At 44.9% G+C, this 568542-nt stretch overlaps 9 protein-coding genes, 2 long non-coding RNA genes and 3 pseudogenes across 54 annotated transcripts, besides 45 other annotated features; 7 read left to right on the forward strand and 7 right to left on the reverse strand.

Moving 5' to 3' along the window:
• Positions 4552 to 10883, forward strand: SALL4P2 (spalt like transcription factor 4 pseudogene 2; annotated as a pseudogene).
• Positions 39412 to 63000, forward strand: UTP14A (UTP14A small subunit processome component). 4 transcript variants are annotated; one of them, NM_006649.4, is made up of 15 exons: positions 39412 to 39484; positions 40615 to 40690; positions 41308 to 41378; positions 41918 to 41982; positions 44256 to 44398; positions 45014 to 45169; positions 52423 to 52542; positions 52643 to 52737; positions 53705 to 53828; positions 53923 to 54000; positions 54442 to 54835; positions 58043 to 58443; positions 59167 to 59360; positions 59488 to 59587; positions 62584 to 63000. In NM_006649.4, the coding sequence occupies exons 1-15, from the start codon at positions 39459 to 39461 to the stop codon at positions 62854 to 62856; spliced, it is 2316 nt and encodes a 771-aa protein (NP_006640.2). In that variant the 5' UTR covers positions 39412 to 39458; the 3' UTR covers positions 62857 to 63000. The 4 variants fall into 4 exon arrangements, with proteins under 4 accessions (NP_006640.2, NP_001159693.1, XP_047297746.1 ...); NM_001166221.2 differs by lacking the exon at positions 45014 to 45169; XM_047441790.1 differs by lacking the exons at positions 39412 to 39484; positions 40615 to 40690; positions 41308 to 41378; ... (1 more) ...; positions 44256 to 44398; positions 45014 to 45169 and adding exons at positions 45827 to 45958; positions 46558 to 46643.
• On the reverse strand, positions 40512 to 67021 carry LOC105373335 (uncharacterized). Its single transcript, NR_188631.1, has 3 exons — positions 66942 to 67021; positions 63006 to 63143; positions 40512 to 41801 (listed from the first exon to the last, which is right to left on the reverse strand). It is a non-coding gene; the product is annotated as an uncharacterized LOC105373335 (long non-coding RNA).
• Positions 58982 to 59031: a silencer, noted in NCBI's record as "silent region_20979". NCBI's record gives its function as "represses an Ori minimal core promoter by ATAC-STARR-seq in GM12878 lymphoblastoid cells {active_cell/tissue: GM12878}" and the evidence as "EXISTENCE:reporter gene assay evidence [ECO:0000049][PMID:35858748]".
• Positions 64491 to 64610: an enhancer, noted in NCBI's record as "active region_29931". NCBI's record gives its function as "activates an Ori minimal core promoter by ATAC-STARR-seq in GM12878 lymphoblastoid cells {active_cell/tissue: GM12878}" and the evidence as "EXISTENCE:reporter gene assay evidence [ECO:0000049][PMID:35858748]".
• Positions 64851 to 65090: a silencer, noted in NCBI's record as "silent region_20980". NCBI's record gives its function as "represses an Ori minimal core promoter by ATAC-STARR-seq in GM12878 lymphoblastoid cells {active_cell/tissue: GM12878}" and the evidence as "EXISTENCE:reporter gene assay evidence [ECO:0000049][PMID:35858748]".
• Positions 65161 to 65250: a silencer, noted in NCBI's record as "silent region_20981". NCBI's record gives its function as "represses an Ori minimal core promoter by ATAC-STARR-seq in GM12878 lymphoblastoid cells {active_cell/tissue: GM12878}" and the evidence as "EXISTENCE:reporter gene assay evidence [ECO:0000049][PMID:35858748]".
• Positions 65331 to 65410: a silencer, noted in NCBI's record as "silent region_20982". NCBI's record gives its function as "represses an Ori minimal core promoter by ATAC-STARR-seq in GM12878 lymphoblastoid cells {active_cell/tissue: GM12878}" and the evidence as "EXISTENCE:reporter gene assay evidence [ECO:0000049][PMID:35858748]".
• Positions 65421 to 65580: a silencer, noted in NCBI's record as "silent region_20983". NCBI's record gives its function as "represses an Ori minimal core promoter by ATAC-STARR-seq in GM12878 lymphoblastoid cells {active_cell/tissue: GM12878}" and the evidence as "EXISTENCE:reporter gene assay evidence [ECO:0000049][PMID:35858748]".
• Positions 65611 to 66080: a silencer, noted in NCBI's record as "silent region_20984". NCBI's record gives its function as "represses an Ori minimal core promoter by ATAC-STARR-seq in GM12878 lymphoblastoid cells {active_cell/tissue: GM12878}" and the evidence as "EXISTENCE:reporter gene assay evidence [ECO:0000049][PMID:35858748]".
• Positions 86096 to 86826: an enhancer, noted in NCBI's record as "H3K4me1 hESC enhancer chrX:129086824-129087554 (GRCh37/hg19 assembly coordinates)". NCBI's record gives its function as "activates a minimal SCP1, AML or CMV promoter by ChIP-STARR-seq in primed H9 embryonic stem cells {active_cell/tissue: H9 hESC(primed)}" and the evidence as "EXISTENCE:reporter gene assay evidence [ECO:0000049][PMID:30033119]".
• Positions 92334 to 92834: an enhancer, noted in NCBI's record as "H3K4me1 hESC enhancer chrX:129093062-129093562 (GRCh37/hg19 assembly coordinates)". NCBI's record gives its function as "activates a minimal SCP1, AML or CMV promoter by ChIP-STARR-seq in naive H9 embryonic stem cells {active_cell/tissue: H9 hESC(naive)}" and the evidence as "EXISTENCE:reporter gene assay evidence [ECO:0000049][PMID:30033119]".
• Positions 113302 to 113371: a silencer, noted in NCBI's record as "silent region_20985". NCBI's record gives its function as "represses an Ori minimal core promoter by ATAC-STARR-seq in GM12878 lymphoblastoid cells {active_cell/tissue: GM12878}" and the evidence as "EXISTENCE:reporter gene assay evidence [ECO:0000049][PMID:35858748]".
• On the forward strand, positions 113561 to 191319 carry BCORL1 (BCL6 corepressor like 1). 20 transcript variants are annotated; one of them, XM_047442341.1, is made up of 17 exons: positions 114227 to 114581; positions 114921 to 115000; positions 127623 to 127781; positions 131118 to 131185; positions 138436 to 138565; positions 145826 to 145916; positions 146198 to 149461; positions 154233 to 154398; positions 156145 to 156225; positions 158238 to 158627; positions 161883 to 162109; positions 167703 to 167924; positions 170615 to 170781; positions 172385 to 172530; positions 183965 to 184042; positions 185108 to 185264; positions 189102 to 191319. In XM_047442341.1, exons 5-17 carry the CDS (start codon positions 138480 to 138482, stop codon positions 189382 to 189384), a joined length of 5358 nt encoding a protein of 1785 aa, XP_047298297.1. In that variant the 5' UTR covers positions 114227 to 114581; positions 114921 to 115000; positions 127623 to 127781; positions 131118 to 131185; positions 138436 to 138479; the 3' UTR covers positions 189385 to 191319. The 20 variants fall into 20 exon arrangements, with proteins under 20 accessions (XP_005262510.2, XP_006724840.1, XP_047298300.1 ...); XM_047442340.1 differs by lacking the exon at positions 131118 to 131185; XM_005262453.5 differs by lacking the exons at positions 114227 to 114581; positions 127623 to 127781; positions 131118 to 131185 and adding an exon at positions 113561 to 113636.
• Positions 116712 to 116948: a silencer, noted in NCBI's record as "fragment chrX:129117440-129117676 (GRCh37/hg19 assembly coordinates)". NCBI's record gives its function as "represses an EF-1alpha promoter that drives an FKBP-Casp9 reporter gene in an ReSE screen in HepG2 liver carcinoma cells {active_cell/tissue: HepG2}" and the evidence as "EXISTENCE:reporter gene assay evidence [ECO:0000049][PMID:32094911]".
• On the reverse strand, positions 156146 to 157346 carry LOC124905216 (uncharacterized). The gene is made up of 2 exons (XR_007068333.1): positions 157204 to 157346; positions 156146 to 156263 (listed from the first exon to the last, which is right to left on the reverse strand). It is a non-coding gene; the product is annotated as an uncharacterized LOC124905216 (long non-coding RNA).
• Positions 157280 to 157329: an enhancer, noted in NCBI's record as "active region_29932". NCBI's record gives its function as "activates an Ori minimal core promoter by ATAC-STARR-seq in GM12878 lymphoblastoid cells {active_cell/tissue: GM12878}" and the evidence as "EXISTENCE:reporter gene assay evidence [ECO:0000049][PMID:35858748]".
• Positions 158430 to 158929: an enhancer, noted in NCBI's record as "H3K4me1 hESC enhancer chrX:129159157-129159656 (GRCh37/hg19 assembly coordinates)". NCBI's record gives its function as "activates a minimal SCP1, AML or CMV promoter by ChIP-STARR-seq in primed H9 embryonic stem cells {active_cell/tissue: H9 hESC(primed)}" and the evidence as "EXISTENCE:reporter gene assay evidence [ECO:0000049][PMID:30033119]".
• Positions 193477 to 193736: a silencer, noted in NCBI's record as "silent region_20986". NCBI's record gives its function as "represses an Ori minimal core promoter by ATAC-STARR-seq in GM12878 lymphoblastoid cells {active_cell/tissue: GM12878}" and the evidence as "EXISTENCE:reporter gene assay evidence [ECO:0000049][PMID:35858748]".
• Positions 193757 to 194056: a silencer, noted in NCBI's record as "silent region_20987". NCBI's record gives its function as "represses an Ori minimal core promoter by ATAC-STARR-seq in GM12878 lymphoblastoid cells {active_cell/tissue: GM12878}" and the evidence as "EXISTENCE:reporter gene assay evidence [ECO:0000049][PMID:35858748]".
• Positions 194077 to 194146: a silencer, noted in NCBI's record as "silent region_20988". NCBI's record gives its function as "represses an Ori minimal core promoter by ATAC-STARR-seq in GM12878 lymphoblastoid cells {active_cell/tissue: GM12878}" and the evidence as "EXISTENCE:reporter gene assay evidence [ECO:0000049][PMID:35858748]".
• On the reverse strand, positions 197203 to 245106 carry ELF4 (E74 like ETS transcription factor 4). Of its 5 annotated transcripts, none has more exons than NM_001440766.1 (9): positions 244971 to 245106; positions 214504 to 214787; positions 207829 to 208000; positions 207297 to 207389; positions 205474 to 205665; positions 204584 to 204667; positions 204288 to 204480; positions 202548 to 202925; positions 197203 to 200773 (listed from the first exon to the last, which is right to left on the reverse strand). In NM_001440766.1, the coding sequence occupies exons 2-9, from the start codon at positions 214576 to 214578 to the stop codon at positions 199969 to 199971; spliced, it is 1992 nt and encodes a 663-aa protein (NP_001427695.1). In that variant the 5' UTR covers positions 214579 to 214787; positions 244971 to 245106; the 3' UTR covers positions 197203 to 199968. The 5 variants fall into 5 exon arrangements, with proteins under 5 accessions (NP_001427695.1, NP_001412.1, NP_001427694.1 ...); NM_001421.4 differs by lacking the exon at positions 244971 to 245106 and adding an exon at positions 243573 to 243745; NM_001440765.1 differs by lacking the exon at positions 244971 to 245106 and adding an exon at positions 219663 to 220181.
• Positions 213103 to 213397: a silencer, noted in NCBI's record as "tiled region #15346; HepG2 Repressive non-DNase unmatched - State 12:CtcfO". NCBI's record gives its function as "represses a minimal TATA promoter and a strong SV40 promoter by Sharpr-MPRA in HepG2 cells {active_cell/tissue: HepG2}" and the evidence as "EXISTENCE:reporter gene assay evidence [ECO:0000049][PMID:27701403]".
• Positions 215342 to 215491: an enhancer, noted in NCBI's record as "active region_29933". NCBI's record gives its function as "activates an Ori minimal core promoter by ATAC-STARR-seq in GM12878 lymphoblastoid cells {active_cell/tissue: GM12878}" and the evidence as "EXISTENCE:reporter gene assay evidence [ECO:0000049][PMID:35858748]".
• Positions 215642 to 215871: an enhancer, noted in NCBI's record as "active region_29934". NCBI's record gives its function as "activates an Ori minimal core promoter by ATAC-STARR-seq in GM12878 lymphoblastoid cells {active_cell/tissue: GM12878}" and the evidence as "EXISTENCE:reporter gene assay evidence [ECO:0000049][PMID:35858748]".
• Positions 216302 to 216351: an enhancer, noted in NCBI's record as "active region_29935". NCBI's record gives its function as "activates an Ori minimal core promoter by ATAC-STARR-seq in GM12878 lymphoblastoid cells {active_cell/tissue: GM12878}" and the evidence as "EXISTENCE:reporter gene assay evidence [ECO:0000049][PMID:35858748]".
• Positions 218072 to 218331: an enhancer, noted in NCBI's record as "active region_29936". NCBI's record gives its function as "activates an Ori minimal core promoter by ATAC-STARR-seq in GM12878 lymphoblastoid cells {active_cell/tissue: GM12878}" and the evidence as "EXISTENCE:reporter gene assay evidence [ECO:0000049][PMID:35858748]".
• Positions 219906 to 220075: an enhancer, noted in NCBI's record as "active region_29937". NCBI's record gives its function as "activates an Ori minimal core promoter by ATAC-STARR-seq in GM12878 lymphoblastoid cells {active_cell/tissue: GM12878}" and the evidence as "EXISTENCE:reporter gene assay evidence [ECO:0000049][PMID:35858748]".
• Positions 224933 to 224982: a silencer, noted in NCBI's record as "silent region_20989". NCBI's record gives its function as "represses an Ori minimal core promoter by ATAC-STARR-seq in GM12878 lymphoblastoid cells {active_cell/tissue: GM12878}" and the evidence as "EXISTENCE:reporter gene assay evidence [ECO:0000049][PMID:35858748]".
• Positions 236842 to 237136: a silencer, noted in NCBI's record as "tiled region #9263; K562 Repressive non-DNase unmatched - State 3:PromF". NCBI's record gives its function as "represses a minimal TATA promoter and a strong SV40 promoter by Sharpr-MPRA in K562 cells {active_cell/tissue: K562}" and the evidence as "EXISTENCE:reporter gene assay evidence [ECO:0000049][PMID:27701403]".
• Positions 243627 to 243696: a silencer, noted in NCBI's record as "silent region_20990". NCBI's record gives its function as "represses an Ori minimal core promoter by ATAC-STARR-seq in GM12878 lymphoblastoid cells {active_cell/tissue: GM12878}" and the evidence as "EXISTENCE:reporter gene assay evidence [ECO:0000049][PMID:35858748]".
• Positions 243777 to 243926: a silencer, noted in NCBI's record as "silent region_20991". NCBI's record gives its function as "represses an Ori minimal core promoter by ATAC-STARR-seq in GM12878 lymphoblastoid cells {active_cell/tissue: GM12878}" and the evidence as "EXISTENCE:reporter gene assay evidence [ECO:0000049][PMID:35858748]".
• Positions 243871 to 318118, forward strand: RAB33A (RAB33A, member RAS oncogene family). Of its 2 annotated transcripts, XM_017029963.3 has the most exons (3): positions 243871 to 243966; positions 250509 to 250633; positions 317533 to 318118. In XM_017029963.3, the coding sequence occupies exons 2-3, from the start codon at positions 250604 to 250606 to the stop codon at positions 317986 to 317988; spliced, it is 486 nt and encodes a 161-aa protein (XP_016885452.1). In that variant the 5' UTR covers positions 243871 to 243966; positions 250509 to 250603; the 3' UTR covers positions 317989 to 318118. The 2 variants fall into 2 exon arrangements, with proteins under 2 accessions (XP_016885452.1, NP_004785.1); NM_004794.3 differs by lacking the exons at positions 243871 to 243966; positions 250509 to 250633 and adding an exon at positions 305210 to 305568.
• Positions 244177 to 244226: a silencer, noted in NCBI's record as "silent region_20992". NCBI's record gives its function as "represses an Ori minimal core promoter by ATAC-STARR-seq in GM12878 lymphoblastoid cells {active_cell/tissue: GM12878}" and the evidence as "EXISTENCE:reporter gene assay evidence [ECO:0000049][PMID:35858748]".
• Positions 244237 to 244286: a silencer, noted in NCBI's record as "silent region_20993". NCBI's record gives its function as "represses an Ori minimal core promoter by ATAC-STARR-seq in GM12878 lymphoblastoid cells {active_cell/tissue: GM12878}" and the evidence as "EXISTENCE:reporter gene assay evidence [ECO:0000049][PMID:35858748]".
• Positions 244357 to 244476: a silencer, noted in NCBI's record as "silent region_20994". NCBI's record gives its function as "represses an Ori minimal core promoter by ATAC-STARR-seq in GM12878 lymphoblastoid cells {active_cell/tissue: GM12878}" and the evidence as "EXISTENCE:reporter gene assay evidence [ECO:0000049][PMID:35858748]".
• Positions 253905 to 254004: an enhancer, noted in NCBI's record as "active region_29938". NCBI's record gives its function as "activates an Ori minimal core promoter by ATAC-STARR-seq in GM12878 lymphoblastoid cells {active_cell/tissue: GM12878}" and the evidence as "EXISTENCE:reporter gene assay evidence [ECO:0000049][PMID:35858748]".
• Positions 254155 to 254294: a silencer, noted in NCBI's record as "silent region_20995". NCBI's record gives its function as "represses an Ori minimal core promoter by ATAC-STARR-seq in GM12878 lymphoblastoid cells {active_cell/tissue: GM12878}" and the evidence as "EXISTENCE:reporter gene assay evidence [ECO:0000049][PMID:35858748]".
• Positions 254284 to 254493: a silencer, noted in NCBI's record as "fragment chrX:129255011-129255220 (GRCh37/hg19 assembly coordinates)". NCBI's record gives its function as "represses an EF-1alpha promoter that drives an FKBP-Casp9 reporter gene in an ReSE screen in K562 erythroleukemia cells {active_cell/tissue: K562}" and the evidence as "EXISTENCE:reporter gene assay evidence [ECO:0000049][PMID:32094911]".
• Positions 262610 to 299089, reverse strand: AIFM1 (apoptosis inducing factor mitochondria associated 1). Of its 5 annotated transcripts, NM_001130847.4 has the most exons (17): positions 298799 to 299089; positions 289709 to 289851; positions 282717 to 282816; positions 281000 to 281124; positions 280741 to 280871; positions 278727 to 278817; positions 273781 to 273865; positions 273043 to 273119; positions 271841 to 271949; positions 270571 to 270773; positions 270326 to 270433; positions 269891 to 269979; positions 269293 to 269433; positions 266561 to 266703; positions 264923 to 265047; positions 263218 to 263414; positions 262610 to 262876 (listed from the first exon to the last, which is right to left on the reverse strand). In NM_001130847.4, the coding sequence occupies exons 1-10, from the start codon at positions 298902 to 298904 to the stop codon at positions 270766 to 270768; spliced, it is 975 nt and encodes a 324-aa protein (NP_001124319.1). In that variant the 5' UTR covers positions 298905 to 299089; the 3' UTR covers positions 262610 to 262876; positions 263218 to 263414; positions 264923 to 265047; positions 266561 to 266703; positions 269293 to 269433; positions 269891 to 269979; positions 270326 to 270433; positions 270571 to 270765. The 5 variants fall into 5 exon arrangements, 4 of the variants coding, with proteins under 4 accessions (NP_001124319.1, NP_665811.1, NP_004199.1 ...); NR_132647.2 differs by lacking the exon at positions 289709 to 289851; NM_145812.3 differs by lacking the exons at positions 270571 to 270773; positions 289709 to 289851 and adding an exon at positions 288404 to 288534.
• Positions 279536 to 280735: an enhancer, noted in NCBI's record as "MED14-independent group 3 enhancer chrX:129280263-129281462 (GRCh37/hg19 assembly coordinates)". NCBI's record gives its function as "activates an origin of replication core promoter dependent on BRD2, BRD4, P300/CBP and CDK7 cofactors, and independent of MED14, by STARR-seq in HCT116 cells {active_cell/tissue: HCT116}" and the evidence as "EXISTENCE:reporter gene assay evidence [ECO:0000049][PMID:35650434]".
• Positions 298738 to 299077: an enhancer, noted in NCBI's record as "active region_29939". NCBI's record gives its function as "activates an Ori minimal core promoter by ATAC-STARR-seq in GM12878 lymphoblastoid cells {active_cell/tissue: GM12878}" and the evidence as "EXISTENCE:reporter gene assay evidence [ECO:0000049][PMID:35858748]".
• Positions 303934 to 303983: an enhancer, noted in NCBI's record as "active region_29940". NCBI's record gives its function as "activates an Ori minimal core promoter by ATAC-STARR-seq in GM12878 lymphoblastoid cells {active_cell/tissue: GM12878}" and the evidence as "EXISTENCE:reporter gene assay evidence [ECO:0000049][PMID:35858748]".
• Positions 304364 to 304423: a silencer, noted in NCBI's record as "silent region_20996". NCBI's record gives its function as "represses an Ori minimal core promoter by ATAC-STARR-seq in GM12878 lymphoblastoid cells {active_cell/tissue: GM12878}" and the evidence as "EXISTENCE:reporter gene assay evidence [ECO:0000049][PMID:35858748]".
• Positions 304594 to 304673: a silencer, noted in NCBI's record as "silent region_20997". NCBI's record gives its function as "represses an Ori minimal core promoter by ATAC-STARR-seq in GM12878 lymphoblastoid cells {active_cell/tissue: GM12878}" and the evidence as "EXISTENCE:reporter gene assay evidence [ECO:0000049][PMID:35858748]".
• Positions 304793 to 305747: an enhancer, noted in NCBI's record as "H3K4me1 hESC enhancer chrX:129305519-129306473 (GRCh37/hg19 assembly coordinates)". NCBI's record gives its function as "activates a minimal SCP1, AML or CMV promoter by ChIP-STARR-seq in naive and primed H9 embryonic stem cells {active_cell/tissue: H9 hESC(naive and primed)}" and the evidence as "EXISTENCE:reporter gene assay evidence [ECO:0000049][PMID:30033119]".
• Positions 309830 to 309899: an enhancer, noted in NCBI's record as "active region_29941". NCBI's record gives its function as "activates an Ori minimal core promoter by ATAC-STARR-seq in GM12878 lymphoblastoid cells {active_cell/tissue: GM12878}" and the evidence as "EXISTENCE:reporter gene assay evidence [ECO:0000049][PMID:35858748]".
• ZNF280C (zinc finger protein 280C) lies at positions 335955 to 402147 on the reverse strand. 2 transcript variants are annotated; one of them, NM_017666.5, is made up of 19 exons: positions 402010 to 402147; positions 393667 to 393713; positions 380107 to 380253; positions 377048 to 377113; positions 376811 to 376947; positions 372830 to 372941; positions 369717 to 369887; positions 369462 to 369568; positions 363758 to 363975; positions 362225 to 362382; positions 360930 to 361030; positions 360007 to 360153; positions 353597 to 353728; positions 349039 to 349349; positions 348441 to 348581; positions 342901 to 342963; positions 338545 to 338663; positions 338365 to 338401; positions 335955 to 338240 (listed from the first exon to the last, which is right to left on the reverse strand). In NM_017666.5, exons 2-19 carry the CDS (start codon positions 393695 to 393697, stop codon positions 338225 to 338227), a joined length of 2214 nt encoding a protein of 737 aa, NP_060136.1. In that variant the 5' UTR covers positions 393698 to 393713; positions 402010 to 402147; the 3' UTR covers positions 335955 to 338224. The 2 variants fall into 2 exon arrangements, with proteins under 2 accessions (NP_060136.1, XP_006724828.1); XM_006724765.4 differs by lacking the exon at positions 360007 to 360153.
• Positions 401848 to 401927: a silencer, noted in NCBI's record as "silent region_20998". NCBI's record gives its function as "represses an Ori minimal core promoter by ATAC-STARR-seq in GM12878 lymphoblastoid cells {active_cell/tissue: GM12878}" and the evidence as "EXISTENCE:reporter gene assay evidence [ECO:0000049][PMID:35858748]".
• Positions 413210 to 414203: an enhancer, noted in NCBI's record as "OCT4-NANOG-H3K27ac hESC enhancer chrX:129413936-129414929 (GRCh37/hg19 assembly coordinates)". NCBI's record gives its function as "activates a minimal SCP1, AML or CMV promoter by ChIP-STARR-seq in naive and primed H9 embryonic stem cells {active_cell/tissue: H9 hESC(naive and primed)}" and the evidence as "EXISTENCE:reporter gene assay evidence [ECO:0000049][PMID:30033119]".
• Positions 414204 to 415196: an enhancer, noted in NCBI's record as "OCT4-NANOG-H3K27ac hESC enhancer chrX:129414930-129415922 (GRCh37/hg19 assembly coordinates)". NCBI's record gives its function as "activates a minimal SCP1, AML or CMV promoter by ChIP-STARR-seq in naive H9 embryonic stem cells {active_cell/tissue: H9 hESC(naive)}" and the evidence as "EXISTENCE:reporter gene assay evidence [ECO:0000049][PMID:30033119]".
• Positions 443320 to 443426, reverse strand: RNU6-1130P (RNA, U6 small nuclear 1130, pseudogene; annotated as a pseudogene).
• LOC112268303 (SNRPN upstream reading frame protein-like) lies at positions 460938 to 464397 on the forward strand (annotated as a pseudogene). The gene is made up of 2 exons (XR_007068358.1): positions 460938 to 460983; positions 464049 to 464397. The product of XR_007068358.1 is annotated as an SNRPN upstream reading frame protein-like (transcript).
• Positions 472799 to 473372: an enhancer, noted in NCBI's record as "H3K27ac hESC enhancer chrX:129473525-129474098 (GRCh37/hg19 assembly coordinates)". NCBI's record gives its function as "activates a minimal SCP1, AML or CMV promoter by ChIP-STARR-seq in naive H9 embryonic stem cells {active_cell/tissue: H9 hESC(naive)}" and the evidence as "EXISTENCE:reporter gene assay evidence [ECO:0000049][PMID:30033119]".
• Positions 472799 to 473394: a biological region, named in NCBI's record as "H3K27ac hESC enhancer GRCh37_chrX:129473525-129474098".
• Positions 473167 to 506605, forward strand: SLC25A14 (solute carrier family 25 member 14). Of its 11 annotated transcripts, NM_001282197.2 has the most exons (12): positions 473167 to 473224; positions 473355 to 473592; positions 478430 to 478523; positions 479792 to 479939; positions 482499 to 482593; positions 483894 to 483979; positions 491888 to 491983; positions 492295 to 492387; positions 497876 to 498000; positions 498789 to 498924; positions 504812 to 504892; positions 506157 to 506605. In NM_001282197.2, exons 2-12 carry the CDS (start codon positions 473527 to 473529, stop codon positions 506196 to 506198), a joined length of 1062 nt encoding a protein of 353 aa, NP_001269126.1. In that variant the 5' UTR covers positions 473167 to 473224; positions 473355 to 473526; the 3' UTR covers positions 506199 to 506605. The 11 variants fall into 11 exon arrangements, 9 of the variants coding, with proteins under 9 accessions (NP_001269126.1, XP_011529704.1, NP_001269124.1 ...); XM_011531402.3 differs by lacking the exon at positions 492295 to 492387 and having other exon boundaries at positions 473355 to 473628; NM_001282195.2 differs by lacking the exon at positions 492295 to 492387 and having other exon boundaries at positions 473355 to 473601.
• Positions 473185 to 473394: a silencer, noted in NCBI's record as "silent region_20999". NCBI's record gives its function as "represses an Ori minimal core promoter by ATAC-STARR-seq in GM12878 lymphoblastoid cells {active_cell/tissue: GM12878}" and the evidence as "EXISTENCE:reporter gene assay evidence [ECO:0000049][PMID:35858748]".
• On the reverse strand, positions 512697 to 518922 carry GPR119 (G protein-coupled receptor 119). Its single transcript, NM_178471.3, has 2 exons — positions 517684 to 518922; positions 512697 to 515799 (listed from the first exon to the last, which is right to left on the reverse strand). The coding sequence occupies exon 1, from the start codon at positions 518693 to 518695 to the stop codon at positions 517688 to 517690; it is 1008 nt and encodes a 335-aa protein (NP_848566.1). The 5' UTR covers positions 518696 to 518922; the 3' UTR covers positions 512697 to 515799; positions 517684 to 517687.
• RBMX2 (RNA binding motif protein X-linked 2) lies at positions 535235 to 546904 on the forward strand. The gene is made up of 6 exons (NM_016024.4): positions 535235 to 535285; positions 535503 to 535618; positions 537050 to 537101; positions 542505 to 542634; positions 544596 to 544773; positions 545609 to 546904. Exons 1-6 carry the CDS (start codon positions 535281 to 535283, stop codon positions 546094 to 546096), a joined length of 969 nt encoding a protein of 322 aa, NP_057108.2. The 5' UTR covers positions 535235 to 535280; the 3' UTR covers positions 546097 to 546904.

A 568542-nucleotide genomic window follows, 5' to 3' on the forward strand; every position in this document is an offset into this window, starting at 1 on the left:
ATTGCACAAAAGCTAAACTGAAGACTAATTTTCAAAAGGTGATATGAGTATGAAAAAAAAAAGAAGACAAAGAAGAAGAATGTGCTTTTTAACCTTTCTCTTCTAAATGGGGAAAGTATCAGGTTAAGCGGAATCCCAGCCATGCTATCTACCTTACCTGGAGCTGTTCAGTATACTTTCTGTCCCTCTACTTTCTGTGTTTCTGTTCTGGGTTAGATAGATACCCCACCAGTTATTACACTTATCTGTGGAAATTTAATCTCTCTAATTTTTTTTTTTTTTTTTTGAGACAGAGTCTCACTCTGTCATCCAGGCTGGAATGCAATAGCGTGATCTCGGCTCACTGCAACCTCCACCTCCCGGGTTCAAGCAATTCTTCTGCCTCAGCCTCCTGAGTAGCTGGGATTACAGGCACGTACCACCACACCTGGCTAATTTTTGTATTTTTAGTAGAGACAGGGTTTCACCATGTTGGTCAGGCTGGTCTCGAACTCCTGACCTCAAGTGATCCACCCACCTCGGCCTCTCAAAGTACTGGGATTACAGGCGTGAGCCACTGTGCCTGGCCTAATCTCTCTAATTCTAAAATAAAAATATTAGGCCGGGCATGGTGGCTCACACCTATAATCCCAACACTTTAGGAGGTCAAGGCAAGAGGGAGTTCAAGACCAGCCTGGGCAACATGGTGAAACCCCATCTCTACAAAGAATACAAAAATTTGCCAGGCATGGTGGCACATGCCTGTGGTCCCAGCTACTCAGGAGACTGAGGTGGGAGGATCACTTGAGCCTGGAAGGTCAAGGCTGATGTGAGCCATGATCACACCACTGCACTCCATCCTGGATGACAGAGAGACTCTGTCTCAAACAAATACATAAAATAAAAAGTCTTCTCTTCACCCTTACTAAATCTATTCCTATCTAACAATAGCTTAATCGGTTGTGCATGTACACTGACCGGTGTATAGGCTGCTCAGGCTGCCATAACAAAATACCACAGACTCACTGGCTTAAACAACGCAAATGTATTTTCTCAGAGTTCTGGAGACTGGAAGTCCCAGATCAAGGTGCCAGCCAATTTGATTACTTGAGAGTGCTCTCTTCCTGGCTTACAGAAAGCCTCCTTTTTATGAAATAGGAAAGAAGAAACAGCAGCACCCTATTCTCCCACCCTTTAACCAAGGAAGTGCTGAGATGCTAGTAAAGTCTTGTATCAAAGCAAACAAATGCCACAACACTGATTTGTCTTCTTTGAATCCCCATTCCTCCTAATATCCACTAGGTCAAAACTCTGCTGGGGAGACTGGAATACAGACATTGGCCTACCCTGTCCTATTGTGATTGCAGGTTCACAGGAAAATGGCAACTATGTCCATTTAACTCACTCTCTACAGTATTGTTGGGCAGAGAAGCATTTAAATGCTTTTGATGATGATGATTATAGAGAAAAATGAAATATAAATGGCTACTGACAAGTCTCATTGTAGCAACTTTTATAACCCCATTATTAAGGAGATGAATATTTTCATATTCCTAAACAAGAGGTAATAACATGTCTAAAGCCTCTTTGCCCCTCACTTATTTTGTTAAAATGCTATTCTCATTTATTCTCGCATCTTTTCCCCCTTGGTGTGCATTAGTTACTATGGAAACATCAGGATACCATAGTTTGAGGTTATCAACATTCTCAAGTTCTATTAGAGTTTGAAGGCAATTTATATCAAGGTGTTGGAGAAGGGGGTTGTTGCTGAGGCTTAGAAATGAATGAAAGAGAAAATAAAATGTATGGTACAGCCAGACAAACACAGGCCTTATTCAGAAAGCACCAGAGAAGGGTTGGGAGGTCATCTCATCTGCCCAATTTATCTACCAGAATCCTGACTGTAGTCAATGAGGTCTATCAAGTAAAGATATTTATGTATAACAACACCACCATGGGTTCTTTCAACTGAGAGCTTTAGCGGAACAGTTTTAAAAACTAGTAGAGTGACTGAACCACACACACTACGGAATTTATTATATGCACATTACTGAGTAATTGACTTCATTATAAACAAAGACACACACACCAAGTACATCGAATACGAAGTCCACATTCCAACCATCAGATTAACCAACCTACATGTATCTGTATCTGTTCTTTCTGCCGTTCATCCTATTACAATATATGAGAGTCCCAGAAGAGTTCAACCACTTTTATGATTTCAACTATCACCCATATGCTGAAGATTCCCAAATAGATATTTTGATCCCAGACCTTTGCCCACTTGCGTGTGGGTATCTAGTATATATCTCCACCACAATGCCTCACATACAATTAAAACTGAATTTATCTTGTGTATTAGTCAAGGTTCCTGAGGGTTCTCCAAGATATGTATAATGAGAGAGACAGAGATTTATTATAAGGAATTGGCTCATGCAGTGATGGAGACTGAGAAGTCCCATGATGTGCCGTCTGCAAGCCGGAGATCCGAGACAGCTGGTGGTATAGTTCCAGTCCAAGTCTCCTGAGAACAGGAGAAGCAAGGTGTAAGTTCCAGTTCACCTGCAAGAGAAGACCAATGTCCCAGCTCAGAAACAGTCAGGCAGAGAAAATGAATTCTCCCTTACCCTGCCTTTTGTTCTATAAAGGCCTCCAACAGACTGGAAGAGACTCACCCACACTGAGGAAGGCAATCAGTTTTACTCGGTCTATCAATGTGTTAATCTCATCTAGAACCACCCTCACAGACACCCCCAGAATAATGTTTGGCCAAATATCTGGACACCCTTTGCTCCACTCAAGTTGACACATAAAATTAACCACCACATCAGCTCCCCACTTGAACTAGATAGTACCCCATATTCTTTACTCCAGTCGTGACATCACATCCACCCAATCACTCAATCTAGAACCCTTCAAATCACCTTTGCCTCCTCCCTCTTCCTTATTCACTGTATTAGGTTAATCACTAAGTCCTACAATTTTTTTTTTCTTTTTTGAGATGGAGTCTCGCTCTGTTACCCAGGCTGGAGTGCAATGGTGCAATTTCGGCTCACTGCAACCTCCGCCTCCTGGATTCAAGAGATTCTCCTGCCTCAGCCTCCCAAGTAGCTGGAAGTACAGGCACCCACCATCATGCCTGGCTAATTTTTGTAGTTTTGTAGAGATGGGGTTTCACCATGTTGGCTAGGCTGGTCTTGAACTACTGACCTCAGGTGACCCACCCACCTTGGCCTCCCAAGTGCTGGGATTACAGGTGTGAGCCATTGTGCCCAGCCAAGTCCTGCAAATTTTACCTTCTAAAAAATTCCTCAAATTTGTCCCTGCCTTGGCTGGGCGTCGTGGCTCATGCCTGTAATCCCAGAACTTTGGGAGGCCGGGGCAGGTGGATCACCAGGTCAGGAGTTTGAGACCAGCCCGGCCAACATAGTGAAACCCCGTCTCTACTAAAGATACAAAAAAAATTAGCTGGGCGTTGTGGCATGCACCTGTAATCCCAGCTACATGGGAGGCTGAGGCAGGAGAATCGCTTGAACCTGGAAGACAGAGGTTGCAGTGAGCCGAGATCTCGCCATCACCCTCCAGGGCAAGACTCCATCTCAATAAATAAATAAATAAATACATAAATAAAAATATTTGTCCCTGCCTGTATATTTCTGTCACCCATGCCGGAGTGCAGTGGCGCAATCACAGTTCACTGCAGCCTCAACCTCCCGGACTCAAGCTATCCTCACACCTCAGTTTCCCTAGTAGCTAGGAATACATGTGCACTCCACTGCCACCACACCCGACTAATTTTTTAATTTTCATAGAGATGGGATCTCCCGTGTTGCCCAGGGTGGTCTTGAACTTCTGGGCTCAAGCGATCTTCCCACCTTGGCCCCCCAAAGTGCTGGAATTACATACATAAGCCACTGCACCTGGCTTATATTTCTTTTTTGACATTATCTATTAATGCTATCAGAGACGAGGAATTTTTTTTGAGACAGTCTCACTCTCACCCAGGCTGGAGTGCAGTGGCATCATCATGGCTCACTGCCACCTTGACCTCACCAGGCTCAGGTGATCTTCCTGCCTCAATCTCCTGAGTAGCTGGGACCACAGTCGTGCACCACCACATCTGACTGATTTTTGTATATTTTTTGTTGTTGTTGTAGAGATGGGGTTTCATCAGTTGCCTAGGCTGATCTCAAACTCCTGGGCTCAAGGGATCTGCCCACCTCAGCCTCCCAAAGTGCTGGGATTACAGGTGTGAGCCACCATGCCCAGCCAGAGATGAGGATTAAGCTCAATTCCACCATTCCTACCTTCCATCCACCCCTTCTAATAAAGTGGTAGCATTATTTTTATTTCCTCTAATAGATATCTTTTTCACTTTAAATAACATACATCCACTTATATTTTCTGTTTAATCAACCATAGATAGTATCTCCTTAACGGCTTACTTTGCAAGATGAAGACATATTAGTGTTCTATGTTTCTCTCTAGCCCTCCTTTCCCCTACCTCCCAACCTATATCCATTTCTCCACATCTCTATTTTCACCCTTTTCCAAGCCATCATCTTAACAAGCCAGGTGCTCCAATGAACCACCCAGGGAATGGTGATGAAGTGAATGAGGACAAAGTGATGGTAAAGCAGCTTCATGGGTAGGAAACTCACATCTCTAAGAAATGCTGTGCAGAACTCTTTAGCATCTCTGAGTTCTTGGAACATAAGAAAAAATCGCACTAAAAATCCACCTGTCCTCACCATGAATGACAGCGAGGAGTCAGTGCCTTCAGAAGACTTTTGTGCAGCTGTACCAAGCCACCAGCCACCCAGTTCAAGCAGCGACAGTCCCAAGGAAAATGGTGGCAGCTAAGGGTACATAAAGGAGAAGCTGGGCGCAGAGTCTCTCTTGCACTTAAAGACAGAGACTGCCCTACCATCCACACTCCAGAACATAAGCTATTTACCCAAAGGCAAAGTGGCCAATATTAATGTGACTCTTCAGGCATTACAAGGAGACAAGGGAGTGGTAAATCAGTGAAGCTCATATGTGCTGCTGGCCCCTCTGCCCAGCACCAACAGCATCTTTTCAACGACAGCAGATCTAGCTCACTGAGCAGATTTGCATTCAAGTGAACTCGTGGGCCTCCCACACTCTCCACTCAGGCTAATACCCTGAAGACCTTAGATAGCCACATGTCCAAGCAAGTTTCTGTAGCTGTGGCTTTGCTCAGCCAGAAAGCTGGAAGCCAAGGTCTGTCTCTGGACACCTTAAACAAGCCAAGCTATCTCACCAGCATCCCTTCTGCTGCCAGCTCTGTGACCCCATGGCTGACACCCTTCACCCTGAAGCTGGATAGGACACGGGTGCTCCTGAATATTGTGTCTCAGCTCCCAAGTGCTTTGCTACCTCAGGCTTGGGTTCTGTGCTCTTCCAGAGTCCTTTCTCTACTGTGGCATTATACCCATCCAAGAAAGAGAAAGATAAGCCACCAAACATCTGAGATGTGTGTCAAACCCAAAGACGAGGCCATCCTCTACAAGCACAACTGTAAGAACTGTAGCAAGGTTTGGGAGACTGGTAGCTCCTTGCAGATCTATCCCCACATGCATACTGGAGAGAGACCCTTCATGTTCTCTGTGTGTGGTCATGGCTTCACCACCAAGGGTAACCTCAAGGTATACTTTAATCAATATCCCCAGGTGAAGGCAAACCCCCAGCTGTTTGCCAAGTTCCAGAACAAAATGGTGGTAGGCAATGGCACCCCATGCACTCCCTGTACCTGTCCCCATAGATGAATCCAGTCTCTCTTTAGACAGCAAACTTGTCCTTGTAACAAGGACCCCCTCCATAGAACTATCACAAAATCTTTCTTCGGGGGTTAACCCCAATGACCACATGGGTGGCTCATTGTTGGGCCTTCTCCAGAAAGTAAGGGTGGACCCACACTCCCTGGGGTGGTGCCAAACCATAATTCCCCAAGGGTTGGTGGCTTTCAAGGGAGTGGGACCACCAAGCCAGGGTCAGAGACCATGAAATTGCAGCAGCTGGTAGAGAACAGCAACAAGGCCACTTCTGACCCCAGTGAATGTCTCATTTGCCACCGAGTGTTAAGCTGCCAAAGTTCCTTCACAATGCATTACCTCCCTTGGGAAAACTGGCCTCCATACCTTGTCTACACAGTCCCTGTACAGGTTTCCTGATCGGTAAGTAAAGAATGTTGCTTTCTAACAGGCCCAGGAGCCCCAAGTTATCCTGGGACCTCAAGAGAAGAGGAAATTTAGGTATTTGATGGTACAAACCCATGGCTGGGTTCAGCTTTAAAAAAGTCTTATCTGGCCGGGCACGGTGGCTCACGCCTGTAATCCCAGCACTTTGGGAGGCCGAGGCGGGCAGATAACGAGGTCAGGAGATTGAGACCATCCTGGCTAACACTGTGAAACCCCATCTCTACTAAAAAAATACAAAAAATTAGCCGGGCATGGTGGCACATGCCTGTAGTCCCAGCTACTCGGGAGGCTGAGGCGGGAGAATTGCTTGAACCCAGGGGGCAGAGGTTGCAGTGAGCTGAGATTGTGCCACTGCACTCCAGCCTGGGCAACAGAGCAAGACTCCACCTCAAAAAAAAAAAAAAAGTATTATCTAAGATTTCTTAAGGAACAGAGTTCCGTCAAAGACAATTTTAAAAGCCTATGTTAAAAATAATTATTCTTGAAGTCAAGGCAGGCGGATCACTTGAGGTCAGGAGTTCAAGACCAGCCAGGCTGGTATGGTGAGACCCTGTCTCTACTAAAAATAGAAAAATTAGCTGGGCATGGCAGCGTGTGCCTGTAATCCCAGCTACTTGGAAGGTTGAGGCATGAGAATCGCTTGAACTCAGGAGGTGAAGGTTGCAGTGAGCCAAGATCATGCCACTGCACTCCAGCCTAGGCGACACAGTGAGACTCCATCTCAAGAAAAAAAAAATCTAACAATTATTATTATTATTGCTGCACTTTATACACATAATCAGGCCAAGTATAATAAAGCAAATCAGTCTTACCATGATTTGTCTTTAGTAAAAATGGGAGACTGGAGAGAGAAAAATTGTTTCAAGAACGATGGTACGCCTGTTATTAAATTATAGTCTCATTCGTTGTTTTTAAGGGTTTTTTTTCCTGCAATTTAGACTAACCGTGCTTATTCCTGTGAACCAACCAGTGATCTCTGGCTGCTGCTCAGAAGAAACAAGAGGGATGGGTAATGTAAAAATCTGGGTCAGTATTCTAATTCTGGGCACATATTAGAATCAGCTAGCGACACCATATCAGCTTGGTTTCAACAATTGCCCAGTTCGTGGAAAGCTTTCTTATTCAGTTCACTTGGAATAATTTTACTTACTTTGTTTTACTGTTGTGGAAAATATTGCTGCTGTACTCTTTGTGTAGGAATGCAGGATAAGCTTACTCAACATTTTCTTAAATTGAATACTTACTACAGATATCAGCTTTTGTCAGAACTCAAGAGTTATGGATGGCCCTCACCATACTTACACTTTCTGACTGAGCTCCTCTCTACCCTGAATACAAGAGACCCTAATAGGTAGGCAGGAGTATCATTGCCCAATTCAGCCTGAAGAAGTTACGGAAGATGGATCTTTGTCCCTCTATAACCCTTAAGATTAAGGGTTCCTGGCCAGATGCGGAGGCTCACACCTGTAATCCCAGCACTTTCGGAGGCCGAGGCGGGTGAATCACCTGAGGTCACGAGTTTGACACCAGCCTGGCCAACATGGCAAAACCCCATCTCTACTAAAAATACAAAAATTAGCCAGGCATGGTGGCACGCACCTGTAGTCCCAGCTACCTGGCAGGCTGAGGCAGGAGAATCGCTTGAACTCGGGAGGGGAAGGTTGCAGAGGGCCAAGATCGCGCCACTGCACTCCAGCCTGGGTGACAGAGCAAGCCTCCATCTCAAAAAAATAAATAAATAAATAAATAAAATAATAATAATAATAAAAGATTAAGGATTCCTTTGTAAAACGCAGGGGAGAAATATGTCAGAGGTGTTCAAACCAGAGTGCCTCCATCCTGAATAGGGGCTGGGTAAAATGAGGCTGAGACCTACTGGGCTGCATTCCCAGGAGGTTAAGCATTCTAAGTCACAGGATGAGATAGGAGGTTGGCACAAGATACAGGTCACAAAGACCTTGCTGATAAAACAACATGTGGTAAAGAAGCAGACCAAATCCCACCCAAACGAAGATGGTGAGGAAAGTAACCTCTGGTCATCCTCACTGCTCATTATATGCTAATTATAATACATTAGTATGCTAAAAGACACTCCCACCAGCACCATGACAGTTTACAAATGCCAAGGCAATGTCAGGAAGTTACCATTTATGGTCTAAAAGGTGGAGGAACCGTCCGTTCCAGGAGTTGCCCACCACTTTCCCGGAAAACTCATGAAAAACCCGCCACTTGTTTAGCATGTAGTCAAGAAATAACCACAAAAATAGCCAACCAGCAGCCCTCAGGGCTGCTCTGCCTATGGAGTAGCCATTCTTTTATTCCTTTACTTTAATAAATTTGCTCTCACTTGGAAAAAAATCATACATTACCACACCCACATTGGGGAGAGACCCATCCTATGTGAAATCTGTGGACAAGCTTTTTCTACCAAAGGCAACGTAAAGACACTTCTCAGGGTTCATGGAACCAACTCATCCATAAGTACATACCCCATTAGTCAAAAGAAATTTGCCAGTGTGGTCATGTTGCAACAACATATTTGGATGAACATGGGCACTCAGATTCCCAGCATGTCCCCGCCAGAGAATCCCTGTGATTTTAGGGGTCCTGAGCCAATGATGGTCAGTGAGAATGGTAATACAAGTGCCATCTGCCATGATGATGTTGAAAGAAGACACCACTGTGGATAAAGTCAGCTCCCAGGATGCCCCCAGTAGCTACTCAAAGGTCCTCACACCTCTTCTTAGCATCCACTTAATATAACCCACCCTAGGGTTTGCCACAAAGGCTTCCCTAGCAGTCACCAGGAAAGTGGGTCCTGTTCCTTCTGGCCTGCAGAGGCAGAGCAGCTGAAAAACGATTCAGTGGAGAGCAACAGTTTAATGACTCATTCTCACTGATGGGACACCAGGACTATTAGCCAAACTCCAGATGCTGTGGAAACCACATCCTTCCAGGCACGCTCCCTAGCAACTAGCCAAGCAGAAAGCATTATGACAAAGTCTCCAGATGCTGGGAGCAAAGCTGAGCACCCCAAGAACAGCCACACTGAGATGGGCTGTCTCCCATCAACGTTTTTCTGAGCCCAGTCAACATATGTCAAAGTTCAAGTTTTAACAGGTTTGGTGGCTAGCGCTTGTAATTCCAGCTACTAATGAGGCTGGGGCAGGAGGATCACTTGAGCCCAGGAGTTCAAGGTTGTGGTAAACTATGACTGTGCCACTGCACTCCAGCCTGTGCGAAAAGGAGAGACCCTGTCTCTAAAAAATAAAAATGAAAAGTTGAAGTTCCTGGTAATACAAATAGGAGACAGGGAAATACTGGACAGAAGAGGGCAGTTCCCCAGCAAAGGCCCCACCCTCAAGCCTGGATATCCACAGCCCTAAGTGAGAACAGGCATTCCTGTTTTTGTGCCGAAAATGTTGCCTTTTGGCCCATCACGCCCCCATCCTGTACCCATATAAACCCCAAACCCGAGGCTCCAGAAGCAGGAGATGAGGAGATGAGCAGACAAATGGCAGAATGGCACGGCACAGGAGAGAAGAGAAGAAACGTCAGGAGTTTTGCTGGGGGTGGTCAGAGAATCAGCCACCAGATGGCCAAACTGCAAGGGAAGATCATCTTCCCACTCCATCCCCTGTCCAGCTCCTCATCTATCCCACTGAGAGCCACCTCCACCACCCAATAAAACCCTGCATTCTCCATCCTTCAAGTCCATGTGTGACCTGATTCTTCCAGGATTCTGGACAACAGCTCAGGATACAGAAAACTGTCACACTGGCCCTCTGCCTTTGCAGAAAGGCAGAGGGTCCACTGAGCTGATTAACACTTAAGCCATCTGCAGATGGCAAGGCTAAAAGAGTGCACTGTAACACACGCCCACTTGGGCTCCTGCACCTGTCTGTCTGTGTACTCCCCCTCCTGTAAGAGGTTTGAGCAGCGACCAAACAGACAAGCCACACCCATCACACGTCCTGTGAGGGGGGCCAGGGAACTCTCCCCTTTCACTGGCACATTTGTTGGATCCTCAATCATGTCCCTGGTGTTAGCGGCCCAGCCACACTGACAGGCCAAGCAACACAGCTGCACACAGTGTGAGAAGAACTTCTTATCCACTAGTGCTCTTCAGATTCACAAGTGGACTCACACTAGAGAATAGCCTTTTGTGTGCAGCATACATGGGCAAGCTTTTACCACCAAAGGCAACTTGAAGGTCCACTGTATGACTCATGGAGCAAACAATAACTCAGCACACCAGAGAAGGAAGCTAGCCATTGAGAACACTATGGCTTAATTAGGTATGAATGGAAAGAATCTCAGAAATGTTTACTGGAAATCCTGGCCCCTTCAGTGAAGGTGGTGGAACCAATATACCAACATGCTCAACAGTGGTCTTGCCATGAAGACTAGCGAGATCTCTATGACCCAGAGTGGTGGTGTTCCCACCCTCCCAGTTTCTGTGGGGGCCAACTCTGCTGTGAATAACACTGCTGAGTCCAAGATGGATGGCTCCCAGTCAGGTATCAGTGCCAATGTGGAAAAACCAGGTGCTACTGAGACTGTTCCCACACATTGGTTCCCTCACTTCCTGGAAGAAAACAAGATTGTGGTCAGCTAAGCTAAAGGGGAACTTGCCTGGAAGAAGAAATGTAGACAGAGTGAAATGTCTAGACCATGCTTGTTCAACCCTCAGCCCGCAGGCCACATGCAGCCCAGGGCGGCTTTGAATGTGGCCCAACACAAATTCGTGAAGTTTCTTAAAACATTCTGAGATTTTTTTGTGATTTTTTTTTTAAGCTCATCGGCTATTGTTAGTATTCGTGTATTTTATGTGTGGCCCAAGACAATTCTTCTTCCAAGGTGGCCCAGGGAAGCCAAAAGATTGGACACCCCTAGTCTAGACTGTGCTTTTTATTCTTTTATTATTTTTTATTTGTATAAATTTATGGGGTGCAAGTGTAATTTTGTTACCTGCATAGATTGTGTAGTGGTGAAGTCAGGGCTTTTAGGGTATTGATCACCCAAATAACCTACAATGTACCCCTTAAGTAATCACTCATTATCCACCCCTTGCCTTACCCTTCCAAGTCTCTGTTGTCTATCATTCCACACACTACCTCCGTGTGTACACTTTATTTAGCTCCCACTTATAAGTGAGAACATGTGATATTTGTCTTTCTGTGCCTGGCTTGTTTCACCAAAGTTAATGGCCTCCAGTTCCATCCATGTTGCTGCAAAAGACATGATTGCATTTTTTTATGGCTGCATAGTATTCCATGATGTATACATACCACAGTTTCTTTATCTAATCCTCCGTTGATGGACACTTAGGTTGATTCCTTATCTTCGCTATTGTGAATAGTGCTGTGATAAACATACTATTGCAGGTGTCTTTTTGATATAATGATTTATTTTTCTTTGGGTAGATACCCGGTAGTGGGATTGCTGGATGGAAAGTAGTTGCATTTTTCGTTCTTTGAGAAATCTCCATACAGTTTTCCATAGAGGTTACACTAATTTACATTCCCACCAACAGTGTATAAGAGTTCATTCCCTTTTCTCCCCATCCTCACTAACATCTGTTAGTTTTTCTCTTTTTAATAATAGCCATCTGACTAGTGTAAGATGGTTTATCATTGTGGTTTTAATTTGCACATCTCTGATGATTAGCGATGTTGAGCATTTTTTCATGTCCGTTGGCCACTTGTCTTCTTTTGAGAAATGTCTATTCATGTCCTTTGCCCACTTTTTAATGGGATTATTTGTTTTCTTTTTTTTAAAAAAAAAACCCATCTCCTCCTCCCGTTTTCCTTATTCTTACTGATATGCAAATGATGTTTACAGATGGCAATCTCAGGCAGTTCTACAATCACAATTGTTATGCTGCTTTGCAAAACATAAAAACAAAAAAATCAAAAAAAGAAAATATCTATACCAAAACAAATACAGACTATAATTATTTTTTAATTTTGGAAAGAAGCAAGTCTTGAAAGTAGCTTTGTTACTTCCAACAAACTATATACATAGAAATTCTGTACAGCCTACAGTAACTACTTCCCAAGACTGTCGCCTATTTCAAGGTGGAACAGTTTGAACTTATTGAACCACAGTGGAAAAGACAACTACTTAGATTAATGGGGTGAGGAGGAGTACTGTATACTTCCATGATAACTGTCTGCAAGTAAATGGACAAGGTTATCATCTATTTAGGAACCTGTTTTGTATGTCTCCTAACCCTGTACCCATCTTTTGTTTTTTGAAAGTACTTTCAAAAATAAAGCAAAAAAAAAGATTATAGAATTACAAATTCCTCCAACATTTTTTTTTTTTTAAGACGGAGTCTCGCTCTTTTCACCCAGGCGGGAGTGCAGTGGCGCTATCTCAGCTCACTGCAAGCTCCGCCTCCCAGGTTCACGCCATTCTCCTGCCTCAGCCTCCCCAGTAGCTGGGACCACAGGCGCCCGGCTAATTTTTTTGTATTTTTTTAGTAGAGAGGGGGTTTCACCGTGTTAGCCAAGATGGTCTCGATCTCCTGACCTCGTGATCCACCTGCCTCGGCCTCCCAAAGTGCTGGGATTACAGGCGTGAGCCACCGCACCTGGCCTAATTCCTCCAACTTTTTTTGTTTTCTAGATGGAGTCTCGCTGTCACCCAGGAGGCTGGAGTGCAAGGGCGCAATCTCGGCTCACTGCAACTTCCACCTCTGGGGGTCAAGGGATTCTCCTGCCTCAGCCTCCCAAGTAGCTGGGATTACAGGTACCCACCACCACACCCAGCTAATTTTTGTATTTTTAGTAGAGACGGGGTTTCAGTTTCACCATGTTGGCCAGGCTGGTCTCAAACTCCTGGACTCAAGTGATTTGCCCCACCTCAGCCTCCCAAAGTGCTGGATTACAGGGGTGAGCCACTGTGTCTGGACTCCTTTAACTTTAGAACTTTAAATAGGATGTCCTCAAATGGACTTATGTTAGTTGTTAGGGAGTCAATGTCTGCTTATTTAAAAAACAGCTCAGTTGCAGCCACAAGAGTTCAAATGTATTCCACACACTTCCCTTTGCCTTCCTGAACACCAGAAGAGGTGGGCCACTGAGCAAGGAATCTCAGGTGACTTAATTTAGTTCACCAGTGCCCACTCTGTTGAAGAACTGGATTTTCATTCCAGAGGAGAAACTCATGGGAAGGAGTGTTTCCTTTCACAGGGTCACATACTAATTTTTAAAAAATATAGTTGGTGCAACTTATGCCAAGTAATTATGCAGATTTTTTGCCCTGAGTATTGCATGAAGGCTACAAAGTTGGAACAGGCAAATCCTGGGTATGAAAGCTTTAGTTTAAATATTTCACTTTTTTTGTAGCCATAGTGTCTATTTTCCTATTTTATGACCACTGAAGTATTCCCAGGCCCTGTCTTTTTGTTTGTTTGTTTGTTTGTTTTTGAGACGGAGTCTCACTCTGTCACCCAGGCTGGAGTACAGTGGCACAATCTCAGCTCACTGCAACCTCCGCTTCCCAGGTTCAAGGGATTCTCCTGCCTCAGCCTCCCAAGTAGCTGAGACTACAGGCATGTGCCACCATGCCCGGCTAATTTTTTGTATTTTTAGTACAGATGGGGTTTCTCTATGTTGGCCAGGCTGGTTTCAAACTCCTGACCTCAGGTGATCCACTGGCCTTGTCCTCCCAAAGTGCTGGGTTTACAGGTGTAAGCCACCATGCCTGGCTGCTGTCTTAAACCTAAGTGTTACTGGTGGAGGGTGTCCAGGTTCTTGTCGTATTGGACAAAACAGACAAAGCAAGGAAAGAATGAAGCAACAAAAGCAGATTTATTGAAAATGGAAGTATACTCCACAGTGTGGGAGCGGACCTGAGCAGCGGCTCAAGGGCCCAGATACAGAATCTTCTTGGGTCCAAATACCCCCTAGAGGTTTCCCATTCCCATTGGCCACTTGGTGTTCACCTCATGTAAATGAAGTGGTGGCCCACAATCACTCTGATTTGTTGCTGTCTGCAACCAATTTCGAAGTTACAAAATTACACTCTTATGCAAACCTGTGATTGGTTTTTGCAACCGGTCAGAGGTACTTTCAATTTCCCATCTGCCAGGCAGAAAAGGTGGAGGTTTGCAGAGGGAATAGTCTCTGGTCCTTTTGTTATTTAGGTGTGGAAAGTTGGGGTTTCCCTTTCAATTTAGTTCTAGGAAGTCAGCATGAACCGGACTTGGGTTCCCTGCCTCCAGACCCTATTCTCCTGCTTCATAAGAGTTGATGTATTGGTGGGAACAGCTGGACATGTAAGATGTTTTCGTGATTCCTTTTTTCAAATCCCCTTTTGTATATGTAATAATACTGAGCAAACAATGAAATGTTGCTCTAACAATTAAACCTAACTTGTGGGTGGAGAAATCATTCCCCTCTAAGTAAAAAGCCCTTACTGAAATGTGCATCAAGACTGTTACCCAAAGTTTTGTCTCTTAGTTACTGCACCTGACTTTAGGATACAAAATGTTTTTTGTCCAGTTGTGCCTTTCCTTCTGGAATTGTAAGTGAACACAATAATAGTACCTCTTTACGCTAAGTGGATATGCTACAGAGAACACAGCAGTGGTTTTTCCACTGTTGAACTAATGATGCTTTGTGAGTGTACGATCTATGGAGAATCCCCTGTAGTTGTACCTGCTGATGCTGTCTTGTCTGTTGGGAAAACAATTTTGCATGTTTTTCTCTCCAAAATAATAATTATATTACTTATATTACAATCAGTATTATAGTAAATGTAAATGAAATAAGTACTACACTCAAAAGTAAGGGATAGACTGGGTGTGGTGGCATGGTGGCTTATGCCTGTAATCCCAGCACTTTGGGAAACCAAGGCAGATCGCTTGAGCTCAGGAGTTTGAGACCAGGCTGGGCAACATAGCAAAACGCTGTCTCTACAAAAAAAAAAATACAAAAAAATTAACCATGCGTGGTGGCGCATGCCTTTAGTTCCAGCTACTTCTGTGGCTGAGGCAGGAGGATCGCTTGAGCCAGGGAGGTCGAGGCTGCAGTGAGCCATGTTCACGCCACTGCACTCCAGCCTGGGCGACAAAGTGAGATCCTGTCTCAAAAAAAAAGTAAAGGATTATCAGACTGAATTTAAAAACAGGATCTAACTATATGCTGTCTAGAGCAGAAACTTCAGATTCAATATATACTACAAATAGGTTGAAAGGATGGAAAATAATATACCATGCAATAACCATGAGTGAGCCGGCTATACCAATGTATTAGTTTTCTATTGCTGTGTAACAAATTATCACAAATTTAGTAGCTTAAAACAATACCCATTTATTATCTCACAGCTCTCTAGGTCATAAGACCAAGCAGGTTCTCTACTTAAGGTTTCAAAAAGCCAAAATCAAGATGTTGGCCATGCTGGGCTCTCATCTGGAAGTTCAAGGGAAGAATCTACCTGCAAACATAAAACAGAATCTGCTTCCAAGTTCATTCAAGTTATTGACAGAAATGCAGTTCCATGAAGCTGTAAAACTGAACTCTCCATTTCCTTGATACAGTGATCCCCACTACCATCAAATAAACAATAGAGCATCAAATCCTTTTTGTGCTTTGAATCTCTGATGACCTCTTCTGGTACTAGCCAGAGAAAATTCTCTGCATTTAAAGGGTTCACCTGACTAGGTCAGTCCTATAATCTCCATATACTAAGGTTAACTGACTCATGACTTAAATTATATCTGGAAAATTAATTCCTTCAGAGCAGCACTCAGGTTAACATTTTAATTAATTTAAAATTGATTATATTATAATTGACAAAAATGGTACATATTCATGGTATACAACAGGATGTTTTGATAGATGTATACATTGTGAAATGATTAAATCAAGGTAACTAACATATCTGTTACCTCACATACTTATCACTTACTTATCACTGGTGGGAACACAGTTATCCTAGCACCATTTGTTGAAAAGACTGTTATTTGCACATTGAATTATCTTGGCACCTTTGTCAGCCATCAGCTGACCATAATATAAGGATTAATTTATGGACTCTCCATTATATTTCTATCCTCATGTCAGTATCTCACTGTCTTGATTACTGTGAGTTATATATATAGTAAGTTTGAAAGATGGAAATGAAAATTCTCCCATTGGCTCCTTTTCAAAATTGGTTATTCTGGGTCCTTTGTATGTCCATATCCTGTACATATTTTAGGAGCAGTTTGCCAATTTCTACAAAAAAAAAAGGAATGCTTGCTAGGATCTTTACAGGGATTTTGCTTAATTTTTATTTTTTTATTTTCAGTTTTAGAGATGTGGTCTCACTCTGTCATCTAGGCTGGAGTGCAGTGGCATGATCATGGCTCACTGCAGCCTCAAACTCCTGGGCTCAAGCCATCCTCCCACCTCAGCCTCTGGAGTAGCTGGGACTACAGGCATGCACCACCATGCCTGGCTGGGATTTCGTTTAATTTATAGATCAATTTGGTGAAAACTGTCATCTTGGCAATATTGGGTCTTACAATTCATGAAGATGGAATTTCTCTCCATTTACGTAGATCTCTTATTTCCCTGAGCAATGTTTTATAGATTTTGTGTATATCTACATTTTTTGCTAAATTTATTTCTAAGTATTTTATTCCGTCTGATGTTGCTGTGAATAGAACAGTCTCCCTAACCTCATTTTCACATTTTCACTGATAGTATATAGATACCTAATTTATTATATTTAACTTTTACCTTATATGCTTGATAAACTCACTTATTAGCCTAGATGCCTTTTTGTAGATTCCATCTGACTTTTTACATTAAAGATCGTCATCTGAAAAGAATGCTGGTTTTACTTCTTTCTTTCCAACTTGAATGGCTTTTATTTCTTTCTTTTCTGATTGCACTGGTTTCGAATGTCCAGGACAGTGTTTAACACAAGTGGCAAGAGTAGACATCCTTGAGTTGTTTCCAGTCTTAGGAAGAAAGTGTTCACTTTCACCGGCGATGTTATGATGATGTTATGATGTGAGCTGTAGACTTTTCTCGTGCCCTTTATCAGTTTGAGAAATTTACCTTCTATTCTGATTTTGTTGAGGATTTTTAAAAAATGTGGTGAAACATATGTAACATAAAATCTACCTTTTTAACTATTTATAAGTGTATAGTTCAGGGACATTAAGAACATTTACATTGTTGTGCAAGCATCACCACCATCCATCTCCAGAGTTTTTCATCTTCCCATACTGAAACTCTGTACCCACCAAACAGTAACTCTCCATTCCCTCTGCTCCCAGCTCCTGGAAACCACCATTCTACTTTCTGTCTCTATAAATTTGGCTACTCTAATTACCACATGTAAGTGGAATCCTTTTGTATTTTTTCTGATTCTATTTTATCTCCACTAAAAAAACAATATTTTTAGAGACAGGGTCTCACTACGTTGCCCAGGCTGGAGTACAGTTCACAGGCACAATCATAGTGTACTATAGCCTCAAACTCCTGGAGTCAAGCTATCCTCCTGCCTCAGCCTCACAGGCACGCATCACTGCGCCAGGCAAAATCTATTTTATCTCCATCAAAAATGGAGATAGGCCGGGCACGTTGGCTCATGCCTGTAATCCCAGCACTTTCCAAGGCCCAGGTGGGCAGATCATTTGAGGTCAGGAGTTTGAGACCAGCCTGGCCAACATGTCGAAATCCCATCTCTACTAAAAATACAAAAATTACCCCGGCATGGTAGCGCACGCCTGTAGTCCCAGATACTCAGGAGGCTGAGGCACGAGAATCACTTGAACCCAGAGGGGAATAGGTTGCAGTGAGCTGAGATCGTGCCACTGCACTCCAGCCTGGGTGACAGAGCAAGACTCTGTCTCAAAAAAAAAAAAAAAAAAAAAAAAAAAGAAAAGAAAAGAAAAAGAAAAAGAAAAAGAAAAGAAAAAAAGGAGATAAAATAGAATAATAAAAAATACTCAAATATGCAATACAAAAAAAAAAGGCAGGAAAAGAGAAAAGGAACACAACAGGTGGGGAAAATATAAAACAATCACAAAAATAATACATTTAAACTTAATCATAGGCTGGGCAAGGCTCACACCTATAATCCCAGCACTTTGGCAGGCGGAGGCAGAGGATTGCTTGAGCCCAGGAGTTCAAGACCAGCCTGGGCAACAGAGCCAGACTCCATCCCTACAAAAAATTTAAAAATTAGCTGGGCATGGTGGCACTCACCTGTAGTCCCAGCTACTTGGGAAGCTGAGGTGAAAGGTTTGCTGGGGCCCAGGAGTCTGAGGCTGCAGTGAGCTATGATTGCAACACTGCACTCCAGCCTGAGCAACAGAGCAAGACCCTGCCTCAAAATAAATAAAAAAATAAATAAACTTAATCATATAAATAATCACATTAAATTAAAATGGCCTAAATACTCCAATCAAAAGCAAAGATTATCAGCTTGGATAAAAAAGTAAAAACCAACTATATACTATCTATAAGAAGCACACAGCCAAGTGCAATGGTTTACACCTGTAATCCCAGCAATTTGGGAAGCCAAGGTGGGCAGATCGCTTGAGCTCAGGAGTTGAGACCAGCCTGGCCAACGTGGTGAAACCCTGTATGTACAAAAAAAAAAAAAAAAAGAAAGAAAAGAAAAGAAAAGAAAAATTAGCCGGGCATGGTGGGGTGCGCCTATAGTCCCAGCTACTTCGGGGGACAGAGGCAGAAGGATAGCTTGATTGCTGGAGTTCAAGGTTACAGTGAGCTATGATCATGCCACTGCACTTAGCCTTGGTGACAAAGTGAAACCCTGTCAAAAAAAAAAGAAAGAAAGAAACAAATTTTAACATGAAGCCACAAATAGGGAAAAAGTAAAAAGCATGAAAAAAAGACATGTCATGTTAACACCAATCAAAAGAAAGCTCTAGGAGCTATATTAATATCAAAGTGGACTTCAGAGGAAAGAATATTACTAGAAATAAAAATGGTTATTTTATAATGATAACATGATCGATTCATCAAGAGGACTTAATAATCTTAAATGTTTATGCATCTGTATTAGTTTTGTATTGCTGCATAACAAATTCTCACAAGCTTAGCAACTTAAAACAACATATATTTATTATCTCTCAGTTTACATGGATCAGAAGTCTTGGAACAGCTTAGCTAAGTCCCCTGCTCATAATCTAAGGAGGCTGTAATCAAGGTATTAGCTGATAGCTTTGTTCTCCTGGGGAAACTCAACTAGGAAAGAATAATTTCCAGGCTCATTCCAGGCTCCCAGTTGGCAGATTTTACTTCCTTGTGACTATATGACTGAGGGTCATACCAACTCAACATATTGACCAACTTCACCTAATTGGCATTTATAGAACACTCCAACCAACCACAACAGAATATACATATTTTTCAAAAGCACATAGACCATTTACCAATATACGCCATACTTTGAGCCATAAAACAAGTCTCAATAGACTGTAAAGGATTCCAGTAATAAAAAGCATTTTCTCTAACCACAACTGAATTAAATTAAAAGTCAATAACAGAAAGACTTGTGGTAAATATTGAAATATTTGTAAATTAAATAACATATTGCTAAACAACCCTTGGGTCAAGGAAGATATCAAATGGAAAAATTAAAAAGAATTTTGAGGCTAAGCACAGTGGCTCACACCTGTAATCCTAGCACTTTGGGAGGCCAAGGCAGGTGGATCACTTGAGGCCAGGAGTTCAAGACCAGCCTGGTCAACATGGTGAAAACCCATCTCTACTAAAAATACAAAAATTAACTGGGCACGGTGGCATGCACCTATAATCCCAGGTACTCAGGAGGCTGAGGGAGGCAAATTGCTTGAGCCCGGGAGGCGGAGGTTGCAGTGAGCCGTGATCATGCCACTGCACTCCAGCCTGGGTAACAGAGCGAGAATCCATCTCAAAAAAAAAAAAAAGAAAAGAAAAGAAAAAAGAAATATACCACTTACTATGATTCCATTCATATGAAATATCTATAATAACAGGCAATCTATAAAGAGGAAAAATAAATTAGTGGTTGTTTATGGCTGGAGGTGGGGAGATGGGGGAGGGACAGCTAATTGGTACAGAGGTTCTTTTAGTGGGGACAAAATGTTCTAAAATTGATTTTGGTGATGGTTGCACAACCATGTGACTACATTTAAAAACATTGTACACCTTAAATGAATGAAGTGTATGATATGTGAATTGTATTTCAACAAAACTGTTAAAAAAATTCTAAACAAAAATAAATTCTAAACAAAAGTTGAGCAAATCAAATTCAACAATATATAAAAAGGATGATATATCATGACCAAGTGGGGTTTATCCCAGGAATGTAAACTTGGTTCAACATTAGAAACCCAATCAATGCAATTCACATATTAACAAACTAAAGAAGAAAAACCATGTGATCTCTCCATAGATACAAAAAGAGCATTTGACAATCCAAATGTATTCCTAATAACTCTCCGCAAACTAGGAATAGAAAGAAAATTTCCTCAACCTGATATAGGACATTTACCAAAATAAAAAATCTATGGCTAAATCATACTTAATAGTGAAAGACTGAATGCTTCTCCTAAGATGGGGAGCAAGACAGGGATGTCCACTCCGACCTCTCTATTTAAAACATTGTATGGTAGGTCCTAGTCAATGCAATCACATAAGGGGGAAAAAATGAATGCCATGAAGATTGTAAAGGAAAAAGTAAAACTTTTTTTTTTTGCAGATGACATGATTGTTTATGTAGAAAATTAGAAACTCCAAAATCTACTAGAACTAATAAGTGACCTCAGAAACATGACAGGATAAGAAATCAATATACAAACATTAATTTCATTTCTATATAATAACAGTGAACAACCGGAAATTGAAATATAAAAAGCAATGCGGTTTTGTGTGTGGTTTTTGTTTTGTTTTGTTTTGTTTTTTTGAGACACGGTCTCACTCTGTCCTGCAGACTAAAACAAAATAAAACAAAACCACATTGATGAGGGTACTCCAAAGAGACACAGGATTCTGAATGGTATTTCTGTTAGGGAAAAAAAAGAGGGAGAGAGAGAGACAAGAACCAACAGAAAGAGCTCTCAATGGTCAAAGTTGTTATAATTTCAGCAACAAAATTAAGTACTGTTGGATTACAGCAAAAAATATAAAATAAATGCCCATGAATGCATATTGGTATAAATAAATTACTGAATAAGTTAATAGATATGGGAGAAATAAATTTCACATGCAGAAGGATCCCAAATAATTTATGTAGGCATTCAGCCCTCGAGGAGGGAGTCCATAACTCTCCACTTCTTGAGTGTAGGCTGTACATACTCGAAGAGTACAATAAGGAAAACAAGGGGAAAAAGAGTAGCTTTACAGTGAAAAACCTAACAAACGCTGCCTCAACCAGGTGATCAAGGACTCTGATATGGTTTGGCTCTGTGTCCCCACCCAAATCTCATCTCAAATTGTAATCCCCACATGTCAAGGGAGGGACCTGTAACCCCCACGTGTTGAGGGAGGGAGGTGATCGGATCATGGGGACAGTTTCCCCTATGCTGTTCTCTTGATAGTAGGTGGGTTTTCACAAGATCTGATGGTTTAAGTGTCTCACAGTTCCTCCTTCATATGCACTTCTCTCTCCTGCTGCCTTGTGAAGAAGGTTCTTGCTTCACCTTCACCTTCCACCATGATTCTGTTTCCTGAGGCCTCCCCAGCCATGCAGAACTGTGAGTCAATTAAACCTCTTTCCTTTATAAATTACCCAGTCTCACGGAAGTTCTTTATAGCAATGTGAAAACAGACTAATACAGACCCCATCAACAGTGAGATGTCATGTCGACAATAGGAGCCTTTATTTTTTTCAGTATGTGCCTTTGATATGATGTGATGAGATGGCACTTTCTCCCATAACCCACAACCAAGTCTATGCGTGAGAAAACAGGCAAATCCCAATGAAAGGGCATCCTACAAAATACCTGACCAGCACTCTTCAAAACCATCAATGTTATTGAAAACAAGGAAGGTTTGAGAAAATATCACAACCAAATGGAGCCTAAGGAGACTAAATGTAATGTGATATCCTGGATAGAATTCTGGAATAGAAAAAAGGAGATTAGGTAAAAACTAGGAAAATCTGACTGACTTTGGTTAATAATAACGTATCAATACATTATTATAATATTAGGAAATTAGATCCAGAAATATATAAAAATGATATCATGACCAACTAAGGTTTACCCCAGGAATGCAAAGTTAGCTTAACATTTAAAGAAATCAATCAATGTAATTGACCACTTTAACAGAATAAAGTTTTTAAAAGTATATATTCATTTTAATAAATGCAGAGAAAGCACTTGAAAAAATCCACACCAGTTTATGATATTTTTAAAATTTTTAACAAACTAGAATTTAAAAAGAACTTCCTCAATCTGATAAAAAAAGAATCTATGAAAATCTTATAGCTAACATGATATTCAGTGGTAAATTATTGAGGCTTCCCCCCAAAGAATGGGAACAAGGCAAGGATGTCTGCTTTTACCATTTCAATTCAACATTGTCTTGGACATCCTAACCAGTGCAATAAGGCAATAAAAAGAAATGAAAGCCATACAGATAAGAAAGGAAGAAATAAAACTGTCTGTATTCATAGATGACATGGATTTCCATGCATGGAAAAAGCTGTTATAATTTCGGCAACGAAATTAAGTACTGTTGGATTACAGTACTTAATGCATGGAAAATCCTCAGGATCCTACAAAAACAAAATACCAGAATTAACTAGTGAATATAGTGATATCACAGGATACAAAGTCAATATACAAAAATTAATTGTATTCCTATATGCTAGCAAAAATTTTGGAAATGATATTTTACAAAATACCATTCACAATAGCATCAAAAATATGAAATGCCTAGGGACAAATTAAAGAAAGATGTGCATAATTTCTACATTGCAATCTACAAAACATATAGAGAGAAATTAAAGAAGATTTAAGTAAGTAGAGAACTATACCACGTTCATGGATCAGAAGACTCAATATTAAGATGTAAATTAAGGCCAGGTGCAGTGGCTTATGCCTATAATCCTAGCACTTTGGGAGGCCAAGGCAGGCAGATCACTTGAGGCCAGGAGTACAAGACTAGCCTGGCCAACATGGTGAAACCCCGTCTCTACTAAAAATACAAAAATTAGCCAGGTGCAGTGGTGCATGCCTGTAATCCCAGCTACTTACGAGGCTGAGGCACAAGAATCACTTCAACCCAGGAGGCACAGGTTGCAGTGAGCCGAGATTGGGCCACTGAACTCCAGCCTGTGACAGAGTGAAACTCTGTCTTATTAATAATAATTTTTAAAAAGGTGTCATTTCTCCTCAAGTGTATCTGTAGATTCAATCAATTTCAATCAAAATCCCAGTAGGTTGTTTTGATAAAAATTGACAACCTGGTTTCTACAATTTATGTGGAATAGAAAGGCATGGTGGCACACACCTATAATCCCAACTACTTGAGAGGCAGAGGTGAGAGGATCACTTGAGGCCAGGAGTTCGAGAACAGCCTGGGCAACATAGCAAGGCCTGCCCCATCTCAAAAAAAAAAAAAAAAAAAAAAAACCTGGCATAGTTATTGTGTAATAATAGACAAATAGATGAATGAAAGTGAATAGAGACACTGTAAATAGACCCACATGTTTATAATGAATTTATATTCAACAAAGATGCCAAGGCAATTCAATGGGGAAGGATGGAGCAAATATAAATTGAAGAAATAATAGCAAATGATTTCCCAAATTTGGTGAAAGACATTTATGTTTAGGGTCAAGAAGTAACTGAACTCGGCTGGATGCGGTGGCTCACACCTATAATCCCAGCACTTTGGGAGGCTGAGGTGGGCGGATCACAAGGTCAGGAGATCGAGACCATCCTGGCTAACACTGTGAAACCCCATCTCTACTAAAAATACAAAAAATCAGCCAGGCATGGTGGCGGGCACCTGTAATCCCAGCTACTTGGGAGGCTGAGGCAGGAGAATCATGTGAACCCAGGAGGTGGAGGTTGCAGTGAGCCGAGATAGCGCCATTGCACTCCAGCCCAGGCAATAGTGCGAGACTCAGTCTCAAAACAAAAACAAAACAAAACAAAACAGAAGTAACTGAACTCAAGCAGGATAAAAACAATGCCTAGGTGCATTATAGTCAAACTGCTGAATACCAACAATTAACAGAAAATCTTTAAAATACCCAGAGAAAAATGATATACTACATACCAGGGAATGGTAATTTGAAAAACTGTTGAGTCCTCATAAGAAACTATAGAGGTCATTCAGCTGGGGATGATGAAAAAAAAATTGAAGATGAATGGTGGGGAGGGTTGCACACTAATATGAATGCTCTTTTTTTGTTTTTAATAGAGATGGTGTCTCGCTATGCTGCCCAGGTTGGTCTCGAACTATTGGCCTCAAGTGATCCTCCCACCTTGGTCTCCCAAAGTGCTAGGATTACAGGTGTGAGCCACCATGCCCAGACCTGAATGTTCTTAATGCCACAGAACTTTACACTTAAAAATAATTAATTCTGGGCCAGGTGCAGTGGCTCACGCCTGTAATCCCAGCACTTTGGGAGGCCGAGGTGGGTGGATCACAAGGTCAGGAGTTCGAGACCAGCCTGACTAACATGGTGAAAACCCGTCTCTACTAAAAATACAAAAATTAGCCAGGCATGGTGGCACACGCCTGTAATCCCAGCTACTCAGGAGGCTGAGGCAGGAGAATTGCTTGAACCAGGAAGGCAGAGGTTGCAGTGAGCTGAGATCGTGCCACTGCACTCCAGCATGAGTGACAGAGCAAGACTCCATCTCAAAAAGAAAAAAAAATTAATCCTGAGAAGATGCATTAGAATAAAAGGAAAAAACAAAAATGATAAAATGGTAAATTTTGTTTTGTACATTTTACCACAATTTTAAAAAAAGAAATTATAGAGTTCAAAAGACAGTGGAACAGCATCTTTAAAAAGACAGTGGAACAGCATCTTTAAAATGCTGAAAGAAAGAAAGGACAACCATCAGGCTAAAATAATTTTTTTTCTTTTCTTTTTTTTTTTTTTTTGAGACAGAGTCTCACTCTGTTGCCCAGGCTGGAGTGCAGTGGTGTGATCTTGGCTCACTGCAACCTCCACTTCCCAAGTTCAAGCGATTCTCATGCCTCAGCCTCCTGAATAGCAGGGATTACAGGCGCCTGCCACCACTCTCGGCTAACTTTTGTATTTTTAGTAGAGACATGGTGTCATCATCTTGGCCAGGCTGGTCTTGAACTCCTAGCCTCAAGTGATCCACCCACCTCAGCTTCCCCAAGTCCTGGGATTATAGGCATGAGCAACCACACCTGGCCCAGAATTCTATATCTAGAGATAATATCCTTCAAGAATGAAGGTACTCATAACCCTCATACACTGCTGGTGAAAATGTAAAATAGTATAGCCACTTTAGAAAACAGTCTGGCAGTTTCTCAAATGATCAAACATAGAATTACCATATGACCCAGCAATACTCAAAAGAATTGAAACAGAGACTTAGATGCTTGTACATGAATGTTTAGAGCAGCATTATTCGTAATATCCAAAAAGTGGAAACAACCCAAAAATTCCATCAATGGATGAATGGAGAAACCAATTGTAGTATATCCAAACAATGGAATATTATTGGGCTATAAAAAGGAATGAAGTACCAATACATGCTATCATGTGGATAAACCTTGAACACTTCATGCTAAGTGAAAGAAGCCAGTCACAAAATACCACAGATTATACAATTCCATTCATATGAGATGTCCAAAAGAGGGAAATCTATAGAGACAAAGTAGACAAGTGCTTGCTTATGATTGTGTTGAATGCGGGAATAAAGGAATGGGGAAATGGAGGAATAGCTAAAATATAAAGTTTCATTTAGAGGTGATGAAAATGCTCTAAAACTGACTATGGTGATGGTCACACTTATCTGTGATTGTACTAAAAACCATTGAATTGTACACTTAAACTGAGTAAATCATATGATATGTAAATCATATCGCAAGCTGTGGTTTTTTGTTTGTTAGTTTGTTTGTGACCAAGTCTCACTCTGTTGCCCAGGCTGGAGTGCAGTGGTGTGATCTCATCTCCCTGCAACCTCTGCCTCCTGGGTTCAAGTGATTCTCATGCCTCAGCCTCCCGAGTAGCTGGGACTACAGGCATGAGCCACCACACCCAGCTAATTTTTGTATTTTTGGTAGAGATGGGGTTTCATCATATTGGCCAGGCTGATCTCGAACTCCTGACCTCAGGTGACCCACTCGCCTCAGCCTCTCAAAGTGCTGGGATCACAGGCATGAGTCACTGCGCCCCACCAGTTTTTTGTTTGTTTGTTTTTTATTGTTGTTGTTTTGTTGTTTTGGGTTTTTGGGTTTTTTTTTTTTTTTTTGAGACAGAGTCTTGCTCCCCTGCCCAGGCTGGAGTGCAGTGGTGTGATCTCAGCTCACTGCAACCTCCGCCTCCCAAGCTCAAGCAATTCTCCCACTTTGGCCTCCCTAGTAGCTGGGACTACAGGCACACACCACCATGCCTGGCTAATTTTTGTATTTTTTGTAGAGATAGGGTTTCTTCATGTTGCTCAGGCTGATCTTGAACTCCCGATTTCAAGCAATCTGCCCACCTCGGCCTCCTAAAGTGTTGGGATTACAGGCATGAGCCACCACGCCCAGCCTCAAGCTGTTTTTTAAAAAAGAATGAAGGTGGAAAAAAAAAAGACATTTTCAGATAAAGAAAAACCAAAAGAATTCATCACTAACGGAGTACCTAAAGAAGTTTCTTAGGGTTGAAAATAAATTATACTAAGGAATGTCAAATCTTCAGGAAAGAGGCCGGGTGCAGTGGCTCACGCCTGTAATCCCAGCACTTTGGGAGGCCGAGGCGGGTGGATCACGAGGTCAGGAGATCAAGACTATCCTGGCTAACACGGTGAAACCCCATCTCTACTAAAAATACAAAAAATTAGCCGGGCACAGTGGTGGGCACCTGTAGTCCCAGCTACTCGGGAGGCTGAGGCAGAGAATGGCGTGAACCCGGGAGGCGGAGCTTGCAGTTAGCGGAGATCGCGCCACTGCACTCTAACCTGGGTGACAAAGCAAAACTATCTCAAAAAAAAAAAAAATCTTCAGGAAGGAATCCTAAGAACATCAGAAATGATAAATAACTGGTTATTTTTATAATAATAACTAGGTTATTTTTTATAATAATTTTATCTAATTAATATAAAACACTATTTTCCTCTTAATTTACTAAAAATACCTTAAATTTATTTTTAGTTTATAGAGATGGGGTCTTGCTCTGTCACCCAGGTTGGAGTATAGTGGTGCAATCCCAGCTTACTGCAGCCTCAATCTCCCAGGCTCAAATGATCCCCCCACCTCAGTTTCCCAAGCAGCTGGGACCACAGACAAACCCTACCACGCTTGGTTAATTGTTTTTATTATTATTATTTTTGTAGAGATGGTGTCTCACTCTGTTGCCCATGCTGGTCTCAAACTCCTGGGCTCAAGCAATCCTCCTGCCTTGGTCTCCCAAAGTGCTGAGATTACAGGCATGAGCTACCACACCCAGCTATACATTAAATTTTTTAAAGCCAAAATTGTAACATTGTCTCATGGGGTCCAAATATGTAGTTGTAGCACACACAGCATTACAGTATAAAGAATGGGTGGAGGGAGATACTTTAAAATTTGCTGTTGCTTTTATTTCTTCTTCTTTTTTTTTTTTTTTTTCCAGAGACAAGGTCTGGCTCTGTCACCCAAGCTGGAGTGCAGTAATGTCACTGTAGCTCACTGCAGCCTGAAACTCCTGGGTTCAAGCAATCCTCCTGCCTCAGCCTCCCAAGTAGCTAGGACTACAAGCGCACACCACGATGACCAGATAATTTTTAAATTTTTTGTAGAGACAGGGTCTTGCTATGTTGCCCAGACTGGTCTTGAACTCCAGCCTAAAGGGATCCTCTACCCTCAGCCTCCCAAAGCATTAGAATTACAGGCATGAGCAACCATGCCCGCCCTACTACTGCTTGTATAATCTGGGAATATGAAGATATTTTTCTCTCTAAGTTTAGGAACTGAAATAGCAAACCTGAATGAAATGTGTATGAGTTCTTAGATTAGAAATGACTGTGTGCCAAAATCTTTTGTGCCTAAGAATTAATGTTAATCAAATATTTCCTCATTATACACTGTACCGTATTGTTGATAATTATTGTGAGCAGTAGCATTTTCAGTTGGGAGGCCGAGGCAGGAGGATTGCTGGAGCCCTGGAGTTTGAGACCACCCTGGGCAACACAGCGAGATACGTATCTCTACAAAAAATAAAAATAAAATCAGCCATGCATGGTGGTATGTGCCTGTAGTCCCAGCTACTCAGGAGGCTGTGGTGAGAGAATCACCTGAGCCCGGGAGGTCAAGGTTGCAGTGAGCCATGATTGCACCACTGTACTCTTGCCTGAATGACAGAGTGAGACCCCGTCTAAAAAAAAAAAAAAATTACATATATATAACTTATCTCAGGTTAATGCTTTTGGTGATGTATGCTTATAATCAAATGCCCTATCTCTGACATCTTAACAATTTAATCAGGTAGAAGTCAGCAACTCTAAACTCAGTACAGAGAGGGACTGGGTGTCCACAGTGTCTAGCTCATTCCTAAAAGCCCTCCTTAGAAGTTTTTTTTTTTTTTTAAAGAATAGAGACAAGGGTCTCACTACGTTGCCCAGGCTGATCTTGAACTCCTGGGCTCAAGCAAACCTCTCACCTCAGCCTCCTAAAGTGCTAGGATCACAGCCGTGGGTCACCACACCTGGCCCTCAGAAGTTTTTGATAAGCTGGGCGTGCACCTTGTATCCCAGCCACTCTGAAGGCTGAGACAGGAGGATCCTGGGAGTTTGAGTCCAGCCTGGACAACATAGCAAGACCCTGGCTCAGTATAAAATATAAATTTTAGTCTGGGCATGGTGACTCATGCCTGTAATCCCAGCACTTTGGGAGGCCGAGGAGGGTGCATTGCGTGAGCCCATGAGTACGAAGCCAGTCTGGGCAATATAGGGAGACCCCGTCTCTACAAAAAAATTTAAAAATTAGCCGAGTGTGGTGGCATGTGCCTGTGGTTCCAGGTACTCAGGAGGCTGAGGTGGGAGGATCACTTGAGCCTGGGAGTTTGAGGCTGTGGTGAGCTATGATTGTGTCACCATACTCCAGCCTGGGTGACAGAGCAAGATCCTGTCTCCAAAAAAAAAGTAAAATTTTTTTAAATTATTAAAAATAAATAAAGAATAGAAGTTTTTATTAACACATTGACCTCCTATATTTCTTTTTTAAATTTATTTTTATTTTTTTATTTATTTTTAGACGGGGTCTCACTCTGTTGCCCAGGGCTGGAGTGCAGTGGCATGATCTCAGCTCACTGCAACTTCTGCCTCCTGGGTTCAAATGATCCTCCCACCTCAGCCTCCCAAGTAGCTGGGACTACAGGTACATGCCACCATGCCTGGCTAAATTTTATATTTTTTGTAGAGACAGGGATTTGCCATGTTGCCTCAGCTAGTCTCGAACTCCTGGGCTCAAGCAATCTACCTGCCTCGGCCTCCCAAAGTGCTGGGATTACAGGCATGAGCCACCACACCCAGCCCTCTTCTTATTTTTTTTTTGACTTGACTATGCTTACTGGATTCTTCCTGTATTTCTAAATACTGTTGCATATTAACTATTATTAATTTGCATAGCTCTCTGTGAGCATAGGATATATCTGTTTAGCCAAATTTGTACAAATTACATAGATAAGCACCATTTTGCAGCTCAACCTTCAGAATCATTTATTCTAAGCAGTAATATACTGACAAATGTTTAACAGACTGAGATAGGGGGAGGTAATGCTGGCTTGTAGCATGCTGGTTTCCATTATGTAAATACTCCCACCAGGGCCAATTTCAAATCACCAATGTGAAGTCAACCGGCTCACAAAGTTCCTGAAATTCTAACAGTCAACTTTTGGGAGCTGGAATGAGCCGGCTCTAGTACTCCACTGACTCTATGCTCCTTGATTTACATCTTCTTAAGGTTTTGGGTAACAAATACAGGTGTAAGGAGAAACAAAAGCCGGCCGGGTATGGTGGCTCACGCCTGTAATCCCAGCACTTTAGGAGGCCAAGGCGGGTGGATCACTTGAGGTCAGGAGCTTGAGACCAGCCTGACCAACATGGTGAAACCCCGTCTCTACTAAAAATAAAAAATTAGCTGGATATGGTGGTGCATGCCTGTAATCCCAGCTACTCAGGAGGCTGAGGCAGGAGAATCGCTTGAACCCGGGAGGCAGAGGTTGCAGTGAGCCGAGATCACGCCATTGCACTCCAGCCTGGGCAACAAGAGAGAAACTCGGTCTCAAAAAAAAAAAAAAAAAAAGAATTAAATCACATGAAAACATATGTCCACACAATACCATCCAAAAAGTAGAAACAACCCAAATGTCCATGAACCAATGAGTGGATAAATAAATTCGAGTCTATCCATATATTGAGAGACTATTCAGCAATAAGAAATGAAGTACTGATATATACCATAACATGGATGAATCTTGAAAAATTATGCTAACTCAAGCCAGTCACAAAATACTACATATTTTATGATTCCATTCATACGAAGTCTCCAGAATAAAATCTATAGAGACAGAAAATAGATAAACAATTGCCTAGAGCTGGGAGGGGTAATGATGGGGAGTGATGGCTAAGGGATGCAAGGTTTCCTGTTGGGATGATGAAAAATGTTCTTAAAATTTACTGTGGTTGTGGTTGCACAACTCTAAATATACAAAAAGCCATAGAATTGTACACTTAAAAAAAAAAGGTTGGGTGCAGTGGTTCATGCCTATAATCCCAACACTTTGTGAGGCCAAGGCGGGAGGATCGCTTGAGCCCAGGAGTGTTAGATCAGGCTGGACAACAAACTGAGACTCCCGTGTCTACACATTTTTTTTAAAAAAATTAGCTGGACGTGGTGGCACTCGCCTGTGGTCCCAGCTACTTGGGAGATTGAGGTGGGAGCATCACTTGAGCCTGGGAGGTCAAGGCTACAGTGAGCTGTGATCTTGCCACTTGCCCTTCAGCCTGGGCAACAGAGCAAGACCCTGTCTCAAAATGAAATAAAATAAAAGAATAAACCATTGATTGGCTGGGTGAGGTGGCTCACGCCTGTAATCCTAGCACTTTAGGAGGCTGAGGTGGGTGAACTGCTTGAGTACAGAAGTTTGAGACAAGCCTGGGCAACATGGTGAAACCCTGTCTCTATTCAAAAATAAAAATAAAAAATATATACTATTGATACAGACCTGAATAAATCTCCAGTGAAAAAACCCAATCCCGAGAAGTTGCATCCTGTATGATTCTATTTATATAACATTTTTGATGAAAAATTACAGAAATGGGGAACAGATGAGTGATTGCCAGGAGTGAAAGAGGAGGCAGGGGTGGGAGAGAAGTGGTTGTGCTACAAAAGGGCAACATGACTGATGCTCCTGGTGATGGAGTTTTCTGTACTTTGACTGTATCAATATCAATATCCTGGTTGTAATATTGTATTAGAGGTGGGTTTTTCTCTCTCTCTCTCTTTTTTTTTTTTTTTTTTTTGAGACAGAGTTTCTCTCTGTCTCCCAGGCTGGAGTGCAGTGGTGGGATCTCAGCTCACTGCAACCTCTACCTCCTGGGTTCAAGCAATTGTCCTGCCTCAGCCTCCCAAGTAGCTGGAATACAGATGTGCACCACCAGGCCCGGCTAATTTTTTGTACTTTTAGTAGAGACGGGGTTTCACCATGTTGGCCAGGCTGCTCTCGAACTCCTGACCTCAAGTGATTTGCCCGCCTCAGCCTCCCAAAGTGCTGGGATTACAGGCATAAGCCACCGCACCCAATCACTTACAGTTGTATGTGAATCTACAAATATCTCAAAATTAAAAGTTTAACCAAAAAATAAATAACACAATGGATGTAAAAGCACTCTAAATTCTATAATTGTGAGTAAATTATTATTATGTATCTTATGATAACCATAGCATGGAACTATTATGACTTTATTAATTTATTGAAAGCACTTATTAAGTCCTTACTATGTTCAAGGACTAGGTTAGATGTTGCATGGCATACAAAGTTATAAACTTATGGTAAAATCATAACTGTTGTCATGTGCAAGTTTTGGCTAAGCCTGGGTCCTTTTTGTGAAATGTAAGTTGGGTGAAATATAAACATACTTGTGATGGGGGACATACATTTTTATTTACTGATAATCACTGATAGCTATAATCAAGATCAAATGCTGTTAACTAATTATCTTTCACAATTCCTATACTCAACTTTATAACTTGACAAAAAACCTCAAAAGTATGCCAGGGCGGTGGCTCACGCCTGTAATCCCAGCACTTTGGGAGGCTGAGGCGGGTGGATCACCTGAGGTCAGGAGTTCAACACCAGCCAGGCCAACATGGCGAAACCCCATCTCTACTAAAAATTAAAAAAAATAGCTGGGTGTGGTGGTGGGTGCCTGTAGTCCCAGCTACTTGGGAGGATGAGGCAGGAGAATCGCTTGAACCTGGGAGGCAGAGGTTGCAATGAGCTGAGATCACGCCACTGCACTCCAGCCTGGGCAACAGAGCGAGACTCCATCTCACAAACAAACAAACAAAAACTTCAAAAGCATAACAGTGAACATTTGATCTCACTCTCCAAATCTGTTCCTTCCATCACTAACTAGTCTTCTTCATCTCAGTAAATAGTCTACCACCCACTCACTTGTTCAAGGCAGTAACTCAGGCATAATCTTTCTCTTTCTCTTACCTCCCATAGTCTTCTGGTGGGCCCATCAATAACATCACCTTATTCTAAGCCATCAACATCTTCTGCTGTGCTACACAATAGCTTCCTGACTGGTTTCTCTGCTTCCACTCTTGCCCCCCTCCAATCCATTCTCCACACAACAACCAAAGTGATTTTCTTAAAACTGAGATTGTCACCCCCCGACATAACCCTTTATTGGTAGCCTATTTCACTTAGACAAAATTCAAACTATACCATGGCCTACAAGGCCCTACATGATCTGAACTCTGCCAACTCCCCATCCTTCTGTCATTTACCTTCTTATTCATCATGATCCAACCACACTAGCCTTTCAGTTGCTAAAGTATACCAAGCTCTTCCCAACCCTGAAGGTCTGTGTACACATACTTTTTTTTTTTTTTTTTTTTTTGAGAGATCATCTTACTCTGTCTCCCGGGGTGAGTCTGCAGGGGCATGATCATGGCTTACCACAACCTCGACCTCCCAGAAGGCTCAAGTGATTTTTTTTTTTTTGAGACAGAGTCCCACTCTGTCACCTGTCACCCAGGCTGGAGTGCAGTGGCGTAATCTCGGCTCACTGCAACCTCCACCTCCCGGGTTAAAGCGATTTTCCTGCCTCAGCCTCCCAAGTAGCTGGGATTACAGGCGCCCGCCACCACGCCTGGCTAATTTTTGTATGCTAATAGAGACAGGGTTTTGCCATATTGGCCAGGCTGGTCTCGAACTCCCGACCTCAGGTGATCTGCCTGCCTCGGCCTCCCAAAATGCTGGGATTGCAGGCATGAGCCACTGCACCCAGCCTCAAGTGATCTTATTACCTCAGCCTCTGAGTGGCTGGGACTACAGAAGTGCGCCACCATACCCAGCTAATATTTTTGTAGAGAGAAGGGTCACCTTGTGTTGCCCAGACTGGTCTTGAACTCTTAGACTCAAGCAATCCTCTGGCCTCAGCCTCCCAAAGTGCTGGGATTACAGGCATGAGCCACTGTGTTGGGCCCATGTTATTTTCTTTTCTCTCTTTCTTTCTTTCCTTACTTTTTTTTTTTAGACAGATTCTCGCTCTGTCGCCAGGCTGGAGTGCAGTGGTGCAATCTCGGCTCACTGCAACCTCCGCCTCCCGGGTTCAAGCAATTCTGCCTCAGCCTCCCTAGTAGCTGGGATTACAGGCGTGCCACCACGCCTGGCTAATTTTGGTATTTTTAGTAGAGACAGGGTTTTGCCATGTTGGCCAGGCTGGTTTTAAAATCCTGACCTCAGGTGATCCACCCTTCTCGGCCTCCCAAAGTGCTGGGATTACAGGCATGAGCCACTGTGCCCGGCCAGCCCACATTATTTTCTTTGCCTTGAACACTCTTCCCTAGTTCTTCACAAAACTGGCTCCTTCTTATCCTTTAGATCTCAGCTAAAATATTGCATTGGCTGTTCCATAACTCTACATAAGAGGGAAAAGGGGCAGCAATCTGATTAAAACTGTGAAGAGGGAATTCTTAGGGGATCTGTCTCAAAGCTGCATTTGCATAGCAAACACACTGTCTTTACTTAGATTAAGTATAGACCAATAAAAATGTCAATGTTTTCTAAAATGCTTTTATTCATACTTTATATAAGATTAAGAAAACATCATCTGTCCATAAAAATATAATTTGGAGTACCCTGAGGGAAGTGGCAAGTGTTTCAAAGAGGATGGAGAGGCTGACAGGGACTAGAGAGTTTTTCTTATTTTGGCGATAAGGGTCTATTTGCATCTTTTAAGTAGGGGCATGCTGTGGCCTAACTTAAGTGATTAGATGAAGTGAGACTAAAGACTAAAAGGTCAGTAAAATCATTATTATTATTATGACATTTGTTAAGCATTTAATATGTGACAAATACGTTGTCCCTCAGTATCTGGGAAGGATTGGTTCCAGGACCCTCATGGATACCAAAATACAAAGATGCTCAAGTCTGACATAAAATGGTATAGTATTTGCATATAACCTATGCACATACTCTTATATACATGTTTTGTTTTTTTTTATTTTATTTTACTTTACCTTACCTTACCTTACCTTACCTCACCTCACCTCACCTTACCTTACCTTACCTTACTTTACTTTACTTTACTTTATTTTTTGAGACAGAGTCTCGCTCTGTCGCCCAGGCTGGAGTGCAGTGGCGCGATCTCAGCACACTGCAAACTCCACCTCCTGGGTTTTAAGCAACTCTCTCAGCCTCAGCCTCCCGAGTAGCTGGTATTCTAGGCACCCACCACCACACCTGGCTAATTTTTGTATTTTTAGTAGAGACGGGGTTTCGTCATGTTGGCCAGGTCTTGAACTCCTGACCTCAGGTGATCCACCTGCCTCGGCCTCCCAAAGTGCTTGGATTACAGGCGTGAGCCACCAAGCCCGACCTTTATATACTTTAAATCATCTCTAGATTACTTATAATACCCAATACAATGTGAATGCTATGTAAATAATTATACTGTATATTGTTTTATTGTATTCTTAGTATTGTTTTGGGTTTTTCTTTGTTGCTCTTTCCCAAATATTTTCTTTTATTTGTTTTTAAAAATAGAGATGGAGTCTCACTCTGTTGCTCAGGCTAGTCTTGAACTCCTGGGCTCAAGTGATCCTCCCGCTTTGGCCTCCCAGAGTGCTGGGATTACAGGGTAAACCACCATGCCAGGCCTATTATCCCCATTTTAAAGATGAGAAAACAGCCTGGGCGGGGTGACTCACGCCTGTAATCTCAGCACTTTGGGAGGCCAAGGCGGGTGGATCACTTAAGGCCAGGAATTCGATATCAGCCTGGCCAATGTGGCAAAACCCTGTCTCTACTAAAAATACAAAACAAAAACAACAACAACAACAATTAGCCAGGCGCGGTGGCGCATGCCTGTAATCCCAGCCCCTCAGGAGGCTGAGGCAGAAGAACTGCTTGAACCCGGGAGGCAGAGATTGCAGTGAGCCGAGATCGAGCCACTGCACTCCTGCGTGGGTGACAGAGCAAGACTCCGTCTCTAAATAAATAAATAAGAGGAAACAAAGGCACAGAGAGTTAAGGGACTTACTCAAAAATTATAAACTAGGTCGGGCACAGTGGCTCACGCCTATAATCCTAGCAGTTTGGGAGGCCGAAGCGGGTGGATTGCCTGAGTTCAGGAGTTCGAGACCAGCCTGGGCAACATGGTGAAACCCCGTCTCTATTAAGATACAAAAAATTAGCTGGGTGTGGTGGCGTATGCCTGTAGTCCCAGCTACTTGGGAAGCTGAGGCAGGAGAATTGCTTGAACCCGGGAGGTGGAGGTTGCAGTGGGCCAAGATCACGCCACTGCACTCCAGCCTGGGTGACAGAGCGAGACTCCGTCTCCCCCAACCCCCCCAAAAAATTATAAAACTAGTAAGTGACAGAGCTAAGATTCAATCCCAGAGTCCAGCTTTAAAACTCAGGTTCTTCATCATGAAATGTATTTATTCGTTCATTCTTCATATTTCATGAGTATGAAAATGCTATAATGCTCCCCCTTTCTATAAGATTACTGCAATACCACAGGCTTCAAATTGCAAAGGTCTGAACTAATACAATGGCAAACATGATGGAGAAAGGTAAGGAGATATTTGAAAGAGACTCAGGGAAGTAAAACTGATAATGTGGGCAAACAGCTGTGGAGCATAAGGGGGAGGGGAATCTAAGATGACTCTCAGACTTCTGATTTTACTAACTGGGTAGTTGATGGGCCAATCATACAAATGGGAAATTCAGGAAAGGAACTCTGGTGGAAAAGATAGAAATTATTGGTCATTTTATGTTTGATGTGCTTGTGGGGCAAAAAGAATAGCCAGGAGGCAATCAGATATACCAGTCTGGAGCTCAAGAAAGAGATTAGGGCTAGAGATATAAATTTTGTTCTCATACAGCTGTTAAAGGCAATTTCACTTAGGAAGAGTATCTGTAATAAATAAAGAGGGCTTAGAGCAGAATTCTCGGAAACATCATCATTTAGGGAGTAAGCATATTAAAAGTATATTAAAAGCATCCAGCAGAGAAGACTGAGGAAGATGGTCATAGGGCTGATACCAGGAGAGAATGGTGTCATGAAATCTCAGGATGGAGTTTCAACAATGACAAAATTGTCTTTAATCCCACTAGAAAGTAAGCTCTAGGAAGCAATGGGACATATCTGCTTTGTTCACCAATGTATTCCCAATGCCTAGAGGCTTGGCACATACTAGATGGCCAAAAATATTTCATGAATAAGAAAACAAATCGGCTGGGTGCGGTGGCTCACGCCCATAATCCCAGCACTTTGGGAGGCCATGGTGGGAGGATCACCTGAGGCCAGGAGTTCGAGACCAGCCTGGCCAACATGGCGAAACTCCATCTCTGCTAAAAATACAAAAATTAGGCTGGGCGCGGTGGCTCACGCCTGTAATCCCAGCACTTTGGGAGGCCGAGGAGGGCGGATCACGAGGTCAGGAGATCGAGACCATCCTGGCTAACACGGTGAAACCCCATCTCTACTAAAAATACAAAAAATTAGCCGGGCATGGTGGCATGTGCCTGTAGTCCAGCTACTCGGGAGGCTGAGGCAGGAGAATCACTTGAAACAGGGAGGCAGAGGTTGCAGTGAGCTGAGATTGTGCCACTGCACTCCAGCCTGGGTGACAGAGCGAGACTCCGTCTCAAAAAAAAAAAAAAAACAAAAATTAGCCAGGCGTGGTGGCGCATGCCTGTAATCCCAGCTACACGGGAGGCTGAGGCAGGAGAATCACTTGAACCCAGGAGGCGGAGGTTACAGTGAGCCAAGATCGCGCCACTGCACTCCAGCCTTGGCAACAAGAGCGAAACTCCGTCTCAAAAAAAAGAAAAGAAAAGAAAAGAAAAGAAAAGAAAAGAAATCAACAGTTACTAAATGCCACACAAAGTTCTGGGAAGCCAAAGACTGAGAGGTATCCGTTTTATTTAGCAACTTTGGGTGTCGCTGATCTTGTCCAGAGCAATTTCTGTGGAATAATGGGGCAAAAGCAAAATGGGAATGGATTACAAGAATGAAAAGAACGGGCCGGGCGCCGTGGCTCACGCCTGTAATCCTAGCACTTTGGGAGGCCGAGACGGGTGGATCATGAGGTCACGAGATCGAGACCATCCTGGCTAACACGGTGAAACCCCGTCTCTACTTAAAAAAAAAAAAAAAATTAGCCGGGTGTGGTGGCAGGCGCCTGTAGTCCCAGCTACTCAGGAAGCTGAGGCAGGTGAATGGTGTGAACCCGGGAGGCGGAGCTTGCAGTGAGCTGAGATCGCACCACTGCATTCCAGCGTGGGCGACGGAGTGAGACTCCGTCTCAAAAAAAAAAAATGAAAAGAATGTTCTTGTCTATTATTTTTCTACAATCATTAATTAATATATATATATATTAGGCCGGGCCCGGTGGCTCACACCTGTAATCTCAGCACTTTGGGAGGCCGAGGCGGGCAGATCACTTGAGGCCAGGAATTCTAGACCAGCCTGGCCAACGTGGCAAAACCCCGTCTCTACTAAAAATGCAAATATTAGCCGAGCATGGTGGCGGGTGCCTGTAATCCTAGCGACTCGGGAGGCTGAGGCAGGAGAATCGCTTGAACCCGGGAGGTGGAGGTTGCAGTGAGCTGAGATCACGCCATTGCACTCCAGCCTGAACGACACAGCAAGGCTCTGTCTCAAAAATAAATAAATAAAATTCTTAAAAGTTGATGGGAGAAAAAAAGTTGTTTAAAAAAATTTTTTTAAGTTGATGGGAGGTGAGGAAGCGTAGTTACTGATGGCCCCTTCTTGGATAAAAAAAATCTTTTGACTCAGGAAATGAAGAACAAAGCTGCAATTACAAGGGATCAAAGGCGATTTTTCCTTAAATGGAAGGAAACTTGTTATGTTCACCATCGGATCTCCGGGGCCCGGCACAATCTGGCCACTTAATAGGCATTCAATAAACCCCCGAGCTGGCTTGTGGTCGGCTTGCAGGACGCCGTCGCACAAGGACGGGCGCTGTAGTCTTTCCTTCTGGATTCTGCAGTGACGAATGAAGGCGCGGGCTCAGCCCCTGAGAGCGCAGCACCGTCGCCCTAAGCTAACCCACCTTGGGCCACGTGGAAACCAGGGGCCAGGAGGACAGACACCCGCGCGCCAGAGAAATACGGGGTGGGTGGAGAAAGGAATGCCCCACCCGCTGACAGCCGTTTCATCTCAGGCCTCCCAGTTTTCTGCAGGCCCCTCCCTACACGGCTCCTGCTTCTCTCACGCCTCGTACGGAACGGAAGTGACGTGTACGTCGCGAGCGATTGACGGAAACAGAAATTGCTTTGCGGCCCGCACGGAAATTGCTTTCCTTCGGCTTCCGTTCTTGGTCCATGTGAGAGAAGCTGGCTGCTGAAATGACTGCGAACCGGCTTGCAGAGAGGTGAAGGGCAACGAGGGGAGGGGGGATTCTGGGTCTCGTTGGGGGCCGGGTTCCCCAGCTTTTGGGAAATGGGAGCCCCCCCTTTAACAGATGGCAGTGGTTCCCCTGAAGAGCTGGCCATTCGTTCCTATTTTCCGCGATCCAGCCTTTAAAGCCCTTTTAATTTAATTTCATTCGCTTACTCCGCTCCTCAGCTGTATAGCCGCATCCCTGTTGGTCCTGATGCTGTTTCTGCCTCCCCAGCTCATTTACTGTGTTTCACATTTTTCGTCACGTGGCCCCTTTTTCTGCCTCTGTCGCGGCCCGATTTAATCCTCTGCGCAGGCAGTGCAGGCGTTATAAACTCCCCGAATCTTGGAAAGCTTTGCTGATTGGAGTCATCCACCACGTTTTGGCTCCTGTGATGTTTTGTGCCCCCCCCACCCCGCCCCCGGAACTAAATGTAGTCCGTTTAGTAATGTTGGCTTTGCAAATACTAATAATATATGCTGTTAGGTAATGGTACATTTTATAATTTGTTTGTGGGTACCAATCTCCTTAGTTAAGCACCTACTTTACTAAGCAAGCCCCAGGGAAAGTGGCTTACCCAGCTGCTTTCGACCTGTTTCTCCATTCCTGGGAACAAGGATCAAGATAACACTTTTGATTAGGCTGCCTATCAATGAGTCAAATATATGGAGGATGCTTAGAAATATTAATCGTGAAACTGCCTTGCCTCCAGGGCTAGCTAGCAACAGCGTCTTTGGCCATATTATTCTAGGGTCTGACATTTTTACAGCTTCCCATAGGTCATAGGAAATGTTGTGCCAATCCCTGAAAAGTGATAGCTCTTTTACATGCAGTTTTGAAGTCAGGCATCACTCTTGGAGGTGATGCCTGACTTCAGTCTAAATTTCACATCTTGACAAGTTTCCAAAGGCATTCACGCTGCTTTATATATCTTCTGAGGGATAGGGCTATTCTGTGCTGAAATTACAATGTTTTCGAGATTGTTTTAATAGATTAGACATTGCTTCAAATAATAATATTTCTTTTTTTAATTTCGACTTTTATTATAATTAAGGGATACATATGCAGGTTTGTTACATGGGTATATTGCATTCACATTTCTCTGTTGCCTCTTTTAACAGCCTTCTGGCTTTGAGCCAACAGGAAGAACTAGCGGATTTGCCAAAAGACTACCTCTTGAGTGAGAGTGAAGATGAGGTGGGTGACAATTGCTAAACTGCCTTCAAAATTAGGGTAGAGAGCACATTCCTGGAATGGAAGGGTGTGACAATGTTCTATGTATTTGTTCAGGTCTCTCAAATAAATTGCAAATGGTTAGTGTTTCATATATAAGATACTGTATCATATTAAGTGCTATGAGGATTTGGAAACTAAGTTACAATCACTACCCTCAAGTTGCATAAGTATAATTTATAAGACCAACCAAAACAGGCCCGGGTGATGGCTCATGCCTGTAATCCCAGCACTTTGGGAGGCCAAGGCGGGCAGATCACAAGGTCAGGAGATTGAGACCATCCTGGCTAACACAGTGAAACCCCGTCTCTACTAAAAATACAAAAAATTAGCCAGGCGTGGTGGCAGGCGCCTGTAGTCCCAGCTACTTGGGAGGCTGAGGCAGGAGAATGGCATGAACCTGGGAGGCGGAGCTTGCAGTGAGCCAAGATAACACCACTGCACTCCATCCTGGGCAACAGAGCGAGACGCCGTCTCAAAAATAAATAAATAAATAACAAGAGATTTTACATGAGACTCAATTTCCATGTTGTCTTTTCCCTCCCCCTCATCCTGATTGTTTTTCCTTTTCTGTGTCTTAGGGGGACAATGATGGAGAGAGAAAGCATCAAAAGCTTCTGGAAGCAATCAGTTCCCTTGATGGAAAGAATAGGTAACGTTCCCGTCAGTTAGGGCAGGTTATATAGTCAATTCCGTGAGATTTCTCTGCAGCTAATATTTATTGAGTGCTTCATGTAAAGACCTTAATACCAGTGCCTAGCATATAGTAAGCATTATATAATTAACTGTTAGCTGTTATTAGTCTTAGTGCTATTATTGTAAGCATTTGCAGTCTTATTCCACACTGAAAATCTTTTAAAGCATTGAGTAGGCATTATTTAACCCCATTAGAGAAATAAATTTACTTACCCCCAAGGTCACCTGGCTCATAAGTTACAGGTTCAGGTGTGTTTGAATCTAAGTCCAATATGTTTTCCACTATGCTTACCTTGTAATAAAGAGAAGAGATGAGGGTTAGACAACCAAGTCCAAGTTAGGAACAGATCTCCTTGCTGCATCATGACAAAACATGACCCTAGAAGAAATACAAGAAACCAAAGCCCTGTTTGAAGAGAGAAGTGTTTGTCTCTCCCAACCCCAAGCCCCCATAAAATTTATTCATTCCTATTATATCGTTTTGCCTAATTTCAGGCGGAAATTGGCTGAGAGGTCTGAGGCTAGTCTGAAGGTGTCAGAGTTCAATGTCAGTTCTGAAGGTAAGTTGAACAAAGGAAGATACCCATGCATGAAACCTGTGGAGTTCCAAGGGCATTGTGTTCACCTCACCCCCCCTAGGAACTGTTTTTGATGTGGTTAATGACTCATACCATAAATACCTGGGAGAGTGGGTGAAGAAGTGTAGTCAGATGCCCTTCAGTTTCTTCCATCTCTCAAAGAAAGCCTAGAAGGCTGTGGTCAAGGTATCCTACAGAGTTTGATGAGATACTTATAGGATAGATGGACATGAATAAAGACAGCTGCCTCTTAGTAACTTAGTCATAATTCATATTTGTACAATTTCATTTTTATTTCAGTTCTCTTAACAATGCTTTGAGTTAGGAGACAGGCAAATATTCTCTTCAGCCAGAGCTCAGAGAGGTCACATTACTTATTCAAGGGCCTTTGCCTAGTACAGTATTTCTCAACCTTTGCTTTTTTATTGCTCCCCTGAGAGGAGCCTTTCAAGCCTTTTTTTTTTTTTTTTTTTTTGAGACAGAGTCTCACTCTATCGCCCAGGCTGGAGTGCAGTGGTGCGATCTTGGCTCACTGCAAACTCCGCCTCCCAGGTTCACGCCATTCTCCTTCCTCAGCCTCCCGAGTATCTGGGACTACAGGTGCCCGCCACCGCGCCTGGCTAGTTTTTTGTATTTTTAGTAGAGACGGGGTTTCACCGTGTTAGCCAGGATGGTCTGGATCTCCTGACCTCGTGATCCACCCGCCGCAGCCTCTCAAAGTGCTGGGATTACAGGCGTGAGCCACCGTGCGCGGCCTCAAGACATTTTTTTCCTCATTGTATCCCTCCCCCTGTGCCCCTTCCCCAGGAAATCAAGTCCTAAGGAATAAGAGTTTGTTGGACAGAGTTGAGCCTTGGAGGGACACAAAACATTGTAATATCTAAGATTTTTTTCATACTCTCCCAGAAAGAACCAATTTTCACCCTGGGGTGGCGGGGTGGTAAAATTGCCCCTGTTCAGAATACATGCTCTAATAAGCGGCAGCCATGGGATTTTATCCTAATACTGAGTCTAGATGCCAAATCTTTTTCACCCTGTTCACAACTTAGGCAGCTAGAATGGGTCTTGCATTTGTAGTAATCACTGGTGTAGCCTCCTAGGGCAAATAACAATGTATTCCAAGCGTACTTATTCAGTGGATATTTATTGTGTTTCTACTAGGTAGCAGTATCAGGAACTGTTGTAGATACCAAGGTTAAAGTAGCGAATAAGATGTGAGCTCATGGGGTTTACATTCTAATGAAGGGAGACAATAAGAGAGGATGATGCAGTAAAGCAACTAAGTGGCTACTTTAGATCGGTTGGTCATGAAAGGCCCCTGAAGAGGCAAAATTGAAGCCGAGATCTGAATGACAAGTCAAGTCAACCATGCAAAGATTGGGGAAAGCATTTCAGGCCAAGGAACAGCTAGCACAAAGGCTCTAAGGTAGAAACATGCACAACATGTTGAAGAATAGGAAAGAGGCCCCTGTGACAAAAGCATTCTAGAGGGTGGGGGTTGATATGAGGTTAGAGAGGCAGATGGGGATTAGATCTCATAGGACCATGTCCTTTAGGTAGATGAGATTCAAAGTATAATGGGGAGTCACTGGAGGATTTTCAGCAGGGTCATGACATGCTGTGGTTTATATTTTCGAAAGATAATTTTGGGCTGGATACAGTGGTTTACACCTGTAATCTCCAGCACTTTGGGAGGCCGAGGTGGGCGGACTGCTTCAGCCCAGCCATTTGAGGCTGGCCTGGGCAACATGGCAAAACCCCATCTCTACAAAAAAAAAATTAAAAAAATTAACCACGCGTGGTGGCACGCGCCTATAGTGCCAGCTACTTGGGAGGATTGCCTGAGCCTGGGAGGCAGAGATGGCACCACTGCTCTCCAGCCTAAGTGACAGAGTGAGACCCTGTCTCAAAACAAACAACAACAACAGCAAAAAGATCACTTTGGCTGTTTTTATTTTTGGCTGTTATGTGAAGAATGAATTGCAATGGGGCAAGAGTAGAAGCACCAGGAGAAAAGCAAATGAGTTTTGAATAAATATTTTCCCCTATCTTCTACCCCCTAACACGTTTGGGGATGAATGTAGAAGAGTGATAGTGTTGGCATGGCTAGAAATAGGCAATTGAAGTAAGAGAATTATTCTTGCTTCTCTGCACATTTGCCATCTACTGGCATTTTCTACTGAGGCTTCTCCCTACATTATATTGAGATCTTGTCTCACTTCTTGGTCTGACCAGAAAGTTTGACCTTTCCACAGGATCAGGAGAAAAGCTGGTCCTTGCAGATCTGCTTGAGCCTGTTAAAACTTCATCTTCTTTGGCCACTGTGAAAAAGCAACTGAGTAGAGTCAAATCAAAGAAGACAGTGGAGTTACCTCTGAACAAAGAAGAGATTGAACGGGTAAGCTACAGAGAAGGTGGTCTATTAAGGGAAAGAAATTGAATTGACAAGGGAAAATAGGGTAATAGAAAGAAGGGAAAGACCTGAAAAATGGGAGAAGGGGGAGTTGTGATTTCCCCACTATGGATAAGATTAAAAATAATCTAGGAGTGCCAGGCGCGGTGGCTCACGTCTGTAATCCCAGCACTTTGGGAGGCTGAGGTAGGCGGATCACCTGAGGTCAGGAGTTCGAGACCAGCCTGTCCAACATGGTGAAACCCCGTCTCTACTAAAAATACAAAATTAGCCGGGTGTGGTGTAATCCCAGCTACTTGGGAGGCTGAGGCAGGAGAATCCCTTGAACCAGGACGTGGAGGTTGCAGTGAGCTGAGATTGCACCATTGCTCTCCAGCCTGGGCAACACGAGTGAAACTCCATCTAAATAATAATAATAATCTAGGAGAAATTGCAGTCCTGAGAAGCAAGAGGACTAGCATCCTGATTCTTTCATCCTGATTCTAGCATCCTGATTCTTTCTTGGGCTAAGAAATGTTGCTTCCTAATTTCTTGTTAGTCCTTTGGGTTTGATGCTTTAATCTTGTGGCTCTTTCCGTTTACATGCCTTGCCTGCTTCAGATCCACAGAGAAGTAGCATTCAATAAAACCGCACAAGTCCTCTCCAAATGGGACCCTGTCGTCCTGAAGAACCGGCAGGCAGAGCAGCTGGTTTTTCCCCTGGAGAAAGAGGAGCCAGCCATTGCTCCCATTGAACATGTGCTCAGTGGCTGGAAGGTGAGTACAACAAAATGAAACTGAAAGGTGAGATTTTATAAGTTGGAGATTTCAGAGCCTGCAATTGATTTGATTGGACATGTTAAGCTAAACCCCAGCATAAGTCATTTTAGCTTAGTGCTCAGAAAGAAGGGGTTGCCCATCGTCATTGTCAGTCATGTGATAGCCAGTCACAATAGCTCTGTGATCACTTTTTTTTTTTTTTTCTTGAGACAGGGTCTTGCTCTGTCGCCCAGGCTGGAGTGCAGTGGCACGATCTCAGCTCACTGCAACCTCTGCCTCCTGGGTTCAAGCAATTCTCCTGCCTCAGCCTCCCAAGTAGCTGGGATTACTGGCGTGCACCAACACGCCCAGCTAATTTTTTTTTTTTTGGATTTTTAGTAGAGATGGGGTTTCACCATGTTGGCCAGGCTGATCTCAAACTCCTGACCTCAAATGATCCGCCCACCTCAGTCTCCCAAAAGTTTTGTGATTACGGGCATGAGCCAATGCGCCCGGTCTCTGTGTCACTTTTCATCTGCTTGTAGTATACAGTACTTGCTATTTCCATGTTTTTGTGTTAAACCATGTGATTGCCCGTATAGCAGGAACATAATAATGTTTTCTTTCTTTTACCCCAGTTTTTAAAAAGCATTTAAAGCCACATTCTGATCCTAGGGAAATCAGGAACTCGATAACATTAATGATGCCTTAGTGAGGATATGTGAACAACAGAAGCCAAACTTTGCTTGTACAGGAATACCGCATTAAAATATAATGTGTTGCTGGCAATGACTAGAACTTCAGCAGGTAACTTACTATGACTCTGAGCTGCAGGGCAGGGGTTGATGTTTTAGAGCTGGGTTTCCCAAACACTGACCCCTAACAAAGTTTGTGTCTGAAGCAAAAGGATAATTCTAAGTATGTTTGTTTGGTGGGTGTAATGTTGCCAGTTCTTTTTTATTATGAGGTTATTCTATTTTAATGGTGTTGAAATATCTTTTCTTCTATGAAATGATGGTGGTAGTAAATGATGGGATTGGGGGTGAAATGGTAGTTATGCTCTTGGCAAAATTAGAAGTTGGAAATCCTATGTTGGTCCCTGAAGTCCGGTTTTTAGTCCGAATAACTGCTTTAGAACAGCTAGCCTACTTTTCCAATACACCATTGGTATGGAGTCTATAATGGGCTGATTAGTCTTAAATAGATGCCCTCTTTGTGCTTCTCCTCTTTACTTTCCAAAAACCCAAGAATGGTAGTTTCTTAGGCGTTGGGAAGTTGAGCTAATTAAAGCTAATCAAAGTAAACATTGCTTGCCACAATAGCTAGAAATTGAGCGAGTAGTTGCTTATTATGGGGATAAGCTGTTTCTGATGTTTTTGCTGAAGTCACTACCATTCTCTTTCTAGGAGGCTTCCTTTTCTACATGAAAAAGAGATCAGGTTTAAAGTGTGGCTGCAGGATGAAGGGAGACTTTAGAAAAAAAAAATCAGAGGTAATACAATTTGTAGGATTCAAAAATAAAAAAGCATAGAAGATATGTAGTGAAAAGTTTGATTCCACCCGTGCCCCATCTGATCATTTTTACCCCCATACTCACCCAGAAGTAACCACTTGCATAAGTTTGCTGTTGTTGTTGTCTTAGAGTTTTATTTCTATATTCATGTTTACCTCCTTTTTAAATAAAAAGAAGGGTAGCATGCTACTACACACTGTCCTCCACCTTGCTTTTTCCAAATGACAGTGTAATCTTGGAGATAGCAGGAAAATGCCAAGTTTGTTATTAAAAACGAGATGGGGCCGGGTGTGGTGGCTCACGCCTGTAATCCCAGCACTTTGGGAGGCCGAGGCAGGTGGATCACCTGAGGTCAGGAGTTTGAGACCATCCTGGCCAACATGGCGAAACCCCATCTCTACTAAAAATACAAAAATTAGCGGGGCATGGTGGTGTGTGCCTGTAATCCCAGCTACTAGGGGGGCTGAGGCAGGAGGATCACTTGAACCTGGGAGGCGGAGGTTGCAGTGAGCCGAGATTGTGCCACTGCACTCCAGCCTGTGCAATAGAATGAGACTCTGTCTCAAAATATATATATAAATAAATAAAAAATAAAAACTAGATGGTAGTGGAGGAGGTTACACTAAGAATAGAACAACCTCTTCAAGATAGAGTGAGGCTCAGATGTCATACATTGAATATACCATGCCGTTCATTCATTCTAAGACTGACTTTTGAGAAATTATGCTAGTAGGGCACAGAGAAATAAGGAAGTGCTTAGTTCAGAGGGTGCTTTGTGGCTAGCAACTCCTAGGTCTCTCCTTACAACTTAGATTGCAAAGTACCAACAACTAGTATATGCTGTATTAGGATTTCTAGAAACTGAATATCAAGTCTCAGACCAGGCACGGTGGCTCACGCCTATAATCCAAGCACTTTGGGAGGCTGAGGCAGGTGGATCACCTGAGGTCAGGAGTTCAAGACCAGCCTGGCCAACATGGTGAAACCTCGTCTTTACTAAAAATATGTAAATTAGCCGGGCATGGTAGCACATGCCTGTAGTCTCAGCTGCTGAGGAGGCTGAGGCAGGGGAATTTCTTGAATCCAGGAGGCAGAAGGTACAGTGAGCCGAGATCACGCCACTGCACTCCAGCCTGAGGAAAAAAAAAAACCCTCTACTCTTTCCCCGCCCTCCCCCAAAAAAAAGAAAAGAAAATCGAAAGTCTGTACTATAGTTTTGGTCCAGCTCCCTAAAATTTTGTTTAGCTGCAAATAATTAAGTGGGATAATGCATGAGAAGGCATTTGTAAACTGCAAAGTGCTAGAAATGCTGTGAGGTAACTTCTTTCACCCCTCTCCTCACTATTCTCTGTCTACAGTGGTATTTCCCAAGGCATTCTCCTTGAAACCTTAGTCTCTCATTATGCCTTCACAAGAGGAGGAGAGGAGGCATTGCTAGAAAATGCTGCATGCCCCTACTGGAGATCGGAGAGTCACAACATGCTTTAGCATTTTAAAGTCTATGAAACAGGCCAGACGGATGTGGTGGCTCACGCCTGTAATCCCAGCACTTTGGAAGGCTAAGGCGGGTGGATCACCTGAGGTTAGGAGTTTGAGACCAGCCTGACCAACGTGGCAAAACATCGTCTCTACTAAAAAATATTAAAAAATTAGCTGGACGTGGTGGCTTATGCCTGTAATCCCAGCTACTCAAGAGGCTGAGGCACCAGAATCGCTTGAACCCAGGAGGCGGAGGTTGCAGTAAGCCAAGGTTGGGCCACTGTACTCCAACCTGGGCAACAGAGTGAGACTCTGTCTCAAAAATAAAAAATAAAAATAAAGGCTATGGGCCGGGCGTGGTGGCTCACGCCTGTAATCCCAGCACTTTGGGAGGCTGAGGTGGGTGGATCACAAGGTCAGGAGATCGAGACCATCCTGGCTAACACGGTGAAACCCCGTCTCTACTAAAAATATAAAAAATTAGCTGGGCACGGTGGCGGGCGCCTATAGTCCCAGCTACTTGGGAGGCTGAGGCAGGAGAATGGCATGAACCTGGGAGGCGGAGCTTGCAGTGAACCAAGATCGTGCCACTGCACTCCAGCCTGGGCGACAGAGCGAGACTCTGTCTCAAAAAAAAAAAAAAAAAAAGGCTATGAAACAATGGTGAAGACACCTGTTGGATCTAATTTAACTTAGGGTGTACAAACTGATTTTATTAAAATTTCAAAAAAATTGAATTTTAAGCTTTTAACAGGGGAGGCAAATCTTGTTATCTGATGAGAAATGTGTTTGGGGAAGAGCTGGTCTGTCTCCACTGCTGCCTCCTCTCTCTCACCTTCTTCCCCTACTGCCCTACTGAAACTTCTCTCAAAAGGCATTAGTGAGGGGCCTCCGAATTGCCAAATCCCAAGCCCTCTTAGTCTTTAGCATATTTGACACCATTGGCACATTTCATTCTAAAAATCTCTCCCCTCTAGCTTCTGTGATATACTCTGGGTATTTTCTCTCTCTGGCTTTCCTTAGTCCTTTTTATTCTTGCTCTGTAAATTCCATGACTTTTTTTTTTTTTTTTTTTTGAGACGGAGTCTTGCTCTGTCGCCCAGGCTGGAGTGCAGTGGTGCAATCTCGGCTCACTGCAAGCTCCACCTCCCGGGTTCACGCCATTCTCCTGCCTCAGCCTCCCAAGTAGCTGGGACTACAGGTGCCCGCCACCACGCCCAGCTAATTTTTTGTATTTTTTAGTAGAGACGGGGTTTCACCGTGTTAGCCAGGATGGTCTCGATCTCCTGACCTCGTGATCCGCCCACCTCGGCCTCCCAGAATGCTGGGATTACAGGAGTGAAAATTTCATAACTTTCGACTATCACTCTCAACCCCTTCTTTGAAGCTCCAGTCTCATATTCCATGTGACTAGCAGGGATCACCTGGGTCCCCCATATGCACCTTAAACTTAGTCCAGTCCAAAGTAAGCTTCGCATTTCCTTTCCCCAGACTTCCAAAACCTATACCACCCCCTTCATTCTGCAACTCAGTTAACAGCATAACTCCCTACCCCAGTCACTTAGGTTGGAAACCTCAGTCATTTGATTCCTTCTTGACCCCTTCACTGTCTCCCTCTCCGCCAGCTTATACAGGGGGCTAGACCTGCAAATTCTGTCTCTGTAATAGCCCTTATGCTCCTATTTTCTCTTCATTTTCATTTTCACTGCCCTAATCGAGGCCCTCATTGAACCTTTCCTTTGGAACTTTACATATATCCTCTACACAATCAGCAGGATTTTCTTGCTGAAACACAGTTGATCATTGCTCTCCTGCTTAAAATCCTTCAAAGGCTGTTCACTTACAGAATAAAATAAAATTACGTAGCATTTTAGCTATGCTGGACAACACGTTGTTCTATTACATACCACTCCTTTCCCTGTGTCTGTGTTTTTTGCTTATGCTCATCTGTTTGGATTTTTTTTCCTCCTGACAGAATTGTACTTAGGCCTCAAAGCCTAATTCAAAAGGTCACTTCCTTCCCTAAGCCTAACCTACCTCCCAATAATATTTAATGGTAATTTCCTCTGTGATTACCCCTATAGAATAACGTAGCAGTTATGTTATTTAAGGGTAACATAAAGGGTATTTAACCCATTATGTTATGCTGTTTGTGTTGTATATGTCTCTGCTCTCAAAGGCTGTGAGCTCTATGAGGACAGGAACTATCTTAATCAATTGTGTATTCCTAGCACCCCATACAAGTGCCTGGAATATAGCTACAATCAATAAATGTTTGTAAATTGAATTGAATTGAAGGGACATTACAACATTGTAGTATAAATCACTTTGTAGCCTGAGATTGATCACTACTGCAAATACTAAAAGTGGAAGAACATATACCTTTACTATTCAGTAGAATAGTTTTATGGTTAAATCAATAGCATCGTGTAACATGTGATGATGTGCGTTTATGCATTTATCCAAATATTTGTAAGTTTAATACTGACCACGATGTATATGGCTATTGAAGAAAACCACACATAATATGTGTGTGAGGTTTGAAACTAGCTCTGTTGCCTAGGGCTGTCTTTGTGCCTTGCCAGAATGTGGACCGTGGCATGATCGGCCTGAATATTTAGCCATCCTCATGATAGCATGTGGAATAACTGGTTTACAGTTCATTCGTTTCATACATACTCTGCCTAGCATGTAAAATTAACTGGAAACTGAGGAATTGGAGCCAAAGTTAGAAAATGAGGAGAGTTCAACTTGAACCATCAGGAAACAGGCTGATTACATGAAGGTCTTTTTGTTTGTTTGTTTTTAACATAATAAATAGAGATGGGGTTTCACCATGTTGCCCAGGCTGGTCTCAAACTTGTGGGCTCAAGCAATCCTCCTGCCTCAGCCTCCCGAAGTGCTGGGATTACAGGCCTGAGCCACCATGCCCATCCTATATTTTTTTTCAGGCAATATCCTTTTGTGCTCAAGAAATTAAGACACACACCCCACCACAAACTACATTTGAAGACTCTGCCAAAAAAATGCCATGTTTTTTCTCATTTTCTTTCATCAGTAATTAATGATACCAAGAACACTTATATGCATGGTTTATAGCAGTTGGCTATGGTCAAAAAAAGTTGGGCTTCCCCTCTGAGACATTTGCAGATATATGTCCTAGGTATACCATCAGTGGCAAATAATGCTTATCTTAAGATCTAATCTCACAGGGCATGCTGGGCTCACGCCTGTAATCCCAGCACTTTGGGAGGCCAAGGCAGGAGGATGGCTTGAGGCCAGGAGTTTAAGACCAACCTGGGCAACATGGCAGGACCCTGTCTCTACAAAAAATAAAAAAAGTTAGCCAGGCATGGTGGCTTACACTTGTGGTCCCAGCTGCGCAGGAGGCTGAGGCAGAAGGATCACTTGAGCACTAGAGGTGGAGGTTGCAGTGAGCTGAGATTGGAGTGCCAGTGGACTCCAGCCTGGGTGACAGAGCAAGACTCTGTCTCAGAAAACAAAAAAAAAAAAAAAAAAAACTAACCGCCCCTTCCCTCTAGAAATATTCTAAAAGAAGGCTTATGATATGAATTTGAGATTCCTAACTATAAAGTAATAGTTATGTGCTTCAAATGATACATAACAATACAGGGACTCAAGGGCAATGTGCCTAGATTCTTAAGAGAATGGAAATCAGTTTAACATATATTGGTAATCTGGGCCGGCGCGGTGGCTCACGCCTGTAATCCCAGCACTTTGGGAGGCCGAGGCGGGCGGATCACGAGGTCAGGAGATCGAGACCATCCCGGCTAACACGGTGAAACCCTGTCTCTACTAAAAATACAAAAAATTAGCTGGGCGTGGTGGCAGGCATCTGTAGTCCCAGCTACTCGGGAGGCTGGGGCAGGAGAATGGCGTGAACTCAGGAGGCGGAGCTTGCAGTGAGCCGAGATCACGCCACTGCACTTCAGCCTGGGCGACAGAGCAAGACTCCATCTCAAAGAAAAAAGAAAAAAAAAAACATATATTGGTAACCTGAACACAGTGATCCCCCTCAGCAGTATTAGAGAGTAGCCTCAGCGTCTCCCTGCTGAAGTTGTCTTATATAAGAATCAAATAAGGCTTTATTTATACTTCTGACAACAAGACTGGAACCCCCTTCTCTTGCTGTAACAGCCAATCCTATCCACTTATGATTCCAATTATAGTGTCATAAGTTAGAGAATCATAGGAATGTAAAGAGAGAAAGCTGTAAGAGCATGGCTTAAGACTCAGAATGTTTTGTTGCTTCTTTAAGGCAAGAACTCCCCTGGAGCAGGAAATTTTCAACCTCCTCCATAAGAACAAGCAGCCAGTGACAGACCCTTTACTGACCCCTGTGGAAAAGGCCTCTCTCCGAGCCATGAGCCTAGAAGAGGTAAGTGTGTCATAGGCCCTTCAGCACACCCAGGCATGCCACGCTTCTCCTAGCATTTGTCCTCTGGCCCAGGTGTCACTGTAAGTCTCATTTGTTGTAGGCAAAGATGCGACGAGCAGAGCTTCAGAGGGCTCGGGCTCTGCAGTCCTACTATGAGGCCAAGGCTCGAAGAGAGAAGAAAATCAAAAGTAAAAAGTAAGGAGGCCCCTGTGAACTGGCCTTGGGTTCCACAGAAGAAAGTCATGTGGTTCATCATGAATTCTTTGGAGAGAACCTTTGATGCAGCAACTAGAGTCATGCAGATGAGGTCCCAAACAGGAGTGACTAGCCTTTTGTTCCCCCCAAACCAACCTCATACAGTTTTGCCAAAAAGATGACTATTCAGTTACTTTCTCTGCCTTCCAAGGCATCACAGAGTGGTTCTGCAGAATCAGCTCTGAATTCCAGAGCTGTTAAGGCCAATAGGGCTTCCTTCCTGCCTTTTTGCCTCTTTGAAACTTGTTCGGCCGGGTGTGGTGGCTATGCTTGTAATCCCAGCACTTTGGGAGGCCGAGGTGGATGGACCACTTGAGCTCAGGAGTTCAAGACCAGCCTGGGCAACATGGCAAAACTGGCTGGGCACGGTGGCTCACACCTGTAATCCCAGCACTTTGGGAGGCTCAGGCAGGTGGATCACTTGAGGTAAGGAATTCAAGACCAGCCTGGCCAACATGGCGAAACCCCATCTCTACTAAAAGTACAAAAATTAGCCAGGCATGGTAATGTGCACCTATAGTCCCAGCTACTTAGGAGGCTGAGGCGGGAGGATCGCTTGAGCCCAGCGGGTGGAGGCTGCAGTGAGCCAAGATCATGTCACTGCACTCCAGCCTGAGTGACAGAGTGAGACCCTGTCTAAAAAAAAAAATGAAACTTGTTCTACCCCTCCCTTGAGTTATAGAGGCAAAGGAGACTCTTTGAGCTGCAGAGGTCCACCCTGAGGACTGTGGGTACCAAGAATCTTGCCAGTCCTGTCAGGTCCCAAACTGACTCCCTATAGCCAACTAGCTCTATGATGCCCATTCCAGCCCCCTGCCTAGGGAACCCATTGGGTAGTATGGGCACTTGTGCCTATGACATCCGTGCTTCAGCTAAATTGCTAAACTCTTCCCTCCTACCCCTACAGGTATCACAAAGTCGTGAAGAAAGGAAAGGCCAAGAAAGCCCTAAAAGAGTTTGAGCAGCTGCGGAAGGTTAATCCAGCTGCAGCACTAGAAGAACTGGAAAAAATTGAAAAGGCCAGAATGATGGTGAGACTACCTCTTGCCCCACCCCCACCCCTTTGAACCAGCTTTCCTTGGAAGGCACTAAAGATGTAAATCTCACTCTGTCCTTTCTTTCTAGGAAAGAATGAGCCTTAAGCACCAAAACAGTGGGAAATGGGCCAAGTCAAAGGCAATTATGGCCAAATATGACCTGGAGGTAAGAGACCCTTGGGGTGAGAGAAGATCTGGAATTGGAGGATGCTAGCAGAAGCAGAGTTGGGGAAGAGCCATGAGGATGGATGGAAAACCAGGAATCTAAAAAGGCATCAGAAAAATCTCTAAGGCAGAAAGGAAAATGACCAGGAACAAGGTGGAAAAGGAGAGATGAAAGGGAAACAGCATTGAAGGCAAGTCCAAAGGGGGAGAGGAGCTTTTTAAAATCTTATTTCACCGTTGATTCCTTGAGGACAAAGAATTTGTCTTCCATTTTATACCATAGCTATTAACCCAGCATTGTATATGCAGTTTAAACAGTAGGTACCAGTAAGAAATACTCACCAAGTCAAATTGAGAGGAGGCAGCTTTATGAAATGGACCAGGAAAGGTGTTATTGCGGTCACTAATGACAGGGCTCTCATGCTGTGACTCTTTCCTCCAGGCTCGCCAAGCTATGCAGGAACAGTTGTCTAAGAACAAAGAACTGACACAGAAACTCCAGGTAGCCTCTGAGAGTGAGGAAGAGGAGGGAGGCACAGAAGATGTGGAAGAACTCCTTGTCCCTGATGTAGTGAATGAAGTGCAGATGAATGCAGATGGGCCGAATCCCTGGATGCTCAGGAGCTGCACCAGTGACACCAAAGAGGCTGCAACCCAGGAGGACCCTGAGCAACTGCCAGAGCTTGAGGCCCATGGAGTTTCTGAAAGTGAGGGAGAAGAAAGACCAGTGGCAGAAGAAGAAATTTTGTTGAGAGAATTTGAGGAAAGGCGATCCCTTAGAAAAAGATCTGAGCTCAGCCAAGATGCTGAGCCAGCAGGCAGTCAAGAAACAAAAGGTGAGCTGTGATCAAATGGAAGAGGGAAATTCCTAGTGCTGTGGACAGACTATGGGAGAAAAAAAAAATGTGTCCACCCACACACAAAACTGCATAGTGATTAGGCGCTGGGGACTTGCAAGAGTGCGTACACTGGATCCCTGAAGAGAAATTAGATTCATAACTATTTTTCTTCGAAGACATTTAATAAGCAGTCATCTGCATGGCCGTGCAACGTGGTTCAGGCACATTTTCTGTTCTTGGGGGCTTACAGCCTTCAGAAACCCATAATAACTAAACCATACTCGAAGTCAGGGTATGAGTTAGCGTTCCTGGTACCTACACACCAGGGAGAAGTACGTATGGTAGAATGGCAAATCTGAAAGTCCATTCACACCTGTAGACACAGATAGGTCAATTTTGAGACATTAGGAAACATTGTCTAGTTGCTGGATTTTTTTGTTTTGTTGGTTAAGTAGGAGTGGCATTTTTAGCACTTCTTAATGCTAGTTGATGTGTGTATACATGGGGTGAGACTTTACGGAATGAATGACTCCACAGGGCCACATGGCAAATTAGAATTGTGACTCCATACTCAGGCTCTATTTGTATGTTATATTTTCTACCTGTTATCTTGAAGAGATCTTATTGACAATGTTAGCACCTGTGAGATTGGTCAGAGAGTTCCCATTCTGGCAATAAACCAGGACACTAAAAAACCTGCCTAGGAAACTAGCTACATTGAGAAATCACTTGGCTATCTGGACAAATTACCAGGTCTGGTTTGGTTTCACATAGGAATGCATTTAGATGATGGCAAAAATCTGGTTTTACACGGCAAAAGAATTATTTTTTTCTACTTTTTTTTGTTTAAGAGACAGGGTTTTGCTCTGTCATCCAGGCTGGAATACAGCAGTGCAATCATACCTTACTGCAGCCTAAGACCTCCCAGGCTCAAGCGATCCTCTTGGCTCAGCCTCCCAACTAGCTGGGACTACATGCACGTGCCACCATGCTGAGCTAAGTTTTTGTAGAGACTGAGGTCTTGCTCTGTTGCCCAGGCTGGTCTTGAATTCCTGGCCTCAAGCTATCCTCTCACCTCAGCCTCCCAAAGTGTTAGGATTACAAGTGTGAGCCACCGCACCCAGCCTCCTTTTTTTTTTCCTTTTTTTTTTTCAGGTTTCCACATACAAAAATTTATTTTAAAAGAGCTATCATTTAGAATATATTATAGGGACCTTTACTTAATAGTTTTGGCTGGATATTTTTGGGATTAATAATTGCAAGTAGTCACTTCTGAGAGAATTTTGGAAAGCAGCACAGCGGGCTGAGATTGTGGGGGTGTACATATATGACCACAGGACCCTAGTGGCTTTCTCTTGAGCCCCCTCAACAACTGGCCATCTAGCTAAATGTGCAGAGCGGCTGACTGTGATATGAAAGAATGAAAGATAGATTTGCATTTCCTTGGACAGTAAATAAATTGAATTTTCTCACACCTTCCAAGAGTGTCCTAAAATACTGGAAAGCCACGGACCCCAGTGAAAATGAGCAAGGAAACCTGATTCTTGAGAAATAAACGTACATGTGTCCAAAGGCCAGATCTAAGGAGCTACAATGGCTTCATGCCAAAGCTAGACAGCAGGATCAACTTGGGAATGGAGGCAACTTGAGTCAATGAAAAAGACAGTTTAGAAGCATGTCACTGCCAGGTTTCCCTCCAGACTGTTTTGAGACAGGTCTCTGTCATACAGGCTGGAGTGCAGTGGTGCAACCTCGGCTCACTGCAAGCTCCACCTCCCAGGTTCAAGCAATCCTCCTGCCTCAGCCTGCAAGTAGCTGGGATTACAGGCATATGCCACCACGCCCAGCTAATTTTTGTATTTTTAGTAGAGACAGGGTTTTGCCATGTTGGTCAGGCTGGTCTCAAACTCCTGGCTTCAAGTGAATCACCCATTTCGGCCTCCCAGAGTGCTGGGATTACAGGTGTGAGCCACTGTGCCAAGCCAGCCCCTCCAGACTCTTGAGACTAGTGTTATTTGCTCAGATGTTGCCAGTGAAAGTGTGAGCTACATCCACTGGATAAAGCAGCTACTTCATCCCTTGACTCAGCCACAGCAGATTATGAAATACTGCTTTAAGATATGGAGTAGAAATTCTTGAGTCAAGATGAAAATCCTGGATAGGGTTTTTACAAGCAGTGAAGCATAAATTACAATGAAGTTACATTGAGAAGCCACCTGTTAAAGTGGCTTCCTTTTTTAAAATTTGGAACTTGGGGCAATCTTCCCAAGCAGGGTTTACTGCACGAGGAACTTAAGCCACAGTCCCAGTTATACAGTGGATCATTGGCAAAGCTGGGAATAGGACCCAGGACGTCTGCTTCCAATATGCTACTTTTTTTTTTTTTTTGAGACGTCTTGCCCTGTTGCCCAGGCTAGTATGCAGTGGCACAGTCACAGCTTCCTGCAGCCTTGACCTTCTGGCTCCAGCAATCCTCCCAGCTTAGCCTCCCAAGTAGGTGGGACTACAGATCCACACCGCCATGCCTGGAAATTTTTTGTTGTTGTTGGAGGGGTGGAGGTGGTAGAGATGAGTTCTCACTATGTTGTTCAGGCTGGTCTCGAACTCCTGGGCTCAAGCTATCCTGCCCCCTTGGCCTCCCAAAGTGCTGGCATACAGGCGTGAGCCACCATATCCAACATCTCACATGCTACTTTTTTTTTTTTTTTTTTTTTGAGACGGAGTCTCGCTCTGTCACCTAGGCTGGAGTGCAGTGGCACAATCTCGGCTCACTGCAACCTCTGCCTCCCTGGTTCAAGTGATTCTCCTGCCTCAGCCTCCTGAGTAGCTGGACTACAGGCACATGCCACCATGCCCAGCTAATTTTTTGTATTTTTAGTAGAGATGGGGTTTCACCGTGTTAGCCAGGATGGTCTCGATCTCCTGACCTCATGATCTGCCCGCCTCGGCCTCCCAAAGTGCTGGGATTACAGGTGTGAGCCACCGCACCTGGCCACATGCTACTTTTAATTACCAAACTCCGTTGCCTGCTATGATTAGTGTACTGTCTAGGAGATTCAATGTACAGAATCTTCTTTTCCCCGTTTGTCCTTTTTATAATGTCTTATGTGGTACCTAGCACTTGGTGGGTGCTCAACAAATGCTTACCGACCAGACAACGTACAAACCTCATTTTCTGACAGTTTTCATTCTTTTTTCCCCCAGATTCTGGCAGCCAGGAGGTGCTGTCTGAATTGAGAGTACTATCTCAGAAATTGAAGGAAAACCATCAGTCCAGGAAGCAAAAAGCAAGTTCAGAGGGGACTATTCCCCAGGTCCAGAGAGAGGAACCTGCCCCAGAAGAAGAGGAGCCCCTGTTGCTACAGAGACCAGAGAGAGTACAGACGCTGGAAGAGCTAGAAGAGCTGGGAAAAGAAGAATGTTTTCAAAATAAGGAGCTTCCCAGACCTGTGTTAGAAGGGCAGCAGTCAGAGAGGACCCCAAATAATCGCCCTGATGCCCCTAAGGAGAAGAAAAAGAAGGAGCAAATGATCGACCTACAGAACCTCCTAACCACACAATCTCCCTCCGTGAAGTCTTTGGCAGTTCCCACAATAGAGGAGCTGGTGAGCAGAGCCAGGGTGGTGGGCCATTGTTCAGAAAGTGTCGTTCTTGCGCAAGGAGTAATGAAGCTTTGTTTTGCTGGGGGCACATTTCAGTAGTTTAGAGGTCCAGAATAGTATAGGGCCAGGCTAGTCCCAGTGACGTTTTAATAGATGCAGATATATGGGTGCTGCCAAGACCCCTATTTCCGAAAGCCTGATCCACAAAAACTCCTCTGGGGTGACTCTAAAACTGCTCTCAGAGGTAAGAGGGAGTAACTCAGAGTTCTGACCAGATCCCAGGCAGGACAACTTGAAGGTGAGTCATTGAACTGTTGCGAAAGTTTTATTCAGTGGGATCTCAGATGGTCTAAGACTCCCCAGTTAATCTGAAACTTAAAGTGAAGCGTCCTGGCACCTGTCTTTTCAGGGATATAAGCTGGAGGAAGCCTACAGTCTGGCCACTTAGAGCTCCTGCTGCTAACACGGGCCATTCCTTCCTCCACCCTGCAGCTTCCTTACTGAAAAGTTTAAAATTGTGTCATATGATAATGAGCTAGGGATATTTACCCTAGAGGGAAGAAAATTTGAGCATGATTGGCTGTGCACTGGTTTGTATCGCAAGACCATCATTGTTCAGCACTTCCCCCTAGGGGGCGCTAAAATGTCACGACCCGAAATTCAAGCGTTCTCGCCATGAACCACAGCTCATAAGCCAAGCTGTAGCTCTCGCTTGTTTCTTCCCAGGAAGATGAAGAGGAGAGAAACCATAGGCAGATGATAAAGGAAGCTTTTGCTGGGGATGATGTCATCAGAGATTTCTTGAAAGAGAAGAGGGAAGCTGTGGAGGCGAGTAAGCCAAAGGACGTGGACCTGACACTACCTGGCTGGGGCGAGTGGGGTGGTGTGGGCCTAAAGCCCAGTGCCAAGAAAAGACGCCGGTAAGAATGCCGAAGAAAGTCTGTCAAAAGGGCACCGGGTTCTCCCCTCGCCCTTCGGTGTCCTCCCTACCCTTTTGACTAAGTCCTTAATGCTCCTAGTCAGATGTCCTGTTGTTTTGCTTTCCAGGTTTCTCATTAAAGCCCCTGAGGGTCCTCCAAGAAAAGATAAGAATTTGCCAAATGTGATTATCAATGAGAAGCGCAACATCCACGCAGCTGCTCATCAGGTGAGAGCTTAGAGAGCTCTTTAGCTGCCTGCTTGTTACTGCCTGGCTCTCTTGCTTGAGAGGAGTATTCTAGTGATCTGTAGTCAAGAGAGACGTGTGATCTTGACCGCAGAATCAAATCTGTTGTTTTCACTGAATGGCTGTTAGATTTATCATTTCAGATAGACTACGCTGTTTTAATTACTGGCCAGGAAAAAAGTTTAGAGTCAAGGTAATGCTCAAACAGAGGCTATAAGGTTTAAGCTGTAGCTTAAGAAAAATGAAGACAAACCGGTACTTGTTCAGGAGAATGAGAAGATTGTAAGTTGTGTCACATGATAATGAGCTAGGGATGTTTACAAGAGAAGAAAATTTGAGCGTGATTACGGTGTTCAAGTATATCGAAGGTTATTGTATGAAGTCACATAAAGTAGAAGTTAGAGGACATACAGAATTCAAGGCTGCTCTGGGAGTATGAGAATGTGTAAAGGGGACTCAAGAACGAGATTGGACTAGATGACCTTTATGTTCCCTTCAATTCTGAGATCTGTCCCCAGCCAGTATATTGAAATGAGTTACATTTTTCCCTCGGAAGGAATAAAGAATTAATGGCTACAGAACAGAGGTAAGAAGATACACATTTCAATAACATTCTTTTTGATCTTATTTTGTGAACCAATCACTGCAGAAACTGAATCATAACTACTGCAGTCCCAATTAAACCTATATAACTAGAAAATAGGCAGTTACACGATAAGGGAAGGGGGGAAAGGGTGCTTCAGTGGGCCAGGATTCCAGGTGATGGGTAGAGTATGGAGCTCAATAAAGACCACCCTTCCCTTCCAGGGGTCTGTTTGTTTTTTTAATACAGTCATGGCAAACTGACAAATAGTTTTCTAGGAATCTCCCCTGATTTTCATCTTTTTAATAAGTTACTGCAGGTTCCAACATGCAGTAGAATAAAGTGCTTCAAGGTGCCTAGGGGGGACTTCTGAGACTGAATACTTTGTCCAGGTGTTCTCTTTTTCTGTTGCCCTGGTTGACAAGCACAGATGTAGCCGTCAACCCAAATAAGACATTCCCTTAACTTAAAGAGAATCTGTTTCCTTTGCTACTACCAGGACCACCTGATAGTACTTAGCTTCTCTTGAGTATTCCACTGAATGTTTCCAGAGACTACTGATTTTTGTTTGTTTGTTTTGTTTTCAGATGGAGTCTCACTCTGTCACCCAGGCTGGAATGCAGTGGCACGATCCCAGCTCACTGCAACCTCCACCTCCCAAGTTCAAGCTATTCTCGTGTCTCAGCCTCCTGAGTAGCTGGGATTACAGGCATGCGCCACCACACCCAGCTTATTTTTGTATTATTAGCAGAGACAGGGTTTCACCATGTTGGCCAGGCTGGTCTTGAACTCCTGACCTCAAGTGATCTGCCTGCCTCGGTCTCCCAAAGTGCTGGGATTACAGGTGTGAGCCACCGTACCCTGCCAAAGACTACTGATTTTTACATCCCCATTTTCTGCTTACGTGTTTTCCTCCTTTGGCCACTGGGGAAGTGTTGAAAGATTATTTAATGTCTGAAGGTAGCAATGTGGTGGAGGAGTACCAGGCAAGGAAACAGGAGCTTTGGGTTCTGTTCTCCAATGCTGCTCCTCATTTACTTAGGTCCATCACTTCCCCCCTCTAAGCCAAATCTTCAGGCCAAGGGAGATGACCATTGTCAATATCTAGGGCCTTCCAGCTCTACATTCTGTGGTGCCAAAAGAAGATGAAGCTAAGTGGGCCGGGCATGGTGGTTCACACCTGTAATCCCAGCACTTTGGGAGGCCAAGGCGGGTGGATCACAAGGTCAGGAGATCGAGACCATCCTAACACAGTGAAACCCCATCTCTACTAAAAAAAAAAATACAAAAAAAAATTAGCCAGGCATGGTGGCAGGCCCCTGTAGTCCCAGCTACTAGGGAGGCTGAGGCAGGAGAATGGTGTGAACCTGGGAGGCGGAGCTTGCAGTGAGCCGAGATCACGCCACTGCACTCCAGCCTGGGAGACAGAGCGAGACTCCATCTCAAAAAAAAAAAAAAAAAAAAAAAAAAGATGAAACTAAGTGTAACGGCCTGGTAGAGTTCAGGATTCGGGTTCCTTAAAACATCAATCCTGGCCAGGCGCGGTGGCTCACGCCTGTAATCCCAGCACTTTGGGAGGCTGAGGCGGGTGGATCACGAGGTCAGGAGATCAAGACATCCTGGCTAACACGGTGAAACCCCGTCTCTACTAAAAATACAAAAAATTAGCCGGGCGTGGTGGTGGGCACCTGTAGTCCCAGCTACTCGGGAGGCTGAGGCAGGAGAATGGCGTGAACCCAGGAGGCAGAGCTTGCAGTGAGCGGAGATCGTGCCACTGCACTCCAGCCTGGGCGACAGAGCGAGACTCCGTCTCAAAAAACAAAAAAAAAATATCAATCCTAAGAGAGGGAAGGAGGAGACTGAAAGCATAAAGAGGGTAGAAAAGTCATAAAATCCACAGGGATACACAATGGTCTGGATTCTTGCAGTCACAGTGTTACATAGGAAAGCTCACTCTGGGACAACAGCCCTGGAGCTCCTGTAGCTAGATAGGGACAGTGTCACTTGTAATCCCAGCTACTTGGTAGGCAGAGGTTGCAGTGAGCAGAGATCACCCCACTGCACTCCAGCCTGGGCCACAGAGTGAGACTCTGTCTCAAAAAAAAGAAAAACAAAGATGGGCAGTGTCAGGGTGGTTTTTCAGACCCTGAATTGTTGAATAGATGGGGGATCCAGAGCCAACTCAGGCCCCCCTACTCCCAAATGTCATCAAACAGATTGAATTCCTAAGGGCAGATGGGAGCAATGGGACGCCTTGACCTCTCAGTCTCTTCACTTGCAGTCATCATGTGGAACCGTGGCCTGTACCAAAACAGTACCTGATGAAAGCTGCCATTACAGTATACAACTGCACCCCAGGCCTGCCTCATACCAAATCATTCTCCTTCCTTTCCAGGTACGAGTGCTTCCATATCCATTTACCCACCATTGGCAATTTGAAAGGACCATCCAGACCCCCATAGGATCCACATGGAACACCCAGAGGGCTTTCCAAAAGCTGACTACTCCCAAGGTCGTCACCAAGCCAGGCCATATCATTAACCCCATAAAAGCAGAAGACGTGGGCTACCGGTCTTCCTCAAGGTCGGACCTGTCTGTCATACAGAGGAATCCAAAACGAATCACCACACGTCACAAAAAACAGCTGAAGAAATGCTCTGTAGATTGAGTTGCTGGAGGAGTGACAGCCAGGAGCCCTGACTTCACTTCCTTTGGTCCAGTTTTACTCTGATACAGGGTGGATTCCAAAACTGGCTCAGTACATTGCATGTAGTTAAGCCACATTTTAAAAATAAAGGCATTTTTTAATCTATTTACCTGGAGTATATGTTGCATTGTCCCCCAGTGGGATCATTTCGTTCAAGTCAGACACCTTTGGACTCTACAGCATTGCATTTCTCGAGTTGCACTTGTCAGGGCCACCTCCTTTTCTTACCAAGGATTATGTAGTTGGTCCTAAATCGAAATGGAGAAAGTTAACTGTAGTCTGTAACCTTAAATATATCACATCAGATATGATCCACCATTAATAACTGCCAACTTGAAGAGACAGGGTTAATAATGATAAAATATTGTATATTTTAACCTCTGAACCTAGAAAGAGGATGTACAAACTGCAATTGGATTCTGCCCTAGACTGATCCTAAGACCAGGACGGTGCCGAAGCTGGGTTCTGTCCCCACAAGTCTAGCCACAGCCATTTTTTTCACATGTGTGAGCTTCCCAGCTTGTACAGGCTGCTGTCTACAATATCTCATATATAACCTTCTACTTATTTTCTCATAAGAAGACCAGGAGGTTTGACCCTTATTTTGTAGATAAAGGTAGATGTGATTTCAGAAGTAAACCTCTATTGCCTTTCCTTCCTAACTCAGGGCCCACTCCTCACCATTGATTGAAAGTGTAGTTTATTCAAGCATTGCTTTGCTATATGACAGTTCACATGGGCTTCTCAGCTCTGAGGAACTTGGCCTGGCTTTGGATGGCAAGAAATATACGGAAAGAGCCCCTGCAGCTGAGTTTCCTAACAAGGAATTTGGGAAACCCCTCTGATTCCAAAATGACACCACTACTGCACCTTGCCTCCTACCTTGGAGATTCAGTCCTATCCCCAGTATTCTTAGACCACAGTGGGTTCATTTTTGTGTCACAGGCCCCTCTAAAAATATGTTGAACGTTATGAACCGTCTCCAGAAAAATGTGCACACACACACATTTGTATGGCATTTTACATACAGTTTCAGGGGTTTTCAAGACATTTGGAATCCCTGGGCCAAAAGCTGTACCACTCCAAGTTTTCTTTTGCAATCCCCCCAACAGATACGGCCTTCTGAGCACACCACTCTCCAAATCAGTTCCAAAACGTTTAGACCTCAATGGTAGCTAGTCCCAGTTATCTTTATAAGAGAAAATTTTCAGAATAGAGCGTGCATCTAGTGTTACACATTAAACTGAAGTGAAAAGCCAAAGGATAAATTTATATGAATTCCCCAGTGGGGTCCCCTGTGGCCCCCTACTATTGCTCATCCTCTTAAGAAACAACCTGGGACTGGGAAGGTAAGGGAAATGAGTATGTTGAGCAGTGTTCAGTGCCCAAAAGGCATGCTTAAGTATCCATTGGCTTGAGATTATCCACGATCCACTCGCTGGTTGACACTTAAGTCAGTAGCCAGTGGTAGGGGATGCGGGAGCCCTGCCCACTCCTGCCTCCGTTTAAGAGACCACAACATTCTCTTGCACTCTTTTGAGCACAAAGCTGCTACCTCCGTCCCACCCACCCCCCAAATTGAGGCGCCCAATCAAGTGTCCCCGGTAAATGGCCAATCCCCGTCTACTTTCCCCGGACCCTCTTCAGCTCCGTTTGCTCCCCACTACCCAGGAGTGATGCAAGCCACCCCATCCTTCAAAGGAGAAGGCAGGTGCCAGAGCGTGCTATAAACGACGCCCATTCCCAGCCTTCCAAGCCCCCAAACAGATTCGATTGTTGTTTCGTGGGGCTTTTTTTTCTTTTCTTCCTCCGAACCTCCGAAGTGTTCTCCCTTCCCATTGGCCGAAGCTGCCCCTTGACGCCACCCTGGCCTTGCTCGCTGATTGGTCCACTCTGGATGTGCCCAAGCCTTTTTCCCAGGGTGTGGCGCCCCCCCGCCCCCAACAGGGTTCTGACCCCTGGCTCCTCCCTTCCCCCCAAGCCCCCCTCTCTGTTCCGAATGGTTCCGCCCTGGCTCGGCTCCCCCACGGCCCAGGCCGCTGCCCTTAGGGCCCCCGGACGGGGCGGGGCACGCTGGGGACGGGCAGAGGGCGGTGGTGGCGCCTTCCTGCCGAGTCCGAGGCCGCCCCCGCCACCCTTCTCTAATCCTTGTAGGTCCCACTTTCCCCTGGGCAGTTCTCCTCCTGCATCGGTAGCCCCGTCCCGTCTGTGCAGCCCCCACCGTGGTCTTTGGGTCATCTCGAAGAGCTGCGTTAAATCCCTGCCCTCAGCGCTGCACACACGCCCATCCGCCTCCACCCTCGGGTCCCCGCACCACCCCCTTTTCCCGTGTCGGCTCCCCCTTCCCCTCCCGAGACCGCGGAAGCTCCGACCCCCTTCCCTCGCTGACTGTCCATCCCCAGGACCCCCGTCCCTGTGTGTGGCCAGTCCCAGCGGCCTCTCCTTCGCGGCCTCCCTTCGCCTTCGTGGCCAGCGTGGTGGAGCACTCCCGCCCCCCTTTTCTCCGTACCCCCGCGCTCCCTTATGTTGTCCCTTCTTGTCCCTCTCTAAGTCCCTCCCACACTATGCCCCCCCGCGGTACACACACACCCCTCCCCGCGAGGCGTCCCCCGGCGCCCCTCCCCTACCCCCGCTCGTCTATGCCCCTCCCACCCACCCCGTCCTTTTGTCTCCTCTTTGGTCTCTAAGTCCCCCGCCCCTCCCTCGCTCCCGCCCTCACTCCCCCGAGCACGCTCTTATCTTCCCCAGGTCCCAGCGCCCCGCCCCGCGGCCGCGCCCCGCGGCCCCCTCCCTTCCGCGGCCCCGTCTCCGCCCTCCGCGCTCCGCCCTCCCCCCCGCGGCTCCTGCCCGCCAGCCCGGCCGGCCTCCGGTTCCCGGGTCGCTCCTCCTGCGGCAGCCGCCGCTCCCCGACCCACCCTTCCCGGGCCGGCGGCTCGCGTTCCCGCGCGGTCTCCCCACACACGCACTCCCGCCGCCCCGCTCCGCTCGCTCGCTCGCCGAGGCCCTGCAGCGGCCCGGCCCAGCGCAGCGCGCAGCCCGCAGCCCGTCCTCGGGGAGCCTCGGCGCCCCGTGGCCGCAGGCACCTCGCGGACAGGCGGGCTGGCGGCCCGGGAGCGCGAACCCGAGCCGGGCTGGGTGTCCCTCGCCCAGCCTGGCCCTCGGAAGCCTCGCGGGGCGCAGGGGCCCGTCGGAAATGTTTGGGGGACGGGCCGGCCGCGGTTCCTCCCGCAGCCCAGGCCGGGCCGGCGCGTCCCGGGGAGTCGCCGCGACCTTATCTCCGAGGATGACTTGATCCGGAGCCTCCTCCCGGCTCCCGCCCCAAACCTGTGCCACCAACGCGCGAAGCGCAGCTGAGACTCGCGGCTGGCGGGAGGAGGGCGGGGGACTGTCCTGAAAATGCCCAAGCCGTGAGGGATCCTAAGCCGACCGTCAGACCCGGAGAGGCGAGGTCTAGTGACACGTCCCTGCCACCCAGGGAAAGAGGGCGAGCCCACGCCAAGCGCCACGGATCCCTGCCTCTCCGCCCAGGGTTCTCCCCACTACGCATTGCAGAGCCCTTGGATAGACCTCGCCGGACCCAGAGTGAGGGACGTGGCTCAAGTCGACAGAACACCCAGCCACCCACCCACATGCCAATAGACACTTTTAAAAAGTCTGATCGGGTCGGGCTCGGTGGCTCACGCCTGTACTCCCAACACTTTGGGAGGTCGAGGTGGGCGGGTCACGGGAGGTCAGGAGTTCGAGACCACCCTGACCAACATGGCGAAACCCCATCTCTACTAAAAATACAAAAATTAGCCGGGCGTGGTGGTGGGCGCCTGTAGTCCCAGCTACTCGGGAGGCTGAGGCATGAGAATCGCTTGAACCCAGGAGGTGTAGGTTCCAGTGAGCCAAAATCGCGCCACTGCACTCCAGCCTGGGCAACAGAGTGAGACTCTGTCTCAAAAAAAAAAAAAAAAAAAAAGAATAAAAAGTCTTCGATGATGCCCAAGTTGACCGTGTTTCCTCGCCCGAACCTCTTCTCCCAAGCCCTCACTCAGTCTTACCTACTTACCCACCAGACTGGAAGCTCTTTGAAGGGGTTCCTGTTTGTTGCAGTGGCTCACTCAATGGATCCCTTGTGATTGGTGGACAAGTGGATGTATTTGTTAACTGCTCGCCTTTGGGATCTGTGTCATTGTGTGACTTAAGGTTGTAAACTCGGGAGGGCCAGGACCGGGTGGGGATTACTAGCTCGTGCCAGGCACAGCATGATACCCAAAGGGATGGGCCATCAATGCTTTTTGAGACTGATGTAACTAATTATGCAGGAGGCAGATGCCTACCTCTTGGTCCCCAGAACTGCCAGTTCCAGGGCTAAGTCTGAGTGAGGAAGAAACGAAGGAGCTGTCTTAGCTCATCCCTAATGGGAGGCCGACTCGCTGGGACTAGATATGGCTGCAGTCACCACACGAACACACCGGGTGACGTGACTTTCTAGTACTAGGAATACTTTGCAGGGAGCCAGAAACTCGACTTTAACTCCAGTTTGCAACTGGAGCTGGGAGGCAGAAAGTAGCCAGGTTTTTCTCAGTGTGAAGCAAACTGTCCCGTGTAAGGATCAAACCTGTAGTTCTTCATCCATTACCCCAAGGTCGACCTGAAGCCCGATCTGTCAGAAGAGGGAGGCTGCAAACAAACTGGACCTGAGGTCAACAGCACTTACCCCAGGGGCCGGGGGGTGGGGGGTGGACAGTGGAAGCACTCCTTCCTCCCATTTACGGATGCAAGATTCACCCTGTACTTTGCAGCTCATTTGTAACCTGGTCGCTTTAGAGTTGGTCCAGCTCCCTGCCCACCTCACACCTCCACCCCCAGCCAGACGGGTCCTCTCTGTCCTTCCTCAGCCCTACACTGTCTTCGCCCAAGTCAGCCTGCTCTAAATGGACAAGGTCAGTGATCCAAGCAGAAACTGAAATAGTAACAATCGGACAGTGTCAAGAGACTCCGGCAGAGATGCCTCGGAGCGCCCGGCCTCCTCCTCTGCCTTGGCACAGATGTTCTTATTGTCCTGGAAAGAAATACCAAATTCCCTCCCCAAGCGTGAAGCGAGGATACTCTGGGACTTAGCCTCCAAGGACAGAGTCGCCTTCCCAGCCCAGTTCCCCTGCCCCCTAATCAGACTGAGATAGTCACCATCCCTCTTCCCCATCCTAGCCAAGACTTCTCCCCCTCACCAAGGAGATTATGGGGAGTGGGGCTGGAGCTGCATGAGAAGATTGCTAAACTGTTCTACAGTCCTCTTTAGGGACTGTTAGCACATCAAAATACATATTTGGAAAATGCTCACAATTAACACTGGGAGAAAAACAGTAAACACAGTGTCACTTTGCCAGGCTCAACAGTTTTGTTTTGTTTTGTTTAAATGCTAATGGCCTCAAATGGGGAGCAGCATCCATCAGTTAAATAAACAAGCCATTAGACTGAGACTAGAAGTGTCAACACATGACTAATCTACTAATTGGGAGAAGGCATGGTGTAGTGAGGAGCAAGGCAGCAAAGCATGCTGGAGGCTGTGGAGTGGACTTGCTTACACGCAGAAGCACGTGGGGTTGGAGCCAACGAGACCTGAGTTTGAGTCCTGCCTCGATCAGTTGTCAGCTGTGTGGCCTTCAGTGAGTTATTTCATTTTCCTGAGCCGCTGTTTCACATTCTGTGAAATAGGGACATTAATAGTACCTACACCACAGGGTTGTTATAGGAATGAACTGAGATAATACAAGTTCTTGGTGCGATGTAGGAGCCTGCCACATCGTAAGTGTTTGATGTCTGTTGGCTGTTATTGATCATAATAAAATACCTTGTGTACAGTAGACTCAAAAAATAGATAAAAAAATGACTTGTGGTCGCTAGATATTAGCAATAAAATGGTGAACATGGTCTCTAGACCCCCTACCAAAAACAACTGGCAAAGGGGATGCTTTTGGTGGGTTAATTCCAACTTCTTCAGGCCATCCCTTTAACCTGGAATTCACTCCAGCTCTTAAGGATGGACTGTCCTGCCTGAGGGTTGCTGGGCTCTGGGGTCTGCTCTCCTGGCACCTGCCTAAGAGGCCTGGGTTAAGCTAGCCCTCCCAGGTGGGGACCAGCCAGGTACAATGCTGAGCATCCTTCCACAGCCAGCCAGGCCCATTCTGGCAGAGTACTGCAGGCTGTTCTTGGTTGCCCTCCTTCCTGTTGTGGTGATCACAATATTGAGAGGGGCCAGACTGTGGAAGAAGGGAAGCAGGGAGAGGCACACAGGACTCCCAGGAGAAATAACTGTGACCTAGACGAAGTCCTTGGTCTTTGCTGCCTTGCCCCACCTTCTTTGAAGCCCCATGTCCTCCCAGTCACCTGCTAAGAAGGCCTGTTTTCAACCAAATGGAGTCTTCCTCTTCACTTGCCAGCCCTACACTCCTTCATGGACAGTCTCCTAGCCCTCTCCTTTCCTCCCTTCCTGTTCCAGGAGAGTGGTTCTCTCTCTCTGAAAGGTTGGTAAGTTTAGAGAATTCCTTCTGTGCAAGTAAGGAGTTGAGCTGACAGTGGCTTAACATGCCACCCCTTCCCAGGTCTTGTAATTGCATATGAGCCTCCTCAACTTGAAAAAAATCCTTAAGGTGCCTGGAAAGGAATGAAAACAGGTATCAGGGCCAGGCGCAGTGGCTCACACCTGTAATCCCAGCACTGTGGGAGGCCGAGGCGGGTGATCACCTGAGGTCAGGAGTTCGAGACCAGCCTGGCCAACATGGTGAAACCCCGTCTCTACTAAAAATACAAAAATTAGCCGGGTGTGGTGGTGCACACCTGTAATCCCAGCTACTCGGGAGGCTGAGGCAGGAGACTCTCTTGAACCTAGGAGGCAGAGGTTGCAGTGAGTCGAGATTATTCCACTGCACTCCAGCCTGGGCAAAAGAGCAAGACTCCATCACAAAAAAAAAAAAAAAAAAAAAAAAAAAAAAAAAGAAAAGAAAGAAAGAAAAAAGAAAAACAAGAAAAGAAAACAGGTATCAGGGGACTTGTGGCCCTTTGACAGGCTGAGGTGGCATGGGGAGGAGAAAAGTTTTACTCTTCAGGGTCCATCATGTCCTGTTTTGTCTCCTTATTCTGCCCTGAACTTGAGGCCCTGAACAGCCCCACACCAACCCCAAGAGGCACCCTCCTGTACAGTTCTACACCTGGAGCAACCCCTCCCCAGCAACCAGATGGGTTCTCAGACTCCATTCTTCACCCTCATCTCCCAGTTGAGCCCTGAAGTAGGCCCCCTCCTGGCTCTGCACTTAACTAGCAAATAGCAGGTTAGCCTGATCAATTAAGCCCTCTCCACAACTGTCTGTGGAGTGCTAAAGGGTTAATGTATTTTCCCTCCTGCCACACCCACCTGAACTGCAGCTCTCAAAGCACACTATCGCAGTTCTGTTCCAGAGTCTGTGCTGTTGGCAATTGCTTTGTTGAGCCTGGACCACTGCAACCAGGACACCCACCCTGTCACCTGCAAATCAAACTCTCTTCCTCAAAGGACCACTTGACCTGTCTCTGCCTCGGAGAAGCTGCCAATAGTGCCCCAGGTGAAGCCATGTTCCCCTTTCCTATGGGTTCACACACTATGTCCCTCTTTGAGGGCCCCCTTGCACATTCCACCTGGCATAAAAATTAGTTGCTGACTTATTTATCTCCCACGGGACAAAAGTAACCTTCTCCAAGCCAAGAAGTGCTTCTTAGAGGCCAAGAGTGCTTCTGTTTCTTTGTAGTTTTTGTTTGTTTCCAATCTGCACAAATAAGTGGATTGTAACAGGAACTCCCATCACCTAGATTCCACAGCTGCTAAGATTTTGCTACATTTGTTTCCACTTCATGTTTGTATTCCACTTCCACCAAAACAGTGCCTAACACTGCCTTGAACAGCACTTTGAATAAAGAAGCCAGGACTCTGGGAAATGGTGGGAATTCAGGTTTGCAGAACAGCCTCCTAGGAGTGGCATGGGATGGGGAAGTGGGTAACGAATATAAAAAGTTGTCCATGCCTGAGTACCTATTATGAGCCAGGTGCTTTACAGGCCATCTCATTTCACCCTCACAACTTTATGGAGTAGGTACTGTTATTATCCCAATTTTATAGAGAAAGAAATGAGGTTCAGAGAAGGAAAGGGACCTCCCTAGGTCACCCAGATAGGCAATGGCACAGCTGGGATTTAAATCCAAGCCCTGCGCCCTTCTCACTGTGCCCTGCAGCTTGCCTCAAAGGGTGCCAAACAGGCTGCCACCTGATCTGCTTCTATTTCACAGTGTACATGACATGCTTTGTGCATGCTTTGAAGAGTACTGTGCACACATACACACACATGCACACCTGTGCAGTGACCTACGTGGTCACACACTGATTTTTGTCCATGGGATGTCTCCTGGGTGGGGGGGTGGGGATGAACCCAGGAGTTGAGGGAAGAGGGCAAACACCTCCCCCACATCTGCGAAGGCCATGCTCTCAAAGGGGAAACAAAGTTTTTCTTCTTGCTCCCACCAGTGCAGTACATTCTCTTCAGATCTCCAGAATGACCTTGCAACCCGGACTCCTCTTCAGCACTCCTCTTCAGCCACTAGTCTGCTCCCTGCCTCCCGCTGTCTGCTTCCTGCCTCCCGCAACAGACATTGCTCTTTGCAGCCTTTGTTCTTTTGCACCACCAGCACCCCCCCACCAACTCCCAACATGAATTCATGATGTTCCTCCAGCCTGGGATGCCCTTCCCACCACTCTCTATACCTACATTCTCCAAGTCAAGGTTCAAATCTCACCCCCTTCCAGAAGCCTTCCCTGATCCTGCCCACCTTCCAACCTTTTGATGTGGTCTGACTTTTTTTTCACCTGAATATTGATGCTCTGCTCTCTCTCTCCTTGTTATCTAGTTGTTTCTTGTAAGCTGTTTCCTTGACCACACTGTAAGCCCCTTGAGCTCACAGTTTCAGCTACAGAAAAATAAAGGAAAGTCTTTCAGGAAAGACATGTGGTCGGCTGCCTTTTTCTTCCCATGGTCCTCTTGTGTCCTCCATGCTACCTCTTGGGTTTCTGTCTTTGCTGCCACTGGCAGCACTGTCTTTTCTACAAAGACCAGGAGGTAAAAAGGAGATTCACATGTTTATCTTGATTGCTCCTTTTTATTTTTCCATTCTTGTCTTTCATTTGCCCAGGTGAGCTGAGGGCTAACTGGGGTCTGAACAGCCTTAAAACACCCTGAAGCTATTCTGTTTTTTCTAGTCTAAGCATTTATGGGAGGGGAAACAAAATCTATTAGGGCTGGGCGAGATGTCTCATGCCGATATTCCCAGCACTTTGGGAGACCGAGGCAGGTGGATCACTTGAGGTCAGGAGTTCGAGACCAGCCTGGCCAACATGGTGAAATCCCGTCTCTACTAAAAATACAATAATGACCCAGGCATGGTGGCGGGTGCCTGTAATCCCAGCTACTTGGGGGGCTGAGGCATGAGAATCTCTTGAATCCAGGAGGCGGAGGTTGCAGTGAACTGAGATGGCGCCACTGCACTCCAGCCTGGGCAAGAATGAGACTCCGTCAGGAATGGAAAAAAAAAAAAAAAAACCCTACCAAAATGGATTTGGCTCGTTAATGCCTGCAGCACCACCTCCTACTTTTCTCCCCTTTATCTACTTCACCTCCTCCTCCTCTTCTCCCCCACCCCACACTCCCCTGCCCAAAAATCCACAAGCACATATGCACTTACAGCTAGAAAGAGACAACCCATCTTCCAGATTTCAGGAACTTCAAACAGAGAAGTGTTGGATAAAGACGCAGAGACAGGGCCACCTCATGCCACCAAAGGAGATATTATTTCCATTTGGCAAAATGCTGGGCATTGAGGAGTTACCCTAATATCTGAACAGAGACAATAGGGATAAGAGTTCCCTACCAGGCCAGGCAGGATTGAGAAAGGCAAGGGTTGAGCCACACACCACCCCCTCCACCCTGCCGCCCCACTGGAAGTTTAAGCTGGAGGTGAGTAGGAGCAGTGTCCCAGCCTGAGGGTAAAGAAGCCAAAATTGAATTATAGCTCTTAGTGGTACCTGTACTCCCCAGCTGGGGCTGAAAGTAGAGAGAATTCAAGCATGTTGTACCTGATTCTATCTTATGCATTCTCACACATTCTCCTCCCACTCCACAGCCCAACATGGCAGGAGCAGGAAGGCTATTGCTGCTCCATTGCACAGATAGGGGAACTGAGGCACTGAGGGATGATATAACTGGTTCTATTTTCTCACAGGAAGGGAAATTCCTTTCCAGTTTTACAGACCTCCTTATCCCTGGGGGAGCCCCATCACCTCAGCTGGAGTTCCCAGCACTGAGGAGTTGTGACAGAGTTTCCAGGAATGGAGGTAAAGATGGAATGGTCTGTTCTTTTCTGTCCCTCCAATTCCTTTAACCAGACATCATGGGTCGCATCTTTTCCCTCCTTTTCCCTCGATCTTTTCTGGCGCTCCTCCAGCAGCTCTCTCAACACTCTCCACCCCTGGGCCCCGCCCCTACTTCCCAAAAGGCTTTCAAGAACTGCCTTTGGCTGGGCTGCTCCTGTCCTTCAGCTAACTCGGGGAACGGGAAAAGTCTTCTGGCCAGGCCTTTCTGATCAGCAGGCTGAGGGCTCTGAATATCCACGCAAACTGGCAAGAGAGGTTTTCTAGACTCTCCGCAACTTCCAATGCTGCCCCTGAGCATCTTCCACTGGAGTTCTGGACCTGCCCTTGCCTTCTGGTTAAAAAGAGCTTGCCTGCCTGCCTATAAGAAAGTGTCATCCTTGACCCTTGAAGGGAGGAGATTGTATTGATTCACCCATATTCCACCCCACATCCCTTTCAACAACATAGATTTGCATGATGGGGGTAAGTGGGTGGAGAAACAGCTGACTGCAACATGGATCGGGATTCAGACCCTGGCCAGGGTTAGGGAGATTGGTCTGTGTATAAAGTTGAGTCCATTGTGACCTGGATTAAGATGAGATTCAGGACTAGGATTAGAAATCGGGGAAATTGGCTAGGGGCAGCAGTTCATACCTGTAATCCCAACACTTTGGGAGCCCAAGGTGGGAGGATCGCTTGAGGCCAAAAGTTCAAGACCAACCTGGACAATATAGTGAAACCCTATCTCTAAGACAAACACACACACACACACACACACAGTCAAGGAATTTATCTCTTCTTGAGGCATCCTATTCAAGAGTATCTAGTAATGGTCTCTGTCAGGAAGTGGGTTTCACTGGGATCCTTTGTTCTATGAAGCAGTGAAAAGGAGTCAGCCCCAGGGGCTTGACTTCTGATTCTGACTCTGACACTAATTTTCTGGCATCAAGCAAGTTACTTCAGCTCTCTGATCCTCGGTTTCCTCATCTAAACAATGGGGGAATCAGTCTTTATCTATAAGGTCCTATCTAGTTCTGAAAATATACTACTTTGGGTCTATGGGAATATAATAAAAGCTATTCTATGGTCTCATAGGGTTAAAAATAAGACAATGTAAAAGAAAAGAATCTGGAAAAATGCAAAGTACCGAAGATAAATTAAAGACTATTCTCCTCTATTAAAAATATTATAGGCTGGGTACCGTGACTCTCACTTGTAATCCCAGCACTTTGGGAGGCCAAGGCAGGAGAATGGCTTGAGCTCAGGAGTTTAAGACCAGCCTAGGTAACATAGTGAGACCTTGTCTCTACTTACTATCTATCTATCTATCTATCTATCTATCTATCTATCTATCTATCTATCATCTATCTGTGTGTGTGTGTGTGTGTGTGTGTGTGTGTGTGTGTGTGTATCACATGCTCATTGTAGAAGTTTTTAAAATACTGGAAACTAGAAAGATAATAGACATCACTTGTAGCCGGGCACAATGGCTTATGCCTGTAATCCTAGCACTTTCGGAGGCCAAGGTGGGCAGATTGCCTGAGCTCAGAAGTTCGAGACCAGCCATGGTGAAACCCATCTTTACTAAAACACAAAAAATTAGCCGGGGCCAGGCCCGGTTGCTCACGCCTGTAATCCCAGTACTTTGGGAGGCGGAGGCAGGCAGAACACTTGAGGCCAGGAGTTCGAGATCAGCCTGGCCAATATGGCGAAACCCCGTCTCTACTAAAAATACAAAAATTAGCCAGGCGTGGTGGCGCACACCTGTAATCCCAGCTACTTGGGAGGCTGAGGCATGAGAATCACTTGAACCCAGGAGGTGGAGGTTGTAGTGAGCTGGAATCATGCCACTGCACTCCAGCCTGAGCGACAGAGCAAGACTCTGTCTCAAAAAAAAAAAAAAAAAAAAAAAAAAAAAGAAGGCCGGGTGCAGTGGCTCATGCCTGTAATCCTAGCACTTTGGGAGGCTGAGGTGGGTGGATCACCTGAGGTCAGGAATTTGAGACCAGCCTGGCCAACATGGTGAAACTCTGTCTCTACTAAAAATAAAAATTAGCTGGGCATGGTGGCATGTGCCTGTAATCCCAGCTACTTGGGAGGCTGAGGCAGGAGAATTGTTTGAACCTGGGAGATGGAGGTTGCAGTGAGCGAAGATTGCGCCATTGCACTCCAGCCCAGGCAACAGTGTAAGACTCGTCTAGAAAATAAAAAAAAAAAAAATTAGCTGGGCGTGGCAGTGCACACCTGTAGTTCCAGCTACTCAGGAGGCTGGGGCACAAGAATTGCTTGAACCAGGGAGGTGGAGGTTGCAGTGAGCCAAGATGGCACCACTGCACTCCAGCCTGGGCGACAGAGCAAGACTCCGTTCCCCCAACCCCCGAAAAATTCACTTGTAATCCTACCACATAGAGTGTAGCACCATTAACATTCCAGTATTTTATTTATATTTACTACATATTTTAGATAAAAATGAAATCATGCTGTAACTGTTTTGTAACCTGCGTTTTTCATATAAAATGTACGTTGCATTTTTCAATGTCATTAAATATCCTTTGAAAACATGATTTTTAAGGGCCTCATGTGTTCCATTCAATGAATGTGCTGTAATTTATTTACCCAACCTTTTGTTGGGTATTTAGATTGTTTACCCTTTTCCTGTTATTATAAATATAATATCTCGTTAGCATCCTTTGTGCATATTTGATTTTAGGAACAACCGGATCAAGAGGTGATGATGCATATTAAAATTTTATAATGGAAAATTTCAAACACATACGAAAGTAAAATAGTATAACAGCCCTGATTTTGTTTCACCTACATTCCCACCCATGTCCCTCTGCCAATGGATTATTTTTTATTTTTTAAGCAAATACTGGATATCAGATAATTTGGGCATGCATATTTTTAACAAGTATAACCCCATTATATAAAATTCCAGAAAAGGCAAATGAAACTATAGTGACAGAAAGAAGATCAATGGTTGTCTGTCTGGGGACAGAGGTGGAGGAAGAGATGAATTATAAAGGGGCATGAGCAAAGTCTTGGGGGTGATGGATATGTTTTGTATCTTGATTGTGCCAGTGATTTCATGAGTGGGTACACCTGTCAAAACTCTTTGAATTGTATGATTTAAGTGGACTCAGCTAATTGCAGCTATATTATCCCGCAATATAGCTGATTTTTTTTATTTTTATTTTATATATATATATTTGTGTTTTGTTTTGTTTTTGTTTTTGTTTTTGTTTTTGAGACGGAGTCTCACTCTGTCACCCAGGCTGGAGTGCAATGGCGTCATCTCACCTCACTGCAACCTCTGCCTCCCAGATTCAAGCAATTCTCCTGTCTCAGCCTCCCGAGTAGCTGGGATTACAGGCATGAGACACCACATCCAGCCTTTTAAAATTTATTTTAATAATACTTGGCCGGATGTGGTGGCTCATGCCTGTAATCCCAACACTTTGGGAGGCTGAGGCTGGCAGATCATCTGAGGTCAGGAGTTTGAGACCAGCCTGGCCAACATGGTGAAACCCTGTCTCCGCCAAAAATACAAAAAATTAGCCAGGCGTGGTGGTGCACACCTGTAGTCCCAGCTACTCGGGAGGCTGAGACAGGAGAATTGCTTGAACCCAGGAGGCAGAGGTTGCAGTGAGCCGAGATGGCACCGTTGCACTCCAGCCTGGGTGACACAGCAAGACTCTGTCTCAAAAATAAATAAATAAAATAATAAATAAACAAGTAAGTATATATGTATTTTTTCCAACTTGAAGGGTAAAAAAATGATATGTAGATATCTCAGTATTTGAATTTGTGCTTCTTTATTAATACTGAATGTTTTTCCTAGTTTAGTTTATTGGCCATTAATATTTCTTGTTTTGAGAATTGCCAATTCATATCCTTTGCCTAGTTTTCTAATGAGGTGTTTAGGTGTTTATCTTTTTCTTGTGGATTTGTAAGACTTCCTTTTTTTTTTTTTTTTTTTTTTTGAGACAGAGTCTCGCTCTGTCACCCAGGCTGGAGTTCAGTGGCGCAATCTCGGCTCACTGCAACCTCCACCTCCCGGGTTCACGCCATTCTCCTGCCTCAGCCTCCCAAGTAGCTGGGACTACAGGCACCCGCCACCACACCCGGCTAATTTTTGTATTTTTAGTAGAGACGGAGTTTCACCATGTTAGCCAGGATGGTCTCATCTCCTGACCTCGTGATCCACCCACCTCAGCCTCCCAAAGTGCTGGGATTACAGGCGTGAGCCACCGCGCCCAGCCAAGACTTCTTTATATATCAATGATACTAAAACTCTGTCACACATAGCAAACACTCCTTGCCAGTTGGCCTTCTAATTTTGCTTGTGGAGTTATTATTTTTAAAATAAGAAGTTTTACATAGCCAAATCTATTCATCATGTCCTTTATTGTTCCTTATTTTACCTTTATGCCTAGAAAGACTTTCCCTATTCCCAGGATCAGAAGGACATTCACCTGTTTTCATCTAAATTGTTTATGGTTTCATTTCTGGCCGTTCTTGTTGTAAGACTGGATCTCACTCTGTCACTCAGGCTGGAGCGCAGTGATGTAATCATAGCTCACTGCAGTCTTGACCTCCAGGGCTCAAGTGATCTTCCCACCTCAACCTCCCAAGTAGCTGGGACTATAGGCTCCCAAGTAGCTTGGATTACAGGTAGACACTACCACGCCTAGGTAATTTTTTTTCTTTTATTTTTTGTAGAGACAGGATCTTGATATGTTGCCCAGGCTCGTCTTGATCTCCTGGCCTCAAACAATCCTCCCACCTTGGCCTCCCAAAGCATTGGGATCACAGGTGTGAGCCACCATGCCTGGCCTATTTTTGGCCATTCTTGATCCCTCTGGAGCATAGTGGATAAGCATCTCACTCTGGAGTGAGATGGAGCTAGGGCCAAATCTCAGCTCCATCCCGTACACACTAGCTGTGTGACCAAAGGCATCTTCAACTTCCTTGTCTATAAGATGGGGATAATAATAGTTTCCAACTTACAGGTTTGTTTTAATGATTAAAGGAAATAGTATTTGTAGAGCACTTGGCCAGGGACCTATCAAAGCTAGTGCTCAAGAAACATCCTTGAGTGTAACTGGCATTTTTGGTTTTGGTTACTTAGTATCCAAACACCCTGATGATTCGAAACAAATTCCAAGAAACATGGAAGGCAGATATCCCTCTCCCTCTCCACTGGCAATTAGGTAGTGGGGCTGTGACTCAGGGTCTGCCAGCCAGATGCTATCTCTCCCTCTGGACTTCAGAACTTGAGCAATACTGTACTGCAGGGAAGAGCAGCATTTTTTTCTGAATGTCTCAGCAGCCAGGCCCCCAGAAGAGCAGTGACAAGTCTCTGGAGGGGCCCATGCCATCACAGATGACATCCTAAACAAGCCAGGCCTGTGGGATGATCCTGACTCTGCCTGCCTTCCTTGGTTCCTACCCTTTTCCTGAGGTTAGTTTTTCACACTTCGAGTCACAGTGAGATTCCCCATAGCCTTCCAGCAAACTCCTTCTCAGCTTATGGTAGACTAAGGGTCTGTAGTTTACAACCAAGAACCTAACTAGGCTCCTCTGGGATTTACTTGGGCCAAGGGCATGAAGTGTTAACTTTTTTTTTTTTTTTGAGACAGAGTCTTGCTCTGTCACCCAGGCTGGAGTGCAGTGGCACAATCTTGGCTCACTGCAACCTCCCCTTCCCGGGTTCAAGCCATCCTCCTGGCTCAGCCTCCCGAGTATCTGGGACTACAGGCGTGCACCACCACGCCTGGCTAATTTTGTATGTTTAGTAGAGACGTGTTTCTCCATGTTGGTCAGGCTGGTCTCAAACTCACGACCTCAAGTGATCCACCTGCCTTGGCCTCCCAAAGCGCTGGGATTACAGGCATGAGCCACTGCACCTGGCGGTGTTAACTTTTTTTCTCCAAATCAGATATCCCCAAACCACTGGTTAAGTAATGCAGTATTTTTCCACTGACTTGAAAAGGGTTACTTTTCCATTAAACGAGCTCTTGTCCTTGGGACTGTCCTGTTGACTAGAATCCCATGCCTCTCCTAGAACCCCAGTAGGGTTTCTATTCCCTTCTCCACAAGGAAAGTCTCATGTTCTAGAACTCCTGGCTGCCTGCTTGGTAGTGAACCCTCTGGATATCTAAAGAGTCCTTGTCGGCTGGGCGTGGTGGCTCACGCCTGTAATCCCAGCACTTTGGGAGGCTGAGGCAGGTGGATCACGAGGTCAGGAGATCGAGACCATCCTGGCTAGCACCGTGAAACCCCGTCTCTACTAAAAATAGAAAAATCAGCCGGGCATGGTGGCAGGTGCCTGTAATTCCAGCTACTCAGGAGGCTGAGGCAGGAGAATGGCGTGAACCTGGGAGGCGGAGCTTGCAGTGAGCCGAGATTGCGCCACTGCACTCCAGCCTGGGCGACAGAGAGAGACTCTGTCTCAAAACAAAAAAAGGCCTTGTCTTGGCCAGGCACGGTGGCTCACGCCTGTAATCCCAGCACTTTGGGAGGCCGAGGCGGGTGGATCACGAGGTCAAGAGATCGAGACCATCTGGCCAACATGGTGAAACTCCGTCTCTACTAAAAATACAAAAATTAGCTGGGCGTGCTGGCGCGCCCCTGTAGTCCCAGCTACTCAGGAGGCTGAGGCAGGAGAATCGCTTGAACCCGGGAGGTGGAGGTTGCAGTGAGCCGAGATCAGGCCACTGCACTCCAGCCTGGCAACAGAGTGAGACTCCGTCTCAAAAAAAAAAAAAAAAAAAAAAAAAAAAGAGTCCTTGTCTTGAAGCTGGAGGGCTGCATTCAGGAGCATGTCTGCTGAGCTTCAGGCTTTCCCATAGCAAGCTATCTATTTGACAGTTCCAGCCCCAGTTGGGAGAACCTCAAAGGCATAAAAGGGGTTGACCTAGCCGGGCCTGGTGGCTTATGCCTGTAATCCCAGCACTCTGGGAGGCCAAGGTGGGAGGACCGCTTGAGGCCAGGAGTTCAGGACCAGCCTGGGCAACAGAGCGAGACCCCCATCTCTACAAAAAAAATACAAAAAATTAGCTGGGCATGGTGGCATGCACCTGTAGTCCCAGCTACTTGGGAGGCTGAGGTGAGAGGATCACTTGACCCGGGAGGTAGAGGCTGCAGTCAGCAGAGATCACGCCACTGTACTCCAGCCTGGGTGGCAGAGCAAGACTGTACTAAACAGACAAGAGAAGTTGATTTCAAAAAAAAGAAATGAGCCGGGTGCGGTGGCTCACGCCTGTAATCCCAGCGCTTTGGGAGGCCGAGGCGGGTGGATCACCTGAGGTCAGGAGCTCGAGACCAGCCTGGCCAACATGGTGAAACCCTGTTGCTACCAAAAATACAAAAATTAGCTGGGCGTGGTGGCAGGCACTATTCCCAGCTACTCAGGAGGCTGAGGCAGGAGAATCACTTGAACCCAGGAGGCAGAGGTTGCAGTGAACCAAGATCGTGCTACTGCACTCCAGCCTGGGCGACAAGAGCAAAACTCCATAAAAAAAAAAGAAAGAAGAAAAGAAAGAAAAAAGAAAAGGGGCCCAAGTAAAGCACTAACTCCCACCCCATCCCCTCACTGGCTCCCTATTATGTAATTCTCATTCTCACCAACACCAGGAGAGAAGAGCATCTAGGAAGACTCCTCCAGACATGGGAGCTTGATCTGGCTCTCCTGAGGCCTGCTGACGGCTACAGTGCTCACCCCTTGGTCTACTTTTATTTCCCCTGTGATCTACTTTTTGGGTGCCGTCAAAACTGAGTTTGCAGAGCAGTGCCATCTCTGGTTGGAAGGGTGAAAACAGGACTGGCCTCCAAGGAATCCTTGAGGAAGCCCCCAGCCTAGGCTCAGGGGGCAGTCTAGGGAGTGAGGAGAGGCAAAGATGGCCAGGGGAAAGAGGAGAGAGTCCGCTGAGGCAAGAGTCAGATTGAGTTACAACATGGTCTGAGGATGTTTTGGCTGCCACTAAGCATAAAGGCAGACATCTGTGGAAATGCCTCAGTGAAACTACGGATCCCAATAAATGTCTCAGGAAATAATTGGATCTGAATGTGGGGGATGGGGAACAGGTGGTTCCACCTCAGAGTCAAGAGTATTGCTGGGTGGTCAAGGGTAGAGGACAAAGGAGACAGTAGGCTTGGGAGCTTTTAAAAAGCAACAGGAATCTACACAATGGGCTATTATGTGGCCACTAAACTGATGTTTACAAATACCTTTTTTAATAACATGAGGAAATTCTTGTTATAATTTTAAGTTTTAAAAAAGGCAAGCTATAAAAGTGTGTATTGAGTTACATCACAAACTATGTGGAAAAATATGCATTTTAAAAAAATACTGGAAGGAAATGCACCAAAATGTTAACAGCAGTTGTCTCTGGATGATAGTTATGTTACAGTATACCTGCAAAATAGTAAGGACTTATTAAGTCCCAGGTTCTGTTTGTCATTCTACTTACATAAATTATCACCGTGGACTGGGCACGGTGGCTCATGCCTGCAATCCCAGCACTTTGGGAGGCTGAGGCGGGCAGATCACCTGAGGTCAGGAGTTCGAGACAAGCCTGGCCAACATGGTGAAACCCCGTCTCTACTAAAAATACAAAAATTAGCCGGGCATCGTGGCATGCACCTGTAATCCTAGCTACTCGGGAGGCTGAGGCAGGAGAATCGCTTGAAACGGAGGTTGCAGTGAGCTGAGATGGCGCCATTGCACTCTAGCCTGGGCGGCAAGAGCAAAACTCCATCTCAAATAAATAAATAATCACCATGTCTTTGCATAATGACCCAGTGAGGCAACTACTCCCACTCCCACTTTATAGGTGAGACTCCCAGAGACTAACATGCTAAAATACACAAAGCTCAGAAATGGCCTTATTAAAATTATCAATTAAAAATTATTTTTATGGGCCAGGCGCAATGGCTCACGCCTCTAATCCCAGCACTTTGGGAGGCCGAGGTGGGTGGATCACTTGAGGTCAGGAGTTCAAGACCAGCCTGGCCAACATGGTAAAACCCTGTCTCTACTAAAAATACAAAAATTAGCTGGGCATGGTGGCGTGCACCTGTAGTCCCAGCTACTCGGGAGGCTGAGGCAGGAGAATCGCTTGAACCTGGGAGGCAGAGGTTGCAGTGAGCCAAGATCGTGCCACTGCACTCCAGCCTGGGTGACAGAGTGAGACTGCATCTCAAAAACAAATTAGTTTTTGTAATCCCAGTACCTTGAGAGGCTGAAGTGGGCAGATTGCTTGAGCACAGGAGTTTGAGACCAGCCTGGGCAACATGGTGAAACCCTGTCTCTATAAAAAATACAAAAAAATTAGCCGGGTATGGTGGCGTGTGCCTGTTGTGGTCCCAAATACTTGGGAGGCTGAGGTGGGAGGATCACCTGAACCCAGGAGGTTGAGGCTGCAGTGAGCCATGATAGTGCCACTGCACTCCAGCCTGGGCAATAGAACAAGACCCTGTCTCAAAAAGAAATTATTGCCGGGCATGGTGCCTCACACCTGTAATCCCAACACTTTGGGAGGCTGAGGCCAGCGGGTCCCTTGAGCTCAGGAGTTTGAGACCAGCGTGGGCAACAAAGCGAAACCCCGTCTCTACTAAGAATACAAAAATCAGCTGGGTGTGGTGGCAGCCACCTGTGGTCCCAGCTACTCAGGAGGCTGAGGTGGGAGGATCGAATGAACCCAGGAGGCGGAGGTTGCAGTGAGCTGAGATCGCACCACTGCACTCCAGCCTTGGCAACAGAGTGAGACCTTGTCTCAATAAAATAAATATTTGTTTTCTTCTCTCTGTCTTCTAAACTTTTGATAATGAGCATCTGCTTTTTGCCTTTTCCCAACAGTCCCTTTCCTCATCTAATTAATCCTTGGATTAAGAATAAAAGGAAGCATTCTCTCTTGCTCCTTAGAATTTGTGATCTCTTTCTCAGTAAAGCCCAGAGCCCCTGGTGGGGAGGCACTCTGTCCCCAGTCCTGAGCACAGAGGGGCACACAGTGATGTTGAATAGATGTTTATAGAATAAAGGACTGAATGAAGGAATAAATGAGTAACAGTCACAAAAAGGTTGATCGTGATGACGCTACTGGCTTGTATACACAAGGTGTTTGGTGAGGGAACAGTTTTTCACTACAACGTTGAGAAGGGTGCCCTTAGATCTACAGCCTTCCTACAAGACTTTGGTCCCCTTGCCCTGGGCTCCCAGCCAGCAATTTCTCAAGTGATATCCCTAGCCTTTGGGACCCCACGTTCTGGGCTGCCACCCAGTGGGCTTGTAGCCATGTCCTTCTCCCCACTGAAATACCCCTGTGTTTGTCAGGCCCCAATTCCTAGTGCAGCCCAGTGGTAGCCAGAGTGGACAGTGGTCTAAGCTCAGGGAGATGATGCTGGATTCCCAGGGCCCTTGGGAAGCCCCCTGTGGCGAACAGGGAGTTGACTGAATTTTGCAAACTAAAAAGAATAACATGACCAGGTGCAAGTGGCTCACGATGCCTATAATCCTAGCACTTTGGGAGGCCGAGGCGGGTGGATAGCTTGAGCCCAGGAGTTCGAGACCAGCCTGGGCAACATAACAAACCCCATCTCTACAAAAAAATACAAAAATTAGCCAGGTGTGGTGGTGGGCACCTGTAGTCCTAGCTACTTAGGAAGCTGACGTGGGAGGATCACCTGAGCCTGGGAAGTGGAGGCTACGGTGAGCCGTGTTTGTGCCACTGCACTCCAGCCTGGGTGACAAAGAGAACCTGTCTCAAAAAAAAAAAAAAAAAAAAAGGAATAACAGATAAAGTGATTCACATGATTAAGATGCCAATAGGAAAGAATCAAGATGCCCAAAGAACACCTGACCTGCTCATAGGGACCTGGAATCTGGAGTTGGAATCCCTGACTGGGCTTTCCAACCTGTGATTCCAATTGTGAGCCCACATGTGTGACAAGAGAGAAAGGCAATGCCAAGGCAAACCTCTCAGTGCCCCTGGACCATACTTACTTAGAGTGGGTGGCTACCTCCTATCCTTGTGGGGCAGGGGGACAGGGGACAGGATACTGACTTCATTTCCTTCTGGCCCGTGTTTCCTCAATGGAAAAAGCAGGCTGAGGAAAGTTTTCATGGGACTGGTAGCACTTTGGAAAATCATAGCCAATTCCCAGTAATCACCACCAACGATGGGCCAGCAGTAGGGCCTGCAATTAAAGAAAAATAGTAATGTTTACAATCCAATTTGTTTTATTTTAGTTAATTAATGTATTTATTTTTGAGGAAGAGTCTCTCTATGTCGCCCAGGCTGGAGTGCAGTGGCGCAATCTTGGCTCACTGCAACCTCCACCTCCCAGGTTCAAGCGATTCTCCTGCCTCAGCCTCCTGAGTAGCTGGAATTACAGGCACCTGCCACCATGCCCGGCTGATTTTTCTATTTTTAGTAGAGACGAAATTTCACCCTATTGGCCAAGCTGGTCTCAAACTTCTGACGGCACCCGGCCCCAATTTTTGTTGTTGTTGGTGGTGGTGGTGGTTTTTTGTTTGTTTGCTTGTTTAGATGGAGTCTTGCTCTGTCACCCAGGCTGGAGTGCTGGGGCGATCTTGGCTCACTATAGCCTGTGCCTCCCAGGTTCAAGCAATTCTCCTGCCTCAGCCTCCCGACTAACTGGGACTGCAGGTGTGTGTCACCACGCCTGGCTAATTTTTGTATTTTTAGTAGAATCGGAGTTTTGCCAGGCTGGTCTTGAACTCCTGACCTAAGGTGATCCACTCGCCTCGGCCTCCCAAAGTGTTGGGATTACAGGCGTGAGCCACTGCACCCAGCCCCCAGTTTGTTTTAAAACAACAGATTTACCTTTATAATTAAGAACCAGTTCAGGTTCCTGTTAGAAGCGGCCAGCCTTTGTTCCAGTCTTTCTCCCCTGAATAATCCTTCCACCTGCCCCTACGGCCCTTGGGTTCCAGAGCTCTCAGCCTTCAAGGCCTGCCCAAATCCTACTTTCTCCAAGAAGTCTTCTAGTTCCTGTCATTTCTCCTTTCTCCATACTCCCTCTGGCATTTTGCTAGCACAGGGCACAGACCCTTCCACTGTCAGCCTTTTCTGTCTGTCCGTGACCTCCTCTCCCTCTAGAGTAAAAGCTTCCAGAAGGCAGCTCAGCCGTTTGGCCCATCTCAGCAGCTTCTTGGACCTAGTACAGTGGACTCCTCCGCCAGCCTCATTTGTTGTTGCCCAGTGAAACGGACAGAGTGGAATGGGGCCTACCCAGGGCCCCAACTCCCAGAAGGCTTGGAGTGGGGGACTGTAGGGTCCTGGAGATTCCAGATTCCAGAGGCCCTGGGGAAGCCCCCTGTGGATAACAGGGAATTGCTTGTATTTTGCAAGCTAAAAAGGGGTATTAACCAGGCCCAATTACAGCCCCACTGGTCGTTTCAGGAGTGGGGAAGCGTCAAAACTAGCTGCCTGGGCAGAGTGAGATAGCGAGAATAAAGGGCTCCTTCTGCCGGAGGACGGGCTCTCTGGCCCCCATTCGGTCACTGGGTCCCCCAAGTGTGAGGCCAGAGAGTTGAGACTGGGGAAAATAAGGAAAGGGAAGAGGAGAGCCGGGCCGCCCTCCCCTCCTCCCTCCCGCTCTCCTTTCTCTCGCGGTCCACGCTGGCCTCCCTCTTGGGCTCTTTGTCTGTCGGTCTGTCCGTCGGCTTTCTCTCGCGCTGCCTCTCTGCGCGCTCGCTCACTCGCTCGCTCTCTCTCTCTCTCTCTCTCTCTCTCTCTCTCTCTCTCTCTCTCTCTCTCTCTCTGCCTCTTCGGCTCACGTGACCGCTTGCTCTCAACGGCTCCGATCACCTCTTCCTGAGGCAGCACCTTTCGGTTGGTAACAGGAGACACTCGCTTGTTGGGGGCAGGATGGGTTTCCTTCCTCCGCTTTTTCCTCCTGGCCTTCTCGGGCAGTTCCAGCCGCTTCTCTCTGGCGCAGCCTCTGGCCCTCCACCCCTCCAGCCTCTCCCAGCCCCCATAGTGCTCGTTTACTCTCCCCTTCCCCTCCGCACCACCCCCCCACGCCCACCGGGGCCTCCCTCCTCCCCGGCAGCCAGCCCACTTTGGGGAGGGGGCTTCGGCGCAGGGGACAGACAAAAGGGCCTGGACGGACCCGGGGGCACCCCTCTGCAGCTCCCCACAACCACGTGGCCCCTCCCTCCTCGGGCAGCCGGCAGCTTCCCCCTCCCCTGCCCAGCCGGAGGTCTGGGGAGTTCGGGCCCCGAAGCATCCTTCCGGGCCTCGCTGGCGCCAATCGCTCCGCCGCGGGTGCTGAGCCTCCGGGTGCTTCGAATACCAAGGAATGCACCGGGCATGGGTGGGGGACATGCTCCGGGGGCGGAGGCAGCTTTTTCGGTTCCCAGGCTGGAGAACGGCCAGCCAAAGGGAGGAGACTCGGCCCCCGCCGTCGGAAGGTTCCCGGTACAGTGGGGTTGACAAGATCTCCAACCTCAGGGAGCTCCAGGTCTGATAGGAGAGACCCAGTCTCTCTCCCTTTAGCAGTTCAAACTCAACAGTAAGGATGAATCCAAAAGTGGGATGAAGGTGCCCTGCAAAAGCAGAGCTGGCCTATGTATTCGTGAACTTCTGGCTGAACCAGATTGTTTTTGGGCCATGTTGTCCAGCACTTAGCGAGCTGCCCTTCCCATCCTACCAACTCCTGCCACCAAAAGTTGGAATGGAAAGTGAGCTCCTTCCCATTCCATACCGTGGTAAAATTTAAACAAGGCCATTGAAGATGAAGGTTATCCAGTAAATCAGCCAAAACATTCACAAAACATTCTCAAAGCAGCCTCTGTAAATGCACTCTTAGCTAGGGTCTAGAGCCATGGCACTAGCCTGGCCCTAGATACCATGTGTATGCATTTTAGAGTCTTCGGAGGTACTGTTCCCCTGAGTCTCCCCCTCGCCACCCGCTGACCACTTAATACCATTTTAGTCAACAAGGCTAAGTCCCCTCAGGGGATATGCCTGTGGCCAGAGCCACACTTGGTGCACTTTAGGCATAGCCCTGGCCAATCCCAGAACAAAAGACCCAAATGCTGGGAGGGGAGGGGTGACAGAAAGAATTCCATCTCTCCAGTATCTTAGGGAGGGATTTGAGCCGAGAAGGGCCTCAGGCTTGACAGGGACCAGCAGAATAGCACTTGCCTGCAACCAAACCTAGTAAGAATGGCCACCACAACTACTATTTATTGAACCCTCACAAACTGCCAAGTACATAGCACACTAATCCCAATAACAGTCTTATATGGTAGGTACTATTATTATCCCCGTTCAACAGATAAGGCAACTATGGTTCAGAGAAGGTAACTTGAAGAGGTCACACAGCTGGTTAGTGGCAGAGCTGGGTTTGGAATCCAGGTCTGGCCAATGCCCAAGTCCAGCTCTCTAATCACTATACTACCCAACCTCTTTCCCACAAAGAGTGATTCTAAAACTCTCCCAGAAGCAACAGAGACAACTGGGTCAGGGCATGGTCTTGCTGGAAACTGGCTATTTGCCAAAATGTAGAGAGGTCAACAGGCGCCCAAAGTCACCCTGCTGGCTTTGTAAATGCCACAGAGACTCCCACATAAAAGTCCAGACTCCTAGATTCCTAACCTAGAATGCAAAGGAGACATCCTATCTGCCCATCCCCACAGACATCATCCCACTTCCGGTTTCTGTCTTCTGGGTAGCAGTGAGGTTTTCAGGATGCCAGGCTAAGGGTGAGCTTCTTGGAGGCAGTGTTGTGGGGATGGGCTTGATAATGGACCCCCGCTGCCCTACCCCCAGTCCTCCCTGGAGGGAGGACAAATAGGCCCATTGATTTGAAACTCTCCCAGAGGGCATTAGAGTAATGACTCTGGACTGTGTGATGCCTACACCCGCTTTGACCTGCTGACTGACCCCTGCCCTGGGAGGTTCCAAAGGCCACAAATCTCAGTTGCTTGTGGGCCATGTGGTTTGTGGCTGTTTGTAGTATTGGAGGGGAGGGGGAAATGAGGGGGGTAAGATACACTGCTTCTCACTGTGCTGGGCTTCCCAAGAGAACTAGCAAGGGGTGGACAGGGCCCCTTCTAAACACTGCCAAGACACACTGCAACTACTGATACGGGCTCCATCATTTATTTTTGAAAGCAGGAGGGCTCCTGGCTCATTTGCATAAATGTTTGCACTGCCTGCTATATTTTGATTTGGAAGAAGGGCACCAGGGCACAGAATATACATAACAGATTTGTAACTGGGCAGCTTGATCCTGTCCCTGGCCAGGCGAGCCAAAGATGGCCCCTCACCCTTTGTGTCTATTTTTGAAAGCCCCTCTTAAGTGCAAAGCCCAGCACCAAGGATGGGTGGCAATAGAAAGACCTCGCCCTGAATGGGGTGCTTCTAAGCCAGGTGTGTAGGTGGATGGGTAGATAAGGCAGCACTTGACTTGAAAAAGGGATGAACGGGCATGGTGGCTCACACCTGTAATCCCAGCACTTTGGGAGACCTGAGGCATGAGGATCACTTGAGCCTAGGAGCTTGAGACCAGCCTGGGCAACAGAGAGAACTTGTCTCTACAAAAAACATGTTTTTGAGAATTAGCTGGACATGGTGGCGCGCACCTATGGTCCCAGCTACTTATGAGGTTGAGGTGGAGGGATCGCTTGAGCCCAGGAGGTCAAGGCTGCAGTAAGCCATGATCGCTCCAATGCACTGTAGCCTGAGCAACAGAGCAAGAGACCCTGTGGAAAGAAAGAAAGAAAAAGACAAGAAAGGAAAGACAAGAAAGAAAAAAAGGAAAAGAAAGAAAGAAAGAGAGGAGGAAGGAAGGAAAGAAGGAAGGAAGGAGAAAAGAAAATGGCTGGAAGTCTGGATTCCTAATTTCTATCATTCAACAAAGAAACATTTATTGTCTTCTATGTGCCGGGCACTTTAGTAGACACTGAGGTGAGATGATAAATATTGAGACCCTATCTCCATCATTGAGGTACTCCTAATCTAGCACAGGTGATGAAAACACAGTCAAATAGCCCTAGGGCAGTGTGCCATCAGAGAGAATAATGGAGGCTTGCTAAAGTAGCACTCAGCTAGTGGGGTGGGGGTCTGAAGAGACTTGGTGAGGGACACGGTTGCTTAATTGAGTCTTAAGCATCAACCCTGCTCCCATTCCCAAGCTGTGTTTTGTTACCATTTTTTTTAGATAGGGTCTTGCTATGTTGGCCAGGGCAGTCTCGAACTCCTAGCCTCAAGCAATCCTCTCGCCTCCGCCTGCCAGTGTTGTGATGACAGGCGTGAGCCACCGCGCCTGGCCTCAAACTGTTTTAAACCTCTATTCCTAACTCCCTGTGTGAGCTCAGCAAAATATTGGGCTCTCTGGGCAGCCTCGGTTTCTTTCATCTTCAGAATGGGGGCAGTAATCTCTGAAGTGGGCCCGAGTGTGCTGTGTGCTCTATCTCCCATCTCGCCTGGTCCTATGTCTAACATCAACCCCCATGCGAGGGCATAAGACCAATTTCCTTAAGATACAACGCAAACATGTGGCAGAGCTGAAGAGTACGGAATAATGAGAGATGGAAGGAGTGGAAGCGAGATGGGGTTTCGCGCAAGGGGTGTGGCCCCAAAGGAAGGTGCGGGAAAAGGTAGGGGTTAAACCTCTATTCGGATTTAACCACCTTCCTGGATTTAACCATCTTTCCAAAGCTTCTCCTCTCTAACGTTGAAGCGGGAGCTAAGTAGCAGCAATGGGTTCCCTCCCCACCTCCCCCCCACCCCCGCAACCTTATGCAGCCGATCTTAAGGACCAGGTACTGAGGAATGGGCTGTCCTTTCCGACCTGCACCCCTCAACGATTGGGATCGCTTTAGTTTCTCCCTGGAGTCGAGCATTTGCCTGCACTTAAAAAAAAAAATCCCAAACCTGGACCCCCTTTGGGGAGGGGGTTAACAGTTTCCTTAAGTTTTCTCTAGTCTGAGTAAAGAAGGACTTCCTTCTACTCGTCCTCAACTATCCCCTGGGGCTTCAGCGGGGCGCGAGAGCTCGGGTCTGGGCCGGGGGCCGAGCAGGCTGCGCTGCCCCTCCAGGATTTCCTGCACTCGACGCGGCGAGGCCGGCTCGAACTTCGGCCTCCGACGAAGGCAACTCCGCTTCCCTTTAAAATGCAGCAACTCCCGGCCCCCGCCCCCGCCCCTCGGGCCGCCTCCTCCCCCTCCCCCTCCGCCCCTGCCCAGGCCCCGGCTCCTCCCCGAGCCCTCGGCGTGGGGGCCTCCTTGCCACCTGCCCGCTGCCCATCCCACATGCAAAGCGTGACCGCCGGGGAAGGAAGCCGAGCGCGCGCGCCCACACCGGCCCTGCGCCGCGGCGACAGCGAGCAGCTCGCCTACTCCGTCCGTCTGCGCTTACCCAGCATGCACTTCCAGGCCCTGAGCTATCTCGGAGCCGCAGCCCCGGGGTCAGAGCGGCCGGAAGAAACAGGAAGTTTGGGACGGTCCTAGTCGTGGGGCCGGGAGTCCTAAAAGACAGGCCCTGAACTCCGTGCTGCCTCTCCCTTCCCCCGCTCCCTCCCTCTGGCGGACTTCCCTGGGGTCCGTTTCGGGGGCTGGCCTGAACTCCGAAAATCCAGATGTGTTTGGGGGTCATTCAAGGCACACTCCCAGGGTTCCCTTCGCGGTAGCATCTCCTGGCTTTATGGATCGAGGGGTGGGAGGAGGAGGGAGTGCTCCCGCCCTGGTGGGGTGGTAGTCCCCGAGGGGGCGTTGTCTTCTGCCCGCCGAGAGGGGGAAGGACGCTAGATTGGGGTGGAGGTTGGGGGGCTGGAGATTTGTCTCCCACGGCCAATTCCTGGGCGGATAGGGCAGTGGTTAGAACCTATGGCGGAGTCCGGACTTACTGGCTCTCCTTCCCACTGCCAGTTAGCTTTGCTCTAATCTGCCCTCCACATTGACTTAGGCTGCCCCATTACCCTCAGCACTATCTCACAGACCTGCGCTGCTGCTCACCAGGGGCACCGGGCAAGGGAGCCCCATTCCTAGTGCAGAGAACACAAAGGGCATGCCCTGTTGAAAGTGATCTCCATTCGCACACCCCTTTGGCCAGGCAGGAAGGAGTGGACTCTCACTTCCCTTGGCTTCCCTCTCAGTCCCCACCCTACCTCAGCGTTAGCTAAACCACTGACCCAAGCAACCTCAACTGTCCCCACACGAGCCTCTCGCTGGCCAGTAGCTGAAAGGAGTGTGGGTCATGGTTGATCCCAGTGGGCCATTTTGATCCCAGTATGCCATCTGGCCAATCCTTTTCGGCTTGTGCAGACTAGCCGTTTGGGTGGACATACTCATTCTATAGCTTCACACTCCCAGCCAGGGACTTTTCCCTTCCCGCTCACTAGAGGTTTCCAAGTTCTCCTTGATGTAGTCGACTCATTGCATCTTCCTAGATTTGCTGAGAGGAGGTGGTGGGGAGTGAAGAACTAGGAAGAATATTTTGGAGGTGGAAAACTGTAGATGAAAACTCATTGGCTGTAGAATGAATGTAATGATTGTAAAGTGAGACTGTCATGGCCATCACAGACATTCCCAGGCAGAATTAATTGGGCTTTCCCCTGCGCTCCCATAGATTAGGATTTATACCTCTATTATCACATTGTATTGTAATTATTTGTTGACATGTTTCTCTCCCCCATAGATGGGGAGCTCCTGGAGGGCAGAGACTATGCCTTATTTATCTGTAGACCTCCCTGCACAGATCCTTGCTTACAAAAGAGATATTGAATACATGTACTAGAAATGGAAGGGGATCCAACAGGATGACCTTCAGGACCTCGTTCAGCGCTAATATCCTGTGATGCAACTTAAACATGTGCCCACAGATGTTCTCACGTTCACATAAACACACAAATACACAAAATACCATCATGCCACAGTCGGGGTGTCACTCCTTGGAAAGTGAACAGATGTTACATGATGCCAAGTAAATGGCCTTTTGAAAGTTGAATCTCCAAACCTAAACATCTGAAGTGTCGACAGGCAACGTCACAACTGGTTGGGCTGATTTTGTTTACTGCCCTGACTTTTTAAGCAACCACAGCCCTACATAATAGAAACAGTGAGGATTTGAGCTTGAAAAGGCCCTGAGATGCTCTGGTACAAGTCTTTTCATTTTACAGATGAGAAGGTCCCTGGTCCAAAGTCAGACAGGAGCAGAAATGTCAGTCCTGTAATTCTTGACACTCGGAGCTTGCACGTGTGACACGTTTGTATGCAGACACCTGCCTGAACCTGCACACATGGCTGCTGACATGCATAGACGTGGTTGCATCCCCAACCACGTGTGCCACCACGACACAGGGGTACACCCTTCCCCCAAAACTTACCAAGCAAGTGAAGATGGCCCTATCCCCGTGTAGGGGGAGGCAGGGCTGGCTGCTGCTGATCAGAGAAGGGAAGGCAGGGGTCACCTGGGCTGGGCAGCCCTTGCCAGAGTGTGAAGGGGACCGAGAAGCCCATAGGTTTGCAGCTGTCATTGAATGTGCTCGGCTCACCCAGCTCCCCTCGGCTCTTCTCCGTCTCTCGGTCTGCAGAGGGCGAGGAGAGGAGACGCTCCCGGCTCATTCCAGCGAGCCGTGTGCACGCTGCAGGCGTGGTATGTGAGTAAGCGGCGCGCTTCCAGCTGCTGCCTTATACTTTGAGGGCTGACAGGCCGCCCCCTCCCCGCTAAACAAAACTGTGTAGTGGGGCCGCCCTCACCCACCACTGGCCTCTCTTCACACGGGCATGATTAAGGCAACCAGGACCGCAGCAAGCCCTTCTCAAAAGGAGAGAAATTATGGCTTTTTCTCCACCTCGCCTGACTGCCTTTTCCTAGGGGATCTCCTCTCTCAGACCCACCTCCAACTGGAAATCTACGCAGAGTTAACCCCCTACCTGCCTCAGATAGCCTCACTACAGCACACTCTTGTAACACTCCAGTGGAGAGTTTGCACCCTAACCATGGGTGCCTGCTTATATTTCCCATTAGGGTCCTGTCTCCCACCTCCACCCCATTCAATACTATCATCCCTGTCTTACCTTTGTATAGTGCTTCATAGCTTTCAAAGCACTTTCCCATGCATGTCTTATTTCACCTTTACCACACCTCATAAGGCAAGTATTAGTAGCTTCACTTTAGACACCAGGAGGCTGAAGCTCAGAGAAGATAAGCAAGCTGCCCAAGGTCACACAGTTGATGCATTGGGGTAGAGCAGGTCTACAATCTTCATCTTTGACTACAAAGCACACTCTTTGTCCACTCTGCCACCCTAATGCCCAGTTGATATCCAGCTCCCCAAAAGGAGGGGGCTGTCATTCTGCTTCTTTTTTCTTTTAAAAATTATTATTTTCTGGCCAGGCACAGTGGCTTATGCCTGTAATCCCGGCACTTTGGGAGGCCGAGGCGGATGGATCACTTGAGGTCAGGAGTTCGAGATCAGCCTGGCCAACATGGTGCAACTCCGTCTCTACAAAAATACAAAAATTAGCCAGGCGTGGTGGCGCAGGCCTGTAGTCCCAGCTACTCGGGAGGCTGAGGCAGGAGAATCGCTTGAGGAGGCGGAGGTTGCAGTTAGCCAAGATTGTACCACTGCACTCCAGCCTGGGCAACAGAGAGAGACTCCGTCTCAAAAAAAAAAAAAAAAGTAAAATTATTATTTTCATTTTAGAGACAGGGTCTTGCTATGCTGCCCAGGCTGGAGGGCAGTGACTATTAACAGGTGCAATCATAGCACAGTGCAGCCTCGAACTTGTTTTTCTGCTTCTTTTATACCTCCAGAGCACCTGATATAGGACTGGCTCTGTACATGCTGGGCATTCCCAGGCCAGGGTAACCAGACAGACCCATGATACAACCTGCCAGCGAATCCCGGAAACTCCAGGACAGGAGACACTTGCAGGCTAATGGTGGTGTGCACCACCAGAGTCTTCGGCAGCTCACGGCCCTTCTATCTGCCTTAAGTTGCTGGGGCAGAGAGCAGTGCCAAGGCAGAGAGGAAGGAGAACATCCCTCCGTGTAGACCCCAGCTCTTCCCTCCCCCTCTCCTCTGGGGCTTCAGCGGGTCCGGAGCTCATGAATAAAGCTAATATTGGAACTAGTCGTATACTAGTTGGAGAGGGGCTGTTGTCTAGATCCTCCCTTGCAGGGACGGGTTGTGCCAATAGAATGCCCCGAGGCCCCAGCCCTCTCGTGATGGTTGGCTGGAACTAAGGCACCCCCCTCTCTCGCCCTTTTATGAGTCTCAGCTGATTTCCCTGGAGGGCGGCCCCACTAGCCAGCGCCCCCAACCCGCTACCGGACTCCCTCACTATACCTGGGCCCCGCCCCAACTGTCCTCAGGGGCGGGGCCAGCCCTAGGGCAAGCTGGGGCAGGAAGTGGTTGCAATTACACACACTCCCGCCCCGCACTGGCTGCCACTGCCAGAGTGACAATGCTAACTCGGCCGGCCCCAAACGTCAGGGCAAGGGCTAAGAAGAGGACTCAACCAGAGAAGCTCCTGGGCTGGAACGAAGCTCTTTTCCTGAGAGAAGGGAGTTTCCGAGGTTAGGCTTGGTTGGAAGCCTCAGCGGATTGTTGGTCACATCCAGAGATGAAGGGAGGGGGTCGTGGGTCTCCTTCCCCACCCAGACATGGCAGTCACTCACACCGTCATCTCTTTTTAACCTGGCCACTAGCTGACAGCAGCTTTTCCTAGCTGCTTGGGCCCCCTGCTCGCAACTGCCAAGACAGACAGCTCTGATCCCTCCTACCAGGGGAAGATGGGCTTTGATTCTCTACTACTGCAAACAACCACAGCACAGTGGTTTCTATATCCCCTACTCCTCCTTCGTTTCTTAGGCATTCCCATCTGGGGCGGCTCTGGGCCAGGTGGAGAGCGTGACTGGTATGGCCACAGCTATGGGCTGAGAACCATGTAGAGAGAGGGATGGATGGGGGAATTCGAGAATGTTTGGGTGGGATGACTTCAGAACTCTCTGGGTTGGGCTTTCACTGAAAGCATCATTAGCTCAAAAAATTGGGGCTACATTAGAGGAATGGAGGTAGAAGGGGGCAGTGAAGAAACTGGACAAATGAAAGAAGATACTTTAGGCTGGGCATGGTGGCTCACGCCTGTAATCCCAGCACTTTGGGAGGCCGAGCCAGGTGGATCACCTGAGGTCAGGAGTTCAAGACCAGCCTGGCCAACATGATGAAACCCTGTCTCTAGTAAATAAAAAAAATTAGCCGGGAGTAGTGGAGTGCACCTGTAATCCCAGCTACTTGGGAGGCTGAGGCAGGAGAATCTCTTGAACCTGGGAGGTGGAGGTTGCAGTGAGCCAAGATTATGCCATTGCACTCCAGCCTGGGCAACAAGAGCGAAACTCTGTCTCAAAAAAAAAAAAACAAAAAAACAAAAACTTGAGTATGTGAGGGAATGGGGATGGATGAGTGAAGTAGGTTTCTTAAAAGGCCTAGAAACCCAGTGGATACAGTGGGGGGGCTCTTTTTTTTTTCTTTTTCTTTTGAGACGGAGTCTCGCTCTGTTGCCCAGGCTGGAGTGCCGTGGGGTGATCTCAGCTCACTGCAAATTTTTGTTTTTTTGGGTTTTTTTTGAGATGGAGTTTCGCTCTTGTCACCCAGGCTGGAGTGCAATGGCATGATCTCGGCTCACTGTAACCTCTGCTTCCTGGGTTCAAGTGATTCTCCTGCCTCAGCCTCTCGAGTAGCTGGGATTACAGGTACCACCACACCAGGCTAATTTTTGTATTTTTAGTAGAGACAGGGTTTCACCATGTTGGCCAGGCTGGTCTTGAACTCCTGACCCCAAGTGATCCTCCCACCTCAGCCTCCCGAAGTGCTGGGATTAGAGGCGTGAGCCACTGTGCCTGGCCCAAATTTTAGTATTTTTATTAGAGACAGGATTTCATCATGTTGGCCAAGCTGGTCTTGAACTCCTGACCTAAAGTGATCTGTCCGCCTTGGCCTCTCAAAATGCTGGGATTACAGGCGTGAGCCACCATAGTGGGGAATCCTCTTTTCCCTTCCCCAGCATCTTCTTCTGCAAGCCTAGGTTCCTATGTCTGCACTTTTTGAAGCATGAACTTAGCGCTTACCTCCCAGCTTCAGAGCCCCATTTCACATCCTCCTAATAGCTTCAGGGAACCCTCCTTTCCTTGTTCTATTGAAATTGCCCCCCTTCTCCGGTGGCAGGCCTGCTCAATTTGCTGAGGTGGGCTGGGGCTCACTTTGGGGCTGCCTAAAACGGAGGCTTTCCCCTCCTCACTCTGCAGGAGTCAAAGGCTTGGCATCCCAGCTTGGGGGGCTAGCTGGCCAGCAGTCCTTTTCCCCGGGGTGCCAGGCTCCCTGGAGCCTGGGAAGCTGAGTCATAGGCAACTTCAGGCTCCACAGACAGCACAGCAAGAGAAAGAAGGAGGAAGAAAAAGAAAAGGGTGAAAAAAAAAATACCCGGTCGGGCGCAGTTGTTCACGCCTGTAATCCCAGCACTTTGGGAGGCCGAGGGGAGGTGTGGATTATTTGAGGCCAGGAGTTTGAGACCAGCCTGGCCAACATGGCGAAAACCCGTCTCTAATAAAAATACAAAAATTAGCTTGGTGTGGTGATGCATGCCTGTAATCCCAGCTACTCTGGAGGCTGAGGCAGGAGAATCAGTTGAACCCAGGAGGCAGAGGTTGCAGTGAGCTGAGATTGTGCCACTGCACTCCAACCTGGGCGACGGAGTGAGAGAGACTCCGGAAAGACAGAGAGAAAGAGAGAAAGCGAGGAGAGGGGAGGGGAGGGGAGGAGAGGGGAGAGGAGAGGAGAGGAGGGGGGAGAGAGAGAGAGGGAGCGAGAGAGAGAGAGAGAGAGAGAGAGAGAAGAGAGAGAAAGAGAAAGAGAAAAAAGCCCACCATGATGTTTGTCTGTTAGCAGAGGGCAGGAGGGCCTCCTGGTCCTGCCTTAGCCTTGCTTCACTCGCACTGGAGATAGAGATCACAATCAGAAGATTGTCTTTGAATATGAAGGACGACGACAGGACCCAGGATCAAATAAAGGAATAGGGATGGAAGTGTTTTGTAAACTATTAAGTTGTGTACAGATGTGAGGGATTACTACTATTATTAATATGCATTATAAAATTGCATTTTTCTCCCATGGATCTGGTTTATCCAATAGTGTTCTTTTTTTTTTTTTTTTTGAGACGGAGTCTCGCTCTATCGCCCAGGCTGGAGTGCAGTGGCGCGATCTTGGCTCAGTGCAAGCCCCGCCTCCTGAGTTCACACCATTCTCCTGCCTCAGCCTCCCCAATAGCTGGGACTACAGGCACCTGCCACCAAGCCCGGCTAATTTTTTGTATTTTTAGTAGAGACAGGGTTTCACCGTGTTAGCCAGGATGGTCTCGATCTCCTGACCTCGTGATCCGCCCGCCTCGGCCTCCCAAAGTGCTGGGATTACAGGCGTGACCACCGCGCCCGGCCTCCAATATTCTTCTTCTTCTTTGTCTTCTTTTTTTTTGAGATGGAGTCTCGCTCTGTCACCCAGGCTGGAGTGCAGTGGTGCAATCTCGGCTCACTGCAAACCCCGCCTCCTGGGTTCACGCCATTCTCCTGCCTCAGCCTCCCGAGACGGGGTTTCACCGTATTAGCCAGGATGGTCTCAATCTCTTGACTTCGTGATCTGCCCGCCTCGGCCTCCCAAAGTGCTGGGATTACAGGCGTGAGCTACCACGCCCGGCCCCCAATATTCTTCTTAATGCAGGAGCATGACAGAGGCAGGTTAGCCCTGGGAATTTGGAGCTCCAGGTGAAGCCTTGTGTGTGGGTCTGTGTGTGAGAGAGAGAAAGAGAGAAACATGTCTTGCTGTATCTGTACCCTCAATATCTAGAACAAACCAGAGAAAGGAGCTCAAGTGCTTACTGTCTGCCCATTGAATGGCTGATGGAATGAAATCAGGGAGGGGTGCTCCAACCCTTTGGCCTCCTCTGTTGCTGCTATAGTACTGATTTTGTACAGATGGATCTCAGCTCCTTTCAGCTGCAGGAATCATGTCCTACAAACCCAGTCTCCCAAGTGCTGCTGAGTCCCTGCAAGTCTGTGGCAGCAGGTCACTGTACCCCTGGATGTCTCTGTCACAACTAGAGGCTTGGTGTTCAGAGGCTCAGCACACAGCCAAGGCCATTCACACCACAGATTATTGCTATTTGAGTCTTTTCAAGGGCCTTCAGGATCCTGCAAAGCCTTGGAACCGTTCTGAACATCAATCAACAAACAAATGGGGTCATGGATGGGGAAGCACTTTGTGACCCGCAAAGCCCCATACAAATGTAAGGGATTATTGCATTGTATTGCAAAAAAAAGCATTCCGATTCTTTGAAGATTGTAGTTATATGGGTTTTGGCACGCAGGAGTCTACTGCATTATAAAATGTGTTTGTGTGGGAGTGCCTGTCGTGCGTGTGCATGTTCAGGGTTAGGATCTGTACATAGAAACCTACCTGGCCAAATGGCACATACAAAGGGTCACTTAGACCACACAAAGCCGATATTGGTGAGTTATCAAGAATTCCCTGCCCCTCTATCTTTTTCAATATGCTTTTTTTTTTTTTTTTTTTTTTTGAGACGGACCCTTGCTCTGTCTCCCAGGCTGGAGTGCAGTGGCACGATCTCAGCTCACTGCAACTTCTGCCTCTGGGTTCAAGCGATTCTTCTGCCTCAGTCTCCCGAGTAGCTGGGACTACAGGCGCACGCCACCACACCCGGCTAATTTTTGTATTTTTTTAGTGGAGACGGGGTTTCACCATATTGGCCAGGTTGGTCTCGAACTCCTGACCTCCTGATCTACCGTCCTTGGCTTCCCAAAGTGCTGGGATTACAGGCGTGAGCCACCGCGCCCGGCCTCAATATGCTTTTATATAGGTGCTCTCGTTGGATTCTCCCCACAACACTATGCCACTGTTAAGTTTCCCTGAGTTGAGTTTATTCCAATAAAGTACACAGTGAGCTTGGAGGAATCTACTTTTGAGACTTGCAGGCGCTGAGAACTTCGCCTGGGAGAAATTTTCAGGCAGAGAAAAACATGGTCTGTGTAGGTCCTGGCAGGACACTCCAGACCCATGCCAACTTCCCTCCATTCTCTGTCCCCACAGAGCAGCTCTACAACGCCTCCATGATGACCTCCAGACCAAGAAGAAGGCTCTCTTTCAGTCAGACATTCAGTCAACAAACACATACTGAACGCTTTCCTATTGGTGCCAGGCTTTCTGCTAGGTCCTGGCACTACAGAGATGAAGAAGCCTTCACTGCTCCTCATTCACCCCTCACCTCTCCAGCCACAGGTTTCGTGGCATCTTTCCCCCTTCAAGGCTCGCCTTGATGTTCATTTTATTCTACTAAGCGAAGGCAGGGCTAATGGTTTTGAATCCAGCCTGGTTATTCGGTCTCTGATGGAGCAACAAGGGACCCTTTTGGAGAGGGCAACACTCAGAACATCAAATGGGGCTCTCAGCCATGGGCTGTGGGTATCACAAAACTCCAGAGGAAATGCAAGCCTGTTTAGGTTGCTTTTTGTCCACACCTTTGAAAATTCAGGAGATAAAATCATGCAATCGGCCTTGTGTTGAGACAGCATTTTCACCTCAGCTTCAGGTCTGGAAGGCCTCTCTGGTAAGTCCAGCACAGGCTGTCACATTTTTTGGGGGCAGTTAAGGGGCTCTATTTTTGGCCCCCAAGACATAGCCATGTGCATCCTTAGTGGTGAAATTATTATTATTATTTGAGACAGAGTTTTGCTCTGTTGCCCGGGCTGGAGTGCAGTAGTGCGATCTCGGCTCACTGCAACTTCTGCCTCCTGGGTTCAAGCAATTCTTGTGCCTCAGCCTCTCGAGTAGCTGGGATTACAGGTGCCTGCCACCATGCCCGGCTAATTTTTTGTATTTTTAGTAGAGACGGGGTTGCGCCATGTTGCCCAGGCTGGTCTCGAACTCCTGAGCTCAGGCAATCCACCCGCCTCAGCCTCCCAAAGTCCTGGGATTACAGGCTTGAGCCACCGTGCCCAGCTTTAGTGGTGAAATTCTAGCTAGCTAGAATACTCAGGCAGAATGACATACCAGATTTTGGAATTTTCTTATATTTGTTTTTTTTTTTTTTTTTTGAGATGGGGTCTCGCTTTGTCACCCAGGCTGGAGTGTAGTGGTGTGATCACAGCTCGCTGCAGTCTTATCCTCCCAGGCTCAAGCGATCCTCCCACCTCAGCTTCCCAGGGTAGCTGAGACTACAGGCACATGCAACAATGCCCGGCTAATTTTTGTATTTTTAGTAGAGACAGGATTTTGCCATATTGCCCAGGCTAGTCTTCAACTCCTGGACTCTAGAGATCCTCCTGCCTCAGCCTCTCAAAGTGTTGGGATTACAGGCATGAGCCACTGCACCTGGATGAAATCTGTTTTGTTTTGTTTTGTTTTGTGAGATGGAGTCTTGCTCTGTTGCCCAGGCTGGAGTGCAGTGGTACAATCTCGCTCACTGCAACCTCCGCCTCCTGGGTTCAAGCAATTCTCCTGCCTCACCCTCCCAAGTAGCTGGGATTACAGGCACCCGCCACCACGCCCAGCTAATGTTTTTGTATTTTTAGTAGAGAGATGGTTTCACCATGTTGGCCAGGCTGATCTCGAACTCCTGAGCTCAGGTGATCCACCTGCCTTGGCCTCCCAAAGTGCTGGGATTACAGACGTGAGCCACCGCGTCCAGCCTGGATGGAATTTTTCAATTAAACAAAAAATTTTTTTTCTTTTAGTGACAAGGTCTCATTCTGTCACTCTGTCACTCAGGCTGGAGTGCAGTGATGCGTTCATAGCTCACTGCAGCCTGAAACTCCTGAGCTCAATGATCCTCCCACCTCTGCCTGCTGAGTAGCTAGGACTACAGGCATGGGCCACCACGATTAGATACAGGGTCTCTCTATGTTGCCCAGGCTTGTCTTGAACTCTGAAGGGCTCCACTCTCAAGCAGTCTTCCCACGGCCGCCTCCCAAAGTGCTAGGATTACAGGCATGAGCCACCCTGCCAGGCCGGAATTTTCTAATTTACTAAAGGTTAACCTCCAAATCATTTTTTTTTTGTTTAGATGGTTGGTGTGAAAAATCTAACATGCGTGTGCTCACTTTCTGGATTGTCAGTAGAGTCTACTGAGCAACTTGATGGAATCTCTCTTTGTTGAGTGAGTGTCTGGCAGGGATTTGCAATCAATGGATCCCAAACTGGGATCCAACCCATAAAAGTCTGTAGGAAAGTCTATGAATTATGTTTGGTATTTTATAGTCTAGTGAAACCATACATGAACCTGGATGAAGCCTCACAGGTTAATGACAACATCAAGTGATTTTTGGCTTTGGCTGAGATTATATGACTTCAATGTGGCTAGCTCAGGCTGATCTAATGTTCTGATGCAGTTTTATATGTATCTTATAAATTTTTAACTGACAAATTAAGCATTACTTGGAAATATATCCTGTTTAAGTAGATAAGTATTTGGGACACGGAGGGGATAGGAGCACAGACTCTGAAGCCAGACTTTATGGGTTTTCTTTTTTTTGGAGACAGGGTCTCACTTTGTCACCCAGGCTCGAGTGCAGCGGCATGATCATGGTTCACTGCAGCCTCAACCTCCTGAGTTCAAGCAATTCTCCTGCCTCAGTACCCCAAGTAGCTGGTACTACAGGCACACGCCACCACACCAAGCTAATTTTTGTATTTGTTTTTTTAGAGACAGGGTTTCACCACGTTGGCCAGGCTGGTCTTGAACTCCTGAGTTCAAGGGATCTGCCTGCCTTGGTCTTCCAACGTGTTAGGATTACAGGCATGAGCCACACACCTGGTCAACTTTCTGGATTCTAATCCTGACTTCAAATTTACTAGCTATTGGCCAGGTGTGGCAGCTCATACCTGTAATCCTAACACTTTGGGAGGCCAAAGAAGGAGAGCACTTGAGCCCAGGAGTTTGAGACCAACCTGGGCAGCATAGTGAAACTCCGTTTCTTAAAAAAAAAAAAAAAATCTTACTAGGTGGGAATGCATAAACAAATTGTGGTATATCCATACAATGGAATATTATTCAGCTATATAAAGGAAAAAAGTACTGATATGTGCTATAACATGGAGGAAACTCAAAAACATGCACAAGAAGCCAGATACAAAAGACCACATATTATATGATTCCATTTAACTTTTCTCTCTTTTTTTTTTTTTGTTTTGAGACAGAGTTTCGCTCTTGTTGCCCAGGCTAGAGTGCAATCGTGCAATTTTGGCTCACTGCAACCTCCACTTCCCAGGTTCAAGTGATTCTCCTGCCTCAGCCTCCCAAGTAGTTGGGAATACAGGCATGTGCCACCACGCCCAGATAATTTTGTATTTTTAGTAGAGACAGGGTTTCACCATGTTGGTCAGGCTGGTCTTGAACTCCTGACCTCAAGTGATTCACCCATCTCAGCCTCCCAAAGTGCTGGGATTACAGGCGTGAGCCACCGCGCCTGGCCCTATTATTCTTTTTAATTTAAAAAATTAAATATAGAGATGGAGTCCTTTTTAAAATTCTATTTTAAAATTAATTTGTTTTTATTTCAATAGATTTTTGGGAAACAGGTGGTGTTTGATTACATGAATAAGTTCTTTAGTGGTGATTTCTGAGATTTTGGTGCACCCATCACCCAAGCAGTGTACACTGTACCCAATGTGTAGTCTTTTATTTCTCACCTCCATCCCACCCTTTCCCCCGAGATGCTGTACCCAATGTGTAGTTTTTTTTGTTTTGTTTGTTTGTTTGTTTTTTGAGATAGTCTCACTCTGTCACCCAGGCTGGAGTGCAGTGGTGCGATCTCAGCTCACTGCAACCTCCATCTCCTGGGTTCAAGTGATTCTCCTGCCTTAGCCTCCCTAGTAGCTAAGACTACAGGCACACGCCACCACACCTGGCTTATTTTTGTATTTTTAGTAGAGACAGGGTTTCACCATGTTGCCCAGGCTGGTCTCCACTCTTGATCTCAAGTGATCAGCCCACCTCTCCCAAAGTGCTGGGATTACAGGCATAAGCCACCACACCCGGCCAATGTGTAGTCTTTTATCCCTCACCTCCCTCCCACCCTTTCCCGAGACCCAAAAGTCCTTTGTATCATTCTTATGCCTTTGCATCCTCATAGCTTAGCTCCCACTTGAGTGAGAACATATGATGTTTGGTTTTCCATTCCTGAGTTACTTCACTTAGAATAATGCTCTCCAGTTCCATCCAGGTTGCTGCAAATGCCGTTATTTTGTTCCTTTTTATGGCTGAGTAGTATTCCATTGTGTGTGTATGTATATATATAGATACACATTCACAATGTTTTTTTTTTTTTAGACAGTCTTGCTCTGTTACTCAGGCTGGAGTGCAGTGGTGCGATCTCAGCTCACTGCAAGCTCTGCCTCCAAGGATCAAGCGATTCTCGTGACCTAGCCTCTTGAGTAGCTGTGGATTACAGGCATGTGCCACCACATCTGGCTAATTTTTGTATTTTTAGTAGACACGGGGTTTTGCCATATTGGCAAGGCTGGTCTCGAACTGCTGGCCTCAAGTGATCTGCCTGCCTCGGCCTCCCAAATTGCTGGGATTACAGGTGTGAGCCACTGTACCCAGTATATATATACATATATATATCACAATTTCCTTATCCACTCATTGATTGATGGGCATTTGGGCTGGTTCTGTATTTATGCAATTTCGAATTGTGTTGCTATAAACATGCCTGTGCAAGTATCTTTTACGTATTTTTTTTTTTTTTTTGAGATGGAGTCTTGCTCTGTCTCCCAGGCTGGAGTGCAGTGGCGTAATCTCGGCTCACTGCAACCTCCGCCTCCCGGGTTCACGCCATTCTCCTGCCTCAGCCTCCCGAGTAGCTGGGACTACAAGCTCCCGCCACCACGCCCGGCTAATTTTTTGTATTTTTAATAGAGACGGGTTTTCACCATGTTAGCCAGGATGGTCTCGATCTCCTGACCTCGTGATCTGCCCGCCTCGGCCTCCCAAAGTGCTGGGATTACAGGCGTGAGCCACCGCGCCTGGCTTTTTTTTTTTTTTTTTTTTTTTGAGATGGAGTCTCTCACCCAGGCTGGAGTGCAGTGGCATGATCTCAGCTCACTGCAAGCTCCGCCTCCTGGGTTCAAGCGATTCTCCTGCCTCAGCCTCCTGAATAGCTAGGATTACAGGCATGTGCCACCATGCTCAGCTAACTTTTGTATTTTTAATAGAGATGGGGGTTTCACTATGTTGCCAGGCTGGTCTTGAACTCCTTACCTCGTGATCCACCCGCCTCAGCCTCCCAAAGTGCTGGGAGTACAGGCATGAGCCACTGGGCCCAGCTAGTATGACTTCTTTTCCTCTGGGTAGATATTCAGTAGTGGGATTGCTGGATCAAATGGTAGTTCTACTTTTAGTTCTTTAAGGAAAGAGGTGGAGTCTTGCTATATGGCCCAGGCTGGTCTTGGACTCCTGGCCTGAAGTGATCCTCCTGTCTTGGCTTCCCAAAATGCTGGCATTACAGGCTTGAGCCACTGTGCCTGGCCTATGATTCCATGTAAATGAAATATCCAGAATAGGTAAATCCACAGAAACAGAAAGAAGATAGCTAATTGCCAGAGGTTGAGGGGAGGGGGAAACAAGGAGCAAGTGCTTGACAGGTAGGGAGTTTCATTTTGGGGTGATGAAAACAATTTGGAACTAGAGAGGTAGTGGTTGTACAGCACTGGGAATGTACTAAATACCAGTGAATTTTACACCTTAAAGTGTTTTTTTTTTTTTTTTTTTTTTTTTTTGAGAAGCAGTCTCAATCTCTTGCCCAGGCTGGAGTGCGGTGGCACGATCTCGGCTCACTGCAATCTCCGCCTCCTGGGTTCAAGTGATTCTCCTACCTCAGCCTCCCGAGTAGTAGCTGGGACTACAGGCACCTGCTGCCACGCCCAGCTAATTTTTGTATTTTTAGTAGGGACAGGGTTTCACCATATTGGCCAGGCTGGTCTCAAACTCCTGACCTTGTGATCTGCCCGCCTCGGCCTCCCAAAGTGCTGGGATTACAGGTGTGAGCCACTGCACCCGGCAGTTAATTTCATATGAATTTGACTTCAACTGACTAAAAATGTGCTAGTTGGACAAGCTTGGGCAAGTCACTGAATCTCTCTGTACCTGAATTTCTTCATTTATAAAAGGGGAAAGATATAGTATCTACATTATGGGGTTGTTATGAGTATTAAATAAGCTAATATTTGTAAAATCCTTTGATCAGTGTCTGGCACATACTAAGTGACATATAACTGTGTCAAATGGGGTCCATGAAGGGAAAGAAATAATAAAAACCCTCGGTAGTGAAACGTTTGGGGATCTATGGTAAAGACGAAAAGGAAAAAAGTGCTTAATGTCCTTCAAGATGTAGTCCCAGAACCCACTGGTTCTAGAATTTACTGTAGAGACTGTTTGAAATGCAAAGTACGAGGCACCACCCCAACCTATTCAATAAAACCCTAAGTGGGACAGTGTCTTGGAATGTAAATTTTAAGGAGCTGTCCTGGGTGATTGTGATGTACATTAAAGTTTGAGAAAATTTGGTAAGAGTATAGACTGAATGTGTGCTAAAGGCAGAACATTCATTACCTAGATTGTAAAGAAAAGAAAAAAAATCCAAATCCCAGGTTTTACCTTGTTTTTAAATCATCTTTTAACTTTCAGCACAAAATGGACAATTCCTGTGGAGCTCTTGCAGTTTAATGAGCAAGAACAGACACACAAGAATACATATAAACACACATCACACACACACACATACCACACACACATACACAGAGAGAGAGAGAGAGAGAGAGAGAGAGAGAGAGAGAGAAAGCCGAAATAAGAATGGTATCTTTACTGAGTTATCTATAGCTCGTGACACTATGTGCTTACTCTCTGCTGTTAATGCTGGAAGCTCTATGCTGGGCCACGTGGAGGACACAGGAAAACGTGGCCCTTGCTGTCCAGATATTTACAAATTCTAAGAGACAAGATGGCTACACTGGGGTGTCTGTGGGTGGTTGGTTTGAGAAGTGTGGTGTGTGTGGGGACAGAGGATTGATAGAAGGCATGGTGGGCAGGACTTGAGGGGACCCATGCTCCTACTGCTCCTCGTGAATGCCTACTTGTCAGTCAATCCCAAAGTATTCATGGAGTGCGGTCTGCGCAAATGCTGCCAGGCATTATGGGGAATGCTGACTTCTATGACAAGGTGCCTGCTCTCAGATGGGGCCATCTAACTAAGGCACAGGCACAGAAGAGTGCTAAACTGTGCACTACTTACCTACGGGGCCAAGAGTTCAGGGACGAGAGGACTTCTCAGAGGCAAAGGCATTATCCTAAAGCTTCATGTAGGTGGGGCTCAAAGGATTTGGCCAGGTGGAGGGGAGCTCAGGTGTAGGTACATGAAACAGATCAAGAATGATGTAAGTGGGTTCTGCAAGGCACCTCAGTCCCTGCTAACATCCCTAAGCCTGTACAGAATCACCACCACAGCAAGTGAAAAGCAGTACCCCAAAGTCAGTGGAATTTGTTGAGTACCCACTAACGTGGGCCACTAAAATGGGTGCTGTTCTTCAATATTTAGCCTCTTTGGGGCAAGAGGTAATAATTTTGCTGAAAGTTCTTGCTAAATTTTATTCTATTCTCCTTCCCAAAAATACATCTCTTTTTCTTTATGTTCAGGTTGTGGGTTTTATTCCTAGGCTTAAATGAAGCAGGCGCTCTCAAGTTCTGAACTTTAAAAATTCCTTATTTTTTTAAACTACTATGGAGCATCTACTGGGTGCCAGGCACTGTTCTAAGTGCTTAACATACAAGAACTCATGTGATCTTTATAACGTTTGCTTCTTCTTCTTCTTTTTTATATACAGAGATGAGTTTCACCATATTGCCCAGGCTGATCTTGAACTCCTGACTTCAACTGTTCCCCCCGCCTTGGCCACACAAAGCATTGGGATTACGGGCTTCAGCCACCGCGCCTGGCCCTTATAACGTTTTCAGGAGGTACTTATTAGCCCCCATTTCACAAATGAGGGAATTGAGGCTCAGAGAAAAGTATGCAAGGCAATAGCGCTAGGAAGTGGTGGAGCCAGTATTCAAACCATGTCTGTCTAACTTCAGAGATTGTGTGCTTAATCACTGAGTGGGAAGAGAAAGACTAAAAGAGACCCAGACTTTAAAATGAGTCTTTGGCAAGAAGGGAAGTCAAGTCTGGGCCTCAGCTTCTCCACTGTAAAACAAGTCCTACTATGTGCCAAGGTGGGAGGTCTTGGGGGGAGATGAAGGAGGCTGTGATACACAGATGAGAAATACTGAGTCCTTTTATCCAAGGAACTTAAAATCTAGTCGGAGAGATAGACAGGCAGAGTGTGGAAGTGCTAACTAAAGGGACAAGCTAAAAACTGTGGGGGTGCCCCAGAGGAGCAGCCAACTTCCATAGGGAGGGTGTGGGTGTCAGGGAAAGGGGCATGAGAGAATGGTCTTTTGTTTGTTTGTTTGTTGTTTGTTGTTTGAGACAGAGTCTTGCTCTGTCGCCCAGGCTGGAGTGCAGTGGCAAGATCTCAGCTCACTGCAGCCTCTGCCTCCCAGGTTCAAGCAATTCTCCTGCCTCAGCCTCCCAAGTAGCTGGGATTACAGGCGTGTGCCATTACACCTGGCTAAGTTTGGTATTTTAAGTAGAGACGGGGTTTTGCCATGTTGCCCAGGCTGGTCTCGAACTCCTGACCTCAAGTGACCCACCCACCTTGGTCTCCCAAAGTGCTGGGATTACAGGCGTGAGCCGCCACACCCAGATGAGAGAGCTGTCTTGAGTAACGGTTGAGTGAGATTTCAATAAGCTGAGAAAGACATATAAAAAGCTGTGGGAGGGGGCAGGTGGGAGGGGCCAGGTGCGATGGCTCACGCCTATAATCCCAGCACTTTGAGAAGCCAAGGTGGGTGGATCATGTGAAATCAGGAGTTCGAGACCAACCTGGCCAACATGGTGAAACCCTGTCTCTACTAAAAATACAAAAATTAGCTGGGTGTGGTGGCACGTGCCTGTAATCCCAGCTACTAGGGAGGCTGAGGCAGGAGAATCGCTTGAACCCAGGAGAAGGAGGTTGCAGTGAGCCAAGATCACGCCATTGCATTCCAGGCTGGGCGACAAGAGCAAAACTCCATCTCAAAAAAAAGCAAGCAAACAAACAAACAAAAAAACCTGTGGGAGGCCACTATGGTGGCTCACACCTGTAATCTCAGCACTTTAGGAGGCGAAGAGGGAAGGATCACTTGAGGCTAGGAGTTCAAGACCAGCCTGGGCAACACAACGAGAACTCAAGAACTCATTTGTGCAATTTTTTTTTTTGAACAAAGTTTTGCTCTCTTTGCCCAGGCTGGAGCACAATGGCGTGATCTTGGCTCACTGCAACCTCCACCTCCTGAGTTCAAGCGATTCTCCTGCCTCAGCCTCCTGAGTAGCTGGGATTACAGGCACCTGCCACCATGCCTGGCTAATATTTGTATATTTAGTAGAGATGGGGTTTCACCATGTTGACCAGGCTGGTCTTGAACTTCTGACCTCAGGTGATCCACCCGCCTTGGCCTCCCAATGTGCTGGGATTACAGGTGTGAGCCACCACGCCCAGCCTCATCTGTACAATTTTTTTAAGTGTTTAAAAAAAAAAAAAAGCTGAGGAAGCAGAGCTGACAAAATGGATGGCTTATCCAAGGAATGCCGAGGGGGCCAGTCAGGTCAGAAAAGAGGGCTTGTGAGAGACATGGAAGGAAAGGAGGCTAGAACTAGATCAGGGAGGGCCCTAAAGGCTAGGTGAAGGCTCATGGACTTGATTTTGTTGGCAGTGGCCAACCATAGCCAGTTTTTCAGGAGGGCAGATTTCTTAGAATCCCTTCCACTTCTAGCACTGCATGTTTGATTAAGAACTTTGTTGGCTGGGCGCGGTGGCTCACACACCTATAATCCCAGCATTTTGGAAGGCCAAGGCTGGAGGATCACTTGAGCCCAGGAGTTCCAGACCAGCCTAGGCAACATTGCAAGACCACGCCACCACCACCCCCTCTAATGTTAAAAAAAATAATAATTTTTAAGAAAGAACTTTGTTTAGAGCCTAGGAGTCTCAGGGAAGAGGAGAGTGGTCAGCAAGCTGAAGGGCTTGACCCGGTGAGGCCTCTGGGTTGATTTCAGCCCCTTTCCTCATTTTCACTCCTTTGGCTATAAAATCCAAAAAAGTTGTTGGTTGTTTACAGAGTTCAGTTTAACCGGACATGCTGTCTCCCCATCCACACCTGGGGCTCTAAGAGGGCAGAGACCAGGCCATTTGTTCTCTGGGAGCCAGCACTTAGTATCCAGTACTCTGTAGGCAGCTGGAATGTATCTACCTTAGCAACCCTTCTTGCAAAAAAGGCTCATGCCTTTGAAATTTACTAATAACAAATAGAGGCAAAGACTCCTCCCCTACCCCGCTTGTCCTCTGAAACATAAAGTGAAACACTAGAGAGCTCACAGTGTAACACATGTAACACATGGTCACTCTTTCCTGCAGTTTGCACAGCTCTTTCTGTTCCCCCGCACCCCCCCGCCCCACAACCCGTTCCCTTTCAAGACGGGTAACTTAGAATGAGCCCTTTGGCAGTCCTGAGAGCCTAACTTCCAAAACTAACTTCACCTTCAATTGATTGAGGTGCAGGGAACAAAGGGACAACTAGAAGCTTCAAATTTGCTTCATTCTATAACTCTAAAGATCTAAACCACTGGAATTTTTTTTTGGGCGGGGAGGAGGTGGGGGCATAGGGCTGAGCTGTTTTACCAGCGAGACAAGGGCTCTGATCACAGAACAAAGCAGAGGATTAAACTAATTGCCCTATGGATTTAGTTAGAGGTTGGTTTGGGGCCTAAATTACCCTGGGACCCCCCAGATGTCCTGCTTTATCTAGTAAGTTTCAGGAGGGCAGGGCCCAGGCCCATGTCACCCTTAGGTCTCTGTGCTACACCTAGGGAGGTTGGTGATGCTGACACTGATAACTCCTGCATGGTCGGGCACGGTGGCTCACACCTGTAATCCCATCACTTTGGGAGCCCGAGACTGGAGGATCGCTTCAGTCCAGCAGTTCAAGACCAGCTGGGTAACATAGCAAGACCTCGTCTCTACTAAAAATGAAAAAATTGGCTGGGCGTGGTGGTGCATGCTGTAGTCCCAGCTACTTGGGAGGCTGAGGCAGGAGGATCGCTTGAGTCCAGGAGTTTGAAGTTGCAGTGAGCCATGATTGCCCCACTGCACTCCAGCCTGGGCAGCAGAGTGAGACCCTGTCTCAAAAAAATCCCCAAAAACCAAAAGCAAAAAAACTCCAGCATGAATCCATTAGTTTATGGTATACAAAACTCTTTCCTGTCCATACCTCATTGCTCACGGGATGTTCCTGTGAGGGAGGTAGGGCAGGTGCATTGATATCCATATTTAAGAGGTAAAGAGAAGACCCAAAATACAGTCCGTAGTATCAGGCTGGCACTACTCAGTCAAATGTCAGGGATTGCTTGAGGTCCCATTGCTAGCTATGGATAAGGAAGGACTAGGACCTGGTTCTTAGAACTTTCCCAAACAACCCTCTTTCCATTACACCAAGCTGCCTCTCTGAGAGTCCAGGCCTGGGTCAGTAGATGTTACTGATGGGAGAAATAATTAAGAAAAGCAATCTGCGTGAAAAAGACTATTTTGGCATTACATGGAGGCGCTATACCATACTGAAAAGAACCCTGGATGTAGAGTTAGAATTACTGGGGTTGAGTCCTGGCTCAGGAACTCACTAGCCATGCAATCTTGAGCAAGCCACTCACAGATGCACATAGACTCAGTTTCCTCAATTACAACATGGAGAGTTATAGTGAGAAACAAATGAAATAACACAAGTGAAAGAGTTTTGTAAACAATCCAATGCTGTACAAAGGTAGGTATTATTATTATGGTTATGTCATGGTTCTAGCCTCAAATAAAATAATCATTAATATCTACATTCTTCGCAAGGTTTCCCACAGCTCTCCCCACCCTGCTCCTTGGTTTCTCATCATCTCCTGTAGGGCAGGAAGCCTGGCCCCCAACAGGAAAGGGCTCAGAGGAGCTAGAGCTTCAACCAGGAAATAATCATCTTGCCCCAACCTTCGTTTCGCCAGATAAATGAGGCAGCCAAATGGTGAGACACAGACTAGTGCAAATCGAGGTGTTCAGGATCTGTTTCGGCCTCAAACCAAGGAGCAAAGTAGCCCTAAAGCCCTAAGGGCTTTCAAGAAGTGGAGATTTAGTAATTTCTGGGTTAATTAAAATCAGCGATGACAGTAAATTCAACTTAAAGCAGAATTGGTGGGATCTGCATCATCAGGCCCCATAGAGGCGATTTTCTCCTTAATCATGCATTTTGAGTTCATATATTGATTGGCTTAAACAGATCATTTCCAAATCTTCACGTTCCCCTTGATGCAACTTAGGCCAAATATTTTTTAAGGGGTGTGTGTGGGTGTGTGTGTGTGTGTGTGCATGTGGTGTGCAGGAGTAGGGGTGGGGTGCATGAGAGGTTAGGAGTGGCCAAGTAGAATGTCTTGAGGAGAGGTTCCCAAAGCAAAATAAAATGGCCAGCGCCTTGTCCACGTTGCTGGCAATAGCTTTTGAGGGTGGTGAGGACAAGCAAGAGGGGTCCTAGAACACCAGGCCTCAGGCAACAGAAAAGCCACTGCAGCCTTAGATAACTTGCTCCAATGCTCACCCACATCCCTCACACCAGGTGAGGGAGACATACCAGGCAAGTCTCAACTGCCATCTCTAAAGTACTTCCAAAGGAGAGAAGGGACATCGGAGCTGAGAGATGGAACCTCTGGGCCTAGCAGAAGCGAGGTGGAGTGGGGAGGAGGAGGAGGAAGACATTAATCTGGCAGGGCTTCCTTCTAGTCCAAATGACCCTCTGACTTCCTCAGCATGGATAAATATATAACAAATAATATCAATATATCTGCACATAAAGACTTTTTTCGAATTCCTGCTATTCATTTCAAATTCCGTTTACAAAGCACTGAATCCTCCAGGAACTGCTGGGCACCTCCCCTAATACCCTCTAGGCTGAGGCGATGCCTTTGAAGTCCCTGTCATGGGCTCAGGGCTGGAGCTGCTAAGAAACACCCTAAGACTGAGAGCAAATCGGCCGGCAGCTTCAGCTCCTTCGCAAGCTGCTAGCTGCTAGCTGCTCTCCTCGGAGTCAATGTAAAGTCATGAGAGTTCGAATGTGGACCGCAAGCTTCTCAGCCCTTCAGTCCCAGGGATGGCCTGGGATGTAAACACACACGACGGTTTATTCCTTTGGCCAGGCAGAGAGTCGTTAGGGTAAAGGGTAAGGGTCAAGGGAGCTCGGATTGGTGACTGAGGAGCCCAAGGAAAGCCGGCAGAAGCCGAGTCCTCTAGAGCTGGGCTTTTGGCTCTGAATCGTGCAGGCTTCCCACTTTACACAGACCTTTCATCCCCTTCCTCCTTCTTCCTCACTCGGGTCTCTCGCCACCGACCCCTACCCCCCCGCCTCCATCCCCAGATGCCTCCACGCCCAGGTGGTGTTACCCACTGAGGGTGGCCCAGGGGGTTTGCAGCCGGGGGAGGTTGCCACCAAGGGTGGGCCGCCCTGGAGACGAGAGGCAAGGCGGCGAGCCCTGGCATTTTCCTTTCCCCAGCACCTGTCCCACTTCGGCGCCGGGGCTGGGGCTGCGCCCGCGGGCGGCCTCGGAGCTTGAGCGCCAGAACCACGCACTGAGGTCGCCCAGGGTGGGGAAGTGGGGGGCCGGGGGAGGGGCGGGGCATCCGGCGGGGAGGTCTCCCCCACCGCATGCAAGACCCTTTGCCCCCCCACAACATACACTGAGGCTAAAACGGGGATGAGAGTCACACAGAGCAGGAGCGAAATCTTTCGCTCTCCGACCCGAACGGCGCGTTGCTCGACCCCCCCCTTCCTGGAGCCAGGGGCTGGCCGAGGAAGGTGGCTCCGTTCTTCCCCCGTGGCCAGTGCGGGGTCTGCGGCTGCCCGGCGAGGTTCCGGCTTCCCCGGGACTGGCAGGGGGAGCCCCGAGAACTGCAGGCCCGCCCCCCCTTCCTCCTCCTCCTTCCCCTCCTCCCCCACGTGTCCTCCCTGAGCCCAGCAGCCTGATCCCAGCACCCCCCGCCACCTCCCTCCTCCCGCTTCGCCCGCTTCCCCGGCGGCGTGGAGAAGAGCAAAGTTGCGACAGCGGCCGGGGGCTCTGCCCAGGTAAAGGGGGCGCCGTGAGGCGGGGGTGGTGGGGGAACGGTGCGGCCCTGCGGCGGGGGCGGGGGGAGGATAAAGAAACTTGCTTCCCGCGGCCCCCACCCCGCGTGGGTTCCGATCTTGCGTGGAACGAGCCCGCGTGGCGAGTCGCGGCAACACTGCCGGGACCGAGGCCGGCACCTGGACCCGGACCCGGACCGCGCGCTTGGGCCGGCTCGGCGGGCGCAGGCAGCGGGCCAGGCCAGCACCCAGGCAAGGGCGGGGTGGGTGGCCGTACACCGGACCGAATCGGGGACTCCGGTGGCGTGGGCGCGGGCCGAACCCCGACCGGGCCGAGTTGGGTGGCGAAGTAGGACGTGGATTCGGGGGCGGGGCGCGGCGGGAGGGGGAAACCAGGCCTGGCCAGACTGGCCTGGGCGTGGGGGCGGGGGGCGAGTTCGGGGCACTTGCTGGGCTCTGGACCGAGCGGTAGGGCGGGGCGGCGCTAGGGGCTGGGCCGGACCCGCAGGGAGAGGGCGAGGGGAGGGAGAGCCGGGGGTGGAGTAGGGGCGTGGAGTTGTGAGCGGGGTCTGGCCTCGGCCGGGGGCGAAGGTAGATCGGCGGGGCCGCGAGCGGAGGGAGGGAGGCCCGCGGCGGCGCGGCGGCAGCGAAGGCCAGCTTCCGCGGAGTTTGTGCCCGGGCTTCCCGGGCTCTGGCCGCCTCACGCGCACAAATGGGGCTAGGGGACTGAGTGGTAAGCAACTCCGAGTGTTAGACGGTGATCGGGCGGCGATTCCGGGAAAAGCGAGGAAAGACACAGTCTGCGATTGTGCCGCACCCCCCACCCACCTCTTAGCATCTGGATTCTGCTCTCGTAGTGGGGGCCGCGGACCCTCCCCGCCACAGTCCTTTTACTCTCCAGCACTCCCACCGCCTTCCCCCTTCTTCAGCCATCTGACTCTCCTAGGGGTATGTGTTTTTGGGGGTGGACGGCGACGGGGGTGGGGGATACTTTCCTTCCCGTGGCGGCAACCTAGTTCGTATCTTATTCCTACAAGGTAGCGTCGCTTCGAGTCGCATGGACATTGGGGTTTAGATAATTTACCCCCCACCCAAGCGATTTAATGGCTTTTAAGCAAAAGGCGAATACCTGGATTTCCATGGGAGGGATGAGGTTTGAAGATTGGGATTCACCCCTAGCTCACTTCCACTACCAACCCCTCTTTCTTGTGAGCCACTTCCACGGGTATTCAAATCTGGGGGGGAGGGGGGACGGGAGTATTAATATGCTTCTCTATTTCTACACAGGGTCGGCGTGGCGAAGGACGGCTAGCCTTGGAGGGAAAGTAGCCACCAGTCCAACTCGGGTCGCCCCCACCATTATTTCGGTGAGGGGGCAACGCTAAGAAGGGGATACTGGTGGGTAGGGGCCCAGTATAAGGGAGGGGGCTGGGTAGTCGTCCCCAGAAGGACTCCGTGTCTTGGCGGGGAGAGAGAGAGGCGAGCCCCGGCTTCAGGGGAGGGGTTCCGGGGAGGGAGATGGGGGGGTGGCGACGACGGTGGGGGGGGGAGCGGGAAGAAGGGGGAGTCACGCCCTGCCTGCAAGGGGAGCCTCCCTCAGGCCCCTGGGAGAAGGGGACTGAATGCGTCTGTTCTCCGCTGCCCGGCAGAGGAGATCTGGGGTCTCGAGATTTGCACACTGGATCGGCACCAGTGGCCTGAGAAAGTCAGGTCGGGGCATAAGGTGGAGAACGTTGGAAGAAAGAGAGAGAACCCTTTGGCCGCGGCTCACTGACCCTCTCCCTTCCTCAACCTCCCCCTTCGAGGGGCGTCGAGGTGGGGGGGGACGTGGGGCTCCTGCAGCCCCGCAGATTGAGCGCCTCCGCCTCTCCCAGGAGTCTAGCTTTTTGCCCGGCTTGCTGCAGCCACTGCTGCCTCCCTCTCCGGAATCCGCTCGGTCCTCTCAGCGATCCCCTCCTCCTCTCCTCCCCTCCCAGTGTCACCGGGGCTGCTTGGCTCTGCCCCCTTCGCCGCCGCTTGCTCCCTGCTTTCGTCCCTCCCTCTCTTGCTCGCTCCCTCCCTTCGCCTCCTCCTCCCCATTCCCCCCCACCCGCGTAGGCCGCATTCTGGGAGTTGTAGTCCGGTGGAGCGGGGGTTGGCGCCGCCCGCGGACCCAGCCGGACTCCACTTCCCGTCGAGCCCTGCGACCGGCACCCACTCCACCAGGCTTCGCTCGCACACAGACACACACACACACCGCTCTCCCCCTCACTCTTTCGCTCGCCGCGGCTGCTGCCAGTGTGTGGCTCTGTCTCTCCTCCGCTTTGCTGAGCCCTCCCTTCTTCCTCTCAGTTCCTAGAGTCCGACCGCCGCCGCCGCCGAGAGAGAGGAGAAGGAGGTCGGTGGCGATAAGGGGCGGAGGGGGGCATCAGATCGGGGCAGTATTAGGCGGGTGGCGGTTAAGAGGGAGTAAGAGGGAGCCCGGGTGGCGGCCTGAGCCTCCCCGCGGAGCCGACCCGGGAACAGGTGCGTCTTTTTTCTCTCTCCCCCAATCCCTCCACCCCTTTTGACTCCCCGGCTTTTTCGTATCCCCCCACCCGCTTCTTTCTATCTTAAGCCTTTCTCCAACCCTGTTCCTTCTTTTCCCTGCGGCCGCTCGGCTTGCCCCCCGGGGGCGCCGTCCTCTTCGTGTCCCCGGACGTAGCGCTCCCTGGAGCTGGGTATGTCTTCGCCCCTCCCTTCGGGACAGCTCCCTTCCACTTCCCACCTTCGTACCCCATCCCCTGACTTGCCCTACCCCCTTCTCGACCCCCTTCTCTCTTAGCCAGGTGAGACTCGTTCGCCACGATCCAAGAGAGTCTTCTTCCCGGCTGGGCGGGGGTCTCCATGGAAACGGGGGTCGGTTGATCCTGGGGGGGAAACCATAGGAATTACCCCACTCCTCGGAAAGGGAGGTGGAGGCTATGGTCTTGTTAACTACCTGACTCCAACCCCCGATCCAAGGATCCGACGATCCGAAGGGAGGCTGGCTAGCAGGGCAGGGCGAGAAAAGGCTTTTTTTTGGGGGGGGGGGGTGTCCGTGATGAAGTGTTGAAGAGACCGGGAGAAAATGCCCTCCAACCTCAGAGGGGAGGTGCGACGGGTGCTCTTCAGGGCTGCTTTCTTCCCGGCGCTGGGGTGCGGGAATCGTAGGGTAAGGGGTACCCCTAGGTGGCGGCGGGGCCTGGGTTCGGGAGTGGGAGTGCTGTGATGGGGGCAGGGGCAATTATCCGAGTCCCTGGAAAAAAGGCGGGGGATGACTTCGGAGCGCCCTGGCTCCGCTGCCCTCGCTCTAGGGGCGGGGGCCGCCGGGCCGGGCGCGGCGGGGAGGGGGCTTAAATTGAAGGAAGATGAGATCGGGGGCAATTCATACTAGCACCGGCAAGCCAGAGGGGAGATCCGGCGTGCAAGCCCTCCACCCGCTTCGCGCCAGGCCTGGAGGCAAGGGGTCGGCGAGCGAAGCCGAGGGCTGGAAGGAGGGAGGCTCCGGTTACGGGGCCGGGTTTCGGGATCAGGGGCAATCCCCCGGCCCTTGGAGAAGGAGGGAGAGGGATGGCCGCGAACCCCAGGGCTCCCCCACCCCGGGTCCTAAGGGGCGTGAGGGACGGACAGCAGGCCCAGCGGAGCTGGATTCGAGCGGATCGCGGCCGGGGAGTGGGAGGGCTTAGTGGTGGGCTTCGGGGGGAGCAGTCCGGCGGCGGGGCGGGCGGGCGGGGCGTGGGGCTCCGGCGGGCGGCGGGGCGGGGCCGGGGGCGGCGCTGCTGCCGCCGCCGCTGCCGCCGCCGCCGCTGCTGCTCCTGCTGGGGCCGCCGCAGCCGTTGCCGCCGCCGCCGCCGCCGCTTCTGGGCGGGGAACGGAGGCCAAAGAGAGTCCCGTGCCGGGGCAGAGGGCGCAGGCGGCGCGCGGTGGGGAGGGGGCCGTCCTGGGGGCGGGGGCAGGCGGGGGGGTGGAGCCCCCGACGGGGGGCGGTACGAGCCGGGACGACGACGACGAGGAGCCCCGGGGGCCGGGTGCATGGAGGACGAGGTGCTGGGAGAAGGAAGGGGGGTGTGGGTCCCGCGACTGGCCTCGTGGGCTTGGCTCCTCGAGGTTCGGTTTCGGGACAGAGCCCTGCAGGGGCGCCAAGAGGCCGGGGAAGGGATAGGGAGGTGAACTGGTCGGTGGAGGGGGCCCTCCTCGCCGGGGTCCCGCCGAGAGGAAGGCTGGGCCAGAGGGACGTCCGGGGCAAGGCTGGGAGGAGCCGGCCGCACCTCGGCTGGGGATTTCGCGTTATGGAGGTGCGGGAGATTGTTGTAGGGAAAGACGTGGTCGAGGGGAAAGGTGGGAGGGAAACACTGCAAACCCGGGAGGCCAACAGCACAGGCCCGTGGGGGTGCCCTTCTATTCCGCTCGCACCTCCTCCCTCCCTGAGTGGAAGCACTATGTTTTTGTTTTATTGTTTTGAAATTTTCAATGTTGGCTGATCGAAACTGTCGATGGGGTGATATTCATTCTTGGTGTCTCCTGGAGTAGACAGTAAAGACAGGCATCCTTTGGCGAGCAAGCATCTAGCCCAGGGTTTAGAGGCTCTTTACGTTAGTGTGGGAAGGGGGCCCGGTAACTTTGTGCCACAGCTTGACTACTGTTAAGGCAGTTTGGAGGTCGTCCCTGTGGTACAGAGGTGGAGTACAATTGCAAAAATCTTCAGTAAGACTTCTGGAGATGAGTTGTAGGTTAGCGTTACAGTGGTTAGCCCTGTGGTTCTTTCAACTTAGAAGGCTCTTTCTCAAAAGCACGCCGTTGAGTTACATGGGAAAATAAATGTGGATTGCATTTGGGGTTGGGAGTGGATTAGGTTGATTATAAAATTTCAAGGTTGGAAGGGAGTTTTAAGGTTATTTACTTTTCTGTTGATATGTCCTGTCCTTGAATGTTGGAATTGAGGGAGCTTTATTTTGGGGAAGATGGTAGATGGCACAGTGGAGGATGTCTGGTGCACAGTTTAGGGTACTTTAATTGAATGGTGATGTCACCATGTGGTACTAAAGATGACAGTATGTAGGAGAGAAATTTGGGGGATTCCACTGGGGATTAAATGGGATAACCTAATTTTAAGAATCATCCCGGGGCTCCAAATAGAAGCAAAAGGCTGGGGAGGAGCCTGTAAAATTTCGATGGAGGCGAAAAGTTAGTAGCAAAGATTGAGGTAGCTGGGAAGAGCAAGGGGCTTGGTGAGTCAAGTTAAGAGAATCTGAAGGTTGATAGTAGAGTTTAGGGATGTGGCCATCTTGACTAAGTCATGAGGATGTTGTTAGGCGGACATCTTTTGACAGGGCAACTTAGGCAACTGCCCTTGGGGCAGATGTGAGGGATGAAAGGTACAGGCCTTGGGGCACAGATCCTGACTAAAATTGACCTTAAGAGGGCTGATCCTGATACCAGCTTTGCAACAAGGGTGGTTAGGTTTCTTTTCTTTTCTTTTTTTTTTTTAGATGGAGTCTCAGTCGCCCAGGCTGGAGTGCAGTGCTACAATCTCAGCTCACTGTAACCTCCGCCTCCTGGGTTCCGGTGATTCTCCTGCCTTACCCTCCAGAGTAGCTGGGACTGCAGGTGCCCGCCACCACGCCTGGCTAATTTTTTGTATTTTTAGTAGAGACAGGGTTTCGCCATGTTGGCCAGGCTGGTCTTGAACTCCTGACCTCAGGTGATCCATCCGGCCCAGTTTATTTTTGTCCTGGCTGTAAGTCATTGATGAGGAAGGAGAGGGGTTTCACCTCTCCCTTGTCTGAGTTCAGGAGGATTTTTAAAAAATTTTTTTAGAATAGGCCAATAAGGAAGGGACAGCAAATTTTTAGAAAAGGCCAATAAGGAAGGGACAGCAAAACAAATCGTTGGCATAGGGCAGAGAAAAGCTAAGGCCCTGGCAAGCTCTGCTGCTGGAGTCTGCATAGGGCAGAGTGGAGGGAGTTCCACAAGACATGATGGCTGCACCAAAAACACTCATGTGGGTCTGGCTATTTTGATTTGCCAGGAAAGCGTAGATAAAGAGGGAGGATCCCTTTCTCAGTGACATAGACATTCTTGGGAAGAAAAGAGGGGTCCTCCACAGGGCTCTGCTTCATTTATGATGCAGTTCATGAAATAGAAAAAAATGGGCCGGGTGCAGTGGCTCACTCCTGTAACCCCAGCAGTTTGGGAGGCCAAGGCAGGCAGATCACTTGAGGTCAGGAGTTCAAGACCAGCCTGGCCAACATGGTGAAACCCCGTTTCTACTAAAATCACAAAAATTAGCCAGGTGTGGTGGGGCGTGCCTGTAATCCTAGCTACTTGGGAGGTGGAGGCACAAGAATTGCTTGAACCTGGGAGGTGGAGGTTGCAGTGTGCCAAGATCGTGCCACTGCACTCCAGCCTGGGCAACAGAGCGAGAGTCCATCTCAAAAACAAAAACAAAAAAACAAAAAAACAAAAAAAGAAAAAAGAAAAAAATGTTCAGTACAGGGAGTGGAGGATCTCAGGACACTATTGGTTGGATTATGGGTTGTAGGGAAGGGCTTCTTTGAGAGAAACAGAATTATGGGAAAAAAGGACTTGGACACTAGAGGGAAGGAAGGCAAGAAAGAGAAGTCAGGAAGAGGGCTGGTTGAGCAATGAAAGGAAAAGAAAGGTGATCATCACTGGTCCCATGTAAGGGCCAGCTAAGGAAAAAGTCAAACCTTGAAATCTCTAGGACAATGTTTTCCAAAGTAAACTTTGAAGAACTCTTAAAGCTCTTTACAATTTCATGCTGGAATCACTAAGGTTGGGGCAAGAGAGAAGGAATATATGGGGTAAAAGTAGGGTGGGGGAGAAACTGGCATTTAGAGAGAAATACAAGCATATTTATCCATAAGGAAATAGGGAACTTAGAGATTATATACAGGTTAAAATGCAGAATGTGAGAGAAAAAGAGAGGAATTAAGAGCCAAAGGAGGAAGATATTTACTCAGATATCTTTTGGAGCCGGTGTTAGGGAGCGGAAAATCTTGCCTTTGATAGCCACTGCCCTGAGAGGGCCCAGGAAGCAGAGGTTAGCTGGGATCCAGGCCTTACACATCTAAACATTAATTAGAAAATCTAGACTAAAGTAAGGATACTGAATGGGGGGAGGGATTCACTGTCCTAAATAGAGTGGCCTTGAAAGAAGGAAAAAGTGGGAATCCACCAGTGTTTCCAGTCTGCAGGTGGGAAGGATCCTAGGTATCAGGAGATGAGTGATGGAAATTCCAGGGTGAAACTGGATAAAAAACTGAGTGACATGAGAGCCTGTGGGCCAGAATTGGAGGGTGGGGTTAGGGGCATGGAAGAGAGGCTCTAATCAGGGCTTGGACTGGAGGCCACATGGAGTAATTCATTGATTCTGGGCTGAGCTAAGCTTGGGATGAAATAGAACAGCCAAAGAGAGTAGAGAGCTGTTCTTCAGGGCCAATCAGCATCAGAATCAGAGTGAAGAAATTCGAGGTCAAGTTTGGGTGGGAAAGTGAACACCGGAGTGGAACAGAGAGGGTGCTGGAGAAAGTGACACAATTGTTGGGGTAGAATAGGAAAAGGTAGAAGCCACTGATGATTACATAACCCAGAGGGAAGACCCTAGGCCTTTGAGTTTTCAAAGAGAAGGGAAGTTTCTTAATGCTGGAGTTTGAATTAGGTGTGAGTCCATGGTTGCCAGAGTGTTTAGTGTCAGGATGGCCAAAGAGGGAGGTAATATCTACTTTTCGGCCACTAGGATGCTAGTACAGTATTTGATATAATTTTACATATGAACTAGGCTTTATTAATGCCCATTTTTGAATGGTTATCCTTAAAATAATGTAGAAATGGTTCTTTTTCTAAATTAAATCATTCCCTTTCCCACTGTTCATAACTTAAAAGCAATCTTTTATGATGAGAACTTTCTTTGGCGAACTGAAGTTTCATTCTGGTCAAGAGTAAAATTTAACTCTGTGTTTCTATCCCCGTAATTCAAATATGCTGTTCTAGTTTTCTTTTTTATTCTAAGCAGAAGTGACCTTTTCCCCATAAAACATAAAAAAGGATCTTTTTTTTAAAAAAAAAAAGTAACTGAGTAACTGCAGGCTGCATGTCAAGGTCATATTTTCCCTGGTCAATGAATTATGATGAATTTGAATACAGCTGATATATTATTTGTAAAATGTGGTAATTTTCAGATTTACTCATCACAGTATGTGAGGCAGGATACCTCTTCATTTGTATTTTAAGAAAACCTTAAGCTGAAGGTCCGTGAGGAATCCAGAGTACCAAGGAGCAGGGAAAGCTTTGTGTTTTGGGCTTCTTTACCGTGGGTCTGCTGAGAAACAAAATTTGGTTACCTCATTACTAAGGTATGCCTAGAAATCATAGTGTTAGTGCCATTTAAGGGTACTGTTGAGTTTTGTTATAATGCTGATGTCCAGGGACAAGGAGAACAAGCAGATTTTTGCTTTTCCAAGTTTTGTGGAGAAGTGCACCGTATATGACTATGATCGCAGAGGTGAGTTGATGCACTGTATACCTGAATCCATGAGATGATTATCTTCTGATAATGAGGCTTTACTCAGTTTAACTTGGTTGTACCACACCCCAGTTAGTATAGTACAGTGGTTCTCAAACTTGAGCTCCTCAGAATTGCCTGGGGGGGCTTTGGAGACCGACAACCTCAGGTTAGAGTGCTTGCTGTTCTACTTCTTAGCTATGTGGCAGGAGGCAAGTCACTTAACTTACTTTCGTTCTTTTTTTTGACAGAGTCTCACTCTGTCACCCAGGCTGGAGTGTAGTGGCATGATCTCGGCTCACTGCAAGCTCCGCTGCCCGGGTTCAAGCCATTCTCCTGCCTCAGCCTCGCAAGTAGCTGGGACTACAGGCGCCCGCCACCATGCCCGGCTAATTTTTTTTTTTTTTTTTTTTTTTTTAGTAGAGACGGGGTTTCACCGTGTTAGCCAGGATGGTCTCAATCTCCTGAGCTTGTGATCTGCCCATCTTGGCCTCCCAAAGTGCTGGGATTACAGGCGTGAGCCACCGCACCCGTCTTTTTTTTTTTTTTTTTTTTTTTTTTTTTTTTTTTTTAACCGGAGACAGTCTAGCTCTGTTGCCCAGGCTGGAGTACAGTGGTGTGATCTCGGCTCACTGCAACCTCCGTCTCCTGGGTTCAAGCTATTCTCCCACCTCAGCCTCCTGAGTAGCTGGGATTAAACGTGCCCACCACCATGCCTGGCTAACTTCTGTATTTTTAGTAGAGACGGGGTTTCACCATGTTGACCAGGCTGGTCTTGAACTCCTGACCTGAAGTGATCTGCCCACCTCAACCTCCCAACATGTTGGGATTACAGGCATGAGCCACCGTGCCAGGTCTTCACTTAACTCTCTTTGTTTCTTTTTTTTTTGTTTTTAGACAGAGTCTTGCTCTGTCACCCAGGCTGAAGTGCAGTGGTGCTATCTTGGCTCACTGCAACCTCCACCTCCCGGCTTCAAGCGATTCTCGTGCCTCAGCCTCTCGAGTAGCTGGGATTACAAGCGCCCAGCACCACGTCCAGCTAATTTTTGTATTTTTAGTAGAGATGGGGTTTTGCCATGTTGGCCAGGCTGGTCTCGAACTCCTGACCTCAGGTGATCCTTCCACCTCAGCCTCCCAAAGTGCTGGGATTACAGGCATGGGCCACCATGCCCGGCCCACTTAACTTTGTTGAGCCTCAGTTTTCTCATCTATACAATGGAGATGATAATACCAATTTCACAGGGCTGTGAGGATTACACAAAATCATCCCAGGCCCATAGTAGGTGCTCAATAAATGGGACCTATTATTTTATATATATATTTTTTTCTTTTTCTTTTTTGAGATGGAGTCTCGCTCTTTTGCCCAGGCTGGAGTGCAGTGGCGCTATCTCGGCTCACTGCAAGCTCTGCCTCCTGGATTCACGCCATCCTCCTGCCTCAGCCTCCTGAGTAGCTGGGACTACAGGCGCCCACCACCGTGCCCGGCTAATTTTTTGTATTTTTAGTAGAGACGGGGTTTCACTGTGTTAGCCAGGATGGTCTCAATCTCCTCACCTCGTGATCCGCCCGCCTTGGCCTCCCAAAGTGCTGGGATTACAGGCATGAGCCACTGTGCCCGGCCCTATTATTATATTATTATCTAATTTTTCTTGTTCAATTGTATCCTATTATGTTATAGTAAACATGGTGGCAGCATGAAAACTATCAACAGCTTCTCAGTGGTCCCCTTATATCTTGATTCTCTGTCCTCTTTCTTCATATTCCTGTTGTATTAGTACACATTTGGCATTTACAACATGCTAGGAAGAAAGCTTGACTCATCACTGCATCTACCTTTGAGGTGGAAGTGGCGGCTTCTTTAACAGCTATGCTGTAACACTGCTCAATAGTTCAGGACAGGAACTGAGGAGTGTATATCCAGTTGAAACTCTAGGGAACATTTCGGGCCATGGGTGACATTTTTAAAAACCATTGCTTTCTGAAAAGGGCTGTTGTGTTTATTTAATTAATTAATTTATTTGTTTATTTATTGATTGATTTATTTGAAACCGAGCCTCACTCTGTTGCCCAGGTTAGAGTGCAGTGGCGTGATCTCGGCTTACTGCAACCTCCGCCTCCTGGGTTCAAGCGATTCTTCTGCCTCAGCCTCCCGTGTAGCTGGGACTATAGGTGTGAGCCACCATGCCTGGCTAATTTTTGTATTTATATTATTTATTTATTTTTTGAGATAGAGTTTCGTTCTTGTTGCCCAGGCTGGAGTGCAGTGATGCAATCTTGGCTCACTGCAACCTCCTTCTCCTTGTTTCAAGTGATTCTCCTGCCTCAGCCTTCTGAGTAGCTGGGATTATAGGCACCCACCACCACGCCTGGCTGATTTTTGTATTTTTTCTAGTAGAGATGGGGTTTTGCCATGTTGGCCTGGCTGGTCTCGAACTCCTGACCTCAAGTGATCCGGCTGCCTTGGCCTCCCAAAGTGTTGGGATTACAGGTGTGAGCCACTGCGCCTAGTCTATTTATTTATTTTTGAGACAGGGTCTGGCTCTGTTGCCTCAGCCTCCTGAGTAGCTGGGACAGGCCACCATGCCCGGACAATTGTTTTTATTTTTATTTTTAGTAGAGGCAGGGTCTCCCTGTGTTGCCCAGGCTGTTCTTAAACTCCTGAGCTCCAGCATTCCTCCTGTCTTAACTTCCCAAAGTGCTGGGATTACAGGTGTGAGCCACTGTGCCCGGCAGAAAATATTCTTTTTTTTTTTTTTTTTTTTTTTTGAGACAGAGTCTTGCTCTGCTGCCCAGGCTGGAGTGCAGTGGTGCGATCTCGGCTCACTGCAACCTCCATCTCCCGGGTTCAAGCAATTCTCCTGCCTCAGCCTCCTGAGTAGCTGGGATTGCAGGCGCCCGCCACCATGCCCAGCTAATTTTTTTTTTTTTGTATTTTTAGTAGAGACGGGGTTTCACCATGTTGGTCAGGTTGGTCTCGAACCCCTGACCTCGTGATCCATCCACCTCGGCCTCCCAAAGTGCTGGGATTACAGGCGTGAGCCACCGTGCCTGGCGCTTTTTATTTTTATTTTTGTTTCTGAGATGGAGTCTTGCTCTATTGCCCACGCTGAAGTAGAGTGGTGCAAACTCAGCTCACTGCAGCTTCGACCTCCCGAGCTCAAGTGATCTTCCCACTTCATCCTCCCAAGTAGCTAGGACCACAGGCCCATACCACCAGGCACAGCTGATTTTTAAAATAATTTTTGGGCCAGGCACAGTCGTCACGCCTATAATCCCACCACTTTGGGAGGCCGAGGCTAGCAGATCACTTGAGCCTAGGAGTTCAAGACCAGCCTGGGCAATGTAGCGAGACCCTGTCTCTACAAAATAATACAAAAATTACCTGGGCTTGGTGGCGCCAGGTGTGGTGGCATGTGTCTATAGTCCCAGCTACTTGGGAAGCTGAGGTGGGAGGGCCACTTGAGCCCGGGAGTGCCGCTACAGTGAGCTGTGATTGTGCCAGTGCACTTCAGCCCAGGTGACAGAGTTGAGACCCAGTCTTAAAATAACAACAACAAACTCTTTGAGCTAATACTGTTTAATGAAAGCTGTATAGATACACCTTTGAATGAATAATATATATAAAATTAGTTGAACCCATAGCTGAGTCTGTTCTGTTGTGAGAAAATAGAAAGAATAACCTGATAATGGTCTCTCCAAATATTTGTGTTATGTAGTCCAGGAGACTTTTATAAAAGCAAAAGTTGGGTGAGGAAGAATTGTCTTTTTTAAAACCATATATATATATTTAGAGACCGGGTTATGAGACTGGCTAATTTTTGTATTTTTTGTAGAGACGGGGTTTCACCATGTTGCCAAGGCTGGTCTGGAACTCCTGGGCTTAAGTGATCTGTCTGCCTCGGCCTCTCAGTGTTGGGATTACAGGTGTGAGCCAGTGCGCCCAGCTAGGAATTGTCTTTAGGTGAAAAATTGCGTATCATGAATATAGTATACTGAAATGGAGACACCAGAGGGCCACTGTCACAGTCTATGGCAGGCAGGACCCAGAAGCATCTCAAAAGGGATTCAGAATGTCTCATATTACAATGATTCAAGTTTAGAGTGTGAAAAACACACTAAATATTTATATGGTCCTGCTGAAGACCAAGATTGAGGGAAGCCAATTTGTGTTTTTGTTCTAGCGGAAATTAGAAGTACTCAAAAAATGACCCTAGATATTTAGGGTGACATTTTGAGGTTGCTTTGCCTTTTGAAAGGACTGATTAATTTCACAATGATCACTTAAGTTTTGCGTGACATCTAGAAGTTGTATAAAATCTTGTAGCTAGAGCCGAGGTTTATTATAAAGCTATGATGAGGTGTTTTTGTTAAATGGAGTAAAGTAATTTTCTTACAGCAGGAAATGGAAGTGAGTACTGTTTGAATAATAAGAAAAAAGTATCATAGCAATGGGTAGAAAGCAAAAAGAATCTGGCGGTATGAAAATGTAAGTGAGGCCAGGCACGCTGGCTCACGCCTATAATCTCAGCACTTTGGGAGGCAAAGGCAGGAGGACTGCTTGAGGCCAGGAGTTTGAGACCAGCCTAGGCAACATAGGGAGACCCTGACTGTACTGAAAAAAATTTTAAATTAGCCAGGTATGGTGGTGCACACCTGTGGTCCCAGCTGCTTGAGAGGCTGAGGTAGGAGGATTGCTTGAGCCTGGGAGGTCAAGGTTGCAGTGAGCTATGATCATGCGATTGTACTCCAGCCTGGGTTACAGAGCAAGACCCGTCTCAAAGAAAGAAATAAAATGTAAGCAAAAGATTAAAGCTTTTGCATTTGACTACTTCATTCTTGGAATAGATTACGTATGGTCCTTTTTTTTATTTTTTAATTTTTATTTTATTTATTTATTTTTTTGAGATAGAGTCTTGCTTTTGTAGCTCAGGTTGGTGTGCAATGGCACAATCTCAGCTCTGACCCCCCAGGTCCAAGCGATTCTGCTGCCTCAGCCTCCCGAGTAGCTGGGATTACAGATGCCCCCCCACCATGCCCAGCTAATTTTTTGTGTTTTTAGTGGAGACAGGGTTTCACCATGTTGGCCAGGCTGGTCTTGAACTCCTGACCTCAGGTGATCGCCTGCCTTGGCTTCCCAAAGTGCTGGGATTACAGGCGTGAGCCACCATGTCCGGCCAGTCTATGGTCCTTTTCTAAGTGCTTTCATGTTATTCCAAATTTTTAGTAGGGACTAGTAGTTTATTCCCATTTTGCAGGTGACATGGTAAATGGACATAGAGAGATAGTCTGAGATGGCTGAGAAGTGGGGACTGGGAGTGTTCTCCAAGTTTTCCCACCGCAGTGTAGGCTATGGGTGCTAGAGTATATCACTTTTCAAGGCATTACTTGATTAGATGGTTCTGTTTAATATTGCTGCTGTTTGAGTAGATTGTTCTGAATGGATTTTGGATGTTCCTAAACATCAGATCGACCCTGAAAGGATGGGTTCCAGCACTAATGAGGAGAGTGAAAAGGACGTAGTATTGGTCTGGATGCTAACGCTCACAGAGGAACTCCAGGGAGATTGCAAGCCCTGGCCGCTCGGCTGAGATGACTGTCCAGCCTCCTGAGGCGACTACTTTGGGGTAACTACATTCATTTGAATGATAAACGCTCATGTGTTTAACAGCAGTTAACATTCCTTTGTATCCAGTCTCATAAATGTTTATAGGTAAGGTTTTAGACATGGAAGTACCCAAAGAGTCTATGAAGGGGTCCATGCTAGACCTATATGCCGGCAACTACCTAGCCTTCCCACTAAATACCAGAATTAATGTATCTGGGCAAAAGATACAATATGCCTTATAAGACTGATCCCTTGGGGTAGATATCAGTGGAAATATTTGGATAGGAAAAAAAAAATCCAGGGGAAGTAGAAAGTGTTAGAATAGATTTTTAGTCAGGCAGAAGTTTGGGATGAACAGCAGAAAGGGCTGTTCTTTCTCCTTTAAATTGCCTGGCAGATTATTTCTAGTTGATTTTGTGTGTGCAGTAGTAGAGGAACCAACTTGGCATGAAGAGAAGCAAAGTAAAGTGTTTGGGGGCATGTCTATGGGACTTCTTTTTTTTTTTTCCAAGACAGAGTCTCGCTCTGTTGCTCAGGCTAGACTGCAGTGGCATGATCTTGGCTCACTGCAACTTCTGCCTCCCAGGTTCAAGCGATTCTCCTGCCTCGGCCTCCTGAGTAGCTGGGATTACAGGTGCCCACCACTAGGCCTGACTAATTTTTGTATTTTTAGTAGAGATGGGGTTTCACCATGTGGACCAGGATGGTCTCGAACTCCTGACCTCAAGTTATCCACCTACCTTGGCCTCCCAAAGTGCTGGGATTACAGGCATGAGCCACCACGTCTGGCCTCTCTATGGGACTCTTGAGTTTCAGGGAATATTTGGTTAATGGTAGGGAAAGATGAGGGAATATAGATATTGGGGGTAAAGATTGAGGAGAATTTTCGAATACCCTTATATGTATTAGATCATTAAATAAGTTTATTTTTATTTTTATTTTTTGACACGGAGTCTAGCTCTGTCACCCAGGCTGGAGTGTAGTGGCCTCATCTTGGCTCACTGCAACCTTTGCCTCCCAGGTTCAAGTGATTCCCCTGCCTCAGCCTCCCGAGTAGCTGGGATTACAGGCGCACACCACCATGCCCAGCTAATTTTGTATTTTTAGTAGAGATGGGGTTTCGGCATGTTGGCCAGGCTGGTCTTGAACTCCAGACCTCTAGTGATCCACCTGCCTCTGCCTCTCAAAATGCTGGGATTACAGGCCTGAGCCACTACACCCGGCCAGAACGGTTTAAATTGGGGTAACTTCCTCATTGGGGGCAGGGGTTGTGGTATGTAATGAAGTAGGGAAAACAGGAATGTTAGTCTCCTAACACATTCTGTTGAATACACATGGAAGAAGGCAGAGTAATCAGGAGGGCAAGCTCTGTAGTAGGAGTTCCACATCTAAAGCCGGGTAAAGTTGTCCTTGCTGGGTGTGTGTACATTTTCCTATGGAAAACAATGAGCAGATTTGCCTTCACTCTAAAAGACTTCTGGGCAGAAGTCATGGCCTTTTCCCTTTAGCCCTGAGATCTCAGTGTCAGTGGTCTCTTAGATCTCCTCAGGGGTGTCTTAGATGCTGTTTTTTCCCAAGTGGAATGATGAGGTGGCCTCTCCTTTTGCTGCTGTAAAGTTTGCCTCTGTCTTATGGGAGCTTTACCAAGAGCTCTGGGTCTCTATTGGAGGAGTAGGTCCCAAAGTTGGTTTTCCTTACTTATTAGTCATCACTGACCCAGCCCTCCTCCTTAAACTGTCTGCTGGCCACGCCTATCCTCTAGAGGACAGATTCAGGGCCAGGCTTCAAGATGAATATTTTCCGGCTCTTTCATTTTTTAAAGTCATAATTGCTTCCAGGTCACCAGGCAGTATGAACCAAAAGGAGCCTGGGGGAGCAGGACTACATTTCGTTTAACTGAGAGCTTCTTAAGCTTGGGTTTCTAGTTTACTGTCTTGATGGTAGAGTCCAAGCATGAATAAATGGGTAGGTTTCATGCTATGTGTAGAAGACCGAGTTGTGTTCCATAAGTTGAGTGTTCTGCACTTAAGGGGTCTTCAGCCACAAAGGGAACTACATGATCCTGAAGTACTTGTCAGCTGCATGAACATCCTGATCATTTTCTTTTATTTATTTATTTTTTGAGACAGGATCTCTCTTTGTCACCCAGGCTAGAGTACGGTGGCGTGATCTTAGCTCACTGTGGGCTTGACATCCTGGGCTCGAAGGATCCCTTCTGCCACAGCCTCCTGAGTAGCTGGGACCACAGGTGTGCACCATCACACCCAGCTATTTTTTTATTTTTTATAGAGACGAGGTCTCACTATGTTGCCCAGGCTGGTCTCAAACTCCTGGGCTCAAGCAGTCCTCCTGCCTCAGCCTCCTAAAGTGCTGGGGTTATGGACATGAGCCCATGCCTGGCCTGGTCCTTTTTAAGGTTAAAAACCTCGTAAACAGTGCCTACCTCAGTCAAAAACATTTGTCAGATAGATGCTTTCTCTGTTACCTCCTTTAATGTCCTTCTCTTCCTCATATGCATGATGACAACCATGCTTTTGCTTGTAATTGTTGTGAAATCTGCATGTTTTGGCATCTTCATTTCAAAACGAAACAAAAAAATCCTATCCCACCTGTAAAATCTCCTTTGAGATTTTGGTGCTGCCTATCCTCTATTACTAACTCCCCCAGCCCCGACATAGGCTATAATTTGATGTTATTCTTCCCCTTTTGAGAACACATTCTCTCTAAACTTTTCTAAAATGTCTGTCTTCAGTGCTTCCCCACAGTGTTTCAGTTTGGCCCATGATGGTGAAATATTTCAGGTTCCCCTATTTCATTTTTTTTCCTTTTGGTTATTGCATGCGATGGGCTTTTCTTTTATGCCTATCACACCTGCCCTTGTCTTCTAGTGTGTTCTATTTGGATTGTTTTAAAGATCTCTGCTTCATTATGGTTTCTCTTCCACTACCCGCTCGCCCTCAGCTTAGCTGCTATTTTTCACCATTTTAAAGTTATTGCGGCCAGGCACGGTGGCTCACTCCTGTAATCCCAGTACTTTTGGAAGCCAAGGTGGGCGGATCGGAAGGTCAGGAGTTCGAGACGAGCCTGGCCAACATGGTGAAACCCCGTCTCTACTAAAAATACAAAAATTAGCCGGGCATGGTGGCCCATGCCTGTAATCCCAGCTACTCAGGAGGCTGAGACAGGAGAATCGCTTGAACCCAGGAGGCGGAGGTTGCAGTGAGCCAACATCGCGCCATTGCACTCCAGCCTTGGTGACAGAGCGAGACTCCGACTCACCAAAAAAAAAAAAAAAAAAAAAAAGTTATTGCTCTCTCATTAGTTCCTTTTCTTTTTGGTTTCCCCTGTTCTGTAGTGTGGTGATTGTCTCTGGCTACCTACTCTTGGCTGCCCACCTGTTGGATTCATTTCCTGGGATCTTGGGTAGGCCTTTTACTTCTCTGTGCATGTGCCTCCTAAATTGAAGTTTTACATATATATATATATATATATGTATTTTTTTTTCCCAGCCACACTTATGGCTTTGGATTGGCAGAGCACGTGCTCTCCTTTGTCCTCACCATGAGTTGGATATATCTTTTGAGTTTTTTCCCCCAAAGTAGGGATAGCTCACAGTGGTTCCTCTGCCTTCCAGGCAGTGACCAGGGTTGATTCTTGGGCCATGCAGCTGTTCATTTCTTTAACAATTACATGGTTGTGACATCTGGGAAAATCCTTTGAGGTATTTCATATCCTTGTGCCTGTGCTTCCTGGGTCATTTGGGATTACCAGGTTTCTTCCAAGTTCCTTTTTGGAACTTTGCTTTTGATGTGATGATTTCCATCAGAGAGAGGGAGAGTAGGCGGGGTGGTGGGGGGAGGTGGGAAGGGAGAACACATGAGTACCGGTGCTTCAAGCAAAAGCAAGCCAGCATACAAGTGTGTAAACCAGCAGCGCTTACGAAGTGTGGCATGCCTGCAAGGCTTTTCCTTTTTGCTCACCTCTCCTGGGATACTAATTTGATTGGCTATAATATAATAAAACAAACCCCTAGGCCTACTGAATCAGAATCTCCAGGACTGAGACCTAGGAATCTGTATTTTGAACAAGCTCCTCGGTGATTCTGGCTGGGGAAACATTGGTTGACATTGACCGTCCTGACTCCTCCCTTCTGTGAGCATTCACGCAGTCAGGAGTCTGTTCTCTAGGGCCGCTTTAGAGGTTCCCTTTGCTTTCCCTCTGGCTGGGGAAGACCAATCTTGCCTTCTTGTATAGACCATGTAGCTCAGTGTCAGTGTTCTCCTGCCTGTGTTTTATCCCTCCCCTCCTCTCCTCTCATCTGCAGAGGCTACTGTTAATTAGCAACAGTGGGCTTCAGATAGGAAGTGGCGCTCCTGGGACAAAATCATGATAGAAAATTGAGAGGCAAAGATTTAAGTGGATGCTCCATCTTGAGGATCTTGTGAAAATGGAGTTATCCAGAATCAGCGTTGCTCTCTACGTGGTCATAACATGTGTATTATATAGTAATTATTTTGATATTTTAACTCGGTTTTATTTTTTGTGGTTTTTTTTTTTTTTTTGCCTGAAAGCTCTTTATCTAGGTGATGTTGTATGATGTTCTGTTTCCAAATGCCAGTGTTCCCCCTCTGATTTCTGTCCCAGACCCTACATACTACTAATCCTAATCCTCTCTAAATAGAGCAATACGAAACCTGAGAGTGAAAAATCTAGTGTCACTAATACCTGCTGCCTATAGATATTTAGTAGCAACTAAAACTTGTACTTTGTGTTGAAACACATCTTTTTTTTTTTTTTTTTTTTTTTTTTTTTGAGATAGGGTCTCCCTCTGTTGCCCAGGCTGGAGTGCAGTGGCGCCATCTCGGCTCACTGCAACCTCTGCCTCCCGGGCTCAAGCAGTTCTCCCACCTCAGCTTCCCAAGTAGCAGGGACCACAGGTTTGCACAGCCACACACGGCTATTTTTTTGTATTTTGTAGACATGGGGCTTTGCCATGTTGCCCAGGCTGATCTTGAACTCCTGAGCTCAAGTGATCCACCTGCCTTGGCCTCCCAAGGTGCTGGGATTACAGGCGTGATTACAGTGGGATTACAGGCCACTGCTCTGGGCCTGAAATGCATTTTATGGCAAGAACAGCCCCTTCCATTGCTTGAGTCCTCTAATTCTTTTTCCCCCCCCCCAGACAGAGTCTTAACTGTCGCCTAGGCTGGAGTGCAGTGGTGCGATCTTGGCTCACTGCAACCTCTGCCTCCCGGGTTCAAGCAATTTTCCTGCATCAGCCTCCGAGTAGCTGAGATTACAGGTGCCTGCCACCACGCTCGGCTATTTTTTGTATTTTTAGTAGAGATGGGGTTTCACCATGTTGGCCAGGCTGGTCTCGAACTCCTGACCTCAGGTGATCCACCCGTCTCGGCCTCCCAAAGTGCTGGGATTACAGGTGTGAGCCACCATGCCTGGCCGAGTCCTCTAATGCTTAGTAGAGAGAAAAGATGAAATGAGTACCTGGGGTATCAGCCAATAGGCTGAGCTGGTTTTGTTTTTGTTTTTGTTTTAGACAGGATTTTGCTGTCGCCCAGGCTGGAATGCAGTGGCACAATCTCAGCTCACTGCAGCCTTGACCTCCTAGGCTCAGGTGATCCTCCCACCTCAGCCTCCCAAGTAGCTGGGAATACAGGCACCCGCCACCATGCCCGGCTAATTTTTTGTAGAGATGGGGTTTCGCCATGTTGCCCAGGCTGGTCTTGAACTCCTGGACTCAAGCAATCCTCCCAGCTCAACCTCCCAAAGTTCTGGGATTACAGGTGTGAGCCACTGTGCCCAACCAGTGTTGTTGGTTAAAATGGGGATATTCCAAGATATTCTGAGAAACAGTCAAAACTTGATTAACCAGGATGTTCAGGGAACGGGGTCCTTGTTAAAAATATTTCTAAAATTATGCTAACCCACATAACTGTCTTCATAATGTTAAAAGATAATTGTCAGAAAAAAGGTAAAAAATCATGACTCTCGTACAGATACAAAAATGAACACGTGTTAAAGATTTTATTTTACTCATTAATCAACAAGAGAACCAGACAGATGTTATAGCTGGTTCAAACAAAAAGTCAAAAAGCACAAATTTATATGGAGTAAAGGAAATAAATTGCAAATGGAGGCAAAAGTAGTTTTTCTACAGTGGGGAGGAAAGACAATCCAAACTCAATGGGACAAGACAGACTTCGCATATACATCAGTTACCTGCAATTACAGAGATGCAAAATAGCTTGAAGACAATAACCTGAGCTAAAATCAGATAGCCCAGAAGGTTATGCTATAGACAGTGCATAGTTTTTTCATTGGAGTACAAAGGTTTTTCTGTAGTAAGCAAACATGGTGGATGCTTTGTGTGTGTGTGTGTGTGTGTGTGTGTGTGTGTCGGGGGGTGGCTGTTGATTTTGCTTCTTGTGATTTCTCAGGGCCGTCACTTCAGTTCTTATCCAGAATTCAGTTCCATATAACATGCATTTACTGAGTAGTTACTATACGTAAGGTGTCGTGGAGGAAACAAAGACAAAAAAGGATGCTTTTTTTTTCTTTTTCTTTTTTTTGTTTTTGAGATGGAGTTCCACCCTTGTTGCCCAGGCTGGAGTGCAATGGTGCGATCTTGGCTCACCTCAACCTCCGCCTCCCAGGTTCAAGCAATTCTCCTGCCTCAGCCTCCCAAGTAGCTGGGATTATAGGCATGTGCCACCATGCCCGGCTAATTTGGTATTTTAATAGAGATGGGGTTTCCCCATGTTGGCTATGCTGATCTCAAACTCCTGACCTCAGGTGATCTGCCCACCTTGGCCTCCCGAAGTGCTGGGATTACAGGTGTGAGCCACCGTGGCTGGCCAAGGACGCTATTTCTTACCTTAGGTAGCTGATTGGTGGGGGAGACAAACATGCCTTGTCCCCAACTAACCAAGCTAGAGAGGAGAATAAGAACCAGTGCTGTGGAAGAGGTAGGGAGTAAATACTTGAGGACAACCAGAGAGGGAGGGGTTAACTGAACTCGGGCTGGGGCTAGGGGGATGACATGATGACATTTAAGCTGAGTCTTGAGAGAAGACAGGGAGAGGAAGAGGGGGAAGCAGGAGAGGCCATTTCAGGGTGAGGAGGCAGAAGAGTCCTGAAACTGGATGGTGTGTTTAGGAAGGGTTGGGAGCTGGGGGTGGTGAGAGTGGTGGGGAAATGGCAGGATGTGGTGGAAGAGGAGGCTGGAGAGGAGGTTTGAGGCCAGGTCATGAGGGCCCTGAAGGCAGTGCTGAGAATGGCTGGCTGGGTGCTAGAGGCCGGGGAAAGCTATTGAAAGCTTTTGAGGAGGGAAGGAGTGACATGATCGAACTGGCGCTTTAGAAGATGAATTGATTGTAGAATCAAGAAATTGAAGGCAGAGGGAGCAGTTAAGAGGTGATTATAATATTCTGGGTGAGAGCTGATGAGGGCCTGCACCAGGGTAGTGGCAAGAAGGGTAGAAGGCAAGGCTGGAGATGGCATTATTAAGGCCTGACTTCTGATCGAATATGGGCGGCAGGGGAGAGAAGGAGTTGAAGATGACAAGGCGGAAATTTCCAGGCTAGGGGACGGTAGTGCCGTTAAGTAAGCTAGGAAACACGCTGCTTACTGGGCATAGGGGGTGGGGAGCAGGTTTATGAGAACAGATAATGAGTATGGTTTGAGACACATTGAGTTTGAGGGGCTTGGTGGTCATCCAATTAACAGCAAGTTGCTGGCAGCTGGAAATTCTGGTCTGGGCCTAAGGAGAGAGGTCAAGGCTAGAGATACAGATTTGGGAGTCATCAGTGCATCAAGGGGCGAGCTGAAACTGTGGAAGCTCATGAGCTGAGAGAGAAGGTGGGGCAGGGCTGACAACTGGCACAGAGGGAGAGAGATGGGTGGGGGAAGCCAGAGAGAGCCAGCAAAAGGCAGACTAGGAGGAAAAGAGACAGAGGGAGACCGGGGAGGGACCGGAAGAGGGAGACTGAAGGCCAAAGAGTAGAGGGGAGGGGGAGGCACAGGGGAGGGAGAAGGGGAAGGAGGGGGAGAGGGAGGAGAGAATGAATGGGAGACTGAGGGAAATGGGGAAGGTGAGATAAGCAAGAAAAAGACAGGGAAGGAGAGAGGTGGGAACGGGGAGAAAGTTGGAGGAGAGGGGATTGTGTGTGTGTGTGAGAGAGAGGAGAAAGGCAAGAGGTGAACAGCTGGGAAAATAATAGGGGAGAGAAAGGTGAGGAGGAGGAAGAGTAAAGAGAGAGAGATGGGTAGGGGGATGAGAAAGAGGGAAGAAGCCTTGAAAGATAGGAAGGGGAGGAAATGGGAGAGGGTGGCAGAGGTGAAGAGAGACAGAGATCAAGGGAAAGGCCAGGCCCCAGTGAATGCCCAAGTCTTTGGGGTGGGCAGTGGAAGAGAAGGGCCCCGGAGAAGCCATCAGGCAGTGGATCAGGAAAGACAAGAGAAGGGAGAGAATAAAGAGGGCAACGTATCCCACTCTGCAGAGATGAGGAGGAGGATGAAGCCCAGGCAGGGTGGATGCCTCTCTCCTCTCTTCTCCTACCACCTCCACACTGGTCTCCTGGCTCTCCCTTGATCTTTGTGGGCAACCTCCTGCCTTAGGACTTTCTCATGCACTGTTCCCTCAGCCTGGAATGCTTTTCTCCCAAATATCCACGTGGCTACTCCTTTACCTCATTCCGATGGTTTAAATGTCTCCTTTACAGCAAGGCCTATCCTGTTCACCGTATTTCAGATAGTAGCCCTCCCCACCTAGACTGTGCCCTTGCCCCTTAGTCTGTGTTGTATTATCTCCTCCTCCTCCTCCTTCTTCTTCTTCTTCTTCTTCTTTTTTTTTTTTTTTGAGACAGAGTTTCACTCTTGTTGCCCAGGTTGGAGTGCAATGGCATGGTATCAGCTCGCCGCAACCTCTGCCTCCTGGGTTCAAGCAATTCTCCTGCCTTAGCCTCCTGAGTATCTGGGATTACAGGCATGTGCTACCACGGTGGCTAATTTTGTGTTTTTAGTAGAGACAGGGTTTCTCCATGTTGGTCAGGCTGGTCTTGGACTCCCGAACTCAGGTGATCCACCTGCCTCGGCCTCCCAAAGTGCTGGGATTACAGGCATGAGCCACTGCACCTGGCCTGTTGTACTATCTTCTAACATGCCGTGACATAGAACTATTTAACATGCTATGACATAGAAGTATTCAACATGTTTATTGTCCATGTCATCCCCCTGGGATGTAAGCTCCACACGGGCAGGCATTTTGTTCTGTTTCGTTAATTGCTGAATCCTCAGTACCTAGGATGGTGCTGGCTCATAGTAGGAATGCAATAAATTGTGATACTGTGTTGAAAGTGGACAATCTCTGAAAATTGAAAAATGGATACATGAAACAAATCCCTCGTACAACTATATCTTATTGTGATTTACTTTGGAAAGTGGAGAACAGCATTCAATTCTGATCACTGTAGGGTTCTGTTCAGTTGAACTTCAATGAATAAGGATTTTAGCTAATAAGCTAACTCAAGAGCTTAAGGGTCTCAAGGCAAGCTCATTGGATAAAGGTTTTTCTTGGTGCCTCATTTTTTCTAGAAGGTAAATTAACTGTGCCCTGCTTGTCAAAGCGAGAGAGGGACATTGGCTGGTGAAGAGAGTGGTGGAACATGGAGACAACAGACTGACAGGAAGGGACAAGGACAGAAATGTGTGGTTTTTTTTTTTTTTTTTTTTTGAGACAGAGTCTTGCTCTGTGGCCCAGGCTGGAGTGCGCTGGCATGATCTCAGCTCACTGCAACCTCTGCCTCTTGGGTTCAAGCGATTCTTGTGCCTCAACCTCCCGAGTAGCTGGGATTACAGGTGCACACCACCACCCCAGGCTAATTTTTTTATTTTTAGTAGAAACGGGGTTTCACCATGTTGTCCAGGCTGGTCTCGAGCTCCTGACCTCAGGTGATCCACCCGCCTCGGCCTCCCAAAATGTTGGGATTACAGGCGTGAGCCACCGCGCCCTGCCGAAACACGTAGTTCTGGATGGAACGTTGTTTTCTGTTTGTTTGCTTGTTGGTGGTCAGCGTGCAAGGAGTACTGCACCTGATTTGGAGGGAGCTTGAAACCAGGTTAGATACGTGTGTTATTTCCAACTCAAAGTCAATGGAGTATTTTTGAAGGACTTACGAAAAAAAGCATGTGCTTCCTCTGAAGAGTGTAAATTGGCTACGTCACTCAAATACTTCAGTACCCATGGATTAGAGAGTAGACGAGAAAAAGGTCACCAGTAGTGTTTTAGTGCACCATTCATATATGGGTATGACTCTCTAATTGTAGTTGGTTAGGCTAAATGTGTGTAGAAATATATACTGTCATCTCATTTGTCTGAAATAGATTGAATTTCCTCTACTCAAGCATATCTGTCTTTTAAGATAATTTAAAACTCACTCTAGGTGATTAACAATGTCCTCATCTCCATCCTGAAACCTATGGATTCCTAGAAAGCTGGTGCTCCCTCTTCCCGGTTTAGACCTTAATTTTCCATAGCAGGCTGGCTGCTTTAACATTCTGATGCTGTAATTACCTTTATTGAAACATTGCTGTGTAAAAGGTGATTGAAGCAGCTGTCCCTGTTACGAGTTTTGATTTTCTGGAATTCTTTTCCCCAGGGGGAGTGGCCACAGCAGGTCCTATCTGGTGGTGAGTGGCTGTCATGATCTCTACAGCACCGCTCTACAGCGGCGTGCACAACTGGACCAGTTCTGACCGGATTCGCATGTGTGGCATCAACGAGGAGAGGTGAGGAGGCCAGGAAGGTGGCCGCTGCTGGCCTCCAGTGAGCAGTACCTCGTCACCAGAGGGATAGCTGCATACAATAGGGCCTGGGGAGGGACCCTGGGGAGGAGAAGACTCTTAGTTGTTTCTAATTTTCCTGTGGTGGGATGGGGATGGGGCTGTGTGAGTGGCCTGATCTGCCATGCTATCTCTTTTCAGATGAAGGTGAGGAGGCCAAAAAAATGACCTTTTGCCAGCTAGCACTTGTCTACTCATTAACAACTGTCAGACTGTGGAGTAAGGGGAAGCTCAGGCAATGGCAATTTTTTTTTTGTTTTTTGAGACAGAGCCTCGCTTTGTCATGCAGGCTGGAGGGCAGTGGCACAATCTTGGCCCACTGCAACCTCCGCCTCCTGGGCTCAAGTGATTCTCCCACCTCAGCCCCACCAGTAGCTGGGACCACATGCAAGCAACACCACGCCCGGCTAATTTTTTTTTTTTTTTGTAGTTTTTTAGAGACGGGGGTTTCGCCATGTGGCCCGGGCTGGTCTTGAACCCCTGAGCTCAAGTGATCTGCCTGCCTCAGCCTCCCCAAATGCTGGGATTACAGGTGTGAGCCACTGCCCATGCCTGGCCAGCGATTGCAGTTTTTATTTGCTGCATCAAAGTTTGGTGCTCAAGGATATGTGTAAGGTATTTTCAGTCTTTGATCTAGGTCTGGAAGAAAGATGGTTTTATTGTTCAGATTTCTACTGGGAACTGGCAGTGGGCATTCTGGTGGTCAGCGCTTTCTCACCTCATGAGGCTAATTCTGATTTGAAGTGAGATCCTTATGAAGTATCAAAGGAAGTTGAGACCGCCTAGCATAGTCTTGAGAGTTGGTGACACCTGCCTCACGTGTGTATTTTCAGTTATCTGTTCCCCAGAATATTTGGTTGACCAAGATGTGCCATTGCCTGATCATGCCCCATACCCAAAGCACTCAAAATGGCCTTCAGAATTTATATTTGGCTTTCATAACCCTTGGTCAAAGAGCTGTGTGTGATGGCTGCAGTGCCTCTCTCATTTTCTTTTTTTTTTTTTTTGAGGTGGAGTCTCACTCTGTCGCCCAGGCTGGAGTGCAGTGGCGCGATCTCGGCTCACTGCAAGCTCTGCCTCCCGGGTTCACGCCATTCTCCTGCCTCAGCCTCCCGAGTAGCTGGGACTACAGGTGCCGCCACCAAGCCCGGCTAATTTTTTGTATTTTTAGTAGAGACGGGGTTTCACCATGTTAGCCAGGATGGTCTCAATCTCCTGACCTCGTGATCCGCCCGCCTCGGCCTCCCAAAGTGCTGGGATTACAGGTGTGAGCCACCTTGCCCGGCCGTTTTTATTTTTTATTTATTGATTTATTTATTTTGAGACAGAGTCTGGGGCTACAGGCGTATGCCACCACACCTGGCCAATTTTTGTATTTTTAGTAGAGACGGAGTTTTACTATGTTGGCCAGGCTGGTCTCGAACTCCTGACCTCATGATCCACTCACCTCGGCCTCCCAAAGTGCTGGGATTACAGGTGTGAGCCACTGCACTCGGCCGCCTCTCTCATTTTTAGAGAAGGCACTGCTCCTTCATGCTTGCTGGTGTTTTTTTGTTGTTTCAATCCATTGACTGTTTAAATTCAAATATACATCAGATAAATCACCAAGACACAGAACAATATGGCTTTCCCTGGGATTCAAGATCTGACGTTTCTTGGGTAAATCTTAGAAATGTGTGTGCGCATATAGGGGAGTATTGGTAATTTGAAGGGAAAAGGAATGGAAGTCTTTGTGTTTATCTACTTTGTTCTTCTGTTCCTAACTGGAGAAGTATATACTTGTCTGAGGTCAAGGTTAGCAGAATAGACCTTTTTATTTTCTTAAGCCATTAGTGCCTGATAGCTTAATGTTCTCTGTACTGAGGAACAAGTTAGAGATGGGCTTAAAAGGAATTTAATTTTAGGATAAAAAGAGTCAAGACCATGGAAAATGAGATGAAATTCTTAGGTGCTCAGGAAGAAAAGTGTTTTCCTTTACATATGAAGCATGTCCTCAGATGATCACTAAGAGATGATCTAGGGAAAGGCAGGGTGATGATAATGATTTGCGTAAGTATTCATTGGCAGGTCATGTTGACCTAGTTATAAGTAGTTGAGACTTTGATGCAGAAATCTGGACTAGAGCCTTCAAAAGACCAGCGGGGCCGGGTGCTGTGGCTTATGCCTGTAATCCCAGCACTTTGGGAGGCCGAGGCGGGTGGATCACCTGAGGTCAGGAGTTCAAGACCAGCCTGGCCAACATGGCGAAACCCCGTCTCTACTAAAAATACAAAAAAATTAGCCAGGCATGGTGGTGTATGCCTGTAATCCCAGCTACTGGGGAGACTGAGGCAAGACAATCAGTTGAACCCGAGAGGTGGAGGTTGCAGTGAGCCGAGATTGCACCACTGCACTCCAACCGGGGTGACAGAGCAGGACTCCGTCTCAAAAACAATAAAATTAAATAATAATAATAAAAGAGGCCAATAGACAAGTTACCTTAGTTCACCATCTACTGTAAATCCCTGCCAAGAAAGGAGCAGGAAGTAGGCTCAAAATCTGATTTTCCCTCCATCTTGTTTTTTGTTTTTGAGATGGAGTCTTGCTCTGTTGCTCAGGCTGGAGTGTAGTGGCACGATCTCGGCTCACTGCAACCTCCGCTGCCTGGGTTCAAGTGATTCTCGTGCATCAGCCTCCTGAGTAACTAGGATTACAGGTGTGCACCACCATGCCTGGCTAATTTTTGTATTTTTAGTAGAGACAGGGTTTCACCATGTCACCCAGGCTGGTCTCAAACTCCTGATCTCAGTCTGTCTGCCTTGGCCTCCAAAAGTGCTGGGATTACAGGTGTGAGCCACTGCACCCAGCCAGATTTTCCTTCCTTCTAAACCTGTGCCTAGTGCTTAAGAGGACATTTTTTTTTTTTTTTTGAGACAGAGTTTAGCTCTTGTTGCCCAGGCTGGAGTGCAATGGTGAGATCTGAGCTCACCGCAACCTCCGCCTCCCGGGTTCAAACGATTCTCCTGCCTCAGCCTCCCGAGTAGCTGGGATTACAGGCATGCGCCACCACACCCGGCTAATTTTGTATTTTTAGTAGAGACGGGTTTTCTCCATGTTGGTCATGCTGGTCTCGAACTCCCGACCTCTGGTGATCCACCTGCCTCAGCCTCCCAAAGTGTTGAGATTACAGATGTGAGCCACCACGCCCGGCCTAAGATGACCTTTTAAGTGTTGTCACTTTTGATCTCATCCACCCTTTATTGTCACCTTCTTGCTACAGTCTAGGCCGCTACAGCCTAGACCATGCTATCACTGGTTTCCAAAATGTAATCTCACCTTATTTAAAAATCATTTTCCTTGGCCCTTTACAACTTGTAGAATTTAGGAATTTGGGGTACAAAGCTGTGCCTGGGGTTCAACTCTTAAAGTGATGTTTTAGAGGCCTGCCAGCTTTGGCAGCTGCAATTGAGGACTGTAGAACAGGAGGCATGGGCTTGCGGCTGGCCCCAGGTGGCCGTCTCTAGGCAAACCTACAGCTAAATGTGTCTGCTTGCCTGCTTGCATCCCTTCTAGGATTAATTCATGCCTTCATTCAACAAACATTTATTCAACATAATGAGAGCAAACCAGTAGTTCTAGTACATTGGTGGTGAGTGCCCTAGAATTGCATGTCCGGGTCCAGTGGGAGTCCAGATGCAAGATTGACAAACCTCCTGGTGGGAGAATAAGGAAAGGCTTCCCAGAGGCAGTGGCATTTGAGCCCAGGCTTGAGGAATGAGTAGGAGTTTGAGGTGAGAGCTGGTATTTCCCTGAGACAATAAGAGCACAGTGTGGCTGGGCACGGTGACTCACGCCTATAATCCCAGCACTTTGGGAGGCCGAGGCAGGTGGATCACCTGAGGTCGGGAGTTCGAGACCAGCCTGACCAACACGGAGAAACCCCGTCTCTACTAAAAACACAAAACTTAGCTGGGCGTGGTGGCGCATGCCTGTAATCCCAGCTACTCGGGAGGCTCAGGCGTGAGCCCGGGAGGCAGAGGTTGCAGTGAGCTGAGATCGCACCATTGCACTCCTCCAGCCTGGGCAACAAGAGAGAAACTCTGTCTAAAAGAAAGAAAAAAAAAAAAAAAAAGCACAGTGTGTTTGGGGAAGGTCCAAGTTGGAATGAAGGCAATCTTGGGGTACTGTGGGACTCGAACCAGGGAAAGTCTCCCAGGACTGGAAGGTAAGGAGCCTGGTGTGTGCTGGGTGGTATATTTCTCTTACGGGTAGTCTGGGCCCAGCAGGAACTGAAGAGGGTCCGGTTTGACAGTGGTGCTAGCCCTTAATAATTAGGGAAATGGCCCAGAGGGGTCATGGCCATTTCTGGTTTAAGTTCCACAAAGCCTTGAACATAACAGCTCTGCCTCCTCTGTGGTGGGAAGAAACAGCAGGATTGATTTTCAGTCCTGACTGAAGCCTGCTATGACCTCTGTTCCCTCCTGCCGCCCGCCTCCGCCAGCTGCACCCTCATAACCTTGCCTGGTTGACCCAGCTCTTCCCGGGCCCCCTCCCCTGCAAGTTACTCCTGTCCCAGGCTCTTCTCTCAATGGAGCAAGTTAATGTTTGCTTAGCTCTGCCCACCCCTCTTCTCAGAGGATTTGAAACACGGCTGCATGACATTTTGCAGCGCCTTCGGGGCTGGACTCAGGTGTGGGTATGGCTGGAGTGGCCAGGACTGCTGTTGCTTGGCCTGGTTCTGTGGTTCTCTGGCAGCTGCCTTCGACGGCAGGGATTCTGCTTTCGAGGTGTCATTTCAGGCAGGGTGGGAGCTTGCAAGGGGAGAATGAGGATGCAGCCCACTCCCTTTTGTATGGCCAGGAGGGGAAAGAATGTAAATAAATAGCACCTTCCCATGTGGGGTTGCTTGGGGGAAGTGCTGCTTGTTTCCCCTTGAGTACTCCCCCTAAAACCGTCCCTGGCAAGTCTAGTGGGAACACGCTTCCCCCTGGCCCAAGGCTGGGCATAGGTCTCGCTTTTGTGGTCTCTTAGGAGTTGATGTGAAAGTATGTTTTCCCTTTCCTTCAGGCCCTCCCTCCCTCCCCTTCCCCGAGACCACCCTGACTGCATCTAAAGCCCTTGCCTCTCCTTACAGTCATTTCTGTTTGTCACCAACAGTCACTTCCAGCAGTGGAGCCCTCCCACTTCTGCCAGTCCAACTGCCTTTTAAAGGGAACAAGCCTTTCCCCCTCGGTTAGCCCCTTCTGGATCCCTGAAAAGATGGGGAGAGGCCCGTGGTGATCCCCCTTGCCTTTTTTGCTTCTCTTGCCCCAGGTACAATTTTGGAGTCCCTGTTTCAGTGGGAGGGAGGAAGTTAGCAGGGCCCTCCCCCTTCTTGTTGGGGTTGGCTCCAGCAACCTGACTGCCCTTTGGCTAGGGTGACTGGGGAGGCGAGAGCTGGCTTCTTCAGGGCTGTCTTCAGGAGCTTGGGGTGAGCCTCTAAAGAAGGGAGGCAAAAATTAGCCAGGCGTGGTGGAGCATGCCTATAATTCTGGCTATGCTGGAGGCTGAGGCAGGAGAATTGCCTGATTCCAGGAGGCGGAGGTTGCAGTGAGCCGAGATCGAGATCGTGCCACTGCACTCCAGCCTGGGTGACAGAGCGAGATTCAATCTAAAAAAAAAAAAAAAAAAAAAAAAAAAAAAAAAGAGGGAAAAAAGGAAAGAAAGAAGGGAGGTCACCTCAGGCACAGTGTATTTCCCCAGGGGCACACAGAGCAGTCCTGTGCCTTGCCCACCCAGGAAACGCACTGCAGCGTCTATGTTGGGGTTTTATTCTTTAATCTAAACCTCCTCCTTGGCCACTCCCACCCACAGCTCCCAAGGGCAGGGGGCAATAGTTTTTTTTGGTTGTTGTTGTTGTTGTTTTGAGACAGGGTCTCACTCTGTCGCCCAGGTTGAAGTGCAGTGGTGGGATCTCGGCTCACTGCAACCTCCGCCTCCCAGACTCAAGCGATTCTCCTGCCTCAGCCTCCCAAGTAGCTGGGATTACAGGTGCCTGCCATCACGCCTGGCTAATTTTTGTATTTTTTAGTAGATATGGAGTTTTACCATGATGGCCAGGCTGATATTGAACTCCTGACCTCAGTGATGCACCCACCTCAGCTGGCCTCCCAAAGTGCTGGGATTACAGGTGTGAGCCACCATGCCTGGCCTAATAGTTCTTGCTGTACTTAAAATACCAGGGGAGGGAGGCAGTCTGATGCCACCCTCTCCCTTTTTTTTTTTGTCAGGATGTACAATTTTCTATGATGCTTACCTGAAATTTGGAGAAGACTTTAAACAGGGGGAGATGCATTTGAGTTTTCCTCCTTTGGGACCCAGCTCTCTGGCCTTGAGCCCTTTTCTCTGGGACATATGAACCTGAATTTGGGGTCTGAGGCTTTTCGGACAGGAGAGAACAAAGTGGTGCTGGGAGACTGATGGGGGGGCAGGGAGGGGTGCTGGCAGGAGATAGGATGTAGGCAAGGATAGAAGGAGGGTAGAAGGGAGGGTGTTGCCTAGAACTCTAGAAAAAAGGGGGCAGTGTCTCCTGGAGGGAAAAAAGTAGTATTCTTAAAATGCCTCTCAGCACCCAGTGACCTGGTGGCCTCCAAGTGGTATCATCACCAGTGCTAATAAACATGTCTCTGCTCTAGGCAAGACAGGAGGTGAATAGGTGACGATTCAGATTTAGACCTGAAAACACAACAGGGGTTTATTTGTTTTAGAAGAGGATTACCCATATGACACTTTCAGCCAGCTGCCCTTAGAGACTTAAAATAAGATTGTATTTAAAAGAAAAATGGGTTTTGCATGCCTTTTGAGGCATTCAGTGGTTCTCATGTCTCCCCTTTGAGCAATGCCCTGTACATCCTGGATGGTCATTTTGGCAGGTAAGCTCCAGGGAAAAGGTAAAAGTGCTAGGGTGTCCACACTCCTGGCAAGAGCCCTAGAAAACAGGGTAAACAGTCCAAAGAGGGGGGTCTAGTCAGACTGGGCTCTGGTAGGGACTTGCAAAGCTAGGTGTGGCGCCTCCGCTTTGTAACCAAGAACCCCCAGTTCCTTGTAATCCCCCTCACAAGTTACTACAGGAAGTGAGGTAGGAAGGTTTTATGGGGACCCAGGCAGGCAGGAGGCATTCTGGGGAAGGTGGTGTTGGCTCAAATCCTGGGCCTCATGTCCCTTCTCTGGTTGTATCTTCCATGCTAGAAGAGCACCTCTTTCTGATGAGGAGTCAACGACAGGCGACTGCCAGCACTTTGGATCTCAGGAGTTTTGTGTCAGCAGCAGTTTTTCCAAGGTAAGAGGCTTTATGGAGCCACGTGCTGTCCACCAAAGGATGGAGCTGAGCTGCCTGGGAGGTGTGCCCAGCCTGCCATCCCAGGAAGTGGGCAGGAAGGGACAGGGTCTCTCCCAGGAGTTGGTATTGGTGGGACACAAATTGGCTGGCTGCCCTCTGCGTCTTCCGAGACCTGGTTGGTCGAGTTGCAGAGAAGACCAGCAGTTGCCTCTCGGGCCTCAGGACACTTGCACCATCTGCAGGGAGCTGGCTGAGATGTGCATGCTATCCTGTCGTTGCAGGTGGAGCTCACGGCAGTTGGAAGTGGCAGCAATGCCCGGGGGGCAGACCCAGATGGCAGTGCTACAGAAAAACTTGGGCACAAGTCAGAAGACAAGCCTGACGATCCCCAGCCAAAAATGGACTACGCTGGGAACGTGGCAGAGGCTGAGGGCCTCTTGGTGCCCCTGAGCAGCCCAGGAGACGGGCTCAAGCTTCCCGCATCTGACAGCGCCGAGGCCAGCAACAGCAGGGCCGACTGCTCCTGGACTCCACTCAACACCCAAATGAGCAAACAGGTTGACTGCTCACCCGCCGGAGTAAAGGCTTTGGACTCTCGGCAAGGTGTTGGAGAGAAGAATACTTTCATTTTGGCAACTCTGGGAACTGGAGTCCCTGTGGAGGGGACCCTGCCCCTGGTTACCACTAACTTCAGTCCTCTGCCAGCCCCTATCTGTCCCCCTGCTCCCGGTTCGGCCTCTGTGCCCCACTCTGTTCCAGATGCATTCCAGGTTCCCCTCTCCGTCCCTGCCCCAGTCCCCCATTCAGGGCTTGTTCCAGTCCAAGTTGCCACTTCGGTTCCAGCTCCTTCCCCTCCCTTAGCACCTGTCCCGGCTCTGGCTCCAGCGCCACCGTCAGTGCCCACGCTCATCTCTGACTCGAACCCCCTTTCTGTTTCGGCCTCAGTCTTGGTGCCTGTGCCAGCTTCTGCTCCCCCTTCAGGCCCGGTTCCCTTGTCGGCTCCAGCTCCTGCCCCGCTTTCAGTCCCAGTTTCAGCTCCTCCCTTGGCTCTCATCCAGGCTCCTGTGCCCCCTTCAGCTCCGACCTTGGTTCTCGCTCCCGTCCCCACTCCGGTTCTGGCTCCCATGCCAGCATCCACGCCTCCAGCGGCCCCTGCCCCTCCGTCTGTGCCCATGCCCACTCCAACCCCATCTTCCGGCCCACCTTCTACCCCCACCCTCATCCCCGCCTTTGCTCCTACACCGGTGCCTGCACCCACCCCAGCCCCCATCTTTACTCCAGCCCCTACACCCATGCCTGCTGCCACGCCAGCTGCCATTCCCACCTCTGCACCCATCCCGGCCTCCTTCAGTTTGAGTAGAGTGTGCTTTCCTGCAGCTCAGGCACCAGCTATGCAAAAAGTCCCCCTGTCCTTTCAGCCAGGGACAGTGCTGACCCCGAGCCAGCCGCTGGTATATATCCCGCCTCCAAGCTGTGGGCAGCCACTCAGTGTGGCCACACTGCCAACCACTCTAGGGGTTTCCTCCACTCTTACGCTCCCTGTCCTGCCGTCCTACCTGCAGGACAGGTGTCTCCCAGGCGTGCTAGCCTCCCCCGAGCTCCGTTCTTACCCGTATGCATTTTCTGTGGCCCGGCCTCTGACTTCGGATTCCAAGCTGGTATCTCTGGAGGTGAACAGGCTCCCCTGCACTTCCCCATCCGGTAGCACCACCACCCAGCCTGCACCCGATGGGGTCCCTGGGCCTTTGGCAGATACCTCCCTTGTTACTGCTTCTGCCAAGGTGCTTCCAACTCCACAGCCTCTGCTGCCAGCCCCCAGTGGGAGCTCAGCCCCACCGCACCCCGCCAAGATGCCCAGTGGCACCGAGCAGCAAACAGAAGGGACTTCCGTTACCTTCTCTCCTCTTAAGTCACCGCCACAGCTGGAACGAGAGATGGCCTCTCCACCTGAGTGCAGCGAGATGCCCCTTGATCTGTCCTCCAAGTCCAACCGCCAGAAGCTTCCATTGCCGAACCAGCGCAAGACACCCCCCATGCCTGTGTTGACCCCCGTGCACACCAGCAGCAAGGCCCTCCTCTCCACAGTCCTGTCTAGGTCTCAGCGCACAACCCAGGCTGCCGGTGGCAATGTCACCTCCTGCCTGGGCTCCACTTCCTCGCCCTTTGTCATCTTTCCCGAGATCGTGAGGAATGGGGACCCGAGCACCTGGGTGAAGAACTCAACTGCACTGATCAGCACCATTCCTGGCACCTACGTGGGAGTGGCCAACCCAGTGCCTGCATCCCTGCTGCTGAACAAAGACCCCAACCTGGGCCTCAACCGTGACCCCCGCCATCTCCCCAAGCAGGAGCCCATCTCCATCATTGATCAAGGAGAGCCTAAGGGCACTGGTGCCACGTGTGGCAAAAAGGGCAGCCAGGCTGGTGCTGAGGGACAGCCAAGCACAGTGAAACGATATACTCCAGCCCGCATTGCCCCTGGGCTGCCAGGGTGCCAAACCAAGGAACTCTCTTTGTGGAAACCCACGGGGCCGGCAAATATTTATCCCCGGTGTTCAGTCAATGGGAAACCTACCAGCACCCAGGTCCTGCCTGTTGGCTGGTCCCCGTACCACCAGGCGTCTCTGCTTTCCATTGGCATTTCCAGTGCCGGGCAGCTGACCCCCAGTCAGGGGGCGCCCATCAGGCCCACCAGCGTTGTTTCGGAGTTTTCTGGTGTGCCATCTCTCAGCTCCAGCGAAGCCGTGCACGGACTTCCTGAGGGGCAACCACGGCCTGGGGGCTCCTTCGTTCCAGAGCAGGACCCTGTTACAAAGAACAAAACTTGCCGGATTGCTGCCAAGCCTTATGAAGAACAAGTCAATCCTGTCCTCTTGACCCTCAGCCCTCAGACTGGGACCCTGGCACTGTCTGTTCAGCCTAGCGGTGGGGACATTCGAATGAATCAGGGGCCTGAGGAATCAGAGAGCCACCTCTGCTCTGACAGCACTCCTAAGATGGAAGGCCCCCAGGGGGCTTGTGGCCTGAAGCTGGCAGGAGACACGAAGCCTAAGAACCAAGTGCTGGCCACCTACATGTCCCATGAGCTGGTCCTGGCCACCCCCCAGAACCTGCCTAAGATGCCTGAGCTGCCTTTGCTACCTCACGACAGCCACCCCAAGGAACTTATATTGGACGTGGTTCCGAGCAGCAGGAGGGGCTCCAGCACAGAGCGCCCACAGCTTGGAAGCCAGGTGGATCTGGGGCGAGTGAAAATGGAGAAGGTGGATGGTGATGTGGTCTTCAATTTAGCCACCTGCTTCCGGGCTGATGGCCTCCCAGTGGCTCCCCAGAGGGGCCAAGCTGAAGTTCGGGCTAAGGCCGGGCAGGCTCGAGTGAAACAGGAAAGCGTAGGGGTCTTTGCTTGCAAGAACAAGTGGCAGCCAGATGATGTGACGGAATCTCTGCCGCCCAAGAAGATGAAGTGCGGCAAAGAGAAGGACAGTGAAGAGCAGCAGCTCCAGCCACAAGCCAAGGCCGTGGTCCGGAGTTCCCACAGACCCAAGGTGAGTGCTGAGCTAAGGTCCAGGGTGGGGCCGAGATGCCGCTGGTCTACTTCGTGCCATGGATAGCAACCTCCTGTGACCCCTACCCTGTGACACAGTGCTGTTGGGCAGCTGTGTGAACTGAACGGATTGGAAGGCTTTTGTAAAAGTAATAATGACCTGCTGTCCCCTCCCTAGGTCACATTTTCCATATACGGTGTCTCAGCATGGGGAGAGGCTGGCTTGTAGTTTGTAGGATGTGGGAAATGATTCTGTCCCTGGGGTAGGGAAGCCATTGTCCCAGATGAGATCGGAAAGCGGAAGAAGGTATTGGTGAGGGAAATCAATGAATAACAGGCTCTTCCTTGAATAACCATTCTTCCTTTTCCTTTACTGAGAGAACACTGGCCTTGAGAACTTAGGGATGGGGAGAGCAGGGGCCTCTGACGGGGTTGTTCCTTTCACCACTGGTTGGGGGGCCTGCTTAGGATTTGCTGGGAGCCTTGTGGGGTCAGAGCCAATTTGGCTTCTGTGCTAATCAGTTTCCTACCCGCTCGAATGCTTGAGGCAGCAGCTTTGGGTTTTGGCCCACTGGGGATTGGATGGGCAAGGCAGGTTGGGTGTCTGGGTGTTGGTCTTGACAGGCTATGGATGGTGGCAGAGTTCTAGGCAAAAAGGTGGGCCAGGAGCACTTGATGAGAATCCCCTGGTCCCCCAGAAGGGACCAGAGGCTACTGGTGATCCAAGGAGAATCTTGAAACATTTGAGGATAGGGTTTATTAAAAATCTAGAACAACTTGAAGTTCTGTTAGCAAGCTTTCAAGTTGGATGTTCATGTACACTAAGGGACAAAATTTCTGGCTAGAGCACTGTGAATTTGGCTGTGGCACAAGTTTATGGTCTTTTTTGGACCATAGACCATTTTGAAAAGCTGGTGAGAGCTATGGACCCTGTTCCCAGAAATGTGACCTCAGAATTTTGCCAATAATTTTAGGGGGTTCATGGACCTGACCTCTGCCCCATCGCCCAAAGCTCACCCAGGGACTGCAGGTTAAGAACCCCTGGGATAGGTGTTTGGGTGGATTTTAACTCACAAACCTCACAACCACCCTGGTATGTCAGAGACACGTGAAGTAGGAACGTGGGTCATGACGCAGTAGAGCATATAACGTTTGGCAGGTAATTGCCATCTGCGCTCGGTGGTAATAAGAATAATAATTCATGTCGTTAGAGTTGTGTTTTTACATTTGTTATCTAATCGTTACAGTAACCATATGAGGTGAATGCTACACCAATCTACAGGTGAGAAAATAAATGAAACAGAGGCTCAGAGAGGATACATTACCCAGTTACACAGCTACTAACTTGCAGAGCTAGAACTCAGACTCTGGTCTCTGGTTCCAAAGTCCATGTTCTTCTTCAGCTATACCATATTATCTTCCACTCTCTTTTTGTTTTTTTTTTTTTGAGTCAGGGTCTTGCTCTGTCACCCGGGCTGGAGTGCAGTGGCTCGATCACAGCTCATTGCAGCCTTCACCTTCTGGGCTCAAGCAGTCTCCCACTTTAGCCTCCCAAGTAGCTGGGACCACAGGTGTGTACCACTACACCTGGCTAATTATTTTTTGTAGAGACGAGGTCTCACTATGTTGGCTAAGCTGGTCTCGGACTCCTGGGCTGAAGCGATCCTCCTGCTTCAGCCTCCCAAAGTGCTGGGATTACAGGCGTGAGCCACCTCACCTGGCCATCTTCTACTCTCCGCCCATGGAACTGTTTCACTGAATGTTTTGCAAGTTTTTGTTGCATGGCTACTGTATGCCAGTCCTTCCCAGGCAATGGGAATACCTCTTCAGGAGGGTGGTATCATAGATTGATGAGGAGTATGCTCCCTGGAGCCAGACACGGAGCCTGGGTTTGAATTTTGGCCCCACCTCTTCCTAGCTGTGTGCTATTAGTCAAGCTACTTAATCTCTATGGCCTTCAGTTTCTTAATCTATACACAAGACAATAATAGTATCTACTCATAGAGTTGTGAAGATTAAATGAGATGATGATATAAAATGTCCACAATAGGCAAATCCATGGAGACAGAAAGTAGACTAGTGGTTGCCTAGGGTTGGGGAGGATGGAAGAGTTGGGGAGTGACTGTTTAATGGGTATTGGGTTTCCATTCAGGGTGATGAAAAAGTTCTGGAGCTAGATAAGTAGGGATGGTTACATAGCTCTATGACTATACTAAAAACAATTGAATTTTACACTTAAGTGAATTGCATGGTATGTCTTAATAAATTGTATCTCAGTAAAGCTGTCATTTTAAAAAAGATTAAAGAACGTGATATACATAAGTGTGTACAGTAGTATCTGGCACATAGTAGGTGTTCAGTTAGTGTTAGTGGTTGCTGTTATTGTTAGCATTACAAACAAAATAGATGTGGCCCCGCCTCTCATGAAGCTTATGTCTCTCAGATGACTCAGTGACAGGTGGGCACTGCCCTATCCTATATTAGATGAACAGTTCAGTGGGCCCACTATCAAATGCAGAGGGCAGAAATTAAAATGACAAGATCAGGGGCCTGGAAGCAGCTCTTTGCAACTGCCTGTAAGGATTTAGTAAATGTCTATTTTTTGGGAGTGCAAATCACTTCGTTCCTTCTTTTTTTTTACATGCCACCTTCCTGAGAAGGAAACTGTTGATCAGCAAACTAAGATCAGGGGTTTGTTTGAAATAGCCCCTTTCAGGGCTTGGCCAAGAGTGAAAATAGTCTCCTGTTGCCAATACCACCTGCCCAAGGCCTCTCAGGATCCTAAAGGGCCTTCTGCATCACCAGCAAAGAGAGAGAGTTCTGCTTCATTTGGTGCTGGATGTATTTTATTGTCCTCTCATTCCTTGGAAAGCTCTTTGGAAAATATTTCAAAACTGTTAACCAGAATGTTCATCTCTCACGGTCTCCCCATCCTCCCAACTTCATGCATAAGTTGGAGTGTGCGAAATATTTTTATTCCTGACCTCAGGTGATCCGCTGGCCTTGGCTTCCCGAGGTGCTGGGATTACAGGCTTGAGCCACCGCGCCCTGCTAGATGTTCTGTTTTACTTGTTTTTGTCTTCGGAAGTAAAAGTTAATGATCTGCATTTGAAAGAGCCAGCTAAGAATGATATTCAGAAATAAATAGGACATGTTCAAATGTATGTGCATTTGACTTTATTCCCCCTGACTTAAAATAGTTTTTCTCCAGCCGTACCTGAAGGTTAGTTTTTAAGCAGTAGTTCCTCATCTTCCTCTTTCCAACCAATGCTTTCCTCCTCCTAACACTTTGGTTTGTAGGAACTGGCAGCAAGCCAAGGGGGAAACTGAACTTGAATTTTTAGCTCAGGCCTCTGCTGAAAATAAGAAGCAGGAAGAGTTCATGGGATAGGAGGAGTCCTGGAATTTGATGGGTAGTGGTGACTCCCTGTCCCTGGAGAATTAGGAGGCCCCAGCCCCCGAAAATGTTCCATCAGTAAGGTATGTGCCATCCCCTTAGCTGGAGGTACACCACGATAACCTTCTAGCAGGCGAGGCATGGGTCAGCTTAGGGGAAAAACAGCTCAAGCAAGTTTAACCCTTCCTTTCCTCCTCGGACCTGCTTTTATTGTTCCAACGTTTTGCTTATTCTGCACTCCCTGCATACTAGAATACTGGAAATCCCTACATTGCCCTATTTCTTGTTTAGTGGCACAGAGAGACCTCAAAGCTCGTGAGAATACGTGACTGTTAGGCTGAGAGTGTCCTTGCAGTGTGTGAGCACAGCCATTGTGCCTCTTAGATGTGCCAGGCAGTGGGCGTGGGAGAAGCTGAGCTGAAGCAGCCGAGGAAGTGATTCAGGGAAGATAGGTAGCGAGAGCTGATGCCCAGAGGCCCGGGCTGGGGGCCAGGACCCCCGGGTCCTAGTCCCAATTCTGGGTCTTTCTCACTGCAAGCACAAATGTGCTAACTTGCGGGTTGGCCTGGTAAGTGGCAGTCCCTGAGCCAGTGGACACATGGGATTGTGTGTTACCCTGGACAAGTCATTCAACCCTTTGTCTTGGAGCCTCCGTTTTCTTATCTGTTCAGTGGGGATAATATTAGCTTCTCCTCCCAGGGTTGTGGGGAGGATAAAATCCAATAATAGAGATGAGAGCATTTGGAAAGGCTGAAAGTGCTACAGAGTATAAAGTGGCATTATGAATAATGCTTGGGCCTTTTCACTGGGTTTTATAAATATGAGGATATTTGAATTGCTCCTGTGTCATGTTTTTCTTCTTGCCTTAGTTGAATCTATTTTCTGGTATTAATTTACACGTGAAAAGAGACAATTTTTCTTGAGTTGGCCTGTACTGAGAATTATTTTCAGTTGTTGGTGCAATACCATTCACAGTGAAGTTATTTGAACAATGTAGTCTCCCAACTTGCAGAAGAGGCATTTTGTTTAATGCCGGTCTCTCCATTGGTGTTTGGGTACAGAGAGTATGGGGCCTGACTTTGCACCTTTTAAAATGACTTTGGGTGTTTATTCACTGGCTTTTGAACGCAGACTCTGTAGACCTCTTTAAAGTGATGGGATGTGGACGCCTATGGGGATTAGCTGGGGCCCTGGACTCAGTCCAAAAGAGCCCCTGTCACCCACTCTGGAAGGCAGTGCACGGCCCCTTGCCCCTGGTCCCCCACTCTGGGCAGCTCATGCCTCTAGGTCAGAAACGGGACACATGGCTCAACCCCTGGAGAGCTTTCTTAAGAAGCAAAACTGACCTCAGACCTGACCCTCTACCTCTCCACAGTGCCGGAAGCTGCCCAGTGACCCCCAGGAATCCACCAAGAAAAGCCCCAGGGGGGCTTCAGATTCAGGAAAAGAGCACAATGGAGTCAGGGGAAAGCACAAGCACCGGAAGCCGACAAAGCCGGAGTCCCAGTCTCCAGGAAAACGAGCCGACAGCCACGAGGAAGGTAGGCCCCGCGGCCCTGGCCCTCTGGGCTGGGCTGCAGAGGGATCCCCAGGGCACAGTGGTGAGGGCAGAGGGGCTCAGGCGCTGACTCCTTCACTCTGGAAAAGTGAGACTTCTTCACTGTGGAAAGAAGATATGATTGACCCCTCTGAAGTCTAAGGTGAGCGAGCAAGGATCGGGGGCCCCTTCTGCTCCTCCTGGGTGCTAGAATAAGGCTGAAGGAAGTGGTTTTCCGACACAAACACCAGGCCCACAACACAGTAGCCGACCCATTTCCCCGCGATGGGTCTAGGCTCAAAGAAACAAGTTTAAGGAGAATTTAGACAAAAACCACGGAATGGGGGTTCATTACGCTGTCTTCTTTGGGTATACTGGAAAACTGCTATTCTGAAAGGACAAAAATAAATAGCTAGTTAGCTAGGAGAGTTTAGAGAAATCTTAAACGTTTATTATCATTTAGGGACACACAGGATATCTGGGATGACGGGGCTGGTATGTGTCCCTAACCTGTCCGTTTTGCCACTAATAGTTTCTGGGCACCCTTATCAGGGAGAGAATCCCCAGCATTCCTGAGCATAGGAGTCCAGGTTCATGGTCTTGCCCACCTGACGTGACTATGACCTGCCTCTTCTGGTCTGTTCTTTTTTTTTTTGAGACAGAGTCTCACTTTGCTTCCCAGGCTAGAGGGAGTTCAGTGGCACAATATCGGTTCACTGCAGCCTCAACCTCCTGAGCTCAAGTGATCCTCCTACCTCAGCCTCCCGAGTAGCTGGGACCACAGGCATGTGCCATTACACCTGGCTAATGTTTGTAGTTTTGAAGAGATGGGGTTTCACCATGTTTCCCAGGCTGGTCTTGAACTCCTGGGCTCAAGCCATCTCCCTGCCTCAGCCTCCCAAAGTGTTGGGATTACAGGCGTCAGCCACTGCGTCCGGCCTCATCTGTTCTTAGCCGTTTTTTCTCTGTTCACTGGCTCCTTGTTCCTATCTTCCCACCTCACTCAATCCTCCAAGATTCACTGAGGTTGCCCTCCTCTGGGACCTGCTCCAGCTCAGTTAGAACTTTGTTTATTTTCTTTCTTTCTTTCTTTTTTTTTTTTTTTTTTTTTTTTTTTTTGAGATGGAGTCTCACTCTGTCACCCAGGCTGGAGTGCAGTGGCACAATCTTGGCTCACTGCAAACTCTGCATCCCAGGTTCAAGTGATTCTCCTTCCTCAGCCTCCCAAGTATCTGGGACTACAGGTGAGTGCCACCACGCCCGGCGAATTTTTGTATTTTTAGTAGAGTCGGGGTTTCACCATGTTGGCCATGCTGGGCTCGATCTCCTGACCTCAGGTGATCCACCCACCTCGGCCTCCCAAAGTGCTGGGATTACAGGCGTGAGCCACCATGCCCAGCAGAACTTTGTTGAGGTGCAGCAGCCTCAGAGTCCTATGGGCAGTGGGGCCTCCTACTTTCCTACTTTCTGGCACACCATCACATTGATACTGTGCACTGCCTTTTCTGGTATCAGCAAAAGCGACCAAACTCTCAGTTTTTAAAAACCACCTGGAAACACTCATTGTCTACAAGAGACACATATGTGATGGCCACGTAAGGGGAGTGAATAAATGTAACCCAGATTAACCACAGGGTAAACACAAACTCTTTCTCAATCTTTCCCCCGAGCCTCACAGGTGGGCTTTCTGGTCTTTAAGCTTTGATTGTAACATTTCTGCCTTCTGTCCCCAAACCACACATCACTCCAGGTTCCTTGGAAAAGAAAGCAAAGAGCAGTTTCCGTGACTTTATTCCTGTGGTTCTGAGCACCCGCACGCGCAGTCAGTCTGGTGAGTGAGACTAAGGTGATGGCCCCTCTCAGCATCTTCTATGAAAAGAGAGATCGAAATCTGGTTGAGCAGTTTTACCATGGGCCCAGGTGTCGAGTTGGGAATTTGATTCACTGTGCCACAATGCCCAGCTCCTTGCAGAGATAAGAGAGCCCTGGGTGGGGGCAGGGGACAAATAGTCCTCAAATATTGCCCACTGTTTGAGGATTATTTGTTCAACTTTTCAGAGCAGGGATTTGACATCTCTTGTTGGGAGCTGATGGTGGAAAGAGGTAAGGCCTGTGCCACTCGGGAAAGCTGGTTCAACTCCAAGCTTTGGCACCTCGTCATTACTGGGGCTAATCTCAGGCACAGACATTTAACTTTCTACCTTGGTCTTATTGCCCTATGTGACAGGCAGCCTCAAAGTTGGAAAAGTCATTGAATCGTCAGGGCTGGCAGAATCACATTTGGCTCCCTGAATTTGTGTTGGTCAACCTCTAGGGACTAAAAAAAGCTAGCCCTTTCTAGCCACCACTACCTTCTGCTAGCCTCCACACTGGTATCCAGGGCTGGAGATAGTTGTCCCAGTTCACCCAATTTCCATGCAAATTGGATAGAATGGGGAAGCAAGGTATAGTGTAAACTCAGTTATCTGACATTCTAGTAACCGGCACCTTAGCACATGGCAAGCGAGGTGGTAATTGGGGCTCATAATGATGGCCTGGAGGCCTTACAAAATCCTGAAGTGTCCTCTGAATTATCAAAGAGCAATTACATTACAGCCAGTCCCATTTTAGTGTTAAACACATTGTACTGTATTTGATTCTTTGGAAATTGGTGATCCCTTTGTGATCTCTATGATGATTCTGTATTAACCAGAATATTAGATTAACCAGAACACTTTGTTTTGCCTAGTCTATATAATGGAAAATGTGCTGTTATTTGCTGTCTTTTAGCAGTGTGACTAACTTGAAGCTTTGGTCAAGGGCTACTTACTCTATTTGCCTCGAACCATTTCTTTCTTCTGCTGACTTCGCTTGGGTCTGGGGACTGTTGAGTTAATAGCTGGGCCTTGGGAGAAAGATGGTGGTGTCTCACAGCTGCTTCCGAGGAGGAAGGTGTCAAATCTCCTGTAGTGTGAAACCAGGCCAATTTAGGATGTACTTTCGTTGTTAGCAGAGTTGAAGGAAAGAGTGGAGAGAGAAAATGGCCTCTTGGCAAGGTGGCTGAGGAAGGCAGGAAAGGTACCAATCCATCCTGGGGTGGTGGGGGAGGAGGGGGAAGCGCTTGCCCAGCGGTGAGGAACAGCTACAACCGGGTGGAGGGAGGTGCCTGGGAGGAAGCTCCACCCCTGAACTCTTGGCAAGTCGGGAGGAGGTGGGGTCAATTTAAGGGAAGTGGGCGTGCCTGGGTGCATTTGGGCGTGACCCAACCAGGCTCTGTCACAGATCACAGGAAAGGGACTCCTTCTTGCTTCGCTTTTCTTGAGACTCTTCTCTTGTGATGATTCTGCTTGGCCGGGGTGGCTCTGTCCCCAAGATTGGTGGTGCCACAAAAGGAGTATATCCTCCCTTGCCCTGTCTGAGACCCCAATTGCCCTCTCCTAGCCCCTGATTTCCCAGGGACCCGTGGCCCTCTCCTGCCCTTCACAAAATACTTGGCACTTTATAAGAGCTAAGCAAGAGTTTTGGGTGTGGATTCAGGTGACACTGTAACGTGGATGAGTAAGGGTGTGTGTTTTTAATACTTGATGTTGTCTGGTATATTGGACTCTGTAAAGCACATATGCGTGAAAAATCTTATTTGAGCCTCAAAACAGCCCTGTGAGGTCAGTAAGGGGAGAACAGTATCCCCATTTTATAGATGAGGAGACTGCACTGAAGGAACTTTCCCGAACGGTACAGCTAATAACTGGCAGAGCCTGAACTTGAACCCAGACCTTCAAACTCCTAGTCCAGGGCATTCACTTCGACACCATGCTTTGTCCTTTGAAGAAGTACCTGACCATCCTCTGTACATCCCATCCACAGGAAGCATCTGTAGCTCCTTTGCTGGCATGGCAGACAGTGACATGGGAAGCCAGGAAGTCTTCCCCACAGAAGAAGAAGAGGAGGTAACCCCCACCCCAGCTAAGCGTCGAAAGGTGAGAAAGACCCAACGGGACACCCAGTATCGCAGCCACCATGCCCAGGACAAGTCTCTGCTGAGCCAGGGCCGAAGGCACCTGTGGCGAGCCCGAGAAATGCCCTGGAGGACAGAGGCTGCCCGGCAAATGTGGGACACCAATGAGGAGGAGGAGGAAGAAGAGGAGGAGGGCCTGCTGAAGAGGAAGAAACGAAGACGGCAGAAGAGCCGAAAATATCAGACTGGGGAGTACCTGACAGAGCAAGAAGACGAGCAGCGGCGGAAAGGGAGAGCAGGTAAGGCTGGCCAGGGGCTCTGCTGTCGCCGCGGCCCGTTTGGCTTCTGGGAACCCTCGGGCATCTCTACGCCAGCCAAAGGCTTCGGGACCCAGAGAAACCCGGTGCTATGATCTCCAGCTGCCAGAGGGGGTCACTCAACTCCAGCTCCGAGCCTTTGGCTTTGGGTTGACATTGAATGAGTTCGGATTGGCCTGCAGGTGAGCGGAGGACATGAAGGCCCAAGCCCTCCGGTTTCTTATAGAAGTCTGAACCTGTGGGCAAGGCCACGGTGACATCCTTGGCATGGGACAACTGGATACCAGGGAGTTCTCTGGTTGGCTTGAGGGAGTCGAGTCTTTTGGGAGGACGGGTTCTCTCTCCTAGAATCTTGGGTTCAAGAAGACAGAGGGCATCGGCTGCCTTTCCTGGGATACTTGCAGCCTCTAAGCTAAAAAGAAGTACAGTGGGTTCTTCAAACCAACAGAAGAACTTCAAGTAGAAACGGGCACAGCATTGCTTTATCCGTTAAAGCCACAGTGATTATTCAGAGGCGGAGTGAAGCTTTGAGGTGACCCAAAGTAGCATCATTTTTGTTGGACCTGAGTTGAGAAGGCAGGCAGCCCAAAGAGAAAACCAGGCTTTCTCTGACCACATCAAATGCTGTGATATACCATTCCGGAGGCACAGACTGTCACAAGATGCTAATATCAGTATGTTCCACTGAGTACTGTTCAGGCCCATTCCTATAGTGGATTTCTAAATGAGCAAAAAGCACATCTTTGGGTTTTATAAGAACACCTCTGTCTCTCACTCTCATTCTCTGACCTCTACCCTGGAAGCAGCAATTGATTGCCTCCTATGATGTATTCATCCTGAGCTGCCGGTAAACATCCGCTGTCTCCTTATTAGCTAAAACTGAATAACCTCATATTGAGTGGGTAGTAGAGTCCAGGTTTGCTATAATGCAAAGACGGCTTAACCTCATTTCCGGCTCTGTTTAAGTGGAGGTGTATATGATACCCATCTCTACGCTCAAGAGAGTAATTGAGCTAATTTTCATCAACTATGTGACAGAGTGGGAACAATTCTCTTTCTTCTGCTAGAGCAATAATAGATTGGTCAGGAATGAGTTGTCAAGCTGTTGGCCTCAGCCACTTGTGTTAGGATGAAGAGGAGCTTTTGTGTATCACCTAATCTTCTCTAATGGCACCTGGTTTCCTAGCATGGAAGCTTCCTGTGGAACATATTGGCGCTTGGAACCAGAAGGACCTTCGAGGTTGCCTGGTCCAGTTTGCCACCCAATGCAAAGATAGAGATCTCCACAGCATTCTTGACAGGTAGCCAGCCAGCCTTTTCATGAACACACCTCCAGTAACGCAGAGAACACCACCAATCAAGGCATCCTACTTGATTTGGGGGCAGCTCCAGTTGTTGGAAAGTAGGTCATTCTTCCTCTGTGGATGTGTCTAAGGGTTTTGCATTGAGGCAGCTGGATTTGGCACATGGTCTGGTTACTTTCCTCCAGATCTGATGATGGCATCTTCGTGCAGGAATTTGGCAAAGGCCAAATGAGGCAGGTTACCCTGCTTCTGTCTGAGCCTCCTGACTTTTCTTTTCATCCTGGTTTTGGTTATCTCCCTTCTTGACCTGCGGAGCAGGTAGGCAGAGCCACTTCCACTCACACACCTGCCACCTCCGCTCTCTAGTCCTTTGTGGGCTACTATAAAGCCTTCACTTCTCTGCAATTGAATAAACACCCGAGCCTGCCCTGCCCTGGGTAAACAAGGTGGGGGGCTGTTTCTTTGCCTGTAGCATTGAACACTGTAATATGACTTCTTCATGTTTCCTGGGGTCCTCACAAGGCATGGTTCTGTTCCTTCCTCTTTTGCCTCAGCCCAAATGTGTCGCATCAAAAGCTGGAGTTTAGAACATTCTGACTGGAAGTGCTATTAGAGACCATGTAGTACAGCAATTCCTGGACAGGCTATGGGGCCCCACTAGCGGGCTGAGGCTAGCTGGGAGAAAGGGATGGCATGACAGCTGGCCTTCCAGGAACTGTGCATAAGCTGCAGCCAACTCCTTGTGCTGAAATGATGGCTTCCACATCTGGATCTGCCTTTGTCAATGTCACATGTGAGAGCCCGTGTCAGGGTTGAGAGAGGCGAGTTGAGAACTCTTCAATCTCAGTCCCTTCATTTCACTAATTGCTAGGCATGGTGTTCATTCCTTTGGGGAGGAAAACACACGGGCATGGCTCCACCTCAAGAGCTTGTGCTTAAATAACACAATAATGATGTCTTACTTGTTATAACACTTTTTGAAAGGGGTTTTGCATGTATTATCTTATTTAATTCTCATACCACTCTTGTGATGTAGATTATATTCTCCCCATTTTACAGATATGGCAACTGAGGCTCAGAGCAATTAGGACTTGAGCCCAGCCAATCACACAATTGATGGCCAAGCCAAGCAGCACTAATCTTGAGAGATGAGGTTAAACACACAGTCGCCCCTACACACGGGGTTAGGACAGACCCTGTGGGATGAAGCTCTTGATAATGGAGTTCCCGGCAGGCCTTTTTGAAATTAGAATGTGCTTTGTTCAGCAAGCTGTGGCTAAATTAGAGATGTTGCTGGTGTGTTCTAGTGACACCAGTGACTTGATTTTCACCCAGAAAAGGCAGCAGGTTTCTGCCCTTGACTGCCAGCTAGGTAGGCTCATGATGCCTTCTAGTTTCAGGGAGTTCCTGTAGCTTTGATCTTTGTGTCCTCGGAGAGTGACAAATGGGGCAGTCAGGTGAGTAGAGCTGAGGCCATGAAGGCAGCCTTCTACCTTTTCCTCCCTGTTCCCCATGTACTTGATACTTAATGTCAGCAGGACCACCAGATTTGCTTTCATACGGGACTGGAGAAACAGACAAAGGGAATGGGAAAAAAGCAAAAAGAAATTCTGATTTGCTCTGGGCTCTGGGAAAAATCCTGTTAAAATTACCCTTATCTTAGGGCTAGCCAGATGGGCCGCCCCCTGCTGGCAGGGCTGGGAGCTGTCTCCTGCTTGTAGATGAGGGACTTCGATGTTGAAGTATGGTGTGTTCATTCAAGAAGTATTTAGTGGAATAGTCAGCACAGCACTAGATATCGATAGCTGATAGTTATACAACTTTGCACTGCAGTTCTAATCCCCAAAGTCCTCTGATTCATCTTAGAGGAAGGCGTTGCTTTTCTGTGTTCCATTTCTCTGACATCCGTTCTTTTCCTGTTTCTTGCCTTCAGATTTAAAGGCCCGTAAGCAGAAGACTTCCTCCTCCCAAAGTTTGGAGCACCGCCTCAGGAACAGGAACCTTCTCTTGCCCAACAAAGTCCAGGGGATCTCGGATTCACCAAACGGTTTCCTCCCAAATAACCTGGAAGAGCCAGCCTGCCTTGAAAATTCAGAAAAGCCATCAGGAAAACGAAAGTGCAAGACCAAGCACATGGCAACCGTCTCAGAAGAGGCAAAGGTGTGTAGCTATCAAGGGGTATTGTAGAAGGTGTGTGTGGCGGGGGGTCAGAGGAGGCAGGAGGGGGGTGGGGGATGGGGAGGATCAAATTAACCCATATTTAGTAAGGCATTCTCAAACTAGTTCTCGAAGGGTTGGGGGTGGATTTGAAGAATGGGAACTAAAGTTATAGTTAATTTTAAGGTCTGGCCCATGATGGCTTTTCCTCTACAATCTTTAGATTTTCTTTGAGTTAAGGAAGAGTTAAAGAATATGGCAGGATGTTAGCTTGAGTAGCTCGTTAACATCCAATCAAGAAGCTTTTGTCTGGGTTTAACTTACTGGAAACCAATCTTGGAACTTTCTGAGTCAATCAAGGTAGAAAACAACTTGTAGGAGGAAGGATTTTAAGGTCCAGACAAAGGTTGATTGAGGGTGAGGCTGAAGGAATTCCACTGGGGCCCAGGTTCTAGCTACTCCTCCCCTACCCTGCTTCCCAGTTCTTTAGCTTCTCATGGAAGCGTAGATGCTAGTGAGTGGGCAGTCACCAATCAACAGCCAGGCAAGCATTCCTAAAACCCTCATCCCAAATCAACATCTCTTTTGGGTCTGATGTTCATGCCATTGGTGTTAGGTTGCATGTTGTATCCTTAGAAAAAATCAGTCTTCAACCTGGGTTAACTTTACATTTGAGAGAAGTGAGGGTCCGGGTTCAAATGTATACCTATAATATGTATTTGTCATTGACAGCCAAAAACAAAAGCCCATCTTCAGCTTGTTTTGGTGGTCGTGATTCTTATTTTTTTTTTTCTCTCTCTCTCTCTCTCTTTTTGAGAGTCACACGCTTTCGCCCAGGCTGGAGTGCAGTGGCACGATCTCGGCTCACTGTAACCTCCGCCTCCTGGGTTCAAGCGATTCTCGTGCCTCAGCCTTGTGAGTAACTGGGATTACAGGCGCCCACCACCACGCCCGGCTAATTTTTGTATTTTTAGTACAAAAATACAAAAAATCACCATGTTGGCCGGGCTGATCTCGAACTCCTGAGCTCAAGTGATCCGCCCGCCTTGGCCTCCCAAAGTGCTGGAATTACAGGCGGAAGCCATCACGCCTAGCGCTTTGGTGGTCATGATTCTTACTGGAATCCCCGAATGGCACTGGCAAGAGGTGGGAGCCCCAAGTGCTCGTCTCCCCTCCTTTCCCCTTCCCCCTCCCAGAACCTCTTTCCAGCTCAGACAAGACTCAAGCTTATTTCTTCATCTTGAAGAATGGAGCTGCTGCTTCATGCCCTTTCTGTCTCACAAGGGTGCTTGGGGGAACAAAGGAAGCAATGTCTGTGACAGGCTTTGATAACCATAAAGTGCTCTCCGAGGGTTGCTGTGCATCATTGTGCTTCGGGCGGAAGCAAGAATGAGGGAACAGAGGCATAGCGTGGCAGGGTAGCAGCGTTCGTTCCCTTGACCCCCTAGAGTGGGAGGACAGGGGCCCAGGGAAAGAGCAGGGAACTCTGGTCTGTGCCAAGCAGTTCATTCACGTTATCGCTCTTAATTCCCGCAGTGGCACTTGGGAGGTAGGCACCTTTATTATCCTCATTTTGTAGTGAGGAAACTGAGGCTCAAGGAGGTTAAGGGACTTGTGCGAGGTTATTGGGTGGTCCTGAGTGATGCAGTTGGGACGTGAAAAAGGCCTGTCTGCCTCTGGAGCCATGGCTCGTTCCATATGTCTCTCAGGCTCTGAATGGGGGGCTTCTGTTTGTATTTGGGAGGCACTGGGGGAAGGGGGCAGTTGGGCAGAAAATGCTGCCTCCACAAGCAGCGCTGGGAAAAGGTGGGCGTCTCAGGCTCCTGCTCCCCCTCCCCTTCCCCCTGTTCCTCCCCCAGACACTCAGATGGATGGCCCCAGCCCACACAAAGGTAACCAGCGCTCGAGATTCAGCAGCACACTCACATGCTTCTGTCTGGCTATTCTGCCTGGCAGTGGGTCCGCTGCAGTGTTCTCCTGGAGAGGTTTTTGTCCCTCCCTCTGACCTTCCTTTCCCCCTCCCACCTTCCTTTCTCTCCCAGTCACCACCACCTGCTCTGGTTGCCCCCATGGCATGGGGCTTTGTAGCAGGAAGCAAGGGGTGGGGGAGGGCGGGGAACGCTCCTGCAACACTGAAAGCGGGGCACTGGCCAAGGGCTTCTTCCCACAGGGGCTCAGAGCCAGGGGGAAGGAGAGAGGGGGAGGGGTCCCCCCACTTGTTCTTGCTCCTCCCCCTCCCAGGCAACTTGCCTCGCTGCTGCTCTCTGGCAGCTTTGGCCCCCAGAAAGGAGAGTCACCCTTTGGTTCCTGGCTTGGCTTAGTGAAACCCTGGTACTTTACCCAGCATCCTCCAGTCCTGCCATTGTACATTCTATCCTCCTGGCGATAAAGCAGCATTGTACCCTCATAGCTAGTGCCTTCCTGCTAGGGCTTGTACCTCTCTGCCCTTTCAGGATGGGGACTGATCATGGCTTCTCGCTGTCTTGGGATTGACCAGAGGAAACAAATGCCCCGAGCCCTCATCTTCTGTTCTCTACTGCTCCTTTCCTGACTTGATGTCTTTTTAGGCAACTTTTCTGGCCATCCAGGGCTCTGCACACAGCTGGCTTGAAACAGGTCAACAAATATTTGTTGTAATAATGTGGCCAGGCGCGGTGGCTCACGCCTATAATCCCAGCACTTTGGGAGGCTGAAACAGGTGGATCACATGAGATCAGGAGTTTGAGACCAGCCTGGGCAACATGGTGAAACCCCGTCTGTACTAAAAGTACAAAAATTAGCTGGGCGTGGTGGCACCTGCCTTTAGTTCCAGCTACTTGGGAGGCTGAGGCAGGAGAATTGCTTGAACCTGGGAGGCAGAGGTTGCAGTGAGCCAAGATCGTGTCACTGCACTCCAGCCTGGGTGCCAGAGCGAGACTCTGTCTCAAAAACAAACAAACAACAACAACTAATAATAATAATGTGCCCAGCCCTGAGTTAAGTGCTGTAAGGAACAGAAAAATGATGACAATATGAACCCTGTCCCCAAGGAGCTTAAAATCTAGCAGGAGAGGTGAGACTTACGCGTGAAACTCTGGGTGGAAAGAAGAAAGTGAGGCATCAGATTACGTGGTTCAGACTTGGTACTCTGGCTACACAGAGGAAGAGGGCCCAGAGTGTTGTGGAATATGGTAGAAGACAGAGGATTGAACTGAGACCTTGATGTTCTGAGGGGTTTGGATAAGTCGGAAATACTAGTTATCTATTGGGGTATAACAAATTACTATACAACTTAGCAGCTTTACACAACAATAAGCATATGTTATCTCACACAGTTTCTTGGGGTCAGGAATTCAGGGGCTTAGCTAGGCCTGGCTTGGGGTCTCTCGTGAGGTTGCAGTCAGGTGTCAGCCAGGGCAGCATTCCTCTGAGGGTGTGACTGGAGGATCTGCTTCTGGGGTAGCTTGCTCGCATGGCTGGCACATTGATGCTGGTTGTTGGCAGGAGGCCTCCTCTCCCTGCCCCATGGATCTCTCCAGTGGGCTGCTCAAGGGTCCTCAGGACACGGCAGCTGGCTTTCCCCACGAGTGATCCAAAAGAGAGCAAGGCAGAAACCACAGTGTCTTTTAGGCCCTAGCCTCAGAAGACACCTACTGTCATTTCTGCAGTCTCCTGTTGGTTACATAGGTCAGCCCTACTCACTGTAGGAGGAAGGTGCATAAGAGCATGAAGATCAGGGGATCACTGGGGCCATCTTAGAGGCTGACTCCCACAGTCTGCCCTCTGGCCTCCCCCAGTGATTCCTGTCCCTCCCACATGCAAAGTATGCCACCTCTCCCAGTGCCCCCCAAAGCTTCATCCAATTATAGCATCACCTCCAGGTCGAGAATCTCTTCTATTTATTTATTTATTTATTTATTTATTTATTTATTTATTTATTTGTAATGGAGTTTCACTCTTGTTGCCCAAGCTGGAGTGCAGTGGCTCTATCTGGGCTCACTGCAACCTCTGCCTCCCAGGTTCAAGTAATTCTCCTGCCTCAGCCTTTCGAATAGCTGGGATTACAGGTACCTGGCACCACTCCCGGCTAATTTTTTGTACTTTTAGTAGAGATGGGGTTTCACCATATTGGCCAGGCTAATCTCGAACTCCTGACATCTGGTGATCCACCCGCTTCAGCCTTCCAAAGTGCTGGGATTACAGGTGTGAGCCACCATGCCCGGCAATTTTTTTTCTTTTCTTCTCTCTTTTTTTTTTTTTTTGTAACAGAGTCTCACTCCATCACCCAGGCTGGAGCGCAGTGCCGCAATCTTGGCATACTGCAACCTCCCCCTCCCGGGCTCAAGTGATTCTCATGCCTCAGCCTCCTGAGTAGCTGGAACTATAGGCGTGTACCACCACGCCCAGCTGATTTTTTGTATTTTTAGTAGAGGCTGGGTTTCACTGTGTTGGCCAGGCTGGTCTTGAACTCCTGTCCTCAACTGATCTGCCTGCCTTAGCCTCCCAAACTGCTGGGATTATAGGCGTGAGCCACCGCTCCCGGCCTCTCCTAGTGTTTTGTGAGCACCTACCCTGCTCACAGTTCTGGAGCCTTTGTAGTTCATTATCTCAAAGACCCTGCAAGGAAGAAAGTGGGGCTCAGAGAGGGAGGGCCTTGCCCCAGGTCTTCTAGCTAGGGGATGGCAGAGGCAAGGTTCAAGCCCAGGTCTGCCTTAGATCTTTCTACCACCCCAGGGGAGTCTGAGTATGATATGGGGACACAGTGTGATGGAAGATGGGAACATTCTGTGAGGACTGGATGTGGAAGGAAGGTTTTTGCTACAAGTGTGAAGCTTTAGCAGCTGTGACTAGTCAAAGATAGCCGGCCGGGCATGGTGGCTCATGCCTGTAATCCCAGCACTTTGGGAGGCCGAGGCAGGCGGATCACTTGAGATCAGGAGTTCGAGACCAGACTGGCCAATGTGGCGAAACCCCTCTCTACTAAAAATGCAAAAATTAGCTGGGCATGGTGGCGCATACCTGTAATCCCAGCTACTCAGGAGGCTGAGGGAGGAGAATCCCTTGAACCTGGGAGGCAGAGGTTGCAGTGAGCAGAGATCACACCACTGCACTCCAGCCTCAGTGACAAAGTGAGACTCGGTCTCAAAAAAAGAAAAAAAAAAGATAGCTGTCTCATTTCTCTTTACTCTCAGAGTTTGCTTCTGCCTATTTACAGATAGGACTTATAAAAACCTCAATAAATGGTGATTGAGGCAGGTAAAGAAGGCATGCAGAGTCTTGAGAGAAGCTAGGATATCCCCTCAATCTCTGATTTACAATCCCTGTGGCATTCCTTGGTTTATGGGGTTGAGCATTTGAACCTCTTCATATCTCCCCACCGGCTACAAACTCATGGGAACCTGTGTTGATCCTGGAGAGACTTCACATGGTTAGCGCCTGGCCCAGCGTCTGGCCTCAAACCTGACAGTAGTCTCGGCCATTTAGGGTAGTGTAAGCAAAGTACAGCATGGACACAGATAAGGTGAGATGGCCTTGGCCACTGAGGGCAGTGATGACCCTGGTGGATGGATAAGCTGCCTGGCCTGACCTGACCTAGGACTGCATCTCTGCTTTCCAGGGCAAAGGTCGTTGGAGCCAGCAGAAGACACGATCTCCCAAATCTCCCACCCCAGTGAAACCCACAGAACCATGTACACCCTCTAAGTCCCGAAGTGCCAGCTCAGAGGAGGCCTCAGAGTCACCTACAGCCCGGCAGATCCCCCCAGAGGCACGTCGGCTCATAGTGAACAAAAATGCTGGTGAGACCCTCCTGCAGAGGGCGGCGCGTCTTGGCTATAAGGTAAGGGAGTTTTCGACTGACCACAGGGCGCCGTTGGTCTGAGCATCTATGAAGAAGCTTTTCTCCATGGGCTCTTCTGGTGCTTGAACCCAGGCTGGCCTCCCTCTACACCCCAGATTGCCCTGGGGCTGCCTTGCCCCTCATCACTTGGATGTCAGCGTGTGAGAATGCAAACTTGCTTGAATGTCAATTTGGGATGAATGCAATTGAAATGGTATCATGCAGTATATTCCTAGACCAGGAACGCAATTTTTGGATATCCACGTTGTCTTAAATTTCTCTGTATGGTGGTTTCCCAACTCAGAAAGGAACAAGGGGTGATTTATTGCTCACTCTTCATCTCCTCCTCCAGCTTCCCCTCATTTTCGCCTCTCGCAGAGGGGCCAGGATCATGTTTGAGGGGCGAGGCTGAGCTAACCCCACCTTATACTACTACCCTATAGATTAGAAAGAAGGCAAGAAAGGAAGCTGGCATTTATTGAGCACTTCTTTTGTCATGTGAAGAGCCTGATTACTTTGTATCATTTAATCTCACAGTAAGCCGATGGAGTAGATTTATTATCCCCATTTTATAGGTGAGAAAATCGAGGCTTTGCAGTGTTACTGATATGTCTAAGATCACTCAACTACTACGCATATGAGTCTGAATTCAAACCAAGGTCTTTTGATTCCCAAGTGCCAGGGTAGGTGGAAGACTGACTCATTCACCATAATTCAGTTACACCTTGGACGTTTCCATTGTTCCCCACTTTTTATTGAGTGTGTATCTTTGCCTACCATATGGATTATTTCCTCAGGGTATGCTCCTAGCAGTGGAGTTGCTGGGTTAGTTACAGAGTGTGCCTTTGGTTTTAAGGCTTTCCATCCCTATACCTGAGTTGTTTCACACCAGCCACACTCCCAGCCAGACTGGTCAGCTCTGGGGAGCTGACGTGACAGTGTCTCACTGGCAAGCAGCCCATCTTTCATGAGCACCTAGTGTGCGTGCCTGGATAGCTGCCGAGGGAGACCTAAAACAAAAATCAAGACCAATCCCTGCCGTCAAGGTTAATTTAATTGTCTTGTACCCTGGGCAAAACCAGCCAACAGGAAACCATTGGAGGGGCCAATGGGACAGGGCTGGAGCACTAAGGCAGCCTGTCAGGGAGGGTGGAAGGAGCCCTTTTGGGCCTGGGGGAAGAGGCAGACATCTGCACTGGTGAGGAGGGTGGGAAGCCTCGGGCTTTCTCCCGGGTAAAGGAGCTTGACAGTTTCTATATACAGCCAGCAGCACCCCTGACACAGGCTGCACACACAGCCGCTCTAGCCAGCTAGCCTGTGAGCTGTCAGACAGAAAGGTGGAGTGGCCCATCTCCCCAGTGCCCCAGAGAGGACTGGCAATGGTGCAGCTATGGGATCCATTGTTTGGAAAGCCAGGCAGCCATTAATGCTGCCAGCCTCTCCCCTCCTCACCTCATTCACCCAGCTTCAGCCCATGCTAGCTAGGGTGCTTCAAGTCCCTGGTGTCCCACCTGTAGTCCTAGCATCATCTCAATCCAAGGAAGGCAGTCATTAAAGTGTGGATGAATGGCAGTATTGGATTATCCTTTTTTTTTTTTTTTGGAGATGGAGTCTTGCTCTGTCACCTAGGCTGGAGTGCAACGGTGCAATCTCGGCTCACTGCAGCCTCCACCTCCTGGGTTCAAGGGATTCTCCTGCCTCAGCCTCCTGAGTGGCTGGGATTACAGGCACCTGCCATCACACTGGGCTAATTTTTGTATTTTTAGTAGAGAGGGGGTTTTGCCATGTTGGCTAGGCTGGTCTCAAACTCCTGACCTCAGGTGATCTGCCCGCCTCAGCCTCCCAAAGTGCTGGGATTACAGGCGTGAGCCACTGCACCCAGCCTATTGGATTATCCTGATTTGAGGGGAGGGCTAGAACTGACTGTCCTGGCTTGAACATTGGTCCTGCCGAGACGTGCATCCAGGGATAGTCCTTAAAACAATTGTCTTCCTTATTCTTGAATTGCCACCAGAGGCTGTGCTCTCCACCACATCTCATTTCTCTGGTCTGGGGCTGGCTTGCCAAGCTCAGGGAGTCGAGGTCTGAGTGCTTGAGCTCTGGGCGGGCAGGTCAGCCTCTCTGAGGACCTCACCTCAAATACCACCACCCAGATGAGTGTCCTTGGCCATAAAAAAAGTCTCTCCAGGCCAGGTGCGGTGGCTCACGCCTGTAACCCTAACACTTTGGGAAGCCAAGGTGGGCAGATCACCTGAGTTCAGGAGCTGGAGACCAGCCTGGCCAACATAGTGAAATCTCATCTCTATTAAAAATACGAAAATTAGCCAGGCGTGGTGGCGTGCGCCTGTAGCTCCAGCTACTTGGGAGGCTAAGGCAGGAGAATCGCTTGAACCTGGGAGGCAGAGGCTGCAGTGAGCTGAGATTGCGCCACTGCACTCCAGCCTGGGCAACAGAGTGAGACTGTCTCAAAAAAAAAAGTCTCTCCACTGCCAAGGAAACGGCCCAGAGCTGGGGTCCTGGCAATTGTGGCTCAGGACTGATGTTGTTAATGAAAGATTTTGAAGTGTGTCCCTGCTATAAAGGGCAGGCTCTGAGACTCCTCAGATATTTGGGGAGCTTTGAGTCTCAGGGTTATATAAGTTCAAGAATTAGACCTCTCTTTGCTCATGGAGTTGTCCCTGTCCCCACAGGATGTTGTTCTCTACTGCCTCCAGAAAGACAGTGAAGATGTGAATCACCGTGACAATGCTGGCTACACAGCCCTGCATGAGGCTTGTTCCCGGGGCTGGACCGACATCCTGAACATCCTGCTGGAGCACGGGGCCAACGTGAACTGCAGTGCGCAGGACGGCACGAGGCAAGAGGGCTGCATCTCCCCCCAGTCCCGCCCTCACTCCCAGCTCAGCCTCTCACTCAAAAGACCTTGCCTGCCGCTGGCAGGCATGGTGGCTCACGCCTGTAATCCCAGCACTTTGGGAGGCCAAGGCGGGCGGATCATGAGGTCAGGAGTTCGAGACCAGCCTGGCCAACATAGTGAAACCCCATCTTTACTAAAAATACAAAAATTAGCCGGGTGTGGTGGCATGTGCCTGTAGTCCCAGCTACTAAGGAGGCTGAGGCAGGAGAATTGCTTGAACCCAGGAGGTGGAGGTTGCAGTGAGCCGCGACCATGCCATTGCACTCCAGCCTGGGTGATGGAGACTCCGTCTCAAAAAAACATAAAAAATAAAAAAATAAAGACCTTACCTCAACCTGAACCTTCGTAGCACACCAGACTGCGAGTTGCAGAGAGGCCTTGACAGGAGGAGTTTTGGAAAGACTTCTATAGGCTCAAGAGGGAACCAGTTTAGGGCAGGAGCCAATGAGTTAGTTCCCAGATGGCCAGGCCGCATCAGTTACTAAGGGGAGGCTGTGGTTGTCTAGGGATCATCCCATCATGTGTAGCTGTCACCAGGAAGACCACTCGGTCTTCCCTCAACTCATCCTGGTGGGGGACGTGTCTCAGACAGAATAGAAACTGAGAGGTTGACCTGAGGGTAATATCCAGATTTGATTTTTAAAATTTGATCTCTAGACACTGTAAGAAAAATACACCTGCTGTGTCTTAGAGAAATTGTACCCATTCTCCTCTGTTCTACCAGAGAGCCTACTTCCTGGGCAAATTAGAGACAGGAGCTGCAGATCCAGGAGGGGGCTCCGCTTGGGTTCTGCCTGGCGTGTGGAGCCCTTCTGCTCATCTCTGCTCTCAGGGAGTCACCCAGGGCCTTCAGTTCCCTGAACTGAAGTATCCCTCTACAGTTGCCCCCACCTTTTTTTTTTTTTTGAGATGGAGTCTCACTCTGTCGCCCAGGCTGGTATGCAGTGGCACAATCTTGGCTCGCTGCAACCTCTGCCTCCCGGTTTCAAGCAATTCTCCTGCCTCAGCCTTCTGAGTAGCTGGGACTATGGGTGCCCGCCATGACGCCCAGCTAATTTTTGGATTTTTAGTAGAGATGGGGCTTCACCATGTTGGCCAGGCTGGTCTCAAACTCTTGGCCTCAAGTGATCCACCTGCTTCGGCCTCCCAAAGTGCTGGGATTACAGGCGTGAGCCACCGCGCCCGGCTTCCCTGCAGCTGCCTTAACTTTATTGTAGGTCAGGGACCCATCCTCTAGTGAACTCCACAACTACCAATAGAGCTACATTGTGCCATGGGAACTGTCCCAAGATGTCAGGGGAACGTAAGAGAGAGAGAGTAATGGGAGGGAGGAAAAGGGGGTACAGAGAGAGGAGGAGTTGGGGAGATGGTAGTGGAGAGTTGCAAGGCTACAGGTGGTTCCCTTGTCCTAAGTCTTAAACCATATTACACCAAGGTTACCTGGGGGTCAGCTCAGTTTTTTCCCCTGATGCAGTAGCCTTAAGTGTAGACACCCCAGTTCCCACTTGGGCCCTGTTATCCTCACCCTGTATCACCTCCACAGGCCAGTTCATGATGCGGTGGTCAATGACAACCTGGAGACCATCTGGCTCCTGCTGTCCTATGGGGCCGATCCCACACTGGCTACCTACTCGGGTCAGACAGCCATGAAGCTGGCCAGCAGCGACACCATGAAGCGCTTTCTCAGTGGTAAGCATGGTCCAGACTTGACACTGTTGTCCTTGGGGCCAGCCTCTGATTCCTGAACTTGTGAGGACATCCTCTTCATCTCCTTCCACCTTGAACAGCTCCCATGAGGGCCATCTGCCCTCTTCACCTGCTTTCATTCAAAGAGCTCAAGAATCTCAGTTTGCTTGAAAAAGTCCAAAGGCCACTTCCTCTTATCCCCTTACTGCAAGTGTGTGCGTCCTCTTCAGGGCCCTGGGAGCCCACAGGGACCTATTTCGTAGCTAGGGATCTAGGGTGGGCCTCTGTGTGGGGGCGGCAGCCCCACTAGTAGACCTAGCTGGGGGCAGAATGTGTTGACCTGTGCTTTGAATGGGATGTCAGTTGCAACAAAGTGATACTTAGCATTTTGCTTATGTGTTTGCAATTTCTTCTTGTTTGTGATCAAGTGGATCACAGTGGAACCCCTGGGATGCTTCCCGAAGCTTCATTCTTTACAGCCCTTGCCTGTGGGAACTGTGATGTTCCCTCTGCATCCCAGGGTCCCCCTTCCTTCCGTTCCTTTTCCTCCCTCACCTGCCCCTTCTGTAAAGTGTCTGGTGTTGAGGCCCATGGCAAGGGCCACAAGCCAACATGCATTTATTTTCTCATTAGTGGATAGCAGCTGTTTGTCTGCAGTTAGATAGCTCTACTGAGTTGGGCAGGGGGAGGAGGGAAGGAGGGGAGTCTAGCTTGGGCATGCTCAGTAGGAATCTCCTCAGACTTGACCTCTGAATAAAGGAACCCTGCCTCTTAGTGACATCACAGTTTGGCCCTTGCTCTAGCAGTGACTTCTTCAGACTGCCTGAGCGGCGGAGCAGCTGGGAGTTGTATCTCTGAACCTTCTTGGAGGCTGCAGTGTTTGTATTGTGGTTAGAACCCCTCTCTGGCCAGGAGCCAACAGGACTAAGGATTGGCCCAAAGCTGCTCCCTCTTCTCACCCAGACTTTGGCCCTAGTTAGCCCCGAACCTCTATACCTCCAGATATATGGTTCCAGGCTCCCAACCAGGGGCTCATTTGTTTATCCAACAAAGGTTAACTAAGTAGCTGATGATGGAGGAAGAAACAAAGGGGACCTAACTAAAGGCTCTTATGGAAGGGGAGGACTAGGTAGGCGGTGAGTGGGGGGTAATAGGAGGCTGTCGCGGGAGATCTTGACTCCTGCTCAGCCAGCCTCCACCCAGGTCTCAGCTGAGCTGACTAAACCTTGGAGCACAGGCCTTAGGCCTGTACAGCCTGACTAGCATCTCCCAGGCTGGGGGCAGGATGGCTGCCTTTTCTGTTTTCCCTCCCTCCAGCTCTGGGTTCCCAAGCCCCTGTCCTTGAGGCGCAGAGCAGCCTTGGAATGTTCATTCAGTCATTTGTCCTGGGCCAGTGGTGACTGTTGTTCCCCTTAGCTGAACCATCCCTAGGGGTGCAGGGCTTGGGGCAAGCCACCGTTGGTAGCTGCCTCCCACGTACTGTGTACACATGCACTCTCTCTTAGACACATACACGTGTTATCTGCACTCCACTGGATTCCCAGGAAAATCTGAGACCAACAAGCATCCAGAGCATCTTGATATGACAAAGGCACCACACGCAGCTCTGTCTTTGAGAAACCGGTCTAGTCCCGAGGCCTCCTTAGGCTAGAAACTGCCATCCCGAGGGTCTCAGGGGCTCCTAGATCTAAATAACACTGTGACCACCTTAGTAAACAGATGAACTCTTTGCTTCCCCAATCCCTTCTCCAAAACCCCTAAGGAGTAGGAATGTGGAAACCATTTTAAGTAGTTAAAAAATGGGAAATAGGCCAGGCGCAGTGGCTTATGCCTGTGATCCCAGCACTTTGGGAGGCTCAGGTAGGAGAATTGCTTCCGGCCAGGAGTTTGAGACCAGCCTGGGCAACATACGGAGACCTTGTCTCTACAAAAAAATTTAAAAATTAGCCAGGTATGGTGACTGCACTCCAGCCTGGGCAACAGAGTGAGACAGTGTCTCAAAAAAAAAAAAAAAAAAAAAAGAGACAGAGAGGAGAGAAATAAACACGTTTCTCTTATCTTTCTGTCTCCTCATCCCAACTACTAGCTATCTTTTGGTTTTGTTTTGTTTTTGGCGCGATCTTGGCTCACTGCAACCTCTGCCTCCCGGGTTCAAGCGATTCTCATTCCTCAGCCTCCTGAGTAGCTGGGATTACAGGCATTCGCCACTATGCCCGGCTAATTTTTGAATTTTTAGTAGAGACAGGGTTTTGCCATGTTGGCCAGGCTGGTCTCGAACTTCTGCTAGCCAGCTTTTTGACACCTCCTGAAACTAAATTGAATGCCAGTCTATGTTGCAGAATTCAGAGAAGACTTTTATTTTTTTTAGGCGGAGTCTTGCTCTGTCGCCAAGGCTCGAGTGCAGTGGCGTGATCTCAGCTCACTGCAACCTCCACCTCTCGGGTTCACACCATTCTCCTGCCTCAGCCTCCCAAGGAGCTGGGACTACAGGCACCCGCCACCAAGCTCGGCTAATTTTTGTGTATTTTTAATAGAGACGGGGTTTCACCATGTTAGCCAGGATGGTCTCGATCTCCTGACCTCGTGATCCGCCCGCCTCGGCCTCCCAAAGTGCTGGAATTACAGGCGTGAGCCACCGCGCCCGGCCCCAGAGAAGACTTTTCTTAACTCTAGTACTTCACATATTTGTGGTGTGTGTGTGTATGTACGTATATGTGTTTATATATATTTGAGACAGAGTCTTGCTGTGTTGCCCAGGCTAGAGACTCCAGCACTTCCTAACTTGTCCTGGCTGAGCACCTTTATTTAGATTTGTTAAAAATTACTAGAGACAGTGTCTTGCTCTGTCACCGAGGCTGGAGTGCAGTGGTACAATCATAGCTCAGTGCAGTTTCAAACTCCTGGGCTCAAGCAATCCTCCTGCCTCAGCCTCCCAAGTAGCTAGGACCACGGGTGTGTGCCACCGGTCCCAGCTAATTTTGTATTTTATCTTTTTGTTGAGATACGGGGTTTGCTATGTTGCCCAGGCTGGTCTGGAACTCCTGGGCTCAAGCTATCTTCCCGCCTTGGCCTCCCAAAGTGCTGGAATTACAAGTGTGAGCCACCATGCCCAGTCTTCATTTAGACCTTTTGCTCAATTTATGGGCATGAATCAGGCTTAATAATGGGAGTCAGGAGCCAATGGGTTGCTATAAAGTGCACCAGCTCTTTTCCATGCAAAGGCAGCCTGGGACCTTGGCCTACCACCACAGGAAGGCAGGCACTGGCAGGAGTCAGCAGGCTCTCAAGAAGCAGGGGGCCCTTAGGCCCAAAGGCTGTTTGTAGGGTGTGTGAGAGGACAGCACTCAGGGACTTTTTTAAAAATTGAGGTAAAATTTACCTAACATAATCATTTTAAAGTGAACAATTCGGGCCAGGCGTGGTGGCTCACCCCTGTAATCCCAGCACTTTGGGAGGCCAAGGTGGGTGGATCACTTGAGGTCAGGAACTGGAGACCAGCCTGACCAACATGGTGAAACCCCCTCTCTACTAAAAATACAAAAGTTAGCTGGACCGTGGTGGTGCATGCCTGTAATCCCAGCTACTCGGGAGGCTGAGGCAGGAGAATTGCTTGAACCCAGGAGGTGGAGTTTGCAGTGAGCTGAGATCACACCACTGCACTCCAGCCTGGGCGACAGAGCGAGACTCCGTCTCAAAAAATTAATTAATTAAAAAAAATAAAGTGAACAATTCAGTGGGATTTAGTACATTCTCTTTTTTTTTTTTTTTTTCCTGAGACAAATCTCACTGTTACCCAGGCTGGAATGCAGTTGCATGATCTCAGCTCACTGCAACCTCTGCCTCCCAGGTTCAAGTGATTCTCCTGCCTCAGCTTCCCGAGTAGCTATGACTATAGGTGTGCACCACTGTGCCTGGCTAATTTTATATTTTTAATAGAGGTAGGTTTCACCATGTTGGCCAGGCTGGTCTCCAACTCCTGACCTCAAGTGATCCGCCTCCCTTGGCCTCCCAAAGTGCTGGGATTACAGGCATGAGCTACCGCTCCTGGCCCATTTAGTACATTCCTAATGTTGTGCAGCCAACCTCAGGGGCTGTTTGGATGCCTTGAACTGAGTGTTTGGCTCTCATTTTTCATGCCTGTGTGCCTCCCTGCCAAATCTCCAGGAACCACTGGGTAGGTTGGTAGGGTGGCTGCAGGAAGCACCCGAGTGTGGAGACTGGAGGCTGGGGAAGCTTTTCCCTCCACTGCTCTGCCTCCTCAGCCCCTACACCTAGATACATTTACATGGACTTCTGATTTATTTATTTATTTTTGAGACGGAGTCTCGCTCTGTCGCCAGGCTGGAGTGCAATGGCGCAATCTTGGCTCACCGCAACCTCCGCCTCCCAGGTTCAAGTGATTCTTTTGTCTCAGCCTCCCCACTAGCTGGGACTACAGGCGCCCGCCACCATGCCCAGCTAATTTGTTATATATATATATATATATATATATATATATATATATATTTTTTTTTTTTTTTTTTTTTGAGACGGAGGCTGGAATGCAGTGGCAGGATCTCGGCTCACTGCAAGCTCTGCCTCCCTGGTTCACGCCATTCTCCTGCCTCAGCCTCCGGAGTAGCTGGGACTACAGTCGCCCGCCACCATGCCCGGCTAATTTTTTTTGTATTTTTAGTAGAGACAGGGTTTCACCGTGTTAGCCAGGATGGTCTCGATCTCCTGGCCTCGTGATCCGCTCGCCTCGGCCTCCCAAAGTGCTGGGATTACAGGCGTGAGCCACCACGCCTGGACATTTGTTGTATTTTTAGTAGAGACGGGGTTCACCATGTTGGCCAGGATGGTCTTGATCTCTTGACTCTCGTGATCTACCCGCCTCAGCCTCCCAAAGTGCTGGGATTACAGGTGTGAGCCACCGCGCCCAGCCTGATTTTAATTTTTTTACTTTGCTGTCTGGCTGAGGTATTTAAAATGCTTTTGGCTTTTTGTCCCCAAGCATTTGCTTGACTAGACCCTCTGTTGATTAATTGTCTTCATCTTCCCCTAGTGGAGTCCAGCTGGGCAGAAAATGAAGGAGAATCCCTTTAGGGTGCACAGGGCTCCATTTTTGGCGGGAGGAAAAGGTGAGCATTAGCGTCAGGGTTATGCCTCATGTAGCGCTTCCCTGGCTGTGTGCAAAGGCCCCTGTTGTGGAAAGTTGTCGGGGGAATCAAATCCTTTTCTCTTTTTTCTTTAATTTTTTTTTTTTTTAAGATGGAGTCTCGATCTTGTCGCCCAGGCTGGAGTGCAATGGCACGATCTTGGCTCACTGCAACTTCTGCCTCCTGGGTTCAAGCGATTCTCCTGCCTCAGCCTCCCAAGTAGCTGGGATTACAAACGCCCACCACCATGCATGGCTAATTTTGTTTTTTCAGTAGAGATGGGGTTTCACAGTGTTGGTCAGGCTGGTCTCTAACTCCTGACCTCAGGTGATCCGCCTGCCTCGGCCTCCCAAAGTGCTGGGATTACAGGCGTGAGCCACCGCGCCCAGCAGTAAATCCTTTTCTAAGTACAAAGAAATGTCACTGTTTTCCGGTATCCTGAAGTGAGTCCTTTTGTAAAGCAGAAGATAGATAATTCATCTGGGTTGTAAATGTAGATTTTCTTATATTGGGTTGACTTAAGGTGAGGCCCATTTCTCCTGAGATCATGAAGGATGGAGTGGCACTCCTTTATTCATTCGTTCATCCGTCCATTTAGTGAGCACCTATTAGATTTCAGGTGCTGTCCTGGGTACAGGAGGCCAGACGGTGAACCCTTTCTACCTCATGCTTGGGCTTGGAGCGCCAAGCCATCCAAACTCCCTGAGAGGCCTCTGGAAGGCCTCCCCCTTCAGCCAAATTACAGGCAGGTATGTGACTGATTTACCTTTGTCCCTTTGAAGAAGAGAGCAATATCCAAGCTGGCTGAAGGAAAACAGACTTGTTTTTCCTCGTCTGTTGGAAAGAATGTAGGGCTTACCCAGAGTTGATGCAGTTTGGTTCGGGACATCAGAGGAAGTATCAGGACACTCTGCCTTCCACCTATGAAAGGGTTAGTAGTTTACCGCTTGAAGTCACTGAATCACAGGTTATTGTTTTTCCTGCTAGATACCTCTGCCATATGACCCCATGTTGAAGACCACTAGTTTTTTGTTTTTCTCATCTTTCAAGTCCCTCAGCTGGTGAGTGAGTTAGAGGAGATGGGGAGGGGTATGATCGGACCCTGAGGAGTAGACAAACTGCTGGGGTAGCCTCTTGAATTGAGGTGAGAGGCTCTATTCTTACCATGAGGCCTGAGGGTGCTTTTTATTTTTATTTATTTATTTACTTATTTATTTATAGACAAGGTCTCACTTTGTTACCTAGGCTGAAGTGCAGTGGCGCAGTCTGGGCTCACTGAAGCCTCGACCTCCCGGGTTCAAGCAATCCTCCTGCCTCAGCCTCCCGAGTAGCTGGGATTACAGGCACACATTACCACACCAAAATAATTATTGCATTTTTTGTAGAGACTGGGTTTTACCATGTTACCCAGGCTGGTCTTGAACTCCTGAGCTCAGGTGATCTGCCTGCCCTGGCCTCCCAAAGCACTAGGATTACAAGTGTGAGCCATTGCACTGAGCTTCTGCGGGTGCTTTTTTAAAAAAGAATTTATCGAGATGAAATTCATGCAACATGAAATTAACAATTTAAAAGGAAATAATTAGGCTGGTCACATTGGCTCACACCTATAATCCCAGCACTTTGGGAGGCTGAGGCAGGTGGATCACTTGAGCCCAGGAGTTCAAGACCATCATGGGCAACAGAGTGATTCCTCATCTTTACAACAATAACAGTAACAAAAATTAGCTGGGTATGTTGGCACATACCTTTGGTCCCCATTACTTAGGAGGCTGAGGCAAGAGGATCACTTGAGCCCAGGAGGTTGAGGTTCAGTGGGTCGTGTTCATGCCACTGCACTCCAGCCTGGGTGACAGAGCAAGACCCTGTCTCAAAAAAATAAAAACAAAGCAAACAATTCAGTGACATTTAGTATATTCACTATCTTGTGCAACCACCTCTATCTAGTTCCAAAACATTTTCTTTTTTTTTTTCTTTTTGAGACAGAGTCTCACTCTGTGACCCAGGCTGGAGTGGTGCAGTGGCGTGATCTTGGCTCACTGACGCCTCCGCCTCCGCCTCCCAGGTTTAAGTGATTATCGTGCCTCAGCCTCCTGAGTAGCTGGGATTACAGACATGCACCACCATGCTCAGCTAATTTTTTTTTTTTTGAGACGGAGTCTCGCTCTGTCACCCAGGCTGGACTGCAGTGGCGCGATCTGGGCTCACTGCAGCCTCCACCTCCTGGGTTCACACCATTCTCCTGCCTCAGCTTCCCAAGTAGCTGGGACTACAGGTGCCCACCACCACACCCGGCTAATTTTTTGTATTTTTAGTAGAGATGAGGTTTCACCGTGTTAGCCAGGATGGTCTTGATCTCCTGACCTCGTGATCCGCCCGCCTCGGCCTCCCAAAGTGCTGGGATTACAGGTGTGAGCCACCGCGCCCAGCCTCCCAAACATTTTCATCACCCCAAAATAAAACCCCACACCCATTAAACAGCTACTCCCCATTCCCCCTTCCTCCCTGCCCCCCGCCCAACCACTAATCTTTCTGTCTCTATGGATTTCCCTATTCTAGACACTTCATATCAATGGAATCATACAGCATGGGGCCTTTTGTGTCTGGCTTCTTTCATGTAGAATACTGTTTTCAAGGTCTAGCCGTGTGTTAGCAGGTTTCAATTCTTCATTCCTTTTTATGGCTGACTAATATTCTCTTATGTGGATATATACGCCATTGATGGACATTTGGGCTGTGTTCCCCTTTTGGCTGTTCTGAATGGGGCTGCTGTGAGCACGCATGTACAAATACTTGTTTGAGTATCCATTTTCGTTCTTTGGGGCATATACCTAGGAGTGGAATTGCTGGACTTAGGGTACTTTTTCAAGGAAAGGATAAGAGAAAAGGGCTGGAAGCGTGGCTGGGGTGGAGGGAATCAAGGGAAAGGAAGGTCCCTCTTCATCTGGACTGTATGTGAACGTCCGTGAGGAAATGGTAATGGAAGCCACACCACCGACCAAATCTTGGAGCTCCTCCTGTGTGCCACTCATGGGCCTGTTTGAGCTTTAGCTTCTTTGCTCACGCCAGTTAACTTTTGGCTGTCTCAAAAAGGCAAATTCACCTGCAAATGACAAAGATTGGTAGTCAGTGAAGAGAATTAGAGGAATGTGCCAGAGGCTTTGAAGGAAGTTCCCAGAGAGGAGCCCCAGGAATGTGGTGAGTTAGGGCTGCTCCGATGGAATCCTTGTGTGTCCTCTTGTGGGGAAGGGGGACAGCAGTCATTTGAATGCATGTGTTTCGGCATGTTGGTTAAGCAAGCACTTTCTAGTCTCGCCTTGTAGGAATTCCTCCCTCCTTTCCTCTCCATATATTTATTAAGCTCTTACTATGTGCCAGGCACTGGGTTTAGGTACGGCAGAGACAATGGTGAACAGGACAGGCATGGTCCCTGTCTTTTTAGAACTTATGCTCTCACTCCATAATCTCCCATGACACCTAACACAGGGCTAGGCACAGAAGACACACCCACCTAACTGACAAATGTTTCTGGAAGAAACTACTTCCAACCCTCAAGTGACATGGGGTACAAAGGAGCACCTGAGCCGACAGCGGGACTGCAGTTGTTTTTCAGGGAGTGCACAGAAGATCTAATGTGCATGACTAGAGGTTTCCCACTCTGGTTGCTCAGCCATGACTCTGAAAGCTTCTCTCTGGCTGCCTTTTCCTACTGGGGGAAACCCGCCATCACCTGGAAGGTTGCTAAAGAAATGAGTCATTTCAGTAGCTCACAATGCTAATAGGTGTTCTTGTCGATAGGATGATCCCAAAGGGATATTGGGTCATGGTGGTGCTTCGCACTGGGGGAAACTAGCTCTGCTCCTTTAAGTTGGCTGCCAACTTCCTCCTGGGATTTGCTTTCTGGGGGGCACCCTCACCTCACCTGTGCCCTTTGGACTGTCTCCTGTCCGGTTGCCTAGCTGTCACCTGAGGGCTGGTGGCAATCATACACAACTAAGTCAGCTTGCCAGTTGTACAGGGTGGCATATTGGTTGAGCCATGTGTACCCTTAGATGGTACAGTTGGATTTGTCGTGAAAGCCAATGGACCTACTTTTTGTTCAGGTAGGAATAAGAGGTGAAACAATTCCACTAGGTAGTGCCTAGCTAATGAGGAGGCTAAGCGGTGGCCTTAGCCTCCTCATTTGTCTTGTCTTGTCTGTAGAGCAAGTAAACAAAAGATTGTTAAAACTTTTATTGTGGTCAAATACATAGAACCCAAAGTTTACTATTTTAACCATTTTAAAGTGTACAATTAAGTGACAGTAAGTACATTCACAATGTTGTGCAACTACCACCACTATCTAGTTTTGAAACTTTGTCATAATTTTAAAGGAAAATCCTGTCCCCATTAAGCATACCCTCCCGCTCTCCCCCAGGCCCTGGCAACCACCAATCTGCTTTCTGTCTCTATGGGCTTGCCTCTTCTGGACATTTCATCTTAATGGAATCATACAATATGGGACCTTTGGTGTCTGGCTTCTGTCACGTAGCATCCATATGGGTAGCATGTGTCAGAATCTCCTCTTAAAGGCTGAATAATATTCCACTGTATGGATATACCACATTTTTGTCTGTTTATCCATTCATCCATTGATGGATGTTTGGGCTATGTCCACCTTTTGGCTGCCATGAATAGAACTGCTATGAACGTGCACACAGAGAGGTACTTGTCTGACAACCTGTTTTTAGTTCTTTTGGGTATATAGCAGGAGTGGAATTGCTAGGTCATATGGTAATGCTGTGTTTTACCTTTTGAGGAACGACCAAACTTTTCCACAGCAGCTGAACCATTGAGTATTTCCATCACAAATTTCATCAGTTGGTGGGCATTTGGATTGTTTCCACCTTTTGGCTTTTGTGAGTGGAGTTGCTGTGAACATTCATGTATAAGTTTGTTTGTTTGTTTGTTTGTTTGTTTTGAGACAGAGTCTTGCTCTGTCACCCAGGCTGGAGTACAATGGCATTATCTTGGCTCACTGCAACCTCTGCCTCCCAGGTTCAAGGGATTCTCCTGTCTCAGCCTCCTGAGTAGCTGGGACTACAGGCGTGTGCCACCATGCCTGGCTAATTTTTATATTTTTAGTAGAGACTGGATTTCGCCATTTTGGCCATGGCTGGTTTCAACCTCCTGACCTCAGGTGATCCACCTGCCTCGGCCTCCCAAGGTGTTGGGATTACAGGCGTGCGCCACTGTGCCCGGCCTCATGTGTAAGTTTTTGTTTGAACACCTGTTTTCAGTTCTTTGGGATATATACCTAGGAATGGAAGCAAAAGGATTTTATGAAGATAAACCTGGCCATTTCCCCATGTTCTTCAAAAATGAACCAGAAGGACTTATGCTTATTTATATTACTATACATTGGAGAGATTATGATTCGATAAATGAACATTGTGACCAGCAGGGAATTAAAATCCTGGGATAGGTCTAAGATTCTGCTTGCAGGGTTAAAGCTCTACACCGTATAAAGTGGAGGTCCCAAACCTAAATGCCTTCAGGCTTAAAAGGGAGAAGCAGGCTGGGTGGGGAGTGGCGAATTGGAGCCCAGCCCGCGTGTGTCCCTGTTCCCTCCAGCCAGCTGTTGACATGCAGGAATTTGGACACAATGTTGCCAGATCAGATTTTTTTTTTCACAGAAATATTGGGAAATCTGGATTTTTAAGTGAAATTGCCCAATTTAAAAATGTCGGAAGTGGGGCCAGGCAGGGTGGCTTATGCCTGTAATCCCAGCACTTTGGGAGGCCGAGGTGGGAGGATCGCTTGAGCTCAGGGGTTTGTGATCAGCCTGGGCAACATGGTGAAACCCCATCCTTTACAAAAATGAAAAAAAAAGTATTAGCCAGGTGTGGTGGTATGCACCTGCAATCTCAGTTACTCGGGAGGCTGAGGTGGGAGGATCACTTGAGCCCAGGAGTTCAAGGTGCCGTGAGCTATGATCATGCCACTGCACTCTGGGTGGCAGAGCAAGACCCTGACTCTTAAAAAAAAAAATTAAAATGTTGGAAGCAAATTGGGATTTTTTTTTTCTTTTAAAGCACTGGGTCAAACACTAGGCAGTCAGTGGGTTAGATTGGTCTCCTGTCCCCTTGTTGGCAGTCTCTGACTGAGAACAGGAAGTGTGTGTCTCTCTGGTCACTCCTGGACTCTCTTGTGGTCCTTCCTTCCCTTCTCCCATTCCCTTAGCCCCGTATGCATGGACTTCACTTGGACATTCCTTCCCCAGCCTAACCTCCTTGTCTCACTGCCTGCTCTTCTTTCATCAGATCACCTCTCGGATCTTCAGGGCCGGGCAGAGGGTGATCCCGGTGTATCCTGGGATTTTTACAGCAGTTCTGTGTTGGGTAAGTTTTAAGTGAGATTCTTCCCACCCTTCTTCTCAAGGACAGGAGTAGCCCTGTGGTGGTATCCCTTCTTCACCTTTTAGTGGCTTACAGACCCTTTCAGACCAAACCTGAACCTGAACCCATCCTTCCCTGCAGACTCAGAAGTCATTTGTCGAAACTGGGAAATGCAGCACTGGTTTGGACACAGCCATCCCTCACTAGCCCTCTACCACTCCCCACCCTGGGCATTTAAAAAATTCTCTTTCTTCCGAGGTCCCTTTCTTCTCCCTGGCTTTGTCTTAACCCTGCCAGAAGCCTCTATGAGCACTGTCACCTATTCCAGTATTGCTCACACTCAAGAGGGACCCCACCCCTCACCTGAGACCTACCATTCCCTCCCTACCCTGCCCCCACGATGCACACGCAGTTTTTGGAATAGCTACTGTCTTCGGAGCCCTTAGCCTTCTGGCCGCAGCTTTCCTCTCCTGGAAGACCAGCAGGCCTTTATCCATGGTGGTCATCTAGCATTCGCCCTTTGGGCTAGGGACTGAAGATGAAAGGAAACACCCACTCCTACCCTTGGGGGAAGCTGGAGGGGAGAAAGTCAGGATGGAATGCAACTGGCCACACCCAGAATGTGGGCTGGGGAAAGGAACCCGCTCAGCCCCCTCTGGGCTTCGTGGGAGCCCTGCAGGCAGTGAGGTGGCTTGGGAAAGCTGCAGCTAGAGAAGGACAGGTGTTTTTACCTTGCCCTTGTCTGCTGATAGTATCTTCAGGCTTCCATCTCCCAACAGCTGAGCAGCTCATCCTTGACGTCACCTTGCTTTTGCCAGTTGGAGGGGGGAGTGATATAATAAATCTCTGGCCACACAATGATTTCTTTCAGTACTAGAACTTTCATGTGCCCTCTGAAGGATGTGAGCCATGGAACCGGCAAACCGCATCCCTGACTAGGGGCCTGTGGCCTTGTCATTTACCTCCCAACCACCACCCCTCCATGCCCCTTTATCTGCTTAGCGCATTTCTTTTCTTCGGTTTTGTACATGTATCTGAGTCCTAATCCCCTATATGCTCCCCTTACAGAGGAAAAAGACGGGTTTGCCTGTGACCTCCTACATAATCCTCCTGGGAGCTCAGATCAAGAAGGAGACGATCCGATGGAGGAGGATGATTTCATGTTTGAACTCTCAGACAAGCCTCTTCTCCCTTGCTACAACCTCCAAGTGTCAGTGTCCCGCGGGTAAGTGTCCGAGAGATCCACGGTGACTGAGTGTCAGGATCCTGGCACTCAGTAGGAAGGTGGAGTTCTCCACGAGGAAGTGAAGACCTGGCAACGAGTGCCATCACACATGACAAAGGCTAGCCTGCCCTTTTAGCCCAGAGTAGTCATGTTCAAACTAGAGGCTGCAGGCTCCATGGACATTGACTATCTGCATTTCCTGAACCTTAAATCTAGATTCTCTCTCGGAAGGCTTTTTTTGCACTATTACTGGGTATAAAAGATAATCTGAGAGATACTTGGGCCTATGAACTGCTAGAATCTCTGGAACATTTTTGTAGTTTCTGGGGGTAAACAGATAGAACATTAGAAATTGAGATTGCTGGAAAAGCCAGGACATATGGTTGCCATAGCCATGGGGCCACTAGGGTCCTTCAGTAATCCACAGCCTAGTTTCTCAGTGCTGTAATGTTAGTAGCGTGGTGCTGCCAACATTGTCAGCCTAGATGACTGTGCATATTATATTGGGGATCACCCATTTATTTAAGGAGACTAGAATATAGAATATACCTGACACGTAACATTAGATTGAACCCAATTTAATACTTATTTGATGGTTCTGGAGGGAGTTCGACAGCCGGCAGGGCCATGGCCCTTGTTGGGTTTCCCCACATGTCAGCGTGTGGAAGTGCTGGTTGAGAGAAGGAGAATGCGGGCTGAACTGCCCTTTTATTCTTAGCCTCCATGATTTTTTCCCTCTGATTGGTGTCTTCATGTATTTCAAATACTTTTCCGAACAATTGTAAGGATAATTTTTCTTTGATATCTATTTTTAAAATGTCAACTCTATGTTAAAATCCTGTGAACCAGTGGCTGGTCGCAGCAGTTGTAATTTCAGCACTTTGGGAGGCCGAGGCAGGTGGATTGCTTGAGGCCAGGAGTTCCAGACCAGCCTGGCCAACATGGTGAAACCTCGTCTACTAAACATACAGAAATTAGGCGGGCATGGTGGCGGGTGCCTGTAATCCCAGTTACGAGGGAAGCTGAGGCAGGAGAATCGCCTGAACCTGTGAGGCGGAGGTTGCAGTGAGCTGATATTGCCTGCTACACTCCAGCCTGGGCGACAGAGTGAGACTCCGTCTCAAAATAAAATAAAATAATAAAATAAGTCAGTGAACCAGCATGATGTGCACAGGATGGGGAGCTAGGTAGACGATGGATGAGGAGGTCTTTAAGTGAGAGCCTCTGTTTAGGGCTCTAACCATTAGACCACAGTTTCTTTGCATCCCCTGCCCTCCCCCCCACCACCCCACACGCATAGCCTGATCAGAATAAAAATAGCATGTATGATGGCACTAGTAGGGATCAAGTTTCAGGGGCTTTTGGTCCTTATTCTTCTGGGCATAAGCTGATCCCTGAGGACAGGGCGGGGCCTCTGGGATATAGTATTGCACGGTTAATTAATTCCTCCGATGTATTCAGCACCTCCCTCTCTGAAACAGGATCTTGGGCTTCAGGCAGTAAAAGGACCAGGGTAGTCTGCATTAGGTGCAGACAGAACACGGGCCACGGAGGGCTGCGTGCCCCTCAGCGAGCTGAGTGGCAGGCACGTGGTTAGCCCAGAGCCCGGTACCAGCAAAGCTGGTTTTCCTGACGTGACATCCTCTAGCGCTCGCTCTAGAGCTGCCTTTCCCCACAGCTGCAGCACACTGTGAAAATGTCTGTTCTTCAAGAAGTTGGGGGTGGGGGTGCTAGCGTAGAGTGATGCCTCTGAGGCCCTATGGGGTGCAGAAGGGCCTTCTGAATCACCAAAGCAAGACTGAATTCTCATCACTAGTGTGAATGTTCTCAGGGCTTTTTTCCATTCTTTGGAAGTGATGGTCCAAGTGTATGATATCTGTAGTCCCCTTTTCTTAACCCAGAGCCCTCCATTTCCTACTCATGTGAGATAAGAGCTTGCTGTCATTTGGGAGAAATGTTCCATTTTAGGGATAAGGATCGTGGGTCTGGTTAGATGTTTAAGGTGCTGGAACAGAACATTTGATTCTATAAACATGTCTTAAACAGCTGCACCAGGTCAAACCCTGGGGACCTTCAAAGAATCCACCATCTAGTGCAGTAGACAGACAAGTATATAATTAACTCTAATAAAAGACAAAATGTCCTAAGCAGATTTATTATAAAAAACTCCAACAGTTTCAGAAGGGTGTCAAATGCAAAAAGTTCCAGTCCACCCTGAGCCCCCATTGCTATGCTGCAGAGTGAACCACAGTTTAAGGTTCTTTTGCAACCCTTTCAGAAATGGGTTTTGTTAGTAGTATTACAATAGGGATGTGAATCAAATGCCACGAGACCATGGGAGATGGAAGAACAATGAGTTACACCGGGGGAAGGTTTCACAGGTGATACAGTATCTACCTGAGCTGGGCCTGGAAGGAGAGAAGGATGGAGCAAGGCACTGAAACATACAAGTTCAGAAAGTAGGGGGAGTCCTTTATCATGTGGCTGGTGCTTGGTAGGGTGGGGGATACAATGTGGGGTGTGTGTGTGTGTGAGAGAGAGACAGAGAAAGAGAGAGACTGGGTGGACATTGGGCTGAAGAGGTTAGAAGGTCTCATATAATATCATGCTAGTGGCCGGGCATGGTGGCTCACACCTGTAATCCCAGCGCTTTGGGAGGCTGAGGCGGGTGGATCATTTGACGTCAGGAGTTTGAGACCAACCTGGCCAACATGGTGAAACCCCATCTCTACTAAAATACAAAAATTAGCCAGGCGTGGTCGTGGGTGCCTGTAATCCCAGCTACTCAGGAGGCTGAGACAGGAGAATTGCTTGAACCTGGGAGGTGGAGGTTGCAGTGAGCCGAGATTGCGCCACTGCACTCCAGCCTAGAGACTCCGTCTTGGAAAAAGAAAAAAAAGAAAAGAAAACTGTAATGGTAACAGAAGATCCAGTGAGGGTGGGTGGGGGTGCAGAAGAGTGACTCTTGGCAAAGGGAAACCGGTTAGGAGGCTGACAAGACAGAGCCCAGGCCAGAAGTGGCAAAGGCTGGAGCTGGGGTAGTGGAATAGTGAGGAGGGAAAACCCTGTGAACTGGGACCACTAATGTGGGGAGGCAGCGTTTCTTCCCGCATTAGTCAATGTAAGCGTTTGGCCCGGGATCGGCCTCTCCAGCACCCCTCCCAGCTGTCCCCAGGCTGCCACCCAGTCGGGTGTGCTCAGCAAAGTCAGACTCCACTTTCTGTAATGTGAGCTCTGGCCCTGCAGAAACGATGGTGCTGCTGCTGGAGAAAAAACTTGTCTAATGCATTCCAGAGCCAAAGAGAAATGCCTTTTGGATTACCCGCAGTTTAGGCCTTTCTCCACGGCTCCCCCTCTGCTGGGGAAGATCTTGGAGAGCAAGGAGGCCAGGGAAGCAAGAGTAAGAACAGGAGAAGGGAAGGCAGCCAGGGTTGGCAGGGGCGGGAGTCGGAGGAAAGACTGGTCCCAGCAGATGGCAAATGCCAGGTCACAGGGGCGCAGGCTAAGTCCCCAAGAAGCCTGCTAAGAGTTTTAGGTTCTAGAATGCCCCTTTGCCTCCTGTTTGTGTTATTTTGGAAGAGGTGGTCACTGATTGCGTGCTCACCATTTAGCTGAAAGCCGGGCCAGGCATTGCAGGGGACAGGAGAAGACATTTGCCTCAGCTATACCCAAGGAGCCTGTGGTTTAGCAGGGGACGGGGGAGCCAGACTGGCAGTGAGTTATAATGGGAGACATTGATGGTCGTGCAGCCTTTGTGGGCTTTGCAGAGTGTTCTGGGTCGGTGCCCCCACCGCTTCCTCCAGCCTCCTTCAATAACTCCCATCCTTGCCTTTGCAGGCCCTGCAACTGGTTCCTCTTTTCCGATGTCTTGAAGAGGCTGAAGCTTTCCTCGAGGATCTTTCAGGCCCGGTTCCCGCACTTTGAAATCACCACCATGCCCAAGGCCGAGTTCTACAGGCAGGTGGCCTCCAGTCAGCTGCTGACCCCTGCCGAGAGGCCTGGAGGCTTGGACGACAGATCCCCCCCAGGCTCCTCTGAGACTGTGGAGCTGGTGCGGTACGAGCCAGACCTACTTCGGCTCCTAGGGTCCGAGGTGGAATTCCAGTCTTGCAACAGTTGACCGGGAAAACAGCCCCTCCTCTTCTTTCTCCTTCCGAGTTCGCCCTTCCCCCACCTCCTTGTCTTTCCCCGACCGAGCACCAGACTGCAGAATGAGGCAATAATACGGACCAACAAGAAGCCGCCTTATCAATGCCAGCATTAGCGACTGGACTGTTTTTGTTTTTTTGGTTACAATTAGTTCTCATCTCCCTGTCGTCGTCATTGTTATCGTGGTTGCTGATGGGGGTGGAAAGTTGAACTCCATGTCTGAGGACAAGAGGTCCCGGGGGTGGTGGGAGGTGGCGCCGGGGTCCCTTGGACTGGCCTCCTTGTTCATGACCAAGACCAAACCTGGGCCCTGGATGGCCTTGGCCTGTCCCGAGGAGAAATGAGAAAATCCCAGATCTCTGAGCGCCCCCCAACTCCATTCCCCTGTGTTCTTCTGTCTTCTGTAGTATTTATTTTATTAGTATTTAATTTGTATTGTTTCATTGGTTTCTGATAAGTCTGTATCACTGTGACGATTTGAGACAACTTGTTGTATTGAGGGACTTTCTGTACCTCCTTTTCTTTTTCTTTGTTGATGAGCTCTGACAAAGCTATTCCCTGGTGTTTTTTTCCCCCACTGGGGAGGGGGTGAGGTGGAATGGGGTGGGGGAACATGGACTTGTGACTAACGAAGCTGGTTGCTGCTGGCCCAGGGCTGGGGGCTTGGGGGTAAATCCTGAGGCTTTGGTGCTCCCCCACCCACCCATTCCCGCCCTTTGCAGCAGCCCCGCTATCTTGAGATTAGTGTTGACAGGGAGGGGAGGATTGTGAGGTGAGGGGTTAATAAGTTACTCTAATAAAGGAGCGTGGAGAAGGGATCTGAGGGGTGAGGGTGGCCCCCCTCCTCACGCCTTCTTCACTGCCCCCCTCAGAGTGCACAATACGAGTTTGTTCCTGCCTCCACTCTCCCACCCCGTTCTGGCCTCCCTGTCTCAAGATACTGAGCCTCTCACCTCCCAGCCCTCAGCCACCCCCATCCCTGCCCCTTCTGAGACTCACAGCACCCCTTTCCTTCCTCTCCTCCCACCTCCTCCCTCAGCCCCTCATTCTCCTTGGGAATCTGCAGAGGGCTCTGGGACTCACTGCCGGATGTGAAATCCAGGCGTCAGCTGTTTCCTAGGCAAGGGCAGGAAAGTGGTCTCCAGCCCTTGCTCCACTCATGCCTGGGGGCCTGGGGCTGAGTGGTATCCCTACCTGGCCTCCCCCTGGCCTCTGGGCCTCCAGCGCTGGGTTTGTCGAGTGAGAGAGAGAGAGGAGCTTGGGTTGCTTCCCTGTCCCCGCCCCCTCTGTGGCATTGTCCCTCCCACTCTTATTTTTCTACCAATTGCTATTTTTCCGAACAATCCTTGTAGAGTATGTACCATCCAAAGGCAGGAGGGCCTCGCCGTGGCCGGCTCTGGTTGGAGATGGTACAGTTTTATTGTACAGGTGCTAAAACAACAACAACAAAAAAGAAAATGGAAAAAAAAAAGATTAAAAAAAAAAGGAAAAAAAAAAAGCCAGTTTGAGGATGGGACAATCTGTTCTCTAGAGGCTCCTGAGCCATGCGGGAGCATTGGTGGTTATTTTCTTTGTATTGTGTTTGTTCTTTGTTCCTGGGGGGGAAGTTCTCGGCCCCCTTCTGTAGGACTGCTCCCCACCCCCACCATACTGCCCAGTTGGTTTTGAACAGTTGTTTTCCCTTTTTAAGAAAAAAAAATACATATATATATACATATATATATATAAAGTTGAGGGGTTTTGGACTTTAATTTGTTGGTTTTGTTGGGGTTCCTGGTATTGTGTAGTTTATTTCATGTTCTGTTTGCCTTTCCTTTTTTCGCATTTGGGTGTATATTCTGGCTGCCCTTTATGTTTCATTTTAAGCAACTGGCTGTGGAGTCAAAAACACTTGCATACTGAAAAACCTGTGTCAGGGCTTCTGTCTCCCGTCTCTCTTTTTCTCTCCCGTCTCTCTTTTTCTCTCCTCCCCTTTGGGACTTTTTGGTGGTTTCAGAAGGTGGGCATTGTGATTCAGTAAATGGGGAGCCCCCGCCATCCTGCTTTGCAGCTGTGGGTCCCAAGGGGTACGATGAATAAAGGCAAGGTGGAGTGGCTAGTGAACATTGGGTCACGATCTGGAAAGAAAAAGAAAGGGGCAAATCCTGGGGGCGGGGCCAGTGGGGGCAAATGGAGCATCTGGCTCCTGTTGCTTTGGTTTGGGGTTGAAGCAGGTGCCTGGGCAGTCCTTGTTTACATAGGAGTAGCAGGGTTGGAGGAAGTAGCCTTCTCTGTGGTGGCTGTGGGAATAAGCCTCCTTAAGGAAGTCCCCTGCTTGCCCTAGGCCACCCTGCCGAGGTGGCATCTGGCTGCATGGCCTCATCACTGCCCTCACTGTTGTGCCAGTGCTCCCCACCCACGGTGCAGGCCTTCCATGGTTCTGTTTTCCTGCCACCGAGCTACCATGAAGGCAAGATGCCCATCCTGGATTTTGCAGTTTTTCCTCCCACTTCTGAAAAACAGTGGTAGAAGCTATGATTCTTGTGATTGCTGGTTCCAGAATGCACCAGTGACTGAGAGGAAGAGGATGTTCGAGAGGCCTGGGATGAGGCCCTTTGAAGCTCTATTCTCTTAGGGCTTCTCACTGTGGCTTTCGAGTCTGGAGAGCCCTGTTAGAGAGTGTAGAGGCGAAGGGATCTGTGCGTCTGGCTGGCTGGAGTCCAGCCGTCCTCAGGAGTGAACTCTAAGCTGCTGTCTTTGCTCAAGCCTCAGAAGCTTGGCTCGACCCAGGTCCAAGCATCATCCTCTTTGAACCATAGCATTAATCTTCCTCATTGGCCGTCCTCTCCCCACTTTCTGATCCCAAGGCCCTATGCAATAGCCACCTTTGTCAGATTCCCAAACAAGCCCACAGTGGTTCTGAATTCAGGTCGATCCTGTGCTTGGAACTTGCAGTTAAGTCAAGAAATCTGACATGTTGATAGGTTATAAAGCCATGTGGTGAGTATAAGAATTCAACTAGTCCCAGGATGCTATGGGAGCTCAGAAGCATGGGCAAGGGCCCTGGGAACACATCCTAGAAGAGGTGATGCCTAGTTGATACTTTAAAAAGTAGAAATGCAGGAATTAGAGGTGGCAGGGAAGAGTGTTTGAACTGAGAGGACAATCTGAGCAAAGGCTTGGATACAAGGGGAGTTAAAAGCAAAACCAAACAGCAGATTGTTTTATTGCTTTTGGGGTTCTTTGCCCACGGCTTACCTGGAGTCCCACTGCCCTTCTGCCAGGTTGGAAAGATCAAGGCAGGAAGTATGGGCCGTGGCATTAAATCTACATCCCCGGTCAGGATTGGGGTGAGGATGGCTTGGTGGCCTCTTATTAAATGATCTCCCAGTCCTTTTAGTATGGTGTAGAGGAAAGAGCCAGCACCACTCCTAACTACCTAGGCTGACCTTGGGCGAGAACCTAATCTTTCCCAGCCTTAATTGCTCCATCAGCCAAATGGAGGCCAATGTACCCACCTACTGACAGAGCATCACACTGAGGACCATAAAGATCTGTTTAGCCAAAATTAGTTCCTCCTTCATGCCGAGCTCACGAACCTATGGTTAATGAGGGTCTTATCAGAACGCTCTTTGGGCTTGAAAGAGAGGCTCTGTTCAAGTCTTGGTGGGAGGAGGGATAGTCTCCGCATCCCTATTTGGGGTAGGTGGGGTTGGGGGCGGTGGTGAATGGGGCAGTAAACTCCTGCTCGGTCCATACTCTAACCCAATAACCGGGAGGCCTGGTGGGTGTTTAACTGTGTCCTGCCCATGCAAAGACCAGTGTGTGTGTGTTTGGGAAGGGTGGGGTCCGCCCCAGGGGCGTCTGCTCAACTGCTGGGCAGGGGGACGCGAAGTGCTCGGGCCTTCTGGATCCCGCAGCAGGATCCGGGCCGGGGCTCCACTCGTTTCCCTAGCGCTCCGGCTGCCACCGCGCGGGGGTCGGCCGAGCCGCAGCGTCCGGCCTCTGGGGGCGACGTCTTTAGGCCCCGCGCCGGTCCTTGGGAGCCGGGCTCGTGCGGCGGACGGTCAGGTCCCTCCGCTAGCAAACGGCTGTCTGGGGCGCCTCGATCGCTCTCCCGCTTCACGGTAGAAGGCGGCGGCGCGCGAGGGGAGGGGAGGGCAGGCCGGGTGACTGCGACTCCGCGTGCTCACCTGCTGGTCCGCGAGGCTGAGGGAGGGGGCGCCGGGGGCGGGGCCAGAGCGCGGCTGGCCAATGGGGGAGCGCATTCGGCGGCCGGCTAAATTCCCCCTGGAAAGTGAAGGGGGCTGGGGTCGAGGGGAAAGTTCGAAGCTCCGGAGCAGCGGAGGGCTTTGGTGGCGGCCAGAACCATCCGGGGACAGTTGCAGGCGCAGGGGCAAGATCGGGGGACCGGAAGACGCCAGCCGCGGCCGCGGCCGCCTCCGCCAGGGACGGTAGGCCCAACCCTGGCTGCCCCTCCCTTCCCGGGCCCCGCCGGGCCACTCTCCCGCCATCGCTGGCTCGACAGCGCCACCTGCTGGACGTCGGCCTCCACGTCCGGCGCGCCGGGGCCCGAAGTTCTCGGAGGCTGGGACCTCAGTCTGGGAGGGGAAGGAGCTCACTCACCCCAGGTCCAGCGGCTTCAGAGCTGGAGGCAACTGCCTCTTTTGGAGTACAAGATGGGATCAGAAAGGCCTGTGACCGTCAGAATAACTTCTTGTCCCGCCCCACCCACCGGAGCTGACACTTCCACCGCACAGCCCCACCCAGGGGTGAGGAAATAGTGGCGAGGCAGTCCCTGGAAGCGGGCAGCAGCAAAGGGCGGGAGTTCGGGAGTTGCACGTGGCACCTGGTGACAGCAACGCACAGCTGGCAAGCAGCCCTGGGCTCCTCATGGACCCTGTGATCCGGGGATGTCTGTTAACACTCCAGGGGCAAAGGAAGTAGCCGCCTGCAGTGTTATAGGAGCGGGCAGAAAGCTGCCTTAGCTCCCAAGTGTGGATTGTCCTCCTCCCTCTCCTCTTGCCTGCCATAGCATAGGGCAGAAGTCTCAGAATTAAAATCAGGACCAGTTCCTTCTTTCAATAAGCATTTATTAAGAACCTACTGTGTGCTAGGCACTAGGGATATATCAGTGACTAACACACAGTCCCTGTCCTTGAGGAGCTCACAGCCTATTGGCGGGGAACCCTACATAAACACGTAATTAAAGAACTGTACTGTGCTAAGTGCTACCATAAGAGGTATTTACAAAGTGCTGTGAGGTGGCTCAGGGCTGTAATCCCAGCACCTTGGGAGGCTGAGGTGGGCGGATCACTTGAGGTCAAGAGTTCGAGACCAGCCTGGCTAACATGGTGAAACCCGTTCTCTACTAAAAATACAAAAATTAGCCGGGCGTGGTGGCACGCAGCTGTAGTCACAGCTACTTGGGAGGCTGAGGCAGGAGAACCGCTTGAACTCGGGAGGCAGAGGCTGCAGTGACCCAAGATCGCACCACTGCGCTCCAGCCTGGGCAACGGAGGGAGACTCTATCTCAAAAAAATAAAGAAAACAAAGTGCTGTGGGAACCCAGAGGAGGGAGTAACATATCAGCTGCTGGGAGATGAGGGTCATCTCTTGACTCCTGACTCCATTAAACCAAGAAAAGGCAGAGACTTACTGCCACATGACTCTGGTTAAAATGAACCTGTCTCCTGAGGTTCTCCTCTAGCCCTCTCCCATAACTGTATCAGCACAGGTTAATTGGTTTAGCTAGTTTCACACTTGGAGTAGGAAAGAAACTGGACAGGGAAGTTGCTTTAGGGGTAGAGGATGTTCAAAATAGTAACAAATTTTGAGTGCTAAGATGGGGGGGTGGGGTTGGGGATACCATGAGGGCACTGAGCCAGGGAGGGCAGGCCCAGAGCAGTGGAGCACCTGGGGTGAGTGCCTGTGCAGAGGGGAGGTCAGAGGTCACCTACCTCAAAGTTTGGTCCCCATCTCCCACCGGCTCCATCAGTAACCATTACCTTGATCCTTTGTACTGTGCCATGTTACGTGGTTGATACAGTCCCTCCCACTCCTCAAGGAGGTAATGTGCTAATTGGGGACACTAAATAGGTACAGGTCATTGAAGATTTAAGTAACAGTTTGCATTATAATAGATGTCACAGGGTGTTCATGATCAGTTGCTGAAAGAGTGGCAATTGCAATAAGTTTTAAATAACTCACTTAGGACAGACTGGTCTGGGGAGGCAGAGTCCATGAATCGAGTCTTGAAGGAGGGACACAATTTAATTGGTACTAGCAGGATAGGAAGGACATTCTGATTGAGTGGAACCAATCAGATCTTGAAGGATGGATTGTACTTTTTTTCTTTTCTTTTTTTTTTTTTTTTTTTTTGAGACAGTCTTGCTTTGATCACCCAGGTACAATCTCGACTCACTGCAAATTCCACCTCCAGGTTCAAGGGATTCTCTGCCTCAGCCTCCCCAGTAGCTGGGATTATAGGTGCGTGCCACCAAGCCCGGTTAATTTTTGTATTTTTAGTAGAGATGGGGTTTCGCCATATTGGCCATGTTGGTCTCCAACTCCTGACCTCAGGTGATCCGCCCACCTCAGCTTCCCAAAGTGCTGGGATCACAGGCGTGAGCCACTGTGCCTGGCTGTGGATGGATTTTCTTTCTTTCCTTTTCGTTTCTTTTTTTTTTTTTTTTTTTTTTCAAGATGGAGTCTCACTCTGTCGCCAGGCTGGAGTGCAGTGGCGCGATCTCGGCTCATTGCAACCTCTGCCTCCCGGGTTGAAGTGTTTCTCCTGCCTCAGCCTCCCGAGTAGCTGGGACTACAGGCACACACCACCATGCCCAGCTAATTTTTGTATTTTTAGTGGAGACGGGGTTTCACCATGTTGGCCAGGATGATCTCGATCTCTTGACCTCGTGATCTGCCTGCCTCGGCCTCACAAAGTGCTCGGATTACAGGCATGAGCCACCGCGCATGGCCAATGGATTGTATTTCTAAAGGAAAAGATACATAGAAGGGAAGAATATTCATTAAGAAAACACAGGAGTGTGTAAATAATGTTGAGTTTGTCTGTATTGCCTAGAGCAGGTAAAAGATAAATGGAGGATCTTGGTTTCCAGGTTTAAAATGCTTAGAATATATGTAGTAGATAATAAGAGCAAAAGCACAGAGTTTGGAAATTGTAAACAGAGGCATGTTCACAGGCCAGCAAATCCATCAGTTTGACTGGAGCAGTGCCTTGGGGTATGAGTGGTGGCAGAAGGAGCAGGGTGAGTTGACTGGGGAAGTCAGTTAAGACCCAAAGGTGAAGGGTCTTGATGGCAGGCCAAGGACTTGGGGCTTTGTCCTGAAGACAGGGCTGATGCTAAGCTTAAAATACTTCCGGAGCTACTGCCCTGAGCCCAAGTGCTCCCCCATCCCTATTCCAGGACCCCTGGACTGGCTTCAGCAACGAAAGGGCTAAGTTTAGAAAGGATTAGAGATTAAGTATTTTGAGTATCACCCCTACCTGTAGGCCAGGAGGAGTCAGTGAGGGCTTTTTATCAAAGGGCAAATGGGAGGGGTTGAGACAGATCACGCTGGGAGCCCCTGTGTGTCTTGGGTAGTTTGAACTAGGGTGGAGGCTTCTGGGAATGTGGAAGAAAGGCGAGGTTTTACGGACATTGCAAACCACAAGCTGGACTTCGGGAGACGGGAGAGGGGGATGGGGGTGAAGTGAAGGCAACGATCAGACAGCTCTGAAATTTCAAATTTAAGAGGTCAGGAAAACAGTGGCACCATTAACAGAAATAGGCAAGTCGTGACGGCCTTTTTGTTTGCTTGATTTTTATTATTATTATTATTATTATTATTATTATTATTATTATACTTTAAGTTCTGGGATACATGTGCAGAACGTGCAGGTTTGTTACATAGGTATACATGTGCCATGGTGGTTTGCTGCACCCATCAACCCGTCATCTTGGAAAGGTTTTTTGTGAGCGTGGAAATAATTTAAAAATCCATTGTTGGCCAGCCGTGGTTGCTCACGCCTGTAATCCCAGCACTTTGGGAGGCCAAGGTGGGTGGATCACCTGAGGCCAGGAGTTCGAGACCAGCCTGGCCGAAATGGTGAAACCCTGGCTCTACTGAAAATACAAAAATTAGCTGGGCATGGTGGCATGTGCCTGTACTCCCAGCTACTCAGGAGGCTGAGGCAGGAGAATCACTTGAGCCTGGGAGGCAGAGGTTGCAGTGAACCGAGATTGCACCACTGCACTCCAGCCGACAGAGCAAGACTCTGACTCAAAAACAAACGAACAAACAAAAACATTGTTGATAGAGGGGCTATCTTTAAGGAGCTGACAAGCACCCACATGGAAATGTTCAGCAGATTGCTGGAAATGTGAGCCAGGAGCTTAAGAGAAAGGTTGGGACTGGAGCTCTAGATTTAGGACCCATCTCCGAGGAGCCAAAATGAGCCCAAAATGGATGAGATTCTTGAACAGCCACGTTGGAAGTGGTAGGTGAAGAACCAGCCCCGGAAAGGGTGATGGGGGATGCAGGAGAGCCCAGCTAGTGTGGGCTCACGGGGGCCCGAGAACTGTGAAGAAGACATTTGATTTCACCATGAGGTCATTGATGACCTTCCAGCAATGAGTTTCCATGGAGTTGGAGTAGGGGTGGCAGAAACCAGTTTTCAGGTGGGGGCGGGGCTACCCCAACCCATGCAGCACCTTTATGCAAAATTTTTTTTTAATGGTGACCCTTTATCAAGATGCTTACTTTCAACCATCAGGAAACTGTCATAATAAACTGATTTTATTAGAAAAAGGCACTTTAATGCCAACTGCTGGAAACACGCATAGTAAATACATTTGCACAACCAAACACAGTGCCCTCCAGGGGGCAGGGAGAAGAAGAGTAGGAGAGGGTGATAGTTGTTGGCTTAACAAAGAAGAGAAGAGCGAGAGCGCGGCCAGGGGAGGTAGTTAGGTCAAGTGGATGGTTCTGTACCAAGGACACAGCAAAGGTCCTCAGGCACTGATTCACATTACCCAAAGTCACCAGATAATAGAGTTGTTTCCGTGGCTGACATTTCTTAGCCTTGCCCTCAAACTTGGCAGGAGGGAGGCAAGCTCGTTTAAAGAAGGGAGAGGGGAGGAGATCCAGGCAATTGGCCTAGGGGTTGGCTTTGAGAGAGAATAGGTTGACCCTTCCTCGGAAAGAGGGAAGGGGGAAGCAGGGAGCCACGAAGAGAGAGAGGTGCCACGGGAACTCCTGGCTGCCGACTCCCGTCTTCTTGGTGAAGGAGTCAGGGTTAGGTGTGAAAGTGGGAGATGAGGGGCATTGGTACACCCAAGGAGGTCTGCTGCAGTCATCACAGAGGCAGGCTGGTCCGCCTTCGAGGTGAGTTGCAGGCAGGCTGAGCAGCAGAAACCATGTGGTAGGTGCCCATGCTTGAGCAGGAATGGGGGTGGACCCCATCTAGGTCGCTGCCGGACTAGCCGCAGTGATGCCTGACAGCTGGAAAATGTCAAAAAGTAATCAAGAGGGAGCCCAGGATCGGGGAAGTAGGCTGGGGTGTCAGCAAAGGCTATTGTCTGGCGGGGGGCCGGTATCACACAAACAGCCCAAGCCCTAGGCACAAATACTCAATGAATTCAGCTCTGGGGGCTTTGTGGCTAGCTCTGAGGCTGGAGGGCACTTCATCCCCGTCTAAATCCTTCAGCAAAGCACTTTGGGGTGGCCCAAGATTCCAGCCTGACTGCAAGGTGACTGTGGTTGCTAACACGGCAAACTCCAGGAAGAGTACCTTGGTCCAGCCAGTGAGGGCTGCTCCCAGAGCTGACTTCCCTTCCCTCCCTTCGTGGTTTTACCCCACTCGGCCTTTGTGTCCCTGAGGAGCGCATCTTCCCCAATGTGCATGCGCATCAAAGCGTTCCTACTCTGCACTCGTTCCAGCTCTACAACATCTCCAGATTCGGAGGATCAAACTTGTACCCCATAGTCTCAGAGCAACTGAATCTCGGCATGAACAAAGGGAATTAGAGAATGCTTTCCCTTAAAAACAAAATCCCTATCCCTGTGGCTGATCCACGGAGACATACACACACCCTTGGAGACAAGACCTCACAGCTACAGCCCTGTCCTCCCCAAAGAAACTAAGATACAGACCAACAAGTACACACAAGTACATACAGGGATATTCACATATAGGGTAGTAAATTCCCTGTGTAGGGAATGCAGCCAGTGAGATAGAGCCAGGTAGAAGGGCTCTTCTCACAAAGCTGCTGCACAAACCCTGGCCACAAACTTCTGCCTGGCTCAAGGCTTTTTCCCTCCATCACCAAGTCAGCCCGTTATGCTGCCAAAAGCATATGCCCTAGTGCTCTTGAAGGCCATAGTCTGATGCCAGGGATGCTTAAGCTGGGCACTGTTTGGCCACAGTGACACCAGGCAGGGCCGGGGGACTTGGGGTCAAGTGTATTGACATCCCACTGAAATGCAGGGGCAGGTGTGCTACTGAAGTCGGTCCCTATGAAAATGCTGCTCAATTTTGCCTGGTGGGTCACACTTGCCCTGACCCCTTTGCTTATATGTCATGGGGCTCCATCTTAATGAGGGAAGTAGGGTTGAATGGGGAGAAAGGGGCTGGGGTGGGGGATCTTGTCAGAAGGCTCCCAGATGTGGTCACACTAGGCTCAGCCATCAGCAGGGACCCTGAGCCTGAGGAGAGCTCAAGTTCAGCCACTGGGGTCAGCCCAACAGTGGGGCGGCTGGGAGGAGACAAAGTCTGGTTGCCCAGAAGGCTCGGATTGTGGGAACCCCTGGAAACCACCTGGGTTGGAAGTGGCTGAAGATGAGCCTGATCTCTCAGGAGCTCCCTCAGGGTCTCTTCAGGAACCAGCAGCCCCTCCATGGGGGCCCCCGTCACCATACCCTGAACATAGGAGGAGGACCTCAGTGGCCCCTCCTTGACCCTAGGGGCTGCTGTAGTGCCAGAAGTCCTGATGAAGGCAGCAATGACAGTCCCAGGGGGCTGAGAGCTGGGCCCTGCTGGTCCAGCCCCTGTGACCGTGGGTGGCGCCGGGTTGGTCGGACGGTTGGCCCCAGCCAGAAGTTGGGGGAGGCCACTGAGAATCAGTGGAGCCCCTGGGGCTGCCACCTGGCTGTCTTGGAAACTGGCGTTCAGGGGGAAAGAGGCCTGCAAAGTGAAGGTGTCCTTGAAAGTAGAGGCCGCTGGAACACTCTGGAGAACGAGCTGAGTGGGAGCAGTAGTACTGGCAGGAGGCCCATTGGTCAGCACCGTGGTCAGTGGGATCGTCTGCAGGGTCAGGGCCGAGCCCGACCCCACGGGGGCCACTCCTAGGTGGATGTTGCTGGGCACTGAAGATGCACTGAGAAGAAACAGAGAACAGAGTTGGTTAAGGCAGGAAGTGTCCCTCAGCTGGTTAGGAAGGAGGGCACGAGAGGAATGGAGCTGAAGGTGTTTGTCGATTTATTTGCTGTTTGTTGTTTTTTTCTTTTTCTAGAGACAGGGTCTCACTCTGCTGCCCGGGATGGAGTGCAGTGACACGATTACTGCTCACTGCAGCCTTGAAGCCCTGGGCTCAAGCGATCCTCCTGACTCAGCCTCCCAAGTAGCTGGGACTACAGGTGTGTGCCACCACACCCAGCTAATTTTTAATTTATTTTTTTTTTTGAGACGGAGTCTTGCTCTGTCACTCAGGCTGGAGTGCAGTAGTGCAATCTTGGCTTACTGCAACTTCTGCCTCTGAGGTTCAAGTGATTCTCCTGCCTCAGCCTCCCAAGTAGCTGGGATTATAGGCGAGCACCACTACACCCGGCTAATTTTGTATTTTTAGTAGAGACAGAGTTTCACCATGTTGGCCAGGCTGGTCTTGAACTCCTGACCTCAGGTGATCCACCTGCCTCGGCCTCCCAAAGTGCTGGGATTACAGGTGTGAGCCACCATGCTCAGCTGTAGCTCACATTTATTAAGTACTTAGAATAGGTATATAGGTCAGGGATCATTCTAAATGATTGACATGTGGCATTTCACTCAATCCTGAAAACAGCCCACAAGTGGGATAAGAACAATCTGATTTTACAGCTTGAGGAAAGTGAGGCACAGAGAGGTTATGTATTAATAACTTGCTCCAAGACCAGCCATACCTATGTTATCCTTTGATTTCTTCCAAGTGGGGATGCTGGGGTCTCACAAGGCCTTGATGTGAGTCCCCGCTCTAGTGATTACACAGCCAGTATACATAGTAAGCACTACAGCAGGGCCTCACAACTAGGTCTTGTGATCCCAGAGCTCATCTTCCTCACCATTCCACTCTACTGCCTGCCCTCCTCGAAAGGGTGTCTCACTGCGCCAGCGTAGTGACTGCCTGCCCTCCTCGAAAGGGTGTCTCACTGTGCCAGTGTAGTGGGAGGTCCAAACACATAACCCAACAAAGTCCAACCTTCTCAGGGAAAATCGGAGGCCCCTTAGTGGGGATGAGAAGTAGTTGGAGCTAGCCGGGTGGGCCTGGAGGTCCCAAGGGGCTCACAGCAGGCAGCTCTAAAACATTCTCTGTTGCTTCTTTTCTAGAATGGAGGAGGCTTAGGAGGATGGGCCAGGACACGGACGCCCTGGTGGCTCCCTGGGGAGCCCCTCTCGTGTAAGCCCCCGGATGTGTGACCTCAGGCAAGTGACTTCCCCTCTCTTGACCAACAAGTGCCCTACTGGCTTTTCCATGGCTCTGGGAGGATCCCATGAGCCTGGCGACAGAGTAGAGCTTGGCAAGAAGTTGAAAACTGAGCCCTGCTAGGCACGGTGGCTCACATCTGTAATCCCAGCACTTTAGGAGGCCAAGGCGGGCAGATCACTTGAGATCAGGAGTTTGAGACCAGCCTGGTCAACATGGTGAAACCCCGTCTCTACTAAAAATACAAAAAGTAGCTGGGTGTGGTGGTGGGTACCTGTAATCCCAGCTACTCGGGAGGCTGAGGCAGGAGAATCACTTGAATCCGAGAGGCGGAAGTTGCAGTGAGCAGACATCATGCCACTGCACTCCAGCCTGGGTGACAGAGCGAGACTCCATCTCAAAAAAAAAAAAAAAGAAAACTGAACCCCAACATGATGTACTATGTGAAGACTCATGCTGACCTGGGTGCCCTTACCTCACAGCTTTGGTGAGCTTGACCTGGCCCTCTGCTGGAGAGACGAGCATGGTGGAGGTAGTGGGGATCTCCTCGTCTAGCGACGGTCCCAATTCCAGACTCGCAGATGGCTGGAGACCGACATGCTGAATTTTTGGCTTCTCCCAAGAAGAGCTGCCCTTGCCCTGGGGGGCAGATCTGGATGAGACCCTGGAGCTGGTTCGCCGGGTGGTACTGGCAGAGGCCACAGAGGCCGTGGAGGCCTGAGGTGGGGCTGCTGTGGCTTCGCTGCTCTCATCCTCATCTTCAATGACCACCAGGTCCTTGGGCATCTCCTTAAACTGGTACACCAGCCTCTGCCCTTCCACTTTGGCCAGTATGCCTCTTTGGTAGTAGTATCTAGAGGAAGAGGGGCAGGGAGTTGGGAGTTAGCCGGGAGCTGGGTGGGAGACCTTCTACCTCCATCTCCCCAGTGCTCCTCCCCGAGGGCTAGGCAAGCATGAGGCTGAGTGAGGCTGGCTGGGGAGCCAGCTGAGGGCCCAAGGGCAAGGGAAAGGATATGTCAACACCTGGACTTGGAAGGCTTTTATGACATTCCTGAGATTTCCCCCTGAGAACTCAAAGGATCACAAAAGGTTTTCAGATGTCACCCCACTCCAACCCCCTGCTTTGGGGCAGAGGACAGGGAATGACTGAAGGAGAGAACTGAGAGTGAGGGGATGGATGGCGGGAACAGCAATCCCCCAGCCTGAGAGACCACCTCTAGGACAACTCAAGCCCACCTCCCCGGGTCTCTGGCTTGCAGATGTGAAGAAAGCCCTTCTTGGGGAAGAGGGGGTGCTGAACTGCTCTTCCATTATAAAAAGCAAAAAGGAGGCCAGGCGCGGTGGCTCACGCCTGTAATCCCAACACTTTGGGAGGCCAAGGTGGGCAGATTACTTGAGGCCAGAAGTTCAAGACCAGCCTGGCCAACATGGTGAAACCCCGTCTCTATTAAAAATACAAAAAATGAGGCCAGGCGCCGTGACTCACGCCTGTAATCCCAGTGCTTTGGGAGGCCGAGGTGGGCAGATCACGAGGTCAGCAGATTGAAACCATCCTGGCTAACATGGTGAAACCCCCAGTCTCTACTAAAAATACAAAAAAATTAGCCGGGCGTGGTGGCGGGCGCCTGTAGTCCCAGCTACTTGGGAGGCTGACACAGGAGAATGGCGTGAACCCGGGAGGTAGAGCTTGCAGTGAGCCGAGATCGTGCCACTGCACTCCAGCCTGGGTGACAGAGCAAGACTCCGTCTCAAAATAAATAAATAAATAAATAAAAATAAAAAAAAAACATACAAAAAATTAGCTGAGCGTGGTGGCATGCGCCTGTAATCCCAGCTACTCAGGAGGCTGAGGCATGAGAATCGCTTGAACCCAGGCAGTGCAGGTTGCAGTGAGCCGAGATTGCGCCACTGCATTCAAGCCTGGGTGACAGAGCAAGACTCCATCTCAAAAAAAAAAAAAAAAAAAGAAAGAAAGAAAGAAAGAAAGAAAGAAAAAGGAAAAGAAAAAAGGCCAGGTCAGATACAAGAGGAGGGGGGCTCTTCCTGCCAGAGGGGGCCTGGGGAACAGACATAGGAGCAAGCTAAGAGGAAAGTTACGAGACTCGTTTCCTTAGGATCAATCAGGTCTCCATGAAAGCGAGGAGGACTCCTTGGACTTAAGGAAGGATTGGTGATCCCCAGGGCAGGGGTTCTGCATCATCCCAACAGCTCCTACCTTAGTGCCCGCCCCATTGTCTCATAGTTCATGTCAGGCTTGTTTTTCTGCTTCCCCCACAGCTTGGACACAGCTTTGGAGTCCACCAGTTTGAAGATGCCTTTCTCTCGCTGGGTCCACTTGATGTACTTGGGACAGGTGTTTCTGTCTTGCAGAAGAGCCAGGAGGAACTCCCACAGATAGATGGTGCTGCCTGCAGAGGGGCAGGCCGTGAGGGGCAGCCTGGGCAGCTGGGGCACCCTGGCAGCAGGGAAGGGGCTCCCTCCCCACCTCACCTGAGTCCCAGCTGTCCATACCTTTGCCATCCTTTGATTTCTTCCTAATGGGGATGCTGGGGTCAGTGACAGGTGAGGTACTTCGGTTGCCCTTGGTCTTCCGGACTATGAGGGAAAGGTGAGTAGGATGAGGAGCAGCTCCCAAGAGAGGGCCCGGGAGCTGGCCAAGTTGGCTGTGACAAAGCCAACAAGGAGGAGGCAGGTCACCAGGGCTGGAGGCCCCAGATCGCTCTCCACAGCCACAGCCCTCAGGCCTTTGCACCCTCATTTTCAGGCCCCCAGGGTAGCACTGCAACATGGCTACAATGTGGAGAAACCGGGTGCTTGCAAATAAGTCACCTTTGTGAGAACAGAATCTGCCTAGCCTAACTTCTGATACGGAAAGGCAGCCTAAAGGCACCAGTGTTGTGCAGGTAAGTGCGGTGCTGAGGTTCGGTTGCCATGCTGACAAGGCAGTATCAAGCAGCCATCGCCTGAGTAAATCAATAACACCGGGGCTTGGGAAAGCCCAAAGTCCTCTCTCATATATGGCCTCGGCTTTATAAGCTCTGCAGAAGGGAGATAAGCACCCGGCATGACTGGTCTTTTATAGGCTGAGGCCCCAGAGGTCCGGGGACTGGCCAGGGGGCCGAGCCTGGTGTCCAAACTCCCAGCCTAGGATTCAACCCATCGAGATCATTAATGTTTCTGAAAGAGTTTATGCAGATCCCAGGCAGACAGGGGCAGCATGGGAAATGTCAGGCTACAGGCAGACTAACGGATGAGGCCAGGTTTTACAGAAGGGAGGCCTTTTGGTCCATCTCTGTCACACCAGAGAGCTGGCCTCTTAACACATCCATGAGCCCTGACCGCCCCCCCACGCCCCGCCCATCCCCTCGGAGACACACATACACTCACTCTCCCCCACTTACTTCTCTTCTTTGATTTCCCAGTCTTCTTGGCACTTTCCTCTCTGGAGGCCTTCTCCTCCAGAGAATGCCCCTCCTGGTCACTAGTGTCACCCGCCCTGTTCAGGGCATCGGGCTCAGAGGCAGGAAACAGGTAGTTGGGCAGAGTGACAGCTGGTGCAGGGTCCGAGTCTGGAAGCATTTCGGAGGTACTGACTGCAAGAAGAAAGACCTGAGGTGGGCGGGGCCCAGGCAGGGCTGGAGCGGGGTCTCCCAGCGCTGGAGAGACGGGTAGGTTCCAAGGGAGGGCGGGGGGCTCATCCCCCCAGCCCCAGACACAGGATACACCTGAAAATGCCTCATGTGGCTTGTACCACGAGGAGAGGAAACATCTGCAGAGCTGTGGGCACAAGCTGGCCCCAATTACAGCTGCCACATTTATAGCCCACTGTTGGTGGTAGGGAAGTTCTAGGCGGCACCCCAGGTAAAGGGCCACCTTGATTTAGTCCTTGGCTCATTTTACGACTCAAAGGGGCCTTAGAGATCATGTAGCCCCATTCCTGTGTTTTCCTGATGAGGAAACTGAGACAGACCCAGAGAGGGGAAGTCATGTGCCCAAGGTCACACAGCAAGTTGGTGCCCGGTACAAATAGGCACCCATTATTGGATCCTGGATGAATACTGGTGAGAGTCAGGACTAGAAATCTCTCAGATTTCAGCTTTATGGCTTGCCTTCCCTCACTGTACCACACCACCCCTTGGGAGAAGGCAATCTGGGGGAACCCTCCTGTGCATCTGCCTGAGGGGTCATTGGGAAGAGCCTGCCTTGGGGGCCCTCTGGGGAGTTAGGAGCCTGGTAGGATGGGCAAGGATCACTTATTTCTTTATTTTATTTATTTATTTATTTAGACAGTCTTGCTCTTGTTGCCCAGGCTGGAGTGCAATAGTGTGATCTCGGCTCATTGCAACCTCTGCCTCCCGGGTTCAAGCGATTCTCCTGCCTCAGCCTCCCAAGTAGCTGGGATTATAGGCATGTGCCACCACGCCAGGCTAATTTTTGTATTTTTAGTAGAGACGAGGTTTTGCCATGTTGGCCAGGCCAGTCTCGAACTCCTGACCTCGTATTCCACCCGCCTCAGCCTCCCAAAGTGCTGGGATTACAGGTGTGAGCCACCACACCCGGCCTGGATCACTTATTTCTAAAAGAGCCACATGCTGCATATCTCAGTCTTCCTGGGAGCTAAGCAAAAGAGCAGAGGGGCCTGAGAAAGGCACCCTGGCCAATATTATTCAGCCTGAAATGGAAATAAATTATTATTATTTTTTTGAGACAGAGGTTCGCTCTTGTCACCCAGGCTGGAGTGCAATGGTGCGATCTCGGCTAACTGCAACCTCTGCCTCCTGGGTTCAAGTGATTCTCCTGCCTCAGCCTCCTGAGTAGCTGGGATTACAGGCTTGCGCCACCACGCCCAGCAAGTTTTTATATTTTTAGTAAAGATGGGGTTTCACCGTGTTGGTCAGGCTGGTCTCGAACTCCTGACCTCAGGTGACCCACCCGCCTCAGCCTCCCAAAGTGCTGGGATTACAGGCGTGAGCCACCGTGCCTGGCCTGAAAATGGAAAGAAATTCTGACACGTGCTACAACATGGATGGACTTTGAGGACATCGTGCTAATTGAAATAAACCCATCACCAAAATACAAAAAGATAAAAGTCATATGTATATCGGTGGGTGTGGTGCATGTATACCTGTGTGCACACATGCCTGAGAAACCAATACATGGATTTCATATTTTTAAATGGAATTATTTTGTTGCCTTGAGTTCAGGCACTGGGGTTCAAACTTACAGATCTGCTTCTCATCCAGGATATCGCTGGGAGACTCCATATTGAGTAAGACTTCCGCGGTTGACATGGTGTGCGAGGTGGCCTCATTGTCATCTGGTCCGGGTTCCATGGTGGGAGGAGAGAAGAAAAGTTCCCTCAGGGCACAAGGCAGGGGGTACAGCTATAATCAGGGCCAGCCCGAAGAAAGGATGGTGGTAAGCATCCTTCGGGCTGACCCTGAAGTGAGTGCTAAGTGAGGGAGAAACAGGGGACCCTGACCAGAGGTACTGAGGGACAGCCAGGAAGGGCCCAGCACCCCTCCTTACCTAACTCTCCACCCCCTCAGCTGGTCTTCACTCCTCATTGTCCCACCCCACTTCCACAGACCATGAATCTACTAAGATGGTTCCCTCCTCTGTGAAGCAGCACAACTTTTTGGCTGGTGGACTTGCCCATTCTGCACGGGGTTACTAGAGGCCATTGTGGGCTGCTGTTCCCTAAAGACACAGCCCCTTTTTCTACCACACCTTCTCTGCCCAGGAAGGGAACAGACCTGTCAGCAAAAAACTGCCTTCCAGGATCTGATCCTGCGTCATGCACAAGGTCCCGTCTGTTATGATGCCATTGTGAACGTCGTCCAACTCCAGTCCCGAGTACAGATGCAGTAAATCAGGGTAGGGTACCTGCTCCACGATCACAGCTGGGAACACAGAGGGGTCTTCCAGCTATGGAGAAGACAGGGATGTGATTCAAGACCCACCCAGCTCTTCCAGCAAACCCTCCCTACCAGAATCTGGCCCTCTGTGCAAGTCCTTATTCTTGGGTTCATCAGGGACTGTCCTTTGTATAGGATGATATAACTCTGGGTCCAGCCTCATTAGGTGATGCTTTGAGTGGGTTCTTGATGAATAGATGGGTTAGCTCTGCACCACCAGCCCTTTAAGCATTTTTTTTTTTTTGAGATAGAGCCTCGCTCTGTCGCCCAGGCTAGAGTGCAGTGGCATGATCTCAGCTCACTGCAACCTCCGCCTCCCGGGTTCAAGCGATTCTCCTACCTCAGCTTCCCCAGTAGTTGGGATTACAGGTGTGTGCCACCATGCCTGGCTAATTTTTATAGTTTTTGTAGAGACAAGGTTTCATCATGTTGGCCAGGCTGGTCTCGAACTCCTGACCTCAGGTGATCCACCTGCCTCAGCCTCCCAAAGTGCTGGGATTACAGGCGTGAGCCACCATGCCCAGCCAAGGGCAAGCTTTTTTTTTTTTTTTTGAGACGGAGTCTCACTCTGTCGCCCAGGCTGGAGGGCAGTGGCGCAATCTTGGCTCACTGCAAACTCCGCCTCCTGGGTTCACGCCATTCTCCTGCCTCAGCCTCCCGAGTAGCTGGGACTACAGGCACCCGCCACCACACCTGTCTAATTTTTTGTATTTTTAGTAGAGATGGAGTTTCACCGTGTTAGCCAGGATGGTCTCGATCTCCTGACCTCGTGATCCACCCACCTCGGCCTCCCAAAGTGCTGGGATTACAGGCGTGAGCCACTGCACCCGGCCAGGCAAGTATTTTTAACTGGTTGTAGTTATGGTTTAACCCGTGGCCAGGTTAGGGCTCAGTCTATGAGGATTAGATTCATTCTAAGGCCATTGGGAATAGACCAGCTGATGGCAAGGGCAAGGGGCTCAACCTATAGTCGGGGGACAAGAGGGATTCAGTCTAGAGTCAGGGCTGGGGACCTAGTTCGCAGCCAGAGTTAGGGGCTCAGACATCTTCGGGCTCCGTCTGTGGCAATGATAGTGGGAATGAAGACAGAACAGAGGCATTATAGAAGTAGAAATGTCAGGACTCAGTCACTGCCTGGATGGGGGAGAGGGGTTCAATTTCCAGCTTCATTCAACAGGGACATGGAGATACTGCTCATGCCAAGGGAGGGCCCAGGAGGAGGAAGAGCAGGCTGTGGACCAAGATAAGGGCTACAATGTCTGGATGTGGTGAGCTTGAGGTACCTTTGGGACATCTGAAATAGAGACGCCTATCAGGGAGTCAAAAATAAGTGTCTAACAGTTCAAAAGGGAGCTGGTGGTCGTTCAATCCCTTGGAGTAGATAAGAAAATTGAGATGAGAATTCAACCCCTAGAGAACAGAAGTGTTTTGAAATTAAGCAAAGCGAAATTAAAAAGCAGTATGACTGCATGTGTTTTTTTTAAAAAAACTCCATATAGAGGCTGCATGTGGTGGCTCATGCCTGTAATGCCAGCACTTTGGGAGGCTGAGGCAGGTGCATCGCTTGAGCCTAGGAGTTCACACACCAGCCTGGGCAACACAGCAAGACCCTATCTCTATTTAAAAAAAAATTAAAAAGAAAAAACCTCTATAAATAAATAAATATGCCAGGATGTTAATCATAGTTTTCTTTTCTTTTCTTTTTCTGAGACAGAGTCTGGCTCTGTCACCCAGGCTGGAGTGCAGTGGCACGATCTTGGCTTACTGCAACCTCCACCTCCCAGGTTCAAGCAATTCTACTGCCTCACCTTCCCGAGTAGCTGGGATTACCGGCGCCTGCCACCATACCTGGCTAATTTTTGTATTTTAGTAGAGATGGGGTTTCACCATGTAGGCCAGGCTGGTCTCGAACTCCTGACCTCAAGTGATCCACCCACCTTGGCCTCCCAAAGTGCTGAGATTACAGACGTAAGCCACTGTGCCTGGCCATAGTTTTATTTTCATTATGGAGTTTTGAATGATTTTTTTCCCCCTTTCTACTTTTTTGTATTTTCCAAATTTTCTTTCATGGGAATGTTAATTCTTTTTGTTGTTATTGTTTAGTCTCAAGATCTGTTTTGTGGATGATAATTCTTTTTTTTTCCCATGCAAAAAGAATGAGAATGATCCTCTCTGTGTAGTGTTCCTGAGGGATCCAGAGAAACAAAAATGGATAAAAGACCTTTGGATTTGGCCATGGTCAGTCACCCTGGCTAGATCAGTTTCAGAGCAGTGCTAGGGTCCCAGGCCAAGTTGCAATGGATCTCAGTGAGGACAGACTGAGGTAAGCAGTTGGGTATAGTGATTAAGGTCCCAGCATCTAGAGCTGTCCATGATGATATCCACTAGTCACGGGTGACTATTTAAATTTAGAGGTAAATAAAAACTTTGGAGAGCTTAAAAATTTATTTCTTCAATTGCACTAGCCACATTTCAAGTGCTCTATAGCCACGTGTGACTAGTGGCCCCATACTGGACAGCACAAACATAGAACATTTCCAGCATTCCAGAGAATTTTTTTTTTTTTTTTTGAGATGGAGTTTTGCTCTTCTTGCCCAGGCTGGAGTACAATGGCACAATCTCAGCTCACTGCAACCTTCACCTCCTGGGCTCAAGCAATTCTCCCGTCTCAGCCTCCTGAGTAGCTGGGATTACAGGCATAGGCCACCGCCGCTGGCTAATTTTTGTATTTTTAGTAGAGACAGGGTTTCACCATGTTGGCCAGGATGGTCTCAAATTCCTGACCTCGTGATCCGCCTGCGTTGGCCTCCCAAAGTGCTGGGATTACAGGCGTGAGCCACCGCACCTGGCCTCATTCCAGAGAATTCTGTTGGATTGTGCTGATCTAGAGCCAGAGTGCCTGGGCTTGAGACCAAACTCTGCTGCTCACTAGCATTGTGACCTTGGGCAAGTTACCTAACCTTTCTGTGGATCAGTTTCCCCATTTATAAAATGAGAGTGATCACATGATTGACCCCCTAGGATTGTTAAAACAGATCAATACACATAAAGCACTCAGAGCAGGGCCTGGCGTAGACTAAGCTCTCATTAAGTGTTAGGTATCAGAGGTTTCTAGGAGACTGGTAATGTTTTATTTCTTAATTTGGGTGGTGAGGGCCTGGGTGTTCATTTAATACATGTCTACATCTAAATATGATTTATGCACCCTTTTGCATGTATTATGTATTTCAAAATAAAAGTAGCTTCCTAAAAGGAGTGAAAGGGGCTGGGTGCGGTGCCTCACACCTGTTGTTTTTCTTTTTCTTTTCTTTTTTTTTTTTGGAGACAGAGTTTTGCCTCTTGTTGCCCAGGGTGGAGTGCAATGGCTCGATCTCGGCTCACTGCAACCTCCACTACCGGGTTCAAGTGATTCTCCTGCCTCAGCCTCCCGAGTAGCTGGGATTACAAGCATGTGCCACCACGCCCAGCTAATTTTGTATTTTTAGTAGAGACAGGTTTACTCCATGTTGGTCAGGCTGGTCTCGAACTGCTGAACTCAGGTGATCTGCCTGTCTCGGCCTCCCGAAGTGCTGGGATTACAGGTGTGAGCCACCAGCCTGACCGGCTCACACCTATTGTAATCCCAGCACTTCTTGGGAGGCGTGAGAGCAGAAGGATTGCTTGAGCTCAGGAGTCTGAGACCAACCTGGGCAACATTGTGAGACCCCCATCTCTACAAAAAATACAAAAATTAGGCCGGGCATGGTGGCTTACGCCTGTAATCCCAACACTTTGGGAGGCCAAGGCGGACAGATCACTTGAGGTCAGGAGTTTGAGACCAGCCTGACCAACATGGTGAAACCCCCTCTCTACTAAAAATACAAAATTAGCCAGGCATGGTGATGCACGCCTGTAATCCCAGCTACTTGGGAGGCTGAGGCAGGAGAATCGCTTAAACCCAGGAGATGGAGATTGCAGTGAGCCGAGATCGTGCCATTGCACTCTAGCCTGAGCAACAAGAGCAAAACTCTCTCTCTCTCTACACACACACACACACACACACACACACACACACACACACACACAATTAGCCAGGCGCAGTGGCATGTGCCTGTTGCCCCAGCTACTTGGGAGGCTGAAGTGGGAAGATCACCTGAGCCTGGGGAGGTCGAGGCTGCAGTGAGCCATGATTGTGCCACTGCACTCCATCCTGGGTGACAGAGTGAGACCCTGTCAAAAAAAGAAAGAAGGAAAGAAAAAAGAGTGAAAGGCAGGTAATAAAGTAAAAACAGAGTGTGGAGACTACCCTGGGGGGAAGAAAGGAACTAAAAAGGTATAAAAAGATGCAATTTTGAAGGTGGGGGCAGAAGGGAGGGAAGGTTTTCTTTTAGGGTTGGGACACCTGAAGATGTTCAAAGTTGAGGAAAGAAATCTGAGGTCTAAAAGATACAAGAGGCCAGGCGCGGTGGCTCACGTCTGTAATCCCAGCACTTTGGGAGGGCGAGGCGGGTGGATCACCTGCGGTCAGGAGTTCGAGACCAGCCTGCCCAACATGGTGAAACCCTGTATCTACTGAAAATACAAAAATTAGCTGGGCTTGGTGATGCGTGCCTATAATCTCAGCTACTCCAGAGGCTGAGGCACAAGAATCGCTTGAACCCAGGAGGCAGAGGTGGCAGCGAACCCAGATTGTGCTACTGTGCTGGAACCTGGGTGACAAGAGCGAAACTCCATCTCAAAAAATAAAAATAAAAAATAAAAGATACAAGAGAGAGGAAGTGATGGATGGTTTGAGGTCTTAAGGGATGCAGGAGAGAACAGATTAAGTACAGAGGTTGGGAGTCACCCTTGCAAGGAAAAGTAACATTTCTTTCTCCTGGGCCAGTGGGAAGGAAACAAGAACAGGAGATGTTACAGATAAAAAGAGAGAAGGGAGGGAAATTGAGGGCGTCCTGGGCTTTGAGCTTCTCTGTGGATTGGAGGAGAGGCTGTCCGCTGAGGGTGGAGGGATAGGTTGGAAGGTAAGAACTGCTTCTGTGAAAAACAGCCTCTATGAAGAAAAGAAACAGTTGCTGAGTGGACTAGAAACAAATGGAAAATGACAAGTAGCATTGAGAACTCATGTATGGTAGATTTTTCTTCCTTTCTCCTTGTCTGATGCCTTCCACGAGGCTAGGCACACCACATATGTTCAATAAAATTGAGCTGCTTTAAGGCAAGGAGGTAGACGGAAAGTTCAAAGTGCTCAAAGGCCACTAGGGGGCAGGCTTTGGTAGGCAGCTAGAGATTGGACAGTTTTCCATCCTCACAGGATTTAGAATAGAGAGCATCTGAGTTAGACTGGAATGCCCTTTGGAGATAATCCAGTTGGATCGCCTCTTGGTGAAGATGGGGAAACAGCAGTCAGATAGGATAGGGGTCCAGGCGTGGTGGCTCACGCCTGTAATCCTAGCAGTTTGGGATGCCAAGGTGGGTGGATCACTTGAGGCCAGGAGTTGGAGACCAGCCTGGCCAACATGGTGAAACCCGGTCTCTACTAATAATACACAAAAATTAGCCGGGGATGGTGGCAAGTGCCTATAATCCTAGCTACTTGGGAGGCTGAGGCAGGAGAATGGCTTGAACATGGGAGGCAGAGGTTGCAGTGAGCTGAGAACACGCCACTGGACTCCAGCCTGGGCGACAGAGTGAGACTTCGTTTCAAAAAAAAAAAAAAAAAAATAGGGTAAGGGACAGGACTTGCTCAGGTGACATTGTGGCCAAACTGGGATCGGAACCCAGGGCTCCTGACTCCTAATCTTCCATTCTTTCTACTGTGCCTGGATGCCTCTTCTCTCTCCATTTTATGGAAGAAGGAGAATGGAGGGTAGTGATGAGTCTGCCAGGACACCGTTCAATGGGTACATACATCTAAGTGCACAGAAAACGTGCCAGTGTAGGGAAGGTATGGAGCAGTGGGGACCTCAGTGAGCACCAGAATCCTGTCCTATTTTCCAACTTCCTCCCACCAAAAGACCTCATTTCCAGCTTGTCCTGAATCCTCAGGCTGGGGCCAAAAAGACGACTCTGAAAATGTCAGGGCCTGGACACCAGTCTACAGTTCAGCTGGCAGTGCTCATTCTTGCTATGTGGCTGTCCCCACAGCTTTCTCACTGTGACACTTTGAGAGAAGAGAAGTGGCCGAAAAATGCATCTGATGGTCAGTGTACCCCTTATGCGTTTGGTCCATGTTGCTGACTAACCAACAGCCCAGCTGATGTACTTAGCAGATGTTTGGCTGGCTCAATGATTGCATGTGGGCAACCAGCTCCCTAAATGACTGCCCGGTGACTCCAGACCAGCCTCATGAGTGACTGGCTGGCACGCAGGCTGGCTGGCAAGCAGGGCCAGTGCCCTGAGCATAGTAGGTGCTTGATGGATATTTGCTGATTGGCTAGCTGTGCAGCCAGCTGGCTCCCTGGCTGTCTGCCTGGCTGTCTGTGTCTATCTGATTGTCCACAGGGGCTAACTGTGCTCTGTTCTCTGGGGCCATACCTGGTGGATATCATCATCCATCCCGTTGCTTGCGAACTCAAAGATCAGGTCACTGGGCTGTAGGGTAATAGCCATGCTGTCTTTTCAGAGAGCTGACAACGGGATTATCAGAGCCCTCCAGAGCTGTGGGGCTTTCTTGATGAAGGGACAATACCCAGGTACTTTGGAGCCTAGAGCCTACCCCCTGAGCTGCAGTAAAATAGGGGGTGGAGAGAGCTGGAGTAGGTGGTGGCCTAAGCCAGGCTCAAGGCTGCATTCTGGGCTGGACCAACCACAGGAGCGACCTAGAGAGAAGGGAGAGATGGGGACAGTGAGTAAGTCACCTTCCTTGAGCTCTGTTGCCAGAACTGCCTATGAACCAGAGGGACCCTGCCATGCTAAGGCAGACTGCCAATAGAGGAGTGGCCGAAACGGGAGGATGATGAGAGAAGAAAAGCGACAGAGAAGAAAGAGGTCAGGGAAAGAAAGAAGGAGAGAGGAAGTCAACTGAATGGCCTCCAGTGGGAAGTGGCTGAGTGTTGGTGCCCGTCTGGGTCACCAGCATCGGCATCTCGCACTAGTCCCAAAGATATGCAGCCTCCCTCCCTGCCTCCTCCCCTTCCCCTGGAGAAACTGCCAGATGGAGGAACTTTGCGCTCTCTCCACCCTGAAGACTAATCCCCAGGGGGAGTCAGGGCGCCTGGCCTGGCCTCGTGGACGAGGCAGCAGCATGGAGAATCCCTGTAACTCCCTTGGCTTGGGGAAGAATCGTGTGAGGGGCTGAGTGGGGGCCTGTGGGTATCTGTATACCCACTCTGTAGTGCTCTTCTGACTCTGCCTGGCTCCAGGTGAAGTCAGCCTAATCTTACCTTGGGAGTGGGGGCCAGTTAGCTTTGAGGGGCCACATCTACAGAGGAAGAAGTGGGGGTGGTCACACCCATGCCTGCCTCGCTGTGGGGGTTGTATTGTGTGAGGACCAGCAGTGGCCTTACCCTGCTCTCAGGGATGGGACTCTCAGATGGAGCCAAGCCTCCAGAGAGCCTGGAGACTGGGGGACAGGTGGGCCACATACCCTGTTTTCGTCAGCACCCCCCTCTCACCACTACCGCCGCCACCCACCAGAGAGCGTGGCCTCTGTGCTGTGTGTGGGTTTGTGTTCTTGGTTTAGCTTTGCTTTCAGTTTCAAGAGTGAACTGTCACCCTGGGAACTGGTGAGGAGAGCCCCGACTGGAGGAGGGGCAGGCGGAACCTTCCCCATCCTCTGGGGCTGGCTCAGGCCCCTTTTCCAGGAAATCTTCTGTGTCTGCCGCAGCCCAAACACACCTCCTCTCGCCCCACGTGCCCTCAGCGCTCACGGTGTCACATGGCGTCCGGGCCTGCATTTGTTCCCCCTGTCGCCACTCCTCAGGGCTGTCAGTGCCCGGGCGCCTCATCTGCGTGTTGTGGGTGGTCACACCCAGGCCTGCCTCCCACAGCCCCAGCCCTCCCACCTCCCTCCTCGCCAGCCAGCTCTGCTCCTCCACCCCATCACTGGAGCTTCTCCACTTCCAGGCGCCACGTCTTTGGTCCCCTGGGCTCGGTTCTGAGTGTGTGGATGTGCGTGTGGGTGTGTCCATGCACCATAGCAGAAGCCACACACTGCACTCCACCTCCTTGACACTCCCTTGGCAGTGCCGGGGTGGGCAAACCTTATCCTGGCCCGGAAAGAAATGAGGAACTTCAGAGAGGGGCAAAGGGGAGGAAAGGGAGGGGGACCACGGTGACCTCCCTGATGACCGCTCTCCCCCACAGGAGACACCCAGGCCTCTCCTACTTCCTTTCCGTTAGCCCACAGGGCTGGCCGTGCCTTTGCCCCACCCCCACCCTCACCCTCACCCCCACACCTTTCCACCCACCCCAACAAAAAGTCGGGAGAAGTCGCTCAACTCAACCTCTCAGGTCTGAATTTCCCTTTGGACGAGTGAGAGGCTGAGTACTGGGAGGAGGCGCCTGGGAAACTGCAGCCCTTGCCCCAGGTTCACTCCTCCCACCACCACCCCACCCCCACCAGACCCTGCCTGCGACCCATTCTCCACTGGTCTGTGAAGCCTCCCAAGGCCATTTATGCTTGGAAGGTCTGTCCCCCCTGCCCCCCCAGCCTAAGCGCCCCAAGGCTTGCATTCCACAGCAGCTCCCGCCCTCCCACAGGCCTTCTGCCTGCCCCCAGGAAACATTCTCATACTAATCAAATTAAAGGTGATCACTTTCACCTAATCCCACTTTGTCTAAACATGAAACTCCTGTGTGTGTCCCTTCCCCCAAGGTCACTCGCTGTAGCCCTTCCCTTCGGGCTTGCTCATCTCTTCTTTCCAGATCAGGATTTCATGTTTGCGAGTTCACTGCTGGTGCTGTCTGCCTGGGCTACTTTTATGTACCTTCCTTACCTCCCCCATAAGACAGGGGCTTCCTTGAGGGCAGCAACAACTGTGTTGGACATTGATGAAACCTTAGCACCTTGCATCATGTATGGCATGTAACAGACACTCAATTTGTGTTTGTGGAATGAATGAAGGGATGAATGGGTGGATGGGTGGGTGGGTGGATGGCTGGATGGATGGCTGGATGGATGGATGGATGGATGGATGGATGGATGGATGGATAGATTGGTGGTATGGGTCAGTCAGCATCTGTGAGGTGTGTTTTCTGGGCAACGTTTATCTGTATACGGTGGATGCGGGTAGGTGTCACGTACTCTGCCTTACACGAGAATGAGCAAAATGTGCATACCTTCTGGGGTGACCTCTGTATGTTTTTGCATTGTCATTTACCCAGGTGCGCTATTTGCGTTGGTTGTGGGTGTGCAAGCGCACTGTAGGTATATGTGTGTGCAGGGTGTGTGCATGTGTCCCAAGCGTGGAGACGTGTGCACGAGAGCCTCTGTGTGTCAAAGGGCTGCCCTGGTCTGGCCAGCAAAGCCGCAAGCTCAGTTGTCAGTTCCTCCTCCGGGCCAGCCTCAGCTGCCTTCGTGAGAATGACAAACCTGAGCTAATGCTGGCTGGAAGTGGCTGTGCTGAAGATGGGGGTGGGGTTCTCAGGAAGAGAATGCCAGGCCCAGCTAGATATGTGGCCCATGGGTCCCGGGGATGAGACCCCCAAAGTCCATGTGCCAGGGAGCTGGTGGGGGAGGGAGGCAGCCAGGGCCCTGCACTGCATTGAATGGAATCCTTGGTCACCAATGCAGAGAGGTTTGAAATCAAAGAGAGACGATTCCCAGGGCATTCTTTTCTGTGTCCACATATTGAGGTAGCAAAATCCAGGACTTGGTGGGTGCAGGCTTTGCTGCCTCGGGATTGTGAGGTATTGTGAAGCTATACCCAGCACCCGAGGCTCATCCTGGTGATCGTCTACCCTGAGCCTGAAGCTAAGGTCTTGAAGGGGTGGAGGGGGAGGAAGTAGCTGTCCTACTCTTTTGGCCAAGGCTGAGAAACCATCCGCCCTAACCGTCCAGTCCAGAAAGTTTCCCCCTCCCCCTTGAGATGTTTGAGGATTTGAAAGTGAGAGGTGGAGAGAGGCTCATTTGCATGTTCACTCACTCTCCCCAGCAGAGGAGTGAACCCCCCCTTCAGTCCTTCAAAATAACCTCCTTCTCCCAGGAACCCGAAACCAAAGATGCCACCATCATAGGAGGTGCGCCCTGTGGGCCAGGGAGGCCCCCACCAGGGGCTCCCTTCTCCAGTGGGCCCTTTGGCTGGGACGCAGCTTCAGTAGCCTAGAGCCCTGGATGCTGCCTCCCCAGCAAGTAGACAAATCAGGGAGCACACACGGACACTTGGCTCGGGGAATTGAGGAGCCTGTGAACCCTTAGTAACTGGTGGTGAATTCCCCTACCCTGCCCCATGCTTGCACAGCTCACAGCTTGCTCCAGTCACAGTCCCCTCGCAGGGTGGCAAGAGCTCCACTCCCTTCACACCCTTTGAGGCCCTACAGGGTCTCTGACTCCCAGCGCCTGTCTTACTTGGGCCAAAAGCAAAGCCTTTGCGAGAAAGTATGTGCCCCTGGGTGCCCTCTGAGTGTATGGACCTTAAGAGGGAGTGTGCAGGCAAAGGCGCCGACCTCCTGGCCTGCAAATACACACCTCTGTGGCTCTGACTGCATTTCAAAACCGAAGCAAAATAGAAGTGGTTTGGGCTGCTCCTGTGTCACAACTCGGCCCCCTTTAGATGCACAGACCCTTCCTGGGGCTGTCACTGAAACATACCAAGCAGTGTCCAGCAACCACTCATCTGGGCCTCCCTTACAGGAAATAGCCCCAATGTGAAAGCCACGTCCACAGTCTCCGTGGAGTGAGTTTAAATCTACACCCTTTCAGCTGAGCCAATGGCTCTCACAGAATTGCTGGTAACACCCGTGGCATTTTCGCACATGCCAGGAAACATGGAGGCCAGATGGTCAGCTGGGCCACAAAGCACAATTCTCCTTCTCCGGTTCCTTGTCCCCTTGGAGCCAGCTCTCACTCCTGAAATACCTCATCCTCCATGAAACCTTTCTGGAATTCTCTGGAAAGGAAGTGACAATTTCCTTCATGCCATTTCCCACTCCCTCAACACCCCTCCCCCACAACCACAAGCAAAATGGAAACTACCCCAGGAACAGCTGTACCCTCGACTGAAAAACAGCCCGTCCTCAGGCGAATAGTCATCAAGCAGGGAACTGCCTGCTGTACCATGTGACCAGTGGCGTGGATTTAAGAGACAGAAGGCCAGAGTCAGGACTATATCCAGTCTGTAGTCCTGAACAGAGCAGAATTCACCCATCCACAGGACTTGAACCCCAAACCTCAGTCCAGTTATGGCTGGACTCCAATGAGTGAGCTAACCCTCCTACTTAAGCAAATGCCCAGTGAAGGGGCCCTAGTCACCGCTATTTTGTCAGCTCTTTCTCCTATTCCTTTCTTTCTACCAGCCACTCCATTTGAGATGAAACCAGGAAGAGGGAGGGAAAAAAGAAAGGTTTTGCAAGCTCTGTTGGTTGGGGTTTCTCTGTGCTTATTTACAAGAAACCCAGTTTCCTTCCTTGCTCCTCTGTCACCACCTGATTCCAGCATAGGGTTTCTCCCAACTCTGATGGTGAGGTGGGCCCAGGGTTCTTCCCCAGTTACAGCCCCCGCTCTCACACCCTGCTCAGCTCGCCTCTTCCCCTACCTTCTTTGCAGGCCTTGATCTGTCCCAGAGGAGGAGTGATTAGATGGCAGGTCCCAGGCAAAGAGATGCTTTTTCCTCTTTCTCCAGGGGACCCACAGCCCACCCACAGTGTAGACTGCCTAGGGCCGGGGAGGAGGAGGGAGGCGTTCTGGCTGCATCCTAGCAAGATGTGTGACCATGGAAAAGTCGGCCATCTTTCTGGGCTGTGGTTTCTGTCATCCTTCGAGCAGGTGAGGGTTGTGAGTAATCCAGGCTTAGCAGGTGCTCACCAGGGAGTCTCGGGTGAATAAAGATGGCAGTGGAAAAGCACTTTGAAAATTAAAAAGCGTTCATCCAGATGATGAGTTTCAGGTGACCTCCCAGAGAGCAACAGGGGCTGTGGGCCCCATTAAGCTCCAGACGGTGGACCCCACTGGCTCCAGAATACACAGGGTGGGGCTGGAGGGTTCCAGTTGTTGGGTGGCAAGGGGCTGACTCCTTGCCTGGGCTGGGGACCTGGCAGGGAGGGAGGAGCAGGCTGCTGCGGCTGGTGCAGCGCACTGGATCCCCTGTCCTCACCCCGCCCCAGCACTTTGGGTTGTGGTTATGTGGCAAGAAAGAGCACTACACTACAGAAGCCCCATAGGGGAGGAAGAGGAGGGGGAGGGTTAGTGACAAAGAGAACCTATTTCCCCAGCTGCTCTGAGAAGGCCAAAAGAGCACCCCCTGGAAGTGCCTGCGGCCACCACATCACCATCTCTAGTGCTTCATGCACGAAGCACAGGACAGTGGCACTAAGCCAATGACGGGAGAACCCACTGCAGGAAAAGGGAGAAACCCAAGTGTGGGGCAGCCACTAAACCCCAGTATAACGGTCTGCCAGCTCCAGCCTAGGAGAGCCCCCAGAAGCCCCTGCAGATCCTAAGATCATCGGCTTTCCAGCTAGAAGCCCCAGCTCTGCCTTGGGGTTGAGGCAGGTCACTTTCCTCTTTTGTAAAACAGGGATCTCCTATTTAGCTCAAGGGGTTGTTGCAAAAGGCCAATGAGCTAATGTAGGCAAAAGCTCTCTGTTAGCCCGAAACGTGTTTTTCTTTTTTTATTTTTTGAGACGGAGTCTCACTCTGTCACCCGGGCTGGAGTGCAGTGGCGCGATCTCGGCTCACTGCAACCTCCGCCTCCAGGGTGTGCCTCAGCCTCCTGAGTAGCTGGGATTATAGGTGTGTGCCACCACGCCCGGCTATTTTTTTTATTTTTAATAGAGATGGGGTTTCACCATGTTAGCCAGGCTGGTCTTGAAATCCTGACCTCAAGTGATCCACCCGCCTCAGCCTCCCGAAGTGCTGGGATTACAGGCGTGAGCCACCGCGCCTGGCCAGTGTGTTTTCCAATTCCCTGGTCTGATTCGTTACTCTGGGGCTGTGGTAGTTCATTAAACATTTAGCATGTCTTTACCTAGATATAGAGGAAGAAAGGGAAATGGAGGTGGCGGGATGAAATGAAGGCTGAGGGGACAAAAGCAACAAATATAAAATGTATGGTAGAGAGAAGAAACCAGTTTGATTAGAGGGAGAGAGGAACATTGCTTGGGAAGCTGGATAAGTGGATCCCTGGAACTGTGGAATGAGAACTTAATATGGAAAGCGACTGTGAGTTACTGTAGATTCTTGAGCAAGGGAGGGGCATAACAAGCAGCCCTTTAGGAAGGGCAGTTTGGTCTGGGTATAAGAGTGGGTCTGAGGCAGGAGAATCACTTGAACTCAGGAGGCGGAGGTTGCAGTGAGCTGAGATCGCGCCACTGCACTCCAGCCTGGGCGACAAGAGTGAACACTCCATCTCAAAAAAATAAATAAATAAATAAAATAAGAGTGGGTCTGTGAGTGGAGGAGATGGAGGGAGACCAGGTAGGGTAGCTGGAACCAGGAGGTGAATCCCAGAGCCACCCCAAAGTAAAGAAATTGATGGACTATGGGGAGATACAGTAGCTGTAGAGACCCCAAGATGTGCAGGGTGTTCTCGCTAAGAATGTTAAAAGATATTGCCGGGTGCGGTGGCTCATGCCTATAATCCCAGCACTTTGGGAGGCCAAGGAGGGTGGATCACCTGAGGTCAAGAGTTTGAGATCAGCCTGGCCAACACAGCAAAAGCCCGTCTCTACTATAAATACAAAAATTAGCCGGAGTGTGGCGGCGTGCACCTGTAATCCCAGCTATTCGGGAGACTGAGGCAAGAGAATCGCTTGAACCTGGGAGGGGGAGGTTGCAGTAAGCTGAGATCGCGCCACTGCACTCCAGCCTGGGTGACAGAGCGAGACTCCATCTCAAAAAAACAAACACTGACTAGAGACTAATTAAATTCATTAGTGGGTTTTTTAGAAGCTGGGATAATCTATGTTGGTACCCACAGGATATTAAGTCAGATAACTTTTATTGAAGGGACAGTGTTCTTTGTCAAGGTCCCTGCCAGCCCAGTGTGTGTCCTAGAAACTAACGTGAAGCCTCCTTGCTCAGATCTGGAACTTTCCTGGGCAGCAGGGGCCATGGTGTGGTTGCTGCCTGCTTGGCACTGGCTGCCCCTCCCAAATGCGCCCTTCTGCCACTGGCCAATCCCCAGGCCAGCAAAAGCAAAGGACAGTACTTCAGGCACAAGAGCAGTACTCCAGCATCCCTTTCACAGAAGGGAGGGGTGCCAGAAAGGATGAGGTGGGAAGACAGCCTACCAGGGCCTGGCCAGACAGGGAGGGCAGCCTCGGCTCCAGAAGTCATCGAGAGCTCCTGGGGTTCCTCCTTCTCTCTCACCGGCACGATTAAAACCTCTCCTCAAGTTAGAAGGCCAGGTGCGGTGGTACACACCTGTAATCCCAGCACTTTGGGAGGCCGAGGCAGGTGGATTGCTTGAGCTCAGGAGTTCGAGACCAGCCTGGGCAACATGGCAAAACCCTGTCTCTACTAAAAAAAAAAATACAAAAATTAGCCAGACGTGGTGGCACACGCCTGTAGTCCCAGCTACTCAGGAGGCTGAGGTGGGAGGATCGCTTGAGCCTGGGAGGTGGGGGCCCCAGTGAGCTGAGATCGCACCACTGCACTTCAGCCAGGGCAACAAGAGTGAGACCTCAGCTCAAAAAAAAAAAAAAAAAAAAAAAAAAAACACCTCTCCTTGAGTCAGAGTCCCAGGATATCAAAGTTATAAGAGACCTGAAAGATCATTGCATCCATCCCTCTTATCATCCAACTTCTGCTACCATAGGAGAGGAAGTGACTTGCTCAAGGTGACACAGCTAGTTGCACTGTGACTCCCAAGTGACTCTTCTTCCTTGCCTCCTTCCTTGCTCATTGTCTCCTGGCATCCTCAAAAAAGCAACCCTTTCCTCTGGCAAGAACACACAGCAGTCAAAGATTCAGGGCTGGCCAATAACAATGAAGCCACGGCTGGGCGTGGTGGCTCATGCTTGTTATCCCAGCACTCTGGGAGGCCAAGGCGGGCAGGTCACTTGAGGTCAGGAGTTCGAGATCAGCCTGGCCAACATGGTGAAACTCTGTCTCTACTAAAAAATACAAAAAAATTGTCTGGACGTGGTGACTCATGCCTGTAATCCCAGCACTTTGGGAGGCCGAGGCAAGCAGATCACCTGAGGTCAGGAGTTCAAGACCAGCCTGGCCAACATGGTGAAACCCCATCTCTACTAAAAATACAAAAATTAGGGCCAGGCGTGGTGGCTCACGTCTGTAATCCTAGCACTTTGGGAGGCCGAGGCAGGCGGATGATGAGGTCAGGAGTTCAAGACCAGCCTGGCCAATATGGTGAAGCCTTGTCTATAATAAAAAATACAAAAATTAGCCAGGTGTGGTGGCGCCCTCCTGTAGTCCCAGCTACTCAGGAGGCTGAAGCAGGAGAATTGCTTGAACCCGGGAGATGGAGGTTGCAGTGAGCCAAGATCACGCCACTGCACTCCAGCCTGGGCGACAGAGCAAGACTCTGTCTCAAAAAAAAAAAAGAAGAAGAAGAAGAAGAAGCCACACACATGCAGGGCACATTGAACCTTCACAGTGCCTTCCCCACCTCCACAGTGCCTTCCCCACCTCCACCTCCGTGCCTGTGTTCACACTGTCCCCCAGGCCTGACAGGCCCTTCTTCAACTTCTGCAAGCCCAATGCCCACAAGTCCTTCAAGATCTGAAGCAAATGTCACCTTCTTTTCAAAGCCTTCCCTGCTTCCTCCCCACCTGGCACACTCTCTCCTCCTCCTCATGACACCTTAGCTTTACTTCTTAGACCAAAGCAGGGGTTCATAAACTATGGCTCATGTGCCAAACCCAGCCCTGCGGTCCATTTTTAGACGGCCCATGAGCTAAGAATGGGTTTTACATTTTTTAATGATTGGGAAAAATCAAAAGAAAAATATTTCCTGACATATAGTGATTTTTTAATATATGTATTTTTTGAGACTGGGTTTTGATCTGTCACCCAGGTTGGAGTGCAGTGGCACAATCATGGCTCACTGTAACCTCTGTCTCCTAGGCTCAAGTAATCCTCCCGCCTCAGCCTCCCAAGTAGCTGGAACTACACGTGCACGCCACCGTGCCCGGCTAACTTTTTGTATTTTTTGTTGAGACAGGGTTTTGCCATGTTGTCCAGGTTGGTCTCAAATAAACTGGCTCAACCAATTCTTTGTAGGAAAGGTTTGCTGAATGCTGGACTAAAGGCTTCAGTGTGAATAAATTCACCAAGTTCATTTCTTTTTTAAAATTTATTTTAGGCCAGACACAGTGGCTCACTCCTATAATCCCTGTACTTTGGGAGGCCGAGGCGGGTGGATTACCTAAGGTCAGGAGTTTGAGACCAGCCTGGCCAACATGATGAAACCCCGTCTCTACTAAAAATACAAAAAATTAGTTGGGCATGGTTGTGGGCGCCTGTAATCCCAGCTACTCAGGAGGCTGAGGCAGGAGAATCGCTTGAACCCGGGAGGCAGAGGTGCAGTGAGCCGACATCGTGCCACTGCACTCCAGCCTGGGCAACAAGAGTGAAACTCCATCTCAAAAAAATATATATTTTTTCAAATTTGTATTTATTTATTTTTCAGAGATGGGGTCTTGCTATATTGCCCAGGCTGGTCTCCAAGTCCTGGCCTCAAGCCATCCTCACACCTCCACCTCCCAAAGTGCTGGGATTACAGGCGTGAGCCACCACACCCACCCCATCATGTTGATTTCTGAGAAGAATGTCACAGAGCACTTGGGGATGGAGGTGCCTGCAGGGAGGTGTGGGATGCCAAATACAACTCAGCAGATTCTCATCAGAAAGAAGGTCCTGGGCTGGGGTTAGGAGACGTGAGTTCTGCCCATGATGTGACCTCGAGCAGGTCACTTCTGCTTTGTGTGCCTCGGTTACCTCATCTGCACAATGAGGGGGTTGGACTGGGTGACCTAAGGGCCTGTCTAGCCCTATGACTTAGACAGGCAGTGATCAACTGCATTACCATCTCCCACAGTTCTTAGCAGGCATGGTCCTGATCATTTACCCTCAGAACAAAAGCTTACAGAAGGGTCCTCTGCCCAGCTGTGGTTTTCCGCTGCCCCCATGGGCCTCCCTCACTCCACACTCACCTGCCCTGCCCCACCCTTCCCGTCTGCTGACCTTTCTGCCCTCCTCTCGGAATTCCTCTCCTTGCAAAATGAAGATGGCCTCCTCTGAAAGAGCCCTCCCCTCCCTCCAGTCCGGTGGGCTAAAAGCCTCCACTTTTTTGGGAGGGAGACAGGGAAAGGACTCTCACCTCTCCCCAGCCTCCCAGGGCCCACAGCAGACAGGCAGTGGAGTAGGAGATAGGGCCAGCTCTCACCGCACCCCTGCTCTGCCAGCGGAAACAGCCCTTCTCTGCCACTTCCTGTCCCAGGGGTTTCAGCAGTTTCCCCTTCGGGGCCTGCTGGCCCTCCCAGCCCCGCCCCTGCCTCACACAGGTCAGGGAGTGCAGAGAGGGAAGGGCCCTGCGTGGTGAGTGGGGAGGATCCCTCACAGGAAGGCTGAGGAGACAGCTGTCTACACAAGGGGACGCCCCAGTGGCAGGTCTACCAGACTGCTTTGGGCTAGGAGCAGGTACAAGCGGATGCAGTACCTGGGAGGGAGATTGGGGCTCTCTTGCTACCACAAACCCTCTCCACAAACCCTCTCCTACTACCAGATGAGTAGAAATGACTTTATCACTTTACCTAGCTGTCACCTTGAGGGGTGGAGTGAGCCTGGCCTTAGAGGACTGGATAAAAAACTGGAATATAAATGCTGAGGTCAATGTCCAGGAAGGACTAGCCCAGGGTGGCTTCGAATGGAGGGACAGGTTTAATGAAGCAAGAGGATGAGAGGTTAGTTCACTGGGGCAGATGACATTGAAATCAATGTCACTTCGTAATTTTGCAGGGGCCTTGTCCCTAGCACCAATGGACACAGGCGACAACGGAGGGCAAAGTACAGTTGTCCCCTGGCATACTTGGGGATTGGTTCCAGGACCACCTGGGAATACCAAAATCCATGCACACTCAAGTCCCGCAGTTGGCCTGTGGAGCCCACAAATCCAAAAAGGTGGCCCTCCCTGTACTCAGGTTTCGAATCTTGAGAATACTGTTAAAAAAAAAAAAAATCCACATATAGGCCGGGTGTGATGGCTCATGCCTATAATTCCAGCATTTTGGGCCAAGGCAGGCAGATCACCTGAGGTCAGGAGTTCGAGACCAGCCTGGCCAACATGATGGCGTGGTGGCAGGCACTCTGTCCCCCAGGTTGGAGTGCAGTGGTGAGCCTATAATCCCAGCTACTTGGGAGGCTGAGGCAGGAGAATTGCTTGAACCCAGGAGGCGGAGGTTGCAGTGAGCCAAGATCGCGCCATTGCACTCCAGCCTGGGTGACAGAGCAAAACTCTGTCTCAGAAAAAAAAAAAAAAAATCCACATATAAAGTGGATCCGTGTGGTTTAAACCCATGTTGTTCAAGGGTCAACTGTATTATATCACATATGGGTCAAGGGTAGAGGCATTTTCTGGGTGATGTAGCAGGAAACTCTCACATTCCATGGTGGCTGATGACTTGGTGTGGTGACTTCCACTCTTAAGTACCTCCCAGGTGCTGTTGCAAGGTGGGGTTCCTAGCCGTAGGGCTGTGTGCCTGTGAGGTTATTGTGCAGGCAGGTGACCCACTCAGTGAGACCCTCCCAAGGCCATGGGTCAGAACAGCTGTAAGCAGCCTGAGGCTTTGGACCTCTCTGCCCAGTTGCCAGTCCTCCTGGGGACAGGCCAGAACTATGTGATGCTGGCTCTAGAAGCCTTGCTGCCTGGTTCGGGGGCCTCGTGGTGGATGGACACAATCACCTTGGCTTCCCCGTAGTGATATTGTTCCCTGAGGTTCAAGCAGCTGTGCAAGAAGCTAAGGGGATTCCTACAAATGATGGTTCTGGATGGGCCTGCAAAAAAAATGGCTGAGAAGGTGATCTTGATACCTCTCTCAGCTCGGGGCCATATTCTTGTATCTTTGGCCAAGAACCCTGCCCAGCCAGGCCTCCTGTCATGAGAGCAGGGGCCGGGCGTGGTGGCTCACACCTGTAATCCCAACACTTTGGGAGGACGAGGTGGGTGAATCACTTGAGGTCAGGAGTTCAAGACCAGCCTGGCCAACATGGAGGCACCCCGTCTCTACTAAAAATACAAAAATTGGCCGGGTGTGGTGGCTCACGCCTGTAATCTCAGACTTTGGAGGCCAAGGTGGGCGGATCATGAGGTCAGGTGGGCGGATCATGAGGTCAGGAGTTCGAGACCAGCCTGGTCAATATGGTGAAACTCCATCTCTACTGAAAATACAAATATTAGCCAGGCGTGGTGGTGCAAGCCTGTAGTCCCAGCTACTCGGGAGGCTGAGGCAGAAGAATCACTTGAACCCAGGAGGCAGAGGTTGCAGTGAGCCGAGATCACGCCACTGCACTCCAGCCTGGGTGACAGAGTGAGACTCCATCTCAAAAAAACAAAAACAAAACAAAACAAAACAAAAATTAGCCATGCATGGTGGCGGGCGCCTATAATCCCAGCTACTCGGGAGGCTAAGGCAGGAGAATCGCTTGAAACCCGGAGGCAGAGGTTGCAGTGAGCCAAGATCACGCCACTGCACTCCAGCCTGGGTGACAGAGGAGACTCCATCTCAAAAAAAAAAAAAGAGAGAGAGAGAGAGCAGGGTCCCACTTTTCCCTGTCCCCTCTCACTCTATGTCCCCCCTAGGACAAAGAGGAACCAGTTCCCTCCAGATAGGGCCCCGCCGCCCCTGAGGGGAGTACCTGCTTGTCCACTCCTGCAAGCTGGAGTGAATACGGCTTCACAGCTGGTAGGGAGAACGCCAAGGAAACCTTAGAAACAACATCTGGATGTGCACCTGGGCTTCTGCCAGCCCCTCCCTACATCTGCAGCACAAACCCAGGGCCAGGGTTTGGTTACAAGCCTGGCTCAAAGCTGGCGGCACGTGTTTGGGTGGAGGGGGTGGAAGCGCTTGAGGTTGGTGCCAGCTCAGGGTGAGCACTTGTGGGGTTGGCAGTGACCTGAGCTGCTGGTGGGCCGAGGGTGGTGGGTGTGGCCACTGTGGTCTCAGGCATGGCCTGCTGGGGGAGGGGCAGTGGGGCGTGGGTGCTTGTGTAAAGGTGGGCAAGATTTTCTTTTGCGCTCTCTGATACCACTTCAAGTTGCTCCCCCTGCTTCGGGAAAAGGAGGGCCAAACAGTAAAAATGACAAGATGACAGGGTGGTGTGCAGGGAAGGTGGCAGGGATGTGTAGTTCTGGGGTGCTACACCGTCCCTGCAAAGGAGCCAGTAAGTGGCAGAGCCGGGGTTTGAACCTAGCTTTATTTCCAACTACTACACACAATGAACTTTGTTTTCAGTGAAATCTGCTTTGGTAATAATTCTGTTTTAATAGTTTCATTTGAAAAACAGTAGAAGTGAGGCTCAGAGATTAGGTAACATGATCAAGGCCACCACTGCCCAAGAATGGAGGCAGAACTCAAACTGGGGCCGGTGTGACCTTGATCTTGAAGTCCCTGCTTTTTCCTCTGTCCATGCTAGCAACCATCTGCTAGGATCCCTAGCTCAAGGCTGGCTCACAGCTCTCCACTTCGAAGCCTCAGAGCCCCTGTGGGGCCGCTTCAACAGAGGCTTCCCAGGCTTGTGTCCCAAGCCCCTCAAGGACTCAATGTCAACCCAAGCTCCATCTAGTAAGTCAATTCTAACTTCCAATGGTGACCATGTGAGCTCCTGTGGCCAGCTGCGGAGAAGGAGTATTGTGGAGGGGGAGCCTTCCAGCTCTGATGATGTGGAGGCCGACTCTTCCTATAAGCTCTGCTGTTTCCAGAGAGTTCCTGGCTCCAGACCTCAAGTAGCCACAGCATGGTCCCTGCCCCATAAATATACACTTGCTCTTGGCTTACATATAATGTAAGTCTGGGCTCTTATCTTGGGGTGTTGGTTCACATGTTTATTCAAATATTTATGGAAAGTCAGCCTTGAACACCTCATAGGTGCCAGGCCCAGGGCCAGGGGACTAATCACGGGGCCCACCCTATTCTCTGTGGTAGAGTCTCTTTGTATCCAAATTCCCACTAAGCTCAGTAGCCCATCTGCCTAAACAATATTGCTGGGTGCTCCACCCCCTCAAAACATGTTTGTAGCAAGTTATCTTCAAAATTGAGGCCCAAGGGTTGGGAGAAAATGGGGAGTGAATACTAATGGGTATGGGATTTCTTTTGGGGGTGATGAAAATGTTTTGGGTTTTTTTTTGTTTTGTTTTGTTTTTGAGACAGAGTCTCACTCTGTCGCCCAGGCTGGAGTGCAGTAGCACGATCTCAGCTCACAGTAACCTCTGCCTCCCGGGTTCAAGTTATTCTCATGCCTTAGCCTCCCAAATAGCTGGGACTACAGGTGTGTGCCAGCCATACCGGGCTAATTTTTGTATTTTTATTAGAGATGGGGTTTCACTATGTTGGCCAGGCTGGTCTCAAATTCCTAGCCTCAAGTGATCCGCCCACCTCAGCTTCCCAAAGTGCTGAGGTGATAGGCGTCAGCCACCATGCCCTGCCTGGGGGTGATGAAAATGTTCTAAAATGGATTCTGGTGATGGATGTACAACTCTGAGAATAGATTAAAAACTACTGAAGTGTATGCTTTAAGAGGATGAATTATATGGTATTTGAACTATATCTAATAACTATATCTAATAAAGCAGTTGTCTTTTTTTTTTAACTGAGGCCCAGAGAAGGGCAGCGGCCCACTGAAGGCCATGCACAAGCTAAGGTCCTCTGGTTGATGGCTCCAAGGCTGTTTCCTCCTCCCAGCCTCCCTATAATCCTAGGCAAGGGTAAGTACAGGGTCACTGAGTATGCATGGCAGGTCCAACCTTATGCAAGCTGCTTTCCTTGGGGTAAGCAGTGGAAAACACTTCCAACTAAGGACTTTAATTTCAGGTCTTCCATTAATGTGGCCAAGTCCCTGCCCCTCTCTGGATCCCAATTTCCCTATCTGTAAAGTGAAGTAGGCGAGTTTGGTAATCTTTTGCTAAAGGCTCAGCCAGTTCTGAACCTCTGAGGTTCTAATTAGAAAGTACTGCAAGGGGCCGGGCATGGTGGCTTGCGCCTGTAATCCTAGCACTTTGGGAGGCCGAGGTGGGAAGGTGGCTTGAGGCCAGGGGTTTGAGACAAGCCTAGACAACATGATGAAATCCATCTCTATTAAAAAAAAAAAAAAAAAAAAGCAGCCGGGTGCGGCGGCTCACACCTGTAATCCCAACACTTTGGGAGGCTGAGGCAGGCAGATCACCTGAGGTCAGGAGTTCAAGACCAGCCTGACCAACATGGAGAAACCCCGTCTCTACTAAAAATACAAAATTAGCTGGGCATGGTGGTATATGCCTGTAATCCCAGCTACTCGGGAGGCTGAGGCAGGAGAATCTCTAGAACTTGGGAGGCAGAGGTTGCAGTGAGTTGAGATCGCGCCACTGCACTCCAGCCTGAGCGACAGTGCAAGACTGTCTCAAAAAAAAGAAAAGAAAAGAAAAAGAAAAAGAAAGGAAAAAAAGCGAGCACTGTAAGGCAGAATAGAATGGAGTGTCAGATACGTGGCTCTCCTTTGGGTGCTGCAGGAGGCCTTTGACACAATTAAGTGTTCAAATAGATGCTCCTCACTGATAGTGATGATGAAGATTTTCCCATGAGATTCAAATTCTCTATGACAATCCTTCTGTTGACTGTCTCCATGAGGGGCAGCTCAGTTCTGATTTCGCCTCAGCAGTGCTAGGTGGTAGAGCAACCCATAATAGAGACCCATTGATCATGTCCTTTGGAGATGTCAGGAACCAGGTTCTTGGGCTGGCGCCCAGGCCAGCAGCCCCACCTTGCACTGAGCTTGCCTTCATGGTGGAGGGAGTGATCCTTGATGGCCACCAGCCTAGCCCCCGCTGGACAGGATGTTTCCACATCAAGCCCCACTTCCTGCAGCTAGGCCTGGGCTCCGGTTTCCCCCCTCTCCTGCCATCTGGTCGCCTGCCCTCTGCCCCCTCCCCTTGCCGGGTGTTTACAGGCTGCCTTATCAGCCTGGGGAATCTGGGCCTCACCCAGCCGGCTGCCCCCGCCCTGCCTGGCCCAGACAGCCTGCCCAGGGCCCTACCTGCTCTTTCGTCACTACAGGCTCCCGCAGCCTGGAGCCCCCCTGAGCCATGGGCAGGCAGGGGGTGTGGACGAAGGATTGCTGCCTGGCACAGGCCCGCAGTGCCTGGGGCCCTGCCTGCCAGAGCGAAACCTGAATATTCATAGTGCTTTATGCAGCTTGCTCAAGCTGGAGAGGGCATGCGTTCTTTTTAAATTGTACCTTCTCTATCTGCAGGCTATGGAGACAGGAATGAGACGTGGTGCTGCTAAGGAAGCTAACTTTGACCTGGAGTGCCTCCTCGGCTCTTCTGTACTTAGCCACCCAGAGATGACGGTGGGTAGCTCTAGGCTGAAAGGCACTGCAAGTCCGGGCAGATATATTTGTTTTTTACTGGAGAGCACTGTAAACACTCTAAGCTAAAGGTGGGGCTGAATGAGGGGCTGCAGGCTGACTGTGATGGAGGAGATGAGGCTGGGAAGTCCTTGGGCACAATCTTGGCCAATCCATACCCAGGCTTCTGAGCCTCATGGGTCCCAAGCTGTCTGTGTCCATCCCACCCTGGGATCTATGCACCCACCCAAAGGCTAGGATGAGGCCAGACCTAACCACTGAGCGAGCTAAAAGATTATCCCCCAGGACAGAAGGGCCTAGATTTTTCCATCAAATGTGTTTGAATCACAAAGGGAGACAGGGACGGAGACTGGAAGCAAATGAAGATGCTGAGGGTGACAGATTTCCCTTCCAGCACTTTAGGCTACATTTCTGAAAGTTCAACCTCTGACCCACCTGCAGGCAGGCCCTACAGAGACAGGGCCTGCATGCCAAAGCTGACCAAGCCCCAGACTAGGCGTCAAAGCCACAGTCCAGACTGGGCTCATCTTCCAGGGGCCTCCATTTTGTTCACTGATAAATCACTTAAAATGTACTCGAGGCAGTAGATTGCAACATTCACATTTAAGATCAAAAGTCATACTTCCAAGAAATTTTAACTGTCCTTCTAGGTCTCTAGAATACAATTTTCAGTAGTTTGGGAGCACTTGGGTGGGAAAGTTTGGAAAAACTCTGCTAAGTCAATTTTGCCATTAATGGGCTATGTAACCACAGGCACGCCACGTCACAGGGCTCTCGCAGCCTCGGGCCTCCCTCCCTAGAGATTTCATGCTATCCAGAGCTCCACGCAGGCTTATTGACCATAGTGGCTATCAGGGCTCCACATTTCTTCCCTCTATCGAAATGTTCAGGCCAGCCAGGCGCAGGGGCTCACGCCTGTAATCCCAACACTTTGGGAGGCAGAGGCGGGTGGATCGCCTGAGGTCAGGAGTTCAAGACCAACCTGGCTAACATGGTGAAACCCCGTCTCTACTAAAAATACAAAAATTATCTGGGTGTGGTGGCGGGCGCCTGTAATCCCAGCTACTTGGAAGGCTAAGGCAGGAGAATTGCTTGAACCCAGAAAGTGGAGGTTGCAGTGAGCCGAGATCACGCCACTGCACTCTAGCCTGGGTGACAAGAGCGATACTCCGTCTCAAAAAACAAACAAACAAAAAAACCAAAAAACTGATATTGTGTTAAGTGTCATCTCTCTCCTTAATAGATTTTCTTTTTTCTTTTGATAGAGTCTCACTCTGTTGCCCAGGCTGGAGTGCAGCAGTGCTATCTCGGCTCACGGCAACCTCCACCTCCCAGGTTCAGGCAATTCTCATGTCTCAGCCTCCCAAGTATCTGGGATTATAGGTGCGCATCACCATGCCCTGCTAATTTTGTGTTTTTACTAGAGACGGGTTTTGCCATGTTAGCCAGGCTGGTCTCTAACTCCTGACCTCAAGTGATCCACCCGCCTTGGCCTCCCAAAGTGCTAGGATTACAGGCATGAGCCACCGCCTGCCTCTTAATACATTTTCTTTTAAGGATACCATCTGGAACTAACATGTTTGAGCCTGAGAAGGGGCTCCAGGGCAAGTGGTCACCTGGTGGGGCCAACCAGCAGGTGAACTATAGAGTGTTTCTCAGTGGTTCTACCTCCTGTCACCCCAGTAGCCATGGAGTGAGCTGGTCTTCACCATCTGTACCCCATACCTGTGGGTTCTGTTAGGAAGCTATATGGAGTGAATGTGAAAATCCTTTGGAAAGCTAAAAACTAGGCCTGGTGCAGCAGAAAACCCACTTGACTGGGAGTGAGGAAGATCAAGTTCCAGTCTTGGCCCAGCCTCTGCCTAGCTCCTCCCTCAGCTTCTGAGCTGGCGCCAACTCCTACTCCAGGACACACATTGACATCGATGGCTGTGACCACACCAGCCAGACTCGGCAGAGCCTTATGGTCCAAACTCATCTGCTCAGTTTCCAAAGGTCCTTCACAGTCTGACCCCACCCTACCTACTCCGGCTTGTTTCCCATGATTTCCCAACTTAAGCCTGGGCTTGAAGCCCAGTTGGTCTCCTCATGGTCCCCTGAGGGAACATTCCAGGCTCATTCACGGAGTTTCTCAGGCCTGCCATGCCTTTGCTGCTCCTTTTTGGCTAATCAAATAGTGCCTATCCAGCAAGGGCCCAATCACATCCACCAACCCCATGGAGCTGGTTGTACCCTCATAATTACGGTCTGCACCCATGGAACCCCCTTCTCTAAGCCCCCATGACCCTTAAATTCTACCACAAGATTTATTAATCCCACAGGGTCTTGAATTGCCCTTTAATTATTTCACGTGTATCTCTTGTTTCCCCAACAGGTAGTAAAATCCACGGGATCAAAGCCCATTTCATCTCCTGACTAACACAGGTTTGGGCATTCATGAATGAAGTTCACCTAAATTCTCAACAAGAGTGAGATCTCTAGAAATGAGACCACAGGTCCTGATAGATCTTAGGGCTACAGACTAGGGGTAAGGTAGCCATAGAGTTGGGCAAATGTCTCCAGGGCTCCAATGTTACTTTTCCTCTCTTGCTCCAGGCCTCTGTTAGGGACAAGATGTATTAGCTAGAGTCATTTATTCTAAGTGGCATTGAGAAGGCAGTTGATGATCAGGTCATCACCAAAGCATTCTGTCTTTGTACAAAACCACAATGTTTCCACCCTGGGGTTATTGGTTGATCACTGAACCCTCAGGAAAGACTTCATTCTGGATCAGGTCTAAGAAGTAAAGTGATTCAAGAAAACAGGGGTATGAGGATAACTATATGAGGAAAAATTTTATTTAAAGAAGCCTTTTGTTTTCTGGACAGACAAGGCTGAGCAAGAATATGATTGGCATCTATAAAATGATGTATGAGGCAGATAGTCATGGATTTATTAACCAAAAATTGGTAATAAATGAAGAGCAAATAACAAATAAGTAGTCCTATTTTACAAATGCATAATAAAGTTAAGCAACTTTTTAGGCTAAGAATATCAATTAAAAGATAAGCATCATCTAAAATAATGGTAACATAAGGAACAAACATGATTATAAAATAAGATTTAAAAAACAAGCCGGGCGCGGTGGCTCGTGCCTGTAATCCCAGCACTTTGGAAGGCCGAGGCGGGTGGATCACCTGAGGTCGGAGTTCCAGACCAGCCTGACCAACATGGAGAAACCTCGTCTCTGCTAAAAATACAGAATTAGCCGGGTGTGGTGGCGCATGACTGTAATCCCAGGTACTCGGGAGGTCGGGAGGCTGAGGCAGGAGAATCGCTTGAACCCGGGAGGCAGAGGTTGCAGTGAGCCGAGATCACGCCATTGCACTCCAGCCTGGGCGACAAGAGGGAAACTCCGTCTCAAAAAACAAAACAAAACAAAACAAAACAAAACAAAACAAAACAAAAACAAGGCCAGACTGGGCGCAGTGGCTCACGCCGGTAATCCCAGCACTTTGGGAGGCCAACGCCAGTGGATCATTTGAGGTCAGGAGTTTGAGACCAGCCTGGCCAACATGGTGAAACCGTGTCTCTACTAAAAATATATTTAAAAAAAAATTTAGCTGGGTGTGGTGGTACATGCCTGCAATCCCAGCTACTTGGGAGGCTGAGGCAGGAGAATTGCTTGAACCCAGGAAGCAGAGGTTGCAGTGAACTGAGATCGCACGACTGGCACTCCAGCCTGGGCGACGGAGTGGGACTCCATCTCAAAATAAAATAAAACACCAAACATATTTGTTACAACAAAAATTAACGCAAGTGGGATAAATGCAAATATTAAAAGAAAATGTTATGGACAAGTCAGCCCTAAAAATCACATGAAATCGCAAAGGACTTAAACTAGCCAAAAACAACTTCAAACAAAAGCAAAGTTGAAAGGCTAATACTACCTGATTTCAAGAATGATTATAAAGCTACAGTAATCAAAACAGTTGGTGTTAATGTAAAGAGAAATAAGTAGACCAATCAATGGAATTGAATAGAGTGCAGAAATGGGCCCACATATAGACAATGGTAGTAGACTGATGATAGCTTTTTCAAAAATAGTGCTAGAATAATTAGATATTCATATGCATAAAGAAAAAGAAAAAAAAGGCTGGGTGCAGTGGCTCACGCCTGTAATCCTAGTACTTAGGGAGGCCAAGCTGGGAGGATAGCTTGAGGCCAGGAGTTCAAGATCAGCCTGGGCAACATAGTGAGAACATACCTCTACAAAAAAAAAATTTAAAATTAGCTGGGCATGGTGGCACACTCTTGTGGTCCCAGCTACTTGGAAGGCTAAGGTGGTAGGATTACTTGAGCTCAGGAGGTCAAGGCTGCAATGAACCATAATCATACCACTGCACTCCAGCCTGGGCAACAGAGCAAGACCAAGAAAAAGAAAGAAAGAAGAAAGCAAGAAAGCAAGATAAAGATGAGAGAGAGAGAGAGAGAGAGAGAGAGAGAGAGAAAGAAAGAAAGAAAGAAAGAAAGAAAGAAAGAAAGAGAGAGAAGGAGGGAGGGAGGAAGGAAGGAAGGGAGGGAGGAAGGAAGGAAGGAAGGAAGGAAGGAAAAGAATTTGGATCCATACCACTCAACATACAGAAAAATTAACTCAAAGCAGACCATAGACTAAAATGTAAAGACTAATATTATAAAACCTATAAAAGAAAATATGAGACAAAATATTTGTGAACTAAGGCTAGGGGAAGAGTTCTTCGATACAGCACCAAAACTATGACCCATAAAAAGAAAAGTTGAAAAGTTGCACTTTCATCAAAATTTAAAATGTTTGCTAAAGTCAAAAGACACTGAGAAGGGGATTAAAAGAAGCCACAGACTACGAGAAAGTATTTACAAAGCATGTATCTGATGAAAGTCTTGTATCCAAAAAATATAAAGAACTCTCACAACTCAACTACAAGAAAACAAACAATTCAGTTTAAAAATGGGCAAAAGATTTGAACAGACACCTCAACAAAGAAGACATATGGACAGCAACTATATGAAAAGATGTTCAACATCATCAGTCAATACAAACATCATCAGGAAAATACAAATTAAAATCACAATGAGATACCACTGCACACTTATTAGAATGGCTAATTAGAAGTGGTCATCTAATGAGACAGGTGTTTTCTGTGCATAGATTCTCATAGAATTAGCAGAGCTGAACTAGCCTCTGTTATCCTCAGGGGGCATTATAGGAAAAAGATTAGCTCCTCATTCTATGTCTAAATACCTCCTTGTTATCGGGTCATCAGGAATTTCGGGAGGTTAAGAATAATTGCCACCCTCCCATCCCCCAAAGCCTAGCAGTTCTAACTGAGGGGTGGGGACCAAGGGACTGAGTGGAGTGCTTTACTCAGGGGTGGTCCAGTTTATCCTAGGCTGCCTGTCCCTGCGGGTGGTCACAGGCTCCTCAAGCAAACACAATCCAGTCAATAGCAAATGGAACCTCCAAGTTACTCTCTGGGAGGCCTCTGGAAGGGCACTGGCCCCCAGTCCCCTGGGAGCTCTTCTGGGCAAAGGCAGTGCCCCAGCCTCAACTCAAGGCCTCTGGGCATTGGCCCAGAATGGACCCATCATCTATTCTAGTGAAGGGTGAGAGTGAGTGGTAGTCAGCCAGTTGGCTCCCAGAATTTTACACTCAGTAGGATAATAACAACAATCTGATGATTGCTAAATAGTTCCCAGGAGTACAACGTTAGGCCTCTCAAAGAAACTAACTTACTCTTATTTCTGCAGTGAATGATGCTCAAGATGAAAATGGTGAAGGACTAAAGAAGGCAATGTTAGTACAAATATTAACGATTTGAGTTTTGCTCTTCACTACAGCACTGCCTGCCATTCAGTATATTACACACACACACACACACACACACACACACACACACACACACCTTCTATTACATCCTTTCCCTATCCTGTGCAATGGCCGAGTTAACAAAAAGCAGAAAAACCTGGAAAATCTCCCGCTTAGTTTCAGAAATGGGTGTGGCATGCCCTGCCCGCATTGCCGAAGAAGTAGTTGGTCCCTAGAGCCTGGCAAAGTCAAGGGTGTGTGAAGGGGAAATGGTGACAACAATAATAATAACTGTCACAGGAATAATAATAACAGCAGTGAACACTTACTGGGTGGGTACTATATGCCAGGCACTCTGCTGAGTGCTTTATATGCATCGTCTCATTTAAGCTTCACTCCAACCCTGTGAGATGGGCGCTGACTCCCAGAGTGGTTAAGTAACTAGCTCAACAGCAAATAGTCACACAGCCAGTAAGTTTGGCATATAAATGTAGAGAGCCTGTGCTCTTCCTCCTCTAGACAATAACATGTATTGGGAAGGATATTGGGTCACACTGGAAGAGGAAAGGAAGCTTCAGGAGAGTCAGGTGTTCTGAGAGGCAGGAAGTGCCCACACTGGGCCAAGAAAATGACCCATCAAGAAGGTGGCAACTCGGCTGGGTGCGGTGGCTCATGCCTGTAATCCCAGCACTTTGGGAGGCCAAGACAGGTGGATCACCTGAGGTCAGGGGTTCGAGACCAGGCTGGCCAACATGGTGAAACCCCGTCTTTACTAAAAAATACAAAAAAAAAAGAAAATTAGCTGGGCATGGTGGTAGGTGCTTGTAATCCCAGCTACTTAGGAGGCTGAGGCAGGAGAATTGCTTGAACCCGGGAGATGGAGGTTGCAGTGAGCCAAGATCACACCACTGCACTCCAGCCTGGGCGACAGAGCAAGACTCTGCCTCAAATTAAAAAAAGAAAAGAAGGTGGCAACTCAAGGGAAAGCTTGCTCAGCCTCTACAAGCTGCTCAGCTTGCTTCTTGTTAGCCTCTCTGAGAAATGTTCTGGCACTTTCCCTTGCAGACCTTCCTGCATGAAACACCCTTCCCTGCTCCCTGACCCTCCTCCTCACCCTGGAAGCAGGCTGGGGTCTCTTTGCCGAGAAACTCACCTTAGGGCATGATTTCCCAACCAAGAAGTCAGGGCCCTCTGGTATGTCCCTTTGGTGTTGAAATGTGCTGGGGAGGAGGCAGGGCAGTGAGAGAGGGAAAATGATGAGTGTGTGTATGTGGCAGGGGGATGTCCGGGAGTTTTTTATCCAATTAAACCCAACCAGGGCCAAGCTTCCTCCATGTCCAGCCTTGGGAGACACAGAATCAGTGGAAGCAATATATGGCTAGTCCTTAGCGGTCTGGGCAGAAACACATGAAACTCTACATTCTTCATTTCCCAGATGGTGGAGTGGGGAACAATTATGAAAATCTCTTTCCTCCACCTGAAGCTCTGGGCTTCCAGAGAAATCCCAGAACCCTGGGGAAAAGGTGGGATCCAGCCAGCCTGAGACTGCCATGAGCACAAGTGGCATGTCAGTTTTCCTGTCATTTAAGTGCCCTACGTCTCCCCTGCCATCTCTCCCACTCCCCAGGGGCCTGTGTGTGTGTGTGTGTGTGTGTGTGTGTGTGTGTGTGTGTGTGTGTCTGGTAAGGGAGGGGTTTCAAACGAAATCCCCTCAGCTTGGGTGGCAGGCTGGCCAGCCAGTTTATATCTCCCGGAGTGGAGACAGGGGTTTGCACTGAGCCACCCACACTAGCTGACCTGGTCTTTTATGTGACACACATTTGCCAAACAATCATCCAGGCTTCGAAGGTCAGTTCGTGGCCAGGGAATAGAGAGAAAGGCGTCTTTTCTTCCTTTTCTGCTGAGCCAAATCTCCCCCTTGCTTCCCCCTCTCCCCCCTTCAAGGTCTAGCCTAGGCCCGCATCCCTCACAAAGCCTTCCCTCCCTCCTCCAGCTGCTGCTGACCTCCAGTCCCAGCCGTGCTGGCCTCTGCTCCAACAAGCACAATTAGCACCTGACCAGCCACTGGCCCGGCTGCTTGTCCTCGCCTCTGATTGTTTCAGTGTCTTAGTCATCTCTTCCCCAGCGCCTCCTTCTCTCATCTCCCCCACGGCGCCTAGCATCGGTTGGGCACACAGTAGGTATTAATAAATGTCTGTTGAATTGAAACTCAGCAGCCCCTATGAGGTCAGAACCCTCATAAGCACCCCGACCAGCAGTTTCTTGGCAACCAGCACTGGGGCCCGAGCTACAGGGCATTAGCAGTGTGGCTGCTATTACAGGACACACGAGGCTCAGCGGCCAGAGATTTGCAGGCAGGTTGGTGTTGATGAGAAAAGCCCCTGACCCCTAGGAAAGCGCCTATGGGATTCTGGGTGCCTTGCAGGAGTTTCCTTTCTCCCCTGCAGAAGTAGTTTTCAGTCTGAGAACCACAAAAAGAATAAATTGGAAGAGAAGCCAGAAACCTCTTTGCAGCTTAGAAATCCAGGAGAGATGCCAAGCCCGGGTTGGGGTCAGGCCCTACCCTGAGGACAGAAGGCTGCCCAGGGCCTTTCCCAGCTCGGTGGGAGATCCTGGGGAGACAGGGGGCATGGCAGACATGACCCCTTCCACTGCAGGGGGCTATAGGGATGTTTGGGGGGTGTCCCTAAGAAATGCCATCCTGCCCTGGAACCCAACAAATGACATCCTGCAAGATTGCCACCTGTAGCTCATGCAGAAACCAGTGTCCCAGCCAGGAGCAATGGCTCACGCCTGTAATCACAGCACTTTGGGAGGCCAAGACGGGCGGATCACCTGAGGTCAATAGTTCAAGACCAGCCTGGCCAACATGGTGAAACCCCGTCTCTACTAAAATATACAAAAATTAGCTGGGGAAGGTTGTGGGCACCTGTAATCCTAGCTATTCAGAAGGCTAAGGCAGGGAGAAATGCTTGGGCCTGGGAGGCAGAGCTTGCAGTGAACCGAGATTGGGCCACTGCACTCCAGCCTGGGCGACAGAGCAAGACTCCATCTCAAAAAGAAAAGAAAAGAAAAGAAAAGAAAACCAGTGTTCCTTTCCCTCTCATTCACCCAAATCCTAGGGCAAGACTCTGTGTGTGGGGAGGGTGGGAGGTGCATCTAGACCAGAATCTGGCCAGGGTCTTCAGGCAAAGAGAAGCCCCCAAGTCTAGGGTGCTTGATCCCCCACACTGGCTCAGGAATTTGATCCTGGCTTCCAATTACAATTATTTATATAGATGACATATCCCCTCTCCCTGACCCCTTCCTGTACACCTGCTCTGACTCCAGCCCACACGAAAAGGTACACACAATCCCGGAAGGCAGGTGGTGTCTTCCTCACATCCATGTTTTCCTCACTGCCACTTCATTGGGGTCTGGTACTAGGACCGGCTCTGAGCAAGTGTTTGCTGAATTGAATCTGAGTTTTAGGCGCTGCATTAGGCAATATCGTAAGGGCAGCTAGCACTTACTGTGTGCCATGTGCTGTTCTAATAAGCATCTTATATGTATTCATTCATGTATTTGATCCTCACCAAAGTGTTATAAAGTGGTCTCATGTGACAGATAAGGAAACTGGGGCATACAATTGACTGGGATCACATAGCTAGTAAATAACAATGCTGGGATTTCAACCTAGACAGCCAGGCTTTAAGAACTGGAGGTAGCTGGGCACAGTGGCTCACGCCTATAATCCAGCACTTTGGGAGGCGGAGGCGGGTGGATCACCTGAGGTCAGGAGTTCGAGGCCAGCCTGACCAACACGGAGAAACCCCGTCTCTACCAAAAATACAAAATTAGCCGGGCGTGGTGGTACATGCCTGTAATCCCAGCTACTCGGGAGGCTGAGGCAGGAGAATCACTTGAACCTGGGAGGCGGAGGTTGCGGCGAGCCAAGATCGTGCCATTGCACTCCAGCCTGGGCAACAAGAGTGAAACTCCATCTCAAAAAAAAAAAAAGAACTGGAGGTAAGGAGTTCAAGATTACAGTGAGCTGTGACTGTGCCACTGCACTCCAGCCTGGGTGACAAAGTGAGACCCTGAATTAAAAAACAAAAACCAAAAAAAAAACAACACTCTAAACGCAAAAACAAAAACTGGATGTAAAATTACATTGCGGGGGTAGGGGATGTGGAAAGGAAGAAGGCCAAGCTTAAGAGCAGAAGAGCAGAGGTTTCCCCAGGAAAGCAAACTCCTCAGCCTGTGTCTAGCTGGGTCTGTGCGGCACAGGGCCTGATTTTTGCAAGATGAGGGGCATTTTGGACATGCTATCACTCAGGCCCCTAGAGACAGACCACAGCACCCTCTATTTTAGATCCCAATATATGCCAGAGAAGACAGAAGCCACTGTGTCACCACTTAGCACTAGGTGAGGGAGAGTGAATTTTGGGCCCCTAGGTTGTCCAGGGGTGGGCGCCAGTTCCTGAGCAACCACCGAGCAAACAGTGCAGCACAGGGAGGAATGCCAGACATAGTTGCAAACAAGCCACTCCTTCGGCTCACAGCAAGAGGCTGGGTGAGGGTGGTAGCATGGAGCCTGCTTCATGGTCCCCCCCACCCCTGCCCCCAACAAGAGATCCCAGGCTCTGAATCCAGCCCCAAAAACAACCAGATGCAAGGTAGCCTCTTCCTCACACCAGCTGGCTGGGATAGGAAGTCCTCCCTGATAATCTTCACTGAACTCCAGAGAGCTCCCCCTACGCTGCTCCTGTACTGGATGCACTGAATCTGAATTAATGGTTGAGAAAGCACTTTATAACCAGGAAAACCCAGTGTAACTAACTGCAAGGAAGGACTGGCATTCTTGCTGGGCATATGTGTTCCCCGGGCATTTTCAGTGCCAAAGTCTCCCCAAAGGGAAGAGCTAGAACTGTTCCCTTCACCCACCTCCAACCTGGCACTCGGGCCAGGGGTCAGCTGGCAGGGGGTGAGTCCCCAATGGGCGTGCCCACCAGCTGTTGGGGCTGAGCAGTGGTGGTTCAGGCCCTGGGGTGGTGACCTCACTTCCGCTCCTACCTCCCCACCTCCCCAGCACTCCTCCCATTTGAGGCCCCACCAGGCCAAAATCGAGAAGTCCAAGGTTAACTGTTCTTTCCCACTTTAAGAGCTAATTAAAATAATTAGCCACAATGAACTGTCAAACATTAACCAGAAGAGGCTGCAGGACCAGACAGGCCTCTATCACAGGCCGAGGGATGAGGGGCAGGAATCAAATGGCCATCAAATCCCTCAGCTGGGGTATGGTGCGGGGCGGGGGCGGCCCAGGAGGACCTCGCTGAGCCGAGGTGCCAAGGGGTCAGGAGGTGACTCTGGTCAGGAAGGTGATGTGCAGGCATACGGTGGTGAGAAAAGGGAGTCAGGGTTAGGGTGCGGTGGAGGAGCCAGGAATTCATAAAGCGGTCACCGCCTCAGCAGTCCCTCAAGCCTCCAAAGCAAGGCGCTGGCGTGAGGGGACCCCGCACGGTGCGGCTGCTGAATCCCCTAGGCGGCGGCCCAGGAGGGAACCCGGAGGCGGGAGAGTCGGGGAGAGCGGGAACGCGGGAGCGGGAAGGCTGGCGGCTGGCTCACACGGAAACTCCGGCCCCTGCCAAGAGGTCTCTATTTTGGCGATCCAGTTCTCCACATCATAGGTCTGCGTGCGCGTGTGTGCGTGTGACCCTAAAGCCCTGGCCCCAGAAGCCCCGGGGGCAGTCGGATCCATCTAGCAGCTCCGCCGCGGTCCGCCCCACCTCCTCTGCCCTCGGGCGCCCAGCTTCTGGGGGCCCGCTGTCATGATCGGCCCCGTCACGGAACCCAGGCTGCCGGGGGCGAGGGAAAACAGGGGCCCCTACCCCGACTCCCCGACTCGGGGAATCCATTCCACTTCCATCCCGGGATCGGGAGCCCGGGTTCTCCATCACACGCGCGGCGGGGCGACTCCAGGGCGGCTCGCGACACTCCGCGACTCTCCCGCCCTTCCCTGGGCCCCCAGCCCCACGCCGGGGCCCCGGCGCTCTCGATTCCGCCCTCAAGCAAACTTTTCCACGTCCCCCAAGGCTCGAAGAACCGGCGCCATCGACGTACCTGAGGCCGAGTGGCTCACGGGCCCAGCTCGGTCGCCGGGCCGGGGTCTGTCTCCGTGGTCCCCGCTCCGGGGGCCGAGACGCGGGTCCCCAGCCCCGCCAGCCCGTCCTCTCCCCTCGGAAGCCGGGCCGGGCGAGCGGCGCCAGGAACTCGGCGCCGGCGAAAGGAGAAGTGGAAGTTGAGCGCGGCGCCCGGTCGGTCCCCGCGGCCGCCGGGGCCGCCGTCCCCCGCCCTCCTCCCCGCCCGCCCTTCTTCCCCGCCCGCCTGCCCCCGCCACCCCGCGCCCGTGACTCACCTCGGCGCCGGGGCAGGCTGGTCCGGGCGGGCGAGGCGCAGGGCTCTCCCACACTTCGCGCCGCCAATGGCAAGTTGGAGGGAGAGATGCAAATACCAGGTGAGACGGCGGCGCCCCTGATAAAACGGGGCGGGGGGCGGGGTGGAGCGCGCGGGGAGCGGGGCGGACGCCGGGGAGGGCCGGGCCAAGACACGGGGCGGCAGGGGCGCCCGGGGAGGGGGCGCGAACCGGCGCAGACATGCACCGAAACGAGCGAGCGAAAGGGGAAATGCAGTAGAGACACACACGTCCCCGCAGGCGGCGGATGGGGCGGGCGCGAAGGAGGCAGGGCGGGAGGGAGGGAAGAGCCGGAGGGAGGGACCGACGGGAGGGACTGCGGGCGGGCGGGGTGGGGGAGGGAACGAGGGAGGGACGAGGCATCTCGGTGGAAACAGCGCCCGTCCGCCCCGGCCCGCCCGCCGCGGTCGCCAGCACGGCATGGGGAGCCGTGCCAGGGGCCCGCGCGGCCTCTCATTCCCCTCGCGGCTCGCTCGCGCCCGGGGGACCACGAGGCAGGGCGCCCGCAGAGCCCGCGTCGTGCGCCGCGGCCCGGGCGGGCGCTCCCCACTCTGCTTCTAGCCAGCGAGACTCCGAGCTCTCTGCTCGTTCCGCGCCCTTCCCGGTGCGAAGCCCCCATACAACGCCCCGCAGAGAAATCCCTTCCCCGCGGACTCGGGAAGGTTTCGTCCAGCCCCCTCGGCCCGTGCAAGTGGAGACTTGCTTGACGCCTTTGGGCCAAGCCCTGCGCTCCACATTATTGAGCTCCTGGGGTGTGCAGGCCCCAGCGGGAGGGCGGGCCGTGCGGCGGGTGAGGCCGCGAGATGCCCAGAGGATACAATTTTGGAACCATATGCCCGACTCCGCAGAATCCTGGGCGTAACACCTGGGGTGACTGGAGAGTTTCGGCGACTTCTTAGGGAAGTCGAGTCTAGGACTCCTGCGGGAAGTTGGGGTGGGGGACGCTGGCAAGATATGAGTCAGGGGAAGGGCTAGGGGGAGAGGGGCTGGCCCAGCAAGTGCAAAGAGAGCCAGAGTTCGGGTGCTGGAAGAAAGCCCATGCCTACCTTTCTTCCCCTGTCCAAAGCCAGGCTGCTCTGCTCCACGCGCCCACTTGAAAGCCACTCAGGCACGCTCCCCTTCTATCTCCCCTTTGCCCTCTCTGACCTGCCTCAACATCAATACCGCCGCCTACGTGGGTCTGCTGATAGGAGGCTCTGGAGAGAGTGCGCTGGGAATTGTTACTCTGTATAGTTCCACGTGGCCTTTTTGGGGGTGGGGGCAGCAAGGCCTAAGCCTTGGCAGAAAGCATCAAGACTGAAGGAGCCCCAGGGGATGGGGCCTTCTAAAGGGCTTGAGGTTGAAGGACCTACTCAGCCTCCAGCATCGGCCTGCTTCTCCTGCCTTGGGAAAGGATCATCTCAGGCGCAGGACTGGGGGACAGGAGTGGTGGTGGATGATGGCCACAAAGGCAGCTGCAGATTACAAGTTCCCAAGGAAAGATCCTGTGGCTGGACTGGGGCGCCGGCCCCTGAGACCTCCTGGATACTCAGAATCAAGTCCCCAAAACAAGCACTTTGTCTTTTCCAAGCGGGCATGCTTTTCCCAGGGGATTCCAGATCCTGGAGACACACAGTTCTCTGCTGGCCTCTCATCCACGAGGTCCCCTCTCAAATTTGGGGTAGGTTCCGGATGTCCCTAAGCCCTCTTTACCTTGACTTTGAAATTCACGAATGGACAGACACGTCTGCACACGCGTGCACACACACACACTTTCCCATTTTGCTAAGAGCTCAGTGGTCTGTAACCTCAGACAGACCTGGGTTCCTATTCCAGCTCACTATTTACCAGCTGTGTGACTTCAGGCAAGTCACTTAAACTCTCTGAGCCTCACTTTTCTTCTTTAAAACAGAACAAAAACAAAAACTAGGCTGGGTGTGGTGACTCATGCCTGTAATCCCAGCACTTTGGGATGCCGAGCGGGGTGGATCACTTGAGGTCAGGAGTTCAAGACCAGCCTGGCCAACATGGTGAAACCCCATCTCTACTAAAAATACAAAAATTAGCCGGTGTGGTGGTGCATGCCTGTAGTTCCAGCTACTCGGGAGGCTGAGGCAGGAGAGTCACTTGAACCTGGGAGGCAGAGGTTGCAGTGAGCCGAGATCGTGCCACTGCACTCCAGCCTGGATGACACAGTGAGACTCCATCTCAAAAAAATAAATAAATTAAATAAATTAATTTTTTTATTTTTGTTTTTTATTTTTATGGGTACATTGTAGGTGTGTGTATTTATGGGTTACATGAGATGTTTTGATACAGGCATGCAATGTGTAATAATCACATCAGGGTAAATGGGGTATCTGTCACCTCAAGCATTTCTCCTTTCTTTGTGTGTTTTCTTTTTCTTTTTTTTTTTTCCTTCTTTTTTTTTTTTTTTTTTTTTGAGATGGAGTCTCGCTCTTTCTCCCAGACTGGAGTGCAGTGGCGCGATCTCGGCTCACTGCAAGCTCCACCTCCCGGGTTCATGCCATTCTCCTGCCTCAGCCTCCTGAGTAGCTGGGACTACAGGAACCCGCCACCATGCCCGGCTAATTTTTTGTATTTTTTAGTAGAGGCAGGGGTTCACTGTGTTAGTCAGGATGGTCTCGATCTCCTGACCTCGTCATCCACCCGCCTCGGCCTCCTAAAGTGCTGGGATTACAGGCGTGAGCCACTGCGCCCGGCCTCTTTCTTTGTGTTATATACAATCCAGTTATACTCTTTTAGTTTAGATTTTTTTTTTTTTGAGACGGAATTTCACTCTTCTTGCCCAGGCTGGAGTGCAATGGTGTGATCTCGGCTCACCGCAACCTCTGCCTCCTGGGTTCAAGCGATTCTCCTGCCTCAGCCTCCCGAGTAACTGGGATTATAGGCATACGCCACCACACCTGGCTAATTTTTGTATTTTTAGTAGAGATGGGGTTTCTCCATGTTGGTCAGGCTGGTCTCAAACTCCTGACCTCAGGTGATGCGCCTGCCTTGGCTTCCCAAAGTGCTGGGATTACAGGTGTGAGCCACCGCGCCTGGCCCTAGTTATTTTTAAATGTGCAATAAATTATTGTTGACTGCAGGCACCCTGTAGTGTTATCAGGTACTAGATCTTACTCATTCTAACTATATTTTTGTACCCATTAACCATCTGCACTTCCCTGCCCCCAGCCTCACTTTTCTTATTTTTAAATTGGAGACAATATGAACCTACCTCCCAAGGCTGTGGCAAGGACTGAATGAGATAACAAATGTCTATGGCAGTGTCTGGTGCCCAGTAAGTCTTCAATAAATGTTAGCTCTCTTAGGTGTCATGTTCATCTTCATTTCCCTTTCTCAACCCAGCTCTCAGGAGAAAGTATGACAGGGCCAGGGCTGAAGTTGCTCAGGACTAATGGTGGATCCCTCCCGTAAGTGAATGTAGTTTGAACCAAGGCTGAAGCCTCAAGGCAGCATGCAAGGAGAGGTTTTCCTTTTGGGAAGGGCAGGAAGAGAGGTCAGCACTGCCAACCAGCTCATGGTGACTGGCCCTAATGCCTGCCAGCGCCCTGCAGCCCACGGCTTGTGGGAATCCCATAAGTTCCCACCTTCCCCAGCCTCTCAGAACTAACCACAGCCCCATGATCTGCGCGTTGCAGCCAAAGCTAGCCCCACCCCCCTTGATGAAAAAGGCTGACCTCACCTTGGGGAGCCATGGGCCACCTGAATGACCTTCCTTGCTGCCCTTCTCCTTCCCCACACGGCTCGCCGCTCTTCCACCTACCTGCTGGGTGAGCCCAAGCCAGGTGGGGCCAGCCAGGCTGAGATCACCACTCTCCTGACGACAGCCACACTGTTTCTACCAATGGCTCATTCCCTGACTTGGCAGGAATTCCCCTTCTCGAGTTGCCCATGGGTGCCCAGCCTGCACCATGAGCGGAGCACTCCGAGCCTTTCTCCTTCCAGCCCTGCTTCCCCCAGTCTCCAACCCTGACTGGGTGGTCTCGGGTCTCAAAACTTGAGTCCTGCAAGGAGCGGGAGGGGCCTCTGTGTTGCCCACAGCCCATGTAGTTCCACCTCCCTACTTGCACACTCAACTTGCCCTTCCACTTTAACAGCTTTCAGAGCCCCTCTTTGTCTCCTTTTTCTTTTTTTCCAGAGGCAAGGTCTTGCTGTATTGCCCAGGCTGGAGTGCAGTGGTACAATCATAGCTTGCTGCAGCCTCCAACTCCTGGGCTCAAGCGATCCTCCCTCTCTTTGGCCTCCGGGGTAGCTGGGACTACAGATGCACACCACCATGCCTGGCTAATTTTTGTGTTTTTTGTAGAGACAGGGTTTTGCCGTGTTTTCCAGGCTGGTCTTGAACTCCTGGGCTCAAGCGATTCTCTCACCTCGGCCTCCCAAAGTGTCGGGATTACAAACATGAGCCGCCATGCCTGGCCTTTATCTCTTTTTTTCAAGCAATGCCTGATAGCCCATGTTTTCCTGCAAATCATCAGGTTCTTTGGAGATGAGGTGGCTGATTTCTCCCTCCCTCTGCTCACTTAACTCCTTGTCCTCAGCAAATTCTATTCAAACTTGTGGGCAGAGCAATATACCACAACGCCACAGTTTCTGTGCCAGAGCCCGAACATACCACCATGGACACATACTAGAAAAGTTGCCTATTGGCCAGGCACAGTGGTTCACGCCTGTAATCCCAGCACTTTGGGAAGCCGAGGCAGATGAATCACCTGAGGTCAGGAGTTCAAGGCCAGACTGACCAACATGGGGAAACCCCATCTGTACTAAAAATACAAAAATTAGCTGGGCGTGGTGGTGGGCGCCTGTAATCCCAGCTACTCTGGAGGCTGAGGCAGGAGAATCACTTGAACCCGGGAGGCAGAAGTTGCAGTGAGCCGATATCACGCCACTGTACTCCAGCCTGGGTGACAGAGAGAAACTGCCAAAAAGAAAGAAAGAGAGAGCAGAGAGAAACTGCCAAAAAGAAAGAAAGAGAGAAAGAGAGAGAGAGAGAGAGAGGAAGGAAGGAAGGAAGGAGAAAGAAAAAAGAAAGAAAGAAAGAAAGAAAGAAAAGGAAAGTTGCCTATCGATTAGACTTTTGGAATGAGGAGTGTATTCAAAAGCTGGGAGAGAGGTTATGGTGTTAAAGGAAGCCTCCCACCTATAAATCTGAGAAACCCCCTATAATCCTTCCTATAAAGCCAGTACTCATTCTTCTGTTGCATTCAATAACCCCAGGTTTGCATCTGTTGGGTTTACATGACAAGGCCATGGGTATCCAAGTGGCACACAGAGATCTCCAAGTCAAGGTTGTGTCTGGTCAGCATAAGCAGTGTTTGTTCTAAAAAGCTTGTTGAATAGCTGCAAAACAGAATTCCTTTCTTCAAGCAGTGCCTGATAGCCCATCATGTTTTCCTGCAAATCACCCCAGGTCCTTTTTTTTTTTTTTTTTTTTTTTGAGACAGAGTTTTGCTCTTGTTGCCCAGGCTGGAATGCAATGGCGCGATCTCAGCTCACTGCAACTTCTGCCTCCCAGGCTCAAGTGATTCTCCTGCCTCAGCCCTCCTACCTCAGCCTCCCGAGTAGCTGGGATTACAGACGCCTGCCACCACGTCCAGCTAATTTTTTGTATTATTTTTATTATTTTGAGACGGAATCTCACTCTGTCATCCAGGCTCGAGTGCAGTGGCGGGATCTTGGCTCACTGCAACCTCCGCTTCCCGGGTTCAAGTGATTCTCCTGCCTCAGCCTCTCAAGTAGCTGGAACTACAGGTGCGCATCACCATGCTCAGCTAATTTTTGTATTTTTAGTAGAGACAGGGTTTTACTGTGTTGGCCAGGCTGGTATCGAACTCCTGACCTCATGACCCACCCACCTCGGCCTCCCAAAGTGCTGGGATTACAGGCGTAAGCCATCGCGCCTGGCCACCCCAGGTTCTGGAGACAAGGTGGCTGGTTTCTTCCTCCCTCTCCTCACTTAACTCCTTGGCATGTGGATCTGTGTGCAACATGGGCTGGTTATACCAAAGCTTTTCTTCACAGATGACGGTCTGTGGCCTTGGCCTGTACTGGGGATGGAGGTGGACTCAGGTTAAAGCACAGGCATGCAGATGAGAGGATGGAGTTGGTAGCCACTTCCCAGATCACAACTTTCATCTGCACCACCCTCATAGGCTGGGAGACATGCCTGACTGGGGCTCTTGGAAAGCCACTCGGTCCCTGCAGCCCACCCTGCTCAGTTTACAATCATTAAAACAGTTATACATTGGCCGGGTGCTGTGGCTCACGCCTGTAATCCCAGCACTTTGGGAGGCCAAGGTGGGCGGATCACGAGGTCAGGAGATCGAGACCATCCTGGCTAACATGGTGAAACCCTGTCTCTATTAAAAAATACAAAAAATTAGCCGGGCGTGGTGGCGGGCTCCTGTAGTCCCAGCTACGCGGGAGGCTGAAGCAGGAGAATGGTGTGAACCTGGGAGGCGGAGCTTGCAGTGAGCCGAGATTGTGCCACTGCACTCCAGCCTGGGTGACAGAGCAAAAGACTCCATCTCAAAAAAACAAAAAAACAAAAAACAGTTATACATGTCTCCTCCCAGCACCATGAAAGCCCCTACAAAACTTCAGAAGATCACCGGCTTTCAATTGTCTTCGAGCTGGACAGCAGCTCAGGAGGGCTGGCTGCCTGGAGGGGATGATGCCGACACAGGAGGCGCTGCTGGCTGTGAGTAGGTGCTCACCCTGAGCGTGGTGGCTGCTGGGAGGCACTACCCCCCAACCCCCGACAGCTGGGGAGTGGGCCTGTTGTTTGGGAAACAGATTCCGTGTTCTTCAGGAGGGCCCTCTGGGATGGTGGGAAATTTGGAGGGTGTGGGAGATGGAAAGACACAAACCTGTGGTTCATTTGAAAAGAAAAAAAAAAATGAGGACGAACTGGCTTTAGGCAGAGTCAGCAAATGAGATGAGGGCAAGCCCCCTGGAGTCTCTAACTCCACTGATCCCCAACTCCTACCTTGGAGCCAAAGCTCAGCCTGCAAAAGTCCCTGGGACCAGGGCAAAGAGGCAGGCACCTGCCCTGGGCTCCTATCAGAGGCATTGCAGCATTCAGGGGTTTGGGGCTTCTGTCCAGTGGTGCCAGAGTTAACCCCTCAGCCATGAATAACTGCTGGCCCAACACCTGTCCTGTGTCATCTCTTTGACCTCTGATGTGTCCTCAGAGTGAAGCTGGGGAGGCCCTGGCCTTAGCTGATCTCCCCACAGCCCGGTGCAGGCGGACCAAGATTGTCAACACAGGGAGGTTTTGCCGGAGTGAGCACAAAGTGAATTTCTGCAGGCCCTTGAGTGTGCTGGGGGATGGGGACACAAGTAGCCATCAAGCTGACATCTCTTCCTCAGATGGAGAAGAGACCCAGGGGAAGGGAGGGGCCTCCAGTCACACTGCACGGGGCTCTACGTATTATATAAAGTGAATGCCACTGCCCGGAAGTGTGCAAGCAGGTGGCAGTAAAGCCAGATTCAGGAGAGTTGGGGAGGGCACTTGGAGAGGAGAGATCAGGAGGGGCTCAGACTGGGACACCACAGGGGACCATGGGGCCTGGCCCCAGATATCCAGGACTAGGGATGAGGTAGGATGGGGGATTGTCTATGAGGGGAACTCATCAGCCCCCAATTTCATCCACTCTGCATCCTCCCAAGGGGCAGGCCTGGGCTGAGGTTTGTACCAGGAGGTAGACAATTCTGCTCTTTGGGATTGCCACAATCCACTGAGAAGTGAGGACAGGCCTGAAACATTTGCTAGACAGAGGCATAGCAGAGGCCCAGTGGAAATGCAGCCACTCTTCAGTTTCCCCACCCTGCCCCCACATCGGGGTTGAGGGTTGTTGTTGTTGAATGCAGAAAAATATAACAATGTGTATAAAGGTGCAGTATGAGTCACTTCACGGAATGTCTAGGCCCCTTTGCTGGCAGCAAACAAGCTTTCCAGCCCTCTTTTGAGGAAGCCATCCAACTCGGCGGCTGCTGCTGGTTTGTGTGTGTGAGGGTGTATGAGTGTGCATGTGGGTCTGTGTGCAACATGGCTCTCTGGGCCTTGCCTGCCTATGTGCGTGTCTGTGTGGGTCTCACAGATGTGAGTGAGGGCATAACTGTGTTCGGGGTGTGCATGTGTGTGCATATGCCTGTGTGTGTGTGGGCTCAAGTCTTGGATGTCGGGTCCCCTCGTGCATGCATGTGTGTTCGTGGAGGGCATGTGCACATGTCTGTCTGCAAAGCAGTATGGTATGTGAGCCTGTGCGTCTCAGGATGTCTACGTGTACATTTTTTCCTCGTCGCTGCCAAATTATCTTCCCATCTCTCCCCTCACGAAGAGAAGGGCTGACCGAGGGGAGCTAGCAGTCCAAGACGGAGGTGGCCAGGGACGGGAGAGGGGCTGGAGGGAAACCAAAGCAATTCCACTCTTCGGAGGAATGTGTCAGCCAAGGATGAAACTGAAACCGAGACAGCAGCTCAAAGGCACCAGACCCTGGGATCGTCCAGGGGCTTCGGTTCCTCCCACTCCCCCACCCCCTCCAGCCAGCTGTGGAGATTAGTCAGCCCAAAATTCCCATCTCTGCAGCCTTAACTTGGGGTTGAGTTTGTGATGCTGAGTTAGAACTTGGACCCGTGGTTAGCACGTGACCCCATTAGCTCCCATTATCACATTAACACAAATTAGTTTATCAGATCCTCTCCTGGTCACCTAGGGGGGCTTGGGGAAGAGCTCACCGCTCAGGTCCTGCTCTGGGAGAAGAAGCCAGCGCCGTGGCATCAGGAGAGGGCAGAGGCTGAGACTGCAGGTCAGATTGGGGACAGAAAGAGGGGGCAGGGGGACGTCAAGCTTTGCTGATCTGATCTTTCTCCTCGATGGTGCTCTGGGAGGAGACACCTTGGGGAGGGGTCTGGTAGAAAGGAGGGGGCTTCCAGGAATAGCTGGGCACCGCCCTGTAGGAAAAAGGCCCGGGCTCTGAGGTCTGGGCGGGAGACAGGCGGTATTTCTCCTGGCACACAGTGAGACCTGGGAACGTTTAGGATCCTTTGGATTCCCCCCGCCCCTTCCCTTTCTTTATGGGAAGTCTTTAGATGACTTTCTCAGATGGTTTTGCACACCCTGAAAGCAGGAGAACTGGATGGACTGAGAGGGGAGGAGAGGCACCCAGAATGCTAACACGGGGTGCAGCTTTTATTTCTTGGCACAGAAAAGAGGGACACACTCTGCCCATAGATTTTATATGTCAAGTTGTATCACAGAAGTGGCCACTCTAGCTTCTGGAAAGGGCGAGGTTGGAGCCCTCAACAACTTTTCCCCACAGGTTCTGGCCACAAGGTTATTTTTGTGCCTTGATATTCTCAATATGTTAACTAAACAGCCACCTCATAACCACCAAGCACCACGAGGATGTCCAAGGCAGCATCATGGCTTCTAGAGCTCAGGGCCTGCAAGGAGTTAGGACACGAAGTTCTATCTATGAAGACAGAGGTTGCAAGTTTGAGCCCCAGATAAGCCCTTAGTTTTTTGTTTTGTTTTTTTGTTTTTTGTTTTTTTTTCTTTTTTCCTTATATAGCTGCAGAAGACCGGATTGACAAGCACGGACCACCTAACTGTCCCTCTAGATCCGGACTTAAGCAGAGCCTCTACCTCTCATGTCGGCCGAGCCGAGTCTCAGGCTGCGCCCCAGCCTTGGCCACAGTCTGCATCCCCTGTGCTGGAGATGCGTTCTAAGTCTCATGGGAGCCAGGCTAGAGAGTGGCTGTTCAGGGAAACCCACCCCCAACGCCCCAGACACGACTCAAAGTTTCCATTCTACTGCCTGCGGGTCAAGAGCGCCATCCCCAGAGAGCAAAGACCGCCCGAAACTGCAATTCCTTTGCTGAAGTTAGGAGCCGCCCGGGGCTCTGTGGGGCCTGCGAGGTGGCTCGAGGGACTTTGCAGAAGCGCGCAGGAACCAGCCCCCGACCTGGGGCGCTCGGCCGCGGGGCTGATCTCCGTACTCTCCCGCCAGTGGGGTGGGAGCGCGTCCTTCTCTCGAGTTCGGGGACGGCCTGAGAAGCAGCGGGGGCTGGTGGCCTTTTTCTCGCTACCCCCTTTCTAGGCTCGCGCGCCTTCCAAGCCCGGATCCTGGTGGGGCTGAGCGTGCCCACCCGCCCAGCAGTGCGCCCGGGCGCCTCTGCAGCGCCACCTGCACGCGGAACGCGGCGGCGGCGGCGGGAACTGTCGTCCAAGGAGGAGCAGCAGGAGGAGGAGATATCGGCTCCTCTGCCCCCAGCTTTCCTCGCTGGCACGCGGCCTCCCTTCGCCGCCTCAGCCCCAAGCGGCCTGACCAGCCCAGCCCCAAGCCTTGTCCCGCGCCCTGCCCGGCGCAGGCAGCCAGCGCCCCGAGCTTCCACTCCTGCTGCTGCGCTCTGAGCGGCCTCCTGCCCTGGGCGCCTCTTCTGGGGAAGCAGTGAAGTCACACTGGGCCGGATCCGCTGACTCATGAGAATGAGACTCTTCCCCGGTCCCCGGCACACCCTTTGAAACTTCCCCTCAATCCTTTCTTTTTTTTCTTTTCTTTTCTTTTTTTTTTTTTTTTTGGCGGAGTCTCGCTCTTTCGCTCAGGCTGCAGTGGCGCGATCTTGGCTCACTGTAACCTCCGCACCCCACCCCCGGGTTCAAGCGATTCTCCTGCCTCAGCCTCCGGAGTAGCTCGAATTACAGGCGCCCACCACCACGCCCAGCTAACTTTTGCATTTTTAGTAGAGACAGGGTTTCACCACGTTGGCCAGGCTGGTCGCGAACTCCTGACCTCAGGTGATCCGCCCGCCTCAGCCTCCCAAAGTGCTGGAATCCTTTCTTTCTGCTCCCGCCTCCCCTCTTCCTCCCGTCCCGACAGGCGAACTGGAGCGGCTCTGGGCTCCCCGGGAAGGATTCGGTGGGGCAGCTGGGAGGGCGGTGGCGCGTGGGAGTCCCCGTGGAGATCTCCGCGCCCCTGTTCCAACCTGGCCACCTGTGCTGTTCTAGGGGTGCACAGGGAATGCCCAGGAGGGAATTGCATGTTTGCAAGATTGGGCAAAGCTCTCACTAAGGTATCCTTTTGTAATTAGCCACTGCATTCAGGGAGTGCCTGCCCAAGGGAAGGGGTCTGGGGATCCCCTTCCCTCTTCAGAACCTTGGGACTGCCTGAGGAGTTCACCTGGAAGCTGGTGGCTCTTCTTTAGAACCACCTGTTCCAATGAACAAGTGAGAACATGGGCTTGCTTCAGGCGGGATTTGGAACAGCTTCTGCCACTGAAGGGACAAGTGTGGAGTGTTCTGAGCCTTGAGCTGTTCTGGACCCCAGCAGCAAGTCGAGCCGATCATCTGAGAGGTCACTGGCCCTTTCTCCTGGAACTTGATAGTGGACCAGTTCAGGATAGGGTGGGGGTGACTTGGAGGCCCAGGAGTCCGGGTTTTCATACCACCCCCTTGTGACACTAATTTGAGGACAGTGGAAGGGATGAGAGGATTGGATTGTCTCATCACCTCTCCACTGGGGTGGGAAACCAGAATCACACCCTGGTTGCTTAGAATATTAGTTTCAACAAGGTGCCTAAGGGCCTCAGGCCCAGGCCAGGGAAGGCTTCAAGCTAGAGGAGCCCTGCTGGCCTCTGAAACACCTAAAGCTCCCCTTTCCTTCCAGAGGGGCATAGTCCGTAAGCATCCTTTCCCACCTAGCAAATCATGGTACTGGATTGGCATTGTTTGCCTGTATGCACTTTCCTTTTGTCTGTATGATAAGAGCCAAAGCTGGGTGTTGAAGTTTGCAAGCTTCCTGACTTGCTTGTCACTGCACTTCAGGGCACGGCTCTGCCAAGGCCATGGTCAATATGGAAATGGCCATGGACTAGGAGCAAGGGGGGGTGGGAGGTAGAAGGGCTGGTCTCAAGGCTTGGGCTTATATAGCATGAGGGAGCTTTTCTGAGCTCCTACCTTGGTATTAGGTTGAAAGCCTGGGTTATGATGGCTGTCCACACAGCAGCTCTGTAGGGCATGTTTGTTGGGGATTGGGAGCCTGTAGGAATGTATGTGCTAGGATCATGGCTGACAACAGTCCCACTGTCAAGCCTTCCTTGGGGGAAATTCTGGATTTGAAGCCAAACTTTAGCTTAGGGGCTGAAGGATGACCTGTTTCATGGAACCCAGTTTCGAGGCTGTGAAACTCTCCATGGAGAGGAAATAAGACAATGTACAATGTACAATTTCTAGGGGTCCCAGGTCCAAATGTAACTGGGTAGGTCAAAGAAAAATAAACTATAAACAAAAGCCATAAACTAAAAACAAAAACCAGCAAAACCTGTACATCTAGTAGAGCCAAAGGGACAGCAGAGGCATGGGGAGATGGCTGCCAAGGGCTTTGGGTTCCATTGGCAGCCTCTCTAGACCTTAGAGGTAAACAGCAACTGAGAGATGGAGAGATGAAGAAAGTCCCATGCAAACACTGAAAGACTGTTGCAGACAAAGGAGGTCAGGGCTGAAGGTGAGAGATGACCTAGTCTGTTCTCTCATTTTACAGATGAGGAAGCAGAGAGCTCAGAAACTAGTTGCCCAAAGCCATCCAGGCAGTGAGCGGCAGCACTGCGGCTGAAATCTGGAAGAGTGTTCTTTTCACTGTGCTCCTCTGCTTTGGGAGAAAACACACGAGCAGGGAGCAGCCCCTGGAACCCAAAGAGGAAACACAGGGAAAAGGGAAACAAGGGGTGGCCAGGCACGGTGGCTCACGCCTGTAATCCCAACACTGTGGGAGGCCGAGATGGATCACTGAGGTCAGGAGTTCAAGACCAGCCTGGCCAACATGGCAAAATCCCATCTCTATTAAGAATACAAAAAAAATTAGCATGGCGGCATGGTGGTGGGCACCTGTAATCTCAGCTATTCGGGAGGCTGAGGCAGGAGAATCGCTTGAACCCGGGAGGTGGAGGTTGCAGTGAGCTGAGATCACACCACTCACTACACTCCAGCCTGGGTGACAGAGGGAGACTCTGTCTCAAAAAAAAAAAAAAAAAAAAAAAAAAGGAAAACAAGAGGGGAAGACTGCAGAGATTCTGAGACGAGGAGGGAGAATGAAAGATCTGAGGAAGAGTGAAGAGGAAGATGTGTAATCTCTGGGTGAAAGGAATGTCAGCACCATCCTCTATGAAGCAGAGCACTCTCCATATTCTTTCCAAAGTGATGACAGAGAAGACACAACCATAAAACGGGGGAACTATGATTTGGTAGGTGAAGGAAAAGCCTAGAATAGGCTGGGCACAGTGGCTCATGCCAGTAATCCCAGCACTATGGGAGGCTGAGGTGGGAGGATCGCTTGAACCCAGGAGTTTGGGAACAGCCTAGGCAACAAAGTGAGACCCCATCTCTATTTTTAAAAATGCCTAGAATAGATAGAAGCAGAACAGTAAAGCAACTGGAGAAGCAATGAAGTTCCAATCGGAACTCACTTATCATACTCCCAGCAGTTAGGTGACACTGATAATCCCTGTTGACTTGTCTGTGGCCACCACTCGGTTATAAAGCCATTGAAGGAAGACAGGGACAATATATTACTCATCTTCCTATCTCCAGAGCCTAGTACAGTACTATGGCATACATTAGTTGCTCAGAAAATGTTAAAGAAATGAATACATTTATTTGTATATTATTTATAAATTCAATACCTATGCTAGATACTCCCTGAGAAGCATCTCTGTGTTGTACTGCAAATGCCAAGACATCCTAGGTGAGAACCTGCCTGGGAAGCCAGGTACCTCTGTCCCCCAACACAAGACACAACTCCTGGGCTTTCCCCAACCGAAACACAGACCTTGGAGGCTCCACCAGGACTAGGTAAGGTCTTCAGAAAGACACAGGACTAGGTGAAATTCACTGGGGTCTCTGCCTGATAGTGGTCCTCCAGAGGATATTTTGGCTATTTGTGTCCAAATTGTCAACCCCTTCTGGTCAAAGACCACCAGGAACACGGTCAAACAAGTTAGGTTTATTGCTCACTGCAGCAAGAAAGAAGGCGCCCCATGGGGGAACTATGCCATGCTTCAGGAAGAGGGCGCTAGAAAAGACTTAGAGGATTCAGGTTGGGTCAGGGGATTTGGAGGAAGGTTTAAGGAAGTCAGGCTTTGTTCTGGACTGGATGCTGGTGATTCTGTGATTGGATTGGGTATCTTATCAACTCAATCTTATCCAAGAGGAAGGCAGACAAGAGCGAGGCTGAAGCCACAATTGGTAAGGAAGCAGCAGCTACTCAGAAAAACCAGGATGGGGGTGGGGGTTGTTCGGTCATTTTCAAGGTTCAGGCAATCTTCATGTTTTTGTCTGTGTTCACATGATTATGGAGCGGTCTTGTTTTTGTCTCAATCCACCATGGTCACAGAGTAGCCTTGTATAATGCTGATGCCCTATGAATGTATGTTCAGCAGAACACCCAGATCTAGCTGTGAGTGCCAGGCCAGTTGGTAGCAACACCAAGTCCTGGCCGACAGTACCGGGCGAGCTTCCAGAGACGCCAGAGGCTGCTTTTCTTTCAGCAAATGTTCATTTTGAGAGGATCTCTGGTTTCCATCGAGGGCTTGGCAGTCCAGTATCTAAATATTTAGACCCTCCCTGTCCTCTTTGACCTAGTCACACCCATACGTAGAACCAGCCAGGCAGGGGAACGTCATCACTGGCTTGGGCTGAGTGTATCTGTGTGTGGTTTTGTGTACGCGTGTCTGTGCCCGCCAGGAATTCCCTGATAAGATGGGAAAGAGACCAGAGGCAGTCTTACTTCACCTCTGGGCCCAGCAGAACTTCCCCTCTGCCCAGAAAGCAAGGCACTGGGAGCGAGTCCCAACAATCTCTAGGGCAGCAAGGGTGCCTGGCTTTAGGTGGAGTCAGGGAAGGACGTACAGAAGGGATATGGCAGCAGCCAAACTGGAGAGGAGCGGGAAAGGGAAGGGGCAGTGGGGGAAGGGAGGGGAGAGTTCCTTTGTATAAATGGGTCTCTTGAGAAGCTGCTGATTTTCCTTCAAGGAAGCAGCCTGCAGTAGGTCACTGTGGAGTCCCACCCCCAGCCCTTTCTGTTTAAAGCCTCTTGTCTCCAAAACAGGCCCTGTTGATTAGAACAACAACAAAAAAAATCACAAATGTTGACCTCATCCTTCACTAAGAGGCTTAATCTAACCCCTTTCCAATCAAACTTCCTTCCTTCCCTCAGTTCCACCTCTCCACCTTTAAAAACATTAGGACACCCCCTGCTGTGGTTTACAGGTAGCCAGGCAGAGGTTAGGACCATCACTAAGTGGTGCCAAGGACCATCTGATACCGTTTATGAAATGGCCAAGGAAAGCGAGGTTGAAGTCAAATGGGTGGGCTCTAGATGACTGCTCTTTGGGCAAAGCCTGCCTCTTCTTCCCAGGGTGGGACTAGCCTTGCACCACACTGTGGTGTGGCCCAGCTTATCACAGACCAGCTATTGAGGGCCAAACCTCGACTGGCACTGCTTGTCTGTGGAGTCAGAAATCAGACCCTAGAGGCCAGTGGCTCATGCCTGTAATCTCAGCACTTTGGGAGGCCGAGGCAAGACAGATCACCTGAGGTCAGGAGTTCGAGACCAGCCTGGCCAACGTGGCGAAACCCCATCTCTACTAAAAATACAAAAATTAGCCGGGTGTGGTGGCGTGTGCTTGTAATCCCAGCTACCCGGGAGGCTGAGGCAGGAGAATCGCTTGAACCCAGGAGGTGGAGGTTGCAGTGAGCTGAGATCACCCACTGCACTCCAGCCTGGGCAACAGAGCGAGACTCCATCTCAAAAAGAAAAAAAAAAAGAAAAGAAAGAAAGAATTTGGACCCCAGGATCCTCAGGGGCTTGGGCAGATTAAATGCATCCTGGGTAAGTGGCAAGTTGTGACAGCTGAGTGAAGTGGTGATGATCTGAACATCCTCCCATAAACAACCTGAATTACAGAGATCAGAGGTTACAAGACAGAGGTGCATTTTTACAGTCAGCCCTGTTATCTAGCATCATCCAGCCAATCAACCAAGGACTTGCTCAGCACTTCACCAGGGTGCAGCAATATGGTCCCCATCCTGAAAAGAAAACATGGGCTCTGCTCTGGGACAGGTGACAATTCCTTTAGAATGACTTAAAGAACAATTACACTCAAAGGTGCTAAGTGCAACTGGAGTTCAGAGAGAAATCATGCATGGGCACTAGTCCAACTGGTACCATGCCACCAAGGCAGGACTTGATGTAGGCCTTGAAAGATGAGTAGGATTTGGATAGATAAAGGGAGGAGGGATGGCGTTCCGGATGTGAAGAGCATGAACACAAGTTTAAAGGTGGCAATAAACCAGGTGTGTGTGTGTGTGTGTGTGTGTGTGTATGTCCATATTAAAAGTCAGGCGGAAAGTCAGCCAAACAGAGTGGGCTTAGTACTACAGGAGACTTTGAACTTGATGTGGTTGGTGACAGGGAATCACTGTACATTTTTAAACAGGGAGGGGACATGGACCAAGTGGTGGCTTTAGGAAGTGGTCTAATAGCAGTGGTTGACTCAGGATGGCTGCTGTGGCTGATCTCTCCATTCTTGGCATGGCCACAGTACTTTTTGTGTCCTTCTGTGGACGTAGCTCATTGTATTGGAGTTCTGCATCCACATGTCTGCATTCCTCACGGACACCAGGAGGTCCTTAAAAGCAGTGGCTATGTTTTATCTATGTTTCTATTCTGACATCTACCTGGCTCACAGGAGGCACCCAATGAACACTGATTAGATGAATAGATCATTTAATTTCAATCCACTGAACTACAATGACATACTATACAAGGATAACTACTGTCAAAGAATTTGACAAAACTGTATACAACACTAAAGCAAGACAAATCACAATTTGATCTTTTCTTAATGATTTGTGGAACACTAGGATCTTAGTCTTACCCCCATCTCTGTAAGCAGCAATTACTGCTGTATAATAATTTCGATGTCACAGGATACTAGATGAGTTTTCCTTTTTTTTTTTTTTTTGAGATGGAATATTGCTGTGTTGCCCAGGCTGGAGTGCAGTGGTGTGATCTTGGCTCACTGTAACCTCCGCCTCCCAGGTTCAAGCAATTCTCCTGTCTCAGCCTCCTGAGTAGCTGGGACTACAGGTGCATGCCACCATGCCTGGCGAATTTTTGTATTTTTAGTAGAGATGGGGTTTTACCATGTTGGCCAGGATGGTCTCGAACTCCTGACCTCAGGTGATCTACCTGCCTTGGCCTCCCCAAGTGCTGGGATTACAGGCGTGAGCCACTGTGCGCAACCCTAGATGAGTTTTCTACATATAGATTTGGATATATCATTTGGATATGATCACATTTGAGTAAACCTGTATCTATATAGTATTGTTCGGTATACCTGTACTGCAAATTCTTACGGTGGAGATTTGGCCTGTTCTCCCAGTGTTCAGAAGGGATTTGGTTGAAGCTGAAACTGCCCTTAATCAAACCCAATATTTAAAAAAAATCCAGACTGGTAATAATTTTCTCTTTATATACATGGAGTTTAACAACAGGACTCTTGAAAGTAGTAACAAATTCCTCTTAAATAAGATTTGATGTTTTTAGGCCGGGCGCGGTGACTCACACCTGTAACCCCAGCACTTTGGGAGGCCGAGGCGGGCAGATAACCTGAGATAGGGAGTTTGAGACCAGCCTGACCATCATGGAGAAACCCCATCTCTACTAAAAATACAAAATTAGCCAGGCGTGGTGGCGCATGCCTGTAATCCCAGCTATTTGGGAGGCTGAGGCAGCAGAATCACTTGAATCCGGGAGGTAGAGGTTGTGATGAGCCTAGGTCGCACCATTGCACTCCAGCCTGGGCAACAAGAGCAAAACTCCATCTCAAAATAATAATAATAAGATTTGATTTTTAAAAGTTAAGCAATCTAAAATGCCAAACAATGAGTTGACTTGTGAAACTTTGAATCGTATTCCCAGGAAATAATCTGTAAAGTGAGGTATGCCCATAAGCGTATTTCAGAGAAAAGGAGCTTAAGAGAGGACAGATGTCTGGCATGAGGACAGCAGGCAGAAGAGTCAAGAGATGATGGTCCTTCCATGAGTCCGTCTCCAGGTTTAACTGTGAAGCACCAGGTCTCTGAACTCAGATTTGTAGTAAGTGCCCTTTCTGTCCCCTGCAGGACCCAATCCAGTTCTGGGACAGGAGTTGTTCCAGGTAAACAAAGTCTATTCCATACATTTATTTGTTCACTCATTCGACAATGATCTATGAAGCACTTACTATGAAGCAGACCCTGTGCTAAGCTCTGGAGATAAAACCATGAGCAAGGCCTTAACATCAGGGCTTCTGCTTCCAGGAAGTCATGGGCTAGCAGGGAGACACATACACAAGGATGAGGCTTGGAAGGCTGGGAAAGTCTTCAGAGATAGTGAACTTCCTGAGAGGAGAGGAGGGGAGTCAAGTGTTGTGGGCCGAGGCCACAGCAGGTGTGTGCAAAGAGGTCTGGAGGGGTGAGGGAAGTTCGGAAATGAAAGGAGTTTTGCGTCTGGAGTAGGGCATGAATACATGGCTGAGAAAAATCCTGTGCTTGGTCGGTGCTGCAATTTGCTTGCTTTCTAATATGCGTGGCTTTCCACCTTCACCCACCTGCCCCCTTGACAAGAGAACAGAATTTAATTTAGAAGAATCAGAATTTATTTCACTATGTGAACATTAAGAATTTACCTACATAGTTGAAAATATTCACAAAGGACTTGATCATTCACACTCATACACAGAGAAAGTCTGCTGAATAAAAAAATGCTCCTTTACCCATTCGACCTCCTCTCAGGGGCTGCAGTGGGTTTGCCAATTCCACTGTGGGGCTTCAGTCTTCATGAATGTTGAATAGTTTGGCTACTTCATTGAGATCTTCATGCTGCTCACCGTCCTTAATGATCTGAGGGAGAGAGAGTAACAATAGGTCCCTAACTTACTCCATTGCGTTCAGGCCATGCCCACACAATGGGGCTACCTGGGGCAGTCCCCATATCACACTGGGAGGGAGTTGTGGGAACAGTTCTCTACTAACCCCAAACAAGCAGCCTGCCAACTCCCAGGTCACCCAGCCAAGTCCCAAGTGAAAAAGAATGTTCCTGAGCCAAGGCTATACCTTTGTTCTGCTCAGGCACAATTTGACCTGGCCGGGGGACAATGCATCTCAGGGCACCCGATGAAGTTACAGGAATGTTTCTAAGCCGTACTTCCCATCTTCCTCTAAGAGTTATGACAGGCACCTACCTTCCTTGCTATTGGCATTCGGTTAAAGATGTTCCATAGCACAATCCCCACGACCACTTTGTCCCTGAGGTAGAAGATGACACCTTTGCCGTAGTCCTCCCCCTGGACGGGAGCCTGTGGAACTGCCGGGGTGCTGGGAGGAATAGTAATTTCTGAGGCCTCGGACTCTGTCTCACTCTCTGATCGGATACCAGTTCCTGTGGCCAGCCCCCAAAACAAATAAACATGGAAGCAAAATCAAAACTTCAGTTATTATGAGCTTGGGAAATTCTAGAAGCCAACAGTCTTTCGAGGCCTGCTTCAAGCTACTTCTAGAGGATTTATTTCTCTATGCCCCCTCAGTAAACCCTGGCCTTCACCAGCCCCTCTCCAGTGACAAAGCCAAGGAAAGGTCTTCCTTGCCAGCTCCTGGGCACAGGGTCAGTCTGACCCTAAACTTCCCTCCCTTATTATCTCATTTTAAATTCATGCTATGAATATTTCCTGGTATCTGGATTTCTTCAAACTGCAGAAGGCTGGTTCTTGTCCTCTAAGAAATAATTCTAGAGCTGCATGGTCCAAATACAGTAGCCACTAGCCACAGCCATGTAAATGAACATCATTTCAAACTGAGTAAGATGTAAAATTCAGTTCCTTATCTGTACTCACCATGTTTCATGAGCTCAAAAGCCACATGTGGCTGGTGGCTAACGTACTGGACAGAGCAGAGATGGAACATTTCCATCGCAGCAGAAAGTTCTATTGGACAGTGCTATTAGACAGGTACTTTAGACAAAGCAGAAGGCACTTCCATTTGGAAAAACCATAGTGGAGGCATTTCTTCCTAGAGAAAGAGGGGAAGGGAAGGGTGGCATAGGAAGGGGGCACCTTGCTGAGAACCACCAGCCTCCAAATAATACTGTCCAGTCGACAAAGCAGTGACATGAATCCACTTACTAGGTTACTAGGAGAGATCAGAATTAAGGAATATGGAATACATTAGAATTACACAGGAAAAGGACCTACATATCCATATAATGTCTTGCTTTCTCCTTCTTAAACAGCACCTTGCCCTTGAGACACCTCTGGCAAAAGGATGCAGAAGTTAAATAACTTGAGCTAAGGTCAAGGAATAAGGTCTCGGAGTTAATGAAAGAGACATGTGTGGGAGAGAAGTCCATTCCAAGAGAGGTGCCTCCCATCTAAAGAAAACCTGGCACTAAGATCTGCCAAATGGAATGGGAGGCAGCTAAATAACTACTCAGCCCAGTTCCTCCCTGCGCAGGACCCATGGAGGATAGCCAGTCTTAAGCTAAGCCTATCAGGCCGTGTTCTTGAGATTCGCCTGAAGCAAAATAATAAAAATGACAACTGAAAGAAAGAAAAATAAAAACGCAATCTAAAAAGTTCAGGTTTTCTTGTTTTCTTCCTTAGAAAGGTCTTCCCAGAGACACACAAAACAGCAGTGTCATTGAGCTAGCCACTGTCCACTGTCTAGGACAGATACCCACAATATTTGAATCTATGCTTTGACCAGGATACCTGATTTTGCCAAATCTCAGACCACTAAAGAGTGAGGACTTGGGGTTTGGTTTCTTTTAAAGCACAACATGAAGAGAGGCTTTCACTGACAAGCCCCTCTGGCCAATACAGAAACCCCTTGTTCAGGAGAATCTGGACCACTGCTTCTCAACACTCTCCAAGAGGAGTGCTAGGACTTTCTTACCTGACTGCTCTGTGGCAGATTTGGGGTTGTCTTGTGCAGTTGCTTTTGCAAAAACACCAACTGTGGGCAAACTACTGTCCACAAGACCAATAGCTTCATAGCCAACATCGGGGCCCAAATCACTCCTAAGAAGAGAGAAGAGGGTGTTCTGTCAAGGGACTGTAAGGAATGACACGGTAGCACATATTCTCCATGACACTGCATTTTTTTTTTTTTGAGACGGAGTTTCACTCGTTGCCCAGGCTGGAGTGCAATGGGTGCGAACTCAGTTCATTGCAACCTCTCCCTCCTGGGTTCAAGTGATTCTCCAGCCTCAGCCTCCTGAGTAGCTGGGATTACAGGCACCCACTACCACCCTGGCTAATTTTTGTATTTTTAGTAGAGACGGGGTTTTACCATGTTGGCCAGGCTGGTCTTGAACTCCTGACCTCAAGTAATCTGCCCGCCTTGGCCTCCCAAAGTGCAGGGATTACAGATGTGAGCCACCGCACCCGACCAACACCGCACTCTTATGCCAACCAAAGAACTTAGTATGCAGATCACGAGAGATGCCAACTGATCTGCTGTTGCTAGAGCATCTAGGGATGACCATGAGAAAGTAAGATTAACCCTAATAGCTTTGACTTTTCCTTAAAAAGCCATTATACACGACCACATATCCATGCGGTGATTGAAACGTTCTTGAATTTATTCGTGCTTTTATCCCATGCCACATTTGGAAAGTGATGAGGTTCCCACTTTTGCTATTCACTACTTTTGTCTTGAAATTCCCTTTTTGAAGCTTTAAAGAGTGTTCCACATTTATGGAATTCAGAATTTGAGATGTTTTATGGCTTCATTAACCTACAGTATTTCCCCTTAGCCTCCACTTTTCTTTTTTTTAACTTTTAAAAACTTTTTATTTAAAAAATTCAGACGAGCTCTTGCTATGTTGTCCAGGTTGGTCTCGAACTTCTGGGCTCAAGCAATCCCCCGGCCTTGGCCTCCCAAAGTGCTGGGATTAGAGGCATGAGCAACCATACCAGACCAGCCTTCATCTTTTAGGACTGGAATGCTTTCTGACACTCCTTTTTTTTTTTTTTTTTTTTTTGAGACGGAGTCTCGCTCTGTCACCCAGGCCGGAGTGCAGTGGTGTGATCTCGGCTCACTGCAACCTCCACCTCCTGGGTCCAAGCAATTCTCCTGCCTCAGCCTACCGAGTAGCTGGGATTACAGGCATGCACCACCACGTCCAGCTAATTTTTGTATTTTTAGTAGAGACGGGGTTTCACCATGTTGGTCAGGCTGGTCTCAAACTCCTGGCCTCGTGATCCGCCCACCTCGGCCTCTGACCTATTTTGCCGGAAGTGCTGGTGCCATCTCCATTCATTCACCTAGTCTAACATACGCCAGACAGAACACTTAAAATAATTTTTTTCTCTTTTAATGTTTTACAAAAGGATCAGTTTGGTGAAAAACTAAACAGGACACTTCTGCCAGATGGCTACCTGAGGGTAGAATGTGTGGACATAAGATGGACTTTTTTCCCTTCTGTATGAAGCTAACTGGCTCATAATAAAACCAAACCATAACTCTGTGTTATGGTCCTAGAGATACTGAGTTGTAATCAGTTGGGTCTCCAAGGCACACCACTATTACCAGAACATTGACTGATGCCAGTACGGCTTAGCAGCTCCAGTCATATTTTCTCCAGCCAATCTTCCACTCACAACAGCGTGATCATGGTGCTCTACCCGCCTCCTTCCCAACTTTATATCGTAGAAGCATGCAGCATCTCCTGCCTGTGGAAACAAATACATAACATGAACACATGATAAAAAAAAAAAAAGCAAGTTAAAGACAAAATATAAACTTTGGGGGCTCAAAGAACACTTGTAATGGTAACTAATTCATGTTTTCCATCTACAGGCCAGAGTTGTACTTAAACTAACAAAAACAGCTGATAACCCATTTAAATTTTTTTTTTTTCTTTTAGACAGGGTCTCACTCTATTGCCTGGGCTGGAGTGCAGTGGTGCGATCATGGCTCACCACAGCCTGGACCTCCAGGCTCAGATGATCCTCCCGCCTCAGCCTCCCAAGTAGCTGGGACTACAGGAATGCACCACCATGCCTGGCTAAATTTTTTTTTTTTTTTTGGTAGAGATGGGGTGTTGCCATGTTGCGCAGGCTGGTTTTGAACTCCTGGGCTCAAGCAATGTGCCTGCCTCAGCCTTCCAAAGTGCTGGGATTACAGGCATGAGTCACCACGCCTGGCCTGAGATCTCATTTTAAAACATCTATTCCAGGCCAGGTGCAGTGGCAAATGCCCGTAATCCCAGCACTTTGGGAGACCAAGGTGGGTGGATCACAAGGAGTTCGAGACAAGCCTGGCCAATATGGTGAAACCCCATCTCTACTAAAAATACAAAAAATTAGGCGTGTGTGGTGGCAAGCGCCTGTAATCCCAGCTACTTGGGAGGCTGAGACAGGAGAATGGCTTGAACCCAGGAGGCGGAGGTTGCAGTGAGCTGAGATCGTGCCACTGAACTCCAGACTGGGAAACAGAGCGAGACACCGCCTCAAAAAAAAAAAGAAAAAAAAATCTATTCTGCTTCCATAAAGCTAACCTAAATCTTCTATAGTTTTGTTTACTTATGTCTACTTCCTGTTCTTTCCTTAACAGACAGGATATTTAATAACCATGATTTGCAGAATATTCTTTTCTATATGTAGAAACCAGTTTTTGGATGTGACTGCCTCTCACCTAGAAATGTTTTCTTAGATTTCTTTTTGTCACTCAGTATTCATTCATTCGACAAATATTTATGGAGTACTTATTATATACAAAAGTATTATGTTGTCCGGGTTGCTGAGACAAAACTGACATGGACCTTGACTATGAGGAGCATACAACCTAGTACAGAAAGATACAGCCTTGCTCACAACTACAGAGCAATGTAAACAGTAGTGTGCCATATGAGAGGTACAGATTAAAGGAGTCAAGTATTTCAAGCAGAGGGCGAGAACCTCCAGCCGGGGGTGAACTGGACCAGCTTCATGAAGGATGTGGCATTTGAGCTCTCTAACCCTTTGTTCATCTTTGTGGCTATTTAGACTCCCCCAAAGCAACCTAAAAATCCAACGAGTGAGCAACCGTAAACTGTGAAATTCGCTTAATGGAATATATAGTCATTAAACTGTTTACAAAGTCTGAAGCAACATAGAAAATGCTTACATTTATGGTGTTAAGTGGAAAAGAGCAGAATATTATATATAGTATGCTTGCCACGAATAAAACAAACCAACAATAAAACCTACATGCAAGGAAACACAGGGAAGGAAATACACCAAAATATTAATGGTTGCTGCAGGTGACTTTCCTCTCCTCTCTCCTTCTTGTCTGTCTTCTACATTGACCACATATTACTTTTTTTTTTTTTTTGAGACTGAGTCTTGCTCTGTTGTTGCCCAGGCTGGAGGGCAGTGGCATGATCTCCACTCACTGCAGCCTCTGCCTCCTTAGTTCAAGTGATTCTCCTGCCTCACTCAGCCTCCCAAGTAGCTGGGATTACAGGCCTGTGCCACCACACCCGGCTAATTTTTGTATTTTTAGGAGAGACAGGGTTTCACCATGTTAGCCAGGCTGGTCTCAAACTCCTGATCTCAAGTGATCCACCTGCCTCAGCCTCCCAAAGTGCTGGGATTACAGGTGTAAGCCACTTCTCCTGGCCCACGTATTACTTTTATAACAGGTTAAAAAGATCCAGTACATCTTTTTTTTTTTAAAAAAAAAAAAAAAAACAAGGTTTGGAGGGGGAAAAAAATTCCTCCAAGGTACCTACGTCCTTAGTTGCAGAGTCCATAAACAAACACAATACACTTGTAACTAGCAATGGGGAAATTACCTCATGGTTCCTACATACTATAGTCTTGTTTATGTCATAATAGATTGTAAAAAACAGCTAAAAATAGTACTCAAGGAAAATGAAAACAGAGTAATTTTCCTTTCTAGGGAACAGGTTATAACATTGCTTCATCCTCCATCCTCCGGATTCAAGTTTGAGCAAAGGGAACAGCAGATCCATCTGAAGGCTTATGTGCATGCCCACCAGGGGTTATGCCAGTAGCTGCTGCCAATAAGTAGAACCGGAAGAGCTCTACCCCTGCAGGCATGCACACTGTTCATTTCATCTGCCACTAGCTTGCAGATGAGGCCATACCTGGTCTTCTGAATCAAGCAGTTCACACATTTCTATTCTGTACCCTCAGCCTCCAAACACTCTGACCCTATTTGGTTAGGCTGTTGATGAGCTTTAGCACACCACCGGGCAGACTTGTTCACAGGCTAGGGAGAATGAATTATGCCTGGTCATGCTGTAGCACACTTACCACCCAGATGTTAGAGCGTGCTTGTAGCTCTGCATTTACCCGGAAGCCACCAAAATCTGAGTCTATTTCCAGGCCACCAGTCTTGGCCAACTCAACATTGGGCTCCAGGCCCACAGCTGCCACTATGTGGTCAGTTTCTACCTGAGGCAAAAAAGAAATAATTCAGTCAATTACCACAGTTTCCATTTATGCCTACAGGCGTAACAATGGCCCTTCATGCCATTAAGAATTGGGACTTTAAAAAATCATGGGTTAACTTACCTCTGATAAATGGATTTTAAGTTCTATTTCATAAGCCTCCACCACCCCATCCCATGCACATCCCCCATGTCATTCGAACAGAAATCTGCCACCCTAGCCAGGACTCAAAACTCTGTGAGACAGATAGAATGGGGCTAAGGGAAAGTGGTTCACAGGAGCCTACTCTGGCTCTCATCATTCTGTTTTAATGGAGGGATGGTTAATTCGGAAAATTATATCAGGTTAATGGCAACTGCCAGGAAAACTAATCTACTGGTGTCAAATGAAGGAGTAAAAATGAGGCAAGGGGAGTGGAGAACTGGAAGGCCTCTTGGCAGACTATCTTTTCCTTCCTTACCTTCCTGCCGTCTTTCAGCTTGATAAGTAACTTGCCACTGCTGACTCCAACGGATTGCACAATAGCATTGGGCATCACCTTAACCCCCTCTGTAAAGGCAAACAAGACCTGAGAGTGAGCCTACAAGGCTATCACTTTCATGGGAAGTAGGAAAGCTGACCAGCGGTCTCCTCCACGGTAAAACCAATTATCAGTACACAGGCAGTTTTGGAGAGCTGCAAGAACCTACACCCATGGTTCATTTTCAGCACTTCCAGGAATTTGGGGCATCTGATTCAGAACACCTAGATGAACTTAGCTGACTGGAGAATGGTGGAAACATTTTACAGGCCAGGTGATAGGGCTTATGTCAAGGGGGTTCCTATAGAAGCGAAGTTTGCCTTAGGTCACACTCAAAGGAAATAGAGTGGCAGCATATAGAAACAGTCTCTCTACCTCGTCTGACTTTTTCCATGGTCCAGTTGCTGAGGTATTCGGGGAGGATCTTTCCCATATTTCCTTTCTCGGGGAAGAGTTGAATCACTTCTGTGCCCAAGGCTCGAGCTGGGAAGAAGAAACAGAGTAGTTACAGCAGGAAGCAAAAGTCAATCCTAGGAATACAGGAAGAGAAGTAAAGGAGCAGCAGGCAGCCCTCACTACAGACAGGGCAGAGCTGCAATCCAGGCCGAGCGCCCACTTACAGGACAGTGGGCATGAGGGCCTCGGTGCTCAAGTTCATTTGTAACGCAAATACAACAGGTATCAGAACTGCTGGCCCCAGATTAAGCTTCAGATGGTGAACTCTGTGCACTTCCACCCATGCAGTCACCTAAGGCTTACATAAGTGCTTTGCAACCTCTGAATAGGAAGCATCCTCCTGAAAAGATGCCCTGATTTCATATATCTGAAAAAGAACATTAAGAAAACTAGTTGCCATGAAACATTCCAACTGGAGCTCACAGATCTCTCAAGCTGGGAACCATCATGTGCCCAAAGAAGTTTTTGGCATTTTACAGGAAGCAGCAGTTCAAAGACACCCATAATTCTGTAGTCTGCATTGCCCTTATCATCTTCATAACTCACTTTCCTTAATATTTTATTTCTAAGGAGTCCTGGCATAGAGGGTAGAGGAAAAGAAAGGAAAGAAAGTATTGCTGTTGGCCAGGTGCAGTGACTCACACCTATAATCCCAGCACTTTGGGTGGCCGAGGTGGGTGGATCACCTGAGGTTGGGAGTTCAAGACCAGCCTGACCAACATGGAGAAACCCTGTCTCTACCAAAAATACAAAATTAGCCAGGTGTGGTGGTGCATGCCTGTAATCCCAGCTACTCCAGAGGCTGAGACAGGAGAATCGCTTGAACCTGGGAGGCGGAGGTTGTGGTGAGCAGAGATCACACCATTGCACTCCAGCCTGGGCAACAAGAGTGAAACTCCATCTCAAAAAAAAAAAAAAAAAAGCATCGCTGTTAAGTTGCTCAGGTGACAGCTTTTTGGTCACCAAGGGATCCCTCACCAGAACTAATCTCAGTGTTTAGCTTTTCACTATATAAACCTTAATTAGGCTGGGTGTGGTGGCTCACGCCTGTAATCCCAGCACTTTGGGAGGCCAAGGTGGGCGGATCACCAGGTCAGGAGATCGAGACAGTCCTGGCTAACACGGTGAAACCCCATCTCTACTAAAAATACAAAAAATTAGCCAGGCGTGGTTACAGGCGCCTGTAGTCCCAGCTACTCGGGAGGCTGAGGCAGGAGAATGGCCTGAACCCGGGAAGCGGAGCTTGCAGTGAGCCGAGATCGCGCCACTGCACTCCAGCCTGGGTGACAGAGCGAGACTCCATCTCAAAAAAAAATAAATAAATAAACCTTAATTAAACTCTTCCTACTGATCCTGCCAAACACATCTCTGGGATTCACAGAAAAGCTATATAAGACTAGAGAAAGAAAATCAAGGTCACTCCTCAATACTCACCCTTTCTGCCAAGAGCACAGGCCAGTTCGCTACCAAGGAAGCCCCCACCGATAATCGTAATTGATTTGACTTCCCGTGAAATCTTCTCCAAGCTTCTAAAGTCTCCAATCTGCAGGATCACATCAGTTTAGTCCATTAATTTCCAAAAGGGGCATAGGATAATAATACTAGAAAGTAGTTTCTTCTAAATCTTTGGCAAAAGTAAATTTTCTCCTTGTATAAAGTGACTCAATTATAACTTCTATGTTATTAATGCAAATTTATTTCTTCATGGTAAAATTCCTTCTATAAACAGTGGTTCTCAATTGGTGGCAGTTTTGTCCCTATCTTCCCCAGGAGGACATCTGGCAATATCTGAAGACATTTTTGGTTGTCAGGGCAAGTAGGTGCTCCCAGCATTTAGTGTGCAGAGGCCAGGATGCTGCTAACATACTACAATGGCATAAGACAGCCCCCACTACAATTATCCAGCTCAAAATGCCAATACTGCAGAGGCTGACAAGCCTTGTTCTAGGAAGAACTTAAAAGACAGTACACAGCCTGGCCAACAGGGTAAAACGTCCCTACTAAAAATACAAAAAAAAAAAAAATTAGCCGGTCGTGGTGGCACATGCCTGTAATTCTAGCTACTTGGAAGGCTGAGGCACAAGAATCGCTTGAACCCGGGAGGCGGAGGTTGCAGTGAGCCAAGATCGCACCACCGCACTCCAGCCTGGGTGATAGAGCGAGATTCAGTCTCGAAAAAAAAAAAAAGACAGGACAAATCTTATCCCTGAAAAATGACAGCAGTTTTTATAAGCACAGTGTTAAGAAGCAGAACACCTCCTTGCTTTTTATTTAGGTACTCTTAACTTTTTTCTCAGAAGTCTCTACACAGCACTTGCAATGAAAAATGCCAAGAGGCTGTAAGGGGTTCCAATGAATCAAACACATCAGGAAAAAACAACTATGGAAGAGCAATCAGAAGGATCTATTGCAAGCAATACAAACACTCCATTTTTTCCCTAGGAGCTTAAAACCCTTGAGTGAGGTATCTGAGGTGCAGAGAGAGGAAGTGACTTGTTCAAGGCCAGATAACAAGTCTGGAGAAGAGCCATAAATAGAACTTGGATCTCCCAAGTCCCGGGTGGGCACTTGGGGACTGCAAGATTATACTACTTCTTCAAAAACAACACAAGGAAAACACTAAAGCAGACAATTACCTTTCTGAAAAGCGTTGTTCTACTCTTCACCTCTGCTCCAGCCCTATCAATGGCAGACAGACTTCTTGGAGTACCTCCTGGAAATAAGAGAAGGAAAACCCTTTAGCCCAACAAGCAGGAGCCAGCCCAAACAATACTCCCTCCACCACACAAAGGTGGAGCCCTCTTCACTTAGCACCATGGCGGCAACAACAGGATAGGATACCAAGGCTTTGTTTGCCTTCAGCTTGCCTCACAGCAGGCTTTCTGTCAGTTTCCTTTGAGAAGCAGATTTGAGAGTCTGTCTTCAAGGGGTACACCCTGCCCCTAGGTGGCCAAAAGGCCTTACTTTTGGCTTCCATGTTCTCTTCTAGTTTCTCATGAGGATTTGCCAGCTAGCATAGCTACATGGGTTTGATAAATTGCTTCTGTCTCCTCTCTTGGTTTCTGATTGCAACTGGCAATGAAGCCACAAACGACATCACTTTCAAGGCACAGGGCACAGGGTGAGGGTTAAGCAGGGAGAGAAAAAAGGGCAACTTCTTCATGCCTCTACCGGGAGAACAGCAAGGATCATCCAGAAGGGCTGGTGATCCAGGATGCTTTGACACAGCCAGCTTTTGTACCAAGAGAAGACACTCACTTCAGAGAGTCTGGGTTTCCATTTTCTTAAGTAGTAATGCCTTCCATAGAGAAGGCTGGACTCTAAAACTTGAATGAGCTGTATCAGGGAAGAAAGCCATCTCCAGAAATGCTCACCTGTTGCAATCAAGCACTTTTCATAGGTTATTTGAGAGCCATCATTAAGTTTCACCATGTTGTCTCTCACATCCAGCTGTACTACCTGGTACAGTCACACACATACACAAAAGAGGTAGAGATGAATTAGCATTGAAAAAGTTTTATTGAGATATAATTCACATCAAATTCACCATTTTAAAGTGTGGAATTCTGTGGATTTCAGTATATTCACAAGGTTGTGCCACCATCACCACTATCTGATTTCAGAACATTTCCATCACCACCCCAAAACTCCAGGTCAATAAGAAGTTGTCAGCCCAGGACAGGCACAGTGACTCATGCCTGTAATCCCAACACTTTGGGAGGCTGAGGCAGGCAGATCACTGAGGCCACGAGTTTGAGACCAGCCTGGCCAACATGGCGAAACCCCGTCTCTACTAAAAATACAAAAATTGGCCAGGTGTGGCGGCATATGCCTGTGGTCCCAGCTACTGGGGAGGCTGAGGCAGGAGAATCGCTTGAACCTGGGAGGCAGAGGTTGCAGTGAGCCGAGATCATGCCACTGCACTCCAGCCTGGGCAACAGAGCAAGATTCTGTCTCAAAAACAAAACAAAACAAAAAAACCCCAAAACCACAACAACAAAAACAAACAAAAACAAAAACAAAAAAAGTTGTCAGCCCAATAAGAAGAATGAGTTCTTGACCTAAAGCGATCCTTAAGAAACCATATCCAAGTAATCATGGGAACCACAGTTTCTGGTACCCAGTTTTTTTAGGCAGTCATATGTTGGAAATTGGCAATGAGAAGGCAGGCAACATTAGAGCAAGTCATGACAGTCCCAAAGCCCTGACCCATGTGTGGAAAAGGAGAATCGGAACAGCCTTTCTTATATGGCTGTTTGGAATTACTTATTATTACTTTATTAATAAGTCTCCTACATCTACAACATTTTTACAGAATGCTTTCTCCAACTTGTAGCCTTCACGGAAACTTGGCTCTCTCTTAAGGAGAGCTTACACATAGAGGCTGTTCGTTCCCCCACACTCCACATCACAAGGCCAGGAGGAGGTGTTGGCATTCTGCAAGCTTCTTGAGGTTACTGGTCTGCTGCTTCCAGATTCTTGTACTTTCATTCTCTTCTGAGGGACATCAGAGGAGTCCTATATTCCTACGAATCACTGTTTTGAGCCACCTCCTGGCTACTCCTCCTGATTCACTGAAGACCTTGGAACCTGGCTCATACTTTTCCTCATCTTGTTATCTCCTAAACCTCTCCTCCTACCTCAATTATTCTACTTGTTGGTCACAATTTTCCATCCCTTCAGCTTTCGCTCAGTCTGTCTCCTATGCTTGCTTTCAATTTTCTCTGTTTATTTGACTAGCTGCTCCATTCTAACTAATTTGGGCCAATGGTAGAACACCCAAACTGTTCTTTTGCCAGTACCTTTAATTCCCTTGCACCCTACTCCTTCTTATGGTTAAGAGCTTGAGCTTTGGAGTCAGAGAGAATAGGGCCCCAGTCTTTGCACCACTCTTTACTAGCTGAGACCATTCAATTAAGCACCTACTATGTATCAAGTTGAGACAGTGATCCTTGCTGCTTTCAGAGTTTAGTGGCCAAGACAATTTAACAAGCACTAACAATAATCAAGAGTGACAAATGTGATGTAAGTGGTAAGAACAGTGCAGGTAGCGCTGGGAACATATGACATGTGCAATCTAGTCAGGTTGGGTTGGGTAAAGCTTTCTAGAGGCAATGACATGAACTGAGATCTGATGGATAAGCAGCTTCTTTAGCCTCCTTTGATTTGTCCTTGGTAAGCTCCCTCTTCAATCCAATCCCGCTACTCAACCCTCACGGTGTTCGCTCTCAGATAACCATCTTATGTTCTATTGTATTGCAAAAACAAATGAAGCCATTAGATGTGATCTTCCATAGCTTCCCATGAGGCATGAGGGCTCCCCACCACCCCCGTCCAGCCTATTAACATGCTTGTCCCATCCAATAGGTCCCACCTTTGATTCTATGTCCTCTTCACGCTTTTATCCGATTGCCATCTCTCTTTTCTCATTTAAATCTTTTGAAAGAGTGCTTTACCCTCTTTTCTAACTTCCCAATGGTATCTGTTTTATTTTATTAATTTTTTGAAATGGAGTCTTGTTCTGTCACCCAGGCTGGAGTGCACTGATGCAATCTTGGCTCACTGCAACCTCCGCCTCCTGGGTTCAAGCGATTCTCGTGCTTCAGCCTCCTGAGTAGCTGGGATTACAGGTGTGCGCCACCACACCTGGCTAATTTTTGTATTTTTAGTAGAGATGTGTTTTCACCATGTTGGCCAGGCTGGTCTCTAACTCCAGACCTCAAGTGATCCACCTGCCTCAGCCTCCCAAAGGTATCTGAACCGCCAAATCTCACAGTGCATTTTACGGTTCTTTTCTTCCCAGATTCCTCTGCCACGGTAACACTGTGGATCACATTCTTTTTCTTGAAACTCCCTACAACCTTGGCTCCTGTCCTCAGGTTTCCTCATACTGCTCTTTAAGTTCTTTCCTAGTCTCCTTTGTGGGTTCTTCTTAAGCCTGCTTCCTAAAAATTGGGGTTCCCCAGGGCTCTATCCTTGCCTTCCTCCTCTTCTCACCAGATCAGTTCTCCCTGGGAGGCTTCACCTACTCTCATGGTTTCAACTTCTACACATATGCAGATGATTCTCAGCTCTCTATCTGAGCCCAAGTCCCCTGGGCGTGGCAGTCATATGTCCAACTGCCCAGAAGACACCTTCACGCAGATATTCCACTTCATACTTAATGGTCCAAAACTGAATTTTATCTTCCCCCTTAAACTAGCTCTTCCTCTTGTAATGTCTTTCTCAGCTGTGGGTACACTGCCATCCACTCAGACATGCAGGCTAGAAATTAGAAAATCATCTTTGCCTCCTCCATCTCCTTCATCTTCTACCTTTAACCAACCACCAAGCCTCATCAAGCATGACTCCTAAGCATGCCTCAAGTGTGTTCCCTACTTCTCATCACCTTTCTATCAAGAAGTAATACTGGCTGGACACGATGGCTCATGCCTGTAATCTCAGCACTTTGGGAAGCCGAGGTGGGTGGATCACCTGAGGTCAGGAGTTCGAGACCAACCTGGCCTACATGGTAAAACCCCATCTCTACTAAAAAGACAAAAAAAAAAAATAGCCAGGCATGGTGGCGCATGCAGCTACTTGGGAGGCTGAGGCAGGAGAATCGCTTGAACCTGGGAGGCAGAGGTTGCAGCGAGCTGAGATCATGCCACCGTACTCCAGCCTGGGCGACAGAGTGAGAATCTGTCTCAAAAAAAAAAAGTACTGTACACTGTACACTGATGTTATTAATAGCTTAGGCTCTGGAATCAGAATAGCTGGGTTCCAATTCTGTGGCTCAGACAGACCCGGGCTCAAATTCTCTCTCTACCACTTACTAGCTATGTGAGTTTAGGCAAATTATTTAAAATTTATTTATTTTTAAAAATTTCAACTTATTTCTCTGTAAGAGGGAAATAATACCTACCTCATAAGATTATTGGGAGGATAAAATGAGATGGTGCACATAAAGCATTTAAGAACTGTGCTTACAAGATTAGAATAGGTACTATACAAATTTTACCTCTTACTTTCTTCTTCTTCTTCATCATCATCATACCACTACTATTCTAATTTGGGCTCTCATCATCTCTTGCCTAGATTATTGCAATAATCTCTGAAATGGTCTCTCTCTAGTCTTGTCTCACTGAAATCCATCCTCCTCACGGCCAATGGTGATTATTTAAAATTCAATTGCCTAAAATGCAACAGCTCCCCAGTGCAGAAAAAGCTCTTTCACGCAAAGCCCTCCACAATCAGGCCCCTTGCATAACTTCTCAGGTTCATCTCTTGCCACTTCCTAACTTGTACCTAACTGCTCTATCAGTATCGAGCTGCTTCTATTTCCTGGCACCAAACATGCTTTTTTGTGCCCTTGTGCTTTTGCTTATGCTGTTCTTTTTTACTTGGATGCTCTTCAGTCTTCTCTAGTCTGGTGAATGCCTCTTCATTCCATAAGATTGCCCATTCTGTAAGACCTTCTCCTCCAGAAAGCCTTTCCTGATGTCATCACTCTACTGGGCACCCTTCCCAGTATTTCCCACAACATACTGCGCAGATCTCTCTTACTACACACCTATGTGTTATGATTATGTATTTATGTTTCTGCCTAATACAGTTAGCCCCTAGAGGGCAGGGCCTGAATGTTGTTTACACATAGGGGACACTAAATGTCTCATTACCGGCTTATCAACAAACCTATATCCATCTTCTCTGTCTAATGTCCCCTTACAGGAGAAGTGAGTATGTTCCTAACGAAGGACAATCCTTCCACTTATGCTGTGTATCTCATCTACTCTGGGCTTTGCTCCTTCAGAGAATGCGTCCCTATTGGAACACTGCCATTAGTTTACACACACACTCTAGTACCTGCCATTAACAACAATAAAATATAACAAAACCATCCTGGGACTCCACAAATACCTGCTAATAACTGACCTTATTACTCAGACACTCACCTTTTAAAGTCTAACAATATATTCCGTGCTGAGTTATGCCCAAATTATTTTACTATGAGTAATACATATTTGTCAATCTTTTCTCATCGATAATCCCAGAGAGAAGTTAGTGTGGGAAAACAGGAAGGATGAGGAAGGGCAGAAGAGCAAATAGGAGAGATAACAGCTTTTAGGGTCAAGTTGAGTCAGCATGCTAACCTAGGCTTTGATACTAGTGCTTTCCCCAGAAAGACACACTCAGCATTATTAAACCTAAAGCAGCTCGATCCTTCTTTGATGAACTACAATGGCAGGACAGACATAAATGGTAATGGAAACACACATCACCATACTGGCTGGTGGGCAAGTACGTAGAGCCTGACAAAAGAAGCGGTCTACTAGCTCACCTTCTTCCCAGTGAGGACAGCCACACCACCATTCTCAATATGAGGCAGGTCCTGAGCAGAGACATAGAAAGAAGGTGGCTGGAAATATATGCTGTATGGAGAAGAGAGGGAGAATATTATAAGCATGTGGAACTGTTATCAGCTTCCCCCGTAGCTTTAATAAAACTGTTTCCATTATCAGAAACTTTAAGGGACGTTTTCCAAAGTAAGTCTCCAAGTCTATTAAATCATGGTCATGACTTGCTTACATACAGGTATCCAGATCAGTGGTTCTCAACTTGGGGCAATTTTGCTCCCAGGGGATGTTTGCCAGTGTCCAGAGACAATCTGGGTTGTAATAACTTGGGTAGGGATGCTACTCATATCCAGTGGGTAATGGCCAGGGATGCTGCTAAACATCCTATGATGCACTGGACAGCTCCCCACCCCCAGCAAAGCGTTATCCTGCTCCAAATGTCAATAGTGCTGAGGCTGAGGATCCTGCTCTAGATTTAGGTTCATTTCAAAGTAAGAACAAGTGGAGCACCCAAAGAGCTGGTATTCACATATCCACCCAAATGGGTTGTCCAGAATGGTGCTCTTCAATGGAACAACTAATTATAGCTCCTGAGAAGACTCTGCCTCAAGCAGTTATCAACTATGATATATTAATATTAATTAGTTAATATATTAATATTGGCTGAGTGCAGTGGCTCAGGTCTATAACCCCAGTGCTTTGGGAGCCCAAGTTGGGAGGATCACTTGAGGCCAGGAGTTTGAGACCAGATTGGGCAACATAGCAACATCTCGTCTCTAGAAAAAAATTTTTTTAATTAATAAAAGGCACGTGGTGGTACGCACCTGTAGTCCTAGCTACTCGGGAGGCTGAGGTGGGAGGATCACTTGAGCCCAGGAGTTTGAGGCTGCAGTGAGCTATGATTCGGCCACTGCACTCCAGCATGGGTGACAGAGCCAGACCCTGTCTCTCAAAATATGTGTGTGTGTGTGTGTGTGTGTGTGTGTGTGTGTGTGTGTATGCATATGTATACATATAAAGTTAGCCACTAACTTAATTGAAAGTATACATCCTGTTTGAAAATGGAACTAGTGGGGGTGAGGGAAAAGGGTAAGTTTGTAAAATTTGGTCAGGTATCAAAGGGGTCACTAATGAGAAAAAAAATTGGAACCCAAAGAACATGGTACTAGAATTGAGATCTAAGTTGTCCATCAAAAGGAAAAAGCTTCTGGACCTGTATCTCCAAGTCTGTCGTGCAAAAATTCTAACACAGGCTCTTCCTTACAGCCTTCCTACTCTACTCCTGAAATTCTAAATGCCTGCTAGGCTGTCAAAGAGAGTGCCGTTAAAAAGTTTCTTTTCTTCTGCTCTTGTAGGACATGTCTAGGCAAGTATAAAGAAGTGATGGCTGGGGGCAGTGGCTCACGCCTGTAATCCCAGCAATTTGGGAGGCCGAGGAAGGCGGATCATGAGGTCAGGAGATCGAGACCATCTTGGCCAATGTGATAAAACCCCATCTCTACTATAAAATACAAAAAATTAGCCGGGTGTGGTGGTACGTGCTTGTAATCCCAGCTACTTGAGAAGCTGAGGCAGGGGAATTGCTTGAACCCGGGAGGTGGAGGTTGCAGTGAGCTGAGATTGCGCCACTGCACTCCAGCCTGGTGACAGAGCAGCAAGACTCCATCTCAAAAAATAAAAATAAAAAAAGAAGTGACAATACAGGCCAAGTTGATCTTCACCTAAAGAAGCTTAACATAAAGGTTCCAGAAATAGGAGCATTAGTATTTCAGAGGCCAACATTACACCATCAACTGTTGGTAGATCTGGTAACAGAATCCAGGACTCTTGCCCTTTGTAGACTGTTATCTCTAAGCTGTACCAAGTGTGGACCACAGTAGACTCTAGTGGACAGCCAAGCCATCCCTCCTATTACTGTACACAGTCAGTGGCAAAATCCTAACCTATTCTCTGTGCTTAGCTGAAGTTGATAGGCTCATTTTACATAAGCAAACACACCTTCTCTCTTTTCCATTCCACTGTTTGAATCGCAGTGTCTTTGTGACATTTGGGTCATCTGAAAACCACAGTTCTTTTGAAAGAGGAGGTCGCATGTACGGCAGCTCAGGATCTTCAGATACAATCAGTACCTTCAGACATAAAAATCATGACGCTTATCAGAGCCAAGTCATTTAAGGGGCAAATGTCAAAGCATTCACATTAGCTAAATGCTTGCAGACTGTACCCTCTGTGCCAAGCAAAAAAACATGCACCTTACCCTGGCCCCAGGATCCCGAGCCCGGATGGATCTGGCTGCAGCAAAAGCAGCTGTGCCTCCACCAATTAGCAGGAAAGGAACATGACTTGGCGCCTTGTCTTGAGGAACTTCCTCTCCTTCTGAAGCTGAAAGCAACAGAACAGACTGGATGAATCTTCTTGAAGTCTCAGATGATTCTTTGCCACTGTTAAAAAAAAATCACCTTGCACTTGTCTCAATCCTCCACATAAAGCTAGCAAAACATATGACCTACGCTAATCTTAACAATCTTCACAGCATCCTGATGGGAGAGGAAAAGCAAGTATCCCTTTCATTTCATAAGTGAAAAATAGGAGAATGATTTCACCAATGTCATTCATTCATCAGGTCTGAACTGGTACTAGGACATAGCTTAAATATTTAGTTACTTCTAAAACATTTAGAAAGTATACATCAGTAGGCTTTTGCCCTTCCCATCAATTTCCTAGTGATCACCAGGAAAATATCAGGCTCAGTTTCACCTTCCGTTAGCAACAAAGGGAGAAAATCCAGGAGGTCAATTGGGGATTATCATACAATGTTCAAGAATAAGGGGGTGCTTTTGAAAAAAGCAGAACAAATTGCCCACCCAGAGTTGTGGGGCTTATTAAAGGATTAAAACAGTCCTCTCTGAAAATTGAAGTGAATCATGTGAAATGGAAGTGATGGCTAGGGTATGTGCTTTAGGAAAGCAAATATACCTTTAGCAACTCGAAACTGCAAAGACTCAAAAGGGGAACAAAACAGACTAGAAGAATTTCCTCATTTAAAAAACAGCTTTCGGCTGGGCGTGGTGGCTCCCACCTGTAATCCCAGCACTTTGGGAGGCCGAAGCAGGCGGATCACCTGAGGTCAGGGGTTTGAGACCAGCCTGGCCAACATGGTGAAACCCTGTCTCTACTAAACATACAAAATTAGCCAGGCATGGTGGCACACACCTGTAATCCTAGCTACTCCAGAGGCTGAGGCGGGAGAATTGCTTGAACCCAGGAGGCGGAGGTTGCAGTGAGATGAGATCGGGCCACTGCACTCCAGCCTGGGCAAAAAGAGTGAAACTCCATCTCAAAAAAAAAAAAAAAAAAAAAAAAAAGGTTTTCATCTCTTTTCCATCTTTTCCAATAGTTTTCCTTGCTAAGCTTGCCTTTTAAGAGACTTTTTTTTTTTTTTTTTTAGACAGAGTCTTGCTCTGTCACCCAAGCTGGAGTGCAGCAGCGTGATCTTGGCTCACTGCAACCTCCGCCACTTCAGTTCAAGAGATTCTCATGCCTCAGCCTCCCGAGCACCAGGGATTACAGGCGTGCACCACCACGCCTGGCTAATTTTTGTATTTTTAGTATAGATGGGGTTTTACCATGTTGGCCAGGCTGGTCTTGAGCTCCTGACCTCAGCTGACCCGCACATCTCGGCCTCACAAAGTGCTGGGATGACAGGCGTGAGCCACCGTGCCCAGCCAAGAGACTAATATTAATATACAGATAAACAACCAATCATAATTATCACTAGCTTTATTCTCAAACCCAAATTTCAGCCAAATGCTTTAAATCACTCCCAGTTCTAGGGTAATACCATACTTTCTAGATGCTTGCAATCTCATACCACCATTGCTTCTACAAGACATCCATAAATCACAGCACCCAAACTGTTTATAACTTTCCCTTTGTGAGTCTCAAATCATAGCAAGACTTAAGGGAATACTCACCAGATAACGCGGCCTTTTTCTGTTTCTGTTCTGGTGTCAGCCCTAACCCTGAAATTCTTTCATTGTATCTTTTTTCATCCTCTTTCATAGTCTTGTAGGCCTGCGGATCCAAACATGGAGAAAGTTTATTTCACCATACAGCTAGCTCATACTGTAAGTAATATTATCTTTCAATTAAATGAGAAGCTTTTGTCTATCTGATGTTAGTTCCTCTATGTCAAAACCACTAAGACAAAGTTGTTTTCTTAAGAAATAAAAAATACTGGGTGTGCACATGCTTGGTATGGAAAAAATATGTGTAAGCAGATGAAAATATTCCAGTTTCAGATTTTTAGGCTCTCTATAAAGAATTCTCCCCATATTTTATTCTGAAGGTACAGTTTAAGAAAAAAGAAAAAATCATTTTATACTAGAAGAATAAAGTGCTAGAAAGGGCTAATCTATATATGAAGCACAGAAACGGGGTTTGGACTACGCTGGACACTAGCTGTGAAATCAATCTATAGGGTCCCGGGTAGGAAGCTGGGACATAAGTTTTCCTGGTCAACATTCCGGCTTTTGCTAAGTACTCACACAGTGGTCAGAAACATGGCTGCCTGTATTCTATTTTTAGAGAGTTACCCATCATTCCCTCAATGGTCTATCCTTTTCTTAAACTCACGAGGTAGAAGGAATCTCATTCAGAAAAACTACACACAGATATTTACTAGGGGGTCAAACACCTTGCTTAAACACACCTGTTACATTTCAAATATTCTATCTTCTCTATCCTTTCAAATTGGAAAAGGGTAATTTTACCATTATGACCAGTTGTGTGTTGTTCTTTTTTAACATACAGTACCAGAGTTTATTGGAGACTTTTTTTTTTTTTTTTTTTTTTTTTTTGAGACGGAGTCTCGCTCTGTTGCCCAGGCTGGAGTGCAGTGGCGGGATCTCGGCTCACTGCAAGCTCTGCCTCCCGGGTTCACGCCATTCTCCTGCCTCAGCCTCCCAAGTAGCTGGGACTACAGGCGCCCGCCACTATGCCCGGCTAATTTTTTGTATTTTTAGTAGAGACGGGGTTTCACCGTTTTAGCCGGGATGGTCTCGATCTCCTGACCTCGTGATCTGCCCGCCTCGGCCTCCCAAAGTGCTGGGATTACAGGCGTGAGCCACCGCGCCCGGCCTATTGGAGACTTTTTAAAGAAAAGGTAGGCAAGAATGACTTAACATTACAATGCTTTTGGCCGGGCATGGTGACTCACACCTGTAATCCCAGCACTTTGGGAGGCTGAGGTGGGCAGACCACCTGAGGTGAGGAGTTTGAGACCAGCCTGGCCAACATGGTGAAACCCCATCTCTACTAAAAATACAAAAATTAGCTGGGTGAGGTGATGCACGCCTGTAGTCCCAGCTACTTGGGAGGTTGAGGCATGGGAATTGCTTGAACCCAGGAGGTGGAGGTTGCAGCAGTGAGCTGAGATCACATCACTGCACTCCAGCCTGGGCGATAGAGTGAGACTCTGTCTCAAAAAAAAAAAAAAAAAAGAAAAGAAAAACCTACAATGCTTTTGCTCTTTTGTACCCCACAGGGTCAACAAAACAGGAATTTAGGTGAACATATGTCAAATGAAATCTCAGATTAATTGTAGGAGAAAGTAAAGACAATCAGAGGAACTATCATAAAACATATTCTTTTCTTTTTTTTTTTGAGATGTAGTCTCACTCTGTTGCCCAGGCTGGAGTGCAGTGGCGTGATCTCGGCTTACTACAACCTCTGCCTCCTGGGTTCAAGCGATTCTGCTGCCTCAGCCTCCTGAGTAGCTGGGACTACAGGCACACGCCACCATGCCCAGCTAATTTTTGTATTTTTAGTAGAGGTGGGGTTTCACTATGTTGGCCAGGCTGGTCTTGAACTCCTGACCTTGTGATCCACCCACCTTGGCCTCCCAAAGTGCTGGGATTACATGCGTGAGCCACCACACCCGGCCCCATAAAACATATTCTAAGAATACTTCTATGACTTCCTTCCAGAACAGCCCATCAGGCAATGTGCTGCAATTGAGGAACCTGAACCCTGAGAGCTGGGTTCAACCTGGAAGCATTTAACGTTGTGACAAATGAAGTAGAAAGTTAAGTACTGTATGGGAAAAGACAATAGTTACTCCTTGAATTTACTACTAAATGTATCGAATAAATGAATTCAATTAACATTAATTTCAGGAAGAGTTTTTATCTTGGTATCAGATACTATACACAAGTCCAGTATTTACTCATATCTTAAAAACATTTCTTTTAAGAAAGGGACTTTAGCCAGGCGCAGTGGCTGATGCCTATAATTCCAGCACTTTGGGAGGCCAAGTTGTGGAGATCACTTGAGGCCAGGAGTTCGAGACTAGCCTGGCCAAAAGAGCAAACCCGTCTCTATTAAAAATACAAAAAGTACCTGGGTGTGGTGGGGCACGCCTGTAATCCCAGCTACTAGGGAGGCTGAGACACGAGAACCACCTGAACCCCTGAGGTGGCGGCTGCAGTGAGCCGAGATTGCACCACTGCACTCCAGCCTGGGCGACAGAGCGAGACTCTGTCTCAAAAACAAAAACACAACAAAAAAAACCTAGAGGGGAAAGCTTTTCCAAAAAAGGGAAGAGAAGAGAAGAGAAGAGAAAAGAAAAGAAAAAAGAAAAGAAAAAAAAGAAAAGTTTTACCTAAAAAGATGGCTTACTCTGGTCAACATGAATGAAAAGAGAAATAAACAGGGGCCATGTTCATTGAGAGGAATATCCCAAAATAGCCTAAGCCCAGCTCACACTTGCTAATGGCTCACACATGAAGGGAAGAGCAGACCAAGAAATATCTAGAGGTTTAGTGGGGAAAGGGCAAGAATGAGGTCGATCTGTCTGATATATATATATAAATGTATTTATTTCTTTACCTTTCCCCCAAGGGTTTCTGTACTCCTAGTTTGCACAGATTTCCAATTAATGACATGAATACATGTCAGGTTAAGAAAGACTACAAATTTATGAAAAATATTAGTGAAGACAACTTTTCTAAACAGATGAATATGGTGGCATTTATTCAACTTAATGGGATTTGAAAGGAAACAGGTCATTTTCTGAGTGAGGCAATGCAATCCTATAGCTTAACAATAGCAAAGGGCCCAAATACTAAATCTCATTAACTATTCTAAAGGCCACTTTGGCTCTGCCCACCAACAAAAAATAGAGGACTGAGATTTGGGAATCTGCCTCAGGTCCTAGGGAAAGTTACCAGCAAAAAGAGGAAAAACTCTCACATCAATGCGAATCAGAAGTTCATATTTACAATCCGAGCAGCAGAAGCACTGTTGAAATCAGTGTTTTTCAAACTGTGGTTGCATGCCATTAGTGGGCTGTGAAGTCAATTTAGTAGGCTGCAACCAGCATTAGACGCAAACACAAATAGAAGAGAACAGAAGCTAGAGTAAGTGTATGATACCTAGTAAGAGTAGTTTTTGAAGCTTTGTTTCTTTTTATGTATTTGTAGTCATAAAATGGGTTGTAAAAGAAATGTATTTCTCACTGCAGATCATGGTAAAAATTTTTAAAAGTCGACAGTTTAGGCTGGGCACGGTGGCTCACGCCTGTAATCCCAGCACTTTGGGAGGCCGAGGCGGGTGGATCACCCGAGGTCAGGAGATGGAGACCATTCTGGCTAACACAGTGAAACCCCGTCTCTACTAAAAATACAAAAAAAAAAAAAAAAAAAAAATTAGCCGGGCATGGTGGCAGGCGCCTGTAGTCCCAGCTACTCCTCGGGAGGCTGAGGCAGGAAAATGGCATGAACCCGGGAGGCGGACGTATCAGTTAGCCGAGATCGCGCCACTGCACTCCAGCCTGGGCGACACAGAGAGACTCCGTTTCAAAAAAAAAAAAAAAAAAAAAAGTCGGCAGTTTACTCCCTTTTTTTGGAGGGTAAAGTGGGAGGGAGGTAAAGAGCTCCCAATACAGGAATTGCCAAAGTAATAGTTATACTTAAGTTAGGAACATTTCTTCAAATGACAGAAAAAAGTTACGAAGAAACGCTATTCACTGTTATGGACTGAATGTTTCCTATTCCTATATTGAAGCCTTAACCCACTATGTGATGGTATTTGGCAATGGGGCATTGGGGAGGTGATAATGATTGAATGAAGTCTTAAGGGTGGGGCCCTAATCAGATAGAGCTGGAGCTCATACAGGAAGGGGAAGACACCGGAGTTCCCTTGCTCACTCTTTCTCCCTCTCCGTCCCCCACCCCGCAAAACCATGTGAGGACACAGCAAGAGGGTAGGCTGTCTGAAAGCTAAGAAGAGAGCCCTCACCAGAAACTGAACCCTGTGTGACCTTGATCTTGGCCTTTCCAGCCTTCAGAACTATGAGAAAATAAACCTCTGTTGTTTAAGCCACTCAGTCCGTGGTGTTTTGTTATGGCAGCCCAAGAAACTAATACAAACGTTCAACAACTTACAGCTATATCTCATCAAATCTGAACACTGATTTTAAGTTCATAGTTCTCTTGAGACTAATACCAATTTCGGACAAAAAAACTAAGCCACCTCAGATCAAGTTTTCAATAATTTAGAACCTAAAACAAAACTGTACATAACAGTTCAATAACAGTTGTAGGTAGACAAAAGCTTATCATTTAACCTGGAACCACTTTATAATACGGTAGCTTTATTATTACCAGTGTTGGATAAACACAGAGTACAATGAGGCATTTAAATGAATGACTTGAGAGGAACTTGTGCTTCTTAGATATTTCTAAGGCAGGAGAAAGGAACAGTGACCAGCCCTGTCTTGTAGCTTGGCATCAAGAAAATTTGCATGGTCAACTCTGTGGAGGCCATCCAACTCTGGTACAGCAACACGGACCAGGAATTTATCAGGTTTAAATTGTTACCAACATACTGAACACAAAGGCTTTAAATCTATTTTTGAATGAATGGGGTGGAACTGATGGGAAAAGTTGAGAGATATGAAATGCAAAAAGTAAGGCTCAGAGGGTAGTATCTGAATTACGAATGAGAGGCATTACAGAAAGCAATCTACATGAATGTGTTAGCTTGTACCGCTTCAGCCACTAGTTTGACCAAATTAGAGATTACAAAGGGACACTGCCAAATGAATTTACTTTGAAATAGAGGCTGTGGGTGGAAAGGTGGATGGGGAGAATATTGCAGTTTCTATGGCTTTTTGGATCTCCTCAGAAGCATTCAATAAAATGCCTTTTCATAGTCAAAGTCTGGTTGATCGTTTCCCACAAAACACAAACATTACATTTTACCTAAAATGATTCAAAAATGGATGATGTTCACATTACCTTTATTTGCTTATTTAACATTTACTCTGAGACTGTCTTGTTAGATATGCAGCACTAAAGCACAATATAATTTGGTATCATACAAAATCATTATAAAATTGGCAAAAGTTTCAAAGAAAGAGTTAATGATGAGGATTTGTGATCATCATTAGACTTGTGGCTTTAGCTATATCTGGTAGGACTTCAACAGTTTGAAGAATGAGATTTGAGGACTCTCTAGTGACTGACAATGTCCCTTTAATAAACACCTAGAGAAAGCACATGCTGTGAATATTTTACTATATTCTAATGTATCAAGTTTTCATTAGTGCCATGGGCTCACCCACCCTACCCCAAAATATGTTTTAGTGTAAGCATCTTACATAATAAACTCCTGCCCCAGTGACTGTTGCTCCTACAATTAAGAAGTACACTAGGTTGCTGCCATCTTTCCCAGAAGCACCTGTAGATGCTAGTGATCTAGAAGGGGATCCTAGGTGATGAGACTGCACAACTGTAGGTAAAGATAAGGCCAAGAGAGAAACAAAAGGAAACAGAGTACTAAGTATTAATGAAGAAACATTCAATACAAAGGCAGAGAAGCAGTTTTGGTTACCCTGTGCTAAAAAAGGAAAAAGAAAAAAATGCTGCTCCAGGATTGCAGAATGTGTATTTCATCAAACCACATTATCAGACAGCTCTCGCCTATTTCTTACTCTGATTTGACTCACAATAGGCAAGAACTATCTACTTTTCTTGTCCGTTTGGGAGTCACATCAGGGGATGAGGATATAGGTAGCTTCAAATAATTTTCATGTCCCTTTCTTTAAGCTAGCAACCAAGGAACAAAGATAAATTCATTGTCTTACCAATGTAGAAAAAAACCCCTAAACTTGTAATGGCTTAAGTAAAACAAACAGCTTCCTTCAATCAAGGGTGTTACTAGGTGTTATCTAAGTTGGTTCACTCAACCTTACAGGATCCAACTTTAGACTGATCGGCTTAGTCACAGTAAACCCTGCCAAGTTAGGAAAAAAACACCCACAAAATAATTCCTCTGTGACCTGCTAAGCTGATCGGAGTTCATTTAAGGAGATATAATGGTGCTAATACTACATAGCAATTAAACACCATATTTCTCACCTCAAACAAACTCCATTCTAAAATCAGTGATACTAGCCCTGTTTCTGTAATTTAGTCTTTGGGTAAGATTCAGGGATAGCTTTCCTTTTAGGAACACTTAATATTTTTGATTGAAGGCTGTTGTTTTTTTAATGTGAACCTCAAGCTGAGGAAATAAAATGTCTGACAAATAGGTCAAAATCAAATATTGTGCTAAGGAGCTGCAATGGATTTTGACTTTATTCACAGGTTAGTGTGTGACATCCAAGAAAACAGGTACAATTTTGTGGGTTACTCGAATCTAGGAAAACATAGTGGCTTTCAAGTAAAGAAGAAAAAGACAAGTGAAAAGAGCAGAAATCAATCAACATGAGATTAAATTTCAGTCATTCCAGAATTGGCTCCCATAAGATATTAGGCAGCAGGCACTTAAGAGAAGGCTTTTTGAAAATTTTTCCAAAAGGAGAAAGGGGAATTAGTTGCAAAAGTTTTAAAGCAGAATACTATCGAGTCTATTAATGGGAGCTGTTTGGCAGCTTCTTTATACACGCTGCTTTTCTACTTACATAGGCACCAGCTCCTACTGTTGATAAGCCCACAATAAGGACTAACACAGAATTATCGATTTTGCCCCCTGATGCACCAGAGCTAGCCATTTGTCTTGTCATCTGGAGTTCTAGAGGAACATGCCATCGCTGGAACAAGTTGCCTAAGAAACATAATTTATTAAGACACACACATACAAAAATAAAATAGTTAATACATATTTATGATTAAATGTCAATGCACTGTACAAGACTTATTGCCCACAGATATTCACCGTTAAATGATCAAGAAAAATATCATCAAAACTGCATATATAAATACTACAGACAGCTGAATGAACGCTCTTAAGTTGCTGAAGTTTTTAAGAGTAAAATTTAATGCTGTCCAGTGAGAAAATTTTCAGCTTCCAGAAAAGATCATGAAAAACACGAACAGTTCATCAAATACCTCTTCCTTCATGTCTTTCCCATAAATTAAGTAAACACAGAGAGATGACTGAATAGGTAGATATACAAAGTTAACCATGGGCTACCTGGGACATTATAACAACCATTTAAGGAGTAATCTAGATGGTTCCAATCTTGCACAAAATAAAACGCAACACTCTAACCAGGACACAGTTCAATCTTGCATGAAAGGTAATGTGTCCTGGAATACAGAAATGTTAAAGCTCAGAAGAAAATCAGAAAAAAAAATTTTAATGAGTTTCTCTCCCCCAAAGAACTAAAAAATTTTGGACTATGAAATATTTTTTATAATGACAAAATGTGAAGTGTCCAGCAACTCCTTGACTCTTACTCCTCCAAAATAATACAAAGGTTATTTTGACGTAAAACTATGCAGAGCTATGTAATGATGTGATGATCATAACAGCACCTGTACATAGAAATATAAGAGTTCTGTAGATTTCTTTTTCTAGGGAGACGCTGACATTTTCAGATAAAGGAAGGTCTCAGTCTCTGATTATTCTGTGATTACTCCTCGTGTTTGTTGACTATCAACCTAGAGCAGCAAATTTTTTCTGCAAAGAACCAGATGGTAAATATTTTCAGCTTTCTGGGCCATTTGGTGTCTGCTGCAACTACTCAATTCCACTGATGCTGCATAAAAGCAGCCAAAGACAATACATAAATGAATGGATGTGGCCATGTTCCAATAAAACTTTATGGACACTGAAGTTTAAATTTTATATAATTTTCATGTGTCACGAAATTCTTTTTTTTTTCAGCCGTTTAAAAAATGTAGGTCAGGCGTGGTGGCTCACGCCTGTAATCCCAGCACTTTGGGAGGCCTAGGTGGGCAGATCACGAGGTCAAGAGATCGAGACCATCCTGGCCAACATGGTGAAACCCCGTTAAAAATTAGCTGGGCAGGTGTGGTGGGGCATGCTTGTAGTCCCAGCTACTCGGGAGGCTGAGGCAGGAGAATCGCTTGAACCCGGGAGGCGGAGGTTGCAGTGAGCCGAGATCGCACCACTGCACTCCAGCCTGGCAACAGAGTGAGACTCCGTCTCAAAAAAAAAAAAAAAGAAAAGAAAAAAGACCAGGTGCAGTGGCTCACGCCTGTAATCCCAGCACTTTGGAAGGCCGAGGAGGGTGAATCACCTGAGGTTGGGAGTTAGAGACCAGCCTGACCAACATGGAGAAACCCTGTTTCTACTAAAAATACAAAAAATTAGCCGGGCGTGGTGGCTTATGCCTATAATCCCAGCTACTCGGGAGGCTGAGGCAGGAGAATAGCTTGAACCCAGGAGGCGGAGGTTGCAGTGAGCCGAGATTGTGCCATCGCACTCCAGACTGGGCAACGAGAGCGAAACTCCATTTCAAAGAAAAAAAAAGAGAAAAAGAAAAAAGAAAAAAAATGCAAAACCCACTCATGGCTCCTGGGGCATACAAAAGCAGGTGACTGACTGGCTTTGGCCTGTGGCTGTAGTTGGCAGACCCCGATCTAGAGCAGTGGTTTTCAAACTTGAGAGTGTATCCCAATGCCCTGAAGGTTTTATAAAACAAAGCTGGCCAGGCCCCAGGCCCAGAGGTTCTGATTCAATAGATCTGGGATGGGGCTCAAGAATGTGCATTTCTAACAAGTTCCCAGGGGATGCTGCTGTTGCTGCTGCTGCTGTTAGGGTGGGGACCACACATTGAGAACCATCTGTCTAGAGCAGGTATATCCTATCTTTTGGCTTCCCCGAGCCACATGGGAAGAAGAAGAATTGTCCTGGGCCACATATAAAATACACTAACACTAACCATAGCTGATGAGCTAAAAAAAAAAAAAAAAAAAAAAAAAAAATCGCAAAAAAATCTCATAATGTTTTAAGAAAGTTTACAAATTTGTGTTGGGCTGCAGGTTGGACAAGCTTAGTCTAGAGGCTGATACTTATGTCCCTGTCCTGTCTAGGCTTTAAAAGACAAACAGAATGGACACTGGTAGTAGCATCCCATGTATACTTGCAGAGATTAGAGAAGGAATTTCCCCCTTGCTTTCATAACGTTAGGCCACAGACGGGTAAAAACAAGCCCAATGTGGATCTGTGGTCTCTCATCTGAAATCCTGGGGACCATGTATAATTTGGAACTTTGAATTATCTGGTCTTAAGTATATGGGGCATATACCACATAGTGACACCTAGCAAGGTAAAGGGCAGCAATTCATAGTTAAACATATTAATATGACCAATCACGCTAAGTGATATTTTAAAAAGATTATAAAGTAGCCTCTCTCCAGTTCAGGTCAGGTTTTACTGGCAAATGAGTTATGAAAACTTGATAGTCTTAAATTTTGGTCATTCTACAATTTCAATTTCTGAATTACAGATAAGAGACTTTAGATCTACACTCTTAGAAAAGGAAATGTATTTTTCTTTACTGTTCTTCTTACCTGCTTTTAGAACTCTTCATCACCACATGAAATAAAATGGTTGAGATTTGGAAATAATGACAAATCATGAAAATAAAAACGTGAGCGGGGCAGAAACTTATCTCAATCTGGGCAAGCTTTTGATTTTCAGAAGCTTACAAAAATAATGAACCATCAGAAGTAGAAAGTGGTAACTCTCAGAGCTTAGAAAATGAAACTGGTTAGGAAAAGTTCCATGTGATTTAGTTCAATGAATTTAGTTTGTCCTCCACCTCTACCCCTGGTTCATTTACTAAAAATAAATTTTTTTTGTTTTTGTTTTTCTTTTTTTTAATTCTGTTTATTCCTCCAGAAGACCCTAAATACAGACATTATAACAAATTTGTTTTAATATCATACTCATGTTTATTCTCCTTCTGCTTGCTTTTCACAAACTGATAATACTAACAGTGTAGATTTAGGAAAGTTCAGCAGCTTTTGTCTCAATTTGCCAAAAAAAAAAGAAAAAAGCATTTAAAAGTAAATGGACTTTTTTTTTTTGAGACAGGGTCTCACTCTGTCCCCAAGCTGGAGTGCAGTGGCACAATCTCGGCTCACTGCAACCTATGCTTCCTGGGCTCAAGCCATTCACCAGCCTCAGCCTCCTGTGTAGCTGGGACTACAGGCGTGAGCCACCAACGCCCAGCTAATTTTTCTATTTTTTGTAGATACGAGGTTTCACCATGTTGTCCAGGCTGGAAAAGTAAATTGACTTTAAAAAAAAGTAAACTGGTTAATATTTAAACTACTGCTTGAAAAGAAATGTAATACACTACTCTCATTAATAAACCAACTTTTAAAACTTTTTATATACCTACAAAGTGACTTTAATTTTGTAAAATGTACTAAGTATTGTTTGCTTACATTCCCCCTCCCCACATTTTCTTTTCCCTATGAAATTCCTCCCAAACCTTTCTCCCCATAGCTTCAAAATTTTAGGAAATATTACATCGTGACTGAAACATGCCTTTTCACTTGTCTTACTAACATGGAAAAGCCAACTTACTCCTTGACTTTTCATCATGGCAGCAGTTTACTTATTTTAGGTTTTCTGCAGTCAGACCACACATACAATGCAATTTCTTCCTCACACTTAGGATTTCATTCTTAAGAAGCCAGTTTGACCTGTGCAACAGCGCCAGACGACACACAGATGTTTGCTCAATAAATATTTGTTGAATTAATGAAGGAAGGAAATAGAAATTCTTCCTAATTCTATTGATATTGACTGAACATTCTTATTACTATTAAAATTTTTTTTAAATGAAAAGGTATCAGTATGTTGCCCAGACTAGACTCAAACTCCTGGGCTCAAGTGATCCTTCCACCTTAGCCTCCAGAATAGCTGGGACTACAGGCATGCACCATCGTGCCCGGATAACTGAACATTTTAAATAATTCTTTGCAAAGAAATTTTAGCCAGGGCAGGCGCGGTGGCTCACATCTGTAATCCCAGCACCTTGGGAGGCCGAGGTTGGTGGATCACTTGAGACCACGAGTTTGAGACCAGCCTGGCCAACATGGTGAAACCCCGTCTCTACTTAAAAATAAATAAATAAATAAATAAATAAATAAATAAAATGAAAAAATAAACTTAAGAGTTTTTTTTAAAAAAAGCTTTAGCCAGATTCCATTTATTTTAGGTTGCTTAATCATAAATGAGTAACCTCAAACACCATAGACCAGCATTAGAATAGTAGCTAAACTAGCAAGTTCATTTCTGTAGGTTTTGTGATTTCCTGTTTTTCCATACTCCCAAAAGGCGTTTTCCAAAAACACAACTTCACAATTGAGGCACCCAGGGATCCTAAATGGTTAAGAGATCTATACGTTCTTGAGACTTGTTTCCTGAGGGTCAAACTGATTTTTCCAGCATGGAGAAAACACAGGACAGCCAGGTGCGGTGGCTCACACTTGTAATCCCAGCACTTTGGGAGGCCGAGGTGGGCGGATCACGAGGTCAGGAGTTCGAGACCAGCCTGGCCAATACAGTGAAACCCCGTCTCCACTAAAAATACAAAAATTAGCTGGGCGTGGTGGCAGGTGCCTGTAATCCCAGCTACTCGGGAGGCTGAGGCAGGAGAATCACTTGAACCCAGGAGACAGAGGTTGCAGTGAGCTGAGATTGTGTCACTGCACTCCAGCCTGGGCAACAGAGCAAGACTCTGTTTGAAGAAAAAAAAAAAAAAAAAAACACAGGACAAGCCTAGATAGTCTGTCCATTGTAGATAAATGATTCTTTACAAGGGATCCAACAACTATTTATCAGCCTTTTTTTTTTTTTTTTGAGACAGATTCTCGCTCTGTCGTCCAGGCTGGAGTGCAGTGGTGTGATCTCGGTTCACCGCAACCTCCACTTCCCGGGTTCAAGCAATTCTCCTGCCTCAGCCTCCCGAGTAGCAGGGATTACAGGCATGTGCCACCACGCTTGGCTAATTTTTGATTTTTAGTAGAGACGGGGTTTCTCCATGTTGGTCAGGCTGGTCTTGAACTTCCAACCTCAAGTGATCTGCCCACCTTGGCATACCAAAGTGCTGGGATTACAGGCGTGAGCCACCACGCCTAGCTATCAGCCTTTTTTAATTTTTTAATATCAACCCTTGCTGGAATTTTAGAAGAAACAGAGTAGTAATAACTATAGTACAGCGTGAACCATTCTGATGAAAGACACACAAGGAAAAATTATTTAGATAACAAAATAAAATCTCTCTTCTGCAAAGTTAAGTCCTTCACAATGCTGTACTAGGGTTCAGTCACGAGAATTTACCATGTGCCAGAGATGGTACAAGATGCTAAGGACACAAAAATAAATAGGACATAATCCATGTCCTCAGGTAGTGTTTAATTTAGGAGAATGGCTGCTACTATTCTGAATATGAGAAAATGAGCTTGATACAAATCACAAGAGACTCCAGATTGCTCAGTTTGGTTTTTTAATCCTTACGTCAGCAAAACAGAAGGGGAAGAGTCACTACTCATCCAAAACAGTATATACCAAACTTGTCTGATCATATGAATGTCAAGGGGCTTGTTAAAATACAGATTCCCAGAATTATCTCCTGGAGAAGGTTAGGAACTGGTTCTCTACTCGATTCACATGAGCAGGCAACTTTTGGAAACATGATCTAGAAGAAAGCTAAGACATGCAGTAACTCCCTCAAAAAGTTAGAACATTTCTAGAAAATGTAACTTATTAACTGGTTACAGAAAGGGCTGAGCTGCCAAAGAATTTCTTCTGCAAAGCCTTGTCTCAGCAGAAACAACGGGGGAAGACTCATCTTTTAGGCTTCAAAACGAAGTCACATTTGGCAGTGTCCAGGAAGCCAGGATCCTTGCCCACAAGGAGCTCAGTTTCCTTTTTAAAGAGGTGAGAAGGATTCCAAATAGAGAAAAACGTTCAAACATTTGAACCTAAAGTCAGGGAGTCGGTGATCAGTTTGATAACATGGGCAGCACTGTTTGGTGACCAAACAAAATATTATAGAACAGAAAATGTCTATTATCTAACCTATCTGCTCCTCTGTGTCTGAATGCAGACATAGAGTGATGACTATGAGTTACCTTCAATCATCTCTGGAAGGAGGCAGAGCATCCAAATAAATAAAGTAAATAAACAAATAGTAGCTATCATGGTTTTAAGGCAGAATGCAACATATAATGGAAATGAACCTGACAATGGTGACAGATGTCAACGAGATAGTTGCAAGGCAGGTTTAAAGTTTAAAGGTTTGGGAGGCTGAAGCAGGTGGATCACAAGGTCAGGAGTTTGAGACCAGCCTGGCCAGCATGGTGAAACCCCGTCTCTACTAAAAATACAAAAAATTAGCCCGGCGTGGTGGTGCATGCCTGTAGTCCCAGCTACTTGGGAGGCTGACGCAGGAGAATTGCTTGAACCCAGCAGGCAGAGGTTGCAGTGAGCCAAGATCGTGCCACTGCACTCTGGGAAACTGAGCGAGACTCCGCCTCAAAAAAAAAAAAAAAAAAAAGTTTAAAGGTAAGGTGGAGGGAGAAATGGTGTATAAACGAACCTTGCTCTTTCCCACCTGTGCAAAAACACACGGTAGATGCTACTACATGAAAAAGAAATCAGATTAAAAGCAGTTAGGAATCAAGCCACAAAACAGAGTTAATTCCTAAAATGAGAGTATCAGAACTTCTTTTTGAAAATTTAACACTACCCTCACCCATTTTTAAAGGCAGATGATGTCATACTTTGGTGCACGGCCAAAGGACAAAGAACAAGTGTATGCAAAGAGATGGATGGATATGTCAGGAAGTCCGAATATATTCTACAGTAGACTGCCTTCAAACAAAGACATGCAGTGGAAAAAACCATTTGAGTCTGTATTTTTCAGTAGTTCTAACAACACCAACCACTTTCCAATGTCTAATAAATCAACTTAACTTTGCAAATGCATATTTAATTGATGAGAACTTTTGGTCAGACTTTAGAATGCTGGTAAAAGTTGTGAGACTTAAGCAAAACAACTACTCAAAGTTTGAAAGGCCAGTGTGGATGAAAAAATTCAGGTTATCGCCGGGCGCGGTGGCTCACGCCTGTAATCCCAGCGCTTTGGGAGGCCGAGGTGGGCGGATCACGAGGTCAGGAGATCGAGACCATCCTGGTTAACATGGTGAAACCTTGTCTCTACTAAAAATACAAAAAAAAAAAAAAAAAAATTAGCCGGGCGTGGTGGCGGGTGCCTGTAGTCCCAGCTACTCTGGAGGCTGAGGCAGAAGAATGGCGTGAATCCGGGAGGCGGAGATTGCAGTGAGCCGAGATCGCGCCACTGCACTCCAGCCTGGGCGACAAAGCGAGACTCCGTCTCAAAAAAAAAAAAAAAAAAAATTCAGGTTATCTCAATTTCTGTGCAACAAGCACAGAGCACCATCATTTCAATACACAAAACCCTCAAAGATGACATCCATTGATAAGGCATTAGTTTAAAAGCTAAGCAGAGGTTTTAAGTTCCAAGAGCAGTATGTCCCAGGACATAACTCAAATACACCTATCAGGAAACATTTTCATTGTGCATAGCAACTGGAAAAACTGTTCAAATGCACATTTGCAAAGACCCTAACAACCCAAGGAAAATATTTTCCACTTTTTATTTTTAAAGCACCCAGGTGTTTCTGTATTGTAAAAGCCTCAAGGATAACTTCTGACATTGCAAATGCCCTAGGGGTGGACATTGAAGGATTACTGATTTTTTTTTCAAAGCAACTCCTACAGGTGGATCATTCATTGCCCCCATGAAGTAACGCAGTACGAAAAGAAGCAGGCTCAAGCCATGCTCAGATAAATTCACGGATATCTGATGTACAATGGGCTAATTACTGGGAAGAGACCCGAATTCATTCTTAACTTTTTGAGGTCAACTTTAGGAAGCAGTATGGAGTTGCAGCGAAGGGATTAAGGACCTGGAGGCTAGCAAACTATCCTTAGCTCTACCTATTAATTAACTATGTGACCTTTGGCAAGTAATTTCACCTCTCTGTGCCTCAGTTTATTATCTATAAAATGAGTGGGTTGACCTTTACCACAAAATCCCTTCCAGCTCTAAAATTTGATGAAACAACTTAATGGAGAACAAAATACAATGCGTTCTGCAAACTGTTTCTTTGAAGCCTTAAAGACCACCAAGAAGTACACGGCTCAGGCATCTCCAATTAAGTCTGGGCCAATTCTCTGGGTGTCTGGTACACAACCAACCGACTCCTTACTTGCCCTGCACCGTTTCTGTTTCACTGGGCATTCAAATCCATGGATCTCATCTGTGGTTTGGAAGGCTGAGCAGATAACACCCTCATTTACACAAGAAACTTAGGCGTAGGGCTTAAACGTCCTGTTTAAAGTCTCAATCGGTAAATGACAAAGTCTACTTGACCTCATTGCTCTAAAAAGGGGGGTGGGGGGTGGGGATGCCGGGGAGGCGCCGACAGCCAGTTGTTCTGGGATCCCTGAACAGCAAACGCTCCCGGGAAAAGGCCTCAAGCCGACTACTGGGTTCAAATCTCTTGAAGGTCAGGTCGGCATGGCTGAGCCAATTCCTCCGCTTGCAAGACTCAGGGTTCGGAGTCTGCCAATTTGGAATTCACGTGACTATGTGTTAAGTTTCTCGCGGGGACGCGGGGGTAGAGGGCTGCAAGGCACAGGGAGCCTAAGGCGCCAGGCCCTCGGACTTGGAGGTTGCCTGGAATGGGTCAGTCACCTGGGAGCCGGTTCCTCTGCCTCGGGCTTCGGACGCACACGGTCCGCACCAAGGGCACCAGCTTCTGCTTCAAAGCACCCGCCGCCAGGCCTCCACACCGGAACATTTCGGCGACCGCTATTCGGGACCTCCTCCTTCCCTTTCCTCTCACGCACGACCGACGGGTCAAACACCGTGAGCCCCGGCCAGCTCCCCCAGTCTCTTCACACGCACATTACGCAGACTCCTCCTCCCAGCTCCGGGTGGGCATTGGACAGAGAAGCCGGCCTGCTAGAGCCGGGGAAGGGGAACGGCGACCGGAGGCCTACTGCGCAGGCGTAGCACTCGCTGCCGCATTGCGATTGGTCCGCACGGCGAGAGGATTTGCGCATGCACTAGCTGGCCGCAAGCTCGCAAAGACGCTGGCTCTAGGTAGCCGGTTTTCGCGAGTTTGTGGCACAGTGTTGGACTGAACGAGTTAAGGAACCTGTTCAAGGAGGGACTCGTGGGGCCGCTTTGATTGGCGGTTGTGCCTGGTGCTGCCGCTGTGTTGGTGACGAGAACTGATAACAGCATCTCACAACAGCGTAGCCCCGGCATCGCACTTTGTTTTTTGGTTTTAGGACACCAGTTACTTGATACCGAAGCCTTCCTGATTCTTTTGCAGTGATCCAGATCCAGTTTTTCCATGAGTCCGAGGCGCGGAACCTGGCTTCCCAGATCCGGCGTGTACTTCCATCTTTTACCAGTTGCCGGCTCTTTCCCACCCAACCCGTTTCCTGGACAAGTAATTCTGCGCTCTTCTTCCCGCCTGTCACCTTTATTTATTAGTTCAGTTGTGTGTCCTAGATGCTGTATACCAGGTGCTACAGATACACACAGTCTCCTGCTGTGGTTTCTGTGCTTGGGAGCAGGATGTTAGCAAAAAGCGTTCGTGCTTCTCGGACTTTCTGGGAAGAGAAGTCTGCTAAGCAGAACTTTCAGTTATGGGAGTAGGGTGAGGGGCTGAGTGTAAATAAGTGTTTTGACTCTGCCAGATATAAGCTAAATTGGAAATAATGTTTTGGCTGCATGCAGAACATACAATGTGCCTGTTTCAAAGATTCAGCTTACATATTCATTTAACAAGTATTTATTGAGCACTTACCTCTTGGATTGTACTATAAAAGGGGCTCTGTTGGGTATGAAAAGTACGGATGGTCCCCGACTTACCCCTCACAATGGTTCGACTTACAATTTTTCGACTTTATGATGGGTTTAATGAGACCTAACCCCATGTCAGTCGAGGAGCATCTGGACTTAAGCATGGTTCAACTTACGGTTTTTTGACTTTATGATGGGTTTATCAGGGTATTAAATGCAGTTTCGACTTAACGATATTTTCAGTTTACAATGGGTTTATTTGGACATAGCATCTATATAGGAAGTGGCCACTGTCTAGTTGGGGAGATGACATATACCGGTCATTGAAATAATATCTGGTGTAGTGCCGGACAGAGCAAGAGAGAAGACTATGGGATGGAATCACTATGGTAGAACTTCGTGTAAGAAGTTATTTGAGTTGTGTCTTGAAGGATGAGTAGTAAAATTCAAACAGTAGAGGAAAAGGATTGATATTTCAGATGGTGAATACTTTCGGACCAAAGATAACATTTTTCATTGTTAAACATGTTGACCTTGGATCCAGACCAACCCACATTGAATCCTGGCTCTGCCACCTGGGCAAGTCACTTAATTGTGCCTCATTTTCCTCATCTACAAATCTCAGGAGGGTGTTCGGAAGACTAAATGAGCTAATATTTGTAAAGTGTCTTAGAGGAAGCACCATGCTGTTTGTTAAATGAAAAGGCTTGGAACTGTTTTAAAAAACCAAAACCCAGCACATTTTCGGGGGACAATGATAGAGAGTACATACTAAGAAGTATTGATGTGGTCAGGCTCCGTGGCTCATGCCTGTAATCCCAGCACTTTGGGAGGCCTAGGCGGGTGAATCACTTTAGGTCAGGAGTTTAAGACCAGTCTGGCCAACATGGTGAAACCCCGTCTCTACAAAAAATCCAAAAATTAGCCGGGCGCCATGGCATGCGCCTGTAATCCCAGCTACTAGGGAGACTGAGGCAGGAGACTCGCTTGAACCTGCCAGGTGGAGGCTGCAGTGAGCCAAGATTGTGCCACTGCACTCCAGCCTGGATGATGGAGCAAGACTCTGTCTCCAAAAAGAAAAAAATAAAGAAGTAGTGATAAAGACAGGCAAGTATGGTGGGGGGCCAGATTTGAACTGGCAAGAGTTGGGCCCTAACTTTGGAGGTAATGAAGTTACTTTTTTTTTTTTTTTGGTGGAATGGGGATAGAGAATGAAATTACAGGGCCGGGTGCAGTGGCTCATGCCTGTAATGCCAGTACTTTGGGAGGACGAGTGGGAAGATTGCTTGAGGCCAGGAGTTCCAGACCAGCCTGAGCACATAATGAGACATCATCTCTACCATTTTTTTTTTAAATTAGCCAGGCGTGGTGGTATGTGCCTGTGGTTCCAGCTACTCAGGAGGCTGAGATGGGAGGATCACTTGAGCCTAGGAGATCGAGACTGCAGTGAGCAGTGATTGCTCCCGTGCACTCCAGCCTGGATGACAGAGCGAGACCCTATTTCAAAAAAGAAAAAGAAAGAAATTACAAAGATACTCTTTTTTTTTTTTTTTTTTTCTTGAGACGGAGTCTCCCTTTGTCACCCAGGCTGGAGTGCAGTGGCAGTATCTCGGCTCACTGCAACTTCTGCCTCCCAGGTTCAAGCAATTCTCCTGCCTCAGCCTCCCGAGTAGCTGGGATTACAGGCAGATGCCACCGCGCCCTGCTAATTTTTCTATTTTTAGTAGAGACGGGGTTCCACAATGTTGTCCAGGCTGGTCTTGAACTCCTGATCTCAGGTGATCGCCCGCCTCGGCCTCCCAAAGTGCTTGGATTACAGGCATGAGCCACCTCGCCCGGCCTACAAAGACACCCTTCTGTGAAGTTTAACCCAGGAAGTAGTTTTGTTTTTTGGTTTTCTTTAAGAGACAGTCTCATTACGTTGCCCAGGCTGGTCTTGAACTCCTGGGCTCAAGCAATCCTGCTGCCTCAGCCTCTCAAAGTGTTGGGATTACACGTGTGAGCCACTGTGCCAGGCCTAGGAAGTAGTCATTATGTGGTGAAGATGATCCAGGGCTCCCTTACCCATTAAGCAGAGTAGATCAGTGTTCAGAAGTGCAGGCAATGGGTGACATTTTATCTAGAGCTCCTTTGGATAAATATTGAAAATATGGTCAGGCTCTGTGGCTCATGCCTGTAATCCCAGCACTTTGGGAGGCCGAGGAGGGTGGATCACTTTAGGCCAGGGGATAAATATTGAAAGTATCAATTCCAGGCCGGGCACGGTGGCTCATGCCTGTAATCTCAGCACTTTGGGAGGCCAAGGCGGGCGGATCACGAGGTCCGGAGATCGAGACCAGCCTGGCTAACACAGTGAAACCCCGTCTCTACTAAAAATACAAAAAAATTAGCCAGGCGTGGTGGCGGGCGCCTGTAGTCCCAGCTACTTGGGAGGCTGAGGCAGGAGAATGGCGTGAACCTGGGAGGCGGAGCTTGCAGTGAGCCGAGATTGTGTCACTGCACTCCAGCCCGGGTGACAGAGCGAGACTCCATCTCAAAAAAAAAAAAAAAAAGTATCAATTCCAAAGTAAGGTAAAAATTATTTATATTTACTTAACATTTTAACAGCCTTGCATTGATTTTTATTGATATTTGTAAAAACCAATAATCATGGATTGATTAAATACAAAGTTAATTATATCTGATGGCAAAAGAGACTGGAAAACACTGTCAAAATCATGATAATCAGGTACCTATGAAAACAACTGCATGTATTTGAAAGTAATTTAATAATGCACAATTAACACAAAGGGCATTGTACAGTACATTTAATTTTTTTACAATAGGTACAATAAGGTAGTTTTCCTGTCCTTTTAATTAAAAATTATATTTTTATCTTTTTTCAAAAGCAATATATACTCATTGAATTAATTCCAAAAAATATAAGTGGAAATCCCCCAAAGTCTCACCCCACAGAAGTAACAGACACCTTTTATTAGGGCAAGAAGCCCATTTTGAGATATCATATTTTCAGAAATCAAAGTTTCTTCCTTACAAAAGTAGACTCAGTGACAAGTTTTTGCTAGAAGCTTACATTGAAATAATCTTATTATGTACATATGTTTTTTTAATATCTCTCAGGAAGTTAGCATTAATTCTAGCTGTGAATTGGCAAAGGGCAAAGCCCCTTTCTACTTTGTGTACAGGATGTACCTAATTAATAGTTACCCCTCTCCACCTTAAAGCTATTCTGTAGATAAAGATCATCAGGGGCATTAACTTCCAATACAGAGGGGAACGATCCAGCAAACTAGGCATCAGACTAATCAAAACCAAAAATACTGTACAATGATGATTGATACATAATACAATGAAAATTGGTATTCATAAGGATGATTTTGGATTAGCCAACTAAGAGGAAATCCTTATCTGGGTAGTTTTAATGCTGAGTAGTATAATGTAGGGTTTTAGAAATGGGCGACCCACATATATGATAAAAGGGTTAGCTGTAAATATATCTGCTAGCTCAGCTAATAAACTTATTAACTGGAAGATGCCATTCTGAGTAACTTGGACGTCCTTGAGTAGTCACATTCCAATTTGCTTTCAGGTATATCACTGATGCACTGAATTGTTTTTCTCTCAGCAGAAATGGATTTGGTCATGTTTGTCTCTTCCTGCAGCTCAACCTCCCAAATAAGATGGCAGCTCAACTGTGCTGTTTGAATCCCTGACCTTGATGGCATTAGCAATAACTCACGAGTCAGTGCTAGTGACATGTGTCAGTGTTACCTTAGCTTATGAAATATGTAGGGGGAGAGGTAAAGTCTTAAAAGAAACAAATGGGTGCACTTTATCGTATGTAAATTGTACCCCCAGTAAAGTCGATTTCAAACAAATTCTGAACCCGCGAATGACTTTAGGGAGAAGGAATACTGGTCTTGACCAAGATGTGTGTGATGATTAGTAAGCTTTGGGCAGCAGCCCCCTAATACTGTAAGGAGGTTGTGTTCATTTATCATCTTCCAAGCATAATCTAGGCTTCTGGCAAATTAGACCCAACCACTTTGTTCTACATTCAGCTGCAGGGGGAGGTGAACCCTCCTAGGGATTCCCAACTCCCTCTGAAACTCCAGCGTTCTGGAGGGACTTATGGTTATATGGAGGGCTTGGGAATGGAAGGCACTGTGGAGCTTATGCCATTGTCCCAAGATCCTCCACCTGGGCCAGTAATGGCTAGCCCCGTAAACAAAGTCCCCTTTTGCTGGAACTGCCACCACTAGCTTCCCCCCCTTCTCCTAGCCTCTGTGTGGCCCTCTCCCGCGGCGGGCCTTCCCCATTGGCCAGCCAAACACAACCGACTGCGGCAGCCAATAGGAGCCGCTCTCCTGAACATTCAGAGGATGGGTGCGCGTGGTGTGATAAGGGGATGTTGGCGCCTGGTACGCGCCCCCCTACATCTGGCAAGTCTGTAACAGAAACAGTTACACCCCCTACACACGCACACGCGTGCCCGCTGGCTCCCTCCTCTCAGCTGTACAGGCCCCGGACAACCCACTGCGTGTCTTGGCAGCGGCCTCCCAGGCTGCCTGGGGCCCGCGAGTGCACCTGCTCACTCATTAAGACAGAGCATCCCTTTATCCCAAGGCGCGGGTCGGGTAGAGGGTGGGGGTAGAGGGGACGGGGTAGCGGGGACCGGGAAGGCGCGGCTCAGCTGCCCGCTGCTCCCGAGGTGAAAGAGGTGCCTCCGCCCCCACCCCATCCCCGCAGAGTTGCGTTGCTCCAGGGAGGCCGAAGTGATCCAGTGATGTCTTAAGGTGCAGCTCTTTGTCCTCCCCAGCTGTGCTCCCTGCCCGCTGACCCCGTGCGCTCGAGCCAGTGGGGGTGGGGAGCCCGAAACCTATAACATAAACGGGGGCAAGGAGAAAGAAGTCTATCCCGGGGTGGCGTGTGCCGCTGTCCCCACCCCGTCTCTTTCCTCCTGAGGCTTCTTCCCTCGGGTCCGTCCCGGGAATGCAGGCAGGGGAGGGTGTGGGCCGAGGCGCGGCGGCGGCTGGAGCAGCGCGGTAGGGTCCTTCGCCAGAGCATCCGGTCCGAGGGCGCACACAGGCAGAAGGCTCGCGGCTCGTCCACTCTCCTCCCTCTCTCCTCCTCTCCCTGGCTTTTGTGTTGGTGCCTCCGAGCTGCAAGGAGGGTGCGCTGGAGGAGGAGGAGGGGGGCCCGGAGTGAGAGGCACCCCCTTCACGCGCGCGCGCGCACACGGTGCCGGCGCACGCACACACGGGCGGACACACACACACGCGCGCACACACACACGCACAGAGCTCGCTCGCCTCGAGCGCACGAACGTGGACGTTCTCTTTGTGTGGAGCCCTCAAGGGGGGTTGGGGCCCCGGTTCGGTCCGGGGGAGATGGCGCAGCCCATCCTGGGCCATGGGAGCCTGCAGCCCGCCTCGGCCGCTGGCCTGGCGTCCCTGGAGCTCGACTCGTCGCTGGACCAGTACGTGCAGATTCGCATCTTCAAAATAATCGTGATTGGGGACTCCAACGTGGGCAAGACCTGCCTGACCTTCCGCTTCTGCGGGGGTACCTTCCCAGACAAGACTGAAGCCACCATCGGCGTGGACTTCAGGGAGAAGACCGTGGAAATCGAGGGCGAGAAGATCAAGGTGATCCAGGGGGTCAGGTCCAGGAAGGGTGGGACCCGGGAGGGGACCTCGCCCGAGGCATAGCTCTAGCGGTTGTCGTCGTCCAGCGTCCAGCGCGTGGCGGTTTCGCCTCTTGCTGAGCCGAGGACCCTCGGCTCCTCCTCACCCCTTTTCACCTCTCTCAGCGGGGCCCCGTCCCCACTTCACTCAGTTTTTTAGGGCGGTTGAGAATGGGGTTGCATTCTTACCCTTAGCCCCTGCCTGACAGGTCCTGCCAGGAAAAGCATGTTGGATTCCCATCCATGACCCCTACCCCGAGCAGCGGCACCTGTGGGCAGAGGGAGGCAGGAGGCATCTGTGGGTCCTAGTCTCTGGGATGGATCCCAAAGCACTTTACACATCCTGATGTCTCTTCTACTGCTTGGGTGCCGATAGGCTGCAAAACCCCACTTTGGCTAAGCCTCAAGGCGTTAGAGGGAAGGAAATGATGGAAATCCATGGAGAATGAAAAAGCTGCTTTATTTTAAATTGCAGTTTATAGTTAAAAAATTAGGGCTGAGTTGAGATGGCGGTGGAGTGGGGTGGTTCTGGCAGAAAGCCATGAGCCCTTTTAAAGAAATTGAGGCAGGGTCCAGCCCTTCGTAATAGACAAAACTTGTTTTTTTGTAACAGCCCCCCTGGAATGATATCTTCTTTACTTGTCTGGGGCATCTAATACATGAACTGCTCCTTATTCATTCTGTTGGTATTGTCTTCAGGTCTTTGTAAAAATGCAGTGACTTAACCGAGGGCCAGGGGAATGTTCAATCCTCCCCCTCCATGAGTTTATGTAATAGGCTAAGTGCAAATATTCTTGTCTGACCATTTGTGCTCACCTTTAATTCAGAAAAGGTAGAAACCTGATATGACAGGAATATGTCAATGTGCAGGGGATGGCGGGAGGGAGGACATAACAAGGGCAACTTCTTGTGTCATGGGGAGCAGAGGGGGGCCTCTATAAAGGCACTGGGATCACTGAAGACAACTCCTCTAGGCTCACAGCTGGCCTTTCCTTGAGCGTATGGTTGGACCTTAGACAGAGTCAGGGGTGACAGTAAGCCTCCTTCTTGCTGGTCAAACTGCCAAAGTGACCACAAGGCCCCTCCTCTGAGTGACGTGGAGAGAAGGGCTGAGTAACTGATGAAACTGATGAAACACTTGAAACTGTGCGAGACTCCTGACTCCTTGATTATTAAAATGAACGTGTTCTAAAAATGGCTTCAGAAACTAGGCCAACTCACTAGATGTCAGGAAGATGGACAGCTCAGTACTGATAAGGGAGAGCCCCAGGGTAGGAAGATAGAACATTATTTTGAAATCGTGATCTTTTTTGCCCCTTGCATTTTGGAAGGGAAGTGCTACATTTCCTTTTAAAGTCAAAGGCGGTATCTGTCTCTGTCCTTTCCTGGGGCTGTTGACATTTGCTTGGTTAAGACTTCCTCTAGTGTGTCTAGCTTCTTTAATGTAAGGCTATAAGATTCTAGAATTTCTAAAACATGACTTTGTAATCCAAAGTAGAAATATCTTTACAGATGGGCTCTTAAACCTCAAAAACCTAATGCTCCCATTTGCTTAAAATCAAGTGCTACAGTGAGCCAAAGAGTTCCCTGGATTTAAAAGGTGGGAAATAAGTCCATCTGAAATTTAGATGGAAAAAATGAAGTGTTTGGGAATCTAAAGAAGGAGGGAGGAAGAAGCTAGAAAGTGAGGGATGACAGATGAACACGAGTGGAAGAGTCACCACCCAGTGGCCTTGAAGGAATTTTTAAACTATTCCTTCTCTTCTAACACCCCAGTACTTAGCCAAACTGGACTTTACAGTCTCTGGCAAAGATTCCAGACTTTTTCCCAGAGGGCAGAGCCTGTGACAGTGTGACTCACTAGAAACAGAGCTCAGCACAACACCACGTGCAGATAAGTGCTTAATACAGGCTTTTTTGGGGAAGATGATATTTTCAAGGGGACAAAGCCTTGTGACACTGCTCATGGAGGAGTCCTCTGAGGGCAGATTCCAAAGGAGCTCAGAGTGGCGTGTGGGAGTGGGGAGATGGTGACCCTGCTTCTTGTAAAGCTGCTGCAATCTCAGGACCATGCTGGCAGGCGAGAGACCAGCATGTCTGTGGGAAGATGGCAGAGCCTGGCGGCTAGCACGTGATCTAGATAAGAGAAGATTTGGCCTCGCACTCTGGCTAGCCTGAAGTTGTTCAAGGAATACATGCCAAAGCCATGCTTGGAGATGACTGCCAAGGGCTTCGTCCTTTGCGAGAGAGAGAAAAGTCCAGTGTGACAGTCCGAGGTCTGGCCTAGACCATGGCCAGCAATAGAAGGCTTTTGGGCTGTAACATACCAGCCCTTGGAGGAGAGTGGTAGAGAGGTCTCAGCCAGCTCTTCTCAGTCTAAGAGCAAGGGTGTGGCCTCTTCTGGGCTGCCTGCCTGTGTCCCGGGGTAGCACATACATGAACCCCTGCTAGGGACAACTGATTTGGTGTAGTTAGAGCCACACTGTAATTAATTATCAAGGCCATCCCTAGGGTATTGAAGCCCCATTTGCTGTCTCCAATCATTATGTTCCCCACCCTCACCCCATCAAAGCATTTACAATTGAGTCCTGATGAACTCAATTGTATGAACATCAAGAAAAGCCTCCAATGAGTAGGCAATAATAATAATAATAATAACAACTATGTATTGAATAAGCAAAGAGCCCAGGCTAGGCACTTTACATGCATTATCTTATTTACTCCTCACAGCAGCTTTATGAAATCAGCAGTATTGTTATCATTCCCATTTTATAGATAAGGAGACTGAGGCTAAGAGAGATGAAATAACCCAGTGGCACATGGATCTGAGCTTCAGCCTTTGACTCTTGAGCCCAAGCACTTCGCCACCTCACTATCCTACCTTTCCTGTTACAGGGCCACGATTTCAACCCAGATTCAGAGACCATGCCCTTTACCACTGCATTTCACTCTACAGGACAATATTCAGTCCCCTAGATTGGGGGAGTTTGACAGGGGGAGATAGAATGCCAGGCAGCCAGTCTTGCTCTTTCTTCTAGGCCAGGGACTTAGGGTTATAGCCCAAGGCCCCCAGGAGCCTTTCAGATGTCTCCTTCAATTTGTATCCAGGACACACAGAACTCAACTGGGTTTACTTTTTTTTTTTTTTTTTTTTTGAGAGGGAGTTTCACTCTTGTTGCCCAAGCTGGAGTGCAATGGCACGATCTCAGCTCACTGCAACCTCGGCCTCCTGGGTTCAAGCAGTTCTCCTGCCTCAGCCTCCTGAGTAGCTGGGATTATAGGCACCTGCCATGATGCCCAGCTAATTTTTATATTTTTAGTAGAGATGGGGTTTCACCATGTTAGCCAGGCTGGTCTCGAACTCCTGACCTCAGGTGATCCACCTGCCTCGACCTCCCAAAGTGCTGGGATTACAGGCGGGAGCCCTGGGTTTACTTTTTGCACCTTGATTATCTCAACTCAGGTGTGAGATGCAGAAAATGTTCAGAGATAAAAGAGATGTTACAGATTCTGTGATCCAGTGTCCTCCTCTTGCAGATAGGAAACTGAGACTCAGAGAGGGAAAGTGACTTGCCCAAGATCACACAGGGCCAGGCCTAGAACTCATGTCTCCTAATTCCCTTTCTGGTGCTCTTTCCACACATCATGCTGCCTGGCACAAAATCCTCTCTCCAGCCTAGCTCCATGGTCCATCCAACCCACAAGGCCACCTATGACAAGAATCCAGAGGGACATCATAAGAGATAGCTGACAGTCTTTCCTGACATCAGCCTAGGAAGGGTGGAGGCATCCCCCAGCCCCCAAAGGAAGAGTGGAGCTTCCCTTAATGACTATGATGTGTCTGTCACCTACAGATGTAGCTAAATTTATTGAGTCTGTCTCCTAAATGCATTGGAAAATGCCGAATAGGGGTGTGTGTGTGTGTGTAGAGAGGGAGGGTATGTAGTAGAGGGGAGGCTAAGAAACTAATTTTTGAATCATTCTTTGTATATTTGCATGGAAGCTTCACTTCTGTCTATAATAGTTTGGTTCCTCCCACAGGCTGGGCACTCCCTGTGCCCCAGCCCTGGGGACAAGACAAACTGCAGGTCAGCTGTGGCTATGGGCAGGTACAGCTCAGGACTGTGAGTTTCTGTTCCTCTACTGATCACTGGGGGAAAAAAAATACCTTCCTGTGTTACATTATCAAGTGGATGGAGGCTGAGCTAAGTGTTCCTTGGAAGCTGCCTGCAGTCAGAATGACATCATTTCTTCCTTAGGGCTTCTGAGCTTCTATCTTCTGCCAGTTAACTTAATGGTTAATTATCCATCAGTGTAAGTTTCTCTGTCTCCCTTGCTGCTTCTTTCTGTGTGTGAGTTTCTCTTTGTCTCTGTCCTCCTTTGCCATTCTCTGTGTCAGCTTTGTGTGTGGATCTTAGATGCAGATGGGACAGTCCAGCTAGTTGAAAACAGGTTTCTTTTAAACTTTTCCCATCATCCACTGGGGCATGCTCCAGAGGTTACAGATGTATTTGTCTCCTTTTTTTGCACTTCTACCCTCCCCCATCGGCCTCCAACAAAAGCACATTCATGCCTCATCTATAGAAAGATGCCAGTTAATGTTTCCTAGGGAAAAGAAATCCCCCTGTCAGCTAAGAGCACATGCAGGGGGTTGGGGGCTTGCTGAAGCTCGCCCAGAAAATAGTTCAAAAGGTTAGATATCTCTTTGGCAGTTCCCCATGCTGTGCCCCTCCATCCTCCTCCAGCACCCCATCAGTTCGGGCCTGCCCCCGGCCACCCATGGCATGTTGCCAGTATTCCTCTCTCCACCCCCTCCCCACTGGATGGCCTTTAGCTCTGTCTCACCTTCGAGAAGCCAAGCTTTCTGTGATTTCCAGGATGAGAGACCAATGGACCCAAGGAACCATACCAACAGGAGAGGGCTTGATGGCCTTTCTGAGACCAGAGCAACAACTAATATTTGCAGAGTGCTTGACATTTTCCAAAAGTCCTTTCTCATGTGTTATTTCACTGGATCATCCCAGCAACCATAGGAGGATCAAGGTCCCATTGCAGAGATGAGAAAAACAAGGCTCAGTTCAGGGAGGTTAAAAGACTTGTCTGGCATTTACTCAGCTTCTGAGCAGAAGAGCTGGGATGCTTGCTGCCTTTCCAACAGTGCTTGCTCAAGTTGTTGCCCATCTAGACTTAATGGTGGAGGTTTCAGGCCATGAAAGAAGGGAGAGTGTATATTAGGCACTGGGTCACATACTTACAAGGACTACTAATCCTCATAGCATCCCTACCTGATTACTATTGTTATCATCACTTTCCAGATGAGGACACTGAAGTCAGAGAAAGTAACTTACCTAAGGACACCTAACTTATCTAAGGACACCTAACAAGTCATGTACTAACATGACTTGGGCCGAGATCTGCACCCAAGTTGATTTGACTCCACTATACCCCATTGGCCATCTGACAGAAACAAGGATCTGGGGTACATGTATGTGGCTGTGGCTAAGAGGCAGTCTTCACCCCCATCCACTGTATGGATATGGTGCCCACAGGAAAGGAGGAAAGGGTGAGAGGAGAGGCAGCTGCGAAAGAGGAAGGAGATGCTTTCACTGCTTGGCAGGGGCCAGGGGTTTATGAAGATGCTGAGAAAGGAACACCTAACTCTCAAACAAAATGAGATCACTGCTAGGTAAGGTGGCTTGCCAGCACTTTGGGAGGCCGAGGCAGGATGATTGCTTGAGCCCAGGAGATCCAGACCAGCCTGGGCAACATAAGGAGGACCCCATCTCTATGAAATAAAAAAAATATGAAAATTAGTTGGGTGTGCTGGTGCGTGCCTGTAGTCCCAGTTACTCCGAAGGCTGAAGAGGGAGGATTGCTTGCGCCTAGGAGGTTGAGGCTGCAGTGAGCCATGATTGCACTGCTGCACTCCAGCCTGGGTGACACAATGAGATCTTGTCTGGAAAAGAGAGAGAGAGAGAGAGAGAAAGAGACCAGGCGTGGTGGCTCACACCTAGAGTCCCAGCACTTTGGGAGGCCCAGGTGGGCAGATCACTTGAGCCTAGGAATTTGAGACCAGCCTGGGCAACATGGGGAAACCCCATCTCTACAAAAAATACAAAAATTAGCCGGGTGTGGTGGTGCATGCCTGTAGTCCCAGCTACTCGGGAGGCCAAGGTGGGAGGATCACCTGAGCCTGGGGAAGTTGAGGCTGCAATGAGCCGAGATCATGCCACTGCACTCCAACCTGGGTGACTGAGCGAGACCATGTCTGATTTTTTAAAATTAATTAATTAATTTATTTATTTATTTTTGAGACAGAGTCTTGCTCTGTCGCCCAGGCTGGAGTGCAGTGGCGCCATCTCGACTCACTGCAAGCTCCGCCTCCCAGGTTCACGCCATTCTCCTGTCTCAGCCTCCCGAGTAGCTGGGACTACAGGCGTCCACCACCACGCCCAGCTAATTTTTTGTATTTTTTAGTAGAGACAGGGTTTCACCGCGTTAGCCAGGATGGTCTCGATCTCCTGACCTTGTGATCCACCTGCCTCGGCCTCCCAAAGTGCTGGGATTACAGGCGTGAGCCACCGCGCCCGGCGATTTTTTTTTTTTTTTTAATGAGATCATTTCATGTGTTTAGGGAGCCTGCCTGCTGTGATCTTCCTTTCTGATGGTTCTGAGGCCACACCACTGGTTCTTCTATTTTCTGCTGCGAGCAGCCTGCTTCCTGGCTCCCCTCTCACGACAGACACGTCTGCAAAGAACTCAGGGTGGGGTTTACAAAGAGCTGGAAGGGAGCAGTGCCTGCAGTTTAAATTCGGAGCCTCCAAATAAAAGCTTCAAGGCTCCCAATAGTGTTGGAAAGACAGAGGAGGTCTCCAGCAGAGAGGGCCCTCCTGGCAGTTCCGGCAATTTGGGCGGCATACGCAATTATGAAGCCAAAGAAAAGCCAAATGGCCAACCTCACTCAGCCTCAAACACCTCACACACTCCCACCCGTGTTCCTGCTAGTGGCAGGTATTTTTAGAGTCCTGAGCTCATGGTGTTAAAGCATCTGCCACATGCCTGAGGGCTGGTAGGGATTCAGACTTCTTCAGAGGCAAAAGGCAAGAGTGAAGACTCCTGGGGGGTGGGGGGAGTGGGGATCAGGAGCCAAGTGGTAATGATATTCCTGGGCTATGCCTGCTGTCTTCCTACTGACCTCCATTCCTCCTGTGGTCTGCTCTCCCTTTCTTCCTGTTCGGAACACCACGGAGAGGTGGAAGAAATGAAAATATTTTCTGTCTCTTGCTTGCAGAAGCAAATCAGTCTTTGAGGACTTATGTTTTTTCTGTGTGATCACAGTCAGACGTTCTCTCTGAAATCCCCTTGGCACATATCTAGGATGCCAGACTGCTTGTAGTTTTAGTGGTTCAGGCCATCACTGCCTTTTGATAATGTGTCTGCTGCTGATAATGATGATGATGACAACCTCAGTGACGAGTGTGGTCTGATGCAGAAAAAGACTGCTTACAGTCTTGCTGGAGAGATGCCAAGAGCACTGACGAGACAATTAGAAAACATAAATCTATTCAAAATGGTATGATGCAGACTCAAAGTGCAACAGAGATTCCTAAGAAAAGAGAATTGAAGGGAAGTTGGCGAAGGTTTGAGGAAGAAGCCTGAGGCGTGAGCTTAACCTTGAAGAATGGGTGAGATTTGGATAGGGCAATGAGGGGGCAGCTGATTCTATAGGGGAGGAGTGGACTAGCATGACCCAAAGTACAGAGGAGGGAATCAACCAGGTGTAGCTGAGTAGTTTGAAACCAGGTTGGGAAGGGTCAAATTATGGCAGACAGAATTCCACATGTGGAATCCATGTGATGCCACATACAGTAGAGGGCTGCAGTCGTTTCCTGAAGAGGTGAATGGCATGCTGATACAAGCAGGGATTGACTAAAGCTAGTCAGAAAGCCAGTATTCAGAGATCGGGCACTGGGGCTCACGCCTGTAATCCCAGCACTTTCAGGGGCTGAGGCAGGTGGATCGGCAGTGATTGGGCCTCCCAACATGCTGGGATTACAGGAGTGAGCCACTATACTCAGACTCCAATTTATTTTTATTTATTTATTTTTTATTTTGAGATGGAGTTTAGCTCTGTTGCCCAGGCTGGAGTGCTGTGGCACCATCTCGGCTCACTGCAAGCTCCGTCTTCCGGGCTCATGCCATTCTCTGGCCTCAGCCTCCCGAGTAGCTGGGACTACAGGCACCTGCCACCACACCCAGCTAATTTTTTTATATTTTTTGGTAGAGACGGGGTTTAACTGTGTTAGCCAGTATGGTCTCGATCTCCTGATCTCGTGATCCGCCCGCCTCAGCCTCCCAAAATGCTGGGATTACAGGCGTGAGCCACTGCGCCCTGGCCTCCAATTTATTTTTAAGTTCACTTTTTTGTTACCTAAGGTCAGGAGTTTGAGACCAGCCTGGCCAACACGGCAAAACCCCATCTCTACTAAAAATACAAAAATTAGCCAGGCGCAGTGGCACACGCCTGTTATCCCAGCTACTTGGGAGGCTGAGGCAGGAGAATCGCTTGAACCTGGGAGGTGGAGGTTGCAGTGAGCTGAGATTGCACCACTGCACTCCAGCCTGGGCAACAGAGCAACAGTCCATCTCAAAAAAAAAAAAAAAAAAAAAAAAAAAGCAAGCAAGCGAGCAGTGTTCAGGAGACCCTGCAATGGAAACATCCACAATCCAAAATACTTTGCTCTAGTCCAGGAGTGAGGAGAGGAGAGGCTGGCCGAGGGCCGAGGGACACAGAAATCAGAATAGAAGAAGGGTTCAATCTGAAGGTCTTGCCAGAGGAACTTGGAAGCTGTGTCAATAGAGGGAGATGACGGGGAGCCTGGACAATGAAAACTGATATTCGGAATGATGACTCTAGGGCCCTGTAAAATCTTCACTCAGCCGACAGATTCAATTATATTTACTAGATTATACTTACTGACTGCTAACTCCAAATAAAGGCTATACTTCGTTTTAAGAGCCATAGCAGTCAATTAGTGGCCATAATCAAATTTTCTTTGATAACTGAGAATTGTATAGGGCCTTGGGACCATCATTCTGAGCATGAATCTCCCTTGTCCAAGACGTTGGATATATAAAGGGAAATAGATTGGGCTGAATGTATATCTCCTGGGAGTTATGTCTTTGCATATGTTACAGATAGCAGCTTTTTCTTCATAATTTGGCCTTTATCCCAAAAGCTGAGATACAGAAGAAAAATCCAGTGAATTAAGTTCCTTTTACATAACCAAAAAGTGAACTTAAAAATAAATTGGAGGCTGGGCATGGTGGCTCACGCCTGTAATCCCAGCACTTTGGGAGGCTCGATCATTTGAGGTCAGGAATTCAAGACTAGCCTGGCCAACATGGTGAAACCCCATCTCTACTAAAAATACAAAAATTAGCTGGGCATGGTGGCGCACGACTGTAATCCCAGCTCCTCAGAAGGCTGAAGTGGTAGAATCTCTTGAACCCAGGATGTGGAGGTTGCAGTGAGCTGAGATCACACCACTGCACTCCAGCCTGGGCGACAGAACAAGACTCTCATCTCAAAATAATAAATAAATAAATAAATAGGGCTTGAAGGTGAGATTTTAATACTAACTTTGTTTTCTTTAAAAAGTTATTCAGGCTAGTGGCTCATGCCTGTAATCCCAGCACATTTTGAGGCCGAGGCAGGAGGATTGCTTGAGGCCAAGAGTTCGAGACTAGCCTAGGCAACATAACAAGATTCTGTCTCTACAAAAAAAAAAAAAAAAAAATATATATATATATATATATATATACACATATATATAACATATATACACACAATATATATAACATATATATGTAATATATATAACATATACACTATATATAACATATATGTAATATATATAACATATATATGCATACTTGTAGAAGAAAATATGGAAAAATATTTAAAAAGAAGAAAATAAATATCACTATAGTCTCATTGCTGATAAATAACCATTAATGTTCTGATGTGTACACTTCCAGTCTGTGCTTTGCATATGTTTATGTTTAACGTTTCTTAAAAAAAACTGGGACCATAGCATATGAAAACTTTTGAGGCTGGGCGTGGTGGCTCATGCCTGTAATCCCAGCTCTTTGGGAAGCCGAGGCAGGCGGATCACCTGAGATCGGGAGTTCAAGACCAGCCTGACCAACATGGAGAAACTCCGTCTCTACTAAAAATATAAAATTAGCCGGGCGTGGTGGCACATGCCTGTAATGCCAGCTACTCAGGAGTCTGAGGTGGGAGAATTGCTTGAACCCAGGTGGCAGAGGTTGCAGTGAGCCGAGATCGTGCCATTTCACTCTAGCCTGGGCAACAGGAACGAAATTCTGTCTCAAAAAAAAAATAAAAGAAAAGAAAAAAGAAAAATTCTGTATTCTGCATTTTCACTTACTTGTATTTTGTGAGCGTTTCTCTTACAATTTAGTCTTTGAAAACATTATTTTTAATGGCTGCATAATATCCCACTGTACGGATATATTTTCATTTTTGTTTATTCTTTTTGAGACGGAGTCTCACTGTGTTGCCCAGGCTGAAGTGCAGTGGCCCGATCTCGGCTTACTGCAACCACCGCCTCCCGGGTTCAAGCAATTCTTGTGTCTCAGCCTCCCGAGTAGCTGGGACTATAGGTACACACCACCAGGCCTGGCTAATTTTTTTTGTATTTCTAGTAGAGATGGGATTTCACCATGTTGGCCAGGCTGGTCTCGAACTCCTGACCTCAGATGATCCACCTGCCTCAGCCTCCCAAAGTGCTGGGATTACAGGCATGAGCCACTGTACCTGACCCCACTGTATAGACATGAACTTTAGCTATTCCTTTTCTGATGAGCATTTAGGTTTTTCCTGTTTTAAAAAAATTCTCAGTGGCTCAAGCCAGTAATCCCAGCACTTTGGGAGGCTGAGGCAGGCGGATCACGAGGTGAGGAGATCGAGACCATCCTGGCTAACACAGTGAAACCCCATCTCTACTAAAAATACAAAAAATTATCCAGGCGTGGTGGCGGGCACCTGTGGTCCCAGCTACTTGGGAGGCTGAGGCAGGAGAATGGCGTGAACCTGGGAGGCGGAGCTTGCAGTGAGCCGAGATGGCGCCACTGCACCCCAGCCTGGGTGACAGAGCGAGACACGGTCTCAAAAAAAAAAATTCTAAATAACACTGTAAGATATTAGTACAGAATTTTGACCACATCCCTATTTCTTTTGTATAGATTTCTGGAAGTGAGATTTCAGGTCCTAAGAGTTATGAACATTTTTGAGGTTCTTGATAATATTGCCAAATTGCTCTCCAGAAAAGTTGACCAATTTACATCCAGTTTTTCAACTAAAAATCTTAAGATTTTTTTCAACTCAAGATTTTCAGTTAACAATCTTAAGAAAAACTTGACAAATCCTGAAACTTCTCTTTATGCTTTGATAAGTCCATTCTGCTCATCTGTCAAAGAACCACTTCCTGTGTCACGGCTTGTCACTTTTTTTATTTTTTTTGAAATGGAGTTTTGCTCTTTTTGCCCAGGCTGGAGTGCAATGGCGTGATCTCGGCTCACTGCAACCTCCGACTCCCTGGTTCAAGCAATTCTCTTGCCTCAGCCTCCCCCGTAGCTGGGATTACAGGCATGCACCACCATGCCCGGCTAATTTTGTATTTTTAGTAGAGTTGAGGTTTCTCCATGTTGGTCAGGCTGGTCTCAAATTCCTGACCTCAGGTGATCTGCCCGCCTCAGCTTCCCAAAGTGCTGGGATTATAGGCGTGAGCCACCGCACCCGTCCTGTCACTTCATTTTTATAGTGCTACAGAACCATGTTTTCTCCTCTCTGTTCATGTTCCCTTTTCTGACTCCACCTTTGGGTTTTTGTATCTTCCAGGTTCAGGTGTGGGACACAGCAGGTCAGGAACGTTTCCGCAAAAGCATGGTCGAGCATTACTACCGCAACGTACATGCCGTGGTCTTCGTCTATGACGTCACCAAGATGACATCTTTCACCAACCTCAAAATGTGGATCCAAGAATGCAATGGGCATGCTGTGCCCCCACTAGTCCCCAAAGTGCTTGTGGGCAACAAGTGTGACTTGAGGGAACAGATCCAGGTGCCCTCCAACTTAGCCCTGAAATTTGCTGATGCCCACAACATGCTCTTGTTTGAGACATCGGCCAAGGACCCCAAAGAGAGCCAGAACGTGGAGTCGATTTTCATGTGCTTGGCTTGCCGATTGAAGGCCCAGAAATCCCTGCTGTATCGTGATGCTGAGAGGCAGCAGGGGAAGGTGCAGAAACTGGAGTTCCCACAGGAAGCTAACAGTAAAACTTCCTGTCCTTGTTGAAACCAAACGATATAAATACAAGATAAATTATCACTGGAGTTTTTTCTTTCCCTTTTTTCTGTGCCTGCATAATGCTGACACCTGCTTGTTTCCATACAAATTGATATCAAAATAAAATTTGTATAGATTATCACATGGCTTTTTGTCTTGCTTTCCTCCAAGACATTCCTGATTGTGATGAGCAGAACAGGCAGTTTGCCCTACTAGAGTGATATTCTCCATGCCAGTGGCACACTCCCTACCAGCTTTCTAGGCTCTCTGAAATTCTCATCGTTTGAGTCACTTCTTCAGGACTAATTCATTCTCTCACTCAGTGTAATCAGTGGGCAGAAACACCCGGTGGGGTTGGGACACAGGCCAGATATGTTTTTCTAGAGAGCAAGTGCAGGTGGAGTGATAGAGAAGTCTTGAAAGGAGATGTGGACTCATCAGTATTTCCTAGGTTCCCTAGATATGTGCCTTGAATGTCCAGATAGACTACTCTCTCCCTATTTTCCAGTTTAAAAGTAAAAAGTATGGCCGGACGCAGTGGCTCACGCCTGTAATACCAAGACTTTGGGAAGCTGAGGCAGGCAGGTCACTTGAGGTCAGGAGTTAGAGACCAGCCTGGCCAACATGGCGAAAACCTGTCTCTACTAATAATACAAAAATTAGCCAGGCATGGTGGCACATGCCTGTAATCCCAGCTACTCGAGGGCTGAGGCAGGAGAATCACTTGAACCTGGGAGGCGGAGGTTGCAGTGAGCCAAGATTGTGCCACTGTGCTCCAGCCTGGGTGACAGAGTGAAACTGTGTCAAAAAAAAAAAAAAAAAAGGAGAGTTGGTCCAGTGGGCCCAATTACTTCCAGAATAGTTAGATTCTGCTTCCCATTTTTCACCAATCAGTCTTGAACCCTAAGGCTGTTCCGACTGTGACCCCCACCCCCATTCTTTCTTGGATGGGCAGGGCTCAAGCAACAAATATCTATCATGTCCCCAGACCTTTGCTAGGTGCTAGGGAAGAAATGTTACAAGAGGACACATTCTCTATGTTCAGAGACCCTATGATCTATTTGCAGGAACGATGTACACACTGAAAGTACGTGCAAACAAAAACTAGACAACAACATCACCAAGTGTGAGGTTGTGCCATGGGAAGTGAGAGCATTATGTATTCAATATCAGGGAGGGCTCATAGGAAAATACTTAGATTTGTTTTGTTTGTTAAATAATGTGTAAGGTTTAGATTGGTAAAGGAGAGGGAAGCGGGCAAAATCAGGGCAAAATCAGGGGGGCAGGAATGACCTTGGAAGTTGGAAGAGAGGACAACTGGGGGTCTGGCCCAAGGAGAGCTGAGCAGTGCTAACAGGAGCCGAGGTTGGGAAGGGCTTGTGCATCAGGCAGAACAGTTTGGAGACTTTTTTTTTTTTCTGAGACAGAGTCTCGCTCTGTTGCCCAGACTGGAGTGCAGTGGTGCGATCTCAGCTCACTGTAACCTCCACCTCCCGGGTTCAAACAATTCTCCCTGCCTCAGCCTCCTGAGTAGCTGTGATTACAGGCACCTGCCACCACGCCCAGCTAATGTTTGTATTTTTTAGTAGAGACAGGGTTTCACCACGTTGGCCAGGCTGGTCTCAACTCCTGGCCTCAGGTGATTTGCCTGCCTCTGCCTTCCAAAGTGCTGAGATTACAGGCGTGAGCCACCGCACCGAGCTCGGACTTACTTTCTGAGCCAATGAGAGCTCTTGGTAGTTTTCCAGCAGGAGAGTCCTATAGTTATTTCTCATACATCTGGTCTTATTATTGATACGAAAGCTCCTTGTCCAATTGTGAAAGTAACTAAAAGTGGCTAGTAAAGGCTTGTCTACAATAGCTCCAGGTGGATTTCTTTGCATGAAAGATGGTGTGCTCCTTTAGGGGTCTCTCTTGTTGGAATCCCGCTGTGAGGGGGTCTCGGGAAGACAGCTCTTGAACACTTTCCTCTGTTAGGCATATGGAGCTCTGCTCCTAGACAGCGAAGGGTAACACACACCAGATGTTCTTCCCACCCAAATAAAGAGCTTGTCTAGTCCTGCCTGGCTCATCCTTGCAGCCCTCTCCACCCCATCCCATCCCCCTCTGGCCTCAGACTCAGTTCAGCCCCCAGTGGCCTCAGACTCAGTCCAGCCCCCAGTCTGGTTCTCGTCACTTGACTTTTGCCTGGATCTCAGTCTTTGGAATCTGCCTAGCACTCCAGTTAGAGCTGCTTTTCTTACTAGTTGTCCCCATCCAACTCCCAGCCCCAGAATCTCCCCCAAAGGGCTGGGCTCCCACTGTCTGTGGATGAGCTGTGTGCTGGAAGCCTGGTTGCTATACCTCTCCCAGATGGAACATCCCACGACCTTGTCTCACACTCCAGACACTGACTCCTTGCTCAGGACACAACCTGTTGTTGTGTCGCCTTTTGGTTGCCGTCACCTGGCTTGCAGACCTAGGCTACTGCTCAGTTACTACAAGTGCATTTGTCTGTCCTAATGGGTGCATTTCAGTTTGGGTCCAGGCCCCTCTTGGTCAGGCCTCTTTCTTCAGTTACAGGGGCCAAGGATGACAACATTCCTAGTGTTATGAGCCCTCTAACCAGGATTGCCTCTGACAACTTCTAGGCTTCTAGGCTTTCTTTCCTCCCCTCCCCTCCCCTCCCCTCTCCTCCTCTTTCTTTCTTTCATTCTTTTTTCCTTCCTTCCTTCCTTCCTTCCTTCCTTCCTTCCTTCCTTCCTTCCTTCCTTTCTTTCTTTCTTATTTTTTTTTGACAGAGTTTCACTCTCGTCGCCCAGGCTGGAGTGCAATGGCACAATCTTGGCTCACTGCAACCTCCACTCCCGGATTCAAGCAATTCTCCTGCCTGAGCCTCCCGAGTAGCTGGGATTACAGGTGCCCACCACCATGCCCAGCTAATTTTTGTATTTTTCTAGAGACGGGGTTTCACCATGTTGGCCAGGCTGGTCTCAAACTCCTGACCTCAGGTGATCTGCCCACCTCGGCCTCCCAAAGTACTGGGATTACAGTCATGAGTCACTGCGCCTGGCCACCTCCTAGGCTTTTAACAAACATTCACTGAGAGCCCACTATGTGCCACTGTTCTGAATCCTGGGGTTACATACATGAACAAAGTCCTGCTCTCCTAAAGGAGACAGACACTAAACAAGAAATGAGGACCCTACATAAGCTCATTTGAGAGAGTGATAAGGACTCTGGGAGCCACAAAACAGGGTAAATGAATTGAAGGTGACAGACGTGGGGGAGGGTAACATATTGCTGGAGTGGCACAAAAGACATCTTTGAAGAGATGCCACTTGAGCTGAGAACTGAATGAAGAAAAGCAACCAGGGACAGGTGCAATGACTCATGCCTGTAATCTCAGAGCTTTGGGGGGCCAAGATGGGAGGATTGCTTGAGCCCAGGAGTTCAAGACCAGGCTGGGCAATATGGTGAGACCCTGTCTCTAGAAAAAAAAAATTAAAATTAGCCCAGTGCAATGTTGCGTACCTGTAGTTCCAGCTACTCGGAAGGTTGAGGTGGGAGGAACCCTTGAGCTGGGAATGTGAAGGCTCCAGTGAGCCAAGATCGCACTAGTGCCCTCCAGCCTGGGTGAGAGAGTGAGATTCTGTCTCAGAAAAAAAAAAAAAAGAAATAAAGAAAAGAAAAAGGGAGAAGAGAACCCCAAGCAGCAGAAACAGCAAATGTCAAGATCCAGAGGCAGGTGGTGTGACATTGGCGTGTTTGAGGGACAGAAAGGGGGCTACTATGGAGATGGCTGGAATAGAGCAAGCAAAGGAGAGAGTGGCAAGAAATAGGTAAGGCCAGGTCTATGGGGGCGCTATGGGCCATGACTGGGAGTTTTCTTTTCTTTTCCTATTTTATTTTATTATTATTATTATTATTTTTATTTGAGATGGAGTCTCACTCTGTTGCCCAGGCTGGAGTGCAGTGGCACAGTCTCAGCTCACTACAACCTCTGTGTCCCAGGTTCAAGTGATTCTCCCGCCTCAGCCTCCTGAGCAGCTGGGATTACAAGTGTACCACCACACCCAGCTAATTTTTGTATTTTTGGTAGAGACGAGGTTTCACCATGTTGGCCAGGCTCAAACTCCTGACCTCAAGTGAGGCCTTGGCCTCCCAAAGTGCTGGGATTACAGGCGTGAGCCACCATGCCCAGCCTCCTATTTTATGTTTTTGAGACAGGATCTCACTCTGTCGCCCAGGCTGGAGTGCAGTGGCACGATCTTGGCTCACTGCAGCCTCGACCTCTCAACCCAGGCAACTCCCCCCTTCCACCTCCCGAGTAGCTGGGCCTACAGGCATGTACCACCATGCCCAGATAATTTATTTTTAGTTTTTGTGGAGATGGTGTTTCTCTATGTTGTTCAGTTCGGTCTCAAATAGCTAGTGAGATCTCTTTTGCAGCCCCAGAACTGAATGATGGCAACAGCACGGTTGTATGATGGTGCTCAGGCCTCCCTCAGATTGAGGGATAGAATATGGGAATAGGCTTGACCCACAGCATACCCAGTAGAAGGGGACCCAGGAGGCCAGAGAACCATGAGACTCTTGTTTCTGTGAGGTTGGTGAGGAGTGGAGGGATTCAAAGGAAGGACAGTGCCTCCAGCATCATTTGGCATTACTGTGTCTCTGGAACTATTCATGTTGGTCCCTGCCTTTCTTCTATGGCTCCCCTTCACTATCTAGATCTGTACCTTTGGGACTTTGCCTGTGCTACAGACAAAGAACCTGGAGAAATAATTACTAACATTTGAATGCTTATAATGCACCGGGCACCGCGCTGAAACACTTTACATTCATTCACTAGCTCATTTAATGCTCCTTCAACCTTATGGAGTGGGATAATGATTTCCATTTATTTATTTGTTTGTTTGTTTATTTATTTATGTTTTGAGACGGAGTCTCACTCTGTCGCCCAGGCTAGAGTGCAGTGGCATGATCTCAGCTCACCGCAACCTCCGCCTCCAGGGTTCAAGTGATTCTCCTGCCTCAGCCTCCCGAGTACCTGGGATTACAGGTGCACACCACCACGCCCAGCTAATTTTTGTCTTTGCTTTTTTTTTTAGTAGACACGGCGTTTCACTATGTTGGTCAGGCTGGTCTCAAACTCCTGACCTTGTGATCTGCCCACCTCAGCCTCCCAAAGTGCTGGGATTACAGGTGTGAGCCACCACGCCCAGCCTCCATTTTAATTTTTTATTATTTACTTTTAGTGACAGGGTCTTGCTGTGTTGCCCAAGCTATAGTGCAGTGGTGTGATGACGGCCCACTGCAACCTCAAACTCCTAGGCTCAAGCGATCCTCTTGTCTCAGCCTCCTGAGTCGCTAGGACCACAAGTGTGTGCCACCACACTTGGCTAATTAAGAAAAAGTTTTGGCTGGGTGTGGTAGCTCACGTCTGTAATCCCAGCACTTTGGGAGGCCGAGGCGGACAGATCACCTGAGGTCTGGAGTTTGAGACCAGCCTGGCCAACACGGGAAAACCTCATCTCTATTAAAAATACAAAAATTAGCTGGGTGCGGTGGCACGCGCCTGTAGTCCCAGCTACCCGGAAAGCTGAGGCAGGAGAATAGCTTGAACCCAGGAGGCGGAGGTTGCAGTGAGCTGAGATGGCATCACTGTACTCCAGCCTGGGTGACAGAGCAAGACTCTGTCTCAAATAAAAAAAAAAAAAAAGAGAAAATGGTTTTTGTATAGAGATGGGGTCTTGCTGTGTTGCCCAAACTGGTCTTGTACCCCTGGGCTCAAGTGATCCTCCTGCCTTGGCCTCCCAAAGTGTTGGGATTACAAGAGTGAGCCACCATGCCTGGCTGATTTCCATTGTATGAACAAGAACATGGATGCACTGAGACTTAGTGACTTGTCCAATGTAGTAAGCGATGAACGGGGATCTGTCTCACGTCAAGTCTAGGCTCTTTCTATGATATTACACTGTCTTTCTAGCCAGTTCCCAGCTCTGGGACTCTTGTAGGGATGCCAGGTTTACCCCAGCCAGTTTCCCTGACCCATGGGGGCCTGGCCAGCAGGACATTCACTACCCAGGAGGCCCGTCTAGGACATTCCTCCCTGAATCAGATGCCGCAGACTGGATACCTCCAGGAAGCCCAGTGGGTTGACACTTATGTCAACTCTGGGCCAAAGGAGTCTCCGGGATGTCCTTGCCTTGGGCAGAAGCTGGGGACCACACAGCCAGCTGACTCTGCTGCCCTGCCTTTGGGGCTACAGCATCTTGCCACTGGGCCCCCCAAACTATCCTTTCCCTCAATACCTGCTCATTTGCTCAGGCCCCCGGATCCAGCCTGGGGACTGTCTTGCCAGGGTCCTTCCATCAGAGAGCCCAGGACCAGATGCTGCTCTGAGCACCACCACCTAGAGTAGTGCCAGGGAAGGATGCCCAGCCCAGAATAGCTGGAGCAGCCCCCACCCCTTGAGGGAAGCTGACTCAGCCCACCCTCAGTGCGTGCTGGGGGCAGAGGAGGGCACACAGATGTGCTGAGAGATCCCTGGAAAGCAAGGCTCAGCTTCTTCTGCAACTGTCACCAGCAGATGCAGAGAGAGGTCAGTATTTATCCTCTTGTAACACCTGAGGGGACATAATTCTTCCTTACCTTAAAGAGGCCCCTCCTTTATACAGCATCCCTCATTGCCTCACTGGAAGGGGCCTTGCTCCCTAAGGGCCTCCCTAGTCTCCTGAACCACTTCCAAGTCCCTTGAAAATCCCAGCATGATTCAAGTGGCACAGCCACATGAGTTAAAACCTTGTTCTGGGCCGGGTGCAGAGGCCGAGGTGGGTGGATCACCTGAGGTCAGGAGTTCGAGACAAGCCTGGCCAACATGGCGAAATCCTGTCTCTGCTAAAAATACAAAATTAGCCAGGCGTAGTGGTGCATGCCTGTAGTCCCAGCTACTCGGGAGGCTGAGGCAGGAGAATTACTTGAACCAGGGAGACAGAGGTTGCAGTGAGCCAAGATCACACCACTACACTTCAGCCTGGGCAACAGAGCAAGACTCCATCTCAAAAACAAAAACAAAAAACAAAAAACAAAAAATCCTTGTTCTGATTCCAAGTCCCCTTGACTTCTATGCCCCTAAGAGGCTGTGCTGGGGCAGGAGGACTGAGACAGGTTCCCAGAGATTCCCCTAGATTAGTGGTTCCCAAATGCCAGTTCACAGCTAACAGCATGAAACCAGTGAGGGACTTGTTAAAGTACAGACTCCTGGGGCCACAGCCCCCAACACTCTGGTCAGGCAGATCTTGGGGGCAGGCCCAGGAATTAATTTGTATTGTTAGAATGTCCACAGCTGATTCTGATGTGCCTCTAGGTCTGGGGTGGGGGTGGGGTGGGGACGGGGTCATTACCCCTAGGCTTCCTAGTGAGCCCTAAAATCAGAAATGACTTTTCCTGAGCCAGAGCTTCAAAACCAGCTGTATGAACCCCAGGGCGATCTGGGTAACCAGGGAACTCAGCCTGATAAAGTGGATCTTTTCAGGCCCTAAACTTAGGGTAAGTGAAACGGTTCCAGTTATACCCAACGTCCTTGGGTTGTTTCCTTGAAACTAGGAAGCAAGAGCCTCTTATCTATAAGAGACAACCAAAGATTAATCCCGAGTATAACCTGAGTATCAACCACTCTGGACACAAGGCTCAAGATGAGAGTGAGAAAAAATAGATTACATGTCTGCCGCGCGCCTCCTGCTGGTAAGACTAATTAGTGAAGGCAGGAGGCAGGAAAGTTTATCAGTTTTTTTCTGACCAGTACTGACCATTTCCCGGGATGGACGCTCAAACAGAAGGCGCTAATCCTGGTCCCAATCTGTGCATTTAGACACCTGGAACTAGAGGGGTTACTCATAAAAGGGAATGGGCTGGGAGTGCCCTGCAGCTACCTCTGCCAAATCACTAGGGCTTAACTCTCCTAAGGGGAGTCTGTGAAACCTACTAGACTGGTAGAAGGGAGGGACAGAGAGGAGACATTGAGAAACACCTCACCTGCCCAGGGAGACAGATTTTGAAGCTGGGTAGGTAGGCAGTCCTGGTAGTCTTTTTTTTTTTTTTTTGAGACGGAGTCTCCCTCTGTCGCCCAGGCTGGAGTGCAGTGGCGCAATCTTGGCTCACTGCAAGCTCCGCCTCCTGGGTACACGCTGTTCTCCTGCCTCAGCCTCCCAAGTAGTTGGGACTACAGGTGCCTGCCACCACGCCCGGCTAATTTTTTGTATTTTTAGTAGAGATGGGGTTTCACCGTGTTGGCCAGGATGGTCTCGATCTCCTGACCTCGTGATCTGCCCACCTTGGCCTCCCAAAGTGCTGGGATTACAGGTGTGAGCCACCGCGCCTGGCCAGTGGTCTCTCTTAAAGACTACCAGGATTGGCCGGGCGCGGTGGCTCACGCCTGTAATCCCAGCACTTTGGGAGGCCAAGGTGGGTGGATCGCAAGGTCAGGAGATGGAGACCAGCCTGGCCAACACGGTGAAACCCCTGTCTCTACTAAAAATACAAAAATTAGCTGGGTGTGGTGGCGTGCACCCATAATCCTAGCTACTCAGGAGGCTGAGGTGGGAGAATTGCTTGAACCCGGGAGGCAGGGGTTGCAGTGAGCTGAGATCTCGCCACTGAGATCACGCCACTGCACTCCAGCCTGGGCGACAGAGCAAGACTCCGTCTCAGAAAAACAAACAAACCCACCAGAGGGCATAGAGAGAGGCCCCTAAGCCATGATGTAGTTGAACTAGAATGAGAAATGGACCTCATAACCTGATTTGAATCTATAGGTGGTACTTAATCCCTTCCCCATCGATAAAGTAGGTACTGTGACCCTCTGAATTTAATCTTAAAGTACTGGAGAAAGTTTCAGGTACAAGCATAAATAAAAAACCTGGGCCAGGCACGGTGGCTCACACCTGTAATCCAGCACTTTGGGAGGCTGAGGCGGGTGGGTCACCTGAGATTGGGAGTTTGAGACCAGCCTGGCCAACATGGTGAAACCCCATCTCTACTAAAAATACAAAAAATTAGCTGGGCCTCGTGGCCCTTGCCTGTAATCCCAGCTACTTGGGAGGCTGAGGCAGGAGAATCGCTTGAACCTGGGAGGCAGAGGTTGCAATGAGCCAAGATAGCGCCATTGCACTCCAGCCTGGGCGACAGAGTGAGACTCCGTTTCAAAACAAAACAAAACAAAACAAAACAAAACAAAACAAAACAGGCTGACCTAACCCCTACTCACCAATTCCAGGTAGAAACCCTGGCACCTCAGATAAAGGAGAGGTACCCCAGGCATTGTTGTTCTCCCTGTCTATTTAGGGAGATCACCAAATGAGAAGGATGATATCAGACCACATCTAGTTTTCAGTCTCGATGCTTCCAACCGAAATAATGACAATTATTAATAGCAGCTAACATTTATCGAGTGCTGTGTACTACTAAGTACAATGTTATATGCTTAATGTGGACCGTCATGCTTAATCCTCACATCACAATTACCCTCTGAGGTACAGAATGATCAAAGCTTCCTGCCGAAGGCCACATGACTGCAAGTGTTGGAGCAGACTAGAACTGAATGGTCTGAACCACAATGTTAATTTCCCTTATCTTTCTCTATTTCTCTCAACCCTGAGAGGAGGATGTGCTCCTGGGCCTGAAGTTAATGGTCCCATCTCTGCTTCATTTAGGATTAACTAGTAGATTAGATGGGAGTTGATGTTAGATGCCAGATATTATTTTATTGAAATTCAAGAAAATCCTGTAAAAATGATTTTCAATTCCATTTTGCAGAGGTGGAAACTGAGGTAATTTGTCATTCAGAAAATAAATGGTTATCAGGAAGTACTGACCTGTTCACATTATAGAGCACCATTTTCCTTGCCCTGGTTTTAATCAAATCAGAGCATTTTCTTTAATGGAAGGTCTGTACTATTCAAAGCTGACTTTTGATCTGTCGACAAGTAAACAATCCTTATCCGGAGATCGACAACTTCATTCCCTTCATTCTTAGCTGAATTCATTCTTAGGTCAGGCTTGGGCCCAGAACGTGGGGGTAAGGGTTGAGCAGGCTCCTGAGGAACAAATCATCCTCCCAGGAGGGGAGGGCAAGGCAGGGGGATGGAAAGTCTAGGAACGGATGGGCCAGCTTGAACAACTGAAACTTTTAAAAAAGAGGTATTTTAGAGGAGCTTCCTGCACCATTTGAAGGATGGGAAGAAATGACCTCCAAGGTCCTTTTCAGTTCTCCATTCCTCTGAACAACAAAAATAGTGATTGTGCACTGGTTTCTATGGCCATATGCATGTTAAGACAGCTATGAAGAGAACGAAGTTTTAGGTCTCTAGATAAGGATTGTTTACTTGTCAACAGATCAGAAGTCAGCTTCGAATAGTATAGACCTTTCAGTAAAGAAAGAAGGGAAGAGGGATTAAAACCAGAGCAGGAAAAATGGTGCTCTATAGTATGAACAAGCCAGTACTTCCTGATAACCATTTATTTTCAGAATGATGTTACCTCAGTTTCTGCATTTGCATAATGGAATCGAAAATCACCTTTATGGTATTTCCTTGAATTTAGATAAAATATAAAATGTATTTTATGCATAAACATTTGTGTATTATTCCTTATCCAATTCCCCTGACATAAAGGACACTTGTAAAGAATGAAAATGGAAGATCATTCATGTAGCGCCCAATCATTCAGTTTTAAAAATGAAGCTGTGCTGAATATGTCCTTCTTTTAAATTATTCAAAACTGAGGTAACTTGACCGCAAAGCCACTTGGAAGTTACCAAGAGAACTAAATCAACTGTTTGAAATTACTTCAAATTGTGGCCTTTAAGGATTTGACTCAATCAATAAGACAACTTGTTAAGTAGCTGAGTTTTCCAAGCTTGGGGTATCTACTAATTTATCAAGGATTCTTATGTTCTGAGGCACTGAAGATTTGCTAGATAGAAATACCCTCTTCTGTTATTTTATCAAGAAAAACACTTACACAACTTAACACTTTCCTTCGATTCTATGTTATGATAATCTAGTTAGGAGAACATACTGGAGAAGATAGACGAGGGGGAAAAATGGAGATAAGGGGAAAACAGAAAAGGACGATTTCAAGATTGAGTGAAAATATCCCTACTCTCTGAGAAAGTAAGGTATTTCTCAATCATTTTAAAAGTCCTACAAAAGGAAAGAACACTTTACTACTGCTATTTAAAATTACATGTTTTTGGCCAGGAACGGTGGCTCACGCCTGTAATCCTAGCACTTTGGGAAGCTGAGGCGGGTGGATCACCTGAGGTCAGGAGTTCGAGACCAGCCTGACCAACATGGGGAAACCCCGTCTCCACTAAAAATACAAAAAAAATTAGCTGGGCGTGATGGCGGGTGCCTGTAATCCCAGCTACTCAGGAGGTTGCGGCAGGAGACTCGCATGAACCCGGGAGGCAGAGGTTGCAGTGAGCCGAGATCGTGCCACTGCACTCCAGCCTGGGTGACAGAGCAACACCCTGTCTCAAAAAAAAAAAAAAAAAAGAAAAAAAAATTACGTTTTCATATAATTAATTGTATTGAATAAGTACCCAAGATTTCATTGATTCAAGATTCCTTTATTTCTGGAAGTGAATTACTGGTAATAATGAATAAAGAAGTTTCTTTTAAAGAAGGGGTTCTTTAGCACAAAAGGAATGCTTCCCTCCAGAGCAGACAGGATTCCGTAGTAGTTTTCAATAAGGCAGTGTCATTTCGTAGTCCTTAGACAGAAAAAGCCAGAGCTACGCTCATTTCCGACATTAGAGAATTATGCCACATGTAATTGAAGCACTGTGATAAGATGTCATCCACCCGACAGTTTGAAGGAATGTACTTCAAGACCTGGGAATTATAAGCCAAAGTTATGAATAACCACAATGTTGATGGATTGCCACTAAAACTGTCAGAGAAGATTCCACTGATGTGTTGTTTCCAGGGTCTCAGCAGTAGTGATAGTAACAGCAGTAACAGAATTAACAGCAATAACAGCTGAAGCAGCAGCAGGAGTAGCAGTAACATCAGCATTGTTTATTCATTGTCTACTCTGTCACGCCAGAGCCAAACGTTATACATATATAATATACAGATGGTCCTCGAGTTACAATGGTTTGACTTATGAGTTTTTTTTTTTTTTTTTTTTTTGAGATGGAGTCGTGCTCTGTTGCCCAGGCTGGAGTGCAGTGGCGCCACCTCGGCTCACTGTAACCTCCGCCTCCCAGGTTCAAGCAATTCTCCAGCCTCAGCCTCACAAGAAGCTGGGATTACAGGCACACGCCACCATGCCCAGCTAATTTTTGTATTTTTTTTTTTTAGTAGAGACAGGGTTTCACCATGTTGGCCAGGCTGGTCTTGAACTCCTGACCTTGTGATCCTCCCGCCTTGGCCTCCCAAAGTGCTGAGATTACAGGCATGAGCCACCGTGCCCGGCCAGACTTATGACTTTTGTTGTTGTTGTTGAGACAGAGTCTTTCTCCCTCGCCCAGGCTGGAGTGCAGGGGCACCATCTTGGCTTACTGCAACCTCCGCCTCCTGGGCTCAGGTGATCCTCCCACCTCAGCCTCCAGAGTAGCTGGGACTACAGGCGTGCACCACCACACCCGACTAATTTTTGTATTTTTAGTACAGACGGGATTTCCCCATGTTGGTCAGGCTGGTCTTGAACTCCTGGGCTCAGATGATTTGCCTGCCTCTGCCTCCCAAAGTGCTGGGATTATAGGCATGAGCCACCACGTCCAGCCAACTTATGATTTTTTGACTCTACAATGCTGTGAAAGGGATACACACACCTTCAGTAGAAACTGTACTTCAATTTTTTTTTCTGGGCTAGCAATATGCATTAGGAGATTCTCTCGTGATGCTGGGCAGTGGCAGCGAGCCACAGCTCTCAGGCAGCCATGAGATCACAAGGGGTAAACAACCAAAAACACATTGTACTGTGTTGCCAGTAGAGTTTGCCCAACTGTAGGCTAATGTAAGTGTTCTGAGCACATTCGAGGTAGGCTAGGCTAAGCTACGATGTTAGGTAAGTTAGGTGTGTTAAATGCATTTTCAAGTTATGATATTTTCAATTTAGGATGGGTATGTCATAATGCAACCCCATTGTAAGTTGAGGAGCGTTTGTGTATATATATTCCTTACAACTTTGCAAGAATATCACCATTACATGCCTCTCACTGATGAGGAAGCTGAGACTGAACAAGTTCAGGTAATTTACTCAAGGCTACACAGCTGTTCAGATACAAAACCAGGATTGAAACCTAGGACTGTTATTTCGAGGCTACACTCTCTTCAGCAGCCCCCCCAGCCACCGAATATCACAGTGGTATGGACAAACAGATATTTTTCAGTGTGGAGGATTAGAAACAGTAGAAGTCATGCACAGCAGCCTCTCCAAGTTTGTTGATGATATTAAGCTTTTTCAGGTGGTCAAATACCAAACTGACAAGAATCAAACTGCAGAAGGGTTTCAAAATCAGAGAAGAGAGGTATATGAGTATGAGCATGAGGTGAACTATGGTGTGGCCAAGTATAAGGTAGCATAATATAGGGGAAATATCTTAATACTATTAGATTGGTGCAAAAGTAATTGCGGTTTTTGCCATTGAAAGTAATGGGAAAAACCGTGATTACTTTGGCACTAACCTAATATTTATAAATGACAATTACGACTAAAGTGAACCCAGGAGCATTGATAGACATTCCTTAAAAATATTAGTCTGGTGAGCTTGAGAAACCAAGAAATATAATGGTATGCTTATCTTTAGTACTATGTGCTTCAACAGTGACCCTCAAGAAAGCCACTGGGTTAGGAAAAGAGAGTTAATAGTCATTGATTGTGAAGGTGGTGTGAGGAGGCTGGAATGAAAAACTGGGTGAAGATTCGAACTATTTCTATCTGAATAAAATTAAGACAAATAAAATCAGGAAAGGTAGTCACAATGTAGCAATAATCGTAACAATGTTGGATTGCATTCCTGTGTGCCAATCACTGTTCTAAGTGGGATATACATATACTGTATTAACTCAATTAATTCCCTCAATTCTGAGTAGATGCTGTTACATGCAATTTACAAATAAGGAAAATGAGACACAGAGCCTAAAGTCACACACACAAATCTAATCACTGGTAGGGGAGGAATTCCAACCTAGGCAGTCTGCTGCAGAGCCTGGGCTCTAACCACTCCACTGCACTGCACCTGTAAGGGTGCAGAGAGGGTTTACTGCAGAGTCAGGTATTGAATCTTGGACCTTGTAATCCTAGTATTAAGACACTCTCTTGAAGCTGTTTAAACAGGAAGTAAGACTTTACAGAGTAAGAAACTCGTTAATGGATAATAGGCTGAAAATAGTAATAGTTCCAAGAAAAGTAGGTAGATTAATAAGCCAAGCATGAGTTACAGAGAAGCTAGATACGATTAAGTCTGAAACTTCTCGAGTTTGAAATCATGTAAAGTGACTGTCCGTTATGTATTCCTTAGATTTTATGAACACAATGACCATACTATTTTTCCTGATATAATTTCCAAAAATATGAAAATGATTTTTTGAGAGCCTTGCTCTGCCACCCTTGAGTGCAGTGTGTGGGTTTATTTCTGGACTCTCATTCTATTCCACTTCTCTTTTTCTACCCTGTGGCAGGACCACACTGTTCTGATTACTTTAGCTTTGTGCCAAGTGTTTTTTCTTTTTTTTGATGGAGTCTCACTCTGTCACCCAGGCTGGAGTGCAGTGGTGCGACCTTGGCTCACTGCAACCTCCGCCTCCCGGGTTCAAGTGATTCTCCTGCCTCAGCCTCCCAAGGAGCTGGGATTACAAGCGTGTGCCACCACACCAGGCTAATTTTTGTATTTTTTGGTAGAGACAGGTTTTCGCCATGTTGGCCAGGCTGGTCTCAAACTCCTGGCCTCATGATCCACCCGCCGCGGCCTCCCAAAGTGCTGGAATTACATGCATGAGCTGCCACGCCTGACATGAAAATGATTATTGCTAGCCTCGTTACATGTTCCACCTTACAAGTGGTTCATGAACACCCTCAATAGTGTCTGTTGTTGTTCCCTTGTGTTCATGAGTTCTCATTTTTAGCTCTGAGAACATGTGGTATTTGGTTTTCTGTTCCTGCGTGGATATTTCATATAAACGGAATCACACAACATATGACCTTTTATGACTGTTTTCTTTCACTTAACATAATGTTTAAGAGGTCCATACACACTGTAGCAAGTATCAGCACTTTGTTCTTTTTTGTGGCTGAAAAATATTCCGTTGTATGGACACACCATAACTTTTGAGACAGAGTCTTGCTTTGTCACCCAGGCTGGAGTGCAGTGGTGTGATCTCAGCTCACTGCAACCTCTGCCTCCCAGGTTCAAGTGATTCTTGTGCCTCAGCCTCCCCAGTAGCTGGGACTTCAGGCACCCACCACCACACCCAGCTAATTTTTGTATTTTTAGTAGTGACGGCGTTTTGCCATGTTGCACAGGCTGGTCTCAAACTCCTGATCTCAGGTGATCCACCTGCCTCGGCCTCCCAAAGTGCTGGAATTACAGGGATGAACCACCGCGCCCGGCAACACACCATAATTTATTTATCCCTTTATCTGTGGGTGACATTTAGGCAATTTCTATCTTTTGGCTATTGTGAATAGTGCTGCTATGAACATGCATATACAAGTATCTGAGTCTCTGCTTTGGATTCTTTGGAGTGAAACTGCCGGGTCATATGGTAATTCTACACTTAACCTTTTTGAGGAACTGCCAAACTGTTTTTCATAGTGGCTGGACCATTTTACACTGCCACCAGCAATACATGAGGGTTCCAATTTCTGCCTCAGGGCTTTTGCACTTGTTTCCCCTCTCTAGAAAGCTCCTCTGACAGATACCCAGGTGGCTCACTTCCTCACCTCCTTCAGGTCTTTACTCAAATGCCATCTTCTCAAGGAGGCCCAACTTGACCATCAAATTTAAAACGGCAACCTCTCAACCACCAACCTGTATGTTGCTATCTCCCTTATTTTCCTCCGTAGACTTCATCACCATTAACATACTATACGTTATTTACTTTCTATTGTCTGTCTCCCAACACAGAAATTTAAGTCCCATGAAGGCAGAGATTTCAGTTTGTATTTCCAACAACTACAACAGTGCCAGGCACATAGTAGGTAATATTTACCGAATAAATGAGACTGAGAGGCTGGGCGCAGTGGCTCAAGCCTGTAATCCCAGCACTTTGGGAGACCGACGCGGGCGGATCACAAGGTCAGGAGATCGAGACCATCCTGGTGAAACCCAGTCTCTACTAAAAATACAAAAAATTAGCTGGGCGTGGTGGCAGGCGCCTGTAGTCCCAGCTACTCGGGAGGCTGAGGCAGAATGGTGTGAACCCGGGAGGCAGAGCTTGCAGTGAGCTGAGATCGCCCCATTGCACTCCAGCCTAGGCGACAGAGCGAGACTCCGTCTCAAAAAAAAAAAAAAAAGAAAAAAGACTGAAAGAGGTGTTTTGCCAAAATGTGACACAAAGAAGGGCAAGAATCTAAGTCTTTGTCATTTAGTGTTTTTTTAAAAAATAATAATAGTGATGGACTGAAACTGAGCCAACCATACCTTTTATTCAGTTGAAAACAAAAAAGGACACATGCATGACATGGCTATTTCTGAATCAGGTGAAATAACTAACAGTCTGAAGGTGAAGAGGGATCAGATTGTCAAGCTAAAACTCACTAACACCTATTAAAACTCAACTGCTTATAACAAGTAAGCTTAGTACTGACTGCATAAATAGTTTTATTTAAACAAAGTTTAAAAAAAGTGATGCTATGGGACACATAACTTCCAGAGCATTAAACTTTAAAATAACTTGATACATAGTATAAGAAACAGAATCCTATGGAAGAACACAAAACTGTACCTCTACCTAAAATACTGCTATAGCAAGAATGTGGTTTTCTGTATTTTTGAACTGTGATAGAGACAGAGAAAATATCTGTAAATAAAAAGAAGACCAATGCTAAAAATGCAAATAAGTTGTTATTTCTGGGAAAAAGTTTAAAACTTAAAGTTGGGTGTCATTAATGCTGCTGAATGAAAATGATTTTAAATGGCAAATTTCATACATTTTACCATAATAAAAAAAGTAAAAAAAAAATGGGTAGAAAAATGGTGTTTGACAAAACATCCTAGAGAAAGGTATGGAAAGAAAAGGATTACCAAGTCCACGACTATGACATAAGCCCCTTTTGGAGATTTGGGAAAATCATTTAGAGCAGAAATCTGTTTGGAAAATTAAAATTAATGGATTCAACTCCTGACTATGAATTGCAAGGAGTATACTACATAGCAGTGGCCAATGACACTGGCTTTCAGTGTTTCAAAGTATATCAAAGCAGTTTTAATTTTCTTTTTTTTTTTAAAGCAGGGTCTTGCTTTGTGGCTTAGGCTGGAATGCAGTGGCATGATCATAGTTCACTGCAGCCTCGAACTTCTGGGCTCAAGCGATCCTCCTGCCTCAGCCTCCTGAGTAGCTAGGACTACAGGCATATGCCACCACACCCAGCTTTTTTTTTTTTTTTTTTTTGTGGTAGGGACAGAGTGTTGCTATGTTGCCCAGGCTGGTCTTAAACTCCTGGCTCCCACCTCAGCCTCTCAAAGTATTGGGGATTACTGGCATGAGACATTGTACCTGGTCCAGTTCTAATTTTGGAGTTAAAAAACACCCATATTGAGTCAAATGACTTCAGAGCCTGCCCACCTTCATGACTATTAAGATCACAAAGGGGGCTTTTGCTAGCTGCTCAAGAAATTAGTAAAGTGTAAATAGTTTGCTTTTAACTGTGCTGGAGGAAAAAGTACAAGATGTGCTCAGCAGATAAAGCTTTCAGTCTGCAGGTCAAGCAATCAGGCTCCACGGAACTAGGAGCAAAGCAATGCTCCTATAGTTATATGATAGCTTTTATATGAAGTTATTTATTAGAAATTTCCAAGGCACTTTAACAATACAAATTTTATTAAAAAAATAACATCAAAACTGTTCAGCAAATCTGTATTCAATGTAACCAAAATAAACAAACAAGAAATTAAAAAAAATATACATCTATATATATATGAGCAAGAAACAAGTGCATTTTTTGGTCCCAATATTTTTTGAATATATTATCTTTATCCAGAGGAATTACATTAATGGCTAAGAAGGTATTATGTATTAGATGTATAGAAATGTAACTTTAAAACTTGTTTTAAGTTCTGTAAGAAGAGTTTTGCCAATTCTTTATGTCTTTGAAATCAGAATCCCTAAGCTAATGTTAATGATAGGCCCAAGACAGAGCATGTAATAATGTCTAATGGTCTGGACAAGTATGAAATTAAGAAGCTACCAATAAGTAGCTACACGAAATCTGTAGACAATTCTAAGAAATGTCTTGGAGTTTGTAATAAGAACAAAACAAACACAAAGAGAAGAGTTCAAAAGTAGACATAAAATGGACATCAGCAAATTTCATGAATCTGGGACAAAGAAGTGATGGAAAAATAAAATAGAGTAAAATAAATTTAAGAACAATATAAAACCTAGCTACCAAAATAAAATTAAAAAAAAAGTTTAAAAATGTGAGTATCGGTCGGGTGCAGTGGCTCACACCTGTAATCCCAGCACTTTGGGAGGACGAGGCGGACTGATCACGACGTCAGGAGATCGAGACCATCCTGGCTAACATGGTGAAACCCTGTCTCTACTAAAAATACAAAAAATTAAAAATTAGCCGGGCGTGGTGGCAGGCGCCTGTCATCCCAGGTACTTGGGAGACTGAGGCAGGAGAATGGCGTGAACCCAGGAGGCGGAGCTTGCAGTGAGCCAAGATCGCGCCACTGCACTCCAGCCTGGGTGACAGAGCAAGACTCTGTCTTAAAAAAAGAAAAAAAATAAAGTGAATATCAGTATTGCTGAAAATTCCTAGAATATTGGATAAAACTTTAAATGAAAACATGAATAACTGACTTTGGGAACTGTAATTGTAGAAATTTTGTTTTTCCAAAAACAAGAAAGTAACCTTGGTTCCCAATACAACCAGAATTTTGATATTCCTTGGACTGCATGCCTGCTAGAGGAAGATTAAAGAACAGCAGCCAAAATGGCTAAACGTCAGCCTGGATGTTGAAGCACTGATCTAAAAACAATATAAAACCAAGCTACCAAAATAAAACAAAATAAAATGTAAAAAATGTTTAAAAATGAGAATATTAGTATTGCTGAAAATTCCTAGAATACTGGATAAAACTTTAAATAACATGAACAACTGTGTCTTTGGGAACTGTAATTGTAGAAATTTTCTTTATCCAAGAACAAGAAAGTAACCTTGGTTCCCATACAATCAGAATTTTGATATTCCTTGGACTGCATGCCTGCTAGAGGAAAATTAAAGAGCAGCAGCCAAAATGGTTAAACGTCAACCTGGATGTTGAAGCACTGATCTCATGGACTTTTCTTGGTTAGAATCGACCCATAAGCTTAAGATCAAAAGCCAAAGCTCCCAATGGGAAGTTGTGCTCTATTTGGTGGGCCTTGAGGTCATCTCTGGCCAAATCAGCATCAGCCTTATGGGAGGTCAGTCAGGTAGGAAGGGACTCTCCCCAAGATCTGATTTCTGAAGGCCACAAACTAGAGGACGTCTCACAGTCAAATAATTCACATTTCTTGGAAAGAAAGAACAGGTATCAGTTGTGTCCATCAAAAGGGGACACTGTCCAGGAGTACCCTGGATATTTTTTGAAACTTATGTGTTGCTTCTTCATTTGAAAAATATGAAAAATAGAACAGTAATGAACAAGGAATGAAGAAAAAATGGTTATCTGACCTAAACATGTAAGACTTATAAGAAATTAAGAAAGCAGACAAAACAGACAGAAAAAGATGAACAGTCATATTATCTGGAATGTAATATTCTGAAGGCAAGTCAAGTATAGCAGAGAAAAACAAAAGGCATTTTTGGAGAGAGCCAACTGGAGAAAAAAATATGTTAAGATATGTTAACCTGACGCAAAGATAAGGTGGAATAACAATGTAGTGGCATCTGAAAGCTGAAAAGAGCTGAATAATGAGAGCTAGTGTCATAAACTTGGCTGTTTAACTGCCCTTTGTGTGAGAAAATACTTCAGAACTTTGAACTTAGGAACTTCCAACTTGTCTTGCACCAGGTTGCATGAACTCCATGGAGCAGGAATCTATTTCAATGAGCAGCTTTAAGAAAAAAAAAAAAAAACTTTAATATTTTTCATTTATATTAATATTAATGATTCATTAAAAAATACAACAGTGCTAAAGTCCATCAAAGCAAAATGCACTGAAGGAAAATTAAACTTACCCAGTAGTGGGTTCAGAAGTTGAGGTACTTTTGGAAACTGAAATCAAAAGAGTTTTACATTTACAATAGCATATATGAAGAGTGAGACTATCAATTTAATACATGGGTCCATATGGTGTCCGATCAAAAGTACTGAAATAAATATCAGAAAATCAAAGAAACACAATTATATATACGTACCATTCTCTATTATAACTTGGCAAGTATGAGTTTTACGTTGACTTAAGTGTTTAGCCATACGATCTAAGCCGGAAGAATCAGCTAGGAAATCACATTTAAGGCACACTAGAGTAATGCCCCTATGAAAAAAAAGAAGACAGTAAGAAATATTCTTATCATTTATGAAAATCCATATGAGCTCAATAATTACTTTTCCATGTACTAACTTGATTTGCATTTTAGTCTCCACAACCGTCATTTTCCAATTTTGTTATATAAACTTGATATATTTAAAATAGTTCTCTAGAAAATGGCATCGCTGGCCAGGCACGGTGGCTCATGCCTGTAATCCCAGCACTTTGGGAGGCAGAGGTGGATGGATCACCTGGGGTCAGGAGTTCGAGACCAGCCTGACCAATATGGTGAAACCTCGTCTCTACTAAAAATACAAAAATTAGTCAGGCATCATGGCGTGAGTCTGTAGCCCCAGCTACTCTCAGCTACTTGGGAGGCTGAGACAGGAGAATTGCTTGAACCCAGGAGGCGGAGGTTGCAGTGAGCCAAGATTGTGCCACTGCACTCCAGCTGCGAGACTATGTTAAAAAAAAAAAAAAAAAAGGAAAAGAAAATGGCATCGCCATATTCAAATTACGCTAACATTTAGTGCTTTATAAATTGTCACCTCTCAACTTGTTGCTGAAAGCTAGGCATCAAGAGACTCAAAGCCAAGTCTCCCTTAACAACTTAAGTAATGTGTGCAAGTTATTACTTACAAAGCAAGGATATAATATTCATTCACTGAAATATATAAATATTCATTTGCTGACAACCTTCTTCACCCACACTGTACTACTAGGTATTGTAGATATAACAGTAAACAAAAAAGGTACAGTGTGTGGATTCTGCAATCTAGTATCTTAGTCAAATGAGGATAAAATTAGAAAAGAAATGTGAAGGTTTTAAAATCCTGTAATTATCAGTTTATTAACAAAGCATACATATACTTTTGAAGTTCATCAGATACTTTAAACTTAAATATTTCACCTCTATAGGAAACCAGTGCATACCTTGGATTGACTTCTTTAGTTTTTTTTTTTTTTTTTTTTTTTGAGACGGAGTCTGGCTCTGTTGTCCAGGCTGGAGTGCAGTGGCACAATCTTGGCTCACTGCAAGCTCCGCCTCCCGGGTTCATGCCATTCTCCTGCCTCAGCCTTCCAAGTAGCTGGGACTACAGGCGCCTGCCACCACGCCTGGCTAATTTTTTTGTATTTTTTAGTAGACAGGGTTTCACTGTGTTAGCCAGGATGGTCTCAATCTCCTGACCTCGTGATCCACCCGCCTCGGCCTCCCAAAGTGCTGGGATTATAGGCGTAAGCCACCGTGCCTGGCTACTTCTCTAGTTTTAACAACCTGTTGTGGATTTACACCTAGCCAGAACTCCTGCACATCAAAAATTATCTTCATAAAACTGGAATCATGTGCTTTCCCCATGAAATTTAGGGGGAAAGTCTCTTTTATGATGCCATTTCCCTAATACTGAGGCTCAAATTTGTAGTTATCTCTGACTTTCTTCTTACGTAAAACATTCAATATTTCAAACGTTTTATGATGTTAACGATTTATCGAGTACTTACTCTATGCCAGTCTGAGGGTTTTAGACATTATTGCCTGATCTAAATCTTATGGCAACCCAAAGAGATAGGTGCTACAATTATTACCTTTTTACAGAGGACAGAATTAGTTTCAGTAATCTACTGAGGCCAGGATCAGGTTGGAAATGGAGCCCTTTGATTCTGAAGCCCATGCTCTTAAATATGATGTGATACCACCCCACCACCTCAGCCCAGGGCATTATTAAGTAAGTCTTAACCACTACAATAGCCTTAACCAGCCTATGTGTCTCATGCAGCTACAACTCATCCTGTATACTCCTCCAAAGTGATCTTCCTTCAGCACCCTTGATTCTACTCAAAACATCAATGGCTTCCCCAATGTCTTCCAAATGAAAATTAAGCCCAAACTCCCCAGCCTTGTTTTCAAGGATTCAACAATCTGCATCTAAGTTCAAAACTATCTCCCCAGACTGATCTTTTTTTATTTTTGGAATGGAGTCCCACTCTGTCACCCAGGCTGGAGTGCAGTGGCGCGATCTCGGCTCACTGTAACCTCCACCTCCCGGGTTCAAGTGATTCTCTTGCCTCAGCCTCTGAGTAGCTGCGATTACAGGCGCACACCACCATGCCCGGCTAATTTTTTTTGCATTTTTAGTAGAGATGGGGTTTTGCCATGTTGGCCAGGTTGGTCTTAAACTCCTGACCTCAGGTGATCCACCCACCTCAGCTGCCCAAAGTGCTGGGATTACAGGCATGAGTCACCGTGCCCGGCCAACTTTGATCTTAATATAATACTATGCTATATGAACTTTGTGCTTCATCCAAATTTTACTCCTAGTTATTCATTGTCATTCCGGAGAATGTGTATAGTTTCTGCATTTTCCTTTCTGAACTTTTATTCATGTTATTTCTTCCAACTAGAATGCCCTTGTGCCTCTTCTTGTAAGTAGAAACCTTTCTCCCCTTTGAAATCTGTATCTCTCACTGCACTTACTAGAAACCTCTTTGAATTACTGTAGTTATTTATGTTCACACCTTATATCCATACCCCTTTAATAAATTGTACATTCCTTGAAGGTTGGTACAAGCCTTCTTCATCACGGTCATCTGTATAGGACTTCCTACGCTGTATTATACATGATAGGTACACAATAAATAGCTAAAGAATATTTCATTTTAACAAAATAGTAATTATGAAAAAATTGTTTATAGAAATACAAAATGCTATGTCCATACACAGATTTTTTTAAAAAAATTTTTTGAGACCGAGTCTCACTGTGGCCCATGCTGGGGTATAGTGGCGCAATCTTGGCTCACTGCAACCTCCGCCTTCCAGGTTCAAGCAATTCTCGTGCCTCAGCCTCCTGAGTAGCTGGGATGACAGGCATGCGCCACCACGCCCGGCGAATTTTTGTATTTTTAGTAGAGACGGGGTTTCACCATGTTGGCCAGGCTGGTCCTGAACTCCTGGCCTCAAGTGATCCACCCGCCTTGGCCTCCCAAAGTGCTGGGATTACAGGTGTGAGCCACTGCACCCGACCCATACACAGAATTTGATCAATTTTCTATTCAGATGTGAGATCCACTCAAGTTGAAAAAAAAGCACCTCAGATCTTTCAAATCATACAGTTAATTTAAAAACCAAGCATACAATTGAGCTTGACCATAATGTGGTAAAAATCAAATCGAAGTCTCATCTTTAGAATTAAATCTCTTTTCATTCTTATAAGCATTTTTCAGTAAAGGTAACACCTAATATATTTTACTCTTTTCTAATTCCTCGAATTCAATGCTTTAAAAATAGCATAATTTTTTTTTTTTTTTTTAGATGGAGTTTTGCTCTTTTGCACAGGCTGGAGTTAAGTGGTGCAATCTCGGCTCACTGCAACCTCTGCCCTCCGGGTTCAAGCGATTCTCCTGCCTCAGCCTCCCAAGTAGCTGGGATTACAGGTGCCTGCCACCATGCCCGGCTAATTTTGGTATTTTTAGTAGAGACAGGGTTTCGCCATGTTGGCCAGGCTGATCTCGAACTCCTGACCTCAGGTGATCCACCCGCCTCAGCCTCCCAAAGTGCTAGGATTACAGGTGTGAACCACTGCACTTGGCCTAACATGAGTATGTTTTAAAAATACAATAAAAATTTCCTCTATGAGCTGTTGGTCCAACATTATCCACATAATTCATTTTCAACATATACATTAACTTATTCAACAAATATTTACCAAGTGCCTACTATGTGCCAGGTACTATGTGCCTGGCAAACATCTGTCAACATGAGCAAAATAATTAACAAAGGAAGATGGAGTCAAAAGATAACAAAATAATGTAAAAAAACAGATGTTTAGTTGATTCTGAGCTAAATGTGTGTGGTGTAACCAATGGTAATTATCAATGCCTTTAGAAATATTCATCAATTTTTTTTCTGTACAGTAAACAACTTATATACTTTAATTCTAAAAACATTAACAATTATGAAGGCTATATATTGATTTCAAGTATTATGGTATTTTCATAAACTTACTTCTATTCAGATATGGTTGGAGAACCTTATTTTTGTTATTTTACAAACGCAAATACATGAAGGTTTCATCTTAATGCTTGGCACTACAGAGTTTAGTCAGAGATGATAGGCTATCCCTCCAACTTTGGTCCAAGGACATAATAAACAGAACTCTATCATTTCCAAAGCAGGCACTCCAACATCAAGTTTTAAAAAGTTACTGCAATATTTCAATTGAAAGAAAAAAAAAAGATCAATGATTACCTGAGAGTTCCTGAATGCTTCTTGAAAATACAAAACCGTTTACCTGGATGGTTGCTATGAGAGCTGGAGAAACACGAGACAAACAAGATTTTATTAATTTTATTATACAACACCATATTAATTTTCTGACCACATTTCAAGCCAATGCTTAATTTCTTAGTTTTGAATAAAAGATCATGATCTAAATAATAAAATTCTGTTGGTTAAAGCTATAATCTGAATTTCTGTGTCACCCCAAAATTCATGTTAAAATCTTAACCCCCAAAGTGATGGCATTAAGAGGTGGGGCCTTTGGGAGGTGATTAGGTCATGAGGGCAGAGCCCTTATGAGATTAGTGCACTTATAAAAGAGATCCTAGAGAGCCAGTGTGCCCCTTCCACCATGTGAGGACGCAGTGAGAAGGTGCTGTCTATGAGGAATGGGCCCTCACCCAGACACCGAATCTGCCGGCACCTTGATCGTGGACTTTCCAGCCTCCAGAACTGTGAGAAATAAATTTCTGTTGTTTATAAGCTACCCAGTCTATGGTATTTTGTTATAGCAGCCTGAATGGACGAAGACAGTCATCTCTGTTTAATTCAAGAATTTTAACTTACATTCCACTTTACCTTTATATTTTCTAATGACATATTTCCCTGAGAATTTTCTTAGATGATCAGTACCTCACCATTACTAAAAACAATGCTTGAGTTAAAAATGCAGTGTCAAATTAAAGTTTTTTAACTATTAAGAGAACAATTTAAAGGATATTTGATAATGTATTTTGCTATGATAGAAATTGTTATAATAATTATTATTTTTTGTTTCAGACAGTCTTGCTCTGTCACCCAGGCTGGAAAATAATAATTACTTATTACATTTTAATCTTAATATGTTTGGGGAGGGGGATAATCTGAATGATCCTGGAAGTAAACACTACTTGAGATAAAGGCCATTGCTTAATTCAATAAACATGAAACATTTAAAGAGTCCTTTGCAATTACCAGGAGAACTTTCAAAGAGAGCAAATTAAGGAGCAGAGCTCATGAATTAAAACAATGCTTCTCCTACACACAGATCAGAAAACCACTAATCAAGCTTCACAGCCAATGGTAATAGCTTTTATGCCTCCCTTTAAAATGATAAGGAAAGCCTTCCTGTGTTAGACAACCAGGCAAGATTAGCCAGGATTAGCCTAGCACAGTATTACTCAAAGTGTGGTCCATGGACCAGCATCATCAGCATCACCTAGAAGCTTGTTAGAAACACAAAGTTTCAGGCCTTACTGCAAACATAGTGAACTAATCTCTGGCAGTGGGGCCCAGAAATCTGTTTTCCCAAGTTTTCCAGCTGATTCTTATGCAAGCTAGTTTGAGAAGCACTAGCCCTATCTTGCACTGACAGACCCAACACAGCAGGTCAACAGTTACCCTCAGACACAAGGTAACCATCACCAGCTTACTATATATGCATGGGAAAATAAAGATTCTGGCTAGCTGTAATTCCAAGAAAACATCCTCAGAATAGGCACCATGGTGAATACAACGAAAGAGCTTCTTTCTCAAAGAGGTAATAGAGACACATGTGAGGCAGAAGAGCAGAATGTTACGGAACTCAAAGAAAGGAATGATTCTTGTGACTGGCTGTGCTGATCAGATACTTCACAGAGGGTGAAACGAGAGGAAGGAGAGGGGCATTTCAGAGAATAATCAAGAATAAGAAAAACTACTTTAGATACTGAATATGAAGAGCCTATACATTGGGGAAGATAGATCAATTTTGAGGGCCTGTCTTCTCATAAGAGTTGGCATAGCCTGGGAATAAAGGTACTCAACCTCTGAGAAAATGAAGCCTCTGAACATACAGAACTCAAACCTATGACAAAAGTCCACACCGAGTAGGAGTGAGGGTGCACCATTCAGAGGAAGGTACCTGAAGCAATGAGGGAAACAGTGTACCCTTGAAGTAGGGGAAAAGCAAAGGGACCTACGAGGCCCTCAGAAGAGTAGAAGTGGAAGCTTTCAGTTCTAGATGAGGTTAATGATGAGTAAGAGCTCAATGTGTGTGATGACAGTGCAGGGGCTCACCAGAAATTAGGAAAATGTTATGAAGGTAACTTTAGGTCAATTGGGAATGTCTGGGGATAGAATGGGGCTGAAGGTTCTACAAGACAGTTGGTGAGCCTATGGAAAATGGGAGAGGGGAGGACGGAATGACACATGGGTTTAAGTAATGCCAAAAATATTTTCCAATTTAATCCTCTATAAATTAGTGGCAGAATTAAAGCCTCACTAGGGCAGCCAAGTGTTTAGCACAGAATAAGAGAACAATATTAATCACAGCAGTGTACTGGGGGAAGGGTTGGCTAGGGTCTGCTTTAGAGAAACTGGGGTATAGGTGCAGAACCACTGTAGTAGTGGAAGAGGCAGACTGGTAAACTGCAAAAGGTGGACTCTCCGGAAGCTAGGATGTATAGTGGCAGATCAAGAGAACTCCATGGGCTTCAGAAACTTGGGATAGTAAATTATTTCTAGCTGGTGCTTCATGTTTATGCAAATGATGCCCTGAAACAGACTGAGCTTAAAGGGTATTGAAGTAAAAGTGGTTTGAATCCTAGTTAGAAACAAACAGTTGGGTCTCAGGGAAACTCGGCTTTGAAATCTAGAGGATTTACAGTTGAAAGGTAAAAGATAAAACTTTAAGAATGGTTAAGGTACCAAGAAAGGGATTATAAGGGGACAAGAACAGTTGAAGGGAGAAAAGATAATTACATAGAGGAGTAGCAGCCAAAAGGAAAGAAGAAAAATGGTGGTAACAGTTTAACAGACAGAAGTTGAGAAGAGTTCCAAAAGTAAGTGATCAAAAATGTCAAATACTCTGAAGAAGTCATAGAGGAGTAAGAATGAAAAATAATGAGTACATCCAGTAGTTAGGATATGACTGATAACCTTTAAAGGAGAAGCTTTAGCTGTATGTAGGTGGCGTTGGGGGGTGGGGGGGTGACACTCAAATCACAAAGAGTCAAAAAATGACAAACAGGCTAGTAAAGAATACTCTTTATAAATGTTGATGGTAAATGGAGGAACAAGAAAGCATGCAAAGTAAAGGCAGATCTTCCTCATCCTAAAAACAAGCCTGAAAATATCTACAGACACAATGAATGTGGTAGAGAGAAAGAGATGAACTGAAGGTCCAAAATAATGAAATAAGGGTGTGGAGGAAATGCAAGAGATGACGAACAGGGTTAACTTAAAAAAAGTGGGACATGTCTGTTTTTTGAGATTAATGTCTGAAGGAAAAAAAACCTTGAGACAGGAAAAAGTTAATCTTGAGAAAAACGAAAAGTATGACCTCTGAGTAATTATTAGGCAAGGTTAACAACTGAGGGACTAGAATAAAATCTGACAGATGTTGTAGATAAAAACAAAGTGGTATTTTTGGCCGGGCGTGGTGGCTCACGCCTGTAATCCCAGAACTTTGGGAGGCCGAGGCGGGCGGATCATGAGGTCAGGAGATCGAGACCATCCTGGCTAACATGGTGAAACCCCGTCTCTACTACAGATACAAAAAAAATAAAAATAAAAATAAAAATTAGCCGGGCGTGGTGGCGTGTGCCTGTAGTCCCAGCTGCTGGGGAGGCTGAGGCAGCAGAATGGCATGAACCCGGGAGGCGGAGCTTGCAGTGAGCCGAGATCATGCCACTGCACTCCAGCCTGGGTGACAGAGCAAGACTCCATCTCAAAACAAAACAAAACGAAACAAAAACAAAGCGGTATTTTTAAAAGGGCAGGACCAAATTAAAGATCATGAATTCAGAGCTGATTGAATCAAGCATGGTGTGGTAGTCTAGAACTGAGCATAGGGATACATCAAAAAGGATAAAAGATGCAAAGATAGCAAGACTAAGCATGCCTGAAGATATAAAGGATTTTAGGACAGAAACAAAGCAGCATTCAAAACAGAAGACCTTGAGGGCATGGTTGGCTACAAAATTGAATTGATACTACTGGACTAGAAAAAGGGGTCAAGACTCTGAAAGTCATGGGGTAATGAGAATTCAAAATAAGTATTGTCTACAATGAGGTAAAATGGGATGGTGTTAAGAAAGGGGATACAACAAAGCAGAAAGGGATGTAAAGTGCTAGCACTAAAGAAGTAAAGGTATCATAAGGTCAGGCTGACCACCAAAGGGAAAAAAATCCCTGCAAGCCAGGTGCTGAAGCCATCAAAAAACGTGGGTGAATCCTTCAAAGTGGTAGCTGATTATGAGCAGAAAATAATATAGAGGTCTTGTTATAATCTGCAAGAAAACAACTTTTATTGGTTATACCTATTTCTTTTTTAAAAAATAGAAATGAGGTCTTGCTATGTTGCCCAGGCTGGTCTTGAACTCCTAGGCTCAAGCAATCCTCCCTCCTTGGCCTCTTAAAGTGTTGGGATCACAGGCATGAGCCATTGTGCCTGGCTAGTTGTATCTTATTTCTAACTGAAAATAAATGGAACTATCTTAATTAGAATAATGAACTTATATCTGGAAACTTTTTGGTTATTTAAAATAAAATCCAATCTGAAGGAATAAAGCAAGCCCCTGTGAATGAGGTTCAAATGAAAGTAAGGGGGGCTCTGAAGTCTTTCCCTTGTGTAGAGTAGACCATAGGTGCTCAAATTAAGTTGAATCAATGCATGAAAAGGAATTCTAACGGTAGCATCATGACTGGAATATTCCTACAGTCTCTTATGTTTCATTGAATGAATGCAAAGATGGATGATCATAAAGACAAATGGACAGACAGATGCGGGAGACAGAGACAGGATAATGTTCTTAGCATCATTAAAAAGCCTGGAACCTCTCAAAGTGATCGCTGTGAAGAGGATAACACTCAGGAAATTACATATACAGGGGTCCCTGTATCCATGGGGGATTGGTTCTAGGACCTCCTGCAGGTATCCAAATCTGCAGAGACTCAAGTCTCTGATATAAAATGGCATAGTACTTGCACATAAACTATACATATCCTGCTGTATACTTTAAATCATCTCTAGATTTGTGAACCTATGATACCTAATACAATGTAACTGCTATTACATAGTTTTATACTGTATTGTTTAGAGAATAATGGGAAAAAGGTTTGCACATGTTCAGTAAAGACCTAATTTTTTAAAAACACTTTTATCTACAGTTGGTTGAATCCACAGATGTGGAATGCAAGAGCTGATCATATTTATTTGATAAATATATTGAAAACACTTAACATTTTATGTTAAAAAATAACCACTTTTTGAAAGACATAAAAGAAAAAAAAGTCCCATAGAAAAAACAAATTTCCCTAACAAACTCATTTTAATTTCATTAGTCTAATTGTTCTCAGAGTTTTTGTCCCAGTAATTTTATGAGTTACTATGCTGGAAAATAGTACAAGGAACATCTTAGAAGTTCCCTATTGCTAGACCCTTTTAGTTCCTTGATGAGACAAACTTGCTTTCAATAGGATAACTCTGTTTTCAAAAAACAAATGACCCAAATGGAAATTCTGATTGGCAGTTTACATGTTTAACTTACCTCATCATATGATTTACAAAGGCTTTGTTACAGTTAGTATTGTACTTGCAAAAACTGCAGTGGATGTATATAGAAAAGTGGCTTGCAAAATCTTTTATTTTGGAATGACATTCAATGCACTTGTGAATTCCCCGACGACACCTTATGGAGACGGAAAAAAAAGATAAAAAGAGATTATAAAACAAAAATAACAGGGGAAAATCTTATTAACATTTTATTAACTGAAGCCAAAATGTTTAAATTGGTATCTTTAAGTAGACTCATAATTTCAAAATTTGCTTTGAAACAAGCTAGAGTAAGTGTAAAAAATTTAACACCAGTTAACATTTCCCTGGAATAAAAGGGATCAAATAAACCAATTAATCTATCATAAGATAAAAGCACAAAATATAAGTTTAGTGTAAAAGATGAAAATTAGAGAATAAACACAATGACTCAAGTTCTGCTCAGCAGTTGTAAAAAGTACCTTTTTCTCATTTGCTTGGTCTTTATGCCAGATAAGTGATTATCATGTAAATGTGTAAGAGGGTTTTATGATATGATAAATTATATACATAAGATTAAATTTGTATTGTATATCAGGAATAAAAGATATTACCTTATGTTCTTCAAAGCAAGGCTCATTTTATTTTTTCTGTTGCGCTGTCGCTTTTGCTTGTAAGAGGGTTTTGCTTTGGACTTAGCTATACGTCCCCTTGGCTTACTTGTATTAACTTTACTTGCAGTGGATGTAGTTGCATGAAGCTTACTTGTCTTAGATCTACTGGCATTAGATTTTCTAGGATTTCTAGCAGTTGTATTTTGAGATGTCGGAGGTGTGACCTGAAGAAAAGAAGTGCCTGGAGCGCAACCGAAAGGTGCAGTTGGTAATTTTGACTGGAGAGGTCCAAGTGAAGCTCGAATAGTAACCTATAAAAACAAAGCCAATACATATTTTTAGAAAAGTAACCATCGCATTAGTATTAAAAATATCATTGTAAGCCGTAAATATCACATTTACGGTAAACTGGCAAGGGTCCCAAAACATTTCCAATGGGGCAAAAAATAGTCTTGATGAATGCTGCTACAAAAACTGATATCCATGTGCAAAAGAATGAATTTGAACCCTTACCTCATATTATATACAAAAATTATCTCAAAATGTATTAAAGACCAAATTCTAAAAGGTAAAACTATAAAACTCTTAGAAGAAAATACAGTAGTAAATTCTTGTGAGCATGAGTTAGGCAACGGTTTCTTATATATGACACCAAAAGCACAAGCAACCAAAGAGAAAATAGATGAATAGGCATTTCTTCAAAGAAGATATACAAACGGCCAATAAGCACACAAAGAGATGGTCCACGTCATTAGTCACCAGGGAAATGCAAATGAAATCCCAAATGAGATGTCCCTTCACCAACCAGAATGGCTATAATAAACAGACAATAACAAGTATTGGCTAGGACATAGAGAAATGCGAACCCTCATACATTGCTGGTGGGAATGCACAACAGTGTAGTTACAATGAAAAACAGTTTGGCAGGCTGGGTGTGGTGGCTTAGGCCTGTACTCCCTGAACTTTGGGAGGCCGAGGTGGGCGGATCACTTGAGGTAAGGAGTTTGAGACCAGCCTGGCCAACATGGTGAAACTCCATTTCTTTTAAAAATACAAAAAATTAGCCAGGCATGGTGGCAGGTACCTGTAATCCCAGCTACTCGGGAGGCTGAGGCAGGAAAATTGCTTGAACCCAGGAGGCGGAGGTTGCAGTGTGCCAAGATCGCACCACTGCACTCCAGCCTGGGCAACACGGCAAGACTCCGTCTCAAAAACAAAACAAAACAAAAGAACAAAAAAAGAAAAACAGTTTGGCAGTTTCTTAAAATATTAAAGGTAAGAGTTACCATTTGACTCAGCCATTCTACTCAGAGGTATATACCCATGAGAAATGAAAACATACGTTCACACAAAAACCTGTACATGAATTTTTACAGCACCATTATAGCCAAAAAGAGGAAACAACCCATATGCCCACCAATAGATGAAAGGATAAAATGTAGAATATCTATACAGTGGAGTATTACTCAGCCACAAAAAAGAATGAAGTACTGAAACATGGTACAATATCAATGAACCTACAAAACATTATGCTAAGCGAAAGAAACCAGTCCCTAAAGATGGCATATTGTATGACTCAATTTATATGAAACGTCCAGAATAGGAAAATCCATAGACACTAAAAGCAGACTAAAGTTTGCACAGGTCTAATGGAGGGGAAATAGTGAATGCTAAAGGGTATGAGGTTTCTTTTGAGGGTGATAAAAATGTTTTAAAATTTATTGTAGTGATGTTTGCCCAAATCTGAATATACTAAAAACCACTGAACTGTGTACACTGTAAATGGGTAAATTGTGTGATATATGAATTATATCTCAATAACACTGTTACCAAAAAACCACTGCAATACAAAAAGTTAAAATCATTATTTTGAAAATGGCAAGTATAAACTACAATCAGATAAGCCTTCTACTTATTCTAAATGGTCATACTGATTAAATGAAATTTATCTTGATATTTACTTACTGTTGTAATATTAGTTTTATATTGATAACAGTTGTATGTTAACAGATATTAACGAATAATTAGGAGTAAAAATTAGATAAATATCAAAAGAGCACATTCCATAGCTATTTTATGCTTTGATAGAATTAAAAAGGGCTGGGTGTGGTGGCTCATGCCTGTAACCCCAGCACTTTGGGAGGCCAAGGTGGGTGGACTGCCTGAGCTCAGGAGTTTGAGACCAGCCTGGGCAACTCATCTCTACCAAAAATGCAATAAAATTAGCTGGGCATGGTGACATCCGCCTGTGGTCCCAGCTACTTGGGAGGCTGAGGTGGGAGGATCGCTTGAGCCTCGGAGGCAGAGGTTGCAGTAAGCTAAGATGGCACCACTACACTCCAACCTGGGTGACAGAGTGAGACCCCCGTCTCAAAAACAAACAAACAAAAAAACCCAACTAACTAAAAGGCTTTCACAAATAGAGAGGTCAAAATGTAATATAGAGGTCTGAAATAATAACTCTGGAAAGGCCTGCATTACCCTCTGGTAACTATAAAACAGATTTTCAGTAAATGTGACCTCTTCCTGGGGGATCAGGGGGCATGATTTCTGCTTCCAAGGTTATGGTGAGCTTATATCAATTCATCACACAGCATGGTGGTTATAATAATGCTCAGAATTTCCTTAATGGTAACATATAAAATTTATCATTTACTATTTGGAAAAAGAAAATGTTTGTATCTATTGGTTAATAATAGAAAAGTCATCCACTAACATTTTCTTTAATCATTTGATTACACTCCCCCCATGTACTTGAAGAACAGCTTCTATGAAGTCCTATGAAATATATGTGGTATAGAAAAGCACTGAAGCAGAACTTGTTAGCTTGCAAAAAGAAAATACATGTTTTGAAAGCACTAGAGTAGAAGTCAAAAGACCTGAGTTTAAGAATCTTAGTACTACCTCTTCCTAGCTACATGACCTTGAGTAAGGAATTTAGCCTCTCTGAGCCTCTTCATCTCTAATATGGGGATAATACTTGCCTTGTCTATATCACTGGATCACCACATAGGTTAAATAATAAAATGTATGGAAAGGCACACCGAACACTTAATTCTAAAGTGCTATAAGACATATAGTATCATTATTATCAATATTATCATTACTATTGGTATCTTATTAATAAGGGAAGATGTGAGAGAGGATTGTACTGCCTACATTAATATTCTGCATGTCTAATACCAACATGGAACAAATGGATTGCAGGGAAGGATGCCAGATGGTTTATCTTATGCTAGATATTCAGATAATTGTTTTATATTAATTTTGTTAATTTAAATAGCAGACATACTCGCATTCAAAAGCATGTACTCAAAGTGAAATACAAATGTTTAGGGATTATCTCACCTTGGATTATCTATCTCTTTACTGGAGAAAATATTCAAGAGCTAACTTTATGTAAAGAAGTCAGAGGGCCAGGCGTGGTGGCTCATGCCTGTAACCCCACACTCTGGGAGGCCGAGGCGGGCAGATCACTTGAGGCCAGGAGTTTGAGACCAGCCTGGCCATGTTGGCGAAACCCAGTCTCTATTAAAAATACAAACAATTAGCTGGACATCATGCTGCATGCTTGTAATCCCAACTACTTGGGAGACTGAGGCACGAGAATCACTTGAACCCGGGAGGCGGAGGCTGCAGTAAGCTGAGATCGCGCCACTGCACTCCAGCCTGAGGGATAGAGTGAGACTCTGTCTCAAAAAAAAAAAAAAAAAAAAAAAAAAAGTCAGCGAAAACATATGTATATAAGGCAAAGAAGGAGAAAGAAATTTGTAGTCTGATGTGTGCTTGCTCATGAAAAACAGCAATGCTATGCTATCCAGGAGCAAAACTTGCTTCTCTGAGAGTAGATTAGTAATACTAACTTCAACAAACCTATGGCATTCAAGGCACTGTGACAGATGCTGGGGACACAAAGATAAATTAAATATAATTCCTGATCTTAAATATCTTATAGTCTAGCAACTGAAAAAGACATACACACTGACAACTGGAATAGCTCAAAAACAGCCTACAGAACATTGAAACGACCTGCCAACTTAGTCTACAATCTAGTTGCACTAGAAATATCCCTCCAACAAACCACATCAATCAACTAAAAAAAACAATGGTTAGAAGTTTTTCTTTACAAGCATAAGAATGATAAAACCTAAAATTAAAGTCTTAATAACAATCAGAGGTCAATTTTAATATTATATTCAATAGATAAAACCAGGCAGTAGTTTGTTTCTATTATCATACAAAATGTTAAAAATACAGCATATTTAAAACTCACTTTTGGGGTGCATGGGATATTTTGATACAAGCATACAATACATAATGATCAAATCAGGGTAACGGGTATCCATCACCTCAAGTATTTATCATTTATTTGTGTTAGGGACATTCCAATTCCACTCTTTTAGTTATTTTGAAATACACAATAAATTATTGTTAATATAGTTGCCCTAGTGAGCTTTCTAACACTAGATCTTATTCCTTCTATCCATAATAAAAAAAAAAACATAAAAAAATTAATAGAATGTGCAAAAAACCACCAAAAACTCCCTCACAAACTCACTTTTGCTCCAGGAGGCAATCCTTCTAGTTCTTTAGGCTTTATAAATGTACGATGCTGCGCCTTATGTTCAGCTTTCTCCTTGCTGGTCAAAAATTGTAGTCTGCATTTTGGGCAACGATGAACTCCTTTTTTCTGTTTACAGAAAATATTAGATATAATAACTTCCACCACCACAAATCCTAGGAGCTGAAATTGCTCTTAATTCTAAAATCTAAATAAATTTACAACCAGAATTTTACCATCTCCCACCACAGACAATTCAAAGTGATCTATTATTTAAAAGTACTCCTTGTGTTAGTATTTGAGTTTCAAAAGCATTAGTTACCATATAAGGATCAAACATAAAAAGTATATAATTAGATTTTAATTGGAAAAGTTCTATACTGATTATAGAGGCATAAATACGAGTGGATCCCAATCTATTGTTTGAGAAACCCTTGACTAAATCCCTCCTCAAACCTAGCCCCATTATTATTTTACCAATGGGAAATGGGACCCAAGAGAAATTTGCACTTGCCCATAGCTGGTTAGTGTTCTGTCTACTATACAATTGCCATCTTTATGCATATGTTCTTATTAATTAAAATATATTTTATATTTATTATAAATTTAGAACAACATACAAATACAAAAGAAAGCTTTCTTTAAAGATGTATCTCCACCAGCTCATCATTTGCATATAAAACACAAACAATCTTTTAGGAAAACCAAACGAGGTAACATGTATGAAAGTATCTAGTAGTTACTGGTGCATAAAAAGCATTTGCTAAATAAAAGCTCTTTACAAAGTTCAAAGCAATATATAAAGATAAGGTGTTTGCATTACTATTTTAGTTTGATCTTCAGACTATTTTAGAAGTGTGGTGTACTGGATCATACCATAGGTACAGTAAACACAAACAGATTTACCTGTAGGTGCTCAAGAGAGAAGGGGAAAGAAGAAAATCTCAGCTAAGTAATAGACAGCAAATTAAGATGATGGATAGAATGTTCCCGCAGAGTACAGTTCCCACAATTTTTTTCTCTACCTATACCTATACCTCATTCAGTTTCATGGCTTTAAATAGCATCCACCCACCGCCTACTTGACATCTCTTGATGTCTAATAGGTATTTCAAATCAACATGGACAAAAAGTTGAACTCTAGATTCCCTCTCATTCATCCCGAGTGGGGAAGGGCACAAAATCTGTTCCTTCCCTACTCTTCCCAATATCTCAGTATATGGGATCTAAATTCTTGCAGCTGCTCAGGACAAAAAACACTTGGTCACTCTTAACTCTTCTCTTTCTCTTACATCCCACATTCAACAAATTAATAAAACCTGTCAGTGATACCTTAAAAAAAAATTTATAATCTTTCAATTTCTCATCACCTCCAATCACTGCTACTATACTTGTCTGAGCCACTTACGCGGACTCTTGCAAGAGCCTCCTATCTTCTCCCTATTTCCATCCTTTCTCCTAGTCTGTTCTTCCCATAGCTGTCAGAGTGATCTTAAAATGTTACAGATCTTTCACATGGTTAAACCCTCCAAATGGCTTTCCGTAACACTCCAGAATTCTGACTCTGGCTTACAAGTCCTCAAATGATCTGGCTTACATTCTCTTGCTACAATTTCATCTCCTACTACTTTTCCTCTCACTTGTTTACTGTGCTCCAGCCACACTGGTCTCCTTGCTCTTCCTTGAATATCCTAGGTATATGTTCACTTCACTGCCTACCTATTGTTCCCTCTACCTGGAACATTCTCTCCCAGATGAGTAAGCCACATGACTTACTCTCTTATTCCCTTTGGAGAAGCCCTCTTTGACCACACCATTTAAAAAACAGAAACCACTCCTTCACCTGAGCCCTGGCACTCTCTATCTACCTATATTTTCTTCCCATGGTACTTACCATCAGCTGGCATACATATACATTCAGACACCACACACACACACACACACACACACACACACACACACACACACACACACACACACCCTTCTCTACCATGATGCATTATTTCAGTGAGTACAAACCTTGCTTTGCTTACTTCTGTATCCCCAGTACCTAAAACAGTCCTTGGCATATATTAGGCACTCAAATATTTCTTAAATAAAGAAATAAAGTGAGGCAAGAGACTGACAGAGTACAAATGAGCAGCAGGCACAATTTAACTAGTTCAAAGTGTCTGCCATTTCATTCAATGAGTATTTACTTGTCCAGAGCCCCAAGATGGGAGACATTAATCTACTATTCCCTTAGTTGGACTCAAGTCCTGGATATCCCTCTTATGTATGTATGCTTGCATTGTGCTAATGATCACAGATGATACTTTTTTTTGTTTTTTGAGATACAGTTTTGCTTTTGTTGCCCAGGCTGGAGTGCAATGGCACAACCTCGGCTCACTGCAACCTCCGTCTCCTGGGTTCAAGCAGTTCTCCTGCCTCAGCCTCCCAACTAGCTGGGATTACAGGCACCTGCCACCACACCTGGCTAATTTTGTATTTTTAGAGATGGGGCAGGGCTGGTCTCGAACTCCTGACCTCCAGTGATCCACCCTCCTCGGTCTCCCAAAGAGCTGGGATTACAGGCATGAGCCACTGTGCCCAACTAATACATTTTTAAAATAATGTTTAACCAAAGAAACAGTAACTTGTTCCAAGGGTAGAGAAAAAGTTAAGTGTTGAACTTCTTGACATGCATACTATATGGTTTTTGGGTTATATGAGGAATTTTTTTTTCTTTTGAGACGGAGTCTTGCTCTGTCTCCCAGGCTGGAGTGGCATGATCTTGGCTCACTGCAACCTCTGCCTCCCGGGTTCATGTGATTCTCCCCCCTCAGCCTACGAGTAGCTGGGATTACAGGCATGCACCACCACACCCAGCTAATTTTTTTTATTTTTAGTAGAGACAGGGTTTCACCATGTTGGCCAGGCTAGTCTCAAACTCCTGGCCTCAGGTGATCCGCCTGCCTTGGCCTCCCAAAGTGCTGGGATTACAGGCATGAGCCACTGCACCTGGCCAATTTGAGGGATTTTCAAGGGTAACTATCTGTAATTTCTGCCTTTAGACCTAATGTCAATGTGGAATATGAGTCTGCGGTGGAAGCTTGGGCTATAAATCAATTTTGGGCTCTGCCATTTGTTAGGGAATGTGACACTGGGCAAATTACTTTCTATAAAGCTTTGTTTCCTCATCTATAAAATGAAAACAATCATATACCTGCCTCATAGGGTGGCTGTGAAGATTAAACAAGATAATGCATGTAAAAGCACCAGTGGCTGTCAAATGGTAAGTGATTATTATATGTTAACTGCTTATTGTTGTTATTAAAGAGCTAATGAGGATATTTAACACATGTGGAGTCTTTCGTCCTTTGTTAAAAAATGTATAAACTGCATTGCTAACTCCAAAATCACTCAAGACATAATAATATATTATTTTTAGGAAAAAGTTGCAATCAAAGTTTTCAAAAAGAATAAAATAAACCATAGAGTCAATAATTCTTATTACATAAAATTGCACTAATGCCATCTAAATTATAAGCTTATAATATTGGTCAGCTCAGGTTTTTGAGTCTTTTGTGAATAATTATGCAAACTGCAAATACCTTCAGAGAAGCCTGATGATCCTTCTTATCAATAGAATCTTACCTCTTCACTGCTGACTGTTTACTCTTCAGGTACTCCAAACTTAACAAAAAAATTCAGCACCTGAAATGGACTGAATGCCTGTGTCCCCTCCGCCCCCCAATTCATATGGCGAAATCCTAATTTTCAATGTAATAGTATTGGGAGGTGGAGCCTTCGGAAACTAATTAGATTATGATGGTGGAGCTGTCATAAATGGGATTAGTGTCCTTATAAAAGGGACCCTAGAGAGCCCTCTCCACCCCTTCCCCCATGTGAAGACACAGTGAGAATATGGCCATCTATGAACAAGGAAGCAGGTCCTCACCAGACACTGAACCACTGGTGCCCTGATCTTGGACTTTACAGCCTCCATAACAGAGAGAAATAAGTGCTTGTTGTTTAAGCTTCCCAGTCAATGGTATAATAGCATGTTATAGTAGCTCAAACAGACTAAGACAGCACCTGTGGCACCTCAGTGGTCCCTCAGACTACTCCCAGATGTGATGATTCAGCAGAAGGATCGATAGGACTTAGTGTTATACTCACAGCTATGTTTTATTACAGTGTAAGGGTACAGAGCAGGATTAATAAAGGAAAATGGTGTACTGGATAGCTTCTAGAGGATTACCAGGCGCCAACTTCTAAGAGCTCTATTCCAATGGAGTCACATAGGACACACTTAATCCCTCAGCAATGAACTGCAGCAACATGTATAAAATCCCTCAGCAATGAACTGCAGCAACACGTATAAAGTGTTGCTTGATGGGAAAGCTCTCTTGAGTCTAAGAGCTTAGGTTTTTTATGGAGGTAAGCCACCAAATTTTCAGACGACTCCTCCCACTGCAAGAAAAGCAGGTGGTCACCATAACCGTATTTTTTTGTGCGAATTTTCTTGACTAACTGGTACAACATGGCTCAAGGTTCCAGGCATGTAAACCACTCTTATCAGTTAATAACATAGAGAACATTTTAGAAGCTCAATTTCCAAGATTTAGCCAAGGGCCAGTTATACAAGCAGGCACTTCTGAAATTGTGCAATATTTGAGCAACTCAGACCTGTTGGGTAACTCTTTCCAATACATACAGCAAGTTAAGGCATACAACTTAGGATATGAAGAATGACTACAGATCAGATAAACCACTTATAAGACACAGCTCACAAAGTGGGTTCATTATGTCTTTCTTACCTTTCTAAGCATGTTATCACTCCCTTCAAATCTACATCTATATCACTCTGGAGCTTAGTAAAGCACAGGGGAAAGAATTATGTTAAAAAACCCATAATTAGACAGTCAGAGATACTGCTTTATGTTCCATTCTTCTTTTCAAAATTGAAGGCCAAAAAATGAAATACAGACCACCAAGAATAGTGTTTCCCAAACTCTATACCTCAAGAAATGTTAATAGGTATTGTGCAAATAAAGGGCTCAAAGGTTAAAAATGTTTGAGGACTATTACACACTATGTCCCTTGCTTAGAGATTTACAGTATTAGCATATTAAAAGCTCTGAAAAGTCTTGTTGTTAAAAATAAACAAAAAACACCTCTATGAATTTTGTAAATCCAGCCATTCACTAAATTTCTTTTACCAGGAACAAGTTAAGAGGGGAACACTTATTAACATCTGAGTGAACACTGTTGGTGGAAACCCTAGAAAGATTTTGCCAAAGTTTTTAAGGGTGAGATGGCCTACCAGGATAAAAAAAAAAAAAAAAGACACTGATACCATCCAAGTCATAACACAGGTAATCTGAATGTGTTTGGAAATTCTATTTTTATGACTTTTTTTCCAATTAACAACTATAAGTTGATTTCATGATCATCCAATGACTACATTCAAGGGCGACGTTAGTGCCAGTACTGAATCAACTTGCCGAGACAATGCAATCAATACTACGAAAATGTAATGAGCTGATCAGTGAGGAGGCAAAACTTGATTACATGACCAGACTTAGTAAATCCGTTGACTTCTGATTTTGGCAAAGGCACTATTGCTGTTTCAAACACTCAAGAATAGGCCCACTGTTTCATCAAAGTTTTCAGCCCACAGGATGCTCTAATTGAGGAAAAGAATCAGTAAGCATAAAATCAGAATTCAAGGGAAAGATGCAAGCATCAATACTGGTATCCCAGAAATTATATAGCAGAACTGGCAAAAGTCACAAAGTAAGTAAGTTATAACCTAAATATAGTTCTCTAGTATAGTTCACATATCTGGTCATAAGTGTTCTTGCTGTTTCCTTTGTTACTGGCTGCTACAAAAGTCAATTCTGGGTCACTGATGACAACCACATGTCTCATAATAAAAAGTGGGCTAGAAAGTAGAAATAAGATTTCAAGAGAAAGAGGAAAATACAAGGTTATGAGTCCTTAATCTTATGTTCCTCCATTCAAACTTATTCTTTTTCCTGCTCTTGATAAGCACCTTCAAAGTCATTCCCAGTCCCACCACCCTTAGGTCCTGAAATATCTAACCTAAATATTTCATGAATCTTCTGTTTTTTCCTCCACTTTGGGGTTCCTATTTCTAGCTATCTTTCAGAACTTTGACTATTTATGATTCTCAGTGTCACCAGAAAGCAAGCAAGGAAAATAAGTGAAAGTTTCACAAGTTATTCAGCATAAATTATAAATTAATTGTGTCATTCAGAACAACTTTGCTTTCTGTCCAGAACAAATCTAACCAATGTTCTACGTTATAGATAGATATAGATGTAGCTATAGATCTATACATATAGATCTATATCTTTTCACTAAGACAACATGAACAAATAAGAACTGCTTAATCTCACCTGATGCTTCATGTAATGATTCATGTAGGGGGTTGCCATTTTACTAACTTTGAGGCAAAATGGACATAGCAAGTTCTTAGTGTTTTCATGGGCTGCTCTAAAATGAGCTTCTACATCAGAAAATGTTGATGATCTAAACTGGCAAACCTAGAAATATAAAGAAGGCTTAGTTTAACTTGATATTTTATAACTTCTTGCAATTACAATCAAAGTAGCAATAACGGGTCATCTGTTTGGAAGAACATGTACTACTAGTCCAGCTCTGCTGCCTATACAACCAAGAATCATATTACTGCAAGTAATAAAGATAACCTTTGAAAGATATCTTTCAAAGTTTAGGCATATATTCCAAAACACAGTAAGACTCTCTTCTTCTTTTCAAATCTACCACCCCCTATCTTGATGTGAATTTTCAACCTCTGCCAAATATTGTTCTAAAAAGCTTTTCCTGCTATATAAAACAGAGTATTCTCTTCTTTAGATTTTAAATAGCATCCATGCTATGCCAGTGTCAATTTATCTTCATCTCAATTCCTCGTTACTGGAAGCCACTTCAAATTCTGGAACACTGATCCCAAAGCATTTAATTTGGTATTCTATAACTAAGAGATTTTCCTATTTCTCTAGCATATCTATAATTTTCCCTATATGATAACCCACACATTTGTCTTTCTCTAGTAGGGCATTTCCTCATCTAGCACAGAGGTCAGCAAACTACAACCCACAGGCAAAATCTACTCCACCCCTTTACTTACAATGCATGAGTTAAACCCAAGGGGGTTTCCACTAATGAAGAGGGTCTTCAATTTTAGCATAGTAACTAATTTTATTTAAATGGCTTTAAAAAATCAAAAGAACAATACTATTTCATGGCACATGAAAATTAAACAAACACTTAACTACACAATAAAATGTGTGTGTACCTGGCAAACATATGGCATTTCACCAGGTTTATGGGTGTCCTTCATATGTTGTAAAAGAATATGCTCTGTTTCAAATGATAATTCACAGATTTTGCAAATAGCTGAAAGTGGAAAAAAACACATTATACCATTTAAGGATGTATATAAAAAAAGATTCATTTTGTACATCCACAACAAGTAATAATAATAGTAGAAGTAACAGTGATGTGGTTCTAACAATTCTATAGCTGTTGACTCTGTAATGCTGTTCCAAGGATATATTAGCTTATTTAATTCTCGTAACATCACTGAGGAAGGTACTGTTATTTTTATTCCTATTTTTCAGATGAGGAACCAGAAGCACAGAAAAATTAAGAAACTTGCTTGAGATCTCACAGCTGTAGTAAGAGGCAAAGTTGGAATCTGAACCAAATTTGTCCGCGTCTCAGACTCTAAATCTTAACATTGTAGTTAACTTTTGTCTAAAGTGTAAATCAAGACAATTAACTTCAAATTTGAAAACCATGGAATCTGGGTGTTCTAATTTAGTCCCCTACACCAATGCATGTGCCAAGGAAGTTTCCACTAATGAATTGTTTATAAGAAAGATTTCAATTATTTTATTTTATTTTATTTTTTTGAGATGGAGTCTCGCTCTTGTTGCCCAGGCTGGAGTGCAATGGTGCCATCTCGGCTCACCGCAACCTCTGCCTCCTGGGTTCAAGTGATTCTCCTGCCTCAGTCTCCCAAGTAGCTGGGATTACAGGCGTGCGCCACCTTGCCTGGCTAATTTTGTATTTTTAGTACAGATGGGGTTTCTCCATGTTAGTCAGGCTGGTCTCTAACTCCCGACCTCAGGTGATCAACCCACCTCGGCTTCCCAGAGTGCTGGGATTACAGGAATGAGCCACTGCGCCCGACCAAGGGACTTCAATTTTAACAGTTTTTTTCTTCTACTTTTTTTTTTTTTTTTTTTTTTTGTAGAGGCAGGGTCTTACTATGTTGCCCAGGCTGGAGTGCAGTGGCTATTCACAGGTGCAATTGATCATAGCATTCTATAGTACTGAACTCATGGGCTCAAGTGATCCTCCTGCCTCAGCCTCCTCAGTAGCTGGGTGTATAGGCATGCACCATCACACCTGGCTTTAGAACACATTTCATCTAGGTTTATAAAAGTTATGATTTTTTTTTTCAATTTTGCCCTCATATTACAAAGTCTACTTCTTATTTTTTTCTGCCAGAATTTTTAAGGTTTCCTCACAGTTCGGATGATCAAAGTCAACAATATTCAGGATTCCAAAGAAACTTTCACTTACTAGAAAACTCATGGGGAGTGTGTGTACTCTCAATGTGGCACTGCAGTTGGAAGGGTGTGGGATATTGCCGGTAACAGTGCTGGCAGGTGGTGTGGTTTTCCCAGCTTTCATTGTTCTGCTTCTCAAGTTCCAAGTGATGTTTCATGTGGTTCATAAACCTACAAACAATTTGCCAGTAAGAGCAAAAATTCAGACTTATAACCAAAGAAAAACCTCACAAATAAGTCTCTGAAAATAAATTTTTAAAATGTAATTCTATGACTCAAAATAACATCTCCAAGGCCTGAAAGCACTCTATAAAGTGTGTACTTTAAATAATTTACTTTCATTAAGTGGCTCAGTAAGGTTTTTTTATCTTTGTTTCTAAAATAATCCATTAATGTAGTAGTATGAAACATCACTAATTTGCTGTAACACTATATCATTATTTTAGATTTAAAATTTTTTTTAGCAAAGAAAAATAGCAGGCTTCTTTTCCATACATGAAATACTATTTACATTTTAAAATAAAATACTGAAAGGATGGAAACTCTACCACCAAAAGCAGCTACAGTGAAGAGACAAATCTTTGAAAGCTCTGAAGGTTTCAGCTGCTCAAAAGACAAACTGCTGGTATATTTTTATTTGTGTCTTGGTTTCTAAATGCATGCAATAGCAATTTTAATGACTATAATTACAAGAACCTTTTGTTTTATCTAATTATACTGGCTTACTGTTAGCACAAACTATTCATTTTTCTTAGCAGGCTGTGCCCTTTGTAGCACTGTCTATTTTTCAGTTTTACCTTCTGCTATTTTAGCTTCTCTGAAAGGCTTCTGAAGAGAAGGAACTATGATGTTCAATGGCAGAGAGTACAATATAAATGGACATACCATTTTCAAAGGGCTTACTAAAACTTTTTGCTGAATTTCAAAGTAAAGTTATTCAATGTAAACAACAGTTTTAAGACTGGGTCAACTACTTACAATTATTATGAATCACTAAAGAAAATAATCTTGAAACAAAGTGATAATGTCATCAACCTACATAGCAATCATTGTGAAGGTTTGGGTTTTTATCTTTTTTCACACCTCCAAAACACTTCTCTTTGGTTTTGGTAAACGCCTGCAATTTATTTTAAAATGGAAAAATTTGAGCTTTAAATAAGGTTAGTATGGAGGAGGTCATGCTGCATAGGGTTCTTCTTGTGACATGAAGAAAAGTAAGATTCAAAGTCAGCTAGAAAATATAAGTTTTTCATGAAACCGTCTAGTTCAGTAATAAATGTAGGGAAAATAAGTAGTTTTCCCCTAAATTAAAATACATTTTGTCTTTTCTTAAGCTATCTGAAAACAAAACAACTAGGTGGATCCTGGAGTCAAACTCTTAAAATACAAGAAGGAACAAAAGCTTTTCAACATGATAATCTGCCACTGTTCTTAGTAGAAAGTATTAGAATTAATTACCGAGGATGGCAGAGCAATGTAAAGATACTATATTCTTATCTGTCATATCCCAACTTTCAAACAGAAATAAAAATAAATATTTACATACCTAATATTATTTTTAAGAACTTTCGAGCAACTGAAGCATTTAAAGGTTGTGTAAGTCTTTGGCTCTTTCTCAGTGACTCCTTCATGCCTTCCATAATAAAACTCATTGACTAACATGATCAACTTTCCTGTCTCTGAATCAGTCTTGTCTTCATCACATGGACGTTCTGATTTAACAATTACTCCCAAAAATTTAGTTATCATGTCTGGACAACAATGCTGAAAGAGGAAAAAAATATGAGCCTTGTCTACAGCTCTTTTAAAGATTAGATACCAAAAAATGATTGTGTTTACATCTAAGGTCAGATGATATAAAACTACGCTTGGCAATGTATCTAGAAAGATACTGACCAAAATTGTGGCTTCCATTTTTACATATTCTAAAAAAATTCAAACAATAAACACCTACTATCTTAATAAAGGAATAACTTCAAAAACAATATTGAAAACCTTAAGATCAGGGGATGTTTATGTATCTAATATTTTTTCCTTGCAATTTTTCTTTTTAGATGTAAATATTTAATAATAATATTTTTCTTGGCCCAAAATCACCCATTTCATATCTGTGTCAAGATACAGCTTACATGCTTATACACCACTGGTAGGAATGTAAATTAGTTGAGCCACTGTAGAAACAGTTTGGAGATTCTCAAAGAACTAAAAATGGAACTACCATTTGACCCAGCAATCTCATCACTGGGTATATACTCACTGGAAAATTAATCGTTCTACCAAAAAGACACCTACACTTGTATGTTCATTGCAGCACTATTCACAATAGCGAAGACATGGAATCAACCTAGGTGCCCATCAACAGTGGACTGGATAAAGAAAATGTGGTACACATACACTATGGAATACTACACAGCCATAAAAAAGAATGAAATAACGTCCTTTGCAGCAACATGGATGCAGCTGGAGGCGATTATCCTAAATGAATTAACACAGAAACAAAAAACTAAATATCTTATGTTCTCACTTATAAGTGGAAGCTTGTAAGTGGAAGCTAAACATTGGGTATACACAGACATAAAGATGGAAACTACACTGAGGTCTCCAAAAGTTGGGAGGGAGGGAGGAAGGCAGGGGCTGAAAAACTTCCTATTGGGTACTATGTTCACTATTTGGGTGACAGGATCAGTAGAAGTCCAAACCTCAGCATCATGCAATATACCCTTGTTAACAAACTTGCACATGTACCCCTGAATCTACAATAATTAAAAAAAAAATAGCTTAGGCTGGGTGTGGTGGCTCATGCCTATAATCCCAGCACTTTGGGAGGCTGAGGCAGGCGGATCACGAGGTCAGGAGTTCGAGACCAGCCTGGCCAATATGGTGAAACCCCGTCTCTATTAAAAATACAAAAAAATTAGCCGGGCGTGGTGGCACGTGTCTGTAGTCCCAGCTACTCAGGAGGCTGAGGCAGAAGAATTGCTTGAACCCGTAAGGCGGAGGTTGAAGTGAGCTGAGGTCGCGCCACTGCACTCCAGCCCGGGTGACAGAGCAAGACTCCGTCTCAAAAAAAAAAAAAAGCTTAAAAGGTAGTTTTACATGCCATTATGTATAAGCTTGATTATCAAATAACACAGTAATATTTAAGTGAAGCCTGGTTGGAACTAGACTTTGAGCACAGCTAACCTGCCATTCTCCAGACTTACCATGCTAGAAAATGTGTGGGACACAAAAAAGCATCAGTTACATTTTGAATATCTCAACATATTCTATCTAGAATGCCTAAATATCTGAAGGGGAAATCTACCTCATGAATAAAATCAAGACATCATATAAACTGATCCTAATTGGAATACTTTCATATATAAGCCTTTTTTATCCAATGAGATGAAACTAATTTATTTATTGTATATATTTTACAGTTGTAGAATTTCTCTAGAAGAATTCTCTAAGAATAACTGGATAAAAAAATAGGAGAAACTATCTGAGAAAGGGTTAAAATCCAAAATATATGAGAAATTCCTACAACTCAATAGCAAAAAACCAAATACACTAATTTAAAAATGGGCACAAGGAATTGAATAGACAAAAGACGACTTATGAGTAGCCAACACATATGTGCAAAGGTGCTCAACATTGCTAACCATTAGGAAAATGCAAACCAAAACTACAATGAGCTATCACTTTACACCTATTAGAACAGCTATATCAAAAAGACAAAAGATAAGTGTTGATAAGAATGTGGAAAAACGGGAACCATTTTACACTGCTGATGGGAATGTTATTGGTGCAGTCGCTATGGAAGACATGGGAGGTTTCTCAAAAAGTTAAAAATAGAACTACCATATGATCCAGTAATCCTACTTCTGTATATATGCCCAAAGGAATTGAAATCGGAATCCCAATGAGACATCTGTACTCCCATGTAGGTAGACTTCATTGCAGGGTTATTCATAATAGCCAAGACATGAAAGCAATCTAAATGTCTATTAATATACAAATGGATGAGGAGGATGTGGTATATATATATACACACACACACACAAATGAAATATTATTCAGCCATAAAAACAGAAAGAAATCTTATTTGCACCAACATGTATGGATTTGGAAAACATGCTAAAGAAAATAAGACAGTCACAGACAGACAAATATTACATGATTTCTGTTATATGAGGAATCTAAAATAGTCAAACTCATAGATGCAGAGAGTAGAATTGTGATTGCCAGGGGCTAGAGGGAGGGGAAAATGGGAAGGTATTAGTCAAAAGGTATGTAGGTTCAGTTATTCAAGATGAATAAGTCCTAGAGATCTACTATATAGAATAGTGCATATATAGTTAACAATACTGTATTACATACTTAAAAAAATTTGGCCAGGTGCAGTGGCTCACGCCTGTAATCCCAGCACTTTGGGAGGCCAAGGTGGGCGGATCACCTGAGGTTGGGAGTTCGAGACCAGCCTGACCAACATGGAGAAACCCCATCTCTACTAAAAATACGAAATTAGCTGGGTGTGGTGGTGCATGCCTGTAATCCCGGTTACTCAGAAAGCTGAGGCAGGAGAATTGCTTGAACCCGGGAGGTGGAGGTTGCGGTTGTGGTCAGCCGAGATTACACCATTGCACTCTAGCCTGGGCAACAAGAGTGAAACTCTGTCTCAAAAAAAAAAAAAAAAAAAAGATTTGCTAAAAGCATAGATTTTCTATTGTGTTCATATCACAAAAAGGTAATAATAATAAAGAGGGTAGGAGGAAACTTTTGAAGGTGATGGTTATGTTTATGACACAAATTGTAATGTTTTCATGGATGTATACTTAGCTCCAAACTCATCAAGCTGTATACATTAAATACAGATTTTTATAGGTCAATCATACCTCAATAAAGTGTTAAATAAAGACAAGACTACATACTAAATAAATACTAAATAAAGCGTTAAATAAAGACAAGACTACACACTAAAACAAGGGTGGAAAACAAAAGAAAAACTTTCCTAAAATCACAAAGTGAAAGACTTTTTTTAAAAAAAAAAGGACAAAGAAAGCATAACAAAGCATTGTGACAAAACTAAGACCAATTAAACCTATCAGACCAGTTAAATTTCTCCTACCAATGAATATACATGGGTTTAACTCAACTTCTAAAAGAAAAGAAGTTTTCATATAGGATCACAAAAGAAAAAACTCTGGTGAAAGCAAGAAAGAACAAAAACAAAGTGATTTGGGAGGGTTGAAAGTAAAAGGATAAGCAAAGAATATAACAGGCAGGTGGAAACAATAAGAAAGCAAGGGTTGTGAGCCTGATATCAAACAAAAAGCACTGAACAGACAAAAAGGACACTATAAAAATGCTAAAGGGTGCACCCACAATGAATCGTAAGAGATGGATACATCTATGTCCTAAAGAGCAACACCATGAAACAGAATTGGAAGATATCAAGGGAAACAGTGGTAATGTGAGACTTGGATTCCCCTTTCCCAAACACACTCAGGGAGGTGAAAACAGCCAAAGACTCTAATACAGTTTTGCGTCAGAGTAAAGACGTTTGTATTTGCAATTTTAGAATTCCTTTTTTGTAAAATGCTGAATTTTAATAAAAATTTGCCAATCTTTGAAATAGTGAACAATTCCTTTTCCTAAGTTGCTTCTTTGCTTTGCACTCGTCTCATCACTTATTTCCCACATATAATCAACACTGACTTTTTTCTTGCCTCCTTTGCCCCTTCCTGTCATTTACACTGGGCATGCAAAGAGAATACAGACTATCTTTATACACACATAACAGAATACTGTAATATCTACTAAAATATTTTAAGTGGCGTGTTACCTTAATCCCATACTCTATTAGTACTGTGAAAATTACCTAAAACCTAATTTCAAAGAGCTTCCTATATTAATAGAAAGCTAGAATTCATTTATAACTATATAAACTATATTATGGATTGAGTTAAAACTATCATTTCATATGAAATGCTCCATCATTAGAAGTTTATTTCTGAGTGTTGAAAATTAAAATGTAAGACTAAGGTTTTCATAGGGTAATGTGACATGCATTAAGTCACCACGGGCAAAAATAAGGTTTTCACAGGGTAATGCGACATGGATATGTCACCATGGGCAAAAAATAAGGTAAACAAAAGGAGCTTTCACTTTACACAAAAGATTAAGCACCTAATAAAACACCTGCTTTACAGGAAGTTTGAAGAATGTCATAATTTAGTCAATAAAATATTGCAATTTGTACATTATTTTCATTTAAAATTAAAATGCAGGCCAGGCGCAGTGGCTCACACCTGTAATCCCGGCACTTTGTGAGGCTGAGGCCAGTGGATCCACTTGATGCCAGGAGTTCGAGACCAGTCTGGCCAACATGGCAAAACCCCGTCTCTACTAAAAATACAAAAATTAGCCAGGCATGGTGGTGCTACGTGTAATCCCAGCTACGCGGGAGGCTGAGGCAGGAGAATCGCCTGAACTGGAGAGGCAAATGTTGCAGGGAGCCAAGATTGTGCCACTGTACTCCGGCCTGGGTGACAGAGCAAGACTCTGTCTCAAATAAATAAATAAATAAAAATAAAATACAATATGCATACACTGTACTGCATATGAACTTAATTAAAAAATTTAAATTGATACATAATGTTTATAAATTATTATGGGGTACATGTGATATTTTAAGTGCACAGAATATGTAATGATCAAATCAGGATGTCTGAGGTATCCATTACCTCGAGTATTTACCATGTCTCTGCGTTGGCAATATTCTAAGTGCTCTCTCCTAGCTATTTTTCACTCTACTTTGCACCAAACATTACAACTTATTCCTTCTATCTAACTGTATATTTGTGCATAATAACCAACCTCTCTTCCTCTTCTCCTACCCCTCCACACATACCCTTCCCAGCCTCTGGCAACTATTGTTCTACTCTCTACCTCTATGAGATCAACTTTTTTAGCTCTCACATATGAGTGACAACGTCCATTTGTCTTTCTATGCTTGGCTTATTTCACTTAACATAATGGCTTCCAGTTCTATCCATAACTTTATTTTAAAAATTTCATCATTGGAAAGGATTTTAAAATCTTATATAATCATTGTGAATATCAATTTTAACTTAAGTTACATGGAAATGCCAATACGAGGTTTCTTCTCTAAATATCTGGATAAACCAGCATTTACTGTATATCAATTTTCAATATTTTCAAGGATCTATAAAACATTTTTAACAATTGAACTTTGAAAAAAGTTTTACCTTCATGTGGTATTTCAAAGGATCCAAAAGATTGAACTGAACATTGCACTTTGGACAAGCTCTTAGGTAATCTGCTCCAGCATCATATGGAGATGAGGTATTTGTACCTACAATAAATTAAGAACTTTTAAGACTCAAATCCATCTTTTTAAAACCTTAAATGACCACTAATAATGGTTTTAAAATTCATCACAATTTCTAAAACGTATATAAAAATAATACTATTTTTTTTTACATGTCAGATTTCATGTTTACCTTTTGACAGCATAACTTGGGAGGATGTCACTGGAGGAGAGCCAATTAAAGGCAATGAAGTGGAGGGATTTATCTGAGGAACATCTTCACTGGTCTTTGGTTTTTTTGGAGTAACACTGTTTACTTTAGAAGTAGAAGGATGTTTCAACACATATGAAGTATTTTTCATACCTACAAAGATTTAAATAGTGAGAAAGATATTTGTAAATATTTCAGTATGGAATATTGCTTATGTAAAACTGCTACCAAAATGGCTTTACATTTAAAACTGAGCAAAAACAGTTTGGAACTAAGTTAAAGGTAATATAATTTAATAAGCATATCATACAAATGACAATAAAGAATGATTAAAATTTATATGAGCAAGCAGAAATTGCACAAACAGCTACTACTATGAACTACATATCTTTACTTCACAAAATAAACTTTATATACCCAAATTCTAAAAATGCTTTCAAATAAAGAAAACAAACAGGTATCATGAAAAAAGTTAGACCAAAAAATTCCAAGCTAAATAAAATAAATAAAAGTTATAGCACAGGGAATACTCTAAGTTTCTACACATCAACTTATATTTAGATGCTTAAATACATTTGAGTTTGTAAAATATTTAAAAAATTTATTCCAAACGTTTAGAGAAACATTTTTAATGTTTTTTAAAAAACTTAAGATGTGTAATGGAAAATTCAAGTTGGTTCTTTTTCCACCGAACAAACTAACAGGTGGTTTAAATTATCTTGTTTACTCCCTATATACAAAGTAGAAACAACTAATGTTGAATGATAATACCTCACTCATTCATATGAAAAGGTTTAGAGTTAGTATAATGACTTTCAAAGTATGTTCCCCTTAATCCAATGGGTCTATCTTAGAAAATGTAATGGGTATGTCAGATAAAGAAACTCTGCTTTTATGTTTTATTAATTTCTGCATAAATTTTATCTGAGTAAGAATTTCATTGCTAAAGATAGTTCTGAGTTTGAGAGCCACCACCTTAAAGACCAAAGGATTATATAATTCAGGGCATTCCCAAGACATGTGGGGCTATTTAGGCTATAACCAGACCCAGCAAAAGTGATTTTTGAAAATAATATACGATTGTACTTTGTGATAAGGGTTCTAAAACTGCATGTCGTGTTTTAAAAGCTCACAACTGTACATTAATAGGAGAAGCAGTAGAGTAGATATATGCCAGGAAAGTAAGTATTACATTAATGGGTTCCTCTGTTAAATCTGTGTTTCATTCTTTGAGATAAAAATGATTTTTTCCTTAAACAGAAATGATTTTTTCCATCCTCAAAGCACATAATTACTGCCAGCTATATTGAAGGCACCTAAGACTAATTTTTGTGTAATCACTAACATTTTTTCTGAGATGCTTAGGTTACTTTAACAACCAATGAGTGCTAGTACTTTGGACTAGGCAACTGATTATATAACCAGCTGGATAATAGACTGTTTTAATATATGCTTATTTTAAGCATGATGAATCTAAGTTAAATAAAATCAACCTGAGCTCAATAGTTTTAAATTCTGACCCTTTAGCTTACTTATTTGTGTTGTGTTTGGCTTGCGGTGTTCCCTACCTCAACTCTTCTTATCTGTGCTAATAAAAATCCTATCCTCATTCTTCAAAATCAAGTTCAAATCCAACTTTCTCTAAGAACTCTCCATGATCATCTTAGACAGGAGTCCATTAATCATGCTTCTGAACATATAGCACATATTATCATGCATGATTATCATTCTAACAACTGTTTATTGTCAAATCCTTTAAAATTGATAATGCATTTTTCACTTTCCACTTATTTTATTTGGGCCTCAAAGAAGCCCTGAGATAAAGAGAGCAAGAATTAAAATTGAATATCCAAATGGCTGGCTCATTTCAGGTCTGGAGAATAAATGCTTTATGTGAGAAAAATGAAAGTATTTTAATAATGTGAGAAAACTGAGGTATAAAGAGGTTAGATGACTTGATAAAAGCCACAAAAATCTTTAGAATAAAGGCTTAAACCTGTACCTTCCCAATCAACTATAATCCTATTTACTATTCAGGACAAAGTCCCACTCTCTGCTGTATTAATCTTAGAGAGAGAGTAGGAGTCACTGTCTTTACCCTTTGGAAGCTTCAAGAATTCAGACTTTTTCCATGAATAAAGATCATGTGCTTTGCAAAACCCGAGTTAAAACAACTGTTTTATCTCCCTGTTTGTTTCGGTTCTTGGCTATTTTACTATCTAGATAAGTGACACCTAGATAGGTGAATATCAAACCAAGTAATATAAAAATGGGAAAATATTTTTGGCATTCATATGACTATAATTTTTTTGTTTTGGTTTGGTAAAGGTTATATACTAATTTATGAGTAAATAATTACATATGCAAAAAAATTGTGTTCCTCTTTCCATTTAGTGAAACATATCAAACTAGGTAATATAGAGAATAGTAATTGCTTTGATTATAGGGAATTTTTCAATGAGACAAAATTCCTTTATTGGCATACTATTTTAGGTTAATGAAGAACTTTGTTATGGTGGACATCAAAGAACTGTAACACTTCAATTGGAAAATTTCCATTATTACTTCAAAGTATATTTACTGAGTACTTACCATGTGGAAATCACTGTTTCTTTAGTTCGTTCATTTTACAATACTACTCTATAATCATATTTAACTATCATATCCACATCATTTATTTGAATAGAAAGACATTAGCATATTGAGAAATCAACTATAACCATGCACGTTTTCTCATATTAAGTGTCTTCCAAATAATTACTACTTGTTTTCGCAGAGTATTTAAGGCATCAGGGGACTTCCTTGACTCACAGAAATTATATTAAGATTGTTCAGTCCATGGCTGGTTCCAAGTGAAAAAGAGTGCAAAGAATATGTGCTAGCCAACTTAATAGAAATAAATAAAACATTCTATCACTAAATACAATTTTCTATATCACCCAAGAAAGGCATTCAGGAATGATTAGCTCTATTCCATGTTATAATATATGAAAAACTTAACATGAAGGTATGGGCTTCAAAACAGAAATTCAATTCCATATGTATATTCGACAAGTCTCTTTTTATAATTTTTATGAAAGAGTGCTAAACCAAACCTTCTCTAAAAATTGCTGGTATGTCTTGGGATGGTGGTAGTGATTCCTGGGTCGAGTCAAACAGTAAAATTGAAGAATTATCCGATCCAACTTGTGAATTCTTTGTAAAATCCTGTAAAAATTTATAATTATTTTGTTTCATAAACTTTTATAGAGATAAATTTAGCTGTATGTCAATACTATAAAGAATCTTAATAACTCAATTACTAATATGGTATAAAACACAAAGGTAATTATTAGTCTCTGCCAAAATTAGCATCTACTGGGTGAGGAGTATATGGGAACTCTGCATTATTTTTGTAATTTTTCTGTAAATCTAAAATTAGTTTGAAATAAAATGTTAAAATTTAAAAATAATATTACAGGCAAAGTAGAGGTTATATTTTGGAACAACTTTTCTGCAAGGAAATTTTAGCAGTATCTATATCAAGGGCTTTTTAAAAAAAGTTCATATTCTTTGGTCCAATTATTCCAATTACTCAATTTCTAAGAATCTATGCTAAAGAAATGAAAATGTTTAATGAAGAATGATTTATAATAGCAAAAATTGAAAACCTGTATGTATAACAATAAAGAAATGACTAAATAAATTAAATGATACTATCACATAACATCATGTTTTTGGGAAATACCCAATGACAAAGAACAATGTTCCCAGTACAATGTTCAGTGAAAAATGAGGAATAGATATCAAATATATATTAATATGGTCCCCTGACTGATATACTCTAATGTCACCCTAACCATCTACAGAAAACGAAAATCAAAATACAGTATATATTCTTCCCTGTCTCTTTTCTAACCTATCCCTCCTTACACAATACTTTTATAATGAGGATATAAAGATTTTGCTTGCTTGTTTTGTGCTTACACTTTGAGAGATGATTAGGTTTTAGACTATGACTTAATTGTAACCAAGTGCAATCTTACCACAAAGTAAATATTTTCTCTAAATATTTTTTATTTAAAAGTTTAAAAGTGGAAAATATCCGTTTGCAATTTCCAAAAATAGTTAACAGAAGTTCCTCTGAATAAAGGTAACACTTTCAACCTTTTCTGAGGTGACATCTCTGATAAATTAAGTACCACAATTTCGGAAAGCAGACACATTATTCAACAAACAACCTGTTAAATAATTCTCCAATTGGGAATTTCTTATGTCTCATAAAATATTTCAGAAAGATAACAAATGTAACAGTAAGGCAGACTAGGCAAGAGGCTGAGATTCAGAAGACCTGTCCATTTATTTAACTATGTTACCTTGGGCAAGCCACTTCTGAGCTTCAAGTTATTTACCTTTCCAACTGAAATAAGAGCCACTAATAATTATGTATTTAAAATGTACTTGCCTCTTTCACAGTACATGTATTTTATTAATAGTTGTCATAACAGTATGAATAAAGACCTAATATTATCTCACATTTTATAAATAGGTAAACTAAAATTTCTCGTAGTTAAGGTTCCCAGTACAACCCAGCCTGTTACAGATGAAGGAGCTGGAATCAGAACTAAGGTCCGCCTGATTACAAAGCCTGTGTCCTTAAGCTATATCTTTAAAAGAGATAATAATAATACTCACTTTAAAAGAGATAATAATAATACTCTCCTTCCCTGCCTGAAAGAACTGAGATACAGATAATGAAATAGATTTAAATTTTTAAATAAAATTTCCTTATGTAGGATTCTCAATTCATTCGAGAATATCTGTCTGTCATTCTCAACTCTGGCTGCACATTACAGTCACTTGGAGAGTTTTACAATGTCAACACAGTGAAGAGCACAAATGTCTACGACAATAGTTTTAATCCCACAGATCCCTGAAAGAGACTTAGGGAACCGTAAGGGTACACCACTGCTCTAAGGCAATGCTTCCATTTAAAAAGTACATACTTAATGGGGCTGAGTGCAGTGGCTCACGCCTGTAATCCCAACATTTTGGGAGGCTGAGATGGAGGATAGCTTGAGGCCAGGAGTTCAAGACCAGCCTGGGCAACACAGTGAGAGCCCCATCTCTAAAAAAAATTAAAAGCCAAATTAGCTGGGCATGGTGGTGCATGCCTGTAGTCCCAGCTACTTAGGAGGCTAAGTGGAAGGATCGCTTGAGCCCAGGAGTTGGAGGCTGCAGTGAGCTATGATCATGCTACTACATTCCAGAGTGGGTGACAGAGCAAGACCCTGTCTCTAAATAAATAAAGTATATGCTTAAATGTATAAATGGATGTGTGTATACACATGTTTAAAATTCTGGGTTAACCTGGATTGAAATACCAGATCCATCATTTACCAGCTGTGTGTCCTTGAGTGAATCATTTATCCTCTCTGAGCCTGAGTTTCCTCAACTATAAAATGGGAATAATAATAGTGCCCATCTCAGCTGGGCGTGGTGGCTCACGTCTGTAATTCCACACTTTGGGAAGCCGGGGGGGGGCGGGTGGCAGATCACCTGAGGTCAGGAGTTCGAGACTAGCCTGGCCACCATGGTGAAACCCTGTCTCTACTAAAAATACAAAAATTAACTGGGTGTGGTGGTGCGTGCCTGTAATACCAGCTACTCGGGAGGCTGAGGTAGGAGAATCTCTTGAACTTGGGAGGCAGAGGTTGCAGAGAGCTGAGATCACATGACTGCACTCCCACCTGGGAGACAGAGCAAGACACCGTCTCAAAAAAAAATAAAATAAAAAAATAAAAATTGTGCCTACCTCATAAAGATGCCATAAGAATTAAATAAGATTAGCACAAAGACTTGTACATATTAACAGGCCAGTAAATGTTAAGTATTATCATTATCTATTACTTTTATTAAAAGTTTTTAAAGCTAAACTATGAAAGTATGATTTCAGAATAAGCAATAATGACTTCAGAACACTCTTTCCAATTTAAGAACACTTGTTTTAGTTTATTAACTTAAAAATGTGGCCATTATGCATTATTCATGTTGCAATACATTTTAGTTTTTTATTTTGTTGTTGTCTTTTTGAGATGGAGTCTCACTCTGTTGCCTGGGTTGGAGTGCAGTTGTGCGATCTCGGCTCACTGCAACCTCTGCCTCCCAGGTTTAAGCAATTCTCCTGCCTCAGACTCCCAAACAGCTGGGACTACAGGCATGCGCCAACACGCCTGGCTAATTTTTTTTTATTTTTAGTAGAGACGGGGTTTCACCACGTTTGCCAGACTGGTCTTGAACTCCTGACCTCAGGTGATCCACCCACCTCGGCCTCCCAAAGTGCTGGGATTACAGGCATGAGCCATTGCGCCCAGCCTTTATTTTTTTTATTAAATAGAGACAGGGTTTCACCATGTTGCTCAGGCTGGTCTCGAACTACTGAGCTCAAGCAGTCCACCTCCTTCAGCCTCCCAAAGTGCTAGGATTACAGGTGTAAGCCACTATGCCCAACCTGATCATACTTTTTCACTCATATTTAGATAGTATAGTTTTCAATACTGTATTTAAGCATATTAGCTGATTTATTAATATGTTGGACAATTCCTGCAGTTATTATTTTGGGTTTTGGTTGAGTTATATCATAAAGATGGGGATTATTTTTCTACTGAAATGGTAACTAGCTATGACAGTTCACAATTTTTTGGGTTTGTTTGTGTTGGCTTTTGTTTTTTTCTTGAATCAGGATCTCACCCTCTCACCCAGGCTGGAATGCAGTGGTATGATCTTGGCTCACTGCAGCCTTGACCTCCAGGGCTCAAGCAATCCTCCCATCTCAGCCTCCCGAGTAGCTGGGACTACAGGTGGTGCACCACTATGCCCAGCTAATTTTTTGTATTTTTGTAGAGATGTGGTCTTGCCATGTTGGCCAGGCTGGTCTCGAACTCCTGGGCTCAAGCGATCTGCCTGCCTTGGCCTCCCAAAGTACCAAAGATTACAGGCGTGAGCCACTGTGCCCGGCTGACAGATCACAATTTTAACTCAGTATTATAATAGCCAATGTGTCCCTGAATTAATTGTGTAATTTTATAAACACTTACAGGTTTAGACGCATTCTCAACAGTAACAGAGCTTTGTGAAGATTTAGATACAAGATGAAATCTAGGCGAGGCAGCCACTGGATTTGATGGTGGGTCTCTGCAGCGTTGACTTGCAGTCCTGAATATTTCAGGAATACCTGTATTTTAAAATTATACAACATATTGAATATATTTCTATACAACCAATTATATCAAAATATTTAACTTTAAAATTGAAATACTACAGTAATACTGTACCTGGACTGTGTGGCTCACTCTTTATTCCTTTTGAAGATGAGCTGGAGTGGCCTCTGTTCAAAATATCTATAAAATTATATTTATTTTAAAATTTGTTATGTGAATGAAATATATACTAATAGAAAAATTCCTCCAAAAACATATCTTTGCATAACCAATAATTGAAGTATATTTCTTTCCTTTAATGGTGACAGGGTTGTGTACAGATTCTGATTCCCGTGACTTGAAATCAAACCCTTCCCCAACCCTGTGCCACATTCACACCTCTAAAAATCTGGAAGTTTCATGATGGGAGGGCTGACTGGATTAACTTTCTGTACCATTACTCTTGAGTTCTGAATAGGAAATTATCAGAGACTACAGACTAAATTAAACCTGGAGTTCCAGAGTATCTGATTAGACTAAATTAAACCTGGAGTTCCAGAGTATCTGATTAATGTAAGGGGTTTCAAATCTATTACTACGCTAGAAGTCAGTTTGAGCCTCACAAAACCCTCTGGATCGGTTTAAGACTGCACACCCTTGTACCCATATGAACTCCGTAACTTCTAGGTTACTGAGGAGTCAAATTGAAATTTGGAAGAATAGTGATTTGCTTAAAATTGTTTATCAGGAAAAGGCACAAAGCATTAACAAATCCCATAAAACCTCAAACATTTTCCTTTTTTCTCTCCTAGTAGAAAAGAACCAGATCCCGGCCAGGCGGGGTGGCTCACACCTGTAATCCCAGCACTTTGGGAGGCCGAGGCGGGCAGATCATGAGGTCAGGAGATCGAGACCATCCTGGCTAACATGGTGAAACCCTGTCTCTACTAAAAATACAAAAAAATTAGCTGGGCGTGGTGGCAGGCACCTGTAGTCCCAGCTACTTGGGAGGCTGAGGCAGGAGAATGGTGTGAACCCGGGAGGTGGAGCTTGCAGTGAGCCGAGATCGTGCCACTGCACTCCAGCCTGGGCGACAGAGCGAGACTCCATCTTAAAAAAAAAAAAAAAAAAAAAAAGAGAGAAAAGAATCAGATCTCACAAAACAATTCTATTAAGTGAAGGGTCACACCAAAGTAGGGTTGCTTTCTGATCATAGAAATGCAGTACTCTATGAGTAAACATTACGGAAGTCTTCTAAAAGAAAAATATCCTCAAACAACTTGATAATGTTTTCATTCAGAAATTCAAGATAAGTATTACTCAATCCACTAAGAGCTATTTTTACTTGTTGGTGGTTATAGTCTACCAATCACAAGTTTTTTGCTCTCCTTCCCCTGCCTTCATTGTTTTTCTATATAAACATTTAGATGAGATCCCATATGCTAAAATATTTTATAGCTCACAAATAAAACATCAATAAAATCACTTAAATTCTAAGTTATCAATATAGAAAAGAAATTCTAGTGGGCCCAATACCCTTTTTGATAGAATCTCTTGAAACGAATACACATTGTTTTGGTTGAGTACTGCTAAGTCATCTACAATCAATATAAATCCAACTTGAATCTTGTCATGCTTCAATAAGATGATTTGAGTAATAATTTTGAAATATGGTAATATTTCAGCATAAAAATTGTCACAGTGACTAGAAATAATAAGAGAATATTCTATTCTACTATCAATAATAAATATGCCAAATATATCTAGCTCATTTAATAATTTAAGTGGCTCTCCACTTAGAACCTCCCAATTTGCCACAGGAAATGATACTGAGAATTCAATTGGCTAAATTATTCTGCCTCTGATAAAACTGAGTAGAAATGCTATTCCAAGTTTAGAGCCAAGAGAAGTAAGAACTAGGATTTCAGAAAATTTAAAACTCATCTCTTAACCACACTATTACTCATTGCCATGGTAAGAAAGAAGACTGGTATGCTGGCTACATTCCTTGACTTCTCCAGGCCTAAAATAAGTAAATAAAATGAAAAAGGATCTGTTTCCCTCTTTCTCTCCTGAAATTCAGTTATGTTGTCCCTTGCACTTTAGACATATTTGAGGACTTTTTTTTTTTCTTTTTTTGAGATATAGTCTTGCTCTGTTGCCTAGACTGGAGTGCAGTGACGTGATCTTGGCTCACTGCAACCTCTGCCTACAGGTTCAGGCGATTCTCATGCCTCAGCCTCCTGAGTAGCTGGGACTACAGGCACGCGCCACCATGACTGGCTAATTTTTTAATCTTTATAGTAGAGAGGGGGTTTCACCATGTTGGCCAGGCTGGTCTCAAACTCCTGGCCTCAAGTGATGTACCCACTTCGGCCTCCCAAACTGCTAGGATTACAGGGAGGAGATATTTTATTTTAATAAACATCACCAGTATCTTCACTTTAACATTGTAATAATGCCAAGTCTAATTACTCTAACAGAAATCTAACAATCCACAAAGGTACTGGACATGTTTTGCTAGAAAGCCAAAAAGATTTACGTGTGCTGACTGCCTGCATTGTCCAAGTATAGTGTTGGAAAACCAGGCCCTCCCTCCTTCATGAATATAAACAGTAGTTGCGGAAGATGGGTGTAGCCAAAGGCTATAGCACATGCTGGTAGACAGACCAGAGATTCTATAATCATGCAGCACCTATGCATTTTATAGTCATATATCAAGATGATACTTTGATGAGGCAGTTGCTTAGACATTAGAACCCCCATCAGACACTAACACAAACTTATTTAGCATATCAGGATATTTTAAGAAAAGTATTCCAAACACTTCCTTTTCTGTAAATCTGAGTTTAAGGGAGAAAAAAAAATTAACAAATAAATAGGCTACTTGGTTCCATTAAAAATTATGATTTCCAATCTCAGAAGGCTTACAATGCTGTTCAGGTCATCTTAACCCTCAATTAACTTAGTTATTTCCTTTTGCTCACATCTGATATTTTAACCTTTCACCTCCTTACTCCAGTCCCCAACTACATTCCCGCTTTGATTCTCACAAGTTCTTACTGACCTTTACTCTCCCTCTTACCTCTAACTCCTTACAGAAGAACAACAGTATGAAGGACAGATATCTCATATATTTTCCATTAGAAACAACCATCTTATGAAACGTTACTTCACTGAAAGTAAATGCTTACTTGAAATGGCTGGTTTTGAACTTGATATCTCTCCAACAAAGATCAGTTCATCGTCATCCTCATCCTGAGTTTCTTCTACTTTCTTCTGCCATGGCTCTAGCTCTTCTTCTTCACATTCCATAAAGAGTTCTGCCATTTTTGAAATGTCTAATTTTCAAGAGAAGAGAAGCTAACTTTATTTTCAAAGAGAAAAATATTTTCTGTGCAATACATAGTATGATATTTAAGATGCACTGTAATAATCCTAATAGCAATTACTGACTTGATATTTGTTTGTTTTTGTGACAGAGTTTTGCTTTTGTTGCCCAGGCGTGATCTCGGCTCACTGCAACCTCCGCCTCCTGGGTTCAAACGATTCTCCTGCCTCAGCCTCCCAAGTAGCTGGGACTACAGGCGCCCACTGCTACGCCCAGTTAATTTTTGTATTTTTCGTAGGGATGGGTTTCACCATGTTGACCAGGCTGGTCTCGAACTCCTGACCTCAAGTGATCCGCCTGCTTCAGCCTCCCAAAGTGCTGGGATTACAGGCATGAGCCACCATGCCCAGCCTACTGACTTGATTCTCGTGCCTCAGCCTCCTGAGTAGCTGGGACTACAGGCATGGTCTACAGTGGACCCTCCCCCACCCTGAGCGGCCATCTCTGCCTTGTAATCAGTACATGGTAGCAAAAGAAATGAGCTCAGAACTAAATCTCTAAGATCTAAACCAGTTAAACTTGGCTAGACAGATAGATAATGAAGGATAGTAGTCATTTACAGTGGCCAATACATTTTAGGATCAAATCCAAAGTGAGTTTTAGTTATAGGACTAGGATGATTATATCTACAAAAAAGACTGTAGCTATTATCTGAAAAAAAAATTCACTTGTATAAACAAGGGAGATAAACTAAGAATAAGAGAAAATACATAGGAGATATACTAGAAAAACGGAACCAGATTCAGGTATATCAGGCACAGGGCAAAGCAGGCATGAGGTACTAGACTGAAAATAGGGAAATTAAGTGAAACTTAATTCTGTTTCAGGACAGATTAGACATTTCTCATTTGAAGAAACTAAGTAAAAAATATACTGTGAATATCACCAGCCTACAAGTTCTGACCCAAATCAGATCTCCTGGGAAGCATTTTAGTGCCTCACTCTTAAATATGGGTGGACAACCAATGCGTACCAGAAAATTGAGGAAAACCTTCAATGTGAAACACCAAAGCAATAAAACAGATTAAAGGATTTTAAAGAAAACCGACAGCCAGGCAGGATGGCAAACTAGATACAGACAGGTGGAACAGCTGCCACCGAGGGACTGGGACAACTGGTGCACTCTTAACACATCTTCAAAGGGGAGGTGCTGAGTGGGCTGAGGGAAGACACAGAAGCTAGAATGAAGCGGGAGGAAACTGGGAAGCCTGTATGGGGCTACTGTGCACCTGGATTGGTTCCTGGCCCCCAATGACTACGGGGGAATGGGTGAGTTGAACTGGCAAGGAACAACTCACTCTTGCCATGGACCTCTGGGAATCCCGGCAGGAGAAGACCCTTTGATCACCACTGACACTTTAGTTGGCAGGGAGAGCTGCTTAGAGAAGTGGTAGAGGCAGCACACGAGCCAGAGTGGAGCCCAGAGGGTTTGTTGCAGGAACATCTGTATTCAAGCACAGCCTGGGATGCCCATCCCCCTAGGCTCTGCTTGTTTCCATAGGAGACTGTAGCACTAGGGGAACTGTCAGACCTGAACTCTGCAGGGTGGTCTTGCCCATCTGACCTGAGCACTCTTTGGTCAGCTGTCCTCTCCTGGAGCCCCAGTCTGCCCATTCCCTCTTGCAGTACAGCCTAGAGTGCCCTGATGGCCAGCATCATAGCTCCTGAGCTGGCCAACCGGGCTTGACCAGCGGAGAGCTCCAGCAGGGTTGCCCCTGTGGCCATGCACTGGCCCACCTGCTCATTCTCCCCACTCCAGCTTACCCTGGGTCCATGGCCACCCTCCACATCACTTTGCCAGTCAGTGCGTATGTGCGCAAGTGGATCTTGCCTTCCCTGCCCCGTAAGAACATATGTGTATGTGCACCCTGCCCTGCCTGCTGCCAGTGGGAGTGCACTCCGCCCACCCTCCTCTGCCATACTACCATTGTAGTCGGAGCCTTGGTGAGCACAGAGCCCGCAAGACCTGTGCCCACCAGCACCCTGCCCCTGAGCCACCACTGCCACTAGAATGTAACTACGCACAGAGAACAGTGGACCCTCCCCCACCCTGAGCGGCCATCTCTGCCTGTATCAACATGTACAAAGAGTGCATACAGTCCTGCAACGGCCAGTGCCCCATCCCCATGCTAATGCCACCACCAGCATGACCATACACACAGTTGCCACCTGGGGCCCCTGCACCCCTGAGCCATGCTGCCTCTGCCACTTCTGCGAAAGCCCACGCAGAAGCCACTAGCACCCTGCAGCAGCTGATGAGTGTGCACTCTGCTGTGCTGCTGCTGCCACTGGCATGTGTGAACAAGAATGGGCCCTGCTGTCACTGCCCTACAAAACAGTTTGGCTGGCATCACCCATTGGCGTGCTGGGACAAGAGGTCCACGAGCACCTCAGTCCCCCTAGCACAGTGAGTTCCTAACCTTGAGAAGCCAGAGAAAAAAGCAGAGGTCCAATATCAGTCCTACAAAATTAGAGCATGCACTCCAGGAGTTGTAAGCTGAGCCTTGGCCCCCTAAAATCTTCTAGAAATGAAGCCAGTTGACTGAATCTACCTTATACCACAATCAAACCCTTAAGGTCATCAGGTAGAAGAAAAAAATAATCCAAAGGACAGTGACTTCAAAGACTGAAGGAACATCAGCCCACAAAGAAGAGAAAGAACCAGCAAAAGAACTCTGACAACTCAAAAAGCCAGAGTGCCTTCTTTCCTCCAAACTGCATTCACTCTCCAACAAGGGTTCCGAAGGGGGCTGAGATGGCTGAAAGGACAGAAAAAAGAATTCAGGATATGAACAGGAATAAAGGTCACTGAGATGCAGGAGTACACTGAAACCTAATCCAAGGAAGCTAAGAATCATAGTAAAACAATACAGGAGCTGATAGACAAAATAGCCAGTATAGAAAAGAACGTAACTGACCTGATAGAGCTGAAAAACATACAAGAATTTCAAAATGCAATCATAAGTATTAATAGCGGAATAGAACAAGCGGAGGAAAGAATCTCAGAACTTGAAGACTGGTTTTCTAAGATAGCCAAAAAAATATAGAGAAAAAAGAATGAAAAGGAACAAACAAGACTTCTGAGAAATATGGGATTATGTAAAGAGACCACTAAACACCCACATCAAAAAGACAGATCTCAATTTAACATCCTACCATGACAACAAAAAGAACTAGAGAACCAAGAGCAAACCAATTCCAAAGCTAAGAGAGAAGACAAGAAATGTCCAAAATCAGAGCTGAACTGAAGGAGATTGAGACAAGAAAAACCATTCAAAAGATCAGTGAATCAGGGAGTTGTTTTTTGAAAAAATTAATAAAATAGGCCACTAGCTAGACTAATACAGAAGAGAGAAGATCCAAATAAACACAATAAGAAACAACAAAGGAGATACAACAACTGAACCCAGAAAAATACAAATAAACATCAGACAATATTATGAACACCTCTATGCACACCAACTAGAAAATCCAGAAAAAATGAATAAATTTTGGGACACATTCACTCTCCCCAGACTGAACCAGAAATAAACTGAAGCCCTGAATAGAATAATAACGAGCTCTGAAATTGAACCAGTAAAAAGAGCCTACCAATCAAAAAAAGGTGAGAACCAGATGGATTCACACTTGAATTCTACAAGATGTACAAAGAAGAGCTGGTACTATTCCTACCGAAAGTCCTTCCTAACTCATTCTATGAGGCCAGCATTGTCCTGATAACAAAACCTGGAAGAGACACAACAAAAAAATAAAACTTTGCTGGATGCGGTGGCTCACACCAGTAATTCCAACATTTTGGAAGGCGGAGGTGGGTGGTTAACTTGAGGCCAGGAGTTCGAGACCGGCCTGGATAGGTAACATGGTGAAACCCCCATCTCTACTAAAATACAAAATTAGCCAGGGTGATGGTGAAAGCCTGTAATTCCAGCTACTTGGGAGTCAGAGGCAGAAGATTCACTTGAACCCAAGAGGCAGAGGTTGCAATAAGGTGAGATCACACCACTGTACTCCAGCCTGTGCGACAGAGTAAGACTGTCTCAAAAAAATAAAATAATAATAATAATAATAAAGAACAGCTTAGCCAGGCATGATGGCAAGTACTTCTTTCCCAGCTACTCAGAATGCTGAGGTGGGAGAATCACCTGAGCCCCAGGAGACTGGGGATGCAGTGAGCCATGATGGCACCACTGTATTTTAGTCTAGGCAAACGCAGTAAGGACCTGTCTCAAAAAAAAAAAAAAAAAAAAAAAAAGACCAGCAATATTATACAACATTTCCCTCTCATTCACCCTTTCTTTCTCAGGAAGAATCCACCAAAACGAGACTTAAGAAGGAGGACAATGCAGGATGCAGAAAATCTGACATTCGGCACAATACAAAAACAAAAGAAAATCCCAGGACAACAGCTGTGCAGTAGGTCTACAGAGCAAACAGCCAGAGTAGCGCAGGAGAATATCATTTCCAGGAGACCAGCCAATCTTCCAAAGTATTAAGCATTAAATTGTTAGATAACCTGACAAGTTTCACAGTGTAACAAAAGTGAATTAAGAGGCCATGGGGCCGGGCGCGGTAGTGGTGCATGCCTGTAGTTCCAGCTACCCAGGAGGCTAAAGAATGAGAATCTCTGGAACCCAGGAGAGAACGAGAATCTCTGGAACCCGGAAGGGGAAGTGCAGTGAACTGAGATCGAAACACTGCACTCCAGCCTGGGAGGCAGCGCCAGACTTCGTCTGAAAAAAAAAAAAAAACAAAAACAAAAACAGAGGTGACAGAAGGAGCCAGGCGTAGAGGCTCACGACCTTAATCCCAGCACTCTGGGAGGCCGGGGTGGGCGGATCACTTGATGTCAAGAGTTTAAGACCAGCCTGGCCAACATGGCGAAACCCCGTCTCTACTAAAAACACAAAAATTACCCAGGCATGATGGCGCACACCTGTAAGCCCAACTATTTGGGAGGCTGGGGCAGGGGAATCGCTTGAACCCAGGAGGTGGAGGTTGCAGTGAGCTGAGATCGTGCCACTGCACTACAGCCTGGGTGGCAGAATGAGACGCTATCTCAGAAAAAATGAAAAACAAAAAACGAAAAAACCAAAAATCAAAAAACCAAAAAGCTTTCATGCCAACATCTTTGATGAACATGGATGCAAAAATCCTCAACAAAATATTGGCAAACCGAATACAGCAGCACATCAAAAAGCTTATCTACTACTATCCTGCAGGCTTTATCCCTGGGATGCAGGGTTCGTTCAACACATGCAAATCAATAAATGTGATTCATCACATAAACAGAACTAAGGACAAAAACTATCTGATTATCTCAATACACGCAGTAAAGGCTATCAATAAAATTCAACACCCCTTCGTGTTAAAAATACTCAATAAACGGTCAGGTGTGGTGGCTCAGGCCTGTAATCCCAGCATTCTGGGAGGCCGAGGTGGGCGGATCACGAGGTCAAGAGATCAAGACCATCCTGGCCAATATGGTGAAACCCTGTCTCTACTAAAAATAAAAAAATTAACTGGGTGTGGTGGCGCGTGTCTGCAGTCCCAGCTACTTGGGAGGCTGAGGCAGGAGAATGGCTTGAACCCAGGAGGCGGAGGTTGCAGTGAGCCAAGATCGTGCCACTGCACTCCAGCCTGGTGACAGAGTGAGACTCCGTCTCAAAAAAAAAAAAATTCTCAATAAACTAGGTATTAAAGGAACATACCTCAAAATAATAAGGGCCATCTATGACAAACCCACAGGCAACATCATACAGAATGGGCACAAGCTGGAAGCATTCCCCTGGAAAACCAGCACAAGACAAGGATGCTCTCTCTCACCGTTCCTATTCAACACAGTATTGGAAGTCTTGACTAGAGCAATCAGGCAAGAGAAAGAAATAGACGGCATCCACATAGGAAGACAGGAAGTCAAACTATCCCTGTTTGCAGACAGCATGAGCCAATATCTAGAAAACCCCATAGTCTCTGCCCAAAAGTGCCTTAAGCTGATAAACAACTTCAGCAAAGTCTCAGGATACAAATCAACGTACAAAAATCACCGGCATTCCTATACACCAACAACAGTCAAGCCAAGTGCCAAATCAGGAACACAATCTTATTCACAACAGCTACAAAAAGAATAAAATACCTAGGAATAGAGCTAACCAGGGAGGTTAAAGATCTCTTCAATGTGAATTACAAAACACTGCTGAAAGAAATCAGAGATGACACAAACACATGGAAAAACATTCTACGCTCATGAATTGGATGAATCAGTATTGTTAAAATGGCATACTGCCCAAAGCAATTTATAAATTCAATGATATGCCTATCAAACTACCAATGACATTCTTCACAGAACAAGAAAAAGCTATTTTCAAATTCATATGGAACCAAAAAAGGCCTGGATAGCCAAGACAAACCTAAGCACAAAGAACAAAGATGAAGGCATCATGCTACCTGCCTTCAAATGGTACAGGGCTACAATAACCAAAACAACATGGTCCTGGTACAAAAACACATATATAAACCAATGGAACAGAATAGAGAGCCCAGAAATAAGGCCACACACCTACAGCCATCTGACGTTCGACAAAGCTGACAAAAACACACAATGGGGAAAGGACTCCCTATTCAATAAATGGTGCCAGGATAACTGGCTAGCCATATGCAAGAGACTGAAACTGGACCCCTTCCTTACACCATACACAAAAATCAACTCAAGATGGATCAAAGACTTCAATGTAAAACCCAAAACTATAAAAACCCTGGAAGACAACCTAGCCAATACCATTCTGGACATAGGAATGGCCAAAGACTTCATGACAAAGACGTCAAAGGCAATTACAACAAGAGCCAAAATTGACAAATGGGCTCTAATTAAATGAAACTATAGACAGAGCAAAAGAAACTAGAGACAGAGTAAACAGACAACCTACAGACAGGAGAAAAATTTTGCAAATCATGCATCTGACAAAGGGCTAATATCCAGCATATATAAAGAACTTAAACAAATTTACAAGAAAAAAGCAAACAACCCCATTGAAAAGTTGGCAGTGGATGTGAACAGATGCTTATCAGAAGAAGACATACATGCAGGCAACAAGCATATGAAAAAAAGCACAACATCACTGATCATTAGAGAAATGCAAATCAAAACCACACTGAGATATAATCTCTCACCTGTCAGAATGGCTATTCAAAAGTCAAAAAAATAACAGATGCTGGGGAGGTTGCAGAGAAAAAGGAACATTTATACACTGTTGGTGGGAGTGTAAATTAGTTCAACCACTGTGGAAGACAGTGTGGTGATTCCTCAAAGAGCTAAAAACAGAACTACCATTAGACCCAGCAATTCTATTACTAGGTATATACCCAAAGGAATGTAAACTCTTCTATCATAAAGACACATGTATACATATGTTCACTGCAGCACTATTCACAGGAGCAAAGACATGGAATCGACCCAAATGCCCATCAATGGTAGACTGGATGAAGAAAATGTGGTACATATACACCATGGAGAACTTTGCAGCCATAAAAAAGAGCAAGGTCATGTCCTTTGCAGGAACATGGATGGAGCTGGAGACCATTATCCTTAGCAAACTAATGCAGGAACAGAAAACCTAATACCACATGTTATCACTTATAAGTGGGAGCTAAATGATGAGAACACATGGACATATAGAGGTGAACAACAGATGCTGAGGGCCTACTTGAGGGTGGAGGGTGGGAGGAGGGAGAGGATCAGGAAAAATAACTCATGAGTACTAGGCTTAATACCTGAGTGATGAAATAACCTATACAACAAACCCCCAAGACATGAGTGTACCCATAACAAACCTGCACATGTATCCCTGAACTTAAAATAAAAGTTAAAAAAAGAAGACACAGATAATACAGAGCAAGAGACAATAATAGGATATAATAAACATCTTTAGACAGATAAGACAACGATATTATATAAAGACAGCCAAAATTCAGTTAAAAAAAAAAAAAAGTCAAATGTCAAAGTTGAGTAAATGTGAAACCAAAAGACAAAAAACACATATATTAAACACAGAAAACAAGATTGGTAGAAAAATCATTTTCTTTTTTTTTCTTTTTTTTTTTTTTTTTGAGACGGAGTCTCGCTCTGTCACCCAGGCTGGAGTGCAGTGGCGGGATCTCGGCTCACTGCAAGCTCCGCCTCCCGGGTTCACGCCATTCTCCTTCCTCAGCCTCCCAAGTAGCTGGGACTACAGGCGCCCGCCACTACGCCCGGCTAATTTTTTGTATTTTTAGTAGAGACGGGGTTTCACCGTTTTAGCCGGGATGGTCTCGATCTCCTGACCTCGTGATCCGCCCGCCTCGGCCTCCCAAAGTGCTGGGATTACAGGCGTGAGCCACCGCGCCCGGCCGAAAAATCATTTTCAAAGGTATAAAATGCACCTAACAAAAGCTCCAGAAAAAAAAAAAAGAGAGAGAAAAAGGAGAGGAGAAGTAATCAAAGGAAAATACAAAAAAAATTCCTAGTTCTCATGGATATAAATCTACAGAAAGAAAGGGCCCACTAACAGCCAGCACAATGATCAAGAATAAAAACTACACTAGCGGGACATATGAAATTTCAGAATATCAGAAATTGCCAGGTGGCTGAGTGTGGTGGCCCAGGCCTGTAATCCCAGCACTTTCGGAGGCCAAGGCAGGTGGATCACTTGAGGCCAGGAGTTCGAGACCAGCATGGACAACATGGTGAGACGCTGTCCCTACTAAAAATACAAAGATTAGCTGGGCATGGTGGTGCGCACCTGTAATTCTAGCTGCTTGGGAGGCAGAGGCACAAGAATCGCCTCAACCCAGGAGCCGGTGGTTGCAGTGAGCTGAGATAGGACCCTGCCACTGCAATCTAGCCTGGGTGATGGAGAGTCTCACTCAAACAAACAAACAAGAATAAAGAACAGCTTAGTCAGGCATGGTGGTGTGCACTCAAGTCCTAGTTACTCAGAAAGCTGAGGTGGGAGAATCACCTGAGCTCCAGGAGGTGGGGCTGCAGTGAGCCATGAAGGTGCCACTGCACTCCAATCTAGGCAACAGAGTAAGGGCTTATCTCCAAAAAAAAATAAGAATAAGAATAAAGACCAGCAATATTATACAACATTTCCCTCTCATTCCCCCTTTCTTAGTAGGAATCCACCAAAACAAGACTTAAGAAGGAGAATGGCACAGGATGCAGAAAATCTGACATTGAGCACAATACAAAAACAAAAGAAAGTCCCAGGACAAGAGCTGTGCAGGAGAATACCACTCCCAGGAAGGTGCCAATCCCCCTAAATATTATTAAAATATTAAACATTAAATTGTTAGATTACCTGACAAGTTTCAGTGCAGGAAAAGTGAATTAAGAGGCCATGGGGCCGGGCGCGGTGGTGGTGCACGCCTGTATTCCCAGCTACACGGGAGGCAGAGGCAGAGGCATGAGAATCGCTGGAACCCGGGAGTGGGAAGTGCAGTGAGCCAAGACTGCGCCACTGCACTCCAGTCTGGGCGACTGGGAGACTCCATCTCAAGAAAAAAAGGGGACAAAGAAGTGGGGGGGCGCGGTAGCTCACGACCTTAATCCCAGCACTTTGGGAGGCTGAGGTGGGCAGATCACTTGAGGTCAGGAGTGTGAGACCAGTGTGGTCCATACGGCAAAATCCTGTCTCTACTGAAAACAAAAATACAAAAATTTGCAGTGCATGGTGGCGCACACCTTTAATCCCAGCTAGGCGGGAGGCTGAGGCAGGAGAATTGCTGGAACCCGGGAGGTAAAGGTGCAGTGAGTTGAGATCACGCCACTGCACTCCAGCCTGGTTAACAGCGTGAGACTGTCTCAGAAAATAAAATAAAAGAAAGAGGGCCAGGCGCGGTGGCTCACACCTGTAATCCCAGCACTTTCGGAGGCCGAGGCAGGCAGATCACGGGGTCAGGAGATCGAGACCATCCTGGCTAACATGGTGAAACCCCGTCTCTACTAAAAACACAAAAAAATTAGCCAGGCATGGTAGCAGGTGCCTGTAGTCCCAGCTACTCGGGAGGCTGAGGCAGGAGAATGGTATGATCCTGGGAGGCAGAGCTTGCAGTGAGCCGAGATCACGCCACTGCACTCCAGCCTGGGCAAGAGCGAGACTCTGTCTCAAAAAAAAAAAAAAAAAAAAAGGCTCTGGAAGGGTGTGAGTGGCTATAGGTTTTAATAAACTTTGCTGACTTATAAAATGAAAATTTTAATTGGACAATACATAGAAAAAGAGAAAAGGAAATGTATCCATCATAATACATTAATACAGTACCATGCTCACCCGTGAACAGTATTACGGTCATCATAAAATCACTGAATATGATTTACTGAAAAATTCAGATATAACTATATTGAGAGATGCTTAAAAGGAAGAAAAAGCTTTAAGAAAACCAAAATCCTCATCTTCCTTGACAGAAAATCACTAGGTAATGGCAAAACTTGATGATTCAAGAGACAACATATGTACATATGAGTTTTAAAAATTGAGAAACGTGGAATTATTAGAAAAACAGCTATACAACTGAAAGTACATGCTTTCAGTTTTTTAGCTTGAAAAAACAGGGAGTATATAGGTACCTGCATGTGCTCACACATACACACCTATCTCTACCTCTCTCTCTCTCCTTCACTCCCTCCCTTCAAGAGACTGTGCTTAAGTAACTTAAAGGCTTTTCAAGTTGTTTGACTTTAAAAAAAGATAAGTGTATTGTTTAGGTTAAAAAATAGTGAAGGAGATGTAAACTAATGTAACAGCAATGGGGTCTGGGCACAGTGGCTCACGCCTTTAATCCCAGCACTTTGGTAGACTGAGATGAGGCCAGGAGTTCGAGACCAGCCTGGCCAACATGGTGAAATCTCGTCTCTACTAAAATTACAAAAATTACAAAAATTAGCTGGGAGTGGTGGGGCACACCTGCAATCCCAGCTACTTGGGATGCTGAGGCAGGAGAATCACTTGATCCTGAGTGGCAGAGGTTGCAGTGAGCAGAGATGGCACCACTGCTCTCCAGTCTGGGCCACAGTGCTAGACTCTGTCTCAAAAAAATAAAAAATAAATAATAAATAATAAAAATGGGAATGTATATAAGTGGTGGAGTGACATGTGGATTGTCGGGGACAACTATAAGAATAAATAAAAACAAAATAAAACTTCTTCAGGGTTCTGGCTTAGACAATGATATCTTTGTTTTTCAAATGCAGTCATTCCTAACAGTAATTTTACTATATTAAAATAATGCCATTTCTACTTTTGACTCAAAATTAAGGCCATCCTTTAGCATGGCCTTAACATGTAAAACTTGAAAACAATGATTTGAGGACAGTACACAAACAAAACCTCTTAACAAATTGGTTCCATTCTTTTAAAACATTTTGATTTCCTCTTCTATACAGATATGCCAGATATCATGGCTTGGCATAACATTGTTTGATGTTCAGTAGTCTGCCTACCAAACAAAGAAACCCCCAAAACAAAAAATCTTCAAATTCTCCCAAATGTAACCAATATTATGAACTGACCCTTTTTTCCAAATACCTCAAAAAACATTACATAGAATGTTGTAAGTCAGACAATTAAAAGTATTAATTCATATTTCAGTATTTGTATATTCTGAATACTTGAAAATACCGCACTCATTGTGTCCTTTGAAGTCCTCATTCGTACTGCTTCTTCCACCTGGAATACCCTTTCTCCTTACCTTATACTGTCCACATCATTCGAGTATAGTGGAAAGAGCATGCACTTGACATCAAATTGAATAGTTCAAATCCTCACTGCACCATTTTTAATTATGTGACTCTGGAGAAATTACTTGAATCTATTTTCTCACCTCTAACATGAGCACAATATCTACCTAATAGAAGTGGTAACAGAGATTCAGGAAAATGCCATATTAATAAGTATCTAACTTCAAACAGATATCCCCCCAAATTGATTCTTTGCCCCTTTCCAACTCTTAGTTCAATTATAACTTCCTCAGCAAACCATTAGATTTGTTTTTCTTTAACCTCTTACTGCACTGACAGTCTATGCTATGCAATTCAAGATTTAATATATATGATCTCAAACTGCCTATTTCTTAGTGTGCCTTAATTATACATGTTCAACTCCAAAGTAAGCTCCTTGAGAGTGAAAAACATATTTTCTTTCTTTGTATTTCCTCCTACACACAGTAGTGTATTGGATATGTAGTAGGTACTTAACACATGATTATCTATGGGGTAAGAAACTAGGTAAAGCCAGGCAATGCCAGATTTAAAGAAACAAGGGAGACTCATATATACTGATGATTGAAAAAGTAATTTACATTCATGTTGACACCACTGTGATATTATGGGAACAAATAAATAGGTCTTCCCCATTCTTTTAAACTGAGTACTGTCATTGTTAATTTCAAGATATGCTACCGAGCAAAAAATTTTAAAAGGCACATAATAACATATATAGTATGATCTTATTTAGAAATTATTTTTTGTCTATGCACAGAAAAAAGTTTGTGATTATGTATACTAAACCTACAACAGTAGTTATCGCTGGGGATGAGAAGGAAACATTTCATATCTATTACTGACATGTTTACTGTATTTTTTTTTAAACTAGGAATATGTATTACTTTAATAAATATTTGTTTTGGCCAGGCACAGTGGCTCACGCCTGTAATCCCAGCACTTTGGGAGGCCGATGTGGGTGGATCACTTGAGGTCAGTTCGAGACCACTCTGGCCAACATGGTGAAACCCCATCTCTACTAAAAATACAAAAATTAGCCAGGCATGGTGGCGGGTGCCTGTAATCCAAGCTACTTGGGAGGCTGAGGCATGAGAATTGCTTGAACCTGGGCAGCGGAGCTTGCTGTGAGCCGAGATCACGCCACTGCACTCCAGCTTAGGTGACAGAGTGAGAATCTGTCTTAAAAATAAACAGGCCAGGTGCGGTGGCTCACGCCTGTAATCCCAGCACTTTGGGAGGCTGAGGCGGGTGGATCACGAAGTCAGGAGATTGAGACCATCCTGGCTAACACAGTAAAACCCCGTCTCTACTGAAAATACAAAAAATTAGCTGGGTGTGGTGGTGGGCGCCTGTAATCCCAGCTACTCAGGAGGCTGAGGCAGGAGAATGGCGTGAACCCAGGAGGTGGAGCTTGCAGTGAGCTGAGATCATGCCACTGCACTCCAGCCTGGGCGACACAGTGAGACTCTGTCTCAAAAAAATAAAAATAAATAAATAAATAATATTTGTTTTTAAGAAAATGTGCCCACTTCTGTCTCTAATCTTTTCTTTTGAAAGGTTTACAGTACAAAAACCATGCCTATTAGTATCAACTACAGCAGAAATACTTACTTTTTGGTTGAAAAGGTTTGTCGTCATCCATGAAGTTGCAAGGTCACCTAAGTACGAACACATGACATCAATCAATGTTATGAGTCACTTTAAGTAACACCAAGTATTGAAACATGAAACCTGAGATCCAAAATCTTTGGGTCTAATTTTGATCTCCAGCACACTCACCATATGACTCCAGACAAGACAGTAAGCTAGGTCTCAGTTTTCCACCCTCTAAAATAAAGATGTCTACTACTAGTGTGGATTTTGTTAAATTAAATGCACATAAATTTAGTCTTTTTCTCCTACAAAAGCCCACCTTTTGAGTTTGATATGTTTAATACACACAGGTAATTCATTTTCCATAATTGGTTCATTTCCAAATGAATACATTTAACATATAGTTAAATGTATTAAACATTTACTACTTGAAAAAATCGGAGTTATCAGATTACAAATAAACTTCAAAAGGGATCTTTATGCAAAAATGAGTAATTATCCTGTAATATATGTTTTAGTAAATCTGAATTCTGAAATGCTAAGTGACATTAATCTTTAACTGATTCCTATTCTTCACATTTCAGAAATATTATTACTATAAGAAAACACATACATTTAGATATTTTTAGTTTTTTGAAAAGTAACAGAAAAGTAATTGGATAAATTGCGTAGTAAAACAATTCATTATAAAGTAACTGTTCATTGCCTTTTGTGCTCAGGGTAGTATGCCAAGTTCTAGGGAAAATACAAAGATGAATAAGCCATAGTCCTTGCCTTCAGAAGTTTACAATCCGTCTACGGTTCTTTGGGCTTTTCAAAAAGCTGTTACATTAAACGTTATCAAAAAAAATGTGAATTGCTTTCTAAAACAGGAATTTGTATCCTGAGTTCTCGTGCACTGAACATACCATATATTCTACATACAGAATAAACTTTTAAAATACTATTTAAGTTATAAAACAAAAAAGGTAAAAATCAGACATCAGAAATCTAAAGTAGGATATACAGAGCTAATTCAGTCTCCACATTTGTCTTTATCTTCCAACTGGCAAAAGCAAACTCCCTAATTCCAAATTATTTGGACGGAATTAGAGCAAAGGGGAAAATATTACTTTAACTCCAAAAGAAGTTACTTGTATAAATGTTTGGATTTCTACTACAAGAGTCTCTAGTGAATTCTGTAATTCAGTAAATGTCCCTAGTTTTGAGGTCTGACTATTCAAATCTCTTTAAACTCAACTACTTGGATAGTTAGTGCTTGTTCCTAAATTAGAATTAAGGTAATACATATGCCACGCAGATAAATACATGACCATTCTTGCTCAACATTAAGGATCTATTGCTACCAAGAGCACAGAATTTTTTAAAGTCACAATTGCACAGCCTATGAGATTCATATAACACTTTTTTTTTTTAATTTTTATGTTTTAGAGACAAGGTCTCACTATGTTGCCCAGGCTGGAGTGCCGTGGCTATTCACAAGCACGACTCATCATCGCATACCACAGCCTTGAACTCTTGGGCTCAAGTGATCCTCCCAAGTAACTGGGACTACAGGTGAACATCACTGTGCCTGGCTTAACACTTTAATTAAATGATCATATAAAATATTTATTGGCATAACCATCCTAAAATGATTACTAAATGTACAAGTAGTCTATATAAACAAGTCATATTTACTGCCTATGGCTATAGAGATAGCTTTTGAGGCCCAATGCAGCCACCAAAGAGTCTCAATTGGTACGCTCATAAATGCTCTAAAAAGTCAGAAATCTTTAGATGCCATTAGAGCCATAACTTCAGTCCAAAGCTGTGCTATCCAATGAGGTAACCACTAGCCACATGTGGCTACTTCAACTTAATTAAAAAATAAAAATCCAGCTCCTCAGTCACTCTAGCCATATTTCAAGTGCTCAAAAGCTACAAGTGGTTAGCGACTACTATAGTGGATGATGCAGCTATGGAATTTCTATGGGACGACACGTCAAAAGAATACTACCATACTTAGTTCCAGTTTTTAAAATAAACAAATACATACAACTTCATGGATTCCTTTGGGGAAGGATTGCAGCCTTCTAAAACTATCACAAAAACCCCTAAAGTCACCACATCAGAATTTTGGTGGCAAGGGAAGGAATTGTATGGGGGATTAAGTCAGCTGTCAGAGAAATGGAATATCCAGCAAAGATATGCAGTGGGCATCTTAAGAGCTCCTATAATAGCAACTCCAGAGGGTCTCTAGGTTCTGCAACTCAGAGTTGGCATCAAAATAGGCACAAGAGGAAAGAACACCCCATATTTCAGCTACCGATTCAGGTGGAGACACTATACCCATGTTTAATACACTGTTCTTCTGAGGGAAAAAAAATGAATTCTGAGTAACTGACTGAGGAAACACCTACTGAACACAACCCATTCATTTTTTTGAAGACTGCCTGTATAAATAATTATAATTCCTATTTATTTTTTGGTTTCAGCTTTTATGTATCTAAAATTCAACTATGTTTTACAAGAGTTTATTCTACAAAAAGTTAAAAATAGATTGACATAGTTAAAATGGTAAATAGTATATGTATTTTGCCACAATAAAAAAACATTTAAATAGTTAATGGATGTCACTTTACACCCACTAGGATGGCTAGAATTAAAAGACAGATAATCACAAGTGTTGGCAAGGATGTAGAGAAATTGGAACCCTCATACACTGCTGGTGGGAATGTGAAATGGTACAGCCACTGTGGAAAACACTTTGGCAGTTCCTCACAAAGTTAAACAGAGTTATCACATGACCTAGCAATTACACTCCTAGAGACAGACAATTGAAAACATATGTCCACACAAAAATTTGCACACAAATGTTCACAGTGGCATTATTCACAATAGCCAAAAAGTGGAAACAACTCAAATACCCATCAACTCAGGAATGGACAAACAAAATGTGATATATCCATACAACTGAACACTATTTGGTAATAAAAAGGAATGAAGCACTGATACATGTTACAATACTAATGGGCCTTGAGAACATTATACTAAGTGAAGGAAGACAGTCAAAAAGACCACATATTGTATGATTTCATTCATACCAAATGTCTAGAAATGTCAAATCCATAGACAGAAAGTAGAGTAGAGGCTGCATATGGTTGGGAGGGTTGGTGGGAAATGGGGAGTGACTGTTAATGGGTACAGGGTTTCTTACTGGGGTGATGAAAATGTTCTAAAATTAACTGTGGTGCTAGCTGCACAACTGTGAATATACTAAAACCACTGAATTGCACACTTCAAATGAGTAAATTGTATGCTATATGAATTGTATCTCAATAATGCCATTAAGAAAATAATAAGGCCAGGTGCGGTGGCTTATGCCTGTAATCCCAGCACTTTGGGAGGCAGAGGCAGGTGCATTGCAAAGTCAGGAGTTCGAGACCAGCCTGACCAACATGGTGAAACCCCGTCTCTACTAAAAATATAAAAATTAGCTGGGCGTGGTAGCATGTGCCTGTAATCTCAGCTACTCAGGAGGCTGAGGCAGGAGAATAGCTTGAACCTGGGAGGTGGAGGCTGCAGTGAGCCGAGATTGCACCACTGCATTCCAGCCTGGGAGACAGAGTGAGACACCATCTCAAAAAAAAAAAAAAAAAGAAAAGAAAGAAAGAAAGAAAGAAAGAAAGAAAAAATAATCAGCTGGTAGGATTTAAGCTTGGGAGTGATGTGGAGAAAAAGTACCAAAGAAAGAACCTAACAAAGATAGCAAAGCTGTACGATTCTGGAGTAGAGAAAGGGAGAGTAGGTAAACATTCGACCGGTCCTGATGATACCATTTAAATACCTGAAGCTAACCATGCCTGAAGCAAATTATCCACAACAGCTTTTCAGTTAAGAGAGAAAATAATTATTCATTTTTGGTTTAATCTACTTTGAGCTAGGTTTCTGGCAACTGTGTTTAAAACTACTAATAAATTCATCAATGGATTACCCCATTTTTCAAACCAGGGTCAACAGACCTCTCAGGAAAATAGATATATTCCAGGTTGTGCAAGAGAGCTCTATAACAATATAATTCTCTTTTTGTTTTGCTATTTAACTTTTGCTATCTAAAAAAATTAACATAAGCCTGCTCTGGGGATTCTCTGGGTGACCAACCTTATATACATAAATGACGCATTTGCACTAAATGAAGGGCAATGACCATATGGTTAGCTATAGAAATGAAGGTACTGAAAGGGTTCAAATAAAAAACCTTGCTATTATTTATATATAAGTAGGGAATATATTATATATATAGTATATATCAGTAGGTATGAAAAACTCAATAGAAGTAGGTAGGCAGTGACTCAGCAAAATACTCATTCAATATATGAAAGCTGATTCAAATGGCAATGGTTTTGTAGTTTCACTTGACTGCTTTGTTTTATGGTTGTGTAAGAACTCTGAGAATGTTTCAAACATTTTAAGTTCAGGGGTGTCTGTGAAATGTTTTTCTTATAACAAGAATTGGTATAGTACGCAAATCCAAGAAAACTGGATTATATCTTGGTTCCTTAGACAATTTGACTGGCATCTCAACGATTCAAACTTTCAAAGTAGGTTTTGGGAACAAATTACATACAATTCAGAAAGAAAATAGAGGCTCTTCATATTTTCTTTGTCCAAGTTTTTATACTATGCAAATTATCTTTTTTTCTGAAAGCCTGAACACATGAAGTCCAGGTACATTTTGAGAAGACATTTAATAACTTTATTATTTTATCCTTATTCATTTTCAACTTTTGTCTCTGTTAATTTTCATACTTCATCTATTTGTAGAAAATAGCTGGTTTACACTAAGATTTAAAACTCACTAGCATAATACTTTGCAAAGTTTGCCTATATTTTAAAACATTTTATGTCAGCTTTGGGATGGGGCACTATAATAAAATATACTTCTACAAAGAAGTTTTACTTTATACTCAGGGTATAGACTTTATAGGCATACGCTTTTATTATAATTCATATGTAAAAGATATAATATGGGGAAAAGACTAATGTACAATTACTGGCCTTTTGAAGCCAATCTGTATAGTAAATATTTTATGTAAGTTTCATAAGATATTCTATAATCACTAATTCCTAAAGTAACCTCAAGAAGTATGTATTATTAATCAATTTGCTTTTTATACGAGTAAAACTTATCCACCAGGGAAAATGTAAGTAAGTGCATTGATGGGAACACTGGACATAGGGGCTGACAACCTGAGTGGGAATTTCTGGTCTACCACTTCCTGGCTGCCAAATCTGTAAGTATAATCAACCTCTGTAAGCCTTAGTTTTTCTATCTGTAAAACGAAAACAGTAATACCTTCCTTGCAGCACTACTGTGAACATTAAATAAAGCAAGTGAAATATTCCTCAACAGTACTTTGCACTATTTTTCTCAACTTCTCCTTCCTTACCTGAAGTCATACCGTTAAGTTGATGAATACAAGCACTTAAAGAAAACAAATCTAGTTCACATGAAGAGCTCAATTAAAATCATATCATAAATAAACTGCATCACATCAGTAGTTCTCAAACTCTTTTATCCCAGGATTTCTTTTCACTTAAAACTTAATGAGAACCCCAATGAGCTTTATGTTTATATGGACAATATGTGTTGATATTTCCCATATTAGAAATTGAAACTGAGACAGATTTCAAATGTTTTTATTTAAAATATTTATAAGCCCATTACAAGTTAATAAAAATACTTTTAATGAGAATAACTTTTAAAAAACAAATTTAATGAGAAAAGTAATATTGATTTACATTTTTGCAAATGTCTTTAATATTTATCTTAATAAAAAGCAGCTGGATTCTCTTATTCTCTGGGGAAAAATGCTGTATGATCTCACATGTGGAATCTAAACAACTTTATCTCATAGAAACAGAGAGTAGAAAGATGGTTACCAGAGACTTGGGAGTTCAGGGGTGGGACAGATGGGGAAAAGATGTTGATCCAAGAGTACGAAGTTTAATTAGATGGGAGGAATAAGTTTTAGTTATCTATTGCACTACAAGGTGACCACAGCTAATACTAATAATGTATTGTATATTTCAAAATTGCTAAAATAATTTCTAACATTCTCATAACAAAATGATAAATTGGTAAGGTGATGGCTATGTTAGCCTCTTTCAATAATGTATACATATCAAAACATCACATTGTACCCCATAAATACGCACAATTATCATTTGCCAATAAAAAGTTAAAAAGGAAACAAAAAAATGAAAAAAAAAACTCCTTAAAAGAAAACTACTTTGCAGCAAATGAATAAAGTCTAGACGAATACTCTACTTTCAGGAGTCATTTCTACAGTTCATTACTAGTGATGTTTCTCTGAATGTACAGAGCACTGGGAAAAAAAGTCTAGACGTATATATTTGATTCAAATTACTGAGGAAGGCTGGGCATGGAGGCTCACTCCTGTAATCCCAGCACTTTGGGAGGCCGAGGTGGGTGGATCACGAGGTCAGGCGTTCCAGACCAGCCTGGCCAACATAGTGAAACCCCATCTCTACTAAAATTACAAAAATTAGCCGGGCGTGGTGGCAAGGGCCTGTAACCCCAGCTGCTTAGGAGGCTGAGGTAGCAGAATCGGTTGAACCCGGGAGGCAGAGGTTGCAGTGAGCTGAGATCGCGCCACTGCACTCCAGCCCGGGCGACATTGCGAGACTCCGTCTCAAAAAAAAAAAAAAAAAATTACTGAGGAAATCAAATCTTTTTGAATCACTACTTAAGACAAACTCACTGAAAACCAAGTAGCTGAGATTTGGAGTTATTCAACCTAAGAACTTTTTCAATAGGATATTCTTCAACTCTTCAACATGCTTAGAAATAATATTAAAGTATGAAAAAGTCGAAAAAAAATGAAGCCTTAAAAATAAAAATATAAAGGAAAAAGGAATTGAATAATACTTCTTAAAACTTTTAAGTGAGCCTCCTTGCTTATTCTCCGTGACCACCTCACTCTCACAAAAAGTGAGACATAATATACCAAATTGAACATTGGATGAGGGTCAGAAAGCCTAGGTTTAAGAATTGGTTCCATCACTTCCTAGGCACATGACCTCGGTAAAGTTCTGTCCTTGAGGCTGTTTCCTCATCTTCAAACAGTTCTAACGACACCCTACAGCCCATCTCAAAAGGGGTGCTACCAATGAAATATACAAATGCAAGATACGATTATAATGGAATCTGTACTGCTGTAGAAACATCAAAGGTACACAGCCCTAATTTTACAAGCAAATCAGTGCCTTTGTAGGCTCAGTGAAGTTTCTGCGTAAGGAGATTAAGTTTGCACAGTAACCCCCAAACCAGGACACCTCACAAATACTAAGAGGAGACTTTTGCAGTTTAAAACTCTACTTCTAGGTTTCTATTTTATGTTTAGGGGCACTAAAAGACATTACAACTCATAGTCCAAACCTGAAAACAATAGTAAAAAAAATTTAAGGTCGCAGATTTAAAAAACTCCACAAAACTAACAAATCTTTCCAAACAAAGAGAATCCCCTGGATGAAGGTCTCCCGTGCTTGCAGAAGCTGGTTCACTTGACAATTTCCTCTCGAATTTCTCCTTAAAAAAGCATTAAAACCTGAGAGAAGTTGAAAGGAACTCCCTCCATCTCTAGAGCAGGAGTATACCTCAGCATAATTTTTTCCATCTCTTTAAGTAAAACCTGCAAACCTCCTAGTTAGAATATAGTGTATTTAACTCCACGTTTCTCCTCAGGGCTCTTATCCTCTAGACAATAACGGAATAGAGCACGATTTCTGTGACAGAGAAGGGAAGTCCCTTTGGCCAGAACAAGGTTGTGGGCATGGAATGACCGGTCCTGTGTGGGGGGAACCTGCGCAGAAAGAAGGGGTCACAGGGTCTCTGATGCCTGAAAGTTCGGAATCCCCTCAAGTCTCTTTTCGTTTGATTGAAGAGACTTGAGGGTGGGCGGGTCTCCGTCAAACATCAGTATCAACCGTACAAAAGACGAAAGGGAGTTGCCTCCAGAATGAAAAGCCCAAACCGGGTTGGAAACAGACCGACAGGACTCAGGAGGTGAGAAGGCTGCCGCAGCTGCCGCGGCCCGCGAAACCACTGCCCGCCGCGGGCCGCCAGGCTCTACCTCCAGAAAACCCTCCCCCTTCAGGGCCCGGCGCAAGATGGTGGCCCACCAGCTACCACGCCGCCAAGCCTGTCCCCTCCCCCGCACCCCCGTCGATCCGCACCGGCATAGAGACCCTCAGCCAGCCGCCCTCAGAACCGCCCTCTGGGGAAGGCTGCCTCGGCCGCGCGGGAGAGCTGCTGCCTCCTTCCGCGCGGCACAGGCGGGGGCGGGGGCCGCTTACCGAGAGCAGAGCAGATCGGTCTGACTGGGGTTCGGATAAGGAGGAGGAGAAAGAGGAGGAGGAAAGGGAGGAGCGCGAAAAACCTCAGGCGACAGCCTCAGCAACAGCGACTCCCCCGGAGACTTCCAGCGCGGAACCGGCGTCTCAGCCGGGGGCAGAAGTATATAACTGCACGCGCTGCCTCATGGGTAGACGCCGACTCCACCCCCTGAACATCCGGGGCCTTTTAACCGCCCACGGACGGACGGCTGGTACTTACATGTGCACATGTGCAGCTACTTTACTTACCGTCGAAGGCAGCGGAGGAAGTGTAATTGACTAGCGTGGATGCAGCTTTTCTAAGCAAACGCTCGATTTAACCTGGAGTTGTCATCCCAAAAAATACATTGTACCTGACTACAGAGAAACATGAATTCTGGGTCTTCCTTGTGTGTGAGGGCTAAAGACACGAGTTAAAAATATAAATATATTGTTTTCTGGAAATACTGTACTTGAAACACGTCTCAAAATACTAGTTATTTTTACCTTTTGTTTTAAACATATGGTTTTGCTTGTCTCTCTGTTACTTCTAATTGCCATATGGATGCCTATAGTAGGTACAAAAAATGCTAAGGAAAAATACATTTACTCTTACACACAAGGAAGACCCAGAATTCATGTTTCTCTGTAGTCAGGTACAATGTATTTTGTGGGATGACAACTCCAGGTTAAATCGAGCGTTTGCTTAGAAAAGCTGCATCCACGCTAGTCAATTACACTTCCTCCGCTGCCTTCGACGGTAAGTAAAGTAGCTGCACTTGTGCACATGTAAGTACCAGCCGTCCGTCCGTGGGCTGGCCGCGGTGGCTCACACTTCTAATTCCAGCACTTTGGGAGGCTGAGGTGGGTGGATCACCTGGGGTGAGGAGTTTGAGACCACTTCCCTTTCCTCCTCGCCTTTCTCCTCCTCCTTCTCTGAACCCCAGTCAGCCTGACCAACATAGTGAAACCCCATCTTTACTAAAAATACAAAATTAGCAGGGTGTGGTGGCACATGCCTGTAATCCCAGCTACTTGGGAGGCTGAGGCGGGAGAATCACTGGAACTTGTAAATACATTTACAAGAAAAACACTTGCCAAAATACTGCTTACAGAAACATTTTCTAGACATTGTGCTTTGAACTGTAAAAGTTTCTTCTCCCAAATTTCTCCACAAGGTTTATAGCAGTACTGGTTCATCTCTCTTTTTCTTTTTTGAGACGGAGTTTCGCTCTTGTTGCCCAGGCAGGAGTCCAATGGCGTGATCTTGGCTCACCGCAACCTCCGCTTCCCGGGTTCAAGTGACTCTCCTGCCTCAGCCTCCCGAGTAGCTGGGATTACAGGCATGCGCCACCACACCCGACTAATTTTGTATTTTTAGTAGAGACGGGGTTTCTCCATGTTGGTCAGGCTGGTCTCGAACTCCCCACCTCAGGTGATCTGCCTGCCTCGGCCTCCCAAAGTGCTGGGATTACAAGCGTGAGCCACCACGCCTGGCCCAATTCATCTCTTAAGAGTTGCCCAGACTGAAAATATCGTGTGGCTTACATAACACACACGTAAATCCTGTCACTGAATCCTACCATTTTTTTTATTTGAGCTAGTTTTTTCTTTCTTATTTATACAGCTATTTGCTTCTGACCCTGAAAATAAGCTTTACAGGAAAAGACAGAGAATAATCAAAATAAAACAGTGAAAAGTCCCAAAATCTTGGAGCATGCATAGTTGGTCCCTGCTTCCGGTCAGGGTGATAAGAAAGTCCGGGCACCTTTTCCTTTGATGCCAGCAGGAAATTTAAAACTAGCAAATCTACAGCCGCATGACTCTGCTTTTGGCTGTAGTGGGAAATTTAAAACTTGTGATTCTCCAGCCTGCCTCCTTCTTTGGCATTGGTGGGAAATTTAAAACTGGCAACAAAAATTGGTGCAGTTGAGAAATTTAAAACTTGCAAATCTACAGCCTGTGCGGCATTTTCACCAGCCCCACTTCCTAGATGCTATAAAGGCCCATCCAACTTCCTCTGCCTCTGAAACCAGCCCAGACCTGTTTGCAGCACCCAGCCCTCCCTCACTTACCCCCACTAGTCCCCAGGGTAATAAAATTTCTCTCAAATTCTCTTGTCATATCTAGTGTCACGAGTGTCCACATCCAACCTAAAATTACGAGGAGGAATGGTCAAACTGCCTCAGCAGGATGACCAGAAAACACTTATACACCCAAATTTCAATCTAACTTATTCTTTTTTTCGTGAAAAATACAGCCAAGAAGACCAGCGGGCTCTGGTCAGTTGACTGTTTGCAGACTCTGGTCAGCAAATTTTCTATCAAGATGAAAATTTGAGAAACTAAATAATAACAATAATTAAAAGGATGTCTGGTGAGAATGGAATTAACACATGGGAAATTGTTTGGGTGATTTTTAACTGTTCTTAAAACTCTTCCCCAGGCTTCTAGAAAACCACTCTATATTGGTTCTCTTGACTGGCTGGCCGTACGTTCTTTTTTATTTTTCAGCACTTCCAGTAAATGAGGGCTTACTCCTGTATAGGTTTTTCTGACAATTTTAAAAATTGAGACAAATTTACATGAAAAAAATCTACCATTTTGAAGTGTACAATAGAGTGATTTCTTATATATATTTACAGTATTGTGCAACCATCACTGCTATCTAATTCCAGAACATTTTCATTACCTCCCACCAAAAAACCTGCAAACCTATTAGTAGCCACTCCTAATTTCCTCCTATTTGTATCCTCTCACCAATCATTAATTAACGTTTTTTATCTATGGATTTGCCTATTCTGGATATCACATATAAATGTAATCATACAGTATGTAGTTTTTCATGTCTAGCTTCTTTCATTCACTATAATGTTTCTGAAGTAGGTTCATCCATGTTGTAGCACATATCAATTCGTTCTTTTCTCTCTTTCTCCCTCCCTCCCTCCCTCCCTCCCTCCCTCCCTCCCTCCCTTCCTTCCTTCCTTCCTTCCTTCCTTCCTTTCCAGATGGCCTCTGGCTCTGGCTCTTAGGCTGGAGTGCAGTGGGGCGATTTCCAGTCACGGCAACCTCCACCTCCCAGGTTCAAGCAATTCTCCTGCCTCAGCCTCCTGAGTTGCTGAGATTACAGGGTCCTGCAACCATGCCAAGCTAATTTTTGTATTTTTAGTAGAGTTGGGGCTTCATCATGTTGGCCAGGCTGGTCTTGAACTCCTGACCTCAAGTGATCCACCCGCCTCAACCTTCCAAAATGTTGGGATTACAGGCTTGAGCCACTGCACCCGGGCCACTTCATTTCTTTCTATTATTGCATGATATTTCATTGTACAAACATATCACTTTCTGTTTATCCATTCTTCAGTTGATGGACGTTTGGGTTGTTTCTGCTTTTGGGCTGTTATAAATAATGTAGCCATGAATATCAGTGTATTAGTCTGTTCTCACACTGCTCTTAAGATATTACCTGAGATTGGGTGATTTATACACAAAGGAGATTTAATTGACTCACAGTTCCGCATGGCTGGGAAAGCCTCATGAAACTTATACCATGAAGGAAGAGAAAGCAGGCACCCTCTTTACAAGGTGGCAGGAGAGAGAAAGAGTGTGTGTAGGAGGAAATGTCAAACACTTATAAAACCATCAGATCTTGTGAGAACTCACTCATTATCATGAGAACAGCATGGGAGAAACTGCCCCTATGATCTAATCACCTCCCACCAGGTCTCTCCCTCAAAACCTGGGGATTACAATTCAAGATGAGATTTGGGTGGGGACACGAAGTCTAACCATATCAACTGGTGTACAAGAATTTTTTTTTTTTTTTGAGATGGAGTTTCACTCTTCTTGCCCAGGCTGGAGTGCAGTGGCATGATCTTGGCTGACTGCAACCTCTGCCTCCTGAGTTCAAGCGATTCTCCTGCCTCAGCCTCCTGAGTAGCTGGGATTACAGGCACCCACCACCATGCTCGGCTAATTTTTTGTATTTTTAGTAGAGACGGGGTTTCAACATGTTGGCCAGGCTGGTCTCGAACTCCTGACATCAGGTGATCCACCTGCCTAGGCCTCCCAAAGTGCAGGGATTACAGACATGAGCCACCATGCCCAGCCGGTGTACAAGATTTTTAAAAAAGCTTTATGAAGATAAAGTTCACATAAGGTACAATTTATGCACTTAAGTGTGCAATTCAGTGGTTTTTAGTATATTCACAGGTACATGCAACCATCACCACAGTCAATTTTAGAACACTTTCATCACCCTAAAAAGAAATTCTGGCCAGGCGCGGTGGCTCACACCTGTAATCCCAGCACTTTGGGAGGCCAAGGCGGGCGGATCACGAGGTCAGGAGATCGAGACCATCCTGGCTAACACAGTGAAACCCTGTCTCTACTAAAAATACAAAAAATTAGCCGGGTTTGGTGGCGGGTGCCTGTAGTCCCAGCTACTCGGGAGGCTGAGGCAGGAGAATGGTGTGAACCTGGGAGGTGGAGCTTGCAGTGAGCCGAGATCATGCCACTGCACTCCAGCCTGGGCGACAGACCAAGACTCCATCTCAAAACAAAGAAAAAAAAAAGAAATTCTATGCACATTCGTCACAACATCCTTACTCACCCTACCCCTCTTTTCAGCTACCCTCCTGCCCTACACAACTACTAGTCTACCTTTTGTCTGTGCAGATTTCCCTGTTCTTTATATTTCATATAAATGGAAGTATATAATATGCTGTCTTTTGTGACTGGCTTCTTTCCCTTAGCATAATGTTTTCAAGGTTCACTCACGTTGTAGCATGTGCTTATTTCCTTTTTATGGCTGAATAATATTCCATTGCATGGCTATAGTATATTTTGTTTATTCATTTGTCAGTTGATGAACATTTGTGTTGTTTCCACTTTTGGGCTATTATGAATATTCCTGTGCAAATATTTGGGTGAAAATATATTTTCAATTCTCTTTGTTATATAACTAGGAGTGTAATTGCTAAGCAATATGATAACTATAATTAACTTTTTGATGGACTGTTAAACTTTTTCACCATGGCTGCACAGTTTTTCATTCCCACTAGGATTTATTATGATTCCAATTTCTCCACAAACTCACCAACACTTGCTATTTTCCATTTTTGTTTTTCTTATTTTGGTTATAGCCATCCTAATGAGTGTAAAGTAGTACCATGGTTTCTGCTGGCTTCTGATCTCAGAATTTCTGCCACTTCCTACAGTCAGTCCACTGGTCCCGGGTTTTACCCTTTGATCTGCTGTGGTGGGCCCACTTGTTCTCCATTCAACATCCGTGTTACACAGGAACTGGGAACAAGTCAGGGAAACTAAACCTCAGATCTGCCATCTGCCTGAGCCTGAGGCATTTTCATTTTTATTTTGATATCACTGTGCTTTAGGATGGTACACAGAAGCCCAATAAACAGCCTCTTTCTAGAGCAAGATGGCATGGGTGAGGAGTTGGAGGAGGTAAAGGAAGAGAGGGGTTGGAGAGGACGGAGGAGAGGACGGGGGATGAGGATGAGAAGGGATAGAAGGAAGGAGAAGAGATAAGAAAGGATGGAGAGGAAGGGAGAATTATCCATGACCTGAAAAAGTTGAACCCCTTCCTCTAGTTACATTTCCAGTTTCTTTCCTGGCCTGAATTTGGGTGGAGCCTGATGCCCAAGGCAGGTGTTTTGTGTACATCTAGCAGCTATAATGTTACCAAGCACAGAGAAGTTTGAAGCAAGTCACATAGGAATATTTATTGGGCTTCCCAGGCAGCATCATGAAGTGGGCTGACAGATTGTGTTTTCAATTTACTCTACGTATTATTATTAAAAAGTCCTTAAGATTGTTGTTTTGTTTTCCTTTTTCTCAGTATGAGTATGGATCCTCAGTGGCTTTTGGTCAACTCATTCTCCTTCTGAATATGGAGACAGTTTGGAAGCAAATACACGAAGTGCTGAACCCCTAGTCATATGCCCTCAAAAGTGACATTGGCAAAATGTTAAAACTAACTCTTGTTATCTTTCTTTTAAATATCTTGGTCAGGCGTGGTGGCTCATGCCTGTAATCCCAGCAGTTTGGGAGGGCAAGGTGGGAGGACCCTGAAGTCAGGAGTTTTGAGACCAGCCTGGCCAACATGGTGAAACCCTGTCTCTATTAAAAATACAAAAATTAGCTGGGCATGATGGTGGGTGCCTGTAATCTCAGCTACTTGGGAGGCTGAGGCAGGAGAATCACTCGAACTGGGAGGTGGAGGTTGCAGTGAGCTGAAATGGCACCACTGCATTCCAGCCTGGGTGACAGAGTGAGACTCCATCTCAAATAAATAAATAAATAAATATCCCTTCCCATCTGGCATCCAAGAGCACATATCACTTCCCCACATTCTGCCTATCCACGTAAACTCCAAGTCCCCTAAACTCTCGTTGGCTGGAATCTAAAAGTCTAAAAGTGCTAGAGTTTCCCCCTACTCACGTTAGAAGAGCTGACTATAGATATCTCTTCTTGACTTGTTCAGTTATGTCACGTTGGTAGGTTGAAACTTGCCATGATGAAAGTATTAACACCACAGGAAATCAACAAACACTACTAATGAGAGCTGGATTACCAGCATAAACCCCTGGTTGAATTCTATGGCTTCAGTCTCTATGGCCTAATGCTTAAGTAAAGGTGCCTCAGAAAGCTCCTCATATTCTTTTAAACCAAAGCAGCAATTCCATGTTTACATTTTGAGCTTCTACCTAATATTTTTTTGAAGAAAAGTTTCCACTGATATGAAATAAATGATAAACATTTGAAAGCTATTGTTCTAGGCCAAGCCACCAGTTTTGAAGATGTGTTCATGGAAACCTAGAAAGGTTAAAATAGTTATTCAACATCACACAAGGGACAAGAGAAAAAAGTCAGGGCAAGTACTGGGACCTAGGTTTCCTTAATCCCAGTCCAGTGCTCTTCCCATCTGTACTTAATAATACTGCATTAAAATGTTTCCTGTTCTGTTTCTCATCCCATCAAAAATGGGTTTGTCAAATAGTCTGTCTAATAAAATAATCAACGTTCCCAGGAACGTATGTTTATTATGAGTGGGGCCTTCTAGAGAAAATGCCCCCTCAGAACACTTTAGTGAATGGAAGATATTCACTTTAGTGAATGAAAGGAAAGAAAATAGGCAGGAGTAGAGATACCAGATATACACAAATGACAAAAATTGTGGATAAAAATTATACAGCACTTATTGTGTGCAAAGCACTGTTCTCAGTACTTTATAAATATGAATTATTTCATACAACAACTCTATCAGTAAAGTACTCTTATTACCATCCCACTTTACAGATGGCACAGAGATATCAAATAAATTGTTGTCACAAAACTGGAAAGTGGTAAAACTAGGATTTTAACCCAGGCATTCTGGTTCTAGCATCTGGCATCTTAGCCATTATGCTATCCTGTCTCTTTAGGTGATCAATAAATATATGTCTCTTTAGGTGATCAAATAAATATAAATATATAGCTGATCAAAAAATATATATATATAATTATACTATCCTGTCTCTTTAGGTGATCAATAAATAAAGATAGTGAATGAATGAATAAGCATATAAATAGCATGAGACACCAAGATCGGAGGTTTTGGGGTGTGTTTTAAATAACAGAGGGAATATCACACCATGCTGTCTTCATGTAGAACCAAATATAAGTGAAATAGAGTAAGTAGCCAGTAGAATGTATCTCCCAGGAAGAAAAAGTCACTCCTATCAAAGGTTTGGTGGAAGAGATATGCTTAATCACCTGGGTCTCTAAGATTTCAATTAATGCCTTTCTATGCCTCTCACATTTCTGATTAAGCCACTTAGTGGTAGAGGACTCTTGAGCTAGTCCCAAGGATGATCAGGCCACTTATATAATTTCTAGGAAAAGAGAGTTTTCACACTCCTCTGGTAACTGTATACATAGATTGACTTAGCCTTTCAAAGCGAAAGGTTTAAATGTATGTAATCAGGACTTTGCATTATGCTATATGTCAGAGGAAAGGCACAAGTAAGTATGCAACATAGATGCTTCTCTTATGGCATTAACATCTGTTGGCAGGTTAGGCCCAAAACCCCAGAAATGATGAGTGAGCAATGCAAGAACATGTATAATCAACTATTAACTTTGTGTGGTTCAGACTGTCAAGTACAGAAAAAATTCACAGAAATGGAAAATTACAGCAGATGGAAGTAGACATGGAAGGCTTGCTCTTAAGCTTGAGTTTAGACCAAGCAGGATCTTGAAGGTTGAATACAATTTAATAAGGCAAAGAAGAGGCATTTCAGGTAAGAACAGTGACAGGAGAAAAGGTAAGGAGACAGAATTGAAAAGAATGCTTCTGTGAGACAATAATGGGACCAGTCTGATTAGAGGAAATGTTGTGTATGAGCAAGGCAGGAGAATGGGGTCTGGAGGCAGGGAACCTAAGGCCGTTTCCTGCTGACTTCCTAGAAATAAATTGAAAGGAAAACCCTAACTTTCCACGCCTAAGTAACAAGAGGACTAGAGGATACTCCCTTTGCAAACCTTTTCTGTGCAGCAGATGGAACATTGAAAGCACCTCTGATTGGTTGCTTTTTCTCAGGCCTCTGAGCCCAAGCCTGCATGTATACATCCAGATGGCCTGAAGTAACTAAAGAATCACAAAAGAAGTGAAAATGGCCAGTTCCTGCCTTAACTGATGATATTACCTTGTGAAATTCCTTCTGGCTCAGAAGCTCCCCCACTGAGCACCTTGTGACCCCCGCCCCTGCCTGCTAGAGAACAACCTCCTTTGACTGTAATTTTCCGCTACCTGTCCAAATCCTGTAAAACTGCCCCACCCCTAACTCCCTTTTACTGACTCTCTTTTCGGACTCAGCCTGCCTGCACCCAGGTGATTAAAAAGCTTTATTGCTCACACAAAGCCTTTTGGTGGTCTCTTCACATGGACGCGCATGACATTTGGTGCCATGACTTGGATTGGGGGACCTCCCTTGGGAGATCAATCCCCTGTCCTCCTGCTCTTTGCTCCGTGACAAAGATCTGCCTACGATCTTGGGTCCTCAGACCAACCAGCCCAAAGAACATCTCACCAATTTTAAATTGGGTAAGTGGCCTCTTTTTACTCTCTTCTCCAACCTCTCTCACTATCCCTCTACCTCTTTCTTCTTTCAATCTTGGCACCACCCTTCAGTCTCTCCCTTCTCTTAATTTCAGTTCCTTTCCTTTTCTGGTAGAGACAGAGGAGATGCTTTTTATCCATGAACCCAAAACTCCGGCGCCAGCCACAGACTCGGGAAGACAGGCTTCCCTTGGTGTTTAATCACTGTGGGGATGCCTGCCTGATTATTCACCCATGTTTCAGAGGTGTCTGATCACCGTGGGGACACCTGCCTTGATCCTTCACCTTAGTGGCAAGTACCACTTTCCTAGGGGGCAAGTACCCCCCCACCCCTTCTCTCCATGTCTCTACCCTCTCTTTTCTCTGGGCTTGTCTCCTTCACTATAGGCAACTTTCCACCCTCCATTCCTCCTTCTTCTCCCTTAGCCTGTGTTCTCAAGAACTTAAAACTTCTTCAACTCACACCTGACCTAAAACCTAAATGCCTTATTTTCTTCTGCAATGCCACTCGACCCCAATACAAACTCGACAATGGTTCCAAATAGCCAGAAAACAGCACTTTTGATTTCTCCATCCTACAAGATCTAGATAATTCTTGTTGTAAAATGGGCAAATGGTCTAAGGTGCCTGACGTCCAGGCATTCTTTTACACATTAGCCCCTCCCTAGTCTCTGTTTCCAAAGCAATTCATCCCAAATCTTTCTTCTTTCCCTCCCGCCTGTTCCCTCAGTACCAACCCCAAGCATCGCTGAGTCTTTTCAATCTTCCTTTTCTACTGACCCATCTGACCTCTCCCCTCCTCCCCAGGCTGCTCCTCACCAGGCCGAGCCAGGTCTCAATTCTTCCTCAGCCTCCACTCCTCCACCCTATAATCCTCTATCACCTCCCCTCCTCACACCTGGTCTGGCTTATAGTTTCATTCTGCAACTAGCCCTCCCCGACCTGCCCAACAATTTCCTCTTAAAGAGGTGGCTGGAGCTAAAGGCATAGTCAAGGTTAATGCTCCTTTTTCTTTATCTAACCTCTCCCAAATCAGTTAGCATTTAGGCTTTTTCATCAAATATAAAAACCCAGCCCAGTTCATGGCTAGTTTGGCAGCAACCCTGAGACGCTTTATAGCCCTAGACCCTGAAAGGTCAGAAGGCTGTCTTATTCTCAATATGCGTTTTATTACCCAATCCGCTCTTGACATTAGAAAAAGCCCCAAAAATTAGATTCCAGCCCTCAAACCCCACAAACAAGACTTAATTAACCTCGCCTTCAAGGTGTACCATAATAGAAAAGAGTTACAATTACTTGCCTCTGCTGTGAGACAAAACCCAGCCACATCTCCAGCACACAAGAACTTCAGAACGCCTAAGCAACAGTGACCAGGCATTCCTCCAGGACCTCCTCCATCAGGATCTTGCTTCAAGTGCCAGAAATCTGGCCACTGGGCCAAGGAATGCCTGCAGCCCAGGATTCCTCCTAAGCCATGTCCCATCTGTGTGGGACCCCACTGGAAATCGGACTGTCCAACTCACCAATCAAGCAAGTAATTACACTGAACCCCCTTGGGCGCTCTCTAATTGGATGTCCTGGGTCCTCCCAATTCCTAGTCCTTTAATACCTGTCTTTCTCCTTCTCTTATTCGGACCTTGTGTCTTCTGTTTAGTTTCTCAATTCATACAAAACTGTATCCAGGCCACCACCAATCATTCTATATGACAAATGTTTCTTCTAACAACCTCACAATATCACCCCTTACCACAAAATCTTCCTTCAGCTTAATGTCTCCCACTCTAGGTACCCACACTGCCCCTAATCTTGCTTGAAGAAGCCCTGAGAAACATCGCCCATTATCTCTCCATACCACCCCCACAAATTTTTGCCACCCCAACACTTTACCACTATTTCTTTTTATTTTTCTTATTAATATAAGAAGACAGGAATGTCAGGCCTCTGAGCCCAAGCCTGCACATATACATCCAGATGGCCTGAAGTAACTGAAGAATCACAAAAGAAGTGAAAATGGCCAGTCCTGCATTAACTGATGATATTACCTTGTGAAATTCCTTCTCCTGGCTCAGAAGCACCCCCACTGAGCACCTTATGACCCCCGCCCCTGCCCGCCAGAGAACAACCCCCTTTGACTGTAATTTTCCACTACCTACCCAAATCCTATAAAACTGCCCCACCCCTAACTCCCTTTGCTGACTCTCTTTTTGGACTCAGCCTGCCTGCACCCAGGTGATTAAAAAGTTTTATTGCCCACACAAAGCCTATTGGTGGTCTTTTCACACGGACACGCATGACACTTTCTGTAACCAATCAGACGTTTGCACAGGAGTGTGATCTTTGTAATTTCACTTCAGCCTCTGATTGTGGGCCACCACTCATTTATGAGGTACCAAGTGGCCAATGGGAAACCTCTAGCGGGTATTTGGACCTGAGAAGATTCTGTATCTGGGGCCCTTGAGCCACTGCTCAGGCCCGCTCCCACACTGTGGAGTGTACTTTCATTTTCAATAAATCTCTGCTTTTGTTCTGTAGTTGCTTCATTCTTTCCTTCCTTTGCTGTGCATTTTGTCTAATTCTTTGTTCAAAACGCCAAGAACCCTGGACAACCTGCAGTCAAGACCCTCTACCAGTAACATATTTTGGCAAGCTGGCCAGGAGAAAGCAGGTCCAAAGTTTGGGATTTATTTTTCTCCTTTCCCCTTTTACATACAGGGAAATCTTTCTGTCTCTCTCTTTTCCTTTCTAACTCAGGACCCTCAGTAGGCAGCACCTAAGAATGCAGACAACTGCAACTTTCTGGCCAGGTCCACTCTCTGGTGAAACTGAAAGTCTTCCATGTGGAAGTGCCTGACCACCACCGCCTGGTTTGGGTAAGGGACCTGAGTCCTTTTCCTTGTTTTCGTTTTTCTGAGTCCTATTCCTTTCTTCCTTTTTCTGAGTTTTCTTTTTTCATTTTTCAGTCTTTCAGCGGCCTTTTCCTAGTAGCTCCTTGGTAATTGAGGGGAACTGGTTGGGTCCACTCTCCGTTGTTGTCTGAAGGCCAAGGAGAAAGCAGGGATGGCTGCCCTTCTCAGAAGGGGGAAAGACTCTTTTCTATCCTTTTCAGTGATAGTCCCTGATCCCTATGTGTGAAGCAATTGGCAGTGGCAGTTCATCCAGGGTGAACTCACACATGTTTCAGGCGACTTAAACCTCCTTTTCTTATGCTAAATTCTTCCCTTCCCCCACTCGACTGGCTAAGGACAGAAAACCCACCTAGCTATGCCAAAAAAAAAAAAAAAAGGGTTATACTAGTCAGAGGGTCTGGGATTGTCCCAGGTAGTCTGTGGGGGGTGGGGAGGTTAATTCATGAAAGGGAATTTATTATTGCCTCAATTGAGAGTTAAAGGGTTGCTTTCAGTGGGATAGAAAATCCTTAAGGAAAGAAAGTTCACAATAGGTCCTCAGTGGTAGAGGGAACCATTCCAAAGTGGTGCTGCCATACATCTAAGGTCAGATATCTGACAGGCTAAGTCAGGGCCTTTAAGGAGGGACGCCCTCAGGGAACCCAGCCTGGGCCCAGAATTTTTCCAAGGGGACACCCGGGCAAAATTTGGGTCACCTAGTGAGCCCTCCACTTTTCAAAGTCCTCTTTTCCAGACCACTAAGGGCAACTGTCAGTCTATTCCACCTGATTCCACTGTGGGCAACTCTCCACATATTCCACCTGATTCCCTGCTTGGTTACATCATCTACCATCGGAATCTATTTGACAATCTAAAGAGAAAATGTATACTTTTTTCTGCAATACTGTCTAGCCCCATTATAAGCTGCCCAGCCCAGAACAATGGGCAGTCAATGGTAGCTTAATTATGACATTATCCTGCAATTAGACCTATTTTGCAAGGGGTAGGGCAAATGGTCAGAAATCCCATATGTAAAGGCTTTCATGACCCTATTCCACACCTAACCATCTGTGAAACTCCCAGAACCCACTCCCATAAAGGAAAGTTCTAAGGCAGAACTAGATACTATAGATGACCCCCTTTTACAAGGGCCACTTGTCTGTCAGGGTGAACAGTGACCACCCCCATATGGCCCCTTGCCAAGTGCTCCTGAGGCTAAAACCCAGGAGCAAACACCGGAGACCCTACTAAGTCCCCCTCACACTCAGAGAGGAACACCGTATTTAACTCTCAACCCTGCTACCTTTTAGGGAATTAGCAGGAGCTAAGGGGTCAGTCCTAGTGCAGGTCCCCTTCTCTATAATTGATATACAATAATATAAGGAAAAGCTGGGAAGCTATTCCGAGAATCCTAGGAAATTTGCAGATGGGTTCCAAACTTTGACCTTAGCCTTTGATCTCTCATGGAGAGATGTTCAATTCATTCTAGCAACCTGTTGCACTCCTTCAGAAAAGGAAGGAGTCATTGAGGCCACCCACCAGGAAGCAGACGAATTATTTGCCCAAAACCCTCAGGGCAATTGCTCAGGCCCAGACACAGTTTCCATTACTGATCCTAACTGGGAATATAACACCCCTGTGGGAATGAACAACCGGGTTAAATTTCTTGAGGCTTTCCTTTGAGGAATGAGAAAGGGAATAACTAAGACAGTAAATTATGATAAAGTAAGGGAGATTATGCAAGGCAGGGAGGAAAACCCAGCCATGTTTTGTGGCAGGCTGGAGGAAGCCTTTAAAAAGTACACTAATCTGGACCCTTCCTTTTCCAAAGGCAAAATATTAATGGCACAGCATTTCATTAGCCAATCTGCCCCAGACATTAGACATAAGCTCCGAAAGCTACAAATGGGGCCACAAACTAATCAAAATCAGCTTCCTGATACCACCTTTATGGTGTATAACAATTGTGACCTGGAGGAAGGAAAAAAGGGAACAGAATGAAGAAAAATGGCAAGCCAGAATTACGGCAGCCATCATTGGCGATGCCTTGAATGCTCAAAGAGCATCTAAGGGAAATCCAAAGGGCAATAAGGATAATGCCAGCAAAGGCTCTTGCTTCAAATGCAAGAAAAATGGGCACTGGGCAAAGGAATGTAGTAAGCCCCTGCCAGGCCCCTACTGTCAATGCGAAGGCACCAGTTGTGGCCCCTGGCACTAGAGAATTGACTGTCCCTTCTCCCACCAAGGGTCTCAGTCAGGCAAAACTCTAGTTTTGCGAAAGGAGGAATTAGATGAAGACTGAAGGGGCCTGGATTCTTCCTCACTGCCCCTGCCCAGGAACATTTTAATTACTACTGAGGAGCCTCAGGTAACTCTGGACATCACAGGCACCCAAATTCAGTTTCTTTTCGATACAGGGGCAAATTACTCTGTTCTTACTGCTTATGCAGGAAAACTTTCCTCCCAGTCCATGAGTGTTATGGGAATGAAAGGGAAGCCACAGACAAGATTTTTTATTCCTCCTTTGATTTTTCAATTTGAGAGACAAATCTTCCAGCAGGAATTCCTAGTAGTACCAAGCTGCCCAATCCCCCTCTTGGGAAGAGATATTGTGGTTAGAACAAGGGCACTACAATAATTTAAGCATCACCCAGTGAAATTGCTAATAGTCAAAATTACAGACAATGTCACAGACCACATTAATAAACAGGCTAACCCACTGGCATGGTATACTGGAAAACCGGGGAAGGCTAAAATGGCAGTGCCAGTCAAAATACAACCTAAAAATCCCAGCTAATTTTCCAATTGAAAACAATACCCAATTAAGCAGGAAACAAGAAAAAGCCTTACACCAATAGTTAAAGTATTACTTACCCATGGGCTCTTAAGACCCTGTAATTCATTGGGCATGGTGGCTCACACCTGTAATCCCAGCACTTTGGGAGGCCGAGGTGGGCATATCACTTGAGGTCAGTAGTTTGAGACCAGCCTGACCAACATGGAGAAACCCCGTCTCTACTAAAAGTACAAAATTAGCTGGACATGGTGGCACATGCCTGTAATCCCAGCTACTCGGGAGGCCGAGGCAGGAGAATTGCTTGAACCTGGGAGGCAGAGGTTGTGGTGAGCCGAGATCACGCCATTGCACTCCAGCCTGGGCAACAAGAGTGAAACTCTGTCTAAAAAAAAAAAACCCTGTAATCCTCCCTGCAATACCCCCACCTTACCCATTCTAAAACCTTCAGGGGAATACCGATTAGTACAGGACCTCAGAATAATTAATGAAGCTGTTATTTCCATATACTCTCCTGGCTTAGGTGCCAGGGGATGCAAAATGGTTCTCAGTCCTAGACCTAAAAGATGCTTTCTTCTCCATTCCCCTGGCCCCAAAGTCCCAATACCTTTTTGCCTTCTAATGGGAAAATCCTAATACCAGGGAAAAACAACAATACACTTGGACAGTGCTCCCTCAGAGCTTTTGGAATAGCCCCCATTTCTTTGCCTGGGCTTTAGAGAGGGGTCTGAGGTATCTGCAATTAGAGAATGGGAGTATACTTCAGCGTGTGAATGAACTTCTTGTGTGTAGCCCAACTCAGGAGTTTCTGACCAAAATACTATAAAAACTTTGATTTTCCTGGCAGACAGGAGATATAAAGTGTCCAAAAAGAAGGCACAGATTACCCTTTAATAGGTCCAATATTTAGGGTATGTCTTAACACTTGGAGCCTGACAAATAGTCCCAGAATGAGTGCAAGCCATATGTGGTTTGGGGGCCCCCCACACCAGGCAACAGCTTCGTTCTTTTTGGGGAATGGCCAGGTTTTGCAGAACATGGGTACCAAATTTAGGACTCAGAGCAAAGCCCCTGTATGAAGCAACAAGGGGGCCTGAAAATCAGCTAATGGAATGGACCCCGGAAATGAGAGGAGCCTTTGCCAAGTTAAAACAGGCTCTCGCCCAGGCTCCCGCTCTTGGCATCCCGGACCTAACTAAGCCCTTCTTTTTGTATGTAGCAGAGAAGAGGGACATAGCTGTGGGAGTGCTAGCGCAGAAATTTGGATCAGAACACAGACCAACCACCTACTTTTCGAAGAAGTTAAACGGAGTGGCCTTGAGGTGGCCAAGTTGCCTGCAGGCAGTAACAGCCACTGCTATGTTAGTGGATGAAGCCACTAAAATTCCCCTGGGCCAACCACTGGAAGTTCTAGCCCCTCATCAGGTAAAGTTAGTTTTAGAGCTAAAGGGACACCTCTGGATGACAGGGGAAAGGATAACCAAATACCAGGCTATGCTCCTAGACAATCCAGATGTAATCCTTAAAACCTTTAACACTGAATCTGGCTTCATTGCTGCCCATAGGCCCAATAACTGATCATTCCTATGAGCAGGTCATTGCACGTATGTTAGCTGTCCTGCTTTGAAAGATCAGCCTCTCCCAGATTCTGAGGATGACCGATTCACAGATGGCAGTAGTTTTGTGTCAAATGGGGAGTGCTGAGCTGGATATGCAGTAGTGAATCATAACATAATTACTGAAGCCCAGCCACTGCCCCCAGGCACATCAGCACAAAAGACTGAAATCATTGCTCTTACTCGAGCATTAATGTTGGGACAAGGGAAAAAGCTTAACATCTATACAGATTTTAAATATGCATTCTTTGTGGTTCATGCTCATGCTACAATCTGGAAAGAAAGGGGATTACTAACTAGCAAACACTCCCCCATAAAGCATGGGCCTGAAATTCTTCAGCTACTGGAAGCAATACACCTGTCAAAGGCCATAGCTATAATCCATTACAGGGGACATCAAAGGGACTCAACCCCTATAGCACAAGGGAACAGAAAGCCTGATAGAGAAGCCAAAGCTACAGCCCTCAGGGTGCAATCCCAACAGATCCTAGCACTACTTCCTTTCTATGATTCCCCAATATAACCGGAGTACACACTACAGGAAGAACAGTTAATAAAGGAAGAAGGGAGACAAAAACAAGGATCCTGGTGGTATTGGGGTCAAAAATATATCTCCCTCAGACAGCTCAGTGGAAAGTTATAAAAGCCCTGCGTGTCTCTTTCCATGTGGGGAGAGATGCAACTCTGCCCATGGTAAATAAGCTCTTTACTGGATCTAACTTGGCTTCAGTGGCTAAGCAGGTCTGCCAAGCCTGCTCACTGTGTGAACTTAACAACCCAGGAAACAAAATGCCTCCTCCAATAGAACCAGTCCAGAAGAGAGGAACTTATCCAGGGGAAGACTGGCAATTAGACTTCACCCATATGCCAGCTTGAAGAAGATACAAGTTTTTGTTAGTGCTAATGGATACCTTTACTGGTTGGGTCGAAGCTTATCCTACCATAACAGAGAAGGCTAATGAGGCCATAAAGTTTCTCTTAAAAGAAATAATCCCCTGGTCTGGGTTACCTCAGAGCCTCCAAAGTGATAATGGCTCATCCCTTATCTCCCAAACAACTCAAGGGGTTGCTAAGGCTCTTGGAATCAAATACTATTTACATTCAGCATGGAGGCCTCAATCCTCCAGGAAAGTAGAAAGGGCTAACCAAACTCTAAAATGAGTGTAAGCTAAGCTATGTCAGGAAACATCAGAAACTTGGGTCAGCTTACTGCCCATAGCCCTCTTAAGGATCCATAATACCCCTAGAGCAAAAATTAACATAAGCCCATACGAAATGTTATACAGAAGGCCATTCTTAACTAATGATTTAATTATTGATCCAGAAACAGCCAGTTTAGTAAAATACCTAGTCAACCTAGGACAATTTCAGCAGGCTTTACAAAAGCTTGGAATTCAAAGGCTTTCCACACTGGGAACTAATCAGTAACCCCAAATCAGGCCAGGAGATAAGGTACTTGTTAAAACATGGAAGGAAGGATCACCTGCTCAACAATTACAACCCAAATGGAAGGGACCATTTTCAGTAACACTGGCCATGCCTTCTGTGGTCAAAGTACTAGGATTAGATAGTTATATATATCTTTCAAGGACCAAACCAGCAAAACCAGAGGCCCCGGACCAGGAACCTGAAGTTCCCATCAGCCACTACACCTGTGAACCTGTGGAAGATCTGAAGTACCTGTTTAGAAGACAGCCGAAATGCCTACCAACTTTCCTTGGTGTCTTTGTTGCATAGTTACTGTAGACTGGATAATAGTAGCCATTTATTTTTAACTATTGCAGTTTAATTGCCTTCTTCCAAATGGATGGAATCACTACCTTTGTAGTAATTAAGCAGAATGTTTTTAATACAATTCTGCAACAAACATTCCTGACAGCATAGGTATCCACCCCCAAAGTTCCCATTAAATCTTTTAACCAAATTCATTTCCTCTCACATAGAGGCCATCAAAGTTCAGATGCTTGTGTGACAAGGTTTCCAGACAGTTCCAGGTGAAGACACCACCCCCAGCCATCAAGAAGCCACCCGGTCTCCACTAGACAGAGTAGGGCAAAAGTTCCGTGATCTCCAACAGATAGGGACTATGCCCCAAGTCAGCAGGAAGCAGTTACAGAAGAAAGACCGTCAGGCCCTCTGCCTCCTCTAGAGATTTATGGGGATCACATCTTTCGGGGGGAGATGAGGCAGAATAGGTTCTGGAGGCAGGGAACCTGAGGCCATTTCCCACTGACTTCCTAGTAATAAATTGAAAGGAAAACTCTAACTTTCCATGCCTAAGTAACGAAAGGACCAGAGGCTACTCCCTTTGCAAACCCCTACCTTTTCTGCTCAGCAGACGGAAAATTGAAAGCACTTTCTGCAACCAATCAGACGTTTGCACAGGAGTGTGACCTTTGTAACTTCACTTCAGCCTCTGATCGCAGGCCACCACTTCATTTACGAGGTGAGCACCAAGTGGCCAATGGGAAACCTCTAGAGGGTATTTGGACCTGAGAAGATTGTGTATCTGGGGCCCTTGAGCCGATGCTCGGCCCACTCCCACACTGTGGAGTATACTTTCATTTTCAATAAATCTCTGCTTTCATTCTTTCATTGCTTCATTCTTTCCTTCCTTTGCTGTGCTTTTTGTCCAATTCTTTGTTCAAAACGACAAGAACCTGGACAACTTGCAGTCAAGACCCTCCACTGGTAACACAAGTGTTATGGGAAATGAGTTTAAATACTTATTCATTTATTCATGTACATAATCATCCATGAAGCAAATGTTTATTGAGCACCATGTCACATGTTGGGAATACTGAGATAAATGGGACACAGTCTCTGCCTTCAAATTGGTTACATTCAAGTGGTGAAAACAGGTTCACAAACATAAAAGTACTATGATAAAAGTAAGCTACAGGTGGCCTCCTGCCTCAGCCTGGACTGAGTCATATTTCATTTAAATGCTGTGATTTCACTTCTGCTACATCTACCTTCTTGGACTCATATTTCAGGACCTGCATTATGAATTGGTTTCTTTCAGGATAAATTAGACACCAAAGGTCCATGATACCATCTGAAGAAGAACCTTAATTGGTAGAACATACAAAAGCAGTTTTTTGTTTTGTTTCTTTTTTTTTTTTTTTTGAGATGGAGTCATGCTCTGTCACCCAGGCTGGAGTGCAATTGCGCGATCTTGGCTCACTGCAACCTCTGCCTCCCGGGTTCAAATGATTCTCCTGCCTCAGCCTCCCAAATAGCTGGGACTACAGGTGTGTGCCACCACACCCGGCTAATTTTTGTATTTTAGTAGAGATGGGGTTTCACCATGTTGGCCAGGCTGGTCTCCAACTCCTGACCTCAGGTGATCTGCCTGCCTCAGCCCCCCAAAGAGCTGGGATTACAGGCGTGAGCCACCACGCCTGGCCACAAAAGCAGTTTTGTATTTCCATATAGTGTAGCACTTTTTTTTGAGAGTCCTTCCTCTTTTTTTTTCTAAGAGCAAAAATGGGAATATTAAACGGGTGAATTTTGAAATGTAAAAAAGAAATTATAAATCTATTTTACTATATATCCTCAAGCAAGTATAGCCAAAGGAGGAGGGGTAGGTAACAGTAAATATTTTATCTCCTAACAATGTATCTATAAACCATTCTGCTGAAGAATCTGACAGATTACTAACTGTGAGAAAAGAAAGGTTAACAACTCTGATAATACATAAACTCAGATCAGATATAGGCCCAATTTTTGTTGTAATCATCCATCCATAACCTGTTCAGATGACAAGCCCTGTTGTTAATAAAGCATACTGTACTACGAGTACATTGCTCTGTGCTCTGCTTATATTTGTAGAAACTGTAATTGTCTAAAACAATGGCCTCAGTGAAAAAATGTGATATGTTATTAGTTGTGTAAAGATTAAAATAATTTAAACTTATAATAGTAGTTGTTTTGGAAGGATTAAGACATGAGTGATGCTGTATAGAGTTAATAACTCAGCATTGGGTTTTTTTGTTTGTTTATTTTGACAAGGAGTCTCACTCTGTTGCCCAGGCTGGAGTGCAGTGGTGCCATTTTGGCTCACTGCAGTCTCTGCCTCCTGGGTTCAAGTGATTCTCCTGCTTCAGCCTCCTGAGTAGCTGGGATTACAGGTGTCCGCCACCATGCCCAGCTATTTTTTGTATTTGTAGTAGAGTTGGGGTTTTGCCATGTTGGCCAGGCTCGTCTCTAACTCCTGACCTCAGGTGATCCACCCACCTTGGCCTCCCAAAGTGTTGGGATTACAGGCATGAACCACCGTGCCTCGCCAGCATTGTTGTTAAGTTTGTTTCCATTCTGGTCCTTGTGAGAGAGCCATAAATTTCAAGCCACATCTTGTGGGAGAGACAAAGTTACCCCAACAGAATGCAAGTTCCATGAAGGCATGGAACCATGGCTCATTTACCAATATCTACCAAAGACATAGTGATTGGAATAGAGTTTAATATTTGTTGAATGAATAAATAAATGAATGGGAGTATTCAAAAGAAATGGAACAAGTTTCAGATTCAAGCCAAGTCATTTTTAGAGTTCCTCCAGGATGGGGCACAGAAAATTAGAGTGGAATCCAATCTCCATAGGATTGGGACTGTCAGGGAGCAGGGGAGAGGGGATGGAAGCAGACCCCAGACAAGTGGCTGAGGATACCACATGGTATTTTGCATCCTAGAGTGGGACAGAGAATCCTTGTGTACAGAATCCTGGAAGTAAACAATAAAGCATGCTTCTGGTCCTTGCCTTCCCACCCCTACTACTGCCTCACCTAATAGGATTCGAAAGTGTTCTTGCATCTTTAAATCTGGATTCTCCTGGAAAAAAGGAAAGAGCATCAGATCTCTTCTGATTATCACTAATGGAGTGACAAGTAGAACAGGATGCAGGTGTGGTTCAGGGACCTGTGTGAGGGGCTAGGACAAGAACAGGGTCAAGGATCTATGAGGTAGAGAGATAGAGCCCTAGGTCTTAAAATGAAAGGGGGATTACCACTCCTCTTGAGATACTAAAGAATCTGGGTGAAGATAGACCAATTTAAAGGTGATAAAGAGGGGTAGGTACAGAAACATTTTGCAGTTGGGGGAGTATGTACAATTATGGTTTAAGAGGAGGAGAAAGAGGGTGAAAAGATTTGTTAGGTTCTAAGCCACAGCCATTTTTCCTTATTTATTTCTGGCAAAATTTGGTGTTGTTTGGAGCCTACCCTACCACATGCTCTGGGAAAGTGATGAGGCGTGGATTTGATTAGTTTCATTCTCCTTAGGAATTAGTTTAGGATAGATGTGTGACACAATTTTGCCTAATGGGACCCAAGGAAAATTCTGCTAGAGGTCTCTGGAAAGGACTTTTCTTCCTTTGTTGAGAGATAGAGATAGAGACAGAAATAGAGATAGATAAGAGAGACAGAGAGAGAGAGAGAGAGAGAGAATGAATCGTAGGTATAGAAGATAGTATCCCTTTTCTTTGCTAGGTGCTCCCATTTGTATCTGACACCAAGCAATGCTGAAGCCATGTTACAGCGCTGACAGGAGGTAAGAGGAATATTACCCACACACTGTAGGTGGCAGAGCGGAAAGAAAATTCACTTGGGTCCTTGATGACATCCTTGGTTTACTCGATTGACCTACCATGGAACCATCTTTCCCCAAACTTATTTTATAAGATAATAAATAATTATTTTTAAAATAAATACTTATTTAAAAAATAAGTCATCTCTGGTTAGGTCTTCTGTTACATCTTGCACTTGTGTTGATGCCTCCATCTTTTCTAGTAAGGTAGGAAGAAAGAGCATGTGTTATAAATATGAAGTGTGGGATTTGAAAAGTTGGAAACAGATATTTCAGTTTTCATCAGTTTTCAGCTATAGCCCCATCTTCCTCTTTCTTCCCCAACCCCATCCCCACCCCATCTCCCGTAAGACTCAGACGAGGGCCAGGAGACACAGGACTGGACTCAGAGAATCTCTCTCTTCTGATGACCTAATCTTTGTTTTTGGTTCAAGCTCATTGTGTTTAGCTCCTTCTTCCTTGAAGACATTCTTTCCCAGGAGGCTCTCCAATCACTGGAGTAAACAGACTTCTGGGATATTGCCTCTCAGACATGTCTAAACTCTAAGCTGTAGCTTAGGATCAAGTGGGAAACCCCAACTACAGTGCTATTTTGTGCCTGTATCTAGCAATACTCTGCTGCCTTTGAGCATGAATACAGAAATAATAAAAATGGCTCAGACTCAGCATTGGAAACTGCTTCAGGCATTATTGGGACCTGATTTCAATGGGCACCAGATATCAGGGAAACCAGCCCCCAGTATTTCAATGTAGGTTCTTTTCTATTTTCCCTAAGTGTCAGCTGGTCTGAGAAATAAAGATAAAGAGTACAAAGAGAGAAATTTTATAGCTGGGCCTCCAGGGGTGCCATCACATATTGGTAGGACAATGACAGCGACCCCAAGCCACAAAACCAGCAAGTTTTTATTAGGGATTTCAAAAGGGGAGGGGTGTACGAATAGGGAGTGGGTCACAGAGATCACATGCTTCAAAGAGCAATAAAAGATCACAAGGCAAGGGCGAAATTAGAATTACTGATGAGGGTCCATGTCCCGCTGGGCATGCATTGTCTTGATAAACATCTTAACAGGAAACAGGGTTCGAGAGCAGACAACCAGTCTGACTAAAATTCACCAGGCCGGAGTTTCCCAATCCTGGTAAGCCTGAGGGCACTGCAGGAGACCAGGGCGTATTTCATCCCTTATGTCAATCGCATAAGACAGACACTCCCAGAGCGGCCATTCATAGACCTACCCATGGGAATGCATTTCTTCCCCAGGGTTATCAATTATTAATATTCCTTGGTGGGAAAAGAATTCAGTGATATTTCTCCTACTCACACATCCGTTTATAGGCTCCCTGCAAGAAGAAAAATATGGCTCTATTCTGCCCAACCCTGCAGGCAGTCAGACCTTATGGTTATCTTTCCTTGTTCCCTAAAAATCGCTGTTACTCTGTTCTTTTTCAGGGTGCCCTGATTTCATGTTGTTCAAACACCCATGTTTTACAATCAGATTTCATATTGTTCGAACACACATGTTTTACAAACAATTTGTACAGTTAATGCAATCATCACAGGGTCCTGAGGTGACGTACATCCTCAGCTTACAAAGATGACGGGATTAAGAGATTAAAGACAGGCATAGGAAGTTATAAGAGTATTGACTGGGGAAGTGATAAATGTCCATGAAATCTTCACAATTTATGTTCAGAGACTGCACTAAAGACAGGTGTAAGAAATTATAAAAGTATTAATTTTGGGAACTAATAACTGTCCATGAAATCTTCACAATTTATGTTCTTCTGCCACGGCTTCAGCCAGTCCCTCTGTTGGGGGTCCCTGATTTCCCGCAACAAGACATAGGAGAAGGTCAGATTATGCTGCAGTGTGCGTGACTCCAGTAGACTACAACTCCCATAAAAGCCACGTAGCATACAGCACAGAATGCAGCATATACAGAGTTAGTTCTCAACAAATGTGTACTGAGTTTAGTTGAAATGATTGGTTTCTGGAATGAAGGTCAAATGGCTTCCTTTTACTGAATCTTCCATTCAGAGAGTGCATTTCATCTTCTATCCCTTTAACTCCCAAAACAAAACCTTTAGTATTTTCACCTCAGTTGTTTAAGTTTCTTTTTACAACATACTTGTGACGTAGGGAGTGGTGAGAATAGTTTTATTTAATTTACTAGGAAGAAAGAAAGACAAAGAGATGATCTGATTTAGCATAAGTACCAGAGGGTGTCTGTGGCAGAGCTGGGATGGCCCATTAAATCTCTCGAGCCATTGTTCTGATGTCCGTGTGTAGTGGTTTTGATAGCACTTTCTTCTTTCTGTCTTACTAGGCTGCTAATTATGCATGCCAATTATATTCAGGAACACCATGGGCCTAAGGGTCAGCCACGATCTCAGGAGGATGTAATTCAAGTGAGAAAATAAGGCACAATACAGTATTTCCCTCCTTCTGATGTGCATATTAATTGTGGCCTTATAAGTTTGAAAACTTGTGCAGGAGAGTGGTGCTGGTTTTATTCCCCTCCAGATATAAAAAGAAAAATATATAAGTGCTCTGAATGGACCACAGCTGAAAATCAAGTGAGAAACCCACCAGCTTGATATCCTCTTAATAGAGAACACTCAAGAATGTGGAAAGAGTTCTCCACCAGTCTCTAAAAAAAATCAAGATGGATACTCATTTTCTTCCTCCTTATTGAGGCACTTCTAGGGCATCACTCTACATGCAGTCTTTTAAGAAAGCCTGAAGATGGTGGAAGATTTAGTATAAACGTTGACAAAAATGCTAAGATTTAGTATAAACTTTGACAAAAATGCTAATTGCTATTTGCAAAAAATGCTAATTAGCTAAAGAATTAGCTAATTGCTAATTCTAACCAACACTGGCATTTTTCCTAATTTATTTTCACTTTAGAAAGCAATAGCAAGGTGTTCAGAAGACAAGATCCAAACCTGGAGAAGGTCCAAAGGAGAACGCGGGGCAAGAGAGAATGCAGGATGAAAAGGGAACATGTGTGGGAGTTGAGGCTATTTGGGTGAGGCGATTGTTAACTAGCCCTAGGCTAAAGTCCTGCCACTCATCCTCGCAGACAAAGGCTCTGATGCCCTGGACTTCATGCTGTGCTGGACCACTGTCCCTTCTCTGGGGCTGTGGGTGCCACCTAGACCCTGGGGGCAGAGAGATGCAGGTGGACTTGACCCTAGCTCTTCTCTTGGGGCCAGACAGGAGTATTTCACTCACCTAGGAAAATAGTATTCTACCATTATGTATGATACTCTTTTATCATGAAGCACAATGTTAGTTGTAGGTTTTGGTAGATATTCTTTATCAAGTTGGGGAAGTTCCCCTCTATTCCTAGTTTACTGAGTGCTTTTATATAATCATAGAATTTTTCTTTTTTAGTCTGTTGATATGGTTGGAAATGTTGAATGATCTTTAAATGTTGACCCAGCCTTTCATATGTGACATAAATCCCACTTAGTCATACTATGTAATTCTTTTTATACATTGTTAGATTCAGTTTGTTAGTATTTTGTTGAGAATTTTGCATCTAAGTTCCTATTAGATCCTAGTCCATAATCTGTAGTTTTCTTTCTTTTTTTTTTTTTTTTTTTTGTACTGACTGGTTTTGGCATCAGGGTAATAATGACCTCATAAAATAAGTTGAGAAGTATTATCTCCTATTCTGTGTTCTGGAGGAGATTGTGAGAATTGGTGTTATTTCTGTTTAGGTGTTTGGTAGAAACAAACAAAACCATCTGAGCCTGCAGATTTCTTTTGAGGTTTTAAATTATGAATTCACATTCTTTAATAGTTATAGGAGTATTCAGATGATCTATTTTGTCTTTGGTGCATTTTGTTAGTTTGTGATTTTCTTTTTCTTTTCTTTTTTTTCTTTTTCTTTTTTTTTTTGAGATGGAGTCTCGCTCTGTTACCCAGGCTGGAGTGCAGTGGTGCGATCTCAGCTGACTGTAACCTCCGCCTCCCAGGTTCAAACCATTCTCCTGCCTCAACCTCCCGAGTAGCTGGGACTACAGGCGTGTGCCACCACGTCCAGCTAATTTTTTGTATTTTTAGTAGAGACGGAGTTTCACCGTGTTAGCCAGGATGGTCTTTATCTCCTGACCTTGTGATCCGCCCATCTTGGCCTCCCAAAGTGCTGGGGTTACAGGCATGAGCCACCGCGCCCAGCCTGGTTTGTGATTTTCAACAAATTGGTCAACTTCATCTAAATTCTAAAATATATTTGTGTAGAATTGTTTGTATTATTATCTTACCAACCTTTTGGTGTCTTCAGCATCTGCAGTGATATTCCCTGTTTCATTTTTTACATTGGTAATTTGTACCTTTTTTTCTTTGTCACACTTGCTAGAGGTTTGTCAATTTTATTGATCCTTTCAAAGATCTAGCTCTTTGTTTTTATTGATTTTTCTTTATTGTTTTTCTGTTTTAAATTTCATTGATTTCTGCTCTTAGACACAGGTCTTTTGGGAACTCACCATCTAACAGCAAAAACTTGTGTAACAAATAATTATAATTGTATAATCTTATTTACTTGAAATGGCCAGAAAAAGAAAATCTATAGACACAGAAAGTAGATTAGTGGTTATCCGGAGTTGGAGGTGGATATGGGCATTAACTGTAAATAGAGCCTGAGGGATTTTATTAAAGAGAAGAAAATATTTTAAAACTTGATTATGGTGATGGTTGCACATTTTGGTAAATTTACTAAGAGTGATTGAATTGTACACTTGAAATGGGTGAATTTTATGATGTGTAGTTTGTACATCAATGAAGCTGGAAAAACAAATAATAAGGATATAATATGAATAAATGCAACAGTAAAACGATGTAGTTGTCTTAGCCCCCTCTAACTGCCAAGGAAACAGAGGACTAGTTATTATAGGGTTAGCATATGAATCTAGTCCTATTGTGCCAAGATTAGTCATCAGCTGAGGCAATAATAAGAGACATAGAGGTATATGCCAGGAAATAGATATCCTTCCTACAAGTGGAGGTTATTCCTCTTTCAGAATGGTCCTCACCCAGTGGCGCAGAGATTACCCTGAGTGGTGATTCCACACACATACTGCTAGCTGTACAAGCCAGTTAGCCTCTGGCAGACGCTTTGGCTTGATCAGCGTTCTTAGTTTCAAGCAACAAATACCAATTCTGAGTGATTGAGGTGGGAAAGAAATTGGACAGCTCACAGAATCTTGTGAAGGTTGAGAACAAAACTCAAAGCTCTGTAGCCAGGAATGTTGCCCAAAACCATGCTGTAGATTCAGTCCAGTGAGAAGACTGCTTTAACTAATGCTACTGAGTGTCCTGGACTCTGCCCCTTCCTCTCCACCACTACTGCTCTGGGAGATCAATTTGCCCACGACTGTGGCTGTTGCAAGACAGAGAACTCACTACTATCCTAGCTTTTATGTGACTAGCTCCTTACTCAAATTCCTATGCAGGTTTTTTGATTGGTGGGGTGTAGGCCACACAACTACATCCAGGCTGTGTGGGAGGCTGGTAAAGTGAGTATTTGATACCTTCTATCAGCTTCCATAGTGTGAACCAGGCTGAACTTTTCCTCAAGACTCATATGTTGGTTAATTCCCTAGACGCAGAGAGTGAGTTCCGATATTGGACCGTAAATACACACACACACACATATACACACACACACCCCTTTCCACTGCAGCCTTGCTCAAACTGTAGTAGTCCACAGACCAGCAGGTTTGGCACCAATGGGAAGCTTGTCAGAAATGCAGAAACTCTGGTCCTGCTCTAGATTTTCAAAATCAGAATATGCTTTTTAACATGCACCTCAGATAATTTGCATGTACACAAAAGTTTAGAAGTGCTGCTCTACTTTATACAATATGTAGTCCTTTTTAATTTTCAAAGATCAGTCACCACTACTCTCTACTGATCCACAGGGTTGCTAGAGTTACCAAATAAAAATACAAGACTCCCAGTTAAATTTGATTTTCAAAATAAACAGCGAATCATTTTTTTGGTATAAGTATGTTCTGTATTTTATCTGGCAACCCTACTTATCCACATACCCCTCCCCCCATGATTAACAAAATGAACAAAAAGAAACAGAAATAGACAAAACAGCCTACAGGAATGCATGCACACCAGTTTTCTATTTTGGCATAGGAGATTATAAACAGCATGTCAGCAGAACATGTACACTCTATACACTTTCAAGCACACTGAGTTCTGCATAAGCATTCCATGCCTGAGGTCCCTATAATTTGAAGGGTGAGTCACTTCCTCTATTAACTCTTCCATAGGTTAAGGTCGTTTCTGTTTTTCAAAAATATACCTATTAATTGCAATTACTTTTACTTAATGAATTTTGACCAAAAGTACTTTTATCCCACAGACTTTAGTTTCATTCCTTCAAAACAGGAATAAACTGGATCTTAAAATAAATACAGAGAGTATGTGTAAATAAAATATGAAAAAATATGTGCTGGCTTCCCTCTGGAGAATGCTTCAGTTTTTCCTAAAGAAAAGAGTTGTCATCCATGTCCAGGAGTCTTAGAAAAATAGCTTTCAAATATTCTAGCTAGGAAAGAGGCAGATTGCATGATGTATCAATTAGAATTAGAAGTATCACGTGCAAAAATTAAAGAAAACTTTCAGTACTCCAAAATACCTGCCAATTGCCTTTATTCATAAGGTGGCTCAATTCACCCTAATATTTTAGCTAATACAAATATTGCTAACCAAAGCAACCAAATAGGTAGTTTTGAGTGGTTGGGAGAGAATGACTTTCTGTTTACAATTCTTAAGAGTAAGGAAGTAATTTTCTAGATAGCAACTTCTTGCACAGGTGAACAAGAAATAAGCCACCTTCAATGAAGCCTACCAACAAAAATCTTTCAGTAATCATATTCTCATAAAGTCTTATCCTCTTGACTGATGATGAAATGTCCAGGAATTGTCAGAGGGATTATAGTTTCAAGAAGCAGAATATCCTTAGGGGCTAATGAGTATCAGGGATTAAATATATACATATCCTCCCTCACCACAAAGAGGTTTTATTTCATGTCTGTTACCATCTTTTAATTCATTGTTTGTAAGCCCCATTTTAGAGGCAGATGTCTCTAATAGGCAAATGATATACCCTAGTTTATTTTATGTGCCAGGCCATAAATGAGCCAATTGACTAGGCTTTCGTTAAACATTAAATAGAATTGAGGTAAGATATTACAAGATACTCCTGGAACATCCTGTCATACCAGAAATTAAGTACCAAAGACCACTGAATCATGTCAAAAAGGACTCAAGGGCCAACTTGAAGATTCAAAGAGAGGACAACTTGAATATTAATTAGTACAATAACTATAATGAATTAGAACATATCAAATCTATTTCAATGCATTTGTTCAGATTGATATTCTAAAACAATGCTAGGGAATCAGCTTATTATTTTGAAGACTACAAAATAAAAGAGAATGAAACAAGTAATTATTCCACCTTTCATATGCATGATGTACCTCAGATTAATCATAGTTACTAAAAGGACATTTCTCTTCACAGAAGTATTCCAAATAATACGTGAAGAAGAAACGATAGAAATTATTATCCCCAATGAAACAGTGTGGATGGAAAGAATCTGCAATGGTGGTTAACTTCACAACAACAGACAAGCAGGTATTATTGCCCTGATGGCACATATACAACACCACATATGAAGTATTCTTGCAAAAATTCAAACTAAACTCTGATCAAGCCTTTAAATGTACATAATAATTTACAGAAAATACAGAGGATAAATAACACATTAAATGATAATTTTTTTAAACCTAGACTATGGAAAATTCTATAGGACAGACATTCTAGTATTGCCTCAACACATAAATTGAAAGAGAAGGAGGGAGGCATTCTAGATTCAAAGATGCTTAACACATATTAAACAAACATAGTGTGTGGTACTTATTTGGATCTCAATTTGAACACATCAACTGTAACAAAATTATTCATGATACAGCTGGGGGAAATCTGAACACTGACTGTTGATGTTATTAAAAATTATAAAAATTATAGGTATATTAATGGTATTATTGTTATTTTTTAGAGGTGTCCTTATCTTTTAGATATGTATGTGAAATATTTATGGATAAAATTGTTACCAGATCTTTAGGGTATTAATTTTCTTCCCAGAAACCTCTGTGACTGGTGGCACCTTTGCCCGAATTCTTGACCTGTGTCCAGGAAGAATGAGGTATGCAGACAAGTGAAGGGTGAATAAGATGAAGAGGAGCTTTATTTAGTGTTAGAACAACTCAGAGGAGACCCGCAGTGGGCAGATCCTCTCTAGGCAGGTCATCCTGTGGAGTGTTCAGCTCTCAACAGAGAAGAGGCCCTGGAGAAGCTGGCTCCTCTCTGCTGGCAGGTCATTCAGAGGTCTCTGCGGGTCTCTGAAGCTCTCAGCAGAGAGGGTAGCTCCTCTCTGCCACTGGTCATTCCATCATCTCTCTGTCCTCTGCCCTGCTCTGGCTGAGCCTGGGCTTTTATGGAACTCAGAGGGGAGGAAGTTCATACCGATTGGTCCATGGGCGGCCATGGGCAGCCTGGAAGAGGCACCACAAGACCCCACTCTGGTCAGCAGGTCTGGCAGGCTGGCCTCCAGCCTTCAGGTTCTCCCTGGCCTGAAGTTGGGGCCTTACCCGGGACCCATCCCTTCCTGCCCAGGAGCCTGTCTGCTTCCTGCTGCTGCCTATGGCGCCCAGACCGCTAGAGCCAAGGGGCACCTGCAGGCCAGTGCTGAGCTGCCCCCAGCCCCATCTTGGCCTCCCTCTTGTGCTCATTGGTGCCTAAAGTTTGGAGGGTCCCAGACAGCAGGGGGCCTGCGTGTCAACACTGCACCGAGCCTGTGCACACCAGTCCAGGGCGGGACAGAGCAGGAGCTCAGCCCCAACCCGGCTCCAAGATTAGAGGGAGTACTGGGAGCAGAGAGAAGCCAGGCAGCAGCAGAAAACACGCACGAGCCTGCGGGGACACAGGGGGCTAGGGCCTTCCAGACCCTCGAGGGTGCAGGTTGCAGAGCCGCCAGGGTTCTGCACCTAGGAGCATGGCTGCAGCTGCATCCAGGGAGCTCCAGTCCAGCCAATTCAGAAGGGGCGGGACTTCCGCTTGTCCCCAACTACTGTCTGTGGAGTGGAGAGAGACGCCCGCGTTTACAACCACAGGTCAGGCAGCTGCAGCTGTATTTGAGAGGGCAGAGATCCTGCCTGCTCCTGGCACCCACCAAGAGCACAGGGAGGTTCAGATATACAGCTACAGTTTGGGCAGCTGCAGCCCTACCCAGGAGGGTGGGGCTCCTGCCTGCTCCATGGAGTGGGCAGCCCCAGCCACGCCTCCCTGCTGCAGCCGATACCATCAATATGAATTGATATCTGGGATTTGCTTCAAATTAATCAAGAAGTAAGGAGAAGGCAAAATTGGCTGTGAGTTGAATATTTGTTGATCTAAATGGTAGGTACACAGAGGTTAATTATACTGCTGTATCCACATGATAAGGGTATAAATTTTTTCATATAATTAGGTTATAAACTCGTACTTAAAATAAGATCTCATTTTCAGTTTTGAAATATATGCTATATGTGTACACACACACACACACACACACACACATTAGAAAGAAAAGAAAATATACCAAAAGTCCTTACTGGCTGTTTGGTGGGATTAGAAGTAAAACATAAGTTTTTATTGGTTTCTATATTTCTCATTATGGAAAACATTTTTAATTGAGACATAAAATTCACACACCATAAGAGTAATCATTTTAAAGTATACAGTTCAGTCGTTTTTAGTATATTCAAAATATTGTGCAACTGTCATCAATCTAATGCCGGAACATTTTAACCACCCTGAAGAGGAAACTTATACCCATTAAGTAGTAGATTACTAACCTCCTTTTCTTCCCCAGCTATAAGCAACCTCCATTCTTGATATTTCTATAGATTTGCCTATTCTGTACATTTTATATAAATGGAGTGGTACAATATGTAGTTTCTTGTCATTGGCTTATTTTACACACCATCATATTTTCAAGGTTTTCTGCAAAAAAGGGGGGGGCATTGGCATTTTGATAAATCTTGTGAGTATTGCCATCTTAACAATATTAAATCTTCTAATTCATGGAACCAGATATCTTTGTACTTAAATCTTCTTTAATTCTTCTCTGTAATATTTTGTAGTTTTCAGTGTATTAATCTTGTACTTCCTTGGTTATATTTATTCCTAAGTACCTTATCCTTTATGAGACAAGTTTCAGTGCAATTGTTTCCTTAACTTTGGTTTTGGGTTATTCAATGACAATATATAAAAGAGCAACCATTTTTAGATATGTATGCATTTTATTAAGATATAATTCATGTACCATAGAATTTACCCACACAAAGTCTATAATTCTATGTTTTTTATATAGTCACAGATACGTGCAAACATCACCACAGCCAATTATAGCACATTTTCATCACCTCAAATAGAAGCTGTGCACTTTATGTGTGATTCAGTGTCTCTCCATTATCCCAAAATGTGATCTACCACTAATCAACTTGCTGTCTCCCTAGATTTGCTTATTCTGTACATTTCATATAAGTGGAATTAAAGAATATGCAAGTTTCGTGTCTGGCTTTTTTCACTAAGCATAATGTTTTCAAGGTTTTTTTTTTTTTCATGTGGTAGCATGTAGCTATACTTCACTACTTTTTATGGCTGTATAATATTCCATTTTATGGCTATATCTGATTTTGTTCATCCATTTATCAGATGATCATTTAGGTTGTTTTTACTTTTTGTCTATTAAGAATAATACTGCTTAGCAAAGACATGGAACCAACTCAAATATCTGCCAATGATAAACTGGATTAAAAAAATGTGATACATATTCACCATGGAATACTATGCAGCCATAAAAAAGAATGAGATCATGTCCTTTGCAGGGACATGAATAGAGCTGGAGGCTATTATCCTTAGCAAGTTAATGCAGGAACAGAAAACCAAATACCACATGTTCTCACTGATAAGTGGGAGCTAAATGATGAGAACACATGGACACATAGAGGGGAACAACACAAACCAGGGCCTTTTGGAGGATGGAAGGTGGGAGGAGGGAGAGGATGACTAAAAATAATTAATGGATATTAGGCTTAATATCTGGGTGATGAAATAATCTGTACAGCAAACTCGCATGACACATGTTTACCTATGCAACAAACCTGCACATCCTGCACATATACCCATGAACTTAAAATAAAAACTACAAAAAGAATAATGCTGTTATGAACATTTGTGGATGCATTATTGTTTGAAAATTTTTTTTAATTCTCTTGGGTGTATACCTAGGAAGTGAACTGATGAGTCACATAGTAACTCTATGCTAAACTTTGCAAAAAACTGTAAAAAATTGTTTTCCACATCAGCTGTACTACAGAATGTTCTCACCACCCTCGTATTAGGGCTCCAATACTCCACATCCTTGCAAATACTAGTGTTGTTAAAAAATTTTAATAATAACTACCATAGTGGATGTGAAGTGGTATCTCATTATGGTTTTGATGTGTATATCCCTAATGACTAATGATGTTGAGCACCCCTTCATGTGCTTATTGGCCATTGGTTTATCTTTTTTGAACAATGAGAACACATGGACACAGGGAGGGGAACATCACACACCGGGGCCTGTTGGGGGGTGGGGGTCAAGGAGAGGGAGAGCATTAGGACAGATACCTAACGCATGTGGGGCTTAAAACCTAGATAACGGGTTGATAGGTGCAGCAAACCACCATGGCACATATACACCTATGTAACAAACCTGCACGTTCTGCACATGTATCCCAGAACTTAAAGTAAAATAAAAAATAAATAATAAATAAATAAATAAATAAATAAAGGAATCTGAACTTGAAAAAAAGAAAAAATGTCTATTCAAGTCCTTTGCCCATTTTTTTCTGAAGTTGCCCATTTTTTTATTAAGTTACAAGTGTTTTTATGTATTCTGGATACTACAACTTTATGAAATATGTGTCTTGCATATATTTTCTCCATCCACTAAGTTGTCTTGTTACCTTCTTGATAGTTTCCTAGAGGCACAGAACTTTTACAATTTGATGAAATCCAATTTATCTATTTTTTCTTTTGTTGTTTGTGATTTCAATGTTATATTAAAGAAATCATTGCCTAATACAAGTTCATGGGGATTCACACCTGTGTTACTTTCTAAGAATTTTAGAGTGTTTAGGTCTTACATTTGAGATCTTTGATCCATTTTGAGTTAATTTTTGAACACAGTATGAGGTAGAGGCCAAATACATTCTTTTGCACATGGATATCCAGTTTTCCCAGAATCATTTTTTGAAAAGATTATATTTTCTCTATTGAATTGTCATGGTAACAAAATTTAAAATCAATGTACCATAAATGCATGGGCTTTTTCCTGGACTCTCACTATATGTCACTGCTTTGTTTTTCTTTTTAATCCCATGGCATGACCACAGTGTTTCGATTACTGCAGGTTGATAATATTTTGGAATTGAGAATAATAAGTTCTACTTTGTTATTCTTTCTCAAGATTGTTTTTATTCTTCAGGATGCTTTTCAATTACATATACATTTTAAGATCAGGTCATCTATTTCTGCATAAAAACCAGATCATATTTTGATAAACCTTGAATTCAAACTGTAAATAAATTTGGGAAATATTGGCATTTTAACAATAGTAAGCCTTTTAGTCCATAAAAATAGATGTCTTTTCAGTTAATTATGCCTTCTTGAATTTCTTTCAACAATATTTTGTAGTTTTCAGTGTACAAGTCTTGTACTCCCTTGGTTAAAATGATTCCTAAGCAGTGTACCTTTTTAGAAACTAATTTATTTTTAATGCTTTTTAAATATATTTTTTAAAAATTTATTTTTAATTTTGTGGGTACACAGTAGATGTATATATTTATGGGGTACATGAGATATTTTGGTACGGGCATGCAATAGATAGTGACAATATCATGGAAAATGGGGTATCATCACCTCAAGCATTTATCCTTTGTGTTACAAATAATCCAATTACACTCTTCTACTTACTTTAAAATGTACAATTAAATTATTATTGACTATAGTTCCTTTGTTGTGCTGTCAAATACTAGGTCTTACTCATTCTTTCTAACTATTTTTTTGTACCCATTAACTATTCTTACCTCCCACCCCCTCCCACTACCCTTCCCAGCCTCTGGTAACCATCCTTCTCTATCTCCAGGAGTTTAATCGTTTTGATTTTTAGAGCCCACAAATAAGTGAGAACATGTGATGTTTGTCTTTCTGTGCCTGGCTTATTCACTTAAAATAATGACCTCCAGTTCCATCCATGTTGTTGCAAATGACTGGATCTCAATCCTTTTTATGGCTGAATAGTACTCCATTGTGTATATGTACTACATTTTCTTTATCTATTCATCTGTTGATGGACACTTAGGTTGCTTCCAAATCTTAGCTATTGTGAACAGTGCTGCAATAAACATGGGAGTGCAGATATCTCTTTAATATACTGATTTACTTTCATTTGGTATATACCCAGCAGTGGGATTGCAGGATTGTATCATAGCTCTATTTTTAGTTTTTCTGAGGCCCCTCCAAACTATTCTCACTTCTTCCTATTTTCAAATTTACTTTCATAGGGGAGGACTTTTTCCTGAAGATGTATGTATGATGTTGTTTCGGTAGGGTACTTCAGCTTTGATTCTGGGTACATGCAGTAGTGTAGTCTTTGTATGATTTATTTGGCTGTCAACAGTGTTAGTAATACCCGTGATTTTCTTGGTGGGTAAGAGTGTGATTATTAGTGGAGGCTGTGGTGAAGTTGTGCTGGGGACTGAGATGGCAGGCGGGCCAGTCTTCAGGGCCCAGTGGTGGCGGTAGCGGGCTGAGTGAACTTATCTTTGTGCTGCAGGGCAGAGTGCACTGGAACCTTTGTTGGCAGTCTGGCAGGTCTATTCTTTTGCCTTAGCATGGCTTGATCAGATGCCAGTACTGGAAGCAGTGGACTGGGCAAGTTGGCGAGTTCTCAGGTTTCTGGGCAGCTGGTGTGGTTTGGGCAATAAGAGTAGCAATGGTGAAATGATTCTCTGGGTCACAAAGTGTGTGGATTGATATTGGTGGTGGCTGCAATTGGCTTGGTAGGACAGTCTCCAGGCCTGCAGGGGGTAGTGCCTGCAGGTAGGTGCCAGCTGAAGTGGTAGCAGCTGGGAGTTTAAACCCAACGTCAGGCACCCAGGAGGAGTGCTCAGGTGTCCAAGGTATTGGATTGAGTTTGGCAATTCCTGGGACCCCAGGCTATGTCCTCTGTCTTGTGGGGATTGAGGGAGAACCTGGGCTAAGAAGGTTGTACTCAGGTCCCCCAGTGGTGAGAGTAGGCATCAGCCATGGAGGGCAGGGGCAGGAAGTTCCTCAGGCCCCATCTGTAGTGCTTGAGTGAGGGGTGGTAGCAGCTATGCAGAGGCTCTGCTACTGGAGAGGATGGGGCCTCCCTTAGTGGTCATAGCCTGGGCTGAGGAATAGGGAATGTGTATTTCCTTCACACCCAAGTCCCTGTGGGGCTTAACCACCCCCCCATTCCCCTATCCCTGGCTGTAGGAGCCCACTGTCAGCTTGTGATCAAGTCCCAGCAGCAACTTATGTCCTGCTTATGTCCCTGTCTTAGATTCCAGCACCAGCTGCTGCTGCCCGGGTGTTGGTCACTTCCTAACCCTGGCTGCAGGAGTGCTTCCAGCTCACTCCCACATCTCAGCAGTGATAGCCCAAGTTTCCATAACACCTCAGTTCCGGTGTTTCTAGGACTTATTATTTTCTTAATTTTTGTTTCAGGTTGTTCAATGCCAGTATATAGAAATATTACTGTCTTAAAAAAAAAAAAACAGCTTTGGGCTGGGTGCGGTGGCTCATGCCTATAATCCCAGCAACTTTGTGGGGCTGATGCGGGTGGATCACCTGAGGTCAGGAGTTCAAGACCAGCCCGGCCAACATGGTCTCTACTAAAAATACAAGAAAATAGCCAGGTGTGGTGGCGGGCGCCTGTAATTCCAGCTCCTCAGGAGGCTGAGGCAGGAGAATAGCTTGAACCCGGGAGGTGGAGGTCGCAGTGAGCTGAGGTCGCGCCATTGCATTCCAGGTTAGGCAACAACAGCGAAACTCTGTCAAAAAAAAAAAAAGGTATTGCCTAGGTTTTCTTCTAGGGTTTTTACGGTTTTAGGTCTAAATTTAAGTCTTTAATCCATCTTGAATTAATTTTTATATAAGGTGTAAGGAAGGGATCCAGTTTCAGCTTTCTACATATGGCTAGCCAGTTTTCCCAGCACCATTTATTAAATAGGGAATCCTTTCCCCATTTCTTGTTTTTGTCAGGTTTGTCAAAGGCAGGGGAAGGGATAGCATTAGGAGAAATATCTAATGTAAATGACGAGTTAATGGGTGCAGCAAACCAACATGGCACATGTATACCTATGTAACAAACCTGCACGTTGTGCACATGTACCCTAGAACTTAAAGTATAATTAAAAAAAAGAAAAAAAACAGTTGTATTGGCATCTAAATCAAATATACACACATTTGACGCATTTAAACTATAAAATTTAATTGTTTTTGCCTAGTTGCAGATATACTACCATAACCACACGCAGTTGTCAGAGACTAGTTTTCAAAACGGTGCCTGACTGTAGCTGCTTAGGTCTCAGCAAGGGTATGGGACCCAGTGTGATCTCCCTCCCTGGAGCAATTCTGACCCACAGTCTCCCAGCAGCTTCCTATGTTAGTTTCAGAGGTTGGGAGGGACAAGGATTTCTGTGGCCAGGATTGCATGGTTCCATGTTGGGGATGTGGGTCACTGGTAGACTCTTACTCACCCCTTCTCTGCATTGGGAAGTCACTCCTGGCTCCCAGCCAATCCTGGCCAGGGAGGCTGCCTCTCCTCCTTCTCCTTTCCTACTTTTGGTATTTTCCTTGATATTGTCTTTGAGGCCTAGAGTTTTTTCTTTTGAAGAATGCTAATCATCTAGTTTTTCTTTTGTTCCTTGTGATTTTGTTATATTGAAGAAACTGTTGCCTAATCCAAGATCATGAAGATTTACACCATGTTTCCTTCGAAGATTTCCATATTTTCAGGCCTTACATTTAACTCTTTGATCTATTTTGAGTTAATTTCTGTATGTAGTCTGAAGTAGGGACCATGTCATTCTTTTGCATGTATTTATCCAGTTGTCTTAGCACCATTTGTTGAGGAGACTATATTTTCCAGATTATATTTTCTTTTCTCTTTTTTTGAGATGGAGTTTCACTCTTTGCCCACGCTAGAATACAATGGTGCAATCTTGGCTCACTGCAACCTCCACCTCCCGGGTTCAAATAATTCTCCTGCCTCAGCCTCCTGAGTAACTGGGATTACAGGCATGCGCCATCACACCCGGCTAATTTTTTGTATGTAGTAGAGACGGGGTTTCACCATGTTGGTCAGGCTGGTCTCGAACTCCTGACCCCAGGTGATCCACCCACCTCAGCCCCACAAAGTGCTGGGATTACAGGCGTGAGCTCCTGTGTCCGGCCCAGATTAAATTTTCATGGAAACCTCATCCATCAAAAGTATTTGACTACATATGTATGGGTTTATTCTTGGACAATCATAGTATCCCACCAGTCTGTTTATTTTTTATCCTTATGTCAGGACCACAGTGTTTTGATTATTGCAGCTTTCAGGTACACTTTAAAATTAGAAAGTGTATCCTCGTACATTGTTTCTCTTTTTCTAGATTTTTGGCTGTTCAGTGATCTTCACAATTCCATGCAAATTTTAGTATCAGCTCACCCATTTCTGCAAAAAGGCTGGTGATATTTTTATAGACCTTGCATTCAATATGTAGACATATTTTGGAATATTGCCATCTTAATATTAATTCTTCTAGTCCCAAGAAGAAACCACAATGTGTTTCTCCTTATGTGGGTCTTCTTTACTTTAAAAAAAATATTTGCACCTCTCTATGTACAAGCCTTGTACTTCCTTGGTTGATGGTATCCATTTAGGTACTTTTTTTTTAGATGGAGTGTTGCTCTGTCACCTAGGCTGGAGTGCAGTGACGCAATCTCGGCTCACTGCAACTTCCGCCTCCCAAGTTCAAGCAGTTCTCCCTGCCTCAGCCTCCTGAGTAGCTGGAATTACAGACACCCGCCACCACACCCGGCTAATTTTTGTATATTTGGTAGAGACGGGGTTTCACCATGTTGACCAGGCTGATCTCGAACTCTTGACCTCAGGTGATCTGCCCGCCTCAGCCTCCCGAAGTGCTGGGATTACAGGCATGAGCCACCATGACCAGGCCCTATTCCATTTTTAGTTAAGTGAAATTATTTTCTTAATTTTTGTTTCAGGTTGTTCAATGCCACTATATAGAAATGCTACTGGCTTAAAGACAGCTTTATTGGCATATAAATCAAATACACACATTTGACACATTTAAGCTGTAAAATTTAATTGCTTTTGTTTAGTTCCAAATATACTACCATAACCACAGTTTTTTTATGGCACCATTCAATTGCTTCAAAAGAAACCCCATGTATTTTAGGTATCATTGCCCTCTTCTTCCATTCCACAGCTCTACTGAATCACAAATCTATTTCTTGTCTCTATAGATTTGTTTATTCCAGACATTCCTTATAAATGACATCACAAAATGCATAGGTTTTTGTACCTGGCTTCCTTCACTTAACAGATTGTTTTCAGGTTTTACCCTTGTTGGTAGCATTAGCAGTCCTTCATTCCTTTTTATAGCTGTATAATATTCTATTATATGAGTATATCTCATTTTGTTCATTCATTCATCAATTGATGAACATTTGGGTTGTTGCCACTTTTTCTGTATTGAGAATAATGCTGGTGGCTCATGCCTCTAATCTCAGCAGTTTGAGAGGCCGAGGTGGGAGGATCATTTGAGTCTAGGAGTTTGAGACCAGCCTGGGCAACATAGGGAGACCTTGTCTCTACAACAGAAAAAAAAGAAAGAAAGACAGAAAGAAAAAAAGCTAGCCAGCTGTAATGGCATGTGTCTGTAGTCCCAGCTACTCTGGAGGCTGAGGTGGGGGTATGACTTGAGCCCAGGAGTTTGAGGCTGCAGAGAGCTGTGACTGTACAATACCACTGTGCTTCAGCCTAGGCAACAGAGCAAAACTCTGTCTCAAAAAAAAATAATGCTTCTATGAACATCAGTATATAAGTTATTGTGTAAACATGTTTTTAATTCTCTTGGGTATATACCTAAGAGTGGAATTTCTGGGTCACATGGTAAATCTATGTTTAACTTTGTGAGGAATTGCCACATGTGTTCCACATCACTTGTACCATTTTATATTCCTCACAGGATTGTAGGATGGCTCAAAACATTCCACATCTTAGCTAACACTTGTTTTATTTCCTTTTAAATTATAGCTATCCTAGTGGGTGTGAAGTGGCATCTCACTGCAGTTTCTATTCACATTTCCCTATTGACTAATGGTGTTGATTATATTTTCATGTATCTATTTGCCATTTTTATGTCTTCTTTGGAATAGTGTCTAATTGGGTCCTCCACCCTTTTTTTTTTTTTTTTTTGAGACGGAGTTTCACTCTTGTTGCCCAGGCCAGAGTGCAATGACACGATCTTGGCTCACCGCAACCTCTGCCTCCTGGATTCAAGCGATTCTTCTGCCTCAGCCTCTCAAGTAGCTGGGATTACAGGTGTGCGCCGCCATACCCGGCTAATTCTGTATTTTTAGTAGAGACAGGATTTCTCCATGTTGGTCAGGCTGGTCTTAAACTCCTGAACTCAGGTGATCCACTGGCTTTGGCCTCCCAAAGTGCTGGGATTACAGGCATAAGACACTGTGCCTGGCCCCTCCACCCATTTTATACAGGGCTGTTTTTCTTTTTGTGTTTGAGTTGAGAGATTTCTTTATGTATTCTCATAGTAGAGTCTTATGAGACTTAGAATTTGCAAACATTTTCTCCCTCTATATGGGTCGTATTTTCACTTTGTTGATAATATTTTTTGAGGCACAAATATTTTTACTTTTAATTAAGTCCAATTCATGTGTTTTTTCTTTTGTTGCTTCAGCATTGGGTATCACACTTGAGAAATTGTTGCCTAATCCACAATCATAATTATTTACATTTATGCTCCTTTTAAAGAATTTTTTAAAAACTTTTATTATTTAAAAAATAATAATAGTAGTAAAAACAGAGCAAGCTCTTATTCCCTGTCCCTGCTCCAAAAATCCCCAAAATACAGAATGTTTCACAAATTATCGTGTCATCCTTGCTCAAGGGCCATGCTAATCTTCTCTGCATCGTTCCAATTTTAATATATGTGCTCCCGAAGTGAGCACTCTTTTAAATAATTTTCTGGTTGTAGATCCCACATTTAGTTCTTTGATCCATTTTGAGTTAATTTTTCTATATAGTATGAGATAGGGGCCAAATGCATTCTTCACATGTGGATATTCAGTTGTTCCAGAACCATTGGTTGAAAAGACTTTTTCCCTATTGAATGATTGTGGCATCCTTATAAAAATCAGCTTTCCATTGATGTATGGGCTGATTTCTGGACCCTTGTTCTGTTCTACCACTGTATATTTCTATGCTTATGGCAGGACTATAAGGTTGTGATTACTGTAGTTTTGTAGAGGTGTTGTGTTGTAAGTTTTGAAATCAGAAACTGTGAGTTCTTCTACTTCGTTCTTTTCCCAGACTTTTTTTTTTTTTTTCGGACATTCAGGGTCCATTGCAATTCCACATGAATTTTAGGATCAGTTAGTTCATTTCTGCCAAAAACAGCATCTTGTATTTTTATACACCTTGCATTTCAACTGTAGATCAATGAGGACTATTGCTATCCTAACAATGTTAAGTATTGTTGTTCATGAAACTGGTATGGTTTTCCACTTATATAGGTCTCCTTTAATTGCTTTAGATAGTATTTGTTAGTTTTCAAAGTACTAGTCTTGCACTTTCATGGTTAAATTTATTCCAAAGTATTTTATCCATTTTTAAATTATTATTATTATTTTTTTGAGACAAGGTCTGGCTCTGCTGTCCAGGCTGGAGTGCAGTGGAGTAATCTTGGCTCAATGCAACCTCCACCTCCTGGGCTCAAGCCATCCTTCCACCTCAGTCTCCTAAGTAGCTGAGACTACAGGCACTTGCCATCATACCTGGTTAAATTTTGGTAGCTCATGCCTGTAATCCCAGCACTTTGGGAGGCCAAGGTGGCGGGCGGATCACTTGAGGCCAGGAATTCAAAACCAGCCTGGTCAACATGGTGAAACCACATCTCTACTAAAAATACAAAAATTAGCCGGGCATGATGGCAGATGCCTGTAATCCCAGCTACTCGGGAGGCTGAGGCGGGAGGCAGAGGTTCTAGTGAGCCAAGATCGCGCCAAACCATTGCCTTATCCAAGGTCACGATGATTTACGTCTATATTTCCTTTTAAGATTTCTAGAGTTTTAAGTCTTATAGTTAGATATTGAATCCTCTTTATGTTAATTTTTGATTATGGTATGAGGTAGGGGACAAAATTCTCCTTTTGCTTTTGAATACCACAGCCATTTGTTGAAAAGACTTTTTTTTTCCTCATTCAGTGGTTATGACACCCTCATCAAAAGTCAATTGACCATAGGCTGGGTGTGGTGGCTCACACCTGTAATCCCAGCACTTTGGGAGGCTGAAGCAGGCAGATCACTTGAGGTCAGGAGTTCAAGACCAGCCTGGGCAACTTAGTGAAACCCGTCTCTACTGAAAATACAGAAATTAGCTGGGCATGGTGGTACACGCCTGTAATCCCAGCTACCCAGGAGGCTGAGGCAGGAGAATCACATGAACCAGGGAGGTGGAGGTTGCAGTGAGCTGAGAGTGCACCATTGCACTCCAGCCTGGGCAAGAGAGCAAGACTCCATCTCAAAAAAAAATCAATTGACCATAGATGTGTGGGTTTATATCTGGACTATCATTGTATTCCACTTCTCTATGTTTCTATCCTATGCTTTGTAACAAGTTTTTTTTTTTTTTTTTTTTTTTTTTTTGCGACAGAGTCTCACTCTGTCGCCCAGGCTGGAGTGCAGTGGTGCAATCTCAGCTCACTGCAGCCTCTGCCCTCCAAGTTCAAGTGATTCTCTTGCCTCAGCCTCCCGAGTAGCTGGGATTACAGGCACCTGCGACCGCGCCTAGCTAATTTTTTGTATTTTTAGAAGAGACAGGGTTTCACCATCTTGGCCAGGTGGTCTTGAACGCCTGTCCTCGTGATCCATCCGTCTTGGCCTCCCAAAGTGCTGGGATTACAGGTGTGAGCCACCGTGCCCAGTGTTTGTTTTTTTTTTAAATGGAGTTTTGCTCTGTCGCCCAGGCTGGAGTATAGTGATGCAATCTCAGCTCACTGCAACCTCTGCTTCCTGGGTTCAAGCAATTCTCATGCCTCAGCTTCCTGAGTAGCTGTGATCACAGGCGTGCACCACCACGTCTGGCTAATTTTTATTTGTTTGGTTTTTTTGTCTTTTTTTTTTTTAAGTAGAGGCGTGGTTTTGCCATATTGGCCATGCTGGTCTTGAACTCCTGGCCTCAAGTGATCCGCCCACCTTGGTCTCCCAAACTGCTGGGATTACAGGCATAAGCTACCATGCCCAGCCTGTGATAAAATTTGAAATTAAGAAGGCTGTGTTCTTTTACATTGTTCTTTCTCAACACTGTTTTTGCTCTTTAGGGTACTCTTCAGTTTCATATGGATTTTAGGATCAGTTCATCTATGTTTGGGAGAAAAGGCAGATTTGAAAGGTCTTGTATTCTATCTGTAAATCAATTTGGGGAGTTTGCCATCTTAATAATATTACATTCTCTAGCCCATGAAACTGGGATGGTGCTCCATTTACTTATATCTTCTTTAATTTATTTCAACATATTGTAGTTTTTAGTGTACAAGTTTCACAATTTCTTGGTGAAATTTATGCCTAAGTGTTTTATTAGTTTTGATTCTGTTTGAAATGCAATTCTTTTCTTAGTTTTGCTTTTGGTTATTTTATGCTAGTATATAGGAATACAACTGTTTTTCAAATAGCTTTGTTTGAAAAGTCACCTGTTTAAACTCTGCAATTCAATGGTTTTTAGTATATTCACAGATATGTGCACCATCACCACAGTTGATTATGACATATTTTCATTGCCTCAGTCAGAAATCCCGTAGTCTTTAGTCATCATTTTTCTATCCTACATAACCTTTAATCATAATCACCCACTAGTTTACTTGCTGTCTGTTAAATTTGCCTTTTCTTCATATAAATGGACTCATAGAATAAGTTGTCTTTGTGTGTGACTTTTGCTTTTTTTTTTTTTTTTTTGAGATGGAGTTTCAATCTTGTTGCCCAGGCTAGAGTGCAATGGTGCGATCTCAGCTCACCACAACCTCTGCCTCCTGGGTTCAAGCGATTCTCCTGCCTTAGCCTCCTGAGTAGCTGGGATTACAGGCATGCGCCACCATGCCCAGCCACCATGCCCAGCTAATTTTGTATTTTTAGTAGAGATGGGGTTTCTCCATGTTGGTCAGGCTGGTCTCGAACTCCCGACCTCAAATGATCTGCCCCCCTCGGCCTCCCAAAGTGCTGGGATTACGGGCGTGAGCCACCGCGCCCGGCCGTGTGTGACTTCTTTACCTAGCATAATGTTTTCAGTGTTTGTCTATGTGATAGTATATGTCAATTCTTCATTCCTTTTTTAGGCTATACAGTATTCCATTGTATGGATATATCCCATTTTGTTTAGAATTCATCAATTGATGGACATTTGGGTTTTTCTGCTTTTGGCTATTATTAATAATACTGAACATTCATGAAAATTTGTGGACAAGTATTATGTAAGCATGTTTTCAATTCTTTTGGGTATACACCTGGAAGTGGATTGTTTGGTCATATGGTAACTCCATGTTTAGCTTTGTGAGGAACTGCAGAACTGTTTTCCCCAGGGACTGATCCATTTTAGATTCCCATCCACTGTGTATGATGGTTTCCATTTGTCTGCATTTTTCCTAATACTTGTTTTTTAACTTTAAAAAAACTGTAGCTTTCCAGTGGATGTGAAGTAATATCTCATTATGATTTAGATGAGCATTTCTATAATGACTAATGAATTGCCTATCTTTTAATTTGCATATTTATTTTGTGTATCTTTGGAAAAATGTCTGTTCAAGTTCTTTGTCTACTTTTAAAGTGGGCTGTTGTGAGAGAATCCTTTATATATTCTGGATACCACCTTCTTATGAGTTATATTATTTGCAAATATTTTCTCCCTTTCCGTGGATTGTCTGGTCAACTTTCTTGATAGTGTCCTTCAAGGTACAAACATTGTTAATTTTAATGAAGCCCAATTCATCTACTTTTTATTTTCATACTTGTACTTTTGGTATCATAATTAAGAAACCATTGCCTAATTCAAGGTCATAAAGATTTAGTATGTGTTTTCTTCTACAGTTTCATAGCTTTAGGCTGTATTTAGGTCTTTGATCCATTTTGAGTGATTTTTTTTTTGTCTATGGTATGGGATAGAGACCAAATACATTATTTTTCACATGAATATCCAGTTGTCACAGAACTATTTGTTGAAAACACTATTGTTTCCCATTGAATCAGTGTAGCACCTTTGCTGAAAATCAATTGACCATAAATTTATAGGTTTATATCTAGACTCTTATTCTATTCCATTGCTGTATATTTCTTTTTTATGACAGATCTACACTGTTTTGATTTCTGCAGCTTTGTAGTAAGTTGTTTAATTCAGTAGTGTGGGTTCTTCCCCATTGTTCTTTTCCAAAATTGTTTTGGCTATTCGAGGATTTTTGGAATTACACGTGAATTTTAGGATAGACTTGTCTATTTCTGCAAAAAAGGCAGACTTGTCTATTTCTGTAAAAAAGGTATTTTGGTAGGTCATGCATTCAAATTGCAGACAAACTTGGGGAGAATCGCCATCTCAAAAATATTAGCTTTCTAGTTCATGAAACTAGATTGGTTTTCCACTTATTTAGGTCTTCTAAAATTTTGTTCAAGAATAGCTTGTATTTTCCAGTGTATGAGTCTTTCATTTTCTTGGTTAAATACGTTCTCTAATATTTTTATCCTTTTTGATGCTACTTTTTTGGGGGTGGTAATGGATTTTTAAACAGCCTTATTGAACTATAATTCACAAACAATACAAATCATCCATTTAAAGAGTACAGTGCAATGGTTTTTGTATATTACATTATTTTTAAAAAACAACTTGTGGCAAAATATGTGTAATATAAAAATTGCAAATTTTGCATCTTAACAATTTTAAGGTTACAATTGAGTGGCATTAAATGCATTCCCATTGTAGTATAACCATCACCACTATCAATTTCATAATTTTTTCATCTCCCCAAACAGAAAGTGTAACTATTGAGCTCCCCATTACCCTTGTCCTCCAGCACCTAGTAACCTCTATTATACTTCCCCTATATATACATTTGTTTATAAAGGATACCTCATATAAGTGGAATCATGCAATATTTGCCTTTTTGTGTCTGGCTTATTTCACTTAGCATAATGTTTTCAAGGTTCATCTATGCTATAGTATGTATCAGTATTTCATTCTTTTCTTTTTTGACGGAGTTTTGCTCTTGTCGCTCAGGCTGGAGTGCAATGGCGCGATGTTGGCTCACTGCAACCTCCTTCTCCTGGGTTCAAGTGATTCTCCTGCCTCAACTCCTCGAGTAGCTGGGATTACAGGCGCCCACTACCCTGCCCGGCTAATTTTTTTATTTTTAGTAGAGACGGGGTTTCACTATGTTGGCCAGGCTGGTCTCGAAATCCTGACCTCAGGTGATCTGCCCACCTTGGCCTCCCAAACTGCTGGGATTACAGGCGTGAGCCACCACACCCGACCTGTTCCATTCCTTTTTAAAGCCAAGTAATATTTCATTGTGCCATATTTTATTGATCCATTAATCTATCAATGGGTACTTAGGTTGCTTCCACCTTTTGGTTATTGTGAATAACCACTGTTATAACTATGGGTATAAAAATACCTGTTTGAGTCCCTGCTACCAATACTTTTGGGTAAATATCCAGAAATGAAATTGGTAGATCATGTGGTAATTATACATTTGACTTGAGAAACTGCCAAGCTGTTTTCCACAGCAGCTACACTATTTTACTTCCCCACCAGTAATGCACAAGGGTTCCAATTTCTTTACATTCTCCCCAACACTTGTTATTTTCTCCTTTTTTTCTGAATAGCCATAATAGTAGCTGTGAAGTGGCATTTCATGTGGTTTTGATTTGCATTAGAATGATGTTGAGCATCTTTTCATGTGTTTATAGGAAATTTGATATCCTTTTTGCAGTAGTATCTGTTCAAGTCTTTGTCCATTTTTAAACTAGGCTTTTTATCTTTTTGTTGTTGAGTTGGGGACATTATTTCTATATTCTGAACACTAGAACCACATGAGATGTATCATTTTCAAATATTTTCTCCCATTCTGTGAGTTGTCTCCTCATTTTCTTATTACTTACTGGGTACATAGTACATCACCCCTTTGATGATGAAAGGATTTGAGGTGGTGGTTGCACAGCATTGTGAAAGTAGTAGATGCCGCTGAATTGAACCCTTGTAAATGGTGAATTGTATGTTAGGTGAAATTTCACCTTAATAAGAATAAACAAGAATACCAGCAAGGTTTAGGGAAATCCTTGTATCTACCAATGTTAAAAGAGTAAATGTAAACAAATGTTCTGCCAGGAACCCCCAGAAGTGGGAAATTCTTTCCAGCTGTTAGAGGAGAATAATGAGAGTTCAACTGTGATTGGTGTGTGATTACCTGAAGGGTTTGATTGTTATTAAACTAATTTTTCCATCATATTGTTCCTTCTAGTCCCAAGTGGACAGAGATATTATAGGAAATACACTGGTGGGAATAATATTTTCTCATTGAAAAGGGCATATGTGGCCAGGTGCGGTGGCTCATGCCTGCTATCTCAGAACTTTGGGAGGCCAAGGCGGGTGGATCACCTGAGGTCAGGAGTTCGATACCAGGCTGGCAAACATGGTGAAACTCTATCTCTACTAAAAATACAAAAATTTGCTGGGCGTGGTGGCAGGCGCATGTAATCCCAGCTACTTGGGAGGCTGAGGCAGGAGAATTGCTTGAACCCGGGAGGTGGAGGTTACAGTGAGCCGAGATCACGCTATTGCACCCTAACCTGGGTGACAAGAGCAAAACTCTGTTTAAAAAAAAAAAAGGGTAGAAGAGCGCATGCAAAGGCCCCATTAGAGCATGAAAAAAAAAATACCCTGTTATAATATCAAATGATTGATAAATTTCATTCCAGCTCCCATTTTTTGAGTGTCTAACTTATTAGCTGAATAGTGTAGAAAGATGCCTGGCAGCCCCAATCTTCAAGGAATTCACAGTATAATGAGAAAGAAGGAAGTATAAAATATTCTGGGCAATAATAGACATGAAAAATTTCACAGCTAGGCGCAGTAGCTCACACATGTAATCCCAGCACTTTGGGAGGCTGAGGGAAGAGAATCGCTTGAGGCCAGGAGTTCAAGACCAGCCTTGGCAACATAGTGAGACCCTGTCTCTACAAAAAGTATAAAAATTTAGCCGAGTATGGTGGCATGCACCTTCAGTCTCAGCTACTCAGGAAGCTGAGGAGGGAGGACCTCTTTAGCCCACAAGGTTGAGGCTGCAGTGAGCTGTGATTGTGCCACTGCACTCCAGCTTGGGGAACAGAGTGAGTCCCTGTCTGAAAAAAATAATTTTTTTTCACTAGTCAGTCCCACTGCAGGAGCTGTCATGACTGAGGATTTGGGCAGATGGCTATTTCTTCCTCTAAGTCAGTATGTTTGGGAAGGGTAAGAAGCTGACTCTCCATTATTCTTAAAAATAGGCATGAATCAGATTAGATTACATGTCTCCTCCTTTTCTCAGGATTTCCCTATAGCTCTGCCACTGAGCTGTGGAATCTTACCACTGGGATGAGGCCTTAAAAGTTATCTAATCCTGGCCAGGCGCAGTGGCTCATGCCTGTAATCCTAGCACTTTGGGAGGCCGAGGTGAGTGGACCGCCTGAGGTCTGGGGTTCGAGACCAGCCTGGCCAACAAGGCGAAACCCCGTTTCTACTAAAAATACAAAAATAAAATAGAATAAAATAAATTTAGCTGAGCATGGTGGCATGTACCTGCAGTCCCAGCTACTCAGGAGGCTAAGGCAGGAGAATTGCTTGAACCTGGCGGGGGCAGAGGTTGCAGTTAGCTGAGATAGCACCACTTCACTCCAGCCTGGGCGAACTCCAGTTTTCTGAAACTCTGTCTCAAGTTATCTAATCCTTCTGTTCATTTCATACTTGGGTCTTTGTTACCAAAAATGACCAATGGGCTTGTGTCAATTAGAAATACTAAATTACAAGTAAGAGAAAAGTCAAATCCCTCTGGCCTAACCAATAAAAGTAGAACTGGGTTTAGAAACTATTTGTTTCAGAGGTTCAAAAATGGCACCAAAGTTAGATTTCTTTCTGCCTATGTTTTCTTGATGTCTGCTTTATTTTAACTTGGCTCTCCTTGTGGCTGAGATATGGCTGCCCACAGCTCCAAGTCTCCTCGTTTCTTTGAGCACATGAAGAGAGGGTTGCCTTTGAAATTCCTCCCAAATATGAAAGAAAAACTATTCCCAAAGTCCTGACAAAATCAACCAATGGCAGGGAATGGGACTATGCTGATTGATTTAAATAGGAATTATGCTAATTTGCTTATTTTAGAATTATAGTTCCAGGGGCGAGCCAGTGCAGGGATGTGACACTAAAGGACATGGGGCGGCCACCAAGAAAAGAGAGGTGAATATTGGGGTGGCTACCACAGGGTCTTGGCTTAGCCATTGACAACATCATGGAAACTCCCACCCTCAAAATACAATTGCCTTCCCCTGCTGGACAACTCTGTTGGTAAAGAAATATTTTCATATTTTCCATGGAATCCAACTCTGAGTTCCAATAGCTCTTCTTGACATGCTATTGCCCTCAGATAGTGGCTACTTCCTTTAATTTATTACTTTGGATGTGCCTTGCCTTCTTTCTTAGCAGTGTCTCTTCTGCCTGAGCCTTATAGATGTTTACAGCATCCAGTGACCCCAAAACTGACTGGCTGTCACTGGAGAAATCCTTACTTTCATCCCCGAATTGAACGGAACCAAAATTTAATTGTCTTGTCTTCTCTATTGCACTTGAGAGGCTTCAGAGGGTGCAAGCCCCAAGCTTTGGCAGTTTCCATGTGGTGTTGAGCCTGCAAGTGCACAGAAGTCAAGAACTGGAGTTTGGGAACCTCTGCCTAGATTTCAGAGGATGTATGGAAACACCTGGATGCCCAGGCAGAAGTTTGCTGCAGGGGTAGGGCCCTCATGGAGAACCTCTGCTAGGGCAGTGCAGAAGGGAAATGTGGGGTTGGAGGCCCCACACAGAGTTGCTACTGTGGCACTGCCTAGTGGAGCTGTGAGAAGAGGGCCACCGTCCTCCAGACCTCAGAATGGTAGATCCACTGACAGCTTGCATTGTATGCCTGGAAAAGCCGCAGACAGTCAATGCCAGCCCATGAAAGCAGCTGGGAGGGAGTCTGTACCCTGCAAAGCTACAGGGGCAGAACTGCCCAAGACCATGGGAACCCACCTCTTGTATCAGCGTGACCTGGATGTGAGACATGGAGTCAAAGGAGATCATTTTGGAGCTTTAAGATTTGACTGCCCTGCTGAATTTTGGACCTGCATGGGCCCTGTAGCCCCTTTGTTTTGGCTAATTTCTCCCATTTGGAATAGCTGTATTTACCCAATGCCTATACCCCCATTATATCTATGAAGTAACGAACTTGCTTTTTATTTTGCAGGCTCATAGGTAGAAGGGATTTGCCTTGTCTCAGGTGAGACTTTGGACTGTGGACTTTTGAGCTAATACTGAAATGAGTTAAGACTTTGGGAGACTGTTAGGAAGGCATGATTGGTTTTGAAATGTGAGGACATTTGAGATTTGGAGGGGCCAGGGGTGGAATGATATGGTTTGGCTGCATCCTCACCCAAATCTCATCTTGAACTCCCACGTGTTGTAGGAGGGACCTGGTGAGAGGTAATTGAATCATGGGGGCAGGTCTTTCCCATGCTCTTCTTGTGAAAGTGAATAAGTCTCATGAGATCTGAGTTTTATGTAAGGGGGAGTTTCCCTGCACAAGTTCTCTTTTTGCCTACTGCCATCCATGTAAGATGTGACTTTGCTCCTCCTTTCCACCATGATTGTGAGGCCTCCTCAGCCACGTGGAACTGTAAGTCCATTAAACCTCTTTTTCTTCCCAGTCTTGGGTTATGTCTTTATCAGCAGCATGAAAATGGACTAATACACTTTCTGTTTATTTATAACTAATCTACTCCATTGTTAAACATTTATCGTATTTATGTACTTTGTTTTTCTAGCTTTTAAAAACTCACAATTTTTTCTTTTATTTCCTAGAGTAGTTGCTAGAATTTTTAAACTGATACATAATAATTGTACATATTTATGGGATGCATGTGATATTTTGATACATATATCCATCACCTCAAATATTTATCATTTCTTTATGTTGAGAACATTTATTCCAAATCTTTTTTAGACATTTTGAAATATACAATAAATTATTGGTAACTGTCGTCACTCTACTGTGCTATGGAACATTTGGACTTGTTCTTTCTAACTGCATTTTTGTATCCATTAACCAACCTCTCTTCATCCCCCTTCCCTTCTCCCATTCTCAGACTCTGATAATCACCATTCTACCTTCTACCACGATGAGATTAATTTATTTAACTCCCACCTATGCATGAGAACATGCAATATTTGTCTTTCTGTTCCTGGCTTATTTCACACTAGTCTGCCATCTTCTCTGTTTGCTGGGTCGTCACCGTTCTTGCTCTAACTTCTTGTCTGTTGGCATATGAGCTGTTGTGTAGTGAACAAAATGAGTTTGGACTTGGTTACAGTTCTGTGAAAAGTTACAAATCAATTTTGATTCAAAACCATGCTGGGAACTCTTACAAGTCTTAGAGTGAAGGTCCAGATTCATTTCCAGATTCATTCATATTGCTTCAAATGACAGGATTTCATTCTTTTTTTTAATGGCTGAATAACATTCCATTGTGTATATAATATATACCACATTTTCATTATCTATTCATCTGTTGATGGGCACTTAGGTTGGTTACACATCTTGGCTATTGAGAATAATGCTGCAATCAACATGGGAGTGCAGATATCTTTTCAATATACTGATTTTCTTTCTTTTGGCGATATACCCACCAGTGGAATTGCTGGATCATATGGTTGTTCTATTTTTAGTTGTTGAGGAACCTCCATTCTGTTTTTCATAATGGCTGTGCTAATTTTCACTCCCACTGACAGTGTATGAGAGTTCCTCCTCCTCTGTACCCTCACCACCATCTGTTATTTCTTATTTTTTTGATAATAGCCATTTTGACCTGGGTGAGATGACCTCGTTGTGGCTTTGATTTGCATTTTTCTGCTGATTAATGATCTTGAACATGTTTTTATATACCTGTTGGCCATTTGTATGTCTTCTTTTGAAAATATCTATTCAAATCATTTGCCCATTTAAAAATGGGATTATTTGGGGTTTTTTTTCTGCTGTTGAGTTGAGTTCTTTATGTATTGTGGTTATTAATCCTTTCTCAGATGGATAGTTTGCAAATCTTTTCTCGCATTCTGTAGGTTGTCTCTTCAATCTGTTGATTGTTTCCTTTGCTGTGCAGAAATTTTTTAGCTTGATGTAATTCCATTTGTTTATTTTTGTTTTTATTGCTTGTGCTTTTGTGGTCTTACCTCAAATCTTTGCTCAGACCGGTGTGCTGAAGCATTTCCCCAATGTTCTCTTAAAGCAGTTTCAGTTTCAGGTCTACAGTTAAGTCTTTACTTTTGAGTTATTTTTGAGTTATTTTTGTATATGGTGAGAGATAGGGGTCTAGTTTAATTGTTTTGCAGATGAATATCCAGTTTTCCCCAGTATCACTTATTGAAGAGATTGTCCTTTCCCCAATGTATGTTCTTGGCACCTTTGTTGAAAATGTAAAAACTCATAATGTTTAGTAAACATTCCAGAAGCAAGGTCCATTTTATCTCATAAGGAAGATGTGAGAATTAAATGGAGGACACTTTAAAAAGTGTTTAGCATAATATCTGTATAATTTATTACATGCTCTATACATGTTCGTTCTCTTTTTACTTCTGTTTATGTAACAGTAAAATAGCAGAAGAACTAACATAACTAACTACATTTTTGTTTAAGGGGCCTTTACCCATTCCTGCATGTAGCTAGGATAATTCTAGAGCACTGAGATAAAATGCAAAAATGGCAATCATATAGTTTTTTAAACTAACTCTGGCATTAAAGGGGAAGTATATAAACAACAAACTATGTTTTGTTAAAGATTTATAGGAGTATTGTGACCTGACCAAGGAAAAAACAGCTCCCAACCTCCTCGGACCCTCACTGGTGCTCAGATATCTGCAGCCATTGCTCGCTTCTTGATTCCAACCCCTTCCTCTTTCCCCTGCCCTTAACATAAAAAGAGCCTGAAATTTGTACTCAGTTAAGATGGTTCTTAAGTTATTAAGAATGGTAGTCCAGGCCAGGTGCGGTGGCTCACACCTGTAAACCTAGCACTTTGGGAGGCTGGGGCTGGTGGATCACTTGAGGTCAGGAGTTCAAGAGCAGCCTGGCTTGGCCAACATGGTGAAACCCCATCTGTACTAAAAATACAAAAATTAGTCGGGCGTGATGGTGCACCCCTGTAATCCCAGCTACTTGGGAGACTGAGGCAGGATAATCACCTGAACCCGGGAGGTGGAGGTTGCAGTGAGCCGAGATCATGCCACTGCACTCCAGCTTGGGCAACAGAGTGAGACTCTGTCTCAAAGAAAAGAAAAGAAAAGGAAAGAAAAGAAAAGAAAAGAAAAGAAAAGAAAAGAAAAGAAAAGAACAAGAACAAGAACAAGAACAAGAACATTGGCCTGCCATCTTCTCCGTTTGCTGGGTCTTCAAAATAAAGTCACTGTTCTTGCTCTAACTTCTTGTCTCTTGGCGTATGAGCTGTCGTGTGGTGAACAAAATGAGTTTGAGTCGGTTACAGTTCTGTGAAAAGTTACAAATCTATTTTGATTCAAAACCATGCTGGGAACTCTTACAAGTCTTAGGTTTTCCCTTGGAGAGGCACCTGTTTTGAATTTCTAGAGTGTGTCTTTCCTGAACAAGATGATGGACCTGTTGTCATTTTTTAGAGATGAGGTCTTGCTCTGTTGCCCAGGCTGGAGTGCAGTGTCACAATCATAGCTCATCGTAGCCTTGAACTCCTGGGCTCATACAATTCCTGTTATTGCCTCAGCCTCCGTGTTATCATTTTTATGTTCAACAAGAGGTTCTGTACATCAGGAAAATTAAACTCTATTTGTAAAATTGGAGTCACTGGAAAAGTTCACTGCATTAAAAAATCTTGAGATTTGGAAATTATTAGGGGAAAATTGGGGCAACCTAGATTTTTGTGACTGAATGCAGATTGTTAGAGAGAGGATGCTTCATTTCCTGAAATCTGTTTAAAAGGTGGGAGGTTGAGGAGAAATCTACCTGACAGGGTAGTTATGAGACCTAAATAAGTCAAGAGTTTAGCGTGATATATAATGGTTAGCTTCTTCTTGAACTTGAACCTACTATAGAAAAAAAAATAAATTTTAAAAAGTTAGCTTCATTTGTAATGTACTTTTGTTTTCATATATTCTAACATTTTTATTTTGAGAATAGCAAGCTTGAAATTATTTCTCTCAACATATTGAACTGATACTTAAACCCATATATATCCAGTGCTGTCTAACTGCAATAATGATTTTAAAGTGGTTAGTATGTAATAATGTGCTGATTTTTTTTGCACGAAACACAGCATATTCTTGGTGTGTAGTATAGGCAATTATTTAGTGATTATGCAATTATATACCAGTTGTCTTGAACCAAAAATCTTTCTGCACTTATGATAATGCTACATCTCATTGTGTTTACTTTCCTGTTTCCTCGTCGTGCATATATTATTTTTAATTTCTCACCAACCATGACTTCCTCCCTTAGATAATATTTCGTCTCTTCCTAACTTGGAGTCTTGTACTCTAACTTTTGGATGTCTGTACTCTTGTTCTTGGGCTGTTGTATTAGTCCTCTCTCATGCTGCTAATAATGGTCTCACGCTGCTAATAAAGACATACCTGAGACTGGGTAAATTATAAAGGAAAGAGGTTTAATTTATTCACAATTTAGCATGGCTGAGGAAGCCTCAGGAAACTTACAATCATGACAGAAGGGGAAGGAAACACGTTCTTCTTCACATGGCGGCAGCAAAGAGAAGTGCTGAGCAAAAGCTGGGAAAGCCCCTTATAAAACCGTTAGATCTTGTGAGAACTCGCTCACTATCATGAGAACAGCAGCATGGGGGTAACTGCCCCCATGATTCAATCACCTCCCACCAGGTCCCTCCCATGACACATGGGGATTATGGGAACTACAATTCAATATGAAATTTGGGTGGAGACACAGCCAAACCATATCAGCTGTTCACATGGGAATCCTCTCCACCTTTATATTTTATTCGTAAAACATTTACTGAAATTCCACTATATTCTAGTCACTGGCACTAACTGGGCAAAAGAAAAATGATCCATTATCATTCCCTGGGCAGAAGGAGTGCTCAGTCTCATGAAAAAGACAGATTATTGTACTATAGGATAATTAACACTATAATAGGGATGGCCCAAAACGTAGTAGAGGCACAGAAGTAGAAGCAACACTTGCTTATGAAACCTTCAAGGCATATTCCATGCCACTGAAAATGATAATCTATTGTGTAATACAAAAAGCAGAGGATTTATGGTTGGAGACATCTCCCATTTCTCTCAAGTGAATTACTCTCTCTAGGCATTAGATTTCTCATATTTAGAGCAAAAGTCTTGAACAAGATCGTGGTTTTGAAATTGTTTCATAGACTATTACTAATATGCAAATAAAGAGCTTCATGGACAAATATACTTGTGTATTACTGGGTTAAACAAAATTAAATTTATTTGTTGTTGGATTTCTGAGTTTTAATAGGTTATTGCAAATTATAAACATTTACAAAAGGAATATACTTCTTCATATATTTTTTACACCATGGAATTCTTCTATATCAGTTAGGAATTTAGTTTGCTACATAACAGTCTCAAGAAATAGTTTTTAAACTCTTAACCTTTAGGTCTATGCTTCATTGAGATTTTATTTTTTATATGGCATAAAATACGGGTCTAAGTTGTGTTTTTATTGCATGAGATTATTCAGAATTTTTTATATTTATTTATTTTTTTAGAGATAAGGGTCTCTCTATGTTGCCCAGGCTGGCCTCAAATTCCTGAGCAATCCTCCCACCTCAGCCTCCCAAGTAGCTGGGACTACAGGTGTATGTCAACGTGCCTGACAAGGTTATTGAATTTTGACAGCATTATTTGTTGAAAATGTTTTTTCTCTCATTGAATTGCCTTGTCATCTCAGTTGAAAATAAGTTCACCTTATTTGTGGGTCAGTTTCTGGACCCTTTATCCTACTCCATTGATCTATGTATTTCTCCTTCTGTCAATGCTACTCTGTCTTAATTACCTTTATAATAAATCTTGAATCAAGTAGTGTAATTCTTTTAACTTTGTCATTCTTTTTCAAAATTTTTTTGTGTATTTCAGATCCTTTGCATATCAGTTAAGAATTTTAGAATCCGCTTGTGAGTTTTATAGGGAAGTTTCCTGGGATTTTGGTTGGTATTGTGTTGAATCTATTGATCAGTTTGAGAAGAATTGACATTTTCATACTATTGAGTCTTCCAAACCGTGAGTATAGTATATCTTCCTATTTAAGTTTTCTTTAATTTCTCTTAGTAATCTTTTATAGTTTTCAATGTGCAGATCTTGCACATTTTGCGTCACATTTATCCCTAAATATTCTATATGTCTGATGCTGTTTTAAATATTTTTAAAATTTAAAATGTCCAGTTATTCACGGCTAATATATAAAAGTACAATTGATTCTTGTGTATTGACTTTATATTCTGTGACCTTACTAAGCCCACTTATTAGTTGTAGATTATTTATACAACATTCTAGAAGCTTTTCTGTTTGGACAACATGTTATCCATGAATAATGAGAGTTTATTGTTTTCCCTTTCCAATCTGAATGCCTTTTTTTCTTGCCTTATTTCATTGACTAGAATTTCTTCTATTCAGTATCATACTGACTAGAATTTCTTCTATTCAGTATCATACTGAATAGAAGTGGGATGAATGGATAGCCTTGCCTTATTACTGATGTTAGGAGAAAAGCATTCAGCCTCTCATCAGAAAGTGTGATGTTAGCTATAGGTCTTTTGTAGTTACCTTTCTTTAGCGTATTCTATTCTTAGTTTGCTTAGTGATTTAATCAGGAATGAATGATGCATTTTTGTGAAATGTTTTCTCTGTGTTTATAAAAATGATTATATGTTTTTTATTTATTCTTTTATTCATATAGTGAATTACAGTGATTCATTTTTGATTGTTAAATCTACTTTATATTCTTCAGATAAACCCCCATGTAGTTATGATAAATCATCCTTTTTATATAGTGTTAGATTCAATTTGCTAAAATTTTAAGAATTTTTGAGTCTTTTTGAACTGTATTAGTCTTTAGTTTTCTTTCTTGTAATGTCTTTATCTGATTTTGGTGTCAGGGTATTCTGACCTTGTAGAATGATTTGGGAAGTATTCTATTCTCTTCTATTTTCTGGAAGATTTCATATAGAATTGTAATTATTTCTTCATTAAATGTTTGGGAAAATTTGCCAGTGAAGTCTGGGACCAAAGTTTTCTTTGCGAGAAGGTTTTTAAACTACAAATTAATATTTGACTATTGTGATTATTGATTTATTCTTGAATGAACTTTGGCACTTTTTGTATTTTAGGAAATGTGTACATTTGTCAATTTCACCAACATCGTCAAATTTTATTGGCATACAGTTTTTTCTATGATTTGAATATTTGTCCTCCCCAAAACTGATGTTGAAATTTAATCCCCAATTTGGCAGTATCGAGAGGTGGGTCCTTTAAGAGTTCTTTATGTATTCGAGATACTAAACCATTATCATATATATAATTTGCAAATATTCCCTCCCATTCTGTGAGTTGTTTTTTCACTTTCTTGGTAGTGTCCTTTGAGGTCCATTTAAAAAAATTGATAAAGTTTAATTTATCTATTTTTTCTTTTTTATTTATTGTTTATAATATTCCCTTATTATCCTTTTGATGTCTGGAGGATCCATGGTGATATCTCCTTTCTTATTTCTGATATTGGTAATTTGCATCTTCTTTCTTTCTCCTGATCATTCTGGATACAGATTTTTACATTTTATTGGTCTTTTCAAAGAACCAACTTTTGATTTAATTGCTTTATCTCTGTTTTTTCCTATTTCCTATTTTATTGATTTTTTCCCCTTACCATTATTATTTCCTTTCTTCTGCTTACTTTAAGTTAAATTTGTTATTTTTTTTTTGTTTCGTTTTTTGTTTGTTTCTTAAGAGCAAAGCTGAGGTCATTGATTTGCGGGCTTTCAGCTTTTCTAATATAGGGATTTAGTGATTTGAATACTCTTCTGAGTACTGCTTGAGCTGCATCCCACAGCTTTAATTATGTTGCTTTTTCATTTTTCTTTTAGTTTACAATACTTTATAGTTCCCCTTTCAATTTCTTGTAGCAGTGAACTTCAGGGACATGTGTGGAATATCTGTGCCCAGTGAAGGCTGTTTCAAGTCTCAAGGTCTGAGGCTCTGATGGAATGCTTAGTCATATATGCACAACTGGCCATGGCAATTGAAACTCAGGAGGCTGGGCGCGGTGGCTCATGCCTGTAATCCCAGCACTTTGGGAGGCCGAGGCTGGCAGATCACTTGAGGTCAGGGGTTCGAGACCAGCCCGGCCAACATGGTGAAACCCTGTCTCTGTTAAAAATACAAAAATTAGCCAGGCGTGTTGGCATGTCCCTGTAATCCTAGATGCTCGGGAGGCTGAGGCAGGAGAATCACTTGAGCCCAGGAGGCAGAGGTTGCAGTGAGCCGAGACTGTGCCACTGATTGTGGTCAGGACTCCAACAACGAAACCAGGTTCACATACATCAATCTTGATGTTTGGGCAAAGCAACCCTAACAAGATGCCATGGCATGGTGCGTTACTCCAGGTGTACAGAACAAAACAGTCAATCCATCAGTGACCTAAAGAACATGCTGAAGGCTACATTCCCAAGGGGTGGCTTGGAGACATGCAAGGAGTAAGCCACCAAACATACTGTGTTAACTCCTTCTTCACAACAACCAAACAGAAGAATTCTCTATTGCTAACCACTGCCACTCTGAGGTACAGGTTAGATATGGGAGTAAGGGATGGTTAGGGATTGGGCACCATTTGGTCTACTATTACACAAAACCAGGAGTCACTTGTTTTAATGGAAGTTACTCTTTTTTTTTCATTTAAAAATATAAAGACTGGACACCTCTGCTTTGTGTGGGCTTGCTTTCCCCCGATCACGTCAACCTTTCCAGCTCTTGGAACAGAATCCAAAGTCCTTAGCATAATACACAGAGCCCCACCTGATCTCCCCACCCCCGGGGGACTCCCTGCCTTCATCTCCCACTGCCTTCCCCCTTCATGGCTCTGCTCCAGCCATGCTGGCGAACACACACCAGGCCCCTGCCTGCTTCAGGTCTTTGCCTGGAGTGTTCTTAGAAATCCTCATCACTGTCCCCTCATCTCCTGCATGCCTCTGCTCAAAGATCACTCCATTGGAGGCCTCCTGGCCACTGTAGCTAAAACAGCTGCCCCTGCCATTCTCTGCGCCCTTTCCTCACACCTGACAATATATCGTTAACCTGAATATTTAATTATTTTTTACCTGCTCCTCCTCCAACTCCCAATGAGACTGTCTGCACCATGGGGGCAGGGACTGTTTCTGGTTCGCTGGGAGGTCCTGAAGCCTAGCACCATGCCTGGCACAAAGCTGGGGCTCAGTAAGAGCCTAATGAATGAATGAATTAGATATAGATAGACAGTAGGTGGAGGGGAAGAAGGAGGGTATTTGGAACACAGTAAGATATTTTATTTTCAGCTCTAGGCTATAGAGGAAATGCTCAACTAAATTCTTAACTTTTCTCTCAGGACTTAAGTTTCAAATGTTATATTTAATACCATAAAATTTATTTTATAAAGATGATTTGGTTTCCTCTTAGAGGCTAACCTTGTCTAATAAGTTTTTTCTTTCTTTCTTTTTCCCTGATGACAAGTCACACATTTATAGAAGAAAATTTAAATGATGCAGAAAGGAATAAAGTAGAAAGTGAAAAGTCTACTAGACTGGAGGTTAGGGATAGCTGTGTCAGCAGGGCTTATCAAAATGTCCCTGTGGATAAAATGGCCACATCAAACGGTCCTGCTCTGCTGTTTATGTTCTTTGCCTATTTTTAAAGGAAAATATCTTTGAGTGTTTGTACACTTAGAATCCAAAGTCCTTAGCATGATACACAGAGCCCCATCTGATCTCCCCACCCCTGGTACCTCCCTGATCTCATCTCTCACTGCCCTCCCCTCCCCTTTAATGTACTGTGAGCTTTACAAGTTTCTTTTTAAAAAAAACTTACAAGTTTCTTTTAACTTGTAAAGCTCACTGTATATTAAAGACAATAGCCTTTTGTCCATCAAATATGTAATCTTTTTTTTTTTTTTTTTTTTTTGAGACAGAGTCTTGCTCTGTCGCCCAGGCTGGAGTGCAGTGGTGTGATCTCAGCTCACTGGAACCTCCGCCTCCCGGGTTCAAGTGATTCTCCTTCCCTTCCTCCCGAGTAGCTGGGATTACAGGTGTGTGCCACCATGCACAGCTAATTTTTGTATTTTTAGTAGAGACGGGGTTTTGCCATGTTGGCCAGACTGGTCTCGAACTCCTGACCTCAGTTGATCTGCCTGCCTCAGCCTCCCAAAGTGCTAGGATTACAGGCGTGAGCCACCGTGCCCTGCCTTTTTTTTTTTCCTCCAATTTATTGCTTTTCGTCTAACTTGGTGGTGTTTTCTGCTGTTCAGAAGTGATTTTTCATTGAGTGGTCAGTTTTATTAATCCTTTGCTTTTACTGTCTCTACCTTTTGTAGTGTGCTTAGAAAGGTCTTGCTCACCCCAGGGTTATAATAATACTGTTCACCTACATCTTCTTCTGGTACTTGTCATGGTTTGATTTTATTCTGTCATGTTTAAATTTTAAGGCACGCCCCTTTTTGGTGATAATAGACAGGTATTGAGTGCTTATGATGTGTCAGGCTCTGTTCCAGGTGCCTTATGTGAATCAGCTCATTTGAATGCTCAGTAAGTCCAGAGATAGGTCTGGTAGATCCTTGTTTTCACAGGTGAGGAAACTTGAAGACAGGGTGATTGGATACTTATGCAAGACCACACAGCTGGCGAAACCTGTTCTGTCAAATGCTAAAGGCTACATAGGGTTGTTGTAAGGATTAGAGTTGTTGTACGTAAAGTCTCTGGAATATAGTAGGCAGTCTATAGATGGTAGGTTTTATTAATTATTATTACATAGCTCCCATAAGCATAATTTCTGACGGCTGCATATTATTTGGAAAATTGTGTATTTCAAAGTAAGTACATTTCTAAAATATTATTCCTTTAAAAGCATGTTTAGAATTCCATGGGAACAAACAAAACTTTTATTTGAAGAAACAATTGTCATAAAAAGAAATCCCAGAAAGATTGCATTAACGTGTGTTTCACTGGGCAATGGGATTTTGTGTGTGTGTGTGTGTGTGTGTTGTGTGTGTTTAAATCTTTGTTGGCAGAGCAGAGCGGCTGGCCGCTAGAGGTCTCTGATGCCCGAGGAGCTGTCAGTGGCGTGCTGGAGAGAGCAAGGGATCACTAACACCTGAGACGGACTACAGACCAGCACGTGCCAGAGGTGGAAGTCCAAGTTAAACGCAAAAGGACCACCTCCTGAGAACCAAGAATGTCAGTTATACCCGAGGCTTCTCAGCAGCAGCAAGCACCTGTGGTGAATTTCCAGGCTGAACTGAGACAAGCATTCTTAACTGAGACATCAAGAAGTGGTTAAAGCCGTATTGGAACAGCAAGGAATCTGATTCCAAGGAAAAACCAGTCAATGTAATAAAGATGTAATCTGTAATTTTTCAATGTGATGTAGATTCATTTAGTCTGTCTTTTTATGTTTGCTGCTTTCATTTTTTAGGAAAAGGCTATTACAAGGTTGATTTTGATTTATTACTTTTTTTTTTTCCTTTGGGATTTTTCTTTTTTTCGACTTTAAGATTAGAATGCTCTCATTTCTGAGGGTTTACTATTTACTTTTTATAAAATAAGAGCAGAGAGGAAGGCGGTTTATTGATAAATTCTCTTCTAGCTTTTCTTTATGTCTTTTTGCAATATTACCCCTCAACTTGAATTAATTAGGCCAATTTATGCCACCATTTTGAGTTTAAATCCAAGGAGACAAACAGGAAATTTCTGAGAAATTCTCCTTTGTTGAATCATTTATACCCAACATTTTCAGTTTTTTTTGTTTGTTTGTTTGTTTTTTGTTTTTTTTGTTTTGAGACAGGGTCTCACTCAGTCACCCAGGCTGGAGTACAGTGGCTTGATCTCGACTCACCTCAGCCTCCGCCTCCTGGGTTCAAGTGATTCTCCTGCCTCAGCCTCCCAAGTAGCTGGGATTACAGGTGCATGCCACCATGCCTAGCTAATTTTTGTACTTTTAGTAGATATGGAGTTTTGTCATGTTGCCGAGGCTGGTATTGAACTCCTGACCTCAGGTGATCTGCCTGCCTTGGCCTCCCAAAGTGCTGGGATTACAGGCGTGATCCACTGCACCTGGCCAGTATCCAACATTTTCTAGTAATTGCATGGGCTTGGTTGCAAGCAGATGGTGGAATCTGATCATTGTCCCAAGCTCTTCCCCAAGAGTAAGACAATTTTTCATTGAATAGGTGGGTACGTTTGATTTTTTTTAACCTAGAAATTCTTTAGCTTATCAGTTCAGTTCACACATTCTTGTAAATTTCTAAGTATAATATTTAAATCATACATTATGGTCTGCAAGTAGGACCATTTAATTTTCTGATATTTAATTATATCCTATTTTATTCTAGTCTCAACTGCTAGTTCTACCTAAACAATACTAGTTTAGGATTTCTTTAGAGCAGCGGTTGGTAACATATCTGGCCTGAAATTTTATTGGAACACAACCATGTTCACTTATTACATGTGATCTGTGGTTGCATTGGTGCTACAGTGGCAACTTTGAGTAGTTGTGACTGATCGAATGACAGGTACAGCCTAGAATATTTAATGTCTTGCCATTTAAAAGAAAAAAATGGCTGAACTTTGTTTTAGAGTAGCAGATTTAAAGAAGAAAACACCAGTGAGGCTACCGATAACGTTATAGAAGGTGATGAATAAAGGATTATAGACGTTTATATGAAGTATACATTACAGGGTAGAGAATCAGATGAATTTTTTGGGTAAGGGATGACTCGAAGAATCATGTTAAAACTTGCTATATAGGTAGATGGGTAGTTTTTAAAGACATTTAAACAATTGGTACCCTTTTTCATTATGAAAATATAAGGCACATGATAGCCAGGAAAAATAGATAAATAAACCATTATGTTATGAATATCAGTTCAATTTTTGTTTGGTACCTAAAAATTTACTAGGATATGCATCAAATTGGATACTTACCCAATTGAGATGCAAGGTGTAAATATTAGTAATATTAGCATGACTTTTAAATGTTTTGTTACATTGTTTTCTAAAAGCATCACTAGAAATATGGATTGCCACTAAAAATTAATAGACCATTAGTTTCTTAGGACCATTCTTTTTATTCTGTTTTTTTTTTGTTAAATAAATATTTCCAATAAAGGAAAAAAGTTGTCTATATTTCAGTTTTCATAAAACAGAATGTTTAAACATTTTTTCTGATCAGAAAAGTAGCCACAAAAACTGCTATATTTTTAAAAGGCTGTGATGAAACAATGCTGCCACTCTGGAAAACAGTTTGGCAGTTCTTTAAACAGTTGAACATAGAATTACCATATGATCCAGCAATTGCTCTCCTAGGTATATACCCCTAAAAATCGAAAGCAAAGACTCAAACAGATTCTTGTACACCAGTGTTCATAACATGTATAGTAGCCAAAATGTGGAAACAACCCAAATATTATCTATAGAAAGAGTAGATAAACAAAACGTGCTCTGTACATATAATGGAATATGACTCAGCCTTAATAAGGAGATTCTGATACAGGGCACAACGTAGATGAACCTTGAAAACATTATGTTAATCGAAATAGGCCAGACACGAACGGACAAATGTTGTATGATTTCACTTAAATGAGGTACCAAGAATAGGCAAATTCATAGAGAAAGTAGAATAGTAGTGACCAAGGGCTGGGAGAGGGGAGAGGGGAAGTGATTAATAGGCTTCTGTTTGGGAAAATGAAACATTTCTGGAAATAGATAATGGTGATGGTTGCACAACATTGGGAATGTACTTAATGCCATAGAATTGTATGCTTAAAAATGGTTAAAATGGTAAATTTTATGTAATGTCCTTTTTTTTTTTTTTTTTGAGACAGGGTCTCACTCTGTTGCCCAGATTGGAGTGCAGTGGCACGATCTCAGATCACTGCAACCTCCGCCTCCCAGGTTCGAGTGATTCTCCTGCCTCAGCCTTCTGAGTAGCTGCAACTACAGACATGCACCACCATTCCTGGCTAATTTTGTAGTTTTAGTAAAGATGGGGTTTCACCATGTTGGTCAGGCTGGTCTTGAACTCCTGACCTTAAGTGATCCACTTGCCTCGGCCTCCCAAAGTGCTGGGATTACAGGTATGAGCCACTGCTCCTGGCTGTAATGTACATTTTTCTATAGTGAAACAACAATGGGCAAGGTGTGGTGGCTCATGCCTGTAATCCCAGCACTTTAGGAGACCAAGGCAGATGGATCACCTGAGGTCAGGAGTTCGAGACCAGCCTGGCCAACATTGTGAAACCCTGTCTCTACTAAAAATACAAAAATTAGCCTGACATGGTGGCACACGCTTGTAATCCCAGCTACTCAGGAGGCTGAGGCAGGAGAATCGCTTGAACCTGGGAGGTGGAAGTTACAGTGAGCTGAGATCACGCCACTGGGCTCCAGCCTGGGTGATGGAGTGATACTCTGTCTCAAAAAAATGAAAAATTAAAAAAAAAACAACAACAACGATAACAAAAGGAGCCAAAATTACCCTCTATCTCATAGACTGCTGGGCTTACGTGAGATAATTTGCATGAAGTGCTTAGCACAGTGCCAGGATCATAGGGAATACTCAGTAAAGGAAAGATAAATGTTTTTCTAATAATGTAGAACTATTTAACTATAGAATGACCTTCTTTGGGGGTGGAATAGTGAGCTCCCTGCTACTGGAAGCGTTTAACAGGGGGCAGAACAGACTTCTTAAAGTTTCATATGCAAAGAAATCATCTGGACATAGTGTTAAAATGGAGATTCTTATTTAAATAGAGTCTGGCTGAGGCCTGAGAGTCTACATTTTTAGCAAGGTCCAGGTGATATTGATGTTGCCAGTTGAGTGCACTTGAGTAGCAGGAGGCTAGATGATTCCTTAGGGGGATGCTGGAGAAGCTATGTGATAATTCATCAGATGGAGCAATGAGATAGATCTCTGCGGCCTACTGCGGGAGCCACTCACCACATGTGGTTATTGAGCATTTGAAATGTGGCTAGTCCAAATTGAGATGTGCTGTGAATGTAAAATACACAAAAATGTAGTATGGAATAGACTAAAATATTTACTTAGTAATTTTTATATTGATTACATGCTGAAGTGATATTTTTGGATGTATTGGGCTAAACACAATATTCAGAATATATATACATATATATATATGTATATATATATTATTTTTGAGGGGGAGTCTTGCTCTGTCGCCTGGGCTGGAGTTCAGTGGCATGATCTTGGCTCACTGCAACCTCTGCCTCCCGGGTTCAAGCCATTCTCCTGCCTCAGCCTCCCAAGTAGCTGGGATTACAGGCACCCACCACCACACCTGGCTAACTTTTTTTTTAATTTTTAGTAGAGATGGATTTTCACAATGTTGGCCAGGCTAGTCTTGAACAACTAACTCAAGTGATCTGCCCGCCTTGGCCTTCCAAAGTTCTGGGATTACAGGCATGAGCCAAAGAATATTAATATTGGGATCGCTTGAGCCCAGAAGTTTGAGACCAGCCTGGGCAACATAGGGAGACACCGTTTCTACAAAATAAAAAATAAAAGCCTAGTCGAGTATGGTGGTGCATGGCTATGGTCTCAGCCACTCAGGAGGCTGAGGTAGAGACTTACTCGGACCCAGGAGGTTGATGCTGCAGTGAGCCATGATAGTGCCATTGCTCTCCAGCCTGGGTGACAGAGATAGACCCTGTCTCAAAAAAAAAAAAAAAAACAACAATGTTTAAAGGGCTATTAATGGAAGGAGATCAAGCAGAATCTAGAGGGTGACACAGGGTTAGAAGATTTTCTTTTTGTGGTAACCTGGGAAGAATATGAAGCTGATAGGAAAGATAAATGGAGAGGGAAGGTGGCTCTCCAGGAGCAGCAAGGAGGAGTGAGTGAGGTCTGCAAGGAGGCATAGGTAAGACTAGGTTCATGCAATATTTACATAAACATATAAAAGATGGAAAAATGTTAATGCTGGTATCTGGGTAGTGGGGATGACGCTTACATTTTACTTACTTTTGTGTGTGTGTGTGTGTGTGTGTGTGTACTGTTTGTTTTTTTGAGACGGAGTCTCACTCTGTTGCCCAGACTGGAGTGCAGTGGTTCGATCTTGGCTCACTGCAACTGCTGCCTCCCGAGTTCAAGCGGTTTTCCTGCCTCAGCCTCCTGAGTAGCTGGGATCACAGGCGTGTGCCACCATGCTCGGCTATTTTTTGTATTTTTAGTAGAGACGGGGTTTCGCCATGTTGGCCAGGCTGGTCTCAAACTCCTGACCTCAGGCCTGCCTCAGCTTCCCAAAGTGCTAGGATTAAAGGTGTGAGCCACTGCGCCCAACCTCTTTTGTGTTTTTATCTTTATTTGTGTGTGTTTAAAATTTTTCTTTTGTGTTTTCCTTTCCCCTCCATGAAGATGCATCACTTTAAAATTGAGGCCAGGCGGGGGAGTATTACTTATTATGAAAACAAAAGCAGAAAATCTGCTTCCCGATGTAGGAGGACCATAAGTTAGGGATAGCCAGCCCACTGACTCCAGCACACAAGGACATAAGGCCACCCTCCAGAAGCACATGACATGAACACACCTATCTCAAGAATTATAGGATAAGCATGTGTGTATGCATGGTGAGGACTAGAAGGAGGCTTTTGACTATCAAGAGTAGCAGTGGATGTTTGGATTTCAGGTAATTGCTACCTTCCTTCCACTTTTGTGTATAGTTTAGTGATTTATAATAACTATGTATTTTTTATAATCAGAAAAAATAGTAAAGCTATTGTAATGTTGAAAACTATATATAGTCTTCACCAAAGAAATTAATAGTCCCAATGTACACTGCACTGATAAAATCACATCTTAGGCTCTCATTCTCCTACTGGCCCGGAAGAACCAGTGGCCATATTGTGAGCTGTCTGTGGAAAGGGTCACGTTGCAGGAAAACAGGGGCAGCCTCAGCAGCTGAGAGTGGCCTCTGGACAACAGCCAGAAAGAAACTGAAGCCCTCAGTGCTACAGGTGCAAGGAAATAAATTCTGCAACAATCTGGGTGAGCGTGGAAGTGGATTTTCACTCAGTCAAGTCTTAAGATAAAAATACAAGTCTGGCCGACACCTTGATTGCAGCCTTGTGAGATCCCAGAGCACAGGACCCAGTGAAGTCATGCCTGGACTCTTGATCTACAGAAACTGTGAGACAGTACATGTGTGTTGTTCTAAGCTGCTGAATTTGTGGCAAATTTTTAATGCAGCATAGAAAATTAACACACACTCCTACTAGCAGTATGTGAGAATTTGAGATACTTTACATCCTTGCCAATCCTCAGTCCTTTTAACTTTGGCCACGCTGGTGGGTGTGTATTGTGATTTTAATTTTAATTTTCCTGATGAATAATAATGTTGAACACTTTTTAATATGCTTATTGGTTATTGGATATACTCTCTTATGAAGTGCCCCGCAAGCATTTTTCCCATTAAAAATTTGAGTAGCCTATCATTTTATTACTGTTTTAGGAGTTCTTTACATATACTGGATATGAAATTTTGTAGGATACATGGATTAAAAATCTACCATTGTGGGGCTTGCGTTTTCACTCTTCTTAATGGTGACTTCTTTTTTCTGGGGGGTGGGGGGGATGGAGTCTCACTCTTGTCGCCCAGGCTGGAGTGCAGTGGCGCAATCTCGGCTCAATGCAACCTCCGCCTCCCAGGTTCAAGCGATTCTCCTGCCTCAGCTTTCCGAGTAGCTGGGATCACAGGCGTACGCCACCACACCTGGTTAATTTTTGTATATTTAGTAGAGACGGGGTTTCACCATGTTGGCCAGGCTGATCTCGAACTCATGACCTCAGGTGATCCACCCGTCTCGGCCTCCCAAAGTGCTGGGATTACAGGCGTGAGCTCCTGTGCCCAGCCAAAAAAAATTTGAGGCTGGAGCACAGTGGCGCGATCACAGCTCACTGCAGCCTTGACCTCCCGGTCTCAAGTGATTCTCCCACTTCAGCCTCCGGAGTAACTGCGACTACAGTCGTGGCTAATTTTTAAATTTTTGGTAGAGGCGGGTGTTTCCTTATATTGCCCAGGCTGGTCTCGACCTCCTGGGCTCAAATGATGTTCCTGCCTCGGCTTCCCAACTATAGTATAGATGAGAGCAACATAGCATAGTGGTTAAGAGCAATCCCAGCTCTGCCATTTTCTAAATTACTCTCCTAACCTTTTATGGCCTGTGTTCTCAACCGTCAAAGGGGAAAAATAATAGTACCTGTCTTATAGGGTAGTTAGGAACACAAAAAGCTCTTGGCATCACCCTTGGTACATGGTAGGTACTGCACAATGTCAGCTAATATTATCGTCATGTGTGCTGCCTGGAGAAATTTTTAAGTGGAAAACAAAACAAACAAACAAAAACACAGGCCAGACGAGGTGGCTCACGCCTTTAATCCCAGCACTTTGAGGGGCCAAGGCGGGTGGATCACCTGAGGCCAGGAGTTGGCGATCAGCATGGCCAACATGGCGAAACCCCGTCTCTACTAAAAATACAAAAATTAGCTGGGTGTGGTAGCAGGCACCTGTAATCCCAGCTACTCAGGAGGCTGAGGCAGGAGAATCGCTTGAACCTGGGAGGTGGAGGTTGCAGTGAGCCGAGATCGCACCACTGCACTCCAGCCTGGACCACAAAGTGAGACTCTGTCCAAAAAAAAACAAACAAAACCCAACAAAATAAAACAAGGTGAACTAAAATGAGAAATATCCTTTTGGAAGAACATAGTTCCAAATATTTATTCATTCAACAAATAACCATTTAGGGCCAACTTGCACTGACTTTTCCTTATAACACATAAGCAATAAACCCTATTATTGCGTACTCTCGCGTGATTAGGGAACGTTGTTAAGAGGCTCAAAAATCGGACGTCATAGCTCAAAAATCGGACGTCATAGCACATTGGCTAATGGAATCACCCAGGGGCTTTGCGGTTTCCCCTTCCAGCAGCCAGAGGGGCCAGAGTCGGAAGCTGGGGGTCGGACTCTTGGCATCTTCTGGTGGATTATGAGGTTTGGATTAACTGGGATTTCCCGTTGGTGTTTTTCTGCCTCATCTGTTTAGCTTTTTGTGGTCCCCTTTTTGGTATCCAACTTGCTCTTTCTTAAGTGAAGTTTCTGATTAAAGCAAGAGCTTCGAGTAAGGGGTCTGACCGTAATTTTTCACTGGTTAATGTCTGACGTCCAGTAGGTGCTGTCTGGATCATTCTCCGTCCCTCCCTCCCTTCTTTCCCTCCCCCCCTTCCTTTCTCTCCCTTTCTCTTTTCTTTCTCTCTCTCCCTCCCTCCTTCCTTTCTCTTTCTCTCTCTCTCTCTTTCTCTCCTTTCTTGGATGGAGTCTTGCTTTGTCACCCAGGCTAGAGGGCAGTGGCGTGATCTCAGCTCACTGCAACCTCCACCTCCGGGGTTCAAGTGACTCTCCTGCCTCAGCCTCCCGAGTAGCTGGGACCACAGGTGCGTGCCACCACACCCAGCTAATTTTTTTGCATTTTTACTAGAGACGGGATTTCACCATGTTGGCCAGGCTGGTCTCAAAACTCCTGGCATCAAGTGATGCGCCCGGACCCTCAAAGTGTTGAGATTACAGGCGTGAGCCACCGCGCCTGGCCTTGAACTTTATTTTCTCATTGAGCCCAGGCACCTCACTAAATTCGGCTCACCCCTATGTCTCACTTTCCTACTTTTGTTTTGAAGCCTTTGCCCCACCCCCTCCACGTTGCCGCCTTTTTCGTACTGAGCGCGCAGGGCACTACGCCCACCACTCCCCTTGACCCACTCCTCAAGCCCTGATACCGGGGCGAGGCCCCTTCCTTTTCTAGTCCTTCTACGCGCCAGGTGGGTGGGTTTCGCGGTGACGAGGCGACACCTCTTTCCCCTCTGGCGAGCACGTTAACTGGGGAAGCTACCAAATTCTCACGCCTTAGCTGCCCTGCCTCCACCTCCCGCAAGTCCGGTTGCCCCTCTAGGCTTCTGCGCCTGCAGTGGTTCCGACCCTCGCCTTTAGAACTCTGCCGCTTCCGCCTCTTATTTCGCGCCTTTGTTTTTAGTTTTGGAAGGGGCGGAGTTGAAATGGCTGCGCCGCGGTTGCCGAAGCAACGCTTTGGTTACTTCCGTTGGTTTCAATGCTTCCGGGTTGGCGCTGCAGTGGCGTTTCCGACTGTGGGAGCCTCAGCTTCCCAGTCGTCCGATGAGCCCGAGCAGGTGAGGGGGAGCTCCTGGACTTCCAGGCTGGGGAGCGGGGCTGGGCCGCGCCAGGCCGCGCGGGGCCGGGCTGGCCTGGTTCCCGGCCTGGGAGGGGCTTAACGGTCCTCTGGTCTCTCTCTCCCCTCAGCTGAGTCCCTTCCCTGTCTTTCACTCTTCTGGCATCGGTGGTTTTACTTCTTCGATTGAACCCTGCTTCCTCGACCCCCCTGGGAGGCCGCCTTCTTCAGGCGCCTCCCTTCTCTCCACGAGCTCGCTCTGACAGCTGAGGAACTGGCAAGATCCTGCTACCCAGAGGGTGAATGGGTATCTTTCCCGGAATAATCCTAATTTTTCTAAGGGTGAAGTTTGCAACGGCGGCCGTGATTGTAAGCGGAGTAAGCAAACACCTCCATTGTATTAGTGTAAGGGATACTGTTGAAAGATGCTCCCCTTCGGTTTCTACCCCCTGTCACTCCTGAGGTCAAGGCATTGAAGGCATCTATTAAAATGCAGTTCAGTTACTTGATTGGCATGACAGCTGTTATCAACATGAATTAGTTTCTCAGACAGGATAACAGCAGGGACATTTATGGTTTCCTGTCAGTGATTCCTTGTTGTTGTTGTTTTTCCCCCCAGCCTAGAGATGCCTAGCGTTATCATGAACTCTTCCCTCGTCTTCATTCCCTACATCATCGAGTTCTTTGTGTCTTCATTGGGGAAGTCTATCTCTAACCTCAGTGCCAACAAGCATCTTTGTCTGCTGTACTTTGCACCATCCTAAGCTAGTCTCCCTGCCTCTCCCGTTTGTAATGTAATCCACTGTGTTTGCTGCAGCCCTAATAGGCTAAAATGTGGTGGATTTCCTCAAGTCACTTCGTTGTTAAACACACACACACAAAACATGCAGCCCCCTCCTACACCCCCTACCCCCACCCCTTGGTTTCAAGCCTTTCAACATAACATGCTCCTTATCACACTTCTTGTCTGATACTGTTTCAGTCAACAAGGGAATTCTCTGTTCCAGTTAGGTTCCTTTCTTCTTGGCACAAACCATACTGATGCCTGCTTCTACATGCTGTGCTTGTTCCCACATTTGTGTTTCTGTTCATTCTCTCTTCCCTGCCCCTCTCCCTTACCTGCACCTAACCAGGTTGTACCTACCGTCTCTCAAGGTTCAATTTAGGTTCTCTCACCTCGGCAATTTTCAAATTAGTCAATCCCATGCTGGTTGTAGTCTTTTCTATGCTCCTCTTGCTCTTAAAGTTTGTACTACACAGTTTAGTACTTAATTTTTCTCTAACGCACTACTTTGATTTCTTCCACCAGATTATAAGCTCTTGAAAGGCAAGTACTGTATTTCGTACTTTTTTCTCTGTCCCATCTCATTGGTTATTCAGAAAAGACAGGTTGAGTGGTAAATATTGTCTTGGTGCTAGAACGAATATCTGTGTTTTTCAAATATGATTATACCCAAAGTGCATTGCAGGTTTGGGCATTTAGCATGCCTTCAATAAATATCTGCTTGGCTCTCCATTGTTACCTTCTGAATCTGAGAATCTCTAATTTCTACTCTTTCTTAAAGGAGAAAGCAGGAGAGGCACCCAGAGTTTCCTGACCAGATCTTGGGAGTAGTATAGGGCAATGTAACTTGTATTGTAGGACATTCTTACTTTCACTCATTAGTCTATCAAATTCTCCGAAGTCAGATCTTCAGAATAAATGTTGGCATTTTGAAGACAATTTTCATTGGTTTCTTTATACAGTAAAAATATTTAGGGTACTATATTTTTATTTTACCTTAGATATGACTACTTTTACGCATATTTGGGGTTAGCCCCTACAAGTTAAAATAATTTTTAGAGGGCTTGGGGTATTTTACATAAGTAATTCCTTGGAACAAAAGCAAGGGAACAGGGTTCGCAGGCAGAGAATATCTGGGGATCAAGATAGTGTCATACACAGGGTGTGTAGCATTGGCCAGGTCCAGCAAGTTACCTTCCTTGTTTCCTCTGCAATCTTTTATATACAGGCTGCATACATAGGTAAAGGATGTCACACTGCAAAACCAACTAAGTATTGAATGGATATGTATTCAATTCTATGCAAGCTATAATGGGGGTTATAAAAAGTACTGTGAGATATAGTATCTTCCCTTGGGGATCTTACTTAGTTAAGAGAGGAAATAACATTGGACATCTTGAAGTTGACCCTCATCCTAGTCATTATTTTTATGCCTGAGATTAAGATATAGAAGGGATAAAAGAAGGTTCAAAAAATATTGCACACCTGTAGAATAGGTGTGACACAACACGCATGCATGTAGACAACTTTATGTAAAAGACTTGGAGGTTTCAGCTGACAGTTTAATGATTTGATAGTGTGATGTGGCTCCCAAAAAAGTGAGTGCAATTTTAAGCTCTAGTAATTGAAGTATAATGTGTCAAATGAAGAGAAAGATCATGGATATTTAGCTCAAGAAACATGAGATGTAAGAGAACATCATAGCTGTCTTTAAATATTTGAAGGGCTTGCCTAGGGAAAAAAGAATGCATTTGTTGAATATTACCTCCAAAGACTGGGTACAAATTAGAGGAAGACAGACTTTTGGCTCAATATGAGGAGGGAGTGTCTAAAAACAGATCTAATCAAATATGATCCAGGATTTCTTCATAAGATTTTTTCCTAACATTGGAGTGAAAGAGATTTTACTATCAGATGGGGGTAGGGAAGTCGTGATTGTGGCAATGGTGGGTTTTGCCTGTGGTCTCCAGATTTTTGGATTTCATGGGCCAGTAAAATGTAAATGAAAATGTGGGAAGGGTACACAAATACAGGCTAGTTAGCCTGTGCTCCAGGCGTAAGAAGAATCTGATCTGTTAATAATAGACAGTCCCTAAATTAAATACATTTAGCTGAAAAAAAAAAAAAGGACTAAGTGTCCTTATTTTTTTCATTTCGCCCCAGAATTGTGGGAACTTCATTAGGGAACCACTGGGCTAACTGGCCTAAGATTCAGCGACTGGTCTTTCATCTTCCTGCCATGTCCTCCCTGTTCCTTGCCTTTCACTGATTCATCATTGCTCCCTGAGCACATTTTCCTTATTAAAGGGCTGGTAGCAGCTTGTGAAGTTCCGATAGAGGCTTTCTCTGTAATACAAAGAGTTGAAAAAAGTTGTAAGGAGAAAAAGTTTTGGAGAGACAACTTTAAGTAAAAGTAGCTGTCTGAAACCTTTAAGACTATTTGGGGCAATCGATAAATTTGTGAATGGAGAGTTAATTTTTTCCTCACAAACTCAAAGAGGGGATATGCCATGGTCTTGCTTTTCCATCTCTACTCTCACCATATGTGTCATATTTTACTATCAATTCTAATTGGAAAATGTGGGCATAGCTAGAAATGGTGATAAGGTAGTATTTAGTCTTCAAGACTCCTATTTCCAGCTGCAGTTGATACTTGAAGTGGCTATTCCTACTTTGCTCATTAGAATTCTTTTCAACAACTTTCCCTCAAAAGGGCTATCTATCCCAGACTCTATATGTGCTATGCTTGAAAGGAAGCCTCCATAATGATTTTTGTGGCCTGTAACTAAAACATTTAATCAGCGTGTTTGCTATCTTCTCTGGAAAATTGTATTTTGCTTAGTTACAGAGAATTCCTTATGTGGAAACAAAGCAAAACCTTCAAAGGGATACTGTGACTCATAGCTGCTAACCCCAGACTGGGCAATGGGAGGGAGGGGTGGGCAGCAAGTAATATCTGTTAAGATGTAAATTTGGGTACTTAAATTTTTAAAAATGTAATAATGATAGTTAACTAACAATTATTGAGCTACATGCCAGGCACTTTTAAAGGTGTTTTTCATATATTATTTAATTTTCACAACAACCCTATGATATAGTTTTTATTATTAGTTCCATTTTACAGTTCAGAAAGTGGAGGCATAGAGAGATTAACTTGCCCAAGGTCACAGAACTAGTAAGTGGTGGAGTCAGGAAATGAATCTGGAGTTAGCATTTAAATTTTAACAGTCTGACTTCAGGAGTCTGCATTCCTCACCATAAACCACTTGGAAGTTGCTTTTGAAATTCAGAAGTATACATACTGTGAAGCTCTGAAAAAGGAATATTTGAAAGAAATCTGAGAGTCCATGCTAAGAACAGATACTACTTTCAGATGGACCAGGATTTAGTAGGCAATGCCTAGAGCAGTTCTTAAGTGTGGAAGTATCAGCGTTATTTGGGATCTTGCAAATTCTCAGGGCCATACCACCAATCAGAAACTCTGGGGGAGAGGCCCAACAATCTATGTTTTAATAGACCTTCTAGATGATTCTAATACATGCTAAAATTTGCAAAACCTAGAGGCCAGAGCTCTGGAAAAAATAAAATCCAAGAGAGAGCAAGCTGACAGTGGCAGAAAAAGAGAGTAAAGCTGAAAAGATTGATGATGACAGGTCTAACGGGGGTGGGATAGGGAAGGAGAAAAGGGAGGCTGGGAGCAGAATACGTTGTTAAAGAACTAGAACATAAAAGAAGAACAGTATTTATATGTGTGTGTTTTAAAAGGCCAAGAGGAAGGAAAAGGAGATCCACTAGATGGATGTACGTTAAATGTCAGAGGGAAGATAGACATCATATTGCTATCATTCCTTTGGGCGCTAGAAGGAAGGTGAAAAAGTTCTTAGCTCAGCCTGGGCCTAGTTGGGGGGACAAAGTTATATATAGCTAGAAACCCTATAGTAGAGAGATAGGAGGGCTAAGAATATGAGAGAGTAGTAGTGTGAGCCTGTGCTTTGCACCTGAATCAAGCTAACTGAATACCATGAACTGCTTTTATGAGATGCCTCAGCCTATATAATTTGAATTCCGGGTTCCTTCATTTGTAATTATCTAGTTGAATGTCAAAGTTGGGTGTGCTGGATGGACTGAAGCCTCTTCTCTGGGTGGGGATGAATATAACATTAAAGAAACTGGAGAGAATGAAGGGCACAGGTTGATCTCTGAGTGAATCACACGCCTACCCCTACAAAATGTCAGTAAAGAACAAACTCATGATCATCCAGCACATAAAACAGGATCCCCCATTTTTGTGTCATTCCACTTGGTGGGGTTTTTCTTCTACATCTATTTTATTTGCCAATTTTGTTTATCTAAATTATATGATCAGATGCTAACAAATGCTCCTCACTCTTGTGCCTTGTTCTGATTTGTGTTTATTTTTAGCACCAGAAAAGTACCACTGTAAGTCATGAGATGTCTGGTCTGAATTGGAAACCCTTTGTATATGGCGGCCTTGCCTCTATCGTGGCTGAGTTTGGTAAGAATGTGAGAAATGACAAATCTGCATTATACGGTATAGATGGTAGCTTATGATGATGGTTATTTTTGGTGAAAGCTAGGTAAAAAATAAGAAGCTCGCCTTATTTTGAAAATTGTCTCAAAGCCATGAAGTAATATTTCAGGGAAAGTACTACTGATGGTATGGCAGATGAGTTAAGAAAAGTCAAACTAAGGAAAGCTTTTTTGGTAGTTTAGTGATTTGTTAGTTTGCTAGGCTTAAGTAAAATACATGAATATATAGAGGGAGTTGATATGTCATAAGGGTTTTTGCTATATTTCTGTATTAATAGTCTTTTATGCTAAATTATTTATAAGTTTATTTGTACTGAAAGTCCTTTTTTTCAAACCTCTTTCCCATTTTAGAAGAAAATGTACTAACAAGATCAAACAAGATTCTCTTCTACATGATTTTGATTTTGAAATATTTTTAGATTGTCGTTTTTTTCATCTTCCAGATGTTCTCTTTTCTAAACTATTCATGAGTGACTACTGACGTTCTTGGCATATCCTGTGGTGTTGTGATATTTGGGTCATCAGTGACCAGAGCTACCTAATCACCTTGTTAGTTTTACACCCTGAAATATATTTTGTCAATGTGATGACCACTTCTGTTTGTTGATGTAAGAGGTTTGGTTAAAGAAATTTCCCCCCCAAACACTCTGCTGGTATTAGTCCTGAATTACCTAAGGGACCAGGATGAGTAGAACCAAATAAGACTTTGCCATTATCTTTCATAATATTAGGGGACTATTTGTTTCTTGTAAACAGATAAAAGAAAAACCCCACAAAACTTTGTAACACTATATAAGAGCATCTGGAGCAGCAATCCCATGCTTTCCTATCTTTGTGAAAATTTAGGGAGATTTTATGAGACACAGAGGTGGGGAGACTTGGGGTGGGAAGGGGCAGGAGGGAGACTGATAAATGCCAGATTATATGTTACAGATGAAATAAAAAACAACATTTAATTATTTTGCATTTATAATAGGGCAATCTGAAAGCATTTTATTATATTACAGTTTGAAGTATATTGTGGGTCAATTGGTGCTGCCTATGTATAGTATAATGCATTTCACTTACCACATGCAACTCATGTTCTCTGACAGTGGTATTCTACTAGAGCTCTTCTATGTGTTATAAAAAGGACTTTGTCTTAGGATTCAAATATTGTCCTTGGCTTATATTTAGCAACAACTTAACTGTGATTCTTTGGACATACTTATAAATAAGTGTGTTCCTTTATAGGGACTTTCCCTGTGGACCTTACCAAAACACGACTTCAGGTTCAAGGCCAAAGCATTGATGCCCGTTTCAAAGAGATAAAATATAGAGGGATGTTCCATGCGCTGTTTCGCATCTGTAAAGAGGAAGGTGTATTGGCTCTCTATTCAGGGTGAGACTGGTTCTTTCCTTATATCATTAACAGAAATGCTTTTTAAAGAAGCCATAGTTTTCAGCTGTCTGATAGTTTGTGTCCGTTTCATATTCACCATTTCAACTTGTAATTCAGTATTGATATGCCAGTTTATATTTCTCCTGCTTGTAAGTCTTGAGCTTTGGATTTTGTGTTCATTTGGTTATAAGTGATAATAACATTTTAAAATGGATATGTCATTGCAGCATAGGCTTTCTGTGGATTTCCCGAGAGTCACTAATAGCCACTGTTAATAACAGCACCAATTAATTATATATATTTTTGTGATATCCCTCCTGAGTTGGCAAATTCTGACTTCCTTTAAAATTTTCCTCTTTGAAAAAATATTATTCTTGCAGTTTAAACAGAAAGTGCATAATGAGAGAGAGGGAGACCCATCTTTATCATCACCTTTTGATTAGCCATAATTTTGTGGTTTACTGTCTAGTTTGTAGTTTATCTGTTGCCAGTTTCCTAGGCCACTCCTGCATCTAGGCTACCAGTTTATTACTCAGAGAATAGACATCAATTTTATTGTTAAACTATGTTACATCGTTAAACTATGTTAGACTTAATTTAAAAGGTAATTTTCTTGGGGGAAAAATCAAGTAGTGTATCCTGAAGCATCCTGAAGATGATCCACCATCCTGATTTGTGGATCATCTGTTTCACCTTGTTCTTTCATCAGCATAGATCATCACAAGATATTTTCTGATAGCAAGCAATAAAGTCAGAAATATGCATATTTAGTCATCATTTAAAAATCCTAACCATTTGAGCTGCTGCTGTCTTTCTATTTATACCTCCTACAGTATAGTTCTGCAATTTGGAAGAATCCCAAAGGAGGTATGAATGAGAATGTCTCCAGTTTAAAGGAGAACTTAAATAGGGTGGAATTTTGGCTCTAGTACCTCCTTGTTGATGTGATTAAAGACGTATCTGCAACTGTTAGGAAGTAGAGGTTGATTTTTTTAAAAAAATCTTTATTAGGTGAGCAATGATGTATAATTCTTTTTATACATTGCTGGATTCAATTTACCAATATTTTCTTAAGGAGTTTTGCATCTAAGTTCATGAGAGACATTAGTCTGTGGTTTTCCTTTTTTGTACTGTTTTTGTCTGGTTTTGGTATCAGGGTAATACTAGCCAAAATTAGTTGGGAAGCATTCCCTCTTCTGTTTTCTGGAAGGAACTGTGTAAGCTTAGTGTTAATTTTTAAAATGTTTTGTAGAATTCCCCAGTGAAATTATCTGGGGCTATTTCTTTTTGGGGAACATTTAAATTCAGAGTGCAAATTCTTTAAGGTTATCATAGTTTGGGGTGCTATAACAAAATACCATAGACTGGGTGACTTATAAACAATCGGAATTTATTTCTCACAGTTCTGGAGGCAGGAAATCTGAGATCGGTGCCAGTTTGGTCAGGTTCTGCTGAGGTCTCTTTTCTGGGTTGCAGACTGCCAAGACTTCTTATTGTATCCTCACATGGCAGACAGAGTGAGGGAGCTCTCTGGGATCCCTTTTATAAGGGCACTAATCCTGTTCATGAGGGCTTTACCCTCATGACCTAATCACCTCCTATTACCATCATATTGCGGGTTAGGATTTTAAGATCTTGATTTGGGGACGATACAAACATTCAGTCCATTGCAATGGGTATGAGTTTTATTCAGATTATTTGTTTTATCTAGTTGAGTTTTGGTAGCTTCTGGTTTTCAAGGAATTTGTCCATTTCTTCTAAGGTGTTGAATTTATGAGTATAAAGTTGTTTATACCATACTCTTATTGTCCTTTTAATGGCTGCAGGAATTGTAGTGCTAGTCCCTGTTTCATTTCTTATTTGCATCTTCTGTCTTTTTATCTTTGTGAGTCTTGCTAGAGGTTTATCAATTTTGTTGATTTTTTTTTAAAGAGCTAACTTTTTGTTTCATTGATTTTTCTCTATTTTCCTATTTTCAATTTCATTGATTTGTGCTTTTTATTATTTTCTTTTGCTTGCTTTGGGTTATTTTGCTTTTCTTTTTCTAGTTTCTTGAGGTAGGAGCATAGATTATTGATTTGAGACTCTACCCCCCCCCCCCCTTTTTTTTTTTTAAAATGCAAGCATTTCATGCTGTAAATTTCCCTCAGCACTGCTTTGGCTGCATCTCATACATTTTAATAGGTTGAATTTTGTTGTCATTTAGACCTGTGAATTAAAAAAAAATTCCTTTGACAGACACTTGGTCTGACCAATAGATTATTTAGATATATATTGTTTAATTTCTAAATGTTTGAGGATTTTTCTTATTGATTTCTGGTTTGATTCCATTATTGTCAGATAACATATTGTATATGATTTCAGTTCTTTTAAATTTGTTGAGGTTGGTTTTATGACCCAGAATGTTCAGTTTCTTGCTGAGTGTTTCATGAGTGCTTGAAAAAAATCATATTCTGCTGTTGTTGGGTAGAATGAGATGGGTAGTCCAAATAAGTAGGCTATCTAGATATGTATAATCTGAAAATGTTGAGAATAACTTTTTACTTTTTTTTTTTTCAGAATTGCTCCTGCGTTGCTAAGACAAGCATCATATGGCACCATTAAAATTGGGATTTACCAAAGCTTGAAGCGCTTATTCGTAGAACGTTTAGAAGGTCAGTATACTTACCCTCTTTTGAGGTGATACTCAAAGGGATTGTTGAAATCATGCTTAGTGAGAAATGTTGGTCATGAGGTGCCTGAGAATGGAGGAGAGTCACTGCAAAGACAAAGTGAGCTTGTTCTAACTTGGAATAAATCTTTGCAGAGGTGATATATGAATTAGAGAGACCTGTTCTTCAAATTTGTCCCTTTTCCTATCAACAAAAAAGGCATGTGATCATCCCAAAAGAAACATGGAACAATCTTGTCCAGAAAATTAATGCTATCTTCATCAATAAGAGGACTTCAACTGTAAGGCATTTTCTAGCTGGCAATTTTGATAAGCTTTTATTAGGCAGAATAATTTTAGGCTGTTTTCTAAATTCTGATGTACCTTTGGCTACCTTATGCATATTCAGCATTATCATATGTCTGTTTGCTGCTGTAGCATTTTCCATCATGATACTACACTAAATGGTTATTTTACCACAGGCCTGGGGCTGTTGGATGTTTGGGGACAGCTGGAAAGCCTTTCGGTTAGTAATGTCCTTTGAATCACTTTATTGTCCTAAAGTCAACTTTTTCTGAAGCCTTTTTTTGGGGATTGTGAAGGGTTCTCTTCCACCTCTTTCTGAAATATTTTTCTTTCATAGATTCTTCACTTGGGTTTATTTAGTTTCTATTTGTGGGGTCTTCATGGTGTGAAGGAGCGGTAAAGATTGAATTTCACTATAGAACAATGTGCTCTGTGGTTTCTTTGTTCTTTTTTCTCACTGAGGAGATTTAGTTCTAAATGATTGCTTTTTCATATTTGACTACAGAAATATTTTATAAATTAACAGAGGCTAGGAGAGATCTCAGGCCTATCAAAATTAATATTCAAATAAGTTTTTTGTATTAGACGTAAGATTTTCTCTTTTAACATTCAGTTCCTGAATCTTTAGAGTTGATGATTACCCAGAAAAAGACTTAAAAAGTATGTTCTTTAGATGTTTGAAAAGGTCGAAGGGGAAATACCACCTTCTGAATTTGTGTGTGGGATACTGATAGTTATGTAGAAGAAAAGGACGTGTTCCAGTGTCCTTTAGAAATAATGATGTTTTTAGAAATGATTTATATTTTACAAGTTTTAATATATTTTAGCACTGAATTGAGATCTAGAAATATTTGAGTTTCTTTATTTTCCTAAGCTTTTTGGTTCATTTCTAAAGTCATCTCTCTAACCAAGTTTCCCTTCCTCCAGTAGGTCAGTAGTATGTACTCAAACTGGTGCCTAATACAAGCAGACCTTTCTTTTTCTTTTCCTTTTCACAGATGAAACTCTTTTAATTAATATGATCTGTGGGGTAGTGTCAGGAGTGATATCTTCCACTATAGCCAATCCCACCGATGTTCTAAAGGTAAGAGAGATACAGTGTGATTTGAAAGGAGCATAACTTTGAGTCAGATTTGGGTTCAGATTCCCACTCTGTCACTTGCCAGCTGTAGAACCTTGGGCAAATCAGTTAACTGCATTAAGCCTCAATTTCATCATTTGAAAAATGAATATAATACAGTGTTTATAACATAGAGTTGTAAAGGATTAGCGATAATATATATATAAACTGCCTATCATTGTACTTGGTGTAGTAGATGCTCAATAAATGGCAGTCAGTTTATTATGATATGTGTTAATCCACTGGTCCTCACACTGGGGTATGCAAGACCCTATAGGTTCTTTCCAAGGGCTATGCAGTTTTATAGGAATCAATTTCCAGATCTCTTACATCCATTTGTACTCCATCCTAAAACTGGTACGAGAATGAATCTGTTCATAATAGCCCTTACTCAATTTTACAAAAGAAATGTACGTCCCCACCTATTCTAAATCTTGGTATGGTATGTTGACCTGTGGTATAACCTGGGATGCCAAACAGAGGGGTAAACTGAAATACAGTTCTTGGAGAAGCCTATTTTAGTAACCAATTTGGGTATCTTAAGTCTGTAATGCCTCTGTCTTTCCCTGTCTTATTAATATTTCTATTCAGGGTGAGATTTGGCTTTAAACATGGTATATTTTGGCCTGTATTGGAATATTCTGAATTCAGAACCAGAATAGTATAGGTTGGTGGTGCTGACTTGTTAAGAGTATAGTTGGATTTCTTTAAGGTTTTTTCAAGTCACAGACTGAAACATTTCTTTTAATATAAATTTTCATCTTATTTCATAAAATGGTAAATATTTTCTACTTATTAACGTATTTAAGCTTATGATTAGTTAAAAGCACTAAATATAGGATTAAAATAAGTGAGGGGAACCCAAAGTTTTAACAAATTATTTTAAGGGGATTGCGAGAAAAAAGTAAGAGGACACATGCTTTTTTAAATTTGACCACTAGTGAAACCACAAGTGGCTAGGTTAGCAAAGGAGAGATCTATTTATTGCAATTCAGAGAGGGGTTTGAGAACAGAGAGAAAGACATGAAAAACAACACACATGAAATAAACCACTGGTGGTTGATGGATAAAAATATGAGACAGTCTTTCTGGACTAAAATGATAGTAATTTACAGAATTTTTATATCATTTTAGGTTTACAGAACAAGTTTTTTTTTCACCGTTTATTTTAGATTCAGGGAGTACATGTGCAGGTTTATTACATGGGTATATTGTATGATGCTCAGGTTTGGGATATGAATGATCCCATCACCCAGATAGTGAGCACAGTACCCAACAGTTTTTCAACCCTTGTCCCCCTCCTTCTCTCCTGCCTCTATTATTCCCTGGTGTCTATTGTTGCCATCTTTGTCCATGAGTATGCAATATTTAGCTCCCACTTATAAGTGAGAACATGCTATCTTTGGTTTTCTGTTCCTGCATTAATTCATTTAGGATAATGGCCTCTGGCTCAATCCATGTTACTGCAAAGGACATGATTTTGTTCTTTTTTATGACTGCATAGTATTCCATGGTGTATATGTACCACATTTTCTTTATCCAGTCCAACGGTGGTGGGCACCTAGGTTGATTCCATGTCTTTGCTATTGTGAATAGTGCTGTGATGAACATAGGAGTGTATGTGTCTTTTTGGTAGAATTATTTATTTTCTTTTGGATATATACTCAGTAATGGGATTGCTGGGTTGAATGGTAGCTCTCTGTTTTAAGTTCCTTGAGAAGTCTCCAAACTGCTTTCCAAAGTGGCTGAACTAATTTACATTCCCACCAATGGTGTCTAAGCATTCCCTTTTCTCTGCAGCCTCGCCAGCATCTGTTGTTTTTACTTTTTAATAATAACCATTCTGACTGGTGTGAGATGGTATCTTGTTGTGGTTTGATTTACATTTCTCTGATGATTAGTGATATTGTGCATCTTTTTATGTTTGTTGGCTGCTTGTATGTCTTCTTTTGAGAAGTGTCCGTTCATGTCTTTTGCCTACTTTTTAATGGAGTTATTTGGTTTTTGCTTGTTGAATTAAATTCCTTATAGATGCTGGATACCAGATTTTCATCAGATGCATAGTTTGTGAATATTTTCTCCCATTCTATAGGTTGTTTCTTTACTCTGTTGGTAGTTTCTTTTGTTGGAAGAAGATTTTTAGTTTAATCAGGTCCCGCTTGTCAATTTTTTGTTTTGTTGCAATTGCTTTTGATGACTTAGTCATAAATTATTTCCCAAGGCCAATGCCCAGAATGGCGTTTCCTAGGTTTTCTTTTAGGATTCTTAAAATTTGAGGTCTTACATTTAAATCTTTAATCTGTCTTGAGTTAATTTTTGTATATGGTGAAAGGTAGGGGCCCAGTTTTATTCTTCTGCATATAGCTAGTCAGCTGTCCCAGTACCATTTATTGAATAGGGAGTCCTTTCCCCATGCTTATTTTTGTTGACTTAGAACAGGTATTTATGAAGAGAATTTAATTGAAGAGCTCCTTGTACCTCTTACTCTAAGCAGACAACCCCACCTCCTATGGCCTGGCCTTATACCTCTCAATTTCGTGTCCTTTCTACCTTACAGGTGTAAACTTACTTCCATCTATACCCATCCTTATCTTGTCTTACTGTAGTGGTTTTCCAGACCAGACCAGTATTACCTGGGAACTTGTTAGAAATGCAAATTATCAGGCCCCATCCAACACCTACTGAACCAGAAAGGGTAGGATGGGGCCCAGCAGTCTGGTTTGACAAGCCCTTCAAGTGATTTTGATACATGCTCAAGTTTAAAAAAAACCTGGTTACTCTACTTTTATTCACTTCTGTTTCATCAGAGACCTTTATCATTTGTCCTCTTTCTCTTATTTTCAGTGTCTTCCTCTTTACCGGTTATCTTCTCTCAAATGATAAATATGGTCAAATCTCTCTATCCTAAAATATTTTCTTGACCCTCTGACCTCAAAACACCATGCTATCTCTTTTCTTACCTTCTCATCCAGATTTTACAAGAGTAATCTTTACATTCCATTTCCTTCATAACCTGCTGTAATCACTCCTGCTACTTGATTGAAATCACTCTCCACAGGGTCAGCAGTAATGTCCTCATTATCCAATCCAGTGGACATTTTAGTTCTCATCTTACTTAACCTATTTTGACTAATTCCTTCTACTAGAAGTTCTTTTTTGGTTTTGTTACTACACTATTTAGATTCTGCTTCTAGTTTTCCTATTCCTTAGCTTCATTCATGGGCTTCCTTTTTATGCATATACTTTAAATCTTTTTCTTCTCCCACCCAAGGTTCCATCTTTAGCTCTTTTCTCCTCTTCAGTCTCTCCTTGATGGCCTTTTTCATTCTTTTTTTTTTTTTTTACTATTATTATTATTTTTTTTGAGACGGAGTCTCGCTCTGTCTCCCAGGCTGGAGTGCAGTGGCGCGATCTCGGCTCACTGCAAGCTCCGCCTCCCGGGTTCACGCCATTCTCCTGCCTCAGCCTCCTGAGTAGCTGGGACTACAGGCGCCCGCCACCACACCTGGCTAATTTTTTGTACTTTTAGTAGAGACGGGGTTTCACCGTGTTAGCCAGGATGGTGTCGATTTCCTGACCTCGTGATCCACCCGCCTTGGCCTCCCAAAGTGCTGGGATTACAGGCGTGAGCCACCGTGCCCGACCGCCTTTTTCATTCTTAATACTTTAGCTCTCACTATATCAGTTAGGTTATGGGCTAAGCTACTGTCACAAAGAAACTCAAAAATAAAAGGTCTCCATATACAAGTATTTATCTCTCTCATGTAACCATCTAGAGGACTGCAGTTAATGCTGGTAAGGCAGAACTACTTCATGTAGTCATCCAGGATCCAGGTTTCTTCATTTTTGTTGCACTGCCATCTCCTAGGGCAGGGATTGGCAAACTACTGTCTGTGGGTCAAATCTGGCCCACCCCCTGTTGTGAATAAAGTTTTATTGGAACACAGCCACCCCATTTTTTTATTTATTGTCTATAATTGCTTTTGTGCTTCAGTGACAGAGTTGAGTAGTCACAACAGAGGTCATAAGCCCTGCAAAGCCTAATATATTTACTGTCTGGACCCTTACAGAAAACGTTTGTTGACCCCTGTCCTATGGTATTATTTTAGTCTGTATAGTTGAAGTTGGACCACTATCAAACCTACATTCCAGCCCATGGGAAGAGAGTCAAGGGAAAGCAGTTTCCTTTTGATTTGTCAAAAATAAAGTCAGGAAAAATTTTAAAGTTTATTGTATGCAATAAGAGAAAGTACGGGTCTCGATCCAGGATACTTCAAACCAAATGATAACAAACTTATCTTACAGTACAGTTTATAAAGCAGAAGGGCAGAAACATTTTGACCTTTTTTGTGATTGGCTGTTATAAATTATCGTTCTTTTAAAGGCAAGCAGCTGTTTAAGGTGATTGTCTATAGTTATTGGTTTCATTTCACTGAAGCATTCTGACAAAGATGTAAAGCTTATGTTTTGTGTTTATGATTAGAGATAGCAGTTCCGAGGAAATAGGATGACTTAAGGTTCGGTTACCTGATGATGGGTGGCTGGTCTTGGGGTTTATCTCAATTGTTGCCTCCATTTTTATCTTTAACAGTTTAAATCTTTAAATATGTAGTTTTGGAGAAACAATTTCAAACATATGAGTGAGTAGAAAATAACATAGTACAGTGAACGTCTTTGTACACATCACGGAGGTAGCTAAGATTTTGCTACATGTGCTTTTTTATTCCCTTTTTCTGAATTATTTTAAGGCACATTCCAGACATTGTCATTTTCCCCCATATACTTCGATGTGCATCTCATAAAAGGAATATTTTTCTATATAACCATGGTGCTATTGTTACATTTAACAAAATTAACATTTATTCATTAGTAACATCTAATAATCTATGTTCACATTTCCAGACTGTCTTATATTTTACAGTTGATTTGTTTAACTTGGGTTCCAAAGCCTATGCATTATATTTAATAGTTATGTTTCTTAAGTCCTTTTTATTCTAGAGTACCCCACTCCTGTCCATATACCTTTTATTTATTTATTTATTTATTTGCTTTTTGCCATTAACTTGTCAAATAAATGGGATCAGCTCTCCTTTAGAATTCCCAAGTTTTGGATTTGTCTTTTTGCTTCCTTGTGATATCATTTAACTTATTTCTCTAAATCTTCTCTCTCTGTAAAAGGGAAGGTTTCTGTAAAGGTCATACCGAGTCATGTGAGGAGGCACACAGTGTTTGGTTGTCCCAATATAGGGATGTTAAGGTTGATCAGTGGGTTCAGGCGTGACAGCCCGATTTCTCCTTTGTAGTTTCCTGTCAATCCTTCATCTAATGGTTTCATCCATTGGTGGCCATTACCTGAATTGATTGTTTCATTTAAGGTCGCAAAGTGGTGATTTTCTAATTCCATCATTCCATCCATGTTTCTTAGCTAGAATTCTTCTGCAAGGGCAATCTTTTTTTTTTTTTTTTTTTTTTTTTTTGAGATGGAGTCTCGCTCTGTTGCCCAGGCTGGAGTGCAATGGCATGATCTCGGCTCACTGCAACCTCCACTTCCTGGGTTCAAGCAATTCTCCTGCCTCAGCCTCTCGAGTAGCTGGGATTACACAGGTGCACACCACCACGCCTGGCTAATTTTTGTATTTTTAGTAGAGACGGGGTTTCGCCATGTTGGCCAGGCTGGTTTCAAACTACTGACCTCAGGTGATCCGCCCACCTCGGCCTCCCAAAGTGCTGGGATTACAGGCGTGAGCCACTGCGCCTGGCCAAGGACAACTTTTTCTCATTTAGTGGGGCTGTTTGGCTGTTCTGAAATATAGGCAATTTCCTTTTAAGCAAGACACTGGGAAGTTTCAACCATTATTTCTGTTCACGTTCCATTCTGAAGGACTTGGTTCCATGGCTACATCTAGCTTCAAGAAAGGAGAGTAGATTTTGGGAGACAATAATCTACCACACTACCCAGACCTACTGGGTCATCTAAACTAGAAACCTAGATCATCTTTGATTCTTCTATATCTTTGCTTCCTTCTAGTATTGGATTAGGTATCAAGTTTCTACAGATTTTGCCTCATCTGTATTTCTCAACTTTGTCCTTTCCCCACCATTCCTTTTGTAGGACCTCATCTCAGTAGCCTCCTAACTTGTCCCTTCACTCTAGTGTGTACCCCACTCCCTCAACCCATCTCCAGATGAAGCTGGAGAGATCTATCGAAATCCATATCTGATCTACTATGTACTGCTTCTTTGCCTTTGTGCACGTAACACTTTCTTCCTGAAACGTCTTTCTCATTTTCCTGGTGAATTTGTCCTTCAAGACCAGGCTCATAAACAGGGCCAGGACTAGGGCAAAACAAGTAAGGCAGTCCCCTTTGATGCAGAATGTAAGAAGGTGCCACAAAACTCAGTAATCAATATAAACAACATTTGTATGTAGTATTTTTAAACAATCAAAATTAACGCAAAAAATTCATGATGAACCAAATACCAAAATTTCACATAACTCATCTCATTCACCTTACCCTAATCCTGGCCCTGTTGAGTCCTAGCTTTAGTTAAATTTGATATTTGATTCATTATGGCTTTTTGTGGATTAATTTTGGTTAAAAAATATCATATTGAGACATCATTTATCTTGATTACTGAGTTTTTCTTGCACTCCCTTACATTTCATGCCTAAGAAAAGTACTTCACTTGCCTCACGCTAGCCCCTCTGTTGTCAGGAATCACCTCCTTAAAGAAGTGTTCTACTTACCACAGTGTATTAGTAGTTTTCATTTGTCTTTGTGATAGGTTGTATCTTGATTTAATGGGTTTAGGTTTTTATAATTATAATATTTGAAAACTCTTAGTAGTAACAGTTAACTTTCTGCATAAAAGCATGTTGCCATTACATGACTTACTAAAGACATTTGTTGAAACCTAGAATGGTAGCATGGTGCTTCATAAAAATCAGGCCTACATTTGGGCCGCTAGTATTTAGTGACTGACTACTAGGATTGTATGTGTGCAGAGTCTGTGGGAAATTGTACCAAACCTTTTACATGGCCATTTAATGCTATCTTTCCTTCTTGCAGCTCTCAAAGGCCACTTGGCAGAATATAATATTATGCTTTTTATAAATAGAACTCAACTTAAGGTCTCATAAACATAAAATTATATTTTAAAACACATTTTTCATTTTTATAATTACGTAAGCAATGCATGTTTAATGTAGAAAAATATGGAAGGCAGAAAAAACACAAAAGAGAAAAATGCTTACTTGTAGCCTCACCACTCAGACATAAACCACTGTAAGTATTTAGTTTTATATGTTCACCTCGTCTCTTTGCTGTGCTTATGGATATTTTTAAGTTTACATGTTTTTTATAAAAATGATATAGTACTTCGCAATTTTTTTTCTGGTTAGCAATTAATTTTTGATATCTTTCAGTGTCAGCAAATACCATTGTACAACAAAATTTTATGGCTCCATAGTATTCTATTAAATGAATGTATAATTTCTGTAACCAACCTGTGTAGTTGTTTTTGGATATTAAGTTGTTTCTAATTTTTCACTAAATGAGTCATTTTTTAGTCCTGCTGAGTACTTGATCTTTCTTTTCTCCAAATTTTCTTCTAGCTCCAGAAATAATAGACTTAGTGTGAGGAATGTGAGGCCGATGAAAACCATTTTTATAAAATACACTTTGACACAAATTCTTTTTCTATACAGTTTAACTAATTAACTTTATCATAATAGCAGATATTTTTCTGGGATTCCTGAATACTTCTTTTTAAATTTTAGATGAATTTAAAATGAATTTAAATGAACTTAAAATGAATTTAGCATTTTGGTTCTCTCTGACAAAATAAGATGTTCACCTCTTTTCATTTTAGATTCGAATGCAGGCTCAAGGAAGCTTGTTCCAAGGGAGCATGATTGGAAGCTTTATCGATATATACCAACAAGAAGGCACCAGGGGTCTGTGGAGGGTAAGTACTCTTTTCCTGCTATTATCCTACACTCTCAGTTCCTACAATTTGCAGAGAATTTTTTTTTATATAAAGACATAAAATCGTGAATTATAATCCAAAAACTAAGGTAAGAAACTCCTCATCTCCCTTGAAAGGCCCAAAACTTATCATTGGCCTTTTATTTCTGCATAATGTTTGGGGATTATATAGGTGGGGAAAGTTATTACATTATTTGAGATGGCTGTTTCGATCATATTCACAGTGAATGTAGTTGTTCAGTGTATTTTTTTGCAAGTTCTGTACTAACACGATGATGTATGTCTTTGTAGTGCTTATGTTCAAAAGCTGTTACCGGCTGTGTGCTGTGGCTCATGCCTGTAATCCCAGCACTTTGGGAGGCCAACGCGGGTGGATCACTTGAGGTCAGAAGTTCAAGACCAGCCTGGCCAACCTGGTGAAACCCCATCTCAACTAGAAATACAAAAATTAGCCAGGCATGGTGGTGCATGGCTGTAGTCACAGCTACTCAGGAGGCTGAGGCAGGAGAATTGTTTGAACCCTGGAGGTGGAGGTTGCAGTGAGCCAAGATCATGCCACTGCACTCCAGCCTAGGTGACAGGGCGAGACTCTGTCTCAAAAAAAAAAAAAAAAAAAAAAAGAATAAGAAAAAAAAGCTGTTACCTTAAACAATTTTTTAACCTAAAAAGTCTAACATGTACTGTAAAATATTGAGAAAATATAGAAAAGTAAAAAGAAAAAAAATCCAGTAGTCCCACTGCCTAGAGATAATTTCTGTTAAACTTTTTGTCATATTATCTTTCAGTCTTCTATCTATACTTTGCTTTTCGTCATTGTTGCTCTAACTTTTTAATCCCTAATTATTGTAATATTAATAATATTATTAGTAGAATATACAGAGAGAGTGGAATGGGAAATCTATTAATAGACTTTTAAATAAAAATGAGAGCTTTGGTATTTTTCTTTATAATTTTTCATAACAAAAATTTCAAGCATAAAGAAAAATTGAAAGAATAGAACTATGAAATACATACCTATGAGCTGGATTTGATGGCTGTTAAAGTTTGATCGTATTTGCTTTATCTGTTTACGTGTATACAGACATACACTCTTTTTAGCTAAGCTAAATGAAAGTAGGTTGCAGACATCATGGCACTCAATTAAATTCTTCATTGTGCATCTCCTAAGAATAAGGATAGTCTTCTACATAATAATAATACCATTATCATATCTAAGAAAATGAACAAGTCCCTAATACCTAATATCTAGCCCATATTAGAATTTCCTGTTAATGAGACCAGGCTAATTTATAATTTATTTTCTTCCTTCCTCCTTTTTTTTTTTTCTTTTTTTTTTTGACAGGGTCTCACTTTGTTGCCTAGGCTGGTCTTGATCTTCTGGCTTCAAGTGATCCTCTGGCCTTGGCCTTACAGATGTGAGCCACCATGCCTGGCCAGGCTAGTTTTCTTATAAAGTGTTTCCTCATTGTGTTTGTTTCTCTATCTTTATAGAGAAAATATCTTTATATTTACAGTTTATTTCCTATAAACTGTAAATAGGGTCCATTGGCTTGATTAGATTCATGTTAAACATTTTTGGTAAGGGTGCTTCATAGGTGATGCTGTGTATTTCATACTGCATCACAGCAGGAGGCACATAATATTAGTTTGTCCCATGATTAGTGGTGCCAAGTTTGATTATTTGGTAAGATGACGTCCACCAGATCTCGCCATTGTAAAACATAAGTTTTTTCCCCCTCCTTTGCAATTAGCAAGTAATCTGTGGGGTGATAATATTCTAGTAATATGCATATATCCTAATATCTAATCACCTTTCATCTAACTAATGGTCTTTGCATCCATTAATGGTCCTTGAGGTTTGCTTTTTGGTAACAGCAGGGTACACTTGCTTGATATGTCTAATTTAAAGCCAGAAAATAGAACTAACTAGAACTTTCTCACAAACTGATGACAAGGAACAAAAACAGAGGAATAAATAGAATTGGAGATTTTTTCACAGGAGCATAGCTACTTTATTTTTTATTGTAGTAAAAAGTAGACATAACATAAAATTTACCATCTTAACCATTTTTGATGGTTCAGTAGTGTTAATTAAGTACATTCACATTGTTGTACAACTGATCTCCAGAACTCTTTAGGTCTTATCAAACTGAAACTCTATACCCATGAAGCAACTCCCCATTTCTCCTTCCCCTAGCCCCTGGCAACCCCCATTCTCTTTTGTGTCTCTATCAATTTGACTATTATAGGTACTTCATGTAAGTGGAATCACACAATATTTATCTTTTTGTGACTGGCTGATTTTACTTAGCATGATGTTCTCAAGGTTCATCCATGTGGTAGCATGTGTCAGAATTTCTTCCTTTTTAAGGCTGAATAATATTCCATTGTATGTATATACCACATTTTGTTTATCCATTCAACCATTGATGGACATTTGAATGGCTTCTGCCTTTTGCCTATTGTGAATAATGCTGCTGGGTAAATGGGTGTGCAAATATCTTTTTTAGACCCTGCTTTCAATTCTTTTGGTTATATAGCCGAAAGTGGAATTGCTGGATTATGTGGTAAATCTATGTTTATTTTTTGAGAAACTGAACATAACTGTTTTTATGATCCAGGCTACTTACATGATCTAGGCACCTAACATAAAGAAGCAAAGTACATTGTTGAATGTATTCTTCTGAGACAGACATGTTTTATTTGCATGTTAAAAATACAGGACTTACTTTTTCATTTCAACAAGAAAATATGTTTGCATTTTTCTTCAAACGTGCTCATCTTTGTTTATCTTCCTGCTCTGATTGTAACATGAATACTGAAAACATTTCACTTTCTTCCTAACTTCATTGTAAGAAAAAATAGCACGAGCACAATAACAAAGTATAACTAGCACTTACCACAGAGTTGGAGAGAGAGTAGCATGGTGGGGACTGTGGTCCTGGAGAGCACGGAGAGCACAGTCCCCGTTGAGAGAGGACAGCTACTCCTTAGCTCCAGCCCATTGCTGCCATGCGTTGATGGTGAGCCCGGTGTGGTCAAATTTTCTGGCCTTTCAAGAGAAGCTGGAAATCTGCATTTCTGTGTGAAATATCCTGATTTTTACATATTAACAGCCAATTCAGTCTTTTGGAAACACTGTGGGCCACTCGAAACATGCCTATAGCCTGATTTTGGCCTGTGGGCTCCAGTTTGGGGCCTTACTGTTCACCAAAGCAGTCTTCTGTGAAGGGTACCCTCTTTATGAGAAGCAGGTCAAAGAGCCAGCAAGGAAGGCACCCTTCGGCTAGCCAGCCATATCAGCACAATCAAACATCTTGGCATAGCTGTGTCACTTCCACTTCATTTTATTTATTTATTTATTTATTTATTTATTTATTTATTTATTTATTTATTTTTTGAGACGGAGTCTTGCTATGTTGCCAGGCTGGAGTGCAGTGGCGCGATCTCGGCTCACTGCAACCTCCGCCTCCTGGGTTCAAGCGATTCTCCTGCCTCAGCCTCCTGTGTAGCTGGGATTATTATTATTATTTTTTTAAGTGAAAGCAAGTTTATTAAGTAAAGGAATAAAGAATGGCTACTCCATAGGCAGAGCAGCCCCACTTTATAAATTGAGTTTGGGAACTTAGAGATGACTGAAAACTTTTTAATATAGTGGTTATCCCAGAAAGCAGATGTCCTCATGGTATGTTATTTTCAATTTTAACTGACACCTAAACACAGTTATAAAAGTAAAACATTCATTGTGAAAATGTAAAAAGAAATAGGCATAAAAATGAAAATTAACATCTCTTATCCTAATACCAGAGGAAAAAAATATTTTGATGTATTTCGTTCTAATCCTAAGAATTTGGCCTGGTGTGTATACCTTTTCCCCTGAAGATAGAATAATACTATATATAATTTTATGCCTTGCTTTATTTAACATGCTATCATGCTATCATAAGCGTTTTCTTGTGTCATTAATATTCTTCAAAAATGTGACTTTTAATGCTCTAGCAACCCTGTGTTGTAATGTGAGCTGTGATAGGAGCATCGTGCTAGTGAGTGAAACCCTGGTAATGTTACCACAGCAGGACTTGTAAGCGAAGGACCACTTTCCCTTGGCTTTTCCTCTTGCTTCTTCATACCTTTGCTGTCACCTTAGTGTTTGTCCTTTCTGCACATCTGAAAATTCTGTGAATTAAACCTGAAAGCTCTCTTCTCCCCACTGATTTTTGCTTCATGATTTTATTTATAACAGCTTTATTGGGAAAATTCACATATTATAATGATAATTCCCAAATTCTTTATTGAGATAATTCACATAAAATTCACCATCTTTAAAGTATACGATTTAATTGTTTCTAGTATATTCACAGATTAGTGCAGCCATTACCACTGTCTAAGTTTAGAACATTTTCATTACCAAAAAGAAACCCTTACCCTTTACCCATCACTTCTCATTTCCCCCAGCCCTCCTAGCTGTGGACAACCACTAATCTACTTTCTGTCTCTATAGATTTACCTGTTCTAGGTATTTCATGTAAATGGAATCACGCAATATGTAGACTTTCGTGACTGGCTTCTTCCATTTAGCATACTGATTTTAAGGTTTATCCATGTTGCAGCATGTATCAGTACTTTATTCCTTTTTATGGGTGAATATTAATTCCATTGTGTGGGTATACCACATTGTATTTGTCCCTTCATCAATTAATGAGCATTTGGGTTCTTTGCACATTTTGGCTATTATGAATACTGCTATGAACATTTCTGTACACATTTTTGTATGAACATCTATTTTCAGTTCTCTTGGGTATATACCTAGGTGTAGAATTGCTCGCTCATATGGTAATCTGTGTTTAACTTTTTGAGGAAGTGCCAAATTGTTTTCCACAGTGGCTGCCCCATTTTACATTCCCACTGACAGCATATAAGGGTTCCTATTTCTTCACATCCTCACCAACACTTGCTCTTTTACTTTTTCTTTCTTAATTTTTTTAAATTTTTTTTTGAGGCAGGATCTTGCTGTGTTGCCCAAGCTGGAATGCAGTGGTGCAATCATGGCTCACTGCAGCCTCAGCCTCCCAGGCTCGGGTGATCCTCCCACCTCAGCATCTCAAGTAGCTGGGACTACAGGCACATGCCACCATGCCTGGCTAATTTAAAAAATTTTTTTAAGAGATAGAGTCTTACTGTATTGCCCAGGTTTGTCTAGAACTCCTCCTCAAGTGATCCTCCTGCCTCACCCTCTCAAAGTGCTGGGATTACAGGCATGAGCCCCTGTGCCTGGCCTTCTTTTACTTAAAAGAAAAATCGTTATAGCCATCCTAGTAGGTATGAAGTGGTATGTCCTTGTGGTTTTGATTTGCATTTCTCTAGTGACTAATGATGTTTAGCATCTTTTCGTGTGCTTATTGGCCATTTGTGTATCTTTTTTGAAGGAAATATCTTCAGGTCTTTTGGCCATTTTAAAATTGGATTGTTTGCCTTTTTTGTTGTAAGAGTTATTTATATATTCTTGACACTAGTCCCTTATCAGATATATGAGCGGCAAATGTTTTTTTCCTTTGTGTATGTTGACTCTTCACTTTCTGAGTGGTGTCTTTTGAGTCATAAAAGTTTTTAATTGTGATGAAGTCCAGTTGATCTTTTTTTTTTCTTTTGTCTTTTGTGCTTTGGGTGTCATATCAATTATTTTATTTTTAGTATAGCAAGTGAATTGGAAATTTGTATATGTTCCATTATTAGTCATTGATTTGAAAGAGTGACGTCTGTACTTCAGACTTGTATTTTTCTGTTACTTTTCAACTCCTGACCTATTTTGTTCACTCTAAGACATCACTCCCTTTGTATTTCCTTGGTGCCTAATGTCACTTGTGTTTCGTAGGGTGTGGTTCCAACTGCTCAGCGTGCTGCCATCGTTGTAGGAGTAGAGCTACCAGTCTATGATATTACTAAGAAGCATTTAATATTGTCAGGAATGATGGGCGATACAATTTTAACTCACTTCGTGTAAGTAGGATGGGATGTGCTCATTTTATTTCCAGCATTTTGAGCACAAAAAGCCTCTTTTACTGAAATCCTCAGGTGGAATTTGATAACTGGTACGTATGGCCTAAATTCCCTTGTCTCTCCTATTATCAGAACTTCAAGCCTTATGAACACTTTATACTTCACAGAAATGCCAGGTGCTATGGGGGCTTGGGTACTTGGGAACATTGTCTAATACAGCAGCCTATCAGAGGTCTATTTGATTTACATTTATCCATACATAGCTTCTATATCTAATAAGCACATCTATTATTTGCTTTGGTTAATTTTGTTTGAGAAAGCAAACTTTTCTCAGTGGGAATCAGAAAAAAAGGGGTAAATAAGGTCTGTGAAACTAAAGCACAGTTTTTTGGCTAAAGACTGTTACTGATCTCATTTTACATTTTCTTTGTCTTGCAACCTTTATGATAATTTTGTTACTCAAATGCATTTGGCATGTGATGCTGTGGTTTGAAAAATTTATGTAACTAATACATGGTGCATGATACTTTCTACTTAGGAATCTTGTTAGGTTTAGAAACTCTCCTTTAAAAAAAAGGCTGAGTTTCAGATTGAAAATTGAAGGGACAGCCTTTGAATGATGTCTCTTTAGAAAAATTTCCTGTCTCTTTAGATTGTAACGAAAGGCCAAGTGCCAGGTTTTATCTGATGGGTCTGAGTTATATTGTACAGTTTACGTTTGGCCTAATTTCTGTTTAAGTGGGCAGGGAGTGAAAGTGGGGTCGATCTACTTAAACTTTTCCTCTTAGTTCCAGCTTTACATGTGGTTTGGCTGGGGCTCTGGCCTCCAACCCGGTTGATGTGGTTCGAACTCGCATGATGAACCAGAGGGCAATCGTGGGACATGTGGATCTCTATAAGGGCACTGTTGATGGTATTTTAAAGGTAAGTACATTGTGGATTTGGGTTACAATTTGGCTTTCTTTGATGTCTTAGACCTTCCTTCAGTTCTTATTATTAGTTGCTACATACCATTTTGAAGATGAAAGAATCATATTTTTTTAGTAGCTTCTCAGTTATTCCCAGGTAGAAAAGCTGTCTCCTTAGCAATCTGCTAATTTGCAGTGGTACTTAATATAATGATTCCCATTTGAATGCTTTAAAATACAGGATGCTTTTATTAATAGTATCATGTAGAATTATTGATAGAAAAGACAATATATCCCCCATTTGCCTACTTCATACAACACAGAGACCCTGCAATAGAAAACTCAATACTTAAGGAAAAAAGCCTGTATTTTATTTCAGTTCACGGTTATGCTGTTGTTCACTTTGGCTTTGAAAGTTCCTGCTGTTGTGTTTGTGGGAACTGAATATTCTAAAAGTATTACATCATTACTGGTGATATTATTGCTACTGAAAACAAATTGAGGCTAAAATATGATGTTGCCATATGGTTTCTCTCCTGTTATCAGTTTTGTTTAACAACTATTACATATTAGACACCATTTTAGTAGTTAGAGAGAAATTACAGTTATTACAAAAGTACTATAGGTATACAAACGGATCATCAGTACAGCCTGATAAGTGATAAACTCAAGAGTTCTCAATTTGGAAGCATTGAGGTAGGCTCCCTGTAGATGGTGGCATCTTGAATAACAATAACTCATATCCACTGAGTGCTTTTTTGTGTGTCAGCAACTGTCCTTATGAGACTTATGTGTATTCGTTCATTGAATCCTCACCATTACTCCACGAGGTAGACACTGAAGCACTGAAAGATTAAGTAAGCTGCCTAAGGTTTCACAGCTACTAAGTGGGAGAACTGGAATTTAAACTCAGATCACTTGACCTCAAACTGACATTTACCTCTCCACTATGGTGCTTTCCTCATATTGGTGGCCAAGGGTTAGATTATAAAGGATACTGAATGCTATATTGAGGTGCTTGGACTTTTTTTTAACTTGTCAGGGAGCTGTTGAAAGTTTTTAATCAGATTAGCTTTGCATTTTAAATAGATTACTTTGGCTTTATGGAGACTGGATCTACCACAGTGGTTCCTCATCTTGGGTACACATTGGAATCACTTGGGAGAACTTTCGCAGCTCCCTCCTCTACCTTAGACCAATTAACTCAGAACCTGGGGAGTAAGGTCCAGGTGTCAATATTTTAAACTATATCAGGTGACTGCAATGTTCACCTAAGGTTGAAGACTACTAAGGGGATAAGCCTGGAGCCATGGTTCTTCAAAGTTTAACATGCATCAGAATTACCTGGAGGGCTTGTTAAACTGCAGTTCACTTGGAGCCATCTCCAGATTCTGATTTAGTAAGTATGGAGTGGGACCTGGAAATTTGCATTTTTAATAAATTCCCAGGCAATACTGATGTTGCTAGTCTGGAGACCACACTTGGAGAACCACTGACCTACAGATAGGGAAGCTGATTAGAAGGCTCTTGTAATCTGAGAAAGAGGGGATGAAGGCCTGAACTTGAGCATGATAATGGAGATATAGAAGGTGGGACAGAGTCAAGAAAGAATTAGTTGATAGAGTCAGCAGGATTTGATTGACTGGATGTGGAGGGGTGTGGGAGAAAAGAGGTGTCAAAGATAAGTTCTGGGTTTTTGGAGTTGGTGACCAGGTGGTGACATTCATTGACAGAGGCATCACAAGAGGAGCACGTCTTGGGGGAGACATCCTAGTTTTGGATACTCAGTTTGATGTGCATGAGGAAAATCCAGTGGATACATATGGATATTCTAGCCCTGACTCAAGAGAGGGTTCATGGATATAGATAAAAGCCCATGGAGTCATTAGCACACAGGTGGTATATAACTGTGGAGAGAGTTGACCAAGGAGAGTAGGTAGAGGAGTTCACAACCTTTTTGCCTTCCCAGCATACTGGAGTACTATAAAATTCTTTCCCGTAATAATGATTGCCTGGGGCAGCAATTCTCAGACCCTGGAAAGTATAGTTTGGCAAAAGCCCCCATTGGTATTTCTGCATTTGACAATTACTGGTGTAGAGGGAAGAGCACTGGGCCAAGGAAAAAACACTGCAGAATACCAATTTTTATTTATTTATTTATGCCCAGGCTGGAGTGCAATGGCGTGATCTCTGCTCACTGCAATCTCTGCCTCCCGTGTTCAAGCAATTCTCCTGCCTCAGCCTCCTGAGTAGCTGGGATTACAGGTGCCCGCCACTACGCCTGGCTTATTTTTGTTTTTAGTAGAGACAGGGTTGCACCATGTTGGTCAGGCTGGTCTCGAACTCCTAACCTCGTGATCCACCCGCCTTGGCCTCCCAAAGTATTGGGATTACAGGCGTGAGCCACCGTGCCCTGACCGGAATACCAATTTTTAAGGTCTTGGCAGATGAGGAACCTAGGAAAGACACCAAAGACGAGGAAACTTAGAGAGTAGTGTCATGGGAGCCAAAGAAGTTAATGAGTTTCAAGAAGGAATGAGTGGTTACTTAATGTCACATGCAATAGCGATCTAATATGATAAGGACTGCAAAGAGTCTGTTGGATTTAATATTTTTTAGAAGGTTTGGTGAATTGGTGTTTGCAAAAGCCAATTGCTGTGCATTGAGGAATATGTTTGATTATTCATTCAAGTAATAAAAAAGAAAAAATCAAGCTGACTCTTGAAGAGGCCCCCCCACACACACACAAAAGAAAGAAATGTTTGTCTTATGTGCTAAGCACTGTTCTAGGTTGTTGAGGATGTACTGGTAAACCAAAATGTCCCTGTGTTTATGACACTTAGATTCTAATAGAAGGAGATAAACACAGGAAGTAATGATAAATAGACAAATGTAAAGCACTGTTTCAAGAAGATTGGCTAAAAGATTTACTGTAAGATTTACTATACAATAATATAGTAATAGCTAATGTTTATTGAATGCTTATTCTATCGCAGGCACTGTACATAGAGTATATCCTTTAACTCTCACAGCGACCTTGTGGAGTAGATATTATCTTTCCCATTTTATAAAGGAGGAAACTTAGGTTCAGAGTAGCTAAGTAATAACTTACACAAGATTACACAGCTAATAAGAGGCAGGTCTGAGACTTAATCCACAATCTGTCTGATTCCAAAGTTTGTACTTACAGCCACTATGCTGTTCTGAATCTGCAGAAACATGTTTTTATGTTGGTAGTAACCTTTAAGTACTTACATTTGCTCACTCATTTACTCACTTGCTACTAAAAAATTTTAATAGCAGTCATTCTTTAAAATGACTTTGTTCTATTTTGCCATTTATGTAATAGCATCAGACTTTATTATTTTGTCTATGCTTATCTATAGAAGTTCTTTGTTTTCACACAACTGCCTTATGCCAAAAGATGCCTCCCAGTTCTCACGTTGTGAAGAAATTGGTCACTGTTTTTGGAAATTTATAAAGATTCAAGCCGGGTGCTGTGGCTTGCATCCTGTAGTCTTAGCTACTCGGGAGGATCGCTTGAGCCAGAGTTTGAGGCTGCAGTGAGCTATGTAGTCTTGCCACTGCACTCCAGTCTAGGCGACAGAGCAAGACCATGTTTCTTAATTAAAAAAAAAAAGATCCAGATGGCTCACAAGAGTGTTAGAGACCCTTACTGTTTTTGTGTTCACCTCTTCAACAAATACTTACGGGAAAATTTCTTGCACCAGACACTGTGTTAGGTGGTGGTGACACAATGGTGAACAAACAAAGCTAGTTTCTAATCTCTTGGAGATTTCATTCTAGTTGAGGGAGACAATAAACACACAATGCACAGTATAATTTTAGATAGAAATAGATGCTATGCAGAAAATAACAGCATATTGCAATAGTGACTCAGTAGTGGGGAACTACTTCAGCAAGGATGGTCAAGAAAAGCCTCTGAGGAGGTGACATTTGAGCTGAGATCTGAATGATGATGAGCTGGCCATGAGAGCTGGGAGAAAACCATTTCATAAAGAGGGAATAGGTTACTGAAGGCCTGAGTTGGAAATAAGCTGGACATGTTCAAGGGTTAGAAAGAAAGCTAGTGTGGCTGAGTGTGTGGTGAATGAAGGGAGAAACTAGTAGGAAATGAAACTGGAGAGAAAGGCAGCAGCTAAATCATGTGGGATCCTATAGGTCTTTGCAGAGACTTTGTAATTAGAATGAAATCCACCAGGAAGCCATTTGAGAGCTTTAAGCAGGAAATGTTATGCTCTCATTTATAATTTTAAAAGATTGTTCTAGCTTCTAGGTAGAGATTTTAGACCAATTAAAAGTCCATTGTGGTAGTCCAGGTAAGAGATTATGAGATTGGATGGTCTTTCAGAGGTCTCTTGTCATTTAACAGTCTAGGTTCTAGGTTATTCACATCTGGGCTTTATTTGGGGTGATTTTCACAATTTTCCAACATCAGTTTTGGTCTCAGACCTTTACTATTTGCTGAAGATCCATTGGGGGAAACATATTACCACTATATCTTCATAAATATTGTGCTTATTATTTTACTGTTTGTTCCCAAAAGTAGTTAGTAAGGATAATTATCTCTAGTATACTTAATGTACAGGATGGGAAAAAGAATATTTACAACTCTGGCTTCTCATATTATTGTCTTATCCAAATATATCCTTTTTTTAGAATTGTGGTGGGTTTCACTTCACTATTGGAAAGGCAAAATAACATTTTTCAATGTCTAACACAATGCCTAACACACTGTAGTTATGTAATAGATATTTGTCCATTATATACGAACCATTTCTGCTGGCTAAATTCAGCACGTGCCACCAGTTTACAACGTTTATGCATAATTTATCATTTAATTCTCATAACCATGTATATAAGACCCCTGTTGTATAAAGTAGGAAACCAAAACTCAAAACACTTCACATTTTTCTTCATGTAATCCTCAAAGCATTCACATGAGGTAGGCTATGGCATTATATAGAATTTATAATGATGAAACAGACTCAGAGAAGAATAATGACTTGCCCAACTTTCTATTTTCTTACCCTGCTTTAGTTCTCTTTGTGGCACTTATTTTTGGATATAATATATATCAATTTGTGTATTTGTCAGCCCCACTAGAATATGCACTCCATGAGGGTAGAAACTGCTGTATAGGTTACCTATTGCTGTGTAACAAATTACTCCAAAACTCATTGCCTTAAACCATTTGTTATTTTGCAGTTTCTGTGGGCCAGGGATTGCAAAGCAGCTTAGCTGAGTTGATTCTGGCTTAGGCTGTCTCCTGAGGTTGTAGTTCATATGGCAACTAGGGTTGCTGCCATCTAAAGCCTTGACAGGCTGGGATAGCTGCTTCAGTGATCACTCATGCAGTTGTTGGCTGGAGCCCTCAGTTCCTCACCATGTAGTCCTCTCTTCATGATATAGCAGATGGTTTCCTCTAGAGTGAATGAATCCAAGAGAGAATAAGGCAGATGCTTTATTATATATAAAATATATTTTATAACCTAGCTATGGAAGTGACATATGTTCACTACTACCATATTCTGTTGGTGACACAGACCAAATACTATGGGGTGGAGGCTACGCAAGGGTACAAATAACTGGAGGTAGGGTTCATTGGGGGCCATCTTGGAGGCTGGCTACCATAGACACTTTTTCTGTCTTGTTTATTAGTATATTCTCAACATCAAGAATGGTGCTTTGCATATGTATGGTAGGTAAATATTTATTGATTAAGTGGGTGGATGGATTTAGACTACAGATGAATTTAAAATGGACCTTTAGAGAAAAGACTATTCATGGAGCCATAAGTTGCCCTGGGGTGGGAGTGGAAGGTGATGTCAAATGTAGAGAAAGGTGAATTCACTCTGTTTTTGGTTATATCTTTCCTGCAGATGTGGAAACATGAGGGCTTTTTTGCACTCTATAAAGGATTTTGGCCAAACTGGCTTCGGCTTGGACCCTGGAACATCATTGTATCCTTTGAGAGAATGAAAGCAAGTGCTTCAAGCTCCCAGATAATTCTAGGCTATGGGAAGGAAAATTTGATTATTAAAGCCTTTTAGGCTAGTGAGAAACTCAAGCATCCCATTGGTGACCCTTGAGAATCAAATTAAGCAAAGAAACAGCTTTCAGTTGGAGGCTAATACAAACTAAAAGGGATAGAAAAGATATGTCAAACTTTACTCTTTAAAACAAAATGACAACAAACACAGCTAATCTGGAAGGGGCTATGAAGTTTTTAGAAACCCTGATGGACGAAGCCTACAGGAAAGTCCATGCTGAGGTGGTTCAGATTTCCTACCCCTAACTATAGGACCAAAATAGCTGGGAAATAAAAACAGGACAGAAGACATTCATGGGGTGAAGGAATCCACAGCCAAGCAGGCTTCTTTCTTCATGGGTGAATCTGTCTCCTCCAGTTGTGTTTGAGTGCCTCCTAAGTGCAGAGCCATGTATTGGATACTGTGTGTGGTGTTGTGTGTATAATGGTAAGCACCGCAGGGTTGGAAAGTAATTCTCTGCCCTTGTGGGGTCTGTAGACAGAGAGAGGGTATCTCGTTCCCTCTTGGAATCACTCTGATCATCTAATTAATTATATGTCGTCACTGATGTTCTTGGTTACTGTGTGTGTGTGCGTGTGTGCGTTTGTCCTGTTTCCCCCTGAAGACTATAAATATATTAGAGTTTTACTCTGTTTATGTTGTTCGATGCCAGTGATCTGAATGGGCACATGGTAGGCACTCAATGCATGCTTGATTTGACAGGTGGTGTTTTATTTATTTATTTATTTATTTTTATTTTTTTTTTTGAGATGGAGTCTTGCTCTCTCGCCCAGGCTGGAGTGCAGTGGCGCGATCTCGGCTCACTGCAAACTCCACCTCCTGAGTTCACGCCATTCTCCTGCCTCAGCCTCCCGAGTAGCTGGGACTACAGGCACCCGCCACCACACCCGGCTAATTTTTTGTATTTTTAGTAGAGACAGGGTTTCACCATGTCAGCCAGGATGGTCTCGATCTCCTGACCTCGTGATCCACCCACCTCGGCCTCTCAAAGTGCTGGGATTACAGGCGTGAGCCACCGCGCCCGGCTGTCAGGTGGTGTTTTAGAAAAGATTTTAAAGCAGATGCAGCTTGGAATAGCATAGACTACCTTAATTTAAGAGAATGCGATGCTAATTTTAGAACTAGCTTTGGCTTTCGATATCAACCTGGTGATCTTCCTTGACTTACTCCTCAGTTTTTTATTACATACGAGCAGCTAAAGAGGCTTCAAATCTAAGAACTGAATTATATGTGAGCCCAGCCCTGCCAGCCTTTCTACTCCTTTGCCCTTTTCCCGTGTTCTAATGTATTTTGACAATGTTGTAAGTGTTTACCAAGCCGTTGGTCTCCTAAGGGCCTCCTGATGGAAGAACAGTGGGGTGGTTCAAAGTTATTTCTATGTTTGTGTTACCATGTTAACTTTTCCCCGAGAGAAAGTGTTAACATTGAGACTCTGGCCCCAGATTGGTATCTTCTATGAAGATGGATACTGATGGGTGACATTGAAAACGGCCTGCTTTCCAAATGTGGTTAAATGTAATTGGTTAGCCCCAGACTTGGGCTAGAGCAGAAGGCATAGGCCAGGGTGGTTATTGCTATATGTGTTACAGACCTCGGTTCTCATTAAAGTATTTATTGGCAGAATCACTTTGGCTTTGTCTTCATTTACTATTTTCTCCTTTGCCAACTCTTGAAGTTACATTCTCCAGAGAATAATAAAGGAAGATAACTATGAAATTGAGACTGGACTCTTAAAGTGCACTTTTATGAGACGAGAATGAGTGCATTGTGCTTTCCCACTGCCATTCATTGTCATAATGCCACTGCTAAACGTTGGGCAGGTGGTTCTTTCTTAAACATGAATAAACAAGCAAGTGGCTCATTTGGAAGTTCCTACAGGTAAAAAGCTAAAAAAAGGCTTAAAATAGAAGCCTGTTCCCAGGGTTCTAATCATCTTACAGGTACAAAGTTCTGGCTACTTTTTTTGTACTGAAACAGAGCCCGGCTCATTGTAGGCACTCAAATATTTGTGGAATTAATAGTTCTTCATCTTTATCCATTCATTAATTTGTTCAACATTTATTATGTATCTATTATGTCTAGGACTATAAAATGACTAAGACATAGTGTCTGTTTTCAAGCTCACATCATAGTGGAAGAACAGATTTGTAAGTAAATAATTACAGTAGGACCTAAGTACTATGTGAGAGATGAACAAAATGCTGTGTGGGAGCACAGAGGAGGAACAGCCTTACCTAGAGGATTTGCCAAAGGCTTCATAGCACAAATGACACTCGAGGTGAGACAGAGGAAGAGTCTATGTCACCATGAGGATAAGGCATTATACATTTTGACAAATGTGTAATATGTATCTATCATTATAGAATCATATAGAATGGTCTCACTGCCCTAAAAATCCTCTATGTTCCTCTTATTCGTTCCTTCCTCTCGCCTAACCTCTGGCAACTACTGAGGCTTTTTACTGTCTCCATGGTTTTGCCTTTTCCAGAATGTCATATAGTTGGAATCATACTTTTCAGATTGGCTTTTTTTTTTTTAACTTACTTATATGCATTTAAGGTTCCTCCATGTCTTTTCGTGGCTTGATAGTTCATTTCTTTTTAGCACTGAATAATACTCTATTGTCTGGATGTACCAGTTTATTCATTCACCCACTGAAGGACATCTTGGTTGCTTCGAAGTTTTGACAATTATGAATCAAACTGCTATAAATATTTGTGTGTAGGTTTTTGTGTAGACATTTTCAACTCATTTAGGTAAATATAATACCAAGGAGCACAGTTGCTAGATGGTACGGTAAGGGAATGTTTAGTTTTGTAAGAAACTGCCAAACTGTCTTGTGAAGTGGCTGCACCATTTTGCATTCCCAACAGCAATGAATGAGAGCTATTGTTGCTCCACATCTTCTCCAGCTTTTGGTGCTGTCATCGGTTTGGATTTTGGCCCTTCTGATAGGTATGTAGTGGTATCTCATTGTTTATATTATTATTTTTTAAAACATTTACTATATCCATCAGATACCCTACTCATCCCCAAATTAGCAAAAGGGAACATATTTTTTGTTTCACAATAGTACAGCTGAAAATAGTTTCTTTTTTTGTTGCCCAGGCTGGAGTACAGTGGTGTGATCTCGGCTCACTGCAACCTCTGCCTCCTGGGTTCAAGCGATTCTCCTGCTTCAGCCTCCTGAGTAGCTGGGATTACAGGCACCTGCCACCACGCCTGGCTAATTTTTTTTGTATTTTCAGTAGAGATGGGGTTTCACTATGCTGACCAGGCTGGTCTCGATCTCCTGACCTCAGGTGATCCGTCCGCCTCAGCCTCCAAAGTCCTGGGACTACAGGTGTGAGCCACTGCGCCCCGCCTGAAAATAGTTTCTTGAAGGATTTATATATATTGCAAAATGGCTTTAGTTCACCTCAACCTAAATATTATTCCTTCAGAAAAACCTTCCAGTGATTTCCTCTCCCCCAGTGTAAATAACTTTCCTCATTATAATTTCATATACCACATATCAGAATTTATATCTATGTACTATATGTGTGTGATTATTTCACTAATTTCTGTATCTCCCATCATTTGGGGCTCCATGAAAATAGGGATTATGTCAGTTTTGTTTACTACTGGGTTCTCAGTGCTTTATACAGTTATGTGCACTTAGTACACATTTGTTAAATGAGTAAATGAACTGGTCTGTATCCAAAGGATCTGATTAAATGCCTAAAACATAGGAAAGGTTCAACAAATACTGTGGAATTTAAATTGAATTAAATTAAAATTTGATTAACTGGGCGTGGTGGCCTGTAATCCCAGCTACTAGGGAGGCTGAGGCAGGAGAATTGCTTGAACCTGGGAGGCAGAGGTTGCAGTGAGCCACAATGGTGCCACTGCACTCCAGCCTGGACGACAGAGCAAAACCCCGTCTCAAAAATAAAATAAAATAAATTTTGAATTATTAGGAAAATGGCTGTAAGCTAAGGATTACTAAAGGTATGACCAAGTAGCAGGGCAGTGTTTTCCATGGTTTTAGTACCATATATCTGCTGGTGACTTCCAAATATACATCCTCAGCCCATACTTCTCCCCTGAACTCCATATTTCTATGTCCCACTGCTTATTCTACATCACTCTTAAAGTCTAATAGGCACAAGTTGGGCTCAGTGGCAGACATCTGTAGCCCCAGCTACTCAGGAGGCAGAGGCAGGAGGATCACTTGAGCCCAGGAGCTTAAGGCCAGCCTGGACAACATAACAAGACCCTGTCTCTAAGAAATAAAGTCTGAAAGACACTTCACAAAACAAAATTCTGGATTTGCCCCTAAAAACCCTTTTAGTGGCTCAGGCCTTGAAGTAATCCTTAACTCTGCTTACTCTCTTCCACAACCCACATCCTTTCCCCTAGGAAGTCATATTTGAAGGGATAAAATGATAACCAAAATCTGTAGGTTGTAAGATGCAAAAACTTTCCACTTTTTTCCCCTTTTTTTTGAGAGGCTGGAGAATGAAACAACCCAGATAATAGCTAATTAATAATTAGCTTAATAATTATTAGCTATTAATAATAGGTAATACAGAGTATGGGTTTTATTATGTACCAGGTACTGTTTAAGTATTTTGTGTTTATACTCTGTCTACATCCTTACAACCAGCCCTATGAGAGTAGGTACAATTCTCCTTTTTCAGATGAGAAACTGAGGCACAGAAAGGTGAAATACTTCTGCCTCTTAAACATGGCAGAGTCAGGATTCTAGCCCAGGCAGTCTGGCTCACAATCCCGTAATTACAATCACTATGCTTGAGGTATACTGACTTAACCTTGTCCAGAGTCACTTAAAGTTTATGGCAGGTGAGCAGTAAAGAATATTGATTTCATTAATTCCCCTATCTTTATAGCGCCGTGGGAGAAAGAAGGTCAATAGTTTTTGTGGTTGGTCACTCTTTATCACTTAACAGTAACACTGGATTAAGATTATTTTCCTGGAGACCTGTGACTGCAAATACATCATTTCCCCTTTCTCCACTTTCTCCCGCTTCTCCCTCTTCCGTTTGTTGGCCTTTCTTCTCTGTGACCTCCTTCATCACTGCTCCACCCCCTTCTTCCTCCAGTCTGAGGACAGTTCACTAGGGGTAGCACAACAGTGTTCAAAAAGAGGGTCTTGCAGTCAGAGATGGCACACCAGAACAACATGAACTTGTTCCTGTTGTATGTAAGACCATTTGTTGAAGAATGTGGAATTATTGATACAGATGCCACTAGTTTGAAATTTAGTAATTTGGACATGGGGCTAGGCTTTCCACCCTTTCTCCTCCAATGGAAAGAAGAACTTTGTTACACTTATAAACAAATTTATAGGAGGAAGGATTACTATGAACCTGATTATAAATTAAATCTCTATTCACCAAAGCATGTCACTTAAGGGGTAATATTTTTATTAGCCTAATCTAGTCAGGATATTGCATGTAGGTTAATAAAATTGCTGGGTATTAAAAAATAAATATCTTCATGTCTTCTCAAAATGGCCATTTCTCTCTCTCTCTTTCTCTCTCTCTCTCTCTCTATATATATATATGTATATATATATATACATATATATATACATATATATATATATATATATATTTTTTTTTTTTTTTTTTGAGATGGAGTCTCCTTCTGTCGCCCAGGCTGGAGTGCAGTGGTGCAATCTTGGCTCACTGCACCCTCCGCCTCCCGGGTTCAAGTGATTCTCCTGTCTCACTCAGCCTCTCAAGTAGCTGGGATTACAGGCATGTGCCACCACACTTGGCTAATTTTTGTATTTTTAGTAGAGACGGGGTTTCACTATGTTGGCCAGGCTGGTCTCAAACTCCTGACCTCAGGTGATCCACCCACCTCACCCTCCAAAAGTGCTGGGATTACAGGCGTGAGCCACCACACCCGGCCAATAATTTTTATTTCTGAGGTTTCACTATTAAAGGATATTTCTTCTCTCCATTCAGTGTCTCAGCATCAGAATTCAGTTGTATTTTGGGCTGTGCTTTACTTACCATAAACACTTCATGCATCCTTGTCTCTTCCATTTATTTTGTAAATAAGAAAAACCATTTAACACTTTCATTGTATAAGATTACTAAGGGACCTAGCAATATTAAAGTGGTGGTTGGAATTTTGAATAAGAAATGTTTGGATTATGAGTCTGTTTTTCACATTTGAAATAATCTCAGAGCCATTCAGCTACAATTTCTTAGTTTAGTTTTCTCACCTTTTTTTTTTAACTACTTCTGAGATGATATGATACCCATTTGCTTTTCTATAGGAAATGCTTTCATATTTGTTGAATGGCTCAATGGACACATCTGCAAAAATACTAAGGAGGGGTTGGTGGGTAAAAGCACATTGAACAGTTTTGTTATACAGCATGGCATTTTACTGGGCCTGTGAGTGTGTTATCTCAGCAAGCTTATCAGCTTTTTAGTGCCTTAATGTCAACACAATTGAGACAGAACTGGAACTGATATGGATGTATCATGGTAAATGGGAACTGTGATTCAATCGTGGGATTGTTGGGCAACATACACCAAATAAAAACAAACCTAAGCAGATGAAGAGAGCCCCTCAGGCTCTTGGCCCTACGGAGTTTTAGTTTCCCCAGTGCTTGGTAGCAACTGAATCCCGTCTGCCCCATTGTGTACAAGGCGTTTTGAAAGAAACAGGAACTGCTTTGTGCATTAAAACAGACTCATAGGCTCTTAGCAGCTGCATCAGTCGTTTCTAGGACTCCTCATGAGAGGGCTCTTTGAGCCCAGTGGCTGATTATGGTCCCAACAGCTTGTAAATGCAGGGAACATATGGCTGAGTAGTAGCATGTTAAGCTCTCATGCACTTTACCCTGCCATGGTTGATCCATTAGGTGAAGCATATCTTGCCCTTTCAGCAAACTGCAAGACTATGGCTTCAAGGCTTCATTCAGCAGATTCAAGAACGGTTTCCTAGCTCTGCGTGAAGATGTTTTCTTATTCTCATGTCTACTCAGCATTTTATGGAGCAACTATGTCCGAAAATTTTAAGAGCCAAAACACTGAAATTGATATCTGGATATCACACTGCACTGTATTGATGGAGTTGTACTCTGTGAGAGGCATTCTTAAACTACTATGTTCTGTTAGTTCAGATTTCTGAATTTGCAGAAGGCAGATGAACCCTGGCAGTAGGCCATATCAAAAAGTTTCCTTTTGCAAAAAAAAAAAAAAAAAAAAAAAAAAAAAAGCAACTGGTTAACTTCCTCAGTATGATTTATTCTTTCAGGAAGCTGTGTGCTTTTATCTCTTTGGGATGTTCCTATCAGTGTGGTCTGTTCATTTATGGCTCACTTATGACTTCTCTTAGCAGGTGTCTCAGGGAAATATTACACTTCAAGAAATGCTAGCACAAATGTGAATCAAAATTCTTGGCCCGGTGCAGTGGCTCATGCCTGTAATCCCAGCACTTTGGAAGGCCGAGGTGGGCGGATCACGAGGTCAGGAGTTCAAGACCGTCTGGCCAATATGGTGAAACACCATCTCTACTAAAAAATACAAAAAATTAGCTGGGTGTGGTGGTGTGCGCCTGTAGTCACAGCTACACAGGAGGCTGAGGCAGGAGAATCGCTTGAACCCGAGAGGCGGAGGTTGCAGTGAGCCGAGATCGTGCCACTGCACTGCAGCCTGGGCAACAAAGTGAGACTCCATCTAAAAACAAATACTTATAAATATTTAATGCTCCTTGATCTAGTAATACTGCTTGGTGAATTTATCCTAAGGAATGGGACAGAGACATGCCAATGATTTATACACAGGGATATTTATCATGCTATTATAACAGAAATTAGAAATAACCTAAGTTTTAGCACAGCTATAGGGAAATAGTTAAAGTATTATACCATTTGTTGAAAAAGCATGCAACCATTACAAGTTGTGTTTTTGAAAAAGACGACATAGGAAAATATACACAATATAATGTTAAGTGAAAAAAACAGATGAAGGAGAATAACAGTGGTCATCTCTGGATAGTATAATTATGGGTACTTTGTGATTTCCTATGTTTGCAAAATTTTTTTAATGAACAAAAGTTGTTTTTATAATCGTAAAAGAAATAGTAAACATCATTTATATATCAATCTATACCCCTAGAAGATATCCCAGCAAAGCTGGGGCAATTTTAGCACATAGCTCTCAATGTTTGTGAGATAGGTAAGTGGACAGACGGATGAATGAATGACGATTGGCATTTGTAGGCACCATCATTGAATTTATAAGATTGCAGAAATAACAAGTGAAGATTTTTTAATTAAAAGGAGAAAATTCCAGACCTGTCAGCAGTTTGAAGGATGACGTGGAAAATACTGAAGGAGCCACAGAATTGAGTGGCTGACAGTAGCTGAGGAGTTGTGGTCTGTCATTGGGTCCATTGCTATTCTTGTTTTTGCTGATTCTATGTGTGTCCTTAAGTATCTTGTGCCTGCTGTTTTCACTGGTCTCTATTCAGTTTGGCCAGTGACTGAGCATGGTGGGAATGAAATCAAGGTCATGAGTTCAATTCCCATTTGAACCAGTTAACACTTCTCCTTCTAGGGAGAAGATATCCCAAGGCTATCTCTGGCTGACACTGGACATATGGACAAGCAGGAGTGTGTTGGTCAGGGTAACCTGCCTCTAACACTTGTGAAACCACTTAAAACACCTCTGTACAGAGGCCTACAGTGTCCTTATGTTCTTTGAGAATAGTCCTCTGAAATTGAGGTGTTGATATGTATAACCTTTCCTACCTAAGGAATTAATATAAAACTTAGTCATGTTACAATTTTAATTACAAATTCAGCCTGGTGCAGTGGCTTCCTCCTGTAATCACAGCACATTGAAAGGCTGAGGTGGGAGCATCACTCAAGACTATCATGAACAACATAGGGAGACCCTGTCTCTACAAAATATAAATAAATTAGCTGGGCATGGTGGCATGTGCCTGTGGTCCCAGTTACTCAGGAAGCTGAGGTGGGAAGATTGCTTGAGTCTGGGAAGTTGAAGCTACAGTGAGCTATGATCGCACCACTGCACTCCAGCCTGGGTGATGAGCGAGACCCTGTCTCTTAAAACAAAAACACCACAAATTCACAGTAAGCTGTTCATGGAAATAATAAATGGGACTGATTGGCCTACATTGCATCCTACAAGGTATTAATATCTGGGATGTTTTGATCACCTTGCTGAACTGAATCTGGTTTCTTGGTAAGCCTATCAGGAAACAACATCAGATGTATGAATGAAATCTAAACGTTTCCGGTACATTCCCTTATCTGTGAAGGAGCTTGCATCAAAGAAAGCCATTAGACTTTTGTGTAGCATCCTGTAGCTCTGCTCTTGGTGGCTTATTAAACACAGTGTTGTTGCTGTTTTTTTTTTTGTTTGTTTGTTTGTTTTTTTGAGACGGAGTCTCACTCTGTTGCCCAGGCTGGAGTGCAGTGGCGCGACCTTGGCTCACTGCAACCTCTGCCGCCCAGGTTCAAGCGATTTTCCTGCCTTAGCCTCTTGAGTAGCTGGGATTACAGGCGCCTGCCATCGTGCCCAGCTAATTTTTGTATTTTTAGTAGAGACAGCTTTTCACCATATTGGTCAGGCTGGTCTTGAACCCCTGACCTCGTGATCCACCTGCCTCAGCCTCCCAACATGCTGGGATTACAGGCGTGAGCCACCATGCCTGGCCAAACACAGTGTTTTTAATTGTGATTACTCTTAAATCCAATTACCATACTAGTGCCAGTGCCTTGTTTGTATCCGCTCTGTCTTGATACTGCTAAGGTATTAGATTTATTGTTTGTCTTTTTCAACCTGAATCACCTCTCATCACTCATTTTTAAAAATCTTATTCAGAGGTTGAGGAATTTACAGTTCTGAGTCCAATTGTCCTTGTCCTATATGTCATAATATCTGAATATGAGGGACTCCCTTAAATGGGTCAACTGACTGTTTAGTCCAGGGTGTTTAAAGAAGAGGAAGAGAACTGACATTTTTGAGCACTAACAATGTGCTGTAGTTTACTAGATATTTACATATACATTATCTGAGTTAATCTTCAATATAACCATGTAAAGTAGGCATTATTACCCCGGTTTGATGAATGCGAGATCTAGTTTGAGAATTTAAATGACTGAATTATCATTTGAACACTGGTCTGTTGGATTTCAAGACCTGTGATTTTTCCATTGCACATACTGACTCCCAGGGGTAGCAGAGTTTCTTAGATTGAACCTAATAACACACTGATCACCTGGCCTCTCCTCCCCTCCTGCTTTTCTGTACTTAAAAATATATATATTTTTTATTTTTAATTGACAAATAATTGTATATATTACGTGGGGTACAATGTGATGTTGATATATGTTTAAAATGTGGAATGATTAAATCAGGCTAATTTACTTTTTTTTTTCTAAAAGGACCTTGGCTTCAGAATTAACTTTAATTTTCATTCCACTTTGCTTATATTATCTTGGCAAGATCAGTCCTTTGTAGCAAGGCCAGGATTTAAGCTTTGAACCACCAGTAAGGAGGGCATTGGTTTGAGCCTGCTTTCAATTTTGTCCAAAATCCAGTTATTCGTATTTTACCTAGTTCCCAGTAACTCACAATACAATCCAAGAATGTGCCTTATTGCTGGCCTGGTACTTGCTGGATGCTCAGCATTTCAAGGCATATTGGGTTCCATCGTCCACTTGAGAGTCAAAAAGTTCTTCAGTTGTAGGAACACGATGCTTGCTATGGTGAAAGCAAGCATGTTTCTCCTCTGGGCCAGACTGGTAAGCAAAGCGACTGCAAAAAATTTACCAAAAGTGGGTTGATGTGTATGTAGTAGAATAGATCAATGAGAAACAGCCATTTGGGCTGAAGAAGATATAGGGTGAAGGTAGGGAGAAGGAAATTTTCTCAAGAGTAGGGAAACTGAAAAGGATGATCATTATCCTCTGAATGACTGAGGAAAGTAAGCTGGGAGTTAATCTAAGACTAAGGGGAATTAAGAAAATCCGAGTGCAAAGCATAGTGGTGTGGTGACATCCTTTGAAAGGAGGGTGGCTGGATTCCATCCAGGTCTAAACATTATAATTTGTGATTAGAATGAAAAATTTCAAGGGCCTCTTGGAATTAGCCATTACACGTTGGATTCAAATGCATCCTCAGGTCATTAATTTAGGGATATTGAGGGATTAACCAACCTAAGGTTGGTACCTAATTTGGTACCTAATTCAGTACCAAATCCTAGGCAAGTTAATCCATACTGTTTTGGTTTCTTCTTGCCCTCTTTTGTTGTCAACTTGGCAGCTTTCTGGGGCAATATTACAGTTTAAGGTCTTGAGAGCCAAACTCTCTAGCAATCCACTGTGGAGACCAGGAGGTTTTGGAGAGGGTTACAGGGAAACTCAGAAAGGCAGAGAGTGGTTCCTGAGTGTCTTCGCTATTCTGTTCTTGGTTTTTTGCTGCCAGGTTGCCCAGAGGGAAACTGAGCATAGTTCCCATCTGCCAACCTTGTCATTTTCTGTACCCCACGGAAAGGAGGATGAGGCACCTGCTCCTCAGCTGGTCTCCTGTGCAACAGTTTCTTAGGAAAATGCAAAATTGGGAGTAAGTGGAAGGAGCCCTGAGGAGCAAAGTGGCTCCAGTCTGGAGAGCTTGGCTGTGCCTGCCTTGGTACCCACATGTTTTCTCTCTCTTCCCTCCCAGTGCCTCAGAATTTGTGATCCAGCATTGTCATCAGCAAGTAGCCACAAGTGACATATGAGGCCATCTTAAGGGAAGGGGCAGCAGAGAGTTAAAAGGTGGTGGATTGGGACCGGTAACAGCAGAAATAATCACAAGATAGTGTTTCTTTGGGAAATAACCTATTTTAAACATCATGAGGTGTGCGAAAAGACAAGCTTTAGAGGAATTGAGGTTTCTACCTTTTAGGCACATTCACCATATAAGATCTCTGATTAATATCAGTAAGGGCAGGAGGAGGAGGGACTCCTCACCTTGCCAAAGCAATTACTGTAGTAAGTCACTATAGTAAACACTTAAAAATAACAGAACCTCATTTCTCTAGTGTTGTTCAGTATGGGAGCCACTAGCCACATGTGGCTACTGAGCATTTGAAATATGGCTAGTTTAAATTGAGATGTTTTGTAAGGGCAAAATACACACCAGATCTCAAGGACTTAGTATGAAAAAAAAACCAGTATAATTTTTATATTGATGACATGTTGAAAACAATATATTGGTTACGTTGGGATAAATAAAATATTAGTTTTGCCTGTTTCTTTTTACCTTTATAAAACGGTTACTGGAACATGTAAAATTATGCGTGTGGCTCACATTATATTTCTGTTGGACAGTGCTGCTCTGGTATACTCAAAAATAGAATTTGATCTATAAGCATCTTTTTAGCAGTACATTTCTTGCTTTAAGTAAGTGTACCTGTACACCAGAGACAGGCTCATTTCAAAAGAAGGACAGGGAGGAGTGGCGATTTGAAAATGGGGAAACTGATTATAGAAGAAAGTCAGGACTCTGCCTCAGTTACCTGTCAGTCTGGGGGTGGGGGATGCTGGGACAGGGGTCAATTGCCTGAAGCAAGTGCTCTCATCCCCCTAGCTCCTGCTGATCTAGTTGGGGCTCCAGAGTGGGGAGGAGAAAGGCACTTTGAAACTTCTCTGCCCTTACCGTCTTAGCCATCAAACTCTGAGCTGGAGATAGTGACGATGTGACAGGAACTTTCCCTGGGCCTCTCTGGGCCACAATTCCTGGCCGAGAGAAAGAGGAGGAATGAGGTGAGCACCTTCTTCACTCCTAGGGCCATGTGGTAGAGCTGCAGTCGCACCTCCTTCTGCCAATAGGCATAGATGAGTGGGTTGAGCAGGGAGTTGCCCACGCCGAGCAGCCACAGGTACCGTTCCAGCACTAGGTAGAGGTGACACTCCTGGCAGGCCACCTGCACAATGCCAGTGATAAGGAAGGGGGTCCAGGATAGAGCAAAGCTCCCAATGAGAACAGACACAGTACGGAGAGCTTTGAAGTCGCTGGGAGTCCGTGGGGATCGATAACCTCCAGCCATGGCTCCTGCATGTTCCATCTTTCGAATCTGCTGGCTGTGCATGGAGGCAATCTTGAGCATGTCGCAGTAGAAGAAGACAAAGAGGAGCATGGCTGGGAAGAAGCCAACGCAGGAGAGGGTCAGCACGAAGTGAGGGTGAAATACAGCAAAGAAGCTGCACTGCCCTTTGTAGGCAGTCTGCTGGAACATGGGGATTCCGAGTGGGAGGAAGCCAATGAGGTAAGACACTAACCACAGCCCGGCAATGCAGGCCCCGGCCACGAACCCACTCATGATCTTCAAGTAGCGGAAGGGCTGCTTGATGGCAAGGTACCTGTCAAAGGTGATCAGCATGACCGTGAGGACAGAGGCAGCTGCGGAGGAAGTGACAAATGCCATCCGCAGGCTGCACAGGGTCTTCTGTGTGGGCCGAGAAGGGCTGGAGAGCTGGTCTGTGAGTAGGCCAGAGATGGCCACACCAATCAAGGTGTCAGCCACAGCCAGATTCAAGGTGAAGCAGAGACTGACACCATCATTCTTGTGGATCAACAGCAGCACAGCCACAGCCACTAGTGTGTTAGTAGCAATGATGAGGGAGGCCAGGACAGCAAGGATCACTCCAAATGAGAAAGATGATTCCATGTCTCGAAGTGGCAGGACTTCACTTACCAGGGCATGCTATCTCTCCAGCTGAAATTCTCATGGGCCAGGGGCAGAGGAGCTGTGGGTTCAGAGCTACAGCACGATTCTGGCCTTCGCTGGCAGTCCAGGCTGGCAGGTCGCCATCTTTGGGATCCTACAGGTCATGAAGAATTACTCACCCTCTCTTTTCAGTCCTCAGCCTCCTGCCTCTCCAGCTCTCTAAAGGCAGCAACTTCAGTATAGACCTCCCCCTGGGCCCTGAGCTAGTCCCTCCCCCTCCAACCAGCAAGTTACTAGACAACTCCCAAGTACCTGTACATGCTGTCTCGCCAGGCCCTCTCCCTTCACTGGTGCTTCAGGGACTCTGGAGGGACAGGGACATTCATCAGGTCTCCTGTCTGTCAAAAGATATAATTGACTCCAATCATACTTTTTTCTTCCTCCATACCTTGACATTAAATTTCTACTTTTCTTCCAAAACCTCGAGTACCAGCTTAAATAATTAATCTCAGCTTAATTAAGCTTTTTCTTACTAATTCTCAATTACTATTATGAATTGCTTTTAATCAAGCAAGATGCTCATAATCAGTTGAAGTGGGAAGTGAGGGAAGGTGAGCTTTTTGAGGGGCCCCAGCATATTTTCAGGAGTGCTACCACACATTTAAGCTGTTTCTTACCTTTTGCTTCCTAGCGCCTCAAATTCTAATTCTCTCAAGTAGGGCGTGCTGTTCCCCCGTTTCTCATCCCTAGGATCTCAGTTGAGGATTCAGGACAGGAAAAACAGGGCCAAAAACTGTTAACAGCTGTCATTCAGTTTAGAACCCATTCTCCACCTCACGCTGCTGTCTCTCAAGTATACTAATTGATAATTATTTCTGCAGCATGTTGGGCCAGGTCTGGTCAGTGAGTAGTGGCTGCTGGGCTTGCCTTTCTTAATCCTATAGACCTGAGGTATCTCTGCGGGAGGAGAAGAGGAGATGAGCTGCATTCTGGGAAGTGTCTGCTTGATGTTTGGCTATGGAATTTTCCATTTTCCAGGAATAGGAACGTGGGGGCGGTTGAGGGGGGGAGGTTAGACCAAAGGGCAACTGTGTTGCTGAAGCAGGTGAGATGCACTCTGGAGGGGCAGCTGCATAAGTCACTCCTGTTTTAGGATGTGTATCCATTTGCTTGGGTACATTAGAACTACCCTTTCGCCTGCCACTCTCATCTTGGATACCAAGAAGAGAGGGGTGGGGAGAAGAGTGGTTAGAAGCTTATTTACTCAGTTCAGGTGAGAGCACAAATGGGAAAGGTTAGTGTTTGAAGTGAGGGAATAGAGAGCAAGGTGCAGAGTTGGACGCAAATATATTCCAGGATGTTTTGACAGTCTGAGAGGGCCTTTGGCAGATGTCTCTCCTAAAAAAGGATCAGAAAGACTGTGTTGTGGGGATTCAGTATTCTAGTTGCCATCCTGAAAACAGTTCTTATTCTTTGGTATGTCCATTAGGAGATTGATTCCAGTTGCTTAGAACCTAGCCTAATTTTATACCTGGACCTAAGGTGTGCTTGGGTTTCCCCAGCTCTTGACTCCACGGAGTCAAGTTAGCCCTTTTCAAACCCATGTTCAAACTTGAGAGTGTATCAGAATCACCTGGAGGGTGTCTTAAAACCCAGGTTCTTGGGTCCTACTCCCAGAGTTTCAGGTCATTGGTGAGTCTGAGAATCTGCATTTCTTTCTTTCTTTTCTTTTTTATTTTTATTTTTATTTTTTTTTTTTTTTGAGAAGGAGTTTCGCTCTTGTCGCCCAGGCTGGAGTGCAATGGTGTGATCTCAGCTCACTGCAACCTCCACCTCCCAGGTTCAAGCAATTCTCCTGCCTCAGCCTCCTGAGTAGCTGGGATTACAGGTGTGCAGCCACCACGCCCAGCTAATTTTGTATTTTTAGTAGGGACGGAGTTTCACCGTGTTGGCCAAGCCGGTCTCGAACTCCTGGCCTCAGGTGACCCACCTGTCTGGGCCTCCCAAAGTGTTGGGATTACAGGCGTGAGCCACCGTGCCTGGCCAGAATCTGCATTTCGAACAAGTTCCCAGATACTGCTGTTACTTGCTCAGGGACCACACTTTGAGAAGCACTGCTCTAGTGCAATGGTTCTTACCCTTAGCAGTGCATTGGAATCACCTGGTGATTCCAAAAAATACTGCTGTTTGGGCCACACACCAAGAGATTCTAACATAATTATTCTGGGTGGTAACTGTGCAATGGGAGTTTTAAAAGTTCCTTGGGTGATTCTAATATTCAGCCAGGGTTGAGAACCACTGTCCTTGGTTTCCTCATGTGTAACATGGGGACAGTCATAGTTATATCACAAGGTTGTGAGGATGATAAAACGAGGTATGATATGGGCAAAGACTTCATGATTAAAACACCAAAAGCAATGGCAACAAAAGCCAAAATTGACAAATGGGATCTAATTAAAGCGCTTCTGCACAGTAAAAGAAACTATCATCAGAGTGAACAGGCAACCTACAAAATGGGAGAAAATTATTACAATCTATTCATCTGACAAAGGGCTAATATCCAGAATCTACAAGGAACTTCAACAAATTTACAAGAAAAAAACAACCCCATCAAAAAGTGGGTGAAGGACATGAACAGACACTTCTCAAAAGAAGACATTTATGCAGCCAACAAACATATGAAAAAATGCTCATCATCACTGGTCATTAGAGAAATGCAAATCAAAACCACAATGAGATACCATCTCATGCCAGTTAGAATGGCAATCATTAAAAAGTCAGGAAACAACAGATGCTGGAGAGGATGTGGAGAAATAGGAATGCTTTTACACTGTTGGTGGGAGTGTAAATTAATTCTGCCATTGTGGAAGACAGTGTGGTGATTCCTCAAGGATCTAGAACCAGAAATACCATTTGAGCCAGCAATCCCATTACTGGGTATATACCCAAGGGATTATAAATCATTCTACTATAAAAACACATGCACACATATGTTTATTGCAGCACTATTCACAATAGCAAAGACTTGGAACCAACCCAAATGCCCATCAATGATAGACTGGATAAAGAAAATGTGGCACATATACATCATGGAATACTATGCAGCCATAAAAAAGAATGAGTTCATGCCCTTTGCAGGGACTTGGATGAAGTTGGAAACTATCATTCTCAGCAAACTAACATAGGAACAGAAAACCAAACACCACATGTTCTCACTCATAAGTGGGAGCTGAAAAATGATAAGAACATATGGGCACAGGGAGGGGAACATCACACACCAGGGGCCTGTTGGGCGGGTGGGGGGCAAGGGAAGGGATAGCATTAGGAGAAATGCCTAATGTAGATGACAGATTGATGGGTGCAGCAAATCACCATGGCACATGTATACCTATGTAACAAACGTGCACGTTCTGCACATGTATTCCAGAACTTAAAGTATAATAAAAATAAATAAAAATAAATTTTTAAAAATGAGGTATGATAGTTATGAAAAGGCTTCATAAAGTGTAAAATGTTACATGGGTATCCAGTGTCTTCTAGTCTCTGCTAATCAAATTAACACACTGTTAATCAAAGTGTGTATCAGAAGCATTGTTATGACCTGAGAGCTTGTTAGAAATGCAGAAGCTCGGCCAGGCACACTGGCTTACGCCTGTAATCCCAGCACTTTGGGAGGCTGAGGCGGGCAGATCACTTGAGGTCAGGAGTTCAAGACCAGCCTGGCCAACATGGCGAAACCCAGTCTCTACTAAAAATATGAAAATGAGCTGGGCGTGGTGATGGGTGTCTGTAATCCCAGCTACTCGGGAGGCTGACGCAGGAGAATTGCTTGAACCTGGGAGGTGGAGGTTGCGGTGAGCCAAGATTGCGCCACTGCACTCCAGCCTGGGTGATAGAGTGATACTATGTCTCAAAAAAAAAAAAAAAAAAAAGAAAGAAAGAAAGAAGAAATGCAGAATCTCAGGCCTTACTCAAGACCTAGTGATGCAGTCTGCAGTTTAACAAGATCTCCAGGTGATCTGCATGCACATTTATCTTTGCCTCTCTCCTACTCTCAGGTGTCTAGCTGTATTAGTTTTCTTTTGCTGCTGTAATGAACTACCACAAACTGACTTAACACGAATGTAGTATCTTACAATTATCAAGGTCAGAAGTCCAAAGTGGGTCTTACAGGGCTGAAGTCAAGGTGTTAGCTGAGCTGTGTTCCTTCGGGAGGCTCTAGGGAAGAGTCCATTTCCTCAACTTTTTCAGCTCTCAGAGGCTGCTTGCACTCCTAGGCTCCTGGACACATCACTCCATGGTCACGTCTTCTTCTCTGACCTTCCTGTTTCCCTTTTTTTTTTTTTGGGACAAAGTCTCACTCTGTCGCCCAGACTGGAGTGCAGTGGCGCCATCTTGGCTCATCACAACCTCCGCCTCCCGGGTTCAAGCGATTCTCCTGCCTCAGCCTCCTGAGTAGCTGGGATTAGAGGCATGTGCCACCACGCCCAGCTAATTTTTTTGTATTTTTAGTAGAGACGGGGTTTCACCATGTTGGTCAGGCTGGTCTCGAACTCCTGACCTCGTGATCCGCCCGCCGTGGCCTCCCAAAGCGCTGGGATTACAGACATGAGCCACCACACCCGGCCCCCTGTTTCCCTTTTTAAAGGACCCTTGTGATGACATTGGGTCCACCTGGACAATCCAGGATAACTCCTCCATTTCAGGATCCTTAACTTAATCACATCTGCAAGTATCTTTTGCCATGTGAAGTCACATATTCACAGGTTCCTAAGATTAAGACACGAACATCTGTGTTGAGGGACATTTTTCTACCTACCACGCTGGTATTCTCTGCTGCATGGATCTCTTCCCCCCCAAACCCCCCTTCAACAGTCTGCCATTGGAACCAGGCTACTGGGAGAGGAACTCTAGGAAGGTAGCCAGGATAAGCCAGGCCTAATTTCTCATGGTGCCTCGATCAGCCATGTGCCTGTGATGATTTAGCTGCATCTTGCCTAAGGACAAAGGTGTAGCGACATTTAATAAATACCTCTTCCTGAATGACTAGACTGGTACATATATTACTATAAAATATTATGCAGCAGTGTGAAAAGAATGATATAGGTTTATATGTACTGATATAAAGAGACTTCCAAGATATGTTGTTGATTGACAAATCAGAAACCAGTTTCTAGAGTCTTGGCTCACTTATGAAAAAAACCCCTGAACCCAAATATATGTGGATGTAAATGCACAGAATGCATAGAAAAGAGACTATTAACAAAGAGTGAATAACTTTGAGGAGGGAATGGGACTGGTGGGGGCTGAAGAGTCACGATTTGCTTTGAATACTTTTTACTTGTCATATATATATATAATATATAATATTTTATTATTATTATTATTATTTTGAGACAGGGTCTCATTCTGTCGCCCAGACTGCAGTGCAGTGGCACGATCTTGGCTCACTGCAACCTCCGCCTCCCGGGTTCAAGAGATTTTCCTGCCTCAGCCTCCTGAGTAGCTGGGATTACAGGCACCTGCCACCACGCCCAGCTAATTTTTCTATTTTTAGTAGAGACGGGGTTTCACCATGTTGGCCAGGCTGGTCTCAAATTCCTGACCTCAGATGATCCGCCTGCCTTGGCCTCCCAAAGTGCTGGGATTACAGGCGTAAGCCACCGCGCCGGATAACTTGTCATATATTTTCACAGCGAGAATGTATCTATGTAATTTCAAAAGAAACAAACATGCCCCTTAACTACCTCTCCCTGTTCCAACCCAGGCACCATTTTGCAAAGGGATTTTCCAAACAACACAAAAGTGCATGTGTGTGTGAGTGCACACCCATGCAAATATATATAGTCACATATCTCTTAATGATAGAGATACGTTCTAAGAAATGCATCATTAGGCAATTTCGTCATTGTGTGAACATCACAGTGTACTTACACAAACCTAGATGGTATAGCCTACTGTACATCTGGGGTATATGGTATGGCCTATTGCTCCTAGGCTACAAACCTATAGCTTGTTACTGTACTGGATACTGTAATTATTACACAATGGTAACAATTGTGTATCTAAATATTTGTGTATCTAAATATATCTAAACACAGAAAGTATTTGTGTATCTAAATATATCTAAACACAGAAAAGGTACAGTAAGAATACAGTATTATAATCTTATGGGACCACCATCATATACGTGGTCCATTGTTGACTGAAACATCATTATGTGCCACAGAACTGTATATATTTATATATACACATACATATATACACTATTTTATGTATGTAATATATGTTATATACAAAATACACAGATACATATGTACACTATATAGTATACACATTATATATATTAAAATAACACATACATACATACATGAAAGAGAAAGAGAGAGAGAGAGAGAGACAGAGACAGAGACAGAGAGGATGTGTGTTTCCTTTTATTTATATTGCTGTTACTAGCCTGAGCTACAACTGTAAAGAGAGGGGTATATGTGGATTGAAAGAAATGTAGGACATGACAGGGTGGGAGAATCAGTATTTGAGGCTCTTCTTGGAGTGGGAGGCGCTTTGAGGAAATAGCCCTATCCTTCTGGGGCATCTGAGTCTTCTTGCAGCAATGGATGACACCAGCTAACATTTATGGGGCCTTTAAGTGCCAGGTACTGTGCTAAATATACAACATGGAGTTTCATTTAACCTTCACGACAATTCTGTAAGGTAGGTACTATTCATGCCTTGATTTTACAGGTTAGGAAATCAAGGCACACAGAGAGGGTGACTTATTTCCAAAGGGCTACACCACTTATAAGTGGAAGATGTTGGAAATCGACATACAGGCCAGCAGCTTGTGTGAGACCTGTGGACAGCCACCAAGAGTTCATCCCATCTCATGTCAACCACAGAGATTACATCTTGTCCCCTTTTGTTACCAGTTTGTGTCTCTGTGCCTTTGCACATCCTATCACACTGGCCTTCAAGCTGACACTTTTATACTCTGGGTTTTTTTAAGGTCGTTAGGCTGAGAAGTAGTAGAAGCCTTTCTTTTTAAATAAAGTCCAATGATCATGGAAAATGAGGCTCATTTTACCCTGAGCCCAAGGAAATGTATAAATCTGGACTCATGTGTACCTCTCCATTTATCTTATCACTCCTGCTTTCCATTCCTGCTATTGCCTCTTTCATTCAGTACTTTATTATCTTTCATCTGCACTATTACTGTAGCCTTCTAACTACTCATCCTGTCACCCCACACAAACATTGCCTACACAGCAGGTTTATGGAGTGCCTATTCTATGTTAGTTACTATGATAGGAAAGAGCTTTTCATACATTCAATAACATGTTGTGAGCTATGGGTTATTATCTCATCTCCATTTCATAAGTAAAGAAGCTGAGGCTTGGAGAGATAAAGGGACCTGCCCAAGGTTACCCAACTAGAAAGGGGTGGCAGAGCTGGGATTTGGAATCCAGTTCTCCTTACGCCTGGTCCAATGGTCTTTTTGGTATTCCATGTTGCAGAAGCCTGGGTGTGGTAGGCTGAATAATGCCCCCTGCATAGATGTCCATATCCTAATCCCTGGAGCCTATGAATATATGACCTTACTTGGCAAAAGCTAGTTTGCAGATGTGATTAAGTTGAGGATCTTGAGATGGAGAGATTATCCTGGATTTTTCCTGTGAACCCAGTGATATCATCCCTGTGAGCCCAGTGTTATAAGGGCCCTTAAAACAGGGAGTCAGGAGATCAGAGTGGGCAGTTTTGGAGATGTGATGACAGATGCCAGTGGTTGGAGTGATGCAAGGAAGGGATCACATGCCAAGGATTCAAGAGGCCTCTGGAAGTCAGAAAAGGCAAGGCAAGGAATCCTGTCCTAGAGCCTCCAGAAGGAATCAGCCCTGCCAACACTCTGACTTTAGCCCAGTGAAACTGATTTCAGACTTCTGACCTCGAGAACTGGAAGATAATAGATTTGTGTTGTTTTAAGCCACAAAGTTTGGGGTAATTTGTTACAGCGGCAATAGGAAATTAATACATTGGTTTCAAGGGTTAGTATGTGGAGACAATTCAAAAACTAGGTCCTGGTTATATCGCTGCTTGGCGGTGGTTACTGCCCAAGAGGCATTTGGTTGCAATACTACAAGTGTTCCTACATAGCCAGGAAACAGCAGCATTGTTGGCCTGAGATGCCAAAATGCCAGTGGCCAGGAAGCCCAGCAGAGGGCACACTCTGCAGGGAGAAAGTAATCCTTGGAAAGGCTCTGCTCCTGTTTAGCTGGATAAATAGGACACTTTTTGCACTTCTGGGTTGCTCTGAATTTGTTGCATCTTAGCTGGGATTCATGCAAGCCAGAGTAGCTCTTCAGGGACCTAGCATGGTCCCTGAAGACATTTTCATTTGTCACTCAGGACTCAGAACCTTCTTGCTCCATTAAAAAAAGGATTTATATAGTTACAACTAGTAGGCTGAAATCCTTCCGTCCCCTGCAGAATAGAGTTGAGTAAAAACACACATACCTTTTTGGCCGATGTCCATGGCTTGTGGAATGGGGTGGGGTGAGGGGAGAAAATATATATTCAATTAATGTTTCTAGCTTTTTTCATTGCAAATCTTTCTTGAAGTGTATTCTTCAAGAAAGACACCAGTCAGGGGGTCATGCTAGGCTGAGTTTTATATAGCAGCCCTCCAACTCTCAGAAAGCGATTTCCACCTTTTTCCTAAGGAAGAACTGGTTTCGTTCACTAGGGGGTAAGATTTGTGGGTTGCAGAAGGGGTCAGGGGGTTTGTAACAATGGCTGGGAGTATTTGGAATGTGAAAAGAATATAATATTATTATAAATATTAGTAATATTCACCTCTTATCACAATCCTTGCAAGATCTCTAAGAGGTGATATTATCACCATTTCATAACTTGGGAAGGCTACCACAAAAAAGTTAATTGAAGCTAATTAAATTGCCCAAGTTTCTATACCTAGCAAGTGGTAGAACTGGGATTTGAACTCAGGTCTGCCAAGCTCTATGTGTCCCACCTGTTCTCTCCAGAATGTAAGTTGCTGACCAGAGATGGAATGCAAGCTGTGTGGCATCATCCTATAGCCTTGAAAACCTGCATCCACCCTCAAGAAGGATGCCACCTCCTGCCATTCCAGGGTAGAATGCTGCCAGCCTTCATGCAACATCATTGTGATTTGAGCCAAGACAGACCCATCCTGTGCTTCTTCTCTAGAAGCTTAGCATTGTCTGTCAGCTTGTCCCCGAGCACTCATGTGCTCTGGTCTTTACATTGTCATGTCTCAGTGATCTGGCTTCTTTGAGCTGTGGCCCACTCATTCCTTTCCCTAATTTGTAGACCATCTCCTATACCCTGGATCAGTGTTTCATCTAGCACTCCCGGTAACTGGCTTCTTCACCTCAGGCAACAGAGCACCCCAGGAAAACTCTGGCTCAGAACAGTGAAAATGAATAAGAGGAGGGTAAAAGCTGCCCGTGCAAGGAATCTTTTGGAGAACAGGGAGTGGGCACTAGTCATTGGCTTGGGAGGACTGACCTACCTAGGTGAAATTGTGATGACCATTTGGGAACTCTTGCTCTAGGTAGGTACCTGTTATCCCTGAAAAATACTTTTACATTCAGCTCCAGTTAGATCTGCCCAGTGCTACTTCTCCTCCCACCGGGTCTGATTGTCCCATTTGGTTCAGTCCAGCCAGCATGCCCTTTAGGCCCGCATGCCAATGGGAACTTCACATTATGAATTTAGAGTAAATGTGATTTGTGATTACAGGTGGGTTCTACCAGAACTAGAGTCATATGCTCCTCCAGCACTTTTTTTCTCTACTTTCTCCCTTTCTTCCCTGGAACTAGATTCTGCTTTTTAATCAGCTCATCAAGAATCTTGGCAGCTTCTGAAAGTTGTGCTGCTTGAGGTATGGAAAATCGCTGCATTGGCTTAGGCAGTGGAGGAAAGGTGAACAATAACAGGCAGGTGGTAAAAGACATCTGTTGTGCGTCTTTTAGAAGTCATACTCACCCCTGGAGGCAACTTGGCCTCCTCCTCCTCAAGAGTTTGGGATTCTTTTTCCAATCCCTCAAGAGTCTACGTAAGCATCAGATTGCTGGGAGCAAGCAGCTGTGCTGAGCCACGGGGGAGCTCAGGGCAGCGCAACTGTGCTTTCAATTTATCTATCTCTGACTCACATAACTCACGAGAATTCTACTACAACACCTGCTTGCTAAGCTTTGCAAACTGCTCTCAGTTATCTGACGGTAATTCATAGGTAATCATTAGATGCTCTAAATCAACTGTCCTTAGCTATTGTTTTTGAACTATGGAACTATTTTAGAATCTTATGGGAGCTATGGATTTTCTAAAAAATGCACATGTTCACATGTAAACACATCGTACACACAAATTCAGGGTCCTCACAGACTCCCTAAAGATCATGCATGTATCTTAAGTCAATATCCCTGAAGAGTTGATAAGATCTTCTGTTAATACAATGCATCATTTCTTATTTTCTTATTCCTAGGCAACCTACAATTAAGGAACAGACTTTATAAACACATACACTTAATCTGCTTTCTTAACACAAGGAAAGTATGGCCCACATCCATTCTTTTAGACTTGTGTTTTGCTTCCATCCGACACTTAAGTCTTCAGCATGGGAGAAGGTAAGTACACGATGGCATGCTGTTTAGATTTATGGGTCCTCTCAAATCAGTTTTCCTGATGGTGATGTTGTTTTGGATCAATTGAAATAAGTGGGTGAAAACATTGAAAAATTAAAGGTGCTTCTACCAAGAGAACTTTTCTGCAGTGTTTGATAATAATGATCACCTTTCACTCCCTTTTACTTTAATATAATTTTGTGTTTTTTTTAGAGACAGGGTCTTGCTCTGTCACCCAGGGTGGTGTGCAGTGGCACAATCACAGCTCTCTGCAGCTTCATCCTCCTGGGCCCAAGTGATCCTCCCACCTCAACCTCCCAAGTAGCTAGGACTATAGGCTCACACCACCATGCCTGGATTTTTTTTTTATTTTTTGTAGAAATGGGGGCCTCATTATGTTGCCCAGGTTGGTCCCGAATGCCTAACCTCAAGCAATCCTCCCACCTTGGCCTCTAAAAGTGTTGGGATTACAGATGTGAACAACTGGGCCCCTCCCCTTTTCTTTTAGAATACACGTTCTCCCGCTTTTTCATCTTCCTCTGTCATCCTCCTTCTCAGTCTCCTTTATTGACTCCTCCAGTATTTTTAACTGATTTACCAATTGAATTCATTAGTTTTCTTCCAAACCAGTCTTCTTGCCTGTTTTACCTTAGCAAAGTGTGTCACACCCAATTAGTGTCTCAAGCTGGAAACCTAAGCATCATCCTTAGATGTTTCCTCACTACCCACATCTACTTGAATCAGCATGTTGTGGCTATGAAATCTGTTGACTTTGTTTGCTCCTGCTCATCACAGCCAACTGGTATCCTAACTGATCTCCCAGCATCAAGACTTGCATGCCTTCAATCCATCCCCCACACTGGTTCCAAAGTGATCAAAGAGAAAATTGACCACGTCACTCCCAGGCTCAAAGAAACATGCTCGGATTATGTTTTTGTCCCCACATATGTTTTCCTTATAGGGTGAGCATGTTCACCTTTATATTCTCAGCACCTAAAGCAGTGTCTGCCTATAGCAAGTCCTCAACAAAAGTGGTCAGCTGGTTGACTGGTTGAATGACTGAATGATTAAGCTATATGATCACTTCTCATTGCCTACTAGCTAGAATCAGAACTTCTTGGCTTCATCTACAAGGCCCTTAACAAAATGGCCAGAACTCTTCCATCCTTATCTTCAGCCATTACCACTCTGCCCCATCCCATCCCCTGGTCACATCATATGCTTTTCACACTTTGATGCTTTTGCCTCTGGTGGTTCCACTGCTTGAAATGCTGTTTCTGTGTGGTACCCATCCTGCGTCTTCCATCTACATGTGACTGCCTTCAAGGCCAAGCTCAACAGTCACCTGACTCTATGTGACTTTCCCTGACAATCTACTTTCCACCCCCAGCTTCCTCTGACCCCCAGCACCAGAATTAATTATCCCTCAGCTGGTTCTAAAGGCATTTCACTCATACATTCAATATGACATTCATCACCTTGAATACAAAGTACTTATTTATATCTGTAACTATCTTGTAACACCGTGAGCTGCTCAAGGGCAGGTACTGGGTCATGTGGTCTTATTCACTGTAGTATCCCCAGCATCTAGGCCAGTGTCTGGGCACTGACAAACAAAGGATGTGCCTTTATGTTGGTGTCATGTGTGTTCTTATTTATTTTTATTTAAAATACATTTTTTTTTTAGTTTGGAACAATACCAGCATGGAACACCATCTTCTTTGCTGTCACCTGGAGACAAATCACCATCATCCGTCGTCTGATTTATTGTAGAGCTTCCAAACTGGTCTTCCTGCTTCTACTGTAGGCACCCCCTGCCCCCTCCCTGGTCTGTTATCAACACAGCAGCTAAGGTGAACCTACTAAAATGTACATCAGATCAAAGTTCTTTGGTGACTCCCTACCTCACACTGAGTAAATTCCAAAGCCAGTACCCAGCATGGCCATGTTTGATCTGTTCTCTTTACCTCAACTTATCCTGTGTATAGGGGTTAAGAGTGCAGACTTTGGAGCTATATGACCTGGATTCAAATCCTGGTTCTACCATTTACCAGCTGTGTGACCTAGGGCAAGCAACCTAACCTCTCTGTGCCTCTCTTTTCTCATTTACCAAGTGAGGATAATAATATCTGCCTCATAGGGTTGTTGCAAGAAGTAAATGAATTTATACATGTAAAGTACCTAGAACAGTGTCAGGTACATGGTAGGTACTAAGTAAGATTTTCTCAAATAAACAAAAATCTATCATTCTCCCCCTTGCCTACTCCTCTCCAGCCACACTGGCCTCCTTTCTGTTTCTGAAATACACTCAAAAGAGTGTCTCAGAACAATACTGTTTTACCAGACACTCACATGGCTTCCTCGCTGTCTTCCTGTGGTGGCACACGCCTGTAGTCCCAGCTACTTGGGAGGCTGAGGCAGGAGAATTGCTTGAACCTGGGAGGCGGAGGTTGCAGTGAGCCAAGATTGCACTACTGCACTACAGTCTGCGTGACAGAGTGAGACTCTGTCTCAAAAAAAAAAAATAAATAAATAAAAATAAAAATAAAAATAAAAAAAGGAAAATTCTAACCATATAGAAATGAACAAAGGGAAAATAAAATAAAGTCTTCTCTACCCCTACCCTCATCTGTTTTCCTAAAGGTAATCATAGTTGTGTGATTTTTCAATTTCATTAACCAGTAAGTATATTGGTTGCATTCTATGTATATAGGAAAATGTTCGAGGCTTGAGGTTCTGAGGGGCTTATAAATGCAGATCCTTTACCTTCCAGGATTTCATGGTCTTTCTGGGAGAAGAACATAAAGGAGTTCTGTAGTGTTACAGAGTTCAGAAGTGAGAGCCATCACTGTGGGCACATAAGATCGGGAAAGGTTTCCTGCATGATGAATGACTTGTTGGGGGCTTGGGGCTTGGGCAGATTTCAGTGAGAGAGAGGAGGGTGGTCCAGGGCTATGAGGCTCTCTCAGCAGAGGTGCCTAGGTGGGATGATGAAAGGGGCCTTCGAGGGAATGGATAGAAGTGGAGCCCGGCTTAAGTTGAGTTTTTTAGTGGGGGAGCAGTGACAGAAGAGAATGGAGAGTAGGGGCTGGGGCAGCTAGAAGAGTACTGAAAGAGCTAGGAGGCATGTACTAATGGCTCAGATAGGACTGTGACTGGAAGAGACACATTTTATAGATACTTCAATAGTACAATTGTTAGGACTTGGTGAGTGAATGGATATGTTGAGGTGAAGAATAGGGAAGACTGAAATATGAAACCCATGTTTTTGAGTATGGGCAACCAGGAAAATGGTGATAATATTGCCCAAAATAGGGAAGTCTGGAGGAAAAACTGTTTGGGGGTGTGGTGTGGTGGTGGGAAGTTGGGAGATGACTCTGGCTAGATAGTTCAGCCTTTCCTTGAATGTGGGGACTGCCTTTGACTACCTTAGCATTACCCTCAGAAGCTAGAACTAAATACTGCATAGAATATTTTCTAAATGGATGCTATTGGTGGAGATCACTTATAGCCACCTTGGATGCCAAACCCTCGTTCTACTTTCAGATGTTAGATTCAGAGGGTCCTCTGCATCCCCACCTCTTTTCAACTCAGACTTACGGGTATCTCTAGGCATCATCTTACCTACCAATTCCTGCCAAATGCAAGTACATCTATGGAAAATCCGACTTCCTTGCTTCGTTATTTACTTCAGGATCTCCTAGGGTGATCAACCATCATGGTTTGTTCTGGGGTTGCCAATTTTAGCTCCAAAAGTCAGAAGTCTCAGAAACCTCTCAGTTCCAGGAAAACTGGAGCAATATTCAGCTCTCTCACCTTCAGAATACCTCTGCTGAACCTACCAGCTGCATAGTAATAATAGCCTTCTCATGTTCTCAATCTAAATTGGTCTTATTCTACTCTTTTGCTCCAGCTTCTCTCGGAACACTGATGACTAATCCCCAGGTATAGTCTTAACTCTCTCATTTCACAGCCATTTGAAGAAGTCAGCAAGATAATGCTGCATGCTAGTTTACCACTCTGCAATGGCTACTTCAACCCACAACTAAGCAACCTGAGATTCCTAGGAGCAGATAAACCCCATGTGCAATCTGTCACTGTTTAGCTTTCATTGCCAAGATAATTTTACAAAGTTAATGAATAGCTGGGTTGGAATGGGGAGGGGGGAACAGACACAGAATGAATGAGGAGGAACTGTCATTGGTGGGCAGCCTCTGTTCTCCTTCTTGGCAGGACATTGGTTACATGGTGGGCCACTTGAGGGTACAGTTGTTATCATCATCAAAATGCTTTTATGAAGGACCTAATATCTGGTGCTCTGAGTTAGGCCGCACAGCTCTGGACTTTCACTTTTAGAACATCATAGTCCAAGAGCAGGTATTGATGTGGACACATGCAAAATGGATTCAAACTGTCAATATGGGTTAAATCACATATTATACATTAATAATCTCTTCCACTGGTTTCTAGATATTTCTGGTTGAAATCTATCAAGCAAATATATCTTGTCCCCTTAATTATAATATTAGCTCCTTGAAGGCAGAGGACCCACCCTGATACTCCTGTCTACAGACCTTAGCTGTACAGGACAAATCTAGATGTTCAGTAAGGACTGATTAAATCAACCTGACCTGACGGGTGCAGGTAGAGTACCTTTCAAGTTAATTTATTCCTTTGAGCCTCATTTCTTCCTCTACAAAATGAGGGTGGAAATTTTTTTTCTTTTCTTTCTTTTTTTTTTTAAATAAAAAGGAGTCTCACTCTGCTGCCCAGGCTAGAGTGCAGTGGTGCGATCTCAGCTCACTGCAATCTCTGCCTCCCAGGTTCAAGTGATTCTCCTGCCTCAGCCCCCTGAGTAGCTGAGATTACAGGCGTGTGACACCATGCCTGGCTAATTTTTGTATTTTTAGTAGAGACAGAGTTTCACCATCTTGGCCAGGCTGGTCTTGAACTCCCGACTTCAGGTGATCCACCCGTCTTAGCCTCCCAAAGTGTTGGGATGACAGGCATGAGCCACCACACTTGGCCCCCCTTTTTTTCCCTTTATTTTAGAGACAGGGTCTTGCTATGTTGCCCAGGATGGTCTCGAACTCCTGAGCTCAAGCAATCCTCCTACCTCAGCTTCCCAAAGTGCTGGGATTACAGGCTGAGCTGCTGTGCCCGGCTAGGGATTGTAATTTTCTCTGCTTTATTGGGTTGTTGTGAGGGTGGAGAGACAATACATGTAAATTGCTTAGTACATACTCTAGCATCGTATAGTACATCATCTGCTCAATTGTTAGCTATTAATTTAACAATATTAATTTCTGCCTCCTGCTCAACTAGGAGAGAGCCTATGGAAAAGAGTAAGTGCAGCAGTTCTCATGCAAATGTGTAGGTATTCGATTCAGCCTATAGAAGCACACTGGTCTGTTGCCTATGTATTGGGATAAGGACAACAGAAGATTTACCTTTTCACCTATCTTCTTCACTTTTCTGCCATGACAGGGATGCTTTGATGGGTCTGTGCTTTAGCAACTGACTAGGAGCGAAGGTCCAAGTGGGACTCTGGACTGGGAGCGAGGGCTGAGACTAAAGTCGCCACATCAGGCTGCTTGTTCCGTTCACTCAGCAAATATTTATAGCTAATCTAACCAGTTTCAGATATCGTTCAAGAGGTGGGGGTCCTGCAACAGCCCAGGCTTGTGCCTTTACCCCATTTCACAGAGAAGAAAAAGCGAAAAACTAGAGAAAAACCACCTCTCCAAGAGGTAACCGCACGCAGCGCGGAAGGCTGCTAGTGCGCAGGCGCCACGCCCCGGTACGCCCCGGCTCTTCCGGCGCGAGGTCACCGAATCGACTGGCCACTGGCGCCGGGGCCGCGCATGCGCTGCGCTGCCTTTCCCGGGCGCTGATTCCTGAGTGCTGAGCGCGAACCCGAGGAGATGAAGTAAGGCGTCAGCTTCCTTTTGAGGAAGGAGCAGCGGGCCACTGGGGGTGGTCCACCGGGACTGGTGTGGTAGAGCGTCTGCGGGGCCGAGGGGCGGGAGCGGCGCGGGGACTGGAACAGCTCGTCCCCTAGTTTTGCTCTTCCTCAGCTCCGGCCGGTTCGCACTTACTTGTCTGCTTTTCTGCCTACCCTCCCCACCCCCCCCGCCACCGTGAAGCCCTTTAACTAAGGTGAAGCTGATCAACGAGCTGAATGAACGAGAGGTCCAGCTTGGGGTGGCCGATAAGGTGTCCTGGCACTCCGAGTACAAGGACAGCGCCTGGATCTTCCTGGGTGAGGTCCACATCTTTCTTCCTCAGTGCTCTCCAGATTCTCCTGCTCGGTTTCCGACTATTTCGGCATTTTCACCCTTCACTCCTGCTTACATTCATCGCCCACCTTCATATCCATCTGCTGTCTGCCCGGGAATCCGTGTTACATCTCTTTTCTGCCCCATTTTTAGTTTTCCTTCCCTGCCAAATCAGTGCTCATGAGAGTTACTGTTTGCCATTTGCTGTGCTAAGGTTCAGGGACTGTTGTTATTTCTCTCTCACCCTCTGACCCATTATACTGCTGAGGAAATTGGGGTGCAGAGAAGTTAAGGGACTTCCTTAAGGTCACATAGCTAGTAAGCGCAACAGGCAGAACTATAGCATTCTAGAACTCTTGGTCTTAGCCACAGCTCCATATTGCTACCACCACCCTCCCCCATTCCCCTTCCCTTCCAGAATTCACTTTGCTCCTCTAGCTCCTGCTTTCTAGTCCATGGCCACGTTACCATTACTGTATTCACTTTATATCACAATCAGTAATTGTACAAGTTTGATGCTTCAAAGAGGTTATTGTACCAAACATTGTGCTAAGCACTTTATATACATCGTTTTATTTAACTCTTATAATAATCTTGCGAGTTACGTGCTAATATCCCCATCTTACAAATGAGGAAATAAATATTTGGAGGGGAAATTATTCCCTAGGAAATGCTTAACAGTGTCTTTATAACCTTTGTCTATGTGTAGGTGGGGTTAATCATGACATATGTAGACTGATTTTGTATCATAGCTGTAAATTTGTGGGTAATGAGCAGATGAATTCAACATGTTTGTGGAAGCAGAGGTTTGTGATGGAAACTATCTGCTTTGTCCATAGGATTTTGGGTGGCAGGAGGACTGAGTGATCAGATTAGTTTCGTTAGTGGTGACCCCGACTTCCACTCAAAATTAATTACTCCTTTTTCTGTACTACTGGCACCTTACATGTACTTCTGTCATTGAGTCAGACTTAATTTCTTTCTTTCTTTCTTTTTTTTGAGCTGGAGTTTCACTCTTGTCGCCCAGGCTGGAGTGCAATGGCACGATCTCGGCGCACTACAACCTCTGCCTCCTGGGTTCAAGCGAGTCTCCTGCTTCAGCCTCCTGAGTAGCTGGGATTACAGGTGCCCGCCACCTCACCTGGCTGATTTTTTTTTGTATTTTTAGTAGAGCCGGGGTTTCGCCATGTTGGACAGGCTGGTCTCGAACACCTGACCTCAGGTGATCCACCCTCCTCAGCCTCCCAAAGTGTTGGGATTACAGGCGTGAGCCACGGTGCCCAGCCCAGACTTGATTTCTTTAAGGGCAGGGCCTGTTGCTTACTGTTTCCACCCCTAGTGCCTGGCCTAGTGCGTGGTATGTAGTAAACACTTGGTAAATGTTGGTGGAACTGAAATGTGGTTTTCTCTTCTAGGAGGGCTTCCTTATGAACTGACTGAAGGGGACATCATCTGTGTGTTCTCACAGTAAGTGTCCTTTCATTTCCTGCCTCCTGAGTCGACAGAGTACTTTGTTTCTGTAATACATTTTGTGGCATCACAAAAACCACTTATTTTCACTCTAGGCTGAATGGCATCCCTGCATGGGGAGGGCTGGAGCTTCTGTTCTAGATCAGTCCCAGGACATGGTTCTAGAATGTTCTGTGGGAGATCCAAGAGGTTTGTTAATTTGGGAGGGCATCTTGGGGATCCTAGTCTATTTCTGTTGTTTTTCACTGAGGCTTGTTCAGCCTGGGCCTAGACTGGAACAGACTGGACTCCTTGGGCTCTTGCAAACTAGGGGTAACCCATGGTCACAGGGCCCTTCTGGCCCTTACCTGTGTGGCGTCATACGATTGGGGCAAAGCACAGAGGAAATTGGGGTAAAAAACAGAAGGTCGTAGTTTGCTTTCTTTGTTTCTCGATGAGTGTAAGGTTAGTGAGCAAAGGCAATCTCTGCCTGGAGGCTGAGAATCACAGCCCGAAGGGAACAAGAATGAATAGGAGACCTGTATATTCTTCATTCTGCTGAGGTGTTAGCAGCAGCATTTCATGGGAGAGGGTGTTGGCAGCTCATACTGGTAGTAGCAGCTGGTAGGAGAGGGGCTGGGCAGCTGGCCTGCAACCCCAGAGCTAAACAGCACAGTTAGTCCACAGGGCTAGAGGACCTTGGCACAGGTGCAGAGGACCACTACGTTTGGGTTTTGTAGTCCTTGGAAGCATAGTACTGTTTCAGAGAAGTTGGACAGCATGTACAGGTAGCGGACCATGGCAAAAGGGGCTGGCCAAGCGAACACCGGTAGCATACACTGGCAGAGGGATTGCTATGGGACCATCCATGGACAGAGGGCCCTGGCCGAGTGGTTGAGCCACTTATGGGGCAGCAAGACATGGGAAAGGAATTGGGCAATACCCGTGAGAAGAAGGCTGTGATAGAGAACCTGGGCAACCCACACAGGTGGAGGGCCCTGGCAGGGACAAAGATTGCTTCCTCCAACTTCTGGATGTTGGGAAGTTCACAGCAGGTGCAGCCTATAATTTCTACCCCTTTGTGGTACTTCTACTCAGCCTTCCATCTTGGAGCTGTTCTACTTGCATTAAGTAATGATGAGCTAACGTGTGCATGTTTGTTTATTCTAATTATCTATTCTCTATTCTGGTTACGCACGTTGCTCTCCATGAAGATTGCCTTTGCCGCTGATAACAGTGCCTTTCAAAAAACTACTTTGTTGGCTGGGTGCGGTGGCTCACGCTTGTAATCCCAGCACTTTGGGAGGCTGAGGTGGGCAGATCACCTGAGGTCAGGAGTTTGAGACCAGCATGGCCAACATGGGGAAACCCTGTCTCTACTAAAAATACAAAAATTAGCCAGGCATGGTGGTGCGCGCCTGTAATCCCAGCTACTCGGGAGGTTGAGGCAGGAGAATTGCTTGAATCCGGGAGGTGGAGGTTGCAGTGAGCCAGGATTGCGCCATTGCACTCCAGCCTGGGGGATAGAGCAAGACTCCCCCATCTCAAAAAAAAAGAAAAAAGAAAAAAAAACTACTTTGTTTTCTGATTTTGGAAGGTAATACATAGTCATTATAGAACATTTGGCAAAATAAAGTATAAAGAAGAAAATAGAACATACTCTTAAGGAAAACCTTAATGTTTTGGCATATCTCTTTATCATTTTTAAAAAAATGTTGGACATTATTTCCAATGGTTTGCTATTATGAATTATACTGCAATGTACATTATAGTATATAAATTTTTGTATGCATCCCTCATGGTCTCTTTAGTGAAAGAGGAATATGGATCAATATGTTAGCATTTTAAAGATGTTTTATAAACATTGCCAAATTGCTCTCCAAAAGGTTGTACCAATTTCCACACTCATTAGAATGCCCATTTTTCTGAATCCTGATTAACAGTGACTATTTTAAAAAATATTTGCCAAAGGGCTTCTCATTATTACTTTGCTTTGCCTTTTTTTTTTTTTTTTTTTTTTTTTTTTTTTTTTTTTTTGAGACGGAGTCTCGCTCTGTCGCCCAGGCTGGAGTGCAGTGGCGGGATCTCGGCTCACTGCAAGCTCCGCCTCCCGGGTTCACGCCATTCTCCTGCCTCAGCCTCCCAAGTAGCTGGGACTACAGGCGCCCGCCACTACGCCCGGCTAATTTTTTTGTATTTTTAGTAGAGACGGGGTTTCACCGTTTTAGCCGGGATGGTCTCGATCTCTTGACCTCGTGATCCGCCCGCCTCGGCCTCCCAAAGTGCTGGGATTACAGGTGTGAGCCACCGCGCCCGGCCTGCTTTGCCTTTATTTCATCATCAGTGAGGTTGAACATCTGTTTATAGATTTGCAGCCCATTATTTTTCTTTGTAAATTGTCTATTCATATCCTTTGCCAACTTTCTTCTACAAGTATTTTCCTTATTTTCTTGTTGATTTTACATGAGCCCTTCATGTATGAAGGATATTAACTCTTTGCAGTACTTTGTTGTGTATTGTATTACAGGTTGAATATCCCTTATCCAAAATGCTTGGGGCCAGGCACGGTGGCTCACGCCTGTAATCCTAGCACATTGGGAGGCCGAGGCAGGTGGATTGCCTGAGCTCAGGAGTTTGAGACCAGCCTGGGCCATATGGTGAAACCCCATCTCTACTAAAATACAAAAAGTAGCCAGGTGTGGTGGTGGGTGCCTGTAGTCCCAGCTACTCTGGAGGCCAAGGCAGGAGAATCACTTGAATCGGGAAGGTGGAGGTTGCAGTGAGCTGAGATAGTACCATTGCACTCCAGCCTGGGCAACAGAGTGAGACTCTGTCTCCAAAAAAAAAAAAAAAAGAACAAAATGCTTGGGACCAGAGGACCAGAAGTGTTTCCAATTTGTATAAATGTAATGATCTATCTTGGGGCTGGGACCCAGATCTAAACATAAAATTCATTTATGTTTCATATACACCTTATACACATAGACTGAGGGTAATTTTATACCCTCAATATTTTCAGTAATTTTGTGTGTGAAACAAAGTTTGTGTACATTGAACCATTAGAAATTAAAGGTGTCAGATATGGAATTTTCCACTTGTGATACCATGTTGGTGCTCAAAATGTTTCAGACTTTGGAGCATTTTGAATTTTGGATTTTCAGATTAGGGATGCTCAGCCTGTACTATGGACTTATTTTTTCTTAATTTGATATGTTATACTTATCATTATTCTTTCTTGATGCTCAAATTTTCCCTATTTGAGGGTCAACATGAGTTCCTTCAAGCCAGTGCCTGTATTCTTTTTTTTTTTTTAATTCTTGTTTTGAAATAATTTCAGGCTTAATACAGGAACATTATCAAATGGCATAAAGAATACCTGTATCTCCTTCACCCAGATCCCCCAGCTGTTAGCATTTTAATTTAGTTGATTGTTCTGAGAAAGGGCCTTGCTCTGACACCCACGCTGGAGTGCAGTGTTAAGACCGTAGCTCACTGTAGCCTTGAGCTCTTGGGCTACTGTCATATGTAATCTACAGAAAGGTAGTGTTACTTCCTTTTTTCATTTCTTGTATCTGTTTTATCTAATTGCATTGGCCTATACCTCCAATTTAGTATTAAATAGTTCCTAAACTTAGTTGAATTGGCTCTAGTATTTCTCATTAAGTAGGATGCTGGATTTTGGGCTGAAGTGTATGTATGTGATTATGTAACATATCTATCAATTCCTATTTTCTTTTTATGACTTTATTTTTAAATTTATAAACCTCTAACTTACCTGGAATTTATCTTTTTGTAAGGCGTAAGGTAGTTTGTTTTTCTAATGTTTTTTCTTTTTTTTTTTTTGAAACAGGGTCTCTCTTGCTCAGGTTTGGAGTGCAGTGGCATGATCCTAGCTCACTGCAGCCTCGAACTCCTGGGCTCAAGTGATCCGCCCCACGCACCCTCCTGAATGGCTGGGACTACAGGTGCACACTATGCCTGGCTAATTAAAAAAAATTTTTTTTGTAGAGACAGGGGTCTGGCCGTATTGTCCAGGCTGGTCTCAAACTCCTGGCATCAAGTGATCCTATGGCCTCGGCTTCCCAAAGTGCTGGTATTATGCACGTGAGCCACCGTGCCTGATCTTTTTTTTCTATTTCCTTTTTGTTTTCCTATTTCTATCTTCCTTTTTGTTTGTTTGCTTTTTTTAGAGACAGGGTCTTGTTCTGTTGCCCAGGCTGGTCTCGAACTACTGGCCTCAATCCTCCTGCCTCCCAAAGTGCTGGTATTACAGGTGTGAGCCACCATGCCTGGCCTTTTTTTTTCTATTTAATTCTGCCTTCTTGTTTGTTTGTTTGTTTGTTTTAGAGACAGGATCTTGTTCTGTTGCCCAGGCTGGTCTTGAACTGCTGGCCTCAAACAGCCCTCCCACCTTGGCCTCCCAAAATGCTGGGATTACAGGCATGAGCCACCATGCCGAGCCTAATTTCTGCTTTTATCTCTATTAACTGCCATCTGCTTTCATTAGGTTTGCTTTCTTCCTTTATGTTCATCCTTTCTCTTCACAATAAAATTCTTTTAAAATTACAAATTTTCCTGAGTATGACGTTAGCCACATTTCATAAGTTTTGGTGTATATTCTCATTTTTGCTATTTTCTAAATAGTCTGCCATTTATTTTTTTTTAATTTTGCTTCGTCTTCTCTTTCATGCTGTTGTTAGGAGAGTAGCTTTCAAGTTCTAGTTAGGTAACTTTTTTTTATTTAAAATATCATTTCCAGCTTTATAACATTATAACTGGAAACATGGTCTGTTCTGTTTTTTGTAGTATAATTATTGAGGTTTACATTGAGACCTAATCCATAGTCAATTTTAATACATGCTTCATGGATTCTTGAAAATGTCATCTTGTAGGATTCAAAGATATCTATGTATCTAATAGTCCTACATTAATATTTGTTATTATAACAGAGTAATTATGTATATTAATTAATCTGATTTTAGTTTATTTCTGTCCACTTTGTGCGTGATAAACTTCAAAGTGATGTGTTAAATTCTCCCATAACTTTCTCTATTAGTTTCTTTTTGCATTTCAAATAGCTTTTTTAATTAAAATTTTTGATTTCTTAATTGGCTCATAACGTTTTCCTGGCTTATACCTTTGTTGTGTATTTAGGCCTTTTTCAGTGTAAAATAATCTTCTTAGTCTCATGTGATATTTTTATTTTGGCCTTGAATTAGTCTTTGCTCTGGATATTGCCACCCATTTTTTAATTGGGGGTTCCTGTTCTTGTCTGACTTTTTCTTTGCAACCTTTCTATGTCATCTTGTTCTAGATGCATCTCTTGTATACACTATATTATTTGAATTTTGTTTTATTACCTTATCTGCATGTTTTTGCCTTTTAAGTCAACAGTGTCTTACTCTTTTATAAAATAAATAGATATGGGGAGATTGTTAACATTAATCTCGTGCGGGACAAGAAAACTGGGAAATCCAAAGGATTCTGTTTCCTCTGCTATGAAGACCAGAGGAGCACAATTCTGGCCGTCGACAATTTTAATGGGATCAAGGTGAGTGTGCTTATTAAGCAGGTTGGTTGGACTTTTTTCCCATGTATAGGGGTTTCGTTTTCTACCTGGTTCCCGCAGACACAAGGGCAGCACTTGTGAGCTTGGTGTGTTGCGGGGGCTGCAGAGATGTGGAGACACTGGTCAAGAAGAGATTCCAGGAAATAATTCTGTTGGCTCATGGTCCTGCAGGACTTGCTTCTTTTCCCCATCTGTTAACAAACCATCTCCCCAGGAGCATAGGCACCAGGCCTGCCTCTCATCCAGGCCTCTGTTTTTCACCTTTCTTTTATTGTCTACTGTCATCTCTGGTGTACTGGAGGATGAAGAGACTAGCAAACATTGCTCTTCCATATTGTTGTGTGTTGGGGGTTTTGGGCTTCATCATGGCCTCATAATCTAGTACATAGCCATGTATGTCTGTCATATATCTCCAGTGACCTAGCATATTGGGCCCTAGAAATTCTCTAGTTAAAATCTGATGGCAGATTCTACAAAAGTAATTTCATCCTGAAATTTTCTCCCCCCAGTTCCCTCTCATTTCCACTGTCATAAGTGAGGCACTGAGTTCTTAGAAGGAGATAGCGCAAGTCAGGCTTATTGATGCTCCATGTGGTTGCTGCACTCATTTAGGAAAAGAGCTGCAGTTGAACAGTGTCACAGAGTTGGTGGGGGGAGGCTTGAGTTGGAGAGTTTGTCACTGATTCACGAGTATGGAATAGCTGGAGATTATAGAACAGAGTGGAACAAGGTTCTAGGCTTGATGTTTAAGGAAGCCAGCAGTCAGAGGGCATCACTGTAAAAGGAAGGTTTTCCAAAGTGTTTCAAAATGGAGAAGAGGATACATGACAGAAGCCACTTAGGCCTTAAGGTAAAAATAAAAATCTGCTCTTGTATTGGAACAATAAAAGCCAAACTTTAAATTTTGGATGACTTTGCCTAGGGAGTAAGTCTGTATCTGCCTAAAAATAGAATATTTTTATTTTAAGTGAGGTGTTAATTTTTTGGGGGGTGGGGGAGGGGGACAGGGTCTCACTCTGTTGCCCTGGTTGGAGTGCAGTGGCGTGGTCTTGGATCACCACAACCTCTGTTGCCTGGGTTCAAGTGATTCTCCTGTCTCAGCCTCCTGAGTAGCTGGAATTACAGGTGTGCACCACCATGCCCGGCAAATTTTTGTATTTTTAGTAGAGATGGGGTTTCACCATATTGGCCAGGCTGGTCTCGTACTTCTGACCTCAAGTGATCCACCCGCTTTGGCCTCCTAAAGTGCTGGGATTACAGGTGTGAGCCACTGCGCCCGGCCAGAGGGGTTAATATTTTGTTGTTGTTCATCTGGAGAGATGTGATTCGTTGTGCAAGAATCAGCGTGAGCTGATTGTTCCAGTATGGTGGGGCTAGAGCAAGGTGTGAGGGCTTAAGAAAAAAGCAAGTGCCCTTTTCTTGATTCCTTTCTCCCTCCAAACTATTGGTCTGACTTTGCCTCCTAATTACTGGGTGGAGAAAGCAGTTGTAGCATTAAGCTAGATTTCAAGAATTCCTTCTAGTTGCCAGACCTTCCTAGGGTATGTTTCACTGTAAACTTAGGTTACAGATCAAGGGTGATTCATTGTGCATCTAAATCTCAGTCTTCCCTGATGCTTGTGCTTTGAGGTAGTTTTCCTAGTCTTTTTCATTTTATGGCACATACAGAACATGAAGATATTTGTATGCTGCCCCAGAGTAAAGTGATGAGGCTGCTGGTACAACTGCCCCAGGCCTCATCTGGCTGCACTGAGAGCTGAATGTATTAATATTTAGGTGTACATGCTATGACACACCAGTTGGACAGGTCTGCTTTAGTGACAGAATTTAACAAGAAGGTAAAGGATGTAGTTCAAATCATGGTTCTCTGTAGCTTGTGTTCAAATAGTTTGACAGTTTGGTATGAGGGCTGTCTTCACTGAAGCATCGCCTGTCTTGCTTAGATCAAAGGAAGAACTATCCGAGTGGATCATGTGTCTAACTATCGGGCTCCTAAGGACTCAGAAGAAATAGATGATGTGACCAGACAACTCCAGGAGAAGGGCTGTGGGGCTCGTACCCCCTCACCAAGTTTGTCTGAGAGCTCTGAAGATGAAAAACCAACAAAAAAGCACAAAAAAGGTAAAGCATTAAGACTTAAGAGAAGATTCTGGGTGGTCTTAATGTCTGCTCTTCCTTGCATTCACTGATAGTTGATAATCAACTCAAGTGTGAAAGGGGAAGGTGTGGGGAAGCATAGTTTAATTGGGAAAGCAGGGAGTATCAGTGGAAGGCTGGTGCTATGGGCAGAATTGTGTCTCTCCCCAAGTTAATATGGTGAAATCCTAACCCTCAGCACCTCAGAATGCGACTGTATTTGGAGATAAGGTCTTTGAAGAGGTAACTCAGGATGGGAATTACCTTGTACAGCCACTCGACATATCAAAGGTGACAGACATCCAAGTTGGCTTCTCGGAGGCACTCTCCTGGAGGCCTAGACAGTGGCTGCTTCATGCTGCTGCCAAGGTTGTTCTCCTTATGCACATTCCCCACTTCCTAGCATGTGAAAGTTTCTGTCGCCCAGGCTGGAGTGCAGTGGCACGATCTCGGCTCACTGTAAGCTCCGCCTCCCGAGTTCATGCCATTCTCCTGCCTCAGCCTTCTGAGTAGCTGGGACTAGAAGCACCCGCCACCACACCCGGCTAATTTTTTTTTTTTTTTTTTAGTAGAGACGGGGTTTCACCGTGTTAGCCAGGATGGTCTTGATCTCCTGACCTCGTGATCCGCCTGTCTTGGCCTCCCAAAGTGCTGGGATTACAGGCGTGAGCCACCGCACCCGGCTGTGAATGTTTTTGAACTGTAGCACCTGTGGTTGATGTAACGTATTCAGAAAAGAAAGGTGCTTTTTTTTTTTTTAAGGGAGTTCTTTTATTTTTTTCCCTTTTCTTATTTACTGCTTCTTTCTTTTATCCTCCAGACAAAAAGGAAAAAAAGAAAAAAAAGAAAGAAAAAGAGAAAGCCGACCGGGAGGTACAGGCAGAGCAACCATCCTCTTCGTCACCCAGACGCAAGACAGTAAAGGAAAAGGATGACACTGGCCCTAAGAAGCACAGCAGCAAGAACTCAGAGAGAGCTCAGAAGTCAGAGCCCAGGGAGGGGCAGAAGCTCCCCAAATCCAGGACGGCCTACTCTGGTGGAGCAGAGGACCTAGAGAGGGAGCTGAAGAAGGAGAAACCCAAGCACGAGCACAAGTCCTCAAGCAGGAGGGAGGCAAGAGAAGAAAAGACCAGGATTAGGGACAGAGGGCGGAGCTCAGATGCACATTCTAGCTGGTATAATGGGCGTTCTGAAGGGCGTAGTTATAGAAGTAGAAGTAGGAGCCGAGATAAATCCCATAGGCATAAAAGGGCCCGACGCTCCCGGGAGCGGGAGTCTTCGAATCCCAGTGACCGTTGGCGTCACTGAAGACTTCAGCTGCACAGTAGATTTGGAAATAATTATGTTTTTTAAATGCAGTCAAATTCAGTTGGGTGGTTACTATTTTTGTATCTAAAACTTCTGGGGCTGGATTCTTTTAATCCCTTGACTATTTAGAGTCATTGGGAGGGCTGCAGTTTCAACAGCTAGATATCCTGGATATTGTTTGCACCATCCATTGTCCCTGTACCAGAGTATGTATCCTGAACTTTGGTTCATAAATATGGCTCTTGAACCCATAGACCCCAGTTGAAGATGGAATTTTCAGGAAAGGGAAAATACTAGATAATTCTAGAATTCTAGTCTTCGTGTTAGATGTTTATAGCCCAGCATCTTGGGACCTTTCCAGTTACTAGGTTTGGACAGCTTGATGTGAACGAATGGGATAGGATTTTTAAAATCAGCCAGCTCCATGCCCAAACCTTCCTGTTTGCAGAACTTTTTAATGTCTTTTCTTTTTCATTAAAACTTTTTTGTTCGATATGCCTCTTTCCACATTTTTTCCTTGCAATGTATTTATTATTTATTTGTATTTAGGTGAAATTCACATAACATAAAGTTAACCATTTTAAAGGGAACAATTCAGTGGCATTTGGTACTGAACATCCACAGTGTTGTGTAACCATTGCCTCTGTCTAGTTCCAAAACATTTTTTATCATCCCAAAATGAAACCCTGTAGCCATTAAACAAGAGCTCCCCGTTTCCTCCCTCCTCCCTGTCCCTAGCAACCACCAGTGGACTTCCTGTTTATGGGTTTGCCTATTCTGGATCTTTCATAAAAATGGAATTACACAATTGTGGCCTTTTGTGTCTGGCTTCTTTCACTTAGTGTAGTGGTTTTTTTTTTTTTTTTTTTTTTTTTTTTTTAAATTTGAGATGGAGTCTCACTCTGTCGCCCAGACTGGAGTGCATTGGTGCAATCTCAGCTCACTGCAACCTTTGCCTCCTGGGTTCAAGCCATTCTCCTGCCTCAACCTCCTGAGTAGCTGGGATTACAGGCATGCACCACCACACCTAGCTTATTTTTGTATTTTAGTAGAGATGGGGTTTCACCGTGTTGGCCAGGCTGGTCTTGAGCTCCTGACCTCAAGTGATCTGCCTGCCTTGGCCTCCCAAAGTTCTGGGATTACAGGCGTGTGCCACCACACCTGGCCTAATGTAGTGTTTTTGAGATCCATCCACATTGTAGCATGTATCAGTACTTCATTCCTTTTTATGGCTGTATCATATCCCATTGTATTGATAGAGCACATTTTGTTTATGCACTCATCAGTGAGTGGACATGTGGGTTGTTTCTACTTTTTGGCTAGCCAGCTTCCTTTTTGTATTCCAGACATACCAGGCTACCTTTTAGCCTTTGTCCTCTTTTCAAGTAGCCACTGTTGGTGGGATGGGAACCCTTTGCCATCTTCATTGTCTGTCCTGGTCTGCCTGGCAGTTCCTTCTTCTTTTGAGTTTTAGCTTTCTCCTTTATCTATCAGTCTCTTAACGAGTTTGGTAGGAACTAGGTCACAGGACCTTTAATAAATACTCCCTGGTAAATTATGAAAGGTTGAATTTCTGACCCTGCAAAATGAAAGACCAGAGCTTTAATAGTGAGTGCACTAAGTTGGACTTCCCTTTGTGTTAATTTGGACCCTCGGTTAGACATGCAGGAGAGTTGGAGAGTTTGTGGGGGATGTAGTAGGGGAGGGTCGAGGAGTCTGGGAAAGCTGTCAGACTATGATACAGATCTAACCTCTGGAGAAGAAATAGGAAGGAGGGGTGGGTAGGAAAAGTCTTGTGCAGTTCTAAGATGGTTTCAGCTAGACCAAAGTGAGTTGAGCCAGAGTCACCTGTCAGAGGAGCCCTGCTACATCAGCCATCATAAGCAGTTCATGCTATTGCCTCTTGGCCTCCATCTCAGCCATCGTGGCTGCTGTGCTCATGTGCCCATTATGCCATTGCTGTGGTAGCCAGTGACAAAGGCCTGTGAACCGGGTTAAGTCATTTCGTCTGCTTGCTTTTATATGTGGCAAGGAATTGGATCACACAATTATGAGGGCTGGTTAGGCAAGCCTAAAATTCATGAAACAAGAGCTGACACTGGTGGGATTTCTTCAGGGAAATCTGTTTTCCTCTTGAGGCTTTCAACTGATTGGTTGAGGCCCACCCACAGTATCAATGGTAATCATTACTTAACTGATCGTAGATGTTAACCAAATCTACAAAATCCACTACTCCCCCGTTATCAACGGGATATGTTCCAAGACCCCCAGTGGATGCCTGAAACTGGCTAATGCTGAACCCTACATATACTATGTTTTTTCTGTACATATATATGATAAAGTTTAAATTATAAATGAGGTACAGTAACAACAATAACAGTAAAACAACAGTTATAACAATATACTGTAATAAAAGTCATGTGAATGTGGTGTTTCTCAAAATATCTCACGTATGTGATATTTTCCGACAACGGTTAACCACAGGTAACTGAAACCACAGATAAGGGGGGATTACTGTACCTTCACAGCAACACCGAGTAGCGTTTGATTGAGCAACTGCGTACTATAACCTATGCTGAGTTGACACACAACAGTAACCATCACAGTTTACTATCTTGTCTGTGGAGGGGTTCGGGGGAGCAGCTTCAGAGGTTTCCACATGGCCTTCCTCACTATGACAGCTCTCACTCCAACAGACTAAGGAGCCTTTTCCACATGGCCTTCCTCACTATGACAGCTCTCACTCCAATAGACCAAGGAGCCCTGGGGGCATTCATTACTCCTACTGCCAGGTCAATTCCAGTTACACACTTAGGGCTAGGAAATGACCACTGGCTGGGTCAGCAGCAGGCCCACCGTGAATCCTGTTTTGGCCAGAATTTCAGTTATCACTTGGCCTCCATAAGCCCCCAGTCTAACCAGGGCCGTGATGATGCTTCCTGTCTCTAGGTATCAGTCAACTTAGATCTTGGGTCCAGTGTTCCGCCAAATGTTTGAGTATTCTCTCCCCAGTGTACATATACCCAAGTAAGTGGCTGTAGGTCCCTTTGGGGAAGTACTGGGCAAATCATTACATACTAACCATTGTCCTTCCCAGGGATCCAGCCACCTCTTTCCAGACCTGAAAACTGGCTGAAGTATGGCAGCTAAGCAAGAAAGTAGGACTTTTTATTGGGGCAAGCTCCCTTAGCCTCCTGCTCCTCCACTCCTCTTCAGCTTGTAGATAGGGAGCAACACGCTTTTTGACTTGCTCCTAGGGACACCATGTTCCATTAGCCATCTCCAGAACTCCCTGAAGGTAAAGCCCCCATGGCTGTCCTTCAGACCTTGTGGTTCGCTCTGGTATTTGTGGCCTCCTGCCTTCTGGAGGTTAAGCACTTCTGTCTGGTGTCTCTTACTCTGGGGCCCCATCATCCCCTTTGACACTGATGAGCACAGCTCTGTGATGGTCTCTCACTGTCAGCCTTGGCGTGCAGAGGTGGCCACCTCTGAACTTAATGATGCTGGTGTCCCTCTCACCAGTGCCTTCCTGCTGACCTCAGTGCATGAGGTCTCCCCTGCCCCCCCATGGAATACTGTCTTCTGGTGGGCTTTTGACTTCATGTAATCTGTCCACCCCAGCATGCCCACTTCCCTTCATTCCTTCCTCTGCCATCTGCCAGGGCAGCTTAGGTGTTTCTACTTGGCCCAGCATTGGCCATCGCTTTCACTGGGCCTTTGAGATCCATCTTATTAGAGGCTGCTCACCCGCTGTGGGCCTTGCCAGGAGGTTAAATTGTATATCCTGAGAAAGGGCTCCCAAGTCTGAAGTTTTGCTTTTCTGGCTCTCTTGATATAGTACCTGTGAAATCCAAACCCAATACTTCCTTGACTTCTGCTAGCCTATGCCAGCTAATTTTTGCAGCTCTTTGGTGTATGTTCCCTCCTTTATTAGGGCCAGTACTTTCTTAGCCAGTTTCTGCTGGGATTAAACCCTAGTTACCAGTTTAGTAACCAGAGAGAGAAAGAGAGGGGCTGGGGACAGCTGTGAGTGAGGCACTGGTTGCCTAGTGTGGGGAGCAGCGTCTGCAGCATCTTCTGGCACAGGGGAAGTGCTAGCTCTTAGTAGGGAAGCGTGGGCCCCTCTGCAAACTGACAGTTGAACCAGTGTGTTTGCAGAGCCAGCACCCTCAGAGGCATCTGCCAGATGTTCCCATCCCAAGTCTTTCCAACCACATGAAGTCTTGTGGCCCTGACTTCAGCAGAACGGATCTGCTATGTGATAAATATTGACCGTTACATCTCTCTGGACTTGGGCAACTTGATCACATCTTCTCTTTGGCTTAGCCATATCCATTCCTCCACTGCAGGAGATCAGGGCCTCTTTGTAAGCTCCATGGAAGCCCTTTGGCTCTCATGAAACAGCGTTTAGTTGCTTGTTAACTGTCACCCATTTCTCATTACCTGTTGCAGGGCATCAAGACAATTTAATAATACTCTTAAGTTATCTAGCCATTTCCACTGTCTTTGCAGGCCTTATCCCTCCCAGATTTTCAAAAGTCTGAGCCAGGATACCTGCAAGGCCATTCTCCCAGTTTTCCCAGGTTATCTCCACAGACATCTTTAGCAGTTGGACTACCACCCTGTGCCAGTGTCCATTTTACCAAGCAGGCAGCGAAGCCATCCCAGAACCCCATCTCGCCATTGCCTGTATTCTTGGACCACCACCAGGACCATTCATGTTAGTTTGGGTTCTCTGAAAGGCAGATGCCAAGATGAGATTAGATGTATGAGAGATTTACCAGGGGAAACTCCCATAGGGAAAATGGGGAGGGAGTCAGAGAGAGCCTAGATAGATGCACATCTAACCCCTGTGGAGGACAGAGAGAAGGAAGGGTGGGTAGGAAAAGTCTTAGACTACGGGGTGCAGTTCTCAAATTTGTTTTTATTTCGTTTCATTGTAAATTGACAAATTATAATTGTACGTATGGGGTACAAAATGATGTTACGATTTATGAATCATAACACCATTTGTGGAATGAATACATCAAGCCAATATTCAAGTGATGCAGTTCTAAGGAGGTTTCAGCAAAACAAATGTGTTTCTCAGGAGGGACGGTTCACCACGGGCCCTGAGTGCCCCTGCACGTTCTTGGCGAGTATCTTAAACTAATGCGGAACCATTGCTGCAGATAGTCACTGTAAGGAATTTAAAATTGTATTAGTCTTGTTCAGACTGCTATGTAACAGATATTGACTGTTACATCTCCCTGGACTTGGGCAACTTGATCACATCTTCTCTTTGGCTCAGCCATATCTATTCCTCCACTGCAGGCTTCAGAAGCAATGGTAGGCCTGTGACCAACAAATGACCCCATGTGGGCTATGAGCCTACATGGAGAACAAACACCCACTAGTCCTGAGAAACTTCAGATAAGAAAGGGAGTATGCTGTGGAACTTCTCAAACCTCGAGAATCTGGCCAGTTCTCTAGGTTTCAGAACATCCTGAGACACACAAAGTAAAACCTTAAGCATTATTGATTAAACTTTCAGAGCTGCACATTTGCACGTTAGCTGTTAATTTTAGCTAGGGTGAGCAACACCCTTGTTGACTATTGCTCCTAGGGACACCATGTTCCATTAACCATCCCCAGAACTCCCTGAAGGTAAAGCCCCCGTGGCTGTCCTTCAGACCTTGTGGTTCGCTCTGGTAATATAAGCTGGGACCCTCCAATTGCTCTCTGAAGTCTCACCCATGGAGTGGACACACTGCCGGGGACCTGTTCCAACTAGGACTCCAGATGTCTGTATCCAGGACTTCCCAGCACTGCTTGATCTGGGTGTAGGTATTCTCCCCAGTTTGTTGAAAAAAAAAACAAACAAAAAAACCCGTATTTTCCTTTTACTTTTCCCTTTTCTCCTACTTTAGCTTTTGCTAAGTTAACTATTATACTCTTTTGTTATGTTGATCATTAAACTTTGAACTGCATTTGAGTGTAATATTGCAGTTTCTTTTGCTCGTGAATCCTCAAACCCAAAATGATGAAAGTAAAACTTTCAGCAAAACAGTCACATAGGCAACCAAGTAGGGCAAGGTGACCACAGTCTGACTACTATTTAACTGCTCACTTCCCAGGGGAGGGGCATTGGCCACTTTGCTCATTACCCAAAAAGTCCTGAGCCCCTTGATCCTAGGTTCCTCAGCTGTGATTCAACTGCCTGTATGCGTAGCGTCCATCTGAGCCTGTTGCATTGTCCCGTGGCACTTGGGGGCAGGGGAACTGGAAAAACCATACTGATGCTCATGTTGCTTGCTGTGTTGTAATAAACTGTCTTGTTTGAACCCATTAAATTTCACTGTCTATGTTCTACACCTATGATGAAGAAATGGCAGGTTTTTTTCTGGTCATTCTCTATGAGATGGGGGCTCTTCCTTGACAGCATCCCTGACCCAAAGTCATGCGTTAGGGGAGTCCTTTGCTTCATAGAAATGGCCTGACTTAGTGTCTCTGCCACACCAGGAGATGCCTGTAGAAAGTTTGGTTTTGGTGAAAATGCAGTGATGCATGGTGAGTTTCAGCCACTTTGGATTTCAGCTGCAGTAGTGTTGAATTTCAGAGCTCAGTGGTCAGCTACGCTCCCTGCAGTCAGAGGTCTGAGGGGCACAGATATATCTTGCTCTAGGCCCAGCCTGAAACAACTCACTAGTCATTGACTTTAATTAACCTTTGGGAACTGTGAATGTTTACTTGTTCCTTTCATGAGTTGACTTCACAGAGGACATTTGGAATTCATTAGTGGACAAATTGCTAGTGACCTCAAACCTAAACAGCCACATTGAGTGAAGTGCTCATGAAGAATGCTTTTTAGTTTTTAGCATATCAATATTTTTTTTTGATGTGGCCTAATTAACACCTGAATCTGTCAGTCTCTTTTTTTGTTTGTTTTTGTTTTTGTTTTCTGCTTCCTCTAACGTATTGAGACATGTACCTAGTAAGTACCTGTCTTGGTAGTTTATGGACTCATGAATCCTAAGTTGGAAATAATCCTTATCTGGTACAGGCCATTCCTTCTGCAAACATGTTTTGAAGCTCTTTGAAAGAAGTAACGTGGTCATCATCTAAATGGGTATTCTAATGAAGTGGAAAGTGCTCCCCATGGTGCTGTTATGACCAAAGAATAAAGTCAAGCATTTCCTGGTGTCTTTTATCTGAAAATGTAAACTTAGAAGATATAATTTGAGGAGTGACTATTTGCACTATGAATGATTTAACCTAGACTTCTTCCTCAACTCAATAAGTGGCCCCTGAGTTTTGCAAGTGTTACTGGAAACAGCACAAAATAGATGATAAGAGCAGGTCATATTTTTCAACAGGAAATAATGAACAATTACATTTGTGATAAGCATTTGGTATTCTATAGCTGAAGGATGATCAATAGTAAGTCATCAAAGATACATTGGTCCCTAGATGGATCATTCAAAATACTGAAGTTATGTGTCAGGGGCTATAAAGTGGCAAAACCATAGGACACATGTGAATTGTGTTACTCTAAACTATATGCTTGTCATACAGATGTATAGCCATTGGGATGTATATTTAATCTCAAAACAATTCGCTCTCTAAAATGAACATCAGTCAAAAATTTGGTTCCTTTTTGTTGGCTTAGAATTTAAAAGATTACTTTGGGGATGATTGAAGATGACCTAGCCTCTTTAAAGAAGCTGTTCAAAGAAGCCTGAATGAATGTTTTCTTTTTTTAAAAAATTTTTATTTCCATAGGTTTTTGGGAAACAGGTCGTATTTGGTTACATGAGTAAGTTCTTTAGTGGTGATTTGTGAGATTTTGGTGCATCCATCACCTGAGCAGTACACACTGAACCCAATTTGCAGTCTTTTATTCCACATCCCCCTTCCACCCTTTCCTCTGAGTCCCCCAAGTCCATTGTATCATTCTTACGCCTTTGCATCCTCATAGCTTAGCTCCCACTTACAAGTGAGAACTTAGGATGTTTGGTTTTCCATTGCTGAGTTACTTCACTTAGAATAATAGTCTCCAGTTCCATCCAGGCTGCTGCAAATGCCATTAATTCGTTCCTTTTTATGGCTGAGTAGTATTCCATCATATGTATATATATATCTCTCTCGCAGTTTCTTTATCCACTCGTTGATTGATGGGCATTTGGGCTGGTTCCATATTTTTGCAATTGCGAATTGTGCTGCTATAAATATGCGTGTGCAAGTATCTTTTTCGTATAATGACTTCTTTTCCTCTGGGTTTTTTCTCATGCCTCATGTGAACCTGAGGCATTTGATGTCATTCCATTCACTTTAGGCTGGGATTAGGATTTGTTTAAGAAATGATATTGGTGATGATGATAATATTTCTTTGAGAGGAAGGCATTTATTTACAAGCAGCTAATCACAACAGCAAAAAACCTTCATGATTATTAACTTAAATACCTAAGTTTGTTAGGTTTTCATTAGTATACCATATGATTGTTAAATGATAAAGTATACTGTGTAATTGTTATCAGAGTGAACATCTTACTTTGTGTGCTGTTTTCACTTATACATGCATTTCTATGTGTTCATATTATCACTGTCCTTGTGATTTTCAGTTGCTATGTAGTATTCTTTTCTGCTGATACACCACACCTGTCTCCCACTTGGATTGTTTTACTTTTTTTTACAATTAATAGTACTGCTATGAACATTTTAATATTGACCCCCTTAAAAATTTTTCATTTCCTTTAAGGTTTCCTTGGACTGTGTTCTCTAAAGTAGAGTTACCAGGTCCAAAAGTGCAGATATAACCCTACCTTGTCTTACTTGCTGTCAGATTGCTTTTCAGAAAGATCAAATTTTTAAAACCACCATCACTGTAGAGTTCAAGTGTAATTCTTTCTGTACATTCCTGGATTTGATCATTTTATTATTTTTTGCTTCTCAGAAAGATATATTGTGATACCTTCAATTTATTCTAATTTACATTTTCTTTCATGGCAGGTGAAGCTGTCTGTGCATTTTTACTATAGTCTATTTTTTAAATTTTTTCTTTTTCTTTCTTTTTTCTTTTTTGAGATGGAGTTTCACTCTTGTTGCCCAGGCTGGAGTGCAGCGGCGCGATCTCTGCTCACTGCAACCTCCACCTCCTGGGTTCAAGGGATTCTCCTGGCTCAGCCTCCCGAGTAGCTGGGATTACAGGCGTGAGCCACCACGCCCGGCTAATTTTGTATTTTTAGTGGAGATGGGATTTGACCATGTTGGCCAGTCTGGTCTTGAACTCCTAACCTCAGGTGATCCACCTGCCTCGGCCTCCCAAAGTGCTGGGATTACAGGCGTGAACCACCACGCCTGGCCAGCTGGTGCAGGTTTTGATTTGCTCTTTGTGATTACTTGACTTTGGTGTTCTAGATGAGGCCTATCCTCTCTCCATCAATTGGATTTTGCCAAGTGCAGGGCAACAGGTATGACCGAAAAGCATGAGCTCTCCACTAGCCATATCAGTGCTGCAGGTGTCTCGAAGGGGTCAAGAGGATTCCTGGAGGCTTGAAAGCCCCTCGGAGAAGTCAGATCTTTGCACCACCCTAGATGTTCAGGGATATATCTTGGAAATGAACTATTAGGGAACCCCTAAAGCTCACCTGAATTGGCTTGTACTCACGAAGCCATGTACTAACTAGACCTGCACTATCTAATAAGGGAGTCCCTAGCCACATATGGCTATTTAAATGGGAATAAATTAAAATGAAAAATCCAGTTCCTTAATCACACTAGTGACTCAATAGCCACACGTTGCTTGTGACTACTGTACTCAACTGTGCATATATAGTCCAATCCCATTATCACAGAACATTCCATCAAACAGCACTGAACTGGACCATTTACACATGATGGGATTGTATGTAGCTATGTAATCCATTGTGAAAACCTCTCTGGATCTTTCTATGCCCCTCTAAACCCTACTTGTCCTTTGAGGGTTGGCTCAATTCTAGTTCTCCCAGGAAACATCTCCTGACCACTCCAGCTCACAGCAATGACTCCATTCTTGGAACCCCCCAGAGCAGGGGTCCCCAACTCCACTGGTCTGTGGCCTGTTAGGAACTGGGCCACACAGCAGGACATGAGCAGCAGGGCGAGCAAGCATTACCACCTGAGCTCTGCCTCCTGTGAGATCAACTGTGGCATTAGATTCTCATAGGGAGCTCAAACCCTATTGTGAACTGTGCACATGAGGGATCTAGGTTGCGTGCTCCTTATGAGAATCTAATGCCTGATGATCTGAAGTGGAACAGTTTCACCCTAGAATCCATCCCCACCCTACCCCACCCCCATTTGTGGAAAAATTGTCTTCCATGAAACCAGTCCCTGGTGCCAAAAAGGTTGGGGACTGCAGCCCTAGAGCACCCAAAATACTTGACACACTGTCTTATTGGTGTCATACTTTTGCTTGTCAGTTAGTCTTATCTTCCTAAGAAGGCTACAGGGACCTCAAGAGAAGAGCTTAAATCACACACTGCCTGGGTTCCTCTTCTCATGCCAGAATGCATAGCAGAAACATTTATCAAACTCTCTTTTTTTCTAGCTGTCTTCTGTACTTTGCTCTTGTTTTCAGTATTTAGAAGAATCAGCATGTACGACACCATGTCATGCTTCAAAAACCATATATTTTTAGAGGAAGGTCAGCATGCTTATTGATGTCAGGTGTAGCACTTCAGCTTCTGTCTTGGTGAGGTGGCAGGAGTGGGGATAGGATTGAGGAAGATTTGGGAAAATTGGTATTAGATCTTGAAAACACCTTTGACAGAGCAAAGAAAAATGATACCTTCTTTTGTAATTTCAAAGCTCTGTTTGAAAGTACTGGGCTTAGCATCTATGAACGCACCAAAAGGGGTATGGACATTTATTTGACTTTCTAATTGAGGCTGTCATGCTAGGGGATTGATAGTTTAGGACTCAGAAAGAAGCATTTCTAGAATAACTTATAGTTTTGTGGTTTTTTTTTTTTTTTTTTTTTGAGACAGAGTCTCTCTCTGTCACCCAGGCCAGATGCAGTGGCAGGATAGCTCACTGCAACCTCTGCCTCCTGGGTTCAAGCAATTCTCCTGCCTCAACCTCCTGAGTAGATGGGACTACAGGCCTGTGCCATCATGCCCACTAATTTTTGTATTTTTTTTTTTTTAGTAGAGACAGGGTTTCCCCATGTTGTCCAGACTGGTCTTGAACTCCTGACCTAAAGTGATCTACCCGGCTTGATCTCCCAAAGTGCTGGGATTATAGGCATGAGCCACCGTGCCCGGCCAAATAACTTACAGTTTTTAAAGCACTGTCACAAAGAGTCTTTATTTGCTCCTTTTCACACCTCTGGGGAGGAAGCAGGAGAGGTCAGTGAGGTCAGACACCTCATCTAAGGATTATATGGGTAAAAAGTAGCTAAGTTGGCACTAGGACCAGCTCTGCACTCCCTGAATCCTGATGCTTCTTGAGCCAGCTTTGCAGAGCCTGCCTCCCTCGTCCTAGCAGATAACTGTGTGAAAAAACTTAACAAGCTAATTTCACATGAAAAGGTAAATTTCAATTCAAGTGCCAGGTTCATTTCAGAATGTCCAGGTGAAAGCAGCAGAGCATTTTAAAATGACATCAGTTCTCACCCACTTTGGGTAAACTTTCAGTTGACTGGCCCCAACAGATCTGTTTGTTGTGTGAGCTATAAAGGACTTGTGTGGCCAATAACAGTCTCCATTTGGACCCATTTTTTCTGCACCACTTGTTTTGTGCATAGGGCCTTTAAAACATATCCTAGTTCATGGTAACAAAATGATTATTGTATCTGTAAGGGCAGAAATGAACATTTATCTACATTGCTGATGCATCAAGACAGGATGTGATAGCACATGAAAAAAAAAACAGGGGCATAAAACACATACTTTCTTATTTCCAGTAAAAGATTAAATTCTCTTATACCTCTTGTGGTTACCTGGTTTTTATCTTCTCCAGCAATATAACCTTGGGAACCTCAAGAATCTAGGGCTTAAACTAAGGTAGCAGAGAGCAAATTTACCCTTAAGCAAAGGGGGAAAATTTAGCTTTCAAATTAATAATGCAGTACTAGAATATGCTGGTAGTTTTAAAAACTAGCTAGAGTGACCTAGAAGTTCACTCTAAGGAAAACGCCAAAATTTGCAGGGACAAAGACGAGGACTTGAAGGGAGAGATGGGTATCTGAAAAAGCAAGATAAAGACTTTTAGTTACAGTATTGAGGTGTGTGCTGCAAGGCCATATTCTGGAGATCTCATAGGAGGAGAAGATTGAAGCTTTGGTTTTGAAATTTGGTGATGTTGCTAAAAATGTGGATGCCTAGATTCTGTTTCGTGGAGGTGCTGACTGGGCAGGTCTGCAGAGGGGCCATGATTCTGCATCATTAATAAGCACCCTGAGTGATCGTGATGCAAACAGTCCTGGACGACACTTTGAGACTCTGCCTCCAAGTTGCAGTCACTATTAGATTCTGCATGTTGCTCAAGATCGGCAGATGACTGGTATCCTAGGATCACAGCACACAGGAAGCTCATTCTGAGCAGTGCAGTGAACCCTTTGGCTACCAATTCATACTTTTTTCCAAAGTAAAACTGCTGAAAAGACAAACTGGGCAGTAGGTATGGCATTCATAGTGTGTAGGAAGTAGGAGAGTTCAAATGAAGCCAGCTTGGTGAGACCAATTCTCTTTCCAAAAGCAAACCCTGGAGGATTCAACAGCTTAACACAGATACCCTGATGCTGCTTTCATCAGCTTGTGGGCAGAGTAGTGAGGTTCATTTGGTCACTGTGAAGGGAGACGTGCCTGGGGTGTTTATGGCCAAAGTAAATGGGCCATAGTGCATGCTAAGTGCTAGGGAATTACACTTCATACTGTGAACTGATTTACATTCCCAGTAAAACTGTATTTGTAAAAAAATGCATCATAAGCTGTAATGGATATGTGCTAGTCCAGAAGTCCTCTTTTTATTGTGAATTTTCTTAAATAGGCATCATTGTAATTTTTAGTAAGCTCTCCTTTGTGGACCTTCTTTCTATTTTGAGCATCTTAGCACAAGTTTGGCCATTTGTGCATTTCTCCCTCCAAAAGGAAGCAGCATCAGGGTATCTATGTCAAGCTGTTGAATCCTCCATGGTTTGCTTTTGCCTTATCAGAGAAAAAATAAGTTATCTGAATTGACGACTGCTGTGCAGTGAGTTCCTGTATTGGACCGAATGTAGCGGTTGGAAGGAGGTGTTTCTGCTCAACTAAAGGTACAGAAGAATGTGCTTTTACTACTTGGTTGGGCATGCGGTTGGAAACCTACATGGGATATTTTTTGCTTGCCACTGTACTCTGCAGACTGTCCTTGGTCACTGCCCAATTCTGGGATACAGTGGCAACTGGAGGTAGCCCCGGGCTGGCGGAAAGAAATTGTATGGGATGAAAGTCACAAGCCCTGTGAGGTTTGAGCCCCAGCGCAGCCGTTTGTTGGCTGTGCAACCTCAGGCAGGTCATTTCCCTCCATTTTCTCTTCTGTAAAATAGGACATAAGACTCGTGGAGGAAGCACAGTATGGTAGGCTATTTCTCTTTCGTGACTCCGTTTTCTCTTTAATAAAATAGAGATGACGCTCTGCAGGGCAGATGTGAGAAAAGCACATTCTCAGCAGAATGTCTGGTACATAGCCGCTGCTTAATAAATGTTACTTCCAATACCTGCTACCCCTCTGCTGTGAGGTGCAAGTCAGAGAGCTGCATACTAACCTGCAAATTGCAATCTATATGCACAATAAGTCATCTGTTTCAACCCCATGCTGGTGGCAGATGGGGGTGTGCAAGGCAGGAGCCCCTCATTCCAGGGGGGTGAGTAGACAGGCATTTATATCCAAAATGACGTCACTGAGCGCTGGATTATAAAATGATATATATTTTGTACCTGAAATGTCATTATTTGAAGACTATGCATTGGCGAGAATGCTTTTGCATTGAAAGAGGGTGATGAACTGCCCGGACAAAAGTGAAATACTTATCGTAGGCCCCTGCCCTTTGATGGATAGTGAACAACAGAAATACCTAGAAACCCTCAAAGGATGAAACCACTGTGGCATTGTACCCAGTAATCTCTGCCCTCTGCTCTTCCTGGGCTTGAGTTCTCATAATTCTGGTCAATTATGACCACCCAGGATTGGCCCCAGACTTGGATGTGGACCTTGGCTGCCCTTGTAGGATCATAGCAAAAGCTCAGTTGTCCCAGGTCACAAAAAATGTCAGCCATGTCTGCCTCTCCCTCCTGGGACTTGGAATAAATAAAACATGATGGGTCCTTCTCCAAGCGAAGATAATGTTAGCAGGGGTCTGGCGGGGAGAAGGGGGAAAGGGCTGTCTATTTTATCACCCTGATCTCCTTTTCAAGAATTCTCAGCAATTGTGCGGTCTGGAGCAAGAAAGTGGCAGGTGGGGTCGCAGAAGCACAGAGTTGATGTTGAGGCGGGCTTAGCCCCTGGCTTTCCTCTGGATCTTTATCAATTTATTCCCTCTTGGAACACAGAGGCAGCATGGTCCCAGAAGGAGACAAAATAGGCTGGGGTGGGTGGCGGGGTTACAGGGTAGCCACTCCATGGTGGTGGCAGTTCAAAAGGAAGTGGAAAATCAATGAAATAAGGCCTAAATACACATGAGGTGAGAGAAGCGTGTTTTGTATTGATTGTGTGGAGAGCAGAGTATTATCTCAAGAGTTTGACTCTGGTTCTTCCGAGAGGATTTGAGGCAGCTTATGAATTAAGACGTTGCAAAGCAGGGTACTTAAATGGATAAACTGGGACAGGGACAATGGAAAGCACTTGTTCTTAACCCTGGCTGCACAGTAGAACCACCGGGAGAAATTTTAAAAATATGCATGCTTGGGCTTCACTCCAGTTGAACAGGAATCCCTGAGTGTGGGACAAGTATTGGTATATTTTTAAAATTCCCCAGGTGCCTCTAATGTGCAGCCAGGTTGAGAAGCTGGAGGAGCAGATGCTACCAAATCCCTGACATGAGTAGATTAAGTCAGTGGTTCGCAACATTGGCTGTATATTCAAATCACCCGGAGAGCTTTTAAAATCCCATCGCCTAGGCTGCAACCCAGACCAACTGAATCCGAATCTCTGGCGAGAGTCGGGGGAGCGGGCAGGCATCAGTTGTTTTTAAAGTTTGCCAGATGATTTCGATGTGCAGCCCGGGTTAAAAAGCTCTGCTCTGTGGCCGGGCACGGTGGCTCACGCCTGTAATCCCAGCACTTTGGGAGGCTGAGGCGGGCGGATCATGAGGTCAGGAGATCGAGACCATCCTGGCTAACACAGTGAAACCCCATCTCTACCAAAAAATACAAAAAAATTGGCTGGGCGTGGTGGTGGGTGCCTGTAGTCCCAGCTACTCGGGAGGCTGAGGCAGGAGAATGGTGTGAACCCGGGAGGCGGAGCTTGCAGTGAGCCGAGATGGCGCCACTGCACTCCAGCCTGGGCAACAGAGTGAGACTCCATCTCAAAAAAAAAAAAAAAAAAAAAAAAAAAAGCTCTGCTCTGTGTAGTGGTTCCCAAACATGGCTATACAGTAGATTCACAGGGAGACGCATTTAGGAACTCCTAACATAGAGACTAAATTTGACTCTGATGGCTAAAGCATTAGTCCATTCAACAAATGTTTGTTGAGCATCTACTAAATGTCAGTCACTATGTTAGGTGCTGGGGATGTGGTTATGAACAAAACAGACAAAGCCCTTGCTTTCATGAAGTGCATATATATACAAGGAAATATCATCTACCAGGGGATGAGGGCGGGAATTTTTGTCTGCTTTGATAACTGCTGAATCTCCAGTGCCTGGCACATAGCAGGCTCCTGATAAACAACTGTTGAATGAATGAATACTGACTGAAGGGTGAATTAAGTGCTATGAAGAAAAGTTACAGTGGGATAAGGGGATAGTGTGTGTGTGTGCACGTGCGTGCACGCACCTATTTTAACATGGGGTGCTCAGGGAAGGCCTCACTGAGAAGGTGGCTTTTGAGCGAGGCCCAAAGGAGAGGAGGGAGCAAGCTGCACAGCTATCTGAAGGCACAGAGTTCCTGGCAGAAGAAGAGCAAGTGCAAAGACCCTGAGGTGGGAACATGTTGGCACGTTAGAGCAGCAGTAAGGAGGCCAGTGTAGCTGCAGTAGAGTGACAACAGAGAGGTAATGGTGGGAGGGGAGAGGGTGGGCAGCTCATGTAGGGCTTGGTAGACCATGGTCAGGGCTTTGGCATTAATGGAAACACCACGGCCTCTTTTTCTGTGTCTGACACTGGAGAACATATGTATTCATATATGGAGAGAATACTATTTTCCTGGAGTGAAATGCCAGCAGAAATGTCTATGCTACTCCATAAAGGCTGCTGAGTATCTTAATGAACAAGACCTCCACAGCATGGAAGTGGACCCAAGGGGTTGCCGCTGCTGGCTCGGGTGGCCTGCTTATTCCCTTATTTTGCCCCACCCACATCCTGCTGATTGGTCCATTTTACAGAGAGCTGATTGGTCCGTTTTACAGAGTGCTGATTGGTCCGTTTTGACAGAGTGCTGATTGGTGCGTTTACAAACCTTCAGCTAGACACAGAGTGCTGATTGGTGCATTTACAAACCTTTAGGTAGACACAGAGCACTGATTGGTGCATTTACAATCCTTCAGCTAGACAGAAAAGTTCTCTAAGTCACCACCTGACTCAGAAGCCCAGCCAGCTTCACCTCTCAGCATCAGCTCTCATTGGAAACTTCCCAAGAGGGCTTAGGGAAGGGGGTTTCTAGGGATCACACCTAGGACTGGCCACTCTTTTGGAGAGCTGCGTAGAAAGGGTCAGTCCCCAGGGACATTGGGAAGTAGTTGGAATCAACACTCATTTCCCCCAGCAGTGCCCCTTCCTCTCTGAAGCATCTGTTCCCTCTCTGCCTGTTCTTCCAGGCCTCACCTGGTCTACCTGGGAGTGCCATGTAACACACTTTCTTCGGATTTTTTGCCAGAGGCTCCAGGAACAGAGCTAATTGGTGGGGGAGGGGACTGTGTTAAGATGTTAAGAGGCAATCGTGGCTTACTCTGCACTTGGACAAGGACAATGACTCAACTCAAAGGTGAAGACTTTGATGAAGGGGTTTTCGGGCCCCAGGAGCCAGCCCCAGTGGAAGAGATTTGGCCCCAGGAAGGTGTGAACAAGGGAGAGCTTCTTGAGGCCCCACACAGCACACCACACAAGCGGTTTCCTTTATTTTATATTGGCAACCAGGCCATTTCTTTCAGGGCCCCACTGCATTGCACTGAGGGGCCAGCAGAAAAGACTTACCTTCATGGAGCTTGCATTCTCTGGATCTAGATCTGTAAGACTTTCTGTGATCAAGCACAATATTGGAAAGCAGTTACTTCTGAGACATGTATATATTATTGGCACAAAAATAATCTCAATACTTTTATTATTAAAGAATCAGAAATTAAGCAAACAGTAAAAGCTGAAAGAGGTGAGATCCCTAGAATGCTGGGCACAGATCTTGGCTCTTTCCTCAGACCCTGGGAAAGATGGTACCCTGGGATAGATGGTGTGTTGTTATGAGAAAAACGGGACTGTAATGGATCCCCAAACTGGGAGGGAACTGAGAGACCAAAGAATGACTCAGATAAGTCCAGCTTGACAAGCAGATGAGTTTATTAGGACTTACCTACAGTGCGCTCCTGGGCAGCAGCAGGACAACTCCAGAGATCCACCCCATCCCCCATCTCTGAGCTGCTTTGAAGCTAATATTATGGCTCTTTGCCTACTGTGTATGTGCAACGAGACTGTTTTCCTTGGTAGGTTCTCAGATACTCCACAGGATGTTGGGGTCTCAGGCACCTGCTCCTCAGCTGGGCACCGTGGCCTTGGCTCACTGCCAGCCTTCAGGTTTCAAGCAGCGGATATAGACCCTTAAGTAACCTGGTGGGGGACCCGTAACACTACAAGTATGACATGGTGGAAGGAGCACCAGCCAGAGTGCCAAGAGAGACAGGCTTTGCAACCAGCTGCCCATCCTTGCACAACCATTCATATTCTGTGGGCCTCTTTGCTCATCTGTAAAATGGGAGATTAGGCTGTGCATGGTTTCTAATAACCCCTACAATGTTCTGGTTGTAGACAGTTTTTTTTTTTTTTTAAAAAAGAACGAGTCTTCTAGGTAAAGGAATGACAGAGGGGAAGGTGCCAGTCACAGGGAATAGTGACTTCCTGTGAAATATGGAGAGTGCTGAGGCACCACCCTGAGTCCCAGAAAATGTCAATATGCCAGTGACTGAAATTCAGACTGAGGAGATAGAAATGACAGTGAGAGACATTTCAAAAAGATCCACAGCTAATAGTAAAAATAGCCCTGGACTTCACTTCGCTTCACTACTTAGAGCTGGGTGAACACTTGAGAGTTATTAACTTCTCGGACACTGTTTCTTCAGCTGTAAAATGGGGATGTGACCATTTTCTCAAGAGGACCAGATGAAATCATGTGTATGTATTTGATATACATTTTGTAAATGTATAAAGGGCAAGGAAGGGAGGACTCCTGCTAGATTACTCTTTGGGTCAAGAGTTCTAGAAAAAAAAAAAAAACAGAAAACCTCAGTTACCCGGAATACGAAGATCTCATTAGTTGAATTGTTTGATGAAATTGGTTAACCAGAATATCCTCTAACCTCTAAATTTTATTATTTGTTGCTAGTTGTTCTACAGTGTCTCAATGTACTTTCTTCTTCTTCTTCTTCTTCTTTTTTTTTTTTTTTTGAGACGGAGTCTTGCTCTGTCGCCAGGCTGGAGTGCAGTGGCATGATCTTGGCTCACTGCAACCTCCGCCTCCCGGGTTCAAGTGATTTCTCCTGCCTCAGGCTCCTGAGTAGCTGGTAGTACAGGCACACACCACCACGCCCGGCTAATTTTTGTATTTTCAGTAGAGACGGGGTTTCACCATATTGTCCACAATGGTCTCGATCTCTTGACCTTGTGATCCACCCGCCTTGGCCTCCCGAAGTGCTGGGATTACAGGCATGAGCCATCGCGCCCAGCCTAAAGTGTCTGAATGTACTTTCTTACCTTAGGAAGTCTTGTACACTGCACATATTTGAACTAACATTTTCTGATGATTGAGGCCATGTGAATTTATCAGGGCCATCATTCCAAATATCAGTTTTTAATGTGTGTAGGCTAAATGCATACCAACCCATCGGGATATACCTAGGAAGTTGTTTTGAGGAAGAGGGCACAGAAGAATTCCAGGTATTTAAGAGCCCTAGATAAACTGATTCAAGTTAAGATTTTATGATTTATTCTGTGAAACTAAGAATTCGTATCACCAGCCCTGACCTCCGCACTGAATGTAGACTTAAATAGCCAATGACTTGGGTGATCTCTCCACTTGAACGTCTGATGGGCCTCTCAATCTCAACAGAGCCCAAACAGAGTTCTTGTCTGCAACGCTCTTCTCCACCTTTGCTCCTCTCAGAGTCTTTCCTGTTTCACCAAATGGCACCACCAGCCAGCCATTCAGTTACTCAAGTCAAAATTGTAGGAATCATCTTGATTATTCTTTCTTCCTCACCTCCAACATTCAGTCCATCATCAGATTCTGCTGACTCCACTTTCAAAACATATTCTGAATTTGTACTGCCTCCACTGCTACCTGCTAGTCCAAGCCACAGTCATCTCTCTGGTTGGCTTGTTGTAATAGCCTTCTAACTGGTATCCCTGCTTTAATCCTATCCCTACTCAGTTTATTCTCCCACTTGGAGCAAGAGTAAGTTTTTTTTTTTTTTTTTTTTTTTTTGAGATGGAGTTTCGCTCTTGTTGCCCAGGCTGGCGTGCAATGGAGCAATCTCGGCTCACTGCAACCTTCGCCTCCTGGGTTCAAGCAATTCTCCTACCTCAGCCTCCTGAGTAGCTGGGATTACAGGCATGCATCACCACGCCTGGCTAATTTTTTTTTTTTTTTGTCTTTTTAGTAGATACGGGGTTTCTCCATGTTGGTCAGGCTGGTCTTGAACTCCCGACCTCAGGTGATCTGCCCGCCTCGGCCTCCCAAAGTGCTGGGATTACAGGCATGAGCCACCGCACCCACCCAAGAGAGATTTAAAAAAAATATTAATAAGTGATAGATTATGTCACTTCTTTGCTTAAAATCCTCCACAGGCTTTCTACTGTGACCAGGAAAGTGCTCCACACTCCTTTCCATGGCCTACAACAGACCCTGTGTGATCTGGCCCTGACCATCTCTCTTGCCAGGTGCTGTTCACTGTCCTCTGGACATGGCCTTTCTTCTCATCCTAGGGTCTTTGCACTTGTTGCATCCTGTGCTTGGTCCCCTCTGCTTCCTGTGGCTCCCTCCTTCTTATCATTAAGGTCAGATGTTCCTGGACTTCTTGGACCAAACAAATGAATCTAGCTAGTCCCTCTCTATCATGTTTACTCTTCTTTTTTTTTCATATTCATTTATGAATCCCACAAATATTTACTAGCACCTACTATGTGCCTATTTTCTTTCTTTCTTTCTCTTTTTCTTTTTCTTTCTTTCTTTCTTTCTTTCTCTTTCTTTCTCCTTCCTTCCTTCCTTCTCTCTCTCTCTCTCTCTCCCTCCCTCCCCTCCCTCCTTTCTTTCCTTTCCTTTCTTTTTCTTTTCTTCTTTCTCCTTTTCTTTCTTTCTTTCTTTCTTTCTTTCTTTCTTTCTTTCTTTCTTTCTTTCTTTCTTTCTTTCTTTCTTTCAGATGGAGTCTTGCTCTGTCAAACAGGCTGGAGTGCAGTGGTGCTATCTTGGCTCACTGCATCCTCTGCCTCCCAGGTTCTAGCGATTCTCCTGCCTCAGCCTCCCAAGTAGCTGGGACTACAGGTGCATGCCACCACACCCAGCTAATTTTTTTTTTCTAATATTAGTAGAGACGGGGTTTCACTTGTGTTGCCCAGGCTGGTCTCGAACTCCTGAGCTCAGGCAATCCACCCACCTCGGGCCCTCAAAGTGCTCATGAGCCACCGCGCCTGGCTTATGTGCCTATTTTCTAGGTATGTGAGCATACAGTGAACAGACAAAAATCGCTGCCCTCATGGAGCTAACATTCTAGGGAAGGGAGATAGCCAATAAACAAATAATAAATATCTATAGTCTATCAGATGGTATAAGAGCTAGGGGGAAAATTAAGGCAGGGGTGGAAGGTATGGAGTGCTGGGATGGCAGTGAGGTTGCAATTATAAAGAGGATACTCAGGGAAGCCTTCACTTAGATAATATTTGAGCAAAGATCTGAAGGAGGTGAGGTGTGAGTTATGCAGATCTCTGGGAGGATGCTGCAGGCAGCCTAGCAAGTGCCACGACTCTGAAAGGAGAATGCCTGACATGTTTAAGGTCAGTGTGGCTGGAGTGTAGTGATTAAGAGGAGGTGGGCACAGAGATCATAGAGGGGGAGTGGTGTCCAGACCATCTGGGGATGTATAAGCCATTGTAAGGGCTCTGGCTTTTACCCTAGGTGAGATGGGAAGTACTTATTCCTATCTAGAGTTATATGTTTATGGCCCCCTGCCCCCACCCCTCCACCACACGTTAGAATGTAAAACTCGTGGAAGGCAAGAACTTTATCTGTCTTATTCACCACTGTATCCCTAGCACTTAGAACAGTGTTCAGCACAAAGAAAGTGCTCAGGGAACATTTGTTGAATGAATTGTGCAGGCGCAATATTACCAAAGGATATAGGAACTAGGCATGACCTAGTTTAAGCAATGAAGTTGGAGAAAACACTGACATTGGATTCAGGTTGACTTATACTCTGACTCACTGTATGACCTTGGACAAGTCACCTCCTCACCCTGAACTTCAGTTTCTTCATCTCCAAAATAAAGGGGTTTTACCAGATGATTTTTTTTATTTCCATAGGTTTTTGGAAAACAGGTGGTGTTTGGTTATATGAATAAGTTCTTGAGTGGTGATTTCTGAGATTTTGTTGCAGCCATCACCTGAGCAGTATACACTACCCAATGTGTGGTCTTTTATCCCTCACCCCCTTCTTTCTGACTGTCATAGCCTGTAATTCTACAACGCAGGAAATACATCAGTGATATATGACCTTCTGACTATGATATGTTCAGGAATTCTGGTATACTTACCACTATTCTATGGTTCATCTTTTAATGAATGTTGTTTATACTTCTGGGTGGAGAGGATAGTTTTCTTAACTCCTTGAGTGGGTTGTAGGCTCAGAATAGTCCAGGTCACCTCTAGCCCTGTGGTTTGTATTTCAACTCTGCCTTTCCAGTAAACATGACACTCCTACTTCTAGTCCAGTGTGACAGCCATATTGATCCTGAGGAGCAAAACCTTAAGTCGTAAATATTTTAATGAGCCAGTTCTAACAGAGACAAAAAATAAAGTGGGATCTATCCTAGCTAG

Source organism: Homo sapiens, chromosome X, assembly GCF_000001405.40.
Source record: "Homo sapiens chromosome X, GRCh38.p14 Primary Assembly".
In the NCBI taxonomy this organism is placed as follows: domain Eukaryota; kingdom Metazoa; phylum Chordata; class Mammalia; order Primates; family Hominidae; genus Homo; species Homo sapiens.

What these genes read in the sequence shown, in the direction of transcription:
- UTP14A (NM_006649.4), top strand. Translation starts at nt 39,459, where the DNA reads ATGACTGCGAACCGGCTTGCAGAGAG. An exon ending in GAGCCATGAGCCTAGAAGAG is followed by an intron (nt 52,543 to 52,642) that starts GTAAGTGTGTCA and finishes CATTTGTTGTAG; the next exon opens with GCAAAGATGCGACGAGCAGA. An exon ending in TGGCCAAATATGACCTGGAG is followed by an intron (nt 54,001 to 54,441) that starts GTAAGAGACCCT and finishes TCTTTCCTCCAG; the next exon opens with GCTCGCCAAGCTATGCAGGA.
- BCORL1 (XM_005262453.5), top strand. Translation starts at nt 138,480, where the DNA reads ATGATCTCTACAGCACCGCTCTACAGCGGCGTGCACAACTGGACCAGT. An exon ending in CCGCACGCGCAGTCAGTCTG is followed by an intron (nt 156,226 to 158,237) that starts GTGAGTGAGACT and finishes TCCCATCCACAG; the next exon opens with GAAGCATCTGTAGCTCCTTT. An exon ending in CAAGTGTCAGTGTCCCGCGG is followed by an intron (nt 185,265 to 189,101) that starts GTAAGTGTCCGA and finishes TTGCCTTTGCAG; the next exon opens with GCCCTGCAACTGGTTCCTCT.
- ELF4 (NM_001440766.1), bottom strand. Translation starts at nt 214,578, where the DNA reads ATGGCTATTACCCTACAGCCCAGTGACCTGATCTTTGAGTTCGCAAGC. An exon ending in CCTGGATGAGAAGCAGATCT is followed by an intron (nt 205,666 to 207,296) that starts GTAAGTTTGAAC and finishes TTCTTCTTGCAG; the next exon opens with TCAGTACCTCCGAAATGCTT. An exon ending in AAGCTCACCAAAGCTGTGAG is followed by an intron (nt 200,774 to 202,547) that starts GTAAGGGCACCC and finishes GTTTCTTCTCAG; the next exon opens with TGCATCTTCAGTGCCCAGCA.
- AIFM1 (NM_004208.4), bottom strand. Translation starts at nt 298,904, where the DNA reads ATGTTCCGGTGTGGAGGCCTGGCGGCGGGTGCTTTGAAGCAGAAGCTG. An exon ending in CATGGAAAAAGTCAGACGAG is followed by an intron (nt 269,980 to 270,325) that starts GTAGAGAGACTG and finishes TTGCCTTTACAG; the next exon opens with AGGGGGTTAAGGTGATGCCC. An exon ending in AGCTGAAAGACGGCAGGAAG is followed by an intron (nt 269,434 to 269,890) that starts GTAAGGAAGGAA and finishes TTTTTGCCTCAG; the next exon opens with GTAGAAACTGACCACATAGT.
- RAB33A (NM_004794.3), top strand. Translation starts at nt 305,311, where the DNA reads ATGGCGCAGCCCATCCTGGGCCATGGGAGCCTGCAGCCCGCCTCGGCC. An exon ending in TCGAGGGCGAGAAGATCAAG is followed by an intron (nt 305,569 to 317,532) that starts GTGATCCAGGGG and finishes TGTATCTTCCAG; the next exon opens with GTTCAGGTGTGGGACACAGC.
- ZNF280C (NM_017666.5), bottom strand. Translation starts at nt 393,697, where the DNA reads ATGGATGACGACAAACCTTTTCAACCAAAAA. An exon ending in CAAACCTTTTCAACCAAAAA is followed by an intron (nt 380,254 to 393,666) that starts GTAAGTATTTCT and finishes CTTGAAAATTAG; the next exon opens with ACATTTCAAAAATGGCAGAA. An exon ending in GTTCTTAAAAATAATATTAG is followed by an intron (nt 362,383 to 363,757) that starts GTATGTAAATAT and finishes AATTGTTTGTAG; the next exon opens with GTTTATGAACCACATGAAAC.
- SLC25A14 (NM_001282197.2), top strand. Translation starts at nt 473,527, where the DNA reads ATGGGTATCTTTCCCGGAATAATCCTAATTTTTCTAAGGGTGAAGTTT. An exon ending in GTATTGGCTCTCTATTCAGG is followed by an intron (nt 479,940 to 482,498) that starts GTGAGACTGGTT and finishes TTTTTTTTTCAG; the next exon opens with AATTGCTCCTGCGTTGCTAA. An exon ending in ATCCCACCGATGTTCTAAAG is followed by an intron (nt 483,980 to 491,887) that starts GTAAGAGAGATA and finishes TTTTCATTTTAG; the next exon opens with ATTCGAATGCAGGCTCAAGG.
- GPR119 (NM_178471.3), bottom strand. Translation starts at nt 518,695, where the DNA reads ATGGAATCATCTTTCTCATTTGGAGTGATCCTTGCTGTCCTGGCCTCC.
- RBMX2 (NM_016024.4), top strand. An exon ending in ATCATCTGTGTGTTCTCACA is followed by an intron (nt 537,102 to 542,504) that starts GTAAGTGTCCTT and finishes TAAAATAAATAG; the next exon opens with ATATGGGGAGATTGTTAACA. An exon ending in ACAATTTTAATGGGATCAAG is followed by an intron (nt 542,635 to 544,595) that starts GTGAGTGTGCTT and finishes TGTCTTGCTTAG; the next exon opens with ATCAAAGGAAGAACTATCCG.